Genomic DNA, 552,112 nt, shown 5'->3' on the forward strand with positions numbered 1-552,112 from the left:
CCGTGCCGGGACAGGAGGCCGCTGCTCACCCCACCACCCGGGGGGGATTCGACAGCTACGGCCCCCGGCAGAAGACAGACCAGTGTTTTGTGAGGGAACGGAGAAACCACACACACACGTTTTAAACTTTAAAATCCGTTGCCCGCACGTGTCTCCCGGGACGCGCAGCTCAGCCAGGCAGCCGCCACCCCGCCCGGGCGAGGCGCGCCGGGAGCCCGCCGGCGGAGGGGCCGAGGGGAGGCCGCGGCCGCAGCGCCGCCGCCGCCCGCCGGGCTCGCCCTTCCCGCCCTTGCGCCTGCCGCCCGCCGAAAGGGCGCCAGCGGCCCCTCGGCCCCCGCCCTCGCCACCGCCTCTCCTCAGGGCCGGCGCCTCACCGGTGCCCCCGCCCGCCGGCGGTTGCGCAGGGCGGCGGGGCGCCGCCGGACCCGCGGCGGGCGCTGTGGCGGCTGGCGCCCGGCGCGGCGAGGAGCCACGGGCGGCGGCGGGAGGGCGGGCTGCGGGGCGGGCGGTGCGCGGCGGCCGGCGGCGCTGCGCCCCGATAGGCGGCGGCGGCCCGTGTTGGTGCTGCCGCCGCCGCCGCTGCTGCTGCTGCTGCTGCTGGCGCGGAGCCGCTGAAGCCCGGCGGAGGGGCTCGCCGGCTCTCGCACGCAGCGGCGGCGGCGGAGCGCGTCGCGTCGAGCGGAGCGAGCAGGGAGGAGGAGGAGAGAGGAGGAGGAGGAGGAGGAGGAGGAGGAGGAGGAGGAGGAAGGGGAGGGGGGATCTTCTCGGCGAGGATGCCCGGAGCGGCTGCAGGGACGGCGGCGACAGGAGCAGGCTCGTCAGGAGCGGCAGCAGCGGGGATGCTCCCGGCTCAGGAGGCGGCCAAGATCTACCACACCAACTACGTGCGGAACTCGCGGGCCATCGGCGTGCTCTGGGCCATCTTCACCATCTGCTTTGCCATCGTCAACGTGGTGTGCTTCATCCAGCCCTACTGGATCGGGGACGGCGTGGACACCCCGCAGGCGGGCTACTTCGGGCTCTTCCACTACTGCATCGGCAACGGCTTCAGCCGGGAACTCACCTGCCGGGGCAGCTTCACGGACTTCTCCAGCCTGCCCTCGGGAGCCTTCAAAGCCGCTTCCTTCTTCATCGGGCTCTCGATGATGCTCATCATCGCCTGCATCGTCTGCTTCATCCTCTTCTTCTTCTGCAACACAGCCACCGTCTACAAGATCTGTGCCTGGATGCAGCTGACCTCCGGTGAGTGGGGGCAGCGGCCCCGGCCCTGGCGGGGCTCCGCGCCGCCCTGCCCGGCCCTGTCCTGCCCGGCCCGGCCCGGCCCCGCGGGGGGCGCGGGCGGCTCTGGAGAAACTTGCGGCGCCGGCGGCCGCCCGGGCCGGGAGGGGGTAGGGGGGACGGCGGGCGGCGCGGGCCCGGGGTGCCCCGCCGGGGCAGGCGGGGAGGTGCCGCTGGGGGAGGGGGGGCCGGGGCGCATCAGCAGCGTTGCAGAGCGGTGCCGGTGCCTGCCCGCGGCCGCCCCACCGCCCGCGTGGGGAGCGGGCGTGGGCCGAGGTCAGGCTCAGCCCTCAGCCCCTCGCACGGCCGAGGAGCGGGGCTGCCCGGAGAAATTGCCCCGCTTCGGCCTGCGAGCCGACCCGTGAGCGTCAGACAGTCCCAGGGAGGGTTGGCGGGCAGCGGCAGCCCCAGGCAGCCCTCCAGCGCTCGGTCTGTCGCTAAAGGTCAGGAGAAAATGGCAGTGGGGGCCGGGGGCACTTCGAGCAGGCGACGGGGGGTGAGGGCAACTGCCAGCCTGTTGAAGGTTAGTACTGAGCCCAGGTTTCTGCCTGGTCAAGGCAGAGCCCACTTCGGTTCAGCGGGAGGGGATGGCGAGGTCTTTTGTTGGCCAACTGGAAGGGCAGCTGAGGTCATTGCATGTTACGTGCATGAGTTTTGGTTGGGGTCTGTACCACCTGTTCACAAGGTTTATTTTCCTTTGTATCTTACGAGCGTAAAGAAAAATCCATTTCAGTTGCTGGTTTTGACTCAGAAGGTCTTCTGACTTCATTTGACTTTCTCCATCACATCCAGTGTCTCCCAGGGGAAAGCACATGATAAGAAAGAGGGAGAACACCAGGACATCCCTTTTTGCATTTCCAACACAGCTTTCCCTCGGAGTTAGTGTAGAACTGGTGATTTGTGTGCAGCTGGGAGGCAGAGGAGGAGAACAGAATGGTCTGTAGAGTTGAGATAGTGATAAAATCAGTTTTAGTAAGATAGAAAAGATCGATTCTTCCATAATTTGGAAAATAAAAGTCTAAAATCAAAGCATACTTTCTGCTTCTCCTCCCAATAATATTCTTAAAATGAGAAGTTCTCGCTCTGCAGGAATAAGCTGTTAGGGAAACGGAGCAAAATGTCTCCAAAATGGGTTCACAATCACTTTTTCAGTCCCCTTAATTGACCTACATTCATTTCAGTTTCCGAGCAATAATTGTTCTGAGTTGTTTGCTGAGCAGCTTCAGCATTATTCAATTTGCTACGTAGTCCATGAGGCTTAGTGGAAATTTCTGGTTTGTGTGAAACAGCTTTAACCATTTCTCTCTGCGATGCTGTTTTTATGTGTGTGATACATATTTTTATGCTGTTTCTGTCACTTAAGTTTCCACACGGTTTCTTTCTTGGGGATTGATCTGCAGTCACTTGAGGTTGGTAGATTTTTCCTCGATTCCAATGAGACTAGGTTTCAGTTCATATCTCTGCGTTGGGAATCCTCTTCGATGCTGGTGGCTACTTTGTTCAGTAACACGCATTCTGATATGGTCTTATTTATTGTACACAGTCATGTCACTTGGCTCCAGGCAGAGCAAACTGTTTCATCTTTGCACCACTGACGTCTCCTCTGCTCCATTAAGGACTTCTGCTTTCAGCTGTCTCCTCTCCTTATGGCTCCGCTGGTAAAAGGTGGCACTGGTTTGGTGCATCCTCAGCCTGTTCTGTTCACGTCCAGTATGCAGTAGGACAGCACAATTTCCAAATCCCTTACACTTTTCAACATCAGGGATAACGGTGTTTTATTTATATGGTTCCAGTGCTTCATGCCAGCAGAAGCTAGTGCAAAGTAGGTAAGAATGAATCTGATTCCTTTGCTGCATTTCTGCACAGGTGAATAATAGTGTTTAAGAAACCACTGCATGCAGCTGGTCTACAGGAGCCCAACCAGTTTATACCATGCTGCACATGTGCAGGTGTGACACCAAAGATATGTTTTCATGCAAAATAAGACAGAATTTTTGTCATCTTCCAGGTGGCTAGATGCACTGTTAGCATTAGAAGTCAACAAAAGGAGTTTTACGTCAGCAGCAGAATCACTTTTCAGACTACTTACCTCCAAAATTAAAACAATAGGGGAATACATGTATAACCAAGTTGTTATTGGCCATCTTTCCTGGTTTGTACGTGAATGGTCTGGAAGAACTGGAACAATGTTGGGTGTTGAAAGAGCCTGACTTTGTTGTTTGCTGAATGTCGTGCCTTAATTCAGCATTTACCTGACTGTTGATTTCTGTATTACCCCAAAAAAGTTTCCTCAAAGGGAGAGAAGACTACCAGAAAATCTGTATTGGTTTGCGTTGCATCCTTTGAAGAAGAAAGGAATGGTGGTGGGACAGAAGGAAAACTTAGAATAAAATGTGCAGGTCAAGAGAGTTATAATGAGTTCTGACAGGTTTTCTATGAGCTATACGACCTACTTCTGTTATTATTTTCCTGTTTTGAGAGTATAAGTAATAGGCAATAATAAGCTTAAGATGCTTTTCTCACAAATAACAATACAGTAATGTCACCTACATATGCATGTAGTTCTGTGTAGTACAGGAACAAGATTGAACCTGAAGTAGTAAAATAAACAAGTATGTGAGTATAGCTTTGATTTTGCTTGCTATTATGTACCTTAGTAGTGTTAGCATTCAGTTAGATCATACAATAATACTTAAAATTGATGTAATTTAAGTCTCCTTAGAAGCAGTTTTCTGACGTGGGATCATGCTTGATTTAGGACTGCAAATAAAAGCTCAAGAACAATTTTTTTTAAAAGAAAGCTTTTGATCACATTCTGTCCTGCATGAGTCATTATAAATTGTCAGCATGATATAGCTCTTGTTTTGAAGAGGTTTTTTAAATAAGGAAAAGATAAACAATATCTTGGACACATGCCTTTTCAATCCTTGTTGCTGTCTAATCATGTCTATGATTAAGCAGAAAAATCCTAGGAAAAAAGCTATTTCCTTTGTGTATATGAGGACAACATACATTAGACTCCCTTACAATTTTGCCATGGCTTAGACTGCTGGTTTTGTTCCGTGTGCATAATGCTGTCAGGGTACACTTGATATCTTGAGAGCCGGTGTTGGCAGCCTCGTTCTCCATCCCCTAGCCTCCCCTTCTGCAGTTTCAAAATTATATGTACACTTGCATGTACACTTAGCGAATTTGAGCAGCTGCATGAACACAAACACTTAGTGAAAGCATTAGAAATTAGGTATTACTGCTTTTTACTACCCTACATTTAAAATTTGCAAGAAACCTCACAATTAAAGGTATTTCTTGAGATTCATTAATTTATAAGTTAAATAAATTGAACGTTTCAGTTCTGTTGTGATTTTTTTCATTATTAGACATTTGTCATTTCTTTTTTTCTTTACTAGGATGTTGCAAGTTACAGGAAAGTAGAAGGAAAGTTCCATGAAAAGTAGAGAAAGCAAAAGAAAGGTGTGGAAGTGTCCTATGGACAAGTAGGATGAAACCAACATATGTGTTTTGCTGGAGATGCCTAAGCCTGTGCCCACAATAAGAGGACAGTTGAACAAAACAATGTAAAACCTCTGTACTTTGTCAAACCACAGACCAATCTAGTCCAGTGATCTCTGACAGTGGTTTATAACGTTAGCCCATAGAAGCATCAGAGTAGCAAAAGCTCATTTTGCCCTCAGTACTCTCTGTCCTTCAGCACTTGTGTTTAGGGATTTCTTGAGATAAGTCTTGGCATTTAAAAGCTCTTGCTGGAATTTCTTTTTTATGACTTTGGTCATTTTTTGAACCTATGTAAACTTTTAGCGTTTACAGAGCAAGGAGTTTCACAGCTTAATATGTGTTGTGTGAAGGTTCAGTAGGTTTTTTATGTTTTAAACCTTGTACCTGCCCATTTCATTTGATCCCCCCAGCTCATGTACTAGAAGACACTGTGAACTGGGGACTCTCAGACACCTTCCCTGTTCTTGTCCTGATTACACCTTTGCTGTATCCACTTAGTTAACTGTTTTTGAGACCTGATGAATCTTTGGCTTCTTAGTCATTCCTTAGTTGTTAGGTTGTACCATGCCTGTGATCATCCCTGCTGCCCTGCCCGCAGCCATTTCTAGTCTACTGTATCCTTCCAGAGGTGATGGGACCAGAACTACACACAATAGTCAAGACAGAAAAACCAGCTGTTTATACAGTGGCATAATAATATTCTGTCTTTCATTCTTTGTTCCTTTCCTAGTAATTTCTAATACTCACTTTTCACTGTTAGTGAACAGTGGGCTGATGTTTTCACAGAACTACCTATTATAACCCCAAGATCTCAGTCCTGAAGAGGTAGTAGACACCTTAGAGCACATCACTTTGTATAGCTAGGTTTTTTTTCCCTCAAAGAAACTACTTCGTATTTGTTTATCTACACTGACTTTAATTTGCCTTTTTATTGCCTAGTCACTCAGTATTGTTAAGTCTTTCTTCATAGTCAGCCCTTATCTTAGCTACCCTGAACAAGTATCAGCAGCAAACTTTGTAACCTTACCATTTACCCCGTTTTCCAGCTCATTTATAAATAAGTGAGCAGCTCCCAAGTTCCAGCACAGATCCCTGCAGGACTCCACCATTGACCTCTCTCCACTTGGAAAACTGACAGTATTCTCCTACCATCTGTTTCTAATTATTTATCCTTGCAAGGGCATTTATTTTTATCCTCTCGGAGTTTAGTTTTTTTAAGACTTATGAATGACAGATTATCTAATGTCTTTTGGAAATCCAAGTGGACTTCGTTAATGAAAATGTCCATGGTACGCATTATTCTTTACTTCTTTGGAGAACTCTAGTAGTTTTGCGAAAAATTACTTGAAATAGGTGTGTTGGTCCTACCTTACTCTCTTCCTTTCATCACAAAAATATGCCATGTTTGTGCATGTGCTGACATACTCTGTTGTCTTTCATAGTCCTTACCAATTTATGTGGTCTTTCTGTGGTTCCCCAGGTTTTCCCTGGACCTGTTTTGAACCTGTTTTTAAAACTGGTTTCATGTTACTCAGTTGCTAGTTCTTTGGAGTCAAAGCAGCCATAAGAGAGAGGTTATTACATGCCACAGTTAAAAGTTCATTTAAAACAGGGAATTGTTTCAGAATGAAAATTCTTCATTGCAGCTGTGTTGTTTGCCTTTATACTTGAAATCAGTCTGCAGGACCAGGTGACTTTTATATAAGTTTTAAAAGGCTTGACCTTGATGCTCTCAGAGCCTTTGTTACTGCTGTTTGTCAGATCTTGGTATAGGGGTAAACTCCAGAAGGCTGGAAAAAAAAACCAGTTTTGCACCAGTGTTTGAGCAGGGTGTCTAGTGGAGTCAGACAAGGATCTTGTTTGTAGCCTCAGTTTCCTTAACAATTAGTTGGGAGAGTAATACACATTTATGGCTGCTGAACTTTGCAGGTGGCACAAAAATTATTTGTTTAATAAATTATAGTAAGGATAGCTAATTCCACAGACTGATTTTTGGATGTCATAATAACCTGGGCTTGCTTCAACAGCCTGTACTTTAATATACCAAATGCAGTGTAAGACTTCTGGGGATCAAAATGTAGGAGGCGTCCTACTGAATTGTGGAAATTACACGCTATGGAAAACAGTTATTTAGAAGATAAATTAGAGGCTGTGGTAGATGGGCATCTGCATGTGAGTTCTCACTGCAGTGCTGCTCTTAAAAAGTACAGCACGGTCCCTAAATGTGTGTGCAAAAAATGGGACTGCCATCGCCCGCAGTGGTTCCCGTGCCCACTCTGTCCAGGTCAAACATCTGTCAAGACTCCCTTTCAAGTATAAAGTAGAAAGGATTTTGGGACTGATGTAAATAAGTGAAAGAGGAAGAGCTAAAAGGATGAATTTTCTTGCTATTCAAAAGAAGATTAAAAATTGACAAATTGTGGTGTATGAGGACCTACAGGGGGAGATTTCAAGTCATGCAGTGCTCCTTCACTTGACAAATGCTGTGTTTGGAAGCTGAAGTTACACAAATTGCATTAGCCATGACGTATATACATGTGTAACCTGTTAAGTTTAATTTGTTAATTATCTTTACAGTGGTTTCTTCTTCACTTAAAAGTCTTTATGTAAGATTGTGTGCCTCTTTCTAAGAGGCATGGCCTAACTAACCAGAATAAAGGACCTTAATCAACACTGCTGCAAGCTTTTGTTTCCACCATGTACCCCAGTCGTAAAGCGAGAGGCGTGCAGGAGGCCAAAGGGAGAGGAAGGCCAGTCCAGGAACATTGAGCAAGTTTTTGAACTGAGTTTCAGCATTGATGCTGACTTTAATAAAAGCATTAACACCCCCACCCCACCCACAGCGTGAGGCAACTGAGGTTTTTCAGTGATCTGTGAGCAGTAGTGGGTGTCAGACCTTTGGGGAGAAAATTGTAAAAAATCGGGGACACTGAAGGCTCTGACCGTGGTAAAATGAGGATTGCCTCTGCATCTTGGGGAAATGGGGTGCTGGAGCTGTGTAGGCTGGCAGGAAGCAGGGAAAGAGCTGAGTGCACTGCTTGCCAACAAATAGACTGTCTTATCAAGCCTATACGGACATCTCCTAATTCAAGTGGGCCTGGTGCATGTGCTTATTTTTCGCAGAGGAGAAATCATGCTGCCAGTATGATTTTTTGTCCATTCTGCTCCAGAGGAAAGTTTCCCGTCGGGCTTAATAGAGATCCCCAGGGCCTCCCTCATCCTTGGGCTTGGAGCGCCCCGTGGTAGCCTCCGCTCTGCTGCTGTGATGCTGGCTGCGCAGAGTATTGCCATACTGGCTTGGGAAGTCCTCGTGTCCTAATGTGAGTTGGCAGGTTAGCTGGATAGGTTGGAAAGATAAAGAACTGAAGGTTTTATTGGAAAGTTGCGGGTGAAATGAGTGATGGGGCTGTGCAGACTCTTTGGTTTCATTACTTTGTTTGAAGTAAACATTTTCATGGATTTCATGCTTTGGCTGTAAAAATGAAGGTAAAAGGTGTATCCTGTGAACAGGGGAAATGAGGGAGGAATGCTGTGCCCCAGTATCCCCTCATCAAGTAATTTCTTTCCCCAAATATCCTGTGCCTACAATAGCAAATGTTCTCTCCTGCATCTCATCATCCCTTGCCTTTGGTAGCTAAACTCTCTGACTCCTCACAGGCTCTTCATCTATGTAGTTGTCAAGGACACAGCTTGTGTAATAGCTGGCAGAAAGCTATTTGTATGTTGATTTGATGTCCTCAAGTTGCCACCTAGATTTGTTGAAGGATAAACTATCCCTGTCTTTTCACTGGTGGGAATTCAGGATCTGTTCTGCTCTGCCCAGGAACCAGCTTTTTCACAGAACTTGCAGAAGTTTAGTATCTTGGATGCTTGTAGCATCAGTCAAATTTGGTTGAAATTGGTCATCAGGCTCAAAATCACACAGGCGCATCAGTCTTGATCCCAGAGGGAACCTGGATAAAATGTATCATGTAAGAAGTGTATGTCATTATTTGTATGAGTGATTTGAGATTTTGATAACAAAACTTGTTTTTGAAGGATAAAGGGGTTTTGGGAATGGAGAAAAGATATTTTCTTTTGTTTTAGAGTGTAATAAAAATTTCAGCATCTTGTAACTCTTCCAATTGCCTTTTATTAACATCCTGGGGGCAGTGGTCCTCTGTTTGAAAAACACTAAGATAACAGAATAGTAAGATATAAGAGAAAATGCATGAAGTTATCAAGGCAGTTTGAGGACGAATTCCATTTCACTGAAAAAAAAGATATATGGTAGGGGAGAAAGAAACTGGGAAAGAAATTAAAAGAGGAGAGTATCACCTATTGAAATGTGGGGAGCCGAGAACTCAAATACCATTGTGAAAGAGAAATGGGAGTGGAGTTTTGGAAAGCAACTGCTGTTGGCACAGCTCAACTTTCTTGCACCTGAAGGGGCTTTACTGGCATATGATACAGCTGCTGCTGAGTTCTTTCAAAAATTCCTTCTAAAAGTTTAATTAAAATTGCTATATGGGAAAATGAAGCCAGGAAGAGGAGAAACATACGGATATTATCAGCTAGATTTCAAACACTAAGTTTATTTTACCTTTTGAGAAGTGAACCTTTTTAGCACTCTGGTATAAACAGCATTAGCTTTGATCTTGCAAACATAAAGACAGCAAACGTATCAGAACAGAAAATCTGTGGTGTGATCAGACAGTGTGGACTCAATATTTGAAAATGAACAAGATCCAGCTGTGAGGAATGGCAGGGTCACAGTAGTGAGGCATCACAAAGGAAAAAATAAAAACATTTTTGCTCAGTAATGGTGAAATGAAAAAAAAGATATGAACAAGCCTAGAGCCTGAAAAGTCTGCAGAATTCGATAACATCGGTTGCTATCAGCATTGTTAAAAATGCAGTGGCAGCATGACAGAGTGAATAGCTAGAATATGCATTACTGTGTGGAACAGTGTGCAAATCCCAATTACTAAGAGAGAATTATGGCTAGAATCCTTAAGAAGGGGAATATAATAGACTTCAAGATCTATCTATTCTAAGAAAGATATTATCCATCTTCATGTTGGCATTCAGAGATGCAGAAGACTTGAAACAAGCTGGCCTTAGAATGAGAAGGTCATACATACCGGGGGAAAAGGTTCCTTTATTTTCTCCTTGAGAAGCCAGATGCAAATTTATGAATTTCATTGATTTTAAAAGGTAGCTGATGGCCTCTGTGGAGAGCCTCTTTGACACAAGCACATCATGTGCTATTTCAGAGAATATTATTCAATCAAGTAATTGAGACTGCATCAGAAGGAGAGAGCTACTGAATAAACTGTTTGAAATAAATTATTACAAACAGTTGATGAGTTGTCACACATTCCACTTTCCTTATTTTTCTGGTTATCTTTCAAAGGGAAAAGTTTATAGAGAAGGAAGCTAGACATGCTGTACTTCCAAGGTCAAAGACAAATATTCTGAGTTGAGAGGTATAGAAAACACTACTTGTGAAACCTTGGGAGGTTCTTTTGTTTACTGCTAAAAGTCAGAAGTCGTGCACCTTACTTGTAGAAGTTCATTGCATAAGGTGAGTGATCTCATGCGATTAACATGGTCAGAATGTGTCTTGTACTGCTGTGCTAGACAGTACCTCTGCAACCTCCGCCCTACAATACTTTATTTGTTGTGATGAACTTTGTGTGCAGCAGAAGTGTGAATAAAATAGGAAAAGGTCTCTTAAAATCAGGGAAGGTTTTAGCAGGGAGGGGGAGGAGGGCGGGCTAGCAGCAGTATATTTTCCTCCCATCTGACCTCCTGCCTCTTCCTCTGCAGTAACAGGCTTCTGGAGTGGCTGCAGAAAAGCGAACGCTCCTCAGCTCTTTGTAACATGGAGTCTCTTGATGTGGGCAAGAGGTGTCTTGGAGAGGGTTGTTTTGCAAGAGCCCAGAGGACAGCATGTAAGCGTGGAACACCTACATAAATGATCCCATGCTTCTTGGAGATCAACAGTTTTCAAAGTTAGGCTCAGACATTTCCATATCAAGTCATCTCCTCAACTTGCCAGGGCCCAAGAGAGGGATGCAGTGGCTATGCTTGTACCTGCAAATTAAGCATGTCCAGAACTACCCTCTGGTGCATTGTCAGCTGGCACACTGGCCAGTGTCCATACTATTACATTTTTTACCTTCTAAAACTGGGTCACTGGACTCATACTGCCTGTTGGGAAACATTCCTGGCATGTCCTAATTTGCATGTGCCCTGGCAATATTTTGGAAGACTGTTAGTTGGAACAGACTAAAACCACTCCTGTGACACATGCTGTGGGACAATTCTAACAATTTAATAGCTTAAACAGTTGAGTTTCAATGCCTGGGAATGCTCCCTGGCCCTGCTTAATTTATCTGCGTAGACGTAACCAATATGTAGCGAAGTCTGAAAATGAAGAGCTCAAGAATTATCCATGCAGGAAAGTTAAGGTGACACGGGATTTAGTCCTTTAATTTAAACCAATTTTTAACTGCAACTCAGCGCCATAGTATTGATTTCTGATATTCTTTGTTTAACAAAAAATCTGTGGATGAAAAATTTGCATGAAGTGTAGTTTGCTTTGAAACTAGACTTAGTAAAGACCTTGAAAAGGAAAGATGGTTGTAACGTTTGGCAAGAAGTGATCAAAAATGTAGAACAAGCAACAAAAAAATTTTTCACCTAGAGATAGTGGGAGCATGTTGCCCATGAACCTAAAAACCATAAATGAATCTTCTCTCTGATGTAGACTGTGTGTTTCAAGATCAGATTTCCTTCAGGTATCTTCAACTTGGCTAATATATCTTTGAACACTAGAAGACTGTTATGCATTGAGTCTTCACTTGAGAGACATTCAGTGTAGCTTCGCAAAGAGTTAATTCAAAGTTTTAAGATTAATTTCATGAGAGAAGTATTAGACTTTCCATGCAAATAAAATTATTCATCCCTGTAACTTTATGTTCCTCTAAAGAAAGTTAATTATTACTTGGTTGCTGTGTCTTAGTATTTAGTGTTCCTATTACTGGTGAAGTTATATTAGAACATCAATAAAATAAAAAGCTTGAAATGGCAATTCATGGTCATTGTACTAGAAAAATATAGTCCAAAATAGTCCAAACATGCTGATGGCTTACCAGCCACAATCACTTGCATTTAGTTCATGTCAGGCATTTGTATTTGATCTGATTTATCAGCTAGTATGGCATCATCAGCTGGCTCACCAACAGTTATTTCCAAGCTGACACTTCACTGTTTGTCAACCTTGAGGCGTGAGGTGATAGTGGTGGTGTGGACTCACTGGTGCAGAATGAAAGACCATGCAGCTGAGGACCGATTAACAATGAATGAAGAAAGAACCTGAGTATATCTGTTCACCCAAGGATGGCAATGGGACATCAATGTAATGCGAATGTGAAGAGGGCATATGTGATCTTGGCATGTATTTTGTGAAGTATTTCCAGCTGATTTAGGGCAATGTTGACATCACTACATGATGCACTGTGATGTGCATCATTACATGATGCACTGTGATGATGATGTAGGATTCTGGACACTGATGTCAAATTCTGACTGAGATGGTAGTAGCTGCAAAAAGGAAAACCAGTGACCGGTGGCATTTCTTGCAAGGAGAAAATTCAGAAAGCTTGGTTAGTTTAATGTAGAAAGAGGAAGGTTGATAAGATGTCCATGACTGCTGTCTAAAAACTCTCAGAAGGGCTAAAAAACAAGAGGAAGGGAAGAGAACTGTTTAAGCCAGTGATTTTCACTTTTATTTGGTTTGATTTCCTAAACCTTTTCCAAAGATGATGCTACATGCCCTATAGTGTTATAGCAAATTACAGCCTGTTAGGCTTACTTTGCTTCACAACACTTTAAAAATCACAGTAGTAGTTTATGAACCCCTCCTGAGTCCATGGACAGTAGAGTGAAAACTAATTATTTTAAACTTGTGGCTAACGGTGGGAAAAGAACAAATGGATATTCACAGAATCACAGAATTGTCTAGGTTGGAAAAGACCTTGAAGATCATCCAGTCCAACCATTAACCTAACATTGACAGTTCCCAACTACACCATATCCCTCAGCGCTATGTCAGCTCTACTCTTAAACACCTCCAGGGATGGGGACTCCACCACCTCCCTGGGCAGCCCATTCCAACGCCTAATGACCTGTTCTGTAAAGAAATGCTTCCTAATATTATCTGGATATAAATTACTTCAGCGTGGAAATTAAAAGAAGGTTTCTAACTATTAGAGCAGCAAAGTTCTGCAACAACTTTCTAGAGGGAGGAGATTTGATAAAATACTGAGCTGTACACTGGAAACAGATGAGTGTCTGAAAAATGCAGTGTTTGTAACAGCATGCCTTGTTCCTCTCTTTCTCATTTCTCAGAACTAATTCATCTAGGTGAATGCTCTTTTCTATTCTACTCCCATTTGTTCTGTTTTTTAAACAGTATCACTCCTATCTCAGTGTCTTCTAAGATTAAAACCGGAAAGTGACCAAGATCTGTAGATCTGTCAATTGGGGCTCCATTCCTCCCTGGCATTCTGACCAAACAAGCAAGGGTTTTCCTTACATTCCCAGCAAAACTGTAAAACAGTGTCAACAACAGCTGCTGCAGTAATGTGCTTCACATTTTCCCTTTGCATTCAACATTTACATGTGACTTGGATATTTAATTTCCTTTAAGAAAATTTAATTTATGTCAGTTAAAGACTGATGTTTAAAAGTGAAAGTAGTTGAAAAATCTTTAAAACATTCTAAAATACCAAGGTTTCAGGAAGAATAGTTTACAAATTACGAGTTCTATGACTAACCTGAGATCTAGTTTTGCTAAGGATGTCTCCTCGAGAAGTTATCCCTTGGTATCTCTCCATGCACCTAATTATTTTGTGATGCCATGCTGCTATGTAAACAGTCTTCCTAAATAGCTAAGAAACATGTAAAATCTCTTCATCTTGTTATGCTACTGGATGCTTCTCTTTTTGTGTGAATAGGTTTGTGTCAAATACATTGGATGTTGTAGAAAGAACGAGATCATCAAGTGGTCTTCGCTCATGCAGGGTGGGAAGCGGAGCAACATGGAGTTCTCAGTTCTGTCCTTGTGCCTCCCTTCCTGCCGCCTGTGGCAGTTTGAGAGGGAGAGAGAGGAGGGAGCACTTTGTCAACAAGATAAACAAGTGTTCAGTGCATCAAACTACTCTATATAAGGCAAATATTCAAATGAAATATTTTTGATCTTGTACATTTCTATGAGAGCTATTGCATGCAGTGTGCATACTTAAAAATGTCTGTTTGGGATTTTACACCCATAGGGACGGATCTGCAGGTAAAAGTATCTGGGTTTAAATTTAGCCTTACTGAATTCAGTGAGTTTCTATGTGAAGCTGTAATGGTGTATTTAATAGCTGAGTGTTAAATATGTAACACAACATTTAATTTATTTTTAATTGTATGGTATGTTGGAGGAATTGTGCTGAGGCAAATGTGAGGTTGTCTGGGAAGTTCTAACTGCGTTTTTGTCTCTTCCCAAGAGGCGTAATCTTTTTTATTCCCCAGGGCTGCTTTTTCCCAAATTAAGTCTGAGCCAAATGCAAAGCACACTTCTACAGACAGCTCCATTTTACTTTACACTACATCAGCTGATGGGTAAGCATAGATAGAACGGCAAGGATGTTCCAGAGAACATGCAGTGAAATACCTGACTATACACACCTAACTTAGCCTGTCAAACTGCAGTAAGGTGGTATCACCATTGGCCTTGGCAGACCTAACTTGGCTCTGGCAAGACCAGTCAAGTGTTTCTGCAGTGAATCCAGGAACGTTCAGGGTCTTAGGATATAATGTCGGTCTGTGGAGGCCAAGCCATCAAGCAGTTGCCTACATCCAGGTGTCTGCACTTAAAATGTCTCAAGGATCCTGTCTGACCTCTAACTGCTTTTCCAGAAGGACACAGGTCTTCTATAGGTTTTCTATCATCTGTACATGAATGTTTCACAAGCAGTAGAACACCTCAAGTGGCATTAGGCACCAGCGTGCTGGCAAGTGAATCAAACTCTAGCTTCTACTCTTACCTTGCCTGTAAAACACTTTCATTTAGGTTTCTCAGTGTGGATCTGAATCCCACCCTTTGTGGTTATGGAGCCAGCCTGGTCTCAGGCATCTAATTAGCCCTGGATATGAGGTGTTCTGATTGGAGCCAGCATGTGTGGGTTGCATGGCTGTTCTGTCATCTGGATAAGCCTTCAGAGAAGATCCTGGAGTTGATTGAATGCCTATGCAGCCAGTTAAAACTGCCTGCTTTGGCCAGTGATCTGCAAGGGAACCATCCACAGGGCTGACTGTAGAATTGTTTTAGTTTTGGTCAGGAGTGCATTTTTAAAGTTAATCTTCCAGTTGTCCCAACTTCTGTAATTTGATTCCCATTGTGGAGCAGTCTTGGGATACGCAAACTGGGTTTCTTTCTAAATAAACTGAACCAGATATCCTCCAGAACTACATCTGATGCACTTCTACCACTAATGTGTGTGTCTTCTACCAGACCAGCCTAGGGCTGCTCTGAAGTGAAACCTCTGAAACACATGCGTTGTGGATATTTGGTCCTAAGCACTGTTTCACTTTCTAGATCCACTCTGTTGCAATACGCAATTTACTAATGTAGATACAGGCTATGCTTTCATACATTGTAATTTATTAAATTGCGCTTGCCTGTGACTTGGATTTATAAAGTTGAGTTTAGGGATGATTAAAAAAGTATTTTGTTCTAAATTAGCAATATACTGTCAAACATAGTTTGCTTTTAATGTGCTTTTGTCTGGGATTAAAATAAAGCCGCAGAGTCATAAACACAGGTATCAGAAATATGATAAAAGGAATTTGCATTACCTGATGCTGGAAGAGATTAGTGGATAGTGTATGACAAGCTGCAAAATAGGTATTGATAATTGCAAAACAAAGCTGTTATTATTTATTGCTTCCATTTATCATAGTACTAAAAGTCAGATTCTAATCATTTAAGTAAATACCTCAGTTCTGCGGAGCTTCAGTGATACCTGTCAGAGAGGAATAAATGTAGGTAGTAATGTGTACCTAACAATTTTCTGAAAAATTTTAATAGTCTAAAATCAAATTGCATTAGTATTTTTTATGTAAGTTCTGCAGTGCCTTATTTTTTGATGTTGTATCCTCAACAGACATTGTGATATGTCATTAATTTGTATGTGGATTTAGCCAATTGAGAATAGGAGCAAGGAGAATCATTGTAAATGAATGCTCATTCTTTTGTTCTGTAAAATAATGTATTTAACTTGTGATTTCTCAAGCTCTTCTAGAGTACATAATGGTATTACTGTGCTGATCTAGAATCTGTCAGTGAAAAGCTGCCTGTTTGTTTCAGAAGAATCCATCAGCTGAGCAAAGGATTTAAGCACATGCTTTGATCGTTTGGAAACATGTTTTAAATGATTGGCTTAATTGAAATCCAGAAAAAATACCCACCCATCTGAGGTTACAGATGTCAATCAAATATTTCCTGTATACCCTTTTTCATTATTTATACAAATACATGCATTATAATAAATAATGGAGTAGCAGGTACTAGATACTAGAAAATGAAGGGGTTAATTTCTAAGGATGTTCAGCAATCCTTAGTATTGAACAATACTTAGTACTGAGCAATTTTACTCTTGAAAATAATCCCACTGTGTCTATGCCATTCAGTATTAGAGGAGCTATTAATTCTTATATTGTATGACATTATATCAAAATCTCACTGCACACTTGTAATGTTCAATATCCTGCTGTACCATCAGATGAAACGCAGTGTGACTCCACAAGAAGAGAAAATTTGTCTTTATGATGTAAACATAAAGCAAGTTTTGTACAATCAATTTTATATCCAGTTAAGCCTTTTGAAGAGGAGTGGCTATATGGTCATTTGGTACGTAACATACTGCTAGCGTGGAGCCACATTAGGATGCAGTGACAGATGGTAAGGTGGGAGTTAATACATATTATACTACTGCAGAGATTAGTAAAAGTTAGCATGAGTGAAGTTTATAGGTAGTATACCAAATTGTCATGTGCTGTAAAATATATAAGCGCATGTAGTATAAAAAGGCCTATAGCAAGAATTGCCCTGGAAGCAGATTAGAGAGGGACTTGTAAAATTAAATATAATACCTCTCTTTAGAAAGTACAGTGTAATGTAAGTATGGGGTTAGTGCAGTGTGAGTCAGTCCCCCAACGAGCGAATAGTAGGATCCAGTTGCTGTCTGTCAATGTAATCAAAGACCATAGGAGTGAAAGTAAAGTGTTTGCACAATTAAGATTATGAAGATAAACTGCTACCTAAGTAGCTAGACAGGTGGCTGTCAGTAATGCGCTTACATTTCTTACCCATCTAAATAATGTAAGTAATAATAAGCTTCCAAACTTCACAGTTATCCAAAACCATGTGAAACCTTACATTCAGGTTACTGCCTTCTGTCCCTCCCTCTCTCCTTCCCTCTCTTTCCATTGTGTTTTGTGTTCCCACAGAGTTATGTCCCTACTGAGACTGCAAGCCCCCTGGAGCAGGGATGGGATTTGATTTGATGTTTGAACTGAGCCCCACATAGGATGAATCCTGATTGTGGCCTCCAGCCTTGACTGCAGTGCCAATTGCAGTAAAAATAATAATTATTGTTTGAATTTTACTTGAGTGGTGTGAGTAGCATGAGCTTGATGAGCTACCCAATTTGCAACAATAGTAACTATGTACTGAACAGAGCCTGCTGTGCGACCTTGGGTAAGTCATTTCACCTTTCTGAGTTTCTGCGGCTGTAAAATGAGAGTGAGATAATTCCTTAAAAAGTGCTCTATGGGCACGGGCTGTTATTACTGCAAAGAACTGATGGCAAGTGGATTCTGGGTCTACCTTGTGTAACATGATCCCTCACCTTTAGAAAAACTCAGAGATCTCTAGGGCGTCTTAGTAGTAGTCAGTATAAACAAGGAAAAATGGTAATTACCTAGAATAGGAAAAAGCAAAATTAAACGTGTTTGTGGATGTACATCACTGTGAGCAACCATCTGTAGGACGATAAATAGTGGCATACATATATAAACACACTGGGTTGCCATTCCAAACAACATATTCTGTGTGTTTATCTCTGCATTAATGAGGTGCTCAGCTTGGTTTTGACATCTGTCACTTTGCAGTCATGGAAGTGCAGTTCTGAATTTGAGAACAAAATTCGTGGGGATTATTTTAGCCTTTCATTCCATGCACTGGAAGTACATGTGATGCAACACATTTGGGCAAACCAGGTTTTTCTCTTGGATGTCAAGACCAAAATGACTGCATAACGTAAGCAGATGACATAGCTTGAAATGCATCAGTTCAGGAACACGAGCAAGTACTGAGGCCATGATCATCATGGGCAGGCCTGAGAGGACCGCTTTCATAAAGGGATGAATGACTGACAGATAACCAAGGTTTAGCTAATCCTATTTATTTGGTCACTTCAGCATTCAGCAGAGTGTTACACTTCCTTTTTGACTTGCTTTTTCTTTCAGAAAAGAACTGCAGCATATCCAGATATATAGCTCATGGCTCATTTACTCACAGTGCCAGCAAGTGCAACCACAGTGATTCTCTTTTGAACTTACACAAGTGACAGATTGTTCAGACCACTGGTTCTCAGCATCCCCAGCATACTGGCGTGCAGTAGGGTTTTCTGTTGGCAAGAATTACTGCAGGGAACAGAAGTACAGTTGATACCCAAGGAGTTACCAAAGATATTCAAGCCACATCCTGGGACCATGCAGATGAGTACACTAGCTTTAAGTTCCCACAAGATTTAGCATTGCACTTTTTCCTTCTTCCTATACATGTTCTGGTTGCTCAGCTATGACTGCTTTGAGTGGATAGATGGTGGCATACAGGAAAGATGGCATACACAGAGAAGAGGATCTGTTTATGGAGTGACTTAGAGGAACAGTAGCCAACACTCATTTTCTGCAATTGGGTAGAGAGAGGCAACATCACCTTGATCAGAAGGACCAAATCTTGGAGACTTTCAGTGCTCTCCATCATAAATCAAAATTTAGTTTAAGTCTTGATAAAGAAGGAGGACTTTCTCCTTCTTCACTATTGGCTTTACTTACTGAAGTATTTTTCTTAGAAATATATTTGCCCTTTTTGAAAACAATCTATGCAGCTGAGCTAATTCTCCCATAAGGTGTGCTCGGGAGAAAATGCAGGTAGCACAGAATTACAGGAATGGGCAATTAAGCACCCTTTGTGCAGTGTGGTTGATGGCTGCCTAAGTGGGTTCCACTGTACCATTTTAAAAGCAAATGGGTAGTCGTTTGTGGTGCATTGCTGCAAGCTAGATTCCTGGTGTCTGAAGAATAGAGAAAAAGTGCACATTGTCCTTTAGAAATTCTCAAAGGCTGTGCATGCTATGTATGCTCTGGTTGTCACTTTACTTGCAGTTCTGACAGAAAAACTGGTGTGAGCTTGGAAGTAAAGGGATAATAGTGAAACTCCAGGTAAATAATCCTTGCTATTGTACTACAGGTATATCTGTTTCTTCTCTAATGCTAATACCCATCTGGGAAGAGTTTCCTTCCAAAAAGCACGAAAGCAATAAGATGATAACAGTTTTTACCCAAGGGTAGTAATCTGGCAAAGATCTGGATGCTATTCCTGAGCTGTGAATTTTAGAGTTACCTGCAGAGATGGTGGATGGATAATTTCAATCACAAACACTTAGAAATCTGATGTTCTGTGCTTTCCTGTTCCAGGAAGGCAGAGCCAAGAAGGATAATTTTATTCTTCAATGAGTTTTTGGGTACTACTTACTTTATGCACTGAGAACCCTTTATAGGTTATTTCTTGAGCCACATTTTGTTGATGAAACTTCTGCTCCACAGCCAGGGAATGTTTTTTACTGGGGGAAAAAAATCCATAGTGTTGGCAGGCAAATTTTATGACATATTGGGTGATGTCATTAAGGGAGCTGTTAGCAATCTGTCATTTAAGGAACAGCTTCGGCTAGTCCAATGTAAGGGAAGTGATTTAATTCCATGTCTGCTTGGATTTCTCCTGTATAATCAGTGGAGGCCCAGGAGAATTAGAAGGCACAGCATGATACTCTCCTGATTACTTTGCTGTCGTCTCCAATTTATGGTCTAAAATGCATAAGAATAAAGTGTTTGTGCCCAGAGGAGCTTATGAGGGCTTGTTACAGGGTGCTCCCCCAATTCATTTAGCTATGGTGACTGTACAGGGTAAGAACTCTTGTGCAAGGAGTAGCTGGGATGACTGTAGCATCTGGCTTGGGTTATGCAAACATGGTTGCTGACAAATGGGAAGAGAACTCTTCAGGGGAGTATCCACGAAGAAGTACATGAGGAAGTGCTCTTCCTGGTGGAGGGCTGCACATTAACCCCAGCTTGTACCCATCCCCTGAAGTTTATTGTGACTGTTACAGCTTTCTATCAGCCTTCATTTCACCTCCAGGTGACTTGATCTTGTCTTCTGTGAGTTTTCCTGTGAGGCAGGGAAGTGAAGGTATAGATTTCCCTCAGGGAGGACAGCTCACTAGAAATGGAAGGAGGGCATGTACTTAGGTTGCCTCTTGGAAAGCTCCTCAGCTCTTCAGTGCAAAATTCTGTTTCTGTTGGTTATTTGTGTTCTAGGTCAGAGAACAGAACAGCAGGAAATTGTCCCACATTGTGGTTTGGACATGCTGCGTGGCACGCCCAGCCTCCTCTTGCTTTTACTGTAGGACACAGAAAGCTGGTTCCAGAGTACCACCATCAGGAACCAAGCTGGTCCTTCTCCCCATCCCTCAGGGTGCAGAGCATGGTGCTGTGATGCTGGTGTGGGAATACAGGGTCGTAGAGTTTGTTGCCAAAGGATGTGGAAAGCAGCACAGATTGCTTCAGGGAGGGATTAGACAATTAATAGACAAGAGATCCAGTGATGGCTATTGAACTTACTGGTCTGCATGTTAGTCACTGATTCACCCTCTGGGGAGCAGAGTGGTGAGAGTAAGGAGGGTGTGATGGAAGTACACTTCCATATTCATCTTGCTTTTAAGTGTCTGATATTGTCTGCTATCGGGAATGCCATTCCAGGCTAGATGAACTTTTAGTCTCACCAAGTATATCCATTGTTGTGTATTAATTGCTCCTTTGCAGGTAGGTTTAACAAGATTATTTGTTCTTTCTGTGGGCCATGACATATTCCAGCATGGAGTGCCAGTCAGAGGATTGCCTGACCATTAGCATCCTGGTTGGAATCTTGAAAGTGCTTCAGGATACCTTTTTCTCTTCATAAAATAAATTTACAGATCTACAGACATAAAGGCTGGACAGGTCCATTAGTCAGCTTTACTGGATAACACACACCATAGAGTTTTACCAAGCTATTGCTGTACAGAGCCCAAGTATGCTAATACTTGTTCCTTTACTCTGCTAGAAACTGTAATGAGATGCAGTGAGTGTTTGCTGCCAGAGTCAGGATCATTCTTTTCACTTCCCAGGAGATGGCTATTGCGTTTATCTTCTCCAGATATCCTATGATTTAAAAAATACAGTTGTGGCTGATGTAGTAAATGGTTTGTGCATATCATCTGTGAATGAAAAAATGCTCAAAGTAGAAGCAGTATCTAATAATACATAGTTAGCATTTATATAGTGGCTTTCAACCAACTGTTTCAAAATATTTTGTACATAACGATAGGCATGGTTATCATTTTCCCATTTTTTTCGGTCTCAGCAACTGAGGACAAAATGCTTTGTTGTCTACCCATTCTTGTGTTCTACATCAGTAGCAGAGCCCAGAATAGAATCCAGCCTCTTCCTCTGCTCTCTTGTTGTCTGGGCCTAATTAAACTGATACACGGTTCAGGTACAGCCTTTTTTTAGGGCCAGTGGTTTTGCAAGTGGTTGAACTTGAAAGGAGCGGAGGATCATAGCTTCAGCGACTTGACTTCTAAAATGCAACTGTTATCCTCACAGTCCCTGGGAGGTGGTGGCAATGATGTGGTGAGGATGAGAGGTCAGAGGTGGAAGTGGAGCATGCTGTAGTCATGAGGGCTGAAGATGCGTTACACAGCAGGGAGAAGAATTGGCAACAATGTGAACTCAGATGCAACTGTTGATGATACTTGAATTCTTAAATCTGATTGTAAACTGACCATGAGTCAAGTAACCATGAGTAGTCATGAGTCAAGACCCTCTAGAATCAAAAGTCTGCATAAAAATACAATATCGCAATACCCAAATATATTTAAGGACTGATTGACATTTAGAGTCATACCCTTTCAAATTCTTATTTCCAGAGTTTGGTCTATAACTCTGAAGGTTAACATGATATTCTTGTGTACTCACAGATCTCCAGAAACCATCTCTTTGATAAATCACAAAATATCTGAGATACGTGGTGAGATTCTGAGGGTGAGCAACATTGGGGACAAAATGACAATTGCTCTAGAAACTGCAGCCTGAGCTTCAGTGGTAATTCCAAATGTACTTTTTTTAGGGAGGAAGAGTAGTTTTTAATCTCAGTAGGAAAACCAGTTAGTGGGAGAAAAAATTGGAAATCTAGGTAAAATGACAGGGCTGGATGATGATGCTATTTTAAAAGAAGGTTTTATGTGGAGGACAGAAAAATGGCAGAAGGGGTAAATGTGTCTACAAGAAAATTTATGACAGTTAAGTGCTAGCATGTAGGGAAGCGTTAGAAGTTGGAAGAATACCTGCCTAAGAGAGATAAATTTGGTTTTGCAATGATTATCTGTAAAAGCAAAGTTTAGTGCAAAAAATCAACTCTGGTAGGTTTTAAAAATAATTCTTAATTGTATAATTCCTAATAAGCTGTAAGGCTTACATCCTTATAATGAAATTCCTCTAAGCAGGAATTAAAAAAAAAAAAAAAACAGAATGAGATTTTCTGTTTCCAAAAATAGTTTGCCAAGAGTGGAGGTTTTTTTCTCCTCCTGATTGCAAGAGAAATCATTCTGCAGTGTTTTATTGAAGAACAAGTGGTATTGAGTAAAAGAATAATTGATAAATGATTTTTCTCCCTTTTTATTCTCTTAAACTGGATTTTGTTGTGCTGTCTGGATGAAATATTCACGATGGCACTGACCCCTTTCTTGTGCAATTTGTCCAATGTTTGCTTGGAGATGTTCAGAAGTAGTGGAGCAGAAAATCCCTTGCTACAGCCAGCATTTGCTGGGGATTACTCTTCACACTGGTATATGTTGAAGGAGATTCACTGGATGAAGTGATGAAATGCCTGTATGGTTTCAAGACTAGAAATGCATTGTGAGTGTGATCCAGCCAAACACCCTGCCCAAAGATGGAAAGCTATGTTCTGTTTTTATGAAAGGAGTAAAAATACAGATGTTGAGCAGTTCTTTGAAGCATGTACATTTGAGCTTCAGGTTAACAAGAGAGGTGAAGATAGTGCTGCCTCTTTGCTTCTTTTCAATTCCTAGGAAGGGTATTTTTGGAGTCAATGGGGGCTCCCCATTTCCTGAAGTAATCCCAAGTATTTGCTGATGCATTGTACTTCACTGTACTGTCTTCACTGCATCACTGCTGTCAAGGGCATTCTTAAGCATGGGACTTAAGTCTCAGTTAATTGAACTATCAAGATAAGTATATATAGAAATACGAATGTGTCTTGCAGAGTGACCAAGGAGTTTGTGTTCTCTTTTGGTAATTGGCCGATTTTGCTAGAACTCAGACTCAGGAGCTCATCAGAGCAGCATCTCCTCCTGGTTTCTGAGAAGCACATGCTTCTTTTTGGGTACTCAGCATCATACTGCAAGGGAAACTGCAATCAGAACACTTAATTACTTATTAACTTCTCCTGCCTCCTATCGCATTGTTGCCTTTTGCTCATTACAGACTGCTAATGATGGCTGACAGTAGAGCAGGTGCAACCTGCAGCATGAGCGAGCCCCTTGGCTGCTCTGTTCTGTGTGTCGGATGTGTTACAACAGCCACCTGGCTCCAGCACTGGCATTTGGGGAGCTGGAAACAACAGCATTATCCCTTCCAGCCTAAGCAGCTGTGTCAGAGAGGCAATGAGGACAGCAACTCATGTCCTGCTTCCTCCCTGAACTTTTCTTGTGTTCCTTAGATCTCTCATGCTATTTTTATTTCTCTGTACAATCCTTCCCAAAAAGTCTTGTCTCTCTTTTCACTCTGTTCTGCTAATTGTCCTAAAGGATGTGTGGCAAACACCCGAGGAGGCAGGTCTTGCTGAATTCAGCACCAGTTACAGGAACTTACTGCATGTCAGGATAAAGAATGTTTTCTGAGGGGAAGAGTACCCCTTTGGTGATGGTGGAGGTCAGGAAAGCTTTCAGTCATAGGCTGCATCTGCCATGTGCTCCTCCTAGGACTGCAGGCAAGTAACGTTCTGAATTTTGTTTCTTACAGTCAGCCAAGCAGAAAAGGGTGTTATTCTGGCAAACTCTCAGTTGTGCCAGGTAGGGGAGGTTGTTGAGATAACCCAGATGAAGCAAAAATATGTATGGTAGCAAACATGCAGATAAGGCAGTAGGAACATGTGCATGGAGGAAAAGCAGGCCTGTGATGTTGTTGGTTGCATGGTGCAGTAGTCCCTAGGTGATCTCGGGGCAGGTACATAGGGTGTGGTGCTGTATGAAAGCAGCTGTACTGTTCCCTTTGCGGATACCTATGGTATACAACAGAAGGTGTCCAGCCGGGACCTGAGCCCTGTTGTGCTGAGCCCTCTCCAGAAGCAGGTACAAAGAGATCACTCTGTCCCCAGAAGTTCCATGTTCAGAACAGGCAAGGCAGGAAGGGAAGCAGTGGCAGAGAGAACAGAGGTGGCTTAAGCACAATGTCCTGGAGAGTCAGAAGCAGTCTCCATCTCCTGACTCGTGCTCCAGTCCCAGCCACTAAGCTCCTGTGCTGGGTTTGTGTGTGTGGCAGTGGTTTTGGTAGTGGGGAGGGGGCTGCAGCGGTGGCCCCTGTGAGAAGCTTCTCGAAGCTCCCCTGGCTCCAAGTCGGACCCGCCTCTGGCCAAGGCCGAGCCGATCAGCAATGGTGGCTGCACCTCTGTGGTAAGGTATTCAAGAAGGGGAACCTGGGAGGGGGTTGGGACTTGTGAGGAGACCTTAAGAGAAGAACACCTATGTGAACACCGAGGTCAGGGGAAGGAAGAAGGGGGGAGGTGAGCTGGAGCAAAGACTCCCCACTGTATCCTGTGGTGAGACAGCAAGGCTGCCCCCCCCGCCACCATGGAGGTCACTGGTGGAGCAGAGATCTGCTTGCGGCCTGTGGAGGACCCCTGGGACTCTGTGAGAAGAAGAAGCCCCCACTGTTCTAGTTCGGCACTGGGAGGACTGCAACATGCAGGGGTTATCCATGTCGGAACAGCACAGAAATGGCTGTGGCCTGTGGGAAGAACTTACACTGGAGAAAGTTCATGGAGGACTGTCTCCTGTGAGAGGGGAGCCATGTGGAGCAGAGGAAGAAATGTAGAGGAGTGCTGCTTTCCCCTCCCCCCACGCCCCTCCAGAAGGAAAGAGCAGGGGACTGCCTGAACCCCCCCCCCCCCCATCCCCTGTCCCCCTGCACCACTGAGGAGAGGAGGTAAAGAACAAAACTGAGCCCGGGAAGAAGGGAGGGGTGGGGGGAGGTTTTTTTAAGATGTGGTAAGAGCATCTCATTGTATCATTCTGTCTGTTAAGTGGTGGTGTTAGTGTTTTGAATTAAAGTGATGTGCTTTTTCTTCCCCTAAGGAGCCTGTCTTTTGTCCGTGACCATAATGGGTGGGTGAGCGGTTCCTCGCTGTCCTTATCGCCTTTTGCTTCCATTTTCTCCTTCCCAGCTCTGGGGGGGAAGGGGTGAGTGAACGGCTGGGCTGCGTGGTGTTCAGTTGCCCTCTAGGCTGAAAGCACAACAGCTCCACTGCCTGAAAGCAGTCTTGGGAGGGCTCTTTGGGATAACGTCCATGGATTGAGCTGAGGTGTTTTTAAAGAACATTGTACCAAACTTTGCTGAGGCATATGCGTATCATCTTGCTCCACAGTCCTAATTTCTAATTGCTTGGTCTCTATGTCACTGTAGCACAGCTTGGCTCTGCTTCCAGTTCATCTCTGCTCCACTGTACTCATGCTCACTAAAAGTCTTTATACTGAACAGCTGCCATAAATGTACGGTATCAGCTTTCCTAACCTGTTTAACTCGGTATTTTTTTCATTATCTGATTATTACAATATCAAAAGGTCTGACTGCCATTATGGATGGATGACTAGAGAATATGTTTTTGTGGAAAGTGATACAGAGAAATGATTACTTGTTTTAAGACTTTAAGTTTTTGGTAAAATGTGCTGTTGGTGTGCAAGCTTTGTGGAGAAATCCCCTTGCACCCCGGCCAGAGTAAACATACCTGCTTTATAACTCTATTTTGAGTTGTAGAGTCTTTTTTTCCGTGAATCAAAAGGATCTCTTTTTTAGTTAGGAAGCAATTCTAGAAATGCTGGAAAATCCTTAATGATATTTATTCTACTCATGTGACCTAAAAATAACTAAAGGAGTTTGAGTAGGAATGAAAAATCACTTGCATGTGGAGTTTCTGCTCTAAATGGAAAGCAGCCTACTCTCAGATCAAACAGTGAGGTGAAAGTCAGGGTTTCCTAGTTTAGATTTAGTTTTGATACTTTGCAAAAGTACTGCTGTGGCTTTAAGCACATCATACAGTTTCTCCTTCTTTAAGGAAGCTGTGCAGATTACTTACTACCTAGGTCTCTGTAGAAACGTGGTAGTTAACATTTCTAAAAGTGTTTAGTAAATCATGTGCTACTTTGTAGTTGGGATGTGTTTGGATATAACCCATAGCTTCATTTCATGTAGATCATGCCATGTTGTTTGGGTTTTCTTGGGAATTATTGTTGGGGAACAAGAGGTTAATATATAACCTGCTAAAAGCATGTTTGGACCTCAGGAAGAAAAGCTTTCTCACTGTTACCTTGCTCTCTGATCTGAGTGTTGGAGCACTTCGCAAACATCCATGAGCTGAGCCTCTTAACCCCAGCAGAAGGGCAGCTCTGCTGTTCCTTAATGAGGAGAAATTTGAGGTTCAGAGAAACTTACACCAACAGTTTAGACTCAAGAATCTAAGCTGAAGATGCTGGTTTTCTGAGACTGGGTCAAGGTCACTTGGTAAAGATGTGACATGTCCAGGTCCATAGCCTATAGCTCTAGTCTCTTAATAACCAGATTACCCCTGCTATGACTGCCAAACATTCCTCTAAATGGAAGAGTTATAACTGCTTGAACCTGGGAAGATTGACACTGTATTAGCTAGAATAGAGCCAGTGACCTGACATGAAAATATGGCCTACATCAACCAAAAATTCAGTGCTGTATTTTCAATGAGATATTATTTAGTATTGAATGACCTTTTCCATCACTTTCTTTCCATGACTTGTAAATGGAGATGAATCCAGGTTTGTCTAAGGTCACAGTGCTGTGGTGCAGCTGATGATAATCTTACACTAAAACTACATAATGAAAAGCCTGTTAGTGTGAAATCTCTCAAATGACAGTCCTCTCGTGTATGTTCAGGGCGTTGGAGACCTCTGTGTGGTGGGGTCTGTAGGAGTCTGATGCACAGGGGCTAAAAAAGCAGCACACTTATCTGTCTGCAGTGCCAGAAGGACCTTACCTTAGCTTAGTGTAAGAGCCTGGAGAATAGCGCAGGATTGCAGTAGGAAGGGAGAAGTGCCTTATTAGTGGCTAAGACATTGGGCACTGTTCTTCAAGCTGGTCTGTGTGCTAGAATTTGGTCCGGAGAGTGAAGTGCCTTTTCTTTCATCTGGAAATTCCATCTTCGTTGATTTTCACAGACTATAAGGACAAAAGGGACTGCTTTGAACACCTACTCTGACCTTCTGGTTAATCTGGCCCACAGGTCTTCCTGGAATTAATTCAGGTTTGAATTAAAGGGGGAAAAAAAGGAGAAAAATAAAAAAAAAAAGAAACTGGATTTTCGTGACAGTCCATGAGATTCCTAAGCAACTCATATTTCAAAACTTTTAATCATACTACTTCTACTGCAGTTACTGTTTCTTGTCCAGTTTCTTTCTAGTTGAGTTCTGAATTGCAGAACATTGTGAGTCTGTGGTTTTTCCATTCCTACCAAAGGCTTTGCATAGGCAGGGAATTGTAAGGAAGAACTCATTGCAGAAACACTGGAGGATTGAGTAGGGGCAGGATAAATCTATTTCACTTTGCTGCTATGTAGCTGAGAGGGTGTAAGGGAGCAAAGACATCCTGCACAACAGCCTAAGAACAAAGGACTCTGAGAAGACAGAGGCCAGGTGTGCTTACAGCGAGATGAGCTGGAATTCCCATTCCTGGAGGTGAAGGAAGCTATATAAGTAGTTTGTCAGTTTAAGATTATTTTGATAATCTTTGAAGCTAGTCAACAGATGTGATGGGTTAGGAAAAAGATACCTGCTGTGCTTCTGACCAGAAAACCCAAAGCTCATGGACCTCAGAACCTACCTACAGCTTCTGGCCTCTCGCTTTGTAGGAGTACTGAGCCAACAGCAGCTGGCCTGTCTGCAGATTCAGAGATCTGTTTCCCATTTCTGCTCTTCTTCATCCCTTCTTCTCAGGGGAACATGCCTCAGGAGCCCTTCAGAGTCAGGGCTGCACTCAAGCCTGAAGCATGAGGTCAAGGTGCCTGGCTTGGCTTGCTTGCTCAAAGCAGCACATTCCTGTTGACAGGAAGCAGCAAGGAGCAGACTGCGCAAAAGTCAGCGTAATCCAGTCACTATGTGAAATAACTGTCTAGGGTCAATATCTTAATGTCTGATTGTTGTTTGCAGTATGAACATACTTTAACTGCTATATGTGGGACAGTTTTTCTACCCATGTGGGCTTCCCAGCAGGAAAGGGGAATGCAAACCAAAGTTTTCATAGATAGAAGGATGCTGGGAGCTCCTGTCCTGCCCCATCAGTCATAACGAACTTTTCTCCTCTTATAGTTCAACATATCCTGAAAACACAGCCTTTTCCTGCACCCTGTTCAGCTGCCAAAATTCTCCAGTCGTCACCCTAGTGCCAAGCCAGTCACTCATCCTGCCCACGTATCTGATTCACCCTGCTTTCAGTGATGATGATCCATGTCCTCATTCCTGTCTGCCGTGGTCAGTGAGCTACCTGGCTGTCAAGTCTGTCCAGCTGAGATGCCAAAGAATAAGTCCAACATTAATTGCTTATATTTTATAAAAATATCTTAACTGTTCAGTGAGTAAGAGTTTTTCTGCAGTTAGCAGCATTTAAAAGTCTTGCATAAAATGCTGGCTTCTAAGGAAGACCTGGTTTCCAAAACAAAAATCGATTGTTTTTCCTGACTCCTTTTCCAATATATTAATTTACTGAAATCTCTAAAGTCATGAAAGGTCATACAAAAAAGGCCACAGAATATTTACATTAGGACATGCATATTCTTTTCTTCCTGTTAAATTTTAGAAGTCTGTTTAAAAAAAAGAGGACTTTATTTAAGAAAAAGAAAGAGGCTCATGGCTACCCAACTTTGCTGCAGTAGATAACATAGTACTTGCAAATGGCACTGACAGCTCCAGGCAGATTGCCGAGGGTTAGCAGTGTTGTGACAGAGCAGGTCTAACCTCTTAACTGACTGTGCTCTCCAGACTCCAGTCCTGCTAATTACCGTGTAGCACAACTAAATAAATAATGCATGCTTCATTCCTCTGAACTTATAAATAGGCTAGTGTTACACAATCACACAGATCTTCCCATTAATGGTGCACTCTAGTGTCCTGTCTGCTTGAGTAGACAATTTGTTAGGGCATCTGTCCTGCTGTTTGGTGAGACAATCAGTAAGAGGTGATGCTTTTCAGCTTCTCTGCATTTCTTAAGTCTTCACTGGGTAAAAACTGGCTGGATGGCTGGGCCCAAAGACTTGTGGTGAATAGAGTTAAGTGTACTTGGCAGCCAGCCACAAGTGGTGTTCCCCAGGGCTCAGTATTGGGACCGGTTCTGTTTAATATCTTTATCAATGAACTGGACAAGGGGATCAAGTGCACTCTCAGTAAGTTTGCAGATGACACCAAGTTGGGCCGGAGTGTTGATCTGTTTGAGGGTAGGAAGATTCTACAGAGGGATCTGGACAGGCTGGATCGATGGGCCAAGGCCAGTTGTATGAGGTTCAGCAAGGGTAAGTGCTGGGTCCTGCACTTGGGTCACAACCCCAGGCAACACTACGGGCTTGGGGAAAAGTGGCTGGAAAGCTGCCTGGCGGAAAGGGACCCGGGGGTGCTGGTCACCAGCTGGCTGAAGAGGAGCCAGCAGTGTGCCCAGGTGGCCAAGGTGGCCAGTAGCATCCTGGCTTGTATCAGAAATAGTGTGGCCAGCAGGACTAGGGAAGTGATCATCCCCCTGTACTCAGCACTAGTGAGGCTGCACCTTGAATACTGTGTTCAATTTTGGGCCTCTCGCTACAAGAAAGACATTGAGGTGCTGGAACGTGTCCAAAGAAGGACAGTGAAGCTGGTGAAAGGTCTAGACCACAAGTCCTGTGAGAAACGGCTGAGGGAACTGGGTTGTTTAGCCTGGAGAAAGGAGGCTCAGTGGAGGCCTTATCACTCTCTACAACTACCTGAAAGGAGGTTGTAGCAAGGTGAGTGTTGGTCTCTTCTCCCAAGTAAAAAGTGATAGGACAAAAGGAAATGGCCTCAAGTTGCACCAGGGGAGGTTTAGATTGGATATTAAGAAAAAGTTCTTCACCAAAAGGTTTGTCCAGCCTTGGAACAGGCTGCCCAGGGAAGTGGTTGAGTCACTATCCCTGGAGGTGTTTAAAAGATGTGTAGATGTGGTGCTTAGGGACATGGTTTAGTGGTGGACTTGGCAATGTTAGGTTAACGGTTGGACTTGATCTTAAAGGTCATTTCCAACCTAAGCAATTCTGTGATTCTAGATGCTTGCTAGTAACGCTATGTCTCACATCCTTAATCCATAATGCTATGGCTGGGAGCTGTTGATTTACATGAATCACATTCTAGCTTTGGCCACTATCAGTTCACATTGTAAAAGGTTTGCAATTGTTTCATTCAATGGTGAACAGAATAAGGAGACATTTCCAGTTTCTGTTTGTAGGATTTAGTGACAAGATTGGTTCAGAAGTAATGTATGCAAAGGCATTTCCAAATCCATCAGAGGAACATCCTGGGAAAAACTGGTTGTTTTCTGATCTAACCTCATGGTGTAATTCCAAGATAATCCATATAGCTGATTGGAAATTTTAAGAAAAAGATTTTTCATTAGGAAATGCTGATTTGCAGTAATCAAAGCCACATGTAGCACCATGCCAGTTCCAGCAAAACTGAAGGTAATGCGGAAAAGCATTTCCCGTCTAGGGCAGACCTCTGCCCCCTGGCTGTGCTACCTCTGGCTGTGCTCCTGCCCCTGCAGGCAGGGAGCAATCCTGCCTGTCACTCGCAGGTAAGTTGGGCAAGGAGAAGAAATTTTCTTGCATGTTCTTTCCTGCTGTGCAGCTCAACAGAACCAGGTCTTAAGGCTATTGTTGTGTTTGCCGCTTATGGAGGGAACGAACAGGCCAAATAAACAAATTAAAAAGGCCAAAGGCTTTTTGTCAGTGGTTGTTCTTGAATTGTATGTGGATCCAGGAAGCCTTTAATACCAGTTCTCATTAATAAATGAACAAGTCCTTATTAAAGGTCATGCATTCCCATACACTTTTCCCAAATATAATACCTGTCATTCCTGGCCCTTGTAAGAATTCAAAGTATTTCTTGGGGTGTTAGTGTAGTGTATTGCCTTATTCTGTATGAGGATAATAATGAAAGCTTGCTATAACCTGTATTTTGTCTGTCTAAAATCTCATTACTGTCGACTTCTGAAGGAAAAAAAAAAATTGCAATGTGTGTACTTTCCTCACTGAAAATTAATTTCCTTCATCACGGAGTAAGAGTAACATTACCTGTAATTATATGACTAAGAGCCTTTAGCCATTTTTGGAAGCTTTTCTGTATCATAATATAGATGGCAATGTCAGCTTAACTGTAAAGAGGAATGTTTATCCTTTATCCTTTCGTGGCTTTGGATGTGTCACAAGGTCACATCTATATTATTAGTATGTTTGGCCGGTGTTTTTCAGTAATTGATTCAGTCCTTACTACTCAACTTGTTTAGATAGTTGGTGCTTTCCCATTTACATTAGTAGCTGTTATATTCCAGATAAAAATACTATAATGAGTTTGGTGACAGAGTAGGTGCTCTGAGGGTGGCTCAAAGAAGTTCCAAAGTGACAGCTACCCATCAGTGCATGAGTGACTGTGTTTGGTTTTAGGAATTTTTGTATTTTGTTGATTTGTTATTACTACATATGCTTGATAAATAGATCAGATGAAAGGCTTTAAAAGATGTGTAGAATCCTAACAATCTTTAGCAGTTCAGATCATTCTGTTTGACTGAATACTGATACAGGAAATTTTGTTGTAATACTCTCCCATTTCCCAAGCCATTTGAAAATGTGATTAATTTGATGTTCCTATGAATGCTGGCCAGATTACTTGGCTAACTTTGATGCCACTGAATTGGTAACTATAGCACAACCTTTTCTGTCCTGTGAATGCAAGTCCTGAAGCTCTTAATGCAGTTCATAAATTCAGCTGACTAGTGGCTAACCTGTCGGGTTGCACACTGCAGACCTGTTGAGGTTTGACATGAGGAAGTATTATAAAACCCAACTTCTTTTTCAGTAACACCGGCAGTGTACAAGGTACTGTACGGGCAGTACCTACCCCAAATAGTTTGCTTTCTTAAGTCAGCAGGTGACAGATAATGGAGAGAGTTAGAATATATTTTCAAGGCTGTCTCTTTAAAAAATATTTTAATGATTTCTTTATTTCATCATTTTTGCTTGACTATGTTTTTTGTATATGTCAGTGTAGAAATGAGTCTAAGGGAGGTTTCAGAGAGAAGGTTGTACCCTTATAGAGCAGGCAGATAATCTGCTATATAGCCAAAGGGTGGTGCCTTCCTTAATCACAAATGTTAATTCATAGGATTATTTTTAATTTTCCATAAAAACTTATGACAGCAGACCTCTAAGCCATTCGTATTGACTTAAAAAGGGCTAGGTGTGACAGCAATAACCGTGTTACAGAAATGAATCACAAAAGTTTGCTTTTGCAAGTTTCTTTGCTGTGGCTGATCCAGACCCAACAATCTGTCTGTGAGACTCTGTGCAGGGTGGGATTCTGTTTGCAAGTTAGGCAAGTTTCCTCAGATGCCTGAGCAAACAGGTAATTTCCTCTTTGTCTCACTCTTATTCAATATTTATCAAGGGAAATAGTGACTGCAGTAAAACGTGATGAGATCGAACTTCATCGGTGTGTGGAGAGCCCTAAAGCCAGCTCTTCTGATGAACGCAACCATTGTGAGTATTTGCTTCTTAGGGAAGTATCACATTTAAGAGACAACCTCACTGCAAAACTGCTAGTGCTTAACTGAGCTCAACTTTCTGGTGTCCTGCATTCACTCTTGGCCACAGTCTATTGCAGAACTTCTACCTTTGTATTGAAGTCTTTGATCAGTTTTGGATCTGGCTGTCTTAGAGATTTATCTGCCATTAGCCTCCACTGTATCTGCTGCTGTGGGCTGCTGAGAACACAGAGGCGAAGGATGCTTGTCTGGACTTTGCTGATGAGCTGCTGCTGAGTGTTGGTGAGGAGCATTGCCTCCCCAAGCCTTCACTTCTCTCTTGCCCTTTTCTGTCTTCTCCAGACTGTGGGTCTGTTTGCTTCTTAGTCTTTGGCCAAGCAACATGTAAGGCTGTGAGACCAAAGTCTGAACAGGGACTTCTGAATGGCACATATGTGACCATAAAAACCCAAAATGCGCCAGTTTATTAATGCATACATTTCTGTTGTAAATGCTGCAACTTTGCACTTCCCTGCTTATAACTGTTCTTTTATCCTTTTAATTATTTGTATCTTTTTATATCGAAACAATTTGAATCTATTTCTGTTGCAAGATGGTGTAGGGTAATGATAGGCATTTATGGGTTTCTTTGTTGAGCTGCAAAAAGTGTTTTAAAAGCCTTGTAGCTTTATTTTTCTCTTGGAATGTCATGCTACTTACAAACTAACATCTTCATCAAGGCTCACTTATGAAAGGACAATGCAACTTCCTGTGCTCATTGACAGTCCTTGGAGCTTATTTCACTCCCTGTTTTTTTCCGGAGACTATATTTGAAGTAGGTAAGATCACTGAAACCATGGTGAGATGTGAGAAGCTCCAGATAAATTAGATGGCTGAAATAACAGTGATTGCTTTTAACTTGATTTCTCTTTTTCTCTGTTTGCAGGCAGATGGGAAAAAAGCTCTGTACTGCAATCATTTACATGATTGCCTACTCTATCCCTTGACCTGAGAACCTGAGTAGTGGTAGGTAGCATAAGCTCTAGTCAGGCAATGAGAGGCCAAAGTGAACAAGAGGTTTCTTTGTTTAACCCTTCCCTACTGCTTCTACTGAATACAGCTAATTTCTGTCACTTCCATACAGAGACATTTTAAAGTTGAATAGTGATTAAAGGGGATGTTTTAATCTATCCAGCTTTCTTTGTGTGGAAGATCTGCATTTAACAGTTGATTTTATTAACAATTCAAATGTAACTGATGAGTTTTCTGTATATTGTGTCAGTCTTTGTGGCAAATAAACATTTCTGCAAACACTAAAGAGCTCAGAAGGTACATGTGGTATATGTTTGTTACTCATCTGAATTAATCTTTTCTACCTGTAAATGGTGGTGGGTGGGAGTCTTAGAATTGAAAGCAAAAGTATTTAGCAAGATAAATTTGAGATGACAGCAACATTCTGGATTAAAAAAAAAAGAGAAGCAGAAAAATTCAGTGAAGAAAACTTGGAACAGACTCTTTGGGAACAAGGAAGCTAGAAGAGAACTGGTCAGGAAAATATCTATTTCCCAGAAATCTAGAACAGGTGATGAAGTTGCTTATGCAAACAAGTGTGTTTGATTTCATGCCTAATGCATATACAGAGCAAGGAATCAGAGAATCATAGAATACCAGGTTGAAGGGACCTCAAGGATCATCTGGTCCAACCTTTCTTGGCAAAAGCACGGCCCAGCACCCTGTCCAGCTGAATCTTAAAAGTGTTCAATGTTGTGAAATCCAGCATTTCCCTGGGGAGATTATTCCAAGGTTGATTGTTCTCATTGTGAAAAATCTTGCACTTGTGTCCAATCAGAATCTCTCTGGGAGTAACTTGTACCCATTACCCCTTGTCTTTCCCTTTTTTACAAGGAGTCACATGGAAATCTTATTTGTAGCCACCCTTTAAATACTACAACATGGTGATAAGGTCTCCCCTAAGCCTTCTTTCCTCAAGGCTGAACAAACCCAGCTCTCTCAGCCTTTCGTCATGTGGCAAGCTTCCCAGTGCCTTGATCATCTTTGTGGCCCTTCTCTGGACCCTCTCCAGCCTGTCCACATCTTTTTTTGTATAGCGGGGACTAAAACTGAACACAGGATTCCAGGTGTGGCCTGACAAATGCTGAGTAGAGTGGGATAATGACTTCTTTATCTCTGCTGGTGATGCCCTTGTTGATGCAACCCAGCATCCTGTTGGCTTGCTTTGCCACAGCAACACACTGTTCACTCACATTGAGCTTGTTGTCCACCAGGACCCCCAGTTCCTTTTCCACAGAGCTGCTCCCCAGCTAGGTAGATGCCAGCCTGTGCTGCACTCCTGGTTTATGTTTTCCCAGGTGCAAGACCTTACACTTGTGCTTGTTGAACTCCATAAGGTTCTTGTTAGCCCACTCGTCCAGCTCATCCAGGTCTTCCTGCAGGGTGGCTCTCCCTTCCAAAGTGTCCACTTCCCCACTCAGGTTGGTATCATCAGCAAACTTCACCAGGGCACACTTGATCCCATCATCCAGATCACTTATGAAGATATTAAACAGAGTTGGGCCCAATATTGGTCCCTGGGGGACCCCACTTGTGACAGGTTGCCAGTTTGAAAAGGAGCCATTTACCACCACCCTCTGGGTGTGGCCTGTCAGCCAGTTCCCCTCACACTGCACACACCACTTGTCTAGACCATAATGCAACAGTTTCTCTATGAGGAGGCTGTGGGAAACCATATCGAAAGCCTTGGAGAAATCCAAATAGACAATGTCCACTGCTCACCCCATGTCAACTGAGCAGGGTACTTTGTCATGGAAGACAATCAGGTTTGTCAAGCACGATTTGCCCTTAGTGAGTCCGTGCTGGCTTTTCCAAATCACGTGCTTCATTTGACTTGTGATAGGCCCCAGGAAGATTCATTCCATAACTTTCCCAGGGACTGAAGTAAGACTGATGGGTGTATTATTTCCTGTATCTTCTTTAAGCCCTTCTTGTCAATGGGGATGACATTAGCGTTCTTCCAGTCTTCTGGGACATCCATCAATCTCCACAACTTCTCAAAGATTATGGAGAATAGTCTAGCAATGACGTCAGCCAGCTCTCTTACCACCCTCAGGTGGATAACATCAGGGCCTATCAATTTGTAGAGATCAAGCTCCTGTAATAGTTCACATACCAGCTGTTCCTTCATTTATGGTGGGTCTGTGTTTGCTTCAAACTGGATTTTTGTTCCAAAGGCCTGGGGCCCAACAGTGCTGGTAAAGACAGAGGTGAAGAAAGTGTTGAGAACCTCTGCCTTCTCAGCGTTGTTGGTGACTAATTCACCTCTCCTGTTTAACAGTGGGCCAGTATTTTCCTTTTGTCTCTGCTTGTTGTTTACATACCTGAAAAACCCTTTCTTGTAGTTTTTGACATCTCTGGACAATTTCAATTTGAGCTGAGCTTTTGCTTTTCTAACTGCATCTCTGCATGCCATGGCAGTGCCCTTCTAGTTGTCAACGGGTATTTGTCTGCTTTTCCATCTCTGGTATGCTTCTCTTTTGGTTTTGAGCAGACTCAGAAGCTCGGTTAATCCAAGGGGATCTCTTGCTCTGCCTACTTCGCTTACCTTTAAAGGAGATGAACTGACTTTGTGCTTCCAGGAGAGCTTTCTTGAAAAACTCCCAGCACTTGCTAGCACCTTTATCCTCCATGGAAGCTTCCCACAGCATCACTCCCAGCTGAGCTCTGAGTGAGCTGAAGTCTGCTCTTCTAAAATCTAAAACCTTTGTCTTAGTACTGACCTTCAGCATGCTCAGCAGGATCCCAAACTCCACAATGTTGTGATCACTGCAGCCAATGTTATTACTGAATGAGATATTACAAAGCAGGTTTTCTTGGTTTGTGAGTAGCAAGTCTATCAGTCCCTCATTCCTGGTTGGCACTTCTAACATTGGTATGAGGAAGCAGTCCTCTGTGCCTTCCAGGAACTTGATGGATGACATGAACTGCTGGATTTTTCTTCTAATAGTTGAAGTCACCCATAAGAACCAGGTTCTGTTGACCCGAAGCTTGCTTAAGTGACCCAAATATTGTTTTGTTGGCCTTAATTGTCTTGGTTTGGAGGTTGGTAGCAGATGCCTACTGTAAGATCCTCCCTGGAAACAACCCCTCTGATCTTGACCCAGAGGCATTCAACAGGGCTTCCACAATTGCTGGAGTTGACTTCTATACGTTCAAGATTCTCATTAACATAGAGCACAGCTCCACCTTCTCTTCTTCCCTGCCTGTCTTTACGAAACAGCCTATAAGCCATCCATCGTGATCCTCCAATCATGTGAGTTGTCCCACCATGTTTTGGTTATTCCTATGATATCATTCTGACTGGATGTGGAGCTCCAGTTCCTCCTGTTTGTTCCCCAGGCTGTGTGCATTGGTATACATACACTTGAGCTGGTTGGTCTTCTGATTCTCATCTTGGGAGGCAGCTAAGGAACATTTGTTGCTGCTCTGGTTGGCCGAGCTTATTCCCCAGTTGGTTGCAATGGCGTGAGTGTTGCTGCTTTGGACCTTGCCCCCTGAGTCCTTCGTTTTAAAGCCTGCCTCACCATGTTTGCCAGCCTGCTGCTAAAGATTGCCTTACCTCTTCTACATCCCTCCCTAACAGGCTATAGTAATTGAAGAATGTCCCATTTTCATAAAATCCAAAACCCTCATGATGGTACCAGCCACAAAGCCAGAAGTTGATTTGCATTACATGCCTATTTCTGGCTGCACCCCTTCCTCTTAACTGGTAAAAGGGAAGAAAAGATAACTTGGGCACCAGTACTTCTTGCTTGCACCCCCAGGGCTTTGTAGTCTTCCTTGATTCTGCCCAGGTTCCAGCTTGCAGTGTCATTCATGCCCACAGGAAAGAGTGGCAATGGATAGTCTGTGCTCTTGACAAGTTGTGGCAGACTCTCGGCAACATCTTGGACCGTAGTTCCCAGAATGATGGAAGCAGAATGATGGAAGCAGACTGACATCAGCCATAGGATCACTGAGCTGCTGTTAAAAGGTGTTGATGACTACAGAGATCAAGCCAGCAAAATAAGGAGCCTGCTAGTCAGAAAGGAGCCCACCCGAGGACAGCCACGCAACCATAAGGGCCATGGAGGGAGAAGTGAACTGATAAACATGCTTTGGGTGTGTCCCAGATTGACTCTAATGCACGCCAGATCTATGTGTAGGAGTAAAGATTAATTTTTCAGCTACAGACAAGTAATTAAATAGTAGTTACCTTTCCCAGAACGGTTTTTGAACAGGATTGCTTTTTCTAGCCAAGCCCACAGCTAAGAAGCTAAAAGGCAGGTTTGGAGTTTTTTTGCCTAGTGATTTGTTGATTACCTTAAAATAAGTTATCTAATAAAGGAAGCCACATTTTAATTACTTGCTTTTGAGGTATATGGTGTGATCTAATATTAGAAAGGAAAAAAACATTCTAATACTTCATTACAGCCTTTAAAATTGCAACCATAATTCTGCTGCTACGGCCAAGTAGCTATCTGCTGTTGGGGTGGGATAACTTAATTACACACAATTCATGACTTAGGTAATTTTATATAAAAACTATATACACAGACATGCTTGAATTTTTAAAAATAGTTAGAATAATCTGGAAGACAACAAACAAAATCAATGAGAGCTTTAGATAATGAGATCCTGTTACTTTAAATCTGAACATAATTCTAAAAGTCCTGGACCAACTAAATATTAGACACATGGAATGGATAAATATTTATATAAATCATAATGTTTGTCATGATATTTTCAGAGTTCAGGTAAAGGTAAGTATCTTTGGTGTCAGATCCAGGTATTGTATAACTATTTTTGGGTAACTTGTAGAAATCCTGAGGATTTTTGTTAGGCACGATTTTCTGAAGGCACATAAAAAGCCTTCAGAATTTACCATTCCTGGATGCACAAACACTCCGATGTTTGAGTATAATGTTGGGAAGCAGACATTATGCCTCTCCCTCTTAAAGCCCATGTTCTTTTGTTCGTTAGAGTGGTCCATGAAGACATCATGTAGGTTGCTGCATTGCTAATTCAATTTATACAGTTGTCAAACACAATTTATTTCTAAAGATTTTGAAATACCCTGCAAACTGAACATTCTCTTGCTCGTGCAATAGATCTGAAACCTAGAACAACAGAATCCATACAGTGAGTGAAGTGGGGATAACTGGGCTCAGCCACCCATCAGCAACCACCAGACACATCCATGATGAGGAGACAGCTCCAAGCTCCAAGCTGGGAAGTCCACGAGTGAGGGTCGGCATGGCACATGGCCAGGTGCCCTAGAGTATGTCCCACCAAAGGCCAAGAGGAAAGGTCTAAGCCCAAACACAGCTCCTGAGCCAGGCCTTCTCAGCTTTTCAACACAGCTCTTTCCCACAGCTGAGCTGGTTTTGCAGCAGTCATACCCAGGATCAGATCACTGTGCTGTGCCAGAGCAGACCTCAAACAGAGCAGCTCAACCCATGGGAGGGGGAGGAGGGGCTACAGAGCCTGTTAGTGCACACGAGGCACCAATGCAGGTAGCAAATCATGCTGGTCTGCACCTTCCTGTTCCTAAATCAATCATATGCATCCGCATCTTGCAAGCTGGGCTCCTTAGATAACTCTCCTGTCAGATGACATCAAGTCTTGGGAGCCTCCAGGGTTGTGGTGAGGTTCTGGGATTAGGTTACCCTGCTTTGATCTCTCCAAACCTGCACCAGTGCCTCCCCTTTGCCCCCATCACAACAGAGCAGCAGCTGTCTGCCTGCCTGGCCCTGGAGGCTGCTGCTTGGGGGGCATTCATGGGTGCTCCCCATCACCAGGGGAGGATCCTGCCGGCTGCACCACCTGGATTGCTATTTAAAATAAATGGCAATTGATATTTGTGACTGCTGCTGTTTCCCATTGAGAAGACTTGTGTAACCTTCAAACTCTTGCCAGTATTGTTTGGGAAACTAATAATTTCCAGAGTTGTGCTGGTTGTTACTCACGCCGAACGACCATTCAGAGAGGTTTTAGAGGCATCCTCTCTGGAGCACATTTGCTGAAATTCATCTGAGCTGATCCCTATCTGAAGGTACATGCTGGTCAGGAAGATAAAACTGCTCAGTTTGTGGATACGTGTTTCACAGCAGATTTGATCATGATTGTGAATACAGTTTCCATCCTTTTAGTGAAAGGATGTAGCTGTCTGAGTAGGCAGAAACTAGAAATGCTCACCCAGAAATTATATCCTTGGAAAATAACCTCGACTGTTGTGGCTGAAAATGTACCTTCTGGGAGCTGACGAATTCAGTTGATAAGGACTTCTTTAAAGAGCAGATATGCAGAACAGGGATTTTGTTCGTTTTGTTCCAGAGCATTGCAGTGGTAAAAGGTGAGGTTTCTTAGAAAAAGAACAAACCAACTCAGGGTTCAGTAAAGAGCCAAGTGAATAACTCTGCATAATTCCTTCCCACTGCTTTTCTAAGATGCTCTTCTGTATTAATTTGAAGGGAATCCAGGAACAAGGCCTGTTGATGGGCACTGAACACAGATACGCCAGGGAAGAACTGGATTTTTACATTTCTGTGAAGTTAAACATCTTTCCCATATGGGTGCACGTAAGATATTTTGTTTGAGAATTCAAATTTTAAATATAAATAAAACTAAATTGCTCTGACTTCTAACAAGTTTTGGGTTAACAAGGGGAAGATGTAGCAAGATTTGGACATTGTAAAAACAACAGAACAAAAATTCCATGTACTGGAGCAGTTTTTCTGAACCAAGAAAGAAAGGATGCCAAGGAAATTGCCAATATAAAAATGCTAGCCCTTCAGATCTGAGTACGCAGGCAAAATCCAGGATCAAGCGGGTAATTTTCTTCAGTCTGTTTTGTGATGTCTCACTGTTTCTCCACCTGAGCTCTCACTTTTTTAATTCCTTATCATACACATCCCTGCCCAGAACAGTGCTTAGTGGAGCTCTTCTGCCCAGGTCATCCAAGTCCCTGTGTACACCCTTCCAGACAAGCTTATCTGGGCTAGAGCTAGCCACTCTCTGCCCTCTGTCTGCAAGGCAAAAACTGTGGCTAATTTTGCCACTTTCTGCAAAGTTTAATCCAGGCACTGTAATTAAGGCTCTTCCTTTACTTTCTGTCATTGCCCATGGGGCCTGGAAGGGTGATGCTGTGAACAATTTGCTGAACAGAAAACAGAGAAATAGTTCAAAACATGAGAGGTGGAATTAACATGCTGACCGGTTCTGTCTGCCAGATGATTTCTTGTAGTGAACCCAAACATCCCAAGCCACTGAAACCTCTGTAGGTACTTTCACTTCCTGCTAATTTCTCTTTCCGCCTCCAGAGAAGTGAAAGATTCCTTTTCTGGGTCTGACTGCAGGGCCAGGGGACAGCATGGTTGTCCCACAGACCATGATACTTTGCTGTAAAAACTGAACCTAGCTAATACAGCTAACGGTGGCCATGGACACAAAGTGCTGTTTTCAGCTTAGGGCCCTCTTGAACTTACCGTGTGAGTGTCTGTCGCTTGGTTTGCTTTATCAGAGGCTGTCCTCATAAAATTTCTTCTAGAAATCCCCAACTTTTCAGTGGTTTTAAAATTATGAAATACACTCATAGTGTGAGAAGAGAGGAGGGGGTTGCACTTGTATTTTTTTCTATTTCATACGTAGTCCTGAAATTGAAGCCCCTATACACAGGAAGCATCTAACTGCTCTAACATCTGTTCTTCCAGTCCCACTTCATCACCAGTGGATAAATCAGCAACATTTTCCTTTCTGCAGATTACAGGATGAGAGAAGACAGTAATTTTTTTTCCTGAGTATGCTTACTCCTTTGAGAAATCAGGTTTTGGTTTCCTACTTAGGGCAGTGTTTGCAATCTTATCATTTCAGTGAGGCTATCTTGTGCCTGTGTGAGGCTGCACAATCGCAGTGGTACATTTTTTTCCAGTTATGCAGCAAATTACTCCTCAGGTTTGCAGAATCTGTTGGAGGTGTTGTTGGGGTGGATGCTTGGTGGAGATGAGAAACTGCCTCCTCTACAGGTCAAGCTGCAAACAGTCTCTGTCACTGCTGTCAGGGGTTTGTTGCAGGTTGTACAATGATTTTCCTCCACAGAATTACTCTTTTGCCGTAATCAGTTGCCATCTACTTCAACTTGGCATGTTCTTGTGTCAGTACTTTTCCAAATTGTTGCTAGTTCCCAAACAATACTAGTTTATTCCATCCAGTCTGAGAGAAATAGAAAATACCAAGTAAGCCACAACAGGGACAATCGCAGGAGTCCTTGTAACTGAAAAACACCAGCACAGTGACAAATCACAGTCTGCTCATACAGAATCTGTTTCTCACCCAAACCACAGAGAGTTTCACAATAATGATAACTTATTAAAAAAAATAATTCTATAATAGGAATAAAGTCCTACAAAACTCCATGTATCTGTGAACATTTGGAGAGATGGGCGGTTCGGTGCACAGCCTTCTTTCTTTATGCTGATGGAAATTTTTGTTTTGCAGATAACGTACCTCCAGTAAACTTCCCGGCATTGGGACAACTCTCAGTCCTTTGGCTTTAGGTTCAGATTAGCAGTTGTCAGTTCATCTCAGACTGATTTTAAATATTTCAGTTCTTGCAGAAACCTTTTTTAGCTGGCCATAGGATATCGTTTGCAGATACCATAGGAGCTGAGAGAGGTGGGCTGTGTAACACTCCCTCTGTCAGCTGGAGCAGGTATACACTGCCCAAGCCAGGAGTGTCACTGTACATTGTGGCAGTCTGTGTTCAGCTGTGAAAACACTGTTTCCTCTATCCTTTCTGTCCACCTCACCTTGCCAGGACCCATTTTTATATCTCACTGGGTTGAACCTGCTACAGGGTTAGATAATCCATATAACAGATATCCAATAATGGATAAGAATAATTTCAAATTTAGTTTTCATAGACTCATAGAATAACCTGGGTTGGAAGGGACCTGAAAAGATCATCTGGCCAACCTTTTGTAAGGTATCTTTTCTGCACTTCTGATCTGTTTTTACTGTATTTTTTCTTAACCAAAACTCTAGATAAGCCCAGAGACTGGTTTAACTCAGCTATGCATTTCCTCACTGACTAGCAGTGCTTTTCCCTCTTGGGTATTGCTGTATGGCAAGGTGGGTATGGCTGTATGGCAGGGTTGATGTTCTCAGGTGTCATTCCTTTGCTGCCCCTCTGCAGGCAAACTGGATGGGGTTGGGAGAATGATTCCTGGTATTTAACCAGAAGCATCTTAGACCTCTATGCTGGAAGAAGTCCTGTAGGTTATGGCTTAAATGACACAGAGAAAGAGCTCTTAACTCTTAGTGCATATCCCAGATACATCTTAAACCCACACTGGGGTAGGACTCACATGCCCTGCTTTCCAAGGGAAGGAAATACCAACACATAAGCCATATGCTGTAGTCAAGCCCCTTATCTGGAAAATTGGTGGACCAGGACCTTTGGACATCACACGTGCTCTTTATGGTCAATATTTAGTCATAAAGTGTCTTGAAGCTTAAGTTTCTCCTCTTTATTCCCCACAGTATTCCTTTACACCAATCAGGGTCACTGGTTTGTGTTCTTTTCAGCTTTTCTTCCACCTTTCGTGATCTTTTGTTATCTTCTTCACAGCAAAAATGTGTCCCTGTTCTGTTCACCTAAAAGGCAGTAGCACCCCCAAACTCCCCAACAGCCTGGGTCCCAAAGCTGCTCTATCCCATCTTTTTTCCTCTTGAAACTATCCCAGTAGTGGATAACTATTACGTGGGTTTTCCCCTTGAATGAAGAACAGTTTGTTTGCTGACATCCAATGTGTATAATTTGTTTCATCTGATCCACATCTCTCCTTTCTTTTTTATCTTTTTTTTTTCTTACAATACAAAATAACAACTCTCTAGCCGATTCTCATATATCTCAACTTCGGTGTCCTATCTTCTGCTATTTAACCACCTGCTTCCTGAACAGAACTGGGACTTTGGCCATAAGCATGTCCCTTATGCTTAAACTATTCTTATTTTTCTAGCTATTTTTCCACTGTGCAGGCATTAGCTAAACGAGTTTCTATAACTTTTCTACTAGGTCCCTATTCCCTTTGGCTTAGAAACCACTTTTAGCTTCTTTTTTTTGTCTACTAAATATCATGAATCTTTATTTAACTTCATACATATTAAACAGAGAGCTGTGCTTACAGGGCTGTGGCTGTTGGTCTTTCTCACCAGTGCCGCCTTCCTATTATGGGGTGCTATTACAAGGAACTATTGAATGTCCTCTCGAAGGCTTCCATTTCCTAGTACTCACTGGTAAGTCCAAGCCCAGCTGATAAAGTACATGCTGATTCACTGAAACTTCATCCTGCAAATTCTCAGTGGTGCTGGACAAGTTTTCTGCATCCTTTAGCCTTCTTAGTTCTCCCCAGACAGTTCTGGTTTAGAGCAGTTTTCCCTGTACTTAAAACTGTGCGGCCTGGACTCTGTTCCTCTGACTTATGGGAACTAGCTCCATAACTGACAGGAAGGGCGGGATCCCAATCTGCATGATTCAGTCTCTTCCTAAAGCGTAAGTCCTTTATGGGCATCCAGTGGCTCTCTTCCATTCCCCTCTCTTGCATATCCTTTGATTTCTTCCAAGAGCTGATGTTTGTGATGTATTTTCTAATATCCTTGCTATAGCTCATCTCTGTTAGCAAATTCCAGATTGATCAAAGAATTTTTCCGTATACAGAAGGAACTCTTAGTCTACAGTAAATATGCAGATGTCATTGCTTTGCTTACTGTTTCAGTTGGGAGTTTATATCAGATGTCTGCTCTTCCTTGCATTGTCCAATGTGGCCATACCCTGTTGTTTCTGTGGGATGTCCTCCTGTTTCGTCACCTATACAGTTTCCCTTAAACGTGAATGGCCATGCAGTCCCACCTACACACACACACATACCCCCCTATATCCCTGCACCCCAAAATACTCAGCATTGTTGTTTGAATGTTTGATTACTTGCTATGTGCTGTGTCTAGATTTTAACTAGAACTGTGTGTTTCTCTGTCATCTTTAATGATGTGAGTGGTGGTAGCTAACCCTACTGATTTCAGAGAAGTTTAATCCCATTTGAAAATACTCTTTAATTAACTTGAGAGAGTCAAACCACATCCTAAAAACTGGTACCAACTGTGACTGTTGGGACAGCTGCATTTGAAGCCCAAGTGTGAGTTGACAGATGGTCAGAACACCCTCTCCCCAAGTCAAAGGGATGGAATATTTTACATTGAGAGTTGCAGTGGAAGTGGTAAAGTACCAAGGAGGTGGACGAAGGGGAGAGGTAAAGGTGTCTAATAGTGACACCATAGTAGGCTCTGTAGGTAATTTTTTCTGGAAGCAAAATAAGGCAGTGTCTTGTCTACTGATTCAAAGATGATGAATATAAAGAAGTGGGTGGATAGATTTCCTTTAAAATGCAGAGGTAAAGTCAGCTGTACATCAGGATATAAATGAAAAGATTTGAATATAGATGAGATGGCACAGTAAATGACAAGATGTAAGAAGAGGAAGTTTTTTGCCAATGAAGGTAACATGTTTTGCTCTCTTAGTTTGGAGACTTGAGAGACTGAAAGAACAAAAATGTAAATGAGTGTTTGGGGTTTAGTGATGGATACAAACCACAGGCTGGAGTCTTACTCAGCCTGATGTAAAACCAAAGGTACCAAACTGAAATTAGAAAAGATGCATTAACACAAAGGTGACAAAAGTGATAATCAGGGTCTGTATGAACAATCTGGAGTTCATCATGACAATCTAGTTTTATCATGACAGCTGAAGGGTTTGTACTAGACAAGGATATTTCCAATGGCTGTTTTAGCCAAGGAGGAGATAATTTAGATAAACGTTATCGTACATTTTCTGGCTTACACTAATGGCTGTAAACATTCCAGTAGTGAGTCAGTAAGTGACTGCCATGGCCAAGTTCATTAATACAGAGCTCTGGAACATCTGTTTGCACAGGCAAATTAGCACTCCTCTTTTGGTCCTGTTGAGCTCCATAGAAGTGTTTGAATCAGGGGCTAGAAGAAGCGGTTTATTTTTCCCCCTCAAGTGTGATTTACCTTGTAGGATGTTCTATTTAAAAAGGACTATTCTTTGAAATTCTTTGCCGTCTTTTTTCTTTCAGATGTAATTCATGTGGAAAGACTGGTGGTGGAAGGAAGATGATATCAGGCATGATACAGCAATGTGACTCTGATGCAAAATTCTGTTACACTAATAATCTATAATCGGGAATTATGTTATTTCAAAGATTGTGCTGAAAATTTTCAGCTTTTCTAAGGGACAATTCTAATTCTTAGAAAATTTTATAGATTTTTTTGATTACCAGAGAAATTGTGGACAGAAGCATAAACCAGAATAAAGTGTGTGGAGTCCTGAGTTGTGCATTTGTTTTGGAAGTGTGGCTATGGACAGGATGAGTGGAGGTAGAAGTTATTGTCTCCAGCAATAGAATATTCATTTTCCTTTGTTCCTGAAAAGGTTCTGTTGAGGAAATGGGAACAGAGCAGCCCCTCATGAAATCTCTTTACCTTTTTCTTAATCCTTTCCTCTTCAGTGAGGTTCGTTTTCAGTTAAATGAGAAATAAGTATTGTACTGTTGTGTATAGAACATGCAATAGAGCAGCTTGAAATCTACTTTTTTGGGTAGGTTTACAGTCTACTGCAGTGTGGGTGAGTGAGACTTTAATGCACACGCATGAGATTGTCTTCATATTTCCATGGACATCAAGAGTTACTGTTCCACAAAGAAATTATTGACTGCAAGTTGCTTTGGTAAATATTTACCCTGAGATCAATAAATCTTGATATTCATCTCAGCAGAAGTCAATATCTACTTACTAGTATTATTTTTTAAAAGAAGATTATTGGTAAGAGTACAAAATAGCCAGGTGCAGGTGACAGGCTGCTGATAAACATCTTGAAGATGTTAAATCAGAATTGTCATGTGATAGAGAGGTAAACTACTAATACCTAGAAGATACAGTCTAGTTTTTAAAATATATCAGCATTTGAAATGTAGTGAAACGCAGAACACAACTGCTTGCACCTTGGTCATCCAGGAAAAGAGGGAATTACTTAGACATTGTATGTTTACCAAGTAAGAAATTTACATGGAATAGATTTTGAAATTCAGCAAAATAATATGTTGGGTGGTTCATACATTCAACGGTATTTATTATTGTGCATGCTTCTTAGAAAGTAACAACTAGAGTAGCAAAGAGCCATAAAATCATTAAATATCTTGAATATGTGCTATTTTCCTCCATAATGTGGCAAAGACTGTATCCACAGATAGTCAAGAATATTGTGCTTACAGCCATGAGAAAAAAAGCCTAGAGAACTAAAAGTGTCACCTAATGGAGCTTGTTGGCATTTCTAGTTGACCCGTCATTGTTTAAGCTTTCTCAGAAGCAGAATAGAATTTCTAGTTGAAGCAAGAGGAAAGGAGAAATGGAGAAGTGAAGAAAATAGCTCTACATTTTGCTTTCTTTTCATCAGTGGAGATCAATAAAATGCTTGGTTGGATGAATTTACGCTATCTGTCCCTCTCACTTTCCTTTAAAAAATTACAGAAGATCAGGCAAATTTTATTTTGATGATTCTTATTTCTCTGTAATTCTACACATCAATATAAACCAGAAATATTTACAAAGCATCCAGATCCATCCTAGACAAAAGACTTCATGTTGTTTGAATTGGTAATAGTCATATTCCAGGATACCTTTTTTGTTTCTAGAGCACAAACATCTATAAGGGAAGTATCAGTATTATTTCATTGTATTACATCGATTTGTTGACTTTTTTTACAAGTCACAAAGGAAGAAAAATAAAGGAAGTACTGGATTTTTAATGGTGCTATGCTTCTGAAGATAGAAATTCTCAAGAGAAGGGTCCAAAGTAGTAACCGAAGAAAACTACCTCATGATACCTTTGATAATGTAGGAAGGAGGAAAAATCAGATGGAAATAATTATTTGCCTTTAAAAAGACATAAAGATAGAAGATTCTTCACAAGAATACAAGAATCAAAGGCAGTTCAAGTCACATAAATGTAAAGGAAAAACACTATATACTGACTGAAAAGTGCAGCAAATAAAACTAGCTGAACCACATTTTGTGAAGAGAGAATCAAAGCTGATAAAATTCTAGCTTATCCACTGGGAAGGAGAAAACATGAGGAAGAAATTTATTAAATAATATAAATGAAAAGAACGTGATAAGACATTCTAGATCTATTTAAATCTGCCTTTCAGGGTTCCTCACAAATGTGTATGTATCATGAAACAGAAAATCTACTGGAGGATTTAAAAAGTAAAAGTTTTGAGTTCTGACAACATCAAGAAAGTTTCAGTTGCATTAGAGAAGTCAGTAGCTTAAACAGAGACTTGAAAGGGTTGTAAACAGTTTAAAATTTGGGAAAGCCCAGGACTTCTTTTATACAGTAGCAGTCTGTAAAATTACAGACCTAATTATACCAGGTCTTTGTTAACGTTCTGACAAAGATGCTCACCTAGAAGCATGCACTGACTTATTATCAGATGACTCACAGGAAAATAATGCCACAGATGAGAATGCTTTTTTTATTACTAGTGTCTCAATAATAATAATTAATAAAAAAGAATTATACTGTCTGCTGGTGAGAATGGCCGCTGGCCTTGTGACCACAGTGAGTCAAAGACATCTCCAAAGTAGACATCTACATCTGAAGCTTCCTTTATAGCTAAGTAAGAGAGAGAAGTTGCTTTGTCGTATTTTCGGATGAGATAAATATCTACTCAGATGCTTCAGAAGTGTCTGTTTTTTTCCATTGCATCCTTTTGTTACTGCCTGTAAACAAAGTCTAGACAGCAACTCAGATGTACCTCTTCACCACACTGAAGTCTACATTTGAGCAGGTGAATCCCCCTCCAAATGTTGTAGACTGCAAACATACTTATTTCTTGGAGCCACTTTTCAGATAATAGATAATACATATTGACCTGTAACCCTATAACCAGATCAGAAAAAACAGATCAGCCTTCACTTTATTCTCTTGATGCAGTGAGGGCCTTTGACTTAGTTGAAAAGCTGGTTTTAAACTTGAAATGTTTCTGTCTGTGGCCCCTGGTGTAACAGTAGCTCAATGTTTTATACTCAGCTTGAGATGTAATTTTCTAGTAAAGGGCTACTTTAAAGGGAAAAAGAGTAAAGGTGATCTTTTAAAAACTTCTATTTGCCTAGTTAATAGAGCAATTAGTGGGAAAAAAGAGATCTTGTGTGTCTGCTAAATGATCTGAAACTGAAGTGTAACACAAAATGACCTTACACTTAGATGACATTTTACTTTATTTTACATAAGTTGTATCTTCTGTATCATCTGTGTGGGACAATTTTAGTTTTAGCCAAGTATTGAACTATAAAGTAGATATTTCTTAGAAATGTTATCACTTATACTGATGAAAGAGAAAGACAAAGTTCATAAGTTTCATTTCATACTACATAAGCCACTACAAAAATGATTTTGTAGTATATATGTACATCATTTAACAGACTACTGTTACTGTTACATAAATACTACAGAAAGGAGTATTCCTCCTTTACTGAAGTGATCACAGGAGGGAAACCTACTATCTAGAATAAAATAGATATACATTGGCTAGGCAGATAACATACTCTATGTATGAATTATCTGCCTCATGTCTTATGATTTTTCATGTGGTTTTGACACCTCTAAGATTTCTACTTGGAAAGTAGAAAAGGAGGTTGTGAGAAGGAGAGTGCAAACCGAATTTAGGATGAGTATCTTCTATTTTAAGAGTGATAGTTTCTGAAATAAAGAATGTTTGTCTGTTTCCAAGAAAAGAATTGTCTTTTGGAAAGCGTTTAACCAGCATGCAGTTAAGGCAGATAATCATTTAAAGAGAAAGAAGATACACCACCTGGGTCAGGGGAGAGTAGGCAGCTGTTTGCGTAGTGGTGGTAGAACTTCTCAAAACTCCCCACTGTGGCACCTCAGTTTTTATAAAACATCTTTTTGAATCCATGAGTTTACACCATAATTGGCTCATAGTTTACTCATAATTGGCTTAGGTTGCAAAGTGATATATTGCAGGATGGTAAGTGTGATTTACATGCCACAGCCTGTGTTTGAAGTAAATGGCCATATAAATTATGGTGTCTGTAGTCATCTCCAGTTAAAAGGAGATAATACTGTTGTTTGCTGAGCTCATTACATTTGCTGTGTTGCTTTGATACAGGCATATGCTGCAACAATCTGCTTAGACATTGCTTTTGAGTAGGTAGGAGCCCAAGCAAAGCTTTTCATATGTTAAACAAAGTGGATGTGTTTATGCTGAGGCCTGAGGTACTCTGGCACAGCGGCTGCTGGAGAGGCTGTGGTGCCCTCAGTTAAAGAGTAAATCAAGACACCTAATGGTGTGTGAGGTTTCCAATTGTGCTCTGCTCTTACGGATTTCCTGTGGATGATTTTGGTCAAAATCCAGAATAAGTAGGGTTTATTTGTAATTGGGCTTGAAATTTTATCCTGAAAAATTAAAGAGAGTCAGCCTTGCAGAGCTTCTTCATTGAGTTTGCTTCTGGTGGAGTTTTCCTCTACTGGCATCTGGGCATGCTGTGGAGCAAACCAAACTGGGGGCTGTGTGGTGCTATCTGTTCACACTGCAGTGGGGTTTCACATGCCGTTTTGGGTTATTCTCAGCTTAGTTCTTCCAGGTTTCTGAATGTGTTTCTTACAGCCATTGTAGCTGATGAAGCACTCTGGTAAGAATGTCAGCTTGGTTACTGGTGTTCAGCCATGAAGTATGGTGCGAGCACTTTCTGTCAGTATTTTTTTCTGCATCCAAGATCAGCCACAGCTGAAAAAGCAAAGAACTTCCCAGACAAACTACAGTTGTGCAGCTTGTTCCCCTGTTCTGATTAACATGGTACAACATTTAGGGCTGTACTTTTCTTAGTAAAACTTGCTACATATATCTGTTGATCATCTCTCTCTGAAGCTTCTGGAGGAGGAAGCTTTCATTCTTTAAAGACTTGACGTCTGTAACGGGTTGAGCTACATCAGTCCCTGTCGACTTCTGCAGGAGTAGAGGGTGCTGGGGTTCTCCCTGACTTGCACCCTGTGGGCAGGGTTGAGCTCACCAGCCCTTGCTCACCCACCAGCCTCAAGCAGGCAGAACGAGTCTCTGCACACTTGAGAGGCAATGCTGCAAACAGCAAATTTAGGGTGAGATCAGTTACCCTTTTTATAAGGAATACTTGATAGCATCCTAATCTGTACAGCTAGATGCAGGACTGTTGCTGAATATATTCTACTGTTGCTGGATGCTTAATATATCATTCTGTTTAATGATTGCTGATATTTGTGTTAAAATGGTGTTGAGAAGCTCAAATTGAGCATCTGTGCCTATCTTAGTTTTGGCATTTCTTATCTATGGGACGCTTGACTTTGCAAGCCCAAACCTCTTATTTATACCTTGGGATAATTAACATTATCATTCATAAGGGAATACACAAGAATAAAGGATTCAACAGAAACTATTATCTTTAATTAAAATAACAATTTAACTAATGAATATTTTCCTGTAGCTTTGCTTGCATTAATGATGCTTGTGGGCAAGGTTATTGGAGCATAATAGCAATATATGCACTGAAAATGAAAAAAAGAGAAAAGAGTCAGTTTCAGTTAACTCTAGTAAAATAATTAGCATTTTGTTGAAGGAAAAAAGGACAAAAATCAATGTGGAAGGAAAATATTTACACCATCCAGAAGGGATTGAAAAATGAAAGGAAAAAAAATCTTTAGAAAAATGCACTTTCTGGTATGTTCGAGAAATGAATCAGAAATAAAGTAAACAGCCATTGAATGTTCAGAAATTCAATGTGGTGAAAATGAAAATCTTTAGGAATAATTAAGGTGGATAAAATCTTGCATTGCAAACAGTAGAAACAAAACCTTAAGCACAATAGCAGTCAAGCTTGATAAGACAAAGACATCAGTAATGGTGTCACAAATAAATCATCATCGGGCTGTGATCTTACTGTCACTCCACAGATCAAATTCTTAATTTTTTTAACTGCACAATTCTGCTGGATGCTTTTACAGTGCTTTTACTCATGCAAAGTAAGGAACATCTAGAAGCCTAGAGGTAGAGTAAAACTTAGTGGCATAACTGAAAATGTATCAGAGATACCTTAATAGGAATTTATCTTTACCCCCGCAATGACCATTTTGATAAATTTTGATATCCTGAAGTCAGGGATGGTCTTGAAAAACTTAGCTGAAAATTACGAGAGTTTGGGTTTTTTTTTTTTAAGAGAATATATTGGGAAAAAAATATTTCATAGCAAATGTAATGTGTGCAGCTCAGGGAGTATGTTCCAAAGAAAATCTATTCAAGTGAGAAGCATCAAAGCATTCAAGCAAGACCTTGAATGAGTTATTAAACAGTAAATAGTCTGGGAATGAAGGTAGAAAAATAGATATGAAAGGGAAGGCAGTGGATGTGATGAGCCTTCTGCAGAAGCTGTTTTTTCCCCTGGCCTGTAATTTAGATGTGAATTTATTCTGCACTGCACATATTATTTATATCTTTTCTCACCACCTTTTTATCTCATGATTTTGGTTTTGGAGTGACTTTAATGGGAGCAAGGAACAAGACTTAGCATAAAATAAAGGTGTGATCCTGAGAGGCAGGCCAGGGTTTGGCCCTTCTGAGGATCAAGTCCTGAAATATTAAGGGTCATAACAGTTGCTGATTGCCTGCTGGAATTTCCCCTAAATTATTGCCTTAAAATACTCCAAGTTTAAATGAAAAGTGTCATTTTGCCCCAAGTAAGCTATCTCTCTTTAGCCATTAATTTGAGAAAGAATACTGTGAGCCATCTGTTATTCTGCTCAATTTCTGCAGGTTATGTAGCAAATTTTAGTGATTTTTTTTCTCCAGTTCACTGATTTCTCTAGTGATACAATGTTTTGGGTAATTATTTCAGCTGCTAAAGATCATTTAAAGTATAGATTTGCTATAAATATGCACATGCACAAAAGGCATAGGGCAAGGAGAAAGAGTATTGATGAAAAGCATTTCATCCCTAGGTTATCAGTATAGAGCCAGCCAAGCCCTGTAATAACTTAAAGCTTTAAGACAGGCATTTATCAGCCTATCCAGCCTTGTTTAGGAGAACAGCCTTTTTTCAAACAGCCTGGGAGCCGGGGTCAGAATTGAGGCCTTTTGTCTACAGCATCCCTTTCCATCTTAACTTTCTCTGTGAATCTTGCAGAATTTGCTCTTGGTAGCCCATTTTCATCAGGACTTCGCAGCCTTGTGGACACTGGGATTCAGAATCATTGGTCTACAACTGGCATCTTAAAACTTTGGGAGTGGGTGAAAAAGAAGGATGTTAGTTGAAAAGCTTTTTAACTGGAAAAAGAAGCTTTTCCAGGAGAAGGAGAACAGGAAAATAAAACTTTTTTGCCAGTAGAAATTTGCATGCTGCTGCATTTTTGCCTGATAAGCAGACACATTTGTAGAGTGGCAGGCTTTCAGGGTTCCAGAACACACTATAATCAGCTAATCTAAACCCCTGGATAACACAGGCCATGTGTTTTTCTCAAATGAGTTTAGGTTGAAATAAGATGTATCTTTTAGAGAAAAATCCTGTGAAGTGTTTAGTTTCTAGTGATGTGACATTTATCAAAGAACTGGAAAGATGTTCCAGTGGTAAGTCATCCTCCCTATAGAAAGTATACACCGTATGTCTGAGCGGATGCTTCTGATTCAGTTTCCAGTTCTTGGGTCTTTTGCCAGACCGAGGAACCTTCTAAATCCAGTTTGTGTTTGACATGGTGCACCTTGGGCTGTGAACTTTTTTTTGTTCTTAAGCATCTTGAAGACTGAACCTTTTCATATGAACCATGTTTTTCAACCCTTTCATCATTCTTTTGGCTCTTTTCTGAACTCCCTCTGACTACTCAACATCTGTCTTGAACTGTGGGCATCAAAGCTGGATGGGGTATTGCAGGGTTGAATAGTAGTGTAAAAGCCTGTTACCCCATTCAGTATTTCTACATACAGGAATTACATTTATTCCTTTAGCAGAACATCTTACTCAAATGCTTGTTCAGCTGAAAACCCCTCATTACCCCCCAGCTCTTTTCAGATTTGTTTTTTCTGAGAATAGAGCCGTCCCTGTTAACAGCGTGGTCTCCATCTGACTCTGTTGGAGTTGATGTTGGTTGGTTGGGCTGGTTCCCAAAGCAGTCCAATCCTCTCTGTACTGCTGGCTCTATCTCCTCATTATTTAACCAGTCCTCCAATCTTTGTCCAACTTTATCAGTAATGATTTTATGTTTTCTTACAGATTAGTGATAAAACTTAAAGAAGAGTAGGGCTAAGAACTAATGGCTTTAGGATCCCACGGGAAATGCATGTTCAAGAACAATTCCCTAATGAATGATCAATTACTCAGGCTTTAATCCTTTTAAGGTATGTTATGTTAGTTTTTATATCATTCAGGTTAATCAAAACATCATGTAGTAAGCACCATCTAAAGTAGCTTTTAGAAGTCTATTATACCATCATGGTTACTTCTAGCAACTTGAAACTCCATAAAAAATCAAATTAGTTTGACAAAATCTGCTTGCTGTAAGCCCGTGTTGATTGGTGGTAATTATATTAGCCATCTTTATTTCCTTATTAATCAAGTCCCTCTCAGCCATTTCATTATTTTCTCTGGGATCACTGTCTGGCTGACAAGCCTTTAATTACCTGAGCTGCCTGTATCCTGTCTACTGAAAATACTGGCACAACAGTACTTCTAGTTGTCTGAAAGTTTATGTCCTCACATATGAAGAACAATATTAATGTCACAAGCACCTCTTTTAAAATTCTTGGTTGCATGTGGAGCAGATCAAAACAACTAAGAAGGAGAACATATAGCTTTGTTGCTTACAGCATATATATCCTTAGAGGATAACAAAAATACATAGCGGAGTTCACACTGGATGAGCAAGTAAAAATAATTAATAGACGTTAGCAATCAGGGCACATTATAGGCAGGCAGAAAGATAGCATGTGTCTTATATGGAAAACAATTTTCTGATTGCAGAGGATTTTAACATTACCTCATTTATTTGGAAATATGAGAGACTTGATAAGTGGTGCAATGTTACATGAAAGTAGCATTTGTAAGTTATTACTTTCTGAGCATTCCTCTGCTTATCTCTGGGCCTGTCAATCAATATTTTTTTCTCAGTCAGTCATCAAAAATATAAACAAATTAGAAAATTGCCGAAGTTTTCTGCCAGAGAAACATTACTAGAAGTCCTTGCTTATATATTCAATTTTGCAAATATCAAAGTCTCACTTCAAATTAGAAGTTCTTTCTGCTCTCCGATAGAAGTAAAAAATGCAGCTTTAGTTACATTTATTCATAATTAATAGATACAGATTTCCAAACCCAGTATGCTCAAGGAGAGATCCCGCTTTCTTCCCTTCCTGCTCTCCTGGCCACAGTGTCCTCATCAGCTGGACATTGTTAGCAGGGCTTTTTGACAGGACACCCACCAGGATTGTGTAGGGCTTCAAAGCTCAGCATCCCACGGGTTGGCCTGTGTTCGTGCTGGTTTTCTCTAGCAGGGATACTGGGCAGTATGCAGGTCCCAGACCAGCACAGGGTGGCAGTTGCTTCATCTGAGCAGATGCAAATGTCAGCTCAAAGCTAGGAGCTTGCCCACTTTGTTGGAGACTGCAAGTCTAGAGGAAGAATAGACAAACAAGGGCAGGACCTTGGGGGATGTGTGCTGATCTTCTTGCAGACCCATAGAAATGAGGTTTAAAAAGGTGAAAAAGCTCTGCTGTTCTTCCCCCCGTGCTGTGTAGCCAGTTACTTCTCCATGGAAGTGCCCCTGCCAGGGCTGTTCTTGCTTGGCTGGCCAGTGTCCTGGCGAGGGGCAGGACTGCATCCACCTTCAACCTGAAGACAGCATGAAGGTGGTGCTGGAGCAGAGCCAAAGTTGGAAGCTGGGTTTTTTTGTTAGAGTCTTTGGTGAATTGTGTCCACCCGTGAGCTGGGGCATGAAGCCGTGCAACAGGAAAGCAAACCCTGCTCTGCTGATGGGGAGGAGCTGCAGAAGCAAACCCCTGTGAGGGCATCTTCTCTCCTTTTGCTATCTCTGCATGCTGTCCTTTGCAGATAGAGGGGTTTGTCTTGGTCGTGGTTCATTTCCAAATACCAAATACCAGTAAGAGTTACCCAATTCCATTTTAAACGCCCATAGGGACAGTACTGTTGCCACTGCATCTGGAAGCCCCACTGCTGCCAGAGGACATCTGCGCAGCAGCACTGTGTGACCCAATGCTTCACTGGGGGTGCCGAGCAGTTGGAAAACAGATGGTGGAAAGGAAAATGGTTTTCTGAGACTGTTCCACCTTTTACAGTACCAACTGCTGCAATTAATGCAGTGTTTTCGTAATACTCTCATGCATTTTTAGGATGTTTGAGCTTGAGGAAGGTGCTGCTGAGGAAGTGCCTGCCCTGATGTTGCATGTTTGCCTATTGTTTTCTGTAGCTAATAGGTTTTTTCTTGTGCAGGAATCTGCCAAGCCATGTTGTACTTAGAACTTAGAGCTTCATCTGTGTGGTTGCACCAAGATCTCACAGCAGAAAAAAAAAAAAAAAACCTAGCCAAAGCATGGAAGCAGACTAGCATTAATTATAATCAATTATAATCTATACGATAAATGTACCTCAATGCTCTGGCACTTACAAATGTGAAAATACTCATAAAGACACTGAGCTTTACAAAACAAAAAAGGAGTGGTATTTTTTACTTCTCAGATTACTAAAACCTTAGTTTTATAGTATCCTTACTAAAAGATATAATTTCAAGACTTCAGTCCTTGGTCTTGACCTTACAGTTGATGTAAGCAGACTGCTGTGCTCCCCTCGAATGTCACCCTGCCCTGTGTTAGCAGTTATGTGAACAAACAGTTGGTCAAAGTCAGAGAGGAAAGAACCTTCTCAAAATCATTTATTGAAAGTCTTATCTTTGAATCAGGACATGGTGTTATCTTTGTGGTGGGGGATCTTATTGCTACTTCCTGGCCTGTATCACTGCCATTCACTTGCAGCAACTATGACTTGACTATGACATTGAAGAATCCTTCTTGCTTAGGAGAGGTTTTATCACGAGGATGCCAGTTTGCCGTGCAAGATCGTTGTGCTTTTCCTTGTGCTAAACATGGATGTATGTATATTTTTAGATACTTTGATTTTAAAATATTCATTCCTATATAAAACCAAGTTTTAATTCCTAATTATTTCTTAGGTTTTCTCATATCATGCCCATTATTTTTATCTTATAAATAAAATGTGCTCAGGGACAGATGTTCACACAGATGGTATATCTTAATGGGCTTTGTACCAGCCTGGTATTAGATACTGTTTCCCTTAATAGTTAAATTTCAGTTTTAAAATTCAGAAGTAGTACCATTTTACCATGGCTGGTCGGATACAGTGACATTGGAATCCTGTAAAGTTTATTATTATACTCAGTGCTCTTTAAATTAGATTTATTGGTTATGTCATTTGGGGTTTTAGGTTACCTACTTGACATTTCTTTGTGATAGCACAAAATGTGCTAATTTTTGTATTCATGAAGTAAAATGTGCTGAGAATGTGACAGGTTCTGTATAGCTGTATCTGAACACAGCATTTTTCTTTGTATTTCCAGTGAAGTCAGTACTCACACAAAATATTATGCTAAGATCCCAATCCAACAGCTGTGGAAATCTGCTTTTGCTTGGGATTTCTAGTGCCATTCCCTGTACCCCCTGTTCTCCTCTGGCTCACAGGCTGGTGCAGCTGGAGGAGTCGGTCCAGCACATCTAGAGTTTGCCCAGGGCTAACAGAAGAGAGGAATGATGCTGCTGTGTTCATATCCTGATTCCCTGTTGGGTGTCAAGCAAGTATTTTTTCCACCCCATAAATATTCAAAAGCAGAGGGAAACTCCTTATCTTTGAAATTATTTGTCAAGCTATCAACATTTACAGAACATATGAAGGATTTTTTACAGGAATCGTCTTCTGCATAATTCACCCATCTAATTTCTTATCAGATCAATTTTACCAGATCTTTCTACTGACTCAGGCTGTGGTGATCTTGTAATCCTATGAAATGTTTATGAAAAACCACAGTTTTGGTTTGTTGCGGAGAAAGGTACAGAGAATATTGTTTGATGTAGGGATTGATTGCTGTTCTAATAAAAGAAAATCAAATGTTGAGTGATTTGTCTTAATTGCCTATGAAAATGGCTTAGTTGACTTGATCAGATACTCTCTGGAACCAAATCTGGTCCATTTTACTGAGTGCTTATGGCAAATGACTCCAGTGAAGTTACCTGTGTGAATGATAAGACTTGAAGGACTTGGCCCTAAATATCACGAAGACCCACCATAATTTGATAGCCCTGGGTAATTTCCATCTGCCCCTTCTTTTTTATTTCTTGTACTGCAGAGCAAACACCTGTGTGCTCATGTTTTGTGCTGGTGGGTGCACAAAAGATTCATTCTTTGGCAGCGTTGGGTGGCTCGTCGTGGAGAGCAGAATTTCCTTGGCAGCAAGTGGGGTCTGACAAGGCCAGGCTGTGATTTCTTGCATTCGTGTATGTAAGTGCTTGCTCCCACAAATGAAGTCAGAGCAATGACTCTGGTGTCCTTACATTCACTGGTGTGGAAATTAGGCTTATAGCATTCTCCAAGAAATTCTTGTTCAGGGGCCCACACTTTTTTACCAAGATGTCTAATAAAGTTAACACAGTGTGAGGTCAAATGATAAAAAAATGATTAATTTTTGCTTTCTTATCAACTTCTGTGGGAACCAGTAAAATACTTTTCTTGCAGGCCAGGTCTTGGAAAAGCTGTCTTTGATTTTATTAGGAGAGGGTGTAGAGTTTAGAGCCCCCAAATTGGCATCTTTCTGATGACGTTGTACCTGATTTTGGTGTCTAGTAAAAGGCTACAAAAGGAAGCAGGGTGCTGTTAGGTCTATCAGAACCATGAACCAATACTCCTCAAATGAGGAAGAATGGTATGGTTGGGAAGATATATTTGATTTCTAAGGCTGCTTCAGAAAATAACAAAAATAAAGTGAGAAAATGAACACCAGCGTATTACCATAATGCAGTGTAGCACCACACCAGGCTTTCATTCATGCCAGTTAATTATTTTGGGAAAACGGGCTTTCACAGACCAGGATTTAGTGTGGCTAGTGTTTGCAGGTGCAGACTTCTCTCTTTCTCCGCAGCATCACTGCAGAGCAGGCAGACACCCCTGCCAGCTCTGCTGGTGCTACCCTGCTCAGGGCTGCACCCCAACACCACGAGGGATGGCGTTTGCAAGCAGAGGCACGTGCCAGGTGCTAGTCCCACTTGCATTTGTCAGTGCACAGGATGGGATGTGCAACATAATGGCTGACGAAGCAAATACTGTGATGTGTATGTACTTCCAGTGGACTATACATAAGAGAAATAATGGCAAAGTTCATCATCTACTATTGCTGCTACCTTCCCTTCACCCAGTGCAGGGTGGCACTTCTCAGGCATGGTTCAGTCTGTCACTTGAATGATGACCCCGAGTGCAGCTGATGCACATGAATAAGTGGCTCAAAGGGATCCCAGCCAGGATGTGGGGGCAGCTGTGCAGAGAGGTGAGTGGGTGCAGGGCTCTGCATAGGAGGGGTGGACATCTTCATCCACAGCCTGGTTTGTGAGTCCTGCGGAGTCTGCTCTCAGGGGGTGCTGACAGGAGGCAACAACCTTGACTTCAAGGGATGATAAAGCCAATTATAGCCAGGATTCTGCTTTTTTTTCCCCATTTGATAGCTGATAGTTGTGTATACCAATCGTTGGCTCTAATGAGATCCTTTTCTGTCTTGTTTTTCCTTTGTTGCTTTTCCCTTTATCCTCTCTCTCTCCTTGGACATACCTTCCAGGATGCCCAGGGAGTGAATGTACTGGCCTGGTTTGTCAGCTCCATTCAGTGTTTGTTTAATCAGTGATCACCTTGGCTTGAAAAAGGTTTATATTTCCTGCTCAGACACTGTCTAGAGCTTTCCTACTGCATATTATTGATGAATTTCTGTCCAACCTGAGTTTTATACCTGCTTTTGATATAGGATGGGGGGGAGTCAGCATTTGTATTTTTAAATATTTGGAGGTGTGTGGCCAGTGAGTAAAATCCTGTTAGTTTTTCTCAGCTGGTGAGGTTCAGGTGGATGGACTGCACAAGGATGAGGAGTGGGATTTCACTGTGAACTTGCATATTGTATCAAAAATACCAAGAGTCCATCCGTTGTGTTCCAGAAAATACCATTTAAAATTCAGGGACACCCTTGCCCAAATTGTGTCCTATGGTCAGCCATCAAAGTGAATTACAGATCACTCCTCTTTGTATACTTTAATTGACTTTAGAGCTTTTATGATAGAGAGAGATTTCTTCCCTTTTTTAAATGCTCCAGCTTTGTCTAATGGCTCAGAAAATCATGAACTCACTATTTCAGCTGCAGCATCACCCCATAGCAATGTCTGGCAAAGCAAATGAAACTAAGGTATCTTTGGTTTTCTTTGGTGAGAGCAGTGGGTCTCTCCCACTCTCCAGAGCTGCCCCCCTCTGCCCCGCAGTCCTGGCATCCCCCATGCCTCCTGGCTCACCTGGGCGGGACACATGATCATAGCCACTTCCCGCAGCATCTCTCTACATTTGGTTTGATTTATGACAGCAGGGAGCCCAGTATGATTAGTCCTGGTAGTGTTCAGAAGAACTGAGTCTGTCATTTGGAAACCTATTGTCAATCCAGTGTGTGGAGAAGGTGCTTCTGTAGCAAACATTGTATCTCCAGCAAAGAAAACCTTTGTGCTCCAGTGGTGGTTACCAAACTTCAGCTCCTCAGCAATCAAATAGCATGGAAAAAAAAGTTTGCTTTAATTTGTTAAGAAACTCTCTTCACTTAGTGGTTGCCATTACAAGTCAGAGGCTGCATGTGTTCTCCATGGGCTGCACTGGGGGGGTTGTGTGTTGGAGGCGAAAGGGATGAAGAGGTGTGGCTTCATAACCAGAGTCTTCAGACCTCTTCAGGCAAGCTGGTGGCACTGCACACCAGCAGCTTCACCTCATGATGGACACTCAAACAAGGAGCAGTGCGCCTCAGCGTGGCATTTTGTGTTGATAAGAGCATGGCACATGGGACAGGTTCCTCCCTTTGCTACTGCTCATGGTATCAGTCATAATTGCGCCCATGTGTAAAAGTAACGAAGGACTAAGGTCTACTTTATTAACGTTGTTTTATGGGAGACAGGCATAGATGTTGCAGTTCTGGAAAACAACACGTAGGCAATTAGTATTTTTTTTTAACCTCTGATTCACCTTCCTCCTTCTTAGCATTTAAGTCTTGCTGCCAATAAATCTAATTGAATAGAAACTTGTGGTGGAAATTAAGCATTCAAAACACATGCTGGTCACAGCAAAATAACCATTATCCTTAATGGGAATTGTGTGTGAATATTGAGTGAGGGATCGCTGCTTTGCTTTTAATTCCATGTCATTTAGAATTACCGAATGAATAGGAGTGTGTGTATCTGGGCTTGTTTTCATCCCCCTAATATACAAAAGATCAAATCCTAATTAAGGAGAAATAATTATCAGTCTATCCCCTCACAGTTCTCCTTTCTGTGCTCCACTGATATGCTTCTGAATACGCAGAGATGGAGTCAAAGATTAGCGGTGGTTTATGGTCAAATTCTGATTTTTAATCTTGCAGCAGGTCTGTCTTGTTCACTGACGAGCTCGTAAAACAGTAAATATGATGGCTCCATAATTAGCCTGGTTTGTAAACAAGTACGACTATTTAGCTGATAGTGCAAAATGCTCTTTTCAGCAGTGTTCATCAAAGAAACATTTGGGCATAGCTTTTGAAAAATGTGGATTATTTATCTAACGAACGGAGATTTCTTGTCAGACCACATCATGGAGCTAAATTGCTAGCTTGTGCCTTCAAACCACTGGCGGCGGTGAGGGGAAAATGGAGTGCGTGGGGGATGGCAGGTCATTGGAGGGTGCACCTACAAGTTCCATATCATTGTTAGGACACCCCGTTTGTGCAGTGCAGTGCTCCAGTCTATCCTGGAGCCTACGAGGCACCTGTCTGTACTACAGTCATTCCATCCTTCAGTCCTCTTGCTTCTTTTCAGCATATGCCAAGAGGTGTGGATGCCGCTCCCTCCTCCAGACACCTACTCGCATGTCTGGGATCATGGTAGCAAGCACAGCATCTCATTCTGCCCTCATTCACGTCTGCGCAACGGCACTGACATCAGCTGCCTGTACCTCGGTGAGTGCTGGAAGTAACAATGATTTACAGCAACTGCTCTGTCTTGCAGCTTTAGGAAGATCATGCCGTAACAGGAGCTACAACGCATGAAGCATCTCTTGTCTGGTAGTCACTGTACTGGAAAAGTACAAATTGTTCTGAAAAATAGCTTTAAAAAATTGGATCCTCACAATTGTATATGCCAGTTTTAATGAATGTTTGTGAGTGAGCTGGAAGGGATTTGAAAGGATGTGTACAACACAGGCGCCTTTAAAGCAGCATCAGCAGGGGTGCAGATGTCCCCAAATGCAGTCAGGATGACCAGACTGACTTTTTCCGTCCTGGAGTACGGCAATGACATTTCTTTTACAAAAGTTATTTATTGTTTTAAGAGAAAAGACTGGATCAGTCTACCTGGAGGAAGGGAGATGTTAGACCCATGGGATTTCTCTGAGAAACCTCCAAGAGAGGCAGAGGAGGAAAGGCTCACATTGCCCCTTAAAATGTTGTAGATGGTGGTTCATGGGAGAGAGGGTTCAGCTTGATTCTCAGGTTGCAGTGGGAGTTTGTGAGGTGCGGGATTATGAAAGGAAGTTTACTTTTGTGCTTTGTGAAATGAGCATATTTAAAATGAAAAACTTGAAACGCCACAGACCATGAAATGAAAATTTCAAATGATATTTCAGGACAGAATTACATGTTGGATGCTGTGCAGCCTGGGGATTGTGCTGCAGTCCTAGGTCCTGCAGTGGCCACAGGCACTTCTGGGCTTCTCCGGCTAGCAAAGACATTTCTGCTTGTGCCACTGATTGAGTGACCAAGCCAAAGAAACTTAGGAGTGTATCACCATGAAAGCAGGGGAGCATTACAATGCTTTTGAGTTTTAATTATTTTAGGAAACACTGAGAAGGCTGGAAATATGGCAAGAGTGGGCACAGAAGAGCGGGATCTGGAGTCAGCTGGTTAACATGGGGCTGCCTGGTGCGTTAGCTGACATGGAGAGGTGAGCAGTGTGGGGCCCAGAAGGATTTCAGTCCTCATACCTGCTGACAGTTGCTCTAGCCATGGATGAAGCGTGTTTTTGTGTTCAGTTAGCTAGCTGAGGCAAAGAGAGCATCTTACACCCATGCACTTCAGCTGCCTTTAACTCATCTACTCTTGGAGCAGAGCAACTAAACAAGGTCTTAATGAAAAAGGACTGCTGTCTGAAGATTGTTCTCTTGTTGGGGGATCATTTCAGCCTCAGTTATCTTGTGCATTGTAATTAAAAGAGCCCTCTGGAAAAACTAGAAAGAGGGGGGAGCAAAATCTCTACCAGAGCACATTGAAGGCAAGAGCATTTTCTCCCAGAGTCATGCAAAGGCCAACCCTTAATGTCATGGGGCAGGGTATGCATTTGCCACTGCACTAAAAACTATTGCTAAAAGATGTTTTATAGCCTCATTTCCATAATATCCGAGTGCCTCACAGTCCTTATTCATCTTCATCCCCAGTTAGTGAAGAACAGAACAGAGCAGGTTCTGTGTAGACACAGTCAGAAAGACATAGTAGACTAGAAGACTACAACAGACTAAAGGTAGATTGCTGAAGGTATTCAAGCACATCATTTTCTTTAGCCTAAGAGACCCCTCTGAGGTCATACAGGATGATTGGGCCGTAACAGGGAGTTGAATCCAGGTGCACTGAGTCCTCTGTTAACCCCTGGCAGTTTAGAAATGCAAAGATAGATGGTTGTCTGTCTGATCCTCATCCCAGTTTGATACAGTGAATTTAGAAAAGATGGGATTTGGGTGCAACCTTTGATTTCGTAATGTTGTGATCAGCATATTTAGTACTTCTGATCCATGCCAGTAACACAAGAATGGCATTTCAGAGATGCGGAACGGCAGGCAAAGTTTCTTATTTTCAAGCCATGTTTTATTCTTAATCAAAGCAAGGGCAAATAGTCCATCAAAATTCCTGCCCTGCATCATCTGAGCAGAGAAACTGGAATGAATGATGTGCCGATGATGAATAGGCCTATTACCTTGTAAATTGTACTGTATAGTACCTCTCATAACAACACAAGATGCTGATGCATTTTTTTGATTTGATTATTTAATGCCTATTATGTTATTTTAGTTCTCATTCTGGAGGCAATATGGACAGGAAGACATGTATCTGATACATATTGAAGTTAAAGTTGAAAAGTTTGTTTCATATAACCATGTGAAAAAGAACCATGTTTTATATTAATAATAATAATAATATAATAATACTGTCTATGAGTTACACTTTTCTGGTACCATGTTTGGAAGATTTCAAATAAAGCTATTTGTCTCTGTCACTGTGGGATATTGCCTTGTTGTAGACAGTGGAGAATTTTCAGGGTTATGAAGTCAGGATAAAAGTTGACAATCTAAGCTAAACTTTTGCCATTCCTATGACGTTTGGATACCCTTGGTTTTAGGATTCCATTGTTGCAAATAGTTCCAGAAAGGAATGCTAAATAATCCTTTCTATGATAATTTAGTGACATTTCAGTCCACTTAGGTCACCTGGGTGTGAGGTGGAACCAGCTAATTTGCTGCATTTGACATTGGGAAGAAGTGGCTAAATTGGCTAAAATGACTAAATTGTATTACGTTCTTTCATCAGAAAGCTGGGGTTTCTGTTCCTACAGGAAAAAAAACTACAAAACATCTTTATGCGATTTTTTTAGGTGAAAGTGGCATCTGCAAGAAGTCATATGGGAAGAGTCCCAGTGGACACCAGGGCTTTCTGTTCAAGCTCGCAGTGGAGCTCAGGCACCCGAAGATGCTCCAAAAGGGCCTCCAGCCCTCATGGGGGGGGTCATCTCATGCAACTTCTTCCATATCTGTATTACCTTCTGTCATAAAAGTAGTTGGCTCAGTGGCCTCACTGGTCAGTTCAAATGTTGATTAGAAGTGCCCTTCCCACTTGTGGTATAAATATGTTAGCAATACACCCATACCTGTTTATTTTCTTAGTGTCCTCTAGCTTAACCAGCTCTTTTTCCTCCCTGATAATAAATACGCAAATTCTTACCCCACCATTGTATTATAATTTGCTCTCTAACTGCCCTTTTCTATCCAATCAAACCATGTTCTTTTAGTCTGTTCTTGTAAGTTAAATGCTTAATCTTCCATAGCATCATAAATGCCACATCTCTGTTCTTGCTCCACTTTGAGATCACCTTTCTTAAACATGCAAGCATGCTATATTTTCATACATAGTACTGTGGGAGAGGTCTCAACATTTCTTTGTGCAATGCTGTTACTGCTTCCCTGTCTCTGTGGAAATACTTCTGATACATTCTAGGATCTTTTGTGCCATTTCTGCCTCACATTGGTGGTTCACAGTGATTCTGTGATCAGCCAGTGCTTCTGGATATCTGGAAGTGTCTCTAGATATTGAGGTGTCTGTCCTCTATCTGATGAGCTCTCTGCTTATACCAGAAATGCTCATTATTAGTCCCTAGGTGTACGGCCTTGCACTTTGCACAATTGATTTCCATCTGTTTCTATTAGTTCGGATCTCAAGGTCATCTGGTTATTACTGTGTGCAATCCCAGTTCTCTTCTGAATTGACAGAACTCCTCCTAACTAGGTATCATCAGCAAATTATTACCGCCCTCTTGCTTTTGGTTACAGTCTGTAATGAGATTGATCCCCAAAACGAATCTTTGAGGAAGCCCGCAGGTAACCCAGAGATTTGCTCTCGGGTTTCATTGCGAAGGCACAACCCATGTCTGCCACAATTTATCTTCATCTTTTCAGATGTTGCCAGCTAGTTTGTGGTAATGTCTGGTGAAGACCGGCTGCCCCTCCTCAGCTCCCTTCTCCACCGTGTTGGCAGTCCGCAAAGTGATTTGGGAGGAGGCGATGGGATGCTCTGCCCCAACCCGTCCACCCCCAGCTGAGTTTGCAGGCACCTCCTTCCCTCTTCTGTTTTCCTCTCCAGACAATTTGTCCTTAGCATAAATACTTACACTCTGTGCTAACTTTTAATTCACTGTAAATATCAAGATTGACTTAAAGTCAACACATTTTGCCATAAATAGAGTGCATTTCATGACAAGTACATAATTAACTTTTTCCTAATTAGTCATTGGCTGCTTGCCAAATTAATTCAGTCACAATATGTATTATTATTTAGGATGATACCAAGCAAATTACTAGTGTGTCAACTAATTGAAAACGTTCAAATGTCAAAACTTCAGCAGCCTGCAGTTTCCATTTGGAGGCAGGTTACAGTGGTGCTGCAGTAAATTAAAATAGATAGTTTTTCCTGTAGTTTTTGTGTGAGCACCATTTATTACCTAGGATTGATGCCATCCTCAGAAGTTAGGAGCTGAGTCTGTAATTGGGTAAAGCTCAATCCTGAAGTAACTGATTTCAATGAAGTTAGCGTAAGGGGGAGTTTAGCTTTCTGCTTGTATACGTAAAGCATCCAGCATGATATGGTAAGCCACATGCTTTTGTGCAATAATGAATGCTATTACCAGGTGGTGAATGATTGACTTTTAGTTAATAAAAAATACAACTCAAATTGATACCTCTTAATTTCATTATTTGAAAATAATAGTTTGATTAGGCTTGGAACAAGCCCCATTCAATGCTCTGCTGGGAACTACATGGCTTTCCTGTCCCTCATTCACTCCTATACTTTGAACTCTGGACCCAGCGTTCCCAGCTCATGCTGCCATTCCAGCAGGGAACAGAGGGCATGGATGAGGCATCCAGCTGCATCGTCTTGCATTTAGTGACCAGTGACCTTCAGCTACTGGAGAGATCCCACCCTGCTGTGTTTTGCAGGCAATCTCATCGGCAGCAAGACTGGCACCCAGCGTGCTGTGGTGTCCCTCGCCAGCAAGGCTCCACGCCGTCTCACGTGCTGCTCAGGCAGGGCGATGTGACCTTGGAGAAAAAGCTTGTTTCTCTCTCACCCCCTGGATGCAGGGGCTGCTGGCAGCATGCTGTCCCACCACAGCTTTCAGTGCAGTACAGGATAAGGATTTAACCTGTAAAGAAAACCTTTTAATGCTTAGACTTTTCTGTGAGGCTTGCAGCAATCACTGTCCTTTAGTTTTCTCATCATCTTGGAGCATTTAAAAAATGATGAAAGAGTATTAGGATAGGTAATGCATTGTTGGTGTTGATGGAGCAGTTACGGTGATCATTTTTTTCACTTTTGCACATGTTAAGTCAGAGGGCAACAGGGAAGAAATGTTATGCACTAGTTATGAGGCTGTATTTTCTTCCATTTCCCTTCTTAGCAATTCACCAGCATAGGTTGTGTTGATGTGGCCACAGTAACAGCCAGCACAGGAGACACCTTTCCTTCTCTTTCAGCTTCTGATTCATAATTTTCCATGTGTGGCAGCACCTGGAGCGCCTGGTCTGTCTTCATGTGGACTTGCTCCGGCTGGCTGAACGCTCTCACAGCTGCATCACTGCTAGGCTGGAGGGGAAAAAGGTGCTCTGGGCCACATGACAAATAAGTGTCCCTCTGTCCCCCAGCGCAGCCATTACCTCCCTGGGAACTGGAGGAAGGCGGGCATTAGACAGCCATTAAGGCCAGTGAGCAGCAAGAAATGAAGTTCATAGACACAATATGTATTTGCCAGTAATCATCATTTGAATGAATGCTAGCAAATCAGCCAGAGCGCTCATGTCATTTTTTTATGAGCTTTGCTGTGTAGTTAGGAAGTTAGTAATGGCAGAAGGTAGCGAAATACTCTGGAAGACCTTAGAAAATGGGCTAAATCCAGGTTGGAGGGAGGAGTCTGAGTACAGTTATGCTGAGTTTAATGTCACTTACAAACCCACACCTTTAATTGCCACTTACTGTAAAAGGGTGATAAAATTTGAGCAAAGTCTGGCACCACAAGGTGTTCAGAGGAATTAGAAATTGTTTAGAAACAGTAGCCTAGGCCATGTCACTGACATGAGAGCTGCACCTGCAGTGCAGAAGATGTCCCTGCTGGTATCAGCTGGCTCTGGAGGAGAGGACGTGGCATGCACTGGGGCTTGAGTTTCTCCTTGACCAGGAGGTATTTTCATGTGACATACTGTCTGATTTAATGTTTTAGCTGTAATACCACATAGGCAATTTTTTTTGGTTGAGTTAATCTAAATCTGAATAAACAGACTAAACCACTGAGACCATTATTTGGCTGCAGTAATCTCTGTGTGCAGAAGCCGGCCATCAGAGTTGCAGTGTTGAACTTGGAGGCTGTGTGCTGTTCTGTGTGCTGTTCATTGCAAAGATGAATCGTTTAAAATCTCATCAGTTTAGATGAAGCAAAGAACATCCTAAAGGGCTGGATTCTGGTCTCTGCTGCCTCGGCGTGCTTTCATAATTGCTCAAGATCCCAGTTTCCCTGGGCTCTGGTTTTCACCCCAGAGTGAACCCATTTGATTTCCACTAGCACAAACAAGACCCATGTCTACGCCTGAGGTGAGTGCCCACGCACATGACCGTAGCCTGTGCTGATGGAGGATGGCACTCCCCTCACCTTGCATGTCCATGCACGGCAGGTAGTGCACCTCTGGGAAGACAGGAGGTCTGACTGTTAGGGTTGGCAAAAGTAGATGACTTCAGATTTTCTGTTAAAGATGACTTTCTGCAAAGCAGAGATCAGATGAATTGCATCCTCAGAGCGTATTTCTCTCTGTTGTCTGTATGAAGTCCTGGAGTGATTTACTTGAGTATGGAGTTAGGTGAGGTGGAAATATCCCTGTTTGGTATCAGCACTGTGGATATAATAGAAATATCATATCTGCCTATATCTCTCTTTTCAAGTATAAATTATAAACTTTTCAGGACGAGGTCCATTTCTTAGGGCCCCATGTACAGCACCTTGCACAGTGGGTCCCTGAGCTTATCTGAGGTCTCAAAAGGTCACTGTACTGTATCTTCACCTATTTTATCACTTCTCCATGAAGACTAGTATTACCATAAGATGATCAGTAGAAGAGGTGATACATTACACATTTGCATTCTGTTGATGAACATGTCAGTCTTTAGTCATAAAGAAGTTGAGTTTAAAATGTTTAGCAAATGTTTTTTAAACTAATGTACTGCAGTGGTCCCTTTTAAGTTAGCCACCATAGTATACATTAAATGTCAAAGTGCACTGGACTGAACAAAACAATATGTCAACGTTATGCAGCAACTGAATGCTGGATGCATTTTAGATGTCCAGCGAAGGAAGAGAGATGCTACATCATTGGGAATTCTTCCTGACTTTCAATCAAATAGCTGATCTGAAATGCCAAACACAAACTGCATTTCATTTAAAAATGCTGCTAGGTAGTCCTTGATTGAACACTTTGAACCTGATCAGAATCTAATTTGGTTTTGTATTACAAAAGACGCTTATATTAACACCTTGAGGAGATCAATAACAGATTTTAATGCATACTAATAAAAAAGGTCCTAATTCCAAATACAGCTTTAAGTTTAACAGGAGCAACATAGTTCTTGCTAATCAGAGATCTTTGTTGAACAAGAATCAGTGGAATGGAGTACTGTTTTCAGACAAATGTCTCAGAATTATACTAACAAATGCCGCAGAAGGAAACCACACTATTTTTCACAGTTGTGAGTGCAATTAAATGGTGCGTTTTAGGGGAAAACGCTTCCTCATGGGGGAATCCTGACTTCTTCCTGATAGTTAGTGTTGCTGCTCAGTACATGCTGCAGTAAAAAGTTTCCCTTTACGACAGCAAAAACTGTCATCATCTGTAGAATTAAGAAAATACGTAAGGAATTATGTTCATACATGATTGCTCATACTATCAAATAGAGTATTGACTGGCAGAATGATTTTGCTCAAAGGATTTGCCATGGTTGCATAAACTCCATATTCAGCTAATTGATAATGAAGACAACCCTTCATCTCTCTCTTCTGTCGTACCCCAGCCAATGCTTCCTTGGCAGAGTGGAGCCCTAGGAGTGCTGCTGCAATAATAACTGTATGTCAATTTAGTAATAATATGTTCATTCAAAATTCTATATAGATAGGATGCAATTTGATTTTTTAGGATTTATTCTTATTTTCTCCATTGCTCTGTTAAATTACATTACTGGATTTGGTGAGCAAAATCTCAGTGTGTCTCCCAGATTTCAGCAGATGCAAAACTCTAGAAATTGATCTCAGTGGTTTTGTGTAGCACTGCAGGCGATTCACTGTGTGGGAGGTGGAGGAAGATTTTATCGATCCTGTAGTGTCATTCTCCATACTTCTATCCTCCCACTGAACTGGCCATTTCCTCTCCGCTGCAATCATCCACACGTTGCAGAGTGATGCTCCTCTCACAGGTGTAGCACCAGCCTCTTAAGGAAAGATGCTTATGATCCCCCTTCACTTTACTAACCCACATCTATTCCCTGGGACCTGTACTCTGACTCTGTGTTGTGGCTGGTTGAGGTTTTGGGGGCTTTTTGTGTGCATACAGTCATACTCATTCAGAGTATCCGAGATGATTTCTGCTGGGCCTGCAGGAAGTATACACCTGTATAGTTTATCATAAAAACTGTCAGACATGTAAGTCTGTATCTGTTCACTAAAGCAAACAAAATATCCTGAATGCCTGGGATTATATTCATAATATGACAAGGAGGAGGCAGACTGTGTGAATGTAAACCAGTATTTATACATTGGAGCCCCTGCTTATATAGACTTTTTCATCCTAGAGAAAGCTATAGTGATTTTCAATTAACAAGGCAAAATTATTTCTGCAGTTATGTAGTTGAACCTTACAGTACGGTCGTGTTTCTATAGACCAGAGCCATGGTCAGTGGAGTGCTTGGGTCTGAGCTCCACCAGAGAACTGGGGAGGGACAGTCTGGAATCACCGGGAGATGCCCTCCAGAGTCCCCATCCCACCACGTGGAGGTTGCTGCTGCAAATGGCAAGATGGGGTATGGGATGCTTTGGGTTTAAAATGCCTAACCTTTTCCCTTCAGAAGTAACAAAATGCCCTACATAATGTAGTACCTAGAAAGCAAGTGCCCAGCATCCGGGTTGTCCTTCTGTGAGTGCTTTCCTTCCCTAACAAGACAACACCCTTTCCCTCTTCAGCTGTCACTGGAGGAAGGGTTGCTAGCACCATTTTCAGACAAGTTTGCTGCTCAGCTCTTGGCTAGCTTTTGCTTGACGTCACTGTCAGCTGGCCTGAACTCTACTGGGAGAGATGGCCCTGCTACCACCAGAAATGGCCTTTGCAGCTGATGGTACCAAAATGAGCACACAAGGTCCTGCAGGCAGGGCAGCTGCTTACACCTGAAAAAGAGAAATAAATGGGCCCTGGTGAAGATGTTCCTCAGGTCTGCTTTGGTCTCTCTCCCCTCCACCCTCCCATGCCTGATCTGCTAGGCTGAAGTTACAATTCCCAAGGCTGAGCATGGCTCTTGCTCCCAGTCTGGCTTGGCAAGCATGTCTCTGGCTGACAGCATGCTGGAGGGCTCACCAAGCCCATCCCCGCTCCAGGGACAGCTGCTCCAGGGACGAGGTGTGCTGCAGGCTGGGACTACCACGTGTAGCACATCCAGCAGTAAAACTCGTCACAAAGTGTCTGGATTAGTTGGCTTGTAGATTCATGGACTTCTTCTGTCATAAAACATCACACATTCCTGTAACTGAAATGTGGGCTGTTTTCGTAATAGGATGAGCAGACGTAGAAATGGATGGATTTCCCTAACTGCAGGTCATTGTCAAGGCTCCACTACAGCTGCCCCTAAAGTTTCCACTCATCTCAAAAGAAGTTCTCTTGCCAAACTGTGTAGGATATTTCCTACTGCGGGATTTGTTCTTCATATAGGTACTTTTTGTCACTCTACCTTAAAAAACAAAACAAAACAAGGATAGCAAACATATTAAACACGTGAAGCTTGCATATGCAGTGGGATGATCAGGATTTTGCTTGAGATTAGAGGCTGCACAAATGGTTACAAATCTGATAAGGAAGTGTCACTTGATGGAGTGATATGTTACTTAGGGCCAAATTTGCTTTGATTTCATAATTGTGAATTTCTCAACATCTCTCAACAGTATTTAATATTTGCCTGCTGATTTTTTTTTGTTGTTGTTGCTGTTCAGGAATGCATTGTCTTTTTTGCATTCGTAGTTCATATGAATGAGGATTTCTCACTTAAACTTTTTTCCCTTTACTGTTATTTGCTATACTGGAAACTCTATTCTTTGAGAAAAATAGATTTTGGTTATATTTCATTTTGTAATAGCAAGGTTACTAATGCAAAAAAAAAATCTAGATACAGCCTGGAAGGTTTTTTTTAACGTTTTATTTGCTGATGACTTAAATCTAGAAAGGTTATGTCAAGTTTAAACTATATTATCATTTGTATTGAGCACTAACTATTCCCTAATTACTTCAGAATTACAGTTTACTGCTGTGAATACTTAATCTAGTTTACTAGCTTTTAAATTAGTAGAATAAATGCTGCTAAAAAGAAAAAAAAATTCAAGTTATGTACATGGTGGAGGTTGCAAAACTATACTTTATGATTAAATCTGCCATAGTATTTGAAGTCGATTTAGGACTCAAAGGACATACTTATTTTTTATGGAGAACTATATATGGAACATAAATAATTCTAAATCCAGTTCGGCCAAATATAAATCAGTAAGAAGGAGAAGAAGGGGGCCCTAAATTATATCTCATTGCTTTTTGCTGCCTTCTGTATACAAAAAGAAGCACCAAATTCTCAGCTTGTATTATTTCAGGCATATGTGTTGTTTTAGTACCCTGATACCAGGGTTATCTGTGTCTATCTGCAGCTTGGGAGCCTTCCCCAAGAGAGCATAGCTGTGGTGTTAGAGATGCGTGTTTCACTCCACTAGCAGTGTATCCTCGGGACAACTGTCACCAATTTGCTGCATCCAAGCTACAGAACAGGTTGATTGAAATCCTACCGGCTTGTTAAACTCGAAATCCTGCTAGGTGCAAAAGGAACCCACATTAGATGTAAAGCCAAGAATTTAGTCTACTTAAAGTCTTAAGAGCCCAATGAAAGAGTTATTATTGCTCCAGTTACAGTGATCACAATAAACACAAATTCAAATTGTTAAAATCATATATACACAAAACCTTCTAATACCCATCCATTTCTCTGGTGTATGCTCATCCTTCCATTGCTCTGCTGGGTCCTGCTGTCGATGGCTTCAGTCTTGGGGTATGGAGCATCCTCAGCATCCCAAGATGCACGATGTTGATTTCTTTCTAGGATTCTCTTGGGATTGTTTTGTACTGCAACTTGCTGTTTCTTCACTGGCTTGCAAGTCCATGTTACATCGAAATTTACTGTCTCTCTTAAATATGGTGGATACTTGGTCTTCTTGTTACTCCTAAAACTGATTTTACTCAGCTCCCAGGTTGCAGTCCTTTGATGACCAGTAATGTTGCACTGGTGAGCTGCTTATAGCCCTGGAGCCACTGGTGTCATTGCTGTTACGAAATAGTGATCATTTGGAGAGAATTTTAAAGAATGTTCTGAATTTTAAGTGAGTTTTACTGAGGAGCTGCTGAGAAAACTGATGGGGCTGCTTTGTTAGGCTGAGAGGGAGAAGTCCTAAAACCTGGAACATTTTGAAACTTTAATTGCAAGTAATTCTTCTTGTAAAGCTTATCAGGTGAATCGTACATATTATATAATGTGAAATGCTGCTCTAATCATAGCAGTGATTATTATGCAAAGCCTTTTTCCAAGGTAGGTCTTGAAATGCCCTAAGGACACAGCAGGAAAGTGTTGGGGAATTCAGGATGGGTTTTCACACTTTTATTCTATTTTATTCCCTCACATTTCATACCACCCCATGCCAATCATTTGTTAATGAAGAACAGGAACTTTCCTTGTTGTCATTTGTAATTGAAATTGTACCTTACCTCTGAGATATACACTGAAGGAAGAATTTACCACTCAGATGTTGCTCTGCTTTCAATCAACCTTTGTAGATCAGATACAAAAAGGTGACCCTGAAATGCAATGACCTCCTTGGTGCTGCAATCTCAAATCAACAAACATAGAAGAAAATAATTAGGAACTCTTTCAATATCATAAGGCTGTAGTAGTCAGTTTGCATTTTTTTCCAGTGGAAACATTGAAAATTATGATAGAATGATGCTCACATAGAAAAAGCAAGAGTAAGAAGGTGCAGAATAATAACACCATTGCCTTCTATGACTAGGCTAGAATCTAGGTTTCACATAAATTGGATTATTCCACAGCATCATCACTCTTAAGTAGACTATTATCCTGTACCGGAAGTGGAAACCAGTGTGCAGCATGCAGTGAAACACAGCACTAGTCACTGAAGCTGGGCTGCGACTCTGAACAACACAAGTTCTGCTTCCAGCTGCCTCCTGGTACCCAGGAGGACCCTGGTATTTCCCCTCCACTTGCTGTTGCGTGCATTTAATTTTGCTGACTGCAGAAATTCCAAAATTTATACTTATTCTGAATTCTTCCATGCCAAATGACTCTACGTTTCTGCCATAAAAATGGAGTCTATTCAGTTGCCCAGTGATGCCACTGGCATAGCAATGGAGTTGGTTCTCTGGCCAGTTATTTATAGGAGTGGATAGTTAGGCCCATAGGCAATAGACTGTCAACCATTAACTCAACATATTTTCTAGGGCACATGGTTGGTCAAAATTCAAAATGTGTGACTTTTTTAATACTGGGGATTTTTAAAAAGATTATGTATACTTGTAGGATTGTTCTTCTCTTTTGTTTAGTTGCTCAGTTGTTGATACAATAGTATTCAATCCTAGGGTCTTTCTTCAAATCACAGCTGTCATGGCTTTCAGTTAGTGATGTCTTTGACTGGAAGCAATAAGTAAATATTCATCTAAGCATTCAAGGGTTTATGGGTGAGAGTTTGAAAGTATTGTAGATATCCAGTCTGCCTGGAGGTCCAGTTGGCCTGTAGAGTGATCAGATTCACATTTCTCACCTCCCAGGAAAGCTTCCCACATTCCTTCTTGTGGTTACGGTGATACAAAGCCTTAGCCCTTGTGGAAAGGTGAGATCTCGGGTCTCCTTTTCCTGGGCATTTTGTTCTGCTGTCTCTCTCTGCTCCAGTTAGTCTCCAGTTACCTCTTGCCAAGTACCAGCATTTCCCATGGGGTAGAGCACCTCCTGCCTGCTGAGGACTTGATTGCCGTCACCTGCACAGGTCTTCCTGATCCTCCATGGCCTGGGCTAGTGCTGTCACCCTGCAACATTTCAGGATGGGGAAGAGGTCAGCCACATCTAACATCAGCCCTGCTAACATCAGCCACATTCATGGTGTCTGCACACCTCTGCTGTACAAGGATCTCTCCAGGCAGGATGGGTCAGGTACATCCAGAGTTGTTTGCATCCATCCTCCCAGGGCTGGCCACAGGTCTGAGTCATGTTTAGGTCCAAAAGGAGGCACTAAGCTGTGTAAATCTGCCAGAAGAGCACTCTGCTGTGGGGAACAACTCCAAATGCAGGCACCTCTTAGGGTTTGGCCTGATGTTGAGTATTGCATCCATGGGCTGAGGCACCTAACTTCAACAAAAATCAACTGTAACCACCAAGTCCTTTTGTTGCTGTGGGCCCAATCTATAACCGGGCTTGAGCTTCCAGCTCTCACCATAACCCCTGACATCCCACCAACCCTTGTGAGGAAGGCAGGCTGCCCAGGCTGGCATTAGAAACCTGAATACTGTTGTGATCCGTGGCCCTGGGGAGTTAACTTCCTACTGGTGAAACAGCAACATTTGTCCTCTCTTTCCCAGGCATGTGCTGACACTGGCTGATTTCTGGAGCATGAGGGCAGACCATGTTTCATCCATCTTCCCAGTTCTATATGGGGCAAAAGCCTACTCCAGCATTTAAAGCCTAAATAAGCAAGTTTGTCAACAAGACCACGGGCACATCCCACTTCCTTTGTCATCATGGAAAATAAGTCCTTTAGATTGCTCAACTCATACTTTGTGGTTTTTAGTAGGTCAGGATGCTCCTTTTGTTTTTAACATGGACATTTATTTTTGCACTGTCTCTTTTAGCTATGCATGCAGGGATGCTGTGGGATGGTAACCATAGTAACTGCAGAACATAGGAGATGTAATTTCACCCCCAAAATGCATAGTACTGGGTTTGTGTTTGCTGGAAGTGAATCGTCTCATTCCCTGAACAATAGGAGGAAGTGAAAATAACTTATTTATTTCACAGTGATGAAAGGAGAAACTCAGACAGTTAGCATACTGTGGGAGAAATATGCATTAGGTGCTGTTCTGTTATGTCCAAGACACCGGTGTAGACAGATGAGACCAAACAGAAATCTAAATGTTATTTCCATACAGTATTTAATGACAATGAAATAACATAGTCTGAGGCTTTCTTATCCACACTGAGCATTTCATTATCTTTATGAATATTGTCAGGTGATGTCAGGGGTCTGGTGCAGGGGGCTTCACTGATATGATGCGAAAGCCATGGTTCTGCGTTACTGGTAACATGTAACTTGCTCCTTACTCCAAAGCAGATGCACCAAACACAGCAATAATGCAGTGGGGCACTCAGCCCCTCATCTTTGGTGTCCAGCTTTGAATGTTCACCTACAGCAGGGGAACAGGAGTCTCCCAGGGGTTGCCCCCAGGTGATGGAGATCAGCACCTCAGGAAATCATACTGAGCACTGAGGCCCCAGGAAGGGGAAAGGGAAGTTGGGGAGTTAGAGCTGGAATTTGTTTCATGTGATTCAAAACTGCTTGGGAGGACATAAGAGTATGAAATAATACTGGAACAGCCAAGAAGTGATTCTGCTGTAATGACATCTCCAACCTGATAAAATTGTCCTGTTGTGTGACAGGTCAGATACAATGTTCTGTGCACAACCAAAACCTTTTTACTTACTTGACCCAGGGTGTTATGTGATACTGCTGTAGAATGCTTGTTGCAAAAAAACCTAGTGCTTTCTCTCCCACCCCCTTTCTCCATATAAACAATCCTGTTTCCCCTATGCATGAGTGTCCCAGAACAGGCAGTATGGGCCCTATGACTGCAGTGGTTTGTTTCCAGCTATACAACAGGCTTGTGTATTTTAGGGACCAAATAAAATCATGACAGTATGTAGTAATGTGAGTTGTTACCATCTCTGTCTTCCCCTTGATAGCACTTAGATAGCTGCATTTATTGTTGAATAAAATCACTTATTGTAAAAGCACTTCAGAACTAAATAGTTCCAGGGATTTATTTTTATGTGCATTTGAAAAATTAATGCCTTGATGAATCACACACCAATAAATAGTTTCTTTTCCTAGAAATACCTTTGTTTAGGGGACTGCTAAGCTCAACCCTGAGGAATTAAAAAAATTACTACACTGCTTAGAGTAATGAGATTATAATACCAAATTTATAATAACTTAAAAAAAAATTACTCTTTGCTTTTGAACTGATATTTACTTTTCCTTCCTCTCAGAGGGAAACAAACTTTAAAATGAGAGAAGCTGAGTTTTACAGAATAATGAGACTCCACGAGTCAGATATTAATGAAAAACAGTAATGATGAGAACTGTTGACTTAATAAGAAAAGAAAAATGAGGCAGCTTAGTACTCCTTAACTGGTCTAATGCTGAAATTGGATTTACTTATTTATCTTTTTAGGAACCTCCTCCCATTATGACTTTCCATAGACTTGACTTTAGTATTAGTATTTTCATCATGTGGAAAGACTTGTTTCTCTCCATTACGCCCAAAAAATGTTACTTGGGGACAAACAAGCATTTTTGCAACAGTGGAGAAGAAGAACAAGCAAAGCAATAGATGTGTAACAACAGGTACCTTTCATGGCCACACTTTTTTGTACTTCCACATGGATAAGCAAGGGCACCTATAACTCCTCAGTGAATGTTTCAGGGTTTTGCGTGCAGCATTTCTTCCCTACCTTGATCTCTGGTACACATTCCTCATGAAAATGTTGGTATTTCCCCAGGTTTTGCTCATGGGCCTGAAAACAATGAGCTAATTCTCTATTATCCAGGAGAGAAAGTGGGAGGATTTCAACAGCTGCTGCAAATTGAATAATAATAATAATAATAATAATAATAATAATAACAACAACAACATGAATGGTTGTTCACTTCATAAAATACTTAACAATGAAACTGCTAAAATGAGTTTTTTGCCTTAAAGAAAAAAAAAATCTCTTAGAAGAATTCCAGTGTACAGTAGAGTGAACAATGCAACAAAAATATTTAATATAGCAATAGTTGATGAATAAATTGATTACAAGAAAAAATATGCTTTAAAGATTCATGAATAAATGCAGTTAACTGAATCACTCACCATCACAATTAGCAAACCATGTCTGTGTGAAAAAAGTATTGTCAATTAAATGTTTTGTAAGTGAAATTCGTAAAGGAGGCTGGCTCTTGTACAAAAAGGAAAGAGGATTAATTGGTATTTTTAACTGAATTGAAGAATATACTTTGTTCTCTGGAAGAATTTGATTTCTTACCTCAAGCTTCAGAGCTGTTCCCTTTCAAAAGGTTGTGAAAATATTTTTTCCAGCATTCAAAGGATGTCTTTCCATATCCCTTCCTCCCAGAAAAAAAATAAGAAAAACATCTGAAGTTCAGATGTTTAGAAAAATATTACCCTGGGGCCTGAAACCAAATACAAGAAATTTCCTTCTGAAAGCATATATGCTGCCTGCAAGACAGAGGCAGTGACAGGTGTATTTATTTTAAAGGGAAGGTGCCCCAGCCTGTCTGCAGCCCAACTTGGAAGAAAACACCAATAACTCTAACTTCAGTAGCTGTGAAGGGGGAGACTTGTCAGTTAAAGTGGTTCCTGTGGAAGGAGTAACATCACAACAGTAACATCACAGGCATCCACAATAGGTGGATGAGCAGGAGCATAGCAGGTTGGATGTCAGGTCTACTGCTGGGTTATTTGCTCCTCCTTCTCAGAACTAGGCAGTGAGCAAGCAGGACCAACCCTCGTTTTGAAATCTCTGAGGAAGCTACAAAATAATCTGCTAATCCAGTCGATGGAGGCATTAGTTTCAGCAACATTTGTCTCTTCCTAGATGGCATTGACCCAGCATGACCAAAATGGGAGCTGGCAGCTGTTTTGTGTTTGTGTGGATTACCTTGATTGCCTACCATACACACCTGCTGAGAATGAGCTGAAGCTTGGATGACCAAATATGTTCTTAACATGTAATTTCTCATAGTGATTAGAAATATCCCAAAAGCTCCTTGATTTTGTGAGTTCTCCACGCTTGCCCTCCCTGCTGGTTTAAGACTTCATGTTCAATTTATTTTGGTTTGTAGTGTATCATTTGTGCTGACATGGTTTGACTTGGTTTTGACACTGCATTATTGTCTTCCTAGCCTTGTACTGCTGACTGTATGAGTGTCTGATGATACTCAGTGGCGTGCAAATAAATAGACAATTACAGTTGGTACAAACATCCATTGTATTTCACAATGTGCATGCTCCGTAGTTGATTTCCAGACCTAAACATGTGTAAGTGGTTTCAATAAGCTGTTTTCAGAAAATACCCATTACTGTCAATCCAGGCTACCCCATGGAAAATATCCTTTCTAAATGTCTTTATTCTGTAGTTAGTGCTTGGTTGGCCCAAAGATCAGAGAAGGGTCCTGCTTATCTGCTGGGGTGCTGCATTGCTCCTTCAGCATCCCTCTCTCATTTGAGTGCTTGCTCACAGCCCTAGCTCTCATCCCAACAGATGGAAAGTTCAAACAACTTCCCATGTTCTGTTTCATTTAAACATTTAAAAATTTACAATACTTTGATATGTTTCAAGCCATTTATATTGGGAGAATAATCCCAGGTATCCTTCCTCTTATGTCCCAAAGTTGTATTAGATGATAAGAAATGAAGTTTTTTTCAGAGTTTAAATATCCAGTCCAACATGCTGACAGGCTTTTGTGTTTTATTACCTCTCTGAAGATGTGATTCATGACATTATATTCTCCATGCTGAATATTAGATGGCCTGGATCTGTTATGCAGGATCTATTAGTTCTCTGTCTCTGTGCAGTGTTGACTTCGGGGTTAACGAAGGCTCTCTGGAAGGGCTAACCTAGCCCAAACCTTAGTCTGGCTGTCCCTGGAGGAAATTGTATTCTCTTTCTTCTACGTGTTGGTTTTAGTTCTCCAAGAATCTTCAGTTTGTTTGGGGTTTCCTATACAATGTTTTAAAAAAAAAAAAAAAGAAGTAAGCCTCAATGATAGAGCTAAGAGAGCTGGGGAGTCAAGCCTGAGTGACCACTTAACACCGGTGGACTTCCTCTGCTCAATGCAAGTAGTTTTCACTCCCACAGCTACTCGTCTCCATGCTAACAGTATGTTGTGTAGGAGAGGGTCAGTTTATTTCATGGTTGCTTTTGGGTCTTTGTCAGATTGTCTCCCATTTATAATGTTCCAGGTATCTAGAAACAGGAGACTTCCTTCAGTGCTTTCCAGCCCCTCTCAGCCTGACCAGGTGCTCGGTTACAGGTGCCCCTGGGTAACTGGTCTCCAGCAGCAGCAGCAGCTAGTTCAGTGTGAAGGGCGCTCCATCCAAAGAGGAGCACCTTTGCAGTGCCAGTACAAGCTGGATTTAAATGAAAGGAACTGTGAAACCACAGTGTGTTAGTGTTAAAATGAAGGATAGTCGTGTACAAGCACACCACGGTCTTGCATACAGACATTCGTTTCTTTCCTGTTGACCTAAGTTGCAAACAGAAGAGCTAGGATTCACCTCCGCTAACTGTGTGTTTGTCATCGCTGGTTGCGAGAGGATGCTGTGTAAAGCAATCACATCCTGGGATAAGAAACAACATGATATAATGGTGATGGTTTTCAGTAGATCCCAGGACTTTTTTTCTGGCAAAAAGTGTAGAGGAGAATCTGCCTCTTCTCCAATGGAGGGTCAAGTTGTTTCAGAGAGCACTGCCAGAAAGTTGTAGTGTTTGGTGATGAGAAGCAAACTGTATGAAATGTCCATGCTATCCATCAGAACTACACGGTACAGCCCATTTTTGCACTAGTTTTATTCCTGGGCTTAGCAGCACTCAGCCAAATCTGCTAATAAAATTTAATGGATCAAATTATCTATTCCACATTAAAAAGTTGTGCGTGCTCAGAGAGCTAGAAATAGAGCAGTTAAAAAAGTCAACTTCAATGTGGAGTCAAGCGACTGAAGAGCTTTATAAACACTCAAGTTTCACTTTTCTGGAACACATCATGAGAAATCTCATCATACAGATCGTCTGGCCTGCAAATCCTGCTGCACGCCCTGTTCTTCCTCTCTTCTTCTCTATTAAAAGTATCTTTTTCATCTGCTGTAAGTAGGATCTTGGCCCATGAAGCTCAGCTTATTGATCACTTTTCCTCCCTTGCTATCCATCCAGTGCTGTCTGCCCGAGTACAGGAGCTGATCTGCTGATCTGGTGGTCAGTTCGAAGCAGCAGTAAGACAGCTGACTGAGACACACGACACTGATTAACTATCAGTTGTCTATCACTCACTAAGTCGAGATGGAGAATGTATGGACATGAGAAAAAGAGATTTAACATGAAGGCAAAATTCACCTTGAGGAAGCAATGAAAGAAAACTGAAGAAGACTGAGATTGGCCAGTCAGAGAGAAAGCACTCAGCTCAGAGAAAAACGGTCACAAAGGAAAATAAACCTGGCATGGGCAACTGAAAAAATGATGGAATTGAAGTTTTGAATCCAAAGATGACAGTGGGAAGAAAAAAAAGACTGAACCACTGCCAGGTAGTCAAAAACACAAAAGAAAGATTGAGGAGAGAAACAGAGAAGAGCACAGAAGAAAACTAGCCTAGTTGAAAGCCTAAGCTGCACCTAATTAATGTTCTAAATTGCTTCACATGTAAAATAAACTGATGGGAACTGGAGTGACATATCCCTACATGGGGATTTACATCAGTTTGAGTAAACTGATTTAAACATACCTCCAGTTAAATTGTCTGAACAGTTGAACTTGGAGGATTCCTGAGAGACAAGACAGCAACAGATGAAGTTGTCCTTAAACCTTGCTCCTGGTTCTGCACATGATACTGAATCCACTTGTGCTGCCCAGAAATGCAGTGGAACTGACGGTTTATAGCGTGAAAGCAATCTTTCGGCAAACTAGTTAATATTAATGTTTGGATTTTGAAGTAATATGTTAGAAATCTGCACTATGCTTCACCTTAAATTCCCACCCATTTGATGGACTAGCAGAAAACAGGGAAACTTTTCAGCAGAAGTCTCCAAGACTTGAATTAAAACACAACATTTCCATGCTCCTGCACGCTGTTCCCTCCCCTTCCAGGTTTTCCAACCCCTAACTGAAAATTTCAGTAGTGATAACTGTCCCTATATCAGTCATTAACCACATTAAAGAAATACAGTTTATTACTAAATAGATGTTAGTTATAGAGAGATCACCTTGAATAATGAAATCCCAAGCACAGTGGCAGTTACACTAATCTTTGTTTTGCAAATATTCCCCAAGGCCTTTTTCAGTAAAAGGAGCTAAATGCTCTTCTGCAAACATGAGGTCTTCTTTAATTTCTTCCTTCATTTTCCCTTTTGTTTTTATAGTCTATATCTATTTTTCCTTTCCTATGTGCTTAACCTCGCGGTGTTGGTTTGAACTCTTTATGATGGGCTTGCAGTGTTAAATTTAGCAATTACAGACCCTGCAGCCCCAGTAATGTCGTGGCTATGTGAATGTACGTTTGTGTTTGTTTATGCTGAAAAGGTTAGTTTTTGGAGAAGGAAAATCACTGTTTGACTGCCCAGCAGCGCATTGATTCACTGTGAAATACAAAAGGTCATTTGATTTGTCCTTACATAGTTGCAACTCTGCCTCTACTTCTTGGGGAGGTATTCAGCAAGGATCTTGGAAGAGGCAGGATCATATCCCCACTTCCTTCCCCGAATGTAAAGAGTAGTGCTGGCTTTATGGAGATGTATTTTTTGCAAAGGAGTATGGCTGTGTAATATTGCTGTGCATGCTAGAAAATCCAGAATGGCCTCCAGGATTGGGTGGATCTGTGTTGCCTAGAACTTGGGACAGTATCCAAGTCTTAAAATACTTTTGAACATATTTGTAGTCAGAAGCAGTATCAACAGCATAATATGAGGTTGCAGACTCTGTTGATAGCTCAGTTTTAAATATTGTAATCTAGAAAAGTAGGCATAATGGTTTGGGTATTTTACTTAGTATTCATATTGGATGGACTTTCTTACTTGATCATAAAGTCACAAATCAAAGCTTATACATGGTTGCCTTCTGGGATATTGATCCATGTCCATGCAGGCAGCCTGGCAAAGCTTCTGTTAAATTAATGCAGCTCTCAAGAGTGACTGAGCAAAGGATTAATGTAGAAGACTGTTAATCAAATTAAGTGTTTCCTAAAATTCTGTAATACATTTTATGCACAAAGAAAACTTTGGTAAGAACTCGTTATTACAACAGAAATTATTTATTCTATTGTATTTCATAATACCAAATGGAAATTTGTTCTCTTCAATGAAATCTGGTGTTCAAACATTATAGCATGAAACCTGGAGAAAAGCCTGTATGCATTATGATTTGCAGTAGGAAAAGAGGATGTGCAATATGGAGAAAAAGGTGAAATGGAAGTTCGTATCTTTTTTAGTCACTCATATGTCATAGGGAGAAATTTATGGGCGTGTGTCTTTATAGATTTTATAAAGCTGTCTTTGACCTGAGTTTCCCAGCACTTTGAACAACTTCAGTGGTTGCTTTGTGCAAGGCAAGCAGGTTCTAGGCCCAAAAGAGTGTAGTCTGGTCTGTATGAGTAGGGACAAGAGAGCTGAACCAGCAGCACTCCTGTGTGCGAAGCCCTTGCTACTGCTCCACCCAAGTACCTGAGCTGGCAGGCGTGTGGAGAGGGATGAAGACAGACTATGGCACAGCGGTGCTACAGAGCTGCTCTGCAAAGGCTTGAGTCCATGTGGTAGCCTCCAGGTTCCCAAACTGTACAGGTCATATCAGGTGATGACAGCTGGTCTGGTGAACCATGCTAGTCACATTTGAGAGAGTCGGTTCCATGCTGGCAGTAACTGCGGGAGAGTTTATGGATTAACAGTTGTTTACATTACAGCTGAACCTGTAGCCCAGCCCTACTAGTGGTCAGCTATCTCCTGCTTGTGAATCACTGGGGTGGCCTTGTGGTGGTGTAGGCAACATGGGTCCTGGGCTGTGTTAGTGAGAGCAGAGGGACCTGATTATCACCCTCTCTCCAGCATTCATGAGGCCTCATTTGTTACACTGTGTCCAAGGTGGAGCTCCCAGTGCAAGAGAGATACGCTGGCATTGACATACTGGAGTTAAGTCCAGTGGAAGGCCAGCAAGATGGTTAGGGGCATGGAGCACATGACATATGAGGAGAGACTCAGGGAGTTGTGTTTGTTCAGGCTGGAGAAGAAAAGGCTAAGAGGGGTTGTAATTCCTGTCTTCAACTACCTTCAGGAGGTTGTAGAGAGGGCCAGATTTTTCTGAGGCACACATTAAAAGGATGAATGGCGGTGGACACAATGAGCAGCAAGGACAAATCCAAGAAGATATAAGAAAATAATTATTGACAGAGTTGTCAGACATTGGAGCAGGAGCCCAGAAATGTGGAGTCTCCATCCTTGGAGATGTATAAGATTTGGCTGTTCAAGGACTTGAAGAGTTTAATTAAGCTTGAAAGTGGTCCTTCTCTATGATTGGCTCACCTCCAGATGTCCATCCCAACCTAAATTATTCTGTGACTCTATATTCCTGTTGGTAAAGGGGTGATCCACACAGAGATTATTACGTTTCTTACAAAAGACACATACCTGGCTCCCACCCTCATACCCACCTCATGTCCAGCCTGAATGCAAGCATCAAATGAGTGATGTCAAGGTTTTTGGCACCATCACGACTGTGTCTCGTTGACAGCAGTCACCCCTGAGACATGAGTCTCCAAAGTTGTCCTCTGGCAGTCTGACACCCTCACATGTTCTTGAGAGCACTCTGGATCACCTGGATCCCAATGGGATCTTCCAGTTCAGCTCCTCACCTCTTGTATAATGTTAATAGACTATTGCTGATAATTACATGCAGAGCTAATAACGCTCAGCTGGGCTAGTGGGTAGATTAATTAAGTAGTGCCTGTAAAGAAATGCAAAAATGAAAATACCGTTCCAGTTCTAAGTAGTAATATTTATGTTACCAAACTCGTAGGAGGAGTATAATGTTGCAGCATGTCTGTGTGAGCAGAGACTACCTGCACTGGGCAAAGGGATGACTCAGATATATATATCACCACTTCTAACTTCACTGGGACTTCTGGGTGTTCACTGCATACATGGGTGAGCTTTTCATGTGTGGCTTGATGTGTCGCAACAGGTTCATCTATTTTTCTTCTTTCTTCACTCCTAATTTACAATGTTTACTCCAAGCCCTGTTCTGATCACTCATAGTCTCAGACTGTGCAAAAATACATTGGACTTTAAGAAATAAATTCAGGTACATGTAATCAGTACACTGCTTATAGGAAAACACTTGTTAATTTTTAAGGCAGCCATTTGATATGTGAAGAGTTCATAATATACATGAAGTTCACATAATTTAACAATTACACATATCTGAGTGTGTGGTTGACAAGCCTGACGTATTTGAGCTAATAAATTATGGACTGCATTAAGTAATTGGAATGATTTAAGACTATTCCACAGAAATGCAGCTGAGGGACATTACAGTGGGTCTTTTTATTTTTAAAGTGTATATTTTAAGAGCTTAAATTGCTACTATAAACACTGTTTTAAACTTTAACCATGCAACTAAGTCCATTTTCAAAGACAGTCATTTATTTGTCTAGCAATAAACAATAATTTATGATACTCAGTGTTGGTTTTCATGGACTCCCCAGCTCTTTGGCAGTGACATAATGCTGTTAAGTTGTTTTTGGGAAAAAGACTACATGATTATCATTTGTGTTATTATGTGAGACAAAAATACTTCCTGTGTTTAAGAAAATAGTGGTTTGAAGGTTGGAGAGAGGCCTGGGATTATTTTGGTTTGAAAGTCCCTGTCCATGGTAGAAGTCTGCTGGGACTCCCCATCCTAGGGGCTCACAGTGGTTATGTGTAGGGCTGGAAGACAGATCCTCCCATTCCTGCAGCATCTCTGGGGAGATCAGATTAAACCTCAGCTTTTGGGGCAGGTCTTCTCCCAGTCCCACACAGGGAGCATCCAAGGGACAATGTATGTCTGGATGTGGTTTCTGAGTGCTATTTTAATGTCTGAATGGTAGCATAAGATTTTTTTTCTTTGGTACATAAACCACCTAATAAATTGCATCTTGAATATATGCAGTATTTCTTAAGGTCAAGTTATACCACTCCCTAATAAAAAACAATCAATAACCATTGCAAGAAGCCCGTAGGGTAGTGTATCATTTATCTTGAAACCTTCTGCTCTGAATAAGAATTCTGACTTCACTTTTCAGTATAAATCGTGATCTCTCCTAGCTTCTGCCAGGGATACCATAAAATATGTTGTTATATTAATCAAAGTCCCAGCATCCTGGCATCCAAACTATGAATTATTGCTGTAGTACAAGTGCTCAAGAAAGAGTACTGCATCTTATCCTAGCCTTGCTGAAAAGCCTAACATTTACAACGTGATGGCAGAGAGGGCAGGAGACTTTGTAGAAATGCTAATTAAACCCTCTCTTTGGAGATTAGATTGATTTTATAAATACAGTTTAACACTTATTTATCTCTTTATTACATGCCCATAAACTACCTATGACCCTTTTTAATGCTTTATAAATAAGTTCATGGATTAATTAAATATTTCCTATGTACTTTCCAAATAAACATGAAACTCATGAAGTTCACCAAAAAGATTTATGGACCTTGCTGCATAATGCAGTACTTGATGTTATTATTTAAAATTTTTTTCAACACTTGAAAAAAGGACTTCATGGGCAAAATCAAAGTTGTAATTTCTGGAGCCAAAGCCTCCTCAGCCTTTGGAAAATGACTGCTCCAGGATTTTCTGTGAGTGACTGGCCTCACAAATTAAATCTCAGATTTTTACTTCATTTGTAGGGAATTATCTTATTTAATTTGTGCAGGGAGCAGCTATGTTAAGCATTTATGTGGAAAGGATCAGAAAAACACGATAATGTGTCTCTGCATAAATATTTTTACGAACTGTGAGTAGACTGCATTAAAGATTAGGTAGGAAATATTTAGTTCATTTATGTATTTATAAAGTTCTTTCATGTGTTTGGAATGGATTATGAAGGGGTAATACAGTGTCAGGAAAAAGCCAACATCAATATGTCTAGAACAAATCATGTCAAAACAAAATAATTCCCTCCTAGAACAAAGGCAGGAGACTTTGTGGACAGAGGGAAAGCAGGGGACGTCACATAAGGCTTTCAGTGCTGTCTCACATGGCAATCTCAAAGCAAGCTGGAGAGGGAAGTCTTGTCTAGGGGAAACTGTGGTAAGGCAGGTGAGCACCAGCTTCGATAACCATGCTCACAAAATGAAGACCATGGTTTAATTTCCAACAAGGAGCTCCACAAGGCTGTCCTGAGCCTAAAACTGCTCAGTGCTTACATCAGTGGTATGAATGGGGGACTGAGGAGGGTGCTTATAAAATCTACATGTGTAAAGGAGCTGGAGGACAGGTTTAGAATTCAAAATCTTCCAGATTGGGACACAATTCTGAAATATGTAGCATGCAATTTGGCAAGTTTCTCTAAGTTTTTTCCCAGCTTCCCTCTCCCATCGGCCACTGGCTGCACGGCACATTGCTCACTCTCCAGGAGCAGGTGCCTCTTCCAGATCCTCTTTCTAATTCAATTCTTCCAGGTAGGAGACCTGTCTGCTCACAAAAAAACCTGACTTGGCACTGGATCCATCACTTGGATTTCTTTATCCAGACAGTGTGGTAAGTGGTGAGCTTGACTCTCTGCAGGAGACTGACCAGAACACGCTGAGCCCAAATGTTCAGCAGTCTGACACAAAACCAATCCCAGCCACAGCTTCCCTTTCTGTATGTCTAATGAGTTCCACATATGCCGTATCATGCATTTCTCTCATGCATTTTTAAACTGGGTAGCTTTTTTATCCATATGCAATGCATATGATCCAGTAGCCACACTATCTGTTTGGCTCATCCAGTTTGTCTTCATGTTTGAACATTCCCCAGGTGCGTGTCCCTCCGTACAGTGATATATGTGTCTGTGTAAACCTCTGTCAGTCTTTTCATAAGCTACACGTATCCAGCTTGTCAGTACATGATCTGGTTGCACAACTACAGTAACAAGCCTGCATATTTTTCAAGCTCCATAACATGATGCTGTGCGTAGCAGCAGCAGCTCTTCTAAAGCACTGAGCACAGGTAGGGCGCTGCTTAACTGTGACTTTGTTACGCAAATATTCCAAAATGCAGCATCAGAGTCCTCAGGATGACAGAAAATGATGTAAGAGATGCAGCAGATCTCAAGAAGAACACAAGTCAGCAGTGTCGTCATTCTCAAAAAAAAAAGCAACCACCATTGCGGGATGCAGCGCCATGATATATATAAGACATTAAATAACTAACAAAAGAAATGTGCCACTGAGAACTATTGGAAATTTACCTGGACTAAGTAGTCCAGCTTTGGGCACCACACTTCCAGAAACAAGTGGATTATGCTGGAGAGCAACAAAGACTAATCAGAGATTTAGAAAAAGTGATGTAATAGGAAAGCTTGAGAGAAAACTGGTTGTTTAGTCCAGAGAAGAGACGGCTGATGGAAGCCACGTGTCGCTTCACACCAGAACCCTACTGTCCCCTTTTCTGCTGCCTCTCCCGGGAACAAGACTCTCCATATCCCCTGTAAGCTGGATAAGAAGCAATTTGCTTGAATGGGAAGACATGAAGAATTAGGTTTTATTTTTGTACTGGGTCTAGTGGTCAAACCACCACAATTTTAAAATACTGAAGCTCTGGAAGAGTTTGCTAAGGAAGATTGTAGTATCTCCATCACTGGACAATCTTGATAACGAGTCAAAGATATCTGTGTGTCAGGAGTGGTTTTAAGTATCACTGAACCTAATTGGATCTGGCAGAGATCAGCCCATCTCTCAAAGACCTTTCCTTCCTCTCCACAGGAAAACGAGCCTTTATCCTGAGCAAGATGCTGGCTGTGTTACCAGCACTTAACTTGCTGTCATATTTGTCCTGAGGCTCCTTTTCTTACAGGAGCAGGCCATCACAAAGCTAACCTTTAGTTTTTAAAAAATGAAGATGTTGTCATTTTTATTTTCAAGTAGGTGCTTAAAAAGTGAACCTAAAATGTGCAATTATCAATAAAAAATTAACATGTTGAAAGAATCTTTCAAATCTCATAGTTTTCAAGTTGACTATTATTTTTCAAGGACTGACTCATGTTTTTGAAATGTTTGGAGTTGGCAGGCTGGAAATCTGATGCTTCATATTTACACAAAAAACTCATGGTCCCACTGAAAATTAGAGGTGATATCTCTGAGGAAGAACTGCTTGTGTGACTTGGGTCTTTGCAGAGTTAAACCTTTCTTTGCAAATCCATAAGAACTGTCATCCATGGACCCCAAAGCACTTTAGAAACATTATTTAATGTTAAAAATCAACTTGGCTCAGGCCATAACTGAGTTCAGGCATCTTTGTGGAGCTGGCTGCTTTTCAGTAGAGAAAAATAATCCCTTTGGAAAGCAATTGGGCTAAGTGTTTGTAGTATTTGGAGTGCTAAAAAAAAATTAGGACAGATATTCTTAGATCACACTGGCAACCATCTAAGCCAATTCACTGATTCAATGAACCCTGGGTAACCCTGTCAGGGCTTATTCCCACAATGAGAAGGGAAGGCTGGTGACAAACGAACTGTAGCTGGTGTAAACTTTTCACTCACTTTTCTGGCTGTAGCTCCTGTGCAAAGTGTCCTATATTTCCATGCATAGGAAGCACTCAGCAGTCCTGGCAGAGTGGGCCCTAACTTGCTTCCCCTTGTTGCGACCTTCCTGCTCTATCCAAACCACCCGTGTTTGAATCTTTCCAGTCATGTAATAAGGATTCATATCTTCAGATGCGGAGATACTACATTCAGTAGCAATTCATCCAAGAGTATGCAAGAGTGTGGATCATAGGATTGTTCAGGCTGGAAGGGACCTCAGGAGGTCTCTTGTGCAACCTTCTGAGCCCCACCTCTGTATAGCTGTCCATCCATCTTGTATCTACTTGGATACAAGAATATTGTGGGAGAAGGTGTTGAAAGCTTTGTTGAAGTCAAGGTAAATGGCATCCACTGCTCTCCCCTTGTTCACAAGCACAGTTATTTTAATATAATGTTGGTCAGGTGTGATTTACTCTGGATAAATCCATGCTGGCTGTTCCCAGTCACCACAACCTTCTTCATGTGCACAGAAACGTGTTCCCAGAGGGCTTGCTTCATGATTTTCCAAAGTGAGGCTAACTGGCCTGTAGTTCCCCACAATGACCTTTGCCTTTTTTGAAAATATGTACTATCTGCTTTTTCCCAGTTGTTGGGAACCTCTGTTGATCTCTGCAGCCTTCCAAAGGTTATAGATAGCAGCCTTGCAAAGACATTGGCCAGCTGTGAGCTTCCTTGGTGCAGCCCATAAGGTCCCAATGCACTCGTATGGGTCAAGTTTTCTGAAGTCATCCTGGTTTCAACCCTCACACACTGCTGGTAGCAGCTTTCCTCCTTAAACCTTTTCACTACAGAGAGACCTGGGAGAACTTATTGGTGAAGACTGAGGCAAAGAAGGGACTGACTACCTCAGCCTTACCGCTGTTTACTGTCAATAATTTGTAGAATAAATAGTTTCCCTGCATTGTTCTCTTGGTTTAGGAACCAAAGATGCTTCTGAATATGGGTAGGTTACTGGAACTTTCTTTCAGCTAACTGTGGCTGTTAGAGGTGTTAGGGAGCAAGCCTGACCCAGACCAGTAGTCAGAGAAGTTCACAGGCACTGCTGGGTGCTCTAAAGATTTAGATGCTTTGGATCCAAATTTAAGAGGCCTGATACGAATTATCTAAAGAATTTCAGAAGTTTATCCTTCACTGGTGCTATGGATTTTTATGACTTAAAGGCTGTTGGGAAGGAGGAGTATTTGGTTGGTTGTTTTTTTAATGCAAGAGAATATACTGAGGCTGCAGTTCACACATTTTGCTTTTCCTTTCTATAGGAGGAGAGGTTGCTTCAAGCTTAGCAACAGGGAAATGGAGATAATTCAAACTTAGCAAGGAAAAATCTGTGGCTTGCATTAGTGCAACCATGTGAAACATATGAACTGAGTATGTCACAAGTGTGCCCTTGGAGTCTGTGTTCAGTGTGCTGTGTAGTCCATGCTCCTTTATCTAAGCTCTTAAACAGAACCAGAAATGACAGTGGGTTTGTTTATACATGGGTAAAAAAATAGAGGCAGGAAAAACTGTAAGAACTAGGTGTTATCCCCAAATTTACTGGGGCAATATCATCTGGCACGTGCTGTCATGAAACAAATTGAATAGCACAGCGGTGTGGAGCAGATCCTGGAAAATGAACAAAGGGTCTGGAAGTGACTGCCATGAAGCGCAAGCAGGGCATCAAGCACTTGAACACTAAGAGCATTGTTGGGAAAAATCATGGGAAGAAATTCTGTAATTATTTTGTATGAGGAATTTAAGAAAACATGGTGAAGGTGTTAAAACAGGGAAGGACAAGCTCTCCACATACAGGTGCAGATACTAAGAGAGTACTCTGAGAAGGGGTATGTGCAAGCGCCGAGATCCCACTGGAAGAATACCTGAATTAGGAGAACAGATACAGCATGCCTTGTGACAGTGTTCCTCAGATTAACCAACAGTAAAATGATCCAGGAGTATATACAAACTCAGCCCGAAATCCTACAAAATCACTAATAGTAAAACATCATTGAATCAAAATAGCTAAAAAATACTGTTGAAAATGCATTTATAACATTCTGGGAGTAGCTGGGAAGATATACTGAACGTGATTACAAAAGCGTGAGTATTTGGATTTCTGTATTATATCCATCACTGTTTAGGTTACCAGAAAAACAGGGAAGTCTTCATGACAGCAGTTGTTTGAAATAAAATTATAGTGGTGCTTTTATAACCCATTCTGAATCTTGTGAAGCATTTTGAGGTGTAAATCTTGGTGTGCCCCTCTTGGCCCAGAGTCTGGTTGCCAGAAAGCACATCTGGTTATGAGTGTCGCACAGGTGTTGGTGTGAGGGTATTAACCCCACAGCTCAGTAAGGTACCATCACAGTGGTACCTCTGTATGTTGGGACTCAGCTTTTCCTAGAAAAAACAGCTGTTTGCTGAAACCCTGGCTTCACTGCAGTCAAATGGCAAAACCCCCACTGATAGCTATGAATCCCTGATTTCACCCTCCAGTCTTCACAGTTTGAATGACTGTCTGCCACACTGAAAATTTCACCCAAAACATTCATCCTGGGCTGCCTTTTTTAAGGTCTCTAGCTATTATGAATGTTCACTGCCTTCCCTGACATTTCTTCTGGCATTGAGTTAGTGTGGACTGTGATTCCCAGAATCCAGAAGTTGAAGAGCTTTTTCTGATCACCTCAAAGACACATTTCTGCTTCAAGATCTGAAAAAAAACCTCCATGAAACAGACCTGTCATACTTAGACCTGTTGTGGTCCTCCTGCTTGAAAGTCTTAGGAGTCCAGGATAAGCTCACCACAAGCCTGATGTACCCTTGCCTTTGTTCTTCAAAAAGCAACTTCCTCACTGGGTTTAACCTTCTGATATATTTTCCAAATATTCCCTCAGATCTATTAAAAGTGAAAGAACATTTTATGCTGTATTGAAATGGCAAATTTTGTTTGTCATTTAGCAACAAGAAAACACTGCAGAGTGTAATCCTACCAAGGATTCCAGCGTATTTTGACAAGTAGTAAGTGCTCAAATTCAGCTAAAGCTTGCTCCTTCCCAGGCTCCTCAGTAATCCTGGTTTAGATCAGCAGAGTAATTAAGATGTTGCAGGAAAACAGAGAGTCCTCAAAAGAAAAGATGCAGATTAATTTGTAAAGTTCAAGAGCAACTGGACCATAGGAGGTAACAGAAAATGCAAAAAATGGTGCAAGTCTTGAAGAAATACCGTTTGAGGGAAACATTTCAAATGATTTGTTCTGAAAGAATTCAGAAATCTTAAAGTTTTTATTAGAGCAACTAATCCTCCTTCACCCCAGCACTAAAATTCCAGGTGTTATATATGATAGCTGTTAAAGAAGAAACTACAGTTTATTCTTTACAAAATGCATGTTGTATAAAGGGTGGATGAGGAAACAGGTAACAGCAAAATTGTTCTGAGAAAGTTAGTTTGCCTTTATGTAGAAATTTGCCAAAGGAAAACATGCATTTGAAGCTCTTTATCCCCAAGTTCTGGTTATAGTATTCAACCATTCTTGACATATATTGTAGCGGTTATTTCCAAGTGAAAAGATTTGATGCTAGATTCAGCAATAGATTGTTTAGAACGTAATTACCAGTCTTACAAAAATTTAAACAGTCTTATTGCTTATGAAGCTGAAATTATATCTAGTCTGGACACACTATCCTCATTCCTCTTTTTCCTGCCTTTTCCTATTATTCAAAGAATCAGTGTAGCACACCATTATTGTTGTTGGGAGTAAAAATTATGAAAATTGGTCAAAGTATTTCCAGAAATGTCTTTCTCTCATTTAACATTTAAAAAAGCCCAACAAACAAACAGAAAACAAGAGATAACATTTAAAAGCTACCAATAGCTTCTACTGGCTTTAATTTGAGGAAAGGTCTTTTCTTACTTTTTTGATTACTGCCTTTTGATAGTATTTGATAACACAAGGCCAGTCATTACTGATGGTGTATAACACACAGAGAAGCAGTCGGCTACCTAGTGCTGGGGTTTGCTTTCCTACGAAGAATCACATTATTTTTCCAGAGGACATGTAAAGTGACATGCTAGTGCTTTAATTAACTCAGCCCCAAACCATGGAGCTACCCCCATTCCTAGTGAACACAAGTATGATGTAGGTTCAGTAAATGATCTCTGGTTCTAGGCGACAAACCCTCTGAAAGAGATAGTGGTACACCTTGCCAGACCATTGGGCGGTCACTGCATGGCCCATGCGTAAGTTTCTCCAGTGGAAATTGTCCTTGACAACCTTTGGGAGATCTGCTTGTCAAAGACAATTGGAGGAAAACCTCATATGAAGGCATTAGGCATCACAATAAAAAGGTATAAAGTAGGAAATGGCAAATAGGAGGGCACAGTCAATGAACCAATGAACCTGTAAGAAGGGGATTCAAAAAAGAAACTGGGAAATACATTATTGCATTGTAAGTATTGAGAATTGACATATCTGTGCCATTAAAAATTGTTGAAGCCAAGTTTAGTAGGATCCAAAACCAGATTGTATGTTTATATGGATGAAACTTGGAATAGTAGGGCTTTGTAAATTAAGGCTAACAACAAACTGTTGGGAAACTGTAAATCCTCAAGTTTCAGGACTTGTCTTCAGTGTCAGGAGGAAAGTTTCCCAGGAGAACAATCACCTCATAACTATTTAACATCAGGCCTTCTTATAGGTCATCCCTAAACATCTGGTATTTAGCATTAATGGCAACAAGATTTAGATGAAGTGGGCAATAGTGTGACGTAATATGGCAATTTGCATGAGGAGAAGAACATCCAAAAAGTATTTAGTCTTATGGATGGGATTTAATTTTCAGTTTCAAATTCCCCTTGTGACTCAGTTTGGCTGGCCAAAGTGATAGGCAAAAAAAACCCCAACAGACCCTCAGTAGAAATAAGGCAGAGATTCTAATCAGTCTAACTTTATTCTTTAAAAATGTTTTGCATCAGTATAGCCATACCAACTTTACAAGCCAAACTACATTCACAAATAACAGAAGGAAACTGTAATGGAAACGATGGTTTGCAGACAAATTCAGAACTCTGGGAGAAGCAGAGCAAACATTTATTGGGAAAACTATTTTGATCTTTGCATTATAATATTTTACATCTTTGGCAAATGTGACAGTGTGGAATATTTGAAGTGCTGGTTTCTGGAAAGGCATCAGTCCTTGCCAGTCAGCAGAGCAGTTTTCAATTTATATTCTGAATATCCATGTACCTACTATTTTCTAGTTGGTGTATGTTCGGGCAGAGCTTGCTTTGTGAGTAAAACCCATTTTACCTGACCTACTCTTTACCTTTGCCTTTACCCTTTACCTGACCTAACATAAGAGATCTGGATATAATAAAGGTTATAAATATCTGCTCCCACCATTTCCTTAATGCATCCTTTTAGCTTAGGCTGGAGTGCACTACAATATTCAGGTCCCACTTGTACAGTTTATAGCTTTTTCAGATCTCTCATACACATGTCATCTCCTCGAGCTGGTTCCTTATCCTCTCCCTTTGTCCTCTGTGTCCCCTGCCCTTTCTCTGTCCAGCAGAAGCTTATTTTCTCTCGCTTTGTGTGTGTCTTAAAGTAATAAGCTTCACTACATGTAGATCCAGAGTCATGTAAAACCCAGAGACAGCTTAGGGAATTTAGGCAGAATCTCAGTACCTAGGTGCAAGAGTGTGAATCTCCTTGGCCCATCTCATCTTTTTGTATGGGTCTGTCTGTTGACACTTAAGTTTTTAATGCACAGGTTCACTGGAGCCAGGAGTGTGGCCAGAAAGGCTCCAACCTTGCCAGCATTGAGCAGTTTGGTGCCCATCTCACATACAAAATGGGAGATGATACACAAAATCTATGTGACTGAAGTGACTGCAGGGTTGTACCACACCTTCATGCAAACATCTGCTTCTACGGTTTCACAGAATCACAGAATCGTCTAGGTTGGAAAAGACCTTGAAGATCATCCAGTCCAACCATTAACCTACCATTGACAGTTCCTAACTACACCATATCTCTCAGCGCTATGTCGACCCGACTCTTAAACACCTCCAGGGATGGGGACTCCACCACTGCCCTGGGCAGCCCATTCCAATGCCTAACAACGCCTTCTGTAAAAAAAAAATGCTTCCTAATATCTAGTCTAAACCTTCCCTGATGCAATTTGAGGCCATTCCCTCTTGTCCTATTGCTTGTTACTTGATTAAAGAGACTCATCCCCAGCTCTCTGCAACCTCCTTTCAGGTAGTTGTAGAGGGCGATGAGGTCTCCCCTCAGCCTCCTCTTCTCCAGACTAAACAACCCCAGCTCCCTCAGCCGCTCCTCGTACGACATGTGCTCCAGACCCTTCACCAGCTTCGTTGCCCTTCTCTGGGCACGCTTGAGTAATTCAATGTCCTTTTTGTAGTGAGGGGCCCAAAACTGAACACAGTAATCGAGGTGTGGCCTCACCAGTGCTGAGTACAGGGGTTTCCCACAGGTCCCATTTGTCTTGACTGTTTTTCTCCTGCAATAGGAGATAATGCTGCCATCCTTGAATCCAAACACGCCAACGCTCACGAATTTGCCAGAATTTCTGGTGTAGATGACTTAGTCCCAGATTTCTTATCTTCAGGAAGATAGGAGTGAACCACCAACTGCCATCACCATAGATGCCATGTTGCTTTGCAGCAGTGAAAGGAGAATTGATTTGACCCAAGGGAGCTCCACTGTGGCCCAAAGGAAGGGACGCCAGCAGCACTCTCCACAGGCTGCTGCCATGAAGCAGTCCCTGGATGAACGGCAGATTTTTGATGCGCTCTACCAGCCAGGTCATACTGCTGGCTGAGAGCCGCTTGTGGTTGTCCCTTTTGAAGGCATGTTTAAAGACTCCACCTCCCTGCTCCTCAGCACAAGGAGCGTGAAGGGCAAGTCTTTTAGGCCTTTGAAATATCATCAGCACTGACCCATGGGCAGGGCTAACACTTATTTTAAAATTTATTTTTATTTTAAGCTTTCAATTGGTTATTTTTGGCACAATGAAGGCATATTCTTTACGGGACTTATAAGAGAAAATTCAGTCTCTCATCTTTCGCACATGAGCATGTTTCATCTTTGAAATTGTGTAGGTTGGTTGCCAAAACTCAGAAGCCTGCCACTCATTAATTACTCCTGCAACATGAAAAAAGCACACGGCATTAGAGTAATGCACATCATCAATTTTTAAAGGCTGAACTTTTGCAAGTGATAAATTTTAATCTTAGAAGAAACTTTTCCAGTGCTGGAAGAAGCAAGTTTAATGAAGGATTTGGACCAGATTCAGAAAAGAAGGAGGATCTACCAGTTAAGTGCTGCAGTGCCTACCATTTAGGGTGCCTGATCCTGGCAGTAAGGTCCAAAACCCAGAGTCATGTATCTCCGGTTCCTCTGCAATGCCTTGCAAAAGACAGGAGACACAAGGAGATACATGCTTAACACTGTACAGACTCAAAACATATTTCATCTGTCCCAAGGAGCCACTTCTCTCTGTGGAAACTGTCTGCTGTAAAGAGAAGAGGATGAGAGGACCGTAATGTGCAACAGAGAACAATTTCTCTGTAAGAGGTTGAAATCAGGAAAGACAACATTACTTTCCCTCTAGTTCAGCACCACATTTATGGAGAAACCAATTTTTCATCCATTGTATCAGAAACTGCCATCAAATTTCCATGTAATGTCCTTGTCCTTTGCCACCTTCTTTGTGGGGACTTTGTTATATTAAGTCTCTATACAGAGAATCACCCTGAATTCAGATCCAATTTAATGAGCGAAGGCAACTCTGTGCAAGAAGATGAGGGAATTCTCCAGGCAGGTATAATCTGTGCTCACAGGGCAGAGGATCATAGCTGGTACCTACTCCCTCTATTTTTTTTAGAAACCTTTTCGCTTTTATGCAGTTTTCCACAGGTGTCAATCAATCCAGAATTTATCCCATCAAAACCAGTCTGAAATGTATATTTCTTCAAAGTGAATAGAAACCTAAGTTCCCGTGGGACTGTGAGGAGAGGTACATAGGAGTCAGGAAGAAAATGAAAGGGTGAAAAAAGGACACAGCAGCAAATGGGAAATGTTAAGAAAATAAGGGGAACTGGGTAATTGAAGAAGGACCTTGCAAAGGCAAAGGTACAAAGTCAATTTTGTAGGCACACTTATGTTCCACATCTCTGAATTACGATGAGACTTAGATGAAACTTTCCTCTTGATTTCCATCTTGCTGGGTTCTGCTAATGAAATGGGATTCAGGCTTCAGGGACCATTTGATACTTGCAGAGAGTTTCTGGCTGTTTCCTATAGCTACTCCATTGGCCGTAGCATTACTGCCTGGAAGCAACCTGAGCTGACTTTCCGGGAGAAATATGAAAACCCTGTAACTTTGCAGGTAACTTTTCTATGTAGGCAGAGCACCCTGACAGCTGAGGCAAAAATTTAAAGACCTGTAGCTTTTTATCTTCAACAACAACTATGGCACCACACTACAGCAGTATGTAAGCCACCTGGCTGGGTCATATCCCATTTCGCAAACCTGCTGGGTACTTGCTGCCATGGGGAGGCAAAAATTTGAGATTTAACACTAGAGGCAAGAGCTGGGGAACAGTGAGCTGCCAGAGAGCCCAGGGAAAGAAAACAGGCAAGGTGGTGCTCCTCAGATAGAGATGGTATTTATGTTGGAGTATGCAGTTGATGTTCAGGGCTAGGTGAAGGAAGCCCATGCCTTACAATTATTCTTGAATATAATTTCTTTTGGTTTGTCTGGTATTTCTGCAATATGAAAAATCCTTTTGAGTCTCTGTGTACGTTTGCTGTAGGAATGTGACAAAAAGATGGTGAAATTGGCAGCCCAGTGGGGTCAGAAATGTTCCAGGGCAAATCTAACACTTGAACAACCAAGCTGCAATAAATTGATTTGTGCAGGGTGGAAATTGAAGGAAAACATTGTCCTTTTCAAGGCTTTTGGTAGGCTTTTTTCCCCCATCTGTTCACTCGTTCCTGTGACTTACTTTTGTAGTTTAAGATATTTTCCCTTCCCAGAACCCTGTTTTTCACTTTTCCTTGGGTTTCATTTTACTGTATACTTTACACTGTATTTTACTGTGGCCAGGCTTTACCTCTGACCACAGACTTCAATATCAAAGCATTTTTCCAAGAATAAAGCACTTTACAGGACTGCTCCAAGGCTCAAATAATGTTCAGCTTTCTGATAACATCCAGCTTACTAACTGCTACTGAGTTAATACAGAAAAAAAGAGTGGTATATTCTGAGAAGTAAAAAAATGTTTATCTCTCTAGAAAAATGAATAATACAGATATGGCCACCTGATAAATTCTGCACTAACAAGAAGTGGACTGGAAAGCATACATAATTTCTTTTTAATACAAATGGATATGGCATACTTTGTAAGATTTTAGCTCCCAGTTGACTTTAGAAGTGTAAAGATCAGTTGCATAACTTCAGAGATGCATTTAAGCCTGAAGGATGACAAGTATATTACAGCGTCTTAAATCACAAGAAAAGCTCTAGGCTGGCCTGGGCCTCCTAAGTGCTCAGACAGAAATTAAAGCTGCAGAGAGAAGCATCAAAATCCTCTTGCGCTCTCCAGAGGTCTGTTTTGCTCTTGCACTGCTGTCCTGCCCAGGCAGGAGGGCTCCCTGCAGTGGGAGCAGCAAAGAGAGCTCCACAACAGCAAAGCCTGTCCCAGTTGTGCCTAGCAAGGTAATAGCAAGGGTAAACGTGCCTCTCGCTGTCCTGTCCCTTGGAGTTTTTGAAAGATGTTTTTAAGGCCTCTGAGCTGTCTGCAGAAAATTAATCATGCTGTACTTCTTGGAAGGGCAAAAGTCAGCAACAGGGAAGTTTATACTTTATATAGGTTCACCCACAGCCCACAGAGAGCTCAGCTCTATAACATACCTAAAAAGATGCTCGCAGTGATCAGTAATTTCTACCCTGGTAAAACGCTGTGTTTCTGCCACAGCCTGTTATTATTTATTGGCTTTGCTGTTCAGAGGAGCCCTAATCACATGGCAGAACTGGGTACTGCACAAACATGGAGCATAAAGGCAGCCAGGTATAATACAAGACAAGACAGTGAATGAATGTATTCAGAGGAATACAAAAAGCAGTGAGATAATATATTCATCAAATGCCTTACTGCTGTCAAGTTAGATTTTTTTAAGACATTCCAATAAAAGGAAAGATTTGCTTTGCCTGGCTTGGGCTGAACTGGATGTAGTTGTCTAAATCACCTGCTCCCTGTAATCCATGGAGAGAAATGGGCCAAGGAATAGTAATTGTCTCTCTCTGGCTCATGTCTGAGCTGCTCAGGATGTGTCTTGGCCAGGACAAGTCCTTGCCAAGGACTCTGTCTTGGGATCAGAGACAGGGTTCACCAGGTTTATTTCTCAGCTGAAGATAAAAGGTGATCTCATACCTGTGGGAAAAATGCAAAGCATCAGTGTAGCCTTGGGCACTGCTGGTATCAAAACCCCCAAAATGTGTCAACACATTTGGCTCTGCAGTCCTGATCAGTCCTGTCAGTCTGCAATACCCTCTTGGAGCTGCCCAGAGAAGATTTTGCAGCTGTCCTGCCTTCACACCTTCTGGCTGAAGCAAATCTGCTCCCCAAAGGACCTCCCTCTCCGCACTTTTCTTCTCTGGATAACAGGTTGACCACATGTGCTCCGAATCAACTTCCTAACCATGTTCACTAACCTTACTTCTGTCTTCTGGTCGCAGTGGTTTGATCTGTCACCATTCCCATCTGTGGAGTATTTTGGTATCAGTCTCGGGTGCAGAAATCTCAGGACAATTTCAGTTCCCCTGAAGTTTCCTTTTCTGTGGGATTCATGAAGATATGGTGATAAACTCCCAACCGACACAGCAGAAACTACTACAACTCATTTTTTAATGAAATACGTGGCAAAGGCACCCTTGCAGAGAGGGGCTAATTTGCTAAGAGCTGAAAGCAAAGAAAGATTGCAGCATTATTCTTCTGAACACAGGCACTCTATGCAGAAAAAAAATACGGTTCTTGGATTTTATCTCTCAAAGACAGTTGAAAAGCCACTAGCTTCTTTCATTATCACTTCTTCAGCTTTGTGTCAGGGAGTGTAATTGTGCATCCCCACAGACTGCCTGGCGGCATTTGCTTGCCAGCTGCTCCTGGTGCTGGGGAGCAGACCTGGGTTCCCTTCCCTGTGCAAAGATATAATGTAGTCCTGGGTGCAACAGCTTTATGCCACAACGAGATCCATCACCCATCTCCAGCTGTCTTACATTGAACACAGTAAGAAACCAAATGTCACCTGATCCATGTGGGCTCCTATTAAATTCTCCCTTAAACTGAAAATTTTTGCTCTCTGCAGCTGTCCAACCTCCTGTTCCAGTGCAGGGTGGTGTTGAGCTTTCTGGAGGAATCCATCCAGCTTTTTCTATTTGCAGCTGAATACAGAAACTTGTTCCTTTACCATCAGGAAACAGTGCATAAAACTATTTCTTGACCTCTCCTGAGCTGGTGTGAGGCTTTCATCAGCCCTGCACCACTCTCTGGTGGTGCTTTTCCCTGGGAACAGGGCAAGTTGCTTTTAAAAGCCTTCAAAGTGCTCGACTGCCACCTGGGCTGCTTTAGCATCTTAGTAGAAGCTGTGTTGGAGATCAGCCAGGAAGAAAATTCAGATTACAGTCAGTCTTTCTGAATAGGTAATATTCAGAGTATAAAGAATTATTTAAAACCCATCAAAATGCCTTTCCCAGTGAAGATCCCATGCATGATATATAGTGTTGACAGAGTTCTCTCCTCAGCGGATATATAATGCTAATATTATTTTTACAATAAAAGATAAGGTCTAGCCTTACTGCACTACGGGCAGAGCCGATCTCTGCTATGTTAAGGAGACAGCCGAAGCCGTGGAGGACAACAGGAGTAGGAAAGCATTGCCCTTCGAGAGTGGCATTACTGCTCTCTTCCAGGAGGTTTTCCACTGTTTTCTGAGGATGGCTTGCATAGAGCAAGAGGAAAAGATTTAACAGGCAAGGGGAAAACCACTAGCAAGACAGCCGGGCACTGCCACTAGCCCATTCCTGGTGAAGACGAGCTGGGTACTGCCTGCACCATGCAATTCTCTGCCTGTTTTTCAGCTGCTGGCAACAAAGCTCTCCAGGCACAGCCCAGGCAGGCTTCAGGGGATGGTATGTCCCAGGGCCAAAGTGGTGTCCCTGGCCTGCAGTGTCAAACTGGTGTGGGCTGAGCAGCTGGGGCAGGATGGTTTCAGCACACCTTTTTTGAGGAAACCACGTGCAGGTCTGCCAGGCCGCACTTCCCCTCCAGCCACATCAAGTATCCCTGAAGATGTGTTAGTGCCTCTGCACCAGGCTTGAGTGTGGACAGACAGCAGAAGAGACATAGATGGGACAGATGTGTCCTTAGCACTGGCAGTAGCCTGAGATAGGTTTTTCAGGGCTGTAGAAAGTCATTTTGCAGTGTTGCTTCTCTTGCAGTGAGAAGTGCTTTTTCTGTGCAGTCTCCTGTAGTGAGATGCTGATGGTCCCCTGTGAGTGAGCAAGACGTCTGTACCAGTAACCCCGCCGCACATGGGATGAGATTGCTGCGGGAGCAGTTTCCCACCGAGGCCAGCTACAGTGCTTATCTGCACTCACAACTCACCAGCTTTGGTGAATGGCGCTCTCACACAAAATTGGTGAATATCCAGGCTGTTTTCTGCTGTTTCTAACTCTGATTAGTCCTTGTGAGGCTGTGATACTATTTTTTTTCTGCTCAGTAGCATTTCACTCTGGCTTCTCAAGTGTGAAAATATAAACATAAGAAATGCCATTCTAGGCAGAGAAGGGATCCATGTCATCCCATCCTCTGAACTCTGCAGTGGTAAAAGGACTTGGGGAGAATGCATGAGCCTGGCCACTTTCTCCATCCACTGCCTTGCACTCCTCCAGCATCCCCTGCCTACTCCCCTTCCTCATCCACTAGTGGTCCTGCCTAAGCCCTTTGAAAGCTTGCTGGTGCTGCCTGCTCCCACAGCCTTCTCTGCACAAAGAGGGCTTGCTGTTACCTCCAGTGCCTGTACTGAATGTCTTCTGCTGCGGTGGGCCTCAAAAAACAGCAGCTCTACTTTCACCTTCCCCGCCACCATCCTGGTGCTGTGCCACCAGTCCGGCCATAAGAACATATCCCAACACCTTCCATCCTTTTTTTCACTTGGTCCTTCCCCAGACAGTTTGTCTTGAACTTCACCAGCACCTACCTTGTTTCTGCAGCTGTCTTAATGGCAAGTGAGAATGCCCTCAAGTGGGAGACCTCTCCAAGCACTTCCCAGTTTGGACCCATTTTCAGAAAATTATGTGATAAATTCCTTTAGCTGATGTTGTGCTTAGATAGCTAAGATATCTGAAATGGCTACCTGTGTCAGCCTCTTTATTTTTACAGAAATTTGATCCTGCAGCAAGAATATTCTGTGCCAACCACCACTGACTAGATGTGTGTAGGAAGTTTTAGCTAGAGTGCAAAACCCAGCTCTTTTCCATTGAGTGATCTTCAAATTGGGCGTATTTAAAATTCTGCTCATCTTGCAGAAACACCAGGATAACAAAGATTACATGACTTTTAACACAAGCTGTTCATGTTCCATATCTGATCCAAGGTATCTATTTGATCTTTAGCTTTGTCAAACTTTGCCAGCCAAGAAAACATTTGTGAACAATCCGAAATAATTTGTGGAGCAGCTCACCTGTGCAAGATTTACAACAAAAATGAAAGGAGATCAATCCTATAAATTAACCAGGAAGCCTTTTTAAATTATTAAAATATTCGGTGCTTTCAATTAACTTCTTAAAGTGATTTAAAAGCGGCAGAACATATAAATTAGGAATGCATTTAAATTAAGGCATAATTTTTCTATTTATGCATTCATTTACAAGCTCCCTGGTATTGAAGCTTAAGATATTTTCTGCGTTCTTGAATGACTTTTCAATGCTATAAATATTTTATTGTGTTAGTAATAAATATTTGTTTATATACTGGGAATTCACCTGTGTATTTAAATGCTGTCGTAAAGATATAACTAATAAAAATATGACTTTTGTGCTTGCCTTTATTGTCAGGAGACTCAGCAAGCTGTTGTGCTTTTCTTAGTGCTGAATACTGATTTCCATCCTGGCAAAGACTTCATTAAGGAAAATAAGTTTGGTGTCAGTGCATTGAAAAAGCTCACAAAATGCTGACAAAGTACAATGCATTTATCTTTGAAAAGCTACAAATTTTTAGATAATGCCATTATCATCTGAGGCCCAAAGATCTGGAATTAGGGAACTGTACCTTTGCTATCTTGCTTCTAATTAATTATGAAGGGACAACAGTTACTAAATTTAGGCATTGGAGTAAGAAATATCAATAACTTACTCGTAACCACCACAGAAGATGACAAGATACAGAACAAAGCCAAAGGCAGTACTTTTCTGGATTGCGTTTTTGGATTGTTTCTGGGGAAGAAAAAAATAATATTAGTGCTCTCAAGTAAGAAAGTGGCCTTTTTCGTGAATATGAAGAGATGGGTGTGACAGGGTGCGACACCCACATGTCTATCATCATGTCTTCTCCATCACCTTCACTCCCTCTTTTTCTACTAGCTGGGTTATGTTTGGAACAAGCTTTCTCCATGGTCATTTTCTTCATTTTCTTTGTATTTTTCCAGTTTGTGTGTGTATCTAATGTTCAGAAAGGGAGGCCAAGCTTAATAGCATTCTTTACTATGGTATAGATTAAGATCTTTTAGGGGTTGTTGGAGCGGTTTGTGGCCCATCAAAATCTATCTCTATACTTAAGATGAAAAAGCTTACGAGCATTCAAGTGGAATGGAGAGAACCAGCATCCCAGCAGAGGTAAATGGTGGCACTTATGTTTTACATTACATGATGTCTAAATCCAGGCATCCCTTACTGCACCCAAATCCTTACCTGAGGGAACTTGCTGCATATATTTCCACAGGGTTTGTGTATGAGTTAGGTCAGGGATAAAAATATTTCGGGGTCTAGTCAGTCCCAGTGACTCCCTTACCAGATCTTATGAAGATGACTTGAAGCTCTTGTTTTTGGAATGCCTAATGCTGAAGGTATTTGTATCCATACCTTACTTTCATGGACTTTGGTAGTGAAGAGCAGCAACTATCTCCTTGCCTCTTACAGTACGAGAGCTTTCAAAAACAACAGGTTGAAAAATAGACCTCGACAAACAGCATACTCTGAATATTTCAGTTATTTGTCACAAATTGTAAAGTGTTGGTCATGGATGTTTTGCTAATTAAGACCTGTGCTTGTTTTGCAGCACAGTGCAGTTGCTGCATAAATGCTTTGTTACCAACATTTTGCTCGTTTTCCTGCTTCCGGCTCTCTCAGCAGTTACATGTGTCTCCTTTGTATCCAAACCTGCTTAAAAACTCTTACTTTAGATTAGATTGCTTCCACTTTAATGGAGATTAGGGAGAGTATTGTACCTCAGGAACCTGGTTTATTCTTCTGTCCCATCTGGACACAAATTTTTGAAAGGGATTTTAGTGTCAGTTTTGCATCCCTTAAGTATATGTTAGCTTGGATTTGGGTGATATCTGCAAAGTAATCACAAAATACATTAAAAATATTATGGGTTGGGTAATATCACAATTGCCCAGTCCTTCTCCTACGTATATTTGACATGTAATATTAAAATCAGGTTTTGCTCATTTATCTTCCATTACAAAAAGCCATCTGTTGTGAATTCCACATTCGAATGTTTTAAAGTTATATAAATACAGTATTGCAACACCCATAACTCATGGTACAGCATTAAAAAGAAAAATACTCAAAAAGATTTTTAAGGGAAGGATTCATTGCCAGCCAGCTGATGCCAAGGCTGTGGAGAAAATTACAAACCACCTTTTCTAACCCGCACAGTGTGATGACTGGGGGAAAACAGATGCATGGTTAATTTATGTGATGTGCGTTTAGGTAATCCAGTCAGTAGTAAGGGCTTTAGAAATGCAGAAAGTAATAACAGGTGAATTGAAAAGTCTCTGTTCTGATTTACTGGAAAGAGATAAAGAGGTGAATATAAGAGAGGGAGCATGTGCTGTGAGAGGGGAGTAGCTGCAGGGTGGGCTCTGCGATGTCGCCGCGGGTCCCACCAGACCTGTGACGGCAGGATGGCCACCACTGCGGCGTCTACTGCAGGCTGTCTTTCTTCTCTGTCCTCCTGCCGTCACACTCCAGCCCACTCATAATACAAACCCTTAAGAAATGTATATTGGAACCAGCATTTTGAACTTCTTACATTTTCTTTCCCTCTGTGTTCAAGGGAAATCGTTGTTGCAGTGTAATTTGAGTGCCACTGCAGCTGAAGCTTGCAAAAAGAAGTATATATGTGTATATGCAGTTGAATTGGCAAAACAGGAGACTGATTGGCACTGGAAATAAGAGCTTATTGTTTCCACTTGTGAATATATTTATTGTTAAATCAGATTTTAGGAATATAATCCAGAGTTTTTCTGGAGAACTCAAGACCATCATGTTTCTGTATAAGCTGTATATCCAGTAGGAATGCTACATATCTCACAGTGTGTACATCTTAAAAAATCAGGAATTTCAAACAACGTTGAAGTTTAATTAGGATAATGATATTCTATTTGTGCAAATTCACTGTAGATATTTTTGTCTGTGAATGTCTGACACGTTGCTATTTCCAAGACTTGATTGATACAGGAATGTGTTACAGAATAATAGAAATGCAGGCCTGGAAAAGACTTAGGTCCATTTCACTGCACTGGCACAGAAAATTAATGACCTAAACCATATTAATTAAAAATCTATTTTATCAAACAAAGCAGTATTATTGATCAAAAAATTTGTCTCTGAAGTTTTTTGTCCATTTTCTATTATTTCACTATTTAAATTGGTCCAGTCAGGAAGCAGAAATAGCACCATGTAGCTTAGACAGCGAGGTATGCCCAATAAATGAAGTATGATTATGCATTTTAATACACTGCTTTATGGCAACTGGCATGTCTATACATTTAAGTCAATACTGAGCACAGTTTGAAGCAGGCAGGCTCTTTTTTGGAATAGGGCAAAACAAATGCATGCTGTATGCTACTGAGCTGAGAACAAAGCCAGGCTGACTGGTGAGAAATCCTGACTTATTTCTGTAGCACAATTTGTCTGTATTGATCTAACCATAGGGCTCATTAGCAGATGTTTAATTGGCTATAGGACTTGTAGAGATAGCAACTACAAGAGCAGCAGCCCATAACTAAGGGAGGAGTTGAAGCTGTTTGTGTGGCCAGCTAGGGAGTGCACAGAAAGCTCTGGATCTTACTGAACTTGCACCATCAAAGCTTTTAGTGTGGGTGCCGTTTGCTGGAGTGGGACCTTCACATTGCAGACACCCAGGGCAAGCATCCCAGCATATAATCAGCCCCGTTCCCTTGTGCTCTGACAGGTGATTGGCACTTGCTCCCCCAGGACATTTTCCTAGACAAACCACAGTGCATATGTAGATGTGCTAGTTTTGAAGGAAGAAATTATACTTACTAACCCAAAAAGCTAACATGATAAATTTTGTCCATGAATCACTGTTATTACTGAATAATTGTTCAACATAACTATAACAACCAGATTTTGGCCTGGCTTCACCTCCCCAGTTCTGTAGCAAAAAAAAATTATAAAAAAACTTAGACTAGACTAGACTAGACTTAGACTAGACTAGACTTGACTAGATTTAGACTAGACTAGACTAGACTAGACTAGACTAGAATAGTTCAGTAGGAAGAGACCTAAACCAATCATCTAATCCAGCTGCCTGGAATACAGGTATGAATTTATCCTCTGTAATCGTCCCTGTAAAACCCTGTAAATTGATTTGTCTAGCCCATTTTCTAATTCATATATTTATTTTTTACAGCATTCTGCAATGTTGCATTCACAGTTCAATTACTCATTTTGTAGGGGGAAAAAAAAATTCCTTTTATTTGCTCTAAACCTCCTGCTTGATGATTTCACTGTATTCTTCATAGTCGTTGTGTTACTAGAAACAGAAAAAAATAATTCCCTGCGTACCTTTTTCATGCCCTTCAGGACCACATTGTCATCAGTCTTGGCAGCACAGGAGCATTCCCTCTGTTGTACCCAGCCCAGCTGTGAGGCAGAGTGCGGGCTTTCCTGCAGTGTAGCTCAGACAGACCAAGGGTGGGAGCCTCAGTTTAGCAGCGGCTCCTGAGCAAAGCAAAGGGACCGGTGCTAAGGGTTCCCACAGCTCACTGAAGCTGGAGACCTACGGCCTATCTAACCTTGCTCTGAGTTCAAGCAACCAAACCCCAGGGAAGAAGGGGATGCCTTCAGGTCCCTGATACGGGGAGAGAGGAAGACCAACCCCACAACTACAGTCCTCCGAAAACTCAATGTCTTGTTTGTTTAATAGTATCACAGCGCTTGATAGTATCATGATCCTTTTCTACTATCTGTGCCATGAAATACTCAAATATTACTAGACCTCAAAAAAATCACTTCATTTCTCCAAGTCTTTTGTTTTTCTCATATTTTTTCTGCAGTCCTAGCTGAGGTCTTCATCATGTAGTTCAAATGCAATTACAAATGTGGTATTTAAAGGTGCCCAATAATTATTTTCTAGGACATTAATTCTGTGAAGCATACTGCAGTTTACTGGCAAAACCACAAATTCTGCTAGGCCAAAAGAGCAAGTTTTGGGGAGAAGGAAAGCAATTATGTTCTTCCAGAGACAGCCCAATAAAAGAAATTCATTCATTTGGGATACCAGACTGTAAAATCATGAAGCATAGAGTGGGAAGACCTTTCTGAAGTCGTCATTGCTTCAGATGTGATCACCTTTTCCTTTTTTGCATCTTCCAGTCACTGGATCTGTCATGGTAACTAAAATGGGTCAAGGACCATTCTGTGGCCATATGGCCAACTGACTGGACACAACTTACAAACGTATAGCTAATCTACCAGACCACATCCAATGTCCTACCTGAACTGGCATTGGAATGCTAAACCCTGAGCCATTCCTAAACAATGTGTTGGAGAAAAACAGATGGTCATGCCCAAACCAGGCCAGGTGTTGAACTAAGAGTGAAAAGTGTTAAGACAATAACAGGCCAGCGCATCTGCCCGTGCCCCAGCAGTTTGGTTTACTTGTATTGACGTAATTAAAGTATTGTTTCCTTGACTCACATTAATTAGATGTTTCAGTTTAAAAGGTCATTGCAGGTCATTGCAATTAGCAGGCAGAGACTTCATATGAAATAAATACAACAGCACGCTCCTCAAAGAGTTGTCTTCCAGCCTGCTGGGCATGTGCTTGTTACGGCTGGCTGACATACCAAAGAGTATATTTGCACCTGCAAGATCTACAGCCTTAAAAAACAAATTCTGAAGGATTCTCTGGAGTAAAAAAATCCATTGCCTCCGTAACCAGCTGCATGCTGAGATAGATCTACAGCCATTCAACAGCCTGCTCTGTGCCACCTTACTGGAAGAAAGGATGATAGACAGGGATGGAAGCATGGCAAGGGAGCACCTTCCAGCTGTTTCAGAAATCCTTCTACACAAGCACAGTTAGGAAGATTTTTCTGGGGGCCTGACCAGACACTTCTGCTCCTGCAGTGGTCACTGCCACTGCCCAGCACCAGCTCACCCTGTCTAAGTTTCCTTATTAGCACCTGTCACAGTAGAGAATGGGTTTTTCTCTCCTATCCAATGGAAATTGGGATAAATTTGCACTTCCCTGCGGAGCAGTCATCCCTTCAACTCATTTTTTCTCCAGCAGCTCTGCCTCACTGGGTTAGCAGTTTTTCTTTGGAGCTGATGTGCTCTGGCATGGGTCAGAAGGATGGTTTCTACAGATGCTGCCTCTCCATTAATGCCTGTTCCTTGGGGCATTTCTATTTTCACTGCCCTTCAATTTATGCTATGCAAGGAAGCATGTAGCCCTAATTCCCTACTCTAATCCGTAATTTGAGCCTTTATTAACATTTATGAAATTTTAATGAATATTGCTTTCTGCTACCCTTGAAGTAATACACACAGAAAAGAGCTGGTTGCCAGTACTGCCATCAGACATGTCTACAGAGAAGTTGGAAATCTCTGCTAGAGAATTATTATCTGCTATTCTTTACACTGGGTCGTTAATGCAACACATTGCTGCTCAGTAATGCTATGCACCGTCTTACACCATTACCATCCTCCAGCACTTTTATTTAAACACACTAGCATCAGCTATATGTGACACCAGTCACTGAAACTGCATTAGCATGCCTCTTTGGTCTCCAAGAAGTTTTGAAGTTAGGTGAAGTCTTTACATGTTGACTATTTTGGCAGGCTATATTGTTCTACAATTTATCAGTTGATAACTTTTGCTGCCTCACAGTCATTGTGTTTTCCCAAGTGAAGAACCTTTGGCTGAGCTCTGGAAATACATGCGTTTCACAGAAATGAAAAGTTATTAAATCAGTACTGCAGGGGAATGCAGAGGAATGATCTGTTTGTAATTCTGCGAAAAACAATTTAGAACACTCTTTTTAAAGCTTAACGAAATTACTTAAAATCTTGCACAAAAACAACCAACCTTTTTCATCTGGTCTCCAAGGATTTCGTTTATCTTTCAGATCTAGTTGCTGCAAAATACTGATAATGCAGAAATTCCATGAGGCGTTAAATCTCCATCTACCAGTGGCTTGCAGAATTAATCAAATTACCTTTTAAAGTTAATGCAGTCGGTGAGAAGAGTTTAATGATATTCAAAACCTTCATGGTAATAATTACAGATGAAGAGGGTCAGTCAGTTGAGAATTAATGCAAAAAGTGCACAGAATGATAATCTGAATTAATGTATCAGACCATGCAGAAGGCATTGGGAGAGTAAGCCATGAAAATAAAATTCATTTGCTTCCATTCAGAAGGGTGAAATAAACTCACGTGTGTAAGAATTTGAAGTAAAGGATGAATTTGAGGCTTGAGCTGTGCTAGAGAGGAGGTGACAGGTTGAGAGAGATGAAACAAGAGAAGATAAGGGAGAATATGAATAAGGCTTAATCTGGATTACCTCACGAAGTTTGAAGCTGTCAGTCTTTCTATCGTGACTCAAAGACAGAAGCTTTCCCACAAATTTCTCTTACCCTGAGGCTCTTCACCTTTTTGATTTTCTCTATTCTGCATATGTGCTTTTCCAACATTTTAGAAATGATCAAATACTCGGTGAGGGCGGGGTTTTAACTGTCCTTTCCCACACAGTTCATAGTTCTTTTGCTAACCAAGAAATGGAACAACCCTGAAAGGACTTTCTTAAAAATTAGTACAATGTGCCCCCACTTAACTCGAATCTGGGTAAGCTCTGGCTTCACTCAGGTCTCACAGAAATGGGCAGAAGAACAGTCTAGGTCCCAGCAAACCTAGAGCTGAGCATTTGTGCGACCTGAGACCATCAACTCCAAGCACCTTTTCCTTCTGGTCACAGGCTTCAGAACCCACTGTCACTGAGGATGTCACAGTTCCGGGGTGCCCAATTTGAGATACCATGCAGTGATATTGCTGTCAGAGGAAGGCTACTCAGCATAGTCTGAAAAACAGGCCTCTATTACAACTTGACTACCCCAAATATCTTCAAAATTATAGTCAATTTTTGAAAATCTTGATGATCATTTATTTCCTACTTAACATTTTTGTCATATGTATGTGACTTAAATACACCTGTGTTTGTTCTGCTCCTCTGAGGGATGTTGTCAGTTGCTGTCTTTTCCATACTATTAAATCAACTCAGGCATCATTATAAATGGTCCTAAAAACTGAGGCAGTGTTGCTTTTATGGCTAATTGGATATTGAACTTTCCGTGTGCTGTTTTCACATTTCAAGCTTCACTGCGTATCAGCCGTTCAGATCCTTATTTTGCATGTGTGAAGGGACTATAAAGTGTGCCCGCTGAGCCCGCTGCAGAGAGCCTCTTTACATAGCAATGTGATTATGCAACTGGACTATAAGGGTGCAAATGATGTTTCTGCATAACTATATACCACACTCGTCAGATCAGCAGTACTCAACTTGCAGCAGCCAGAGAGTTGCATTGACATTGGAGATTTCCAGAGGCCCAGGTTGATCGTGGATGGATCCTTCATCACAATCACAGAATCATAGAAAAGAATCATAGAATTGTTTAGGTTGGAAAAGACCTTTAAGATCATCGAGTCCAACCATTAACCTACCATTGCCAAGTCCACCACTAAACCATGTCCCTAAGCACCACATCTACACATCTTTTAAATACCTCCAGAGATGGTGTCTCAACCACTTCCCTGGGCAGCCTGTTCCAGTGCTTGACAACCTTTTTGGTGAAGAAATTTTTCCTAATATCCAATCTAAACCTCCCCTGGTGCAACTTGAGGCCATTTCCTTTTGTCCTATCACTTGTTACATGGGAGAAGAGACCAACACCCAGCTCGCTACAATCTCCTTTCAGGTAGTTGTAGAGAGTGATAAGGCCTCCACTGAGCTTCCTTTCACCAGGCTAAACAACCCCAGTTCCCTCGGCTGCTCCTCATAAGACTTGTGCTCTAGACCCTTCACCAGTTTTGTTGCCCTCCTTTGGACACGCTCCAGCACCTCAATGTCTTTCTTGTAGTGAGAGGCCCAAAACTGAACACAGTATTCAAGGTGCGATCTCACCAGTGCCAAGTACAGGGGGACGATCAATTCCCTAGTCCTGCTGGCCACACTATTTCTGATACAAGCCAGGATGCTACTGGCCACCCTGGGCACCTGGGCACACTGCTGGTCCTTTTCCGCCAGGCAGCTTTCCAGCCACTGCTCTCCAAACCTGTAACGAATCATAAAGCCATATCAACTTGTGATGACGTGCCATCACTGCAACTCAAGTTCATCACTGCAGGCTGCTTTTTTGTGCCTTCCTAGGGGACCACTCTTCTCCTGCTGCCACTTTCATTCTCCAAGCATATTCCCAAGAGAAAGCTCAGGAGCTTCTCCCAACTCTTCCACGAATCTCATGGTGTGTCTGTGCTTTCCTGGAGCTGTTCTTGCTGCTTTATGAAGCAGTCGAAGGACAATTCAACACATCATACTCTGGCTTTGTTCTGCAGTAGTCCCAAGTAGTGACATAAGGACATACCTTGCCACAAAATCAGAGGTTGAATATGGTTCAGCTTCATTCAGTGGAGCTGACCTTGCAATAACACCTGATGTATTGTCACATAGAGAGTTACAACTTTTAATCAAAGCACATAAAAATACTACACCCCTTGTTTTTCTGTTGCATTACAAAGAAATTTGCCACTTTCTTTGCATTGATGCAAATACTTTTGTTTGCATGTTTGTCATTTGAGAACTGTAGATAATTGGTTTGGCTGTGTTTGATCTCACAATCTGACAAAAAAGAAAAAAGTAAAATTCCTGTGGTGTAAGGGTTTTTTAATGAACTGCTGAGAAGCAAAAATGATGTAATTATAAAATGTTACAGTTAATCCCTTAGTGATCTTGACATTTGCAAAGGGAAAGTATGCAAATACTCTTGGAAGTCCTGTGATTAGAGAGCGTATTCAGCATAGGTAGATAGTTGTTTTAAAAATAAGTATCAGTGTTTCGTGTGACACGTAGGTTATATGGGTAGATTTTAACTTCCTCTTATGTACTGATGTAAGCTGAAAGATAAAATAAGATTTTCCAAATAAGAATTTTGTTGTTGCAGATATCAAATCTAAGATAGGATTGCTTTGAAAGACTCTCAGTAGGACTGGTCAAGATCTTCCTTAAAACCGTTTTCCAATAGGTTTTTACCTAGACTGAGACTGGTGAAAACTGACTGTAAACAGCATATAGTTTTCATTAAAAAACTGAGCATGGAAATAGTTTTAGTCAAAAATTAAAATCAAAACCAGATTTGTGATGCTTCAACCCTAGATATGGTTCAAACCAGTTAGAAATGCCTCCTTCCTTCTTCCCCACCCCCATCACCTCCTTCCCAGCACAGTTTTGCAGCAGTTAAGCCATGGAGGAGACTGTGCTGTAGTACAGGTGCAGAGTGGTTTGGTGTTCTGGTCCAGATATTATCTCAGGGTGTGAGGTGACCAAATACAGGCATCTCCTGTCATGTCATTGGCAACAAAGAATTGGCCTATGAGAAATTAGGTGAGGGCAGATAATGCCCTTCTTTTATTTACTGCTACCCAGTAGATGCTTTTCCTGGAACAAAGCACTTTGGTGGTGGCAGTGGAGTAACTCACACAGAGCAGTCACAGCAGCTGCCATGCAGCTGATAGGCTTCTCCATTTCATATCCGTGGTGTAAAACCCGAGATCAGATTTACCAGCTTTAAAGCAGGTTTTGGAGTACAGTGCTCTTTAATAAACGTCCTCAATGTTCATTCCTCACAACTTGTGATAGCAATACATTAAAGTCAGCCTTACACTTTTGTCGAGGAGGTTCACCAGCTTCCCCCCTGAGATTCTCCTTAACAGCCCTTGTTCTGATCATGGAAAAGATGAAAACTAACAGTAATTTACTTCTGCCTTAGAAAAAAAAAAATTACTGATTTGGGTAAAAAATGAGCAAAGCCTTCTGAGATCACTTTATGACTTTAACTGTGGGCAATGCCTGAGTTTTTTAGAAAATGCCAAAGGTAATGATGCCTTTGGCCGTGTGTTTCTCACTCATGCCCCCTCTATCTCTCAGGGGAGAGTCACTGTGCATCCTGGGCATGTTACAGGGTGGCAAATACTGGTCCTGGCAGTCCAGGCAGGTCTCTGCAGGCAGCGCACCCCAGGGCTCACAAGTCCCTGGGGGTACTCTGCTAATTCCTGCCTTAAGCTGGGACTGAAAAGGGATAGTTAACATCTATCCTGAGAAAAGCTGTCCAACTCCAGCCTCAATGGAGTTTAACAGTTAGCTAGGAGTTTTCTAGCATGGTTGAACGTCACTGCTGCAGCTGGAAGCCTGTGCTCAGCAGAACACTGCAGGGTTATTAAAGTTCAGGTGTGCTGGTAGGGCCCTGAAGGGGAGTTTGTCTGTGAAGACATGGAGTAGGTACACTTGGATTTATTAGTTTCTCAGTTTCATTTCTGACTTGTGCATGGCCATGACAGCATGTACACTTTGTATAACACGATGCAAGTTCTTTTAACACTTACCAGTGCATGTCAGCCTCACCCAGGGCTGGGCCCATAATGAAAGCAAAACCCATGAGCTTTGTAACTTCCCATTTCTCATTTTCAGCAGACGTTTGATCACAGCCTTGCACTTCCCCAGTGCCATCTGCAGTCCATGAGCAACTGCTTCTGCTGCCTTTTTGCTGAACCCAGAAAGTCAGTTTTCATGGCGTATGATACATGTACCTTCTGGCATCAATCATAAAGTCATAGAATGGGTTAGGTTGGGAGGGACCTTTAAAGGCCATCTAGTCCAACCCCCCCTCCAATGAGCAGGGACATCTTCAACTAGTTCAGGTTGCTCAGAGCCCACTCCAACCCGACCTTGAATGTATACAGGGATAGGGCATCTACCACCTCTCTGGGCAACTTGTTCCAGTGTTTCACCACCCCCAGTGTAAAAAATTTCTTCCTTATATCTAGTCTGAAGCTACCCTCTTTTAGTTTAAAGCCATTACTCCTTGTCCTGTTGCAACAGGACCTACTAAAAAGCCTGTCCCCATCTTTCTTTAAGCCCCCTTTAAGTACTGAAAGGCCGGTCTCCCTGGAGCCTTCTGTTCTCCAGGCTGAACAACCCCAACTCACTCAGCTTTTCCTCATAGGAGAGGTGTTCCATCCCTCTGATCATCTTCGTGGGCTCCTCTGGACTCACTCCAACAGGTCCATGTCTCCAGAGAGGGGCAGAATCACCTCCCTCAACCTGCTGACCACACTTCTTTGATGCAGCCCAGGATATGGTTGGTTTTCTGGGCTGCAAGCACACATTGCTGGCTCATGTCCAGCTTTTCATCCACCAGTACCCCCAAGTCTTTCTCTGCAGGGCTGCTCTCAATCCCTTCATCCCCCAGCCTGTATTGATACTGGGGGTTGCCCTGACCCATGTGCAGGACCTTGCACTTGGCCTTGTTGAATCTCATGAGGTTCACTTCATATGGGCCCACTTCTTGAGATTGTCCAGATCCCTCTGGATGCCATCCCATCCCCCAGGTGTGTCAACCACACCACTCAGCTTGGTGTTGTCTGCAAACTTGCTGAGGATGATCTTGATCCCACTGTCTATGTCATTGATGAAGATATTAAATAGTACTGGTCCCAGTACAGATCCCTGAGGGACAGCACTTGTCACTGATCTCCATCTGGACATTGAGCCATTGACCACTACTCTCTGGATGTGATGATCCAACCAATTCCTCATCCATTGAACAGTCCATGCATCAAATCCACATCTCTACAATGTAGAGGGAAGGATGTTGTGGGGCACAGTGTCAAAGGCCTTACTCAAGTCCAGATAGATGACATCCATGGCTCTTCCTTTGTGCACTGATGTAGTCACTCCATCATAGAAGGCCACTAGGTTCATCAGGCAGGACTTGCCCTTGGTGAAGCCATGCTGGCTGTCCCAAATCACCTTCCTCTCCTCCATGTGCCTTAGCACAGCTTCTAGGAGGATCTGTTCCATGATCTTCCCAGGCACAGTGGTGAGGCTGACAGGTTGGTAGTTCCCAGGTTCCTCCTTTCTACCCTTTTTAAAAAAGGGTGCAATACCTCCCTTCTTCCAGTTGCTGGGGACTTCACCTGACTGCCATGACTTTTCAAATATCATGGAGAGTGGCTTGGCAGCTACAAAAGCTAATTCCCTCAGGACTCTGGGATGCATCTCATCAGGTCCCATAGACTTAGGTATGTTCAGGTTCCTCAGGTGGTCATGAACCTGATCTTCTCTTACAGTGGGAGGGACTTTGCCCCCCCAGTCCCCTTATTGCAGTCTGTCCACTCACAAGGTGTGGGAAGCAAGGTTGCCAGTGAAGACTGAGACAAAAAAGTTGTTGACTACCTAAGCCTTTTCCTTGTCCATTGTTACCAGTTTGCCAGTCTTGTTCATTGCAGGGGGATAGACTTTCTTTGACCTTCCTTTTCTGGCTGACATACCTGTACAAGCCCTTCTTATTGTTCTTTGCATTCCTTGCCAAGTTCAGCTCCAGCTGTGCCTTGGCCATCCTGACCCCATCCCTACACAACTGGGCAGTGTCCCTATACTGTTCCCAGGATACCTGTCCCTGCTTCCACTGCCTGCACGTTTCCTTCTTGCCCTGTAGTTTGACCAGCAGGTCTCAACTCAGCCATGCCAGTCTCTTGCCTTGTTTTCCTGATTTCTTACACCTGAGGATCGAGAGCTCTTGCACTCTATGGAAAACGTCCTTAAAAATCTGCCAGCTCTGTTCTGCTTCCTTGTCCCTGAGGGCGGTTACCCAGGGGGTCCTATTGACTAACTCCTTGAACAGCTGGAAGTTTGTTTTCCTAAAATTCAGGGTCCTGACTTTACTTTTTACCCGACCCTTATCCCTCAGGACTGCGAACTCCACCAGTGCATGATCACTGCTGCCCAGGCTGCCTCCAATCTTGACATCATGGATTAGCTGACTTGTGTTGGTGACCAACAGGTCTAGTGTCACATCCCCTCTGGTAGGGCTCTCTATTACCTGGCTTAAGAAGTAATCCTCAATGTGCTCCAAGAGTCTCCTGGATTGCCTACAGCTCGATATGCTACTTTTCCAGCAGATGTCGGGGTGGTTGAAGTCCCCCAGCAGGATGAGAGCCTGCGAGCACAATGCCTCCTGTAGCTGGAGTAAGAAGGTTTTATCAGTAGGCTCCTCTTGATCAGGCAGCCTATACTAAACACCAGCCTCAAAGTGCCCTTTGTTGCCTCGGTCTCTGATTCCTACCCATAAGCTTTTAACCTGCTCATGGCTATTCTTCAGAGACAGCTCTTTGCAATCTATCCATTTCTTGATGTAGAGGTCAACACCTTCATCCCTCCTTCCTCACGTGTCCCTTCTTTCTTAAAAAACCCAAATCTAATAGAAAACATCAGCTTTCCCATGCTTCTTGGTTTCTCCTGCCACCTGAGGTTGAAATTCAAAACTACGGTCAAGTATTCATATATAGCTTTGGTGTTTGAGACTTAAACATCAAAGAATCTTAAATAAAATACTTAATCTATGGAAAATAATGCTAAAAAACACTTATTCACACACAATATTAACTGGAAAATAGCTTTTTTAGGGAAAAATTACATAGGTTTTAGAAGGTAGTTAACAAACAAATTGTCCAAGCCTGATGAAGAAGTGATCTGTGGGTATGAGGGATAATTTATACCAGTTCAAACATTCCTCCTGAGATTTCAGCTGGTAGGCTGCATTATAGTGTGAAAAATTTAAACCATATAGTTTCAAGAACAATCCTAGAAAATCATGAAGAGTCCTAAGGTTAAGATAGCTGCTCACTGAGCAGTGAGCATGTCCCAGTTATGTCCCAGTTTCTGCTGTGGGAAGAAGATTGTGCTTCTGTGGTGAAGAAGTGGATGGACTCCCCCAGCCATAGAGACCTGCCAGACCAGGCTTGGAGACCTGAACATGGGGAACGCTTGATGGTGGCCAGCGGCACGAATGTTTCTGCATTGGTCCGAGCTCTGGTGAGGTACTGGGTCTTCCACTGCTGTCCTTGTGCCACTAGGGACATCTTTGTGCAGTGTGTGGTGGTGGTGGCCTTTCAGATGCTATAGCACTCGCCCAAATGTTTTTGCATTTCCAAGGAGCCCAGCAGAGCTGCAGGCAGACTTTTTGGGAGGCAGATTGGACAGCCTGGATTGAAACGCAGTACAGGGTTGAACATCTATGTGTCTCAGGTTCCTCAACTGTAAAAGAAGGAGAGTATCTCCTTCCAGTGGGCAGTTTAAAAAGAATAAAGCTGTAACCTATTATAGAAAATCCTTGAATAGACAGTACTATGAAAGTGTGGAGTATAGCTTTCTGTGTCCTTAGGTTGTGCCTTTCTTGACATTAATGCAGGGACAGTTTGTGGTAGGTAAGTCCTTTGTATTTATAGCTCTGTGTTGCCTGTCCATGTCCCAACCAACACCTGCTCCCAGCTTCAGCAGGCAGCTCACAGTCTTCAGGCCTTCAGAAATAGTTTGTTTTTAAAATTTTTATTCCTACTGCAAAAAAGTGTCACCTCTTTCATCCTCCATGCAGATCCAGTGCCACTCTTAGGGCGATTACAACAGCTCTGTGCTTGGGACATCCCAACCTTAGTGACACTGGCTACTGCCCCTCCACTGGTTTGCCTGAGCTGTGCAGGTGAAACTAAAAGTATCGTGTGCTTTGTCTCTAAAATAAGGTGACATCACTGCACTCCTCAGCATGTGCATTCCAAAATCTGTATATATCTATACAAAAATATCAGTATTGATGGTTTTTTTGGAAGCAGTAGCCTCACCTGTATTAGGCTAAAAAAAAAGGTTGCCCTTTGCAGTGTTGCAGCTACTGGACTGCAAATCCCAAGAGAAGCTGTGGTTTTACAGATGAAAACAGCCATTTTTGTAAGAAAATATTTGTGTACTATGTGTGTATATGAGTGTGTGTTTTCATAAAGTTGCTAAACAAAGTGTTACATTTCTATGCAAAAATAAATGAATGATACAAGATATTCCCCCAAATTGCTAGACTTGTGCAATGCATTTCATTCCTAATAGCTCAGAGGTTCTTTGGGCTTGAGCCCTTCCACCCCCTCAGAGGCTGTCCCTAGAGGAAGACGTCATGGCACTCCACCATGTTTGTGTGAGCAGATCATGAGCAGCATGCCTGTTACTGGTTTGGACATGAGGCTGCAACAAGAGGGCTCTCTGAACCATACCCTTGCCTGAAACCAGGGAACACGGACTCTGAGGTCATCGTTTTTGCTAGCTAATCACTTGCTAAGAAAAGGCAAGTTAGATATTGGAGCCTTTTCAAAGACCCAAAGACCTCGTGTTTTCCTTATAACTCGTGAGCCCATTACATGGTTGGCCTATTGCATTTCCTCAGGGTGCAGGGTAGGGTTTAATTAGTTAGCTGTACCAAATATTGAGACTGTACGATACTCTGAACCTGACACTTAGCACTGATAGTTATAGAAAACAGTTACATCAATAGGAAAACTTTAAAATCAAGTCAAGAGTGTGAGCTCAAAGTTATATATTTTTTTGCTTAAATCAAGAATAATTTAGCTCTTTGTTGGGCTTGCTACAAAAATGAGCAAGATAAAAAGGTATGCTTGCGTAATACTGCGCTTTTATCCTCATCTCTGCGTATTGAAATTATGGATTAATTAATTGTCCATAGTCTGTTTTTTAATCTTTTTTGGTGAACAATTTATTGCTCTGGATACAGATGACTTTTTAAAGCAGCAACAGGCAGAGTTTAGCAATGACTGCGTGGATTTGCCCAAAATACACTGCCAGTGAATTTTAGCTCCAGAATTTTTGAATAACAGGTTATTTAACATTCCGTTTCTTTTGATCTTTGGTTCTTCACTGAGACTGTCATCATGGCTGCAGGAAAACAGTTAGAGCAGTGTGTTGTCAGGGGACCACTGTATGGGTAGTAAATCATAGCTTAAATAAAACCGATCTGAATGTAAGTTCTCAAATATGTGGTACATTTGCTAAAATCAGGTAGAGACTATATACAGAGTAAAGAAAACACATTTATTCCAGTTCTTGAAAAGAAACAATTGGAATTTGGCTTTGATCGGGAGAGGAGCTCTATCTTCAGGGTGGAGATGTACACAGAAAAATAGTAATACCGTAAAAATGCTTCAGTCCCTCCCTGAACCCCTTCTTATTGACTGAAGCCAAAGTGCCACCAACCTGCCAACTGAAATGGCAATAGCTACACTATGGTGAGGTTAAGTGGTAAGGGCAAAGATAAAATAATGAATTTCATCAAGGTAACTGCAGTTCCCCTCCAAGGATGAACACCTAGACCTCAGTACTGTTGAGGTGCCAATTTTTCATGTCCTTGTGTGTTGCATTTTCACACATGCACCCTGCAGCCTTTGAAAAGCGCTTTGAAAGCGTGCTTTTGAAGGACCTCTTCCTTCAGGATTTACAAGAAGGAGCCAGGTGTGGGGGAGCAGAAAAAAAGAAGGGGAGATACTGGGTGGAAAGAGTGCTTATGGTAAACCTTCCCTTGTGAGACTACACGTATAACCCCTTTTTTCTGTGAAACTGCAAAGAATCAGTAGTTTCTGCAGATTATTTGTGGTTTGTATGCATGAAAATGCAATATTTCTGCTGCAGTGAAGAGCTTTCCCACTTAGTTTTCCAAAGTGCTTTGTTGTATTTGTGTCTTTTTTATTGCTTTATTCTCTTCTTAGAAAGAGAAATAAAGAGAAGTATGACTCCTTATAAGCTGCCCACAGATCACAACCTGCAATCCATAGAATTATCTCGCTTTGGGTCCTTCATGAATCTCAGTAACTTCAGACAAAGCAGTAGATCTTTGGTATGCAACCCAGTTATAAAAATGTCATGCAATAGTCTACCACATTCACTGATGTGTTCCTGTGCTATACTATTCTCCTCATTACACATGCATGAGTTATTTATAGTTCTGTTTTCACTAAAGATTCATTTTTAGGAGTGGAGAACATTTTTAGAGGAAGAACCCTAGAACTAAAGTACTTGCCTCAAAAAAGTGGATGGGACAAACAACTCCCCATTGTGTGCATGTCTGGTAGTGTGGATCAGAAAACTCTTGTGACCTAGGAGACCAACAGGAGCAATCGATGCACCCGTCTGCTCATCCCTGGAGGAATGTGCTTACTACATATGGTGTGGAGAGCACTCCTCCATCAGGGCCTCCTCACGGGGCACATTTTCTGCGGCTTGTCAACTCCCAGTGGCAGATGTCAAACTTCTGAAGTAGAATCTGCATTTTGCAGCAAATACATAAATAATATCCAAGACCTGAAAACATCACCTTTCCTGCCTTTGTTATATGTACTTAAATCCATGTTTCTTGGAACCTGTGGTCGTTGAAATACACTGGTTTATCAAAAAATCCTGAAATCCCAGAAACATGCATTGAAATGCATGAACGCAGCTGTTATTTGGCTAGACTGACTAATCGCTAGTAAGCTACCTGACAAACCCCACCTCCCTGCTGAATTCAGGGAAACATTATTTAGTATAACTAATCCTTTCTTTTTCACAAAAATAGATCAAATAAATTCATATTGTCTCTGTTCAAACATCCCAGTCTCTCCTTGGCCTGGAGGAGGTTGAGTCGTTCTTTGCTGTTGAATGAGGTATTGATTTCCTATTTCTGCTGGCTGACATCTTGTCATATGAAAGACTTTAATCAATAGATCATATGTCAGCTGTAGTTATTTCACATATCATATTATTATTAACATCATCATCATTTTTATTAGTTTGAGTTTCTGCCTGGGCTGCTCTGGAGTATTAGCGTGTCTTTCCCCTTGCTCCTTCCTCTGGTTCCTTCTCAGTGTAGGAGACATCGCAACATAAACTGCCAGAGAATAAACTTGTGCCACCTTATGCCAAAAACAGGTAGTAAAATGAGGGATTAAAGAGAAAACTGCCCTTCCCCAAAAACCTGTTGCTGCTCTACCCTTTCTGTATCATCCTGAGTGAGCTGTTCCATCTTTCCTTGCCTGGTTTTTGCTATGCCAGAGAAGAAATTAGCTTCTTTTCTTCACATTTGTGATTGTAGAACTTCTCCTGGCAAGGTAGAGCATCGGCTCCGTCCTGTGTGGGAAGTGAGTTGGGTTCCTCGCTCCCGTCAGGTGCCAGTGCCCACTTTTCCTTTACCAATCTTTGCTGTCCAGGGGCCAGCTGAAACCCCAGACCTCAGTTCACCACAGCATCATTGTACTGGAGTAACCACACCAACATGGGTCGTACCTATATCGTACAAAGTGCAGTAATTAACAAAAGGACGTTCTCCCTTTTATTGTGATCTCATTCCCACAAGTTTTTTACACAGCTATTGGCCTCAGTAAGGTGCTCCTCCATTACGTAAAAATGGTTGTGAGCCGGATGGAGTCTTCATTTCTGGAGAGAGACATTCTGCTGCCTGCATTGTCAATCCACATGCCTCATTTTTCATGAGATCCACTGGGACTCCAGGATGCTCAGAAATAGCCTATGTAATTTGTCGTATCTCCTTTTCCCAGGCTTTTCTATGAGTTTCTGTTTTGTCTAATGAATTTCTGTCAACTTTCAGGTCCGTTATTGGCAAAAGGCAGAGCTGGAATCTCTAACAGAGGAATAGCACACAAAAATTCACTTCTACAGTTGCATCCTTTTTTAGCTATGGTGTTCCTTTGCCCATCTAGCAAGTAATTAATGGCAAGCTGTTCTTTTAGAAGGAAGTTAATGGCTGGTTTTGAACATTTTCAGAAGATAATGGATCATCAGTGAAATTTATTCACCTTGTTTATGAGTATGGTTTTTTTCATGTACAGATACATAATCTTTATTTTAGTCAAGAAAACAGCAAAAGCTTATGTTAGAGAAGCAATTTATGAAATAACTTGTATAATTAAGAATATCTTACAAAAACTTGCATTTCTGTTTTAAACATTTTTTGTGGCTTACATTCAAAATAAATTAGCTGCATAATGCATACATTTTAGGACATCTACTAATGAATTTTGTGAGCCTTTTTCCTATGGAGTTGTAGATGTTTCAGCTTCTGATTGATAGCAGTTCTACATTCTAATGCTTCCAAGAGGGCAAAGAATAGTTCTCTGAAATACAGAGAAATACTGTACAACATCTGACCTTCGGGTCTTAAGAGACGCAGTTATCCAAAACATAAAGCTTTGCACTAGAACTCAGTGCAAGTCTTGTGATGCAGAAGTAAATCCTTTCATTCCATTGTCTGCAGCTGATAGTCTAATGATGAAATATTTTAGTTTCAGGCTGTTTAAAATTCCCATTTAAATGACAGAGAATGTAAGGAGTCTAAATTCTTTGACTTAGGAAGGAAATAGGAGCTAGCAAGATCCTAAACTATAGCCTAAGAAACTTTGTGTATGTGCATAATTTAAATTTTACTTTATATGTGAAACTATACATTATGTACTCATCCTACATTTTCACAGTTTGTTTTCAGGTTATCACACTGGACTTCTCTTTCAATGCAATCATGAAAAAAACTCTGTACCTGTAATTTGATGTAATTGGACAGATAAAATACCTTTTGACAGCTTTTCAAAATTCATGTGGAAGGGAAAATACCTGTTCTTTTTATGTAATTTCATCTATGACTAACAGTTGTGATTATGATACTGGTAACTGGGGGAAACACTACCTTATACCAGGATTAATCCTACTGAGCTGAATGAGTCTACACAAGGAATTAATCTCCCCAGTCTGAAAAAGGGGTTATCTGATATTTTAGCTTTCCCGCTTTCATTTGACCTTGGAAATCATACCCTCATGATTTTTCCTTCTGACTTTGCAATGAACCTCTCCTAATTTCCCTGAAATTCTTCCTTTCTCCCCACAAACTGTTTATTTGTGAGCATGAAACATTTAATTTCTGGCCTTTCAGAAAACATCAGTAGTCAGCCAGTGATCAACAGCAAAAGCATTGAGTATTGATATGATGCAGTTAAAAATGTTGACTTTCTGAAGTCGGTAGGAATTTTGTCTTTGTTACTATTTTAGGATTTGTCCCCAAATAAGTTCTGTGCTTTCACAGGGAAGTAATGTCCTTTCAGATAAATCCAAGCAATACAAGTTGTATATTTCTTTGTAAAGTAAGGTCTAAACTTTAATTGTTAATTCAGGCAGAACTCCCCATAACCTGAGTGAATCTGTAATTTTTTTAAAACTATTTGAGTAGCAACGTTTTTAGGTTATAATTCAAGATCATAACCTGGTTTAGCAAAACTCGTCAGCACACATTTAAGAACATGCTTATGGGTTTTTAAATAACTTAAACTCAGGGCTAAAGTGCCCTGCGTAGTTGCAGAGCTGCTAATGCTTTCACTGGCAATTAGTATTAATGCTTCTTAGACGAAACATTTGAGCCAGCACAGGAGGAAAAGCCAGCTGGGTTATCCTAACTAAAGAGTTTAGTCTTCAGTGCACCATCAGGAAGAACATGTAATGCTGACATTATCATTTCATCCTGTGCGTTTTGCATTACTGTTTTGGTCTGTAGATTCAGGCAGAAAAAACCCATTCACACGGAGATTACTAACAGCACATAGAGAATGGCTAGAAAACTTAATTTGCTAACAGTTTTGCAAGCACCTGTTCTAACAAAGCCTAGTTTCCTACAGATTTATATGTCTTGCTTGATTGGCTTTATGACTAAATTATAGTGAGATTTTCTGTTGTCCCTGCATATACATACAATCTCCTCCTGCAGAGTAATTTGGCAGCAACATGCAGGCAATCATTTGACTGCACATCTCAGCCAAGACTCACAAGTGACTGGGGTCAGCTTGTGGGTGTCTGAACCATAGTGTCTCCTCTGTGCAGCCTTACAGCTTTCTATGGAGTCTGTAGGATCTTGATTTTCTTTGAGACCTTCACTCTTTTGTCCAATATGGTTGAAACCGACCAATGGATTGGGAAGTTATTGGCAGATGTAAATATGCTTTTCAGTGGAGTCCAGAGTGATGTGAGAATAACCAGGAGCTGGTCTCCGGAAGAAGTATTTCCCAGGTCTGCTGGAAGATAGAAATACATAAATAAGACACTCAGAATCACTCAAGATGTACAAAACCATGGGATGTTTTACGGGCCTCACAGGGCAGAGCTACATAGCTCCAATTGAGCCCAACCACTCTTCCTCCCCCAGAGGCTGCTGCTGCTGACCTGGAGGACGATGCCCATCTGGCTCTTCTAAGTGATTTGCCGCCAGACCCTTTGGAAGCTATATCTCTAGATACTTTTTTAGCACAGAGGAGATGAGTGACAGGAGGCAGTGCTTCACTCAAGCTTGCCTTTCCTTCATATCTCTAAAATGTTTTCTATCCCTGTCACCCTTTTTCAGGCTGAGGACTTTGAAGGTGTCTCCCTCCTGTGAATCTTCTGATGTCTTGTACAGTTAGCACCTCAGCTCACCTACTAGACATGTTCTCAGTCCTGCTTTCCTTCCTCGATGTCAGAGAAGAGGAGACTGCAGCTGATCAGCTTCGCCTTAAGATTAATCATCCTTGCTGCATGGTGGCGTTTCGTTCCTTAGTCTGAGCCTGGCTGCCCCAGCAGTCCCACACCTCCTAACTGAGGAGGAACAACTTTATTCATCTGAGGGTTTCTCTTCCCTAATGTAGTCAAGGGCTTTGGATCACATGGGAGCTCTAATGTAATAGTCAATTCAATTTAAAAAATTAATCTGGATATTAAAAAACATATATTTAAGAGAATACTCAGTGTAAGCTTTGGATTTGCTTCAAGACTCTGCTTGCAGTAAACCAAGAAGCAGTTTAGATTTCAATTTATTTCTCTCTCCTGAACATCTGTCACTTCACAGGTTTCACAGTCAGAATGGGTTTCAGAATTATGTCTGCCATTACTTCAGTGTTGTCTCTGACACTGAATCATGCCATGTATGCAGGATTTTAACTGAACTGTGTGTTGCTTTTTAAGGTTCTCTTTATGACTGTGCTTCACCAGTCTTGCTGCAAAGAGGCAAAAATCTTTCTCAGTTAAGATTATAAGGATTTTTTTTTATTGCCATGCCAGTTATGACAAATCTACCTGAACATACATCAGAATTAAATTACTTCATTGTAAATTTTTCTCCTAGTCGGGGAAGCTGTGGAGGAATGTCAGGGCTACTCAACATTGGTTTTCATCATTTACGATCCCTAACACATACCTGAGTTTTCCACCTTTGGAAAAAGCATCGTAAACCTTCATCTTTCTATGTTGCTGCTAATAGCTGGAGGAAAGGCAGCAGAAATCTTACCTCAAATCTAGCTACATATAATAACTACAATAACTATGGTTTGTTATGTTAGCTCAGACTGGAGTGAGATTGTTGCACTAATTTCAGTTAGGTGCTCTCATAGGAAGTCCCCTCTACATCCTGATTGATGGAAATGTATTTCCTATGCAAAGAAGGTTGTAAGAATTGCTTCTCAGCCTATGTCTCTGGAATTTCAATAGTTTCTGGAAGATTTTAGTGGTCCTCACTCCCCAACTGGCACTCCTGCAGAGCTTGTAAACGCCGCAAGAGAAGAGACCTCCTGGTCTAGGTAGCATATAGCTTATAAATTTTATAGCATCAGGGAGAAATGCTGGAGGCAAAAGTCTCTGTAGTACTCCGGCTTTATAAATGCCACAGGTGTCATTAACCTGTTGGATATTCTTGTTCCTAGGCAAAATAAAATCAAAGAGATACCTTCTGATACTTCAATATGAATACATTTTACTATCTTCTTGGTTTCTCAGCTCTGAACTGTAAAGTAAGTGTCAGCTACAATGGAAAAAAGTTCTGTCTTTCTGATTCTCTACACAAAGAGAAGACATTTCTTGTGAAATCAAAGTAACTCATGATGAATACAGCCATTTTTGTAAGAAAATGTTTGTGTGCTATGTGTATATGAGTGTGTGTTTTCATAAAGCTGCTAAACAAAGTGTTACTTTTCTATGCAAAAATAAATAAACGATACAAGATATTCCCCCAAATTGCTAGACTTGTGCAATGCATTTCATTCCTAGTAGCTCAGAGGTTCTTCTGCAACATCCTTTTTCTTCCAGCTACATTGATACCATTGTCCCAGCTGCGGATGGAGCCCATTGGGACACACCTGAGCTTGATCCAACCTACCAGGAGTATTCATGGCAGGGTAGCTGCAGGAGCACAAAGAGTAGTGCAGGCTTGAGTACTCTGAGCAAGTTTTGCTCAAATTTAAATTGAATATTTATGTCAGCTGGTAAAGCTACCTTGGGTATGCCTGCAGTAGGGCAGGTGGACTCTGCCACACAGATGCAGGGGTGAAGTTCAGTTTAATATGAGTAAGTATATGCACAGCAGGCACCTGTGACTTGAGCAAATCAGAGCATCAGGAACCACGGCAGGGAAATGACTGAGGTAGAGACTAGCTTCTTAATTTTACATACATTAATTTCTCAAGCAATAATTAACCAAAACAGATTCACGTTTGACAGAATCCATTCATATGGAGGTTACACTTATTTTGCAGAGTTGAAAGCATTTCATTAGTACTGTTTAGAAAGCAGGATACTATGCTATATAATTTATCAGTTTAAAAGGAAATCATGCTCTCTGCAGCAATCCAAGAAAATTGTTGGCTTCAAGAAGGCTGTTAAGAGGAGGAAGCAAACAGCTTTTGGGCAAACCAATTGTAAGAGCGATTATGATTTTTGGTGAGACAGATCCTAAGAAATACAAAAAATGTTCCTGGAGATTGATTTGGCTTTTGTTATGTACAGCGCCATCACCTTCATCTTTCAGACCTCACCTTACATTCTGTTGATATTTTACCTCTCTGGATCATGGTACTTAGTCACACATTGTGTTCACTTACTCTCTCATTGCTACATTGCTCTGCTCTGTTGTACCTGTCCATTTTCAAGCTTTTAAGCACAATTTCAGGTCTTTATTACTGCAGTGTAGCTTCTAGAACCCCTAAAAAATACTGATATTCTGGAAGTTGCAATTAGACTCATAACCAATTCCTAGCCCCATACCAATCTAATTCCTACATATGCTATTGTAACAAAAGAAAATTAATCGCTCCTTGCATTAAAAGCCCCAGAACAAAGATTTGCTTCAGTCTTGGGTCTGCCTATATCCAAGTATTGTGTTTGCTGTAGGAGGGGATTTTCCCATCAGTTTTGCTCCCCTGCTGTGCATGCAACACAAGGAACCAGGCAAAGCCAAAAGGAGGGCTCTTGCTTCACCTCCGTATATATGATGTGCCCTTCTGGAGACCTTGTAGGAGCATTTTGTGGTTCCCCTTTACACAGCCCTTCGTTACTGGAAACTCTCCTGTGTCCGCAGCACGGTGGATTTCAAGCACACCCGTGCCTTGGACCTGTACATCAGCTGGAAAAATACATGATTCTGTCATCTGCCACTCTTCACCCATCAATGGCTCTGGGGACATCACCACCACCACAGTGGCCAGGGACCTTCAGACCACCTGTATTTGACCTGGTACCTTCAGTGAAGAGGTGTACAACTCCAGCTGCCTGGTGGGGCTCCAGTGCAGGAGAAAGTATCTGGGGGACAATGGCTTCTTGAACTACACTTTCTTTTCAGGCATAGCTAATGTAAGTGAGGGAAGACAGAGCTGCTTTGAAAGCTAAGAGATGTGAGTTATCTGAAATATTTCTGAGCAACAAATATTGTCCTTTTGAAAGCAGAAGCACAGGGACAAACTCAGCAGGGAAGTGTCACGACCTGGACTGGGACCCCAGGGAGTCGAAAGGTTCTGTGATCCCCTTGGGTTAAATTAAGGTGAAACGACACCAGACAAACAGTTAAAATGTTTTACTTGCGATAGAAACAACTTAAACTTGGAAAAGGATAATAAGCAATATGGTCTCTTATAAATCTGTAAGAAAGAAGAAAGGAAAGGAAAGGAAAGGAAAGGAAAGGAAAGGAAAGGAAAGGAAAGGAAAGGAAAGGAAAGGAAAGGAAAGGAAAGGAAAGGAAAGGAAAGGAAAGGAAAGGAAAGGAAAGGAAAGGAAAGGAAAGGAAAGGAAAGGAAAGGAAAGGAAAGGAAAGGAAAGGAAAGGAAAGGGGAGGGGAGGGGAGGGGAGGGGAGGGGAGGGGAGGGGAGGGGAGGGGAGGGGAGGGGAGGGGAGGGGAGGGGAGGGGAGGAGAGGAGAGGAGAGGAGAGGAGAGGAGAGGAGAGGAGAGGAGAGGAGAGGAGAGGAGAGGAGAGGAGAGGAGAGGAGAGGAGAGGAGAGGAGAGGAGAGGGGAAAAGGAAAAGAGTCAAAGAAATCCAGTCACCGCCCAAGGATCCAGCATTGTCTCCGGTAATCTTGGGTGGTGGGTGCACACAGAGCAAAGTTTTCTGTCACCTTTTAAGTTTTTTTTATTGGCTGATTAGCATACTAGACAAAGAGAGGTAGGTATTCCACAAACTCGTTTCCATAAGAGATGAGGAAAAAGAAGGAGCATGGGTTCTGCGCATACACTGAGGGGGAATGGGGTGCACCAACCCCCTTGTCCAATTGAGTCGGTGGTCGTGCTTGCCCTGCCACCTTTGTTTTTTCCTCAGTTCCCACAGATTTTTGCTGAATTCATGCTTCTTGAGCAATCATCCAGCTTCTGGGGCAGAAATGCTCACCTCTTACCAGTTCTTACCACCTCTTCAATGGTGATGCTGTGAAGTCCTTAGCAATGCATGCACGGTGTCTGGCTTACACAATGGAGTCAGTGATTAGTGGTCCTCGTGCTTGATGTCCTCATTTGGTTTCACTCAAGCCACGTTTCCCCCAAGCCACGTTTCCCCCCTTTGAGGTTTATCTAAGGAGTTTGTCAATGCAACTGCAAGGGAGTAGGGAGTGCATCCTTCCATACATTCCCACTTTCGTGGGTGCCATTCCTTAGACTAATCACAAAGGCCATAGCCTGTCCTTGCGGTTTTCTGTGTCGATGAATGTTTGAGGCATTCCTTCCTTCAGTTCCTTACAGGAAGTTAATGGATAAAATCAGAACTGGTTTGTAACTGAGCTTCACAAAGCATGTGGGAAATGATGCCCCCCGCGCAGTGTACCAGAACAGGGGAATGCAATGAGGAGCAAAGCCCAAAGCCTTCACTGAGTCCTTCAAGGCCACATACTCAAAAGAAACGGGGATGTGCCATGTCCCACTCAGAGCTATGAGGATCAAATAATAAAATATGTCCTTTAAGATACAGCATGAAGTGCTGTGAAATTTTGCCTTAAAGACCTGCGCTGCCCTAGAAGCCTCTGGCCATGTTGTTTATGAACAGAGGGTTTCAGAGCAATTTCCCAGGGAGCTTGTCTCTCTCCTGGGGGACTGCAAGGGGAGCACAGGATAACAAACCAACTGAGTTCTGCTGCAGGCTTAGCATCTGCCTCCAGTCTGCAGTAGCCAACTAAAGGTTATCCCACCAGTTATACAGGTGCACAAGTGCAGACTCCTGCAAGTAAGCATCTAGGTGCAGAGAGGGTCAGCGCTTCTCCCTGGATAAAATTTATCTGCTGCACAAGGAGATAAACATCACTTCAGCTCTCTGCTATGGGCAAGAATGGACTCAAACAGCATCAGCCCCATAATGGCAATGAATCAAATCAAATAAATAATGAGAATGTCACATCCTCCACGAGCTTTCACAAACAATGCTATCAGGTCCCACTTGGACTAGAAATGCCACAGCTGAGGAGCATCTGCCAGGAAGAGAGAGAGAAATACAAGAGTTTCTGGAAGATATTCGTGGGTAGTATCACATGCTCAATTATATCAGGGATGCATTGCAGAAAGCTGTGTTTTTTGTATTACAGTAAACATACAGAAAATGAGTGTGGAAGCCTATCAGACAAGCAGTCTCTCATTCTGGCTCCGGCATGACTCTCTTGTATGAGCAACTGAGAATACTGCTTTTTAACTGTAACAGGCTCTAACAGGTGGAGGAGAGGTGAGGTTGGAGGTCTTTGAGAAACTGTACAACTTACAACCCTGCCCTGGCAGGGGCTATCTCTTTCTGCTAGGAGATGGCTCCACAGATTTGTTTGAGGAAAGAAATCCATATCTGATGTACAAAAGTTGCAGGCAAGGTTTCTGGTCACAGGAAGATCAGGCAGCATATGAATGTGATCCCATATTGTCTCCTTCAGATCACAGTAGTATAACCTGTTCCTCATCCCCATGGAGTTAGGATCAAACGGATCAAGCCTTCACCTGAAACCTCTAACAGTTTCCTTAATGGGCATCACCAGCAGACAGAATTCAATAAAAAAGGTTCTTCATTAAACTGAAAAGCAGATGTGAACCCTTCCAGGGGTTACATATTTTCCAAGCAAAAGGGGAAAGGTTCTGTATCCTGTGTTTTCTGCAAGTCCAAAAAAGGGACGTTTTGAACTTCAACATTTGACACTGTCTCATGCACTGGCAAAAATACCTAATTTCAGGAGGGAGAGGCCAAGGTGAGCTGTAGCCTGATTTTGAACTGTGCTGCTGGGGCCAGTGACCGCAGGAGCACCGTGTCTGCTCTCCCCAGGCATGGTGCCACAGGGCAGCCGCAGCACCAACGGCAGCACGGCTCCTCCGGCGCAAGGAGCTACCAAGAGAGGAGAATCAGCTATGGGTGTGTGATAACTGAAGAGAAGTGCTAAAAATACTCTCAGAGTCCCTTGCTGTTCCTGCCTGGATTCAGGTGGCAGAGCTGGTGGTCCCCAGTGGAGCACCAGGTCGTTGCTCTTCCCGACCCTGGGACAGGTGGGACTCCAGCCCCAGCCCCAACCTTCTTTGGCCGCATGAAAGCACACCCCTTGTGCTGCAAGTGCTTTTGATCCATCTCCAGCCATGGCCAGATCTCTCTGGGGTTCTTCTCAAATCTGCCTTGTTATCAGGTTGTAAACATAGCCTGTTTTTCTCTGTTTCTCTGTTTTTCTCCCAAAGTCCTTTGGTCTTTTTCAGCCTTCTTTGAATAAAGGACTTGTTTGCTCTGGGTGTATTCTGAAAGTGGGGGATTTTTTTCCCTTCTACTCCCACCCTTGGGAGTGGAGAGCATGGCACTTCCAGGCATATACCAGAGATGCATGTGGCAGCTGCAGCAGCTTGGAAACCTAAAAACTTATGATTGGCTAAAGGCCAAAAGGGTCCGAGGATGACTGTTGGGTGCTGAGGAGTTGGTGCTGAGGGGTTGCTGTGTTACTGAAATCCTAAGGATGAAGCCTCTGAGGTACCTCTCAGAAGATTTAACTCATTTCTCCAGACCCATATAACTGTTTAGCAGCTGCACACCCCATCAGTATGCTTGCAGCATTACTGGTGCGCTTACAGTGTGCCGTAAAAGAGATGGGAACCTCCAATCCCAGGCAGCATTTTCAGACTGCTCCAGTAATTGTGTAAAAGTGGGAATTTACATAATTTCCCCATCTGACAGGGAAATGGTACCTGGATAATCATTTTGCAGGCATAGCTTTTAGACAGGAAAATCTAAAAAGATTTACTTTAAAAAGTAAGGGGGGTAACATTCATCTGGATGTGGGTTCCCCCAGAAATCTAGGCTTGGTTTCTGAATATTCTTCAAAATTCATGTTCACTCCAAATGAAGCTATATCTCCAGCTTAATACATTTTTTTGTGGTGAGCTCAACCATCCATCTCGAAAGTTGAATACTCTAATTCAGAGCATTCAAGATTTACTAATGTAGCTCTCAAATTGTAATGCAGATAACAGTGCCTCTCTGTGAAAGCGTTCAATTTAGAGATAAAATAGAAAAGGACTCTATTCTGCATTTCAGTATTGATATAATTTAAATGCCGCAACAGTGCAATTCATTCTTGCATGCCTTTGGCTAACTGCCAGCACAAAGATGGTGTGTGGAGAGAGGGAGAAAAAGGAAGACATTATAGAAAAATAAAGTATACTGGGAAAAGGGTGATTTTTATGGTAGGAATTACACCTATGCTATTATTTTTGTTGCACAGCTCCAGTAAAACTCTGCCCATAAATTGTCGACGGTCAGGCTTGACCCATAAAACGCGTCATTTTTCAAGGTCTGCCAACTATTTTCCTATTATCAATTCTAGTAATTATTGCATTTGCAAACAAAGAAACAGTAGAAATGAAAATTGAAGAGAGAGACTCTCAGATTTCTGAGGTTCAGAGCTACTTTCAACAGACAGTTTAAATGTTCTGATGTGGAGCAGCACTGAGGGGGCTTTCACCAACATGTGCTGCAGGGCTGGGACTATGGGTGGACAAGCTCTTTGAATGGGAGAAGATGGGGTATTTTGCACTGAGATTTCCCTGGATTGATTGTTTTAGAATAGTTTGTTCACATTAGAGTTAGTGCGAAAAAATTATTTTTAACTAACTCTAAATATTGTGACTCATGCAATAAAGAGAGATATATACTTGCACTTTAGCAAACCTGGGAACAGTCTCATAAATATTAAAGACTTGTACACTTCGTGCAAAGTTCCTTTAAGTGAGCCTGCCCATTTCCATAGGGCAACTGTGTCTCAAGTCTATTTAAATGAAAATTGGCGATCATGTTTCTTTTATAATAAAAGTTGGATTAAAGGTTTTTGTAAGAGCTCATTTGCACCATAACTCACCCATTCTCAAGCCAATACTGTGGTCCAAAACAAATGTTCAGGTCATCCACAAGGTATTTCTGTCAAAACAATGAAACAGCTGTCAGTCTTCACCATCTGTTTTCTTACAGTAATTCTTCTTTTCACTTGAATTCCCATCTTACAAGTCTTTTAGGTTGCCCAGAGACAAGCTGGTTTCTGCAGTCTGCAAATGCTGTGCGGTTCACTTAGAGGAAACCCCAAGTGTGATCATTTGAAGTTAGTGAATTTTAGAACAGAATTAAATTGCAAAATATTTTGGCTGTGTTACAGTGAGGATTTCAGCAGTGAGGAGTGTTGCTTATTTTTGATTAGGAAAATAAACAGTAAATTGACAAAATAGACGAGTGGAGATAACGAGTTCAACTTGTTCCGATTGTGTCCTTGATCGAGTCTTGACTGCTGTCTCTGTGTCGGGTGGTGGGGTTACTATCGACATAGTGTTGATTTCTATTTGGAAGCAGCATACGAGATGATTAGATGTCAACCTGGTCCACCAGGTATCCCTGAGCACGTGTGCCTCCAGTGAGGTGGAGCACAGCAGAGGGTTGGTGTGGAGAGGGAGGTGGAGCAGGACTTGGTGGTCTTCAGTGCTTGCAACCAGTTTCAGCATGGCTGTAGATATTAGGATATTAGGATAATACTGGATATTAGGAAGTATTTCTTTACAGAACGGGTTGTTAGGTGTTGGAATGGGCTGCCCAGGGAAGTGGTGGAGTCCCCATCCCTGGAGGTGTTTAAGAGTCGGGTCGACATAGCCCTTAGGGATATGGTGTAGTTGGGAACTGTCAATGTTAGGTTAATGGTTAGACTAGATGATCTTCAAGGTCCTTTCCAACCTAGATGATTCTGTGATTCTGTGATTCTGTGTGAAGCCGGCATTAGCACTCTTTCATTTAGGTAAAGCACTGCACTCACGTGGCTGGACCGCACCTACATCAAAGGCAGTGAAGTCCAGGGTGTGCTGCGCTGTGCTGCAGAAACACAAGTCTCTGCTCATTCAGTCGTGTCTCCATCATATGCTACTTTGCCATATATATTCCTAGCAGCCCCTGAAACTAAAAATCTTGGAACAGTCAAGCAAATGGCTAGCTTAGAAAGACAGAAGTTTATATTTCTGTTTTATTTTACCTAATGTCAGTGTGTGCTACTATAATTGTTTGATCTTCTTGTTAACTCTGTAAGCCTCTTGGTTACTTGATAGCTTGAAATAAGGACATACATGGGTTATTTAGCCATTTTGTTTTCTAATTAAAAAGAAGACATTTCCTCAGTTGCAGATAAATGCTGCCTTCCAAAGACTTGAAATGTTACTTTGCTTTTGACTTATGACTGGGCAGAGAACAATATTCTTTGGTGTATCGGATTTTGTTCACTTACTCTCTAAACAGTCACAGGCTGTTTCTCTCTGGTGCAGGAATTATTTTCTACCTTTAATGCCTTATGTGCAATAGTGCATTAGCATTTGCACTATCCCTTTCTGAACTCTATTCTTTTGATATATGAAGCTCAGAACAGATGCACTGTTAAAGGCAAGGGTGAACATTTTGTTTACCTTGGGACCTTATGAGTTAAGAATTGTCTGTCCTGTTCCTTCTGCATCCCAACATTTTGACTGTTTCTGTAAACAGCAGTTCATACTGAGCATGGACACTAGTCTTTTTCCTTTGTGGCTGCATTAATTTCCAAACTAGTAAGTCAGGGGAGACGTTCAGTCCATTTCCTTCGCATTTATCTGTGTCCTAGCTGTCACATTGCTTCGTCAGAACTCTTGAGGAGGTCCTCCTGGTTTTTTAAATTTTTGATTAATCTGAAGAATTTTTTTTCTATTTGTCTGATTTCTAGTTCTCTCAGGTCATATATAAAATGCAATTAATACCACTAGTTTCCATCTGGGACTTCAGCGTGCTTGAGTGGAACCTTCCATCATCTAGAGAAGTGACCCTTTATTGATGCATCTCTTCCTACAGTGTTTGCAGGCCACATCACTGCGTATCTTTTACACCATGGTATACTTACCTTCTCAAACAGAACTCTGCCAGTGGCTTTTTGAAAGTGCTGCTGAACCATGTCAGCTGCTTCTGTTCCATCTGCTATCTTGTAGGGTGGTGAAAAATGAAGCGATCCCTCTGAGTCCCTCTGTCTGAGCAGCAGTCTGAGTGCAAGAATCATGGTTGTGACTGATCCGGTTGCCTTTTGTTCCTCTTACTCAAGAAAAGGACAGCTGAAAAATCTTCCCTGCTACAGCATTTGACTTACGCCTTTCTTGACTAATTCACTTTAACAGCCTTGTCTTTCTCTATCTTAAATTAAATCAACATTAGATATCATTGAAGCCAGACATCCTTTGAAACTTCATGCTGATAGGCAGAGGCAGATATCAGCTAAGCAGCAGGTATTGAAATACCAGGATCAACTTTAGGAAAGGAAGATATAGCTACTTTACAAATGCATTTTCAATTTTTTTTGTTCTTCCTTGTGCTCCTAAAAGGAAAATAGCAGCACTCTCTGATCTTAGAGGACCACAACTGTTGATGAGTGTAACAAAAATATTTTCTTGCTTATTATAAGAGCCAAAATGTTTTATTCTTTCCCATCATTTTAGTATTAGTTTGCCCTGCAAATTGCAGAACAAAGCAGCTGGTATTTAAAAGGAAGCATTCATCTCTGCTCATTACATGATTCAAAAAGGGACTGGCATGAAAAATCTATTGTAGCTATTAAACACTGCCTCTGGCTCAAGAAGTCCCTGAGCTGCAACACGCCACAGAGTGGGGAAGTATCCCTGTATATTTTCCCTGCGCAGTCTTTCCTTTCTTTCCGTGCTGTGTGCTATGGGCAGCTGTTGAAGAAAAGGTACTGGGCAGAATGGAGACCCTCTGCAGAGTCCCACTCTGATAGGGGATGGAGGAAGGACAGTTATTGAGTGGTGGCCCTGTCTGAGTGTGCATGGGAATCCAGGTTTGTCCCGGAGAGACAAGGATGAGCCACTACACCTCCTTGTAAGGCAGTTGGGTCTTCTTATGCAGAGCAGGGGAACTGGAATTGCTGGACAATTATCTGATCGTTACCTCCTGAGCAAAAGCAAAAGCTTCCCTAAGAAGGCAGGCACTTCAATACAGAGGATATTGTTGCTTTGTGAAATTTTTTAACAAAGATTATAGAGACTGTATTCAGCATCTTTGAAATATGACGTCTTTGATCAGCTGTATGTGCAAAGATGGGCTGAGGTAAAAGACAGGGAGAGAATGCACAGTTCCTTTTAATTAAAATGATTGATTACTACAGTGTGTGATAGTACTAAACTGATTAATGTTCTTAATGAATTACTTTAATCTATTTGTGGGTTTCTTTTTAAGTCTCTTGTGGGTATTCATTATCAATACCTTCCTTTGCTGAAGCAAATTATTTTTCCTCTCTTTTTAGGGTGGTTTATCCAGATAGACAGATTCAGAATTATAGACATTAAAAACCTGAGCTTGCTTATTCATAGGCAGGAGATTTAACTAATTATTATCTAAAATATGCGACCTTCTAATAACCTTCCCCAGAAAGGCAAGATGCAGAATGAGACAGTAGTAATTAGAGAAGTCACGAATGTCAAATTACAGCTTCTGAGTAACAGTTTAATCACTGATTAGTTAATGCTGCTCAGTGTCTTGCCCTTTAGGGCGACGAGGTATAAATCCCAGCTGACCACAGCCTGGTCCAGCTGGAGCATCCCCTGCCTCCTGCAGTGCTGCCCAGGTGGTGATGGTCCTGCATTGCCCCCGGGGCTCAGCAGCCCTCCTCAGTGGGGGGATGCTGAAGGACTGGGGGCTTCTTGGGGGTTGCTCCTCTCAGCTGAATCAAGAAGAGGTGGTATGTCCACACCTAGGGTTTGGCAGAGGTAATGGCAGATTGGTCACCTGATTAATATTGTTTCTGCTCAATTAGGAAGGCATGAAAACAGTATGCCTTCCCTGCAGTCTCTGCTCCCATCGTGCATCCTGTGCACAGTGGCAGGGCTGTGCTGTCAGACTGAAGGTCCCGGTCTCTCTGGGATTTCTGTCTCTTTTCTTTAATGGAAGTTGCTGGAAGAAAATATCTCTTAAACTTCAAATTTATTAACTCTGGGACAAGATTTTTGAATCACGCAGCTGCTTAACACCTGGTTAAACATCACTCAACTATGTGGCAATAGTTAAATTCACCTTCATTAGGTAGACTTGATGCCAGTGTCACTCTCCCTAAGCTGCAGTCATCACCAGTCATTACTGGTTCCTTTAAAAGATCCCAGGAGGTGTCTCACTGAAGGCACTACCTTGGGTCAGTCGTTCCAGGGAGGACAGAGGATCCTATAATTTTTTTGTTTATTACTTATCCTTCCTTCTGAAAGCTGAGGCATCTCCTCCTGTGTGGTGGCAAAGTTCATCTGCTTCGTGTAAGTCTTCTCTCTCGTTTCTTTTTTAAGATGCCACTGTGCTTGCAAGAGCCATCCACAATACAGATGTGTGATGTCTGTGTACCCAGTGTAACTCTGGAATGCTGTGGAGACTTGGCTATGGAAAGAAAAACTCATTCTTCCCAGCACAGGGTGATCTGCTGCTTCCCCATGCCAGCCGATTGAGCAGTAGGAGTTGTTAGATACAGCCACTGCTGTCATAGCTGCCCGTCACTTTGCATGTCATATTTTACCTGGAGTACTGCGTCCAGCTCTGGATTCCTCAGTAGAGGGAAAACATGGACCTGTTGGAGTGGGTCCAGAGGAGGGTCACAAAAATGGTCAGAGGGATGGAACACCTCTCCTGTGAAGAAGGGCTGAGAGAGTTGGGGTTGTTCAGCCTGGAGAACAGAAGGCTCTGGGGAGAACTTATGCAGCCTTTCAATACTTAAAGGGGGCTTATAAGAAAGATGGGGACAGACTTTTTAGCAATAGGACAGGGAGCAATGGTTTTAAACTAAAAGAGGGTAGCTTCAGACTAGATATAAGGAAGAAATTTTTTACAGTGGGGGTGGTGAAACACTGGAACAGGTTGCCCAGAGAGGTGGTAGATGCCCCATCCCTGGAAACATTCAAGCAACCTGATCTAGTTGAAGATGTCCCTGCTCACTGTAGGGGATTTGGACTAGATGACCTTTAATGGTCCCTTCCAACCCAAACCATTCTATGATTCTATGATTGCCTTGTGCCTCCAACACAGAGCCTGCAGACAGGTATTCAGTGTTTTGTTGGCCGGAGGAGGAACTGGATCAGCTCTATCCATCCAGAAACCTTCAACATTAGGTATTTGTCTTCTGCTTTAAATTTAGCCCATGAAGGTAGTACCCCTACCTACAAGGATAGTGGCCACAGTGTGATGAGAGCTCGTGTCTGGGGCTGGCACATCCCCACAGCAGTCGCCTATGCTGTGAGGCAGTTAAGGAACATTATACGTTGAGGAAGCAGGCTGCTTTTCTTTTTTTACCCCTAAGTTCTCCATGCTCATCAAGTTTGAAAGCCTAGGGCAAGATTAATTAAAATCAATGGAGCAAAGCAAATTAAGCACTTAAAAGTGCTCTTTGGGGGCTATCAAAACTAGAATAATTCAAAATAAATATTCAAATGTCTGGGGCTTGTTATGAGACTATTTTATCTTTTAGCCCGTTCATCCTCTCTCTTGCTCCCTTATTTCTTTATCTGCTTTTCACAGGGCTCAGTGGATGCTCTTTCCTCAGTGTTTCATATCAGCATGTCTCTGTGCAATCTCAGGACACTGCTCCCACGCACCTAAAATAAAAATCACATTCCAAACACATAGCCTAATCCAGCAACTCTTACTCACACTAGTAAGCCTTGCAGAGATATAAATAGCATGGTTCAGATTAATGGGATGGTTTGTGAGAAAAAAGAGTAAGCTCACAATAGGATGAAAATCTGCATTTTGTTTTGACTAGAAGCAGCACAGTTTTGTATTGTATATATGATTACTCCGAAAATCCTATCACTTGCAGGTATCTCTGAATGCCTTATGCTGTCTCCCCAGCTGTCTTCCAGATTGAAGCCCAGACTAGATTCAGCATCCACCATACAGGAGGAGCTGTAAGGGTATTCAGTCTATGAAATTTCAGCTCTGTTTGGTTTTGTTTTTTAATTCAGTCTGTGTTTCTGTGCCACCTGAGTGGTCCTACATGACCATGTCTGGTAGGAATATCTGCTGATTAATATATGCCTGCTTCTGCTTGAGGTCTTAGTGATTCTTTTAAAGTGATTCCAGCCATAGTCCATCACTTGTGGACGGACTTATTTGCTACTTCCTAGTATAATTATAGACGTTATGGGGGGACTCTGAAGGTGATCACTGAAATCTCTAGCAAAATAGTCATTGTCTACTTAGACTGTATTCAACCTGTTTACACAAGGTGAGCAGTGACATTCAAAATTCCATTGCACATTTAGCAAACTTGATATTGAATTTACCACTTGAAGGAATAGGAATCCGGAGGTAAATCCTCCAGATTACACTGTGTCAGTGGCTCTGTGTGGTAGGAAGTAGACTCTTGAGTCTGCAGGGTCCTGGCTGCTTGTCTGTAAAACCTGTGCTGCACTGGGCTGTGTATATTCTGAGTCACCAGGCTTCTCTCAATGCTGAAGCATTGCACGATGAGTAGGAAACACTTACAGTTACCTGCAGTCCAAACAATGCTCTTGCTATTTTTGTGTTATCAGAAAACAGATCAACACACATTTCAAGCTACCACACAGAGTTGTTACTTCATTCGTGGGTTTTTTCCCCTTTTAATTAATTTCTGAGTTCTCTCCATTTAGCTGAGTGCCAGCCAGAATGATATCTTGCTTCACACTCCTTTGCTTCCTGAGTGTGAGAGAGATTGCTACCCACAACAGTGCTACTGGTCCTCTGGCTCCTGTAATAATCTTGTAGCCTCTGAATACAATTTTTTTTACAGAAAAAGAATGTGTTTGCTAAATGCATGACAATTTGCTCAAGTCAATGTGGAGACATCATAAAACCTGTGTGATGTGAGCCACTGCACAGAGACTTCACTATAGGGATAGTGCAGTGTTGTCCCAGGGCTTTGTTATGAGGACACTATAGTTTTGATCCTTACTGAATTTCTCTTTTTCTAGTGCAGACATCGAAAAATGTGAGGTGCATTTTTGTACGTGAAACTTGAACAGAAAATAAACTGAGGTCTAACGTGTGGCCTGGGTGAATGAATACATACACTAAATTCTCCTAGAGACACACCAATCTAAAAGCTTCATCTCAATAATCTACAATTAACAGTTTCTGGATGAATACTTTTCATCATGAAGCCTGATGGAAGGCTAGCCAAAGGTGATGTAAGTGCTTCCAGGGACTTAGCAGCTCTGATAGGTTGCTGGATTTTGTAGGTGTAGTTGACAGACAAGAGAAATTAAGGTAAAAACTAACTAATTCAGATAAAAAACCTTTTCAGTGGCAAATTGCACAGCTGTTAATTTACTTTTAGGACATTTTGCTAGAAAAATGAACAACTGGGTAAAAAAAGTTGATACTTTCAAGGTTTTAGTTGTTGAAAAGCTGGAGAATACTGAATCTAAGTCTTCAGTGACCTTTTCCTCTAATTACCTCTACAGATTATTTTAAGGGGTATTGCTAGCAAAGAATACCCCTGTTAGCTGTCTGCATGGGAGATAAAAGACTTTTTGCCTCTCCTTGCTGCTTTTAAAACACAGGAAGCTAAAAATAAGCAATTTGCCTAGATGTATTTCTGCATTAGGGACTAACAAACCTTTCTTATTTCTGAAGGGTCTTTTCAAGATTTGGGTCTTGTATTGATGTGTTACCCTTACAACAACTCAGCTGGATAGGGCATACTGAGAATTTGCCTTCCTGAGGAAAGTTTAGACTTATTCCAGTTAATAAAAATTAGCAAAACATTACAGAAAAATTCTTTGTGATAAATTTATACTTTCAAATAGCTAATTCAGTTTGGGCTGACTTACACCCAGTGTTTGCTTTTCGTAAACATTTGAATGATGAGGTTTTACTGGCATGGATGCTTACAGCAAGTGAATACATACACTAAATATTCAATTAATATTACTTGATTTCACATAGCAATTAAAGGTTCCCACTGGGACTGGAGTCCCTGGGAGCCAGTTTACATGAGGAAATGTCCAAGACCCTGTCCTATAATTCAAGGCCAGGGTCTCTGCCCTTCCTCTCTAACTCCTTCTCCCCTCTCTGGTCCCACATTGAAAAACTGGTCACAAATAAAAAAATAAAAAAATCTAAGCTTATTTCTTCCTATGCCCTGTCCTAAACATTTTTTAATCCATATACCTATTTCTCTATTTTTAATGTTGACACAAACATTTGGCTTCTTTGGAAAATTCTGATTCTGAAAATTTCAATGTTCAGGTACCTGTAGAGGAAATTCTATTCTGTCCAGGAAGAATTTGCTCTTCTGCTGTACTCTGAGGTGATACAAATATTACAATCATGTACTGACAGGTAGACATACAGCTGCTGTGCTCCCATCTAATAAAGCAGAATAAGAAGCAGAAAGGCTTTACCACATATATTTTATTCTTTAGAAAGATTACTGAATTATAGACTGGTGGCTTCCGCAGACCACCAAACTGACTAGCCTTACTCAAATAGCAGCTTTTGGCAAGAAGATGTCCCAAAAGGGCAGATGTAATGCGAAGGCTGTGGCAGCCCTCTGTATAGTCTTGTAAATACTGCATAGTTTGGTGTGAATTAAATAGCTGATATTTTGCTCAGTGGAAAGATGAGGCCTAAAGCCATCTCACCAGGCTTTGCTTTGAGAAAGTTAATCTAGTATAAGTTGTTTTTCTAGGCTTCCTCAACAGTTAATGGGGAGAGTGAAGGTCTGTACCTCCAAGGAGTGAATCTTGCTATGCTGAGATTAGTGCCTGACCTGTGTGGGATGAGTCACTTGCTGGATTTGCTTATTCATTGTCAGGCAGTCACAGACAACAGGCTTAGATGAGAAACTCTGCTCCTGGATGCTTTATGTGAGGCAGGATAGATGCCACTGAGCAGGTGAATCCTTGCTGGAGTTCTTCTTAGTGCCAGGAATTGCACAAGATGTTTTCTGCTGAACAGCATCAGTTACTGGCAGAAGGCTACTGCTGAGCCCCAGCAGCACACAGGGTCTTTGTGCCCAGATTCAGGTACCCTCCACAAGCCAATGACTGGGAAGTGTGAAATGGGTGACAGGCAGCCTACGGTGGGAGAAAAGCAGACATGGACCCTTGGGTCAGCCCTCAGAGGCAGAAACTGCTGGGAGGGGTCCCCCTCCCCATCCCGACATCAGCATATCGTTGGGGGGAGAACCTGCTTTGTTCAGCAAGAGAAGGCTGAAATAATATGCAAAGAGTATTTGCTGTTTTTCCTAATCTTGCTTTTCTGGTTGTCAGGTTGTTGCTGGTGATGTTGCCTGTGTGCATGTCTGTCACAGAAGAGCACCACTAGCTATGGACAGTGCTCTCAAAACTACTGTCAGAGCAGGGCTCCCATCCTTCCCTGCATTACAGACTGTAAAAGTGGCTGCCAAAAACATTTTAAATATATTCTTATGATTCGGTCGCAGTTGAGAGTTGCAGAGAGGAAGGAAAATGGCTTGTGGTCATAATCCTGCCCACAGTCCAGCTCCTGTGTTTGTTAGCAGGGGACTCTGCTGTGAGCATCATCCCTGCATGCTTACCAGACAAGATTTATCATCCATCATGGTCTGTGACGAATGTGTTTTCACCTATAGCAAATCTGATCCATTTAGAAGCTCTGTACAACCCTTACCAAAATAGTTGCCTTTGAATATTTCTCCCTAGACATAGAATTCTTCCTCACCACCAATATAACATTGAAGTTACAATGAACTGCTATTGTTCAAAAGCCAGTATTCTGTAATAATCATATTAATTCTCTCCTCATCCACGCTTAAATGAAAACCTGTTCATGCCACTGTTCTGTTTCCCTGGTTACAGTGACTTTCTGCTATTCAGGTGCGAATTTCTGATGTTAAACACAATATCTTATTGCTTTTCTGCTGTGGTAAAGGTTAGAGGAGATGGGTGAGCTTTTGTCTGAGTAAAATCAACATATTCTTGTTAACTTACATAAAAATGGTAGCATTTACACTATGTGCATGCTTGCATTTTTTAAACAGTTAGAGGATGTCATGGTTTAACCCCAGCTGGCAACTAAGTACCACCCAGCCACTCACACACCCCCCACAGCAGGATAGGGGAGAGAATCAGAAAAGTAAAAGTGAGAAAACTCATGGATTGAGATAAAGACAGTTTAATAGGTAAAGCAAAAGCTACGCATGCAAGCAAAGCAAAATGAGGAATTCATTCACTGCTACCCTTCAGCAGGCAGGTGTTCAGCCATCCCCAGGAAAGCAGGGCTCCATCGTGTGTAACGGTTACTTGGGAAAACAAAATGCCATCACTCTGAATGTCCTCTCGCCTCCTTCTTCTTTCCCCAGCTTTTTATTGCTGAGCATGATGTCATATAGTATGGGATAACCCTTTGGTCAGTTGGGGTCAGCTGTCCTGGCTGTGTCCCCTCCCAACTTCTTGTGCACTCCCAGCCTACTTGCTGGTGGGGCGGTGCAAGAAGCAGAAAAAGCCTTGACTGTGTGTAAGCACTGCTCAGCAATAACAAAAACATCCCCGTTTTCAGCACAAATCCAAAACATAGCACCATACAAGCTAATATGGGGAAAAAAACCTCTATCCCACTCAAAACCAGCACTTCTTAATCAACAGAAGAATGAAACTGGGAAAATATTATTGTGCTTGGTTACCAAAGATACATTTTTTTAATAAAATTTGATGACTATTTGATTTAGATCTTTGTAATCTTAAGCAAAGCAGTTCAATATTCTGAATTCATAGGAAAATTCTACTTTTGGTGGTCATAAGGTACATTCTCTATTGCTGCTTCAGCTTCAGCAACAAATAAATGGTGGCAGCTTTCTTACCTGTAGTACTGTGAGTTGGGATGGTTAGGAAACAGTTTCAGAATGCCCTTTGCCACTCATGTGAAAGCAATGGGGGCAACTTGCAGGATTAAACACTTTCTCACATTTATACTTCCACCCCACTGACTCTTCCAGTGCTGGTGTGGATACAATGATTTCTCTTACCAAGAGACTGTATTTAGACCATCCTGTTTTAGAAGGTTACAACTGAGAATATTGCATATCTCATTTCTTCTTTCCTCTGCTTAACATACATTGCCTTTCATTCCACTTGGACTATGAAAATTGGATGCATGGAGAGTTTTGCAACATCTTTTACAGCGCTGGAGGAGAATGGTTGGAAGTAAGCATCCTTAAATGGTGATACTGTGTGGTTCATGCTTCCACGATAGCATTGCTTTGGCCAGCAACATTTTTTGTACTTAGATATTGATTATAAACATGTTTATGTTACAGATATTCCTGCTGTGTAAAAGGAAAAGGCAGTTTATTATGAGTTTTACTGAGTTATGTTACATAATCCCACGAAACACAGAAATTAGTCTCTTCAGTTTTGTCAACTACTATATGCTGTTCTGATACTACCAGCGTTACCTAACATGTTCTGTCCTGGTATATGTCTGTTATAGAAGCACAGAAACTGTTAGTTTAGATCAAAATATAATTTCCTTGTGTCTGGTATCCTGTCTTTGACAACTGGGTGCAGAAAAAGTATAAATTAAGATGAATAGGCCTTCAAAAAATGCATTGTGGTTTTGGGATTTTTTCTTACCTAAGAGAGTGCAAGGTGAGCTTTCTGGGTTAGGAAACACTTTTGAGTTTCCAAACTCCAGGTCTGGCATGGGGTTATAGACTAATGATTGTTTATTTTTAGTCTTAAATAAGAATGTTCTGTCTAGAAATAGTAAGGAAGATTTTCTATGTGATGGATCTGGATTTGATAATCTTTAACTGATAGCTCCTCTTTCCTAAGCAAAGGGCTGATTTCTCAGAAGATACCACAGTGAAAAGTCAGCTGTCCATCCTAGCAGTTATAGTGAAGCCCCTGCTCTGAAGGTGGTCAAAGGGTATGGACATGTTGCGCAAGCGCTTCCAGCTAAGATAGTTCCACACAAGCTCACCTGTACAAGACAGCACAGTGCTGCACAAAGGTAGTGGCTGGCTCTATAAGTCGTAGCCACGTTAGCACAGGGCCTTATATGCCTAGGCTCATCATCTCTGCTCCTCAGCAGACAAATATCCCCGGGCATAGTTCCACACTGACAACCTGTGTTGCTCCCCATCTCAGAGCGTGCCACATCAGCATTATCTGGGGAAACTCTCCACTTTCTTGTAGTGCATGTTACCAACCCTACCTGCACACACCTTGGGAGAAGTGTGGGTGTGCTTCCTGACAAGTAAGCTACAAAGCAGCTGTGCAACATCCCTGACCAGGCCAGTAGAAAATGTTCATCTCCAATTAAAAGTTGCTATTTTCCTCCCCAGTGTAGTTTGCACAGTGGAATTGGGTAACCAACATATGCCCAACCATGCTGGGTTGAATTTGCTTCCAGTTTCTGTGAGGTCTCTGTGGCTGCATGTATTTCTGTTAAGTGCAATGGTGTTAAGAGGAAGCTGCAGCTGGAGAACTGGAGGGAATGGGAAGAACAAGGAGACAGTTGTAGAAACAGAAGAGTCTCTGGGACAAATCTCTCATGTCAGTAGCTCATAGTCTTCAAGAGGCATCGGGCGAGTTGTACACACCTAGTTGGTAGAATGAGAGCCCTACTGGTAAAAATAACCTTAAAAATAATACAACAAAAGGTTACACCAAATAAAATTCGATAATGTAGTTTCTTTCTTAATACTTATACTGCCTTCTGTACATTAAAGACACTTTCTAAATATTTAAAATTGAGTCACATGAGTCAGTTTGGATGAGATTTCTTTTACCTAATTGTAGCTGTCTAGGTGGGTCTCCCCCAGTAATTATGGAAGGGAGAGAGAAAGGTACTTGCAGGTGATTCATTCAGACAATCTCTGATTTGGGTTCCCCTACAAGTGCCCAGCTAGGCCGTCATATTTGGTTTATCAACATCATCTGACCCTGCGAGAAACACACGAAAGTCGTTTAGACATGCCACATAAAGCAAGAGATGCAGAGAGCTTTCAGTTTAGCTTTGTGTGATATTTAACAAAAATACCCCATGGACTCTTCTGTATAACAAGATTTTTAGCCTGTTTCCCCTTGAAATCAGAAGTATATGTGATTATGCTGTCTTCTTATCAGTCACATCCTTCTCAGAAATTTTATCAATGGGTGTACTTAGTCAGATCTCACAGAAGAGACCCAAATGTCATACCTTCCTGAGAGGTCTGATGCTGATTGGTTTGACAAAAGAGTCTCAAATTAGTATATTCACTGGATGAAAAGCAGCAACAAGAGGTTGGTGGTTATGGGTTTGACCTCATGGTTGGCTGGTGACAGCCTATGTACTAACAAGTCAGTTACCACACATGGAGCTGAGAACCAGTTACAGCATCTGCTGCTTTTTATCTGGTCAGCTGTTAGGGGATAAGGGAGTAAGAAGATGTCTTTATGCTTGGGGAGTTTGAAGAGGAGGAGTAAAAGTCTTGGAGATACTGCAGTATTGCATCTGAGAGCTAGTGATACAGGACACAAAGCCATTAAAAGGTTGCCTAGTTCTGCTGCTCCCAAAAAACCCTTTTAGCCTGTATTTTTAATGTCACCAGATTAAATACTAACCAACATTTTCACTTCACAGCAATTACCTTTGAACTAACACACAAAATAATGATGAACCCACACAGCTGTTAATATTCTCAAATTATCCTCTCATGTATCTGTATGCACATTTTTCATGTTGAATTCTCTGAATTCAGCATCCTTCCAGGACACGATTACTTAAAGCACTGCCCATATACCAATTTCTCAGTATAACCTGAATGCTAATCTTTTGCAAGTTTGAAGTGGTTGAACATCAACACGATTTACAGAGTCTATTTTAATCACCTTGAACAAACAGTTATCATTTCAATTCTGTAACTGTGGAAATGAAAAGAGTAAGACAGGATGGGAAAAAAAAATGACAGAATCACCTGTGCAGAAATTATAATACATGGATTACATACAGGCCAAGAGAGCAGAACAATGGAAAGTGCCAAATGGTGACCCAGCTTCCAGAAAGATTAATGGTAAGGGCTATTATTTTGCTGTTCAGTTTGAAAAGGGATTCCCCATTTACTTAAAAATTGAGCCATGATATTTCCAGGGTATTCCCATTACTGTTTTACTTATCTTTTGCTGTTCGTAAGGAGTATCCTCTTGTTGGCATAATATTTTTTACTGTTTTTCTTTTCTTTCCTCCCATATACCTCCTCCTGGCTACACTTTCTGAGTTTCTTTTACCAGTCTTCTCTCCGTCTCTCCAGCAGAGTCTCCTCTGTCAAGACAGCCTCTCATTCCTCCTCCTTCCCACTCTAGCCACTCCAGTCTCTTTCCCAGCAGGGCACTCACTCTTTTCACTTTCAAAGGCCAAAGGGTTTGTCAACAGTTCAGCTTTTCCCTTCCTCACTCAGCACGCTCCTGAGCATTCATTTCTGTCATCTTCCCTATGTAAAGTGAGAGAAATTTAAGCAAACAAATGTGATAATATCTTCATGCCCCACTGAACTATTCCATCATCTTCTTGTTGCCACCCTTATCTTTTATTAGCTTTCCCTTCTACTATCTATCTATCTGCCTTGTGTCTGGTAGTAAACTACATGCAGTCCTAGGCAGCAAATTCTTTGAATCAGCAGAAGTATCTTTCCATTTCAGTGCTCGATGACAAGTAATGTAAGTGAGAGTATATTCCATACTGCCAGCTACTACATATTTCACAAGCTCTGAATTTGATGAATTGACACCAGGGAAACCCACTATTTTTCTATTCCCCACACAGTGTGTTTAGATTTTACTGTTTAATCAAGTGATGCTTAGCTCATTTGAACTGACTTATGTACAATTCTCAATCGTCAATTCACGCAGTCTAATCAACAGCTTAATAACACGCAGTAAACAGTCATCATGCTTGATCCTAGCAGCACACTGCACGTTGAGGCAGTGATCTTGCATTCAAGGACAAAACTTACTCTGGATCCACCCTTGTTGGGCCAGAGACTGATTTTCATTTTCCTTGGCAACCAGGAGGAAAACTAGTCATGCGGTGCAGTAGATGTGTAAATTTGGTTTTGGTTTTTTTTTTTTTAGTCACAGAGCAATTTGGCACAGGTTTGTATTTTCTGTACAAAAAAATAATACCTGGAGGTAGTTAAATGAATGCTAGAGAAAGCGGCATAGCTCAGTAGACTTTATGAGTTGCAGAATATTTGGGCAAAAGCCTGTTTGAAAAGTGCTAATGCAAGTAAATTTAAGAGTGACTTCTGAAGCTGAGTTCATTAGTTATTCCCATTAGAAGACACAAATTGGAAGTATATACCCTCCCCCTGAAAACACATTATGTAGCTATTTCTTTCCATTACAGCATTAATTGAAACATCTATATGAAAATATTTCAACTTATTTGTAAGGAATACACACCTCTTTAATTTGTTCAGACTTCTAATAATGTCACATTATAAGACCAGATATCTTGAAGAATAAATTCAACAGATGGATATATTGATGACACTAGCTGTAACAACATTATTATGCTATAATGACATCAGTGCCACTAAATGACATTTTTAGTTAAGGAACACTAAATCTGTAAATCTACAGGTTAAATTTGCCATTTCAGTAGACATATATCATACATATATCACAGGCAGAGCTATGTGTGTTCAGGTGCTCTAGGCAAAACACAGCCTGTAGTAGCTCAAAATCTCTGTGTGTTATGGTTGGTGAGTTAGAGATGTTGCTTGAATTCCATCTTCAATTTTCTAGTTCTGAATTACAGTCAAAATCATAATGTTGCAGTTAATAACTAGCAACAGTTTGACAAGCTGGATGACACAATTTGTTGCCAAGATAAATAATTTCTTCCAACTGGAAAACAGAACATCACTCATAATCTAAAAGAATTGTATATGGAAAATGTATCTTTTAATGGGAAAGTGGCACTGATGTAATGAGTGTATAATTACATTTAAAAAAATTATTTCCCAAACTACTCTCAACAGGGGGACGTCTGTTCGGATTGGCATTTATGTGCTTTTTATTGTTTAGGTCCCACTCCTGGGGATTACCTTTATATTGCTCACAGACAAAAATCACTTTCTATTCATAATTTTCCATTCAAAGAAAGCAAATTTTTATCAGAGGAAAGTTATATATTTTGAGAATGTAAATTCAAAAAGTGTTAGGAAATATGGTTATGGTCTCCACATCTGTTGTGACTTGTATCCCTTGCAGTTTCACTGCATTGTACTTTGTTGTTTAAATTTTCTCTGATGTTTGTATGTGATGTGTCTGAGATACCATGAATGGCTTGGTACTAATTAAAGAGAAAACACAGTTACATGAATGACTCTAGGGCAGGGGAGGCAGATCAAAAGAAGGAAAATGCAAAGTTCACAAAATTTTTCCCTCCAATTTTGACCATATTTCTGAATTTGGAATTATCAGATAGACTGCATTCGAATTTTAAATGTTTGGACACAACTTATCCAGGAGCAAATAGTGATTTGAGCATTTTAGCAAGACTGAAGGATAATAAAAAAAATCTCACACTAATATACATCCTGCTTAACTCTATCAGGGACAAAACGGTTGCAAAAACATGGGGCCAATGCCTGCAGTAATGTTTTTCTTTTCAGACACGCTGTAACAAAATGGTGGTTTTATATTGGAAATATTGGCTTAACCAAATCAAATATTAAAATCTGGTTAAATTGATACAACATGTGTGCTCATGTTGTGCTATCTAACATGTGAGTATAAGCACGCAGTTTATTACATGGCAGATGATCATGCAGTTTGTGATGGAAAGCTGCGCATTGCCTAAATCCCTCTGAGGTATCTACCTGTAGCTGAGAAGGACTTTAATCAGAAAAACAATTTTTGAGTAAAAGATCTGAAATATCCCTTGACTGAATAAGATGAACTGCCATCTTCTATCTCTAAAGCTATCTGTCTTGTAATTCCTTCCAGACAGATCATTTTTCTGTGGCCCGGATCCCGTTAACATTATATTAAATTTATTGTACATTCATTATTCTGTTTAAAATATGAGACTAACTCCAGTGTGACTGCACTGTGTGAGATCAGAATTTCTCTGTGGTTGGTGTATAAATGGAAACTCACATACCTTGGAAATAGATATGCTGAGAGAACTGAAAACTCTAAAGATATAAAGAGAATAGTATTTAAGAAGGCTTATGTAGGCTTTACTTTTAATCCTTTTTTTTAAAAAATAGACATGCTGAACAATTATTCATTCAGAAATGGTAAACCATCAAAAAACCAATGCTATAAGGTACGAACTACAAAGGAAATAAGGCCAAAATCCCTTCTAATATGATTATAGTTACACATTAGGATATTCATGATCTATCAAGAGCAGAAGAGCATCCAAACCCTGGCTCATCTATACACAGTTTGTTAATAGAGCAGAAATAACATATTTAACACAGCTGGAGCCAAAGTATATATATTTTTTTTTTCAATAGTAAATGTCTACCTTTGCTGCCTGGCTTATTATTTCTACAACGGAGGAAAATAAATCCCTAGATCGTGGTGTGGGAGACAGAAAAGAGCCATGACAAAACTTCTTAGGGTGATGAATAAATTTCTAATTAAAGTCAGAGCTGTTGGTAGTGCATGGGTACTCTGGCCTTCCTCACCTACAGTTAGCACTTTATGGCTTTCTTCATAGCACTTCATGGAGTTTGGATTTATACTGCAGAAACATTATGTTAGATGGACCAGAAGAAAGACTTCAGAAACACTGAACTAGAAAAAAATTGTAATACACCCTGGAAGAAAATGAAAGTGTCTTCCCATTTGCTGGCATGTGTACAGTACTTCAAAAAGTCTCTCTAATTAAAAATCACTTGTGACTTGCTTCAGATAATATGCAGGAATGTATTCCAGTTTATCATCTTTTTCTTAACTAAAATTTAATTCTTTCCCAGACATAGTCAGAGGTGTGTTAGTACCTCAATTGCTCAAATGTCAATGTTAATAAAACCAAGGGAGATGCGCAGGGCAGGATTCCGCTTGCAAATTAATACTTCAATTTAGATGTCTATATGTAGAGGGCTACATGCGCACTCAGTGTCCAGTAATTACCAGTATAGTTACTGGAGATTTAGTCAATACAGTCAGTGGAACCTGGGGAGCTATTCAGCTCATCTCAGGCATGTACAATTCATGAGTGAATTGCCACCTAGACTCCACTAACTTGATCTTCAAGGTCTTTTCCAACCTAGATGATTCTGTGATTCTGTGACTGTTTTGACCACATCCCCATGTACTACAGTTGGAGTGTAAAAAGTTCAATTTAGCTGTCTTAATCTCTGTGTGCATTGCTGATGTGAGTGGTGGTTGTTCTTACTCATGTCAGAATGAATTACAGAATGGAGCTAAAAAAATCCTGAATTACGTCGATGTTACTTGGTAATATTATGAGGAAGAACCTCTTACGTAGCTATGGAGTTCAGAGTTTGGCTGCTTAACCAGACCTGCCTGAGTGTCTGAAGCACCCAAAACTGATGTGCTTAAAATCACCAGTTGCAATTTTATATCTTCCCATACCCAATTTCCCATGAGTTTTTAAAGAGCCAAAGGACCATAGCATTGAGTCTCTGCTGAATACAGGTAATTACTGTGTCAGTAGATCAAGGGTAAAGATTTAAAGGCATCATTCCCCCTAGTTGCTCCCCTTAATGCTACTAGATATGGATCCACTTCAGGTAATGCAGCTGGGAAGTTGTGTATCTCCCACCATAGGCTATGGCTATAGCCAACCCTCCACTTATGGAACAAATGCATCTGAAAAGTTTTTAGTCTCCCTGCACTGGTTTGGAGAGGGCACGAGGATACCCTCACATTAGAGCCTTTGAAGCTCTAGTGTTCGAGACAAGGATTGTATTTCTGCAGCTTGAACCTGGATGCTGAAATACCAAAAATGTCCTACATGTTCCCATGAATAACTGTTTACTTTGAATATTTTTGAGTGAAGGGACCTAAAAAAATTATATCTTTTAACAATTTTTATATGAAGTTGATCAAACAAACTCCCTATTTCTTCACAATGTGTGCAGAGGGACTGACCCAGGTGCCATTTAATCAGTTTTGCACTTGACTTCAGTAGAGGCAAAGATGGGCCTACAGTAAATGCACATCCAGGGGAAATTACACCCAGGTGCTTTTCAGTGAAATCTTTATCCAGTTTAAAATAAATTCCTTATTTCTTTATTTTGACAGACAGTACTCTCAGTACTTCAGGCTGGCTTATACATGTTGCCTTTCTCTACAATATATTTACAGAGAAAAATCTAAGCTCAGCTGCAGCCTTTGATGTTGAAGGAGGTGTTTATATGCTACGCTACTTAGTAAATTCCTTCCCAGCCGAATGTACTGAAGCACTAGTGTCACACTGTGAAGCACAGTCTGAGTAGTGAATATTGCCTGGAGTGCACAGGGGAAAGAATGTTTTGACGATATTCATGCTTGCAGCTTTTCAGGTCTTGTGCATATGTATTTACAAACCTTAGATATCTTGCATGTATTTCATCAGTGTCAGCTATAATATAAATCTTCCTTGAGCAAATTATACAATATTATCTACATAGTAAGTAAAATGTACTGATACATCTGAAAGTGTTGCCTAGAGTTTGAAGCTGTTACAAGCATTATGATCCTAGACACTATTATTAACCTATCAGGGTGTTTAAATATGTCAAATTAGAACTTTGACAGCAGAAGGCTGGTTAACATTGCAGAAAGGAAAAAGGCATGTGTTCAAACATTTCTCCTTACATAAAAGGTTTAGAAACAGTGTTATATATGGGGCCTGAAATTAGTCTGCTCAGGTCTGGTGTGTTTTGAAAGAACTATGAGTGAATGTCATGTGTTTGAAAGTGAAGCTCTGATAACACTGTTCTTGGTTCCTCTCCTGCAAACCAGAACTATGTGTGCTGGCACCAGCACGTTTGCACCAGCAGGTCACCATGGCGGCCTCCAGGGCTGTTTTTTCCAAGGCAGGGCTGAAGTGCTGTCCTTAGATGATGTGTCTGTGCTGGGTCCAGAAGGTTTTCTACCATGAATGTCAGGGTTTGGGGTGCAAAAACATGGTACCCTGAAGGTTTCCCTTTCTACACGAGGGTGTGATTTAGGAACAAGGTACGTAGTACGTAGAGCAGACCCTACAATGTGACTGCCAGGTCCTACCACCTGGAGAAGGAATGATGCTAACAGTGTCAAAGTGCTCTCCTGCTTGTGGTGAGCATCTGAGTTAAACATCTAGTTCATGGGTCTCTGTGGCTGTGGGAGCCCAGGCTGGGCACAGGTTCCTGTGTGCATTGGCCCCAGTGCAGGTCCCAGCAGAAGGCTAAAGTGGTGGATTTGTTTTAATTTACTTCTAATTATTTTATCTGCATACCACCCTTCAGGTGTACTTTCAGTACTTCTTTTTAAGAAAATGTCAAAATCTTTCACATTGAAGTAACTATTTAAAAACATTGTGAGATTCACAGTGAAATCATGAGCGCTGACAACACTGATGCATATCATGCTTGCAATGAAGGCTCCTATCAGGCCCTGAAGTGCTATTGCACAACATTCCCACACGTTAGGGGTGGTCAGCCAGAGGCAACATTTGGAGACGCTGTGATTTTTCTCCAGCAGGAGAAAATACATAGTTTCTCTCATTCTCTGAGATAAACATTTCACTTATTAATGTGTCGCACAGAATTTACAGCTGCTGCATCAGCAGAGATAAAATGCAGCAATCATGGACTAAAATATTGCATCTCCTGTAACAGGGTTTGGGATAGCAAATTTACTCACTTTTCTTTTCTTGGGAGATGCAAATACTCAGCAGCATCTGAGTCTGCAAACCTTTACTATGACTGTTCATAAGAGCAAATGGAGAATTGGGCCCTTACCAAGTTCAAATATTTAGTTCAGAATTAGCCCTACAGCTGTACTCTGAACACTGGATCTTGGGGGAAAAAAAGACAACTTTAAACCCTCGTAATTTGACTTTGAATTCAAGCATAATGAGGCAGAGAAAAAAAACAGATTTGAGGAACAGATAGTAAAAGGCATAAAACCTACTAATCCTTCTGGAAAAAACATCAGAAGGAGGAAATCTGCCAGAAGTCCAGGAAGATGATCAAAGTATAAAGTATCTGAGAAGTCTCTAATAAAAGTCTCAAAGACAGGGATATTCTAGGAAAAAAACCTAAAATAAATCTTCTGTACCCACAGTTACTTTAGAGGAGTTTGGGGAGGTTCCCACACTGGAAATCTTCATTCCAGGAGACTTATTAGATGCTCTTTTTCAAACTGAAATGGAGATAACAAAGTTCATGGAATAAATAAGCAGAATGAATGATAATGTATCAGAATGGTCAACAGGAACAGGTAGGACAAAGAGTTTTAAAGGAATTCAAGGATGAAGTAATCAATGTTTCAACAGCACTGTCTAACCTCTTGTTTAAAATTGCCTTGATACCAGAGGCTGCATGATATTTAATTTGATACCAGTTTTCAAAGAGTTCAGAAGAGAAAGAAGGAACTGCAGAACAGTAAGTTAGTGGCTGTACTGGTCAAAGTGGTAGAAATTTTGAATTAGGAGCCATGTTGGAAAACGTGAAATAAATACTGGGAACAGTCAGCATGGATTTTAGAAACAGAAATTATGATTCAGCAGAGTAGCTCTGAAAATGCTCAGACAGGGGCAGCAGAGATGAGCAGGGACAGCGAACCTCTCCCATATCAGGACAGACTGAAGAGGCCAGGACTCTCCATCCTTGCAAAGATATGATTCACCAGAGATAGGGGAAGGGTCTATATAAAAGTAGGAGGTGCATGAGTAAGTCCACTGTATTTTCAACACAGGAATTAGGAACCATTAAATGAAGCTAGCAGGTGAAAATTTTGAAACAAAATTTTTTCCTTTTTTTCTTTTTTTTTATCATCTAATGGATAACTAAGCTGTGGAATTCTTTACCTCAGGACATTGTGGACACTGAAAGTTTACAAGAATCAGCTGTACAAATTAATTGAGGAAGGAAAAATTCTTGAAATCTCACTAAGTATAAAGATACCTCCGTTGAACTGCAGATTGTTTGAGACGACAGAATGCCCTGGGGAAATGCTGCTGCATGTTTGAGCTATGCTCACTCTCTTCTGCTGCCCACTGCTAGGTTCAGGGTGTGGGGAGATGGGAATGAGGACAATGATACGGGGAGAAACAGCTGACCTAGTGCACCTGAATTTATATTGTTATGTTCTTCTGAGCTTTTCAATTATGCTGTCTTCCTCAGTTGTCCACACACAGATATGTGGGGAACCAGATCAGTAAAGATATTTGGGTTAACCATTCCAGCTGATTTTCAAAGGAGCTAAAACAGTCAAATAGTGGTAGGCACCTATGGTGGGTTGACCCTAGCTGGATGTCAGGTGCACACCAAAGCCTCTCAATCACTCCCCCTCCTCAGCTGGACCGGCAAGAGAAAATATAATGAAAGGCTTGTGGGTTGAGATAAGGACAGGGAGAGATCATAGAATCATAAAATCATAGAATGGTTTAGGTTGGAAGGGACCTTAAAGATCATCTAGTTCCAACCCCCCTGCCATGGGCAGGGACACCTTCCACTAGAGCAGGTTGCTCAAAGCCCCATCCAGCCTGGCCTTAAAGACTTCCAGGGAGGGGGCAGCCACAGCTTCTCTGGGCAACCTGTTCCAGTGCCTCACCACCCTCACAGGAAAGAATTTCTTCCTTATATCTAAACTAAATCTACCCTCTTTCAGTTTAAAACCATTACCTCTCATCCTATCCCTACACTCCCTGATAAAGAGTCCCTCCCCATCTTTCCTGTAGCCCCCTTTAAGTACTGGAAGGCCACTGTAAGGTCTCTCTGGAGTCTTCTCTTATCTGGGCTGAACAACCCCAACTCTCTCAGCCTGTCCTCATAGAGGAGGTACTGCAGCCCCCTGATCATCTTTGTGGCCTCCTCTAGACCTGCTCAATTAGGTCCATGTCCTTCTTATGTTGGGGGCCCCAGAGCTGAACACAGTACTGCAGGTGGGATCTCATGAGAGTGGAGTAGAGGGGGAGAATCACCTCCCGTGACCTGCTGGCCACACTGCTCTTGATGAAGCCCAGGTACTGTTGGCTTTCTGGGCTGTGAGTGCACATTGCTGGCTCATTGTCAGTTTTTCTGTCCACCAATACCCCCAAGTCCTTCTCCACAGGGCTGCTCTCAATCCATTCATCGCCCAGCCTGTGTTTGTATATGGGATTGCCCTCTCCCATGTGCAGGACCTTGCACTTGACCTTGTTGTACCTCATGAGGTTTGCATGGGCCCACCTCTTGAACCTGTCAAGGTCCCTCTGGATGGCATCCCTCCCCTCCAGTGTGTCAGCTGTACCACGCAGCTTGGTGTCATTGCCAAACTTGCTGAGGGTGCACTCAATCCCCCTGTCCATGTTGCTGCTGAAGATGTTAAACAGTGCCGGTCCCAGTACTGACCCCTGAGGAACGCCACTCGTCACTGCTCTCCACTTGGACATCGAGTCGTTGACTGCAACTCTTTGAGTGCGACCATCCAGCCAGTTCCTTATCCACCGAGTGTCCATCCATCAAATCCATGTCTCTCCAATTTAGAGACAAGGATGTCAAGCGGGACAGTGTCAGATGCTTTGCACAAGTCCAGGTAGATGATGTCAGTTGGTCTTTCCTTATCCACCAACACTGTAACCCTGTCATAGAAGGCCACCAAATTTGTCAGGCATGATTTGCCCTTAGTGAAGCCATGTTGGCTGTTACCAGTCACCTCCTTGTTTTCCATGTGCCCTAGCATATTTTCCAGGAGGATCCGCTCCCTGATCTTGCTGGGCACAGAGGTGAGACCGACCTCAGTGGTGTGGCTGGAGCCCTTGCCGGTGAAGACTGAGGCAAAAATGTCATTGAGTACCTCAGCCTTCTTCATATCCCAGATAACCAGATCTCCCATTTCCTTCCAGAGAGGGCCCACATTTTCCCTAGTCTTCCTCTTTGTTGAGATGCATCACTCCTGAGCTTGAAGGAGGTGATACCTGAATATTAACTGGCTTTCTTGATCCCCTTTTCCCTCCAGGGCTTTATCCCATGCTACTCTGCCAAGCAGATCCCTGAAGAGGACAAGGTCTGCTCTCCTGAAGTTCAGGCTAGCAAGCTTGTTGTGCACCCTCCTCGCTGTCCTAAGGATCTTGAACTCCACCATTTCATGGTCACTGCAGCCAAGGCTGCCCTTGAGCTTCACACTCCCTCACCAGCCCCTCCTTGTTGGTGAGAACAAGGTCCAGCATAGCACCTCTCCTTGTTGGCTCCTCTATCACTTGGAGAAGGAAGTTATCATCAATGCATTCCAGGGACCTCTTGGATTGCTTGTGTCCTGCTGTGTTGTCCCTCCAACAGATATTGGGGTGGTTGCAGTCCCCCATGAGGACCAGGGCTTGTGAACATGAGGCTGCTCCTATCTGTTTATAGAGGGCTTCATGCTCCGTCTTCCTGGTAAGGTAGCCTGTAGCAGACCCCCACTCTAATGTCACCTGTCCCTGTCTTCCCTTTAATCCTGACCCATAAGCTCTCAGTCAGCTCCTCATCCATCCCCAGGTAGAGTCCATGCATTTCAGCTGGTAGATCACTCACCAATTACCGTCCCAGGCAAAACAGACTCAACTTGGGGAAATTAGTTTAATTTATTACCAATCAAATTAGAGTAGGATAATGAGAAATAAAATCTGAATCTTCCGCACCTCTCCCTTCTTCCCGGGCTCAACATCACTCCCAATTTTCTCTGCCTCCTCCCTGCCAGCAGTGCAGGGGGCACAGGGAATGGGGTTGTAGTGAGTTCATCACACGCTGTCTCTGCCACTCCTTCCTCCTCAGGGGGAGGACTCCTCACCCTCTTCCCCTGCTCCAGCATGGGGTCCCTCCCACAAGAAACAGTCCTCCACGAACTCCAGTGTGAGTCCTTCCCACAGGCTGCAGTTCTTCACGAACTGCTCCAGTGTGGGTCCCTTCCACAAGGTGCAGCCCTTCCGGAGCAGACTGCTCCACCGTGGGTCCCCCACAGGGTCACAAGTCCTGCCAGCAAATCTGCTCCAGCATGGGCTCCTCTCTCCATGGGGCCACGGGTCCTGCCAGGAGCCTGCTCCAGCATGGGCTTCCCACAGGGTCACAGCCTCCTTCAGGCATCCCCCTGCTCCAGCGTGGGGTCCTCCCCCGGCTGCAGGTGGAGATCTGCTCCACCATTACCCTCCATGGGTGCAGGGCACAGCTGCCTCACCATGGGCTGCACCACGGGCTGCAGGGGAATCTCTGCTCCGGCCCCTGGAGCACCTCCTGCCCCTCCTTCACTGACCTGGGTGTCTGCAGAGTTGTTTCTCTCACATATTCTCACTCATCTCTCCAGCTACAATTGTGTAGGTTTTTTTTACCCTCTTCTTAAATGTGTTATCCCAGAGGCACTAACACTATCACTGCTGGGCTCGGCCTTGGCCAGCATTAGGGCCGTCTTGGAGCCAGCTGGCATTGGCTCTGTCAGACATAGGGGAACCTTCTAGAAGCTTCTCATAGAAACCAACCCTATAGCCCCCCCTCCAGCAAAACCTTGCCACACAAACCCAATACAGCACCAAAATAATATGTATTCATTTACTGTCAAAAGAAATTATTTTCCTTTAAAAAAATAGCATCAGCAGTGTCATTTATTCAAATGGAAGCTTACAGACCTTATCTCCAAGTGATGTAGAGTCTATTACTAAGCAGTTATGTATCAGCAAAGGGCTGTTGGTTCGTACAGGTTAGGTGCATTATTGCAAGTGACAGGTCTGTGACAACGCAGTGGTCCTGCCTACCAACACTGGAAGACGGATGTCCCTGCACAATCCCTTCTCCCCATTGAGGTGAGTGAGCCAGTGAGGTGCCTCTTGGTTCGTGTACTAATATTTTGAAACAAAAATAATTAAAATGTAATGTTAACAGAAACCATTGAGAGAAGTCTTTAGCACTTATATTTGTCACTGGTTTGTGAGTATTTTGATGCATTAATAATACAAAATAAGGATAGTTAGGGTGGCCTGGACCCCAAACGTATAGGTTTGTTAAGCATTCAGATACAGATAAAACCTTGAAAACCCTAAATAAAGCTAATTAAACCCAGGTCACAACAGGAGGATTTGAGTTTTTGAAAAAATATGTGTCTGCATCTCACTAGAAAGGGAAAGCGGGAATGTGTCTGAGTGACTGAGAGGACCAAGGGAGCAATCAGCCTGCAAGTGTTGCTGACATGTTCAAGGAGGACGACAAACAGGCAGGAGAAGATAAATACCTTCAGGAAGCGTGTGGAAACATTCAACTGAGAAATGGGGCCGTTCATTGCAGAGAGGCTAGAGAGGTAACATTTAAACAGAAAAATGAGAGAACAGAATGGAAGACTGAGAAGAAAGAAAAGAGAGCTCAGGAGCACTTCCCAAAGTGGGGAAGACCATCAGATTCCACCTCTTACCCCACCCTGCCATACTCTAGATTTGTTCACTGTAGTCCCTCTTAAATCTCTCACATCATGGGTCCTCACCAGTGCATAGGTGTTCATGGCAAACTGTTCATTTTTATTTCCCCATTCAGCTCCTTTGGGGGAATGGAGACCTCACTGCAATAACTGTGGAAGCCATGGAAGTTGCAGTCAGCCAATGCTCCAACCTGCCTAATTCAATATAATGGCACATTACAATTGCCCTCACTGTCTTACAGTGCACTTTTGGATTACAATCAAGTTATTCTTGCAATGCTCTACGGGATACCAGCGCTCCTCCTGGGAAATATCTGGAGAAATTTCCACCAGAGAGATGGGGACAGTCATCTTCAGCCATCTGGAGAGCCGTCACGTGAAGGCTCATCCACCAATCTTGTGATTAAATGGATAGTTATTCACAGACAAGACTGTTGTGGTACCAATATGCCTGTACAGGGAGGAGACATGAGAGGATCCTGACTTACTGAGTTTAAATCACAGTGGTTTAGTTGGGTGACATCTGTGAGACACAAATTAATTGAGTCTTCGGCAGACATTCATTCACTCTGGAGGCTGCATGGGTGTCTTTGCCTTCGCAGATACAGGTACCCAGAATATTTAATAGCGGCAGACATCTCTGAGAGAGGTTTTTCCACTTCCCCAAATCAGACAAATATGTTGGGAAATGTTGAATCTTGGATATAATCTGTCTGTTGTGTTGTAGACATGTGTATAAAACTCATCCATTGTGTGCTGTGTGGAAATAGAGTTGGCAGACAGAAAAAATATCCTCAGCAACAGATGGTAGGTGATGCGATAACTGTTTGGGCAGTAACAACCTTAATCTAATTAGTTTCCTAATCAAGATTAAGAAGACACCAAAGGTGTGAGAGAAGGTGAAGAAGAAACCTGTAATCTATAAAACATATATAAGAGGATGAAAGACATGCTGATGGATAAGATGAAAGAGAGGAGGGAAATCAGAAGAAAAATTACTGTATGTCTTGTCAACATGAAGACAAAGGAGTCAGACCTTGCATCAGCAAGCATGCACAGAACAAGAAAAGGCGGGCTACGTGACTGAATTATAAACCATTATATGGATAACTGAGTGACCAGGATGGGTCAGCAAATTAAGCAGTAATTTTAAAAGTATATTAAAAAATTTTAAAAGATGTTTGATAAGAATTAATGGTGTTACCATTCAAACACAGTTGGAGGTCACAAAGTTTCTGCTGGGGCTATGAGAAATTGAAAGATAAGTGAAAGGAGAGGCTGAGGAATATCTCAATGAAAATTTTGCCCCAAGCCATGTCTGCAGTAGATTGTGTTAAGAGGACCATTTCCAGCCTTGCCCTTCCCCTAGGAGCTGTGTACATTTAGCTCCCCTTGCCATGCTGGGTTTTTTACACAGAAGGCTGTCCCAGCAAAACTCTCACTGTTCCATTGGCACCCTGTGAAACCAGTGCTCCTGATTAGCTTAAATCTCTTCAGTAGCATCAGCTAAGCTCTCCTTTCTCTTTTATCTATATGGGACCGATGATCTTGTTTATGCAGCTCCTGTAACTGCTACAGCATCTGCTTATGCAGCAGTGAGAAGGGGTACGTGCAGAAGGCACAGAGCATGGACATTGCCAACTTGCTACAGGCACTTGCTTCCCAGCTGCAAGTGCTGGAGTGGAGCACGTGTTTATGAACCAAACCTCTGCAGGTGGGACCAGGCCATGGAGCACTTCTGGAAGACTCAGCAGGGGTTGCAGAGCATTTGTGTGTGGAAAGTGGCATTTCTTTCTTGGCAAGAAAAATAAATTGCAGATAAACCTCAAATTACATCTTTCCTACCTTTGATGAAAATTCACTTTATTTTCAAGGGATTCTCAATAAAAACAGAGCACTTGCAGTTTTTCTCAGAAATGCTTTTGGGTTGTGTTCAGTTGGTAGAGTTCACACTGATCAGCCTGAATATTTGAAATGTTCCCACTGACCTGCTGCCCTCTTTATTGGCAAAAAAAGTTTCAGACAAAATGTTTCACTCAGTAATGCCAAAAATGCGAGGTACTTTGACACTGGTAAGAGGGAAGACATTAGCTGACAGCCCTGTCTGGCAAAGGATGTAGGGGCAGCAAATCTATATTGGGAGAAGTTGAAATCCAAGTAAGTGAGGCCATTAGTGAGTCTTTCTGCACAAGACTTTGAGTACGGCTTTGCTTAGGATCTGTCAGAAAGATCTTCTCACTGTCAGATCAGGTGGGTTAGATTCAATAAAAATGATTACATTTCTTAGGTTTTTTTCTGACTGGCTGCAAGGATATTATTATCATAGCATAGTTTGGGTTGGAAGGGACCTTAAAGATCATCTAGTTCCAACCCCCCTGCCATGGGCAGGGACACCTTCCACTAGAGCAAGTTGCTGAAAGCCCCGTCCAACCTGACCTTAAAGACTTCCAGGGAGGGGGCAGCCACAGCTTCTCTGGGCAACCTGTTCCAGTGCCTCATCACCCTCACAGTGAAGAATTTCTTCCTTATCTAAACTAAATCTGCCTTCTTTCAGTTTAAAACCATTACCTCTCATCCTATCCCTACACTTCCTGATAGAGTCTCTCCCCATCTTTCCTGTAGCCCCCTTTAAGTAGTACTGGAGGGCTGCTATAAAATCTCCCCAGAGCCTTCTCTTATCTGGGCTGAACAACCCCAACTCTCTCAGCCTGTCCTCATAGGGGAGGTGCTCCAGCCCCCTGATCATCTTCGTGTCTCTCCTCTGGACCTGCTCAAGCAGGTCCATGTCCTTCTTATACTGGAGACACCAGAGCTGGACACAGCACTGCAGGTGGGATCTCATGAGAGTGGAGTAGAGGGGGAGAATCACCTCCCGTGACCTGCTGGCCACACTGCTCTTGATGAAGCCCAGGTACTGTTGGCTTTCTGGGCTGTGAGTGCACATTGCTGGCTCATAGTTAGTTTTCCATCCACCAATACCCCCAAGTCCTTCTCTGCGAGCTGCTCTCAATCCACTCATTGCCCAGCCTGTATTTGTGCTTGGGATTGCCTCAACCTATGAGCAGGACCTTGCACTTGGTCTTGTTGTACCTCATGAGGTTTGCATGGGCCCACCTCTTGAACCTGTCAAGGTCCCTCTGGATGGCATCCCTCCCCTCCAGTGTGTCAGCTGTACCACGCAGCTTGGTGTCATTGGCATACTTGCTGAGGGTGCACTCAATCCCCCTGTCCATGTTGCTGCTGAAGATGTTAAACAGTGCCGGTCCCAGTACTGACCCCTGAGGAACGCCACTCGTCACTGCTCTCCACTTGGACATCGAGTCGTTGACTGCAACTCTTTGAGCCAATTCCTTATCCACCAATTGTCATTACTACATAAATAATTGTTTACCTAAGCAGAAAGAAAAGACTACTTTTTTAAATTGGTAAAATAAGGATAGTTATTTGCCCTGCTTATGATAGCCCTGCTAGGGAGAAGCAAGGTACCCCACAGCTAGTACAAGGGCATCACAGGAGTCCCAGTGTCACACAAGGGAAAGCTCCAAGGAACTAGTCCTTAATTGTGCCTTTTAACTAATTTATGCATTCATTTTCAGGAGTACATAAGTTAACACATGACAACATAATTCTTGGATACACAAATTCCTTCCACCAAATTTATATCAGCACTTTATTATCTTGTTCCCATGGTTACACTATTAGTACAATTTAGCATGGCATTTTCTTGCTAACCAGAAATAATTCTAGCAATGAACACAAATAAAAATACTTAGTTGTTATTGTCCAATTTAACCACTAGGCAAGGTCAATATAAGTTCTCTGGTCAGTGAAGTAGCTCTTATATATAGCAATATACCAACAGCTGAAGTTACTTTAATCTGGCACTGTTAGATGTCTGTTTCTCTAGTCTTGGGTTTCTGCAAAGCTGGAAAGAGTTGCATCTGCACAAGGTCAAGAAACTTGAGGCAATGCATTTATTGAATTGCAGTATGTCATTAGTTACCATTCAAACCAGGATTCCACTCCACATGCGCAGATGTGTCAACAGGAATCCTTCCTGCTATTGGATGCATTTGTGAACCAGCATGGATGTTGCATAGGCACAAATGTGCCTCTGCAGAGTGGTCTGGAGAGATTAATTTTTAAAAAAGGCAGCACTGCAAACAAGAACGTTCCCTCAGAGCAGCATGGTTGGAGTTAGGGGGTAGCTATACCAGTCGTGCTCCAAGGAGCCCAAGATGCTGTTTTCATCTATGGTTTAGTCTGCATTTGTGACTTGACTAAGTGTGGTCTGAGCAGTTGCATGGATGAATGTTAAATGTGTTTCTCATTAGGCTGAAAACATACTGAGCTAGTAATATTTCAATAGATGCGAACCAAATATTTGTGTTATTAAGGTTGTATGGTACATTTTTATGTTGTACTCCTGAACCAGATGGGAAACATTATTCTCATAGTAGAAAGGTTAAGACAAAAGACTGATTTTGAGGGGTTCAACAGCAAGGTAGCTGACGTGCTGAGCAGCTGAGTGCCTCACCAGCAACTCTCTCCATACACTTTGAATTACTTTGTGCTGTTCCTGAATAGACAGTATTTGCCTGGTGTAGGTATTGTAAGCAAACTGTTAGCACATTTTTATCAAACTCATGGACTTATTCCGATACCATGAGATGTCAAATGCCAGTTTTCAAGGACAAACATTTTAAACTGTGCAAAATCAAAAGTACAATGTGTTGGCTGCTATTCCTGCATGAATTACAGGTTGTCTCTGCAATTGTTATTTTTCTCTTGAGCTTAATGAGAGGGAAATTGTGACGTGCTATTGTGTCTCAAATCCCAAAAAGACAGAGTCCATGAAGACTGCTACTGTACAGATTTTAAGGAAATTTGATCCATGGGTTTTACAGTCCATGTATTTGATGTCTAAGGAATTGCATAGTGTCTTGGTGCACTTTCCTGTGCATTTCTGGAGTCCCTGTGTTTCCCCTGAACCAGGCACTCCAACCTCTCCTTTCCTTCATACAGCCTGAACTTGGACTTTTGGAGACAATTACAGAACTGTTTTCCATACATCCATGTCTTCATCATCGTGGTCAGGGAGTTTGTCAGCTGACTGAAGAAGGTGACTCCCCAAACTAAAGTTTTCCAAAGAAGCTGTCATGAACTCTGAAGTAAATTGGATTTACTTCCAATACACTTGCTTGGAATAGGTCAGAAGCTCTCAGCCCCGTCAGTTTGTAGTACCACTTTCCAAAGAAAATAGTCCTGTGAGACTGAGAAATGAATTCACAGGTGTCACTGGTAATAGAAGTAGGAATAATGCATTAAAGATTGCTAACTTACTACAGCCGGTGGTGATTCTGATGGTCTGAGGTCTTGAAGTTTATTTTTCCTCTAAACATTTATTTATAAAAATCAAGTAGTCTGAATGACAAGATATTGGATTGCTCACAAAGCGGTTATTATATTTTCTGTACATTTATTCAAATACTCAAATATCTCTTACGCTGTATTTCAACTGTTTGCAATATAGTGATAGAAACACTTGCTGCCTGATGCATTCATGAACCTTTTGAGTTACTTGTGGCATTTCTTCTCTTTTTTGCTGGAGCCCACCAACAGATTTAAAGTAAACTAACTACTTCAGAAAACAGTTCTATTATACATGTTTTCAGCCATTATTTATTTATAAAGAGAGTACTGGAAAAAGGACATGGGGCTCCAGGGCTTACCAACATTTTTGAAAGAAGACAGAATTACTGCAATCCCAGATAAACTCCTCTTTCCCCTGGCTCCATCTCTGGATCCAGTTGGGTTAGAGTCATCTTACTCCATTTGAAAACACCACATCTCCTGGTTCATCCTTCTTAATGAGCTGGTGCGCAGCATGCACTTCGGGGGTTTCAGAGGTCACCTAGCAAGCCCTCAAGCTTCATATCCAACTTTGCAGGTACCCAGCTTTTCCAGCAGCCCATGTCAGTCTCCTTTGTTTTGGTGGGACTGTCAGATTTTCCCTCTGCCTCGCATTGCTGCTTTGCCTTACATTATTCCAGTCCTTTCAATGTCTGAACTGACATCTTAATTTCTAAGACAGAAATCACCAGCAGTGGTATATTAATAGGCATATGCTAGAAATTTTAAATGGAGGGAGACGTATTTTCTGTGACTTCTGGGCATCAGTGCTGAAAATCAGCACCAGAGTGGATGTTTGCTGTGTTGGAAGTACTAAGGGTTTCTTTAATTCAGAGACATTGCAGCACTAGAACAGTATACGTGCTGGACTTACAAAAATGTTCAAAAAGGTATTACAACTTGATATCATAAACCTAGACAGGACTTGAAATTGCATGTGCATGACATAAGGATTTGCTGAGAGCTATGCTGGTAAATGTTGTATAGTACAAATCTTGGGGTTAACCAGCAAGACTAAAAAAAAATAAAGGCAGAAACACATAATTCTGTAAAATTCCAAAGAAGAAATTCCAAATTTAACCCTTCCAGTTAGGAACTGGTTGGAGAATCAGGATTACCAAAGCACCAAGGTTAAGGACTGTTGCAGTTATACTGAACCTGATATGCAGAATTGATAGCAAATGGAAGATGAGATGTGTTTGCCAATGTAGATATATTACGATATTAAAAAAAAATGCAGATTTCTTCCACATTTTTTGAAAGATTTTAAATTTTCTCAATTCTGGCATGTCAAGAGCAATAAGTTTTGGAGGCTCAGAATCTCATGGGCTTGGCCCTAGGTAAAAGGGTAGTCTTCCCTTTAATGGGAAAAAGGCAAAAGAGAAGAGCATTACCAGTGTTACTGGTCTCATTCTCCAGAGCTTTCTCACCATCCAAAGCTCAGATGCTCAGTGGGAGAGACGTTGCCACCCCTGATACCTCTGCTGCTGTTAGCTTCAATGAGACATCAGCTCCTGAAAGGCAGTAAAGTCTCACTGCCAAATGTCAACTTTAATGAAGAAGCAATGCAGCCGAGAGATCTCAGGGCCTATTGTCCATTTCTCTTTTCTTCCGAGCGAAGCTGTTAGGAGATCAGGAAGAGCTACAGCAGAGATAAGTGAAGAATAGCACATGACAAGCTGTGCAGGCATAAAGACGTATGCATGCGCCTCAGGGGCATTGAAAGGAACTATACAAAATTCGATGCCTTTATCATCTGTTCAGAACTTGTCTTGCCTCTGTGCCAGTCCATTTGCAGTATCGGCTAGTGCTGCTTTGGAAATCATATTTAAATGATTGTAATGACTTTGGTTAAACCTTAACATTTCCAGCTCAAGAACAAGGCTGCCTCCTTCTGCTTCCACCTCTCTCTTTTCAGAGGAGATTGCCCCATATTGCTGCCTCCCAGCTGCCTGTCTCCTCCACATATTAAGATCCTCCCCTCTGCGGGCCTTTAGCTTTGCATGACCCACTTCCACTTGCCTGCAGTGTAAAGGTGCTTCAAACCCCACCTCACTTTTTTCCTATCCCACAAACTACTCTGAGGTACAAGCGTGGGTCCCCTCATTCAGAGGAGATGGGGAGCAGGGTGCAGGCTGGCTTTGGGAAGGTTGCTGATTTTTAAAAGGGGAATGAAACCAGTCTGGAGCTAGATCTTCCCATACAGAGACAGCTGGAGCCCTCTGGCAGAGTACATTGAGGGATCCCCAGCCCTGAGGAAATTGAAGGAAAAAATCAGATTTTAATGCTTGGAGAATGAGCCAATGTCTCAGAGAGGGTGAGTACCGTTCCCACTTGTCAAGGGAAGCATGGCATTTAGTCAACTGCAGATAATTTCTAGCCACACATTAATGCTTTACAAAAGACAAGAGGGAGAAGAGACTTCCCCTTTATCCCCAATGCACTCAATTACTTCATTTTTCCTTGCTCATGGCAGAATGTTTCCTTGTCCATCATGTCATCTTTCTACTTGACTTCAGTCACTTCCTCTGAAACTTCACTTTCTCCACTAAAGTACATGGGGAACACAAAGCTCCAAGTGAGGGCAAAGAAAATGTGACTGTCATGCCCACAAACAGGGGGTTGAATGCCTATAAATTGTAGATCTTAAGATACTTCTCATTTCAACATTAAATCACATTTCCTTATCGTGATGCATTATATTCTGGGAATTATAGCCATGTTTTGTCAGAGAATGTAGCAGTGACCATGAACCTGCATCTCAGCTTCCATCAGAGCAATCTCACCAGTGGCTATTTATCTTATCCACTGCCAAACAACTTTTTGAATCTCTCAATCAGCTTCCATAGGAGAGATTTCAATGGCTGGCCAGTGACCAAGAGCAGGTGCAGGCATCTGCCTGGCAGCTGGTTGTACTGCAGGTGTTTCACTGCTTCCCGACTGCCACCCGGTGTGCTGAGTCAGCATTCTGAGCCAGCACCGCAGGGGGGCCTGCAAAGGTGGAGGAGAGGCTCAGCATGTTTAAGAAAACTCCCCCTCTGTTTTATTTAATTTCCTCTTGCAAGTGTTTTTATTGTTCATGTTACTTTCATAGCATGACAGCCAGCAGAGCGGAGGTCAGATAGCAATTGGTTGAATTCTGGGTGACTATTTTTAAATTGCTCGCTTAGTTGTTGACCAGTGACCCACGCTATTTCATGTACTGGATGGGGGAGTTACCCCATTTTCCAATCATGACTGTCAAATACCCTTAAGTGGTCATGTAAATGAAACTGTGAACATGACCAGGACGTCATACCACCTATTTCTTTGAAGCAGTAGGCCGTGAGGACTGATTCTTTAATGCATTACTAATATGCTATTGCTGTTTGTGTGCTCCATGGCACAAACCAGGTGAGACGCAGACAAACCCCTGCAGTTGAGGGCTGCAGTAGTATGCATGGAGTTCGGTAACAGTGTAGGGAAGCCTTGCTGGTTGTGAACTCAATGGTTATGCAGTGTAAGCTGAGCTGGTTTTACAGACTGTAACTGTAGGAGGAAAAACAGTCAGCAAGAGGCTTTGCTGACTACAATACAGGGCACAGTTTATCCAGGTAGAGAGTTTTGCTAAATTTATGGTCAAAGGAAAACAAATCTGAAGCTTTTCAGCAAAATGGCCATAGTGCTCAAGCCTGGAGTTTGCCTTCAGTGCTGCTCTTGCCCTAAGGCTTAAACGGGTGCTGTTTGCGTTGTCCTTGCGTCCAGCTCTACAGCTACTGCAAAGCTCATATGCTGAGAAAAGTGATGATCCCAGGTTTCTGATGTCTGAAGATACATGGTATAGACCTTTAAATTCTTACAGTTATCTTAAAGGCCTAAAGTAGCTGAATTTAGCCTCACAGAGAAACACATCCTAATAATTGTTTAATACACTGATCAAACTCCATCTTTAATAACTATTTAACAGCATCAACTTGGACAACTTAAAACTTTTTGGCTTGGCTACAGCTACTGAGTTTGTGCCAGAACCTCTTCCCTGACAATTCAAAACTGCCTCTACGTTACAGCCTAAATGTATTCCTGGACGGTTTATATCCATTTGTTCAGGTGCCAAGACTGCCCTTCCAGTTAAATAGCTCTTCCCACTCTCTGGGACCCATTCTCTTGTCCTTATACAGAGTTATCATAAAATTCTTCAGTGCATCAGCACCATAAGGCATATGGATCTGTTTTCTAGGCTACATGGTTTTTTAGAGGTTTTTGCCTCCTTTTTTGCCAGTGAGTATTACTGGCTGCAAAGTTACTAGTTTTCAGGAGCAAAAGACTAAACAGTGGTATTTATTATGGACTCTACTATAGACTTAGTTGTAGAAATTATCTTTTTGTATGAATATCTCTTGCTTCTGCATCTTGCTTCCACCTCAGAAGCCTTCAGAACTTTGCCATGTTTATTCCGAAAATGGTGTCTGGTGCACTCCCAGACTTCCCCCACTCAGCAGCATGCAATTTGCTTACAATTGCAGTAGCTTCGGAAAGCTGGAGGCATGCATTTCCCAAGTACAAAACCAGGCTGTTGTAGTTGCTTGATGTTTGACAGGGAAGTCAGGACAGCTTGGATGAGGACTGGCAAAAAAAGAAGATCACTTTATGCCTCTCGTCTTTCTTTGTCATCACATTTTCAAACCTTTAATAAAGAAGGGACAGGGCAAATTTCTATAAAGACTACAGTAAGAGGAGCCCAATAGTGAGCTCCTTCTTTGCCTCTTACCCCCATTTGCTCTACTCGGTTTTCTTCTCAGTTTGATAAACACAACACTATTTTTGATCTTAGCATTCTGTAGTTCCATCTAGCTCCTAATTCTTTGACTGCTATTCCCCTTAGATATCCTTCTTTATTATTGTCAAAGATGTTTATCTCTCAGCCTTGTCATAAGGAAATAGGCCTGGAAAAGACCTACTAAATCATCAGATCTAGTCCCCTTATCATGGGCAGTTACAGCATCATGCAATACCATTCCTAAAGTACCATATCATTACATCTTAAAATAATCTTGCTCTGATTACCTTGTTGTTCCAAACATCACTCTTCTAAAGATTAGAAACCACTAGCACCTCATGGCTCTAGTGCTCATATTATGCTGAAAAAACTTTCCCCAGTGCTGCCAGTGCTCATGTTTACCTTTCTCATGGGTGCATTTTACTGGTGACTCATGGTCCTCCAAGGGCTGATCAACATACTCCTGTTTTCCTTACCATTTGTCCCAATAGTCTTCTGCATTGATAGTGCCTCCCATCAGTGGATTTTACTACCAAACCTCTACTCTTGTCAAAGCTCCTAATGAAAACACTAAATGATTGACACCCAGGCTGATCTTTGAGATGCCCAGTGTATCCTCACAACAGCTCAAGACCTTCCCTTCAAGCAAAAAGTGTCGGCTCCCCATGAACAAGTACAATAAGCACCTTAAATTTTCATGCTAATCTCTGTATTCTCCAGGTTAATAAATGTTTCTATATGACACAGTATCAAATGCTTTCCAAAGAGCATGTTACTTAGCTTTCTTTTATAAAGTCACTGCTTCCTAGCAATCAGATAGAACCATGCTAACATTGCCCCACTTTGTATTTCTTTCCATGTCTTTAATTATCCTTTCCTTCAATAATTATTCAAAGAACTGAGGTGACACTGATGGGTGAGTGTTTGCTCCAATTACTTTTCAATTCTCATTTTGTTTTGCTTTTTTCCAAAAATTAGGTAACATATATGCTGTTCTCCACTATCTCAACAATAAATTTGTTTAAAAAACCTTCCTACCAGCTTTGAAGTTCAATGTGTTGGTTATTTCAGTATTTGGGGTTGGAGGGTCCATTCTTCCAGCTTGAGCATAGTATGAATATATAATAAGATATAATATATCTTAGGTTTGCCACGGGCTTGGAGGCAGGAGTTCCCATTTCTGAATGCTTATGCACAGCTGTCAGGGCATTGTCCTCCTTTTCTCTTTCACCCTCCTCATTGAAAAATGAGGTGAAGAATTAGGTCCTAGCCCCAGCCTCATTCCATATCTGCTTTTCTTCCTATTTCTTTGTTAATCTAATTGAAGATTATTTGACTTTTTGTTTCAATTTCTCTTGAAAGATTTAACATAGCTTGACTTTTGGTAAGCTGTCTTTTAGACATGCATTATCTAACCTCCAAAATGTGTCTTTCTTTGCTAACTGGTCTCTTTTCCTGTCATTTCTAAGGTCTCTGCTCACACCGTCTTTCCTTTTTCCAGGGCTTTTTGGGGAATAGGTAATGAGGGTAGGAGGAAACAGTTTTCTACTCATTCAGAGAGAACTGAAAGTACCCCTGGAATTTTATTCATCTTGTTAAGATACTTCAGAAAATTTACATCTTTGAAAGAAATTCAAGACATTCCCCACAATTAAGTATGGACTTCTTCAGCCTAGTTAACTTTTTAGCTAGTTTCTTTAGCTTATCACACAGAATCACAGAATCATCTAGGTTGGAAAGGACCTTGAAGATCATCTAGTCCAACCTTTAACCTAGCGTTGGCAGTTTCCAACTACACCATATCCCTCAGTGCTATGTCGACCCGACTCTTAAACACCTCCAGGGATGGGGACTCCACCACCTCCCTGGGCAGCCCATTCCAACGCCTAACAACCCGTTCTGTAAAGAAATACTTCCTAATATCCAGTCAAAACCTTCCCTGGCGCAATTTGAGGCCATTCCCTCTTGTCTTATCACTCATTACTTGGTTAAAGAGGCTCATCCCCAGCTCTCTGCAACCTCTTTCAGGTAGTTGTAGAGGGCAATGAGCTGTCCCTCTGAAATATACATTTTTTAAACCCAGTTTGGGGATCATTTTTATTCATATTCTCATTTTATTTAAACTGAATTGACTCATGGTCACTGAAGGTAAGATTATTTTCAGCTCTTCCTCTCTTTACCAAAACCATGTTTAAAATATCTTTGCTTCTTGAATCAGTAACTTGTGATGAAATGTCAGCTGTATAAATCTCAAGCAATGTCTAGCCTATGCCATTCATAATAGCACCTATTCTCTAGTCTGTCTGCTCTAGCCTACACTGTATTTATATTGAGTTTATTCATTAATTAAATCTGGTACATTTCAGTATGCTATGGTTTGGCTAAAGACCAGGTTCTGCAAAGAGAAGTTAGCATTAAATTAGAAAGCTGTAATACTCCTCTGTGACAGCGTTCAAAATAAACCCTTTCAATAGTAAGTTTTGTTACCAAGCAAAGCCAAGCCAAAATTTTATTAGACGGCTGTGATCTGACAACAAACAAAGATGCAATATAAACAAGTAGTTCCTTCATTACTTATACAGTTCTTTTTCAGGGAACTCTGGCATGTGAGAAAAGTGGCTGTTGGATATCCCTACATCATCAAATCACCTGACTTCCAGGTCATGGCCTCCTGAGCACATGCATTTGCAAGCATCTTTGTCATTCCTGTGATGCCTGGGCATGGCACTTCAGCTGACACACAGAGCTTGTAACACACATTCTGTGATATAAAGACACATTAGAAAAACTCTGGTGGACTGTGACACGGTTTTCATGTTATTTTAGACACTTTAAACAGAAAAATCGGAGGAAAAAAAATGTTAAATCCCAGGGCCAGTGGACACCACAGAAGGTGATACAGCATAAAAGTAACTTTTGACATGTACCTTCCTGTGAGCTTCTAGCTATATCACCTCCCATACCTGCTTCTTTGTAAAGAAGTATTTTTATCTCTTATTGCATAAAATTTCAGTTTACCCATTTTTCATCAGTTAGTCATCTACCTCTGCTATAGCTGTCAGCAATTCATTGTCATGACATTTCTAGGCATGTTTTGCCCACATGGTGAACAAAGGCCTGCATCCATTAATAGGCCCCAGATTCCATATTTTTTCTGGACAAGGCACTATAAATACCTATTGTGTATAAGTGTGGCTGGAACACCAGAAGTTGTGATCTTTCACAAGTAGTCATTGCTATGCACCTTCTGAGTCACCTGCCGCACACTCATAAAAATCTTTGATACTCTTACATTATCTTTATGCTCAGGCTAAGATAGTTGTTGTGCTAACTAAATTATTCATAGAACTGCATTAATCTCAAAGTTTAATTATTGTGGCTAATGATTAAAACTCAGAAGCTAAACGCTCCTGTGATGATACAACTCCTCACAGAGTTTCTGTCTCTATCATACCAAAGAAATTTCTATCCATACATGAATCCAACACTTGAGGTCCAAAACAGGGCCTCCTTAGTTCAGTAAAATTTCTCTTACAGTTCTTCCCCCAAGTGATGTTAACTGAAGTAGATTGCACTATCTTTGCCTTTCTTTTATACATATTTACATCTTAACACATTCCTCACATATAACATTACTTAACTTTTCCCAGTTGCTTCCATCTGCTCTTTAGTCCTTGCTTGTCTTTGGGAATGGCTGGTAATCAACCATATTTCTGTTATCCAGCTTTACATCTTGCAACAGCTGATCAAATTCTTCCATTTTGCTCTCTAAGCATAACTAGCAGACATCAAAATATCTCAGTTATCTATCAACTCAGCCAGATTATGGCAAGTCTTCCCTCCCTTACTGTAGCACCTACCTCACTAACACTTTCCACAATATTATTTTCTTTCTCTTTGCTGTCCAGTCACTAAATATTTAGTCTTCTTTTTTCCTTTTCTTAAAATCAGCATGGGAAATACACATATCTCTTGATATGCGTGTATATGTATTCTTACTAGATTTGACATCAGAAAGTCAGTGCCCTAATAAGTCAAGTGACCAGAATTGTGTCAGGTCTTTTGTATTATTACAGGCATGCAGTGGGAGTTCTCTTCCTTTTTCTCCCCTTAGCACTGTCTATAAATGTTCTTAATCCTGTGGAGACATTCAGGCTTGTCTACATTACCAAGTAGGATGATGCAAAATAAGAGAATAAGTAGATTAAAGCAGTTACTGCTGAAGCCTCTCACATCCTCATCATATGGGGTTCTAGGGTTTTACTTCAAATGAGAACTAGTCTTGTCTCCTGGACCAAATGCCCCCATTATACATGTTATGTGAAACTTTCTGAAGGAAGATCAACCCACAAATCTTTTCTCCTTCACTTAGGTGGGGGGAGCATCTTTGGGCCTCTCTAGGAAGGTCTGTTTTTGTCCATGTCGCTTAAATGAAAGTGGCACATCAGTGTCCTGGAATAAGTCCACAGGGCACCTCCCTTGTCCCACATGGGAGCCCAGGGCACAGAAGTCCAGATATGATTTTATCATTCCAGCTCTCCAAGAACACTGCCCTTGAATCTTGAATTTCATGCCTCTTGTCTCACTGGCTGTCTCTACCCAACAGCAGTTATGTGGTTAGCAATCCTATATGAGCACCACCAAGATATCCTGCTGCCAGAGGAACTTTTGGTCTGCTTATGGCACACATTAATAGGCTGTGTCATCTCCAGTTGTCATCTTTCTGAAGAATGTCTCCAAAGCTGAAGACTGGATCTGGCAGTCTTCAAACAAAGCAGCAAATAAGAAATCGTATATGGCATTTGCCTCTTTGTATTGCACAGGAACCATTTCAGGTGTTGAGGAAGCTCTGCATAGTTCAAGAGCCTTCTCCTAGGCACAGGATTTGTGGTGATGAAGCCCACACATTGAGTCAGAATTTTAAGGTCCTCATCCAGCTTTGAAGAACTTTTGGAAAGAAACTTCTCAGCTTCTCCAAAAATAATCTGTGTTAGATGCACCAGAACTGTTTCTGTGAATGGGATCGGTAAATGGAGAGAATCAGAGTATTTGCTTCAAAATTGCGCATTTGCTTCAAAATTGCACATTTGCTCCAAGCCAGAACATAAATGTAAACACAGAGAATTATAATCCCACTCATTAGTACAGTCCATATCACTCAAATCAATCTCAGCTCCATGGATGTGCATCTTCTGCGTTCACTCAGGATTGCATTTGACCCTCTGTCTTCAGCCACCTCCCCTCGCACTTTCTTTCTTTCCCAGGTACAAGCTCCTGAAAGACTGTAGTCCTAATGAATGTCCCCTGCCAGAGTCCTCACCTTTCATTTAGCTCTGTCCTAGCAGTTCCCTCCACCAACATGGCTGGCAAAAACTCTATTCAATTTATTGGAGTTTAATGAGTCACTGTTTTTGTAAATACCATTTAGAAAAAAAATCTGAAAACAAAGAACCTCTCAGTTTTTGGAACCATGGAGGCTTGGAGGCTCTTGCATGTGTGGGTATGGAAAGAGAGTAGCTGGTCAGTGTAATTCCCATTCCATTATTATGACTCTTTTATCAGGAAACTTGCCATCATCATACTCTACATGCAAGCAAATTGGGTATGTTGTCAGAAGAAGAATGAAGGAGAAAGAAGAGTCCTGCCAGTGGGAATTTCTCAGCACTGGTTTCCTGTATAACAGTCAGCCTTTTTATAAATAGCACCTCATTCCATGCAATGATATAATATTAATCTGTCACCATATTTGGCACAACCTTAGGATCATGAACTACTTGCTTGCTAATTACCATTTGAGCTCATGCACAGAGCACGGGCTTGGTCAGAGTCACAAGTCGGTCGGTGCCAGCAACAATTCAGTGTCTGTTTCCAATCTCTGAAAGTGTCATATCTGCATCCTTTCATCCCAGGAGGTAAAATCCTGGATTCCCTCTCAGTATGAATAATTTGTCTTGTCACTCAGAGCCCTAAAGGAAAACCATGTGACAATTTCTGTTAGCTGTTCATATGAGAAAAAAGCTTTTAAGAAGAGAAGTAAATATATGTCAGGCATGTTTAACTACTATTTATTAATTATTTTTTAAAAGTTAAAAGAGCTTCACCAGACTCCAATATGTAGGAGAAACAATTTGTTACCTCATGTCTTGTAAGAAAATTAGAGGAAGGACTGGAGGAAGCCCAGGGCTGTCATTGCAAAGGCACTATTCCTACCAGGAGCTTTCTCAAAGAGACAACAATGTGGATATGATTCTTGCAAGTTTTACAGCTGCCCAAATAGTTTTGAATGGAGTCAGTGACACTAATCAGTTGTTTATCAATTTCCCACTGCTGTTTCTCATGAAGTTCTTGATTAGCTACAGAGGTCTGAGGCTGGGCTGTTTGCAGGCTCAGGAAGATGGTGCTAATCCAATGTGTTGATCTTACACACAAGAAGACTACCTTTAACTAATATATATTTAACTTTTTCCTTACTTGAATCAAAAAGTCTGTAGGAACTGATGATTGAAGTCTTTTCATTCAATAGGCAAGCTTTCCAAATCCCAAAGTTCCTGAATTTATTAGAATTGTATAGTAGTAAAATAGTAGTAGCCTTTGTCACATTTCCATTTCAATCACATTGCCATTAGAGACGGCGAAAGTTTAGACAAAGATATGGGACCCATGTCTGTGTTATAAAATAATCTCATAGCAGTTTCACTGAAATTGCATAAAATGGTTTCCATTTTTCAAATTTGTATAAAACTGAGAGTAATTTCCTCCTAGAGAAAAATCTTCTAATCCTCTTCAGAAGGATTAAAATGTAAAAATTTCTAGCAATACAAAGTACATCTGTAGGTGGATTTTATACCTGTCTTTTTGGACTTGTAGCTGATAAATTATTCATTACCTGTTTCATATTATTGAGGAAGTCTGTATTTTTAAAGTCATTCCGTGCAAAATATTCCCTCATCAAGTGAAGACTCGAGCTTGAATAATCTCACTTATGTTAACCTCTATAGGTAAGGTATGATTCCTGCATCTGAAGATGTTGACCAAGTAGTCATCTAGCAGAAAGCATCTAAACTGTATAGGGAAAAGAAAAAATAGTAATATCCCCTCTTTGATACTTGCCTTTATGCAAAGGGATCTAGTCCAGCCACAATTTACCCATGTGTCTTACTACCATGAGAAGTCCAACTGCAATCAACAGAATGACTCAGAAAGTTAAGCAAGTATATCAAGGCATGCAGGAACAGAATTCAGAAAAGATGAATTGGAAATCTGAGGAACACAGCTGGGAAGCTGTACACTGAGTTCCTGAGATAAGGGCCCGTATTTTTAATTACCTAGGTGTAAGAGAATAAAGTTATTATTTTTAGGAAGTACTAAGAACATATGTCTGATGTGCTACGTAATGAAAAACCACAGAGATGTCAGTATTTGCTAATTATTCTTGCACAATTAGCAGAAAAATCCCACATCTATTGATCATTAACTGACCATTAAGCTTCCTCTCATTTTAAGGACAATTAATAAAAGTAAACTGGCTTTGGTAGTTGCTGTTATATAGTAAATCAAACTTTTGTCAACAATTACCTGGGTAAATATGGACATTTTCACAAACACCAGAAGTATGCAGATTTGCTGCATCATTTCAGTGGACTCCCTTGCAAGTGTGAGGACAATGCTTATGTGTTGACTGCGAGAAATAAACTTTCTGGAAATGTGTGTAACCAGCTCAAGAAAGCAAATTACTGTACAGTTTCTCTCTAAAATCTTTGGAAGATCTTATGAAATTGTGTAAATGAGTTAAGGCAGGCAATAGGCAACTTACAATTTGTCCAACCTGCATGTTCGAGTAAATCAGTCCTTATCTAATTGTCTTTGTTTCTAAGCCTAATTGTCCTTGAAAGTATTGTAAGCTGTTATATTTTCACACAAATGAACTGCTCAGGAAGAATTTGTCAAATGCCTTAGGTGCAGCTTTTATTCTACATCAGATGCTTTCTGCAGATGTGCTTTCAAGGCATTGTCTACAGCAATTGTGTAGCTGTCAAAAGGAAACTACCATTCCTGAGCTCTGTTTTCACATCTCTCCTCCAGTATTTCATCACATTGATTCATTGCAGGTGTGGGTTTGTTTTGAGGGCATTAGAGGTATGTAAAATGACAGCGCTTATGCTTGTCCAGAAAACACAAGAACTTGTTGCAATTCCCACAGCAATGGCAACTGTTGGTTGCACAAGCTAGTCCATGTATAAACTGTAGTTTCCAAATAGAGGTCTGACTGAATAACCATTTAAAAGAGTGAAAGGCACACAATGTGTTCTTTTCAATTAGCACATATGCTTGCAATTTAGAGCACAGTGCACCAATACAATATTAAGACTTATAAAAGATGGCTTAGGATCCATTGGATCTCATCAGCCATACTAAGAAAGAAGGGCTAATGCTGGAAATATGCTTGTTTCCAAGTTAGAAAAGACAGTACAGACAATTACTGAAAGCATATGGATTTTCTGATTCTCCTAAATGCAATAAAAACTGAGGAATGAACCCATTCAACATAATCTTTACTTTTAGATTTTTCTTATTCTACTTAATTTTTATATCCTATCCTCCCGTACTGAAGATGCCCCTATGCCATTGCGCTGGCTAGTGCTACACTCACGTTGTTTGCTTCAGTGAAGCCAACGAGTCCATCAGCATGACCAAGGGCTGCAGTTAAGTGTAGCTGTGCACTACTCCTTGCCTAAAGTTCAGGTTGGATGACACCTCTGGAGACCACCTGGTCCATCACCCCACTCACAGCAGGGCCGACCCATGCAGGGTTTCCCGGGAAAAGACATTGTCCAAAAACAACTGTCAAGGTACAAGACATGCCTTTGCTGCGTTCCTTCAGCTGTGCCCAGTGCCAGTTCCTTCAGGCAGTGGGAAGCCAGGTCCTATGCAGAAGTACATTGGGTCCAGTCCTATGAAACTGGCATATTGGCGTGTTTTCTCAGCGCATAGATTTTCTCAGCTAGTGACTCAATGGGGAGAGAGCATGTTAGTGAAGATTCAGTGTATGGTTTTGCTTTTTTGAATGTGTTTCTGTAATGAAGTATCACCTCCTCAGGACACATCGTATCCTCTCAGGGGCAGAAGCCTGGTGCTGCATCCCTGTCGTGGTACCCTCCACTGCAAGGCACACACTCCAGTAGGAAGAGGGACAAACAACCTCCAAGGAGGCTGCTCCCCAGTGGCCACAGGACATGTGGTCTGAAGAACAAGTCCTGTGCCAGCCCAGGGCTGTGGCCAAACCTGGGCTGGTAAGATGCTGGGGCAAGGGCTGTGACCATGCTCCAGAACCCAGCAGGGGCCACACTTTGAGGTCTCCTTGCACCAGAGCTCACGTGTCCCACCCAAGGTGTGGGTGGCCGGATACAGGTAGCTGTGTGTGCTCAGCCCTCACCCTGGCACCATCCAGGCAGGGAATGTCACAGCAACTGCTGGCCAGTGGGCAAGACTGATTCTGCTTCAGGTGATGGAGCACATTACTTTTGAAAAGACAAACGTCACACCATTTTGCCTGCATCACAAGAGCCACGTTGGCCCATGACACTACCTGCTGTCCCACAACAGGGCAGTTTCTCTGGGAACCAAGGCTTAAAGCAAATTTCTACTACTTAAAAATTAAGTTCAGCCTTTTAGCAGCCACACAGGCTGATGGATGAGCACCTGAACACCCATCCTTTGCTGCTGTCCCTGTCACGGTACAGCTGCTCCTACCCAGAGGCTTTCCATGCAGGTAGAGGCTTTTCATTTCTCTTAGTGTTAAAAGGATCAGTGCTTTTTCATGTTTGAGATGTCATGTGGTGACTCCTCAAGTAAACCAGATCAGAAGGTGACAGCAATGTTGACGGCTTATTTTTCCGTGCAGAACAATGTCATTACTTGTGTTTTTGAGGAGCATAAACCTTAGGCATAAAGCATATTTCGGTTAAAGGGGTACTGCCAACTGACAAAAAAAAACCCAACCTCTTGCTATTACCTACGTATGTTACAAGCACTTAGATTACCAAAAATGATAGGTAGTTGTTTCCTCTGTTTTTCTCTGGTTTGTTTGCCTGCACCATTTGATAGTAATCCAGTGTTTCCTTTGAATATCCAGGTTATTAATAATTCTCCCCTTTTGTTTTGCGTGAGCCTTTCCTACTACAAAGAAGAAATCAGTCTCACCAGGAAAATGTGATTGTACTGATACAAAAACTTGCCAGAAATTCAGGATGTAACTTTTTTTTTTTAAGCAAGGTGCACAAGTGATGTTGTATCCTAGGTTTTTATATTAAATACTTAATCACAGCATAAAATTCTGTGACTTGTTTTTAAGTAATCTAGCTTTGAAGCTCAGGATGAAAAAGTGTGTTTCTTTAATGATAACTGTAGGTTCTCATCAAAACAAAAGTTTGGTCTCATTATCCCATTGTTCTCCTTTTCTTTTTTCTCCAAGCTGCCTGTCTCGTCCTGGGTTGTATGATTTTTCCTGATGGCTGGGACTCAGATGAGGTAAAACGGATGTGTGGTGAAAAGACAGACAAGTACACGCTGGGGGCTTGTTCAGTCCGCTGGGCATATATCCTGGCGATTATTGGAATCTTGGATGCCCTGATCCTCTCATTTCTGGCATTTGTGCTTGGCAACAGACAAGACAGCTTGCTAGCAGAGGAGCTCAAGTTGGAAAACAAAGGTAGGACTGCTTTAGAAACACTATTATTGGGTGGCCTTGAGGGCAACTGCTTAAAACCAATGATCAGTTTAATTTTATCTTATTCTTAAAAGTTGGCATGCTGGCTTGCTTCCTAAGTTGCTGGGAAAGAAGAAATGCAAGGGGCAGAGGAAGTTTTGTTTTTCAGCCTCCAAAATCTAAGAAAGCTCGAAATTGCCATAATTACTGCACTATGCATGATTTACCCTTAACAGTTTTTAGAGCTGTGGTTGGGATGTTTTTGTGTTACCCACTTGTACATTATTTCATTAGCATTTAATTTCACTATCTCCATCTTTTTCTGTATCTCATGCAAGAATTGTACATTTGGTTCCTTTAGGATTTTGCACTGTAATGTGAATGGCTGTAATATGGCATATGTGTTAGCACAGTACACGGTAAGGGGGAAGTATTGACTTGGGAGGTTGGCAATGAGCTATATAATGAGCCCGCCTATACAGCGAGGCACCAGTGGACTGAGGATCAGAGCCAGGAATGAAGAATAATCTAGTTCTTGTTTGATTGTGTTGCTTTGAGCTCATTAGGCAGCTCACAGGTATCTAGGAGGCTGTAATAACTGAATATTCATGCAGTGGGTTGGGGATAAAACATATTTCTAGATTAAGAACATGAAACTGGCTCAGGCCAGTAGTTTGTCACGCAGTTGTGAGAGGAGAGATGCTGTTCAGTGAGTGTGTGCAAGCCTGGCTGATTTCTGCAGCCCCTTCCCCTTGTGCTCCCCCAGCATCCACGCTATGTAGCTGATGTGATAGATACCACAGAGGGCATGTCCCTGCCTTGTCTTTTTAATGGGCCTGTTGTCCCTGGATCTGTCTAATCCCTTCTGAACCTGATGATAGTCTGCTTCTACAGCACCGAGTGGCAGCAAGTTCCTGAAGCTCACTACTGACTACTAAAGAAGTACTTTCTTTTATCTGTTTCAAATCGATCCCCTACTAGTTTCACCGAGTGTCCCCTAGTGCAGGATTCTGCATTCAGCTCATCTACCACCTTTATAGTTTTGTAGGTTGCTTCTAATAATAGCAAAGATATTAGGAGCCCTTCACCACTGAATTGGAAATCAAAAGCTGTTTGGCAGCCTGTGTTGTACAAAAATAGCTGGCCTCAGTCCTGCTCCAGAAGGACCATTATCTGTATATCTGAAAGCACCAGCACACTGGCCCCAGCTTGCTGAATTGCAGACAGTCAGCACACTGAGCCCAAAGATAAATGGACTTGAAGATTGAACTTCACGTACAATTCCAGACATGGTTAGATCCTACTAATGTGGTGGGTTAAGGAAAGTGTATGTTGCTTGCAATAGCACGTGTACATCTGTTCTGCAGGTAAAATGAGGGCATCAGTTTCAAGGACTGTCTCTGCGGCCCTTTTCTGTAAGGATAATATTCATCTGATTTGAAAATTAAAATACTTCTCAGAAGGGCATTCACAGCTATGCCACAAGTGCTTTTGGCATCAGCACTATGTCTGATTTGTCTATACCATACAGAGCTCATGAACCAAACAACTATTTGTATCAAAGAACCTCATCTGTTTTGGCACCTTATGAGCAAAAACCAGCTTCTGGAGACTCATCACCTCTCACGTCGCTGGCAGAAGCTCCTGCCAGAACATTTGGTCCTCAGCATGTCGGACAAAATCATTCAGCAGCTCATTTTCCTTGGATTAAGCACAGAAATGTACCATACCACCAGCTTCAAAGCAAACCAGAAGTCCACAAAAAGGTATCCAACCCACTTTGTCCTTCACAGTCAAGCCTAATGTTCACCACTTTTTAAACTATCTTTCAAATGAAAAAGAGGCAACCTGTCTTCTAAAAAGGACATCTTCTCCCCACTCTTCACAAAAAGCTTCTGCTAAACAGGGCAAGCCTTCCTGCATTTCCCCACCTGCATGTGTTGCCACTGGGCACAGCTGCAGCCATAGTAGAGTCCCAGGAGAACACAGTGGGAGCATGGGTGGACTCCACCACCCCTGTCAGTGTTGGGGACATGGCAGGTACCAGTGCCAGCAGAGTACCAGCTCTCCACTGGCCAGAAATTGGTCCTTCTTCTAGCCTTTTGGATGCCAGGAAAGCCTGCCTGCATCCTAGTGAGCAAATATCCTACTGAGACAACAAGGCACCAGCACTTAATTCCCCCCAATGGTCTCTGATCTCTGTACAAGATGGACTGCAGCTTGCTGTCCCCCATGCTGTGCTGATGGAGCAGGGCTTTGGGGCATGGTCCCTGCAGACCAGGGAGGGGTTTCTGCCCAAAAGGCTGCACTCTAAAGCAGGCACTGAGATGTGTAGGTAATACTCATGCATTTTTGCAACTAGCAGTCATTTGACTGAGGATGCTGCCCACAGTGTTTAGGAGGAAGATTTTGGCTTCATATGGCCAGGATTGTGAAGCAGGTTTTGTAATCCTGGCAGTCCCTGGCTGCATGCTCAGGTGACTGAACTGGGGCAGTGGTCTGTGGTTAGAGAGGGTGTTAATTACTTACACCATAATGATGAAGAAGCTGGTAGAAGATTAGGGCCAATACTTGTCCTTGAGTTGGCACCAAACAACCTCCCTTCTGTACCCCTGGCACACTGCACATGCATGAGGGCTTTGACACACCATAAACAACATCTCCCCATGGCCTCATCTGGGTTAAGAGATACTGGAGAAATACTAACCAGCATTAGTACACATGTAAAGTATCCATGAGTCTCCTGGAAATAGTCAGGATGCTAAAATACTGAAATATGCAAGTACCACTAGCATGCCTCCCGTATAGACAAGAAGAGACTAAGGATATAAGCTTTCCCATCCTCAGCCTCCCTAGCTACTCTGACAATGTGAAGTCAAAGCCCTCATAACAAGCAGCCATGAATATGAAGCACCCCTCATCCTCATCTATAAGAGGTCTGCCTCCAGACTTGCACTGGCTCCTGCTTCTAGATTAGCAGGTATGGATGAGGAGCATCCTCAAGGAGGAATCCCTGGGCTGCTGCTGTCTTCCAAGGAGCAAAAGATGTGGCCTGATGGTCAGGGCTATCCTTCGGGTGGGAGCCCAGGGACTCCTTCCCCTTGGTGGTGGTGACGTCTTCTGGTCACAAGCCTGGACATCCCATAGGCTGTGATAAGCAAGGTGTCCCCTTAAAGGGACAGTCATGGCCCCATCGTGGCTTTTTGGGAGAATGCACCTGGGGAGCAACCAACACTGTACCTGAGAGGAACCTCTGCTTGCCCTGTCAGCTCTTCTCTGCTGCTGGGACTTTGCCCCACACATGTAGATATGATTATGTGGTAGCTCAGCAGAGGGGAAGAGACAGTAAATTAAGTATAAGTGTCACAGTAGTGTTCATTTATGTGGAAAAACCTTCAAGAACAAGAAATTATCAGGCAATGATCAGACAGCTGGGCAGCTGTTTTCTTAATCAGGTAGTAGTTCTGTCTAGAGGCTTCATTGCAGATCAGCTCTCACAAGCTCCTTAATGAGAGTCTGCAGTGGCTGTGTGAGTACCTGGCACCACAGTTGTTTCTGAGCATTGGTGACAAGGAAACAGTTAAAAGTATATGAAATGCAACAGGATGGTAAAAAGGTGAGAAAATTACAGAAAAAGAGAAAGCTGTACTTCTCCATAGACTCACCATGCTGAATTGTCCACCTGCTCTGTGCTTTTCATGACTAGGGTTCTGTATATCTACATAGATTAATGAATGCTTGTAAGTAAGGAATTTGAGTGTTAAAATTATTCATGGCAGAAGACAGCCATATTTTTGCTGTAAAAGAAAGTTCCTTTTTTCACTACATGATAAAAATAGTGCTAACTCATTTTTTATTTGCTTAGGTGTGAGAGTAAACTACAATGCAGGTTTCATGTCTGGGAAATATAACTCAAATTTAGCAGACTTTCTTCAGGTTATTTGATGCAGTTTCCTAATCATGCAAACTTTACACAACAATCTGTATCTTTTTCATTTAAAAAACTTCCTTTTGAAGAAAGAAAAGTATTTCTAAAAAGGCATTCACGTTATGTTTATGTCATTAGCAAAAGGAGAGGAGACAACGGTATTACATGTTTTTCTTTAATTTATAGGAACTAATGGTAATGACTTAAAGGCCTGTATGTTATTAAACTAATGGCATGCAGAATGATAACAAAAATAGTCTGAATGCATCTTAGCTTTGAGCTTCATCTACACTATTTCAAGTGAGCTATCAACATCAGGCGTAAACCTTTGTTGTGTAATGACATAATTTAACAATTTGAACTCTAATGTCTTAATGACATAAAATTAAAGTTCTGGCCAAAGGCTAAAAAAAACAGATGAGAAGTTTCCAAAATAAATTGAGAGTGCAAGGCAATTACTTTTGAATATGGTCTGCATTATGAGTGATAAATACAAGAGCATTCAGAAGAAACTGTACTGTTAAGTAATATCAGTCAGAGCAGGTGCATGATCCACTTTGTGGACAGCTGTGGCTTTTCTGATGGATAGAACAGCTTCAAAAGGTGTTTATGTTTAACATTTGACTCATCTTTGGGGCTCATATGGTCACAGATAAGCAATTTGCACTAAAAATTTCCCAGAGTTACAAGCCTAAGGCTGAAACAGATAAAAGGAGCCAGGAGCTAGATAGGTTTGAAGGATTCATCTACATTGCAGTGATTACAACTCATACAGAGTCAAACTACACCACATTGCTTCCAGCAGCCGTGTTGCAGAAAGCTTGTCACAGAGCTCAGTGCAGGATGCCCAACCTTGGGTTGGTTGACACTTGGTTGCGGTTGGTTGACACTTACACCCTCATTATTTTCCATACTAGTGCTGTCAGAGCCTGATCCAGGTTGTTGAAGACTGGCTCTGTACATCTGCATGAGCTGCAGTCATTGCAGCGTAAACACAGTTAAAGACAGAAGCTAACGGGAAGTTGTTTCTTGGTGAGCAAGCAGTTTCCTGTAAAAGAAAAAAAACAGTCTTGCACAGAGATTTGTGCACCTTTGGCTAGAGAATTGTCTTCTGTAAACAGGAATAGCCTACCCACATGATTGTTGCTGCAACAGAAAACCATCTGCAAAAGGCCTAGTATGTGAAGCTGAGTGACAGGAGGCTAGCGGTGCACTTGTCCCACCGAGGGACGACATGACAGAGTGCGCATCAGCTGTCATTCTTCAAAGGAAAACAGCTCAGGTCACAACGCGTGTGCAAACTGCTGCAAAATTGTAAAGCCCTGCTTATTAACGTGTAGTTCTCATGGCATACACTCACACATATTCAGGCTAACTTGTTCAAAGTTAGGTGAATAAACACGAATATTGATACCTGATTTAAGTTTTCACATATAGCTGCAATGCGTAAAAGAATTGCCAACAGCCCTGGTAGTAAAGAGTACAAATCCAGTCAGAACACCATGTATACCCCTGTATACCCATGTTCTCTATCCAATAAAATTATGTAGTCCCTTTATTGTAGAGTCGTGTACCCCTGACTCCCCCTGATACACAAAAAGTCAGTGTATGCACCTTTTCAGTTATCATGTACTTTTCAAAAATAAAATGCAAGATTTCTGTTACTCTCTTCCCTTTTTTAGACTGGTATTTCTCTCCACGTCTGCTAGTTTCCTCCCATCCTTCCTTTCTAAAGAGTTCAAGAGTTACCCACTTCAGCCTCTTGCTGCTTCAGTGTGTGGCTCCATGTTCAAAGCACTTAGGGTGACTTTGAACTCAAAACCAACTTGGCCACTTGAATTTCCATTTGAGAAGGGATATGTGGAAGAAGCTCATGGAGGAGTGATCTGTGATGGATTGCTGTAGACAGCCCACCACATGCATTTGCCAGGCTGCAGCTGGCCAGAGGAAGCTGGAACTATGTCAAAAGGTTTATGCTCTTGCCCCAGAGGAGAAGTATTTAGGCATCCTGCTTTTCTTTGAAGCCCACAGCCAGAGGTTCCAGGTTGGGAATTCCTCAGCCTCATTTCTAGCTTCAATACATGATTCTCTGCCATGTCAGCCAAGAACAAAGTCTTGTCACAGCTGTGAAGAGTTCACATGTTCTCTTTCAGCTTCAGCCAACAAGTGCTTCATCTAACACATAATCACTGCAGTTAGCTCCAGTTGTTAATTTCTTTGTTTAATTACAACCTATTTTCCTTCAAGTATCACCTCCACAATGAGCTACAAGGAGCACTGAGTATAAGAACAGTAGGCAAATAGTACAAGACATATTTAATCTAGAAGCCAAACTAACAAATTTTTTTTATAAACCTTTCTCCCCAACATTTCCTGCTTCAATTAATGACAACCATTTGCCTGTGATTTCAACTATATAAATTACATTTTAAAAAGAGAAACTATAAAGATAAGCATGGAGATTTCATTGTCGTGGAATCAGAGGGAACTTCATCTCTCCAGGTTGAGGATTCGCATAGCCCTGCTATGGGATCTATGCCCGAGGTATGAACTTTTATCCAAGGACTGTATGAACAGTCACTGGATCCAAATGCAGGACTTTCCTTTGCAGTGCCTTAGTGTCATGCACTCTCTTGCCTGGTGTGTATTGAATTCTGTCACACAAAGCAGAACAGCTCCAGCGTAAGGATTTTTGGGCCCCCTCCTCCACAGCAGTCTACAGTATTTTGTGCAGGACACTGTTGCTAGAGGTCAGAGATGGAAGTCTGAGAACCTCTGACTTGAGGAGAGAACCTCCTTAAACTAAGGCAGGCAGAAAATCAAAGTCTTTTCAAGGTTTTGGTAGAAACTGAGGGGAAGAAACTGGAAATGAGACAATGTCATGGTTTAAGCCCAGCCAGCAGCTAAGCAGTGTGCGACCGCTCGCTCCTGCCCTGGGGATGGGGAGAAGAGTCAGAAGAAAAAGGTAAAACCTCATGGGTTTAGATAAGGACAGTTTAATAGGACAACACAAGGACAGAAGAAGTAATAACAATACTAATAAAATAATGTATAAAGCAAGTGGTGCACCATGCAATTGCCCACCACCTGGAACCCTATGCTAAGCCCATTCCCGAGCCTAATCCCTCCTCCCCCTGGCTAGCTTCCCCAGTTATATACTGAGCATGACATCATATGGTGTTGAATATCCCCATTGGCTAGTTCGGGTCAGCTGTCCTGGCTGTCCCGTCCCAGCTTCTTGTGAACATTAACTCTATCTCAGCCAAACCCAGGACAGACCAGAAGTCAAGGTTCTTCAGTACAGACTTAGAAGACACTTCCAGGTCTTCCTTTTGAAAATGTCTACTTTTGGGTTTACGGCCATGTGAGAAGCACATGCATATGCATGTGAGAAGCTACTTAGATCTTTCTACTGCTGTTGAGTGGTGTTCAGAATAGCTGAGTTTGATTCCTGGTTCTCTTACTGAGCTTGGATCTATCATGTGATTTCTCAGTCTTTTAAATGGTGGGGAATGAGACTGACTTTGTTGATAAGGTATGTTGTGATTCAGCAATGGAAGGTGAATTAGAAAAGCTGAATAGTGGTGGAATTATTATTAAAGTATGTATTCTGAGACTAAGCCTTGATAAAAGTATTTTTTCAGGGATCTACTTTACCAGTACCCTAGATGATGATACTCTAAGGGGAGGCAAGTGAGGCATCAAAACTAGAAGTTGAAAGCTGATTAAAATACCTTATTAAATAAAGGTCAGCCTCGCAGTAGTGCTGATTGATATATCAGCTGATCCAACAGTTCCATTCCAGCTCTACTTTCTGTAATGAGAAAGTAAAATTAGCCTTAAGCGTATGCATTAATTACACAGCTGAAGAAGTTGGAGACCATGAATAAAGAATCCCAGTTCCCCACTGATTAAGAAAGTAAAAACATGGTGAACTGCTTTCTGTCTCACAGAAAGGGATCTCACTTGTTGTTACACTCTGTAAGGAGTCTCATACAATAGCTCAGTTACAGAAATTATCATTCCATTTAATGAGCTCATGATATGAAGGGCCAAGTATGGGGACTTAAAGTCACGCTGGTAGCAAAAAGCTAGGCAGCCTCAAAAAAACACTTCTTAAACAGTAGAGGGGATTCAATGCATTGTATGGGCTCCGTGCTCAGCTGAAAAATTCTGTAGGGCAGCAAGGCATAGAGGGGTTGAGCATTACAAAGTCGAGTGACATGATGCATGGGAATGGGGGATGAAGTCATTAGAAAGTGCTGTCACAAGGTAAAACAAATCTCCAGGCTGGTCAAGACAAGTCCATACAAAGCCTGGACAGATCTGGAGATCTGTGTTGTTAACTTAAAACGAAACCTATGGCCTGTTACAAGCAATACCATATTTACTGAGCTAGAAAGTGGCACGTCTGACTGTGCCATCACTAGAAGTTGCATTAGAACTGGTGTTTTGAAGCTTGGAAAAAAAAATCAGAGATATTTCACAATACATAGATACATAGAAGGGAAGTAGCTGGCACATATTTCATTCTGTGTAGGGGTAGTCTCACACAAAGGTTATCATACCCCACCATCCACACCTTTTTCCCTTACTGATAGAAACCACATTTTCAGCAGAGAACGGGAGAGCTCATGTCTCAGCTGTTCTTGCATGAATGTTTTTGGGCAAAGTGTTAATGTAGACTAAAATATCAAGGCAGGTTTGTGCCAAGAATCTGGACTGTGACTGGGAACAGCTAATCTATAAGGACTTTTCTGCTGCCCAGTCCAGCCCGCCATTTCAGAGAGTTGCTCTGGCTGTCCATATGTTCACACCAGCCCTAATGTCTTGTCCTCCACACAGAGGAAGCCTGTAGAACTGAGCTGTAATTGTTCCTTGTTGAAGTAAGTTCCAGCAATTTTCCTGGAAATCTTCCTCATGATTTAAAAAGTTATTAGTTTCATTATCTCGTTTCCACTGTGAAATTGTTTTGACTCTTCTTCAGCAGTTTCATAAATCCAGGATCATTTTCTATCTGTAACCAAAACATCTGAAAAAAAATGCAGGTAGCCTCTGCCTTACTGGGCATAGGGTCAACAGAAACAAAAAGAATATTGTCAGAAGCTTTAGAATAAAGAAGCTATCAAAAAATCCAAATGAAAACAAGGCAAACAGCCCTGTTTTCCAAAGTTAGACCCAATGAGACATAGGAGTCATACCTAATGAGATATTTGAGATATCTGGTTTCTGTTACAGAAACCAGTAAGTAGTCCAAGACTACTTACTACAGTAACAAGCAAAAGTAGTGTTTGGTGCTGGCAGCTTTTCTCTGTTTACCCAGTCATTATTATATTGCTTTATTCTAGAACCTTGAAACTGTTCCTGTTACTTCTGGACTACTTCCAGAGTTGATCTGCACTTTCTGTTGAGTCCCTCATCTTCTCCTGAACGACAAGCTTGGTGGACGCCAGTTTGTTGTTCCCACTGACCTCTCCCTGGATGCCTGGGACAGGGCCAGACTAGGACACCCACATATTTTAGTTCCTTGGCTCTGGGATGACCCTACCAGGCCCAGGTTTGCTGTGGCTGAATGTTAGGGTTCTGCTCTTGCCTGCCAAGATCTTTGTTGACTTTAATATGTCTGTACAGTTTTACTTGATACAATACCACAAAACAGCAGTGGAAGAGGAAACAGAGATGTGATCTTCATGAATAATATTGCACTCAGGATTGCTATAGGTGTGTACTAACTTCATTTGCTAGAAAGGAACACAATAGATAACAAGTGAAATTACAATTCAAAGATGTTTTGCCTATCTCTTGTATCTGGAGGATATTTTTTTTTCTTAATTCATGTTTTTAAATGAAGTAAATGAAGTTTCTCGTAGCACATGGTCCATGTTATTAGGTTTAGTCTTTCAGGCATTTGGCATGCAAGCACTCCAGCTGTCAGAAATATTTTTATGCACCTACTTCAGGAGCATTTAGCATGAAATGTACTCTACAGACATGATAAAACTGAAAATAGAGGTTTAGTTGCAATCCCATTTGACTAAATGTATTTACAACACCACAGCACATTTGATTTTATGAACCACCTTCCCCTTAGTTTTGTAAATCTAAAAATTTTCAGGATCATAATGAGCTGGCATGAGGATGTCATTGCACAAAATTACTCATCTCAAAATGCACTTTCATCTCAAAGCACTTTGTACCCTTTTAGGTGGCAGCATTTGACCCAAGACAGACCGTTGCTCAGGTTCCTGTATGCTATTTCCCTCAGCTCCTGCCTTCTGATGTTCCCAACTATTTCTCTCCTAATCACCGACTGTATTGTTGCTGTCTAGTATGCGGACACTGAAACCAAAACTCTCTGAAACCAAAACTGTTCTTCGTATAACTCCATGTCTGATAAGAGGCTGAAACAATCAGCATGATCTTTTAAACTACTCCTATCTATCACACAGGCTATAGGATGGCCTGAGTCCTCTCCAGTTTATCAACACTGTGTAAATTGTGGAATCAGAGCTGAACACTCTTCCAGGAGTGGTTGTGACTCTGCCATACCCCTCTGCTTCTCACTTTCCTTGTCTGCAGCTGAGACATTCAGTAGCCTTTCTGTCTGCCAGCACATCTCCAGCTCGTGTTCAGCTGACTTTCCACATGCTCTCTGTCAGTGTGTGGTTACGTTTCTTGCTCCTTGACATACCATTTTGCATCAGACCATGCTTATAGAATGAGCCATTTGCTAACACACATGAAGACTTCTTTGGTCCTCTTCACCGCAGCAGCTGAGAGAGAGAGAAAATGGGTATTGCCACTGCTTCCCAGCAATCTGGAGAAAATCCACATGTTGTAGGTCTGCCTCCTCCTTCTTCCTCACTAGAAGGAGATGAAAAGACATGAAGAAGAGGAGACCAGGAGCCACCTTCTTTCTTTTCTACATGTGCACTGAACTCAGACACAAAAGCATCCAAGCATAAGCCCTGTTCTCTGAGCTAACACTGCCTCTCTATGACTTTGTTTGCTTTCCTTCCCCACTCTTCCAAGGGATTCATAACCTTTCACTGCACTTGAACAGTTCAGTCAATAAAGGTAGATCTTTACAGAATACTCCTCACTGGCTGGTATAGCTGAAAACCCTGAATGCCTGCTGTAGGGTCTAATAGGTGGACAACCATCTTGAAATACTGAATAAATCCACCAGCGTTGCTATCAGCAGTGAGGTGCAAAGGTAGATAATTTCTTGCTTCCTGAAGACAGAGGCAATAGTTCAGCTGTACTTTTTACATTTCTACCACAATAATATATGTGAAAGATAAGTGCACATTGGATAAGAATTGAGAAAAATAGGCGTGTTATGTAAATGCCTGCTAAAATGGATGCATCTGGAATCTCTGCAGAGTACAATAGTTCAGTTATTTAGTGGTTACTTGAAAAAGAGTACATTCAGAAACCAAATTAGATTGGCATAGCTAAAATGAACTCATTTTATACAAAATGTTTACTACTTTTCTTTTTATTTTTAAGTAGATTATTGAACCAAAATCCTCAAAGCTTTTCTACTGGGCATGTTGGACATGATTATGCAGTGAGGGTTTTTTCATCCTGTGAAATCAGTAAGAATTTTAAAGGGTGGGAGTAAATTGAACCATTAGAGCAATTCATACACTTTTTAAATGGTCACGAATCTTACTTATACTAATCCTTGAGCACAGAGTTTCAAACAACATTTTTCAGGTGTTTTAATGTTTGATGTGTATCAAGTATGTTCACATTTCCTTTGAAGAACTATCATAACACTCTGACAATAACAACTGGCTGACCCCTTGCAAATAAAACTCTGATAAAGCAATAAAGATCAGACATCATATATCCTACAGAGACAAGTATTGGTCTACTAGAGAAAATGGAAGTGTACTAGAAATCATTCGATGTGTTTCAAATGTTAAGGAGAAGAAAACATTGCCAAAGAGTTGGCTGGAAATTTGGTACAGAAGCCATGCTGGCAAAGTATAAAAGTGCCATACTTAAGAGAACAGCCACAAAAACACAGTACTTGCATCATTAATGGAAATGCTGGATTTGGCAACATGGAAGGAAGTAATGCCAAATGGTTAAGGAGCAACTTTGCTTGGGAGAATAAAAATTTGTATCAGCATTAAGGCTGCAGTTCTGTGCTCTTTTAGAACGAGCCTGCAGCATCTAATTGTTGATTTTAAAATGATAGCTGAAAACCTCTGAACATTCCCTGTCATGTGGCCTCAGCGCTTCCAAGCAGAGATGGTAGCTATCTAAAGAGCAAAACTGCCCTCCATTGTTCTGGCTCAGTTATAAGTATGCTTCCTGCTGCTCTATAGATGTTAATTCTTAGCCTATATGGGCAAAGATGACACGTTGTTAAGTACAATAAATCTTGCCATATAAGCATCAGCCCAACTATTTTCCTGAAGAGAACTGACAAACTTATCTTAAATAAATCCCTGAAAGGGCTCTGTGAAATGATTAGAAGTTGTATGTTTACAATGATGCCAGAAGATCAGCAGGCTTATACACTGATCAATCATTTATACACTAGTGAGCAGCTGGCATCCGAGGCTGTGTCTGCTCATCTATCAAGCAGTTCTCACAAAGGTTAGAGGTAATAAAGTTGTACTCAGGCACAAATATAGGTATAAAAATGTTCAAAAAATGCTAACTATCGAGGATTATGGCATGAACTGACAAGATTTTCTATTTCAGAATAATTTCTATATAAGTTCCCGATCACAAACAATTTGCCAAGATGTCACCTTCTTCCCTAAGTCCAGCTGAAGCCCATCCATTGCTTTTCAGTGCAGTTAATGTCCTTGCAGATAGATACAAAGTATGTGCTCACCCAACATCAGTCTCAAAAAACTTCTGTGGATAAGGTAATATTGACCTTTTCCCTCTGTACTAGGGAAAGTGCTTTTGAAAGAACAGCCTGGGAACCTCTGGAGAAGCTGAAGCCAGGTGCAAAGGAGAAGTCCAAAGGCTTGGATCTCTGGCTCTCACATGGTGTCCACTTTGGAAGGGACCAATTCCCCCTGTTTCTAGGCAAAGACTAGATCTGACTTAGTGAAGAAATATGAAGAGAAGTCCAGGAAAGGAAGTTCATGGTGCTGTGAGGTCCAGCAGGAAAACAGAACAACCAGCAGTCTGGGTCCTGGTGGTTCACCTGGAAGGATTAGTGGCATCTCCGTATTCTTTCCCTTTCTAGCCAAATCCTTACTTTATGCCTATGGATGTGAGTGCACATGCTTTCAACGGTGCCATCCTCTCAGCTTCTGTGCTTATCAGTTCACAGAGCACCTTCTTTAGAGTGGTCTTACAAGCCTTAAAGCATATATATTTGTACATGTATGAGTATCAGGAACATGCAGGACCTTTCAGAGCACTGGGAGCACAGTGAAAGTTACCATAGCAAGGAAATGGTGTAAGCACTGCAAGAGGTCCTGGTGGCCAGTGACACTGGTCCCCACCATAGCACACTATATGCTACTTAGATTCTTTTTTAATATTCTAGAGCTACACCTAAACCCCATCAAGTTAGTTCAGCACCTACTAAACCTGCATTGCATTATTTTTCATGTCCCATTATTTTTCAGAATACTCTATGAAGCTCTGCATAGCATTGAAATCACAGTTACCAGCCTATGTTTGTCTAGACCTATAGTTAGGTTGTCTTCTGGCATAAATTAAGGCCCTCATTGAAAAAGTTGCAGAGAGAGAAAGTATAATCACTTTCAAACTGGGCATTTATAATAAATAATATTAAGTGTTCAATTTTCTTTTCTGGTCAGGTTTCCTGGGCTGTGCCACAGTTCAACCTTGGTTCTCCTTTCTTCTTTCTTCTCCCTGCCTTTCTCGCCTCACTTTTCATAGAGCATGTATTTGTATCTCATTTGCCTAGCAAATCTCTTTATTTCACTTTTGTTTCAGACATTCAACTTTCATAATCCCAGGACTAGGTTTTTCCTCAATTTATAATTTCAGAATTATAGAAAAAAAATCATCATTTAAGCAGACAAAAAACAAAAGCGAAAGGTAGTTTTTTAAAAAAACATATCTAGTATTACTTTCTAAACTCTAACAGTAAAAGCATTATAAATGGTATTGTCATTCTTAGCCTGCTTGGGAGAAGGAGGTGAATGTTATCATATTATATGTGGGCTGTTACAGCTATCACTCAGATCAAAGCCCACTGCATTGACCAATTCCATTTTTTTAACAGGAAAAGAATGCAGCAATTCATCACTTGTCCAGTCTAGTTAATGTTTTGTGCCTTTTTTCTCAGAGTGGAATTTGTGAACTGGCTAGCTTTGACAGTTTGAGGTACTTGGTACTTTTCATTTTTAGATAATTGACTCAAGTATAGGACATATTTGATGAAAATTGACCAAAAAATTAATCTGGAGGATGACTGATGAAAGTATGTAAAAAAAGGTTAGTTTCTGCTCAGCTGATAGTAGACAGATGCCAATAACAAAAAAATACATATTTTTTAACCCTCTGCTGACAAACATTCTAACTGGGAAGACTGGGAAGAAATGAATGGAGAACGTATCTACCTTTGGATGCCTTCATCATTGGACTCTAGCTATCTAATACCTATTTCCAGAAGTGGAATTTACCTAGACATGCCTGTCAAATCTCTGAAAACTGGATTGTAGTATCGAATATCACACACCCAAAAAGCGAGGTTTTTTCTGAGGAATGGTAACTGCTTAACCTGACAGGACTGTCCTTGCAGATTGGGTACATGATGGAGATGGGTGTGGTGTGAGTATGTTAGGGAAGAGATGATGCATTTTGTCAGGGCTATGTGGTAGAGCCAAAGGTCAACTTTCAGTCGCTTGTGTCTGCCTTAGAAAGTACAGCAGTGTCTCTTCATGCCCACTCCACCTCAGCATTTGAATTCTATTGAATTAGTAAAGTGAATTAACCTAGTGTTTGACACTTCTTTCTCTAAGTTTCCAAGAAATTTAGTCTCCAGTGATTGTGATTTTGCTTTGTCTGCCATTTTCTAGTGACAGATTAGGTCCCAATTCCCAAAGAACATAATGAGGTATTTAAGATAAAAATAGTCCTCCTTCTGTGCTTCACTGTCCCATTTGGATAATCTGATTTTTAACTTGCATTCTCATTTAAAGAAAGAATTTGTGCCTTATAGCAATGAATAACTGACCCTCTCATCCTTCCAGGACTGCATTAATATTGTTGCTTTTATAAAGACAGTGACAGGCAAACCAGCCTCGGCACTACAGTGGCAGGTCATACACTTGCTCACTGCACTACACATTTGGATAACACAAGTAAAGGAACTGTAGTTCCCTATTTAGATTTGCAACATGTCAAGTTCTGGAGTTAAATTCACATACTTTCAGAGCTGGTAGCAAAGATAAGAAATAGAAGGACTTTTTCAACAACAATCCATATATTTAGAAATTTGACTTTAATTTTAACAATGTCACCATGATTATTTGTGGCTTGATGTGTACCAGCTAGATCTCAAACCAACACAAACCCACTTATGGAGCCTTTTTTTGACAAACTGCAATTTCAGTGAGCAATAGTATTTCAAGAAACAAAGCCTTTTAATGGATGGCTCTTGAATTTAATGCTTTGCTTTAGTTGGATTTTTTTTTTATGCTAGTACATTTCATTTTGATATCTGAAAGCAAAAATTTCTTATTTTCCTATCAAAATAATTTCCTTATGAAATTACACTGCTTATCTGCCCACCTGTTTATCAATCCCCTCCCTAATAACTTTTAAACCCAGTGTCCAGTTTCAACAAAATTTAACAGAAGGCTAATGTCTTAAAAATATCAAACTCCCAGAAGTGTTCTGAAGATCAATGGCTGGATAAAAAAAGAGAGCATTAGCTACTGATCCCACTAAGGGAAGAAAGCCAGGAGATTCAGCGCTTAACAGCACTTGGCTGACCAAGTCAGCACAAATCTCATTTCGGATATGCTGCACTGCACTGCATGCCATTTCTTGATCATCTGTCATGCTAAATAAAGTTAGGTAGAGTACACGGGAAACATGGCAAGTATTTCTGTATGTATGTGTGTGTGTGTGTATATATATATATATGTATATAAATGTAGTAAAAGTGGAATGAAGCCAGAAGTCCTGTAGGAGAGAGGCTGTAAGAGACATTTGGGGCATGTGGGAAGCATGGGAGTTTGGAAAGGTCCGGGGTGTGAAGGGAGCTGGAAGTACTAGTGAAGGATCTGAGGACATGAGAAAGATGAGTATCATAGACAGAAGGTGCATGGGTGTGAGAGGAAACAGGGTATTGCTGTAGAGGTGTCACGGGGCCGTGTCAAAGGAGCTGGGTCATTGTACTCTGGTCATGTAGGAGAAGGACACATGATGTTCGCTGAAAGCAAGGCTTCACTGGTTCCTTGTACCACTCATACAACATCAGGCTCAATTAAAACTCACCAATAAAAAGGTTTTTCAGGTGTCTAAATAACTCACAAAGTAGTTAATGGAAGATTTCTGTTTAACTTTAAAGAAAATGATACAATAGGAAGTAGTGGGAACCCCATTTTTCAAAAGAAACTGTAAAAATTCTATTCCAGTTCAGCTCCAAACTATTTTTTCCACTGCTTGCTTCAGCCATTGAACTGAAAAATTGGTTATTTACCTAACAGTTATACTTTAAAATATTTGCAGCACAGGCATGGCCAGTACCTTTCACTCAGAGCTTTGCTGTGAGGGCAGCTCACAAAACGTGCCAGGGAACCATCGCTGCCTATTAAGTTCTGGCCGATAAGATCTCAGGTTGTGCTTTGGAGAATTTGTTCCCTTGTTCAGCTGAAGATAAACAAGGTAGAACCAACTGACCTGCCTCTGCCAATGATAATCTTCCTAAGAGATACTATCATTTCAGCAGCTGCTGTAAGAAACTTTTCTGAAGGTCAGCACATACAAAATAATCAATTCTCATCTACAGATCACAACTTGAATGTGCCAAATCCTACCAGGGCTTATGCTACCAGGTTCGTGAGATTGAGGTCCACAATACTGATTGAAGCCATGATGTTTGCTGCAGCTGACAAACTAAATGGGCCATGGGCCATGCCTGGGGAACTTCTTTTAGCTTCCAGAAAATAGATGTTAACTATTTCTAATGAGCAATAGGCAAGAAGTGCCCACAGCATAAGTGGTTTGTAGATAAGCAAAAAGCTATATTCACAAGTACTGTCAATCAACACTTTGCATCAATTTCCTTTAAAAAGAAAAAGATAGAGAAGAGCTGGTCTAGGAAATTCAGCATTTTGAAGATGCAGCATTTCTCTTGCTACAGCTGAGGAAAACATGAGGTAAAAGCAAGTGCTGTTAGCATGCAGCCTCGCCAGCACTGCACCAGGTTGTGCTGTGTCCAGCAGCTCTGTCCAGGCTTCAGTCACCTTTTAGGCTGAACCCACACCCAGTACCTTCAACAGACAGCATGGGGCATGAGTGGGTTTTACCAGCGGAGTGAGCATCCAGGATAAACCTCCATCACCCGATTTCTGCTGCAGCTGCAACAAACTGCTTCAACCCTCACAGCGGTGTCAGCAAGATCGGAATCAAGCCTGTAATCTTTGTTCTAACAAAACTGTGAAGACAGTTTTCTTCTTCTGAAACAAAAACCTCATTATCCTCTGTCCAGCTGACTATACCTAGAGATTGACCTATATCATATTATAACTCCTGGTTCAAAGTATCTGAAAAACATATGGGCAGAATTCAAAGTTGTTGGTACCCAATGGAAAAATCTTAATTCAATTACTTCGCATGCTGAGATAGTTTTAGGAGAGCGTTAGGTACATCTAGACTTAGCCTGCGGCAGCATATTCTTCTGTAGAAATGGCTCCCTGAGCTTGAGGGGGAAGGAGGTTGCAGCAGCACTGCGGTGATGTGGTGGGGTTTGGAGATGCTGGCCCTTGAGGGATGCTTCTTGCTCCAGGCCTGGAGGCAGCTGCAGCAGCATGGCTCCGTACCAGCACTGAGCCTGGAGACGACACGCCTCAGCACAGCATTGAGCTGACACAGCCGTATTGGGTTAGTACTCAGCTAATATCCGCACAACACCTAGTGCCAAGTGAGTGTGCTTTCAGCTGCTGGTTTGGTCTCGGCATTTCAATTTCGTGTGTCATTTCCCTCCTCCGGATGTTGCCAAGATGCTGTTTCCATCTGGAAAGGAGCATTTTGCCTATTCTTGTCTTTGGCCATGTGTATATCACCTAACAGAGCACAGTGCACAGATCCCCTAAGCTCACAGCAGCTCACGCAGACACAGGGCAGAGCGTAGCTCAGGTCTTCAGAGCCTCGTAGCTGCATTATTGCAGTACTGGCTGAGCTAAGAAACCCTGTTGACGTGCAGGATTTATGGGCTTGAGCACAGAATTAACCCCTTGTCGCAGCTGCTTCCCCCCTTTCAGACACAGGTAGCTGTGCAGGAGCCTCTGAGTTGTGTCATTTTGTGTGATGAACAAACACCAAGTGTCCCCAACATCACTGCCCACTCTACCTTGTTAAGAGCTTATCTAACCCTCTTCAATCAAAAGAAATACAGTTAGGTGCAGGAAAGGAAGAAGTAATTCAGTGCTGGAATAATTACAGTTGCCTGGATTCAAAATGAACACTGAATTTTTGCTCAAAAGCACCCAAAAGGCAGAACAGGAGGAGGCTGGAATCAGTCCTCACCTTGAGGCCAGAGCAGAGGAGTGAGCAGTCAAAGGACTATTTCTAATTCTGTATGACTTTGGGCAAAGCACATAACTGCCCTGTGCCTTAGTTTCCCCTGAGGCTCCAGCACTATTTGCTTGCTTTCAGCATCTTCTGTAAGGATTTTCAATTAACACTTCTGAAATGGTTGAAGTTTCTCATGAGGAAGATACAATAAAAGTGCATATTACTGTAAAAAACAATTTGCTAAAAATAACTCTCATCAAACTGAAGAAGTTGAAAGGAGGTGCTGCTTTGTTCAAATAACATAAGGGAGAGCCAAAGAGGGAATGGCACAAATCTCAGCCTGCTCAAAGGGACAAGGCCAAGCAGCATTGCGGGTGTGGTGTCTGCACAACACAGCTGTATGTCCCAAACTGACTTGTGTTTTTCTGGCAAACTTAGGGGGTGAGGTGTGTCTCTATACAGCAAGCAGGGCAGGATGTGATGGGAGGACGGCAGTGCCAGGGGGGACAAGGTGACACTGGCTCCTCGCAGTGCTGAGTGGCTTGACAGGTGGCTGCCCAGCTGCCAGGCAGGATCCAGTCGGGGCTGAGCACTGCTCTCATTAATGCCACACTCTCATTAATATCAAGCCAGGCTCCTCTCTCTGTGTTCCAGTCGGCCCAGGGCTTTTGCTTTTTCATTTATGCAAGCAGCAACCCTCAAATATGTACTGTACAGGGAAAAACCTCTGTGTCTCATTGATCAGCAGGTTCAGCAGGACCCATGTGCATTGAGTGACTGCCGTGAGAAACTTCAGCTGCTGTATATCTCAGTCTTTGTTTGCTACAAGCATTCATATCAGTGATCAGCTAACTCACAGCAGATTCCAAGAAAGAGAAAGTCCAACCAAAAAAGTTGCACGTTGTGCAGAAGTTTTCTCAGTGTGGCTTTACCTCGTTAGTTAGAAATGTTTGATTTTTTCTCCTTTCTCCAAAAGTTTCAGATATTTGGTCAGGAAGAAGAAAAAGACGCCACATGAAGTGAGAAACCATCCTCCCAGAACAAATAAGAGTAGCAAGCAGAAGATGGATCAGCTCAGAATAGCACAAGCAGAACAAGCAGGTTGAGCTGCAAACAGTATACGTGTGGAAATCAAAGCCCATTATCACAGAAATCACCAGCAGAAATCATGGAGCTAAATTCAATGACTAAAACATTTGCCCAGAGCTTTCCCCACTCTTCTAATTGAATATAGAGTGGTTTCCATACATTTTTCCAGCAGGTGTTTGGTCCAAGACAGTGAGAGGTCAGTTTTTCAGGCAAAGAAATGAGGGGGTTTCTCCACAAGCAGCCATTTCTGCCCCTGGATCAGTTAGGGATGGAGTTGCAATGTGCTGTTGTGCACCAACTTCTGCCATCACCCCGGTACTGCCCAGAGCACTTCAGCCAGGAGCTGGAAAAACCAGCTCTGTCTTCAGCAGATAGGTCTTTCCATGATTATGAGGCTGTCACGATAAAGTGGGTGAGCTGACAGTTTTAAGGCACATTCTAAACAAAATGCTGCTGTGTCCATCAGGAGGTGTCTCCAGCCCTGATGGTTCTCATGCTCTGTCGGTGGACAGGCATGCATCTTTCACTAATAGAGTTCCCTCTGAACACATTTACCTGGATTTCACTGAGGGCTGTCTGCATGGCTAACATTTTAGTAGCACTGGAAAACTCAAGCTTTAAGAGCCTGAAAGGGCATTATAATATGTATCATCCTATCCCCATCTTCTTAAGTAACAAAAAAGTATTGATTGGTTAGAAACTGATAATTTTCAATGTGTGGCAGTGTGGCTTTTTATCTGAACTACTATTATTTTCACTCTGAGGAGAGGAGAAGCAGCTTCTTCCTAACACAGTAGCAGCACAAAAGTAAGATTTTTATTCTAGCAAATGAACTAAAATGAGATTAGATCGTAAGTCTATTTATCTTTTGTATACACACTTATAGTCTCCATTAGAATATATAATCTCCATTAGCACTGAATGTGTTGTTGCACAGGAGGGTGCTTTGGCTGCTCTCCTGGATGCTTTTACTAATGATGAACATTGTATAGGAGCTGATCCAACAGCTCATCACCACCAAATGAAGGAGGTCCAGTTGCCTTCCCCACCTCAAGACTCTGCCCCCAGGTGCAGGCTCCATCCTCCTGCCTCATGGCTGCTGGGCTACACGTTGGAGCTCACAGAACAAAAAAAAGTGAATACATTCCTGTTGTGTTAGTGGTTACATCAGGTCACAGAAACACCCCACAAGTGCCAGCAGCACATGGACTGTTGCTGCACAACACATGGTCTGAGGGTTCAGGAAGGATAGGGGGGAGGGAGAGCCAAACCTTCTCTTGGTGGCAACAAGCTGTTAGATTGGTGTGACTGCTTGCTGACCTGAAAAGTATCTCAGACCCTTTGGAAAGACTGTCACATCCTGAAGTCATCTGTACGTATTGCAAAGGAGGTATTAACCACCTGTGTGATTTCATCTGAGGCACCATTAGGAGGAGTTTTCCACTCAGGTAACTGCACAGAAGCCTTCCAGTATTGGCACCTGTTTGCATTAAACACTGTATTCACTGTAGTTAACTGCAGTGCCAATGTGTGAATGAAACTGGGTCATGCTTCTGCAAAATCTAAATAAAGCATTATTAACATGTCCATCAGCTATCTAGGATGTGATACATTTTGCAAACTGTTCATTAATTCTGTACAAAACCAGTGACAGGTACAGTATTGTTTCCACAGCTGGGGGTGAAGGATGTCTCATTACACAAACCTGCAACATCTGCCTGGTTTGGGGATTTACCATACTTTTCTTAAAATGAGTAAAATGTAGATGAACGTTAGAGACATTCACCTGAACTCCTCAAAGCGAGTCAGTAATTACTAACTATTAATCCCATTGTACTTTAATTCTGTGAATTGTAAAACACTTTTCAGTGTCATGGAACAGATTGTCTGATCCACTTGGGAGCTGATGAAACTTAACAGCAATGAACTCTTTCTTTTCAAGACACATTGCCCTGTCTTAGAAAAGTACATGGATCCAAGTGCCTTACACCCCTGAAACTAAGGCTGATTTTGGCAGAGCAGGGGGAAGCAGAATAAGGCACTGATTTCCCCTGGATACAAGGAACCTTAAAGCCTTTCACAGAGTGGGATCAGCCTTGCAGGGGGTGTGAGCCTACCCTGCCAAAGGCACTGGGAGCTTTTTCACTGACCTTAAGGAGAGCTGTATCAGGCCAGCATCCAATTCCACTGTAAGAAAAGGCAAGTTAGGCCACATGATAAAAGCAACATTATCCTTTGTAGTGAGGGCATCCACATAGGAATTAAGCATACTTTATAATCACATCTTCAGCTAAATTCCCTCATCTTTCCTCATCTGCCTTTAGACATGCCCACATGCATTTCATGTTGGCACCACACAATTTAATGGAGTTGATTTCCAAAAACATTCAGTGTCTCCCCAGCAGCCTTACAATAGCATATGTTCCTGTATTTAAAATTCCATAATTGCACAAGGAAAAGTGGAATATATGTAAGAAAATATTTACAGACACTCTGGAGCTCAGTTATGGTCTTGGAGTTATGTGCATGGTTTTTTTTCCTCTGTGTTTAAAAAGGATGTGTATAACAGCACTACAATATTATTACACAATGTAATTACACAGCCTAATTACATGATTATATGTCTTTACACTAATTACACAATTAAAAATCATTACAGAAATGTTGTGAATGTTTTTGAATCAATTAAAATGTTTTTAAACTCACTGAGGCAACTGACTAACAAAAACCCATCAAGGGGTAGCAGGCAAACCTGCCAAATACATGGTATGATACCCCACTGGGACCTGTGAGAAACCCCTTGGTGGTGTTTTACTCTCAGATGAATGAGAATGTGGAACATCACAGGTAAATGTTAAAAAGAACCATTTTGTGCTCCATGTACCTGAAGCAGGATTTTATAACACCTTCTATCATGGTTGCTCTATAGCAGAAGATTTATAGCCAAGATCTGGTGATGGTGTCTCGAGAATCTGGAAAAGGCATGTTGTTAATGGCAAGTCAAGCTGCTGATTCACTGGATTGAATCCAGCCTTATCTGTCATGGGCTGGAACTAAATAGGATTGTTGTGAACATGTACAGAGAGCGGGGCAATTGTAGAGAAGGGCTGTGCAAGAGATCTGGACAGAAAATAGCCTCTGGGGTTCAGTGCCACCAGAGAAGATGGGGAAGACAGACACAAGGCTGACTGCCAGTGGCAGCTCCATTGTGGTCAGATTTACTAGGGGAAGATGCTGGAGGCCATCACTGTGGCAACAGAGCACAAACACAGGTATGCACATACATACCTCTGCTCTGTCAGACAGTGTCTGGGTGCCCTACAGTGAGGAGCATGGCTGCCACCTTGCTCTATTGAGGAGGGTCTGCAGAAGACACGAGGATGTCCCTTCTGCTGTTAACAAGAGGCGTGGGAGCTGAGTCTCTCATGGAAAATCCCATTTTCCAGAGAACATCTGGCAGCCTATTGGTGGGAAATTGCAGAGAAATCTGTTTCTACTGGGTATGCTTGTGCTCTTTGGAAACAAAGACTTAATTTTTCAAGGCTGTCAATCTAATGTTTTCTGTAAGCACTAAACTCACCTGAGAACATTCTAAGCCCTGGGACATTTCCAGAGTGAAAGGGAATGTGACCAGCTCATTAATACCAAACCTTGCCAAGGAACAGTCTCATTACGATCACTAGCACAGACAATGCATAGAAAACAATAATTTATTTAGTTTGTCTATATCTTGCTTTATTTCTAACCACTAAGGGATGTTAATGCACTGACAGGATTTGTGTATAGATTAACAGCAGATCAGTAGCCTAATTGATGGAGAATTAGTCATAGGCTCCCAACCCTGCCAGCAGTATATGAGTAGGTATTTTTCTGGCATGATCCTGCTTTGGGGAATCCCACTCCAAGACTTCACAGTTCCTCTTTATACGTGAAAGCGAGAACATTATTTAGGCTTTGATAAGCAATGTCTTGTACCCGCAGCATAACCATTAGAAGCTCAGCAGATGTGTTTCGTGAGATATGTGACCCTTTCAAGCTCTTTTTTATCCTGAAGGCACAATAAAACCTTCACATAAGATAAAGATAGTGAGTCTAACTTCCCTGGTTTTGTTCAGCTTCATGTAAATTTGTTCTGTTTGCAGTTCATTTTGCAGTTTTGTTCTCCATTCATTCCATATGGTTATTTTAAAATATCTGTATCGGTGTCTCCCTGTATGTATCTCCCACTCCATTCTGGGCTTTACTTTTACTTTCCTGAACAGCAGGGCTGCTCTGTTCAAGAAGCAGTTCCTTTTTCCTCTTCATTTTGCACAGTTCAATCACATTTTAATAAAATTCAGAAGACACTCCTGTATTTTTCTCACAGTGACTAAGGTACACGCCCCATAAGTTCAGGCAAGGCTCAGACAGCAGTACCCAACATGGTATAGATATGGAGCCCATATGCTGGTTTCCAGCACATCAACCAGCAAGCTGATTACAGCTGTATCTCTCTCGGACGATGCTTCACACATCCAGCAGGGTCAGCTCTGCTTCTCTCCCTGTTTGACCTGAGCAGAAAAACTCCACGCAGAAGAGCTAGGGCTAGCTTCAGGCTAGTTTATACAGACACAGCAGTGGAGAAGTAGTAGCACAGGCTAAATGTATCCATAAATAAATGCATCTGAATGCTGGATAGTAATGGTGAATGATGCCTACATCATTGCACCTGCCACTGCTGTAAGTCTCCCTAGGTAGCAGATAGGCCACAACTGTCCTCATTTATCCTTGATGACAAGCTGCAATCACATTACCAGATAGCTACAACATAGACATATCTTCATTTGGTGTTGCCTTGCATCCCCAGTATCTCTTCTGCAATAGCATGGCCAGTGACAACACAGCCACTGGCACAGTTCGGATGGGATTCAGATCCAGAAGACACCTGTACGCAGACATCTACACGTGTGAGGTACCTAAGCTCTTGTATCAAGGGAGAAGGAGTCAGTACTTGTTAATGGAGAGCAGAGTGCAGAGTCAACTCATCCTTCATGGGATACACATCAGGTGCCCATGTTTAAGTGCTTACTGCTATTTGAGATTCCTGAGTGGGTACGAGATATCCACAGTGGTCTGGGGATGAACTACTATCTGGATATACCTATTTTCATCCAGTGGCTTTTAAAGGGGCCTGGAAGGCTGCTTTTGATTAGATTCCTGGGGTTTTAACAGTTAATGAACACTATGAACTTTCTCCCAGTGTAAATGAAACTGAAATACAAAAGCACATCATTCAACCGGTCCATCAGAGAAAAGCAAACACATCTACCACATCTAGTTTCAGCTTCCCAGCTACAACTGTATTAATAAACTGTACACAAACAAGGGCTGAAGCACTGTCCTGTTGTCCAGGCTGTGTACTGTTGGTGCATTCCCTGGCCTAGTTTTGAGTCACTCTGGATAGTAATGTCTGGGACAAGGTTTGGGAAATAGCATGGCCCAGAGCCACAAGGTGTTAGGGAGGAGCTCATATTGGATGGAGAGGATTGGAGCGAGGCAGGGCTGGGGAGGCAAGGACGGATGCATACTGTGCTGTGCCGATTGCCCTCGGACTAGAGAGGAGGATGTGTCCTGTTTTCATTTACTGGTATAGACATAACCCTGGGCCCCAGCGTGAAGACATGCTTTGGCAGGTTGTGTGAATGCTCCATACGCTGCCGTAGTCTCTGCTGTTTCACTACCCATCCCAGCACCCTCTGGTAAATCTTCCTCCACATCCTCTTACATTGCTCCTGCTCAGTCACTCCTGGCAATGAGAAGATTTCCATTCCAACTCTACCTCACCACAGTAAATACACACTGCATGTGGTCTAAAATTCATCCCTCCTGCTGGAATTTACCTTTGTTTGCTTAAATAACAGCACAACATAAACCTTAATCTGAAATTCCTCTTGACCTTGGCAGTTTTCAGCAGGGCTCCCAATGAGCCCAAGAAAATACTTAGCCTTTTGGGCAAGGGCAATAGGCATTGAAAACTGTAAAATATTAAGTATGTTTAGCAGGCTGGCCTGGATTTAGATAAACAGATGTGACAAGTAGTTGGAAATTAAACCAAAGAGCAAGATTTTGTCATTGCATCTGCCTCACTGAAAGACAAAGACATTTCATAAACATAATGACATTTGGAAACCAAGTTAAATTAGGCATCAAATACAGATTATAATGTATTGTTACAAAGAAAACTGAAAAATGAAATATTTCAAGTGGCAGATCTTCAAATGACAAATGCAGCGCTTCGTTTGGGGATTCCTGTTTGCTGTGGGGTTTTTCTTGGGGTCAGAAGAGGGAGCAGGGGAGCTCATAACATCTTGCAGCCATAACCAAGGGTCGATCCTGCACCCCTCATGCAAACTAAATTGACAGAACCAATTTTTTAAGTAAACAGAGCAGGACCTTTCCTTAAATATCTGCCCTCTGCTGAGTCATCAGTGCTGGAAGATGAGGTCCTTTCTTGGCTTGGATGCAGCAATAGGATTAACACCTGCTCTGTGGCTGCTCTCAGCCCCTCCTGCCACCTGTTCATCCATCAGTGTCAGTTCTGCTTTTCCCCAAAAATTAGATTAATCTGTCATTCTGAAAATGATAGCTCAAACTATTTTCATACAGTATTGCTGCAAAGAAAATGTCTGAAGAGCTTGTTTCTCCACTGACTTATTGTACTCCTTTGCTCTGCGTAGGTGGCAGCGACTACACCAGGCTGAGATCAGACCAGATCCATCTGTGTGGTTTCACTGATTTCATTAAAACCACTCTTGCCCTTTTTACTTCCTGAGAAACCCAATACAATTTCTTCAAGGGTTAGATTGTGCCATTTACTAAATATTCTGTATCTATAACTAGACCAGGTAGGAAGCTGAACATTTAAGCCTCCCATAACTTTACAAGGCAAACTTCCTCCCTTGGCATCACATCAAATTCCAGAGAAATTGCCCCCGTGATATATCTGACCTACTAACTAAGGTGATTCAATACAGCCCTAATTGATTTAACCTGTGTCAGTAGGCAAATTATTTGAGAAGTTCTGGTGCCTGAATAACTTGTGGATAAATTTTGTACCTCTTGGTTACATAAATATATGTGGAAAATAAGTTCCTCAAACCACATGTCTGGCTCTTGGGTTTCCAACTTTGGTTTTGACAGGTTACCTCAAGCAAGGTTGCCAGCCACTCCATGCATGTGTTTTCTCAGTATGCAACTCGTGGAAAGCTCCAAATGGTTGAATGCTCCTGAGGAAATTTGGTACTTGAGCAAACAGATCATTAAATTGCAGAGCAGACACCAGCGAAGCTGGCTGACATAGGAGACAGCCCACCACTGACCTTTCTGCTTTTCACTGGTTTTCATGGTTCAAGTCGTATGCACAGATGATAGATAACATTACTTCTAAGCACAACTAAAAATGCAGAAGAAATGAAAAATGATAAGTGGAGACATTTTTCCCTGCTGGGACTCATGCCAACCTTGATGTAAGCATTGTTGATTTTCTCTTTTCCCCAAATAAATTTTTTTCCAGAAGAAACGAAATAAAAACTTTCATTTCTCTTTCTAAATAAACATAATATCAAGGGGATGAAGCTGTGGGGGAACAGCAAAATAAAATCAAGTTTTACTTTCTTTTAGAAAAACAAATAATTCATGACTTGAGGAAGAAAGAGAGTTTTGCTAAGCTCTAACTAATTTGAATAGTATCAACTATCTAATGTTAGAAATGCATTCCTTGCAGATAGATTATTTTTGATGGTGGAAAACAAAGACTGCTTACAAATCATGACTGACTTATTGATACAAATGATTTTTCTTTTTTAGACAAAAAGATTTATATTTAAATTTAGTTCACAATATTTTTCTTCTTTTTAATCCATTCACATACAAAAGCTAACAGCAATCTACGGGAATATGCCTCAGGTTTAGACACCCTCAAGGTTATCTTTATGTGTGTATTCTATTATTAATGTACATAATAATTTTTATTCTAATCTGTCAGCATTCAGGAGAAAATGTGCTGGAATGTTAAAATTCTGCACAATTTGTAGGCAACAAAAACCAAGATTTTCTTGACATTAATTTGGGAAAGAAGAAACATCTCTAAATAAATTTTTAATAACCAAAGGGCCAATGCTTAGTTTGATCCCCTGTCATTCCTCAGCCTGAAGTGAAGCACAAGTAGCCCCAAGTATTCATAAGCTTGATCCAGCACTTTGTATTCCAGGAAAAGAAAAAATAAACCCACTTTGTGCTTTCTCCAACCCCAAATTCTAAAAAAGTCAGAAAAACATTTTGCTCACTGAGGTCAAGTTGGGTAGATTCCAATCCACAGCAGTAAATTTATGGCATTTGGGAGCTGGAGATTTACAGACACTGACAGCCTGTCCTCAAAGTCTGCTTCCCCATCAGTCTAAAATGAGCATCCAGGATCTCAGCCTTGACCCTGAAAAGGAGTTCACACCCGTCTCCCCTCCAAAAGAGAAAAATAATTAATATGCTTTAAAAATTAACGAAATGTCTACTCCAAAAAGAAAATCAGAATGGGGCATTATTTAATGTGAGAAGTACTCAATATATGCAAAGAAGTACTTAATAATGCAAATACTTTACATTGGCTAGACACAGAAATCTTACTGTCAGTGTAAGTTATGCTGGCAAAGAACCACAGGGGAGGAGGGAAAGCTATGCTAGGGCCTGGCTGTGGGAAGTGACATTTCCATGGCTGCCATCTCCAGATCTCAAGTCTTCACCAAACCACCCCGCTGTGCATGGGGCCATGCAGTGAGGGGGCTGCAGGTACATTTAAACATGTTTGAGCTCTCTTGAGGTACAATCCTGTCACCTCAGTTCAGAAGAAGCTGCCATATTAGAGGGGACGCTGGGTGTTGGGTTTGTGACCTGGTCCTGTAGGACCGTGGTTTCTTTGTTCCTTAGGCTTGTCTGCTCTCCCTGGAAAGCCCCTTCCCTTTCCCTCTCTTGCTCTCACCAGGTGAGCAAGTGAGCTCTGCATTTCATCTTGCAAAAAGAGGTCTGTAACACTGTGGGGTAGAGGAGAAGCCACTGACCCACGGGAAAGCCCTGGGGAGGTAATGGGGCAGGGGACATAGGGAAGCAATGGGCTGATGCTAATGGGAATAGGGACCTACTGGTAACATAGCCAACAGGGAGATCTAAAACTGAATCAAGCTACAGCTTGCTGCCTGACAGTGGGAGAAACACAGGATCTCTTCATAGAAGGCATTTTATTGTTGTTTTGGTATGTGCCAAATGAAGGGTGACCTTCAGCAACCTGACCTAGTGAAAGATGTCCCTGCCCACAGCAGCAGGGTTGGACTAGATGATCTTTGAAGGTCCTTTCCAATCCAAACCCTTATGACTCTAGGATTCACGAGTCCTTTGCTGATGATGGGCTAGGGCATGTCTTCATAGAAAGAATTATGGTGCTATGGTTTCATCCCACTTGTACCGCCAGGGTCCATGTTGGGAGAGTAGGGTGAGGGAGTGAGCCACCAGCACTGGTGACCCAGAGCAGACCACAGTGGCCACTGGCCATTGCTGCTCCAGGGGCACATGCTGCAGCATGGCCAATCACAGGTGTGCACAGATCTGGCATACCCCGGGCCAGAGCTGCAAGAGTTCCTCCCACTTCTCCCTGGATTGAAAACCTCTCACTGCTCTGTAAATAAACTTGCAGTGTTTCAGCGAACAGAAATCACGTGACAACAGTAAAATCACCGGGGCTCTGCCGCCCCGGCTGTTTGCAAATCTAGATTTTATGAAGCCTGATCACTTCAGTGAATGACCTCTTGACCCTGGTGTCCATCTATCACACAGAGCAATGTGTTTGCCAACAGGAATATCCAGTTGGACAGTCAATGATTTAATAAGCTTTTCTTCCTACACAGAGTTTATTGATTTTCTCTTTCAGTGAGAGCAAAAGACTGTATTGTCAGAGTAGGTGTTCTGCAGCTCTTTCATCCTTTCCTCATGTATCCTTTGTTTTATTTCCCTCTGTATGATTTCCATCATCCCTTATTGCCACAGATATGCTTCCTGTCATCTCTGTGCCCCGAAGCATCTCATTTTCTTTTTTGATTAATGTCTTCATAAGTTTTGTTTTCCTCTACTTTACTGTGCAATGGTTACCCTATAGGTCTTTTTTCAGTGAAAACCATTGGGGTTTGGATTTGGATTTTTTTGTAATTGTCATTGATTTCCACTTCTCTGTTTCTCTTTGGCAATTCCAGGTATTTTATTCTGATCTCTCTATTGATTTCCTTATTGCACAAGTTAGCAAAGTTTTGTTTAATTGTTAAATCAGACAATTTAAATGTTCATCTCTACCAGTCAGAACGTTATGCTTTTAATTGCCTGCAAGTTGGGACTTTGGGTCTAATTTGTCCCTCACTTTTGATTGTCTGACTAGGACAATCATAGAAAACTCAGTGGATTATATGACAGCCAAACTGGTAGAGGCTCATGACAGAGACTGTAATCAAGTCTTTCAGTTTTCCGTCAAATAACTCATTCTCTATGCTTTTGAAAGCACATAACTGACTCATTAGTTTTACCATTCATTATCCCTCTCTACCTTCTTAATAAAAAAAAATCAGGAAATGTTTCTGTGCTTAACCACACATTAGTGTGATACTGCTCAAGGAGGAGCTTTTTCCCTTGTAACTCTTGCATCCCAGGAGCAGCTAGAGCAGCTGCTTTCCCTGGAATGTCATGGCAAGAAAATATGTGAGGGGCCCTGGAGGAAGGAGTGTGGACTGGGAAAAGAGCAGGATCTTAGATTTCTTACTATATCATCATGAGGCCAGACAATTGCCTGCTGAGCATCCGTGGGTGATCTGCAGCTTGCCAGTGGAGGTTACTGTTTGGGAACCATTCATGAGCGGGAGGAAAGTTACTCTCTCCAAGGGTTGAATCCTTAAGGGTTCCCAGACATGCAGTCTGGGATGACACAAGGCACTGCAAATTCAATCACAGTCCACATGTCTTTATTCTCCAAGGGCTGCTCCACCATTGCTAGCACTGTTCAGATTTTCACTCTTCTATAGTAAGTGTATGGAGATTTTGATAATTTCTTTAAACATTTAAGTAAAGGACTCTCCATCCTGAAAAAGTTTAGAAGCACTATGATAGGGTGTTAGCATTCGCTGCTTATTTACAGCCTAGCTCTCCTCTCACTAAAGAGATGCGTTTTGTTAAAGATAAATTTATGAAAACCTGAAACATCGTTCCATGACGCAGTCACCTTGCTGTTGCAAAGCCAAGCGTGGGAGTTAATTTTTGCCAGCATCTTGCCATGAGACAGACAACTTAAAGGAATAAAAAATAGCTACAGTCAGCTTCAAAGAAGGTGGGGATTATTGTTTTGCCCTAGGTGACATCATACTCACCTTATTTTCAGCCTTTTAGCCCTGTTGAGTTCAATCCTGCCATAGATTGAAAATGTTATAATTCTATTGGAAACCATTTGCTAGATGCAAAGGCACAGCCGCAGCACAGCGTGGCTAGTCCGGGCTGCAGGACTGACTCACAGACAGAGCGTGCACAGCTGAGCTCACCAACTAAGTGAGGGTGAAACTTTCTAATAGGCATTTGAAGGATGCTGTTGCTCCACTGGGAAAAAAATAATTGTTTATCTCTGTGGGAGATGGAGAGAGAGAGTGGGGGAGGATACATATTTCAGTTAAGAAAAAGCATTGAGTTTCACAGAGAAAACTCTCTCAGAATGAGTAGACAGGTTGTTCTCCTGAATAATCTCCCTGAGGAAAGCATCGCCCACTGGAGTCCTGTCAGCCTGGCTCAGCACCCTGAGCTACCTGCCCTGCTGGGGATGGGTGCGAGCTGCCATGGTTGCCCCTGCAATTCCCCACCATCCCCTCTGCTCATGAGGAAGGGTTTAGTGAAGACAGACAAGCAAGGAGTTTGTTGTGCTGCAAGGTATTTTGGAAATACAGCTGACCAGGCTTTTAGGAGTAAATGCCAGCACTGGTTCCTGGCATGACTGTCCTGCTGGAAGGGGAGAGAGAGAAAACAGGGGCTTCTTCTCCCTGCACAGACCCCCAGCTGGCATGCACACCCCTGCCCCACCTCCAGACAGCTCATACAGGGTCCCAGAGCTTGAAGCTGGAAGGGACAACTAGATTTTATCACAGCTCTTAAAACCTCACACAGTTGTGCCCATATTGGGATGGACTGAAACACAGCATGTGTACGAGAAAAATTATCTCTCTCAGAAAAGCATCGTGACATCTTCATCAAGCACTGCAGACTCCTTCCCTTCCCTCAGCAGCTTGTTTCCAACCCTCACTATTAATGTGTTTTGCCTAATCTTCTCTTCAGATATATCTGGTTTCAGCTTTCAACCATTCATCTTTTTCCACCAGTTTAAAGAGCTCTTTTCTTGCTGTAAAGATAGTTATTCACTGTAATCAAGACCTTTCAATCTTCTTTTTGATAAGCTAGACAAATAGTGCTTTTTAAATCTCTCTCTCCCCATTAGGTGCCTTCTCTAGTCCTTGGCCCACTTTTGCAGTTCTTCTCTGCATCTTTCCCAGTTTTTCAGCATCCTCAGTGATACATGGATACTAAGACTGCAGATAGCACACACATGTCAGCCTCAGATCCTGCCTCCATCTCAGCATCCCTTGTTTAACCATCCAAGGTCTCATTAGCCTTCTCAGCCATAAGAGAGCTTCTTGTTTAGCCTCTAAATCTTTTAGAGGAAAAATAACACTTAACTAGAGCAGCCATTATTTCTTCTTCCATGGAATTTAACTCTGTATATGGCTGTACTTAAAAACAGTGGATCCAGCTGACCAAGCAACAGGTCTCATGTGGCAGCCTTCTCTTCATCATTTAAACATAACATCGATTGTTGTGCAAGCTACAGATTTTATCAGCCATAATCTAATGTAGCATCTGCACTGCTGATGAACAATTTCAGGTCTAGGAACAATCTGTATACATCCCTACAAGGAACACCCCTGTTTAATGATGGTGGCTCATTGTCAGATGGTACTCCGAGAAAGCAGTTCTTTGTTTCCTATGTGCTTTATTAAACCTACATAGTGCTAATGTTATACCCTGCAATATCAAGTCAAACACCTTAGAAAGTCTTTTATATTGTGGAAGTCCACATTTTTTATAAGCTAACTTGAAATCTGGGATGGTAGCAAAATGTTTGTCTACACTGTGGGCTTCACTATCGCTGTGTTAGTTTGGCAGCTGGAGGCAATCTCCAGCCCTAATAGCAGAGAGCGCTGCGAGTGCCTGGCACCCTACCTACCTCATTAGCAGTGCAATTAAAGAACCAGTTCAAGAGAGAAACTCCATCACATCAATTCACTGAGAAAGTTATGACAATGTTAGAGAGAAACAAATGTAATTTGTTAATAAGCATTTTTCTGGGCAAACACAGACATTTACTCAATGATGATTCCCTTATGCACACGGAGGGAGGACCTACCTGTAGGATATTTTTATTTAGGCATGAAAGGGAGATTTTGCGATCTCCAGGGAGCATTTTCTCCTACCTGAAATCCCAGACAGCACACTACAAATGTGAAGATCCATATGGTCAAAGGAGGCAGCCTTGGCTAGGAATGAGTACCACAGCCAGGGAGCAAGGCTTGGTCCCATTCTGGCCCTGTGGAGGTCTCCAGGGGAGCTGTGAGATGTCCCAGAAGACTTTTCATTGTGATAGCCACCTGGGAGGATTTAATACAGTAAAAAGGAGGACAAACAATATCTACCTTCCTGGAATACAAGGGTAGGAAACAGCAGGGGTCAACAGAAATGCTCTGGAGTAGAAGCAGCTCTTCACCAGCAAGAAAAAGCTGAGCATTTTCTCTGCATTTTGTGCAGAGCTCAGCAGCCTTGCATTTCAAATACATCCTGTTCTTTAAATTTTCTATCATCTAGCATAGGGAGTCCTTCTGTGTTGTATTAGCTTTCCTGGATCCCAAGCTTAGGAACCCATCTCCCCCCTCACGGTACAAGCTGCTTACCTATTATATGTTTTGTGAATGCTTGAGGGGGGTTAGATCCCTGAAAGGTGGGTGCTACAGCATCATGGCATGACACTATAACAACTTTGTGAATCTAACCCATAGGGCATGAACAGCCCCAGAGCTCTCTGCACCAGCACATCAATGGTGGGATAAGTCTTTATGACTGATACTCAGTTGTCAGGGTCTTTTCACAGATTTTCACAATCAAACTTCAGACATACTCCATCCAAATACCATTTATTTAATATTTGAGTACTGCTGTGCCAGCCACAGGAAAAATGGTGATTTTTGTCTCCTCCCAGAGTCAGAAACTCCTTAGGCAACGATACAGGTTCTCAAAATCTGCTGAACTGCTGTGCTGAAACTTTAAAGGCAACCTGAGGCAGAAAGAAATCACAGCAGATTCCAGCCCAAATTATTAATGCTGGGGGTATATATTAGCAACTGCAAACAGGAGTGTGCAAAACACTTGGCAAACAGCACAGTGGGCAGCACAGCACTTGGTTGCAGTGGGGCTGTGCTGGGGGGGCTTCTCCAGTGCCCCACTGCTTCCTGTGCTTCCTGGCTGCCGGCCATCACCTTCTGATGATAAAGCAAATTTTAGGAGACCTTTTCTTTAAAACTGTCGTTAAGGTTGCAACGCTAACGTGCTTTCTACAAAGAAATAGGTGAAGTCTAGACCTAAGGCATTCCCACTGAGTTGGATGCAAGTTTTCTTTGGGTTCCTTTGAAATCTCCCTCCTTTATTGCAGAATTTCAGGTTAATAGTTCTTTCTTTTTCACCCTTTCCTGCTGGAATGACTTTTCTCCCTTCACATGTGTCAGCAACACAGCTACTGTTGGGCTGCGAAGAAGAAAGCAGTGCAAGAGGCTGGCAATGGTTAACCTTTTCAAAAGGACTTTTGGGACACTCAGTTTGAACTGACTTTCAGAAAGAGAATGTCCAACAAAATCAATTCCTGTGCTGAGAAGTTTAATGCACCCAATATCATTAGCTACTTTTGAGAAACCTGGTCCCAGTGTTCAGCAGAAGGACAAGACGCAGCTCTTCCGTTCTGCATGAGCATCCACCCAGCCCCAGGGTGACCCCCTGGCCTGTGTGTCTGTGTTGAAGCATGATCCCATTGCCCCACAGCCAGGGTTTCTCCCCAGGTCACTGTGGCTGTGCTGACTGGTTACCTGCCCAGCTGTGCTGGGGTGACCTTTATCGCCCTGTGCTGTGAAAGCTGTTCCACTTTTTATAAATATCTCAGAATTCACTGCGTGGGGGAACTGAAACTAGGGCTTCTTCCCTCTGATGTGAGGAGTAGGAACAGCTTCCTTGAATTAGACCCTTTGGTCTGCAGCCACTGGCTGTTACGAAGAATGATATTTTCCTTTCCCTTTCTGCACACAGGTGGTACTTGGGTTATAGTTTCTCTGAATACTTTATGTTGCAATTTTATCTTTGAAAATATGCACCTTTTAGAAGTCACTCTAAATTCTGATTATGTCTCTGTTTCTCCTGAGGAGATGAGGGAACACACTACCTGTGTCCAAATTACAGAGTTAGCTACCCAGACACCATGTGCAAGCCAAGTGGGATGAATAGTGGGAAGAGGAGCCTTTGCTGTATATTTTACTCCTTGTACTGCTAGTGTATTAAATTGCTGCTTGCAGAGAGAGCAGGAATGCCCCTGAAAAAATGCAAACACAAGGATGCCAGGAGGGAGCAGGACTAGCTGTGACACACAAGCTGGCTGTCATCTTGTTAGACTCAGCACTCCTTCCCATCCATGCCAGCCTTCAATTTCAGGGGACCTGTAGCTGCACATCCCAGGGTTGAATATGGGTCACCACTTATCTTTGAACATTTTTAATGATTGCCTACCACATTTGCTAATGATAAGTGCTCAGTGTGGGGGAATTTACAGGCATGATGTTGCTGCAAGTGGAGAAGGAGCTTGGCTGTGACGAAAGAGAGGTGGTCTATATAGTTTCTGGATCCCCTGGCCCTGTGCAGTGAGAGGCCAATGCTGAGCAGTGCTGGCAGTTCCCAGCTCCTGCTGAAGAAAGCAGAAAGAAGCTGGTGGGCCTCCAAAACACAATGCACTGGAAGAATGTTCAAAGAACTTGCACTTGGATGGCACGGGGAAGGCACTCGCCCTGTGCAGAGGTGCCCTCCATTGGCCATGCCATCCAGAAGAGAAGGACGACAACAGTAATGTCAGCTGGAAGACATCTGTTCTCATGGAATGGAAACTCTCTCGAAGATAATTACAATGGCCCTAGTATTACAGTTACACATGGCATTTATCCAATATTCATCTAAATTAGTTTATTCTAGTCCTGCATAGCTGCGATTCCTGCCTTGTACTAGTTTGAGATCTGAATGTGACCCCTTATCTAGTGTGCTGCATATTGATGGTTAGAAAACTTAATTTGTCCTACAATAGCCTGGTTTTGCACTGAGAACCTTTCCTTGTATAATAATTTTGCTTTAGAAACTGATTACTCGTGATTCCTATCAGATCTGAATTGCAGATATCTGGAGGACTGTAGCACTGGGATATTTTAGATTGAAATTGCTCTGCTATCTGTTCTACTGCAGCTCTCTTCTAAAGTAGACTTTATGTTATAAATTACTTCATAGATTTGTAAAGCATGACATAGAAACATTATATACCCTGTAAGTGCTTTAAAATTAATTTGTTCTTGAACGTGTCCATGTATGAATGAATTTGACATAAGCCTTTCAATTTTATGCTTCACTACAGAAAGTGTACAAAGTACAAACTGTAAATCAACCGCCACACTTCCTGAAATGACTACTCAGCTATGAAAAGAGTCTGTCCAATATTTAAAGAAGATTTAGATACAAAAACAATAATGTGTACAAGAGAGCTGACATACAGCCTTGGGAATTTCTAACCTAAATCGGTGAGATTAGTGAAGTAGCATCAGTGTGCAGATCCTTCAGGTTGGGACTGGCTTGCAGAGTGGTGAGGAGACTGCAGGGAGGCAGTTGAGATTGTGATACTCTCTTGACCAGCATGTTGGCGGAGTTGAAGGATTCACCAGCAGCCCTACTGTGTGTGCAGGTGGGGCTCACAGGCATGGGCTGTCACAGAAAGTGGTGGCTTCAGTGTGCGTGATTGATGTTCAGAGGTGGTGAGCAGCATTTAGCAGCAACATATTTAGTTCTTTTATTAATTAAAAAATGCAATTTGGGGTCATAACAATTCCTTATGAATTTGGGTCAAATGCAGCAATAGCTTATCTGATAAATAGTTTGGACCTTGGTAGTAGTTTCCCTCTTCCCTCCCAGGTGTACTGATGATGATACAGGATATGTGGCTCCATGTGTTGGGTTTGTGTGTGTGTGGTGGGTTTTTGGTAGTGGGGAAGGGGGCTACAGCAGTGGCCCTTTTGAGAAGCTTCTCAGAGCTCCGCCTGCTCCAAGTTGGACCCGCCTCTGGCCAAAGCCGAACCAATTAATGATGGTGACTGCACCTCTGTGATAACATATTTAAGAAGGGGAATCTGGGAGGATGAGGAGTTGTGAGGAGGGGTTGTGAGGGAGATATCTATGCAAACACCAAGGTCAGCTGAAGAAAAGAGAAGGGGGAGGTGCACTGGAGCAGAGGCTCCCCTGCAGCCCTTGTTGAGAGGGCAGGCTGTCCCCCTGCAGCCCATGGAGGTGACTGGCGGAGCAGATGTCCACCTGCAGCCTGTGGAGGACACCAGGCTGGAGCAGGTGGCTTCACCTGAAGAAGGCCGGGACTCTAAGGGACCCACGCCAGAGCAGTTCATGAAGAGCTGCAGCCCATGGGAAGGACTCATGTCAGAGAAAGACCAAGGAGGACTGTCTCCTATGAGAGGGACACCACGCTGGAGGAGGGGAACAGTGCGAGCAGCCTTCCCCCTGAGGAAGGAGGAACAGCAGAGACAAGGTGTGATGAACTGACCGCAACCCCCATTCCCTGACCCCCTGCACTGCTGGAGGGGAGGAGGTAGAGAAGTCAGGAGCAAAGTTGAGCCTGGGAAGAAGGGAGGGCTGAGGGGAAGGTGTTCTTAAGATGTGGTCGTATTTCTTACTGTCCTACTCTGTTTGATTGGAAAATTAAGTGGTGGTGGTGGTGTTCAAATTAAATTCATGTTCCTTTTCTTCCCCAAACGAGTCTGTCTTTTGCCTGTGACCATAATGGGTGAGTCATCCCTCCCTGTCCTCATCTCGATTCCCAAGCCTTTTGTTTTATTTTTCTTCTCCCCATCCCTGAGGGGGAAGGAGTGAGTGAGCAGCTGCATGATGCTCAGTTGCCCTCTGGACTTAAACCACAACACTCCAGCCCACCTTCCCTGGGAGAGCAGAGCTGCCACTTCCCTCCTTCAGGGCAGCCACTGCTCATCCATCACACTGCCAGGAATTTTGGGGGAATGTGTCTGAAATATCTTCTTTCAGTATGGTTTGTTTTGGTGTAAATGGCTTCAATAGCCATTGCTACCGAGCTGTGTCTCAACCAAAGGCTGTACCAGGCTGCAGAGTCACTCAAACACATGCTCTTCCCCTCTCGACTGCTGAGCATTTGTTGCAATGAAGAGTAAAATAGCCACATCAGGAGAGTTGGAGAACATCTTATTTCAGGTGACCTCTGTCAGGAGCTAGGGAACAACTCTAGTAAAAGAAGGGTTTTGGCTCAAATCCCTGCATGTAGCAGAGTGTGGTTTTGACCTTAGTGAACATCTTTTCCTTTGAGTACTGGGTCAGGGAAGAATAGCTGCCATACCTGATTCTTCCACTTTGTGATGCCAGGCTTTTTTCCCTCTATTTTTATACCATGTCCCCCAAATTGTGTATTTTGCTGATCTGAAATTAAATTTTTCAGGATTGCATTTCAGAATGTTGATAGAAATCTTTTTTTTTTTCCTGGTTCGGCTGCTGCTGAACCAAAAAAATCAATGATCGTTACGGCTATCGGCTATTGTAGTGAGAACACTCCGCTCACATTGCCATGAGTGATGCTGGGAGTCTAGGGAAACAAAAGCAGCAACTTAAAAGAGAAAGAAACTAAAAAGGACCTCAACCAACTGCCATAGAGATAAATATTGAAATTCCTGTTGACTGTAGTGATTCAGCAAAGAGATCTTTTTCCTTAATACCACAGGTGAGTTTATAAGTATAAAACGTACACCTCAGAAGCAAAACCAAATCTTTTGATGGGGGAAATAACTTCAGGAACAGATCTTTTAAAAATCATGCATTAACGATAATAAATAAAGGGATGAAAACTGAAAGTGTGATTAAACAGATCAAGTCCAAACTTTGTTGCTTCTCTGAGAAGACATTGGAAATAAGCTTCAGTCAGGAGAACATGTAAGAAGTACAGTTTTTCTTTTTGATAGGGCATTAAATGCTGTGTTCTTATAATAACAGGCACAATGTGGTGCTTTTATTCCATAGTTTAAAGGATGTTTAATATCTTAGGTAATGGAGATTCCAGCATCCCTGTGTTGCACAACTTAGATACCATCCCTAACAAGTTTTGCACACAAAAGAGCTACTTAAATGAAAATATTATTATTACTAGCACCCAATTCCTAGTAAAAGCTCAACAATGCTTTTTATGCAGACAATTATTACTAATTATCCTAAATACAGCTAATATTACCACTACTATAATAGCTGCCTGCATAAAAAATGTTGTTGAGTTTTTAGGTCCAGAGTCAATAGGCAAACCTTGTCTCCAAATGTTTTTATTAAAAAATGTGGAAGGACTACTAAGATGTGGTATACTTCTCAGCTCAGCCTTGCTCTTAGGGTACTCTGGGATCCAGGCAGGTGCTCAGAGCCTCAAGCTCCAGTTCCTGATTTCCTGACAGCGGTACGCTGCGCACTCTGATGCAGAAACCAAGTCAGTGCTCTCTCTGATTCTCTTGACCATCTCTTTTCCAGCCAGCATGGGAGAAGAAGAAAAATGCCTTCTCCTCCTCCCTGCAGGCTCCAGCAATGAAGGTAGATCTGGCTCTAGAATGCGGGTCTCCATCCAGCAAAGCTTTTAAGCATGCGATTAATCCATCTCCATTTAGGAAAGTGCAGACACAGCTACATTTTGCCAAGCAAGACCTGGGAGCATATGCCAATTAAGGGGCTTTGGTAAGTGCTTTAGTGAGCAAGGATGGACATCTGGTATAGGACCGCAGAAGGGCAGCAGGGAACAGGAGAGAGGGAGGGCAGATCCAGTGGCAGCAGGGCAGCGGAAGCAAGGAGGGCTGAGAGTCAGACCATGACTCAGAAAAGACTACTTCTATTTCAGTGCCTTTGTTGGCTCTGGTGTCACCTTTTCCAAGTCACTTCACTGTGCCATTAGAGTTAATAACAGTAACCTCCTTGACAATATCCTTCCGAGATTTACACACAAAAAGAGCACATTGTGAAAGCCAAGTGTTAATGATGACATCTTTGGTGAAATTACCTGGCTTCAGTGGTAATTTCCATTATCTCTCTAGAAGTTGCTTGAAGTCCTTGATTCTGACCTTGGGGACAAAGCTGGGATCTCAAGGGTGTCTTCCACTGTCTCACAGATTCACAGTCAGGATCTGCCCCATCAGCTCAGGGACATGGAAGGAGACATGAGTCAGCAAAATGCTCAGCTCATAGGCTCAGACTAACCCTCCAAACACCACGGGCCAGCCAAGAGAAAGTAAAGCACAGCCCCTCTCCTAGCAGCAGACTGTTCAAGTCACACTCATGTGATCCAGCATCAACGTCTGCAGGAAAAATGTCAGCTTTCAGGCAAGTTATTTTCAAAAATTAGAACAACTGAGTGGATGGGGAAGGAGAGTGAGATCTCCATTGCTGGGAGAAAACATGAACATGATAAATAAAAGACCAAATCAGCTGAAGAGTAGGGCCTCTTTCAAGAGACATTTGGCACTGACCTGGCAGAAGAAAGCAGGGCACAAATCCAGATGTTCATGTTGTCCCAAATGATGCGGTCAGAGTACTCCCTGATACCCAGTCAGCCTGTCACCCCGACTGTTACTTTCAGTACATGGGCTGTTAATTCACTGGTACCTTTGAAGCACCTGATGAAAATGTCTGATGATCTCAATTTGGAAGCCCTTCTTCTACAAAATGCTTCACAGGAAAGTTTCATTTTAGGAGATGTACATACCCAAAAAGTGCTAAAGACTGTATTGTTCAAGAAAAATGTATGAATTGATATCTAAAATAAGCAGCTAGTGCAGGTTGATGCACAGCAGAAACTTTCTGGATGTTACAAAAATAGCCCCTTGTATTAATCTGACAGGTCTAGCCCCCACAGAGGTGTACAAAGCCTTAGCACTGACAAATGCCTTCTGATGATGCCTTGCTGAGTCACTACATCACCAGCTCCTGACAGAAAGCCTTCATCTAAATATATACTATATACTTCACTAATTGCTATGATGTGTAAAATAGGGCATGTGAGGATGATACAGGTTAAAGGGGCTGGACTGTGATGTTTAATTATAAGCTACAAAATCTTAGCATCAGAAAGATTGTTTCCATTAGTGATCTGACAAGGCTTCTTACATCTTACTGCAAGGTGTCTGTGGCTTTAACTCAGTGAGAACTTTCCTTTTCCCTCAAGAATAGGAGAATTTCATCTTAAGAAACAAATCAAACAAATACTTCTTATACTAAATATGCTTAACCTAAAGCTTTCTCCCTATTATTTCATAAATGCCTTGAGATTATAGAGGCTCAGCTAGCTTAGTAAAGATGAATTGCATGTGATCCTGGGAATACAGCCATTGCATTAGTTATTCTTCCTTTCCATTGCATTAGACTTTTTGTAAATAAACTGCATGTTTAATCAATAGAGACTAATTAAGAACACACGGCATGCTTTATTGTTGTATTAAAACCTGTTCATTGCCATAGGCAAGATGTCATCAATATTTCTAGATAAAAATTACTACTTGCAATATACATCATGGAGAATTTCACTGTAATAATTAAAAATGCTAAAAGAATATTTTGTCACTAGGTGCAAACAGCAATATGCAGATTTACAACTATGTAACCAAATGCATAATTCACCCATGTATATGATATTTTGGAAGAAAGAATGAACTTGATTGATTACTTCTTCCTATAGCCCTAAATTCAAGGATCCCAAAAGACAGAAGATTCCCATTGAACTAGCTCCAGTACAAGGCTGCGCCGCACGTCTAGATAAAACCAGTCAAGTGTTAACATCAGTTGTTCCACTGTAAATATGGACTTTCTTCAGTGACTTTAGTAGTCTTTTTCCTAAATTCACAGTGGTAACAAAACAGTTAGCACTGCCCCAAACAGCTGATTTATATGCCAAATAATATGGTAGAGTAAATGCCACTTAGGGACAGATCTGTCAACTTTGCTCATACAAACAATCACATTGATTTAAACAGGATCAATCAAGTCAGCAGCAGGAGCAGTGCTGCAGGGTGAAACAGCTTCTGCTGGGGTCCCAATGTCCATGCCAGCAGTGTGGTGGAGAGAGGATGCCTTTCCAGCTGAGTTCCCACTTGGCCCCAGTTGTGGTTTAACCCGGCTGGCAGCTAAACACCACACAGCTGTTCCACCAGTGGAATGGGGGAGAGAATCAGAAAAAAGGTAAAACTCATGGACTGAGATAAAGATGGTTTAATAGGACAGAAAAGGAAGGGAAAATAATAATAGTGATAGAAAAATATACAAAAAAATGATGCACAATGCAATTGCTTGCCACCTGCTGACCAATGCCCAGCCAGTCCCTGAGCAGTGGGCTGCCACCCCCTGGTTTTATTGTTCAACATGATGCCATACGGTATGGAATATCCCTTCGGCCAGTTTGGGTCAGCTGTCCTGCCCGTGTCCCCTCCCAGCTGCTTGTGCACCCCCAGCCTCCCCCACTGGCAGGGCAACATGAAAAGCTGAAAAGTCCTTGACTTAGTGTAAGCACTGCTCAGCAACAACTAAAACATCAGTCTGTCATCAACATTATTCTCATTCTAAATCCAAAACACAGCACTGTACAGCTACCATGAAGAAAATTAACTCTATCCCAGTTAAAACCAGAACAGCCCCACAGTTGCCCATTATCAGCTGGAACAAGCGCAGTAAATGGGAAATTCACCTCAGAAATGTTCTCCTGATCCCAGCTGAAACATGGATGTGGGCACATCACCAGACGGCCCCAGGCCTGCCAGTATCTCATGCGCATTGTCATGGTTTACTGAAGAAAAGAGGTTGGGGATCCATCTTCCCAGTTCACCATCAAGTGCTGGATCATTCCCATGTCTGAACTTGTTCAGGAGACAGTCTCAGGAGACAGTTGTCAGCTATATACACTTAACCTGCTTAGAAATATGTTTGTGTATTTTGGGGTACAGGCTGATGCAGAAAGTAAGGCTCAGTGAAAGGTACATCCCTCAATGAAAGACGCCAAGGAGGAACTCGAGGAGGGCCAAGAGTTCTACCTCTGACCAAAGGAAAACATTGTTTATTAACCAGTTAAGGGCCAGAAATTATTCCTACTATAACTACATGATATGTACATATGGAGGGAAAACAGTCCTTGACCTAACTAAGAGGGTGGCAGGAGAGTCTTCTGAGGAGAGGAGATGTTGCCTGGGACAATAAACCTGTGCAGATCCCCCAGGAGACTTGAGCAGTGAGATTGGCTTTACTTCTGTATGTTTTATCCTAACTGGGTGATAACTAAGCCTTCAACTTCATGGGGATGGTGAGCCTAAACCAAGGCCCATGGAACAGTCAATAAGCGCCCGAGCTCCCCTGGGTCTTCTCCACAGCATCGCAGGAGTGGGACTGCACATCTCACCTCCCTCAGCGGCTGCGTGGCCAGCAAGTCCGGTGGGGCAGGAACATCCTTGGGCGATCCTGGGGAAGGCTCACGTGTCTGGGGAAAGGTAGAGCATGGAGAGCATGGGAGCCTTCATCAGATCTTGAATAGGGTCTCAGTTTTCCTAGGATATTTCTCAAGTGTGCCCAATTGGTGTAATGCTGCTGAATTGTAACGACTGTTGCCTAATCTGCACAAAACAGCATTGGTTCCACTTAACCGGGATGTGCTGGAGGGAGGCAGGGAGCCAAGAACAATTACAGCACTACAAATTCCTGATTGTTGGCTCTTGCAATGCAGAAGGATCAAAATAAAATAGGGAAAAAAGTAAATTTATGTCAATATCACTTTTTTAATAAGCTATTTTACCTCTTTTTTCCAGCATTATAAATGAAATGGCTGCTTTGCTTTGTATCTCAGTACTCAACCAGTGTGCGTATCCTTCAGCACCTCTGTCTGTTCCCTGTTTCATTGCCAAAATAATGGTAGGAGACAAGCCAATGGAGGCACTCCAGTACCAGTATATAAACAGTCACAGCTTCCAAGAAAGACAGAAATCCAGCAAATTCTTTTTAAAAAAAAACATACACACACACAGAGACTTTTTTTTTCTTACTGCCTACTGTGAATCTTTAGAAAAGTTAATATATTGATCATTTTCACCAAGAACATGCCAATCAGTGTATTTAGATATTTCCAGCTACTGTGTCGAATTTCTCTTCTGTATTTTACAGTTCTTCTGCATTAGATCGAGCTAGAAAATACAGCTCTGATGTTATTTTGGCTATTTGTGGTTTGTATGTCAAATCCACTTTAAAGTTCTTAAATTCTTTTCAGAAGTTTTCAAGCGATGGTGGAACCATTGGTTTATGTTCTTAGTTAAGAAATGATTGCTTTAGGATAGTGTCTCAAATTCTATCTATTTTAACATCTCCTTTGAGGCTTCTCTCAAATAGCAAAAGTTGAGTCCAATTGATTACTCTGCCACTGCCTCAGGAGAGACTCTTGTTTCTTCCATGCTTGTTACGGAGTTTTAGCTGTTCAGCAGTATAATATATAGATGTGCAAGTACACATTTTTTCTTGATACAAATCCTTCAGCTTGCAGGTGACTTTTAGTATCTCCTCATCAGACACAAAAGGTTTATAGACTTATGCAAAGTACTGTAAATTCATGATAAATTATAGGAGTAGGTGATGAAAGATACAGTCCTTTGAGATCCAAAGTATCTTTAGGTTCCCTTGGGTTTTCTCAGGGCATCATGGGCGCAAGATCTCACCAGAGCAGGTCTCTGTGGGTGCATAATTAAAAACGCAATGCATGGCTGCCCTTAAAATCCAAGCCATTAGGAGAGTTTGTGCATATAAGGATTTGGTAGGCTGGGTCTTTCAAATGGTACCTATGATTTTGGAAGTATAATCAAAAGTGTTGAGCAATGTATCAACAAGTTCTAGATGTATTATTTTTATGTTATTACTGTAATTTCTCATCTAGAAGAAAGACTTCTGTAGATCTGTACATACTGAGGTGATAACTGATGTAGTTTTATCTTTGATCTAGTTCATTGTTCTGATTTGTCGTTGTTTGGTTTTTAATTTTGCATCTTTATTCAGGTATTTTTGAAATATCCAGATTAACATAGTGTTTAAAATTGTCCACTGATCAACAGATGTTACTGGGAGTTTTGATTCTGTCATGACAGCCAAAAAATGCAGTAAGACACAAAAATTCTTCACTTTTTAATGTTTGTTTATGTTCCGTCACTATTTCTCCTCTGTTAATCTTAGTTTTTTCATCTACCTCCTTAGTAACCCATTGAACCACTCACTTGGCTTTCAGAAATTTCCCTGTCTGGATGAATTGAGACAGAAGCCTGAACCATTCACACCCTCCACACTACAGCCAATAATGAGATTGTTTACAAATTATACTACGATGTGCAAGATCTCATTTGATTATACCTTAACTATTCTGTTTTTCCCTTCCTACCTCACAGATGATGGAAATGCTTAAAACAAGTTAAGGTAGTATGACACAGACTAATGTAAGTGTGAGCATGGCATCCAGGGGACAAGCTGTGAAATGTTTGCGTGCTTCTGCCAAAATACGTTGCATGGCTTTCTGCTGTTGTCTCCTGTGGCTGATGTTAGGCAGCATGTTCAGCAACATGTAAGCGTTTCGCCTGGTATTTATATTCCCAGCTTTGGTTTTGCATAGTCTTAATAATCCACCTTTTTCAGTAGCTTGTGGCAGCTGCTAGTGGCAAATCTGCAAGCTGTGAAATGTTATTCTTAAGTAACATTCAGAAGTACCTACAAGGATCAGGGCCCCATTGGATACAGCTGTTTAGAAATTCACTGCAGAAATGTTGAAGTATGCAATTCAAATGGGTCAGAAACGGTATCAACACTTCTGTGCTTGCCGGTGGGAAGCAGCAGCTCCCAGTTTGCCTTTTCTAGAAGTCAAGCCTGGTACTAGTGCAGCTGACTGCTGCGTACGGCTCTGCTACCCACATCTGTGCCTTTGCAATGTGAATGCTTCATGACGGCTCTTCTGTTGTCAAACTCTTACTTCGTGTGATAGATGACACACTGGAATTAAAAATTTTATGTTTTCACAGTACTCTGTTAAAAAAAGACCACTATGGGCAAATATGTTCTTCTGTGTTTATATACTTCTTTTAATCTTAGTGTATGTAATGCTTATGAAGGTGAGACCAATCACAGCATCTTGAAACACACTTACCCACACAGGTCTTCTGATGCTGCCTGGTATTAAGAGGCAGAACTCAATTATTCCATGCCTAGGTTTCTGTTCACCTGGGATTGCCGCTCATATTTTAAGCATGCTGTGGTTTTTTGTAATGAGGATGGTCAAATACTGACCAGGTTGTCCAGAGAGGTAGTGTCATCTCTGTCCTTGGAGATATTCACAACTTGACTGGATATGACCCTGAGCAGCCTGCTCTGGTTGGACCTGCTTTGAGCAGGGAATTGGAATACATGACCTCCAGAAGTCCCTTCCTACTTAGAGTTGTCAGTGATTCTACAGTTTCATGACTGTACAGGTGGGGAGTAGAGTGAAGCCACCAAAATAACTTTCTCTATGCTGTGAGCTATCATTTGAAACCAGATCACCAGAGATCAATATGCTCGCCACTGTTCCATTTTTCTGGATAATAAAATGGAGATTATCAGATTTTGGTTATTACTCTCAGTATGCCCAGTTCAGCCACTTGCAACAGAGCTACACATGTAGGTATTTGTGGTATTTTCTTATCATGCAACAAAAATATCACTTCACCCATTGCACCCAATATGTGTAATGTGTGTGCAGTTACAGCATGTGTTGTGTGAGAACAGTATGACTTATTAGAAACATATCTACTTTTGAATTATTGGAGCTATGCCAGCTGACATTTGACAGCTGTCTCTGTGATGTTTTTATAGCTCTTCTCAAGTTTCCCATGTAAGATCCCTACCTCTGCTCCTAAGACATTAATGATTAGACTGTCAGAGCTCAGAAAATCCACCTGGTGAGCAAGGTCACCTTCACTGTTCTCAGTAACAAAGGAAAACACCAGGCTAACGAGGCTAAGGAAGTCCTAATTAATGTCAATGGCAAACTCAAAGCTAGGGAAAAATAGGGCTGGCAAAATAAGTCTCTATAGAGGTAAGATTGTTTTTTGAAACCATTGCAAAAGAAGCCTGGAAGCTGTATTTTCAAATGTGGTTAGTGCTGGGGATGGGTTGCAGAAAAGAAAGGGAGTCAATAACCGATTTGTGATTTCCCTGCCTCCTTCTCCTTGGTGAGTTCCCACCAGCAGTCAGAGCCTCTGAGACTCAACCAAGGCCCTGATCTCTGTTCCCGCCTGCCAAAAAGCCACTGTGCTGTTTCTTCAGCTCAGCCCCTTCACTCCCCAAGAAATGTGCCTCCTCAGGGAAGCTGGAGCCATGGCACACAAGCAGAGCTGGATCACCCCACAACCTCCCATCACCTCCCCTCACTTGCAGGAGACATGCCTTCCCCCATCCTGCACAGCAAAACAAAATGATGGCCACCATCTACCCACAGTTGTTGTGCATAGTAAATGGATGTCCCAAAGACCATTTTTGGTAGGAGCCAACTCACAGATCTGTCCCTAGCACCACTTAAGGACCCTGAACTTGCCATTGAGTTTTGCTGCACAGTGCCACTGTGACAAGGAATAGTCCATCCTCCCAAAGCACCCAATTAAGCATTTTTGCTCACATTTTCTTTCCCTAAAATACTCTTAAGTCCAAAGTTCAGATTCCCTGAATTGGGCTAATTCCTCTGGTTACTGACTTCCTCCTCTCAACTCTCTGACCCCTGTTACAAGATTGCTGCAACTGGCCATCTCTCAGACACACATGTCTGGCAGAGAACTGCTGAGCCATGCAATGTTTCAGCCTATTCATTTGTATAATCTGGGTGTTCCATGCTGGTCTCTTTACTCAGCTACCTCTGGTTTCTGTGTCAGCCCACTGCCACTGGAAGAAGCCCGGTTTCCCCACTGATTTCCCTTGCATGGCAGGAATGTCTCCAACTCAGTTCTCTTATTTTACAAGTGTGAGGGAGAAGTCCATAAATGAGAGTGAGCATTTTTGGTTTATCAGTGCCCATATATGGATAATAGCACCTGCAACCATGTTTTAAATTCCAGGAAGAAATATTCAGATCAGATATGATGAACAAAAATCCCACAGCCTTTTCAGCAGTGGGTAGAGTGAAGCAGAGGAAACAATTCCCTAAGGGCACTGTGAGCTTCCAGTGTTGGAGAGCCTTAGGAACAAATTATTCACATACATTGGAAGTGACACCAATGCAATTAGCCTACCCTGGGACAAGGAATACTCTGCATGACCTCCTGAAGTTCTCTCCTGCTGTGTTTTCATAGGATTCTCTTATTTTAAATGATGTTAACAGCCTCAGCCACAAAATTTAATCACCCTTCTAAATTGTGCACACATATAAGTGGCTGACACCAGGACACAAATTCGCCGGTAGGAAACAACAGACCTGAAAAACCACTGCCAACTGTTGAATGTCAGCGTATCCCTCTTGCACACACATGCACAAGAGTGTAAGTAAGTCCACCACACACTGCTTCTGTAAGAACAGGCCAATATTACATACTCAGCCAACTCCAGCAGCGTCCAACAGAGCCAGCCATCATGGCTCACTGAATCATGCTCTCATGTGTTCCTTTGCAAACCCTGTTGTCTTGGCTGGCTTCCTCTCTCAGCTTCAGAGCATCCATCCTTCACCAAATCCTGTGACACAGTTACCTTCTCCAGTAATGTCATTCTGAGCAAATGACAGGAATAGCTTTTCTAATGACCTACAGCACAGCTTTATCCCTCACATGAAGGTTAAATCCTCAGAAAATTATTCACAGACTGCCATCATTGATCAAAATGGTTTCCTACAATTTCATTCAACCTTCAGCCACACACATCTCTGACCATGTCAGATTAGGAGACTGCTTTCCAACAGCTCTCCCAGGTGGCGTCTCTCTGAAGTCTTTCAGTAATAGGACCACATGCTTTGGGATTTACCATGACACCCTCTGTGCTTCCCAGGCAGGGACATACCTCCTCACAGTGATGCTGGGTGGCCATGAATCTGTCAACACTGCTGCTGCCTGCCCCTTCATCTGCCCAATAGCAGCATTAAGCAAAAGCCAGTGCTCTCTGAAATTATCACTGTCCAGCTCACTTGCCTACTGCTCAGTTTCCTTTGTTCCCTGTGTTTAGATATTCTCTGCACCACAGAGCTAGGTGTGCCCTCATCAGGACATTTCTTGTCTCATGCCCTAATCCCTGGCAGTCCATTGCTGCTAGATATTTATGGTGGTCTCTGTCTTCTCCACAAGGTCTTCTATCCCAACATTTCCACTTGACCCATCTTGTCATGATCACTCAAGTTGCTGTTGCAGTGCCACCATTGGGGCTCTGGGATCCATCCATAACAAAAAGGGTAATACACCATATCTTCCTCTGCTTCCACCTGCTGTTTTCAGTCATGTGCTGATCCCCTCCAGCACTGCCAACTTTGAGCTCAAAGTCTTATTATTTAGGGAGTAAACAAGAGTACATGTGTTTATCACCGGAACGGTGTGTAGACACAGCTCTCCTTTTTCCTGGTGCTCATATTGCTTTCAACCCAAAAAGAATGGTGCTTTTAAAATTTAAGCAAAAGCATACTCTAGTCATTCATTTTTGAAAGTGTGGTTATGACTCAAGCAAGCAGTGCAGTGCTGGTCAGTGTGCATAAGCCCATCCAGCATATTAATATGGCTTCAAGGGATGTGAAAGAGCTTTACGCAAAGGGGGACATGAAAGATGCTGGACCCAGCCCAGCAAAGCACATTGTTTCCTGGAAGTGTATAAGGATCCCTAACAAATTCAGCAAGATGATCCGTGGACTGAGAGGTGTGCTGCCATCTAAGTGCTTTGCTGGCTGAGGGCCACGGACTGACTTGCTCCTGAAAGCCCGTGGGACAGCTGGGAGAATGAAATCTGCCCAGTAGAATACCAATGTCTCCCTTACCCAAAAACTATCCCAGCTTCTTAAGGTGTGAAAATTGTAGGATCTTTATCAAAGACATTGAAAAGCTCAGCCAACCTCAAGCTTTCTTTCCCTCAATAGAGCACAGTTATAATCCTTCATCAGGGCTGGCCAACCTTTCTACATCATGAGTCCCCAAAATGCCAAGATTTTCCTATGGGCAACAGCCTCCAGGGAGACCATGAAGATCTTGAGGTTGTTCATGGACAGGAACGGAGTCCCTCTCCCATGCTCGCTGTGGAAGACAGCTTGACTGGCCTTGTGTCTGAACCCCATGCATTCTGGCTGTACTGGTGTCTGCAACCCCAAAGCCTCCCCTACCACAGGGACTCGTGTCAGGTGGATGCTGTCAATCACCATGGGAACCACAGTGCTTGGGAACCAGGGCTGAACCACGCATCAAACATAGCCAAAGGATCAGAAGTTATTTGCAGTCTTAAAGGTTGCATTTGCTATATATCATTGGCTTCCTTTATAATGGCAGCAGGTGATACCTGTTCTCTGCATTCAGGCTATCTGAAGAATTTAACAGACAGAAACCTAGACAGACCAGTAGCATCTTACAACCTGGCAATGTATTAACCTGGCAGTTAGTATACATGAGTTGAGCTAGAACTGGCTGATGCTGTTGCACACACTGCTTTACCTGTCTTCCTGATGAATGGCTATTTTGGATTTTCCAGTCGTTCAACATGTCCATCTTTAAGACCATTTTCTTATCTCTTAAGATATATTTCCCTTTTGTAGTCCTATTGACAGCCATGATAGCACCATGATACCTCAAGTACTCATCTTCTTAATCACAGTATTTTCAACAGAAAATGATCCTCTGAAAGACTAGATACAAAAAAGACTCTACAGTGGTGCCTGTGAAACCCGTTCTTTTTCCATTCCAGACTTCTGTTTCATATCAAAATGTGCACTGGAAACCATACCTCCTGCTGTAGAAAACCATCTTCAGCAGACTTGGAGTGGTGTAAAGGGTAATTAATAGGTTATTCCCATCTCTAACCTCTGTGACGCAATTACAAAAATTGCAAAATGCAAGAATCTTTCCCTGCTGGCAAATGAGATCTGTCATTAATTTCAATCCTTCACTAGAGAGAGAAGGGTGGTTAAAGGCAAGGAGAGCGTATACCTCTGTAGCTCCCCTTGTCAATCAGAAAGAAAAGGCAGCAGTTTTTTTTTCATTTTGGTATTGGCTCAGGACACACAGAGCACCACCATCTGGATGCCAAGGAAATGCAGAAAAAAAGCAGTTTCACTGAAATGAAGACACACAGCTATCTTCAGCCTGTTATATATTAAGGGGAGGGCAGTCATTCTCCAGAATGCCTGAAGCCAGCTCTGAAGGCAGAGCTCATATATTCTCAGAGGTGCTTGAGCTCAGATCAACTTTGAGGGGGAGAAAATATTGCTTCCATCCAGTTCGTGCCAGAGGAGATCTCAAGAAGTAAATCAAAGGACACTAGGGACAAATCTTTGATAAAAGCATATCAAAACTTTGTTTAATTTGTTTGCACTGCTGTTGTAAAGCAGACTCACCAGAGACAATATGGTCTTCAAATGGAATATGTTACTAAATCAGGACACAACTTACTGGAAGGATAAGTAATGATTTCATCTAAGTCATTACATCTCCCTATCAATAGCGTATCTCTGTGGGAAGTGTGCTCACCTCTGGCTGAATATCAAATAATCTCTGTAGGACAGACTGTAGATGCCTGACTCAAGGACATGACAAACCCAACCACCCAAAAATCAGTGTGTCAGATGGTCCCTGGTTGAGATCAGATGTGCATAGACACATACAATCAAATGGTATGTGCAACATCCAGCACATAATCCCTTGTTTGCTTCTGCACAGATATGTGGGAAAGGGTCCCTTGTTAGGACAGCAGAAGAGGGGGGTGTTACTCCTGGATATAGGCATGTTCATGGGCACTGTGACCTCCGAGTCTTGACACATCCCAAGCACATACTCATGGGATCGGTGTGCGATACAGGTTGGACCAAGTGAGCATGCATCACACAGTGGATGGATCTGTGCATGTGTACCTCCAACCTGCTAAACTTTTGGGGCAAATATCCAAAGTATCCTCAAATGCTGCCCAGGCATCATTTCTGAACACAGCAAGAGCATGTGTACATGGGGGGCTGCACCAGGTTAAAAATCGGGATGTTGGATAGCTTTTCAGACAACCTTGCCTTCTCCCTGCATCCCTCATCTCTGTCCTTCATACTGCCAGAGTCTATTTTGTGCTTTTCTTCCCTTACCTGTTTTGATGCAGCTGTTGTCCATGCTCTTCCTAAATCCTCCTCCTTAAGAATGTCAACTTCTGGAAACTTTCTTTGTTCCCCTGGAGTCTCCATCTTTGTCTGTTCTGTTTTTTTAAAATATCTCTCTCCGTCTTCAATAGACAGGTCTCCACTCTCCAGAACAGTAAGGCCAGATGGTTTCATTTAACTATACAACTATAGCTAAAACTGACCCCCTTATCTTACCTCACATGCCTACCCTGTTTGATTGTAGTTGGGAAACCTATTAGCTTCTGCATCCAGGCAGCACACATCCTCAGCGTTATATTCAACATTATCACCATCTTCCCTCTTCTCCCCAGACTGATGCTGTCATTTAATCCTGCTGACATTCTCTCAAGAGCATCCTTGAAAAATATCTATTATTATTATTATTTGTTCCCTGATAGCTTCACCCTCAGTCTCCGCGACCTTCTCTGTTCTGGCCCTCTTGATGCTCACCTTGCCTTCCCTCAAAATGTCACAGCTAAAATCGATTCCTTGCTTCAATTCCTTAGCAAACCACACTAAATCCTTTTACTGATTCACCTTCATCCTCTTTGTCAAGTTCATGGCCCAACCTTTCAGAAGTTCCTATAAAACTACTCCTATGGTTTTTCCTGCTTATCTCCTCCTTTTCTCCAGACCTTTCCTCTTCATGGTTCCTCCTTCTCCCATCTCAGGCCTCCTGCAACACAAAACTTCCTCCCACAGTGCCACCAAAGAGACTTTCAAACCATACCAATCTTCAAGTTTTCCATAGGTTTGAGCCATTTTCAGGAAATCAGGCTTATCTGTGCTATTTTCAAGTCATACTTTGGTCTCCCACCTACTCCTGTCTCTGGTGTTGAGACACATGCAATAACTCTTTTGCTCTATAGTCCTCTGCGGACACAAACTATGTGTGAGGCAGCTGGAGGAGGAATCAATGCCATGCTCCTGCCTGTTAGCCTTGCTTAAATTTACCTCAAAGTAAACCAGTGAGTCTTCATCTGCCATTTGTTTTTATAGCAGGGGACCTACAACTCATCCAAAGTTGAAAACATACTTTTCTGGGGGGAGTCGCAGCTGCTGCATGTTTCCTACCTCCATTCTAAATTATTAGGAATGGAATGTATTTTAAATGCCTATAAAAGACCTGTTATTACATTAAAATTACATTGAGGAGAAGATCCCTCTGGAAAGTGAAAAGGAATTTATGAATGAGATTTGGATAGAGAAAGTGTCTCAGGCTGCCTATGTCCAGAATTATTTTTTTTTTCCCAGGGGAAAAAGTAAAGCAAAGTGACAGTGTGACCACAAGATACTGTCTGAGTAGACTCTATTGAGCAGAGTTTAGCATATTGCCTGTCATCCAGAGACATTCATTCACCTCTACCTTGTATATGATGCTTGAGCTGGATATGAGGCTTAAAAATATTTACCATAACCCACACAATTTCCCTGAGCAGCTTATTTCAGCTCTCTGATTTACAAAAAATTATTTGCCTGACAGCAGCTGCCTCTGAAGTTGTTTGCAATTAATACATGCATTTTCAGTTTCCTTAAAGACAACGTTCATAACAGATTAGAAAGATCAGAGCTGCCACAAAGATTTCTAGATAACAAGAATTAGTTGTAATTAAGTAGATCACTGTAGAGTGGTGAATAGACTTCTCAATTACATATCAAAGTTAATAAACAAAAAAACATACAGCTATTTTATACTGATGATTTAAGAAAGCATGCACAAGAGTAATTAGTTCAAGTCTGTGACCCAGAGTATTTGTAAGGTGGCTGGTGATTTTGTGTGCCCTGCACTAGACTTAAAGGGTTAAGTTTTTAGAGCCTGGATATTTGAGCTCCTTTTTTTTTAAAATATGAAGATGCTATAAAAATTACATCCAAAATAAGAAGGTTTGAAAGAGCTAATTCCATTTTGCCAGTGTCAGCCATGATGGACATTGTATCCTGCAGCAAAGATTGTCAAGTCATTTGAAAAAGGTTTTCAATAATGTTGCAAAATATGTGCAAGTCGCAACTTAACTGCATTTCTTGTACATTTTATGTCTAATTAATTATAGTTTGTATAAAATATTATGATGCTTCATTCACATGCTTAGAATTTAATTAATTTCTAGTTTACATGCCCCTAATAATAAATGTCTCTCCATGATCTTGGTCCAGAGACTTATAAAAGCGTACAGCTTTTCATCAGCTTTAAAGGCAACTCTATCACTGACAGTGGTAAAGTTTACTGAGTTCTACAAAAACTGCCTCCTTCACATAACCTTTGATGAGCATGTTGTATGAAAGCCAACAGGCAGTATTTATAGACTACCCGCGTGAACAAAAGCACAGTTTGCACTCAGACTCCCTTGAAAAGCCTGTGAACCAGGTAGTAACTTGCCAGTGTTGGCCTGGGGATTCATACTGGTGCAGTAAATAGCCAATGTCACTTCCCACATAGAAAATTTTACACAAAAAATCATCCAAGTTGGCTGAATACACTTCATCCTAGTGATGTGCAGGGTTTCACAGTCTCCTCTTACTACGTGTTGGGATAGGAGCTGCTTTTCTAATTACAGCATCCTGAAGACTTATTCCAGCCTCTTTTCAGGAACAGTAAACTCAGTCAGTCAAATATGTTTTTAAACATCGTCTGATAGAAACATCTTGGAAAAAACATTAATATTTTGCTCAGAGGAACAAAAAAACAGGGACCATATATTCCTTTGGCAGGATTTGCTAGACACTGTGCCATTATAGAATAATACAGTCATGCTTCTTGCTAAGGATAGCAGCTGTCTAGAGGAACCCAATTAGGTAACTTGGCCATTTACCCAGCTAATCAGAAATCCTCATGTTCCTATTTTTACTCACCATCAGTGATAATACCAGAAGGTTCAGCAAAATGTTTCCATGATCTGCAGAAAGTCTTCCTCTCTGCTTTAGCATGAGGCACACACAAGATCACTGTAAACCGTGCTATTGGGATGGAGGGACCAGCCTTTTCTCCCTTTTAAATCTGAAGCCACACACACCACTTGAAAAATAATGCCTGGGTGAATGTCGTCTGCTGGGGAATTAGAAGTGAGATCAATGGTGATTCACCCTCAGGAGAGGAAGGTGGTTTAGTGGTTGACACGGTGCCTTGGGCTGTGGGTTCGGGCCAGGCAGGCAACAATGTCCTGTGTGACCTGGACTTCACTTGCCCATGGTTCCCCCTCTGAGACTGTACATGCTAAAAGGGTTCACAAAACAGCTGGATATATTTGTGGAAGAAAGACTTGCAAGATCCTCACATGCAACAATGCCGATTGGGCTCCTGAAGTCCCTGCACTGCAAATTGTTGGAGGATGGTACAATATTCTGGGGGAACATCCCTATGGCTTTCCCTGTCCTTCTGCTCTGCCCTAGGCATCCACTGCTGGCTGCTGCCAGAAAAAAGATATGGACTGAGTGGACCTCTGGTCTGACCTTACACATATAAGGGGAGAACTGTGTTTTCCCAACTGCCTGGGGAATGCCTGTTCCCTGGGGAGCACTGCCACCCTGGCTTCTCTGGCTGCCGTGGATCTGGCCCTTCGCATGCCCTCATGCTCCCACCCACCCTGTATTTATCTCATTACAGTATTTATACCATTACAGTAACACCTTGTCAGACCACCCTATGGCAGAGCAGGAGCTCCCAGGAGCACTGGCTCAGCAGAACATCCTTAGTGCAAAAGCTCAGCCCAGGCGACTGTTGCTCCCAGCACTGTGTCACTTCTTTCTTCTGCAGTAGAGATCTCAGTTTCACTAAACATTCTCAACACCCAGATTTATTTGCCAGAGTTACAAAATATATAAGCTGATAAAACAACCGGTTTCCACCAAGGCTGCAGGAGAAAAGGTTGTTAACTTTCTTTCAGAGCCACAGCTCCATCAGAAAACAGAAGGTTTCGCATGAGGGAAGCACAACACGTAACCACTTAATAAAAACAACCCAAGCCCGCCGGGGAACTGGCAGAATTTACAGGCGTTGTGCTGGGAACAGCAATCCAGCCCTCACAGTCAGCACAGCACTGTTAGCAAACACACAGCGTAGTTAATATTTTTACATTGTTTTAGTTTTATTTGTGTATCTTGATAGGTGACATTTCCAAGACACTGCAAGTCTCTGCTGAGTTGGACCTATTATTAATTGTGAACATGCAGCTGAACTTTGAAAAATCCTTACATGACAGAGAAATAAAGAAGTGAAGTCACGAGAGTCATTTATGCAGGGAAGATTATTCCCCAAGGTTTTTTATCAGCCTTCCAGCCCTGTTCAACCAGAGGCAAAAGCCTTGTGCTACTACTACACAAAGTGGATGTGGAAACCTGCCTCTGCCATGACCAGGGATCAGCTCCCTGCCCTTTGCCCAAGTCTATTTTCTCTTTTTTTTTTTTTTCTGTTATTGCAGCTAAATGTGGGTGGCAGTTTTCTCCTGGATGATGTTCCCAGCAGGTATAACCTTGTGTGGGGTTTTGTTCTTCAGTGGCTGTCTGGCTGTCTGGCTCTCCAGGGGCAGCTGAAACAGCTCTTGAATGACACCTTTGAGTAAGTGTCTCCAAGACCCCTGCAGACAGTTTCAGGTAGGGAACTTCCTGATGGCCACATATGGAAACAACCTGTGCAATTGGAGCCCTTCTGCAAAAGCTACTGAGGACAAACTCTCTTCCCCAGCATTGTGCTTGCCCAGCTCTTCACCATGAAGAGCACAGGGAAAGCCCTGAGAACCTTAAAGCTGTTGTTAACCAGAATGAGACAAATGAAGGAAAAAATGTACTAAACAGTTGTTTCGGCAGCTGAGATTACTGTTTTGGTTTCTTAGCAACTGTGGGAAAAGAAGCTACTTGAGATCTGAGCCTGTTTGGTCAAATCCAGCAGGCATCCCTCCGTGGAGGACCACCCTCCTCCTCTCTGCTCATCAGCACAGGGAAACTGCAGGGCTGGTGGGAAGCCCCCCCTGTGCAAGGGAGGATGGCAAACAAGCCCACCTTTCTCCATTGAGGGATGTGGGGACAAGCTGCCCATCAGAGTCTTCACATGTGGTTCTTCCAAACATGGAAAGATTGCTTGGGATTAGACTGCTTTTCATTTTAATGAGCATGGAAAGGACAAGGAAATCTTGCACTAACAGCTGCAATCAGTGACATTCCCAAGTTACACCCGAAACAGGAACCACAGTGGAGGAGAAGCTGGGCTGTGGCTCTTCCATCCCTCAGTGGCAGGGCTGGGCCAGAGGGGAGCGGGAGGACACACCTGAGGCTCTGGCCAACAGCCACTCAAACTCTGCAAACTAAAAATGAGCCTGACAGCTCGGTGCAGCAGGATCCCAGCATCCTCCTGTACAAGGCCCTTGCCTTCTTTCCTGGCCATGCAGGTGGCTCAGTTACAGCATCCTTCAAAGGCTGCTGTTTTGTGGTCACTGCTTTTGAGTGCATGGAAAGCTGTTTACGGCTGTTTTCTCAGTGATCAGCAGTGTCAGTCTCTCGCAAGTCCCTTGAGCAAATCCACAGAGAGAAAGGGCTGGTGTTTGCCAAACAGTTTCAGATCTCACTGAGCATCAGTGCTGGAGGAGGTTTCAGCACTGGTGCCGGGTTTGTGCAGGTCTCTGTACTGGAGTAGCCATTTCATTGTTTTGATTTCTCAGGGACAGTGTTTAAATCATTTAAATTCATGCCTGTGACTGACACACTGGCCGTGCTCATTGCTAATAGCTTATTTCCATCCATACTAACACTATCTCATTCATTCAGATATAAGTATGAGAATGCTGACCTGTAGTTAATCCTACACATCCTTGACTTTTAATTTAATGACTATTAAATATTAATGGGAGCAGAGAGTGGAAGTCAGATCACCTTTTCAACAGCTTAGTGCTCCCATCACCAGGCTACAATGTCATCCTTGATCTTGCTTTTTTATTCCCTTTCTCCCAGTTTCACTTACAGGACAAAGAAAGCTGTATTTTAGAAAAGACTTTGCAGTCAAGCAGCTATTGCAAGGATTAGAGCTGAACCAGAATCTCCCAGCTCCTGGGTGGATGTTCAAACCACCACGCTGTTGGATAAAAAGGGTTTTTTTCTTTTGTCTAGATGCTGGGACAGAGCCCTACACCCCAGCCCAGAGGCTATGCTAGAGAAGAGGGGAATGCACACAAACACAGACACCCATGACCTAGATCCCCCAGCTGATGTTGTGCAGAAAATAATTCAGTATTCAAGGACAGATGTGGAGGGTGTCTGGTGGTTACAGCCCTCCCCAGAGCATGGGAGCACTGGTCATGGATCTACCAGGGTCTACCTGTGTATAATTCATTAAACAAACTATGGTCTAGTGCCAAGGGTGGACCCAGAGGCTCCAGTGCAAACCTCTGCCACTGCAGTGCCATGTGCCCTGTTGTGTTCCCGGTCTGGTGGTGGGAAAACTCTCCTGGCTGGTCTGGGGTACAGAAGTGAATCCTCCCTTCTAGAGGAGAGAGCTGCACATCATCCTTTCAGCTCCTGATGAGTATTATAATGTCTTGATTCTCACAGGAAGCACCATCACTTCTTCTGGTCATGCTTCAACAAGAGAAAGCCATGTGCCCCACATGACCGTCCAGAGAACATTTCATTTTCAAGCCTCTAGGTTTTGGGACAGTGGGTAACAGTGGTGGTGATGGTTTAGGAAATCTCTTTCTCTGCATCTTCCCATGTCTTTTTTTTCTCATGGTCTTTTCTTTTGCATCAGGCAGTTGTGACTGCATCCTTACAACAGCCATATATAACTGCTGGAGGTATTTCTCTGTGCTGAAATCTATGTATCTTCAGATGATGATATTTTTCTGATTATAAAGCTAATGAGATAAAGCAGAACTCAATCAAAGCAGCTGGGCTTGAAGTGTATTGATACTTAATACTACCTTTTACTATTGTAATTATGACTTATTTACTTTTTAAATTGCTATCTGGTTTACTTATGTCTATGAGAGACATTTCTCAAGAGTATCTTTCTGACTATAGTGTTTTATTTTTGCAGAAAAACGCAGGCATTTAGTGAGATGGAAATTACTTCCTTATTACTTAAAATTAATTCAGCCTGTCAAAATGAGCTCATTGCCATGCACAGTGCTTCCTTTTTAATTCAGTCTCAGCCTTTCTAGCAATTGAAATTCTGTGCTGAGATGATGTACACAGCAGACTTTTTATACATATTAAACCCCACATATTAGGAGGATTAAGGCCACATATACATTTTAGAATGGGGCACATAATTATGAAACAAGTTTTGCAGCAGGGATAAAAGAATGTCAGTTTTCCATCAGTCTTGTAAACTGCTTTGCTAGCCAGGAGTAAAGCTGCAGTGGGAATAGAAGGGACTCTGTTGCCTGCTCCTGCAGGACTCCAAATTTTGCTAAATCAGGACAAAAGTAGAGAAAATATTTACATATAAATAATTGGGATGCCAGTGCTCCCTCCTTTTCTCTTCTTGGAATAAAAAAGAAGAGAATGGAAAGCAGAAGAGGACAGAGGAGATATTGAAACTTGTGATGGGTATAGGAAGAGAAGACCTTTATAATGAGAGAAAAGTGCCTGTCACCTGCAGAGGAAGCAAAGAAAATAAGGGAGGGAGAAGGAGGAAGGAGAGGTTTCTGACAGCAGGACCCTGCCATTCAGTTGGGCCCATAGGAGTTTCTTCAGGATCAAGAATCAATTAGGAGAGGGGGGAGAGAAGAAAAGGCAGCTTTAAAAGATCTTCATACTACCCATGCCATCCTCTGAGCTGCTCTCAGCTTCCGCTGCATTCCCTCCTTGTAGCAGCTGAATGCAGAGGTTCAGTCCTCTGGAGTCAGCCTAGTGTGTGAGGAAACACCCCAGTGATTCACCTGCACTGGGCTGGTGTCCTGGTCACACTCCCTGAAAAGAGGACAGCAGGAAAATAAGTGTTGTGGGATGAAGGGAGCGGTCAAGGAAAACCCTTGCTTGGGAGGGCACCTGAAAAGATTGCCATTCCCATAATAAGAAAGATGACAATGGAAATTATTTTTCTATTCAGTGACTGAATAAAAAAAGTCATTAAAAAATTTCAATCAGTTTGGACATACCATAGACAAGACATTCAGTGTCACTCCTATCGCCAAGAGAGAGGATGTGGGGAGCAATAGACATGGCAGTGTTACCTCAGTCCCTGGGGAGGTGATGGAGCAAACAATCCTGGAAACCAGTTCCAAATACAAAGGACGAGAAGATGATTGGAAGTAGTCAGCATGGATTTACAAAGGGGAAATCACACCTGACAAACCTGAAAACTTTGTATGGTGACATGACTGCCTCAGTGGTCTAGGGGAAAGCAGTGGACATTGTTTATCTTGACTTTAGCAGGGCTTTTGACAGTGTTTGCCATAACAACTTCACAGACAAACTCATGAAGTGTGGGCTAGATAAATAGACAGTGAGGTGGACTGAAAACTGACTGAACTGCCAGGCTTAAAGGGCTGTGATCGGTGGCGTGAAGTCCAGCTGGATGATGTGACAGATAAAAACCTAGGAGAAGTGGTTGATGCACCAGAGGGTTGTGCTCCTATCCAGAGGGACCTCAACAGGCTGGAAAAATGAGTGGACAGGAACCTCATGAAGTTCAGCATAGGGAAACCCCAAGTCCTGCATCTGGGGTGGAACATCCCCATGCACCAGCATATGCTGAGGGCCACCCAGCTGGAAAGCAGCTTGGTAGGAAAGGACCTTGGTAGAAAGCTGAGAGAGCTGAGGTTGCTCAACCGGGAATAGAGAAGGCTCAAGGGGGACCTTATCAATGTGTATAAATACCTGATGTGGGTCCAGTAAAGAAGACAGAACCAGACTCTTCTTGGTGGTGCTCAGGGACAGCATAAGACACAACAGGCACAAACTGACATGCAGGAAATTCTATTTAAACATAAGTAAAAACTTTTTTATGGTGAGCATGGCCAAGTACTGGAACAGGCTGCCCAGAGAGGTGGTGGAGTCTCCATCCTTGGAGATAATGAAAACCTGACTGGACACAGCCCTGAGCAGCCTGCTGTAGCTGACCTTCCTCTGAGCAATGGAGTAGGACTAGATACCCCAGAGGCCCCTGCCAATCTCTGCAGTTTTCTGAGTCTGTGACACTGAGTCAAGAAAACAGCAGGGAACTGGCAGATGGAAAATATGAATTATGGTTTAAGGATTTGCAGTAGAAGGCCAGTAAGAAACAACAGGTTGGAGTTGCCAGAGATATGTGCCAGAGTGAGCAGGGGTGCAATCAGGTCCCCCCGCAGGACCACCACTGTGGCAGGGGATGTATCGCAGCACACCCCACATGTGGCTGCATCACAGTAGGAGGAGGGCATCTCCCACTAATGCTGTCTTAGTCGGTCATTAAGAGCTGACGCAAATAAATCTCTGTAAAATAAAGCCTAGCAGTAGGAGCAACCAGCTTCAAACCCAAGTCTTGGGACCACCCATCCCAAAACCAGCTCCCTTGTCAGTGGACACCAGTGCTAACACATTCCCTATCCCTTGAATCTAAAACCTCAGTAACTGCAGATGTGCTTTAACTTGTGCTACTTCAGTGGATGTTTCTGGTGAAACGGGCAACAAGGAAGTGCTAAAGTGCCAAAACTGTGTAGATAAGAGGCCATGAGAAGAAATCAGAGATTTCCTTCCTCCCACTTTCAGAGCCTTCTTTATCCCACCAGCTGTGGCATTCCCCCAGCAGCACATCCGAGGTGGGAAACATACCCGGGCTCTTACCTCCCTCTCTGCATTTTGTTTCAGGTGTTTGCTACTAGCTAAGGATCCTACCACCAAACTATTTTGGAACAGCAAGGTGTTGGCTTTTGCAGATTTAACACAAATTACTGTGAATCATCAGAAGCATTTTATAGATAAAGTTTCTGAGGTTAAACAGACTGTGTTTTAATTTAAATAACTGCATAAATTTGTGAATTGCAAAACAATATAGAAAAAAACTCCACATTTTTCAGATAAACTAGTAGATTTTAACCGTTTCTAAAATAAAGTCTGGGAACTTCAAAATATTGTTTAATGAAGGATCCTAAACTGAAGTTACTATTTTTTCATTTTGAACATTTAGCAACGGTGTCTGGCATATTTCAATTTTACATTGTTTTAAATTATATTACAAGTAACATTAATTAATTTTCTCAGTAATGCCATTTATTTTGAAATTACCAGTACTGCTGTGAGTGAGCCGGTAACCGTAGGTACAGCACTCCCCTCTAGTGGGTAGAATCAGACTGTCCCAATTTTGCAGGACCTGCTGCATCTGCTCAGTAGCACTGGCTGGAAATAAAAGCTCTGTTTTTCTCCCAAATATCCTGAAGATTCTGCGTCGAATCTATCTTTTTATGGTTTGTTATTTATTTATGGTACAATATTTTCATTCTGAATTATAAAGGGAAGGAGAGAGGGGCATGTGAGTCTCAGGTTCAGTTCCTACTCGTGAACCTTGGTTCAGAGCAGTAATTCCCTGCATGCCCTAGAAATCCTCCCGCTAAAAGTGCCATCAAAACTAGCAAGTTTTGCTTGAAATACTTTATTTTCACAAAACATTTTGGAAGCTAAAATTATTTTTTAAAAAATCAAAAGAAGACTAGGGGATTAATGAAGGACAGGTTCACCAGAGATCACCATCCAGCTCCTGGCTCAGCAGCTCATCTAAACCCACTTCAGAATCCTTATGCACTGGCATTTTCTGATTCAGAATTATGCCCTTGTAATATTCACCTGGTCTGCAAGCAAGAAGCAGTAATGTTTAGGTTTTAGGAAGCCGTTATGGTCAACATAATGAAGATATCCTCTTCCCAAAAAACATGTCTGCCCATTTGTTATAATTCTGCTGTGCTGCAGCTATAAGGGAGAACTGTTTCTAACACTCCCCATCTCTTTTTTATTCTTTTACATAATTGTGGTCATGTTTTTAATTAAGTTCAAATAGAACATTGCACCAAGCTCCTCAACAGCTTCCTGAATTTTGTGATCTATCCCATCAATCGACTGAAATCAGAGCACCATCTCTGCTGGTACCACGTGCACTGAGTGCAAGCCATGGGTATTTGCATGAACCAATTTATCTCTTAAAAATATTTCTTCTTGACTGAAGCATAAATTGCCTTTACCCTAATGTGCTAGGTAATGAATTGCATTTGAAATATGTTTATTTTTAGCAAACAAATGCTAATGACAGCTTGCTGTTAAAAATAGACAGTACAGTTGGCACAGAAATAAAGGCTGGGGAATCTTTCTTTCCCTGATCAGTGGAAATGCCCTCTGTGTAAGTCATCTGGGGAGAAAGCGTGATGTCGCTATGGAAGTTAGTCCCTCCAACTGGGGAAATTGCAAACAGCAAGTCACTGCTTGTCACCTGAGCCCTAGCTTACAAATAGCCTCTTCAGTCCAGCATCCCCAAGGGGCTGTCATACCTCCTGTAGGAGCAAGGGGTGTAAGGTGGAGACAGCACCTTTTTCTTTTCCTTTCTCCCTGTTGGATGTCAGTGGGTGCAATCCATTTTCTTTATGTGCCTCCAGCTATGCCTGGCTGTAGGGAGTGGAAGCATTTTGGTGGGGGGAGTGATGTGGGGCCCCCCAGCATTGCCAGCTCCCACTCCTCCTCTCTCAGCAGCTGATCCACTGGCCAACGAGCATTATCCTAGACAGGCTTTTACTAATGTGAAAGTGAAATTTCCCTGGCTGCACTTTAAGCCCATTACTTGTCACATCCCCAGAGAGAATGATTTATTCCCTTCCCTTTTGCAGCAGCTTTTTTCATAGTTAAGAGTGTTATGTCCAGTAAGTGTCCTTTCCTCTAGACTAAACAGCTCAATTGTCCATGTTTTCTCTTACATTAAGATTTCCAAGGTTTCTGATCGCACTTGTTCTCCACACTTGTCTTTACCCAGTAGGTCCACTTCTCTCTTACAGAGAGTCTAGTGCCAAAAAGCAAACCATGCAGCCAAGGCCTTGCTGAATAGGCTGGTAGAATCGCTTTGCACATTTTGCAGATAGATTTTCCTGCTTGCACATCCTGGTAGGGCATTTGTCTTTTTTCACAACAGAAGGGCCCCATGGACTCGTGTGGTCAATTGGTCCCTAACTTATACTTTGTTCAACTCCTTTTTCTGCCCATGCACATACCACTATTGGATTTGTCCTATTTTTTCAGGCCATTTCTCTAATTCATTATAGATGTTGAATACTGTTTCTGTCCTACAACACACTTGCAGCCCCTCCTGGATAACTGTGGTCTACAAATGGAAGAGGACATCCTCTGTTCCATTGGAGATCCTCTATTGCACTACCCAAGTGGTTAGTGAAGGTATTTTAACGTCAGACCTAAGACAAATACCCATGAAACTCTAATAAATGTAGCCTTTCCAGCTGGACAGTGAACCACTAATCAACACTCTAACAGTATGTTTTTCCAACAAGTATTGCATTGCTTTTCATCGCAGTTTGTCTAAATAATGTTTCCTAAATGCTGTGAGAATGCTTTTCGGATTGTAGCCCCAATGGTGAATACCAGAGACAAGATTTGCAGGGATGGTTCAAGTCTTTTAGTAGACTGACTTTTATAAGTGCAAAATAGATAATCTTCCAAGCACAGAGGTGCTACATCAACCAGTGTTCATCAAATACTTGTTCTATACTTTCAGTAGACTTTTTTTCATTTCATCCATCACTGATGGGGATGCTGTGATACAAGGGCTGGTCTTCTCAGCTTGTTTTAATTCCTGGGTGAAGTATTGTGAAAGTGTCAGTTCTCGTGGCAAATGTGGCAAATGATGCCTGGGAGCAAAGCTGCACTGGATTCCTGCTGTCAGACCTGACCATGTTGGCAGTCCCCTCCCTCAGACAAGGGGCAGTATTTTTGCTTGCAGTTCTCCTATGATTCTCAGCCCTCCTGGGGCTGGATCTTCCCTGGGAATAGTTTCATTGTGCATCATGGAAGAGCCATCCCAAGACACACAGAAGATATGTCCTTCAGCTTCCAATAAAATAGCCTAAAGCACATCTGCTCCTCTGCACCATTCATCCCACCAGGAGCAGGGACCCAGCTTGGCACCTGTGAGCCAGTGAGTTTCCCAGGCATGGGAGTTATGGAGAGCGGGGATCTCCCCCTCAACAGCAGCAGAGACCATGGCAGACTCCAAGACCTCCTAATCTCAGGGCTGAATGTCTGTCAGTCTCCAATGGGTCCTTGCACTGGGGCTCTTCTGGCCCTGGATAATTTTTCATTGAGAGCACACAGTTACACAGTTAGAAAGGGTGCTCACCACACTAGAAGCGGCTCCTTTTAGGAGGGACAATGTAACTTTCCTGTGAGAATTTTTCAGTCACAGACAGGGAAGTGCTTTAGAAGTGAAGATATGACACAAGTCTGCTCGTACAGGCTCAAGCCAGGAGACTGGCAGCTGCCACTGTTTCACTGCGGAAGCACTGTGTTTTTTTCTGGCCCCTAAACTTGTATGAGACACAATCCCTGCTCAACAGAGATTACAAATCTAATTTTGAACATTATTTTCCAGCATTTTGCTTGAAAGGTAGGTTCAAGTAGGGCAGCATCTCCTTCTTGCTACCAAAAGATCTTACATGCTGAGCTCTAGCCAAGAAATGCAGCTAGACAAAGTTTTCATGGGGAACCAGACAAGAAAGCCCAATCTGAGACTTTGCTAGTTGAAATTGACCTAAAAAGGCTGAAAATTATAAGATTAACCAGGGAAATTCCAAAAATAATCTAGTAAATATGATTTATTTCATACATAATCAAGAGATGGTTCTTATCTTCAAAAAAAATCCCAGTGAGAAGTCCTTGATAGATCCACAGTGCTTCTTATTATCATATGATCTTAGGAGTTGAGTTGATTCTACTGAGTCAAAAAGGAACCAGAAAGGTCCAAAAGGGTTCCCAGCAGATGTAGATTGTAACAGAAAACATGGCTGGGAGTCTAGAGATAAAGCACTAGTTTAAGAAAAGTAAAACATTCCTTATTTACAGGCTTTAACATTTCCTGGACCAAACCCATTACTTCATAATTCTAGACTGCAATCTAAGCAGTGGTTATAACAATCAGAAGTCAGGAATCCAAATAAATGAAGATTTACCCACGGTGGTATGTGTTTCATTAGCAGGTAACATGAAGAATCAATATTTATGACCTGTCACATATTTGAGACATCTGTCATATTTTATCCTTAGATTTATTTGACAGCTCTAAAGTAGAAGGAAGCAAAACAGAAAAGTTTTTTGCTGGTGTCATACTTTCAGACAAATTTAACAGGTAATAGTCTACAACAAGCAATTAAAACACATTGGTCTCTTATTACAGAACAAATTCTATTCGTGGGGCCTGAAGGAAATGCATCTCATAAAATTTGCTATTTTTATATAAGACAGCACAAACTACACTTGCCCTGCATGAAAAAAGAAGCAGAAATGCTGCTACTTAGCAATGTGCAGATGAATACTGATTTTGGCACCTTACATAATAGGGAAGCAGAAAGATCCACCTGCAAAGCCTCAACACTTGTCTTCTGCTGGTGTCCAGATACTGAGTCCTCAGAGTCAGTGGAAACACAGACCTTTATAGGAACGTACCCACATGCAAGATACTGTATGTCTGTTGTCCAGATAAAAAGCACAGCAAAAGAAGATTAGATTATATAAAGAGGAGGAAAAGATGAAGATTAAATGCTTGTGCAGTTACCTACAGGTTTAGAAATGTCATAGCTGGTCATGCTATTTTTTTTTTCCAAGTTCCAACTCTGAATCACATGTTGCACTTGAATCTCGGCTTTCAAAAAAGCCCAAATGCTTCTGTTCCTCATAATTGCAAAGAAAATCCCTAGCTCTCAGGAAACGTGAGGTAAATAAGAAAGAAATCAGACTTTTCAGAAGCTCATGTTTGTATGTCTCCCTGATTTGTGAAGGTTTTTGTCTCATTAAGGGTTTCTGGAAAACAACGACTTCATTTCATGAGCAGTGTTGACAGGATGGGCCTTCTCTCTCTTCTGGTGTGGAACAAAAAAACCATTTTTATTTGATTCTGTAGGTAGTCAGTCTAAAAGTGCCAGTTTCCAAAGTAGCCAAGACCTTGTTTATCAGAGCATTTTCTTTCATTTTCCACATCCCCCTAGAATAACTCCTTTGATGTGATAAAAACAAGAAGCACCCAAGAAAAAGTCAATCTCAACAAATTGGTATTTTGCACTGAAAATCCCTTCAATACAAAGTTCTTACAGGCAATACCAGGAAAGCCCAGGAGAGTGAAGAAATCTGAATACCAGTATTTTTTCCAGTCTCCAAACAATCAATAATCTGAGACTTTGCTAGCAATGGGATTTGCGAAACACCTCAGAGAAGAAGGGCAGGCACAGGGTGCTCAGCAGTGTGTCCCAGAGACACCCCAAGATGGGTGCTAGACCATCTGCTCTGTGCAACAGAGGCTCAGCTGCCTTGTCAGGCACATCAGAAAAAAAGGAGGTTTTTCTTTTTCCTTGAGTTTCTGCTTATTTTCAAATTTGCCAGGACTGAAGCAGCAGTTTAGCTCGCCCTGGCTGCAGGACTTTGCCGCTGGCAATCCCCTGCCCTGCGGTCTCAGAAACCCAGGCAGCCTTTACTCTTCCCCAGGGCTGGGGCAATCTGAGAGGATGTGACCGCTAGAAAAGGACTCCAGATGAGATGTTTCAGTGTCTGAAGCAAAGAAATATTTAATCCCTGCTCTCTCCAGGCTATGCATCATCACAGATTTACTTATCTGCCGCTCACTGACAGCAGCGGCTGACAAGGACGATGACAGCTGACATACATTACCCAGCCGCACAACACAAGCTATCACTCCAGAGCAGAAATCCATCATTATTATTTAAGCACCAAGAAGGTGTCTCAGTTGGTGCCAGATACCAAACACAGGCAGCACCTCCACTGAAAAATCAACGCTGCCAGGGTCTGTTGGAGGTGAGGGGCACAGCCCTGAGCCCTGGTAGCCCCAGCACAACCAGCAGCAGTGGCACCAGTCCCTGAGCAGCCTGGCACCAAGGATACATGTAGGGTCACCTGTGCTTCCACCACTGATCTGACCATACCCTGATGGAGGAAAATGAGAGGGAAGGATGGACAAAAGTCATTTGTTTAGGGGTTGGGAGATTAGAGCTTTGCCAGAGCTACACAGCAGGATAGTACATTAACCCCCCGTACTAAAAGCTGTAGGTGGAGTGAAAGGCCTTATTTATGGCACAGCTCCTCAGGGAGTGCTGCTGCGGATGTAACTGTGTAGACCAGACTTGTTTTCCCTTTGTCTAAGCTCCCCCCTTTTTATGGATGAGCTTAATTTCTGAGTAAATCTGTATCAGTGTGTTCTTTATCTAATGAGTTGTTCTAAACTACTGCAGTCTCTGAGGAAGGGTGACTGAGCTTGGAGGAATCTTGGTGAAACTGGGTTTTGGTTTGAGATGGTCAGGTGGGGTTTTCCCCCTCCCTGTTAGTGTTTCCCACCAGGCTGGTTGCTTCTTGAGACCACCCTGCTGTCTTGCTGTTACAATGGCATCCTTATGTAGAAAGTTGGCATTTACACAAGAACTGCCTTACAGTCATTGGTGGGAATAGCCAAACTAATGGATAATTGGCCATGGGTATGTGTGAGTCAGGTGTAGGGAGGAAGGGCAAAAGAAGCCACCAAGGCTCCTAAGCCCTGGAGCCAATATTACGCTGTATGAGATGTATGCTTCCAGAGGAGGGAATAAGGTGAGCTATTTACAGCACCACATGGATGCCACATTTGAGTGTTAGAGAAGGCTCTGCTGTGGAGCGGGAGCTTGTAGAAAGAGCTGTCCTTCAGACCACTGTTGGTCTTCTCACTTCTGCAAGAGACACTGCAGGTTACAAGTGAAGTTCATATGGTTAAGGCTTCTGTATTTATGCCTTCATATAGACAGGCCTTAAGGACAGGGCTAAAAAACACTGAATGTATTGAAATGCTTACAGACTGATTACCTGAAGAGGTATTTATTTCGTCTCTGTTCTGAGGGCATCACATAGCGGAGCCATCACCAGGAGGGACAGTGTGCAGGGAGTGTAGCAGCATGTGGAAATAGGGCAGTGGGAAGAGCAGAAAACAGCTGCGAGGGGGCATTAGTGAGATGAAGCAATGCTGGGTGCAGAGAGTGGTGTATGGGGAACACCTGTGTCCTGCAAGGCCCCTGTGGGAAGCAGGAAGAGGTGGGAGCCATCAGCTCCCACAGATGGGAGGAAGGCAACGTTAGGAGTGATGCTCTTTTCATTGCCATTGCCATTTCAGATGCACAGCAGTTGCTAAGCCTCATATGCCTAAAACTGCAGGGCTTGCTGGATACACCAGGTTGTCACCTTCCTGTTCTGACCCAGAGGAGAAGGAGCACAACCAGGACACTGTACCACACCTGTCATTCAGGGCTGCTGCAAACCAGCCTGCCTTCCTGCATGCTTTTCAGCTGGCAAATATCCCAGCACCACCTTCCCCTTCCTTCTCTGTGAAGGGTTTTTTTCTCTGCGCTGCTAATCACAGTCTGCCTTCTGTGCTGAAAGCTCTTCAGGGAAGGAATCTCCTCTTTTTCTTTTACAAGAGTGCACTTAACACTCCTACAGCAACTCAGAAAAATGTTTAAGGGAATAATATAAATTAATGGCAATAATAAATCCTTATATATTGTCCAAAGCCTGCATAAATTGGTTTTGCAGCAATCCTGCAGGAAAGCTGGAAAGGGAAGATGACTGAAACAATACCTTTATTGGACCATGAGCATCCATCACGCTCCTTGCTGCACATCAGACAGGTTTCCATGATGGATGGTGGTCACCAAAAACCTCACCCTCTCCTTAGACCCTGACTTTGCCATCTCCCAAATCTAGCCTCTGTTCTAGCTGCATATCACCTAACCTCATCAAGATTTTTTCGGTAGTTTGACATGTAATCTCATAGCTTTGGAAATGGTCATGGGCCTTAGGCACAGCCCCAAATATCTCCTATTTGCCTAGAGAGTATATAGCCATTTAATTAATATTCCTGTGCTCAGGTAAACTAATCATTAAGCTGCAGTTTTGAAACCTCAGACTAAAGCTTCTCCAAATCCTTATCTTTCTGTTTCCCATAAATATGTAACTTGGCACCTCTATCTTTCTCAGAGGCAGAAATGGGATCAATGGACACAGCTCATTAGCAGGTTTTGATTGACACCCAACATTATAGCAGCCAACCAGTCCAACAGGAGTGAAGGACCCACAGCCTTGCCTTGGCGAGCCCCTGCCCCAGAGGTGCTCTGGATGAAGCCCTCCAGCTGCAGGATCCTTCCTCTCCATGGCGAGCCCCAGCAGCCAGAGCTCCCAGTCCCGGCTCAACCCACTCATCGAATTTTCTCTTACCACCAGCACAAATCCCTACAGAGGGAAAGTTCTGAAAACCCCTGGATGTCCTTTTGCACAAGAGGGAAGCAGGTGGGATTTGTGCTGTTCTCCCAGGTCACACAGCTTTGCCACTGGTTGAAGAACAAGGAAATTCATTTCACACAAAGAAAAGGAAGTTTAAAAGTTTGTATTATTCTGCAGTATTTAAGGTTCACCAGCACTGCTATTTTGTACTGTGTTTTCTGAGACATTTAAACTGAACTTCTTTTAGATGTTTTAATTATTATGTTATAATTAAAAATCAGCAAATTATTTCAGGAAATTTTATTCATGGAAATGTTGTTTTAACATGCCAGAAGGGACAGAGAAGTGCCATGGCCCTCCTGCTTTCTGTTAGGAGAAAAACTCATTATATGAATTGGGAAATCATTTGGAGAAATCCAGTCTGTTGAAAAAAAGAGCAGAGCTCCATTTCTGTCACACCACTAAAATAAGCCCCATCGTAGCAGTTTCCTTATGCAGAGATCCTGGCTGGCACCTTCAGGAATCTGCTTCAGTATCTTGGCTTTCTCCCAGGGCCAAACTCCTACTCTCTCTCTGCTGCACAGAAATGCAGGCTCGAACTACTGTCAAGCCCGAGCACCACACTTAAATCAGTGACTGGCTCTTCTCAAGCTCGGGCTTGCTCACAGCTCCCCACAGCCCGTGCTGGCCCCAGGCGCTGCCTTCTGCCCTCCCTGATGGCTGAGCCTGGACAAGTAGAGCTTTGTGTCAATGTCAACAAGATCTGTGTTCCCAGACCAAAGATGTGCCAATGTCAACTTCTAACATTGCCGAGTGCAAGAAAACTCCTGGAAGATATAAAGCTAATAAAGCTAGATAGAAACTGTTATTAGCAAAATGAAAAAAACATAAGAATATACAATGACAATCCAAACATTATCTGCCCAGGACCTTATCAAGGAACCTCCACTGACATGGCTGGATCCTCAGAGGGACTCTCAGTAAACAAGTACAGATCAAAGTTTGTAATGTTTTTTTTTTTTTCTGCAAAGACAGTGCAGTGCTTTCTGAGCAGTCTGATCACATGGCTTGAAGGCTGGTGAAACAAACAAAAATACCTACAGAACCTCTGTGTTTCAGGGGAGTAACTGAAAAACAACTCCAACAAATGTGCGGAACATAAAGAAAGTAAAATATTTTCTCATTAAACAGTTAAAGAACAGGAAGAGTTTAGGAATCACTGTTCAGGGACTCCTGTTTAGTGACAGCAATTTATTTGACCATCTGTGTAAAGAAAGACTGCAGCAAACATGGAGGAAATAAAAATAGATGAACAACAAGTAAGTGATTTTGTTTGACTCAAGCCTACAACTCTGTGGAGCAGGAAGCTACTTCATGTGAAAGACGTTATTGATGAAGGCATTTCAGCCTCTCTCCAGTCCTTCCAACAACATACTAGATCTCCCATGCCAGCAAACCTGTCTTGAGACGTGACTCCCATCCCAAACTTGCCAGAAACATCACAAAGTACAAAAGACAAATTGATGAGCCTTCTGGAAAGGGACCACCGGAGGAAGGAGCGTCTCTGTGATGCTCCACAGTAGAAGAAAAATCTGTAGGAGAAAGAATAGGAGGCTTTTTGCTTTGTTTGTTCATTATGATAAAAATCTTCCTTTTCTTGACAGGCACAGAGCAAATATTGAAATGGTGGAAAACACTGCCCACTGTTCAGCAGGATCTGATCACTACCTCTCAGTGTTTTGGTACCCACCTCAAGCGGACACACAACTTCCTCCCTTGTTCAGGGCACACTGTGCTGTGTGTGATGCTAGCAGAGGGGCGGTCGTGCTTGCTTGGCAGTTATGGTGCTGCAGCACCAAGTTGCCCGGCTGAGGGACCCAAAACCTGTTGGTAGCGAGGCGTGGGTAGTGGAGCCATCACCCAAGGGAGCCCCATTTCCATCAGCCCAGGCTGGTGCCAGCAGATGACAGGGATGACAGCTACAACTTGCTCCTTCCTTGGATAGGTCTCTCTTCCCTCTGCCTGTCACTTTCCTCCTGTCTTTCTCATCAACACATATGCATATGTTGTATTCTCAGAGCTGCATTCAAACCAGAGGAAAGCCACCCGAGCCAGGGATTAGGAAGGGTGGCAGGGAAGCTTGAAGCCTGCCCATATTCAGAGTTTTGGAGCCTGTCACTGCCACTGGGTTATATTTAGGTATAGTTGAAGGAGGATCTTTGGGAAATAAGAAAAATGTCAGGCTCTGTTGAGGTGCCTTCTTTAAGCTACTCTAACCCTCATTCTCAGGATTTGCAGCCAAAATTCACCTGCTCCCCCAGGCTGACAAGAGCAGCTAATCTGACTGCCATATGTAGCTTGGCTCACACCTTCCCACTGGGCTGGCCTGCTCCTTGCATCCTTACACTCAGTTTGGTGAGCCCTTAAACTGTTGAACTTATCTTACTGAGCCCTCCTGGGCTGGGGGTGAAATCTTAGACCCACCTTCTGCAAAGCCATTTGATCCCCTGTGAAGGCAGTCCTGGTATACAACTGCTCGCACCAATAGGACTAAAAATACCCATCCTCAAGCTGTGCTCAGACAAGATCTTTGACAGCCTGTTACAAATAACTAATCCAAAACTGCCTAATAATTTGATATTTCAGTCTGAAGATTATCTTCTATGCGTGGGCAGTAGCTTCTCTCTTCATGTCTCCACGCATGCTGTTAATCACTCTGTGCAGGATAATTATAACTCCAAGATTCACACACCTCACTTTGTCCATCTGAGACTTAGGCCTTGAGTCTCATCCAGGTTTACAGTCCCACAGGAGTCAATGGCACTCATCCATTCTGGGAACCATCCCAAGATGAAATGAGTCACCCCAGGAGGGCCCTGTACCTCTCCAAGGACTGCCCAGAGCCACACACCCGATGCCTGTCGCTGAGAGGGCTGACGTTACATGAGATGCATCTCCAAGTCCAACCTCCATCTTCTCTCTACTCCCAAAGAATCTCCTCACCTTTCTCAAAATTTCCATCTGGAAGAGAATAGGAACTTGAAGAAGTCAACACCACAAATGGGTAGACTGTCCTGACACACCCTGGGCTCCAGACTTAATTTCCAAATACATCTCTCCTTTCATACCTCAGCACAAGGTGGTCAGACCTAATTGCTCAAACCTTGATTTTCTTTTAATGAATTTGTCTTGACAACCACAATTTTCTCTGGACACTTTTGCTTACAGCTTCAAAAAACATTAACAGCTTCAAAAAGCATCCTGTCTGCAGAAATAAAAGAAAACAACCCAGAAAATAATGTTTCCCTTCCATGTCACTTGTCTCCCCCCATAGCACACTGCCTACAACCAAACAGCCTCTGAATTGACAGGCATTTCCTCCCCCCATGTGTTAGTTTCCACATAGAGCAACAGAAAAAGGGGAAAAAATCAACGTAAGCATAAATTGGATTTTAAAACTACAAGAATTGGCCAGAGTCTGGTAGGGAAGGGCAGGATCTGGCCAGCAGGGCAGTCACTGGGAGCATTAAGTGTGCAAGGAGTGTAGCTTTAGGACTGCCAACGCTCTGGGTTTTTTCTTGTGAGTGACGGTATACGAGTTGTTGATGGCAAAGGTCTGTCCAGCTGTGTGTTGTACACTGATACCAGCAACCTGGCAAAATTGATCTGACTGGATCTTTCAGCCAATTTTCTGTTTCTTCTTGGAAAAATGTGTCTAATAGCATTCTGTCTGTTTAGTGGTTAACTCTGACCATCATCACCCCTGTGGCCCTGAAACTGTCTTCTCAGATGCTAGAAATGCCCTTGTGCAGACATGAACTGAGCCTTCTGCCTGCAAAACAGCCTGAGCGACCTTTTGATAGACATTTAGAAAATTCTCAAATGCTCCTGAAACCGTTTCCTACAGCTCTGGAAACATTTCCTACAGCCCTGGAAACACTTGCTACAGCCCTTGCCCAGGAGTTCAGCTGCTGCCACTAACAGGGTGCACAAAGTACCACCCAGCAGATTAAGTCCTACCATTCCACTCAATTCTGGTTTCACAGGGCTTGCATACCAAATTGGTAAAAACCTTGTTATTTTTTTATGTGATTCAATTCTACTTTATTGCAAGGAAGTGCTGCAGCAAAAGACCCAGCTCAGACACCCTTCTGCTGAGATGAGCTTCTCCTCTAATTCCATAAGGACAAAACCATCACACAATTTCAATCCCAAAGTTTTGTAAAAGTTTTAGTAACTCCTCAAGGTTTGCTGTGTAGTCTCTTTAACCCCTGCCCTCTGTAGCCTTCGGTAGCTGTGAGTGACAGCAGAGCAGGCAGTAGCCTGATCCTGCCTGCTGGTTTGCCAAGAGAAGGAGAAAATGCACTTAGGCAGCTCTGGTGTGGACAGGTCATTTATCACGTTTTGTTGAGAAGATGGTGAACAGTGAAACATTGAAAGACGGCTGCTAGAAAAACAGTTGGGGAACTTCTGTCCGTTCTTCCTTCCATCTCCATAGGGCAGCTTTGTCCCCTCCTTAATGTGTTCAAAACTGCAGTGCACCAGAGAGCACAACTCATTCACCTCCTGGCCACACAGCTGTTTCCAGGATGATCTGTGGACAGCATCTCCAAAACACATGCTGGAGTTTCAGCTTGGAGCACCAGGACTCTTAGAGTTTGGAGAGGACCTGAGTTGGTGTCTGGCTGTCTATTGAGAGCATGGTATTTGCCCCAGGGTGTCTCTCTAGGAAATGCATAAGCACCCTCCAATGAGGCCAAGGCAAAGGGTGCTCAGTGCATCAAGAGGGAAAAGGTGCCCACAGCAGGTAGGCAAATGGGAATACACATTTAAAGGCAAATGGGAATACACATTATTCCTCTCTCATCACGTGGAAAACAAAATTGCTCTCTCAGTACACTGAGATAGGTTTTGTTATGTGTTTTAAAGGGAATATCTTCAAAGAAATAAGATTTCACTGAAGCTTCCATTGGCTGCCCCGTGCAGCTGGGCATCTACCCACCTTTCATGCCTTTTAATTACACACATCTGGATATTGCCCAGACCCTGAATGCATGTTGCTATTTGAATTTTGGGGTGCAGTAGCTACAGGTGGAGTTTTAACACATGGAACATTGCACCAACCCTGATGTAAACAAAACCATCTCCCTGTGCTTACAAGGAACTGACCCAAATCATAAGCAGAAAGGCGAGAACTCCAAGCACCTCATTAAAACTGAACTTCTCCAAATTTTTTTGGCCTGCTGCCCAGGCAGCAGTGTTATCCAAGGTGCCTCAGCATGTCTGTTTTCACTTGCAGACCTTCAGCAGCAATGTTTCTCTCCACCTTCATCTCCTCCCATACACCAAACACACCACCAGCATTCAAGAGAGATAATGTCACTCTCTAGGCTAGAGGAATACTGTGAAGGCACTGGGAAGACATCTCTGGTGCTTCATTAGCCCGTGGGCTTCTGACAGCTGATGTGGTTTTGGAATAGCACCAATTTTGGTGTGACCATGAATGCCAGTTGCTCTTTAGCTCAGTAATTTTGTGTGTTTGGAGGCAGAAATAAAATATTAACTCTTGGAAAGGTGTTATTTTCTAGATGCCAGTCAAATAAATGGCAAAGAAAATCGTATAAATATGGCTGGTGACAATTAATGGTGTAAAATGTTAAGATTGCTGGAGAGAACATATATTCAGACCTAGAAGGTCTGCCTTTCTCTGTATATTTACTATCAATCTGACTGCCTTTACAGTAACAACATGTAAGGGACTACCTGAAATTCAGTACATGCTTTATACCTTGGCAGGGAGCAACCTGGAAATCCCTGTGATTCATCTTCAAAACAAAGAAATATCAGTGGCCTCTCTCTGAAAATGTACATAAACACTAAAATGTTGTAAATCCCTCCAGGTTGACTGTACCCCAGCTCTGCAGTCAACAGAAGTGACTGCCCTAATTGAATGGGTCAAATATGAATAATAACTGTGTTGTCAGGATGTCAGCCTAACAGGCAGCCTTTCAAGACTTTAAATAGAGAATTTAACAGCAGAGCACCTAGGTGGTTTGGGTAATAAGGCTTTCACGAAGACTGCTTTCATTAACTGATTTCTAGGCAACAGCACTAGAAAAGGGTTGTAAGTAGGTTAAGAAAAGGAACTTCAAGGAGTCAAAAGCCTATGATGTGATACAAAGTGGACTGAGGGATGTTGGATGTGAATGACTTATTTCTGCCTTATCCAGTAGGCACCTCTGGCATTTATTAAATTTCATTTCCATGTATATAACACCTGTGTGCAAAATTTGTCTAAAGAAATAATAAAGGTTTTAGTATGGTACACCTGAACACTGAGTACTGCTGGAAATCCAATAAGCACTGTTAAGGATTTGAATAACACAGGTACACGAAATTATGATTAAAAATAATTGAAAGAAATGGCTCATTCAGTTCTATTAAGTTTAGATTGTTCCTAGGAGTGTCAGGGCACATGCTCCTCACCATGCAACTTTGACTTTCCCTGGATTTCAGTTTCACCAGCTGTGGATTTTTTAAGAGGCTTACAAAACCCCATATCTCACTTAGCAAATAAGCTCAAGTACTTTTTCTTTCTTTTCTTTTATTTAGTAGTGCTACTTACATATATTAATAATTACCTTATTAATTACATTAGTAACCATATTAATAAAATACACCAAAATTCCAGACTCAGACCATTTTTAATAGATTTTATTTATTACAAATATGTGGATTTCTCATCCATTCTTTATCCTTCACTTTTGCTCCATATTTTAAAGGGAAAAAGGAAGCTCATGGAGCTATCAATAGCAAGTTTTCTTTTACAATTAGAAACTACCATCCCCATTACATACTCACATCATTAAAATGCTTTTACCACAGTGAACACTATATTTTGTATTCATTTTCTGACAAAGCAAAACTGATCCATTTGTGTTCTGCAGGACCCTCCTTAGCTTACCTTATGCTTCTTGTGTAGTTTAATTGCTACTTTCTAGTCTCAGCAACATCAATTAAAAGTGTCATCTTTGTAAAATATATTTGGACTACAGATACATGCTGAACACATGTAGGCTATAACAAGTCAGAAATTTTCCTCCAAAATAAACTTTGCTTGAAAAATGTCAACTTGTTGGAAGTTGATGGGGGAAGCAGGCACCCAGGGTCCGCAGCAGAAGGGTTAGCCACCACCAGACCTCCTAGTTCATGGTACCACCATCCCAAGCTCTCAGGTCTGGGCATCCTGCTCTGGGGCGTCACTCTCCCTGGTGTCTGTGGGTGCATTAGCAGCAGGCCAAGGTGACCATGAGGGTCAAGGTGTGTGAGGAATTGGTGGGAATGGGAGAAGGTGGCTGCTCCATATAATGTGGGGGGGTGACATGAAATATTTCAGTCTTCTTACAGTAACATTTTTAAGAGTTTCTAGTTCTGAAACTCTTAGTTCACTGACATTTCACAATGAAATTCATTCTTTTTCTTTTATTTTGTGATTTCCCCAAGTTCTGCATTCAAGCAGTCTCCTGCAGAGGTCCCTGCATTATGATGGGGGGAGCGGGTTTGTGATGAAAGTGGCTGTCCTCTTCCCCGGGCTGCAAGCTTGTAGGACCTCTGACCAGTCACCCTGTCACAGGAGGCAATGGGGAGGCTGCCTGCCAAATGACATCGTGGTTTGGTCTGTGATCCAGGAGAGTTTAACTAATGGTGAATTTGCAGACCTCTTTGGTGCCAGAACCTTCTGTTCAATGCCAAATGCTGGAGCAGTCAGGTTTTTATATTTGCGTGTACGTAAGTACTTATAAACAGACTTTCTCATTAAGCCCCTGTTCTTCCCTCTGGCACCGACTTATGGGCAGTCACCTCCAGCAAGGAGGGGGGAGCCTTTGTCACCCTGCTCACGGTACCACCGCAGATGGTGTCCGCTCTCCTGTGTACGCAGCTCTGTTTACAGTATATGGAAACTGGATGGGTGAGAATTAGTTTTTAAGAGAGAGTTTGGGTTGAAAACACCTCTGTCCTCATTGGGGTCTGCTTCTTTGAAATTTAACACAAGGTATTACTGCATCTTCTTTACGAATGTAGATTGTGTGCTCAGGGGAGTGAAAGAAATTATTGATACGGAACAGAAGTGTCAGGATTTTGACTTGATTCATGATACTCACCTAACAAATGTCATTCTTGCCCCATACACATTGTATCTTTATTTTCATATTGTTCAAACTTTAGATGAAACAATCTCAATATTTTGATTTCCCGTGTCGATTAGCTGATGAAAACTGATGTATAAGAATTCCAGATTACAAATCCTTGTCATAACTGAAGATTAAACTTGTCATTTTTCATGATAAATGGAAATGCAAATAATGAAGTGTATTAGAATATTGATCAGAGGCTTGCCCTGAGCCAAGCACAGCGTGAACATCTTTTCGTTTGCTGGCAGTAAACCAGCTTCTCTCTTCTCTCTGTTTTGCACAGTCCTACTAAGCCAATCTTCACTAGAATGAGCACAAAACAAAACGAATAACAGCTTTTGTACATCAACATTAAAATGGGAAGAAGCTTGGGAAAGGGCCTCCGACAGAGAAGAACGCTGATGAGTGCAAAAATGCCTGATGGGTAAGCGCCACCTTCTAAACATAGATCAGCCAGACGTGGAAGTGATTTTCAGAAGAGAAATGCAATCATGGATTACACACCAGCTCATTAGAAACTGTTGCTGAATGCAGCATCCAGAAGACATGCATGAAAAGTCACATTTGGGGAATAAATTAAAAGGGGTGTAGTTGTTGCTAGATAAACATATGTAATATATATGCATTCAAGAGGTTTGTAAATGTCATTTTTTTTATTCGGACGGAAAGCAAAAAGCTTTAAAACCTTTCACAGTAGAGAGGCAGTTAACTCCAGACTATTCCTATCCCAGTAGCCAAGAAGCTGATAGGACATCTCTTAAATTAGCATTTATAATAGACTCTCTGAATGTTTCCATCACCTAGTGGAAAAAGCATAACTTTTACTGCTACATTGCTGCACTTCATTTACTTCACTGTATAATAAGTTGACTAAAACTGTAAAGCTTCTCAATTTTTACTGCATATGTGTTCCAATTAATCTATGTCTGTAACAAACTTGACTGAAAAATTATTTCTGACTTATATTCTAGTTCTATGAAGCATATATACTATAAGATATGTCTGACTGAATATCATAATACTATAATTTCCCAAGACACATAGAATTGTTTGTATTTGAAGTGACAAAATAAAAGCACTTGATTTCTTTTTTAATAGGAGAAAGTAATTTACCCCTTAAATGTAACATACGGCTGCTCACTGCAAGGGTGTTTCTATTCTTTTCCTTGTTCTGCCATATAACTGCTGAGTGACACTCTCTGGCCTGTGCTAATGCCAATCAGGTGAAGTGATCTAACAATCCCTTCTGGCCTTAAACTCAATTCATAAATTAAGAGACTAGTAAACAAATACACATTGCAAATAGCTATGTGAGGGCTGAGTGTGTGGAGCCTCGGGGCATTGGTGGGGCTGGTGCTTCCCCCCCACGGGGGCTCAACAGGTCACTCCCCAAAGGGCACCCTCATTTCCAGAAGCCACTGAGCACTAACACAGGGGGAGGCACAAGATATCAAGAAAGATATCATAGCGAAAGGCCTGGATGCCAAGTGCCAGGCACAGAGCAATGGAGGGAAGCAGGGATCCCCTCTCCTCTGCTCCTCTCCAGTACCTCCCAGCATGGCACGCATCTTCTGGCTCAGGACTGGGTAGGAGCATGCTGCTCCCTACATTTCTTCTACCCTCTCCTGCATATCGCAGCTGAATCCAGCCCAAAATGAGCACTGCAATGCTAATTTCTTCAGATTTTTTAAGCCTGTTGCTGCATTCTTTGGCTTTTGGGGGAAATGGTTAAAATAATAATTCATTGCTAATGTTGATCCCAAATAACACAATACACTGAAGACATGAGTAAAACATGAGTTAAAACTGGTTTTTGACTATTGGCTGCACAACACAAATTATTCCAGAATTTAGTGCATGATCTCTTATCTTTTATTTTTGAATGAAAAACTTATCTTTAAACAAACTGTCAATAAATAAATACAGGGAATTAGATAACTCTTCTATCTAACTACCAAGGTACCAGTGTGGCACTGCTTATCTTAGAGACTGAACGCTGCTGTGGATATCTACCAAGCAAATTCATGTGTAAATCTGGGTGGCATTTTTTTAAGAAAACTTGTTTTAATCCAAATCTGCTTTCATAACTGTGTGTAGGAGACTCCACTGACTTCCACAGGACCAGGCTTAGAGCTGGTCAAAAACCCCACCCAGATCAATCAACCACCATAAACATATTCCCAGTACCCACTGCTGACCTGAAGGGGATGGAAGGTAAAAATAAAGTAGTTTACACATGAGGCTGCATAAACTCATTAAGGTCCCACTTGAGACAGGTTTTTAAGTCTGTGATTAGTCCAACCAGTGTCAGCTGGAAAACCCACATTCCTTAGGGCCGCATGCATTCAGGAGTCATTGTTAAATGGTGTCTCTGTGAAGCCCATCCTCATTCACTGCTCTTGTTGGCTCACAGCCACACTCTCACCTCAAAAGCCTGTGAAAGGGTTTGCTATCTGGATGTGCTGTCGTATCACCGTGTTCATTTGCTCCTTAGGTTTACCTCTATCCCACATTATGGCAGTCATGGCACTTCTGCTGTGACAAAAAATCAGAAATCACCGAAACAGGTTTTCTCTGTATTACATTATTTTGTTATGGGCTACGAAGTTTTGCATCATGGTGGCTGTGTAATGTAAAAGCCCTTTCTAAATATACTCAAATGTTGCAAAAAAAGTGTCATCACAAGACCTCACAACCCTGTCAGGGCAGCTCAGTGAATATGTACCATTTGTACACAGTCAGAAGGAGAGATGTATCAGGATGTACATCACTAAATGTTGACTCAGTATGAATAGTATGTTTTACCTTTTTAAATGTTACTGCTTTCCCATCCCACTCCATTGTAACTTGGCAATTGTAATTTTTTTTTAAGTCAACAAACTGTAAAGAAAACTGTTGAAATACCTGATTTTCTGTAAAAAGTAATAACAATAATTTTTGTTACTTTAAAGTATGCTTGGTATTAAAGTACCTAATAAAGTTCAACAATGAATTTTGTAGCATACAAATAAAGTGTGATAGTGCTTTTTTCCAGCTCATCTGTGGTAACAGCTGCTGTTGTTAGGATTACTGTCCTCCTAAACACAAGCCTGGCTACCCCCTACACACCTGTACCTACACAGATCCCTAAGGAATGTAAAGTTCAAGAAAAATCTGATCCCTTAATGAGTGCAGGGTATCCATGGGTCAAATTAACAGTATAAGAACCTTGTTGGTTAAGGTAAGTCATCTCCATCCTCTGGTACCTGACTATATACATATGGGCAACAATATAAAGTTCCTGATTACTTTGGTAAAAAAACTTAGATTTTAGTAAGAGAAAGGAGACTGTAAATTATTTAGGAGTTAATTACAGTTAAATAGAGAACTGCCAGGTTTGTAGGATGATGAAGTCCTTCTGGTTCATTTTTATAGGCAACGCATTTCAGTTATTCCTAAATAGATTGGAAAGCTCAAACAAGTTATTTGGAGGACACAGTAAAGCCCCAAAATTTATTTCTTTTAATTTCACTGCATGAAGTTACACTGGAGCCATCAGGGGCTGTCACAGCTGTACATCATCCCAGAGCTTGCACCAACAAGAGGTAAGTACTTTCTTGTCAAATAGATACTGGATTTGCTTCCATGATGCTGATGCAGTAGTATCTGTGTTTGGAGATGATCTAGAAATGGTTGTGACTGGGGTCTAATTATTCCCAAACTCCCAGGCTCTGCCAGATTTCGATCAGAGTAACGGACCAGCTTCCCTCACACCATCCAGCTTCCCCTGTTCTAGGTAGGAAAATGTAATGCTGGGCCCAGCAGCTTTCTGTCCATTTTCACTCTGCTAGTCTGACGTCCTTAAACATTTAAAAGTTTTAGTAGTTTCAGCTGATTCCTTAAGGATTTGAAATGGAATAAGAACTAGAAAATTTAAAATTAAAAAAAAAAAACAACACAAAACCCAAACAAAAAAAACCCCACATGTTTGTCCTGACTAGTTTATATGTTGAAAAGCCAGCCATATGCTGAGGAGCTTCTGAGACAGTGCCAGAAAGCAACATAGGTTTTTTTCCCATGTGCTAAAGTCTAGAGGTTTACACATTTCTCCTTTCCAAAGAGCTCTGTGCAGAAGGGAACAGTTTTGCCTGCTGTTGGAGTAGCTGGCAGTACCTGCATACATTATCCATGCTTGCAGCCATTCCACCTTGATCTCTGATCCTCATTGGCTTACATTAATATTTTGAGAAGATACTTTCATGGAAGACCCAAAATTCTGCAGAAAGCAGAACATGTAGTTTAAAAATTTATGCTTTTCTCTTTATATCAAACAACATTAGTCCCGTGCTGCCAAATACACAAAGCCAAGGCTCACAGTGATCAGATACTGCCATGACACCTTCTATTACCCATCTGTCTCTCTCAAATTTTTGCTTAGCGTTACTTCATACTGCCTTCTGAAATGCCTTTTACATTTTAAAAAGTAAACTGATATATCTTTCCCATCTTCAGATAGTCTCATAGCACCACTGTGGGCAGTTACATAGCTTTTCCACTTCACAAGGTGATGAGGAAAGTATTGCCTGTGCAAGAGACAAATAAAGGGAATAAAGTATAAGCAGGCACATTGTGCTCATCAACTCCCAAGAGGAGTTGTGGCCCCTAATTGCCTACAAGACACTAAAAAGCTCCTCTCCTTTAGGAGTGGTTCCAAAAGTTGCTGCAAAACACTTCCCAAGACCACTGGTGTAAGACCAGCCTCCGAGTTTGAACATCAGCTCAGTCACCTGGGAAAAAAGCCTGGAAGGAAAGATGCTCCAAAAAACTAGGACCTGGGACTGAATTTACCTTCACCAACTGGTTTTAAATAAGCATAACAATATGGATTATTACTTCTGATTATGTCAAGTGCAAGTTAGCTTTATATTAGCTTAATATAGCTGTAAGAATTCTTAATAAGGAAAATTATGTATTAATTGTTAATAATTATTAATCTATTATCTTGCTATTTCTTAGGGAAAAAACTGAAATAAAGATTGTAAAAATCCTATATGTTAGACTTTGATATGATTATCACATATTTAAAGGAATATTTCCACAGTTTTAACAGCAGAAGATGCTCTAGAATACCAGTTACATTACCAGTTACACAGACTCAGGATTTCCTCATCGAGTCTTAGCACAAAAAGGGTCTCTGCCATAGAGAAGACCAGGCACATCATTACTTTGACGATTCTCAAACATGGCCTTCTCACAAGATGCCAGGCGAAGAACTGGGATGTCAGCACAAATGTCAGGCTTACAGGTATGCAGTTAGTACCTTGATTCTCCTTTATCTGACATTATGCCAACACAATGCAGAATTAGTAAAGAGCTAGGTGGGAGACATTTAAGTTTGAAAAAGAAAACTAGCTCTCCTCTCCATTTGCTTCAATTTTTTCCATTAATAAAATGAAATTAGTTGGAGTGTCATTGGAATATTCTGAGGCTCAATTAAGTGCCTGCTGTATCTGTTGAGTTTCTCAAATGGCAATTGAAAATAGTGTAAAATATTATGATCCTCAGGCAATGAACTGAGATGGTTGGTGGCATCAAACTAAGGGAGATTTCTGGAAGAGCTTTTAGGCTATACGCTGCTGTGTGTGTCATCAATAAAGGAGCTGGTTCAGTTAGTATAGCTGAGTTCCATATATGCTTCAGAAGGATAAGGAATAAAATAATTCAGAAATTCTGAAAGAGCTTCCAGCACACTACATGCTACCACTGGTGTTTGGTTTGGGTTTTTTTTTTTTTAATCTGCTGTAATTTATTATTAAGATCCTCAATTACGGGTTTTAATGATTTTTGCATTAAGTAATGTGAAAATTCTTCAGCCACAAGACACCTTGGGGCCGCTGGAAGCCCTGGAGCGGCTGTGCGAGAGCAGCGCCCGGCAGCTGTGGCTATAGCGTGTGTCTGTGCTGCCACCTGGCGGGAGCGTCCTGACAGCACCCGCTGACCGGCAATGTCCCGACCGCACGCGGTTGCAGGGAGAGACCCGACGGGACTCAGATGCTGGGTATGTCCCAAGGGCACTCGGTAGCCGGGAGAGTGCCGAGGGCACGAGGTTGCAGCGGTGTCCCAATTGTACACGGTTACCAGGAGCATCCCAACAGCACTCGGTTGCCAGGAGAATCCCAAGGGCATGCGGTTGCTGGGAGAGTCCCGATGGCACTTGGTTACCAGGAATGTCCTGATGACATGCAGTTGCGGGGAGAGTCCTGATGGCACATGGTTACCGGGAGAGTCATCGGTTGCCGGGAATATCCCAAGGGCACACAGTTACCATGAGAGTCCTGAGGGCAGGCGGTTTCTGGGAGAGTCCCGATGGCACTCAGTTGCTGGGAATGTCCCGATGGCACGTGGTTACCGGGAGAGTCCCGAGGGCACTCGGTGGCCGGGAATGTCCAGCAAGCGGTTGCCGGTGAGTCTCAAGGGCATGCGGTTGCTGGGAGAGACCCTACAACACGCGGTTACCACGATGAGGGTTGCCGCGAGAGTCCTGAGGGCACTCGGTTACCAGCAGAGTCCTGAAGGCACATGTTTACTGAGAGACTCCCGACGGCACTCGGTTGCCAGGAATGTCCCAAGGGCACGCGGTTGCTGGGAGAGTCCTGAGGGCACGCGGTTGCTGGGAGAGACCCTACGGCACGCGGTTACCACGAATGTGCTGCAGGGAGAGTCCTGAGTGCACTCGGTTGCCAGAGACCCTACAGCACGTGGTTGCCGGCAGAGTCCCGAGAGCACGCGGTTGCAGGGAGAGTCCTGAGGCACGCGGTTACCAGCAGAGTCCTGAAGGCACGTGTTTACTGAGAGACTCCCGATGGCACTCGGTTGCCAGGAATGTCCCGAGGGCACGTGGTTGCTGGGAGAGTCCTGAGGGCACGCGGTTGCAGGGAGAGTCCTGAGGGCACTCGTTTGCCGAGAGAGACCCTACAGCACGTGGTTGCCGGGAGAGTCCTGAGGGCAGGCGGTTTCTGGGAGAGTCCCGATGGCACTCGGTTGCTGCGAATGTCCCGATGGCACGTGGTTACCAGGAGAGTCCCGAGGGCACTCGGTGGCTGGGAATGTCCAGCAAGGGAGAGACCCTACGGTTGCCAGGTATGTCCCGAGGGCACGCGGTTGCAGGGAGAGTCCTGAGGGCACTCGGTTGCCACAAGAGACCCTACGGCACGTGGTTGCTGGCAGAGTCCCGAGGGCACGCGGTTACCAGGAGAGTCCTGAAGGCACATGTTTACTGAGAGACTCTCGACGACACTCGGTTGGCAGGAATGTCCCGAGGGCATGCGGTTGCTAGGAGAGTCCTGAGGGCACGCAGTTGCAGGCAGAGTCCTGAGGGCACGCGGTTACCAGCAGAGTCCTGAAGGCACATGTTTACTGAGAGACTCCTGACGGCACTCGGTTGCCAGGAATGTCCCGAGGGCACGCGGTTGCTGGGAGAGTCCTGAGGGCACGCGGTTGCTGGGAGAGACCCTACGGCACGCGGTTACCACGAATGGGCACGCGGGAGGGTCCTGAGGGCACTCGGTTGCCAGGAGAGACCCTACAGCACGTGGTTGCCGGGAGAGTCCCGAGGGCAGGCGGTTTATGGGAATGTCCCGATGGCACGTGGTTACCGGGAGAGTCCCGAGGGCACTCGGTGGCTGGGAATGTCCAGCAAGCGGTTGCTGGTGAGTCTCAAGGGCATGCGGTTGCTGGGAGAGACCCTACAACACGTGGTGACCACGAATGCCCCAAGGGTTGCTGCGAGAGTCCTGAGGGCACTCGTTTGCCAGGAATATCCCGACACGCGGTTACGAGGATGTCCCGGTACTCAGTTGCCGGGAGAGTCTGAGGGCACACAGTTACCATGTATATCCTGACGGCACGCTGTTACCGGGAGATTCCCGATGGCACGCGGCTACCGCCTATGTCCTGATGGCACTCAGTCACCGGGAGAGTCCTGACAGCACTCGGTTACCAGGAATGTCCTAAGGGCCCTCGGTTACCAGTAATTTCCTAATGGCACTCGGGTTAGTGGGAGTGTCCTAACGGCACCCAGTTAATGGGACTGTCTTAACAGCACTTGGTTATCCAGAATCTCTTAACGGTACACGGTTAATGGGAGTGCCTTAGCAGCAACTGGTTAATGGGTGTGTCTTAATGGCACTTGGGTAATGGGAGTGTCCTAATGGCACTTGGTTAATGGGAGTTTCTTAAGGGCATTTGGTTAACGGGAATGTCCTAATGGCACTCAGTTAACGGGAGTGCCTTAACAGCAACTTTGAGGCTGTACTTGGAGATCAAGGTAACAGAACCAGTGCACACGTAACCTCCTGTGCCTCCCAGAAACAGGGCAAAAACCAAGAGGTGAAACTGTCAGTGTATTAACTCTCACTGGACAGCTATCAAGTTTGAGAACTTCTACATTTTTATTTTAATTTCTGAAGACTGAAGAGAATAAGCTCCCTCTCTAAATGTGGATGAGAACTTTGCCTAACTTTTTTAAAGCATTTTCCAGAGCTATGCAGGCCAGTGCTCCCCAGAGATAGGTTTCTGCATTTCCCTCATGGCACAGACACTAATCCTCTATTTACCCTCTCAAGGAACAAGTGGGTGATGATGACATTGTCTTCCCTCTTGGCATATGACTTCAGTCTTTCAGTGATGGTATATGTGGCTTCTCTCTGTTCACTGTAATTGCATCACTTTATGAGAGAATATTTAGCAGCCTTCTACTTTTTCCAGTTTGTGGATCCCTAAAAATTTTCCAGATCCCTTTCTAGATTTCATATACACACATGACCCTATAGAATATAAGAACAAGTGATCTTTTGTATATATCTCCTAATAGCCATCTGTGCATCCTCAGACTGAAAATCATTGTTCCAGAAACATGCCTTCTGGGACTCCGTGCATTCCTATACCCCCTTTCCCAAAAGTTGCTAATTCCCACTATTTTCTTCCCTATCCTTCCCTTCTCTCAGTTTTTCCCTACTCAGATGTTATCTAATCCATTGAATCCCTTACCCAGAAAACATGATGCTTAAAGCTGGTTTGGGGGAAAGGGATCATACAGCATAACATGAAGTAACTGGTAGGAGGACTCTCCATCACCTGAAAAGGCTGGAGAATGCTTTTATGATGGTTAGCTAAGAAGAAACAAATAATCTGTCAATCATGTCTGAAAATCTAAATCCTGCAGAGCAGAATAATTTGTTCATGGGGCCCCACTCCTCAAGCAACATGGTGACTCAGCAGGGTGAAGACCACCTCCAAGAAACAGACAGGACACCAAAGCTACAGAAAAAGCTCAGGGGTTGAGCCCACCCACAGGGCAATGTGAATTATAGAGAGACAGAGCAGAAGAGAGGAATCAGGACCAGGAGAGCCAAATGGGAGACCTGAAGAATAGAGTCTCCTATTGCCATGCTAGAGAATCCTTCCTAAATCCCATAGCCTTTCAGACCCACTCTCAGCTCCAGCATAAACTGGGCAGGAGGCCTGTCACTAAGACTCTGAGTGAGAGCATGAAATGGAGGGACAGAAGAGCAGAAGTAGCAGGCATCAGAAAGAATGGAATAGTTAGGTAGCTTAAGTCAAACCACTGTACCAGAAGATAACTATAACTGATCAGCATTCCTCCAGAGGTTAATGAGGCTACTGAAATAATGAGTCTGAGATGATACTAAACATAGTACTGATGAGCTATGGTCATGCAATAGGAGACTCGTGAGCATCTTTAAAGGTGACAGAACATGGAAAATTTATGGTCCCTAAAGGAACAGGACACCAGATTTAGGCCATCCTAGATAGCATTTGCTCTGATCATACTAAAATCTGATTAACCAGGCTGAAGTCTGGGAGCGGCTAAAGGCCCTAATCCCAGAAGAAGAAAGCAAGGACTTTAGAAGCCATTAATACATTAACCATGAGCAAAAGTGTGCTGTGAGGGTGCAGCAAGACCACCAGACTGTGGCAAGCATACCAGTAGCAATGAGTCCTTCCTCCCTGCTGAGGCTGTGCAGCCTCCCACAATCCCAAAGTGATGTCCCCAGGCCCCTACCATTCCCTGGTAACTCCAAGGGAGTGTCTGGAGAACAGGAACTGTTGACAGAGCCATCGTGCTCAGGCACAACCCGAGGAAGGAAAAGGTCGGGGATGTGGCAAAGCCCAGAAAAGTGAACTGGAAAAAGTCCAAAGTCAACACTGGCGTTTGGACAGGGTTTCTAGCAGAGAAGCTCCCAAAACAATAAGGAAAGTATCACCACAGACATACGTACCATGCATTTTATACTAAGGCACCTGATAGTCTTCTCAGAGGCCTTAGACAACAGGCCTCCAAAATGAGTTTGTAAAATAAAATGACACTGCATATATTTAAGCCAACCACATGTCTCTGCTTGCTGCTCTTGCAAGATGGGAGTCACTGCTTTGTGTTGGGCTCTGAGGAACTACCATGCCAGGCAATATTCTCATTTGCCAGTCAATCGTCATTGGACTGTGCTTTTGTTCCAAAGGAAGACCACACCTCCAGCTGTCACCTTACCAAATAAAATATGCTCTTATATTTCTTCCCATTTTGCTGCTTCTCTACCTTTACAGGCTCCTCCAAAGTAGATGAACAAAATAGTAATAATATCAGTACTTGGCACCCATGAAAAACTCACAAATACAACACGTTTTACTGCTTTTCAGTGGCATGAGTTTTTTCCTTTTTACAAGAATTATGGAGGGATGAAGTGGCTGGACTAAACTTATGCAGACTGGAAAATGCAGGGGAAAATCTCAAAACCTGAGATCCATGCCTGAGAGGCCTGGAGTCAGAGCAGCACAGGAACACTCATATTGGAGGGGCCTTCGGAGGCTTCTAGTCCAATCTCCTGCTCCTTGGAATCAGGGCTCTATCCAGGCTGGTCTTACAAACATCAGTGGTGAAGAGTACATGGTGTTTCTGGGCAACCTGCTGCAATGCTTAATTAGCCCATAAATGAGTCAATAATTAAGTAAGTATCAACCAGGAGACACTGATACATGATATCAGAGCAGCTGCTATATGTGTGTCTCCACTCTCAAGGGAACCATTCCAATCTTCTTACAGTATGTTTTTAACTCTAAGGCATGTGCACAGAGGTCAAATTTTAATATATTTATAGGCCTAATTTGTCATTGGTGCTGAATTATATTATTGCTGTAGTTGGAAGGGACATATTTCACCTAAGCTTGTCCATCCTACCTGTAAGAGCTAAAACCAGAAAGCTTTATTAATGTGTTGAGAAGTAATAAACATATGTAGACCAAAAGAGAAATTATTGGTCTGTAGCCCTCACACTTGTGCAGTCCACACACTTTCTGCAGAATTCGCCAGCCAGGAAGTCAGGTGGAATTGACATGCAGCTACCAGGCCCATGCCTGCAGCCTGGGCAGTAAATTAAACAACTCTGCCAGCATGCAGTACCTCAGTTTCATGTTGTGTAAAAATACCAGGTTTTGTGAAAACTATTCTGTTTTGCACGGTTAGGTTGGAAGATTTGCAACAGGCTATCAATAAAAACTGAAACACATTGTAATGCAAAGATGCTGTTTTGAAGTCCAGAATGATGTGAAAGAAGCCAAACACAAGTTCTTCGTGCTTTGATGCAACTCAGTGGATGTAGGAACACACACGCTGGTTTGGTGGTGTAGAAGATCAGTGTAAATGTCAGTGGCGTCTGTTTCCAGAACATGAATTCTGTTCATCTAGGACCTCTTCTCCACTGGTGGAGGAAATCTTTCCAGACACAGGGAAAGTACTCAAAATCTCAAAACAACTGTGAGTGTTAGACTGTCACAGCCCCTGTTTCTTCCTAGACTTAAGCAATCTCTTGAAGGTAATAAGTCCTCTTTCCTGTTTCTCTGATTTTCTTGTTTCACTATCTCTCTTCTACTTTCTTAGCAAGAATATTGCCAATTATCCAAATTTTTTTTGAGAGAGAGTTTCTGACAACTGGTGTTATTCTAAAAGCCCAAATAACCTGTTCTGAACTTCTCAATAAAAAGGTAAGGATATATTATGTTTGTTTTGTTGCATTTGTTGTTTCTGTTGGGTTTTTTTCTTTTTCATTTTTAAGGTGACTTCTGAGTACTCACAGTCATGATGAAAAGCAGGAAAATATGCACATCATGTATTCTAAAGGTTTCTAAGCCAGAAGGCAAACAACAAGAACTCAAAGCTCAACTGTACTTAAACCTCATTATTTTTAAGCCAATCTCATGCTACTTTGTAGTCTGATTCACTATATTTTAATGCCAAGTACTGCAGTAACCAGCTAAAAAGAGCCCTCTTCCCGGCGTGTGGAAAAGAACATGCCAGCCAGATGTCGTCCCAGGCCAGATAATGAAGTAGCACGCAGCAGCAAAAACAAGCTCCTGGTCCAAGCTGCCTGATGTGGTGCAAGCTGGGCACTGCACCAGGAAACAACAACCTGAAGCAGAAGTTTTCCCAGTTCTCACTCCTGTTCCATTCTTTTTCAGCATCTTTCTACATTAGAATTTTGCAGATGAGGTTTTTGACCCACAGTCCAGCACTCAACTTGTTGTCTTTGTCTTCTCCTCTTCCCCAGATGCCAGATGGTTAGTATCAGCAAGAGACTTTTTAAGCAAAGGAATTTATTGAATACAACAGGAAGCAAAGGGAAACTTTACAGACTGAATGTTCATTCCAAAAGGTCAAGGGAGGAGAAGTATTTATGAAGACAGAGTAGTCCAGAGCCCCTGTACAGTCCAGACCAAGATTAATTGTTTGCAGATTGAGGTAGCTGGATGAGAAGCCCAATGATACTTCCAAGCCCCCAAAGCCAGTCAATGTCAAGTGAAGGCCCTGCTTCAGTTTTGTAAAGATTTGGGTGTCATCACAGAAGGAAGGGACAGAGAATCTACAGGGTTTGAGCAAAAAAATATTTACTTAGTATGCTGCAGGTGTGAAAGATCAGTATGATCCTTTTCTGGGGACTGGTCAGTAATTTTAACTAGGAGAAGATAAGCAGATACATTACTCAAATCAGATGCACTTTCTGTCTCCACGTATGCCAAGTCATGTGGTCTTGCTGGTCCTGGTTCTTTCTTGTGGTATGCAGCTGTTAGTCCACCCTGTGGCCAGGCCAGCTCCATCAGAACTACCAGTTGTCCCAGTATCCCAGTTATGCTTTCTTTACCAGACAGAAGCAGAGAAATTTGTTCATTGGTCTCAGTCTTCAGCAGCTTCATCAAAGCACGAGTCCCAGCCATAATTTTGCCTGGGCTGTCCAACATGCTAAAATCCCAGACAAATCACTGAGAGTGTGGTGTCATGGTTGGCTTATGTCAATCTAAGCATGTGCTACTGTCAAGAGGAGCAGTCCTGCCCTCCCCTGCCTGCTCCTGTCATCTTTCCTGTGTCATTACTAGTGCTGGTGTATCTGCAGTCAGCTGCACCACTGAGCTGGTTAAACTCACTCTATGGTCACATGATTATCCATGCCAAAATACATTGGTGAGCACCAACGTGAGGACTGAAAGGAAAGCCCACATTAGACTGATTTATTTTGTTAAAGAAACATACACCATGACTGTGTGTGCAGAGTAATTCCAGTGTCTCCTGATCCCATGATGACACTTACTGTGCATAGTCTGAACAACCCACCCAGCAGCATTTGCACAGGAGGTCCAAAGCACTCTGGGCATATCAGACTTGAAGGACATGTGCTGTGAAGTCCATCTCTGTGTGACAACTAAGATTACCTAATATGCACAGACTGCACTGGACAACTTTGGCCACTTACATGGATGTGCCTAATGCTCCCTAGAGACAGCAGGAGCACTCATTTACCTATGGGAAGGGCAGTTCCACTTAGGACATCACTTGCATCCATACTTTTGCCTGAAACTTTCCAAATTTCCTACCTTTACCTGACTCTATACTCAGGACTGTTCTGGAAGAAATGCACTGTTGCACCAGGTGAGTCAGATGCAGATGAGTCAGCTGTAAATGCTACCCGTGAGAGGGAAGAGAGGTGACTTTGTCTACAGAGGTTTTTAATCTGACAACAAAGCCTTCCATACACTTGGAGGTTGAAGCTATTCACATAGAGAAATATGACAAAAATGTGTAAGTAGGAGGGTCATCCATTGTTAGTACATGCTAAACTGCCTCCATTTCAAGTTTCAAATCAAGATCTTCAGCAAAGCAACATTTGGCCTCGATCAAGGCATTTCTGAGTACAATGGTATGTGTATGAAGACTGTGTATCACCACACATAAAACCCAGACAGCCCTGACAGATAGGCTTTAGCAAATCTTTCTGGTCTTGTTCAAGGAAGGTTTGCCCCTAGCTCTTCCCTCCACCTCACTGCAGGGGTTGCTAAGCCCATCACTGGGCTCACAGAAGGGACTTTGCCATTTAATTATAAAAGTCAGGTGTTTGTCAGAAATTGCCAATTAGGTTGAGTATACATGCAGGACCTGGCCCAGGGGTCGTCCAGTGACTCCTCTGAGAGTATTAACATCAGCAGAGGAGTTAGGAAGGAGGGGAAGAGTCACAGATGGAGTTAGGACAGAGGAGAGGAGTCACAGCTCAGGAAAAGCAATTTAAACTGAAGGAAGGGGACTAATTGGAGTTAATTTACCAGCGCCCTCCAAACAGTTCACAAAGTGGTCTGGCTTTCAGCTGACATAAGATATGTTATGTGAATGTAGGATAATTAACATTATATGACTGAAAAAAAAGTATTTCCAAGTTAGTTAGGTTTCTATGAAAGTAACCCCAGTTTTAACTGAATCTTCCCGAGCAAAGAAAGAATTGCAGATTCAAGTTTGAAGTTGTTTGCCATGGAAAGTTATTTACATATAGATGCTAGTGAAATTACCTAAATGCTAATGAGTCAGGAGAAGCAAACAAACTTTGGCCAAGTGTGAAGAACATACACTGCACCAAGCACCATCTCTCCCTCAATGCCTTCCCCCAGTTTCCATTTTATCATGCTTCTCTGAACCTCCAGGTTCAGAAGAAACATGGGAGTGAATCCCACTGAAAACATATTTTCCCCTTGTTTTCCTGTGTTGTATATGAGCAGGAGCAGTGAAAACAATGAAAAGCCAAGCTGCACCCTTTTGCTCTACACAACTTCCTGAAATTTCTCCCAAGCAAGATAAACCAGGCTACAACGAAACACAGGTCACAGTTAAAATAGCATCTGTTTGTTGTGCTGCAGAATTTGGAAACAGTCACATTTTCACCCCATCTGCTTCTCTAGGATAAATTACTTTGTTACCCAGGTGTATAATAAGGTGTAAAGGGGAAATTTAAGAGTAATATCCTCCTAGCTTTTACTAGTCTCACCAGGGAAAAAACAGAAGTACTGTTTTAAACTAAGGAAGGACAAAAAGCACTAAAAAACTGCACAGGAAACGGCCCAGAACTGCACAGGATTTGGACAAAAGGCTTTCAGGGCTGCAGGCGGAGGTCTGGCTGGGGAGCAGCAGAACCAGCCACCCTTTGTCACTGCCCTGGAGCAACACCCGACCTTCACCCGTGGCAGCGCCTGTGTCAGCCCGACCCGCCAGACAGACCAACCCACTCGGATTAACCGGTTTAAACTGGGTATTTGAAATAAGCTGCAGGAACTTTCCTGGAGGGGATTAGCGCGTCCCCACAGCGCCTGCCCTGACAGATCTGAGGGCATCCCTGGCATCACAGCCGCGAGGAATAGCTGAGAAGTGGTCACGTCTCCGTGGGGCAGACGGGGCGGCACTGCTCCCCACAGAGGGGAGCATGGAGGGTTCCATTCCCACCCCAGCTGTCACCGCCCTGCCAGAGGTCACGGTGCTCCAACCCGGCTGCTGCCGCTCGCTCTTCCCTGGCTGGCCACCAAATGGACAAAATCAGGGAGCTGTGTCATGGGATGGGAGGAAGCGACACACTCTGTCAAGGCAGCAAGGACGACCCACCAACAGAGGCCCAGACGGAGACGCGACATCCCAGAGCTGATGTCTGCCCACTGCCCAAGAAGAGCCCGAATCTGTTTTCACTTTAAACCAGTTTTACGGTCTGGACTGGACTGGGATTTATATGTATTTTATGTGGCCTTCACCACCCACCGTGCCTCATAGGAGATGACAGTTCCTGCAATGAGTGGTTTACAGCCTCAGAGCGACTGCAAATGCCCAAAGACCAGGGCGAAGCCTGCTTGCTTCTTTCTTTCTGCGACTCTTCCCATGGCTGGCCAGATCACTTGGTGATTTCTATGTCCCTTCCCTGCCTTGGGGCAACGTCAGCTTCTCCATACAGGCTGAACAGGCTTCACATGCTTTCTCTGGAGTCTGGAGGAGCTTTATGAATCTCAGAGCTGTGCAAAGGTACAGCAAACGTCCTGCTGGCTGCTGCCACCATCCAGGACGAGGGATGACAATCTGTGAAGCCAACAAAGAGGGAGGTGGTGGCAGCAACATCCAGAAAGAACTCTAGAGGAGGAGAGAACCTACTGGCCACCAAATCTTGCAACATCTCTGCTGAGGACACTTTGTTTTATCAGGTTTTCTGTTTGTGTCCTGCTGTCACTGGTCTGTACAATTCCACAAATTAAAAGTTGGTCATTTTTCTCAGGTGAATCTAAGGGAGTTAGGAACACAGCTCCCAAGAACATCATTTCCCCAGCCCAGGACTGTACCTGCAGACTGATGACCACTCTGCGTGCATATAGAGGGACACTGCAGCCTGCTGACACATTGCTCCTCTCTAGCTGCCATAGGACAGGAGTATATTAGCACACACCAGAAAAAACCCAGCATTTAAGAAAACACGTGTAATAGAGGAATGTGGCACACAAAATAATGTTTAGGGTCATCCAAGGAAGACGGATAGGATGAAGGGCAGGTAGAGCATGGACACCATATTCCTTATTACCCTCTTGTGATGTTCAGCAGTTTACCAAGGTACCAAACCAATGCTGGATTCAGACTATGTTTCACCAGGAACTGACATGTTACAAACCACAAGGTAAAAAATCAAACACAACAGCCTCACCTTCCTGATAACAGCGAGAGTGGTTTCTTTATATCTAATCCACCGATAAGAGAGGAGATACATGGTCTGGGACAGCGGAGCTGGAAACTGTTTCATAGGAAGTAATATAATCCAAAGTCCTATGTATTTTTAACCTGTTCAGCCCTGCCCCCTCATAATCAGGCATTTCAGCACACAGCACTTCTGTTAATTGCGTGCCTTCTTAAAAGCAAATGAGGAAAGCCACACTAAAGTCTCTCAATACTCCAGATAAAATTTGCAGCTGGTGTAAATAAGTGAAATGTCACTAAGGCCAGAGGAATCACTCTTCCTCCCTCTCCTGCTGCCACAGGAGAACTTGACCCTACATTTCCATACTCCTACGAGGAGCGGAGTGCATCGTAGAGTGCATTGCTGCAATCCCTCCTCCCTCGCACTTCAGTCTGCCCTTGATGTGCTGCAGCTTGAGCCCTGGCCCTTGTTCCCCTGGGACACTGGTATGTTGAGCGGACTGGAGGGAAAAAGAGCTGCAGAGTGCCTCGCCTGGGAGGGAAGGGAGGCCTCAGTTCCCGTCATTTCCTCAGTGATTACAAGTTTTTTCAGGAAAAGTCTTTACAGGATGGGTTGGGCTGTTTTATCAGAGACAGATTTTGGCAGACCAGTTTTCAGTGAGCTCCTTTTCACCCTGCAGCCCTCAGCCAGAGCCTGCAGACCTGATCTCCCCAAACCCAGCACAGCCTTGCCCAACTGATGGGCAGATTTAGTCCTGCTGCGGGAGGCAGGAGGGACTGCTGACCAACCCTGCAGGAGGACAGGCTTTTGCTTTCATTTAAGAAATAACACTTACACCTTGACTGGTGACAGACAGTCCAGATGGTGCAAACATAAATCTCCAGGCCACTTGCTTATCAAGGACAAGCTTATTCCTTCATAAGCAATGAGAACATGAAGGCACTTGGAAATTTCCAACCAGACCTTTGCTTTCCCAATCTCCCTCTTTTCAGTCTCACATTTTAAGCAGAACAACAGCCTACAAAGTAAGCAGGAAACAACAGCTCCTTCCTGCTGCACAGCTCGGGCCACCCATGTAGGGAGTTTGCCTGCTCTGGGGCTGGGTTTGGGTATCAGCCAGCGCTGACGCGCATCCCCATCTGAATCATAGAATCATAGAATGGTTTGGGTTGGAAGGGACCTTTAAAGGTCATCTAGTCCAACCTACTGTCACTCCACTCTCCTGTTGCCATTAAAGTTAAGTAAAAGACTGGGAGACAGATTATCCCAGCTGAATCCCAGTAAATGGCAGCAGAGCAGCAGCTCTTCGGCAGCTGAGGTAGATAATAATTTTTTGTTCAATCTTTTCTAAATCCTCTACATTTCACATACATGTTCAGATTTTCTGGACATTTTATGTGACACACAACAATCTGAATTCATCCTATCTGATTGATGCCCTCTACACATTTGGGAAACAAAACTGAAGATGGCATTCAAAAAAAGTTTAGTAATTAGGTTCAATATATGCATTGTGCTGATGAACAAAGATAATTTCTTGATGTGCAGACACAAATGAGATGGATAAGTAGTTTTCAACTGGGTTAGGTTTCATGTGAGCTCTGGCACCCAAGCAAATGTGCAGAAGTAGAGGGTCTATCCCACAGGGAGAATAGCCAGGAGCAGACTGAAAGCTTACGGGTAAGAATTAGAGACCGAGGCAACAAAGGGCACTTTGAGGCTGGTGTTTAGTATAGGCCACCCAATCAAGGGGAGCCTATTGACAAAGCCTTCTTACTCCAGCTACAGGAGGCATTGTGCTCAAAGGCTCTTATCCTGCTGGGGGACTTCAACCACCCCAACATCTGCTGGAAAAGTAGCATATTGAGCTGTAGGCAATCCAGGAGACTCTTGGAGCACATTGAGGATTACTTCTTAAGCCAGGTAATAGAGAGCCCTACCAGAGGGGATGTGACACTAGACCTGTTGGTCACCAACACAAGTCAGCTAATCCATGATGTCGAGATTGGAGGCAGCCTGGGCAGCAGTGATCATGCACTGGTGGAGTTCGCAGTCCTGAGGGATAAGGGTCGGGTAAAAAGTAAGTCAGGACCCTGAATTTTAGGAAAACAAGCTTCCAGCTGTTCAAGGAGTTAGTCAATAGGACCCCCTGGGTAACCGCCCTCAGGGACAAGGAAGCAGAACAGAGCTGGCAGATTTTTAAGGACGTTTTCCATAGAGTGCAAGAGCTCTCGATCCTCAGGTGTAAGAAATCAGGAAAACAAGGCAAGAGACTGGCATGGCTGAGTTGAGACCTGCTGGTCAAACTACAGGGCAAGAAGGAAACGCGCAGGCAGTGGAAGCAGGGACAGGTATCCTGGGAACAGTATAGGGACACTGCCCAGTTGTGTAGGGATGGGGTCAGGATGGCCAAGGCACAGCTGGAGCTGAACTTGGCAAGGAATGCAAAGAACAATAAGAAGGGCTTGTACAGGTATGTCAGCCAGAAAAGGAAGGTCAAAGAAAGTCTATCCCCCTGCAATGAACAAGACTGGCAAACTGGTAACAATGGACAAGGAAAAGGCTTAGGTAGTCAACAACTTTTTTGCCTCAGTCTTCACTGGCAACCTTGCTTCCCACACCTTGTGAGTGGACAGACTGCAATAAGGGGACTGGGGGGGCAAAGTCCCTCCCACTGTAAGAGAAGATCAGGTTCATGACCACCTGAGGAACCTGAACATACCTAAGTCTATGGGACCTGATGAGATGCATCCCAGAGTCCTGAGGGAATTAGGTTTTGTAGCTGCCAAGCCACTCTCCATGATATTTGAAAAGTCATGGCAGTCAGGTGAAGTCCCCAGCGACTGGAAGAAGGGAGGTATTGCACCCTTTTTTAAAAAGGGTAGAAAGGAGGAACCTGGGAACTACCAACCTGTCAGCCTCACCACTGTGCCTGGGAAGATCATGGAACAGATCCTCCTAGAAGCTGTGCTAAGGCACATGGAGGAGAGGAAGGTGATTTGGGACAGCCAGCATGGCTTCACCAAGGGCAAGTCCTGCCTGATGAACCTAGTGGCCTTCTATGATGGAGTGACTACATCAGTGCACAAAGGAAGAGCCATGGATGTCATCTATCTGGATTTGAGTAAGGCCTTTGACACTGTGCCCCACAACATCCTTCCCTCTACATTGTAGAGATGTGGATTTGATGCATGGACTGTTCAATGGATGAGGAATTGGTTGGATCATCACATCCAGAGAGTAGTGGTCAATGGCTCAATGTCCAGATGGAGATCAGTGACAAGTGCTGTCCCTCAGGGATCTGTACTGGGACCAGTACTATTTAATATCTTCATCAATGACATAGACAGTGGGATCAAGAGCATCCTCAGCAAGTTTGCAGACAACACCAAGCTGAGTGGTGTGGTTGACACACCTGGGGGATGGGATGGCATCCAGAGGGATCTGGACAATCTCAAGAAGTGGGCCCATATGAAGTGAACCTCATGAGATTCAACAAGGCCAAGTGCAAGGTCCTGCACATGGGTCAGGGCAACCCCCAGTATCAATACAGGCTGGGGGATGAAGGGATTGAGAGCAGCCCTGCAGAGAGAGACTTGGGGGTACTGGTGGATGAAAAGCTGGACATGAGCCAGCAATGTGTGCTTGCAGCCCAGAAAGCCAACCATATCCTGGGCTGCATGAGGGAGGTGATTCTGCCCCTCTCTGGAGTCCTCAGAACAGGGAAGACATGGACCTGTTGGAGTGAGTCCAGAGGAGCCCACGAAGATGATCAGAGGGATGGAACACCTCTCCTATGAGGAAAAGCTGAGTGAGTTGGGGTTGTTCAGCCTGGAGAACAGAAGACTCTGGGGAGACCTTATTGCAGCTTTTCAGTACTTAAAGGGGACTTAAAAGAAAGATGGGAACAAACGTTTTAGCAGGGCCTGTAGCAATAGGACAAGGGATAATAGTTTTAAACTAAAAGAGGGTAGATTCAGACTAGATATAAGGAAGAAATTTTTTACAATGAGGGTGGTGAAACACTGGAACAGGTTGCCCAGAAAGGTGGTAGGTCCCTGGAAACATTCAAGATCAGGTTGGATGGGGGCTCTGTGCAACCAGATCCAATTGAAGATGTCCCTGCTCCCTGGGTGAGGGGGCAGACTAGATGGCCTTTAAAGGTCCCTTCCAACCCAAACCATTCTATGATTGTATGATTCTAGGATTCTATGAGACAGAATCTGTCAGGGAAAGGGAAGGTGCTGTGCCAAAGACTGACTCCATCAGAGATTTGAAGTGAAATATAATGATAAGGCAAAGGAATCAGTAGGGTTCCAGCTATTTTCAAACAAGAAATAATTTATGGAGAGGAGAACTCAAACTGCAGAGGATTAGAGGTTTAGTCAGCATGAGGGAGAGAGGATGAAGGGATGATGTGGAGTGGGAGGACTATAGCACAGAAGAGGTTTTTAACCTCTACACGAATTTTACTGTGCACGTGCATCAAAGGTCCCTACTTTCTGTTCTTATGTAAGATACATAAAACTATGTGTCTTGGGTGAAGAGAGCGGGGTCGAGTCACAACCCTTCCCCTTCCCCATGGCCTGCTCTTGGAGTCCTGTTGCTATGTTCTACTGCCTCACCAGATGCTGCTTCTCTTGACTCTTACAAAGCCCATGTGGGGGCAGTATTGGGCACTTTGATATTTTCTGGGCTTCCTGTTCGTGAGGATGCCAGAACTCCTTCTCCTGGTCTGCCCATAACCCACCACCTGAAGGGTCTGGCTTTCTGCCTGGGCAGCTGCAAAGAATTAGCCCAGCTGAGATTCAGTCACACAGGGGAGGAGTGCAGAAAAGACTGGGGCTTTTGCCATTCAGTCCACCCGAGCTTCAAGAAACTCTGGAATTAAAGCCCTAAGTGTAAGTGTTGAAATGGATTGTAGGGTCAGTGCTGCCTGTGGCAATCTTGGTTTCACTGTTGCAGATTTGCATCACACTTCAAAAGCATCCTGAGAGGCCCTAGTTGTTCTTTTTCCTTGCATTCCATCCTTGAGATGTCTTTAGGGGTTCATATTAACAGAAATAATTTCCCCAAGACCTAAAGTGTCTTTTCCCATTACAAAAGACTTTAGGTATTCTCTCAAAGGAATAACCTGCTTGTTTCAGATGGGTTTGCTCATTCTCAAATACACCAGTTTTTTCCAATGTCAATCTGAACAGTATTTTGTGTGTAAAATTTTTCTTTCTACTTAATTTTCTGGCTGTACTGGTACTCACAGATTTTAAGTATTTGTTTAGACTAAAGCATTTTAGAAAGTACGTTTCCCATTCATCCTCAGATTGTTGGTCTTTGTCTTTCACAATACTTCCAAGAGTTGTAACAAGTCAACACTGGCCTTGAAAACTTCTGAAGTGTCCAAATGTTCTGGAGTTCCAGAAAAAAGCCAAATTATAAATCATTCCCTGCTGAAAGGAGAGGCTTCCTAAACAATTTCTATAGCATTATTCTTAAAATCATACCTGGAAAGGACTTCAAAAAGTATCCCAGGCCCCCATTTTCCCCAAGACAGGGTCAGTTATGCACTCCAGATGTGTTAACCTCTTAGCCAGTTCCAGCAAGGATAACTACTTGCTGCTGACCAAGTCAGAAAGTATTTCTCCCTGGACAAAGCAGTGGATTATTTATTTCTTGTCCTGTTACTGATTATTTTTAGTAGTTCTCATGTTTCATTTTCAGAGTGGACAGGAATTGGTTTGAGGTGGACTGAACTATTCCTGCATACAAAGGGGTTCGATTTCATGCCTGGCAGGAAGCAATATTAACTGGAAAAGGAAACCTACTTGCAAGCAGAAGGAAATGCAACCTTTGCTAGTTTTTCCACTGTCTGCTTCAATATTGATCAACGTGGACACCTCCACCCACCTGTCAGCCTGCTAGGGTTGATGCACAAATCTGCCCAGTGGTCTGTCCCCTTGCCTACCCAGCATAGCATTAACCCAGGGCACTCTTGTCCCCCTCCTGGGGTCTTCCCAGGCCAGGGCTAATACCAGTACCTGGCTCTGAGGATCATCACTGTTATAATACCACAGAATAAAAGCAAGGGAAGATGTACCAGACAGTGGACAAGATGCGGAGAAGTGCATGTCCTTGTACTGTCACAGGGAAAGCGTGTGTAGTGTTCCCACTTCTACTTGCCATCCTCCTGGTGACTGCATCCACCCTGAGACAAATAATCCACAGAGAACATCAAACCCTCTCTAGTAGTCTGTTGCTTTACAGCAAGTAAATAATGGCACAATTACTCAGTAATATCTCGTAGAAGTCATGCTAATTGCTTTCACTGAAGCTCCAGGTTTCCTTATCAAACCTGCCAGGCTGAAATAACTGAAAGTCTATAAACCAGTAAATAATTAGCTTCAAATTCTCCTGGTGTCTGTTTTGCCTGCAGCTGGGAATGGTTGAATGGGACTCACAGGATTTCTGCCGAGAACTGGTTTGCTCTTTGTGCCTCTTTAATGCCCACTTTAAATCAATTTAACATGAAAAAATTAAGCATGTAAAAAATACATGACAGAGAGGAGGGGCTGGAGGCAGTGGGGACACCCCACCAGCCAGGCTGGGCTCCTGCCACCGCAGGAAAAGGGGCTGCCATGGCGAGGGGGCAGTAACCAGCCTCCCAACCCCATTCCTCAGTATGGTTTTTTGGTAACACCTTTGCATATTTATCCTTCTTCACAGGAAGGTGCCAAGGGCCAGCACTTGGGCAAGAGCTCCCGTCTGAAGGAACCACCACTCTCTGATGTGCTGCGGTCAGGTCCTGCGAGGAACCGCCACGAGATGCTCTCCTTCCCGAGAAACATCTGCTTTCTCCCACTCCTGTCTGTGGTTTAATTAAAGCACTTTAGCAATTTCTGCTTGGCAGCTTCACACTGTAGGAGCTGCGTCAGCTCTAAGATCTTGCCTTAGGATGCAGCCATTTCAGGTGTTTGCCTGGGCATCATGGCCCACTCCTCATTTATTTTTACCAGCTCAAACATGCTTTAACCCACAAATCCTCATTAATGAAGCTGCACATTCTTAGCAAACCCAAATCTTTCAAGACCATGTTAGTATCTTATCTTTCCAATCATCTTGTTTTCTCATAGGACCCCAGTACCTACCTGTAAGCATGTTCGTTTACACAAGAGATGCTGGTCATCAGCAGGCTTTTTAGTCCTGCCTCAAAACAGCCCCTGCAAAGGTGCAGCTGAGGGACGTAGGTGGGGTTTTGCCACTGGCAAACAGTTCATTGATTACGCAGGCCGTAATCCTATCCTATCAGCCTGTGCAGGTCAGTCATGACAGGTTTATCAATACAGAATAAAAGCTGAAATGTAACCACCCCATTGCCTGCCAGTAACACAGAAATATGCCTAATGAGTGGCTTTCATCAGTCATTGACGCTGGGCTTACAGCTTGTCCCCACCAGCAGATGGAGAGAGGACAGCAAGTCTCTACATGAGGCCCTCCTCCTTTAGGGAAGGTTTCCCTTCCTTCCCAGAAGCTGATCTGTAGCAGGGGCCTTCTGCAGCAACCCAGCACCACAGGGTAACTGCTGATGCATTTGGGTATTGCTATGACTCCTGCAATTGTCACCCTGCTTCCTCGCACTTCCTTCCTTTGCTACCACACTACACCAAAGTACCCAGAGAGGTATTTGGGGGCAGGAGACACTGCTCCCATGTGGCAGCAGAGCATCCATGAACCCCAAGGAGATCTAAATTCCCTGGGGCAGGACACACGCCAAGGCAGCTGCATGCCCAGTCCTTCTGAGGATTCACCCACACTCCACACGAGCTTGTCTGAGACCATTCTCTGGCAGAGAATACCCCACACCCTCACTGTTGAAGTCTCAGCTGCCAAACCAGCGTGGCTTCACCCAGGCTGCCCACTGGGAAGGGGGCCCAGCACATGCTGATTCCCAAATCTTATCCCAGGCTCCTTTAGGAGACCATCTTTGCCTCAGACCAAAACCAGGCTAGGAACCACTGTGCTGGTATAGATGGCTTAGCTCTACTCCCCAAGAAAGCTCCCTGATGCTGTTCAGTTTGACACGGGACATTTGTCCACCCAAATTTACCTCCCTACTGAACTGTGAAGCCTACAGAGATTAGGTTTGACCCTGAATTCAGTGGGAGGTGACCCTCTTAGTTCACTGTCCTCAACACAGAAAAAACATTCCTCTGGAGGTGTGTTATTTGTGGATTTCTCAGGACAACCTGAGTCTTAAGAAAATCCAATTTAATCAGTCAGTGTGACCAAACTTGCCTTTCCAGTTATTTCTTTATATATAAAACAGCCCATCTGGCTTTCTCCACATTTAGGACAAAAGAGGTTGGCAGATGAGCTATAAAGTATGCTATTAACTTACATCTTGTTCTGTTTCTCCAGAAGCTAGTCCCTGTGAACACAGACCTGCCACAGCAGATTAGAGTGGCCCATGGTGCCCTGTGTTCCCTCCAGGCACTGCTCCATCCCTTGGGTAGCTTCCCACATGTGTGACTTTGCTTTCAGAAGAGACAATATCAACCCTGCAGAAAGCAGTTACCCATTAGGAAAGCCTGTTTTTAATTGAGGCATGATTAATTCTTTGAAATAAGGTGCAAGTGTTGGTTGATGGGTCTTCTAGCAAAATCCTCTACACAAGCTATTTCTATTTTACTTCAAATAGTAGCACATACATTCAAAGCACTGAATGCTGAGAAACTGAAATGTTTAAGCTTAACAACGGGTTGAATTATCAAATACACTGATAGCTATTTGTTCAGTTATAAATTTTAAAATAAGTGCTTTAAAAGACTGAAATTAAAAAAAATAAAGAATGTAAGAAGGGCTGAGTCTTCACTGTCTTGTGTACAGCATACTTTTAATACATATTAAACCTCCTTTCTGTATACTAGTGATTACACAGGTATAAAGATGAAGGGAATTAAGGTCAGTGAAACAGCACAAGTTCCCCCTTGTCTCCATGCAGCTTTCCATCCCCTGTGCTAGCTGTGCTTTGCATAGGGCTGAGACACTTTGCTGAAAAAACTTCTGAGGGAAGTTATTTTAATAAACAAGTTTAATTTTTAATAAAGATGCTAAGAAGTTTGCTAAATGCTGTGGGCAGGCAAACTGATGGCATGAAATCTGAGAAAATGTATATATAAACCAAATAACCCCTGGTATTACAGAGGGGAGAGAGGAGTGATTTTCAGTAGGATTTGGGCAAAACCCCCAATTATTAAAAAAAGCACCAAATGACTAACACTGACTCACTGTCTTGGCATGATGTAGGTTGGTTTCCTACTATTATTTATAGTTGTGTTCTTGTCTGGTTATGACATGCTGTCAGTAGAAGAGTAGTTTGAAATGTGTTAGCCTGGGGTCCAATAATTCTTTTGTGCCATTCAGTGTCCTACAAAATAAAGATATTTCCTCCCAGAACTCAAAATTCAGCCACCCGTTTTCCTCCTGCAGCCCCACATAATCCCCATAGCCCTATAATTTGGCTTGCTAGCACTAGTGGAGCTCAGTTTGCAGGTTTCTTTCCCCCGTTAGCTGTTGGGTCCTGTCTCTCCCTGGCTACTTGCCCCAGGGAGGGCCCCTTCCTTATCCCTGCCAGGAACAGGAAGCCTTGTGAAGCACAGAGGTTGTCCTGTTCTGTCTTGCAAATCCACAACCCAAGAACCAAGTCTCAGGACACTTTGTTTGGAAAGAAGATGCTTTGGCCTGCGTTTATAAAAGTGGTAAAGTACATTTTTCAAAGAAATTAGGTGCTTACATAGTTTTTAGGATCTATGGCCCTCACCCAACATAAAATAACAGCTGTTTTGGCATTATAGGATAACCAGTGTGCAATAAAGAGCAAAGGTATGTTTTGCTCTATCTTAAAGAGCATAGTAAGGTATTTATATGAGAATGCATTAGTTCATTAAAATGGAGATAAATACAGGGAATTATATATTAAAGTACAATATTATACAGAGAATTTTATCTAAACAGAATACAGAGAAAGGGCACCAGAGCTGTGCTTAGACTTAGGGGAAATGGATGCTCTGACCTGCAGGGTACCTGGCCAAAGCACCTCTTGGCCAATGTGCCTGGGCTTCCTTCCCTGGGGAGCCAGGAGAGAGGGAGAGGGGATATTTAGTGCATAAGTGGAGAGGGGATATTTAGTGCATAAGCATTTCATTTACTCTTGGGAGTAAAAATCTAGGACTGGAAGATGGAAAGTGCTTAGGAGCTCCACCATATATCTTGGTATGACAGGAGAATAAGGGAAAAAACAGTGAGATGGAAAGCAAGCCAATTGCAAATGGCAGATTTGGAAGAGCAGAGGAGGGCGACATCTTTAGCCAAACTACAAAATCCCTGTCAATAGGTATTGTTGAGCTTTAGGATCCAAAACATCATTGGATAGTTAAGTGGGTAAAGAGGATGTTTGACATTTTTTAGACAGGATTGAAAAATTGCTAGAGATGTAAACCACTATGCTTCAGAGCCCAGTTCCTCATTAAATGCTCACAGGTAGAATTCAAGATTATTTCATATTTGTCCTCTATGGAGCTTCTTAAACAATCTTCTGACACAACTGTTACTGGCTGCTCTAAAAACAAGATACTGCAATCCCATGTGCTGGGTTGGATTTTAATCTCCGTTGGAGATTACAAGAACTCCTGTGAATTGATTGACCAAATCCTGATCCAATATTTAAGGTAAACAATAATCTAGATTAAAAGGCAGGAAGAACAGCCTGTTTTCTGTCAAAAAGAGTGGTGGACTACTGCAAGGGAAGATAATCCTGCTAGATACAGATGCCAGATACAGATGTGGAAATCTTGTGGTTTTATCTGCAAAAAAAACCACTTACCCCTAATCTGAATGAAAAAAGGTCCATTTGTTCTGCCACAGCAGAGGCAAACAGGATTCATTGATTGATTGATTTAATTAAGCAGAATGGCTTCAAATAAGTGCTTTTCTGTGTTTGGGAATGAGTTTCAAGGCCATTTAGCAACTGGCAGTGTCACATACAAAAGAGAAAGAGCTCAGTCCAATAGCAGGGAAGGCAGTATCTTTCTCTTGCCAGTAGATTAACCAAGAAAATGTTGATACAAGGTGCAGACACACTGCCCTCCTGAATATGCAGATGAGTCTACATCATATTTGGAAGTGGAAAGTGCAGTGATAAGAACTACCTGACCCCACCATTTTAGAAATTTAGGTGAATTAAGGTCATGTAGCCATGGAGAGCAAAGGCCGGGGCAAAATGTATTGACAGTAAAATATGTCTAGTATACTGTGGGCAATCTCAGCTGAGTCACTTGGACAATAATGGAGTAAATCCCAGTATTGTGATACTCCACCTACATATTTTGGAACCATTCCAGTTGGCTTAGCACTTTCCACAAGGCATTTAGCAGGGATGCCCTTTCACCGTTTTGCTACATGAATATTCTGCTTGTGTGGTATCTGTCAGTTCCCAGAGTATAAATTTTAAGTCTCAAAGGTTACATCTATGCCATAGTTTGTTTCCCTGGGTTTTTCATGCAAGATGTCATTATTACGGTGGTATTTAACAGTGTAAAAATCTGTAAGTCTTTGGGAGAAATTCAAGTCTTTACAACTTGCCACACAGAGTCGTATTACTTCTATGGTTTATAAACTTACTTCCTCTAGCTCATAGTTCCACTGTCCAGAGGGTAAAATACCAGGGTTAATTTAAACCTTTAGCTTTACTGCATGCTAACTTACACCGTTTGAGAAGGTCTAGCTCTACGTGTTGCTGACTGATGAACCCTGCCATAGTATAGTTCCTTTTTGTATGTCTGACCTTATTAAACAACATGTCTTGTTTACATTCTGTTGGAGAACAGTTCTCATGTAAAGCCTTTATAACTCAATTGTCTGTCAGATGAGATTCACTTGCTCCTCATTCTGGAAACAGAAACCCCACATAAATTAGATCTACCTGGATCCTAATGAAATTATTACAAATGTTGGCATGCAGTTTCTCTCATTTTCTTTTTAATGATGTCATAGAAAAATAAGCTTTTAGGTAATTGCTTTTATTCACAGTTGACTTGTTAGAGTAAGAGAAAAAACCACTTTTTTTCTTTTTTCTTTATTATTTAGCAAACTGTTAAAAATCCAAATTTGTTACAAAACTTGACGTAGCTCTATCTCACCTAGTCTTACAGTACCTCAAATGCTTTGTCTCTTCTCTTGTCCAGTATGACAAGAGAAAGTTAGAGCTGTTTAGTAGACTGTATTTCCATCTTTGCTGAATTTAAACTCTCCTCAAAGTCCTGTTACTGAATGCAGTGTTGTGACAGTGTTATTGCAATAGAAGAGGTGACATAGTACATCCACTGAGCAGCTTTGGCGGAGCTCAGACAATAAATTATTACCTACATGTAAAATTCCCCTAAGCCTCCTCCATTGCTCTGAAGCACAGACACTAAATTTTCTGATATTAGATTTCCCAGGAATACTAATACAAGTCCCTTGGTCTTGACAGCACTGAATGCAGCTAAGGCCCAACACACTTCATAACTAGGTGTTCCTCTCCCAGCCTTGCCCACGGGCCTGTGAGAGACTGAAATGTCGTATGACTGTCTCAAAGCTTGCTTGTGTCTGTGCAAACCTCCAAGAGAAGCTGCTGTAGCCTGTGAATTGGTCTGGGGGATGTCGCCCAGAGAAGCGGGAATGTATTGAAGGTTGCACCCCCCCACTTCTTTACGGTTGCATTGTCTGGACTCTTTAGACAAGCCTCAAAGGGGCAGACATGTACTGAGTTGGCCCCATCCTGTAGCCATTTGTGGCTCTGTTGTGTAGGCCAGACCCCATACATGCATGGCTAATGAACTGACAAGAGGCAAACGTTCCTGCCCTGAAGCCAGACGCAACAAAACCTGTGGGACCAGAGAAAAAAAAACCAAAGGTGAGCAGATATGCTAATCAGCAGATACGATGAACTTAAAAAGGCAGCAGAAAATTTTGCTCAGTGTGCACCCACCACCCAAGAACTGAAGACTGAGGACCAACGGGACGCCGCTGGATCCATGGTGGTGACTGTTCTTGCAGCCCTATCCCGCATCCTTGCTTTATTTCTGTCTTTCCTTCCATTCTGTCCTATTGCTACCCCTCTTCACTTCTTTAATAATAAAAATCTGTTTTGGGTGTACGGCATTTGACCTCGTTTGTGTCTTAATCCCACTCTTGGGATCATATCGAAACCTCCCCCGACATTGGATCGGGACATTAAATTGGCGTCATGGACAGGATCCCTAGGGACGAGAGTGCCGTATTGCCTCACTGTGTTAAGTGGGACCTCTCAGGAACATAAGGGGGCGGGTTCGTGTTGTGTTTGGAACTTACGTGCTGCCTCCCTGAGAGGACCACTTCCCTGCTTCATACATGAACAGGGTTCTCGGGGAACAGAAAGCATCTAATGAAGGTGCGACCTCCTAAGAGTGAATAGGAGAAAGAGTGGATAGTAGTATTTTAATCTTTTTTTTGTTTAATTAATGTGTGGCCCTCTCAGGATGATAGCCCCTTTGTGTTAGGAAAAAAAAAAAGAGAATGGCCGCCCAGAGGGCAGCCGATGCTTGTGATTATGTCCCCTCGAAGGGATAGATAAATTATATGACCTTTTAGAGGCACATCAGTCTCGTCCCTCACTCCAGGGGCAAGATTGGGCGAAAACCCACTGGTTTCAACCTCAGAGTGTAATGGTTAGGATAAGGGTGTTGCAGAAGGAAGCTAAGGTTAGGAGGGGGAAAGGAAAAGCTATAATTTGTGCAGTGTTGGCAGCATGTCCTTAGGCCCAGCCTGGGACTCATGTTGGTTAAACATGTTAGGTTAAAATACTGTTAATTGATACTGTTATTGTTACCTTTGTTATATGTTTGGTTAGAATATTGTTAACCATTGTTAGTATTAATCTTGTTCTATTTGTTTCACGGTTTGGCCTTATTACTGGTTTTGCCACATATTATTCTCTGCTTTATTCAATTAATTTAACACGTTGTGACCAACATGCAATTTATAGCCACCTCATCACTGGACAATGTTAAATATGTCCATGTGGTGTACCAGCCAAAACCTTCAGTTGTGAAAATTGCATGGACAGATGTTTTTTCCCTGTTTTATTTTGTTATGTGATTTTATCATGTTAATGCTTCTTCTTCTTGCTATATATTGTTTCATATTTTGTACAATTGATTACTATTTCATTGGATGGATTAATATTTTATATAATTGATTATTAATTATAAAATGCTCTTTTCTGGCCTTTTCTAAACAACTCTCCTTTCCTGAAGCCACCATGGGTCCTGAAGCAATCTTTGAGCCACGGGATGGTGTGAGAGACTGAAATGTAATATGACTGTCTCAAAGCTTGCTTGTGTCCATGCAAACCTCCAAGAGAAGCTGCTGTTGCCTGTGAATTGGTCTGGGGGATGTCGCCCAGAGAAGCGGGAATGTATTGAAGGTTGCAACCCCCACTTCTTTACGGTTGCATTGTCCGGGCTCTTTAGACAAGCCTCAAAGGGGCAGACATGTACTGAGTTGGCCCCATCCTGTAGCCATTTGTGGCTCTGTTGTGTAGGCCAGACCCCATACATGCATGGCTAATGAACTGACAAGAGGCAAACTTTCCTGCCCTGAAGCCAGATGCAACAAAACCTGTGGGACCAGAGAAAAAAAAAACAAAGGTGAGCAGATATGCTAATCAGCATATCTTAATGATGAACTTTAAAAGGCAGCAGAAAATTTTGCTCAGTGTGCATCCACCATCGAAGCCAGATCCGTGTTCACCCACCACCCAAGAACTGAAGACTGAGGACCAACGGGACGCCGCTGGATCCATGGTGGTGAATGTTCTTGCAGCCCTATCCCGCATCCTTGCTTTATTTCTGTCTTTCCTTCCATTCTGTCCTATTGCTACCCCTCTTCACTTCTTTAATAATAAAAACCTGTTTTGGGTGTATGGCATTTGACCTCGTTTGTGACTTAATCTCGGTCTTGGGATCATATCGAAACCTCCCCCGACATTGGATCGGGACAGGGCCCTGCAGTTTTCAGTAATCACTCAGAGAAAACAATGTGCTAGAGACCACCTTCATTCAGTCTCAAGGGTCGTGATTTGATAGAGCTGAAGCTGGAGCAGAGCCTTCCATGGCATGCCTGGAGGCTCAGATTGAAGACCTTATTCAGCACATTGGGCACTGATGGGTAAGGTCAGTCACCTGCATGCAACAGCTTGTGGGGTTGTGTTGTAAATCAGATCAGTGTTGGGCTTCTCTGGCTTTAAAGGACAACCCCACCCTGCCCCCCAAGTGTTCTGGTCTTCAGTGCAGTGTGTAGTGAATTGCATTCATCCAGCCACAAGTATGGTGCCCCATGGCATGGAAGCAGCCAAGCAGGGACAGAGAACAAGACAGAAGTCTGTGAGCTGGTATTGCCACCAAAGTTGCACATCATCACATCGCAGGATGACTTCTGCTTTGCCAGATAGTTCCCTACAGCGCCCAAGGCGTAACACGCTCTCTGATCCACCCCTTCACAAACAGCATGGACATCTTGCTACTCCCACTTTCCCTGTACCCAAAGCTCTGGGGCTGGAGCATCTTAAACACTGCAGTGTGGAATGCTTCTGGGGCAAGTTCAGCTTTCCTTTTGCTCCACCTGGTGATATTTTAGATTAAAAGGGTTTGGAAAAGATTTTCCTTCTAACCATACGGAACAGTCCAGGGTTAGGGAAGGATGAAGAAAATGTAAGAAACAAACAGAACTTTTTCTCATAGGATTTCTTATTTTCATCCTACTTTAAAGTCTCCCTAATAAATAATTCTAGTATCCAAACAGTGCCAGGATATTTCAAAGGGACAAGCTGAAATTTTTCCTTATGCAATAGCAATTGAAACCCCTTTTTTGAATATACTTAATCAATGCATGCTGTTATCTTACCACATGCATAAATCAAACTCCCCAAGGTATATGTGTCAGAGCCAGAGAGGAGGAATGTGCCTTTGCAGTCATACAGCTAGCAAATCACATTGGGTTTGTGCCTCACTCTGAAGCTGTTGACATGTTGAAAGTGTTACTGTAAGAGAGCCAGTCCTGGGAAGCAAAGCAGCATCCTAAGGATATGTGGGATCAGACCTATTTTTCTATTCTAACATAGGAGTTTGAATGAATCCAGGCAGAAGAGTTCAAAGGTTTGCTAGAGCAGAGTAGTCTATCATGTGAACATGGCTAAGACACTTCCATTTCTGCAGTTAACCCCATCCTGGGGGGAAGAGGTTAATATACCACCTGGCTTCCTTGGACTTAACTAATCCCAAAAGACCTCTTTCACCTGGGTTGATGAGGGGGCTAACAAATTAAGACATAAATTCACACATCTGGCTACACAGTGGGATGGATGCTTTAATTACTCTGCTTCTCCACCCTCTCCTATGCAGAAAAGTGTTCACGATGCCAGTGCAGGGACCCACAAACTCCATGTGTCACTGTATTTGTTTTATCGTGTTTAGGAGATTGAAAAGCCGACAGCAAATAAAGCAGATACTCCAGGCACTCAACAATTGCCCGTTCCGCACAGACAGGCCACTTCCAGCTGCAGACTGCTCCAGACTGCTTCTCCTACATAATGCTTGCCAGCTGGGCTCTGGCTTGCATGTACCTGATGGGATGGGCCCTTTTTCTTTTCAGTATACTGCCATATGCAATCAGAGTGCTTCTAGAAACACTAGCTATTTCCAACCAGGCTTAAAACTGATTTGTGTTGCCAGAATCAGGCAAAACTTTCTTATAGGATTTAAGGATTTGGCCCTGTTACTTACATAACTGAGCAACTCCCTGCAATGACTAATTTCTCCAGCCAAATTACCCTTAAATAAAATAAGAAGCTAAGAGATTATGCCTATAGATAGTAAATAGACCTTAGTATCAGTTCTATTGATAAGGTGGATGTCTTGGAAGGAAAAAAGCAGCTCATAAAACTGTTCTGTCAGAAATATGCACATCTTAACTTTTTCCAGAAGGGTGACATTCAGTACAAACCTGTATCACTCAAGAGATTCAGATACTCTAGGTCTCACTCGTGATAGTAGCTCAAGTTCCAGCTAAACTCATGGGAATTACCAGGCTGCAAGTTCTGCTATGCTCTGCTTCCTTTTTCTAATGATTCCCCCAAAATTACAGGTCAGGTGACTGCTGCCAGACCCATCTTGTGCTACTTCTGAAAGCTTTCATTTGTAACAAATCAACAGTGAATAGCAAACATTGCCTCCTTTAATCCACCTCATGTGTTTCATTCCTGATAGGATGACTACAAACTTCTTTGCTTCAGTCTTTAATAGCAAGATCAGCTGTATTGAGGGAATCCAGCCTCCTCAGCCAGAAGACAGAGACTGGGAGAACGACCCCCCCGCAATCCAGGAGGAGATAGTCACTGACCTAGTGCATCACATAGACATACACAGGTCTGTGGGACGGATGGGATACACCCGAGGGTGCTGAAGGAGCTGGCTGGGGTGCTCGCCAAGCCGCTTTCCATCATTTACCAGCAGTCCTGGCTGACTGGGGAGGTCCCGACAGATTAGAAATTGGTCAATGTGACGCCCATATATAAGAAGGGTCGGAAGGATGATCCGGGAAATTACAGGCCTGTCAGCTTGACTTCAGTGCCCGGGAAGCTGATGGAGCAGCTCATCCTGAGTACCATCACACAACACGTGCGGGACAACCAGATGATCAGGCCCAGTCAGCATGGGTTTATGAAAGGCAGGTCCTGCTTGACAAACCTGATCTCCTTCTATGACAGGGTGACCCGCTTATTGGATGAGGGAAAGGCTGTGGATGTTGTCTACCTTGATGTTAATAAGGCCTTTGACACCGTTTCCCACAGCATACTCCTGGCAAAACTGGCTGCTCGAGGCTTGGATGGGCACAGGCTTTGCTGGGTAAAAAACTGTCTGGATGGCCGGGCCCAGAGAGTTGTGGTGAACGGAGTTAAATCCAGTTGGTGGCCGGTCACGAGTGGTGTCCCCCAGGGCTCCGTTTGGGGGCCACTCCTGTTTAACATCTTTATTGGTGATCTAGATGAGGGGATTGAGTGCACCCTCAGTAAGTTTGCAGATGACACCAAGTTGGGTGGGAGTGTTGATCTGCTTGAGGGTAGGGAGGCTCTGCAGGGAGATCTGGACAGGCTGGAGTGATGGGCTAAGGCCAACTGTAGGAGTTTCAATAAGGCCAAATGCCGGGTGCTGCACTTTGGCCACAACAACCCCCAGCAGCGCTACAGGCTTGGGGAGGAGTGGCTGGAGACCTGCCAGTCAGAGAGGGACCTGGGGGGGTTGACTGACAGCCGGCTGAACATGAGCCAGCAGTGTGCCCAGGTGGCCAAGAAGGCCAATGGTATCCTGGCTTGCATCAGCAATAGTGTGGCCAGCAGGGACAGGGAAGGGATCTTACCCCTGTACTCGGCACTGGTGAGGCCGCACCTCGATTACTGTGTTCAGTTTTGGGCCCCTCACTACAAAAAGGACATTGAATTACTCGAGCGTGTCCAGAGAAGGGCAACGAAGCTGGTGAAGGGTCTCGAGAACATGTGGTACAAGGAGTGGCTGAGGGAACTGGGGTTGTTTAGTCTGGAGAAGAAGAGGCTGAGGGGAGACCTCATCGCCCTCTACAACTATCTGAAAGGAGGTTGCAGAGAGCTGGGGATGAGTCTCTTTAACCAAGTAATAAGCGATAGGACAAGAGGGAATGGCCTCAAGTTGCTCCAGGGAAGGTTTAGACTGGATATTAGGAAGCATTTCTTTACAGAACGGGTTGTTAGGCGTTGGAGTGAGCTGCCCAGGGAGGCGGTGGAGTCCCCATCCCTGGAGGTGTTTAAGAGTAGGGTCGACATAGTGCTGAGGGATATGGTGTAGATGGGAACCGTTAATGTTGGGTTGATGGTTGGACTGGATGATCTTCAAGGTCTTTTCCAACCTTGACAATTCTGTGATTCTGCAACTCTCAGGACTGAGAGGACAACTAACCTTTATTTACTTCATAGATCCTGACAATTACTGGTGGTTACACTGGAAAATTCATCAGAGGTCTTAATTAGGCTTGCTTACAGCTGTGCATCCTCATCCCTGTGAGAGCAATCTGCCTGCAGCTGTGCCACCCCGGGCTCTGTGAACTGATGAGTTTTCATAAGCAAATGAGTTCCCGAATGAGAAACCTCCAGGTGCTGGTGCTTCCAGCAAAGCAGCACTGGAGATACCCTTCTCCACTGCAGAGCTGAGTCATTTGTCCCAGCATGTCAGCGGAGGAGCTGTCTGACTAGACTCCCTCTCACTGATGAGGTACAAGGATAATCCTTCGCCTACCTGGGGTGTGAAATTTCTCTGTAGCTTTGCATGGTTCTCTGTACTTCTAAAACCCCTCTATTGCAGCCAACACCTTTCTGTTCAAAGTTCATAGATCTACCATAACAAGGCACAGAGAAGCGCGTTGTGTTGGCCTGATTTTCACAGCAATTTCAGCTAAGTAAGGTGTTTTCATGTCCTGTCCTAGGGTAAATGACTGCTGCTCTTGCCCAGGATGATCATCGGTAGTGGTAGCCATTTCACCAGTGGAAGAAACTCCTTCAGTGTGGTGGAAGCCACTATGAAAACTGACCCAACTCTGCTGTGAATGAGTATAAAAATACAAGCCACAGGCAGAGCAGGCAAGTGACAGGAGAGACGGAAGGCTGACACAATAGAAGACAAACTTGAACAATTTTCCAAACAGGTAAAAGGGCAAACAATCTGATTCATAAGAAAGGCAAAAATCTCCCTTCAGCAGTCTCCTCTGAAGAGCTGCATACCAGAAGTTCCTATATGAGTTTTCCCAAAGCCCTAATCCTGAAAATGCTACATTCCAGTTCTCTTTTCATAGGATAAGGTGAGACATAGGCAAGCACATTTATATCCAAATGCTTATGAGCTTCAGAGCTATTACCTAAATCCTTGCAGAATACATGTTCCTTTCCTAGGTCTTACTCCAGGTACTAAGCCAGAATAACTTATCATGGATGGAGAAGGCTGGAAAAATGGAAGTGAAGAATGGGCATGATAATCAGATCCGCTGTGTTTTATGCACTCCTCATGTTGTGATAGTAGACTGGGTAACAGATCTCCTGTACAGCTGAGAAGATGTGTATGAATGGACAGTATTCTACAACCAAACCAAAACCCATGTCCCCTTTCACTGTTTTTATAAACCCAAAGGCTGTCAGACTGTGGGAAGCACAAGACATCACACATCTTTGATCAGTCACAGGCTGATGAAGCACAGGGCAGTGAGCCTGACGCCCACCCTCCACTTAGGCTGAGCAGAAGAGGAATTAAGTTCCTTTATGGAGGAAGGTGGTTGGGCACAGCAGAAGTCACTGCCCGAGCACACCAGGTGGGATGTGAATTTGCAATAGTAGCAGGAGCTTGGAAACAGCTGGTTCAACTACACAAGTCTTTGAGAAAAAATCAACAGGCCAGCAGAAAGTAAGCAGCAATAATTTCAACCAAGAAGGAAGCAGAGGCTCTTGGAAACATCAGCTTAGCCAGAAATGCAAGGTTGGACATGGTTACTGAGAACAAGTACTCATTTTTGTGTGTTCCTGCAACATTCAGAGATATGATGCTGCACTAAAGATGTATGAATTTATCAATGGGTTTATTCTCCTCCTAGAAGAATCCAGCTAACTGTTCAGGCCAGGACGAAGCACTGTGTGAGCACAACACATGTACACTGAAATGCTGCAAATGCTAGTACAGAAAAAAACATCCTCCCCTAATGTATTATTAGACCAAAATGATAGCACAAACTGTTCAACAGATTCCAAATGGCCTGTAAAATCATGACTAGGCATTTTCCTAAAATATAGACTGCAGTTGAAATTTCTGACCTAATGAAGAAGTCAGTGAGAAGGTTCTACAGATAGTGTTATTTGGGAAGTGAGAATCTCATCTTAACATTTATGATCAAAGTAGGCATCTTGTCAAAACAAATATTTTGTTTACTCCTTTTTCTTAGAGAATATATGCATAAAAGTCAGTTGATCTACATTGTGCCTAAGGGGCTGTTTTGCAAAGGACATGAGTGGGAGGAGATGCACCCTCTCCTAAGCATGGCATGGGGGAATAGCGCTTAAAAGCAGAAGAGTTAACCTGATACTGTTATTTGGAGTATGTGTTGAATTTGGAAATTCAGTAAATAACAATTAAATCATTAGGTTCACACTTAATACAAAATTATTAACACAGTGTTTTGGGTTTTTTTGTTCTTTTACCCCCTATCCAGTATTTTGCTTTTATCTGCTTGTGGATGGTTTTCTGTTGGGCTCATTGCCTTGGAGTGTGATACTCTCATTACCTCACCAGTGTTGCATCCATATTGATTAGGACACAGCTTTGTAGTCATGATTTAAAACAGAATTGATGCCGAAAGGGGTACACACACCTATTCTATCCATCCCCAGCCACTCATACTTGCCAGCTCTGGTGTTTATATGACCCATGGATCTGGCTGTAAAATAGCACAACCCTGTGAATAAGAGAGTCCTTTCCAACCAGAACAGAGTAAGAGCCAGGTGAGCACTAGAGTCAGTGCAATGAAGTCATGTATGTCAGTATGCTGGGAAATGATGGGCAGTAAATGTAGAGACAGATTGTACATATAAAAAGCAATATCCAGGAGATGAAACAGTGCATTGAGGAGATCAGTTTTCCAGGAAGACTGTGTGGGAGCCACACTAACTGTAGCATGTACAAAAGACACTCTTTTGCACAGCTGGTTTATTTCTGATATTTCATATAACCAATTAACATCCTGCACATTCCCTGCATCAAGACAAACTCATTAAGAGATGCTATTGTTTTATCTTTTCTCTTCTCTAAGGACTAGAAAATAAATGATCAGTTTGCAGTGTCAAAAGTCAAGTTTCTTTTTATCGTGAATACAAGAAACTGCTTCCATGGTAGGGTGAGAGACTGTCTGGCTCATCACAGCTCTGCTCCTGCAACACTTGGAGTTAGTCCTGGACTTCTCTGTGTTTATGGCTCGTGTATATTACCTGGTTGAGCTCTAGTTTGTTCATTAATCTTTAATGAATAGTCCAACTTGCCAGGGTACTTTCACAGTAGCAGGCCAAATTCCATCTTGTTTTTATTTCATTCTAGTGTAAAAAGTTTTCAGAGTCACCAGAGGGCACCATTATAGACAGCTTTGCAAGTTTCATTTAACTGATGATTTAAGAAAGTAGATATTGAGAAAAGTGCCTATTGATAGTCATGGGAGACCTTACAGGGACTGTGGCATTCACAGGACAAGGGAATATTTCTGATTGCCCTTTCCTTAGACTCAGCATGGTACCACACATACTCGGCAAAGAAAAATTCCATTGAAAATAGTTTAACTTAATTATAAGCAGATCCAAATCAGAGAACTAGCAATTGAGTAATTAAAAAAATGTGTGTTTCATCTTCAGCCATCTCTTCCTTTCCCCACCTCCCAGTTCATGTATTTTCTTCTCTTAGCTGTATTTATTGTGATGAATCTAAGAGATTATGACAAACTAAAAGAAATCACAAATGTCTCATGACACCATATTCCCTTTGACTTTAAAGATTTTATTTCCAGCACAAGTTTATGTTTTTCTTCTCGAATGTGGCTTTGCCTCACAAGGTATTTCATCAGCAAAGAAAAATAATTTACCTTCCTTTACCCAAAGGGTTTTAAAATTGAGAAGTCAGTCTCATATGGGTAGCATACAGCCTTCTAGCTCTCCCTGCCAGCACGGAGTCTATTCAGCTAATTCCCACACCTCTTCACCAGCTGTTGCTGCCAGACCTGCAGCTACTTTAAGAATAAAGCAGTTCCTTTCCAAACACATGTTTTCAAGGACTTGTATATTTTTTTTACAGTATCAGACTTCACATTATGACATCCTTTCCACTGATTATTGATAGATTCATTTGAACTCTATTCATGCTTATCTGGAAAGATTATCTTGCATGCAAGAGCTGAATGTGGCAAAAGTCAGAGCTCAGAGTTGGCCCCTAGACACATCTAGGAAAGTATTTTATATGGATTTAAACAATCCAGTTTCTTTAAAAGGCAGGAGTTAACTGCTGCAATGCCGAGTAAGGATGGATGCACAAGCTAGTAACCACAAGCCAGCAGCTCTGCAGGGAGTATGTGTGTAAACACTCTGACCTGCCCTCTCCCTTATTCCTGTAAATGCAAGACACATTACTTCTTAATTATGTCATGCTTGCTATGGGTATTATAGGGAAAAGCATACACACACTTACCATGAAATGGTAGATGAACAGGATGCGAAGCATCAATTTGGATTCAACCTTTTGCAAAGTACGTGTTGCCTTTATACCTCAGCAGTGTCAGTCCTTATATGCGCTCAGTACACGCATTTCAACCCACAGACCTAACAGGCCTATGCGAATATGTGCATTTCTTTGTTTTATCAAAACATTACAATATAACTGCCAGTCTTCTGGAAACTGTTACTGCATTATTCATTGAGCAGTAATTCAGACGCTTAGTAAAACTAAGAGGGTAATTTACTCTCAAGTTGCTGGATTTGTTTGAGGATTTTTTTTCACATTCTTGTAGTTTGCTTTCTTTCATTAGATAATCTGGGAATAAATCTGCAAATGATCTTTTACCAGTACCTGCATCAGACCTGGCACTGTCAGGTTTTCAAACACTGAGGTTAAGCTGTGCAGCCACAAGGAGCCTTTTGTTGATATTTTAAAGTAGGTAGGTTTAATGAAAGAACAACGACCACACACTTTGCTCAAATTATTAATGACAACATTCTGTTCTCAGGAATGGCTGATTTTGCTAAGGAGATTTGTCTCTGAATTCATTTACATTAGCTATTTCAGCTATGCAAACCACACAAGTGAAGTTGTGCCGCCTTTCAAAGAGCTTCACCCAGTACTTTGCTAAAGACCCAACTACTCAGAAAAACTGTTTCTTTCTTCACCTCTGCCTGGAGTCTTTCCTCATCCTCTTGGTGAAAGGAAAAAGGAGGCACAGATTTCACTGGGCAAAGAAAAGGCACTTTTCACACACCCCCTTTTAGTACTCTGCAGATTCCCAAATGCCTGTCTGGGTTATTTTTCACATAGCACCAGGTACAGTCATAAGATGGTCTCTCATACTGAACAAAGTAGCTAACAACTCGGAACAGATGGTTCCCCCAAAAATTCCAAAGGTTGGACCTGCTCGACTGGAAACAATCCTTGCATCAGACCCCTGTGTGTGTCCTGTCGTGTCGTCGTCGTCGTCCCCCCCCCCCCCCCAACTGCTCTGCTCAAGCATGGGCAGTTTTCAGCCTAGACTCTGAAAAATTCTACCTGTGGGCTAAACAAATTTCTAGTCTTTACTGGGTCAAATTCAAGTATGCTGTCAGGTAAAGGAAAACTCTTAGTAATTTCAAAATATCTACAAAACCCTGATTTGATCCTTTTCTGTTGTACCCGCTCTGTTGCTATGATGAGCGGTAACTTGTATTAGATTTAACTTACATAGTAATATTAATTCTGTATGCTTCCACAGCATTTTTTTTTTGTTGGAAAATACTTCACAGGCATTACTTGCCCTCTACAGAAATGCGCCATGCTGTGATATTTTTGTGACATTCTACAAAGAACACAGAAAAGTACTACAAAACACAGTCACATTGCCAAAGTCATACCATTATCAGCAAAGGCATATTTTTGCACAGAGCTTCATCTATGAGCCAGTAGTAAAAACTATAATAAGGAATAGAATTATTAAACAGATAAACATGATATACTTTGAAAGAACACAGATTTTTTTTGTTGTTTTGTAAATGGAAATCTGCATCAAGTACTACCAGACTTCTTGGAAGGGCTTAGCAGTCGTAGGGATAAGGATGGTTTGGTTGGTAACTGTATTGGAGTTTCAAGAAAGCTTTCAATCATGCTCCTCAACAAGGCTTTTAAGGAAACCAAGCCATGGCTTAAGAGGGAAGATCCTTCCAGTGGTAGGTAATTGTTAAAATATGGGAAACTGAAGACAAGATGGTCAGTGCTCACAGTGGACAAAGTTCATCAGTGCAGTTCCCTAGAGATCTGTGATGGAGATGTCTGGTTCAGAGTACCTGGAAAAGGGGGTAAACAAGAATATGACAGAGTTTACTAATGATGTAAGTTATTGAGGGTGGTGAGAATGAGGGGCAACAGACTGCACAAAGAATCAGTCAGTGGGCAATAAAATGGCAGACAGAATTGAATATAGATAAATATAAAATGATGCACAGGCAGAAAAGCAATTCTAACTTCACACATACATGCTCACATATGTGGTCAGAGCTGACCATTACCACTCAGAAGTGAGATACTGGGGTTACGATAGAAGTTCCATATGGTATTAGCTCATCGCTCAACAGAGATTACAACAAGGATGCTGTGAATGCTAAAGTTTAATATTAGCTCAGTGGAAGACTGGACAACCTTGGAAACGAAATCTGTCAAGGTTAGCTAAATGTACAAACCCCCATATTCAGCTCAAGATGTGACAATGGTTGGAGGCTGGGAGAGCAGTAAAGGAAGAAGCATTTATACCTGCTCTGTTCTTAGGCTTTTATCGAGGCATCCACTTACAGTGTCTGTTGGAGACAGGATTGGTATCAGCTAGGTGGATCCCAGACAGGCCCAGCACGACCATTCTTCTTTTATATTCTAGTTACTGCTCTATGAAACGACCGTAATTCTCAGGAGCTTTCAGGCTGAGAGGTACATTGACAGAAACTGATATTTTGCTAGAAATGCCATCACAGAATGGCAGGTAGGCCACTCTATCACTGCTCTGGGTCAATAAGCCTGAAATAAGAAACACCTTTAATCCCTTAAGAGCCAGGAAGACAGAAAAATGCTGTCAAGGGAAAGAGTTCACTACATGTTATGCTCAGTCATGTCTGCATCTCAGAGGCATCAGTAAGTTTGAGACTTACATCAGGACAGAAAGTAATGTGACATGTGTGTCCTTTGAACAACTTTGAGTTCCACATAAAAAAACCAATGAAATTTATTTATTTAGGCAGCAAGCCACTGAGGGGCCATGTTTTCAGAGGTGCCATAGCTATTTAGTTAACTTTCTAAATTAATTTACCTCTTTTAGTCTGGAGTTTGCACTTTTACTTACAGTCTGGTATCTGGAGAAATGAGGTATTTTTGGACATTTGCAGTGAGTGATCTGAAAAGTATTTATTAACTAGAGTTAATAAAACTAACCCTCGAGGTTGACTTCCAGGGAGATGCAGCACATCTTCCTGATATTATGCAGTACAAGGAGATGATTGATTATAAACACACAGCATAGTCTAAACTAAAAAAATCTAAACTTGCATCATATTATCAGTGAAGTTTGGAATTCAACTTAAAATCTGGCCCATCAGAGAAATTTAATACTTAGTGAACACTGCTACTTTTGAGTGAATCTAAAAATGCTATTTTTGTATTTTGGAAGATATAAGTCACATTTCTGTTCAAAGCTTCATTTTGAATGATCACACTGTATAGCTGGAGTGGTTTACGGACCCGTCAACAAGTAACTCCTAAACATCTGAACTGCACTGGGTCGTGATGTAGGTGCCCAAGCACACAGTAGTCTCCCTGCAAACTACAACTGAGGCTGAAGCTCTGCTCAGCCTCTGCTCCTGGGAAGCTGCTCACCTTGCGATGCTCCCAGAGAAACAGCACAAGAGGGCGCCTGATACCTCGAATATCTGCAGTCTGACTTTCACATACCATCTTTTCTGCAATCATATCATATTTCCAATGTCAAATTCAGATCAAAAACTGGTTACAGCGAGGCAGGATGGGAAAGGGCATGACAAAGCCCTGAGCAACACCTTAGCTGCAGACAGTTTAGCCCCAGTTTAGCTAACATACTGAGAGCATTTGAGAGTATTTTCCATCATTTATTACATAGACTGGACTCTCTGTTAACAATTCTGTGTTTTCTAAATAAAAGCCTGTATTAATTTGGGGGGGGTGGGGGGGGAACCTGCCATATGTGAGATTTAAATGGTAGTAAGCAGGAGAAACATCTCCAGAAAACAGTAATGACAAAAGGCAAAAAGGTTAAATTATTTTATGTCAAATTTTAGCCTGGCAACCACTCAAACCATGGACTTTGGCAGATTGATGGTTGCTTATAACAGAAGCCACTTCCTCTGCAGCAACAGGCATATCAACACTATTGTCTGCTTCCTGGGGACAGGCTCAGGGTGTTTCAGTCCTCCGGGTGGGAGCTCGAAGCTGCACAATGTTGCTTATGTGGAGCCGAGTGATTGAAAAACACAAAGCCGCAAACCCCCACCAGTGGCCCCGTGGGGAATTCTCCCATGCATATCTCGTTAGGAAATGAATCGGGGTATTTTTCTCCCTGCCCTGGCTCCGGGCACTCTGACAGCTCCATTCAGCAGAGGGGAGGAAGGCTCTGCCCAGGGCTCCTCTACAGCTGCGGATGACTCATGCTGGAAGAGCCCCTTTCAGCCAGATCTAAGGGGACAAAGTCTTCCAGAAGTTTTTCCCAGTTCATTTTAACATGCTGATTGCTATCACTTTAAAGCTTTCTGCATAATTGCTGCTTGCACAGCAGGGCCTGGCCTGGTGCACACCGAGCAACCTGAGGCGGCAGGAAGAGCAGCAGGCCCAGGCTGCTCCCCAGAGGTGCCGGGGCGCCTGCTCCCTCCCGGCTGCCACCCTCCTCCCTTTCCCACAGCAACATCCCCAAGGAGACACCGCTCTGTCCTTGCTGCCCGCTAGAGACACGCAGCAGAACCAGAGAAACAAACCCTGCACCCCCCGGTCAGTGCCTGCTGCTCTCCTGGTCTATGAAAGGAGCACTGGGCAGACGGGACTGTCTAGGTGCTTTCCTCCCACGACCAGCTGCCTGGCCAGAGGAGCAGGGACATGTTTGAAGCTTCCATTCCCACTCTTCATTGCTTTGTTTGCTTTAGGGGTGAGCAGCTTCCCTTCCCTTCTACAGCTCCGCACAGGGCTGTGGAGGCACAGTTATGCAGGCTCCAGCTGCTCACCCACACTAGGTGAAGACAGACTAGTCCTGTAAGTACCTTCCTACAGAGGATGGTGTGAGGAAGGTGCTTTTGCTGCCTCTTCCTCCTGCTCTGCTCCCCACATCTGTGCAGGGGAGGCTCAAAAAAGGGACCCTCCGTTTGGATTTCAGCCATCACAGCAGAAGCTGTCTTGTAGGAAAGTGAGAAAGCTGTTCTTGCAGAGGTGCAGGCAGAGCACACCACCACGCTCCCCCACAGCGATGCGAGAATGACATCATTATGCTAATATATGAGACAGGAAGTGCAACCAAGCATAAAAACCACTGAAAGTGAATATCTATGAAGTGCTGCCAAGAACGCTAACGACAGCACTAAATAGAAAATGAGAGAAGAGATTTGGTTCATCTAACTTCTTCCAGTTTTAGTAATCTCTAGTGTCACCCGTAAAAGTAGGTAGTTAAAAACAGGTCCTTGGATAGACACTGCTCAGGGCCTTTAAACTTTACAAGCAAAAAATGAAGATTTTTTTTTTCCCAAGGTGATGGTGGCCTTCTAATGTCTCACCCCAGTCCACAAATTGAATTCAGTACTTTGACACCTGTCTGATGATCCAGATAAACTGGCTGGGATTTGTAAACCTCCCCCCCCCTTTTTTTTTTGTTTTTGCAGTTGTAGTTCATTACCAATGATCTTAGCCATTCTTGCATTTATCTTTTTACTATGTGGACTCTATTTTCCAGAAAATTGCACTGAGGTCTTCAGTCTCCTTTAGCATGGCTCACCTGCCTAACAGCAGTTGCCCAAGTCTGAGCCTAGACTTTAAATAGTCACCCAAGAGTCACCTACACCTACTTTCACTCATTAATGTAAACATACAAATAGGGTCATCTGAACAACACTTTATCCATACTACTTCTCTCCATCAATCCTAGACATTTCTAGAAAGATCCCAGAAGCTCATAGTCAGCCAAGTTTGTGTCCCTTATCTGTCTTCGCATCAAGCAGCTGACAAACAGAGCAGCAGCACCCAGGAGAGGGGTGGCACTTGGCTGCACAGAAGCGATGCCTTCAACAACCACAGCTTTCCAGAAAGTTATAGATATGCATGTAACTTAGAGATACGACTTCATGAAGCCATAAAGCCAATCTGATCACTGAATGCTGCCAAAACAGGAGGTTCCCCATCCTGCTTCCCCTGCACTGGCACTCATTTGACCCCACAACAAGCTGTTCAGAGAGCTATGCTGGCATCAATCAAGCACTGCAAGAAAACTGAGTTTTTTTCTGCTGACCCAGCTCACTTCAAGTTCACTTGCCTGCCAGTGCTGGTACACTGGTGGATTGGGGATGGAAGGAAGCTCACGTGGACTGGGGTACGCAACCTGCTTTGTTGAATCACTGAACAACGCACTATGTTACTGTACAGGTTGAAGCGAATTGGTGAAGATCCCTGTATGAACATCTGTTTGGAGTTTACAATTCTATTACTAAGCAACTGTACTGATTTCACTTAGCATTACCAGGATTGCAGTTTCAATTTTAATACTGCAAGACTAATGATGGGGCAGCTCATGGCAGCCAGACTTGGTGCTTCAGCGCTGTGCAGCATCTGAGAGGTCCTTCGTTGAGCACACCTCCGATTTTCCAAGGTTTCTAAAAGCTGTTTCCCATACAAATCATGTTAACTTAGATCATTAGTAAATTGCAGGATTTTTGAAGGTGAGGTCATGGATATATGGCTCTGCTTCTTTGATTTACAATACAGAATCTGTACAGCATAAAATGGCAGCCTTAGCAACATATCATTCCCCTCAAAAGCTTGTTCATAAACTGCTATTTTCTACAACATGAACGACCCCACACAGAAATTATTAAATGAAATACAAGCAGGTGTTGCTGTTATTCACAAGACACTTTCAGTTCCCTGCTGTTTTATCTATATAATCTACCTAATGTTTGGAAAATACAGTAATTAAATGCTTCGTTACTTCCCCTCATAATTCAACATCAGATCCTATAAACCTGGAGGTATTAAAAATATAATTAATCTCCTTAAACTCTGGAAAATTTGATTTAATAATCCTGGTTTTTAACTTTCATACAGTTGAAATATGATGAAAATATCACTGTTTTAGGTAGCAAATACGACAGATTAATTCAGCGCCAGCTTTTAAATGGACTTCTGCACAAAATACACACAGAAATCAGACACCTTCCAAAAAAAACTACCTTAAATAGGATTAAGCAGTCTTAGAATAACCACTAGTCTTATCAGCAGACTGCCATCAAATTAAAATGTCCTGCTTTCTCTCATTTATACCCCGCTATAGTCCAGGGCAGAGAATCGGACCCTCTAATAAAGAAAGCTGTGTACAGCTGTGACAATGACATTACTCCTGAGCACAGTCACTTATGGTATGAGCTACAGGCCCTGAATTTACCTCCCTTAATTTTGTAAATGCGCTCCCCATTGTAAATGCTTTGAAAAGAAACCAACCAGCAAGGGAGAGAAAATAGCGACTGCTGATTTAGAACCCATAGCAAACAATTCTTTGCCTCAGCTACGATAGGGGGTACGTGAATGAATGAATTCACTGCTTTTGACAGCAGCAGGAACCGGGTTGGCTTCCCTGTTCCCAGGGCTGTTCTATTTCTTTGTACCAGGTGCAGAAACAAAAAAGGAGAGTTTCTGGCCTATATTTCTTCAGATAACTGAAAATTCTCAGTGCTGCTATTTGTTCAAAGCTTTGCACCAAGACCAATTACGAGAAGTTTAACAGTTTCTGTTTAGAGTCACCTCTAAATAAAGGTAATGGCAGCAAGTGTAAGGCTGTGCTGTCTCAAAGGCACCAGGCAGTCTTCCATCCCGTAGGCATTTCTATCACACTCCTCACTAATTCCCAGTAGCACATCAACAATGTGACTAACACTGGCCAGTCTGGAACACAGTCACATGAATTTATGAATTACTCTTGTTTTAAGAAGAACATTTACAATTGTAGCTTTCCCTGTGGGCGTGAAAGCCTCCATGCTGTGGCACACACCAGCACCTCTAGGAAGCCAAGAGAAGGCCATCAGCGTCAGCATAAGGGGACCACTACTGATTGAACCATTCCCCTGGTGACTAGCATCTACTGGAAAGGTGGCACAAAAGCCAGCTGAGAGATTTTCTGAAAATACTAAAAAGAGATTCTGTAAAAGGAACCCGAGTCTGAAGGCTTTGTACCCTGATATCCCAAACTGCATGATCCTGTGGAGCAGCAATGACAGCCTGAATTACCAAGGTCAGGACTGGACACAGGGAACAGGTCTGGAAACGCTCCTCACCAAGGCTGATAATATAATTTAGTCTCAACGAAGAACTCAAAGGTACTCAAACTGCAGACTGAGCTCATCCCAGGTTGTGTAGTTTCAACAGAACAGGCTGGACGGGACTACGCAATCATAGAAATACACTATTATCCACCAATATAACTGTGTGCTTGTAGAAGGTTTTTAGCTTTAAGCAGCTAGTAACCCTTGAACGCAATTCACAAAAGCATTGGGCTGCTTCAGCAATACTGTACAGTTAATGACAGATACAGCTGTACATTCAACTGCAGATTTTTGGCAGCTATAGCCACATCATGGGACTGCTACATAGAGACACTGAAGAGACACAGAAAGGATGATTTTCCCCTAACTTGTGATTGGGTGTGTCCTTCCAAAAACACCGCAAAGGGGACTCTATTATGCCAGCCAGTCCAGAAAGAGACTGTCCCCAAAACATGGGGATAGCCTAGTTATTCTCACACCCTTGGGGTCACCAAGAGAAGTTGTCGTCCCTGGCTAGAGATGAGGCTGCAGTACCAGGCTAAAGCACACAGGAGCTCTGCACGAAAAAGCAAATTTTGTCCTAAGGGAACTTCTGTTTACTTGAATGCCTTCCCTATAATCCCATTTTATGGGCCACATGTTTTGGGAATGCTGCACAGTCAGTAGACTGCCAGAGACTAAAGGGAGGTGATTACTTTCAGAAGACTGCAGAAAGGCAGTATATAATGCTCTCATGGCAGCCTTCTACTTAGCTACATCTATATTATCATAACAAATGTTTTGGTCTTAAATAGGTACTGAACTCTAGCAAGAAATATAAGTTGCTGCTTTTTTAAAGTAAGAAAACTATAACACGAGTGTTTTAAAATTCACATTGAAACACTCCTTGCCTGTTTGAAAATGGAACATGAAAAACAGCACCTCAGCTTTTTAAAAAATAAGTTCCAAGATATAATGTAGGTGAAACAGATTTAAAAAAGAAAGGAAGATTGAACAACTTTTAGCATTTTTGGCTTGACAGCTCCCTTCTTCGTGGATAGGTCCATTAACTTGCAGATGGAATAGCACACAACTCAGCAATAAACATGAGTAGTGATTCAGAAACACCAACCACCCTATCTCTTTGGTGGGGTATTAGATCCAGATACCCCATTCTCTCTTTTTGCACTATAGACTGAGCAGGGGTGAAGCAATGTCAAGGAAAATTCACCATGCTTGAAGCAAACCACATAGCCTGTAACTTTTTCGGGCTTAAGGTACATCAATTGTCAATTGATTCACATAACTAATAAAACACTCATCTTCTACCAACACAAAACCTTTGTTCTCTAGCCAGTGAGCCTAATGTTTTAATCCCTCCCATTTCAGTAAGAGCAGAGCTCTCAGTACCTGGCAGGACCAAGCACTTGTTAAGCTGCTGTGGTTCCTTTGCATTAGTATTTTCCATACAGTACTCTGAAAAAGAAGGCAGGCAGAAAACACAGTGACTTATAATCCTGAAGAACAATGGGCATTTCTGTGAGCTGGTTTTCTACACAGGATGTGGGGTGGGCCTTCTTGAGCTTGTGTAATCTGTCTGGAAGTCCAAAAACCACACTCTGAAAACATGCTTTTCCTTTAACAAACAGTGACACACACACACAGAGTCTAACATTAGTTTACACGGTTGTCATTCACCATTAAGGAAAATTTTCATTAAAAAATGCTTGAAAAAAATCCTATTATCTCAAATAAGGTACATGGACCTTAACCAATTAAAATATATAGCCTTTTTTATCCCAGCAAGTGGTATATTTAGGGATGGAAGCTTCACTTAAAATGGAGTGAAAAGTTGCATCTCTGGTAGTGCTTTAGGTGCTAGTTCATGTCCTACGATCACTACAGCCCAGAGACAACTCAAAGGCAGTGGAAACATTTTCATGGAATGCACTGGGAAGGACTTACAAAGTGAAACACATTCAGATTATCCTATGAAGTAAGCTTTTCTAGGTGCTCTGATTCTAAAACACTAAAACAGCCCTTTGAAGTCCCTTATTCCAGACACTCCACTAAGATCAACTCTTTCCCCATCCTCCAAGCAACACCAGAAGATATTCCACCACAAGACAGTGTTTGCTGTACAAGGACTGGACTAAGTATAGCAGAGGTTAAAACACAGGAGAGAAATGGCTTCCTCCAGAACTCTCCTCTGGCACTGCAGGGTCAAAAGACAGCAGATCTGAAGTAGCATATGAAAAAAGCGCATACAGGAATAATGCACAGTTTCACACTATTTCACATTCAGAAAGCTTTAGCAAGGGGTTTTATTTCAAAAGCATTCCCATTTATCTAATAGATTGCCTGAAAAAAGGAACAACTTCTACCACAGAAATATTTCCATCACAAACGCCTGTGCTGTATTGTAGAGACATCACAATAAAGGCACTAGAGTCTTTAGACTGGGCCTTGAACTTAGTCTCGGAGGAATACACTTCCCAGTAAAAAGCAGGCCAGTATTTCTAAGCACTGGAAGGCATGTCACCGCATTACAGAAGTGCAGGACTTAATTGAAGTGATCATCAAGAAAAGGAATAAGTACTGGTTATGTTCTTCCTTTTAAAGATTTAGTTTACCTGAGCTACCTGCCTGAAAATTTGACTACCCCCCCCCCCCCTTCCTGTTTGCCTCCTTAATCTGTAAGACCTGGTTTATCAAGAACAATTACTGAAGAAGTAGAGTTCATATGAATTCTCTTAAAGTTTGCATTCATAGTAAAAACACAGATCTTGTATGTGACACTAAAATTCAGTACCATAACAAACTGTTAGGAATATAGTTCTCACTAGGAAGCTGTATGAAGCAGGTATTTATTTCAAAATACTCTGTATCAATTTACTACTGTAACTTTCGTAGTGAAACTAGATAGTAATTCGAAGCTTTATCTTATTTCTAGTGCTCTCAGTTTTCCAAGTTAATCTTTTTGAAGCTACAGCTTTTTCTTCTGCAAGTGGCTTTTCTTTCTTTCTGTGGGAAATCAGAAAGAATGGGAGTTAAGATTGAGCAACTGGGGAAAAAAAACAATACTCCGGCATACTGAAATTTATTTTTGCACACTATCAGGTTTCAAATGGCTAGAAAACATAAAGAAATCTTTCCCCCACTTTCATATGTTAATTGGATTAGCATACGATATTCGTTTAGGCAAATTATGACGGGATAAATCCTCAGCAACATTAGACACAGCAGTTCCTACCACACCCTGTGATATTTTGACAATTACCACACAATTTGAGTCAGAAACTATTACATTCTGCACAGAACTGTTTGGCTTCTGCCTTCATCTCCAGCAAGTTCCTGCCCGAGCACACGCACTACCCAAAACCAGCTCTTGCAGCTATGGAGGGGAGAGCTGCAAGGAAATCCCAAACCCCAGCAGGAAGCAACGTTTCTGTGATTCAACACGTTGAGTCTTTTCCTCTGAGATGGCACCAACCAGTATAAAAAGCACGGCATTAAATACATGAAAAAAATCCTTATCCTGTCTGCATTACAGATCCTAGGACCACTTAAGTTTCAAGTGGCTGAGCCCATCTCCCTCTTCAAATTCCACCAAGTATTCCTTTAGTGTACTTTCAGCTAGGGTAGTTTAAGGGAGAAAAGAGAAAGACTTGTTATATGTTGCAAAACAACTGCATTTCACCTCTACCAGCTGTGCAAGAACAGCAGAAAAAGACTCTCCTGGCTGGATTTACTAGGTTTTGATCCTTTTACTTGAAAAAAAATATCAACATAATATGTTTATACCATCACTGTAGTGGAAGTAAAGCAACGTATCTCAGTGAAGGCTTACAGCAGTTACCCCAGCACACTGGACAAAGACTGCACATTACAATTAACTGGACAGGAGGAAGGTATAAGCCATTTTCTAGGCAAAATAACAATGAAAAATACCCAAAGAGTTTTGTTAACATCACAAGCCACAAAACAGAATTGAATTCCACTCTGCTCCCTGCAGTTCCCATCTGGTTTTAATTTGCTGGAGAAGACTGAAGCTGTATTCAAAAAACAGACTGGGTTGTAAACATTAGTCTCTGCCAGCATTACTAGTAACTCGTGAAGTACTGGAGTTACCATGGAAAGGCAAGGGGGAGGGTGGGAGAAAAAGGTCTGTGAAAGTAAGACTTGCTCTGTCATTAAGCTCATTCTTTTAATTGCATTGTTTTAATCCATGAAATGAAAGTGAAAAATGTTTGATGCTCAGAAGAAACACACTTGCAGAAAATCCAGTTCTACTCATCTCTATTACGTTTTGTAACATTATGAAATCAATCAGGGGAAAGTTGAAAAATATCAGATCGCCTGGGCCATTGGACCCCCTTGTTTTGTAAAGCTTGTAATTACTGTTGCCTTATTTATTTCTTGTCATGTTATCAGTAAAAGATCCCTGCTTCATTTCCTGCAGGAATACTTTTGTTAAGTTGTGGCAAACTAACGAGACTACAGCTAAGAGCAATATGCCTTTAATAAGACTTTGCACCCATCTCTGCCTTAAGACTTCCTATGTAACAAAATTCCTCGAGCCAAATTTTTCATGAATCACCAGTTATTAGTTTCTAGTTACCTATGCCCCTGACATGAGGCAGTGATGTGCTTTGAAAAATCACTTACACAGTTTAAACAAAGTGAAAAAAAGGAGGAAGAGTGTTTCTGCAGCAACATGGGCCTGGAGGGATTCTGTTTCACATCATACACTGCTCCCCCTCCATTTTTGTGAACCTTAGATCTACACTAAAAAATTAAATTCAGGGCTGGGAGAAATCTATCTCCTTCTCAAACAGATCAATGCCTTGTTTGCAGCATCCTCTCAGAAATGATCAGCACAACTGAGGTGATGGAGCACCACATTCTGGTGTAAGAACAATAACCCACAGGAGTGGTGAAGAGCAACTAGAGAGAACTCAAGTCACTATTGCCTCTTGAGCCCACAACAGGCCCTGATGTACCACTTCTAGTCAGGGCTCATTATGAAGCTGTCAGTGTTCCAACACTGAGTGGAACTCATTCAGCCTTAACTGCTCACCACTTTTTACTTTGTTGGGTTATTACCCAACTGGTTATCCTTTCTTCCAACTAGGTGCAACACCTCCGTGACTCCTCCAGTCCCTAGGCCAAGCTAACATTAGCCCACCAGCTGCCTCAGTGCTGTTCTTATCAATCCCGTGCTTCCAGATTCAGCAGACTTCTACACTGACTTCTTGATGGCAGGTGTCATAAGCTAACAGCCATTAGGATTCAGCAGGTCCTCATGTAAGGCTTCCCTTTCTTTCACTGTTACTAAAGATGGCTCTCCACCATTCTCTTACTTCTTGGATTAGCTCACCACTTTTCTGCTTGATATCCTCTCATCCCACCAATTCCCACCCTGCTCCCTTCTCTAGCTGTCAGTGCTGCCTTCATTCCTGGAAGTCCTTAATTTCATCTTAATACACTCTCTTTAGCCTTGTTATGTATATATGTCAATCTACCACTTGCTTCCTATTATTATTGATCTTTCAACAACAATAAAAAAAACCCCCTCCAACCAAGTGGTTTCTTCTTCCTTTCTGCTCAGATGTTAGTGTAATTAGAAGCAATTAACAGTAATACATGCTCATACACTCAGCTCAGAGCAGTTCAGAGTGACCATCACATGAAGAATTTACCCAAGTCTTCAAGTTAATTCTCAGCTTCTGAGATACACATCAACAGGCTACATTATACATGGCTAACTCCCATCTGTTTCACACATCTGACCAGGACCTGGAATTGTGAAAGGCTCATTTTGAAACATAAGCTTATGAAACCACACCCACCCAAAACCCCCACCCACTATTTAAATACACTCTTTTCCCATGAATGATCACAACTTGAACAAGCTTTTTCGTGAGTTCTCAAACAAGCAGCAAGAGGCTTTATTATAAAGCATAGACCTGAGAACTGGAGCATGATTCCCCCCACATTCCGAATTCTACCTTTATGATTGGGACTTAAGGAAGCTAAAAACATACCAAGAATAGGTGGTGCTATCAGCCCTGCTTATGTTCAGACCTTTCAACACTCACAAAGGACTTGTGTGCAGTTAGCAGACCCTACTGTTGGAAGGGAATATATGTTGACTTAAGCCTCTGTCCTGCACGTGATTCACTGCTTTAGCTTATGTATATATACACTGTTTAATAACAGTTCCTTTTTACCTTTCGATAGGGATAGTTCTACCAATGTCCAACTAAGTGTTCACACAGTTTTTAGTTTATTACTAATTTTGTATTAAATTACTGTAAGAAAATGAGAATTCCTTGGATGGAACTGCAAAGCAAACTGCACAAGCCCACAGAATTACCAATTTAAAAGTTTAACTAGCAACAAAATTCTTTATTTTCATTTGCCAATTAAAAATATATTTGAGGGCAAATGGAATTGCTCAACCTTCTCACTAGTCAAGTGACCATACTGCTATGTCTTTTTAACTGAATGAGCATGATTCAGACATCAGGGGATTAAAGTTTTACTGTCTGCGCCTAAGTAGTGATGCAAGAGGTTGCAAGTCTTGCAAGTAAGCAGACACTCCATTTTTTCCAGAGTTCAAGATCTTGAAAACAGTATTCTCAATCAGTATCCTTTCATACATAGCTAGTTTTCCACAGCAATTAATACCAGCATGAAATTTTTGCTTCAGTAGGAAGAATCACAGTAAGCAGCTGGGATCTGTTCAGTTTTCTAGAATTCTAACTTTAAATGAAACAAAAACCCAGAGCAAACTGCAAACCAACATTCCCAAACAGAGTATGATCACCACTGCTAAATAAGTGGAAAATACATAGCAGAAAATACACAGAAGACTGGAGGGAAAGCATTCTACACTGTAGTGACATTTCTGTGTAGCTCCTGGAAGAGCATGCTAGGACAAGCCTGCTGTTTCTATCTTTGCTTCACACATGGGGACACTTCTGCATGCCAAAGCTAGTATTTATCTGCTTCTTGCCTGAGTGATTCTAGGCCTGTTCTGCACACGCTTCACAGTGCCAAGAAGCTTCATACTTTTAGGTGGATTGCTGCAGACTGATTTTTGTCAGGAAGAGAGATTATTTACGCTAAGGGTATGTGCACATTGATTGTGAATATGAGATCCACACAATAGCCCCAGATGCTTTTCCTCACGAATTTAACACCTGTGTACTGCTGCCAACAAACTTTTGCTACAACAGCAGTCTTCTACAATTTTTACAGTACCAGTAACCACGACAATATGCATTTCTTGCATTTCTCCCTTAGGAGAAAATCCAAGGCACTGCTATGGGTTTCTTTATGCCTCTAAGGGATCAAGGTAGCAATTTAGGGGGGTTTTTTAGGTTTTATTTTGTTAAGTGGAAGCACTTTGGCATAGCTCAAACTAGACAGGTACTGTTACCAAGTTATGATATGCCTTTGCTTTATAGCATGGATATGTACCAAAACTTAAAAGGAGGAGTAATTTGTAGCTATGGATAAGAAGAGAAGTAGCAGCTGATGTGAAGACATTAATGGTTATTACCTAAATATATTCATGTTATAATGACTAAGAGGCACTGGAGTATTCAGTTTCACTGACTTCTCATGTTAGTCATGCCTGTGCATAGCATCAAAGTTCCTATGACAGCAACTGGAGAAGGATTAATTCTAGTTACAAGCTTTAATAGCCATGTTTTGGGGACTATCCATATACAAGTGACAAGTAAACTGCATTCTCGTTTCATTTGAGAGGCTTGATGTCTTTGTGTTGTTTGAAAAGAAAGAATACTGTCAAAGTACTGCAATGCAACTGCAGTGGCTGTACTACCCCCCCTTCCACAAAGGGGGTCAGGAAATGTACTGACATTGTTCAATTGGAGCTGATAAACCAGCTCAGGGCTGCTACTTTTCTTCCCCTCGTCTAAGGTACGGGGGGGACAGGGGAGCAAGCACTCTTCCTGCTCCCCAAACCTAAAAATAACTGAGACAGTATTGCTGCAACATTTAAGCCACAGAAGCACTCAATAAAGCCTGAAATATTTATACTCTGGGCAAACAGTCACCGAACTCTCGGTTTTTGCCCAGTATCTTTTTATCATTATCCAAACAGATCAGGAGATTGCGGCAGGAAAGTTTACTTTTCTGAGGGTAGACATGAGCCTGTTGTCAGCTGTATTTTTAAACTATAGCTTTTTTCCTGATAGTATTTTAGAAGTCAGTGAAGCAGCAACTACAAACTACAAAACTATTCTGACTTGTGAACTCAAGCACTAGGTTCCCCCTCTCTTCAAGCACCTCTTGGTCTGTCATGAACAACTGACAGGTTTGTCAGTTTCTTTCATATTAGAACACAAAGGAAACAAACACCTCTATATTTAATTTGGGTACAATGTTCTGGAGAAAACCTGAAGTTAAGACAAACAGCATGAGTGAACAAGCTAGAAAAAATGACACACATTACACTGAAGTTAAAAAAATTACATACAGCCAGCTTCCACTAGACAGATTTTTCCATGACTGTATAAAAATCCTACTTCCATCTATAAACATGGAAGTTAAATTCCTAGTAGTTGAGAGTTGTAAAAAACAAGAGATTGAATATGCCATGCAGACAAATTTAAATCATACAGAGCATTTGCAGGCATGCTTACAGGGTTCATATTCCAGTTCTCCTGCATTTAACAAGGCTACTGATTTGGTAGTTAGAGCTTCTTCTCTTTCAGAAAGCTACAAAAGGAGATTGGGCATGAACATATAGCTCTGAAACAGGATTCAAGAGTAAAAGGCAGACCTAATTAAAGGTAAGCACTTCCCTTTTTCTGTGCTGCTCATTCTTGAGCAATCTTCCTCATTCTTCAGCCAGTTTCCATGGCTTCTTTATGTACTTCACACTGTCCTTTTATTGCACAGGAAACCTACAAGCTGATTTTGAAGTCTGGTAGGCAGGTGAAAATTTAGGCATAGAATTGCCATTTTTTTGAGATAGCCTCCAGCCCAGTCATTTTCTTTTGATGTTTAGAAATAACACAGGGTGTCATTCAGATATAGCAAAACTATCTTCAGTTTTGAAAGTAAGAGTCCTTAAATCTGTGAATAAAAAAAAACTTAAATAGGTCTTACATGCTATATTGCTAGCTTATACATATTACCAGTTGACTGTGATATACCTTAGTACACCTAGTTGTTCCCATCCAGAAAGCTGGAAAAGGAAACAGTCATGGGATTATTTTCTCATCCCACAGAAAGATGGCTTCTAGCCACCCTCTCCAACCCGAGACTCCAAAGCTTACTCAAATTTCACATATGGGCAGGAAACCAAAGTATACCACATGGCCAGAAATCCGTAATAGTTCAGATGCAAGTTCCCAACAGGAAGGAAGTTATAGTTAAATACAAGTCTAATCTGTGTTTCCCTCCACGAGCTCCATAAGATGAATGGAAAAAAAAGCCAGGCTTTCCTGTTGCACAACAGCTAGCAATCATATGATGTAGGATGCAGCACAACTGCTTGAAATAGGGATGTTATCCACATGCAGAAGATCCCCCTCTAAACTGGTCTTTCAGAATTCTACAGCTGCATACAATGCCCCCATTTTCATTTCTATGATCTGCTCTAGACATAGCCTTGAGCTACTTAAAAGTTGTACACTGTTCCAGAACTACAGGTTAGGCCTACTTATTTTCCAACCAAGACAGCCAGATTTCAGTCATGTTTCCCTCTTACAGTCCAGCCTTTTGCTGCAGTTATAGGCAGGACCTCTAATGATGATGTACTCGATTCAGGCCGCCTTTTTTTTTTTTTTTTTTTTTTAAGTGAACAAAACTTAAAGCCACCAGTGCTGGTGAGAATACTTTTGCAGTAACTATTCTCTGGTTAACATCAGGAATACACACTTTTCTTCAACCCATCTATTCTTTCCTGCCCCCTAAAGAGCTGCAGTTACCTCTAGAGGCCTCCAGTCATCCTCCCTTTGGTCACCTGTAACCATAAACACGGTCATTCACACCTATCGATATTTTATGTTTTGTTTTAGCTTACATGTACTGAAAAACAGTTACTTTAAACAAACTAAATGGATCTTGGGTATATGTTATGAAGCTTGTTTACAGAAGAATGTATTTAATTCTTATTTTTTCCTGCAACAGTTGAGCAGTGAGTATTTGATACTAAGGAAGTTTCAAAAACATATCACAAGTCAGACATGCTCCTGCTTAATGGGACTCAAAAAATACACATTAAAAAATATCAATGCTTACATTAGACTTGTGTAAGAGGAAAGCAAGTTAGTTTAATGAAGCATCTCATCTTTATTTATCACATGACAAGTAGAGCAAGATTTCAGCTTGAGCTAGAATAAAAGTGTTTAAGCAGTAAAGAAACCTCTCCTTCACTCCAGTGCCAACTGGGCATATCCAAAATTCAGATTCAACCAAGAATCTTAGAGGCACATGAAGAAAAACAAGATCTACTGGACCTACCCTTTTGGATGCCCAGATCAGTTTTTTGGGTCTTTAGTGGTCTATTAGTATAGTGGGGAGTGATGATGCAGAAGGGTAAAGAGTACCAACTCCAAAATAATACTCACTCTTACACCATGTAAGAAAAACCCACTACCTATTTTAAACTGTTACTTCAGACATCCCTTAAAGGCTTTGGATTTTAAATACGGAATGGCTTCTCAACAGCTGTGAAGCTGAAATATCCAAGACTGCAACATGCTATTTCTAGGAAGATGCAACAGATGTTTTACACTTGTTAATATGTATATCCTATTCTAAACAGGATGTAGAGTTTACTTGTACTGAGTGCAATCAGTACATAATTGTTGCTCAACCCTATTCAAGCAAAAAGAAGAGGCACCCAGAGCAATATGCTTCCTGTTAAATACATAGGCTGTCTAGGGGGGAAAAAAGAAAAATAAAAATCTAAGCTTTATGCAGCATCTACAGACATGCACAAGTACCTTCCAGCAAGTCACTTCTTGTCTAGAAGGAGCATTTGTAGATAGCTCAATCCCTACTTGTGATATGCTATTTACAAAAATACATTGAAAGAATGAGATTAGTCATATGAAAAATTTGAGACATAAGCCTATAGTTCTGCTCAGACTAGGTAAGGCAGAGCCATTAATCTGGACAGACCCAAGTATATGAATATTCTTGCTAAGTTATAGGAGCATGTGGAATTGAGGGGCTTTTGTTTTGAATGAGGGAACACATGTTGCAGTATCATTGCATTATTGAAGTTAAAGGGCATGTTTAAGCAAACAGACTTAAACAGGAGATCAAGTGCAGAAGGTATCATACCCTTCAAACATATTACCTTGTTTTGCTAACTGTAGGATGAGGTTACAACAGGTTCAATGGCAAGTCTTCCTCCTTCATATAAGCACTAACACTTGGCCTACAAGGTGAAATTTAGGTAGCTGCTCTTCTCCTTGGTATCTGTTAACTACTCCAATTAAATGGGAACGGGATTATTAAGTAGTCATACCACTGAAACAGAAGACCAGTCAGCCAACAGCTGCACTTCCAAGGCCAATAATATTTGTAGCGCAGTGAAGTGTGGAGGAGCAGCTTCCCTGTTCTAGAAAAAAAACAAACAAAACCAGAAGACCCTGCACTGCCAACTCTTAAGGAAGTAGTGAAGGATTAGCTACAGCCTTCAGGGTCCAGTCCTAATAATGCTTTGAAACAATGATTCCCTCCCATCAATCAGGTCTACACTAGTTGCAACTGCAGTGTTTTGAGGCTCTCTTGAAAGAGCTCTAAGACATGTAAACTCAGTACATTGATTTTGCACTGTATAATTCATTTTACAGCAGCATTTTTTTTTCTTCTTGTACATAGTACTTAGCCCAGTTTGAAATACCCCTGCCTGCCAGTTTTAAAAGACAAACAAAATCAAGTCTAAATGGTTCATCAGAAGTCTTTATTTTTGGCCAAAACGACATAATATATATTCTCTGAAGTGGTCCTTCAACTTAAGAATTCCCTCCCTAGTATAGCAAGAATATGGTAACAACCATATTCAGTGTTTATATTTCAGGTCTAGTCTGAAGTAGATGGTCTTGGACACAGGGAGCAAAAACCCTAATATACTAGCATACAGAACTTGGTTGCATTTTTTAGGCAATTTTTCCAATGTTAGTGGAAATTTAAAGGTGGTGTACAACACTATCGCACAATTGTGGTAAATGGGTTACTGCAACTCAGTAGCCAATTAAGCAAAGCCTCCACATTTAAAATTCACCAGGACAGATACCATATAAAGCGTTCCAGCTCCCAACTCCTTGGACTCCATTAACTATAGCAAAGCAGGTGCTTTGACACTAGCCATCAGGATTCCTCTTAAACTTTGGCTAGTCTGTCAAGCACCATAGACCTGTATCTTTTGTTATAGGTAGTTATAGCCAAGGACTCAATAGCCCACTGACACTATATCCTAGTGCCACTATATCCTATCATTTCCCCTCCCCAGCAGAAGTGAGCAAAGATTCAGCTTTCCTATCTCCGTAGAGACACTCAAGTTCAAAAATTGCCGTTAGCTGAGCCCAGACACTGTGGCTCCTACATGAAGGATAGCCCTTCCTATGCTTGTACAGAGATAGGAGACAGAAGTGTTTCTCAGAAACAGTTTAAAAATAGGATCTGTCAACTGCCCAGCATGCCTTTATAAGCTTATGAGCTGGCTGCAGCGTATGAATGCTGGGGTAATGGAGCACAGCTTTGGAGATGAATTCAAAGTGTAGCACCACCCTGATAAACGCAATAATTTTCATTTTGTGAAGAGTAGTCTTCTAAATCATGATAGCTGCGACAATATTTTAAGAAACATGCTCTTATAAAATTTTCTAATTAGAAGGCCCATAGTTCTTCTGAATGGAATTTGAGACAATTTACCCTGTCTCAGCAGGTAAGACTACATCGAGCAATCTATCATCAGCCCAACATTTGGCCACAAACAGCAGCCCAAAATGAAGCAGCACAACCACTGCACAGTTTAGCACTTACTGGGGAATAAAGCTGCTAAAAGACCTTAGGCCAGAGACTAAATTACTATCTCAATCTCATGACCTGCTATAATCTCACAGTCTGTTCAAGGGATTATTGCTTTGCCTGCACTAATAAAGTAGCACAGCTCTTCACCTCCAGGTTTTTTTGCATTTCTTTAGAACTTCACTTAAATTTGGGGAAAAAAAAAAAAAAAAAAAAATCACATGACAGTCATCAACCTGATAAGGCAGGAACATGGGAGACAGGAAAAGAGAGTTTAGCAGAATAATTAGACGCTAATGCTTGTTTTCCAGATAGCTCTTTCAGACTAAATTCTTCTGTGCCCTCCCTACCAGTTTTGACACACCCCAGAGATCTGCCACACAAGGTAGTTTTGGACTTTTATTTGGTTGGTCTATAGCAGTTGTACTAACACTGGATCAAGCAGCTATCAAAGATCCACACGCATGACAACCAACTGGACAGAAAGACATGTAATTTCTGTAGATCAGATACTAAGAATTGAACTTCACCAATACAAAACTGCATTTGTTGCCAACCTACTGAACTTTGCAGGAAACAAACCCATTATTATAGCCAGTGGTAGTCAATATCAGAAAGCTACCCATTTTGAGTATACCATTCTGCTGTCAGACTTCTGTATTTCTGAAACTGTTTTGAGTCCTAATAGGCTACACCAAATAGGACTACAGCAGTCTCCAAAACAAGTCACATTAAGAAGTTTCAGCAGATAAGGAACCTCTTTTGTCCAACACTTAACCAGACAAATACAGCAGCTAAGTTTCTGTTTGGTTTCCAAGCTCACAAACAACACAAACACTTGCTTTGCTTGTGGCAGGACCAGCTGCATTCTGGGATGCTGAAACCCACAGTTCAGCAACTTCCTGACTCTGGCACAGCCCAACTCTGCGAAAGTGGCAGTATTCTCCCCCATTTTCTTCCTAGAGAGCCTCAAGAACCACCATTGTGCTTACACTGCCTGCACCTTAACACTCAGTCAAGGAACCATTCTATTGCTGTATTGCCTTTTTTTTTTTTTCAGCATCTTCATCAAAGAACTGTTACTGACAGGGCTTCAGGGCTAGTGGTATATTATGATCAGCTCAGAGCACTACCTTACTTATGAAAGTAACTAAACAGTGCTTAATACTGCTCTCCAAAGCAACCAGAAATTCATCATAAAGACTCTACTTCAAATAACAAGGTCATGCTAGAAGGAGAAAAAAAGCCACTGCCCCACATCACTACCCAAAGGTCATACCAGTGAACTGGACTCAGTGCAAATTCCCACTAATCCTGGGATTAGCAGGCCACACAACAGCTTTGAACTGGCTTCTTTAAGTGAGGAACTCAACTGTTAAGAATTGTAGAACCAGCCAATACCTTGTTTTCCTTCTAGAGAAAAACCTTACTGGTCCTAACTTTTTCAGAAAAAATCATAACACAAAGCCTGAAGTGGTGTGCAAAGTAAATTCCTGCCCTGTCCTGCTGCTGTTCAAATCCTGGAACACTGTCTTTCCACATGCAGGTGCATAAACTGATCAGTCAGAAGTCATTGGACCTGCTCTACTACATGCAAATAATGCATATTAATTTAACTACTGACTACTGTGACCCACAGGGGTTTTTTGGGGTTTTTTTTGTTTGGGTTTTTTGTTTTGTTTTAAGATTAGCTCAGAACTCATTCAGTAAGAGCAATTCTTCACCGAATACCCCAGCTATTAGATTATCAGCCACTTCTGGAAGAAGCAAGCCTATTCCAAGTTTTACCCCATTGCAACAAAGCTCCTTAAGTCCGAAATCCTGTGAACACTTAACTAAGCTGCAGTTGAGAAGAAATCGCATTCTACTTATTTTTGTAGGCTATCATTGGAACGAATATGAAATGATCTTGCCACCTACAACTGCAGAACAATGTAGCAGTGCCTGACATACTCTTAGTTTTGAACTTTTTTTTTTAGTGTGCTTGACTCCTTAAGCAGCAATTCTGGCTGCACTAGCCAAGTGCCTTTAAGAGTTGCCTCTCAAAATTCTGTAAGAACTGCATCTTTGCTGAGAAAAACACACCCCTAATTTCACTAACAGTTAAAACCTGCACACCTCCATTCTCCCTGCAGCTGCTTCTCCCTACTCCTGTTCAAGCAGGAGTGTTTGTGAAGCCACAAAATGAACACTCACATTAGAAAACCATCCATTACAATTAGGCTTAGGCTAGATACATTCTTCTCTTCTACTTCCCACATGATCACTCACTCACACCATCAGAAAAGGGGTGGTGCAGAAGCAAGAATTAACAGCTGGGAAAGATGCAGGATCGTATTTCAGCATGAGCACCACTTCAACTGTTTCAACTATGTCATTAATTCATACTCTGATCTATTACTCTGTTAGTATCTCTCTCCTTTCTCCCCTAAATACCCTTGAACTCCTGTCAGTCCCTTTGTAAGGCTAAAGGTAAACAACAGTGTTTAAGTAACAGATCTTAGCAAAGGCACAGGCCACATATACATGCACAGACAGGCAGGCTATCATGGCAAGTTAGAACCACAAGTCTGAGTGCTGGAAAACATCCAAACAATTGAAACACCCTTATTAAAAGGAAAGAATTGTAGTTCAGTAGAAATTGTTTCTCTCCCTGGTAGGCTACCATAAATGCAAGCTACATGTCTGTTTTTACCAAGTCTCCCTCCTCTACAGCTCTTCTCCTTCCCCTCACCTTCCAGATTAAGACACAGTTTACACCCGACTGGCCTTTGGGCAAATCCCCTCCCCCAGAGGTTTCCATCTTGAAGTAGCATGCGCATTTGTTTTTTTACTCATCTCCTGCAGCATAAGTAATTCAGAACGCATCAGACATTGTTTTGAGACTGCACTGCAACACTGCTTCTTTGAAGATAACTAATACTGCTTCCCTGAGAACAGCTAATAAAACAACCTTGAAACAAGAAAATATTATGAGCTCGTTAAAACCTGCCTTCATTTCTAGCTTTGTAAAAGCACAGAGACACCTCAATTCAAGTACTGCTGCAATAAGCTACCAGTTACACAGAGAACTTTTAAAGTAGTTCATTTCTTGGTTTTCAAGCAAAATCTGTCTTAATGTGAGCTACCTAAAAGGGTGCTTTAAGAATTAAAGCTCTAGCTGCCATAGTTAAGCTTTTGAATTCCAGGTATTCCGTACAAACTACTCTAATGTAAGCATTCAAACTGGTCCCTTCCAGAGAGGTAGGCAACTACTCCCTATTTCATCATTATAGAATATGCCTAAATGCAAGTACTAATAAAATAGAAACGTGTTTTTTCCTCATCTTCAGTTCAACTTAACATTCTTCAGTTAACACATCTGCAAGGAAATATTCACCATGTCAGGTCCCAAATAAATCTGTTCTGTATCAAAAGAATCATTGTACACTGAAATCCTCTCTGGAAGCTTCCATTACAAAGGGAGTATTTACCTTGTGTCACACTATGCCTACACAAGAAGAATCAGTAATCCAGTCAGTTAAATGTTTGGTCAACAAAACAACTGGCACCTCATAACAGCATTTCCAGTAAGCTTTTTTAAAAAAACCCCAAACTCTAGGACTCAAAAATACTGCTCTTTATAGTAGTCTGCACAGAACAAAATTGGTTGGTGCAATGCTCAGCTGACAGCCACTATCTGACACTCAAAAAAGGCCAGGGGGTGAACAGTTCTTTTAGGAAATAGAGCTTATATTCTAAAAGCTAGACTCAAATGAGACTCCAAACTTTCGAGTGCTTCACACTGTGTCATCCTTAATTACAGTCTCCTCCATTTCTTTCCTGGTATCCTTTATATAACCTACAAAGGAAAAATGTAGCACTATTAGATGCTTCCAATCCTGTTCTTCTACCCCTCCCCCCACAACCTGCCCTGCAGGCTGTAACTGCAATTAATATGGACTACTTACAGTAGCTCCCAAGTCCCCAGTCAGTTCTTATGTAACTAGACTCCACCTCACCATATTACTTATGTAACATGTATTAAGTAGCATCTATTATACAGGAGTCTTCTATATTAGTCATATGCTCAGTTACTTTCATTCCAGGAGTTCTCACACAACACATTCACCAAATACTCAAGTTTTATCCCCCACCAGGTTACTCCTGTGGAGGAAAGAAATAGAAAATACTCACATCTATCTGGGGACGGACTAAGAACCGAAAAAGTGCTATGAAACATTTCTAAATAGAACAAATGACCACCCTTAAAGCATCAGCAATTTTAACTGTTCATTTGTTCGCTGGGTTAGATGCAGAGACTAAATTTACACCCTGTCATGCAAGAACAAGACATAGGAACTACCACTGAAGTGCTCTGAAAACACAAGAGCCCCACCCAAACAGTAACACGAGTTGCACTCCTTAAAAAAGGAAAAGTGTTACGGTTGGAAAACATACATTTTTCACTTCCCCATCACAATACTGGAATTAAAAAAGAGCCAGGGGAAAAAAAAAAAAAAAAAAAAATCTATCTGCCAAGCTTCCAAGCCTACCCAGACCTGTGTGACAAGTTCATTTTCCTATGAACCTCAGAAAGAAAGACATGGGGCATCTTCACGATATTTGCATACCATAGTTTTCATTTGCACTAAGAATATACTTCAATCCCGGTGTTAAAGATGCAGGCCATCCACGGCCTAACTTTGTAATACATGCCACATTATCTCACTGAAAAGCTGCTCAACTCCTACAACAGGATCCAACAACATACAAATAAAAGAACATCGATCCGTTTTTCCATAACGAAGTTCTGTTCAAATAGAATAAAGTCATTAATAGCGTGCAGATTTTTCCTTAGGCCCCCCCACCCTGTACCCCCGGCAAAGCAACGCTAGAAATGCGACGACCTCCTCGTCAGAAGAACAACTCCGCATAGCCTGTACATTTTCCTCAGCTGTTTTAATGAGATCATTTTAAACATCGCTTAAACCGACTCTTTCAGTAAGAACCATTCTAGGATTCCGGGGAACCTAACTTACAGAGAAAAGTGCTCTCGTACACGAGGAGGGGAAGCCGAGCGAGAGCGGGTGCCATTTACGTTGAACACCCGGCCGCTGCAAGGCCCAGCGCGGCAGCCGCGCTCCGCCCGCTCCCACACTCGGGCGGAGCGCGGAGGCGCCGAGGGGAAACTTTCCCTTGCAGTGGGTAAAGCCTTACGCAGAGAGGGGGCGGAATGGAAAAGCTTCCCCCGAGAGCAGCTACACCCTGGAGATGGGTGGAGAATACGGAGAGAAGCGAGAACCTTCCTCAGCGGCAGCTACACCCTCGTGCATAAGGTTAATGGGGGAAGGGAAATGGGAACCAACGCGGCACCGACGGCACTGTGCGGGGAGGGGGGAGGGAAGCAGGGACTCTCCCGGGCAGCCGCCGCCGCCGCCTCAGCCAGCTTGGTCTGCAGCCAAACCCCACAAGAATGCAACGCGGTCACATGACCTCCGGCGGACGTGCAACTCCCTTCCCTCTCCAGGGAGACCCTGCGCCATCTTGTACTGACGCAGTTACAAAAGCAGGCATGAGTTGCTCCTCTCTCGCTCTTCCCCCTCTCCGCACAGCCCCGGCACTGTTTGGGAAGGAGAAGCCAAGGCCTGGTCCTGCTTTCCTTTTCACCAGCTCGTCGGGGATCCCCCGCCCGTGAAGTCCTCCCTCGCGCTGGGATCATGGCGCCCGTTTTCTCCCTTTGCACCAGCCTCCCCCGGCAGCTCCCAACCCTGCCCAGCTGCGGCTGCCCCTGCTGCAGGATGATGTCAGCGCCAGCCAATCAGGGCGCACCGGGCCGGCCCGGCCGGCCCGGCCATTGGCTCCCGCGCAGCTCCCTCCCCCCTCCTGACTCAGTCTCCGCCGCGGTTCGCTGCGGAGCCGCAGCCAAGGCACAAGTGGGGGGAGGGGAATAGGAGGGGAAGAAGAAAAAAAAACCTACACAAAAAACCGACAACCAAACCCACCAAGACGCCAGCCGCCATTTCGCGCAACAACAGGCAGAACCCGAGCGAGCAGCCCCAGCCAAGCGCCCTAAGGAGAGAGAGAAAGAGAGAAACAAGAGACACACGCATAGAAGAGTTAGACAGGAAAAAATACCCATAGACTCCGCCATGATCACAAGACGTTTAATCGCCCCCCTCCTCCCTCAAGACTCAATGCCCCATTACAGCCGCCTCCTCTGCGTCCAACCAGCTAGCAGATCCCTTCACCTCGGCTCCCTCCTGCCGCAGCAGCAGCTCTTTAGAGCCCCAAACTCTCTCTGCCCAAGGTGTGGGGGGACGCTAGTCTATGGCGCTGCGGCTAACTGCTTCTCCAGTCACCCGATTGTGGCGGCTCCATCGAGGCAGGGTAAGAGCTGCCAGCCCAGCTTTTATCTGGTGCCCCGAGTTTGCGCACTGAAGGAGACTCGCTCAGCCCCTGGTGGGCGTCGAATGAAACCCCAGCCGCCGCCTCCCCTCCCTCAATCAGCCATATCGCTGGAGGGGCTGAAGCCGGGCAGGGGAGGCAGGGCGGTGTGCGGGCAGAACAGGAGCTGGGAGGGGATATGGTGGAAGGAAGCGGAGCTCGGTGCTAAACGGCAGAGGCTGCCTCTGCCCTGAAACGCTGAACGAGCCTCTCGCTCTGCCAGCTCCGACTGGTCCGGAAAAAAGCAGACCATACCTGCTCCCCAAGTGCCGTTCCCTAAAGGGGAAACGAGGCTCGTTCACTGCTCGTCTTAGTTCCCTGCATAAAAGAAACGCCTTCAGCTAGTGCTGTCCCACTCGCCTTAAGACGCTCGCTCCCACTTGCCTTATATATGAGCCTTAAGCGCTTCGGGGAAGAGTCTCAGCTTGAAGTGCCTTATTGACAAGGGAGGTTCAGTCAAAACCTCCACATCGCCCTAAACGGGTCTCGGTCAAAGCTCCCGCTCTCTCTCCTTTCTCGCCCCCCGCTTCCCCGCCCCTTAAGTAAGTTCCTCTGCGTGTGTGAGGTCCGGCCGGTCTGGCCGGCTTGTCGCGTACTTTGTGGCGAAAATTTACTCCTCAGGTTGAGATTCATGAAGAATAGGTATGCTGAGAGTAACGACGGCCCTGAGGAGGAAGCCGGAGGTGGTGGTGGGGGGGAGAGCGGCTGAGGAGGGAGTTTTGGCGCTTCTGTCTCGGAGGATGCAGTTCTGAGTCAGACACATCCTCCCGCCCAGGTTCGGTCCCACATCAGCCCAGGACTGAGCCCCTGCCCCTCCCCCGCCGTCCGCGCCTCCGGGGCTGCGGATCGCCCCCGGCACCAGCCCCAGTTGCAGCCGCCCCTCCTCCGCTGCCCTACTTCCCTCCACACCTCCTCACAGCCCCCCTGCCCAGCCCCTGCCGCAGTCTGGTGTCTCGGCCGCGCCCAGACCGGGTCGTTCAGCGTAACGTGCAAAGCGCTCTTGCAAAATGGACACTGAGAGCTCGGCGGGCGCAGACTGCGCTCCAAGCCCATAAGCAAAATGGCGGCTTTTTGGCTTCGCCTTGCTAACCCTGCCCCTGCCAGGCGGGGCGGGTGAGCCCCGTGCAGTGGGAGGGAGGGGAGAGCGGACGCCATTTTCCCAGAGAGAGGCAGTGACATAGAAGGGAGCGTAGGAGGCTGAAAGGAGGGAGACACGGGAGCAGCAGCGGCAGCGGGGTTTGTACACAGGTCCCAAGGCAAAGGCGCTTCCGAGCTGGTCCCTGTAGGGTTCTGCGCACTGAGCTAGGTTTGGGGGGAGGGGGGGTCTCCTCTTTCCTTTCTTTCCCTTTTCTTTCTTTTACCAGAGCCTGCTGAGGGTTGAGTCCTGTCTAGGGTAGGGATATCCGCAGTGGGGCTGTTGCATTGTTTTGGTTGGGATAGAGAAGGGGCTCAGCTGAGGGGTCCTGCTGCCTGGCCTGTGACCATTACAGGTGAGTCTTTGATTATTACAAACGTATTCTGCTGTGAGTACTTTGGGGAGGGGGGTGGCAGAAAGGGAGTGAAATGCGACGGGAGCGTCTCATTACCCCCAGTGCGAGTATAACTCCCTTCCACTGTGAAATGTGTTTAAATTCTGTTTAAGTTGCCTTTAATTTGTTTTTCCTTTTGTGGGGTTTGGTTAAAAATGGCAGGCTGTCGCTATATCTTGTGAATATGGCGGGTTACTGTAACTGAAGGAGCTGAGGAGAATTTTTTGGCAGTTATGCCAGATTTATGCATTATGCTTGGAAAAAGAGCCAAAAGAGGCTATTAATGTGACACACACACTTCCTTAGACTGGTGATTTTAAGAACGGGTTTGTGTGTTACTGGGACTGCGTATTGAGTTTTATGAAGCTTAGGGAAGCCTATTCTCTTCCTCCATCCTGTATATTTTTGCTTTGTGGTACTAAAATGGCTCGTTATAGGCCTAATCTCTCTGCCTTCGACACCCCCGCCTCCTTTCCTCCCTCCCTGCTAATATCTCCGCTTCGTGGTGTAACCTGGACAAACGGAAAGCAGTCCTCAAGAGTTTCTGTGCCAATTTAAAAGGGGATCATTTTCTCCACCCCCTTTCTTGAGGGTGTAAGTAGTTATATTGGTGCATCCCTTTCTTGCTTTAGTTTCTGCAGCTAGTGTTCGTGTTCCTTGGGTGGCATATTTCAATCTCTTTCTTAAAGAAATAAATACTGGTGGGGTAGACCCTATTGCTGCAGACATAGGGGAGGAGAAACAAACGGTACACTGTGTAGTACTAAATAGGGTAGAGAAACATAATATAGCCTGATTATAAAGGTCCTGTATTCCCCCATACTCAGCCATTAGGGAATATGCGGTGGCTAATAGCCCTGAGGTCCCTAAAATGGTACATACTACGTATCGTTGAAAGAAGAAGTTTAGTGCTGCATCTAGATTTAGGAATGTTTTAGTCTGTTTATTTACAGTATCTTAAAGGAATAATAACGAAACGTTTTTGTTATTTAGGGCTCAGGTCAGAGAAAAGAAAGAGATATCCATGGTTGAACGATTAATGCACGATTAATTGATTATAATCACTATACTTTTAAAGTTACTTCACAAAAAATGTGGAGCAAATTTTTTAATTTCCCTCTTTTGTCCTTTAGAGATTCTAAAAATGGCGGCCTCAGGCTGATGTTGTGGTAATCTAATCAGCTCGGGTCCTCCACACCCCATGCAGTGCGTTTGTCTGCAGCATATTAGAGTCTTATTATGTTTAAATGAAAAGACTGTTCCCTTCAAATAACGTACAAAACATCTCTTGACTTTACTGCGATTTAAAAATGCTGTGTTCCAGCTGATTAATTTTATTGGTTATGTGTGTGAAAGGCAAGTGAACGAGACCACTCTTGTCGGGGAAAAGGGGGGTGGAAAGAGGCAACAGACTCAAGCAGCTTCTTTGAGGGGTGTGTATAGGTTGCTGTAAGGTAATATGTATGTCTGTCTAATAATCTGGAAAAGCTCCTGTGTTTGCGATGGATACTGTACATCTGTCTATCCTGTTAATGACATAAAAGCAGTAATATTTATCAAAATAAGTAGTGGATTAAGATCGCTAAAACAGTATGCTAAATTCTTTGTGGAATCACATTTGTGAACGTCATGTTCACTTTCCAGGAAATACCTTTGCTGGACATCAGGGCAGTAATTCCATGTATTCATAGTTTGAGAATACTAAAAGAACTTAATACTTACGGAAATAATGCATGCAAGATTATAACCTGTTACTTTATTAAGACACGGAATTTCTTCTGCCACCATTTAATCGTGGTATTACTTTTTTTCTTCAATTTATTTTGTATATTGTTTTATAAATTGTAAATGTGGTAATACACATACAAATACTGAGGGAAAGTGCAGTTTCTAACCTCTAATTTTTTTCCTAAATGAAATATGAACCTTTTAGTATCACCACTATAAATACGTTTGGGTGGGGGGAAGGGAGGTTACAAGGATTTATTATTTGGTAGTTGGTGTAGTGTACTCTGACACAAACTATGGAGCCTGCAAACTGTGTGTTTTAATCAACAACAACAAAAAATTGTTCACTTTTTTTTTTTTTAATATGACTGTATTTAATCTTGTCCTTGGTTTAATGAGGTATGAATTCTGTTCTAGTGTAGCTTTGGAACCTTCTGGATTTAAACAATCAAAAGTGAGGTATTGAAATGGCAAAACTGTTTTCAGTCTCTGAAGAATTGTAATTTAGATGCCATTTGGAAGCACTCGTGTGGTTTAAGATATACCTGAAGTTCAACAATAAGATAGTAAGACTTTTAGCGTGTTGTTAATGCATGCCTTTCACATGTTTTGAGGCCAAAGGCTGAGTGATTTCAACCACGAAGTGGTGCGTTAATAGTCCAGTAATGCATGCTCCCATCATACCTTCCTTATTTATATAGATTTGATTTTTTTAATAAACCATGTCTTACTCTGCTTATTAAAAAGTACACGAATAAGATTCTAAAGAGTATGTATGGGCCTTTTTGGAAACCTTTTGCCTTTTTCTTTCCCTAAGCTTAAAGCTCCTCTTCTTGTGAACCATTTTTTTAGTATTATGATTTAGAGAGACTGCAGAGCTGTGTAGGCCAACTTCATGGCCTCAGTCATGTTCTCAAGCAGGCGTCTGATTCAAGATTAAAATAATTTTGTACACTTCACAAAAACTGTTCTTGGGGGGTGGAATGAAATAAGATTATAAAGAAAAAAATTGGAAATAAATTATACAGCTTATTTTTGTAGATTGCAAATTTTATGCACTAAGAACCTCTTGGGAATTTTGAGATCTTCCAGAGTTTTCCTGTATGTTTTAGTGAGTCAGTTTGCCTTTGACTCAGTTTCTCCATTTGTAAAAACAGATCTGTGATTTGTTTTAAGGAGACAGTGTTACAAAGGAAATTCTACCTTTATTTTTTAACTCCATTGATGTTGATATTCATAAAAAATTAAATACCCCCCAAAAAAAACTTCCTGAAATAGGAAATCTAAATTTCTTTTTTTCAAGAGACATTTCTGATTTACAAACATTGTCTTACAAGTGCAGTAATACGACTGTAGTTCTAAAACCATTTATGTATCTTTGAGTTTTATATATCTGAAGGAAAAATCTGTTTAACTGTCACTTAGCTTTTTGGGTGAGCTTTTTTTGCCATCTGGGAAATTTCAGAGGGGAAATAATACTGGCTTTTTAGACTATATCTAGGGAAAGTTTCTCATAGCACTAAAATTCACATTACTTCTAGGACTTGCATTACCTCATGACTTTGGTACAGTTTCAGCACACAAAACTCTTAATACTCCATTGGAAAGCAATAGAAATACAGAAATCTCTGTCACACTGAAGGCTGTAGTGTCTCTCTAGTCCTGATCTTGGTTTGATTTAAGGACAGTCTTAATTTTGTATGCATGCTAATACTAATTTTAGTAAGGACTATTTGTGGGACTTAGTTAAGGAGTGGTGTACATAATTGTAGAATTGTGGCATTGTTCTAAATAGATTAATGTAAATGAAGGTTTAATGAAAGTATTTTGCAGTTTTCGTTTAACATTCTAAGAAAACTGAATTGGGGGGGTGTAGATTGGTGAAGATATAAAATAAAACCCAATTCAGACTTCTGGAGAGATCCTGAAGAAGTCCATCTATGTTATTCGTCTTGTGACTTACATACAAACAAGCATTTGTGAATATCTCAAAAGCAAATTTTGTTGGACAGTGTTTTTGGAACAGGTACAGTGTTTATATATTTCTACTGTGTAAATAGTAGTTTTGATTTATTGCTAAGAATGAAACTTAAGGCATCTCCGGGGGAAAAAAGTTTCAGCATATGTAGAATGTGGATTAAGAAAAATACACTTTCCATTCTTCCAAATTCTGGATTATTTAAAATACTAATTGCAGTGGGCTTTTGAATGGTGCATTATGAATATTTCTAACTACATCAGTGTTCACATTTTCTTGCTAACCAAAGAATAGTACCCACAGAAGTTAACCTAATCTCTTTGAGGATCCAAAATTCTGCTCATAACCTTGATACTACAAAAAAACCTGCTATAGTTGTGTTCAAAGACAAAACTGTTTTACCTTTAAGGCATAACAAACAAGTTATTTAAAAGAAACCTTGTCAACATTTCATATACTTGCTAGGAGATACTGAGATGATTTTTATTTCCTTTTACAAAGAAAGATTTTAAGCTCTGCTGGTTGTTAGAAAATTTTAATAATTAAGGTTATCTGTAAACCTTTGAAGACAGTTGTACAAAGTATTTTTTTAACAGGCTGGGCTTAAGTGCTTTCTTATCTTTATTTTTTTTTTTTTAATTAAAATATTTAGTAAGACCTATAGTAAATCAGCGTCCACTCAAAGTTGTATGTTTCAAAAGTACAAATGAATATATTGAAGTAGCACACAGATTGCATCCTGTGCAAGTACAATGTGTGTGTTTTGCATATTTTATTGAAAGAGTGCTATCTTCCCTTTCATTTGATTAGTTCATGCACTGCTTAGATGGAGATACAGTATTGTAAAACTTAGGTGAGGCTTGCAAGGGACCAGCAGTTTTGCAAATCAGGCTAAGTATGGGAATGCCAAAATAGTATTGATCCTAGTTTTAGAATTTAATTTTAAGCTAACATTTTCAGTAGGTGCAGATACTAAAATGTCATAGTCAGGCTCAGGTTTCGAGAAGCTTTTTTCAGTTCTCATTTGTAGTTGTGTTTTGTGTATTGTTTTATGCCATCATAGTCTAGGTAATCATTCACTCTCATATCTAAAATTATCGTCAAGTTCAAAGGCAAGATGATAAGAGTAGATTTTAATGACATTATTGTACTTTATATTACAACTTAAGAAGGAGGACCTATAATCTATTGTCCATTGTTGGTTATTTCATCAGTCATAGAAAACGATGAAATTAATACCCTATATTTACAAAGTGAGAATTTCAAATATATACAGGATGGTAGGTTTTGCTCTTTTATCCTGAGGAGCTCTGAATATTTAAATTGATTCAAAGTTCATTATGCTTTAACTCTTCTAACCTGACTAGGTCTAAAGATACTTTTTTTCTTTAACAGAGGATGATGTTCTTAACTTGCCTTGAGTGGACAAAAGGAGCTAACTCCTAATTAGTATGGTTATAATGGGGCTGTGTTTAAAACTGTATCACAAGACAGATGATATTCCAAGTCTAGACAGTTAATCCTGTCTTAACTGTTGGTTTAACTAAACTTTTCCAATGAGGAATGTTTTTAGTAGGTTCTACTTTAACTGAAGGTGAAGACCTGAGAATTACAGCAACTTACTTAGAGCTTTTGGGGAAGGGGTAGAGAGATCATACCACGTGTTTGGTTTCCAAACCTATCATTCTGGAACTGTGAAAGAAATGTGAATACTTTTATAAATAACTGATAAGCAATACAGTAGTTATTTTACTGGTTATAAGGATAGGGTTCCATTACTGGGCGGAATTTCTTTGTTGTGTTTATTCTAAGATGATGGATTTCATATCTTTTTTACTACAGTTATAAATATATACTGAGATCTCATTTGAAAACACAAAAGTATAAAGTTACAAATCAATCAGTATAGTCTTGCAAGATAATTTCGATTGAAAACGCAGTGGTTTTTGTTTTCTTGAAAGCAGGAAAGATCTTTTGATTTTACGCTTTTATTTTTTTGGCTGTCCTTGAACATGACATAGTCCCCTTCATCTGTTCCCTCACTGTCTCTTGCCCTCTTCCTCTCAAAATCTTAGTAAAGAGCATTGAAATATTGCCAGGTTGTTACCAAGAAATATAGTCCAGGTTGAACTGTGGTTAAAAGTACATAAAAGTTCTTCTAACTGCTAGAAAGAATTGAAGTTTCTGTTTGAAAGAGTGCAGCTTCTGACTTGCTTGTGTTTAGATTCTTAGGTGTAAGTGTAACTTCTAGGTGAATGTCTACAAACTCCTTCCACAAGTAAAAGTAGAAGCGTTGTTGTGCTACTCACGTAAGTCAAATGCCACTGATAAAACAGAGGAGCTAGTTTTTGGAATCTACCTAAGTGAAAACATGTGAAAATAGAAATTTGCTTAGCTGAAATGTCAGACTTAAGTCAAAAGAATTTACTTTTTGTGTAGTAGGTAGAGTCCCAGGTCTTACTAAGCAGCATAGAAAAAAGAAAAAAATATTTGATGTCATGAAGCCAGCAAAATATTTAGGTTGTTGAAGGCAGTACCAGTATGTATTTGTAGCCACATGTTCCCGCCCCCAAAAGCTTTACTTCTTTTTGAGAGGAATATTGAGCCTTAGGATTTAGACCTTCCAGTGACTGAATCACCATAAGGTATACGGTTACCTTTAATAAAAAATAAATATACCTAGCCCTTACAGTTGTAGTCATGACTTACAGACTATTCTTACAGAATGTGGATTGTATATACTTGCAGAAACACTATATTTTGAAATGTTTGTCAGTAATAACTTAAACAGGTGTAAATAACGTTTTCTTGGAGAATCATTGGTAAGTCACATACAGGCAATTTGTGTTTAGTTATTTACCACTTTGTGGTAGATGGAGGAAAAATGTTTGCAGTAAAACAGCTGATACAAAGAATGACTTAAATGACTGGGAAACTACTTTGCTTTCTTAACCTTGGAATTTCTGTTTAAATGAATTTTACATCTTGCAGTGGTACAGTATACCACACTAATGTTAGGTAGCTAGTGTATACTTCTCCAAGCAATAAGCAATATTGCTATCAAAAAGTAATTTTTTCCTCTTACTCTTTTTCATGTGCTGTACTTGTAACTTACAATTCCTTGACTCTCCAGCTCAAATAATTTATAATTTTTGAATGGACAGGCCTTTTTGTGTGTAGTTTATTTTAAGAAGTGTGGCGAGTGTTTAGTAAACTTAAAGAGACATCAAATGATTGGCAGTTAATTTTCAGTTTTGGGGGTTGATTGTTGTAAATATAAAACTTAAAATCTGTAAGCATGGTATTTTTCTGTATACCTCTGCTTACTGCTGCTTGTGATAGATATCTGTTCAATAAACTAATTCTTACTCTTTCTGTAACTGCATTTACCTTTATTTCCCTTCTACCACTCATTCTTTTTCTCTTCCTAGTCCCATATTTTGTCTAACTTCCACTGAGAGAAGAAAAGAAGGAGTGAAGAGAGAGAAGAGGTAAGGGTTAGTCTTCCGTGTTTTAATGGACTGGCATAAATACTTGAGGAAGAGAGATCTCTTTCCATCACTTCTTCAGGAATACACAAGAGCAGCAGTCTTGGACCAGATAGTAAAGGGAGGATAGCCTATGGCCAGTGGAAACTATCTCTTCTGTATGGCAGAAACTTTGCTGACAGACTGATTCTAGATTTATACTTAAAACGACAGCTTTCTTTCCACTGACTGGAGTTGGTGTAATGCATGTAATGACGTGTATACTGAAGAATTGATACTTACATGATGGAAACTCGAGGTTTTTTTATGTATGAACCATGGAGGAGGCAGGTTTTTTCCTTGATTCTAGATCCCAAACTCAAGACCAATTCATGAAGTTTGGTTGTCATTTCAAACATAACTGAGGTCTTTGTTGAATGTAAAGTCCTGTATTTGTTGTATCAGGATGTTCATGCTGTATGCTAATGAACTCTTTACTTTACCATGCTTGTTCTTACTCCGTGTTGGCACTGGATTAAAAGCAAAGGAGGAGGAGGAGCCTTACCTTGTAGTAATTTGGCTGTAATAACTGTGTTTCTTAAGTTGGTCAAATGATTGCTGGATCTCTGTCAGTACAACCAATAACTTAAAAACCAAAAATTTGATAGTTAGGACCTTAGTACCCTTGAGATCTCTGAAGCTTAATGAAAATCCAAAAGTGGATGGAAAGGGGCAGCTATGAGCAGTGTCCTGGGAGAGGAAGCATGGTGATTTTAGCAATTATCTGTCATGTGTTTAACTCCAAACCAGTAATTTATCTTTTTTGCCTGGCTGACAAGGCACTTCAGAAGAAGGTGAGATGGACCTGACTACTGACAACGTGTAGGTCAGTGTGGATGGCATAGGAGGTCATTGAGGGGCTTGTGAGTGAGGCCAGGACCAGTTAATACTGTGATGAAGAAGATAGTGCTGTGAGAGGGATATAGAGAACATTAGGTCAATGGGAATGTTTGGGCATAAACTACAAATACATAGGAAACCAGATTTCTTTTAGCACAAGTTGTTCTATGCAGTTTGCAGGAGTTGGTCATTAATGGATCCTGATTTGTATATTGTATTTGAGTGTGCCTACTGTGTCTTATTTTTACCTACTACCCTTCTTTATCTCAGCACAAATTTGGAGTAGACTGCTAACTTATCTGTTAGGTTACCATAGAGAGCAGCAGACAGTAGCAAAGGTCTGAATTTGGACTCATAGTGGTTTCTAAGCCTGCATACTTCATACTGCAGCTGCAGTGGTATAACATTTGGAAGTTGGATATCCCTCCTAATTTCTTAGCAAAATCTATACCATGGTGGAGCACGTTGGGGGAAGCAGAGAAGGAACTTCCTTGTGGGTAAGATTAGTCATTTATTCGTGTATTCTACTTCTAGGTCTGGTTGAAGATGTGTTATCTCCTTAGAAACAGCCAGCAATAACTAAATATTCAGATTACTTTGATACATGTATTTATGCTGTGTATTAAGCTGCATATATTTTTTCAGATTTGTGTGTAGATACATGTGTGTACGTATCCACACGCTCACACACAGAGGAGTTCTCTATTTGAAGGACATCTAGAGTATGCCGTTAAAATGTCAGTTTCCATCAGTAGTTTTCCAAATAACCTAAATATCATATAGAGAAGACGAGAGTGCTCAGAGCAGTAGTAGAAAGCAGAAATTTAGCAAAATGTACAATTTTTTTAGTAAAATCTTCCTGTTTTCTCCTCTCTTCCCCCTGTAAATCCCCTCCCCCAATTTAAAGAAAAAAAAGTAAAAAAAAAAAAAAGTAAAAAAAAGATTGTAGGCAGGGAAGCTAGGTAGGAAAGCTCAGTTTGTTGGCTCTGTGACAGTTCAGGACAGTAGTTTTCACACAGGATTTGTGGATGATGATGCACAGTACTGATAGGTGCATTTTTACTTAGAAATTTCTCCTGTATAGACTGTGCGAGGGCATAGGTGTATCAGCTTTTCTTAGGTCTGTTCTTGTGGATTTCTTTGTGGTAAGGGTAGTTCCCATGACCACAGATTAAAATTGTTGGCCTGTAAATCTGAAGGAAGGCATGACAAGAATTGCTTTTGCTAATGATTGCAAAACATGTATACACATATGATGTAATTGGGGGAAGGGAAGAGTAGAGTGTTTAGATTGCATGCTCAATAAAAGGCAGTTTATGCAAAGAAGATGGTTTTAAGTGTTTGCTCTCAGAATTCAGTTTTTCCCTTTTTCCAGTGTATGTAGCAGGCATGATTTGGTGTCTCTCAATTTTAAGGTACGTAACTGTGTTCCCGTGTGCTATATTGAGTAGCAGCACTTCAAATATGTTGTTATCCACCTCCCCTGATAAAGAAGGAATTTTTAAGGAGGGCACCAGCACACCTTGTAGACTATTCTTTCTGGTGTAGTAAGAAAATCAAACAACACTACTTTTTGGCCATCTGTCTTTATTAGTTGAGAGGACTTGTATAAACAAATAACACCAAGATCAGCAGGAGTCAGCAGAGGTCTGAAAGCAGTAGTACGATCTTGGAAATCTTTGCATCTTGCCCAAAAGACCTAGTAGTTAGTTTCAGAGTCATTCTGTGTGACTCTGGAGCCAACCTGGACCCACAGTAGCATGAATTTTCTACTGGGAGGAAATGAAAGTTGGAGTTTAAGTTTGGGCTTAGTGCTGTATGAGTACAGGTAGATTGCTTTTACATTCAAACTGACTCAAAGTTACTGCCAGATCAACATTGTGTGCTGGTTGAATCATTTTTATCTGTAAATCTGAGAACTCTTCTCTATCCTTCTTCTTCCTTGGTCCATGCAAGTGGAAAGTTGACTGTACAGATCACTTTGTTTCAGCAATTTCATCTGTTTGTACCAGTAAGCTTCAAGTTAATGCCATTAGATTTGAACACATCCCTTAAAAATGAATCTTTATGTATACGGTGTGTATTCTGATACTAAAATACTGCTCCAGGAGATTGTTACTAATTTTTTGCCTGTATTTAAAGGGTGTGAGGCAGTGGGTTTACCAGTGCTCTTAGTTTAGCAAAAGAGAACCTCTCCTGTACTTGAGCTCAGGAGAAATAAGCTCTGCTTAAACATGGGGTGAACTGCCTTTTTCTCCCTAAATTGGGAAGCACAGGCTGTAACTTTCCAGCTGTTCCAGAACGATAATTATTCTTAGACATTAAAGTTACTCAATTTACTAAGTATGAGTAAATGACCACTTTCACCTTCTAAATATTTTGTAATATGTATTTAAAGTTGTATCGTTTTGCTTTTAAGGAAAGAGAGTTGGCATATATAGATAGGTTAGAAGGTTTTGATTAATTTTTTTCCCTGTAGTTATGTATATTTTGTATATAGACCTTATGAAGATGCAGAGCAGGTACAGTATAGAGATGGTAATTTGGTTAGTATATTAATCTTTCTGCAGTGACATTAGTTAAGGACTTTGATGTAAAGTTGCATGCATCGGTATAAAATCTAAATAATTATTTATCTGAAACCAGCACTGTTTCCTCTCATGAAATAGCCTAATTATAGGCTAATCTAATTATAATTAGATTCTTCTCCCTTAAACTTCTGCTCTGTGTTTAGAGAGGCCCTGGTAAGTCTCTCTGTAGAAGCATTGATGAAATCCCCAAGTCTTAAAACATCTAAACTATGCAACTATGCAACTGTGGGTTTTTTTCATCTTGTAATTGTTGACGGGTGGTGACTGATAGAGGCAATTGCTAGAAAAAGTTATTGAAGAACTTCAGGTGTACATTGAAGTCATAAAAACAGGAACAAAAAGACACTATATTTTTGTAATGCTTAGTGATGTGAGAAACTTGAACTGATTTAGCGATCAACTTACACAAAACGCTACACTAATTTTAGTATGTGAAAAATTCGTAGATTTGAGCTAAGAAATAATCTAATTGTAAGCTTAATTCATGATTTCACTGATGTCCCTTTGTAAATTAGAAAATAAGTGTTGTATTGCACCTTGTTTTCAATTCTATTCCTAACTTTTATAGTGGATTTTTTTCCTTTTAAATGCTTTTTGTCTTCAGTATCTATCACATGAAAACAGAATCTGGAAATTGATTTATGGGGAAGGAAACACAAGGAACAGTGACAATGCCTGTGTAAAAAGCTGTCAGATGTACTAAGAATAGTAAAAACAATTTCATTATTTTTTTCCCTTCTTTGTTTTTTGTTGTGTTAGGGGTAAATGTGGATTAAGAAAAACCCCCAAACAAATGAAAAAAATATACTACTATCTTGCTGTATTAATTTCTCTTCATGATTTTTTTTATCATTAGGGCAAAAAACTTGTTACTGGTGCTTCCACCACCTCTTATCTTAGATTTTTTGCATCTGTGCACCCGGATGAGAGTTTTAGTATTCTTAAATATACAGCATAGGTTCTAGCAGGCAACTTAGTCCTACTTCCCTCTCCCTTCATAGAAAGGGTTAAATGTCTTGCAGAGGTGAGCTCCCAATGTAGCATATAACCATGTGAGTTGTACCTTTCCTGGTACAGCAAGTACTGTCTGGTTTCTTCTGGCTTGGAAGGTATGCTCAATGATTAATAAAAATGAAGGTAAGTCAGAGCTCTCTGATTGTATTTATATTGTTACTTTCTGTTTGGATATAAGTACTGGGAACTCACTTTCTGAATCTGTAAAAAAAAAATGAAAGTAGAAGTAGTTAAATGTTTTTAAAAAACTATTTTTCCTACCTTAGGAAAAAAAAAAAACAAACAACAAAAAGAATCTTACATGGAAAATGCCATGGAAGAACTTGTCTGGACTCTTGACACTTAGAGGATGATTGATAGCTGGGATTATGAAACCTTGTTGGAGTCATCTGGACAGTTTGGCTAGACTTAAAGTTCTTATTTTTCAAGTGTACGTTCTGTCTAGGTGATCTATCATCTGCTTGTTTCCTGAAACTGTTCTGTATAGCTCTTGATGGTCCTACAAGAAGCAAGAGGAAAGAGGGAAAAAAGACATGCTGGTAAAGTAGGTCTGGAGATCCTTTCTGCCAACATCTGAATGCAACTAGATTTTGTTTTGACCCTGTAGGATTAGGTTAAAAAATACTGATGTAATTACAGGAGATTACCCATTTAACTTCTGAATCAAGAGGTGAGCCCTCTGTATTTGGGGTTTTTTCCTTCTTTGTGTACTAGTGAAAAAGTTTTTTCTTCTGCTGTCACACAATTGATCTTGGAGCACATGGCAGAAAGGAAACATGTGGTCTTCGTTAGACCACAGAATAATGTTGTGTAAGTGATACCTCAGGGATAATATGTAAGTTATTTTCTGTTGTTTAATGCATAAATGATGTTCTTTGTACAAAGACACACAGATGAATAATTTGGATTGTATTGTGCTCTTCTGTTGTTAGAGCACAAATAATTTAAAAAACCAGTTCTGGTATCATAAACAAAATAGGTAATAAGTATGGTGAGGCTTCAAATATTTTAGAGTTGATATGGCTACTAAGTCAAAAAGCTCCTGTGTATTCTCTAGAGAGAAAAAGAACTGCCATAGAAAATGTAAACCAATGTGTTTGAATGGTAAAGTGGGAAGTTTCTTGCAGGAGATTGATCTTGCACAAGATAAATGCTTTAACCAGGTGGAACAAAAAGTTTTTTGTTTTCTAAGGTTAAAATCAGGTTATTAGGGCAAGATAAACTTTTTAACTGCAATTCAATAAAAGCAAAATTTTTTTCAAATAAGGAACGGGTTTTCATATAACGAAACTGCTGGTAGGGTGATAATGAAGAAAATCTCATGGATCTAGGAAATTGCCAGAATTCTTTCAAAGCTTACAGTGTATTATCACTAAAAGAATAGAGTGGGCCCTAACAAAATTGGAGGTTCTCTACTGTTGAGTTTAAGGTATAGTAGATGAGCTACTTTGCCCAGTGAAGAGCTGATCATTGAACTGTGGACCAGCAGTTTTTGTATAGTGCCTTTTAATTATATGACCCTGAAATTGGACAAACCAGTGTGGCCTTTCTAACTTTCAAATTCATGTACAGCTTGAAGAAAGACTTTCTTCCACAGTAAGTTTTGTATAATCTCCTTGTATTATAGAAAGACTATTCCCTAACACCCTTCTTTCCAGTCTTCCTGGACAGTTATTTAAATGAAAGGCACCTATGAAAACAGTTTCTTAGAAGGCCATGGGTGACAGATTGGGTTCTGAAAGAATAATGACTTAATGCCAAAATTGGAAAGTACTGTATCATGGTAGCATATAGTATTTTATGACTCATCTAAAATACCAAACTTCAAAGGATAAGCAATCACTTTTAAGATGGATAAGGGAAAAAGTTCCCCCATGGTTACACTATTTTCTGTTCTGAATTTACCAGATTTTGTAGTATAATCCTATAAAAATATTGGGATTATTTTAGTGTGCCATGTCAGAAGTGGAAGCTATCATGACAGAAGATAATATTTCTCTTCATTCCAAATCTGACATCACTGTGGTGTTCATCATTGGATGGCCTATAAGGTCACAGTTCTGTTAATCAGTGGGCATAGTGTAATCAATTTATCCTGGGTCTCCCCCCACTCCCATCATGGGAATTTGTTGAGGATGGCTACTCATAAATAATGAACTGTGTTTGGATTAACTTGTCTGTGTAGGTATTGCGAGCTGGTGACTACCTCGATTCTTCCATACTTAATTATGGTCAGAGGAAAAGCATTGGAAGGTTTTGTGCATGCGTGTGTGTGGTCAAAACCTGAAATCTTAAGGTGGTAAAAAATGAGGTAGTATTACAATCATATTCTGCATCCTTTTAGAAACAACTTCTGTTCAATGCTGTGTGGCAAAATAAATTTGAGTTCCTCAAGTCTCATTCAGTGTAGATTAGTCTCTTAGAATTTTTGAGTGAATTCTCATTAAGGCTTAAAGATGTATTTCAATAGCTTGCAGTAGGGTAAGAAGTTTATCTTGGCTCTGTTCCTCCCCCGCCTTCTTTTTCCTTGCAAGAGTGTGATGTATTTGCTTGGTCAGAGATGATGGCATTAATTGGGCCACGCATTAGCAATTAATTTTCTATCTATACATAGCTCTAAAAAGATATACATAGCTCTCTTGTCTTTTTCTGCATTACTTAAAAAAAAAAAAAGCCTCAGATTTCACATTATTCTCAGATTTGGTAACCACATCTCTTCATTCTGTGTTGCCAGTGAAGGTCACTTGAATATATATGCTGACTGGGTAACCTCAGTTGTTTTCTCTAAGTGTGCAGATGTCATAGCTCATGAGGCAGCTGTCTAAGGCTGGTTCTTCATCAGTCTCCTGGGCATTTTTGCCTACATTAATTTCCAGTTGTTACTCTACCTGGTCAGAAGTGTTTACAGAAAATGGCATTAAGAAAAATTACACCACCACCACAAGCAACTTTAAGCGTGAGAAATGTCGATCTAAGTGAGGATCTTGATCGCAGGCACTGGTGTCCAGTATGTCTTTCAGACCTACTTTGAAACACTAAAACTGTTTTTTAGAATTTTCTAATAACAAGGATGAAATCTTTATTACAGTAATGATTTGTTAGCATAGGTGAAACCGCAGTTGGTAGTGGAACAACCCTTAACCTGTGATAGCCAGTTTACCTGGACTAAAAAATTTGATGGTTTCCTTTCAATTATTGGGTAGGAATTAATATCATCAATTTTTTACTTTTACAGAAGAGAACTAAATGGTAAGCTGATGTTTCCTCTAAGTTGTAGATGAGGTCATTCAAGGTTCTACCCTACGAGTAAACTATATGGTGACAGAATGAGTGCTCACTTAAACTGTAAGAGGGGCTTGGGGTTTCTTTTATGCCTGCCTAAAAATATTCTATACCTGCTTTTGGTTTAACAGGTTTTTCTTGCTGCTTATTCTTGGAAAATCGTATGTTTTTTCCATAATTTTATGCACAGCTAGTGATACAGTTTCATGTTTGTGGTATTTGATAAGAAAATACTTAGTGTTTAAATGAAGAAAGCAAGATATCCCAACAGCTAGTTGGCCTGATTGCTTTCCAGTTCGTTGTGCTTGGTGACACATGTAATGGGACCAAAACACAATTTCTACTGTCTAGAGGGAGAATGAACTGTAGAAGGTTTAGACACCTAAGATCATGCCAAGATGTTTGATGTTAATTGCCAGACTTCAGCAGTGAGATAAAATTAAGAAGTTAGATGAAGTCTTGGTGCCAGTTCATACCTTTGAGATGCCCTGTAGATGCCACTTCATCATCCTGAAGATACTGACTTGATCAATAATAGGATAAATTCAGATTTAAGTCCACATTGGTTTTCTGAAGTCCTTTTTATAAGTACCCCATTTTTTACAGGAGGCTTGTTGTTTTTTTTTTTCTTGGCAATCCAGTGTTTGGCAAGGATGAGTGTGTTAAAATATGTTGATCTCAAAACTGTTGGGCTTTTGTAGACTACAGCTAAGATACTACATTTTGTCAGATGGGAGGAGCGTATTTATTAGGCACTGTATGTGCTTCATTGCAAAGTGATCTGTGTTCTTACAATTTCAACATTTTGGAAGGAGTTTGCAATTATTCATAATGCAGGTATTGAAAATAGGGGTATTTTGCTTCAATTACCTAGTCACTTCTGGAAAACCGTGTCTATATTAGGCTATAAAAATGCAGTAGTTTGCTAATCTGTGAATAGAGACAGCTGAGGTGCTATGCACATCTTCTCCTATACTTGGTTGGGAGTTCTACCCTTCTCCAGAAGAGGAGTGGGAGACTAGTAGTAACTACCATACAGGTAGGATTGTTGTATTCACTTGTGCAAATCAAGCAGATTGTAGCTTTGCTCTACAATTAAAAACTACTACTGATTCTTTTTAGTTTACTACTTAAAAAAAATAAAATCACTTCTAGAAGTGGCACTTGATAGGTATGGTATCTTCTGATGGTGATCTGTTAAAATGAGATAGAAATTGTTTCATATCAATGTTGTGAATCATTAGCATGATTTTGGTTTAAAAAAATACTGAGTGGAAGTTATGACACTGTTTCTTTTGACATCCTTAGCTTTGTACTGTGGATGTTGAAAGTTGGTTTTTTTAAAGTGCAAAACAAAAGTGAACAATGCTCTGTAAGAAATACTTGAAAAATTCTGTAACCAGGTTTCTGTTGAAAGGTACAGCAGCTGGGCTCTGACAACATAGAGCAGTAGGCAAATGTAGTTCACATTCAGTAAGTCTGCCATAAAGTGAATCTTTGTTACCTCACTGAATGTGATAAATAATTTTTTTGATCACCTATTTAAATGATAGTAATTTTGTCCATTTGTAATTATTTGAAGTTCAGGCCTTAAGATTGTCACATTCTTAAAATAATTGTATTTGAAGTTAACAACTCTTACAGAAGATTGAATGTTTTCTTTTTGTTTGTGTAAAATAAAACCGATGAAATCATTGTGACAGATAAAAGTGATTATTTAAAAAAAAAAAGTAATGTAATATTGCCTGGTTTTAAAACAAACTGACTCCATCTTCTGCTTTTTTGTTGTGTTTTGGTTTTTTTTAACAGGGTTTGTGGATGCACTTAGATGTTTGCAATGAGCACTGTGGCTGGCATGCCCCAGTGTTTTGGATACCAATGCATAGGACTCCGTAGTAATCGAATTTATCAGAAACGAACGTCATGAGCATAGTGATCCCATTGGGGGTTGATACAGCAGATACTTCTTATTTGGAAATGGCTGCAGGCTCAGAGTAAGTATGTGAACATAATTTGTAAGTTTTCTTATCTCTTTTTTTATTATTATTATTTTTCCCTAGTGTGTATTTTTTGAATACAGTTGGATAGGACTTTGGTGTCTCCTTAGTTTTGTTGAATCTTTAATTACTTAAAGTAATAACTGTCACTTTATTCTTAAGTCAGTTCCTTCCTCTTCAGGGAGTGCAAAGGAGAAAAGCTAAACTGTTCTACAGATACATATTTTTCTTGCTTATCAGACTGAGAAATAACAGATGCTGCCTGGTTTGTTTCTCATGCTTAAAGTATTTTGCCATTTCAGTTTCCTTTTAACTACATGTAAAAAAATATTTTCAGTTTCCCATGTTAGAAAGGTAAATTAATTTGGTGTCATAGATTGCATGAAAGTAATAGTAATTAGACAAGGGTGCCTTTATTTCGGAAAGTTGACGGCATAGCTTAATTGTCTAATACCATGTCTTCAGAAAGGTATTTTCTATTGAAAAGCTAGTAGAAATTCAGTTGTTAATGATTCATTTCAGTTAGTAACTGTGTATAAATGTTTACAAAGAGCGAATGAAATCCTGATTTGCAAGAAACTCTTCCTTTGCATGAAATAAGCATAGTGAATTTCTGGGTTTTGGGGTGCAGGGTTTGTGGGGTTTTGGGGGGGCGGGTTTGTTTGTTTTGGGAGGGGGTTGTTTGGTTTGTTTTTTTGCTGTGTGTTGGGTTTTTTTTTCCTTTAGTGGTGTTGGAATCTAGAGTATCAATAGGCTAGAGTTTAGGTGTTGTTGATCTCTGGTGATTTTTCCTGTCAAACAAACATCTTCCCATGTGTGTAGTATCAACCTGGCTGTCGAATGTTATGAGAGGAGAAATAGCACTTTGGACAACTTAGTTCTTTGAGAGGTAAAAGACCAAGGTGGTGTTACAAGTACTTCCACCAGTGTACTTGGGTACATCATCCTGCTGAGCTCTGTATGTTTCAGAATAGTATCTGGATTTTTTTTTTCCCCGCGCTGTCGGTTTTGCATTAGTAGCATATATGACAGGTGAGCTTTTTGAGAAGAGGTGGGTGTCAAAAGATGCTAAAGCTTAAATATCAAAAGAGTTTGTGTAAGCCACTGTGAATCTTGTATACTTCTTTGCATATACATGTGGGGAAAAAAAACCCAGTTAATTTCTTAGATCTAATAAAAATTGTTAAATTCATCATTTGTATTAAATTGGGTTTTGGTTTGTTTGTTTTAACCGCTTGAGATGCTGTTACTCTTTGCCTTCCTCTGAGCCTTTCTGTAATAACGTTAAAGATTTTCCCTATCTTTGGTTATCACAAAAATACATTTGCTTGTTTTAGATACTGAAGCAATGGGTTAGACTTATTTTACATACATGCTTGAAATCTTGCGTAAATCAAAAATAAACTTCATAAAGTGGTCCTTCATTTAACAGGTGCATTGAATAACTAACATGAATTTAAATAGCTTACATGCAGTCTTTGCTTGAGTGCGTGTGCTAAATAATATTACTCCATTTAAGAAGCAAATGGCTTTCCTTCCAAACTTTGAAAGAAATGGTATGCACTGAGAGCAGAAATCTTGAGCAGTTTTTTAAAGGGAGGTTTCTCTGTTTCTCTCTATGCTTTCAGTTAAGTATGAGGCTATTCTAACTTTGCACCATTTATCTGAGGAAAACCAAAAATTTGCAGTTTGAAGCTTTTTTCACATTAAATTTTTGAAGTTGTTTTGTTGATCTTTCATATCATAAAGTTTTCTGCACCAAGGAAACTAGTGTTTAACTTGAGTGACCCCGTTCACAGCTCTTTTCATTATCTTTTCCTGTGGTTTTCTCTTCTGTTTAGAGAAGATACTGATTCCCCAGGTTGCTGACATTCCTTGCAGACACAGCATGCCATGCTGAATTTTAAATAAATAAATATGGTTGACAGTATAAACAAGATAGAGTTCACAGTGTGTTCTTTGCTTGATACTGTGGCATGGTGATCCAGTTAGGAACTGCTTTTCTTCAGATGTTAAGTGACTGTTAACAATTAGATTAATTCTTGTATTGACCTTAGAGCAGCCTTCCAGTACTTGCAGGGGGCCTACAGGAAAGATGGGGAGGGACTCTTTGTCAGGCGGTGTAGAGATGGGATAAGGGGAAACGCTTTTAAACTGAAAGGGGGTAGATTTAGATCAGGTATAAAGAAGTTCTTTACTGTGAGAGTGGTGAGGCACTGGAACAGGTTGCCCAGAGAAGCTGTGGCTGCCCCCTCCCTGTCAGTGTTCAAGGCCAGGTTGGACGGGGCTTTTGAGCAACCTGGTCTAGTGGAAGGTGTCCCTGCCCATGGCAGGGGGATTGGAACTAGATGATCTTTAAGGTCCCTTCTAATCCAAACCGTGCTATGAGTCTATGATCTCACCGTACCGATGGTGAAAAACTGTGTAGTTGCATGATTGGCTTACACTGATTTAAAAGCCGTGTCACTGTCTAACATGGTGTGATAGGAAGGTGTGTCCCTAATTTACCAGCATACGCAGTTTGTAAACCTTTTCTGTCACTATGTGACTTACATGGCCTTTATATGTTTTCTTCTGGAGAGTAGCATGTTGAATATAGGTTGTATTGATAGTGATCATAGATTGTCTTTGAGCAAGTTCTGGGGTTTTCCCAAGAGGGAGGAGTTGGGATTTCTTCACTGTGACTTTCAGGTCTGATATTGCTTCATCAGTTGCTGAAGCATGAGCATGAGCAGACACAAGGACGGGGGAATGGCAAACCTGGTTATGTAGGAAGAGCAGACCAGGAAAAGACTCAGCTTAGTGCAGTCTGTTAGGGCTGAGAGATTTTTTCCTTATGCTTCAAACTAAGGGATAAGCCTATTGAAAAGAGAGACAGTTGATGTGATCATAATTTAACATTATTTTAATTGTGACAAATGGCTGTGTGGAGAGTAGCTCTTACTAAAAGGTTTGAATGTCTTAAAAATTGGGTGAAATAGTCTATATTCTATGTTACCTTGTACCTAAGTGAGCTCTCCAGTGGTGGATTGATCTTCATAGTGCCGTAGTAGTTAGAACACATGTATGTTTTGCCTTTGTTAAAAGGCTTACTGAAGATGAATATGCCTGACTTCCTACTCTTAAAGACCTTGTAGTAGTAAGCAGAGCCAGCCATTTTGGAAGGTTCAAAATGTGCTTCCCGATTAAAGAGAGCATTAGTCTAGCTGAGAGCATGAGTATAAATTACACATTAGGAAATGCCATTGATGGTACTGCTCTCCTGTTTTTAATAGCTGTATATGGTTTTTTTTAGAGAGAAGACCTGTATAATGAACCTAACCATGACATTATATGAATCACTGTATTGAGTTCAGTATCCAGGAGAAAAGATCATGAACATTGTTGTAGTCTTAAATAAATGAAAACCTATCCTCCTATGACTGTTGAAACAGATTTTTATTTTTTTTAAAAAGTATTTTAGGACAGTGGGAAGCTTGCCAATTCCTACAGATGGTATTGGGCCAGCCTGTACTTGCAGGGCCTGCTTCGAGATGCTTAGGTAGCAGAACCCACTCTGGTACAGAAGTAGTGCTCAGTTCTTTGTCTAGGTAGTGAAGCCCATCAGTTGTGTTTCGTTAGATGAGGTGTCTTGAAATAGAAAATACTGTTTTTCATACAGAATATATTGCGTTCCTTTATCTGAGCTGACCTTCAGCCAGTTACTGCTCAGGTGTGCTGGTGCAAAGGGAAACGAAACCTGAATTCCTTGAAAATTAGACCTGTCAGACTGGCATATGGCAGATTGCTGCTGAAGTATGCTTGGAAGCAAGAGGTTTCATTTAGAGTTTTGACAAATGTTTTCAGGAAGTACTGTTAGCTTAGTTTTTGTAGCCTGAAGCTTGGATACCCTCCTGCCTTTGAAAGTTTTAATTTTAGTGAGATTTTTTTTCCCATTTGAATACCTACATTTTTATAGAAGTGGTTGATGGCACCAAATTCGAAGGCCTGATTGAATTTTGGGTGTTTGACAAAAACAGCTCTTTTTTTTTTTTTTTTTTTTTTAATTACATGGCCAGAGACAAAACAGTATTTAAAAGGAATGGGGTAGAGGGGACAGGAATTGTAAAGAAGAATTGACTGTTGCTTAGAATGATAGTTGATTCCCTTAATATAGGTTAACTGTAAGCTTGTAGAGGCTGAGTTTTTCTAAACTGTCTGGTCTCATGTGTTGCTTATTTAATTTTTCACTAATGCCATCTGCTGGCGACATGCAGAATATTTTCAGTTGGCATTGTATTTTTAAATATGAACAGTAGGAAATGACACAGATCATGAGAGTTTTTTCACTTGCAGAACAAAAATTGAGGGGGTTTTAAAAAATACAGTACCTTTTGCTTTTTCTATTAATTTGAGAAAATACTATGTTCTTGTTTTCAAATTACAGGAATGTCTTAAATCCTTGCAGCCTAAGAGCATGGGGGAAACTTTTTTTTGTGGTGATTTTTATTTTGTTCCTTGTGAATACTTTGCACTGTTTTGAATTGGTAACCACAAGACTTAACAAATACATATGATATTTTAGCAAAACATCATGGTCAGTTTATCATGGTAGTATTTGTTTATTTTAGGGCGTGATATTAGGAGTTTGGTCTAACTTCAAATATACTACATTGTAATACAAACATTTCAGTTTTGATGAAAACTAAAAATACCATAAATATCTCCCTTAGTTAGACACTAAGGGTGCAGTTGTTTGAGGTGAAGCTGAAAAGTGTGGTATGCTCAGAAGACTGACAAGCTTAGTAACTCAGTCTGTTACAGAACTGGCTTATGTTCAAAACTACAAGCAAGGAAAACTTCATCGTGTTCTTTCTGATCTGAATGCTTACACTTTTTCTTCCTGAAAACTTGCTTTTTGGGATGCCCATAAGAATGCCAGTGGTGAGATTAGGGTGGATGTCTATAATACAGTGGTTATTGCCTTGCTACTTGTAAAATTTTTTTTAAAATTGATTTTTAAATTAAGTGGTATCTCACGCTTTAATCAGCTGTACAGTTAAATATTTTACCCAGAGATATTCCTTCACAAAACTCTGATTCTGAGATGCCTGTTTGAGAAGAAGGCCTTGACCTTGGGACAAATTAACAGTATAGAGAGTGTGTTTTCTGTTTAAGGTCAGGGTCATACACATGGTGGACAGAAGAGGGGTAACAAGGAATTTGGTGAAGGGCATATTAAAGTGTTGACAGACCTGTCTGCCAAAGATAGAAGGTTGTCTGTAGTTCTGTGGAGAAATGATACTCAATCTGTACTGCTTATGGGATGAGTATCACTCTTCTATTGATTGTAAAGGAAACCTACAATGATTGGTTTCTAGTTTCACTGAGTGCTCCACCACTTCCTTCCCATATTTTTCAGTCTTCTCCACACTGTTTCCCACCCCAGTCTAGGATTTGAGTGGATAAATGGAACAGTAACAGTTACGTTCAAAGCTCTGGTGAGCATCTTCTATAATTTAAAGATGTATTTGTGGCAATCCTGGATAAGGATTTGAAAAAAGCTTTGCTGAAAGCTGATTCTGGTCTAATTTTGTACTTACATTAAAACTTTTTAAATACAAAGATTTAATCGTCTCTGTGTCTCACTTAATTTTCTCTCACCCTTTTCCTGACTTTCCTGGCTCAAGTAAACCTGTGTTTTTTTCCCTGTACTTTGAATCTGTTTTATGAGTATTAAAGTAGTTGGGGATAAATGCATTTGTTTTTTGTATTTTGTTTTTGGAAGCTTAATGCTTCTGCTTCCCACAACTGTTACGCCTCTAAATATTAAACTTGGTTCTCTTAAGTGGTTTATAAATTGCTAGAGTAGGTAGAAATGGATTTAGGGAGTAGGGTGTATTGTCTTGCCTCGTATTTTGCGAGAGATTTAGAATAACTTTTTAATTCTTATAGTCAGTTGATGAAATATGCATGACCTCTCTTTTTAGGACATTTCCATTCTGGTGTCTTTCACTAAGTGCTCCCATGTTGAAGTATCTGGTATTTAGGTCATGGTAATATTTATTTTTAATGAAGGAAACTTTCCTAAATTAATTGTGGCATTGCTGAAGGATGGATTGTACCTGAATTCCCCCCTGTCCTGTATCAGTAAGTCTTCCTGCTCTGAAAACTGAGTGTTTTCCATATACTGAAGCAAACAAGATGACCTAGGTTAAGCATTGAATGCATAGTAAGAGTAACTATGCTACTGCTTGTCCCATTTGATAAATGTTGAAGAACAGCAGTAGAAGCAATACAGTGGTCAAGACCCTTTTGAACTGGAGAAAAGTAAGTTAATTTCTGTCCTGGCCATGATGTATGGATAGTCAATGCCTCATTCATTGGCATTTTGATAGGCTAGATAGTCAGAAGGGTTAACTGGATGACATTAATGGTGTATGATTACTGCCCAAATGCTTTATGTCAGTAAATAGGTAAAAGCAAACCTGTTGGAAAGGCACAGCTTTTCTTCTGTTGTTTTTTTTTTGTCATGGGTTTGAAACTTATAAATTCTGAACTGCTTCTAGAAGATAATTCTAACAAACTGAATAAAATTATTTTCAAGTTGAGAAGTAGTGTGAGAGAATGAATGAGGATTTTTCTGGGTTTATGAGGTAAGGAAGGGCAAGTGTTGTCAGAGTTGGGTTTTGTCTCATGTTAGTCAGAAGTTGTATTTCTAATGGTAGTAGTTCAAGTGATTTGTGCTCTCGTGTTTGCTCACTGTCTAACAATATGCATCTGGTGACTGTTAGAGACATCAGTGTTTTAAAAAAGTTGTTTTTTCTTTGGACTCTAGAAACTAAAGTCTTCACTAAGCAGTGTTTTTAACTAGTGTTTTTAAACAGTTTTATCACCTCACATTGGGAAGAGTTAGTAGGAAGAAATGAGCCACCAAAAATGTTAGTGGGACACTTTCAAGTAGACATGAAAATACTGTATATTGTTTTCAGAAAGCTAATGTTTAACTATATTCTTACAAAAAATGTTTCCAACAAATGTAAGTTGCTGGTGTCCTTTTGAATCAAGCTAGTATCACTTCATGGCATAACAAAAAAGGCTCTATTTAATATCTTAATGTTTAAGAAAAAACACTGATATCTATCTTAAGATTCAGAAATACCAACTTCATTTAAAACATCAATTCAAGGAATTAAGATATTTGTGATACAAAATAGACTTCATGCATAGTAAAACTAAAATCAGAAAAGTAAACCAGGCTTGGTTTGCGATGGGAGTCAAAAGCCACTTCAATTTTAGATATTGATATTTTGCCTTGTCTTTCAGTGTAAAAAAAAAAAAAAAAAAACCAAAACCCAAAACCAACCAAAAAACAAAAAACCAAAACCAGTTTAAATAACTGGGTTCATTTGAAGTTTGTTCTGGTGTGGTGGAATCATATGGTGCAATGAAAAAGCTACAAGTTACTGGCTAAAAGTGAGAGTATGTGTATGTATGCACACGTGAATATAACTGCTGAGGAAAGACAATAGAAGTATAATTTCTTGTAGTCAAAAAGATCTTGGTTTAGTATTCCTTTATCTTTCCTGTCTTGCATGTTGTGGTGTAGTGCATATAAATCATAGATTGTATATTAAAGAAGTCACTGCCTTTCACTACAAAACCTTCTCTTGCAAATTTTTATCATTTTTTTTCTTTCTATTTAAAGATAAATCGATAAACTGCCTTTTTTAGATAGAATTGTGCTACTTACAGTTTCTGTTTGTAGAAACAGTACTCTGCTGCCTTGAATACTGGTTCGTATGCATGGTTGCAGGTGGTGCACTAATGCTGCCACTAGATGTCTTTGCAGAATTGAGTAGGATTGGTAGTAGTGCAGGGCTGTATCAGTTTGCAGCTCCCTGAATTACTGCTTCTATCTTTTCTCATAATTAAGCTGAAGTCCTTTCTGCAGCTTCTGTTACAGCTCTACAGACTTGGGCACACAAACTGATGACTCCCTGACAAAGGGTGTAACACTCTTTTCTGTCCCAGAGTTGCAGCTTATGTCACATGATTCAGCATGCAGTTTTGTGGAGAAATGTTGTAACTCTACAGAGGCATATGTTTTCTGCCACTCTGGAAGCTTCATTTTAAATGAAAGAGGAGGGTTGGGTTTCTTTTTTCTTCTTTTTGGGGGGGGGGGGGTGAGGTGAGGGGGCCATTGGGGGTGTGGTCCTTTAAAAAGGATCAGCAAACAATTAATTAGAAGTTGTGCAACAAGTACCTGTAACTTATTAATATAAATCACAGAATCATCAAGGTTGGAAAGGACCTTGAAGATCATCTAGTCCAACCATTAACCTAACACTGGCAGTTCTCAACTACACCATATCCCTCAGTGCTTTGTCGATGTGACTCTTAAACACGTCCAGGGATGGGGACTCCACCACCGCCCTGGGCAGCCCATTCCAACACCTAACAACCCGTTCTGTAAAGAAATACTTCCTAATATCCAGCCTAAACCTTCACTGGTGCAACTTGAGGCCATTCCCTCTTGTCCTATCGCTTGTTACTTGGTTAAAGAGACTCATCCCCAGTTCTCTCTGCAACCTCCTTTCAAGTAGTTGTAGAGGGCGATGAGGTCTCCCCTCAGCCTCCTCTCCTCCAGACTAAACAACCCAGTTCCCTCAGCCGTTCCTCGTAAGACTTGTGCTCCAGACCCTTAATTAAATTACACATTAATCGCATTTATTCTTCTTCTGTCTTTTGCCTTGCAGACCAGAATCTGTAGAAGCTAGCCCTGTGGTAGTTGAAAAATCGAACAGTTATCCGCACCAGTTGTATACCAGCAGCTCGCATTCACACAGTTACATTGGTTTGCCCTATGCAGTAAGTTTCATGCTAAGTATTCTGTATAAAAGAGATTATGTAAAATCTGCTGTTCTTAACTGGAAAAACTGATTCATGCTTATATTTTTAGATTTTATTTGGAGTTGGATAAGTTGACTAAAGATGGTTGATTGGAAGCAGAATACAGAACATAGTGCACTTGTAAAACATAGTTGAGAAGGTAGAAAACAAGAACAAGCCATGACAGAAACAAAATTGTAAACTATTACTAAAATATAAAAAGTCTCTGAAGTTCTTTACGAAGTGAATTCTTACACTTTGGCTTAAATAACTAACAGTGTATGAATGAACACTTAAGAGCTGTAATTTCTCTTTCAACAAAAATCTAGGACCATAACTATGGTGCTCGGCCTCCTCCAACGCCTCCAGCTTCTCCTCCTCCATCAGTGCTTATAAGCAAGAATGAAGTAGGCATATTTACCACTCCCAACTTTGATGAAACCTCCAGTGCTACTACCATCAGTACGTCAGAGGATGGAAGCTATGGAACTGATATTACCAGATGCATTTGTGGCTTTACACATGATGATGGATATATGATCTGTTGTGACAAATGCAGGTAATGAATATTAAATTAATTTAAAAGGTAAAACTTACTTAAAACTTCAAATTGCACTGGAAATAGTGTAACTAAATGGTGTTTTAATTAAGTTGAGTCATAGGAAATTTCCTTCCATCAAAACAGTGTTTGAAGGTTGTATGACTTTCTAATAGTCAAGGTAGTTGGTTAAGGCCAGTGAGTATTTTATACTTCATTCCAGTCTGTCTTGACTATTCTTTACTTGTGCATTGCTGCTTAATAAGGGAATATATTTTTCCCTTCTAAAAAGGATATCTCTTCAGTATTTTGCCCAAGTTATTTGTTAGAATGGTGAAATAAAGAACTAGGGATTGGTTCTTAATCTGCATGTACTGAGTAGTAAAGCATCTTAATAAATTATGTATATGTAAGTCAAGTAAGCTGCAGGATGCAAAATAATCTGAAAGAAACTTCTCAAATACTGGTTTCTCTGTGCATGATCTTCCTGATAAGAACTCTTAATTTTCAAAGGCCATAGTTTTAAGAATTTTAATAACTATGAAAAGACTAGCCTAGATTGTTACTGGAGAAGCTGAAGTTAAATGTTTAAACTTCTGTGTTCATGCTTAAGCACCTACTTGATAATAGTAAAATAAGTGGGTACTATTAAACACTTGGACTTGGAAAAATGAGCTTAGACATTTTTAGAGCTGATATACTTAACAGGAGAAGGCAAATCTCATGTTTCTGCATTTCCTTGATACTAGCCTGTGTAGATTCAATATGCTTAATGAGCGCTGCTGAATTTTAGATTGTTGTGTATTTGTAAAATGATTGTTACAGCTAATTAAAACATTAATTTGAGCTCTGTCTGCTTACATAACAAGCTTGTTATTAAATTTTTTGATGGTCCTTGTTTCTGATAACCTTTTCCCTTATTTTGAAATGTATTTAGATACTCTTTGAGCAGTGGAGCTGTAGGCAGTCACCAGTTAGGTAGAGTCCGCTTCTTTTGAAGAAGAGATTGTCTGGGAGGAGTTGGAGAGAGTTGTGATAAATTCACAAGTGGGAAGATAACAACAGTTTTTGTGTCCCAGTTCCTTCTAGCAGTGTGGGGATGAGCATAAACTGCTGTCCTAGGTTAGCCTTCAGTCTAGCAAGCAGCCTCGCTTCCCTGACTGTGGGAAGCAGTTGAAGTTCTTCCTGTGCTGCACAAGAGTGCTACCAGTCATGTGGGGGGTGTGTATAAAATTTTCTTTTAAAATAATTAAAAAATACATAAGTAAATAAATTCTATTAAAATACATAAGTAAATAAACCCATATAGTTGTACATATATTTTTATAGATAAAAATAATATTTTAATATATGTTTATAAAAGGAAATGGAATAATTTTGTTTAAAAATAAAACTCCTGTTACTATGTAAAGCATAAGCCTTGTTACTGAGGGCCTTTGTCTCTATCTTGTTCTCTATTGTGATAATTTACCATTTTTTATTTCCAGTGTTAGAAAAATTTCCAAGAGGAAAAATGAGTCTACAGAAGCAGAGAGACACCAGGAGACAGCCACGAGATTGGAATTGCAGTGATCAGTGGAATAGAGAATCAGCTAGCAGAGTGGTGAAGACAGTGATTGAGATGTAGTTTTAGACAGTATTCAATCTGAGTAAAGATCATGATGAAAAAAAGAATGGCGCTCTCTCCCTGTATATGTTATGCACATAATTTTAAAAATGGTACTTAAAAGTTGTTTTTTGTTCTTTTTTTTTCTTTTGAAGTGTCTGGCAGCACATTGACTGCATGGGGATTGACAGGCAGCATATTCCTGACATATATCTGTGTGAACGTTGTCAACCAAGGTGAGTAGTTTGGTCTGAACTCAAAATAACTAGAACGATTAGAAAACATAAAAAGATGTGGCAGTGGAACAACCAACAGATAAAACACAGACCATGTAGCATAATCCTGACAATACCAGTTAAAGGAGCTACGTTTCTGATGCAGATGATCTTACCAGTCTCCATTCCCTTCTTCACAGTAGTCATTGTTTCACCTCACTAGGCAGCAGGGATAAACCCTTGAAACACCAAAACAATAATGACTCCTGGATCCTTTCTCAGGCTGACCGATACATAGACAGTCCATTCCGTATTTCCTTTCATCATTGTCGTACACTGAGAACCCTTAACAGCAGTGTTTTCGGGTCAGCTGCCCCACCAGTATATCTCAGTGTCTTTAGTTTTTATGGCCCCATCCCAGTATCCTGCAGTGCTCATTTGGAGGATGTCTTGCTCTGGAATGAGTACTTTTTGTGCCCCCCTCAAACTTGAAGTCGTATGACGTGACAAGGAGGGCATTTTGTTCTGACTGTGTGGTAGGTAGATTATACCTGACTGTCATCATAGTTGTCCTGGGATGTAGAGTAAAATGCTACCTGTTACTAATGTTGCAGATTGTTAATAAACTGAATAAAAGACATACGTGTTCAGAACAATTTAATTACCCATAAATGATTCTTTTATTTCTGAGAAATAGTTTGGACCTTGTTGTCCTAGAGGATTTGTTTTGTATTGTGTTGTGATGATTGTTTTGAAGAATCTACAGGAAAATGGTTTAATGCCTGCTTATCTGTAATCCGTGGCCCAACTGTCAGTCTTTCTTCTGAGCTATCATTTTGTTATGTTTTCAAGTGATTTGGATACTTACATGTGCTTTGCATTACAATGGAATGGAACAGTGCACAACTGATGCTTTTCTAAGTATCTAAACATTCAGTTACTCTGCTGTTCATTCTGTAGTAGTCAATGGAAGGTGCTAACTGTGAAAAGGTCTGTTGTAATACTTAAATGTATTGATGCATAAGTCTGAAGAATGGAATAAAATTTATTTTTTAATTTCAGGAGTTTAGATAAAGAAAGGGCAGTGCTGTTGCAACGAAGGAAAAGGGAAAATATGTCAGGTGAGTAAAGCTTAAAGATTTTTCCCTTGCTGTAAAATAAGTATATATCAACTGTACAGACTTAAGAGTGTATACACAGTTCCTGCAATTTTGATAGCCTTCAGCATATAAGGTTTGGTAAATCAATGCCTCTTACTTGACTTTGTTGTTACTAAGGTAACATTATATCAGAATTGTTGCAGTTCCACGTGTTTTATTAAAGGTTGTCACCACTGCCTTTTTTCTTATTGTTGTGGAATAATTCAATCTGAATGTTGTTGAAGTTTCATAATAATGAATGTAGCTTTTGTAATAACTAAACTACTTTGAGTAAGCTACTGAAGATAAGATGGAAAAGGTTCAGGTTTCTTCTTGTGCGATGAGAGGGTTACTAAGTCTAGTTTTGGAAAAAAATTATTTCACAGCTCTGTCATTTTTTCCATTATATTAAAGAGTACTGATGTCCTCATACTGATCTCTTAAAACTGTTCCATAGCAGGTAATACTGCTGTTTCTAAGAATTACATAATTGAGATTTAAAACAATACATTTTATGAAATCAGCTCTCCTATTGCTTACTGAATTTGTAAACTCAACCAGCCTAACTTGTCAGGAGTTCTGTTTGAGAGAAAGTCATCCTCTTAAACTTAACGTGTTTTACTTTCAAATCATGTCTCTGAAGTACTGGGGTACGTGCAAGTGTGTGTGTTAAGATTTCTTTTAAAAATACCATGTAGATAAGGTTCTGCTGCCTACTTCATACGCCTTCAGAAAATTCTGAAGTGTGTGATGTGGCCTAGAAGTCTGTGTGGCTTAATAGTGCTGCTTGGTGTGGTTGACACTTTCTGCTGCCCAGTGCTAAGCTGCTGTAAGTCCCTTAAAGGCATTAATGACTTATTTAGAAAACCACAATCATTCTTCGTTTTGTCTGTTTTCATTTTAACAAAACCAAACTTGCTTTGTAAAGTTTTAGTTGACCTGCTAGATAGATTTTTTTTTCTTTTTAGAATTTAGAATCAGCAAAAAATAATTTTATTAAAATAATAGAACAAGTATGTTTAATTCATTTGGAGTTAATGAGGTCATTAAGTAGTATGATGATACTTGAGGATGAACTTGAATTTACGTACAGGATAGGGGAAACTGATGGTCTCAGCTATTTAAGTCATCACTTAAGATTTCTAGCTGCACTATCTGATCATTTACTATAAACTTGAGAGATAGTTAAAATCTTAACAGGAGCTGAAGGTTTTTACCTTTGAAATTAGTGTTCAGCCCTCCTTAATCCTGATGATCGGTCTTTTAAATCTGCTCTATGCATTCAATAGGAAAAGACATACTTTGGTATTGTAAAATCTTAAGTATCAAAACAGTAAAAACAAGGATAAATTCTAATCTTGTTTTAGACTAAGACTCAGTTGAAGTGCAATATTAATTACTGCGATTTATAATACATAACTTGAAATGAATGTATGCTTGCATCTCTAGATAATTTTCATTTAGCCAATAAGTTTGCTTAGCTAAGTGCACTTTTTGTATGTTGACTGATATTACATGGTTCAATGAGACTTAAAGTAACCACCTCCTACCATGAGACTTTAGTAAAAATGGCCAATTTTCCTAGATAATTCCAAGTAGGAAAAGCAGAAGTGGCATCAATTTGAATATATGCATTCAATGTTCTAAGTATTCAACAGCAGCAGAATGTTACTTGTAACTTAGTAATGTTACAGGTGTTTGATTAAATGTAAGATTAAATTATTTAGATGTTCTTTGAGTAAATATATATGTAGGGCTTTTTTCTTTAGGCTTATCTGTAATAGGGCTTTTCATTTAGATATGAGAATATAGTATAACAGTTTTTATCATGAAGATTTCTAAAGAGTTGCCATTTTAGCCATGTTGCATCCAAAGCTAAATAGTGGGGAGCAAGCAGTAGATCAGTTGGTTTGCCTCAAGAAAAGAGCTTTTAAGTGAACATTTCACATGATAGGAAATTTGGTGAGAGTCTTAAACTTCTATGCATAACCCACCTTTTTCCTGGCAACATTTGTAGCCCACTGTACTGGGGCCTGTGGCTGTATGTGGTGGTGTTGGTTTTGTTGTTCTGGTATGAAAGTATAATTCTGATGCAGCTTACTGTGCATTGGATTGCTTGCTGTGGTTCAGTGCAGTGAGCACCTTTGTTAAGCCCGTACTCAGTTATATCCTGGACATTTTGGGTTTGTTTTTTTTGTTGTTGGGGGGTGGAGTGGGGGGTGGTGGGGTTTAGTTTTGGGGGTTTTTTTAAAAGATACAGTATCCAGATGTGTAACTTGTTCAAGATTGTTGCTTCAGGCTGTCTGGTCTTGAAATTGGTGCTGATGAAATTACTTGCTGCTTACGGGGAAATGAGTCTGGGCCCATAACTTCTTGTGAAATTTGGAGAGTCTGTATCTTGCCTTCCAAGATGCAAAATCTTTCCTTACTGTGCTTTACTAAGGCTCTTCAAAGTGAAAGCAGGTTATGTAGGTTAAGGAGGAGTGTCTCAAAACAACTCTGTGTAATTATATGTTAGGTTGAGGTAATTACTCTTTACAGTAAGTTAGGGCACAGTGTAGACAACAATATTGAAATGTTGCTTCCCTAAGACAATGTTGGAGGGCGGGGGGAGGTGTTTGGCTGTGACATGATTCTGTAGGCACTAGTGTATGGACTACAGTGTCAAGAGGGCCTTGGGTTTTCATTTCTCAATCTTTGGTTATTCTGCTATTCATTCTTCTTTGATTAGACTTTTTTTCTTTCTATGTTTTTGTTTATGCTAGTTCAGAAAATACTCCCAGCAGAGATGTAAACAAATTCAGAAAACATGAGTTCCTAATACATAAAGTATAATTATGTGCCTAATAAATTGTTCAAAAGAACAACCAAGATGGTAAAATTGGATGCTTACTATGCACAGAAGAATCCTGTTAAGGAATGTTGTGAGCCAGAAAAATCCAGAGTAACCAGTAGCCGCAGTTCTTTATTTAGTAAAGAAGGTTTCAAGAATTAGGACCGTTGAGTGCTCTGATTAAGGCAACATCCTTCTGAGCTCAGAAGGAATGTTTTCTCTGCTCTCATTAAGTATTTGTAAAGCCTGCTTGCTTCTATGCGGTTTCCGAAAAAGTCTTGCTTAGTGTGAAGTATATTTACTGAAGGCAGAGTCTTTGGAGAAGCTGCTAAAATCCAAGAAGTCTGTACTGAGCACATGTGAACAGCAGCTTCCTATCTATGTGCACCATCTCTCTTTCAGTCCTCCCCATACTTCACAGCCTTTCATCTTGACAGAACTAGGGTAATCCTGTTTCAGGTCAGGAAATGTATTTGTCTGACATAAATGCTGATGTATGCTAAATTTCAGGCTTTGGCTTTTAGGTCTGTGGGTGCACAGCACAAAGAAAAAAATACCTGTCAGTTTGTGTATGATTGTGTTTTAATGAGTAAAATAGACTTCTCTTTTCCCTTCCCTGAGTAGCAGAATGTTATTGTTAGGGGATTTTGAGGAGACAAGACTTCTGGCTAAATTGACATATTTACCCTGAAAAAGGCCCTTGACACTTCAAATTGCAGCTGAAATAGTTCATTATGACTTACACATGACTGATTAATAGGGCTTCACATGAAATGCTGGGCAGTCATTAATTTTAATCTTCTCTAGAATACAGTCATCTGAGAGAATCCTAAACCATATTACAAATAAAAGCTATATAGAAGTGAATGAGTTAACAAATAATTTTTTTAATCTTTTTTGTTGTGATTCTGAGTTTGCTTATAATGAAATATGGTAATATAATTCTATTCAAAGAATGGAATTAACCTGATATCTTTTTCTTACCTGTCATTACAAACATCTGTTAATTACCAGCTTCTGGTTGGTCATTCATCTTCATGTTGTTGCAACTGTTGGATTTTGCATGTGCGTGCTTGAAGCATTTGTCAGTATGCATTTTTAAAAGCAGGTGTAGAGTAACTAGTGAATGTTCTTTCTACAGTATTTGATTGTTTACAGAATATTCTTTGTTTTAAAGATGGGGATACCAGTGCAACAGAGAGTGGTGATGAGGTTCCTGTGGAACTGTATACTGCTTTTCAGCATACACCAACTACAATTACTTTAACTGCTACAAGAGTTACAAAAGTCAATGACAAGAAAAGGAAAAAAAGTGGAGAGAAAGAACAGAACATAGCAAAATGTAAAAAAGTAAGTGAATGTAATTTCTTTTCATTTATGAAGCTATGTGACATCTCTTACAAAGAGACACTGGTTTTAAAAATCAGGCTATTGTGTTACTAATAATATTTTACTACCTGGGTTTAGCTTGAAATGTAATACTCTGCAGTAAATGATAGTCTTCCCTGCCTCTTTACCTTTCCCCCTGCCCCCCCACCCCCAAGTTAATACGTACTAGCCGTGAAAGCTCAATGTTATAATTGAGGCAGAATTTGTAAGGAGAAATTGCATTTACTGGACCACTTGGTATAGTTGGAGATGGGGCAGAACAAGCTTTGGATACCCAAAGAAGAATTCTGTGTCTGAAAGTCTTCAGTTGAGGTTGTTTTACATTCAGAAACGTTTGCTGTCGGTTGTCCTGATGTGACTTCATGTTCGTTTGAGTTGAAATTGTGTGGAAGTGTGCTGTCAGAAAGTTTAGATATTAAACTACTTTGGTAAACACGATATTGACATGAAACAGTTTAGCTACAGGTGTAAACAATATATGTGAAGACAGATATAGTGTATGTGAAGTAAAGTACATGGCATTTCCTAAACTAAGGAGTTCCTTTCTGCATTTCAGTTTCACTGGCTTGGGTGAGAATTTTGTCCTTTAAAACCTGAAGTCAGAATTAGTTATTGGTATCTCTTTGGAAATCCAGAGTAAAATTGTTTCCTTCTGAATGAACGGTTCTGAATATAAATTTACTACCATATGTTCTTCTGTTACCTCCCAACATTGTGTGAGATAATTTAAAGAATGAGATTTTGTTGTAGAACGACAAACTTCTTTCAAAAGTTAACATTACAGGACATCTCTGATACCTGCTTCCTCCTTCCCTCTTCACACAAATAGTGTAGTGTTGTCCTTGTCTTGCATGTTTTATTGAGAATGATCCACATCAAAAAGCTGTGAATTTGTTAACAGATTCTGAATTCCTTAAGAGATTTTATATTTCCTCCAAAGAATATAAATATTTAATTTTGTTTCAGGCGTTTCGAGAAGGATCCAGGAAATCTTCACGAGTAAAGGTAATGTGATTTTGTTTGAATTTTGTTTTAAACCTTAATTGTACATTAATTAAATAATACGAAGAAGCATCAAGGGTGGAATTGGGGCTATACATTAAGCACTAAAATAATCTTGATAACTGATGGACTCTATATGCATCACAGTGATCTTAAATTAAGGTATGACCACTACATCTGTTTGTCCTGTGAAGTTACTGAACTAGTGTAGCATGAATTTTTGTTCTGAGAATACTTGGTTTTCAAGAGCCAGTGGAGGAATTAGGGCTTGTTTGTGCTCTTTAAGGGAGTAAAGTTGAGTACACACCTCATTTGAAGTTCGTAGCTCCAGCTTTTCATAGCTCTGAACAGCAAAAGAATGAAATGGCTGTATTGCATTTGAAAGCTAAACTAGCTGTTCGGCTCTGTTCTACCTCCATGTATTCCTCTGGTGGGACTCTAGTGCTGGCATAGCTTAAGGAGTTGTGTTGGGATGTCTGCTTTGTAAGACTTAAGTGTTATAGCAGTCTTTAAACTTTCTGTGAGGTAAAAATACGTACGGTGTGAAAACTAGGTATTTTCCATAGAATGTTTATCCTTGGGATATATAAGAACAAGTGGGACACAGTTTACACTTCAAATGTATAAGATGTGACTTTCAAATAGTGAAGACAGAATTGGGGTAGAAAATACCTATTTTGTGTTTTTTGAATATGGCGTTTGTAAGGTTCCATTGTGGTGTTTGATGGTTTTCTTAGCATCACAGTTTTTTAATCCTGTTTGTGTGTATGGTTCTCTTGATGCACAAAAGAAATGTAAACAGGTAATTGAATTGCTGAACTACTTGCTGTTTTATTAATGTTTAATAGTGTTTCTGCTCAGGTGGATAGAAAAGGGAGCGTTGGTTGGCTGCTGCTGTCCATAAGGAGCATTGGTTGGCTGCAGCCTGGCTGCTGCTTGTGAGGTCTGGAGGTACAATGGCACTTTCTTTAAAAGTGAAAGGATCTGAAGCACGGCAGAAGAAAATTGTTCAGTGAGGAGCAGATAAGGGGAGGAAAATGATCTGTGCAAAGCCTGTAACATTAGAGTCACAACCTTTAATGTAGTAGGTGTAGGATTAGTGAAGTTATGTGAAGTGGAAAAAAGATACTGCGTGACCCTTGAAAGGGGAAAATCAAATCTGTGTATTATAGGCTGGAAGCTGGAGTTCTTTATATTTGTGTATGTTCACAAAAGCTGAGTAGGCAGCATCTGACCCTCCCAACTCCTGTACTCTTAGATTCATGATGCAGTGCAGTTTGGGGAGGAAATGATGTCAGTCTCCATTCTCATCCCACTAAGCTAGAATCCCTGTTGAAGGGGGAATGTATTCCTGAACTTAGGAAATTACAAAATTCCTAAAAGGATAAATGTAATGCTACTGAATTCAACTCAATACTTTTAGGTAATGCAGAATTTTATACTGGACTTCCTAGAAGAATCCAAATCTTAAATCAATTGCATACGCTTGCCCTCCATTTTGTGTCTTGTTGTAGACTTACTTTTTTAAATTTTAATACCTTTTTCTTACCTTGTAATATGTGGTCACTTACTTTAATTTTCAGGGCTCAGCTCCAGAAATTGATCCTACTGACAGTTCGAACTTTGGATGGGAAACTAAAATCAAGGCATGGATGGATCGTTATGAAGAAGCAAATAACAACCAGTACAGTGAGGGTGTCCAGAGGGAGGCACAAAAAATAGCTCTGAGATTAGGCAATGGAAATGACAAAAAAGAAGTCAGCACCAGCAATCTGATTTTCAAACCTCCAGTAGAGGTAATGAGCTGTGCCATGTTGTGTTACTGCATGCTGCTTTTGTGCTGTGAGAAGGATATCCATTTAGATGCCACCTTTTTTTTTTGTTGTTGTTAAAAAAAGGGACTTCACATCCATTTTCTGTATCTTCTCTCACCAGATCTAAGCATCAGAGTTTTAATAGCTTTTTCAGAATCTGTAGTGGAATACATCCTGTATCACCCCTGGTTATGTTTACACTTGTATATTAGTTCTCTTAAAAATAGCTAAGGTGTTAGTCTGAGCCTGAACATTGACTGTCTTTTGTGGTGAACATAATATAGTAAACTTTGCTGTTTCTCTGCTCTGTGAGGAATATCAGGAGTAGTTAGAGTAGATAAAAACATTGAAGTTGGAATCTTTTTTTTCTCCTATGTGTATCAATGTGTTAATTGTCCACACCTTAAGGTATAGTAAGTGTTCTGGATGCTTACATACTCAGATAGAATAGAATTTCATTTGCTAGTTCGTGAAAGATGTTTCTGATGGTAGGTGATATGGTGATACTCTGATACTGATTTTTTTTTTTACTCTTATTTATGATCTTGTAATTTCTAGTTTATGAAGATATTGTGCAATGTTTTTCTATCCTTAACATCAGTTATGTATCAGCTTAAAATCAGAGTCATATAGCAAACCTTAGCATTTTGTAGCAGAAATCTCAAGGAGTAGTTACTGTAGCAGATTAATGGAAGCATCTTTGCTTCTTTTCCTCAAAGACCATCATGGCATATGGGACACCCTCCTTAGAGGAATATCCCTGCTTACAGAGCCTTTTGCCTACATAGAGGCTACTTCCTTTTTGATTGGCGATGACAGTTATGAGAGGTGTGAGTTCACTAATTGTCAGGGTATGTATTGGTTTTTAATTAAAAGCCATCCTTCCATCTAAAGATACAAAAATAAATTTGGAAACTCTCTCAGGATTCTTTTTTGTTATTTTGTTGTTTTCCTGTTCTGTTTTCCTTGAATGAATCATGAACGTTCTTTTATGTCTGCATGTTTTGTTTTGTTTGAAGGAATTGAAGCCTTTTGAAAGTGTTATGCAAAACAATGCAGCAATTCATCCTAGTAGTGGTGCGAGTTAAATGCACTAAGGGATATAGTACTTGAATTGTGAGAACATGAATATGGTTTTCAGCCATGTACTGGAGAACGAGAGCTAAAGCATTACTTGAATCTAAATTCATAAGTAGTTGCATTAGTAGGGGACAGATTGATCAAATCAGTCTGGAGGTTCAGTTACAAAACGGAGGGGTTTTTAGTTCATACAGAGTTGTTCAGTAGTTGTGAAAGTATGATCTGCTGTTAATGAAAAAACAGTAGGAAATGTTACTTCATAAATTAACTTATGTCTTTATAGAGTTACGTGCAAAAAAACAAGAAAATTTTAAAAGCTGCCAAAGACTTGCCTCCTGATGCACTTATTATTGAATACAGAGGAAAGTTCATGCTGAGAGAACAATTTGAAGCTAATGGATATTTCTTTAAAAGGTTTGTTTATTCCAAATGTTTTAATAAGGTAACTGTTAAAATGCTGTTTTGCCAAACTCTTGCCTCGAGCACAAGTGGGTCTTAGTTACCAGCAGTGTCTTGCATTTTACCATTATCTGATTAAAAATAATTGCAGCTGGAATCTGGTCTCCTGCTTCTCTTCTGGATGTCCTTACAGATCAGTTCAGTAGTTAGTTTCCTCTTTCTTTGTTCTTCCATGGTTACAGGATTCCTGCATTCTCAGTTGAGTAGTTGTGCACCTTAAACCAAAGATTTTCAGGTTCTACCGTCTTAAAATAATTCAGAAGGTATGGCAAAGACATTCTCTTTTGTTAGAGAAACAGGTTTTAAGTCCATCAGTCCAAGAACGGAATTGGACACAGGTCAACTTGGGCCTTTTACTGCCAGAGTTCTCTACTTGGTTAAGTTTCTGAGCAATGCATGACTCCTTCCTTCTTCCTGTGGATCACTTCCAGTGCTGCCATTAACTGCACAGACATACGTAGTTGTGAAATTGCAAGAGGCCAGTTGGAGAAGAAACACGGCTTTTGCTCAGTAAAGATGGAAGGGTTCCCTGGCACTTGTAATAGCAGAACTTAAAGCATGTCTTGAAAAAGTATTTAGATACCCACTTTCTTCAGGAGGGTTGGGTGCTAGTGATACTGCAGGTGTTAGGCAGGGATGTGGAGGTGTTACTTTATTCTGTTTTTTCAGATGATTCTATGAGGCACCAAAATTTCTACTTGAGTTTCATTTTAGGACCTGCCATAAGAAACGTTTAAGAAAGATGAAGAATCTTAACCTTGTATCTTCCATGTCTGGAGCTTGCCCTGTTACTGGTCCTCCCTTCGGATCCTATGCAGAAGAATTACATTCAGAGCTGAAAGTCAGACTTCTGTTACTCTGAGAATGTACCAGTTAGAATCATGAAGCCTAAATAAAAACGTGTCATTCTCAGATTAGCCCACAAATTTGGTATATTGTGCCAAACATCATGTTCCAAAGCTAACTAATGTGAAGAATAAGTGACACTTAGCATCTTTAAAAATTATAAAACTCTGGGGTTTTTATATCTTTTTCAGGCCATACCCATTTGTTTTGTTTTATTCCAAATTCCATGGGCTAGAAATGTGTGTTGATGCAAGGACTTTCGGAAATGAAGCTCGATTCATCAGGCGTTCATGTACGCCAAATGCAGAGGTGAGCATGTACATAAAGTAGGTTTTATTTATTTAGCAGTCCCCTTTTCCTTCAGTTTCCCAACTGATAATTTGAGCAATCCCTACAATTTCTACACAGGTACTTTAAAAAAAAAAAATCATTATAATATAATAATGTTCTCTTGAATATAGGTGAGGCATGTAATTGAAGATGGAACAATTCATCTTTATATTTACTCCATCCATAACATTCCAAAGGGAGCAGAAATTACTATAGCATTTGATTTTGATTATGGGAATTGGTAAGTATTTGAGCATGCTGTACATCTAATGCTTATTAAGTGATGTTGCGATTCAGAGTGGCTTTATTTTTATATCACTTACTTTCTTGCATGCTTTAACACAGGGCTCCTTAGGCACTGTATTTACAATGAATGGGGGGTGTGTGGGCAAGGTTTCTTCTGTATTTTTATTACTGCACATCTGTTGCTAGTTTAAGCAGTGTTGCAGTTACTTACAAATGTTGTGGAAAAGATACAAACTTAGATGAATACAAATAAAAATGTACTACAAAAATTTATTGTCCTGTAGTGCAGGGAGAGTAGAGGGAAGAAAATCTATAACTATTGGGTAATGTCCTGTGTATTTCAGAGTGCCTCTGTAGTGTAACATCAGGAAGACCGTGCCTGTGGAATTCAGTTTCAAATCATGTTTGTTTAGTATGTGATTAAGAATGTTGGAATATACTGAAGGCTTAGTGCCTTAGGTTCTATAACCTATTACACATTTTCCTGAATATAACTGCTGCTCCACTGATGATCTGGAGAAAGCTCTAATAAACTGTTCCCATTATCTGTAAACATTGTTTTGAAATGGTAAAGGAAACAATCAGTTAAGTTCCATTCACATATGTAGGAATTGTTATTCAAACACCTGAAATCTGATGGCAAAATAAGGCATTTGAGTGATACAATCTAGTAGTGATTTCTCTTGGCTAGTAGGAAATGTTCTAGGGTATAGGTACCTTGCGCAGGAACACCTAGGCTAATACTAACCTTGGAAACTGAAGCGTTGAAGAGCCTATTTCTGTATGTGCACTTGGTCGGGTCCAGAAGCAGTCCAACTGTTTCACATTTTGCTGCACCAAGGTAACGGACTTTCCTGTGGTCTGCTCGTAAGTCAGCTTGGATGCAGTGCTGTGCAGACATGCCCTCACTTCTTCTGGACCTGAACTAGTTATGTCCATAGAGTACTTACTACCTGTATTAATGAACTTGGGTTCAGACTAGCTCAGTACCTTGTGCTTTTGAGTGTTGTAGACATACTCCTACATTGCTCACATGAAGACAACCTGAGAAATTGCCTGGTTGATAAGTTTTTTTGGTTCTCTTATTTATCCTTTTAAAAGTATGTAATAATTGTATTTAGCACATGCAACTGACAGCCTATGTAAGTTGAATGTCTTTGAATAACAGTTCCTACATATCTAAGTGGAACTTACAATTTTTCAAAGTGACTCTTGAGTTCTTCCCAGTGTGCTTGTTTGGTAATGTGTCTACTGTCTTTGCATAAAGCAGGAACTCCCTGCCTTCCATGCATTTAGATGTCTTCCCTTTTTAAAGCAAATTCTGTTAACCAGTATATGAGACTTTGAATTACAGCAATATTATGGATTGGTGAAAACTTGAGTGAACTTCTTTTAATATGGTTGGCTTACATCATAGCAGATGTTCAGTGTGAAATGTATCAGCTTGTGTGATTTAGTATTGAAAAGTCTCACTGCTGTACAGTGTAATCAAAATACGCCTTCTTGTATTCCTTTACTTTTAGTAAATACAAGGTGGATTGTGCTTGCCTCAAAGAAAATCCTGAATGTCCAGTTCTCAGACGTTCTGAGCCTACAGAAAACATCAATACTGGATATGAAACCAGAAGGAAAAAGGGAAAGAAAGAAAAAGATGTTTCAAGAGAAAAGGAGACTCAAAATCAGAACATCACATTGGACTGTGAAGGAGCAGCCACCAAAATGAAAATTGCAGATAATAAACAGAGGAAGCTCTCTCCCCTTAGGCTGTCCATTTCTAATAATCAGGTATTGACACAAAGATGATCAGAAAGAAAAGCTTTTAAACACAAATACTCTCCTTTTGTAGTTATTAAAGGAAGTGTAACAAGTTACTGGAAAGGGGTGTGGAGATCTATGAAAAATCATAATGATGGATAAGCTGTGTAGAATTTTTTATACTATTTTCAGTATAGTTTGTTTGGAAGGGACGTTTAAAGGCCATCTAGTCCCTGCAGTGAGCAGGGACATCTTCAGTTAGATCTGGTTGCACAGAGCCCCATCCAGCCTGACCTTGAATGCTTCCAGGGAGGGGGCGTCTACCACCTCTCTGGGCAACCTGTTTCAGTGTTTCATCACCCTCACTGTAAAAAATTTGTTTCATATACCTAGTCTAAATCTACCCTCTTCTAGTTTAAAACCATTACTCCTCCTGTTGCAGCAGGCCCTACTAAAAAGTTTGTCCTCATAATACTTGATTGTATTTAAATACATGTTGGTTCCCATACCAGTTTTAACTATACATTTTTCCTCTGAATTTCATTGTGGATCTCTAATGTGAAAGCCTCATGTCATGCTTTCAGGAGCTCCCACTCCATCCTGAAGTGTCTTTTGGTTAGTTTTGTATGTTACTCAGGAGCATAGTATTTTAACCATAGCAATAAGAATGCCTGCTCCAATAACAAATGAATCTTCAGCTTAGAATATTAACTGTTGGCTGCAGCTCTGTGTAGAAGGTGAAATAGAGTTTGGGGAGTTGGGAGGAGGAAGGTGTGTTTTGAAGCTAAATATTGCATAGTAGGTGGATAGTATGGTAAAGCTGCCTGGTAATATACCATGGTAGTCAATCTTAAATTAGTCTTTCTTGTAATATGTCAGTTTGAAGTAACTAGTGGGAGAGATTCATGAGATTAATTAACATCTTAATTTTGCAGAGCACTTGTTAAAGATAAATACTTAACATGAGAAGATAGTTACTTTAGTAACTATCTCTCCTTTCTTTTTGGAGGTGGTAGTGGTGATTTTTTTTTTTTTTTTTCCTTATGTGGTGTTTTCTTATGTTAATTCAGGAGCAGAGAGAAAGGGGTTATTCTGGGAGGGAGCCATTTCCAAGTTCTTAATCTTTTAACATCACTTTAGGAGGGAAGAAAATAGGGTGAGAATGAGCATATTGACCACCAGTTTTCATAAGATGATCAAATTGTTCTGGGGTTTTAGTAGCTAAATACCTTAAAAATGCTTGGAAGTCCAGAAGGCATGGCAGGTGACTGTTACAAATTATGATCCCTAGAGGCATCATTTAAACTTTCTCACCTTAAGTGGTTTTTTTTATTTTTGTGTTTTGTTTTTAACAATTGATAACTGGTATGTGGAACCTTCTCCTGAGCTTTTAACATAATATACCGTGCTTACATAGAACAGTCACAGGAGAAGTCATACTGTTTTTCAAAACTGAACTTAGTAGGAATTGTGAGAGGAATAAAGCTGTTAAAATGTGTATCTAAGCATAGAATCCAGTCAATTAATAGCTTTTTTCCTGGGGTGAAATAGCTAAGGTAAAGAAATAATATGAGAAAATGTAAATGTACTTCTAAGACAAATGTTAAAAAAACTTTGTCTAGTCCTTTATGTAAAAGTGAAATAAACTGCATATAGGACTAGTGAACACTTAACCCTCTTCAAATTTTTTTTTTCCAAAACCAGAAAACTGTTATTAGTTAGCTAACTCTTGTGTTTATAAAGTGACTAGATCAATGGCCAGTGTTAGTACCCAAAAATGTTTATTAGTTTGGAGGTTTAATTCTGATACTTTTTCTGGTTGGTGGGGTGGGGGAGTTTGGAGAGAACCCCAAAATTTCAGTAAGATCAGTATGCTAGAGAAAAAAGATACAGATGTGTCTAAGCACAGAATGGAAAATATTAGTAAAGCGATTATATTTACAGGTTTATACAGAGGTACAAGTGGATATTAGGGTTTTTTATATTTTTGTCTTGATTTATTGGCTTGGGTACTTCTAATGTAGTGATCTGAGGATTCTTAGTTCTGTGTAGCTTAGTTTTTCCCTAGTTTGCAAGAGTAATAGAGCTTCTGTAAAGCAGTCATTTCCATCTTTCAGGAGCCAGATTTTATTGATGATATAGAAGAAAAAACACCCATTAGCAATGAAGTAGAAATGGAATCAGAGGAGCAGATTGCAGAAAGGAAAAGGAAGATGGTAAGTTGGGAAGCAAGTAGCTGCCTAAAGTTGTCAATAAGGCTGTGACACCTGTTCTTCCCATGCTAATTGCTGCCTTTTTGTAGGCGTATAGAATTTGAGTATATATGAAGTCAGATCCTTACATGAAGTTCAACTTAAAATGCACGGCTTGTTATGTGAGAGCATTTCATCTGGCTTGATCATTGCTTTCTGACAAAAACCTGCTTTTATCTTCAAATGTGTATAGTTCTTATTGCCTTTAAAAAGGCATTGTAGAAATCATCTAGATTTTATTTTCTTTGCTCTTTATTACTGCTTGTTATTTGTAATGGTCATTTTTATAGATAGTATTTGGGAGTCAGGATTTTTGCCTGACTTTTTTTTTTGTGCTTCCAACTTACAAAGCCTCAGAAAGCATGATTTTCAGAGGTTCGTAGAACAGTGTTCTGTAAACTGGCATTTTAAAATGTGAGGTTTTTTGTTAGGCATTCAAAATGTGAGATACTTGAAATTACTAGTTAAATCAAAATCTTGGCCAAGTTGTATAATGAAATACTAAGATTTTGAACTTTATTGTTTGTGCTCACAGAACTTCTGATAAGTGGGGTTCAAGGTGACAGCAAAACTATCTGCATCTGCCCAGACCTTAAAAAAAAGAGGAAGATGTAGTATACATTCCTTTGGTCAATATTTCCTACAGCTCTGTCAGTAGCAAAATTGATGAGACTTACATTTATTAGACATCAGAAAGCAAAATCTGCTCAAGTAATATATATATTTTAATACAAAATCTGAAGAATGACAGCATGAGCTCTGATACTAACATACAGCAGTGTCTTGCAACGCTGTTGAGGAATGATTCTCATCAAACACTCTTGGATGTATTGGTTTTGCTCCAGAGGATGTGCTGGCTTTTTTTCTTGGCACTTTACATTTGTATTCGTATTAAAGCAAAGCTCTCTTTGAAACTTAGTTGCAGCAGCGTTGCTGGTAAAGATCTAGTTACTACTCTAGCTCCATTATGAGAATTGCAAATAACTGCAAGTTTGCCTGTATTTTACCAAGCAAACAGAGGCAGGTTCAGTGGCAGAACAAAACTCGGTTCCTCATTCACTTACATGAGCAATATATTTGCAGGTATTCTGTCATTGTTGCTGTCAGTGCACTGTTGAGCTGCAGGCATTTATTAAAAAAAAAAAAAAAAAAGTTTGTGATAGAAGCCTCAGGTTTTGCCACCTCTGTATTGTCTTAAGCAGAACTCTGTACAGATGAAAGGATCTGCCTCTGTACAGCACTAGGACCTGAATTATGGATAAAAAGAAAATTGAGCTTCCCTGTTATGTTACCATACTTTGAAATAGTGATTCTTGGATGTTGATTGTATGTTTTGGTGTAGTTTGGGACACTTGGAAAACTGGGTCAGAGGGTAATGGAGCTTTGTGTTGTTTCATACATGTATTAGTATTTCATATCTTACTGGTCATCAGTGTTCCACTGTTTTTAAAAATTATACATGCAAGTAAGTGTCTCAGAGCTATGTGTTCTTTTTACGCTCAGAGGCCAGTGATTTACTAGTAAATCACCATTTTTAGCAAGTTCTTAAAAAAGAGTCCAAAGCAGGACTCTTATTGTTTGTCAGGGTTGGTATGAATGCAAGTCTTTCTTTAGAAGTCTGTAATAATTGCAGTTAGTGTAACATCTCCCTTTCCTCTGAGCTTCTGCTAAAATTGATCTCCATGTCAACATACGCTGAACATGTTCTGAAGTGCTTTTAAAAAAAAAAAGTTCTTTATGTATTTACATATGAAAAAAATGATGACTGAAACTTGATCATGATTATTATTAAATCCATCAGACAAGAGAAGAACGGAAAATGGAAGCTATCCTGCAAGCTTTTGCCAGACTAGAAAAAAGAGAGAAAAGAAGAGAACAGGCTTTGGAAAGAATCAGTACAGCAAAAACTGAGGTTAAATCAGAATGCAAAGAAGCACAGATTCTCAATGATGCTGAATTTATTCAGGTAGTTATCTGGAACTTTATTTTAAAGCTGGCTTTCGTCATGGCATATTTTATCTGTTTGGATGTTGAGCTGCACTTTAAGATTTATGAAATACTTTTTTGTTTTTCACCTCTGAACTCAAATATATTTGACCAAAAGCTCTGTAGTTCTTTGACATTGTATTTTTTTTTTCAAGAAAATATGTATAAAATTCACTTATGAGGAATTTCAGTTACATTAGGTTATGTAAATGTGCACATGCGCACCAGCTGTACAATTCAGTGTCTTTGAAGTTCAAGACAGGAGGTGTTTACTGATGCTGACTTTAGCCACAGGAGGTGGCTTTCCTTAGGCATCCTCTATAACCAGTGGAGAACAACTTGCTTCTTCAGTGGGTTATTCAGGAAGAGATTATAATTGAGGTGTGTTTTCTGAATTCTTGCAAATAATGATTCATAAACAATTTTTTACTTTGTTGATGGATGCTAGTATGTTGCTTTCCTTGCAAATAGTGGTACAGATTTGCAGTTCAGGTTAATTTCTGAATAATTTCTGTCAGTATGCTGTTAAGTACCTTTTGTGGCAATGCTAAACGTTTAGTATACATTACCATAAAAGTAAAAATTACCATAAAAGGACATTGGACTGAAAGTTGTCATGGTGCAAGCAGGTTCTAGAATGCATGAATGTTCTATGGCAGTTACGGCAGTTACCTGTGGTGATCTGACCAGGGACTGGTGTGTGTGGATACTCTGCCGATACAGCAAGTGCTTGGGAGGAAAACAGAGAAAATCTTGTAGTTTGCCTTGAAGAAGAAGGACTACCTCTGAAATACTTTAGTTCTAACAACAAAAATGAGATACAGGCTTTTTGGACCTGCAAAAGAAGGAGGAACTGACATTTTGTTTTGAGAAAGATACATCGCTTTACTTGTGTGTGGGATCTGTTTACTAGACTTTTATTTTGTACCAGGAACCAGCAAAAGAAGAAACTACCACCAAACCTACCCCAGCCAAAGTTAATAGAGCTAAACAGAGAAAAAGCTTCTCGCGGAGTAGAACTCACATTGGACAACAACGTAGACGACACAGAACTGTCAGCATGTGTTCAGATATCCAGCCATCTTCTCCTGACGTGGAACTAACTTCACAACATAATGAAACTGAGAATCCTGCACTGGTAGCTGAGCCTGAAACAGAAACTGTTGTTACAGAAATGGTTACTGAAACAGAAGCTCCAGCACTTAATAAATGCCCTACTAAGTATCCTAAAACAAAGAAGGTATGTCTCTTCAGGGGTGGGGAGGAGAGGATGGACTTTAACAGAGTTTTAAAAAATTATAGACTGCTGCATGAGTATGCAATTATATGTAGATTTTTAAAAAAAAAAAAAAGTTGACTCATTTCTTTAAAAATCACCATTACATAGCAACTCACTGGTGATAAATCAAGATAATAAAAAAAAGTATGTGTAACATCCATTGGTAGAAGTTACTTTGGATTTTAAAAGACTTCCAAAATCGTCTTTCAGAACAATTCTGGAACAAATATTTCTAAAGGAAGTACTTTCTAAATGGGCTGAAATAATATACATAACCAAAACATAATTAAAGCTGTTAATTTAGAGGGAGGGAGGAAATAAAAGTTGCCTTTCCATCCTTTGTTCATCATATGCTTTAGAAGGTATTTTAATGGTAGCAAACAGAATATCTCAAAGGAAATCATTGAGTGCTTCTGAGATGTCTGCTCTGAAGTGAATGGATTCAAACACTCAAAATACATGTGTATGGTTGGAGGGAAGATTCTTTAGAGCTTTTTTTTTTTTTTTTTTTTGGATTGCACTGCAAAATGCTTGAAGAAGTGCCACAATACCCAAGACACTCAAAAAAATTTAAATCTGCAGGTGTGAATAGAGCAGTAACACTTTCTGCTTTAAAATTCTACAGACTGCATTAAAAAGTGACTTTCTTCCAGCATGCTTTACAAGTTCTCCTGAAAGTTTTGTTCAGTGGAGGGAAAGGGGGAAGAAGTCATAGGTTGAAACTTTTTGTCAAATAATAACAATTTCAAGATGGTTTTATCTTAAACTCTCAAACATACTTAACTTTTTTGTTTTCAAAAAGCACCTGAGTCATCCTGTAACACTACTTATTGCATCACTATTAAATTCTTGTCAGAGAGGAGACTAGAATTTTTCTTCCTTTTTTGCGGGTTGCATAGCAAAAACCTGAGAAGTCTGAAATTTAAATGCACTTTTTTGCAGTACTAAATACCATAGTATTAAGGATAAATGTGAAATGTGTCATTGCACTGTACCCGGTGTACCCTAAGTGAGAGAAAGTCCTGCTTTAAAAATGAATTAATAAATATAAATAGATTTGTAAAAGATAAGCAACTTAAATATATTTTAATTGTGTTAAAGCCTTAATAGTATTTAGTGTGCTATTTTGCATGTCCTTAACTTTATTGAACCATTCTAAAATTTTAGGAGGTTACTCTATCTGTTAACAGGAACTAAAATCCACTAGCACATTTTTCAAAACTACTGAACTAGCTAGAAAAGAATACCCTTTTTTGACAAATGTGCCTTAGTAAATGTGTTGTAATTTAATATAACTACAGTAGTGAAGAATGTTCAAGGCATCTGCCTGACATGTTGACTGAAGCACAGTTCTGGCAGTACGGAAATCTGATGAGGAGTTTATGCTATTTCCCCTCAGTTTAGGTGCTTAGGCACAAGTTTAAAACGTGTCTTGGAATTCTGTTACTAAATTCACATCATAAGTACAGTTGATCTGGGTACTTGTATAGTACATTCAGTGAGAGTTAAATACAATGTTAGTTTACAAAAAAAAAAAAACCAAAACACCAAGAAACAAAAAATCCCCAAAAAACACAAAAAAGTAAGATCCCCAAAACTTTGGTATGTAGACCAAATCTCTACTGATTCCTTCTGCTGTCCCCATTATTTCACTAAAACTGTCCTCATTCTTGCCCTATGTATTCTTAAACTTGCAGCATGGAAACTAGCTGTTTTTCTGGTTTGTGCAAGAGGTGACTAGGTGAATAATTTCTAAAAGCCACTAAAAACACTAATTTTTTTCTCTCTCTTTGTTTAGCACTTGGTCAGTGAATGGTTAAGTGAAAAGAGTGATAAAACAGGGAAACCTACAGACAGTCTATCAGAAAGGCCTCTACGCATAACTACCGACCCTGAAGTTCTGGCTACTCAACTGAATTCTTTACCAGGTCTCACTTACAGTCCGCATGTCTATTCAACTCCAAAGCACTATATTCGTTTTACTTCACCATTCCTTTCAGAAAAGAGGAGGAAAAAAGAACCTGTGGAAAACATTACTGGCTCTTGTAAGAAGGTAATGCTTCCCTTCATTATGGTTCCCCATCCCATATTAATTAAACATAAGTCTGTATTTGCTAGAACAAATTCAGGCAGAAAAAAGCTGGTTGGCAAACCAGTTCTGTCATGTGTAACGTGTTTTGAAACGTTCATTAAACTGTTAAATCACTGATTTGAGCTTGCTTTGTTTCAGCGTTGGTTGAAGCAGGCTTTGGAAGAAGAAAATTCAACAATGCTTGATAGATTTAATTCACCATCGCAAGAGAGATCTAGAAGTCCAGCCATCAATGGTGAAAATAAAAGTCCTTTATTACTGAATGACAGCTGTTCCTTAACAGGTGAAGCTTTTACTAACACAGTACATAAGAGCTATGTCAAAGTAGTTAAATGTGGAGAACTGTGTTCTTTAAAGCGATAATGAAAATTTCAGGGGTATTTGCACTGCTTCCTGATACTTTATTATTTGAAAGAAATGCTTAGTTGCATAGGGGTTGGGATTTTTTCCCCCTTTAATGTACAATTGATACTAGAGAAGTAACCACCATATCTAATAGTGTTTACAGTCAACAAGACTAATGTTTTTGACCATGAGTATTAAGAAGTTAGATTATAAATTCATTTTCCATGCTGTTCTTTATATTCAGAGTTCTTTTCCAATTCAGTGGGCCTGTGTTGCACAAGTTGTGTAACCTTGTAGGCATAATACAAAATGGGAACATGGTAAAACTAAACACATTTCTGTAAGGATATGGAGCATATCAGATGATTCCTGTGTATAGTCCTGAACTTGGAATTTCCACTTTTTAGCTAAACAGTCTTAAAAAATGTATAGAAGTTGACTTTCCCCTTTTCTGGAAACACACACAGTTCTTCCCATCATCCTAGCACACAGATTTCAGTTACTGATACATCTTTAGGCTGAGTTCCATCTTTCAGGAAGCCTGCCCTTAAGAGATTTTTATAATCATACTAATTTTTTTAATGTGTTTATAATTTCATTACATCAAGTACTTAACTGTAAGTGCTTACTGTATCAAGATCTCTAGTTCTAGCTTTTTTCTAATTTTAACACACAGATCTAACCACACCACTAAAAAAACGAAGACTGTATCAGCTGTTGGAGTCTGCGTTCTCAGAAACCTCCACACCTACTCCTTCTCCATATGCCACACCAACTCATGCTGACATCACTGCCTCCGAGCCATCATTGTTTGCTACTCCTCCTAGGGTAAAAACAGAAGATGAAGCTTGTCGAAATGGTTACAAACCCATATATTCACCAGTTACTCCTGTAACTCCATGTATACATGGAAATACCATGCACTTTGAGGTGAGATTTATAATGAATTTTGGTGAGTTCAGAGGATGTGTTTAGACACTGGTGTAAATCAGTATTTGTGCTCCTGCTACAAGGGGGGTGTTTTATATTTCTCCAGGCTAAAAAAGAAACTAACTTGCAATTTTTTCTTACTTATTTAGAATATTTCCTCACCTGACAGTTCCCCAGAAATAAAAAGGCGAGCTTACAGTCAAGAGGTAAGGATATTTGCCAAAACCTGCAAATCGTATCTTTATTTCACCTGTATGGCTGCACTGTTCTTAGTAAATGCTTTTCACCAGCCATTGTAAGTTTCCTGAAACGTAAAGGGTGACTTCCCTACAGGATTTATTTGCTTATTAAGGTGTATTTCCACTTTACCTGTTTAGTTTTCTGTTTTAAACCAGTTTCTCTCTTTTTCTGTATCACTTAAAAATTCTGATGACTCTCATGGAAAGGAGTAACTACTGCAATTTATAGTTAAGAACAGAAGAACACCACTTGTGCTTTTCAGGCTACAGTTACATTTAAATTAACATCTCTCCTTGTTACCAGCATTTCTCAATCATTTTTGTGGAGCTTAATTATGCTCAGAGTGAGAGAGCAGAGCAGAAAGGTAATAAATGGGTTTAGGTGGATTAGTTCAGGAGCAGCAGATGCTGTTGGACTGTCACAGCCCGGGGATGGATGTGTCCCGGTGTGGTGCTGAGGCCAGTGGCTGGGCTGTGGGAGGGCAGCCTGACTCTGAGGCACGAGAGCTTCCATGGGGACCTTCTGCCCAGCACTGGGGTGTGAGGAAATGTCCCACAGCAACGTGGAGCTCGACTTGGGTGTGGTAACTACACAATTTGTGTATAAACTTAATGGCACCTAAAAGGAATAGGTAAAAATTAGTAATAACACAAAGATTTGGCAGGTTATACTAATGGAGACTTTCACTTCTGGCAAGTTGTATAAGTGAATCATCCAGATATTCTCCCCTGGGAGTTAAGCATATATATGTATTTTTTTAAGTCAAAATCTTAACAAATACTGAAATACACAAACTTTTTCATACAATCATAGATGTCGACTGAAATTAACAATTACGTCTAAACTACTGTAGCTGAATACTTTAATGTTTATCTGACTTGAGGGGTTTTACTTAGGAACTTTCACTTTGTAATACGCATAATTTAAAAAGGGTTCATGAAAACCTTAAAACATGTTGGTTTAGAAAAGCTACTTCCAGCCATTGTTAGGTGCTGGGGTTTTCACGGTTCATACAGTTTTAAGAAGTACAAAACAAGTTTCTATAACTTAAGAAATTTTTCTTCCCTCTCCAGAGTACTGGTTTTAATATTGTCTCAAAATTGGAAAATGTCTCAGAAAAGGTTTTCTTTTTTTCTTTTTTCTTCTTGAAATACGCCTTTTGACACCAAGGATCCCTTTTATGTAGAATTGAAGCAAGTGCTTTGTAACTTCTGGCCGGGAACTTGTTCCTGTTGAAGCTCCACCCCTTCCTCTGCCAGTCATAACTAAAACCTGGCATTTAAAGTTCATTTTTATTTTGGCTAATGAGCATTTTATCAAAATGCTTTTACATAATACATGGCAATAGTAGAAATAAGTCTGGCTGTAGAACTGTTTCTTAAAAATAGATAAATTCATGGTACTGGAAGGCCTTTAATCTCACTTAAAGACACAAATGAATGTCAGAATAGTTGCAATTTTGTTGGAGTGTGGAAAAATAGTTTACATGTTTTTTCTTCACACAGGGATATGACAGAGCATCGATTCTAGCACTGAATTCTTTCAGAAATTCCAACCTGACAGAAATGGGCCTGCAAGAAATAAAGACTATTGGATATTCCAGTCCAAGGAATAGGACTGATGTCACACGGCAGTGCACTGGAGAAATGGAATCTGTGTCAGACCTCCAGCTAGGACTCGAAGTAATTGAGCAAAGTGCACTGCATAAAAACCTGGAAGCCCCCACACATGATAGGACTGATTCAAACAGCCAGTTAGAAACTGCTCATTGTGGACGGGGCACAATTTATTCTTCCTGGGTAAAAAGTCCCGACAGGACAGGTGTAAATTTCTCAATGAATTCTAATTTGAGGGACTTGACCCCTTCACATCAGTTGGAGGTAGGAGGTGGATTCAGAATAAGCGAGTCAAAGTGCCTGATTCAAGACGATGCTAGAGGCATGTTCATGGAAGCATCTGTTTTTTGTACTTCAGAAGATGGAATTGCATCTGGCTTTGGAAGGACTGTCAATAACGACAACTTGATGGATGGAAATTGCACACCCCAGAATCCTCCACAAAAGAAAAAGGTTATAATTTTAAGAATCATTTGGTCTGTCTTACATAGTCTGTTAATGATATTTCTATAACAGAAAGCACCATAATATAATAAAAACTAACTGATGGCTCATCTTTAGATCCTACAATGTAGAGGACATTATTCAGGGGAAATAATGTTAAGAGCAAAGAGTAAGCCATATACACCCATTAGTAAATTTATTTTTTCCAAGTAATAGATACAAATTCACTTTTATTTCAGATGAGTCTTAGATGAATTGTTCAATAAATAATTGCTTTTGAGGTTTGAAAATGGTTGTTTATGCCACCAAGAATGACAACATTCTATTATACAGAATATGTGGTAGCATCGTAGAGATCATATGCTGTGAACATTCGTTATGAATTACTGCAAGAAATTGCACTGAGCAATTTATGATACTGAGAATTTAAAATTCTGATTTTTATGTAATTAAGGTATCTTGGTTTCACTGTTAGAACTACACATAAATCCTTAGTTCCAAGAAATCTCTTTTTTTGCTTAATTTTTTTTTAATATAAAATACTGTGTTTGAAAAATAAGCACAATCTAAACTTGCCGCTCTAATGGAACAGTTCTTGTATGTAAGCTGTGTGGTCGTGGGCAACTCGAACCAGAATTGGCAGTAACTCCGCATCCCTGTCTTTGACTGTGCTTTACTGTCGGGTTAAACTCCCTCCCTTGCAGAAAGGATGACAAACATGGAACGCGATAGTATCTAATGCAACAGCTTGCTAGTTCTGTCTCATAACAGACTGTAGTAATCTTCCTTGTTTGAAAGATGTGATTTATTTTCTTTATGGAAGTAATGATCAGGGGGTTGGGGGCATACGTGCAGGCACAGTGGGGTTTTGACTGTTTGGTCCCATTGCACCCCCTGTACACGCCTCCTCCCCTGTGCCCTGGGGAGTCCTGCTAGGGAGCACTCATGATTATTCCTTCAGAAGTTCTCTGTCAGAACTGGATTTTTTTTAACTTTGCTTCAAACTGAGACATAACTGAAGCAAGATGGTAGGAGCTCTGTTCTTACCTGGTCCTGACCCTGAGAATTTTAGATTCCATGCATGCAACTGTAGACCTGCTGCTTTGGCATAGCCAAAAAAAACCATAAGCCAAAATTTCTGTAGCTTCACATTCTTCTTTGAAGGTTAAATTAATTTATTTTCAGATCTCATCAACACTTAGTGCTTCAGTAACCTTCCCTCCCTTTCTCTTGCTGACAAGGATTGTTGCAGGTTGTTAATGCTGAGGGCTTATGCTATGCTAATCCCCAAATGCACAAAGGTGTGGCTCCCCCTGTCCAAGTCTCAGTGTGAAGAAACTACTAGAGAAAATTTTATCTATACCCCTGAAAGAAGGGGGTTTAGGCTTTCCAAGGACACAAAAAAGAGACAACTTTTTAATGTAAAAAGGGGGGTGGGGGGATCTCACATAAGGAGAAGATGAGGATTCAGGAATTTCGTAGGAGAATAATAGAAGCCTTTCACTAGGATCACGTAAGACATGAATGCCCTTATGCAGTTGTTAAAGGAGGTTTTTCCATATTTCAGTGTTTCTGTAGGCATTTGCTCCTCAATTTTTTTCTCACCATGGTACAGGTTCATCCATTTCAGTATGGTCCTGTACATAGTGGCCACACTGCATAGATTTCATCTGTTTTTAACATTTAAGCTTTTTTTTTTTTAAAGCAGTGTTCTTCAAGGGATCCCAGTCATGAGATGTGGAAATAATGCAAATTGTTTCAAAGCAAGATCAGTTCTTAACCTAAACTTTCTTTTATGAAAAACCAAATATTTTTCTTACCCTGTCATATAGATGAGCCTTTAATAGATAGATGTTTGAAAGCAAACAAACAAAAAAATCTAGGACTTCAAACAAAGCAGGCTGCCTTGGTTTTTTCTCTCAGTGTAGAAATGGATGTCTACTTTTATTCAGGACTAAGCCTGTTAAACATGATTTTTTTTCATTATTGCACTTCAGTTTCTTGTTTTGGATGCTACATGGTTTAGAGTAGGTTGTTGATGTCTTTAGTGAAAACATGTGAAAATTTATTTTTCTCCCTGAAGGTAACTTACTAAACATTTAAACTGTTTTCTGTTCTATGGAAACTTCTGTGTAGTGATTTTTGTATACATATGTATAAAGTAGAAACCACTTTTCCTGTCATGTGTTGGTTTTGGTAATAAACTTTACTTGATATCTAGCTTTAAAATACATTCTTAATTGGTCTCTTTTAGAGTCCAGTAAAGACAAATTCAAAATAAACTGGGAAAATAATTTAAGTTGCAAATTCTGCATGTTAAGAAGAATGTATGAAGAGTTTTAAGAAAATCCTTTGATATATGCAGTAGAGTGAGGCAGAAGCATGGTGGGTTTTTCATATGAGGGAGTCAGACTGAGCGCAGGATGTGACATCTCTGAAAATGAGCTTTACTGTATCAGTATACTCTTACTAATGCTGCAGTTCCAGGAAAAACTGTAAAGTCCCTTGTAGCTTCAACCAACAGTATGACTTCAACAGCAAACCTGTTGCTGCATCTTCTGCTTGTTCCCTGAGGCAGAATGCATACTTCCTTCTCTTGGCAGAAGCTTTGGGTTTTTTTTACATTGTCCTTACAGTTGTCAGTAGCTCAGTACTCTGTAAATTCACTGCAGATGTGGTGAAATATCTTCAATGAATCATCCCCATTTTCTTTTAGAACCAAGTAAATGCCATGTCTTACTGAAAGAATACATTTAATCGAAACCATGAGAAAGGAAACATGTAAACTTCCCTTCTAATGTTTGTTTTGTTTTTTTTTTTTTTTTTTCTCCTCCCTAGGTATCCTTATTAGAATACCGTAAGAGACAACGAGAAGCTCGAAAAAGTGGCTCAAAGACAGAAAACTTCCCCCTGGTTACTGTGTCTCCTCATGCTGCTGGTGGAGGAAATACAAATAGTAACAATGGTGCTAATGATGGGTATAACAACAGTGGTGAAAACGGGGAGCAAACGGATAACGCTGCAAGCCTACCTTTACCACTGCCAACTACTGTTTATAATGCAGCTCCAGAAGACATTGGCAACAACTGTGCAATTAAGGAATCTTCTTCCAGTGAGAAGAATGAACCAGAAGTTCAGTGGTAAGCCACAAAAAATACAGGACTAAAATGCCAAAGAATTATTTACTTAATTCTTAGTCTTTTCTATTTGAAGTCTAGTTTTCATTGGTAAGAGTGCAGTTGGAGATGACTGATTGGAAGCCCTTCTTTCAGATTAGTAAAAAGTTGTCTTACCTCTTTCCTCAGAAATATAGCAGATACCACATAAAGATTAGAATATATGAAAAATTACCCATAAGATACTGGTTAACTTACTTTCATTCTGCTTTTTTTTTGTTTTCTAAGAGCAAAATAGGTATCAGTTTGAGCAAGACAAGTTGTCTAGTTCTGTAGATTATAAAATGGTGTAGCTAAAGTACAGTTGTAAATCCCTAGCAAATGGCGTCAGTGAGCAGGTGTGCTCCTGCCACCTTTGCACAGGTTGGGCTGTGTGTGCTTGCGAAGGTGCGTGGAGGAGAGAGCAGCAGCAGGGCGAGAGGGTGCCATAACGGCTGGGAGAGATTGGAGTCCAGTTCTCAGCATGGCCTTGGCTCTGCACTCATGTCCTGTATCTCCACTGCTTCGTCTGTGCTGAAGAGAGTATTTTTCACCTTTCAAAATTACTATAGGGAAGAAGGGTGGAACAGGAGAATGATCTGGATTGATTTAGGAAGAGCTTCTAGAAGACTTCAGGAAGTCTGTTTTTCAGTGATCTGGCTGGCATGTGGTTGTGGTGTTTGCTGTTGTTTAAGCGCAGCGTGCAGGGCTGCATGCTGTCTGCCTAACAGTTCCTTCTGCTCAGGTGGGGAGTGTGTGGCAATGCTGCATCATTGTTTATGGTTGTTAAATAGCTCCTCTGTGTGCAGACTCTATGCTCTGTTGGATGCCATGCCAGCTACTCCAACAACCAGAAATCCTGGGGAGAGAAACAGCGTGAAGGGCGGTGAGGTAAAATGACCTCAGTCTGTGTAAATGTTGCACAGCCTTTGGTAGCCTTAAGGTAGATGGTCAACTGTGGTGATGCTATCTCCAGAATGTTACTAGCACCAAATAAACCCTGCAGATGTTCTTTATGCTGTAGCAAAGGCCTAATGGTGTTGGGGATGAACTGGGACTGAGGAGTTGAACATCCTTCTGCTCAGATGCTCCAGCAATTCCGGAGTAAAAGGATTTTGTAGAGCCAATTGGAGACCATAAGCGCAGTCTTCAAGGTTTCACTGAAAAGGGGCTGTGTAGTTCACTATTCAGAAACTAGTGTACTATATTGTAAGCAAAGAATGGGAGTAGGCTAAACAGGGAAGAATTTATTAGTAAATTTTTGCAGTAATCCTGCAGTCAGCACCAAAATTTATTTTAGTACAACAGTATTGTAGAGTAATGGCCTGTGTTCTTGCCTGAAAGAGAGTTTTGTAAAGTACTGTCATTTATTTTCTTCTTGATCAGGTTGTGATTGTCAGATGTAATTGATTATAAGAGAGAAGATATGACTTATTTCATATCCACCATCTGGCAAGTTAAATGTAGAAGCTTAAACAGAGATGTATTTGTAGTTGTGCGGTACTTACAACTATGGATCCACTATTAAAGAGCAAATTCTTTTTTTTTTAAAAAAAAGGAAAAAGACTATTTCCAGCAGTACCTGCAACTTTTATTTTTTGAAGTGTAGTTTTTGACTTTTCAACTGTTTAGAAAAAGAAAAAAAAACCCACAGATCTACAGAAGTTGTTTCCATATTGAGAGGAATTGTCAGTTCTTGTAACAAGGCTGCAGGAAATCAGTATATTCAAAGTGGGCGAAAATAGATACAAAATACTTAAGGAATGTGATTTGTTATGTACAACCAGTTATTGGGCTCTTACATGCAGTCAACACTGTAATCATTCTCTGACCCCATATTTGCGTATACATTGTCCTAAATTTGGTCGGTGGGGTTACGTCCTCTTAAATGTAAAATGTGCTTCTGTCTTCCAGGACTGCATCAACCTCTGTGGAACAAGTGAGAGAACGAAGTTATCAGAGAGCTTTACTTCTCAGTGATCATAGGAAAGACAAGGACAGTGGTGAGTTGATTTATCGTGTCGAAGGTGGATAGATCTAACCCGTTCCCCCGTGGTAGTCTGTAGTCATTCTAATACTGTGTTTGGGTCTGCTTCATCTGTAGGGGGAGAACCACCTTGTAGCCCATGCTCACCGTCTCATGTTCAGTCTCCACCTTCATCTCATTCAAATCTCATTTCCCAGTTGCAGCTTAAGGTCCCTTTCACTGAATTTATGGAAGGTCAGTAAGCAGATGACCTTGTATGACACTTGACATGTTGAATAGTCTCTTACAACAACTTTAATAGCTCTTTTAAAGTCAAATGTCAAGTGCTTAGCCATCTTTGCAAAAGACTTGATTTTTCCCTCTGCTTTATGTCTGTAGAACCTGATCCTGAAAATCCAGAGCCTACTTCTGAATGTCCGTCCCCAGATACTTCACAAAAGACTTGCAAGAGTCCGTCAAAAGCAAGCAAGGTAAGGCACAGCGTGTGCGGGTGCATACGTGCTAGCGTGCACGCTGTATAATATGGGTATGAATACGTACATAGATCTCTGATTTATCTTAGAAAATGTCGATCTCTTGATTTACTACTTAGATGAACGTGTGTGTATGTAACCTATCTGTGCAATCATTTAACGTAGGTAAGCGTTTGATTATTTGTGGTACTCCATGCACGCTACAAAGTTGGTTTATGCTGTGTTCTTCCAGTAGCTATTCCTGTTCACGTATGATCTTGCATTCTGTAGACAAGGAGGAGATTGTCTCGGTGGGTTCAGTACCACCCCAGTTCTGCAGAGTGAATGCTGAAGAACTGGCACTCAGAGCTGGCAGTAGTAACGTGGTTTACACACTGCGTACCTTAACAGGAGTTAAAGCGTGTCAGGGTCTGGCACAGTTTGTCAGAGGAGCACTGATACGGAGAAAGACACTTGCCTGTACAGTATTAAATGAAGTAATTCAGGTTCTAAGTGTTAAGTCTGTTTTCTTGCACTATGCCTGTTTTAAAGTGTTAAATAACTAAAAATGGCTTTATTTTTGTAAATGCTCTTGTCTGGAAGTGTTTCGTTCAGACTCAGAAATCTAAACTTTAACAAATAACAGATTTTGACTTTGACCTGATGGGTCATATTTCTGTTCCTACTTCACACTTGCTCGTCTTCAACTTTGAAGAATGATCGATAAGTACTTGCCAAAAGTTTAAGCTTTCTGTTGTCTCTCTTTTTCTTATACCAAACATATATCCTGTTCCTCCACACTTTTTGGCCATCAGGGGGAGAGAACAATCTGAGAAGTTTTTTTTGTTCTAACAACGCATGTGTAGTTGAGTATTTTGAGTGTTGTGCACTGACTGACTTCCTTTTCATTCTAGCCCTCTTCACCGAGTCCTGTAGTTTCAACACAGTCACTTGGGAAAACACCCACAAAACCAGACTCGCACTGGGAAACTGCAGCTAACGCACCCGAGGCCGAATGCGCGAATCATCCAAAACCCGAGCTGCAGCAAAAACAGCTGACAAACAATGTCCAAGCACTTTCAAAAAATCATCCATCTCAGTCACATCTGCGCAGTTCTGCTGAGCAACTTTCCCATTCACAGAAGTTGCCTTCTGCACCTTTGAAGCTGCATTGCCCCCCTTCGCCTCACGTAGAAAATCCCCCCAAGTCCTCCACCCCTCATGCGCCTGTGCAGCACGGTTACCTTTCACCAAAGCCTCCCTCTCAGCAGCTGGGCTCTCCGTACAGACCTCATCATCCCCAGTCGCCGCAAGTGGGAACACCCCAGAGGGAAACGCACCGCAGCTTCTACCCGGCAGCGCCGCCCCTGCAGCCCAGTAATCAGCAGCAGGCTAGCGGACCCCTCTTTACTCAGACAACTTCAGGACAATCTTCAGCTTCCTACAGCCAGTTTAACCAACAAAATTTGAACAGCAATGCACCACCTCCTCCGCCTCCCCCACCACCTTCTTCTACTTACTATCAGAGCCAGCAGCCCTCTGGAAACTTTCAGAGCTACAGCCAGCTGAAGGGCAGCCTACCCCAGCAGACTGTGTTTTCATCTGGACCAAACCAAGCACTTCCTGGCACCGGTCAGCCAGCGGTGCCGGGGCACCACGTAACTGCGGGGCATTTCTTGCCGTCTCAGAACCCCAGTATTCATCACCAGGCATCGGCGGCTGCTGCTCCTCCTCCTCCTCCGCCACCTCCTGCTCCAGGACCTCACCTCGTGCAGCAGCCCAGTACTCATCAGCAGCACTCTGTAGCACACGTCGTCGGTCCAGTCCATGCGGTGGCCGTGGCTCCCGGATCGCACATCCATTCTCAAGCTGCTGGTCACCATTTGCCACCGCCGCCTCCGCCGCCGGGTCCTCTCCCCCACCACCAGCCTCCACACCCTTCCACGGGACACCAAGGTTTGCAAGCACAACACCAGCATGTTGTAAACTCTGCGCCGCCACCCCCACCACCCCCCCCCTCCAACGTTATAGGCTCGGGGCATCACCCAGCATCAGCACAAGGGTTACACCACCCCTCTCATCAAGGACCCCCCCACTTCCCTTCAAATGCGCACACGAGCGTGTCCTCCTACTCCTCCCAAGCCCCCCATCACACAACGTTAGGACCTGGCCCTCAACATCAGCCTGCTGGAACGGGACCTCACTGCCCCCTCCCTGGCCAGGGCCCTCACATCCAACCTCAAGGACCAAACAGCATCGCCACCCCCCCTGCTTCGGGGTTCTGCCCCCACCCTGGCTCCGTCGCCCTCCCCCATGCAGTGCAGGGCCCGCAGCAGGCGTCGCCCGTGCCCGGACAGATCCCCATCCACAGAGCACAGGTGCCACCCACTTTTCAGAACAATTACCATGGTTCAGGGTGGCATTAAAATGGATCCCTCTACTTCTAAACATTTTTAAAATGTTCTGTAATATAAACTGTATATATTTCATATGTACCTGTTCAAGGTACTTTTTAAAGCTTGTACATGATACTTTGTATAAAAGCAAACACCAGTGCTCTTTCATTGTATTCTTTCCATTTTTTGCTTTTTAAAATTCCTGAAAATGTGCTGTTAAGCCAGTATTAGGTATTTCTTTTTATTTTGTAAGTGAACATTCCAGCTGTTTTTTCTGGCAGTAGGTTTGATGCTGCATAATCTTTAAAAATTTTATTGTTGCAGTTAAATTCATTTAGTGAATGTTTTCTATATTACTTTTATACATATGTAATTAAATAAGTACACAGGCTAAGTGATGGCACTAACAGGTTTTTTTTTTTCATTTTCTTCTGTCAACAGTTCTTTGTGTGCATAGAGATAGGAAACAATGCAATACAAATTTTTATAGTTTTGGTGTGGACATGGCTTTTTGTTTCATCAGTTATTTGCAGAAATTGTAATTTAATGTATAGACTGTTTCTAATGTCTCTGACGAGTGCTGTAAATACTGTATTTCTTTTGCTTGTAAAATTGCTTAAAGCTTCTTTCATTTGATATAGTATTGTATATAATAAGTCTCTTTTGCAAAAAAAAGTGTGATCTTTGTGAAAGTAGTACAGTATATGATCTTTAATTTTTTTTTAATATACTGTCACATTGCAGCACTGGTTGGGCATTTTAATTCATGTTAATAAATCACAATTATGTCAGTTTTAACTACTTGTCCTGAAAGGGTGGTATGTCTTTAGGGAAGTGGTGAACCCCCCTGGGTTCCCTGGGGGGCTGCTTCCTCCCCCCTGGTTCTGGGTTGAGGGCTGTAGCGCAGGGGTGTGTGGCCCTGGCCCCAGGAGGGGGCTCTTCCCCTGCTGAGGCTGGAGGAGAGGAAGAATAATCCCTCCGTGTGCCAGGGGTGGGCAGCCATGGGTCACACCCAGTCCTGGTGCACTGTCCACCCAGCTGCAGCCTGACCTCTCTTCCCGCAGGGGTGGGGCTTGGGCCCTCCCCTTAGTGCAGAGCAGGGGACCAAGACCTTGCCAGACCTGCCAGGAAGGTTAAAAATAAGCTCAAGGTTCTCATCACTGCCCAACCCCCCAGAGCCTCCCTCACCTCAAAGGTGAGCCGAGCCAGTGCTGCTAGAACGGGGTGGGGAATGTTACAACTCTAGAGCAGTGTTGGGTTTTCTGAAGGAAGGCGTTTATTGCTGGTGAAGAGCAGCAGCCGAGATGGTGCTGCTGCACGCGCTTACGGGTGCAGAGTTGGGGTGGTGCAGGCAGTGCCCTCGCCCCTCCGCAGTGACCGCTTTCACTTCTGCTCCCCTAACAGGACTCTCCACGACTGACGCCTTGGAACCAGAGAAGAAAACCAGCGTGCAAGGAAACCTGACGTGGGACGGGATGGGAAGCGGCTCTTCCTACTACTGAAAATAGGCAGTTAATTCTTTTTAACATGTAGAAAGAAAATATAGCTACTTTAAATTTTCATTTGCCTCCAATTACTGAAAAATTTTGTTGGTAAAAATAGCACACTAGAAATACTTTCCTGAACAAGTACTGTGCAAAACACACACAGTGGGGAATACGCTGCGTTCTGCACTAGCATGAAGTAGAACAGGATCAGGCCATCAGAGACAGCAGAAACACCCACCCCACCCCACCCTATTGGACTGCTCAGATGCAGGTTTTGAAAAAAAAAATCTGCATCTCTTTCCATAGCCCAACGTTCAGATCGAGTTGTCCTGACCCCCTTCCCTTCCTCCCTGAAGTAGGTCATTGCATCATCTCAAACACGAGGGTGTAAAACACACACTGGGCGTGGCGAGGCCTTAGAGCAGTGCAAGGAGCTGAGGCAGGGGCTGCCGAGCGGGACTAGCGCCGTGCAAGGCTCCAGCCAAGCAAGGGCAGAAGAGCACTGGCACGGCGCCCTCGCCTCGCTGGGCTCACCCCGCACGGTGCCCTCGCTGGCCTCGCCTCTGGACCCGCACTTGGTGCCCGTGCGAGGATTTTCTATGTATTCATGAACAAGCCCCTCCTCACTTGCAGCAAGTAGGCACTACCAGGGACTAGGCCAGGCGTGAAGCTGAACGTAATTTTTACCTCTAGCTCTGGAGTCCCTTGTGGCACCGTCCTTCACACCAGGGTCGTCCTTGCGGCCGTTGGAGGCGGTTCCAGGGTGAAGCGCTCGGGGCAGGAGGGTGAAGGCGGGACGCCCGGCTGTTGGCAGGGCCCCAGCACGCGGACGAGTTTCTCCTGACCGGTGCGTGTGTGTCGCACTCGGCAGTGGCTTTGCCGTTCCTTTTTGGAGGAGTGGCTGCACCGGCCTACTGGGGGGGCGGTAATCGCTTGCTTGTTTACAGTAGTTCAACACCTTGTATGAAATAACACCCTCTTTCCATTTTACCACGTTCCACTTACACACAGCCCTTGTGCCACCTTACCCTTCGAAAGCTGCTTTTTGGTTGGCCAGGCTAAAACAGCCCCCCGCCCACCACCACCACCGCGACACAACCTCCAGCAAACAAACAGTTGGAGTCAGGGCTAGCAAAGATTCCAATGACCAGCACACTGTCTGAAAAAACAAAACACTTTAATTAGACAACTGCAAGCACCTCAAACAACTGGTTATTGTTACAGCATGGGGCTATCTTCTCACAATCTAGTTATTGCAAAGGCATGTGAATAAATTTCATATGGACAAAGTCAAGAAAAAAGTGGCACCGTAGTTACATGAAGATCAGAAGTAAGCTTACATTCATCCCACTGACTTCTAAAAGAGGCCAAAACACACCTCCGTACTGTACATTCTAAAATCTGTATTGCCTATAAGCTTCAGCCTATGCAGCTTTTTTTCCTAGGAAACACGTAATTGTTGCGTGCAACTTACAACAGGTAATCATATGTCTAGTTATGGGAAAGAATAAAGCTAGTGCAATTTGTTTTAGAAACATGTAAAGCTATGAATGGAATGAGCATGATTTTGCTTCTTGGATTATTTTACCCACTGCACTGTAAATATCTGCAGCTATATCCTTCCTTAACTGATGCCAAGCACACACTTTTATTATAAAAGATCAGTAATTCTACACAGAGAGTGGTTCTCATGCTCGACTTTTAATTAATTTTTTTTTCTTAAGGTATAGTACAACTTACAGTGCTTATAAAAAGGCAACACCATATGGTACCATGTCTTCACTATCACATTGTAAGGGAAATTGCTATTTTTCTTTTCTTAAAAGCACTTGAAATAGGCAAAAGTTCTAAAAGGGAGTGCTAAATGGTAATGCATACTTTATTAGAAAGAAGTCTAGCCTTCCTTTAAAGTGCCGTTTGGGGAATGAAATCCTGTAAACCAGAGCCACTTTGTTTAAAATCCAATGAACGGGAACTGCTACAGAATAGAAAGTTTACACAATTCCTCAAAGCAGTTTAAAAGTCCACTACATGCAATTGGTTTGCTATAAAGCTCTCTAAAACTTAGTCGCTTTACTCTGAAGTTGAGTCCCCAGTCCCATATTTAAATGGCAATAAACATTTACAGGGTGCATTTACATACACTATAATACAAGAATGACGTCCCTTTGCCAGAAGAGAAAATTGTACAATTCCTCGCCGTAACTCAGTTCTGACTTGATAAATTTCTTACGCTCGTAAATTATATAATATGCATCAGCTAAAATATTTTTTTTTTCATAAATAGTTACAAAACTTGCCAAAACACATGGGGGGAAGTTTCCTTTGTTCAAAAATCTGACATCTGAATGCCACACAACACAAGAAACAATGCTTAAAGACACGTTAAGTGTTTTCCGAAGAAAGTGGGTGAGTAAACTACTAGCTGAAGACAAAAAGACTACCCTTCCCCAAGAACACAGTGCACAAAAAGCAAAATGTCAAACAGTACCTCAAGCAAAATAAAGGTCTGAGGATTGAAGCCAGCTCACGTGTGATCCTGCTAAAGAATTTGTGACAGTCACCATTTAGGTCCGATGCATTGGAAAGTGGTTGCTGGCTTTTTTTTTACAGTTGGGAGATTCTGCTAAGAATTCAGCCACGGATGCCTAAGGCATTCTCCAGCTGAAGCACGTTTCTCTGGGACCATTTCTAGCATGGGGATCAGGAAATCTGTAAACTGTGCAGCATCTTCATGAGGCCACCCATACTTCTCCACAAGCACATCAAAAAGACTCCAAGGTTTCAGCTTGGTAATGTGTCGGAGTTCCCCTGCAAACAGAAATATTACTGGCATTAGAAAAATACCTTGTTACCCCTGTTGGCGACTAATCCCTGTTTCGTTTTTCTCCCACTCTGCATTCACAGCACCTTGACCAGGCCGAGAATCATTATTTAGGAAGGGCACCACATTCCAAGCTTGCTTGAGGTCCTCAAAGGAGATGAGTACATCCGATGTCAAAACCAAGAAATCACTCCTACGCCAAAGCGTATGTTACACCTGGACTCCACTGTACACATCATTTCTGATTTTTCCTGCTGTCTTCATTCTGTCTCCCACACACAAAGGCACTCATTCACACGCACGCTCACACCATGGGCAAAGAACACCGCAGGCCTCTCCTCCTTAATCAGCCAATGAACCCGAATTTTACAAAAACCGCTCCAATCCGAAGATGGAGGTCTGGGCAGCACAGGTCACTACCTCGCGACGTGGCATTTGCCGACAATGAAGCAGAGCAGTGATTCCTTCCAGACCAAGCCAAGCACAGAGGTTTGGCACTCAGAGGTTCTGCTCCATCTCCCAGAGGCTGGGCCCAAGTCCTTCCTGAGCAGGAAGCACCTACTGCTGCCCACGTCTCCTTCAACCAACCACCAACACAAGCGGTGGCAGCAGCTGCAGGATTTGAGTTCCATCAAGGAGGGGGCATACGGCCAGCCTGGCAATGTGTTTCAGACCAAAATAAACGAAGGAAGCGAGAACCCTTCTGCCATTCAAACCAGCAACATTATCCAGGTCTATCCACAGGTCATCCAGCATGACGGGGAAGACAAGACACTTCTGGCTGCTCCCTGCTTCTCCGCTGCCACCTCCCTTCTTTCCAGGCATGTATCTGAGCCAGACGTCTCTATGTGATGCTAGAAAAAGCACTTCAGAGACCCCTGTGGTGATGCTGCAATGTCCCCTGAACTGCTGAGGAGACCGATGGGTTCTCACCCAACCGTGGAAGCTGAACGTGACTCACCCACAGCCTCACAAGCACACTACACCATCCCGTACGGGGGGCACGCTATTTTTAAGCAAAGTGGTTTGGCAACTTGATTGTTGTCCCCGGCTGTAATCTACTGCCCATAAAACGCCATCAGACATCAGCTCGCAGGTCTGAGTTTCTGTATACCCCTCTGGCTACATCCAGGGCAGAAGAAATGCTCATCTTCAGACTGCCCCTGAGAGTCTCAGCATCTGAATGCAACAGATGAAAATGGCCACAGGCCCAGCAGCAACACCTGCTGCTGCCTCAGGCCACAGCAGAAGGTTCTAAGCAGGGTACAACACTTGAGAAAGCAGCTCTCCGGCTGCTGTCAAAGACCCCAAAAGAGCGAGTGTGCAAATGGTCAATCACTTGCAAAAGAAAGAGAAAAGACCTGCTGGTAACAGAAAGTCAAGAAGTGCTGGCCCACTGTCCTCTTTCCTTTCCATCTCGCAAGGCTGAAAGAGTAGCGAAAGCAGAGGGTGCATCCTGCCGGTTCATGTCTGTACATTTACAGTACAAGCACGTCCCATCGGAACCTGCGAGTCAAACAAAAAAAGGCTCTGCTTTGGGCACATACTGTCCCACAGTATCAATGTGCAGAAGGACAGCACATCTCGGAGAAGCGTATTCATTTCAGGCTCTCAGCCCTTTAAAAACTTTGTGCAACTCTGAAATTTAACTGCTGAAAATCTTACCCTTTTGAAGGTTTCCAGAAGTGTATATTGGTGACTACTAACAAGAACAGGTGGTAAACAATCTAGTAAGAACACATAAACCCAAACATTGCCAAAAAGCAACAGAAAATAGTGAGTCGTTATTGACTGCAAGCAAAAAAATGACTAAAAAAAAAAATAAATATCAGGCTGTGTCCATCGCTTCTCCAGCCTACAGCATTCATTGCAAGGGTTGCCATAATCATTTACCAAACTAGACTAGCTTTGGGGGAGTGTGTGTGTTTCCATCCAGCGCTACCCCCACCTTTGTAATCAAATGATGCAGTTTTAGGCATCTTTATACAACTTCAGGGAGGAAAGTAAGATTGGAAGATGAGGCTCCTGGTGTCAGTGTGGAAGGCGACTTCATACTGGTTTGAGGACTCCTTATTTTGTAAAGTGGAGGCTGAACTTGAAGTACCCAAGCTAAGACCAGCACACTCCGGGCAGCACAATATTCTGTAGTGTTTTTCTGCTGAGGAACAAACTATTTTAGTGCTACGGGATGAAGTTTTCCACAAGAAATTCTGTGGAGACTGTAAATCATTTAAGATGGGATACAGTAAAAATTATCTGTGTGGGGGCCAAGAATTAAACTAGTGCTTCAGTCTTCAGTAAAGATCACAATGCTGACCATGGAATCAAAATAGGGTAAGTGAAAGGCAATTAACACAACGGAGGTGGACGAAAAACTCATCCTAAAGCACTGGAGGAAATGGAGGTGTCTGGCAACATTAGACTTTCATCTAGTTTACAAAGTATGTACCATGTGGTTGGAGGACAGCAAGGCTGTACCTTTATTTAAGGGAGAAATGAAAAGAACAGGCCCACTGGTCTGACACCATCAGTATTCAGGGCATTAACAGGAATTTTCAAAGAAATGCTAAAAATGTAATAGTAAGTGAAAACTTCCTAACAGAAGCTCTTTATTTAGTTTTTTGATAGTGAAGCACACAGGAAATATCCGGAGAGGACAACAGAGTTGTCAGAACTGTAAAAGCCAGGTGGCCAAAGCGGAGGCAGCAATGGACCGTCTGAAAAATTGAGTGTTAAGTCAGAAGAAAATTACTAAAGAAATTTCTGATGGACCTGTGGGGAGGAAGATGCTATTTAAAGCTTTCTCTGCTGACCATAACACAAAAAACCAGAGCAGGTCTATGAAATTTGTCAAAGACAAATTTAAGATGCGTCACCAGGCAAGAGGAGGATGGATTATTGAACAGTAAGAAACAGATGACGTGAAGGACTGAGGAAGCAGCAGTGGGATACCTGCTACCACATATTTTGAGGACATGCTCTCAAGAACTAATGCAAGAACTGCTGGTGAGGCCCCACGGTACAGTAGATGAAAGCCAGGGAAAGGGAGGAGAGCCCTCTCCTTCCCTTCCTGGATGGTAAGTAAGCAGCATTGCTTTTCCTTGTTACAACTTCCAATGGGCAAAGCCAGTATCTAGCCAGCATCTTGCACAGGTTCAGCTCACAAGGAAACAGGGCTAGCAAATACCAGAATTCAAATAAAAGGGACCACAGTCTAGAAAAATACAAAAGGTTTTTTAAGTTGAGTGACAAAACGTATTAATTATTTTTACAGACAAACTAGCTGCCATGAAGGCACTGGAGAAAAAGACTCACTGGAGTTATTACTGGGCTCAATCAAGATGAGACCCTATAAAAAGTACGTGAGCATTTGCGTTATAGTGACTAAGAAATAACCTATGAATGCTTTTCCTTTTTTAAATGCACCCTCCTATTTGAATGTCACAAACTCCTTCAGAAATTGCTGAGAAGAGACTCGATGCTGTAAACTCATTAGTTGGTAACACCTTTCCTTTTGTCCCTGTGACTTCAGCGGAACAATTCAAATATTAAGCTTCTCTCTGAGGTTGAACTTGCTTATGGACAGGAGCAACATCCAAGTTGTGATTTCCTGACTTTCACCCAAGGCTGACGTTTTCAAAATAGGAGCCTACAGTTAGATTTCTAAGCTCACCTTTACACCATAGCATGAAATTTTCAGAAGAGCCTCAGGCTTGTACTACACGGCCTCTGATAAGTGCTCAGGCCACAAGCAGATGAGCAAAAAAATGCAGCAGCCAACTATGAAGCCTATTATTCCCTGCCAGCCCATCAACCCCAAATACCTCCTGGGGGCACCAGAGAGGCTGGCCAGGAAAAAGGAAAAGGTATCTGGTGTCCAATTAAATGAAAAAAGTCTCAAATAGGTGAGCAGGAAACTCACCACCTCCATTTTTCCTCCATAGAGCATTTCAGTTTTCCTGACTTGCAACAGTAAAATAACTGGTATGATCCAAAACCACAGCTTGGGCTATTACTCCTTCATTTTGCATTTGAGATTTTCTGTTGCAAGCAGAACAGCTGGGATCCAGTCTACTTAAGCTTCGACAGCAAACTTGCACTTAACATTTTCTGTGGTGGGTGAACAAAATCTTTTGAAGTGCTTAAAACCCAGCCAGAGCCATGGCAGATGATGCCTCTGAGGAACGACACTGAAGTTCAGGCCCTAGAGGAAACAGCAATGCTTTGCACTGGAAGATGCTGATGGAAGCACGTGAAACTCTCCACTTCATGGGAATTTTACAAACTGCCCTCTTCTGTGCTTCACAAACACTGTGGTTACTGTGTAACTGTTAGGTCATTTTGAGGTTCTAGGACATTATTAGAAAATGCCAATCCCTCTGGTGTAAAGGGAAAATTAGGAACATGAGATATGCTTTAAGGGCTGGTTAGGCTGGGGGGGCTTTCTAATTCAGTACCTGCCCCTGACAGTGGCCACAGGAGGGGCAGGGAGGGCAGCAGAGGAGCCTTTCTGCAGGCCCTGCCCTCGCTCCTGCAGCTGCAATCCCTGTCGGGGGGGTGCCAGAGGGTACCTCCTGCCCAGCCCTTTTACTGCTTTAAACATTTGCGGACCTGTTGGTCCCAAGTTCATTTGTCTCAGTTAACAGGAGATTGTTTTTGAGCCTGTTGATACAGCCTCTCTCTACGGCCCCCACGGCAGCAGGCTCCTGAAGCTCCCTGCCTGCTACGCAGGGAAGCGGTTTGTTCTACAGTCACCCCCTGCAAGTTTCACTGGGTGTCCCCCAGCTCTCATATGGTGGGTGCTGGCAAACAACAGCTGTTTTCAGCTTATCCACCAACTTCCTGATTTTGTAAACCTTAATTATTCCTCCAGCAACCTCTCCCCTCCACAATAAAAAGCCCCAGGCATTTTCGACTCCCCCAAATGGCAGTTGCTCTATCTTGTTGATCATCACTGTTGCCCTTCTTCACACTGTGTTTAACACCATTACATCTTCCTTAAGGCAACAAAGGCATGCAGAGGTCCCTGCTGTACCAGAAATATCCACGCACAGAACGGCGACTCTCACACAAGAGGAGATGGATCACTGGATTGTCTCCTGCCTCACGACCCCACCCTCTCGCAGCACAGCGCCGCTGCCTCAGCCCCCCCGGCACCCCACGTGCCCGATGCAGCTGGTCGGCTGGCCGGCGCTGGCCCTGCCAACAGGCTGTGTGCTCGGGCACCTGGAGGCACGGCAAGAGGGAAGCCACGGCACTGTTCAGCAGGAGATCAATGCTCGCCAGCTGTGGTCAACGGCCCCAGATGTTCCCCCACCATGCAGCAGGAAGCTCCTGACATACCCAGTCCCTCAATACAACACCGTGCTGTCTCATACACTGAGGGGACAAAAGACACTTGAAGCATCACGTGTCAAATTCCCTCGCGTGTCAAAACCCTGTCTTAAAGAGCAGTCTGAGCAAAGTACAAAAATGTAACGGAAGTGTAAGATCTTGTGCATTTGCTCAGATTAATTACTTTCTTGTAGCGAGTGACAAGGGTTTTAATTTTAGAGGGGTTGCACTTCTGTACAACGCCAAACACAGCCTATGGTACAGCGTGGCACTCAGGTATCACGGTAATTGGGAGCATTTGAAGTGAGACAGCACGGCGCAGAGCAGAGCAGCTTTCTCCATCGCTCTGTCACAGAGCCGTCTTTTCTGCATGCTCTCTCTTCAGCGAGGTTATGAGAGCATGAGGACTGACTGCACGCAGCTGTGTGTCTACTGCCCGGGTATTCCCTTCCCACCTTGGTTATTCCTTATCAGCAACATCTGCTGGACCACTGTATATGATCAGAAGTAGCCGGCAGATGATTTTCCATCACATCACAAGCTACGCATCACTTGATTCCTTACGTTTACGTGAACATTAGACAACAGATTCACACAGACATTTGTTAACATCCACACTTTGTTGAGTACATCCCAAAATGAATTTTAAATGAAATATTGAAATGAATACTGCAAATTGTGGCTTTTCTCAGAAAGCCAAGTTTACACCAAAATTCTTCTTTAATAAGAGCTCTCCATTTAAATGGATATATTTCTTCAGTACCCATAAATGAACATAATTCTCCTTCTGGATAGTATTATGCTTTAAATTAGTGTTGCATAAATACCGTTACCTTTTTTGGTGAAAAACTCCTTGGAATATTTCCCCAACATAGCGTATTTTCGAGGGATTTTTCCCAGCAGTTCAATGATCAATGCTATGTGGTCTGCATTGGAGAACATTGCCAGCAAAACAGAAACATACAACAGTTTAATCAGTACATTGCATGCACACACTAACACTGGCCCGGTACAGACAGAAACAGATTGATCCTGGTAAAAAAGACACGTGCACACTGCTCAGTGGCTGATTTGGAAGGATGCTTTCAGCAAAACTTTCTTCTCAAAACAACATGTATCAGCTACTACAAACAAGTTTTGCTATGTAATTTAAAATCTATCAATAGTTATTTTTCAGAACGCTTAGCTAAAAAAAAAATATTTTTTTTGTCACAGATTCCTGTGTATTTTGTTTTTTTAAAAAGAAATTTTTTTTATGTGATTTCAGGAAATGCTCCTCAGTGGGACATGCTACAACCAGCAACAGCAATTCCACTTCTGTCTGCATCACGGCACCTTTCAAAAAGAAGAGGTACTACCTCTGCGATTGAAGAATTCCCGAGAATATTTTCCAGATAGAGCAAAGTGCCTTGGGATATTGCCTAGCAGCTCTATGATGTGTGCTATGTGGTCTATGAGGGAGAGAAAAAAAGGATACGGGAGTGGAAGGGGCAGGGAAAGGATGGGATAAAAAAGAAGAGGAAAGAAACTGGAATTAGTAAAAAATCAGAAATAGTTTCAAATCAACAATGTTTGCAGCAAATCCATGCAGAGGTTTCCAGGATCAGCAGAGCTCTGGCATCATTAGTAGCATTTAGGAACAATAAATGATGCCCACATTACCACTGCAAAGAGCATTTACAAGCAAACAAGCATGAAAATGGACAGGTATACAGATGGAAGCAGGAGTTAATTCTGATTTTTTAAAAAATTAGTAATTGCCTAATTCAAATAAAAATACACAATGTAAACATTATTCCAGTGTCACTCTTATAAAGAGAAAAATACTATAAAGTTCAAATTTGTCGTTTCTTTTCTAAACTAAAATGTTGTTATTCTCAATCAGGTTTCCACACATATGCAATCTTACAAGAAGGGCAGTTTAATTCCTTCAGGCAGTTGTTAAGTAGATGAGTATCTGCAGAAAGGAGTTTTTGCCCACACATTGCTAGTGATGGAACTTAAAACTAGAAAGAAAAAAATCATATTTATATTCTGAAAACAATGTGTATGAACAGTTCACTCAAATACAAAATTTAACCCCACTGTAAGCTCACTGGAAATTTAAGAAGAGAAGTCTGAAAATATATAGAAACTCATATAACATCTCAAAAGATTCGTACCTTCATCCCTGGAATAGTCTTCACCAGAGTGTGGTTCAAACAAATAATCTCCAGTCGCTAGCTCAAAAGCCTATAACATAACAGACATATTTATGGGTATTTCAGAAATAATGTTTTTAATCTTAAGGTGTCAGCAAAACATCACAACTACCTCAGAACCAAGAGGGAATTAACATTCAAAGTTCAAGGCCAACAACTGGATCTGAGACTGAGGAGAGGCCACTTACCTGGAGACCACCGTTCCTGCAGTGCAAGGACAGCATGAAGCCAGGCTCTGGAGCGAGCCCCCCGTTCAGCCCCAAGCACACCCCATCAGTACGAGAGGCTGGAGGTTTGGCAAGAGGCAGCCCAGACCCCCGGCGTTTCTGCCTACTCAACCAGGATGAAGGAAGGAGATGGACAAGGAGTGTGGAGCTGCGGTCCCTCCCCAGCAGCCCCTGGGGCTCCACTGGCTGACCAGGGAGTATTTTGGTCATATTTTGGTCATCAGCACCGTCCCCAATGGCAGGAGGCAGTGAACAGCATCCAGCTGCAGAGGAAGCGATTCTGAACAGATTGGCTGCACGGGGGTGTGAAGGGGGCATCGGTGTAAGCTGATGTTAAACATGTTTTTACATACTAATGTGTTGGCTGTTGATCATGTTACATACGTGTAAGTTAATGATGCTGAGAGAGCGCTATTTCTAAATATATAATAAAGAGCTACACTTGTATCTGAAGGCTAATTATCTGTCATTGCATGTTGGGGACTGAAATAAAAAAGTATAAACTGAAATAAAAAATAAATCATAAATAAAATCTATTTATAACTAGAATTAATCACTTGAAACTAGCAAATGGGGTAAGCCTCCTTGATGACTCTAAATCGACAACAGTTTCTAAAAAGGTATTTTTGTTGAATCAGAAGTCAAAGTAAATACTGCAATCATAGAGTAAAATACTGAGACTGACACTGATGAAGGAATCCAGAGCAGACACCAGGACGACTGATCCCTTCAGGCCACGCAATGCTTCGATGCGATGTCAACCGTATGTTAGGTCAGGACAAAACTGAGTTTCTCTTTATGGGTGTAATGCATATGAAAAGCCGCAAAGCACTGAAGTAAGTCTGAGAGCCCATACTTGTGTACAAACATGGCTTCACCTAGCCTAATTTGTTAAACTCTTCTCTTTCTGCTCTGGACCATCAATTACCCAAGCAGCCACAGGAATCTAATTCTTTCCAGGTGGTTTAAACATCAGACTGTTTTCCATCTCCAAGACCAGGGAAAACATCTGATCCAGAAAATCATTCCAAATATCAGGCAGAACTTCCTGGCACAGTTCTAGGATGGGATTTCACTGTGTTAGTACATTTACTACAAAATATTTGTCTCCTGAAAATATACACTTTTCTGTTCCAATTCGTAATCTGGAGTTGTTAAATCACCTGCAAATTCAGCCTATTTATGGGCACTTGGCTTTTTCAAGCTGTGAACTGCAGTGTCATCCAAGTGGGCTATGGCCAAAATAATTCATTGCCATCACACACAGCAGCCAAGAAAGCAAGAATGCCCCTTGTTGACATTTTCTGTTGATCCTATGAACAGGCCTTTAATTTCTGAAGTCACTATCACTAATAAACAGTCATTCACTTTTCTTCTTATTCCACTCTTGGCTCAAGATTGAGAGTTTTCATTTTATGGCTTAAAAAAATCTGAAGGACTTCACAAATTACCTGGTATTTAAACTGAAGAAATTTTTAGAGTAGCCAGAAGAGATCACTGGTAGAGATCTCTAAACACAACATGGATAATATTGTTATTCTCTTGAGATGAGACTGAGAAGCCCCAAGTGCCCCCTCTGTATCTCATGGGAATATATTCACCGGAAGAGCCATACCAGCTTTCCTAGGAGAACACATGCTGATGGGGCTGATTTCCGAGGACATTAAGAAACTCATTGCTATTTAACACAGATTCCTGGAGAACAATGGAAATGTAGTTGAATTTAGCCACAAAGGTAGACTCCAAAAGAATACAGCTTCTGTCCCCAAAAATGAAGTATTAATAGCTTGATACGTCCGCATGGGACTAGAAAGATTAAATTGGAGAAACTGTAAAAATGATTCATAGGGAAGCACAAGAAGTAAGCATACCACTGTGATACACTGAATGTTACATCAATTTGTATATAATAAGAGCTGCAAGCTCTCATAGATATGGGATATTTATACCACCATTTTGCTGAAGAGAAACTAAAGCTTTTCAAAATGCTGCTGCTGATTCTTTTTTCCTTTTTGTATAGCTTTGACTCCATGCCCAGCATGGGCTGGAGCTGCGGCATCCCAGACATTTGATTTCCTGATTCTCCTTAAAGGACTCTGCACCGAGAACGAAGAAACTTCTGACTCAGATGCACACAGGGACAGCCCAGAGACAGCCTTGCCTTTTGGATGCTGCGATAAATACCTGTAATAGTACTTAGCATTTATGCAGGACTGTCTCACAGGTTCATCTGTAGCAACCTGGTAACAGGTTCCTAGATATCTCTAGGATGGACTGGCTACATAGCACAAGATAAATGAAATTAATTGGGCCTTTTTAAAAAAAGAATAAATCCTTGACCTCGGTTTTTACCATAAAGTAGAAGATCCAGCATTAATAAGCATGTAAATAGCCATAAGGACAATGACACCTCTGGATTATATCAGTCAGAGGAGTTCTGCTCTTTAAGCTGATGTCCAAAGGTGTGGTGCACCAGAAAGCGCTTGCAGTCCCGTTACTGAGGCAGTGCCATGGAAAGAAGAGCTCTCTGCTGCTGGTACTCAGAACTGCAGTTTTGGCGATGCACTGCTGCTTTGGAAGTCCTGAGCACTTCTCTCAGCACTTATCAACACTTTGCACCCAACTGTAGGCACATAAAATCACCCAGTCTCCAATTTGTAAGTCGCTGACACTCTGTGATAAAATCGGGAGGTGGAGACCCTGACAGACAGCAGGTTGAACACAGGTTAGCAGTGCACTCTCGTGGTAATGCAGGCTAACCACGCACTGCGCTGTATGTAACAAGTGTGTTCCCAGCCCTTGGTGGGAAGTGACGTCCCCTCTCTTCAGCACTCACATCTGCAGACCTATGACCAGTTTGGGGCCAGCAGTATGAGAGAGACCCTGTCAAACTGGAGAAAGACCAGGGAGGACCTCTAAGACGTTAGGGGCCTGAGCAGAGGATGCAGGAGGGGAGACTGGTGGGGCTGTGTTTGTTCAGGTTGAAGAAGGTTGCTGCACTCCACTGCCTGAAAGGCAGTAACAGAGAAGACCAAGATACACTCTTCTCAATGAAAGGACAACAGAGAACAGACACAAGCAGCAAGATGGGAAATTCCAACCCGATAGGAGGAAAAAAAATTCTTAAGCAAGATTGGCTGAGCGCTGGGACAGGCTGCTCAAAAAGGCTGTGGAAATGCCATCCTGACAGATGGATGAGGCTCTGAGTAACCTCATCTAACCTTGACATTAACCCTGGTTCAATGAGGAGGTAGACTACTTGAGATATCTTTCAATCTAAATTTGGCTATTATTTCTATGATGCTACAAATACAGATTAACCATATGTACTTACTTACTTTCCAATTGAAAGTATTCATTTATAAAAACTAGTATCTTGACAGAAACTCCAACTTTAAAATATCATCATCTTTTACTTAATGTTGCCATTTACCTCAACAGAAATCAGCATTTCAATTATTATATGAAGATAACAAATGAGCTACAGCACACTCAACATATGGCACAAAAGCCCAAGGCAATCATCCATCCTTACTGACTGTACTGGCAATTGCTACTTACCACTTTCCTAAGGTTATCACAGAAAAACAGTCTAGACTGCTTTTCTCCATCTGCAGATGGAGAACCTTTCATGCAAACGGTCACACTGCTGCTTTTGTAGGCTCTGGAGAGGCTATGATTCCTTTCCTGCCACGTGACAGTATATGAACCTACCACAATACTAAACTGTTGGCATCACTACCATATATTGTGGATCCATGTCTAATCACACAATTGGAAATAGCTACATTTTCACTGTGTGACAGCTGTGTACTCAATCTGGTGATTGAAAATGGATGCATGCCTAGGGAAAGCTGTCTGGGAGAGGACTGGAAGAATAATTCATTTGGACTGCATCAGCCTCCCTGAATTCCTCTTATGAAGCCCCAGCTGAAAAAGGACAACAAGCTATAGGCCAGAATTATCATTTTAACAGATGAGATCCAGCTCTTGGCCAGAGTTTCTCTGCCCCAGCTGAAAAGAAGAGCTGTGAACAAGAAGACTGTCACTGCTTTAAAAATAGGCTTAAAGAACGCAGTTCCACAGGTAAGTGGGAGCATAAAAAGAAGAGCAAAAGAGCTTTTTGAGATATGCACACCAGCTGACAATTTGTTCTCCCATGGACATCTCCCTCTGAAGAGCCAGGCAACAGAAAGAACATAAAAGGCATTTTGCATGGTTAATGCTTGGTAAGAAAGGCCAGATATACAAAACACAGACATGGCATGGGATGCTTGAAAAGGAAACAGGTCTCTATTATTTGCTGGACTCTGATCTTGGAATCATGCACATGCTGAGTGGTTGCTTTGGAAAGTCAGTTTCTTTGGAAAATAATTTTCTTTTGAATGTTTCAGGTTGTCCACCCACCACCTTCAAAAAGGGTGTATAGTGATTAATAACAGCATTTTGTACTGTATCTGCCTACTGCAAAATATGTGCATAGTGACTTGAAGTTTTTCTCTTCTCTCGACCAGATTTCTGATTTTCCATTTTTCCTCAAAATACAGCTCCTGTGCAGACTGAGGCTTGTCATCACACCTTTGGTATGTGCCACTCACACATACTAACATGATGATACTCATGATCCCATGGAGGCATGATCGTTTTTTCGCCACTTACAACACAGTAAGAGTAGTTAAGGACAGTTACTTCTCCACCCCACATTAGAGGACATCATGCAAAGCAGTAAACTGGGGGCTGAACTACAAGCACTTACATGTAGGTTTAGTTTTAATATCGTAAGTTACTATTTTCTGCTCATTCTTCATTCTGTCCCTCCAAGTTCTCTCACATGAATAGAAACACTCGTAATAAAAAACACTCCTGTAAGCTTGCTTGCCTTGTAGTATCATCTCCCTCATTTTGAAAGCTGTTTGCCTGCCCTCTTTCCCTCTCACCCCAGTAGTATTTTCTTTCATCATTTGCATTCTCTTTGGGTAGATAGAACATCAAGTACAATTTTCTCCTTCTCTGACTTTCTACCAATCTACAGCTATGATCTGTTTTCTAGTTCTTTTTATAAAAATAAAAGTATTTCAGGAATCACAACTCACCACAAAAGCCACCTCGGCTAAGTGTTAAAAACACGGTCTTGTTAATGTCCTAGCTTGTGACATCTCCTCCCCACAGCTCAAGCAAGACTGTACATAATGAACAACCAAAGTCAGATGCTGGGACTCATCATTTCAGGTGCTTTTCCTGTCTCCAATCCAAAGAGCATAAACAAGGAAAAGCAGTGGAATCATGGTGCTTGCAGTCATTTCCAGAAGCAATAGAAAGGGATGCCCTCTGCCAGTACTAACCCCTTATCTTGCCAGGATTTCCTGGCAGCAGCAGTGGAGTACTGTGTTCCATGGTTTTTGAGATTTAGGAAATGCTAAATCATGCAGTGCCTGTTCAGTTTCTGCTCCACAGAAAACAACCCTCTCAATACTGCAAATGTGGAAATTCAGCCTGATAAAATTAAATGATCAAGGATGGTTTCAATCCTGTCAAAGGCACTGCTGGCTCCAAATCTGTTCCTTTTTTTAGGTGAAAATGAAAGATGCACCTCCCTGTTGGCAGAATTAAAATAGGGTTTAGTACAGCAAGGGAACATAGAATTTTCTAGAATTTAATAAATGTGGAGAGAGATTCCCAGTGTCTAGCTTTCCATGAGACCAGCTGAGTATCCCACTTAAACAGGCCACATTGTTAAAAGAAAAAGAAAGGGCACTGTGCAATTTCCCTAGCAAAACTTGTAGATGTCCAGCAAATGATAAGCAACAATCATTCAGACGCAGGTCACCGAAGTCTGGAAAAAAAAATTATTATACTTTGTTGCACTTTTTGCTGAGCACAGAACAAGCAAACAACTCTGTCATGGTCTAGAAACGCCGACTGGCATCTAACTTCTTTCATTAGCTTCACAGCATGTCGTGCATGCACTGATTATAAGCCTCCAAAGCTATGCATCATCCTCTTTTTTCCCCTATCTTTCCCCCTGCACCCCCTCCTTTTTCCTAAAGACTCAGATTCAGATCACCTGAGCAGAGAACTGGTATTGGCCTGAGGATACTCGCTCTCGTCCTTTAAATGTGATTCAAAGAGGTTTGGGGCACAAGAACTGGGCCATGCCAAATCATCTAAAATTAGAAGATTCAGCTCACAGGGCTGCTGGCTTACAATGCTACTTTTTCACTGACATAACACCAAAAGAAACAGAACTGTAAGGTTATTAATACTGAGTTACTTCTCCCTCTTTTGGTATTTGGGTAGAGTTTTATGTACACTTCCAGCACAAGTAATCCTGATCAGAATCTCTGGATACTTCCATACTAAAGACAATACACATAAAACAGGACTATTCTTTCCTGGAAGCTGCATCAAAACCATGGAGTTGATGGCTAGACAAAGCCAACCCCTATTAGAAGAGTCCAGCTGAGGAGAGCAACTCCATGTAGACACAACACACCACGTCCTAAAAGCCAGATTCATAAAGGGGGTATTCTGAAAATTGCTGTGCACACATGACCACAGATGCTTTGCATGCTCAGGACACTGTTATCAGAGGCTTTTGTTTAAAAACATCATCACCATCTCCACCCTCATTCCTAAAGACCAAGTAAAACTGATGATCTAATGGTACAATGAGAAAAGACAGTCTGCTGCTGTTGTGATAAAACACCACCTCTGTGCTTAACATTTTATGCCATAAATTCAAGCCAATACAAGAACCAGTAGCTCTGCTACTCTTATAGTCAATGCTATTCCCAGTGAGCAAGATTATTTCATTAGCAAAGGCAGTGAAAAACCTTTGGCTCAAACGGAGATCCATAAAGCACAAGACCAAGTTAAGATCTCAGGTGAATCCTGGTCCCAAGCATTCCAAGTGACCCTTCATAAAATCCAGGAGACATGAAAAGACTGATGCATTTTATGTACACATAAACCTCTGACATAGAAACCCTATGGACCGTAAATTAATTCAAAGAAAGGCCTGGTTTTATTGTAATTTTTTAAATGGAGACATGATCTAGAATATCTGACACAGAAGTGGATATATAACACATGGAGAATCTCTTTTATTTTGCAAGCTAAGCGGTCTTCATGTTTACTGTGCTGTTTACTACTAAGCAGTGTGTTCTGGACTACTTGTGAGAAAGCCCTTTTAAGGAGAGTTTCGCAACCACCTTGTGAAACTTAAACAATGCTTACTGAGATGGAGAACCTGACCACGACTTTGAAGCAGCAGGTCTTCTGTCAGCAAGAGCTACACAGATGGGAGGAGTGAAGAGCACACCTAGATCAGTCTCTGTGAGAGTACTGGTCAGAAACCTCCGATTTGAAGGTCATGGGTACACACAGATCTAACAAGATATATTTGCTCACAATTCCATCCAAATGAGGTCAAAATATTTTGAACCCTCTTGCAGTGCAGGTTCAGAGAAATAGCTCAGTGGTTCAGTCGTTAGCAAGGGTTTTAAAAGCATAACGTCTCACCTTTGCTTTGATACTACCTTACTGTACTTTGCATTCACATCGTTCGTATTAGGCACAGACTTTTTCAACGTGTGCATTATCATTCAGTAGAGAAATTGAGACAAGAAAGTTCATCCAAAGTCAAAACCATGATCAGAATGAAGAACAGGATCTGTAATTACATAACGTGGCTCCCACTGCACAGCAACATGGCACCTTGCCTACCAGTTTCACAAATGTAGTATTTCTGACAGGTGGATACAGTCAGAGCAATTACTTACCTAACCTGAACACAATCTCAAACTTAGGTCACTTAATAACATACAGCTACCCCTTACTTGACAAACTTTTTTTTTTTTTTTTTAAATTTTAAAAAAAGTAGGAAATGAGAAATACCCTATGCAATCAATAGAGTCAGCTGGTAGGACACCACTTCATGTGTGCTTGGTACTGTCACCCTGGGCACAGTATGGAAGAATGGAAACTTACTAAGAAAAAAGTCATGGCAATACTGCTGGACCACTCATTTCACATAGTACTGCTTCCAAAAACATCCTTAATGACTTTGGACTTGTACAAGCAAAGCAACATGACAAAGAAGTCTCCTTGCTCTCCTTTGAGAGCCTTGGACAACATGGCTGACAGGGTACCTGAGCTGTATTTTGGCTGAAAATAAACAACACCTCCATCTCCTGCTTCAGCAGACAATCCTTTTGAAAACACACGTAACAGCAAACATTATGGAATAAAGTGAATTAAGTATGAAACAAGAGTAAGGTAACCTAGAAGGGCATTTTCTGAACCACATTTAGGTACAACAAGGAATCCAAATTTAAGAAAGCAAGGGGGACTACAGTGGCATTAAAACACTTAGATACTTCACAGTTCTGGGCCACTTTAGGGATTGGAGAGAATCAAATCACAATTTCCAAAGACAGCCTAAGTAAGTTAATGGGGAGTTTGCAGTTCCACTTCAAGAATGTTTCCCTAGCCATTAGTCTCTGTTACAGGTCCTCTGCAGAGAGAGCTGTTAAGGTCTTCAAGTCCATCCCTACCTCAGAGCCATTTTCCATCTGATATGGGATCAGCATTGACAGCGCTGATCACTTTCTGACCCGTTTTCTCAACTACACAGGAAGGAAAGCAGGTCCTGAGGGGTTTTGAAACAATGAATTTTGGGGGTGAGCTTCAGAGACTGATCTCTATTTTTTACATGACTATATAACGATAACAACCGAATTCAACAACTGTATGTCAGTGCTGTAAGATTATAAAATTTCTACAGCATTTTTTAAGGGCAAAAAAACAAAGTCTGTGGCAGAAACCAGAATTCCAGTGTTTCTGCCTCAAATGCTTTACTATCTTTAAAGCTTACATAACAAAAAGAGCAGAAGTATAATTTTCTCATTAAAATACTGAAGTTTCATAAATAATTGTGAATCTGAATCACGATACCCCTAGTAGCAGAGATGCTTTTTTTTTTTTTTTGAGAATGAACCCACATGAAGAAAGCAGTAACACTTATATAACATGGAAAAGAATTAAACTGTAAGGAGTTGGATGACCCCAAGTATTGTAAGAATATTATATTCCCTAGGTGTGATATTGCTATTAAGTACCCCACTTTAAAGACAACCCTAGATAGACTTCAGCCTTTTTGATTTGGCTTTAGCTACAGGACTGCATGTAACCTTGGCAGGGGGTAGCTATAACCTTAAAGGAAGACAAATATAGGGTATTCAATACCATAAAAAGGTATCAAGTTCAACTGAGGTTTACAAAATATCAGGTAAAAGGAACAAAAAGTCTCTATAGTTAAGAGAAGTATAATTCACAGAATTAAGGATCAAAACATGGTTTCTATGCATTGTTTTCAATGTAACAGAGAAAGTCTACATTTTGCCCCCAAAAGGAAGAGTAAATTTGGAAATGGATGTTCTTTTCTGTGTACTAAAGCAAAAGCTAGTATTAAACTCCAGAGAAAATATACTTGCAATTTTACTTATGGGTTAGTTACTTCTAACACATGGCTTGCTGAGCTTATAATATCTGTAGGATTTTATGTTCCTTTCAATCCTCCTCCTCTCTCTCTGAGCTCTGCAATTCTTCTGATCACCCACGCCGGCAAACTGTGTCTAGTATTTGAGTCTTCTCCTCCTCCTCATACACTTACTCTTTTCAGACATGTATTTGTAAAATATAAAGATTTGAATAAGTTTTCACTTTTAAAATAGACAAAGATATATCTAACTGTATTTCCAAAACTATCTTTAATGAGAAGATGCACGTAACTTATTTGTCCTCAAAGAGATATTACAAACAGAGTGTTTCAGAAAGTTTAATGATTAAGTTTTTACTTTTTCTATCCTTTAAAGATTTTTTAAAATCTATAATCTCAGTTTTATGGTGTTAAAACTAATTCTACAGAATGGTACCACATATTTTACTAATAAATTAAATTCCTTCTCTTCAAAGTTTAAAACCTAAAGCTGTGATTTGCAAGACTAATCTGATGAATGTTTTCACTGCACTTGGCAAGAATTTGAAGTATTTAACTGTTTTACTACTTTATGCAAGAAAACGGAAAGGAAACACAGCAAACAGTTGCATAGATTGTAAGATGGGAAGGAAACATGCAGTTGTACTATTTCAGTGAGACTTTGTCATTTAAAATATACATATATGTCCCTGCAAATTTGCATGTTTAAATAAAAATTAGAAATGTTCTCCACAATACTTTCTTTTGATTAAGAATGCTTAAGAAATTGAAATAAAGGGGGAAAATCATCAGTAGCTATCTGATATGACATAATTTATGATAACATATTTGTGTCAAATTAAATTAAAGCATAAGGGGCTGGATGACCCAAAGTATTGTAATGGGTAATATTGTAATATTACGTAGGTGTGATATTGCTATTAAGTATCTCACTTTAAAGACAATCCTAGATACGCTTCAGCCTTTTTTATGTGGCTTTAGCTACAAGACTGTATATAAAATCAGAACCATCTTCATCAGGTTTCCTCACTAAATAAACAACAGTTTTTAGGAGGTTTATTCTTGTAAAATACACATTGTATCGTTCTTACCATACATGCTGTACTCCAGATATCAGCAGGTGTACTGTAACCTGCTCCTATTAAAACCTCTATGGATCTATATTGTCTTGTCTGGATGTCTTCTGTGAAGTGCTTATGCTAAAACAGAAAGAACCACATTAATGGAAAAATGAACAATAAAAAGGCCTGTTCTAAATAGTGAAGGCTAAATAGCTAAAATGATGTAGTTATACTTACCACCCAGCAGGCATTCCCCAGGTCAGCAATTTTAACTCTAATTTTATCTGCATTTCTTGGGTCCAGTGGATTCACCAGTAAGTCAGCAGCACGAGTTTTTGCTAACACAAGCAAAATGTAGAATAGTGAGTATTTTGAGCATACTATCCATTATCTCCAAGCAGCTTTGCCTTGACACTTTATCCAGTTTTATAATACATTGAAGACATCAAAATCATTTGCTGCATGTTACAAGAAATTAAAGCAACATAAAGAGGATTTCTTACCTTGATTTCTAAATATTCTTACACATTTCAAGTGCAAATTTTTTGCATTCTTTAACTGCCAAATGACTATTATTAGAATATCCAGAGGAGCTTCTAAGCAAAACAGTGCATATGTTTCCAAGAACAAATTCAGACAGAAAATGTTAAAACTCAAACCCCAAGAACTCCACATGAAAGACATGTTCTTGGAACAGTTTGGTTGAGAAAATAAAATTCTGCACTTCCATTCTTGGCTAAGGTAAATAAAATTTGGCTGGATTTTTTTCTTTTTTTTTTTTTTTTTGTTTAAATCTGTCCCAAGGGGAGAAAGTCACCAAAACCTGGCTAATTTGAAAGCCTAGGGCACTGCCACCCATTTCACAGATTGATTCATTGAATCAAAGTTCTCTTAAGGTCCTATTTGCATTGAGTATGACCCAGACCAAAAAGGCAGAACTTTATTCTAATTAATCCTGCAGTCTTTAGAGGCTCTTGAGACACTGACGACCCTAACATACAGCAGTGGAGGACTGCTGCTTTTCTTTGTTTTGACATACCACCTGCTAGCTCCTAAACTGCATTGGAAAGAAAGCACATTGACTTGAACATAGAACCAGACACAACAAATCACATAGCAGCAGAGGACTGATCTTAATTTCCTTGTCCCAAAGCTATGAAGACTAAATTGGAAACTGGTGGTAAGGCAAGAAAGAGGTACTAGATACAAAAGTCACCTGGGACTCCAATGGGGATATAATGATCTGTTAAAGTGGCGTAACAATTGAAAGAGGAAAATACACCAGACATGGGACAAGGAGGAAAAATACAGCATGTCTAATGGTGAGTTAAAGAGTGACTAAAATCAGATGAGGATCTTCAACTGCTGGGACAGCAAGCCTGAATAGGCCATCAGGGCACTGAAATACTGGCCAACCAGAAAAGAAAGTGGCAGGATCCACCAGGGGAGAGAAGTAAATACAGGACTAAACAGCAGAAGACAAAGGCGGCAGTGACCTCAACAAAACAGTCCTTTAAAAAAGTTGGAACGAAGTCAAAGACTCAAGTTTTTAAAAAGCACCAATATAGGGCATAAAAGTAAAATATACTGAGAGACTCAGGTTGCAATCCAGCAGGAACCAGTAAGCTTAATATTAAAGTCTTCCCTCACAAGCATGCTGCGTAATACAGTCTAATTTTTTCTCAAACACAATCACATGCATTATTCAAGAAGTAACAGGACCTTCTCAATTTGGTAGCCCTGGCAAAAAAAAAAGTAGCGCTAGATAAATCCTTCCCACACGTCTTGTTGAAGGACTGCAGTAAATAAAGTGGAATGAAGGGGGGAAAAAAAGCCTCATCAATAAGATATCTGAATATGACATTAGAAAACAGCTTGCTTCAACTTTCTTCTAACAGAGGGACCTGACAAGGTAACAGGGAAATGCCTACACTTTTGTGTTTTTCTCAGGAACTCATTAAGTTTATGTCCCATATTTTCGGAGAGATGAACGAGACCTTGAATTCTGAATTTGACAAACATGGATCATTCACAACTGAAAGTGAAGTCAAAAGGAGCGTACTTTTTAGTAAGTACTCTCAAAAATCATCCAAAGGAGCTCAACCTGAGCACAAAATTAGTGAGCATTTCTGATTTTCACTTTTGTGTGTCCTCGTTCTGTAAAACTGAGAAATATCACCTCCTCTTCTCACAGTCTTAGCATGATAGCATACTTAGTAAACATTCAAACACTGGAATGAGGAGGAGAGTCATGAGGAAATTAACAGATCTATTTTAAGGGCATTTGGTCACGCAGTGAAAACTTGAAAAAGATAAAAACTTAATAGGTGCTCACCCACTGAACACAAATTGGTCTGTACACTGAATGAGGCAAGTATTCAAAAAAAAATGAGACCATGTTGCTTAACAATGTATAGCAATGCCTAGACAGAGAGGAACAAATAAAGTCTACTGCTATACAAGAAAAGGGCACTAAAGTTATAGGGAAAAAGTAGCACCATTTAAAAATACTGAATAGCCTCCAACTCTTGTATCTTTCTTCTTTCTAAATACTGTTTTACTACTGTTTAACCCAACATTACTATTGATACCATTAATATTAACAATGTTCAGCTTTTCCTCTTTCTGAGTAAGAAGTGAGCTATGGCTGAATTTACTATCTTTCTTCTTTCTTTGCAGAAAAGGTCCTGGTGAGATAACATCAAGGAGGAATAAAGTAGGTTTGTTTCTCCAGCTATGGAGACAAGCTGCTCCCATGATGGCAAAAACTGTCTTTACTCTCTGTAGGCATGAGGATTTTACACATCACTCCAGGAAAACAGTAGCAGAGGCTTTCTACCTCTACTTACTGCCAGCAGCACAAAGGAAGAGGCTACCGGGCATCTAGGAACTTCCCATACATTGTTTCAGGGACTACAGAGTGTAAGGAGATGGACTGAAAGACTTATTTGCCTGGACCTTCACATTTTCAAGAAACAGAGCTCTACTCAGTTGTATTTTATGTCACATTTCTTGCCTACCTGCAGATTACCTAACCTGTCAAGACTCCATAGTAAACTGTGTGAACTGCTCTTCTACAGTCTTAAACCAAGAAATACTCAACTATTTTTCAATAGATCTCTATTTAAATTTAGTAACTTCATCTGGGACAATGTTGTTGCAGGTTGATCTTCTCCCTAAGCTATCTCATTGTCTTCTATTCGCTTACAGATTCAGTCTCTCAGTATTTTCTTTATTAAAGTTGAAACCCATATATTTATAATTTAGCCACTGGCACTATAAATAAAACCTATGTGTAATACCCTGGAGCTATTTAATTCAACACCAAAAATCCAGCTCTCTTTGCAATGACACCAAGTTTTCACCTTCCATGTTGTCAATAACCAGGATTTACAGGCAGAAGTTTTGGATCTGAGCAGTTCTGGTGGACAGAATTTAAATGTTCAAAACCACACTGAATACAGAAAAGCCATAATGAGTTGAGGGTTGGCCACATGCCTTACAGAGACAAAGACTTCGTCTTGTTGAGTTTTAATAAAAGGTTGAGAGGAACTTTTGAAACAGAAAAGAATCATTAATGAATGAAAACACAGCATATTACAGAATTTTTTAATATGACTGAGAAAAGATATAACAAGAAGTAATAGTTAGAAGCTGCAGACAGACAAATCTAAACTTGCTACAATTCTGAAACAATTCTGAGTACTGATCAATGGAACACACTTCAACCACACTAGATCTTTTATCATTTCTTTTGTCCAAATCTCTTTGGAAAATGTGTTTTTAGCCAAACATAAAGCTTACTGGGCTTAATATATAGTGTATTACTGGATTGTTATAAAAGGAAGTCAGGTTACATGATCTCAGGGTCACCTCTGCCCTTAAACTATGGGAATAATGCTTATTTGCAACTATAAATGTCCTTTTCTCTTTCCTGTGTACACTGGCCTGTCGATGGAATATTTAATCTACAGTAACTTATCTAATACCCTTAAAAACAAGCTCTACAGCAGAAACAAAAAAATCCGAATAAAACACAGTCCTGCTTCCCTCTTAAGATTTCAGATGGTAGATTTGTTTAAATTTAATAAGAATGCTTTCGCACTGTGTTCCAAGCTGCATCTATCAAACTCCCAGGTTTGAATGCAAGAAGAATCATCCAATTTACTTAAAGTAAGCTTAGCTAAGCTATTGCCTTTTAATAAGACTATTACAATTTTTTTCTTAACCTAACCACTGACTTTCTATTCCACTTACTTGTCCCTTTTTTTAAATGTAATACACACCCATGTTACTAGACAAAAGTTTTCCATCAACTCAAATAAAAAGTATTCCCCCTTCCTCCTTATTTCTAAAAGCCATTCAAAACTAATACATTCGCTTTTCTTTGAAACCTGGTCCTAGAAGGTCAAAATTCACCAGAATGCTTTGGGACCAAACTAACTTAAAAGTCTCCTCTTCATTTCTAGATACCTGCTCTGCCTTTTTACCAAAAGTCTTTTAAGAAGAAATACTAAGTTTAAAATAATCAGAATTGAGATTCTGCATTCACACAATGTGTGATCCAATGAGGGGAATGTTCAGTGTAGAGGAAATCAAGAAGATAAAATCAGTGAGCAATGAAAAAGGGTTCCCAGCAGTGGGCTGCAGCTGTAACCCAACCCTAGCTATGGTTAATCTGTCCCCACCTCCCACCTCCCTCCCCAAGTCTGGGGAGTGCCTAGGAAAGAGAGCATTTGGCAGCAGTCTGCACAGATTTCTCTGACTGCAGAGGCTGGCACACAGACACCATCTTTTCAGTGCACACTCTTCAGACTCAAGCACAAAGCAGGCCAGGACATTAGTAGGTTTGGCACCAATCCAGAAACAGAAAACATTTAAAACACTTCACCTGCAGGTAGAGAAAAGTCAACATCCGTGAGAAGCGCTAGACCTAGTGTTCAAAGTCAGGGAAGCGGCATGACAGAGTTCTTGTCTGTTATTGAAAGGTCCTTTTGTGTTACTGAAAGTGTGGAACAACCTACCCATAAGGCTTGGCACTGAATTTTCACCCAGAAAAACCCAAAAAAGTAAAATCTGCATATACAAGTCACTGAACACAGATGAAAACATACACATAAGGTTTAACCTCACTACTCGTTCTACATAAGACATCACCTATAGCTCTAAGAGACTTCAAGCATGGTATATGTCACTAAGTGGAATACTTACTTTTTGGCAAATCCCCAGTGCTTGAAGCTGAAACCGTTCTGCTCCTGTCATGAGATGGGCTGCTCTCTTCTCTTTCAGTTACAGTTGATCCTTCAGAAACAGCAGAACCACAAGCTACAGACTCTAGAGCCCCAGAAAACACTGAAGCTGAAAATTCAGAGAACTGTGACTCAGGAATTTTATGACGTCCATTTGGCAATTCACCGTTAAACTGTTCATAGGAGCTGCTATAAGAGTAATCACTTTTTGCATTTGGCTCATCAAGATTATACTCCTCTGGATTTGGACATTCTTCCTCCTCATCATCGTCATCTTCAATCTGTTGTTCCAATAGGAATGGGCCGTTCACAATATGGCCATTTGTTTTGGGGGATTCTATCCACTTAGGGTCTGTAGGGTCACTGTTGACAAGTTCCTGCTCAACATCTTCATCTTTTTCAGTGTTTTCCTTCTCTGTGTCATCTTTTTCATCCTGATCTTCTGCTTCACCTGAAAAATTTTAATGAGTTATACATTAGATCATAGATAAATATACATTTTGAAATTAGGCATTCGTAATTTTTAACTCTTCAAAAACATCACTACAATATGCAAAGACCTTAAAATCTCAATTAAAGGCGAAAGAAAGAATAAGGTTGTTGGAAAAAATAAACAATGAGAAGTGGCTCGGGAGGGAAAAATTCAGAAGAGAAGAATGTTATGAAGGTATATGAGGTCCTAAAAGCGAGCTTTACAAATCTATAACTCAATTTGTGTCAAACAGGGAGTAATCACAGGAGTAGGAAAATCTGCAGTAAGAGCAGAACAAAACTAAACCAAACCAAACGACAGTCTCATTAGTTATGTTTTCACCAGAATTGGAGAGAGTTGACAAGAAAACCAGGGAAGCCAGAATTGAGCTGGACCAAAACAGTTATGGTCCAAATCACTGGGACTCAACAAGAACTTTTAACAAGGTATCTTAAAAATTTCAGTGAAGAAGCTGCAATTATCATTACCTGATAGATCATTACAACAAACATTGTAACAAGAGGAAAGCAATGATGACTCTAACTACATTAATGTTACAGAATACAAACTTATCTTATTTTTCTTCTATCTCACCAAGATATTCAGTTATGCCACTTAATGTGGTATGACAACTGACTTCTGTTAAATTTTCTATGTGCTCTTTTGTGGGACTTGATAGCTAGATTGCTATTGATGTTTTTCTTCACTTCTATAATAGGTTTCACTTTTCCTTTTTAGATTTTGTAGTTATGATTTCACCTACAGAAGAAAATGAAACTTAATGATCTAGGACAGTTTGGAGATTTTGCTCATTGCACCAGACGCCATGCTGCAATTACTCTCCCCTCTGAAACAATAAATTCAGGGTCAATAAAAGCAGGTAATACTAACCATCATCATTTCCAGGTTCTTCATCTACTACCTCTTCTATGTCAGCTGTTTTTAGTTTCACCTCTGGGTGGTACTCATCTTCTTGTTCATTTGATGGTACAGTTGAGGTTACATTTTCTTCTATTTTTTTCCTTTCGGCTTCTCGCTCTAGTTCTTCTATTTCCTGCAGGCGTTTTTCTAACAGCTCAGCTTGTCTCTTCTGTTTTTTCTTCAGTTTTTTCTTTTTGTTTTTTGATATTTTTCCAACCTGAAATATTAATACAAAAGAAAACCAAAAAACCCCACTGAACAATTATTCTCAAGGCCTCTCACACCAAATTCACCTGAAGTATGATCACTTTTTATTTGAAAATACAGTTAATATAGTAAATATATGGCTTTTTCCATTTTACTTCCAATCAAGAATAATGTAGGGTTATATTAGGCAAAAAAATCTATCAAAATTTAATAATTATACATGTTTTTACATGACTGCTTATTAGATACAAGAGCAAAATACATCTAAGATGCCATAGTAAAATTCCTGAGCCTATAATCTCGACTGGGAACAATAACCTCAAACTTCAATCTCAATTAACAAATGATATGGTATGTGGAAGACAGTCTGCTATCATATCTAGTTATTTACATACAAATTTTATACATGATTTCTCTTTCTGTATAATGGAGGTAATAGCCAGCAAAAGTATGCTGAGAAAAATGATACAAGAAAGCCAAAGAGATTGAAAACAGTAAAGGATTTTAAATAAATCCTGTGTTGTTCAGCTCTTTCCCTGTGAAAGGGAAGCATTTTTATTATTCACTTTTGGCCCAAAACATATGAATCACAAACAACAGATGGTCATTACGAAAAGTTTCACATTCTATATAACAGAAGGATTAAAAAACTCAGGTACAATAACAAGGAAAAGAAAAATTAACACATCTGAGCTAGGATTGTAATGCTTTCTTATATTTTAACTGAATTCTGACTTCTATTTTTACTGTTTGACAAATGAGATCTATCCAACTTTCATTCACTGTTTAGATATCACAGAAAGAAATGCTCATATAGTTCAAAAAAAGTACAAGGGAAAAAGGGAAATATTATTTTCTCAAAGGTTTATCTGTAAATCCTGTTACCTTCAAAAGAAGCTATGGGACAGTCAAAACACGACAATAAATTTGACAATACTATTAATTTTCATCCATGTTGTATGCCCACTGAAGTTACATAAGGTCTGTAAACACATGCGTAGAAAGCAGGTTTGACCTTAGATATTTCTAAACAGCTATATTGCCAGTGGTTATTTGATATATGTATATGGCAAAAAGATATTTCAAACCTCATTAAAAACCCTCTCCTTTAAGATGTTAAAGATTAAAGGCCTTAAAGTCCTTAAGCTATCTGCAATGCATGATATTTAGTGCATGCACCCATTTTTGTCAGGATTTGAACAGAATGGATCATTCCTTGAGATATGAAAATGCCAGTGCTTAACTTTGACATAGCTACAGAACTGTAAGTCTATGAGAGTTTCCATCAGAGAAATTACTATGCTTAAAACTGGTAAGGCCAAAGACATTAAAAGAAAAGTGTTCTTTGCAAGATAACAAGTTTTATTAAAAAAAAAGTTTTAAAAAAGGCTAGAGACTACCAACAGTCTAATAGCTACTAATACCTACAGAAACACAGAAAATAAGATGGTTAATTTGAATTATATGACAGTACTTACAGGCTTTTGTTGTGGAGCTGTACTCACTAAAAAGAAAAAACAAATATTTTAAAGATGTATTTTTACAAGAACAGCTCTATAAAAGCAGAAAGTAGTAGAAATCATGTAAAAATATTCTTAACTAACTATAAGACAGTGATTTTAATTTTTTTTTTAGCTAGATTTTTTACTCTTTACAGGTATCTGCTGCCTGAAATCATATGATGTCTCCATTAGAGCATCTGGAATTGGAAGGAATTAGCATCAATTTCTGTTCACTGTATTGTAGTTGGTAGAGAGTTAATGGAAGTCAGAAAAGAAAGTCTGAATGAATAAAGAGTGGACAGAAAACATTAAATGACTGCAGAGTTGCCACAGATTAAATACCTGTAGTCAGCTGACTGAGCAGGTATAGGTGGATTTTAAATAGTTCAGGGAATATCAACAAAGACATCTACTGTGTTGCACTCAACAGAGAAGTCAAATATTCATGTTTCCTTTGTTCTGAAACAAGGTAGTTTGACCGATAGGACTGGAGGCATGAAGAACGCCGATGGCAAAAAGTACACCACCACAAAAAAGCATCTCCAGCATGGCCCTCCTTCCTAAGCATCTCTCAGAAGATACCAACAGTGACTAGGCCTGATGAGATTACAATACTGTGAAAACGTACAGAACAGCAATACAAGCCACACCCCCCACCTCCCTTACCCCCCTAAATAAACAAAACCAATAGAAATAACCAAATGTGGGAGGACAGAGGCAAAGTAGAAGTCAAAAAGAGGAACTGAACAGAGGAAGAGAACCTCTCAAGAACATCTTCAGACATACAGGCATATGGCAATTAACAAACGCAAAATGAAAAACAGGGACAGTTGAGACTTCAGAGTTCTTTTGTATGTTCAGGTCCTACTGTTAAGTTCAGGGAAAAAAAATGTTTGTTTGCCCCTGAAAGGGCAAGGTTTTCAAAAAAGATTCTTAAACTTGAGTAACATCACCGCTCCAAAAAGGGAACAAAGTGTGATAAGAACTCCGTCAATATATTCCTTAAAATAATATTTCTTTTAATGTCAGTAAGCAATAAAGGCTGCATGAACAAAACCGAGTTACTTCCCACACAAATAACACAGTCTTTAGCTATATGATTATATGTTATGTAAAATTCAATATAATATATTCATGATTTATAAGATTTTGCATCTTACTGTGAAATATTTATGGATTTTGATCACAGTATTTGTTCCTGATATATCAGGTATTTTAATTATACCTTAGAGATTTTGATCTGTGATACATTTTCTGACAATATTACAAGGTATTTAAATGTCAGTATTTCTCCACTGCCTGTAGCTGATGTGCTCAACTGGCAAATAAACAGCAACTATGGTACTAAAGATCACTAGAAACGTCACACTTCCTCCTTGTCTTTACTGATTGCTGTGAACTTCTTTACCTTGGTTTCTCCTAGCTAAACAAAATGTACAGTTCCTATCTAAACCCTTAGCAAGTTTAACACGAAACGTTTCACGTACAGTGCTAGGGAGAAGGGCTTATCATTAATTCAGTTAGGTATAATAAATTCCATTTTCAAGAGTGAAAAACTATGGACTCTAAGAATTTTCACTGCATTCTGAGAACAAGTTATAACTGACGAGAAGACAGCTAATTTCATAAGGACGCTGATGAACTTATAATGGAACTAGACACACAATTTAGATAAGATTTTTAATTACTGTCAATATGAGAGATGCAAGGTGCCAGTGCAGCTAAAAACCCAGACATTAAAGCTTGTGGGGTGGGAGGAGAGTACGTTTATACTAATAAATCTTTTTCTGTATCTGGGGACCCCAAAAACTTAAACGGGCAAAACTGAAAAGAAAGCATTTGCCGGACATGCACTTTTCACACACAAGTATTTTAAAATGTTAATTTCCACTAAACAAAATATCGTTAGCATTGATATACTGATGGAACTTCACTACACTGTATTTAAATATACTATCATACCTGCTGAGCCAGAGGGGGGAGGAGCCCCAGCTTTCTGCCACTCAGTAGCTTCTGCAGCCATTCTACGAACATAGGCATCATCCACGCACATCAAAATGTTTTCTGGCTTTATATCTGTATGAATGATCTTGCACTTGCTGTGTAGATAATCTAGACCTTGAAGTACCTAATTACAAAAAGGATTTTTAAAAAAATTATTTTAATTACCCAGACCAAGCAAAATGTACTTACTAGTAGTACAGAGATATTCAACTGATTGCCTGCAGGCCTGACAGCATAATTTATTTAGCTCATAAACCCGGTTATTGAGACTTTCATGAGTAAAACATGGCTGGCTGAATTGTCTTGATGACAGTAACCTGTTCTCAGACTTCCATTTCCCAGTGCTCTTTAGCTGATCTGCACATGTGTAAAAAAAATTGATACTTCTTCCTTTAAAAAAGGAATTTCACTGCTCAGTCAGAAAGGTTGATCCTCACTGGTTCATTGTTTAAAAGATAGTTATGCAAATAAAAACCACTGCAAGTACAACATACTGTAACTGACTAACCATCTTACAACTGATTATAAAAAAAAAAAGAAATAAGGGAAATGTGTTGTTGTGATCAAATGCTAACTATAGTTTTCCTTAGAACACCAATAGTAATGCAGTTTTTAATGTGACCAAGAAGTCACATAAAGATTTGTCTACCTGTATTTGTCACAGCTATTTTTCCACTAGTCTTTCATACTCTCTGCAGACTAACTTTTGCTAGCTTATATCAAACATGCATATCCAAAATTTTAAAAATGCATTCTGGGACAAAAATTAAAACATGATTTTTATACAGTGAAAAAATTTCTCAAATTCTGATTGGAACAGAAATACAATTGTTTGTGTGATTTTACAAGTATTTTAGGTATGATAAACTGTGGAACTCAATACAATTATTCAGTACAGAATAACTTAACAGTGTAAACCAAGGTATTGCTATGATAATCTATATAAATATTGTAGAAAAATATCAGCAAGAAAGAAAAAAGCAGCAGAAACCTAGCTGACCCCACTTAAAAGACTTATTTCAATTTTTAGAGAATGTTCTACATCAGGAAACAGACCTCCAGACTCATGAGCTCCAGCTACAAGAACATCCTTGCCACTCTAGGTATGTTATAAATAAATTAGAAAGCTCCTTGCTCTCAGGATCCTTTAGGACATAACTAGCTAGTGTGAACTGTAAAAGCAAAACACGTTGGTTTGAAGTACCAGTAACAGAATACAAAGACATTAGTCTACCACGCAGTCCTAAGCTAGTAGCAGAACTGGTACATGCATCCAGCACACAAGATAGCTCTAGAGAAGAACAGCAGCATGCATATGATTTTTACACTCAGGCTAATGTATCCTAGAAACACCTCAAGTGATCTGCTGGCTCTCCTTTCTCCAGTTCTGGAGCCAGACTAGAACAGCAACCATTCTGAAAAGCTTTCTTTATACGCCTGTATAAAACCTGTATGTTCACTTGAGCAGGACTCAGCATCAGTGCCAATGGTACACCTAAAAACTGCTGTGTTCCTGATAATCTGTTTGGTTTTTTTTCCCTGCAGATCCAAAATATGTTTGACTAATTGTCAAAGCAACTGAAAGAACGTACAGTATGTCTCAAAGTAATGTTAAAGAAAGATTGGTTTATACTGGGAAGCTAGTTAGTGGTTAAGTCACTTCAAATTTTAGAAGAGGTATTAACAGCAACATAAAGGTGGATTATAATAGCCTTTCTCCCCCTCCACTACACTACAGACCATCTTACAAATTACCACTGAATGTCTGTAATTCTGAGGCCAAGAAAAAAAAAAGATTCCAGAGTACACTGAAAGCTATAAACATTCAGAAGAAAAAATAACTGTTTCGCTACAATAAGTAGACATGGAATTTACATGAAACTAAATCTGGTATCTCTGACTTTGAAAAGATAGCCTTTACCCCTTTTAAGTAACAGTGTTAGGGTGACAGCTTTGTCTTTAATTTTGCTAAAGAATCTTTTTTTTGGGGGGAAAAAAAAAAAAAAGAAAACTGAGTATTTTTTAGAATCTAAATCAGTTCCATGACTTACCATAAGGACCATTCTGCTAGAATTTTATAAGTAGAAAGAATGTTCTTAGCTGTCTTAAAATGTGGATCAGACTGCTTCGTCCTAAACACTGGAAGTACATATACCACTAAACCAGTAAAGAAATGTATACTACATGGACATGTTTTGCACCATGCTCTGAGATGATGGAGAACAGGGAAAACGCTCCTAGTTTTTGTCTACTAAAAAAGGAAAAAAAATGAAATGGGTAATGTATTGTGACTCTGAAAAATTACAACAGATTCTGTTACAACAATCAAAAATGTAAATTAGGAGGCTGTATTTTTTCCCTTCACATAAAGAAATTAATAATTTGCAGTTTCTAATTAATATTCACTTATTTTACTTTCTTCTTCATTCAAGGAGTCACATCATACTGACCCATTAAAAAGATTATTTACTATATTGTAGATCAAAGCAAAAGTGAAAATTTCCATTAATCAAATACACCATGCTCATTTCAGCATCAAGTTTCAGAACATGATCCTCTCAGAACAGACTGATGCTATACATTTTACAACCCAAAGTATGGATTCCAGAATTAAATAAATGGACACCTCTAATCATCTCTACTGCAAAAAAGAACTGCAGCAACTAACCCTTTTTTCAATGCTGCAAGGTTTTCTCTTGCACGACAGTTCATGTAACTACCCCAGGGGAAAAAAACCATGCTTGAAACTGAAATGAAATATCTTATTAAGAAAATCAACTCTTAGCTGCATTTTAAAATAAACCTACTTTTTGTCCCAATGCTCAAAAGTACTCAAAAATAGAAAAAATATTTTCCAAGTCATAGCATAAAAAATTCCTTTTCAATTGCAGCACAGAATTATAGTACTTTCTGAAACAAAATGGTTTGTTGTACAGTAACACCAGTGCAATAATTGAATTGTTTCATGTTCTAAAAACTTATGTATGAAACTGGAACATGAAACAATTCAATCATTCAACACAAGTTTTGTCTGAGTACAAGGAATAATAAGGATCTGTATTATCTCTAATGAGATGAACAACCTGGAAGTCTTACCAGTCAATGCCACTCTCACTAGTCTGTTCATTCCAACCTCACAAAAATTAAACCATTTTAATCTTTCAGGACTAACCCGTTCCTGTTTTTTGAGGTATCAAGTGTTTGAATTACTTTGAACTTTCACCTTTGCTTACATTCAAAAAGTAATTTAGGTTGGAAGACTGTGTGATTCAAACCCTCCCCGTCTCTAAGAGTGCTGGGTATGTGTGTGCATGGTGGGGTTTTCTGGTAGTGGTGGATGGGACTACAGCGGTGGCCCCTGTGAGAAGCTTCTCGAAGCTCCCCGGCTCCAAGTCGGACCCGCCTCTGGCCAAGGCCGAGCCGATCAGCGATGGTGGCTGCACCTCTGCGATAACGCATTTAAGAAGGGGAACCTGGGAGGGGGTTGGGACTTGTGAGGAGGAGTTACAAGGACACAACTGTGAACACTGAGGTCAGTGAAAGAAAGTGTGGGGGGTAGGGGGCCTGTAGTGAGAGGGCAGGGCCACCCCCCTGCTGCACATGGAGGTCCACGGTGGAGCAGATGCTGACCTGCAGCCCATGGAAGACCCCACGTTGGAGCAGGTGACTGCGCCTGAAGAAGGCCGGAACTCTGTGGGAAGAAGGCGGCCCTGCTGATGTAGTTTGGCACTGGGAGGACTGAAACATGTGGGAGGGACCCACGCCGGAGCAGCTCAGGAAGAGCTGCAGCCCGTGGGAAGGACTCATGTCGGAGAAAGTTCATGGAGAGCTGTCTCCCGTGAGAGGGAAACCACAGTGGAGCAGGGGAAGAATGCAAGGAGTCCCCCTTCTGAGGAGAAAGAAGCGGCAGGACTGACCATAACCACCCATTTCCTGTCCCCTGCGCTGCTGGTGGGGAGGAGGTAGAGAAATCTGGAGCAGAGCTGAGCCAGGGAAGAAGGGAGGGATGGGGGGAGGTGTTTTTAACATGTGGTAATGCTTCTCACTGTCCTACTCTGTCTGTTAAGTGGTGGAGTTGTTGTTAGTGTCTGAATTAAATTGATGTTCTTTCTTCTTCCCCTAAGGAGTCTGTCCTCTGTCCATGACCATAATGAGTGAATCATCACTCCCTGTCCCTATCTTGATTCCAGACCCTTTTGCTTTATTTTCTCTTTCCCAGTCATGAGGGGTAAGGGGGGAATGAGCAGCTGCGTGGTGCTCGGTTGCCCTCTGAGCTCAAACCATGACAGTAAGTCATACCAGCTTCAAAGTTGTATCTTAACTTCAAAATCAGACCAGCCTGCTCAGAGCCTTTATCCAGTTAATTTCTGACTATCTCCTAAGATGCAGACTGGGTAACACCATGTAACACACTGTAGACAACCTGTTCCAGTGCCTGACCACCCTCACTAAAAAAAAAGTCTTCCTAATATGCAACCAGAATTTTTTTTTGTAACTCACATACATTGCTTCTTGTCCTATCTCTATGTATCAACAAGAGAATTCTGGCTCCATTTTCTCTATCTGTGCTGAAGAGATCAGAAGTTTCTCCTTTTATTAGCATTTTCTTCCAAAAAATCAAACAAATCAGTTCTCCCAAGACCTTTCATACATCATATGCTGCAGCTCCCTCGTCTTTGTGGCCTTTCACTGGACTCACTTCAGTAAGCCAATGTCTCACATTTGGAGCCCAAAACTGTACAGAGTCCCAAAGTACTAAAACACAGACCTCATTCTGCTGCCTACACTCTCGCTCATGGGGCCTACAACATGGTTACCTTTCATCATCACAGGAGCTCACCACTGACTCACGTTCAGCTTGTCTACCAGGACCCCTCATGCCAAGCCTGCCACCAATCTTCACATTTTCAACTAGTTCTTCCTTATTCATAACCAGTACAGCAAGGTGCATCTCCAACTTGTCTCCTTGCTGAGACACAGCTCACCCCGTGCTCAGAAACTGTCATCAACACGCTCCAGAAATTTCCTTGACTGCATATGCCCCACCACAGCAGATATCAATGTGGTTAAAAGTCCCCCGTAAGAACCAGTTTATTACAGTTGTCTAAAGGAGGTGCTTCTCATCTACTTCTGAAATTGGCACCCTGCAGCAGATACATATCATGATGGTCTCCCCTCTGACCCTGACCCATTCTACAGCAAAGATTCTATGATTCTTTGATACAGCAAACCATTCTATGATTTAAGCTCAACTCCTCTTCCCTGGCCATCCTTTCTAAAGTGCTTTTATCAGGCTACTGCTGCTTTCCAGGCATCTGAGCTATCCCACCACACCTTTGTGCTCCAATTCCTGCCCTTTGCTCCCCATGCTGTACACATCTGCATATGACACTTGAGTCGGGTCCCCCAGCCATGACAATCAGAGAAAGCACTGAGAGGCTCCCCCACAATTCTGTCCTTCAGGCCCTGGTCCTTGCTGACCCCACTTGTCACTGGACTGTGGTCACCGTCCCTGAAGATCCCACCTGAAAGTCCTCCTCTGCTAGGTTACAGGAGCCTGCTGGCTGTGAAGCTGGGTTCAGAAGTTCTCACCTTCCTTCCAAAAAGGGGTTGTTTTCAGCTTGGATCCATTCAGTGGTCCGGCTTACAGCCTGTTTCTACAAATAGGCAGTGGAACTGAGCTAAGAGTAAACTGCAGCAAGGGATTCCTACACCTGGTTTTACTGCTCAACCTGGTGTATCAAGAAATTACATTGTAATTTCTCAGGTTTTGGCCAAACTCCAGGACAACAGTGCAATGAAAATGAAAACATTCCAAACAAAAAATTGACAACATTTACTGAAAACAATGAGTATTAATATGCACGTATAATATAAATACACACGTTCCTATTTCTTAGCAGGCAGCTCACTTTGACTGGAACACTGCATTACTACAGCACCTTATTTCTAGTATCTGAGCCACACAGTTGTATAGAAATTCATGGACCTAAAATTTCATCTGTATACTGGCAACTGCATCAATCAGGTTATTTAGCTAATTCTGATTATAGAGCTGATAGGTTGATATTCACCAGTTGATATACAATTATAATTACAAAGAAAGTAACTACTTTAACAGATAGCTTATTAATAAAATAGACGTAATGTTGATGAAAGGCAACACAAGTTACCTAAGTGCCAAAATACTTCATATGCTGTTTGTAGGTATTAACTGCACATAGATCAATAGTATATACAAAAATCAGAGATATACACATGATTTTTCCTTGCTGAGACCCTATTTCTCCTTAAGATCACCTCTCAGCAGTCTGATTTTCATAGTATAGCAAAAGAACATATTTTGAAAGAACGTGTCTCAGTGAAATGTTCTGAACTGTTTCTTTTTGTTAACCCTCTGACTCTACAAAAACTTAGATAGACAACAATTTCTCAAGAACAGTTTTTTCCTATTTCAGAGATACAGTTTTCATTCAGTTTTATAATAATAATATATTATTTCCTACCGTTCCAATGTTTCATTTTCCATAAGATCTTATTAATAAGCATCATGTGTCAACCAAAACTGCAATTATGAACATCCTTACATCTACAAAAAAGACTCCTTGCTTCAACTTTTTATTTTCCAAAGCAGCTCAAGAAACTCAACTTCATCAGTGGAAAATCTTGATTTAAAAAAAAACCAACAAAACAAACCCCAAAAACCCAGCATGCAGAAATGCAGGCTATCTAGAAACATGCTCTTGCAAACCCCCCTAGGATTACCAATAAAGTTATCTTATCTTAGATACTCATTGTAAGAGTTCAGTTGAAATATCATCATTTTAACCTTCAAACTGTTAACAATGGTGGAAAAACCTAATTAAAACATTAACAAATCTTACCTGTCGAATTATACTTTTTACACAACGGATGGGAAGGCCTTGATAATTGGACTTGATTATCCATTTTAGGAGATGATGTCCAAGTACTTCGAAGACCATACAAACATCTGGGATTTAATTAAGGATAATTTCCAAATAAAGTTGTTGATGAGATTGACACAAATGTTTGTTTGCATACTGGTTAAAGCAATCACCATCTTGTTTAGAGGAAAAACAGTTCCCCCTAAAATGAGCAGAACATGGTATATGCTTTGGTAGTGCATTTGGTACTACAGTGCCCAAATGTAGAACAAATTAAACATTTTAAAATAAAACATTTTAATTATGCAAATCTTGTCAGTTATTTCTATATGTTAACAATAGCATTAGGGCGAACAATGAAATAGGTAATTGTAAAAAATAACTAATTCATTTTTATTTTCTTTGAAATAGTTAAAAGTACTGTTTTGGCCTATTACCTCTAGTTTCTAATAAATTTTAAATGATATGAATAGAAGGTTTTAACAATAAAAGTCTGCAACAACAGTGTTTTAGAAAATGAACCATACTAAACATCTTTTTGATTAGGCTTAATTGAGTCACTTGACAACAAAGACTGAAGTAGTAAGAGAATGGATCTCTTACCACCTACAGTTTTAACTGAAGAGAATAATGGCAACCACCAAAGAACTCAGGAACAAAGAAAATGTGGAACTCAGAAGCAACACGCAAAAAACACAATGCCAAAACATTTAATTTCACCCAGCATCTACTATTGGCCACCAACAGAGGCCAATAGTAGATGATCACGGAAGAGTTTTAGGAAAAAACAAGACATAGGAACTTGCAGTGATTTGTGGTTCAAGGGCTTTCTAAGTTAGAGATCCTACACTTAATATACCTGGATAAGTTATCTTTCTATTGAGAAAATATTCAAGATATTCAAGCTAATTCTAGGTTTTATCATCCACAACATTCTGGCAAGAAATTATACAATTTGGCTATACTGAGTAAATCCTCAGACATGAGCTGGGAATGACCTTAATGTCCCCAGAAATCAGAAAGAATGTTAAAATCTTAACTACATGATACTTGCAAAGAATAACGTAATACAAATAACAGAAAATGAACAAATTGACAAATACTGCAGGAAAATCTCAATGGATGAAATTAGACTGTATCTCATAGACCATTCATAGGGAACTACACTGTTCGGGAAGAAATCTTACCCAACTTCTCTAAGTTTTATTAACTAGTCTTGGCAATGATCTTAGACTCACTGTCTTAACTTGTGTCAAAATGAGACTTACCTTGTCTATCAGTCTATCATTTACATTCTTCTCAAGTACCTACCTATATGCATAAAGCTAATTGAGGTTTTAAAGTCTACAACCCCTATGCTGGAGTCAGACCACAGTTAAAAGATCTCAAGACTGGTCAAAGCACTTGGGAAGAACTGTAGTATTTTGATTGCTGCTACCTGTTCATCTCACTTCATGTTCCTTAATTCCTACACTAGACAGTCATTTCCCAACCATATCAATCAAGTCTACTCAGAGTATTATTAAACTCTGTTCCATTCAGAAGAGAAAACAGTCTTGGTTACTTTACCACACAAGCATTCAACGGACTGAAGTCACTAGTAAAGGACACGGCCACCAAAAAGGATGAGTAGAGCACATTAGCTCTGCGCGGTTTATTAACTTAGCCCACGCAGTGAAGTTGCAATGTTACAGCAACACAGATTTCAGAAAGGCAAGACACTGCAGCATTCAGAAATGAAATTTAGGACACCCGCCCACAGTCCTTCAGACCACTGCTGCTGCAGACTCTCCAATGTACGTTCCTGCCATTCTTTTTACCTACAGAAGTGCTAGGCCTTGCCAGTAACCAGAAGAAAAAGGAGTGCAGGGAAGTGAATAGCTGAGAGGCCAGGGGAGAGCACTGCAAAGGAAGATGCAAGGAGGAACAGCAGAAGCAGACAAAGAGAGGGAGGGCCACAAGAAAAAGAAATTACATCTATTTGAAAAAAAGATTGTAATGTTTTGCTGGGAGGACTCAGACAAACCCAAGGCATGGTCGGTACTGGGGAGGCAACCGGGATGGGAAGAAGACATACAGGAAGCTCAGTGTTTGGAGTAGGAATGCAAAAATGTGACTGTTGTCTGATGTTCTATCCCGACCTGAAAAACATTAACTTATGTAAGCCAGACTGCCCCAAACAAAGAGTTTGAGAAAAGCTGTGCATTAACTATTAGAAAACCAGCCCGGCAAGCCCTAGGATCTTCCCACAGCACCAACACCTGACAAGTGAGTATGTCCAAAAAGTCCTCCAGCAAAAATAAACCTGAAGCCCACACAGCAGACATGCCTCTTATGAAATGCTCTTCAAAGCAGTTTGGGGAGAGTCTGAAAGGGGCGAACTGAGCAGAGCAGCAAAAGCGAGAGCAAACATAACATTAATCAGCTGACAGGATAAATATTTAAAACTGTCCTTTCTTGACTAAAATCCTACCTGTAACTATCTATCTATCTACAAACACATATTATAGGAGCATTTAGAACTCTGATGAGGGTTTAAAGACTAGTTAAGCTAAATTAAATAAAGCTCTGGTACCAACACAGAACACTTCTGGATGTATCTCAGTTGCTTCTGGATTGGTAGCATTTAGGCTCTACAGCATTTAATTCATGCTGTGTGTTCTTTGGAGATAAATTTATTACAATTATTATAATGTCTGATAAATTTATTACAATTATTATAATGTCTGATTGTTTTGAGAATGTTTCCTTATTTTTTCACTTGCCTCTCCAAACACTTGTTTCATTACATAATTATCTAAAACTTTTATTAAAAAAATGCTACACTCAAATAAACATTTATTAAGGCTCTAATAAATAGCCAGTGCAGACAAACATAATCTACACTTACTGAAAACACCAGAGTGCCCCAGTTTGGGAATTCTGTTATTTCCTGAAAAAATCATAATTGCAATATTTTTTAAATGTACAAGTAGTTAAAAAATTATCAGTCTAGTGCAGTATAACACACATTGGTAAAATCCCTCTGCATATAAACATTTATTACAGCTCCTAGGAGAAAGATGACTGTTTTCAGACATACCGTGCAGGCCAATGGCTCTGCACATTCCCAGCTCTGTGCTACACTGTTCCTGACAAGTTTCCCTGTTTGGAAGCTCCATGACATTTTGTGATATTAGCCATCCAAAGAATTCACCCACCTCTCTTCTGTCTTACTTTAACTTTTAAATGTATTCCATAACCAATAATCAAGCCTCTATGAAGCATATGTTGTTTTAATTTACAGTCAAGGAACAGATATTTAGTGACTTGCCCAAAGGAAGCTGGAAACAGCAGAGCATGGAAAAACTCTCGAATTACTGTATTTCTCTCAACCTGTTCAACTCAGTAACACTAACATAGCACTAATACGGCATCTTAGAAACAAATAGCAGCAAAGTGTTAAAATCAGTTACCTGCTCCCTCCCAAAAGAACCTGCACCAAAGATTATTTTCCCTAGAAGATAAAAAAGAGTTGATCAAATAATATACGCAACCAACCACTGTTCAAATAACCAATGCAACTCACAATGCACAAGCTGTTCAAAAGAAAACTCAAAGCGTAAGATACTTGATATCATATTTCCACTGGTGATTAGGACTTTGACAGACTTACGGCTGTAATTTAAATTTGAGTCCTGTATCACCCCATCCTGTCTACTGTGCCTTTCCGAAAAAATGTACTTCTCAGTAAGGCAGGAACATTTGCCTTCCACATAAAATAACTTCTGTCCTGCCAGAGTTTTCAACATGAAGGTAAAACTGAAATAGAATAGATCAATATCAGCTGTCCAGTTTTAGTTTGCTATCACAAAGCCATCTGAAGCCCTATTTTTCACTAGTACGTGGTCTCTCTTGGCTTTGTTAATTTAAGTGCTACATTTCAAAAAGATAAAAGTTTGGATATGCTTTCAAAGTATTATCGCCAACAAAATTTACTCTTCACACTTAGAAATGGCTCTCACCTTTAATACAGATGTGTACATACATGCAAATCCTAGCAATAATTTAAGAACGTTATTGGGAAATGGCTCTGTTAAAGAGAGGAGTTATTTCTATGTAAAGTTATGAATGCATTTTCTTATTCCCTATTTCATACTAGTGTTTTACAATGAAAACAGTAAGTCAAAATTTCTGATTTCTAAAAAAACTTTAATTATTCTTCCATTGTGCAGCTGTCAGCCGAAGACCTGAAGTGCTTTGGTTGCATTATTTTTTTTGTGAACACAGACAGACAATAGAGATATATATAAAATACTTCTTAATAAGCATCTCAGCTCATAAATTAAAACCTATTTTTTGTAGCACAACAGCAGCACCAAGAAACCCTAACCAGGGTTCTTTGCCTCACTGTGTTAAGCAATTTCCTTGATCACAAACCATTTATATTCAGGTTGAAATTACTACTGGCAATTGCATGGTTTACTTTGATTCATTTCAATTTGATGATAAAACCTAGGAAAAAAAGCAGACTATACTAACTTCACCTACATTTAAGCAGGTTTCTACCATGGTAGCTGACCACTGAAGTAATCAGGAAACAAATCAAAATGGGACAAAGCGAAAGCAGTTAAGATGCCATTCTGTAACTGAGAATACTTGTCCCCACCGTCTCATTCTCACTTCTCACAACTCCAAAGGCTTCGTAACTGATGTCAAGATAGAGATGGATGGGGTGAAAACTGCTTGCACATTTCTCCCTGAAAGGATGCTTTCTAGTGGGCATTCAGCTTTACCTACAGTCACCTCCTAGATTCCTCTCCTAAAGGACAAGAGTTGGTGAAGAGCATCATAACCTGATCGACTGAAGGCACATCACCAAAATCAACTTAATGTTAAGCTCTCTAGAGCAGGAAACGTCTCTTTGTCCGGTAGTATGACACCATGAACAATGAGGTCTGTTACGAGGACTCCAAGACACAACAAACATACACATAAATACCATCTGTAACAGTAAATGAAAGCTCAGTAATATGATAAGCTGCTAAAATATCTAATATAATTAGCAAGGATAACTCACTTGAGCTCAACTCTAAAATCAAATCTATTCATAGCCCCAAAATTTTCCCTAAGAACAATATGCAGTCATATTTTACTTTGTGTCTCTCCCTTCTTTTTCCTTCTTTTTTTTAAAGGAAGCATTTGAAGGTAAAGCTTTAATCTTTGCCAAAAAAGAGGTTAACACCTGGTCAAAAGAAGATCTCCTAAACAAGAGAGGAGCCTCCATGCCCTCACACTTCCTACAAAAAACAGAAATCAGTTTCTTCCTGACACTGATACTTTCTTTCTCTTTACTTGTCTAGAGCAAAACATATTTCCTGTAAGCCTCAGTTATTACAAGTCTTTTCAGTAAAACTCTAGCTTTTAAGTAAACTATCTAGTTCTAGCAGACCATGACAGGACTCATGGGATTCTTTTTTTTCTATTTTGCTTTGTGTTTAGAAAAGCTAAGTTACTTTCACTCCAGTGAGTGCATTACACACTGGATACTCTTTGCATCTACGTATATTTTGGTGTTTCTACATTACATAGTTAAAGTAAGACTAACTAGAAAAAAGCCAGAACTAAATGCTTACTTATCTCAGTAGATCATCTTAAATGAAGATGCCATGTTTTCAAAAGGATACGAATTCCATTCATTCCAGAAATTTTGAAGTCATCAATTAGCTGTACAACCATATCCTTGTTGGGATCATTAGGGTCACTTTCACGAACCTAAACCAAGAACGTAAACACTGCCATTTTAGGAAAATATTCAGTTTAAAACACTAATTACTTAGCTTTCGACATGAAGTTAAATAATATTTTGGAACTTCAGAAATCATGGAAACACATAATAAACCAGCTATTCAGAAAAAATAAATACAAAAAAGTTTAAAACCAATATTCAGATACATTTTTTTAATTCATTATTACTACTATTATTGTTATTGAGCACGGTATTGCATGAGTGATACTTACACATTTGAGCAACTTTATTTCATCCAAGGCTGTCTCTGTATAATGCTGGGCACTTTTTACAACTTTCATTGCAACAAACCTTTTCCCCCTTGAAAAAACCAAAAACATTCTCAACAGGTGCTCTGAGCCAAAACAAAAATACTTCAGAGGTTGGGAAATTTTAAATAGAATATTTCATAGCCTAATGTATTCTGAGAGACAACACTGAAATTACACTTAAAACCAACTTTTACAAAGTTCTGTTAACAGTCTAATTTATTGAATATTTTGTCTCCTTGATGCTTATGTCTTCAAAAGAGGAATTTGGTTACATGTTTTATCATTCAATCAAGGTACAATTACATTTTTTCATTAAGGATACAACAGAAATAAAAACATTAGCTTATTCTTGCACATCCAAGACAACGTGCGAATTCAGTAAGTAAAGCTAATCTGTCAAAGAAAATAGAATTACACTTATTTCTGAGAGCTTTTATAAACTTCATGTTTAACCAAGAGCAAAATAAGACTGCAGGCATTTCTCTGCATAAAAAGATAGCAAACATTTACATAACTTTATCATGCATGTAAAACAAAAATTACTGCAAACAAAATAAAGTAACATATTAAGAAAAAAGTAAATGGAAATAAATAGTTTTCTTACTGCATATCCCAGCATAGCCAGACTGTAGAGAAGTGTCCCCATCCTAACTTTCTAATAACGTGATATCGGCCATTGAAAAGATCACCAATTTTCACTGGATGATAGCCTCCTTTCATGAAAAAAATGAGTAGAAAAAGAATATTCAGAAAACCAACAATAATTCCCAGGTTTTCAAGTAATTCTTGCAGTATAAATTTTCCTCTTCAAATTGTCCTGTACTATAAATAGGAAATCTAAAGAAAATTTTACTCATATTAAAAATTCTGCCCTACTTGGCCTGGAGGGGAAAAACTCGTGTCCTGTAACTACTGTAGAGTTTATTCATCCTTCTCTCTTATGACTTTTATTTGTGGTAATATTACCATCTGTTCTCTATTTCCTCAGGCTTATCTTCCACTTCACAGAGAGTACAGGAAAGATCTACATTATTTCTTTACCATATTTGAAGCTTCTCAGTCAACATATTTTAGATGATTGCAGAATTTCAACAGAGATTGTTTTAATTCCCATTTGCTTTCTACTAATAAAGGCAATAAAATACTTCCTGAGAAAATGTTAAGAACAATGTAGACTTTATTGATGCTCTTCTGCTTGGCTCCAGACCCATAGCGCCAATGCATTTTTCTCATGTCTGAGGTTTTTGCAGTGAGGAAGGAGAGAGAGAAGGCAGATACAGGCTTTGTCTGAACTGCTCTTTAATTACCGAAGTCTGCAGTCCTAACTTACACCACTACACAGGTCCCCAAAAGCCCCATTAGGCAGAAAGGCCAACAGGAGAGAGTAGGCTGGAGCTCAGGTTTCTAGGCAGTGTGAGGAGGTGTAATGAAGCTTTTTATTTCCTTCGTATTTTAAGAGGCATTCTTCCTCCCAGTCAAGCACAGGGAAGACAGTGATCATACAAGATTATTATTCAGACCTTAACACACTAATAATAACATCCACAACTTTGCCTAAATTGCAAACAAATAATAAAGCTGCACCATGCAACCCTCCAGAACCTCACCAGCAGCAGACTGTGAGCAGTTGTCAAGGAATCACTTCCACAGCTATTTACGGTCCTTCACAATGTCACGCCCCACCGTCCTTTGGCAGGCTCCTCAGTTACTGACTATTGCACTTAAAATTAGGAAAACCTCAGACTACTTTCTCTAAACTACCATATTTGTTTTGAAACCCCCTGAAAATCTTGTTAGAACTGGTGCCCAGTTAAGACAACAATGTGAACTTATCACTTAATTCCTTGGATTTAAAACAGGGTCTTCTCTCTTATCGCCTTTTATCTGTGCAACAGCAACATCAAATCTGGATATGTTCATGTCCTTTCTTTGCTAATAACATCTTTTGCCTTAACAGAAGTTCAAGAGTCTATTTGTGACCTTTTCTCAAATGCTTCCAGAGCAGATTAATAAATTTAACACAACTGTATGATAGAACTACAAAGATTACATATTCAACAGAACAATAATGCTTAAATAATGTATTACTTTATATGTTGGTATGTCTAAACTGAAACTCTAAAGCACACACAGCTTCGATATTTGTATGTTAAGGTGTAACTTCAGGCTCAGCAGACACTTGCTGGTTTGCTCAGCCTCAACCAAAAGCTGACCCATCCGACATGGCTGCAGCTGCCCAGACTCCCGCACAGAATACCGCTGGCAGAGACTCAAACAGCTTGAGCCAGAGCATCAGGGAAGCAGCAATCACAAGTATTCGTCTCGGCAGGGGCGGGTCTGAACCAACTGACAGCAACAAACAACTTCAGATGGGCAACGCAAGTCTCAGCTACATACAGTGCTGACTTCACGCACCTCCCTGCCCACCTGCCTCCCACATTATACCTCCACAGAGGGTCAAGTGTGTTCACCAGGCACACAAATTAGTCTGATATGTACAGGTAGGATGGACGAACACACAGAGCGCAGTCTCAGATCCCCCAGCCTAGCAGTAAAGTGTTGAAGTTTCATCTTTTCCATGAAAATTTGCACAAATCTATGAAGACCCAGATACGAGAACAACCTTTAAACTTTTAACCCATGAGACCTGTATACTTACTATCACACACAATATTGCATTTCACGAAACATTAGGTATACAGACACCAGTATTTTCAGTTAAAAAAGAGCAAAGGAAAAAGAAGGCCCTAGTTCAGGAGCAGCACAGGACATTACAGGAAGACCAAGACATACAGACCCAGCCTAGGACTAAGTACCAGGAGTCCCCCTTGGGGGAAGACCACCCACCTCCCCTCCATCACTGGGAAGGAAATGTTCATGAAAAACTGCCAGGACAACTCACCTAGCAACCTAAAAGGATACTTTCATTTCCACTGCTGAATTGTGTCAACCTCAGTAAGAATGTGCAACACTGCCAAGTGGGAATTCCTTACTTTCCAAACAAAAAACAGATCACATTTGGAACACCCGACTGGATTTAGAGTCCAAGAAAGGAGGAGGGACATGGATTTACTAAGTGTTGACTATTACGCTGTCCACTTCATTTGCAAAAAGAAACAGTATCAGCCACATACGAAACCCAAGTCTATTCGCAAGTTTTCTATAATAATGAAGCTGAAATAAACTCACATATACAAATCCATACTGATAGAAACATTAAAAACAAAACTAAATTTTGATTTGTCTATTTAACCATCCTTGCAGTAACAGCTGATTAAAATATTTTTCAATCTGAATAAATATAATCATATTTTAAGACAGCTATTGACTGATTTAAAACAAAAAAAAAAATATTACTCTTTGGTAAATTCTTTCCATAAAACTCTATCTAGGATGATGAAGTGACAGATGTGAGTGGAAGGTTAAGAGAACATACAGCAATTCTACCTTTCCATTACTGAAAAGGTTTGCATTTGCGAAATGAATCAAGTCTGCTGACCTGGCAGCAAGAATTACATAAAACATTTCCACGTAATTCTCTATCACTCTAACATTTCTTCCAATTTGAGTTTTGTCCTGCATGTATCATTGCATTAAAACAGTGAGAAGTATGAAATATTATTCTCTGTATAATCACTATTCCTCTGGAAACAGATAAAATTAGAAAAACTGAAAAGTATTTAACATCTAGTTTTAACACCTCTCCATGGTTTGCAAACAGATTTTGAAATTCAACTATACAAATATTTCTGGAACATTTTACAATCTTCCTAAGTATCTAGTCCCATTAAATAATTCCTTAACAGTTACATGGCTTCAGATGTATATGAAAACACAATTCATGCAGCTTTTTGCACTGCCAGAAGGGTGTAAGTGGGCCTTCGAGTATATAAAACAATGTCTAGAAGTAACTTTTTTGCGCTAAACAAAATATTTGCTTTTTTAACATGTTAACAGCATAACACTCAATGATGAAGAATTTAAATACAGGTAAAGATATGTTTCAAAGAACAGTTTAAGTAAACTGCCTCTCTGCAGATAGCTTTTGGCATACTTGTGCTTCAAAGGTTGAAAAATAATCAAAAACTTGGGATGTTCATCACAGACAGGAAAGAGAACACCCTGCAGAGGAAATCAGTCAAACACACCAAAGTCAAGTTAATAAACTGGGGGTCGGTAAATTATTTTAGTAAAATCTATGTATTGCAAGAATAACAATACTGTATATGTAAAAGTCATGTTCTTTTGGTCCCTACAGCACTGTCATAATAAATTATAACAATACACCAGCATATGTTGCAGATACCAACAGTGGTAGCATATTCTCTGACTATATACTTCACAAGATGCTTTCTATTGTCCAAGAGCCACAACAGGAACAGTTTTGGAAATAATCTATTACCGTTCCTGTACACATTACTCCCTGATTATTCATGTCAGCAACATATTCATGTACAGGTTGTGGACAACCAGGTAATAACACGTTTAGTTAAATGCATTTTAAAAGCTTATGTCATCCAATGACGAATATAATTAAGTTCTTCATGATACAGAAAGTATTTCTAAATAGTAGTAACAAGAAAGCATCTATGCAAAATTAATGGGCTGAGAAGAATTACGTGGTTTTGGAAAAACAATATTGCTATTTGAAAATATACAATGTATAAGTGGCACTGCTGATAATGTAACAAAAACCCCTGTTGTGCTATTTACTGCCGCACACAGAAAAAAAGTCTCTCACAGCTAGCTAGCTAGCTAGCTACATGCACTCAAGAAAGAGGGTCAGAAAAATGAGATCATTATTCCTAAATGTCTCCTGAATGTATTGGTAATTGTGGCTGGCTAGTTCTATGTTTGTATAGGGAATTATTCCCTTTGTGAACTGGATGAATGGGAGACATCTCCAGGGAGCAAAGAAGATGATCAGAGAAGGAAAGAATTCCAATTACATCCATGACACAACAGGCTCTTGAAAAAAAAAAAAAAAAAAAGATCTCCAAGTGTTTCAAGGCTTTTCAGAAAAGAAGAAAAACTGGTTCACTGTCTAAGTACCCCTTGAAAAATCATGTAGTTGGACTTTGGTATTTTCATTCCTTAAACAAATAAAGATTTGAAAAGCATTTAATGTAAATTCAGTGACACCAACAGAAGTAATTTCAGAGATCTGAACAGGCCCTGGAGGAAGCCCCCAGGAAACAGAGGTTAGTCTGCTTTACACCAATGGCTGTCAGTAGTCTCTTTCACTAAGAGTGAAAGAGTTTGCTAATTCAAACTAATCCAATTTCCTGATTAAAAATACTGTTATGACTATTTACTAACCACCATGTAATGCGGTGAAGATGTGATGCCAGCACATAGTAACATATCCTTAAAAATAAAAAATAAAAATAAAATTAGTAACAAAAATACCATGGCAATGGGAAGTACAGTCAACAGGTAAAATGTTGAATTAATCAAAAAAATTAACTATATACTCCCTCATCAGAATTGCCCTTCTATGAAATTTCAGACTGGGGTTGAGAACAGATGAAGTATGCTCTGTGCCACACTCAAAAATCCTGGGAGATTGCCATTTTGAAGATAAAATTAGGAAGAAAAGAGACAGTCCAGTAATAAATGATAATTTCTAAATATTTATCTTCCACTCTGTAAATACCCCAAACAGAAAAACATATTCAAACTAATAACACACCTCTCAAAAAAATGGAAATAATGCATCAAAAGCCATCCCTTGGTGTAAGTTACCAAATAACTTATTCCCCAACTGAATATAAAATAAACAAACAGGAAGTCTGTATGGCCCCAGATCATCCCAATCTGGCCATTTGATTCAGATTCTTATGGTAACCTTCCCTTCAGTTCAAACCCAGTAGACTAAAAGAATCATAGGATGGTTTGGGTTGGAAGGGACGTTAAAAACCATCTGGTTCCAAGCCCCCTGCCATGGGCAGGGACACCTTCCACTAGAGCAGGTTGCTCAAAGCCCCGTCCAACCTGGCCTTGAACACTTCCAGGGAGGGGCAGCCACAGCTTCTCTGGGCAACATGTTCCACTGTCGTCTCATCACACTCACAGTAAAGATTTTCTTCCTTATATCTAACCTAAGTCTACCCTCTTTCAGTTAAAAACTGTAACCCCTCATCCTATCACTACACTCCCTGATAAAGAGCCCCTCCCCATCTTTCCTGTAGCCTCCTTTAAGTACTGGAAGGCCGCTCTAAGGTCTTCCTGGAGCCTTCTCTTCTTCAGGCTGAACAACCCCAACTCTCTCAGCCTGTCCTCATAGGGGAGGTGCTCCAGTCCCCTGATCATCTTCATGTCCCTCCTCTGGACTCGCTCGAGCAGGTCCATGTCCTTCTTATGTTGGGGGCCCCAGAGTTGGACACAGCAGTGCAGGGGGTGTCTCATGAGAGTGGAGTAGAGGAGGAGAATCACCTCCCTCGGCCTGCGGGCCACACTCCTCTTGATGCAGCCCAGGATACCGTTGGCTTTCTGGGCTGTGAGCGCACATTGCTGGCTCATAGTCAGTTTTTCATCCACTAATACCCCCAAGTCCTTCTCCACAGAGCTGCTCTCAATCCACTCATTGCCCAGCCTGTATCTGTGCTTGGGATTGCCCTGACCCACATGAAGGACCTTGCACTTGGCCTTGTTGAACTTCATGAGGTTTGCATGGTCCCACCTCTCCAGCCTGTCCAGGTCCCTCTGGATGGCACATCCCTTCCCTCCAGCGTGTTGACCACACCACACAGCTTGGTGTCATCGGCAAACTTACTGAGGGTGCACTCAATCCCACTGTCCATGTTGCCAGCAAAGATGTTAAACAGCGCTGGTCCCAACACCGACCCCTGGGGAACATCGCTCGTCACTGCCCTCCACACTGACATCAAGCTGTTGAATGCAACTCTGAGTGTGACCATCCAGCCAATTCCTTATCCACTGAGTGGTCCATCCATCAAATCCACATCTCTCCAATTTAGAGATAAGGATGTCATGCAGGACAGTGTCAAATGCTTCACACAAGTCCAGGTAGATGATGAAGATGAGGAAGGAAATGTACTGATCAGACTTACAGGAAATTACGGTCAGAAAATAGGTAAATCTTCTACTGGAGCATCAAAAGCACTGTTCTTGCAGAAACAAACAGTACAACATTCAAATGAACCAAAGCTTGAACCCTCTTTAACATACTTCCATCAGTTCAGAGCTTCAAGACCAGAAGAATTCAGAAGAACCTTTAAGCATACAGAAGTTCTCTTTATTTTTTCAGGAAACTTGCAAGTATTCTTAGTGTAACATGTAGTTCATTTTAAAAGTATACAGATCTCACTACTTACCTGCTGTAGTCACAGAGTCTCTAGTTAAACGGGTGACTTATAAGCAGGCTGTAAACTTAGACTATTTTTTTGTTTGTTTTGTGATCTAGCTTCTCCAGATGGTGACAATTAGCAAGAGATACTGGAACACAGACAACAATGAATTGTTTGAAATTAAATGCATGCCTTACTTCAAGGAAGAATAAAGCGGGGGCCTTGAAATGCTTAATTTCAAGGAAATACATATGTTTACAAATAAACAGTTGTTTAAACAACAAATCCTTACTCACTGATGGAAGACGTTACAGATACCAAAAGAGTTATCCTAAGGAACAAATGTAACAGAAATAATTAAAAAAAAAAATGCTTTAGTGACACGTTTTTCTTTTCCCTGTTACAGACTTCAACATTTAGTTTGAGTTTACTGTTTGATTTTCACTACTGGTATCTGTAAGCCACTTAAACATTTGAAATAATAATAAAACTTCTTAGACCAAAACGAAATAGCCACTTTCAATTGTTAAATCTGAAAATACAAACCAACTTGTTCCAGGCTGGGAGAGTGGATTCTTAAAATAGCACATCTCCAGGCTTACACAGAAACTTCTGATTAAGACATCATCATATTTGACAGAAAGTGTTTCTTGATACGCAGAATACCAGCTATTGTCAATGTGCATACAGTGCTTTTTGGCTGTTCAAAAACATTCATCTGAAGTGATAAAACTTTGATGTTTCCTAAAGTAAATTCACATCCTTGAAATCTACTACAATAGATAACCCAAAGTTGTTAGACCTGTTACTCAGCATTTTTCATGTAAGCACAGTACACATTTTACCCTAGTGGGAACAGAATTGCAACTTTAGCAGTAACATTAAAACAAACTTAAGTACTGAAACTGTGGTACTGGAGTCACATGTTTTTATGCATTTAGCAATATTTTAAAAATTAATATAAGCAACTACAAAAATTAAGGAAATCAAGAGCTAAGACAAAGATAAGGAGAGCCTCAGACAATGCTTGAGGGCTGTGAAAGACAACATGTGAAACAGAAGCATGTAACATGTTGGGCTGGTGCAGGTGAGAGAAGTAAGGGGAAAAAAAGATAGAGATTAAAAAATAAATGTAGTTGATGTCATGAAAGGCATCAAGGCATTTTAGAACCTTTTGGAGTGTGGGAGGGGTTGTTTCAGTCTGGGTGGTTTTGTTTCTCTTACAACTAAGAAACAGAGATTTCTTCTCTATTCTTATAACTAGGATGTCAGGAAGACAACAGGGATGCAATATTTGTGTATTTATTGTAAAATGTATAAATAAGGTACGGCTAAGTGGAAAAGTAAAGCTGAAGACAGTTGTGCATCTGGACCCCAAATGAGCAGTTGTTCATAACTCTTGTATAAATAAATTCCATGATTAAAGATCAGGTCTTTAAAAACCTCACAAGAACCAGCGTTGGGATTTGCATAACAATGTTTACTACCCTCATCGACGCTGCTGAACTGCACACAGAACTGCACACACCTTTACAGTAATCCGCAGGATCCTCTTGCTCCTCATCGTCGGACCCTAAAATCTCCTCCTCTGGCTCTGGCGGGGTAGGCTCGGGCAGGGGTGGAGGTGGGGGCGGGGGTGGAGGTGGAGGTGCGGAGGGAGCTTTCTGTTGAGGCTCTGGCCTGAAAATGAAAGAGAGCGCACACTTAGTAAAGAGCTTCCTCACAGGGGTAACCCAACCCTTCAGAGGGGAAGAAAAAACACCTTGGGAAATACCAGTGAAGCGTGTCTCACTTATGTTCTCACTGTCATCTTTTGTATCACCCATGGGACCCCAGAGAGGCACAGAGAGAGATGCACCCAACCAGACCAAAAGTAGGTCTCAAGTGAATTTGGACTTACTCACGGGAACAGTTTGCAAAAGATATATAAAATATATAATCAGATATGGACAAGCTTTTAGAATTCCTGATGAGCAAATGAGAAGTTAGACCTATCTTCTTGAGCATGACAGAAGAAATATTTTTCAGAGAATATCAAGTTATTTGAAAGCTCCTGCCTGGTAGCTTAAGGAAGAGAGATTTCATTAATACACAGCAAGAAACAGTCTTCTAGCGACACTGACCCAAACCAGATGACTTAATGCACTTCTCATCTGTAGCCACTGCCAAGACTATGGAAAGCTGTATCAGTATTCAAAATACTAAAAACAGCTATTTGGAAGAGAAAAAAAATTAATCATCCTAGGTAGCCTATGATGCACTTCCAGAACACACACAGCATGCTTTAATATGCACTAATTGAAAACAAAACAAAACCACACCACCAAAGCCCAACACTGCCAACCAAGAAGTGTTTTTCTGTCTGTCTTGCATCTCCAGTTTAGAAAAAACAAAAAAGTGAAATATGTTTTACATCCTATTCCAAGAAAGGCTGTACTTGATATTTCTAAACACCTACAATTTACTCACATTTTGAAATTCTGAGTATTTTCGATACACATAAAAAATTCAATTCAGGATTGAAGCATACTTGTTTGTCAAATAACTAAGAAAGCCTTCTCCAAACAGGTTGATGCTGTTATTTTTTGTATTCACACTTCATACAAATAAAAGGATATATACTTGCCAAATAATATACTTGCAAAATACATTTGCGAAGTAACTTAAAGCATTTGTGCCATCAAAAGCTGCTAGCATTTGCATTTTTATCTACTTCAAAACTAAGCTGAGTGAAAAATATCATATTAACAGTATTTTGTCATTCATACAATAAAAAAACAGATATCTGTAATTTGCTGATTTTTCAGCTCCCAAAATTCTGATTCAAATACTTCCCTGAGCATGAGTAAAAACTGCATTTATCTTTATCCCACTCCTATAGTCCTCCTCCTTATAATTCCCACCACCACTTTTTCTTTTTACACACTGCAATTGTTCAAGACAGACAGAGCATTTGGAGTCGAAGAGTACACAGTTGGTCAGAAATAAATTCCACTGGCAACATGCACCGCCTGCACAGCAGCTGCTATTATGCCTTTGCTTTAAAGGACATTACTGGAAGTTGCATGCATACCAAATTTATCTGCCTGCTACCCCTTTCAGATATAACATTCTTCTGTTCGTTCAGTAAATAGCCAGATTTAAAAAGGAGTATTTGGAACTAATATATTAAAGGCTTAAGTTATGATGAGAAATGTACCCAAATAAATAAATGTATGTAATTTTTAACCACATAATGCTTAGGACAGAATAGAAGAGAGACAAGGGATCCATTTGTAGGGTAAACAATAAATATGTCTGCCCGCGCTCCTACTTACATAAATTATGCCTTTTTTTTTTTTGCCTTTATCTTTCCTCTTTTGTTCCCAACAGATGTCTCTATATTGTACATTGCGAGGAAAGTAAACCGATACAGCAAATGGAAGGTACAGCACATTCTCTGACCACTTAATCTTACTACACATTAGATTAATGGCCCTCCAATAGCCTGGTTTCATGGTGTCAGCGAGCTGATGGCCCCTACGCCCAGTCTGATCTTGGCCGAAAGCTTTAATCAAACAAATCATAGTATACAGATCTACATTACAAACCTTGAAATCTCACCTACTGGGCACAAGACTATTTTGGATACACAGATCAAGACTATGAACACTTAAAAATTAATAATGCTAATGATGAGCAAGAAAAATAAAGCGTAGTAAAATAGCCTGCACTTCATCAATATATCTGAAAGCAGTGTGCCAGGTAACACAGGCACATCCATCAGTGCTTGCAGTCCTTATTTTGGACAGTACCATCATTTTACCTCACTCTGACCACAAGTTTCAATGTTATTATTTTGGTCACCTAAGACAGTACAAATACAGCAAAACCTAGGGTAGGTTAGGGTAATGCGGTACAGGGGTCATAAGTTCAAGAATCCACTGAAGTTGTGCCAATTTTGTCTTTTAAGATAACAACTACTTGCTCGATTTCTTCACATGATAAATATAATACTTTAAAAAGAATTAGAAGCATTTCTGGAATTGAGATTCACGCACTTTGTTGCTCATTTTGAAATAAACGTCAAGGAATACCAAGAATCTCCTTCCATGAGAGGAAGTGCACATCCCAAGATTTAAAAAAAGCCAATATTTGAATTTATTGCTAGGGAAATAGACTAAGAAAATAGACCTGCTTCTGAGTCTCTTTCAAGCTACTATATTTGATTTTGTTTTGAAAAGGGTTATTTTTTTCCTGTCTCCAATCCTAGTTGTATTTCGTATTCAGGAGTGCTTTCTTATTGTCCTTTGTGGACATCAGGAAGGAAGATAAGATACTACTTTATTTCCTTCTGGAGTTATTTATGATTTTATCTGTGAATAACAAAACACTGATTTAAACAGAGGAAGATCTTTGATTTGTCCTTTTAGCTTTGCTTGCACCTTTTGAAGCAATCAAATATTAGTACATGATGAAGGATGAAGGAAAGAAATGCTGCCGAGTTACATCAGTCTGACTATTAATTCTGCATTATTGGCTTATTTTTCTATTTTTTGCTTCAGCTTAGAATTTTCAGCAATGGATTCTTAGCATTGTTCTTTGGTTTTATTCACTTTTACTTTTCTGGGGTATATGTAAAGATCAAGTCTTCAACACTTGACTTGGCTGCTTAAATTCTGCCTACGAGTTGAGTAACTCATCCTGGCATCACCAATGCTTGCTCTTCTGCCAATACACATTTTCACAGTGTTACGTAGGACATCAGTTGACGAGAGAACTCCAGTTTTGCTATTTCTTAGTAGCCCTTTTACTGAATTGGAAAGATAAGCTATGATGAATGTTTCAACAATATCCTCCTTTGCGATGTATGGCATGAATATATACTTGATTCAGCTTAGATTTCATTTTTCCAGTACAGAGTTTGTTAAAATGTAAATTATTTTTTCTTCAAAGTGGACTTTAAAACATCTTTGACATTAAAAATCTAGTCATTAAGAAAGCTGTGAGTAATAAACATGTATGCTAACCTCCATTTCCTTTTCAGAAAAATAATTGTCAAAAACTATCATAACAAGCTATTCAACAGCTGCATTATTTTAAGTTATTACTCTTTCTTATTTCCTAAAACATTGTATGTAGTGATATGCATCAGGTAATGCATGCATGCAGAGGCATATACTAAATTTGTTTTTCTTTTCTCTGAAGTAACCACTTGGTACTTTTTGGTCTACCACTACTAGGTGGTAGTGGACATCACCATCCAACTCTTAATTAATAGAAGATGATGACACACCATTTCTAGACTCACAGTATTCTGTCAGTAGGTGTGCAGAGAACTGACCATCTCCGCAGGCTACAATGACAAACCTTATAATTGTACTGCAAGAAGCATTACAAACAATCAACAAACACTAGCCAGGATGTCTCATCTTTTAATTACTCACTTTTAAATGGACAAAAATAAATTTACAACAGAGTCCAATCAAAATACAATGAAATTCTATTTTTAACCTGCTCTTAGAGGGAATGCCTAGTAAAAGACACAAGAAAAGCGGAAGCATTTCTCCTCTACAGTGAACTTGAAGCAAAATACTCCATGCCGAAACACTGCATGGAGTCTTACAGAAAATCAATTGCCCACTTTAAGAAATGTAAAATTACTGACAACTTAATTTTACTGTTCTCCATCATGGACATGTTGCTCCATGTTCCAACTGGGGAACAGCCAATGGTAAAAGCAATCTCCATAACCTTAAGACCTGAAAATGCTGGGAAAATTATACCATGAGAAATTCAGGAAGAACTGTTTGGGGTTTTTTTGTTGTTGATGTTGCAGGGTTGTTTGCTATTCTTCTGTCCAGGAAAAAGGTAAAACAAGAGCAGCAAGAGCGATTAAAACCACAAAATGCCTTCCATATGGGAAGCATCTGAACATACCAGAACTCTTCAGCCAGGAAAACAGACAGCGGAGATCTGTAAAATCTTGAGAGGCACAGAGAAAGCGAATAGGAAATGACTGTTCACTGCCTCTCCCCACACAATTGAGACGAGTTGACAAAAAATCTAAAGAAGAAAAAATTACTCATGCAACATGATGTTAAAAACTAAAGCCACCCTTCTTCCTCAGATACCACGGATAAGGGAAGTTAGCTAAGTTCAAACAGGGCTCAGAAAAACTCATGAAAGAAAAATTGACTGATAGCCAATATAAAACTGCCTTTGACTCACAAAGCCCATCAGCCTGAGATCACTGGATTTGGGCAAGTATTCAGCGCATCAGGGCCCAACCCTGCACCCTTCCCCAGGCAACTGCTCCTGGCCAGAGGGAACACAGATGCACCTCGGCTCTGATCTCATGAAGTCACTTCATCTTCAGACATTCCTTCCTTTTCTTCAGCAAATTAATTACTTCCATTACTAAAAACCAAAACAGACCTCAGGCCTCTTTATTCAAAACCCTCATAGACAAAAATTACGTTTTTATGATTAGCAGGTAATGGGTAATAATGCATTGCAGGCAAGATTGCTATACAACAAGATTACTTGCAGAATCCTCATATTGTTCTCCATGGAGAACAGGCATATAACGGAGTGATCTTTCTCTATGAAAGCTGTACTATTGAATTAATTAACTTATAAACTACTTTTAGGTAAACAGAACTTTACCTTGAAAGTAGCTAAAACCTGCACCTGGTTCTCCTACCTTTAGGAGAGCATTGCCTCAGAAGGAAAACGGACGTAAGTCAAATGAAAAAAAATTGTGAGGGAGGTAGAAATTGGTGGGGTTAACTTAAGAACTACCTCAATCTGAGGGGAAAACAACACTCTCCTTAAGGTTTTCAGATGAACACATCCAGAGAATTTTTTTGCTAATAGAAAATGCAATTAAAAGGAAGTTAAACGACTCCTTCATATATTTAATAAAATCAAATTTAGAATAAACTGTGTTCTAACAATGTTACAAACCTCCTGACAGGTCCACAGAGGCTCTTTGGGGAATTTCAAATTGAAGAGGAAAAAAAAGGCGGCAGGGGGAGGGTAAACATCAGAAGAAATGTGCTGTAAACCTCCTAACGTTGAGATGTGAGCTTTAAGAAATCTATGAGTGGGTGTGGGTCCATCTGGAAGGAGCACCAGTTATGCTTCCCTCCAGCTCCAGAAGGCAAAATCTTTCATGCTCCCAGGCAAGGCTCTCAGGTGCTATAGAGCTCTAAAGTCTGAAATCTCTATACATAAGTTTCTTCCAGCTGTTACTAATTGCTTAAGGACTCAGTTATTTGGATTTCTTTCTCACAAGCCACAAAAATACAAGAAAGATCAAAACAACCCCAAAGTTCTTGCTCGAGGAACAACATTATGTCGCATATTTCGAGTAAGATTTAAAATTGGTTATAATTCTGAATAATTTTAAATTTTAATAGTGATAATAAATTATTTGTAACTTATTATAATAATTTTAATTATGCCAGAGGTCATCTAACTGTTTTTAGAAACAAAGTCTATAAATTCAGAAGGAAACAGAGCATAAGGAGACATGTTTTTAACTAACTCCAAGAAATTCTTAATGTGAACTTCCAGAGGCAGCTTTGGTTTACATGAAAAGCACTGTTTGTGTTCTTACACTGGTGCAAAACTATACTACAATTTCCAATTGCTTCTCAGCCTTTTGGCTAAGTGTAGTGCAGAAAATCCATGCATAAAAAGAGACACTGCAGGCATGTCACAAGCATGAAACAGTTTCTACATCTGGTCATTATCAAACAAAATTATCATTCCTCCTAGAACTGTTAACATTCCTTCGAAAGATACCATTATACTGTCAAACATCAATCAAAAGACCAGTGGAAACCCTCCTGGAATGGAGCAGGCTGAGTCACAGTAGCTTCTGTAACCTCAAACAAACAACAAGACAGAGAATTAATTTTTCATTCCCATCTTGCTTACTAACTTTTTGGAGGCAACCTTGGGTTCCAATGCATACCCAAAGTCAAACGCCAAGGAACTATGCCTTCTTCCATTCAAAACAACAGGTACTATAAATAAACACCATTTCAAGCAGCTAGTACTGCAGTCTTACCATGCCACCACTCCAGCCCAGTAGCAGAGTGCTGATGCAAAGAGAGATCCTTCTCATTTTCCACTCCTCACCATAAAGTTTCTCCCTTGCCTCAGTGCTGGATCTAGCAATTGCACAGCCACGATGGGTAACGAATCCATGAACTGGGCTCCCTCACTCTACAGCCATGTCAGAGGCAAGGCGAGCAGGAGGAGCACACTGCCAAGGACAGAGCTGAGGGGAAACCAGTAGCAGCCTACCGTTATATCAAATCACATGTAACATGAAGCAGTAAGGTCTGCCAGGTTTGTAGATATTACAGGGCGTAGCTCTTCTGGGCTTTCTCTGTCATGGAGTTACACCATGTTCCCAGAAGTACTTCATTTCAAGCTCTGAAAGTCAGTCCCAAATGAAATTTTGTTCTCAAACACATACAATTCTGTTAAAATGCTCTGAAGACAGCAAACCAGAAGCCAAATCTATCCAGGAAGCCCCAATCTTAAGCGAACTTGCCAAGGTTCCTCCTCAAATCCTGTTCTTCTCCTCAAATACTGTTCTTCTTGCGGAGTTCTACTTTCCAGACCAGTCAGCCATTACAGAGGAAAAAAAGTCAACAGTTAAAAAAGAAAAAACAGACCCAGCTGGTGACACAAAAAGAAAATACCTATATGTACACTCAGCAGCTTGCACTTTACCCATATTTCTAGTCACCAGCAAAGTGTTGTAAAGACTGAGAAAGTTATGGGGAAAAAAAAAAAAAGCACAAATTCCTAAAAGCCAAAGAGGAGAAACACAGCTGCCATAATTCCATGGAATGTGTACTGATCAATGGAGAATACAGAGTTTCTTATATATGCATCATAACATGCCAAAATGAAACCTCCACCTGAAGTAAGTCAGATAAGGAATATTGTTCCAATGCAGTGACAAAAACTTAGTTAAAAAACAAGCCAGTCTCATAAACCACATATGAAGCTTCACCTTTTCCAAATCCTCTTGCAACAGGAGTCCTTTCCCATGCTGCAGGGCTCCTTCCTCTGTCTCCCTGTGTATGCACTTCCACTTCTGACCGGTCAGAAGACCTGACAGGAAACACTGGCACGCAGTAATAGAAGTGCCACTATCGGCTTTGACTTCTCTTTCCTCTTACTGTGGTTAAGCTGTGTGATGGATTACTTTTAACAGAATGACTCACGAGGGTATAAATGGAAATTAATTTTTTACTTTCTTTTTGGGGTGTTACGTTGTAGTATTTAATTTCTGCCTTTCTCTTTGGCATGTTAAATTATAGTGTTTCTAGTCTTTCTATTAATAAAGATATAATCAGAAAACATGCTGTTGCTGCTTCAGTATCTTACAGTTGCCACCAGCGACAAATTTGCAAGCTTTGAAGGGGAGTGGGAAGAAGCACCCTCTGCTCTCCCAACAGCCCTATCTGCCCCTGGAAAAGTTAGTAGATTTAACTTAGTTTGGCATAAAAACCCCTTAAGTCAACGACCCTCTGAAGTAAAAAATGGACTCAAATATGAATTCATAACTAAATTATGAAACATAGGATTTAGTCTTTGTTTATTAGTACAAGCCAACGACTCCCTTAGAGTTAATATAAACATACATACACTACAAGGAAATATATATTCCATTTGTATGTGTTCAAAACCGTACAAAGACAACTGTGATAATCTTAAGCAAAATGAGTAGGTGTAAATCAACAAATGAGTGTTTTGTGCCCCTTTTTACCTATTTAACAGCCTAGTAGAAAAGATTTCATAGGAACAGTGAAATTGTAACCCTTCACTTAATATCAAATGCCGTCAGCAGCAGAGTACCTCTTGCTTTTTTGTTCCCCCAAAAGCACCCCGGTGGAATGTAATCCTGACTTCATGAGATCATCTCAATGCAAAAAAGCATTTTTCATCTCCTTGCTTAGTTAATGTTTGGAAGACCTATTAATCCTGTTAGTGCAGATGCATCATGCTCTGGATTATGTCTGGGAACTGAATTCTATGAGCAATTAGAAAAGGGTAAGCAGACAAGCATTTTGGATGGGACAAACTCCGAGGGACATAACAGGCAGGGAAAAAAAAAAGAACCCAGAGGAACAAGGCTGCATGACTAAGTCAGCAACGAGAGGAACCTCTCTGTCTGCAGCAAATACAAAGCACCACTGCAGTGACAAATTCTAATGATACTAAACTTCACCTCGTTAACCTTGCTTTCGACAAGCTGGAATGAGCATTTTTCATGAACTCTTTACAGTAACAATCATAACTCCTTTTCACTAACAGACTCTTTCAAATTGAAGGACTGATCTCGAATCCTAAAAACACACAACACTCCTCCCAAACTTCCAAATGCTAGTAACATTTCCTCTATATAACTTTACAAGAATTTTAAGAAATCTCTTCACAATTCCTACTAGCATTTTACAAAAGTACCTATGCTTGCACAGCAGTTATCACTAAATAATAAAAACAAGCTAAACAAGAGCAACTTACAACTTTTTACATTAAATATTAGACATAAGTTGCAACTATGCCTATTATTCCGAAACATTTTGCCAGTGTTCAAAACTTACTAAAATTCTTCCGTTTTAGGTATATGTGGCTGTAAGTACAATAAATGAAATGTCTGCTTTGAGTTTCTATATATTGCTTGTTCATGTTAATTTAAGCACCCATTTTCGTAACAGAAATACATAAAAGAAGCAAAGATATTGCAATGTCCAGCAGCAGTCAAAAGCGAGAAAACGGCAAAATTACAGACACGTGTTTTTCACGAAAACTCATTCTCACCCAAATGCAGATAAATAGCAAGCAGCTGGTTTTAAATATGCCATATTTTAAAATACGGCCTCAAATACTTTGAGGGCTGCACCTATACCTGGAGGCAAACAAAATTTTAGCATCCATTCTTCTATATCTAGTATTATCACAAGCAAGAACATAACTTTGAAACCTGGACACTGACCATGGCTAAGCCAGGACCAAGAAATGAGCTGCCATTAAGCACAAACATGGCATATTTTTGCTGGTCTGCTTAGATCTGCACAATGGCTTTGCCAAGCTTTTCTGCATCTGGGAGAGCTTTCAGAGCAGCAGTTACACAGAGGTGAAAAGGAATCAAGAACATGGTTGCTCTTTAGCCCAGAATAGACTGGCTTTTCATCTCCAGTATGAGGACTTTCACTGACTGACTCAATGAGGCCTTTCTCACCTTCTTCTCAGGTAATACACCATGCAAGTCATGACCCTTTGATCTTTTTGTCTTGTCTTCATAGAGGCAGTAGCAATTATTACTGTTCAGACACATGGAAACACTTTTTGTTTGGATACTTGTTTGATAAATCGATCTAGAAGAAAACAGTAACTTAAGTTCCTGAGGGAAAAAAGTGTCTTTTTTTTTTTTTTTTAAAGTGTCTAGATCTCTGAATATTTTCTTCACTTGCATACTTTTTAATGCAAAATTTACAGCTGATCTCTTGCCCAACCACCTTATAGAACATGGCATCTTTTATTTATTTTATGCACATTTCATGACATGTTTCCAAAAGCTGCTGCACTCAGTGTCCTCTCCTGTCACAGGTTCCCTCAATGCAGAGGTCATTATTCCTCAGTTCATAAGATTCCTCCATGTGCTGTGTTGCCTATTCAACATTCCCAGGGAAATGCCTTTCGATCCCTTATTCCCATCAACTCTTTGTCTTGTGAGCTGTAGAGCCCATTTTGGAGCTCTCCGGTTTTTTTTGAAGCTGGCAAGTGAGGGTCCTTTCATTTGACTGGATCTTCAATAAGCAGCAGCCATTTCAGGAGAGCCCTGTTCAGCTGGTTCTGCTGGCTTGGATGAAGCAGTTTTGGATACCAAATACTGTGACAATTCCTAATGAGGTTTTCAGAATCTCTTTTGTGTCAGCAAGTCTGAAAGTAAGGGTTATCAGACCATCTGACTCATTCTAGCCTTGGCGTGCTTTACCTCACAGCATGGAAGCTGGATGACTCACTTATTGGAATATTCTAATTTCTAACAGCAAGAGACAGTCTCATCCTTGGTGGAAAAGCACTCAAGGAATCCCTGCTGTTGTGGTATCCCAGATGAACATTCTCCCCTGTAGCGAAGACACAACTGTAAAGATGCACCTGCCTCCTACAACGAGATCTTTCCATATCCTATGCCTTGATACCAGAACACTGTGACTGAAGCTTCCCCTACCAGGTCAGTAAACTGTATACCTCAGAAAAGGAAGCTCATCTGTTAAAGGTAAACTCTGAGCCCAGTTTACAACAGGAAGTAAACAGCAACTATTACTACCAGGAGGCTATCACCTCCACTTCACTTCTTTTTCATAAGTAACCCCATCTCAGGGTTTCTCAGGGAAGGACAATGGTGTTTGCACCTGACCGCTACACAGAGCTGTTTGCAAAACTGAAGAACTTTCCGATTCCAGGTTTAGAAAGTCAAATGTCCAGGATAATTGGCATGGCACAGTAAAGGTCAGAAACACTGTGGTGCTGAGTCCTAATGACAGTAAAGGACGGTGACATCATGACTTCAAACCCATGACGTACTACAAGCGGAAACTGAGGTCCAACGAACATTATAAGTTTACTGCTGCTGAAAATGGAAACATTAAGGTGTTACGGTGGTGGCAAAGCTTCTGATCTGACTGGTGCTAAAACTAAGACACGCTACATATGTTTGCAATGTATTGCCTTGACTTTCACTAAGCTGAGTCAGTGCCAAAGCCAGCTAAAGTCTACTCTGGCATTGGCTCAGTTATCTGACAAGTCTCAGAGTAAGTCTTCGAGAAGCTATGTAGACTATCAACAATAATGGATGGAAAAGAGCTGAAGGGAACTCAAAGCTGAACCAATGTGTTTCAAGAGACGAAGCTGAGAGAACTGAAAGTGCACCAGGCTCATCTCACCTTATGTACCTACAGTTACTGCAGAAACAAAGTTGGTTTTCTACTCCTGAATGAAGAGGTGTATATTCAGTCAGTGCTACTGTGCACACGGGCTATCACTTCGAGCTTTGATTTGCTAAACCTCTGAAAAGATGATAGCTGAAACATATGCTGATTGCAGGATGGAATAGGGATACTCCACTCTAAGTGAGACATCTTTAAATCATCAGTATGACAAGGCAGCCAAGCCTTGGACAGCTGTAAAATGCCTTCGAGCTTAATCCTGATTGATAGTGTGGGTGCCAGACATAGGGAAGAGGCTAATATTCCTCTGTGAATGTTTTATCTACTTGGATTTCTACAAGAGTCCCAGTTGGGATAAATCAGTTCCCTTCAAACATTTGATGAATACCTGCTAGGCAACACCAGATACAGACTAACTGTATAGTGCTAGGGTTGGAAAAGAAAGATGATGATTCATTGAGATGAACGGAGCCCTTCACACTTCTGAAGAATACTGCTTCCAGCTAGGTTCATCTTCTCACAAGGTTCTGACTTCTCAGAACATCCCACTTCATCGAGGTGAAGCAAGTACTTTGCAGTGTAGGAGGCGCAGAGAAATGCAAAGCTTCACCCTAGTCCCATAAAAGATAAAAGAGAAACCGCAGGCTTTAGAAATCCTTTCCCTTAATGACTCCTGGTACCCAAAAGAAAATGTAGCATTTCTAGAAAGCTCCCCAATCATCCTCACTCCTAACTTTTTCATTAATAACAAAGGAAAATAACTACATGAAGATCTCATCAATGCAGATTTAATTCTCTAGGAATCTAACTTCTAGGGAAGTATATAGGAAGCAGCCTTTTTTTGCTTATCTTAAGCACAACCTCACCACTCATCACCTGATGTCCCAGTCTATCCCTATCCGCTATCTTCACAAGTACATGGAAGACGGTTTGTAAAATAATGTCCATAATTCTTCCAATTTCATCTGAATTCCCCTTATGTATCTGTGTATCAGCTACAACCATTTCTTGAACAAATAATGATGGCACCTAATACACAAATGGCAAGCAAAAATATACAGGGAGGAGCAGTTGTGCAGAACTACTGGATGGTCTTCAAGAAATAAAGGGCATGAGGGGCCTTGGCTTCCTCGTCATTCTCAGTGACAGAGGGGGAAAAAATAAAAATAGAGGAGGCAGTGTCAGAGCTCTCACCAGTCCTATAATCATACAAAATGTAGAAAAAGGTATACTAAGTACCACTGAAAGATAAAAGAGGGTTGAAAGAACAAACAAGTGAGAATTATCTTTTGAAAACCCAGATAAAACCAGACAGATAGGATTGCCATAAAAAAAGAACAAGATTTTTCTGGAAGTCCTCAAAGACCTTCACAAAAATGATTTTAAAAGAGTTCAGAAGGTGAAAACAAGACTGAAAAGGCTAGCAGACTAAGCCAAAACTCAGTCTATTTTGTCCCTGTTTTGCCCCAACACAAAACTTTCTTTGTCCTCAGTACAGAAGACTCCTTGCTATTTCCATGCAAATATAGCAATAGTAATTGTATATGTTTAACAGTGCTGTTCTGTAACATTAGATAAAAAAATTTCTATTGCAAACAGCAAACAATAGGTTTCAATTTCCACTGTTATACAGATCTATTTTTCAACAGATTCATAAAAAATTTTAGATGTTTTTGTGCCTTGAAATACATTTCCTATCTAAAAATGTAGGTCTGCATCTCTCCCCTTGCATAAAAATACAAACCAGAGCACAGCATCGGCCTTTCTTCCCAGTGCCGCCAAGTTGCCATGGAAACTGGCCCTGATTTCTACTGCCAATATAGGTTCCATGTAAGCAGGAAAAGAGCTTAAGTAATATTTATATAATATGCAACAGATAACATATATACAACATTTATTATTTCATTGGAGACCTGCAGACTGGCTGAAGTGGCCTAAAGAATTTTCAGACTGTTTCTATCAGACATCCAAAGTATATTTATATTGCTAGCCTCAAAATCATAGCATAGGAAATACATACATATGTAGAATTCAGTATATTCTTTTCTCCCTCTTGTTTTCAATCAAAAAGACAGATAAGGAAATGAAATCATGTGTTCTTGAATTGTACTGTGAAAAAAATAGAATTTAATTTATTCCTTTAAGAGAGACAACCCCTTTTTGCCTTATTCTCAAAAAGCCATGATAGAAGACTGTAAAGGCTTTCTTGTAACAAAGGAAAGCCAACCTAACCATCAGTATTTCTCTTCTTTTAATAGGACGGCATGTCTTGTCTTCTCCCCATCCCCTTCAAACAAATTTCCTGTAAAAATATTGCACTAAAAATACTGCCCTGCAATTCTGGCGGGTTTTGGTGGGTTTTTTTTTCTGAATACAAGCTGTGCATGCCCACACAGCTAGCCTTCACTGAATCACAGAAGGGTTGAGGCTGGAAGGGACCTCTGGCGGTTGTCTGGTGCAACCCCCTTGCTGCTCCAGCACGGCCACCTAGAGCCAGTTGCCCAGGAACATGTCCAGATGGCTTATTTTGACTATCTGCTAGGATGGAGACTCCACCACCTTTCTGGGCAACCAACCATGCCAGTGCTCAGCTTTAACCACCACACATGAGGATCAGGACACACATTCAAACTTCTAAAGGGCAAACAATCCACGGGTTAATGCCCCAAAAATGTTTTCAATACCTAAACAACTTTAACAGCTTACTGTAAAATGACAGAATAGAAAATACCTTTCAAGTCTATTTAAAGGGGTGGTAAATGCTGCAGAGACTCTTACACATAGAAGAAAAAAATGAAGTCTAATTTCTCTCACCTCTGCTAAGACTTTCTCAGAATACTTTTTCAAAGGTAACATTTCTGACTAGAGATATGAGAATGGAAGACAGAGACACACACACTCTCTACATGCAGACAGCCTTGGAAGGACTCTCAAATCCCTGATCTGCATGATCTAAGACATAGTTTTTACTTCAAGTATCTGTAGTTCTTTCCTATGCCATAAGCCAATACCCAAAGCCTATTACTAGAGGCAAGTCTTACCCTCTTTCTCACCTATACAGCCTTTCCTCCAAATAAAATGTTTTAATTTACAAACATGAACTAGAATGAAACATCCTTCTTGAGACAGAAGTCCCATAGAAAAGGAGCAGACCCAAGAACTTGAGTGCAATGATATCAGAAGGGCTCTTCTAGGACAGATCAAAGATCCACATAGGCCAGCATCCTATATTTAGAAAACCAACTATGTGCAGATGTCCAAGGAAAAGCGTAAGAGCAAGCTAAGCGCACAGGGATCCTTCCTCCCCCAAGCAGTCCCCTGGTCTCCAACAAATGGCAGCTCAGAGGCCACCAGATGGGATTCCTATGTATTTAGTAACTCCCACCTGGTATTTATTCCACAAATCTATCCAGCTCCCCCTTGAGCATATGGAAACTTCTAACATCCACATACTATGGCATGAAATTCCAGAGCATACTGGCACCTTTTCCAAAGGATCATCTTCTTGTGTTTGTTCTGCATCTGCCATCTCATAACTTCAGCTGACATCCTTTGATTCTTGTACTGAAAGCGACTGCGAACAGTCATTCTGCAGTCACCCTCTCCCTGGCACACAATTTAATACGCATCTACTGTATCCCCCTCTGCCATCTGTTTTTCAGCCTTGAAGAGTCCTACTCAATTCTGTCTTTCCTCAAAGGAAAGCTGCTCCATAATTCCGGACCCTCCTCAAACCCTATCATGATTTGTACCCAGTATTCCATAGGCGATGCATGATGGGCTTATGTTCTAGCATAATGGTATTTTCTACTGTGATATCTCCTCCTTTGGTCCTAAGTATGTACTTGCCTTTTTTAATCACAATTGAACTCAAAGCTAATGCTTTTATGAAGCACCTATTTCAATAGTAGTTATTATTATTTTTCAATGTTTATCACTTTAACATTTATCTAGGCTGAATCTCGTTTGCCATTCTGACATCCAAAATGCTGGTAATATAGTGAAGTAGGCTTGATGTAGTTTTTTGACCAAGAGCCACCAAGATAAAAAGGAAAACAAGAAATGCATATGCTTCCACCAGATAATGTAACAAAATATCTTTGTATCTTCTGGAAAACAAAGAACTAGTTTTGATTGCGGGTTTTTTCTTAACATCCTAGGTCTATGCCTAGCTCCTGTAACTGCGACTCCCCAGAACTGTCTAATTATTTTCTAATGAGAGTGTGATTATGGTATGAGTTATTGCATCTTTGAATAGAAGTAATCAGTAGCTCTAAAAGGAAATGACATTTCCTTTTAAAATATCATTTTACATAAAAATAATTATGTATCTCATGAAATTAGTAAATGAGATTTTGGAATTGTAAAGAGATCTGAAATTAAAAATATTTACCAAAGTCATACACAAAGACTCTTGCTCTGCTTTAGTTAACATCAGAGAGCCCCATAAAAACATATATTTTGCAAACTAATGCAGAGAAGACATGTTCTTTAAGATAAATTTATCTTTGGCTCAAGGATACTACCCAGGTGTCATCTCTCTTGAAAAGAACATGTGTAATTTATGAATACAACCCGCGACTTCAAAACAGTCATCACATGCATAGAAATTCAAGTTTGAGGAAGAAATAATTGTCATTGACAGGAAAAAAGTATCAACACGAAAATACTAGATATTACAGATTAAACTGAAAGAGAAGAAGGGTGTTCATCATTACAATTCTGAAGCCATAATTTAGAAAGGTGAGGAGACTATTAGAAGCCTAGTTGACTTCAACTCCCTCTACAACAACAGCAGCAAAAAAGGGGCAATTTGCACATTAGGTAAGTAGTAAAAACAGGTATTTAATTTCAAATGAATGATGAGTATTGTATTAATAAATGAACAAACTTTATTAAAATAATTTTGCTTTTTATCAGTAGAGGAAAATATTACAGTTGAGAGATGGGGCTATTTAAATTTCAGTGATAACTAATGTTTACACTGCCAGAACATGAATAAAATTAACTGAACATGTTACAAAATTAAGTTTTGATCAGAAAAATACTTCTCTGGAAAGAGCTGCACTAAAAATATCGTGGTGACAATAGGTAAAGGTAAATGAGAACAATTTTAAAATCAGTCACATGGGCTTCATTGTTATCTATTTGCAAAAGCCTAGAATCAGCTCAGCCAGTGCAGGCCAGACAGCTCCATGCTTAAAGCAGATTTTGGCTAAGCAATCTAGAGAAGATACTGGTTGCTTCAGGCAATTTATAAATCGGTAGAAATCTTCCATATGTTTGTAGCAGGACAATATATTGAAATGTCTATTAAATTTTATAGTGTAGTATGTTTCATTTTCATTTCATTATTATGATTGTATAGGAGACCTGGCCTTTATAATGTTATTTATTTATTATTTATCAACTGATAAGAATATATTCAAATAAAGACCCTACAAAATAGTAGCAGGCTGCAACTTAATCCAATAACATAAAAAAAGTAATTTTCCCTTCAGCTATTTCTGTACAGACAAATTGTTATTCTCCGAGACGCCTGCTATTTACCTATGTCTATCATTAAATAAAAAGTAAAATATCTTTATGAATCATTAAGATCTATAAAAAAGAATAATGAAACAATTCTAGTTTGAAAGCAGCTGCTCTTTTGAGCAAATGAGAACTCCAGTACCAGAGTGATCTTTGTACAGATAGTCTGACATTCAGCAGGCTTCTCAACTATCTTCCACAAAAGGTGTATCCTCCATTGCACATGGACAGTGCACACATTAGGAATTTTAATATCAACTGAGCAAAAGCCTACCATCACTGTAATAAATACATAAATATGACAAAATGAACAGGAATTAATCCTGAAGTGAAAACTGCTTTTTAAATATAAAATACTAATTTGCACTTAAAAATTTCATGCTAAACCTCAGGCAGTTTGCTCTGACTTTGCTTTAAAGTTATTTTTCTTACTGTCAGGTCCCACTGGAAATAGCATTACACTATCTTATATGGTAACATACACTCAATTGCATGTACTTGAAGTGGTTTCCAAAGATACTGCCTAATAATCAGATCACCAGTGACCAGAAGCAAAATTATTATTATAAAGTGGGTTTTAAACTCTGTGGTTTTTTGTGGTTTGGTGTTTTTTTTTTTTTTTTTTTCAATCTGCAGAGTAAAATACAAACCTAAGCTAGGAGAAAGATGGCTGAGGGAAAAACTTTCCTGTTCATGTTCAAGGCTTTGCTCACTGACAACTCCAGCTCCTCTGCACACAGCTTTCCTGACCTACCCCAGTGAGAGTAGAAAACAGTCATAAGATATAAACAGGAAGATACATTCATTTATTTCCTGTATATTTTCTGACTCTGCTAAGAAAAGTATTTAGATCAATTAAAGGAAAACAGAGACATCAGAAATGTGACTTAGCTCATGTTTTCTTGCCAGGTTTTGAATTGTGACTGAGAACTGCAGCTACCACAGCCTCCGCCCAAAGAAAGGCTTTTGGTTCAAGAGTGGAGATCACATCAAAAGGACTGAATCAGTAGTCCAAAGATTTTGCCTCAGTTGAGCGGCAAAAAAACCTACATTGTTTTGCCCCTTCAGCCTCTGCCCCTTCTTTTTTGCCATTTATTTCAGGCATTTATCTATGGCATGTATTTAATACTTAGTTACACGATGTATTATCCCTATGAAAGTAAACCACAATCTTCCTAACAAAGAAAGTGTCAGGAGTAGACAAAAATTAAGCACTCCCTTCCCTTTTGTAAGGTATAGGCTGGTTATGTTACTTAAGTATTTGGTTTGCTGAACACTGTTCTATTACGTACAAAACTATTCTTATGGAATTAAATGCAACTGTGAATTTGACAATAATTTATCCGTGTCACAGTTACTCCAAGTTCTGACAGTGAAACAACAGAAACAAGGGTGCAACGGGTGGGCTGTGACTAGGCCCACATGAGAGCAGCCAATGCCACTGCCACCAGAGGCAGAGGTTCTCCTTCAGCATCCTCTGCAAACACTATGGATTCTCCAAGTACCTTTGCTATTTAATAGCTAGAGAACTGACTTACTGGTTCCTAAGACAGCCAAGGGATTTTCCCCTTGCAGCATGCTATCTCCTACCTCTCTTTCACTCAGGTTAATGCTCGTGTCTATGTCACCTTACCAGAGACACTCCTTGCATCAGAATACAGTATCACTCTGGGTACTGCAATGAAACAAAAATGTCAGAATATACACATGTGCAAGCAATGGAGAATGCACATGGGACACCAACACAAATACTTCAAAAGATACTTAATTTCAGGGTTTTTTTCCTTTTCAAAAAACAGATTTGATACACAGCCACCACACAATTTCTAGGCTCAAGAGAGTTTTAGCACAGTTCTGTCAGATATAATGCAACCAAAAGATAATCATACTCATTTTGCAAATGACATGATGTCATGGTGTGAGCCCAGAGGGCAACTGAGCATCGCACAGCCCCCCCCCGCCCCCCAGCACTGGCAAGGAGAGAATGAAGCAAAAGGCTCAGCAGTGGAGATAAGGACAGGCAGGGGTGGCTCACCCGTTATGGTCATGGGCAAAAGACAGGCTCCTTAGGGGAAGAAAAAAGGACATCACTTTCATTCAAAACACTAAAAACAATTACACTTAACAGACAGAATGGGACAGTGAGAAGCGTTACCACATCTTAAAAACACCTCCCCCTACCCCTCCCTTCTTCATGGGATCAGTTTTGTTCCCAGTATCTCTACCTCCTCCCCCAGTGGCACAGGGACAGCGGATGGCGGGTGCAGTCAGTCTACTGCTTCTTCCTGCAAAGAGGGTGGGGGGAAACACTCCTCTGCATTCTTCCCCCTGCTCCACGTGGCATCCCTCTCACGGAGACAGTCCTCCACAAACTTTCTCCATTATGAGTCCTCCCCGTGGGATGCATTCTTCTCGAGATGCTCCAGCGTAGGTCACCTCCACGTGCTGAAGTCCTCCCAGTGCCAAACTACAAGAGCCAGGGCTGCTTCTTTCCTCAGAGCCCTGGGGGTCCTCTGCAGGCAGATCTCTGCTCCACCAGTGACCTCCACGGTGGCAGGGGGGCAGCCCTGCCATCTCACCATGGGATACAGGGTGGTCTCTGCTCCAGTACACCTTCTTCACTTTTTTCTTCTTCCTTCCACTGATCTCTGTGTTCACATAGGTGTCCTTCTCATAATGTCTCCTCACAAGTCCCAACCCCCTCCCAGGTTCCCCTTCTTAAATACGTTATCACAGAGGCACACCCACCATTGCTAACTGGCTCGGCCTTGGCCAGAGCCAGGTCCAACTTGGAGCCAGGGGAGCTTCTAGAAGCTTCTTACAGGGGCCACCACTGTAGCCCCCTCCCCTGATACCGAAAACCCCTCCACACAAACCCAGGACACATGAGCATCCTTAAATTTTTCAACAGAATTTTATTCAGGTCAAGGGAATTCTCAGGAACCAGAAACCACGTGAGCAAAACTGCTGCTTCAAAGAAATAAATACGGCAGTAATTTGCATCACAACTACATGTGCAATGCAAAACATATGTGGACAGACTTCACATTGAAACAAAAAAAAGTATTAGTTGCTCTTACAAAACAAATCCAGGGTTTTGGGGTCCCACAAATGCTGGGGAAGAGGGCTTTAAGAATCATAGTGTGAGACATTATTCCAGATGTCCACTAAGAAACAGAAAAATATCTGAAAACAGGTCTAAGGCAAATGCAAAGCTTTCCATTTTCTTCAGCTTACATGTTATTTGTATATACATATCTGGCTTAGGAAGGATTTTCTTTTAAATTTAAAACTCAAATGCAGCAGTCAGGCTGCATATTTGTACAGGAATGGTTCTTTTGGAAAAACTGGAAATACTGGAAAACATAACTTGCGTGTTTTACTGTGTTACTTCCCATGCTCCACTTATTGTAGTTTTATTCTTTCAGTTGTTTGTTGGGTTTTTTTCTTAATTCTTTAGAGAAAAAAAGAACTTGGATGCATGAACTCTTAGTGTTACACGTGACTACACCCCAGAGTGAGCTCAAACTATAGCATTCTCCTACTCATATACACATTGTAAACTGAGTTATCACTTGAAAGGCAGGTGTAGACTGCATGTCTCCATTCCCCATGATGGAGGAGCCAGCACAAAAAAGAGGGAAGGGGTAAGGCCTGCAAAGCCGTATTTTTTTCGAAATGCAGAAGAGAATATTGCTGTAGCAACATACGTGAAATGAGTTTCTAGAATACTTTTTTTTTTCTCAGCTTGTGACAGTTCTGCAAGGCTAAATAACTGAGCATATGATTCCATGCCTAAAAAAGGTTTATGGATATATACTTAGAGAAATCCCTACAACGCCTGCTCTGATGTTTTGTTTTTGGTTTTGTTAAATTAAATTACTCTGCTCTTTGAAAGAGACTGGAAGAAATTCACTCATGGGAAGCAATGCGCTCATGGGAAGGATCAATTCTAAAAATGAACAGACTGCCTGAACTGTTAAAACCCTTGCTAAACTCCCAGATTTACCAAGCAACCTATCTAAAAAGTGCAGTACTTTTCTTCAGGTTATGGCTGAAAAGAAAATAACAGTTCTTCTGTCTGCTTCCTTCTTCTACCTAGGATCAAATAATGATCAGGAACTACGCCCAAATGACCCACATAAATTTGTTAAATTTAAAACTCCACAGAATTTTCATTGCGTTTTTTCCTTTACTGTACACTTGCATGAGCTTAAGTAAAACTAGTAATTTCATCTTCTATAAATTAAAAATCACCATAATGGAAAGGAAAAGGATACAATAATTGTGTCTATAAAAATTTGTGACTATAAAGACTGGACAAACTCCCCTGCAAGAAGTTAAATGCTTAAGGTCAAAAAGAGAGAATGTGGCTATGAGCAAAGTGTTCTTCCATATATTCCCTCTAAATCAAAATACTGAAAATAGATCTGGAATGTAGGTCTTTGGAGGAATATAAAAAAATAAAATTGAAAATAGCAAGTAACTTTAAAAAAGTATTTTCTTAAAAACACACTCTGCAGATCCCATTTGTACAGCTCAATAACCAGTCCAAACCAAAGGAGGCCATGTTTTGCAGAACTAGTCTCCTAAAATAAGCATGCAAAAAGGACAGTAAATTTTAAAAACTACTGCTGCAAGAGTGTATGAATAGAACAGCAAGTGACAGTTTTGCAAGTCTGCTTTCAACCCAGCAGAATGTGACCCCAATCCTTCCAGGATATGGACTGTAGTTAAATCAAAACATGTCTGAATGCAGGGTCTAATCCACACCCAAAGCTTATAAATGTGGGCACGCTCTTCCGCCAATTTAACTTCAAAGGCCATGGTAGGCCATGCTTCAAAAAGACTTAAATCTAAATCTTAACACAAACAGCTCTTAACCTTTTATCTCCTTTACTTTTCCCACCTGATCTACAATAGAATAGATTAGATGCAAATATGCATCTAATATATGGAAATGCAAATACTTCAATAGTTAAAACAGGACAAATTATCCAGAATGGTAGGATGAGGAACCAATTTACGAAAACTTTAAATGGATAGTCAAACCTCAAAACACAAAACAAAGTCACCCAGCACTTGTTATAGGACTCAGCCTTCACTGACAAGTGCACCATGGTGGTGTTAAAGCTGTGAAGGTCTAAAGATAGAAGGAAACAAAGCATACCAAGAACAGAAACAATCTTTTAATAAACAGTTCTTGATATTGGGAAGGCAGACTAGCCTTCAGGCTCACAGGTTTTAATCAAGATTGGTTCTTTTTAGAGCTGAGGAAAAAGCTCTGAGCCCAAAGACATGTTCACCTTCTCTAACTAATTTGGTCTAACAAAAACATAAGGTATTCAGTAATGTTAATGGTTTGCATAGCAAAGTTATTTCAGAAAAATTACCCTCTTGATAACCCTGTATCCACCCAGATTATGGACTGAGCAGTTAGGTGTGGTTCTAACAACGATCCTTCTGCACACACACAACACAGAAATCTTCAGATAAAGGCTCACAGATTTGACTTAAGTTCTCCGTTAAGTGCCCTTCAGCACTTCCTCAGTGACAACTGGCCCAAAATAATACCATCATGTTCACCACTGGCAGACCACTCCAGCAGGCTGGCTGCCAGCTTCTGTTGCTGCCCTCAGGCTCATCTCCGCGTCCTGCTCACCAGAACATCCACCAGCTTTCCCCAGGTGAGATCTCCACACTCCTCTCCAGCACTGGGTCCCAAGAATTCTGGAAGAGCATGGTATCTGTGAAAGTGTCTGAGCAGGTACATGCTGACGAGTACAGCCAGCTCTAGGCACAGCTACCCCCAGGTGTGACAGTACAGCCTGCCTGGGTTTGTACACCAAAAGCGCAGTAAAGGGTGCTCACCTCACTGCACTCAAGTCCCCCTAAAAGTCTTGGCATTATACCTCTACCCATGCAGTAAGATCAAAGCATTACAGTTACTGGCTTTTGAAGGACCTACTGCTTGTATTATGGATTCTCTCCCTTCTTAAATTAAGAAATATGGGGAGAGAAACTACTGTAGCAAAGATGATGACTGACATATAACGTGAAGGCATCCAATTGAGACTCTCATTTTGTACTTAGATAAAAATAATGTTATCATAAGAAACAGGATCATTACATTTTCTGGACATGAATAAGAGTTACTGAGTGTCTGTACACTAATATCCAACAAAGCCTGGTGCTTAAGACACTTGCCAGTATATTGTACTCCCTCCAAAATCAAAGAGTTCTTGTTAAAACAGGGCATCACTTTCAGTGCTTGACAGTCCATGGGCTGACTTAGAGAGGATACTCTTTGTAACAACACTGTAGAAAAGCCTGTGTAAAAAACGAGCTAAAAATATTTTGTGAGGAAAAGTCTAATGAAACACAATGAATTAAACCATATTTTTATGAGGATTTTTTTCTGCCTTCTGGCAGAAGGAAGAAAATGCAGTCCAGAGTTACACAACTTATACAGTACCCTAAAACCGAAGTTACACCACTTGCCTTCAAAATTACAAATTGGTCTGGCTGAGTATAATCTTACTCTTGAGCACTGCTCATGAACTGTCATTCAGATTTAAAAAAATTTAAAAAAAAATAGACTGACGAGTGGGTGTAATATGCAAGCAGCATGTGCTGCACGTACATAGTGGTGAAAGGGAACTCTAATTCTTAGCAGACTATAAGGAACTATTAACATCTATAAAAATCCAGACTTGAGAAAAATGGAAGTAACATGCATGGCAAAGATTTTCTTGATATTTATTTCTATTTTCTAATTACAACCAATTTTTGCACTTTTACTACACTTTGACTTCCCTTTCTAAGGGAGAACGAAAAAAAGGAAGGACATAATCTATGTGTCTATTAAGCGTGGAGAAAGAGTGCAAGAGGCACAGCTGGCATTCACACAATTCCCTAAGTCAGGGACATGCCAAATAGCAAAGCTTTCCATGGTGGTTTCTACACAACCTCACAGAGGCCTTCTTTTAGTTAGCTATGCTACATCTCATTTATAAATCTCTTAAACCCAGATTCCCAAACAAGCCTGGGTTCAAGAAAGCATTAATGAAGTTACAACTTCATCATTTTTTGAGATACTGGTTTTGCCTTTACAGACCCTAAAATTGGTTGCATTAATACTGTATTTTTTTAAGAAAGGAAGTATCAAGCATATTAAAAACTTGTGAAGAAGATTTTTAAGGAATCTTTTATTTCCTTAAGTTTACAGCAATCACATGTTTGGTTTCTTTTAAATAAACTTTTTGAGGAGTTCCAAAAAACGTGAATGAGAATAAACTGGCATTTTCCATGAAAAATATAATTAGATTGTCACTAATCGGAACAATGTCAAAATTTCACGACTAACCTTACAAAAGTGCCTTCTCATTTTCCTACAAAAAAGGGAGAGATGTAACTTATTTTTATACACAGGTGATTTTCAGCATTTTAAAATACTGCTAAAGCTCTGGATAAACACAGTGTCACTGATTTCAGTAAATAAATTAATGTGGGGGTGCAACCAAAAATTTTACAGCAGTACTATGGCAAAGGAAGACTGAAGTTAACTTGCAAGACTCTAGTCAAATTGCTGTGAGAGAGATGGAAACTAAGCTTGGAAATCATCACAGCGATCTGAAGCAGACACAAATACAAGGTGAATGTGATACCAGCTACTACATGTAAGCACCAGAGAATGGAATTTATGCACTAGTTAAGAAAACAGGAAAGCAGCAATTGAATCTATTTAAATTAAAAATGGACCCCATTTATCTGTAGGAACAGGTTATACGGTAGCTTGAAACTTCTCAATTGTAACAGAAGCAAAAGACTGAATAAAGAGTAGAAGAGAACTACTAAATTTTTAAAGTTTTTCATTTTTAAAACAACTCAAAATCAGGACCGCAACCTAAAGCCATCAATATTAAGCCTTATTAATATAAGGTTAATTCAGTAACTGTTCGAATTAGGAAGACAACAGAACTGAAATTTTCCAAGAACTAATATTCTTCTCACAACAAAAAGTTCTGGCTTTGGTTCTCTACATTAAAGGAGGACTCCAAAACACTGTAATGACTTCACTGATTCTGTATGTACTTTCACTTCTATTTCTATAAACAAACATATGAAATGTATACCAAGCATACTTACACCAACCACAAAACCAGGTAAGAACTGAAAATGTTTGTCCAGTTTTGTGTGAACCCCATGACCTTGCATCTCTCATGAATACTGTAATTACCTTGCTACTGCCATCAAAAAATTGTCTTGTACCTGCTTACCAGTTTATTGCCTAAAAAAACAAAGCCAAAAAACCAACAAACCAGAACCCCCCCCAAACTCCCTGTTAAAAACAGGGAGATGTGGGATTACATACCCTCCTTTTACAAGTTCTTTACAAAGTCTGAAAACCTGTAAATTTTCATTTTGGGATTTAAATATTTTTCTTATTTGTTCTTACTTTAGACATTAAACTACCATCTATGTTAGAAGATTTTTGTAGGGGGTTAAAAGAATTATGTGATTATGACTTTAGAGATACTCTGGATGATTAATTTAAGAATCGAGATGTAAAGTTTTATTCTGTTTTGTGCCCTCCACCCCAGTCTGCTTTGATAAGGATTCAACAACTCTGCCACTTTAATTAAAACAGCGAGAACTACTAATGCACATCTGACTCATGCAAAAAACCCTCCAGCAAAACAGAGAAGATACCAGACTAGAAATTCTATTTAAAAGATGTAAAAAGCTGGATGAGAGTATCAAAAACATTTTGGAGAGTAGGAGGGGAACAGTCCAGAACACCTTCATAACTTCTGTATACATTTCAAAAATAAGGTACAAATTTATTTCTTCTTTATTCTGTACATGGCATATTCAATTTAATAATAATTAGGGAGAAAATAGTTATGGCCTTTTGCTTAGCACCTGAAATGGCTTCAACAACTTACTATTCACCATTTCAAAACAGTCTTCACAATAAAGGACTATTACAGAATTACTTTCTAGAAAAAGAACACTGAGTTTGTGATTTTTACTATATACTACTGATCACTTCCAAACCCACACGCATTCATTTTTTCTTATTACAGACCTGAGACTTTATTCAGTGATCTACACTGGCCAAGTTCTTAAAAAATTTCCCATGAAACTGCAACACTCAACATATACGTGATTTAACCAAAGTTCTGCAATTTTAATATAAAACAGCACAACTGTTATTTTACTTGTAGAGAAACAATAACGAACAGTTGCATATTGTTATGTTCAAGAAAATGTTTTTCTTACCTGAAGAGTTCAAGAATTATCAATGCCAATTATGGTCCACTAGCACTCAGTAAAAAAAAAAAAAGTCTAGATTTACTTAGGCCATTTTCAAATTACAACTGAATCATCTCAAAAATAAAACTTATCTTGAGAATACAAATCGCTACTTTGAGTTCTGCTAGCAGAAGAAGAACCACAGCGAGTCAGATCAAAGTTGAATCTAGTCCATTATCCTATTCCTGACAGTGGCTGAAAGTGGACGTTTGGGAGGAGTACAGGAATGATCAAACATGTGACAACAGCCAAACACTGGCCCAGTCTGCAACAATTCGCTATAGAGACTTCCTGGGCCACAAATGGGATCTTTGTATTTAACAATCCACAGTGAAGTAATTTTCTATGAACTTGTTCAGTCACCTCTTAAACTGATGAAAATTTAACATTAACATCCTGTGGCAAGGACTTCCATGTGCTTAACTGCCCATATTTGAAGAATAATTGTCTTCTGTTTGTTCAGAAACCACCTGCAAGCTTCCTGTATTGGAAGAAACAGTGAAAAAGTATTTATTTACTCTTTTCACGTCACTCACAATTTTACTAATTCCACGCCACTTTGCTCTTTCTGAGATGGCAAGCAGGCACTGAGCGCCACATTTAAAGCATGAGACACTGCTTATTTATCCACTGATCACGATTCCTTTCCCGATAATCCCTAACATCCAACTTACGGTCCTATTATAGTACTGAGCTGTGACTTCCATGGATCCAGTACTCTTCCAATATTGATAATAACTGCACTAGATCCCATCACTAAATGTAAAGGTTTTTTCCCCCCATGAGCTGCATTTTACATTTATTACACTTTTATGTACATTATCTCCCTCTTGTAGCATTTTTTCTGAAATTTTTCAGCAGTACCTCCATTTTACTATCCAGAACAAATCAATACAATCAGTATAAGATTACAACAGGAGGTGGTCCAATTTGTTTCAGCTGCCTCCAGATGCACACTCCTTTACTGCTAAATCTGGGAAAAAAATCCCGAAACCAAATCAAACTGGTTAACATTGCTGTCTCACAAGTTAAAAGTAGTGCACAGAAGAGCCATGAGTGATACAGCTGATGCAAGATAGGGCACGGAATAAACAACAGCAGAAGAATACGCACAGCAGAAAAAGGAATAAATCATCACCTTCCCTTCCTTACTTTTTTTGGTGGCAAGGGAGCTAATCTCCCCACTTTTTCCTTTCCTGGGGCTGCAAGTGGATCTGTGGTTCAGTCATACATCAAGTCAACCTGATCGCTTGCTGTGAGAGAGTCATTCTTGCTCCTTTCTCTCATAGTCCTGGGCATGCAGTCCTGCCCTCTCCTTTCTACCATTTCTGGCACTCATTTATTCACTTCTTTTGGAGGTTGTTCTAACAAGCTGAAGCGTAACAGGCAAGTTGCAAAGTGAGTGCAAATACAGGGATAAGATGATGTGGACAAGACTGCGCAGAAGATGGATTGGTTATTTCAATGGTAATAAGATCTTGGATTTGCTGTTATTCGGTGTATCTTCTGAGTGATATTTATTAGAATTATCTCTTTAGAAACTGTCAGAGTGAAGCTTCTCAACTGACATAGGCTGATCCAAGTTGATGCTTCCAGTGAGAGGGACTGTCCTGCCTTCTGCTTATTTCCAGGCATTTCTTCTGCCTGCATTTGTGCTCACACTGCTATGCTATGTGGCTCCCTAATCCAGATGAAAACCTCCTCCCATCCTCTGTGGTAATTTTCAGGCTGATCAAACCTTGATCCAACTGACTGCATCAAAAGCACCAGTGCCAGCACTAGAGAAGAACAGAAGCAGCAAGTGCTGGGGATAAGGTAAGACTCTGAATGTAGGCTTATGCCAACTGCAAAACTGTGCTCTTGATGTGTATTCTTAATATGAAGTATCTCCTCCATGAAATTTTACACAGAACCTTAAAAACTATTCAGTAACACATACAGTACAAATGGCTTAAAGGGTAAATACACATGGCTCATTATGGACTTCTCACAAAGAACAAAACTCTGAGGTTACATTAAGTCTGGGTGATTCACCCCAACATTTCTCCTGTATCAATACTGAAACAAATATATATACACACACACACATGAATTTTCTCATATTCTCAGTCTGTGCAGTGCAGATGGCCTTGTACTGAAAAACCACTGTCATTCTACGTAGGTTTCAGCAGCATCTTAACTAAGCCTTACTGACCTGATTAATTTGATATTCTGTATCGTGAACTATGATAAAGAAGAAACAGAGCATTTTTTAACAGATACTGACTTTAATAATGTAGAGAATCTATAAATGAGTGAAAATTTTATAAAGATGGGTATTATCTCTATTTTGAGCTGCGATGGCTTGCCAGAGGTAGAAAGCTCTTACTTTTTACTGTATTAACAGGGTTCCTTTGCCAGATGTTGCCTTTCTTCTCAGAGTGAAACTGAATTGCACAATATTTTTAGTCACTGATATTCGAACTATAATTTCTCAGGTTCCTCCTTCATTTAAACTGTTCCAGAGAGAGCAAATGCCATCATCCTCCCCAAGTCACCTTGACAAGGGCTCGGTGAATTGTAAATATTCTTTTCCTACATCCAAACAGGACTATGAGCAGCCCTGTCTCCTGGGATTACTAAACCTTAGATCAAATGTCTTTTCATGCTTGCATGATCTAGCTATGTACTGTTCTAACTTTAAAGCTTAAACATCTTTCCTGCAACAAAAACACAACAGGTTTTGGGCAGAGTGAACTTTAAACAGTTGTTATGGTCTATAATGGGTGCTTTCATGTTTCATATGAGTCTTTGATGGCATTTAGATCTCCAGCTGCTGGCTGATGTACCCAGATCACTGAAATGGGCAAACACACACATAAGATAATTTTCTACGTTTTTTTGGTGGGTTTTTTTCTCTTTCAATTCAGAAAATTTTCCTTAAAATGTTACTGTTGAACCAGGGTTAGTATTTAGAAGAATTTTCTGCTCCAAGACTGGTCTAATAAAGCTATAGTATTGATTACAGATGAGAACAACTTTTCTCATTCCACAAATAACTAGTTGTTGCCATGCTTGATACCCTAAGGAGGATGTTACTTTGTGAACACATCGTTACTTGATATGAATTCTGACAGGACTGCCAATGCCTCGTCTTAGCAATGTTTTCATGTTTAGAAATGCAGAGGCAATGCATCACAGAAGGTGTGTGCTGTACATTCAACCTTCACAGGTGAAAATGCTACACTAGTAACTAACCTACAGCTAAACTAAACTATCAATGGAAATCTCACTTGAATTCCACAGCCAACATGGGACCATAGATGTTAACATCAGCCACCTTCTCCCCTTCTCCTTTCAAGAATGAGGTTCCTGTTGGAGGATTGTAATTATTGTTCCCCAAATATGCGATGCGTCCCCAAAAATATATGTCCCCAAACAGTGATGGCACTGTTGCACATTACACAGTTTTTTAAAATATCAATGGCTATATTCTCAAAACTTTGTCAAACAAAACCAGAATGCCTTAAAAGCCTAACAGTTCCACTCCTGTTAATAAGAACTCCTGAGACAAGAAATTAAATGCCTTATACCACACAGATTAATTGTTGCTGTTGATCTGTGAAACAGACAATAAGAAAGATGCTGGATTAAGTAACACTGAAGAGAGACTGTAAAAATAGAAACTGTCAACATGCAAGGATAGCCAGCTATCCTAGCCACTTTGGAAAGAGGTAATAAAATGTCATGCTCATGATGTTCCTCTCAGACACCCCTAGGATCCAGGAAAAAAACCTCCAAAGTCTCAACTTTCATTCCCCCCAAACTGGAAGAAGTTGGGTGATAAGGCTCTACAAATGAGCCTGTGCTTTGTAGGTGAGCTCTTCTTCCACACTGACCTTAAAGTAGTGGCTAACTTTGTGATTTCTGAGTAGGAACCATATACCCAAGAATACTTGATGATTTTTCTTACTATTGTTTCATTTTAACCTACATTAAACCCAAAATACCCAAGCAGTATGCTAGTCTGAAAATCTCACTATTTAATCATTAAGATGAAAGAAATGTCTCCCTATGTAGCAGGTAGACATTAGAAGGATTACTGAACTCAGTTATGTAGAATTATGCACAAACTTTGATTACTAAATACACTGAAAGACATGCCACATTCTTAAGGTATAAAACAAGCATTCAACTAGGTCAAAATATTCTTTTTTGTCAGAATTTGCATTAAATCCTAAAATTTGAATTGCAACATTTTCTTTTAGCTAATGCTTGTAATGTTTGCAAACTGCAGCTACAACAGCAGGGACTACAACAAAAAAGTCCACAAAACAATGCTGAAGTGTTAAGGCTGACTTAGAACAAGCACAGGAGAATCCTAAATGAATTTTTAATACCTAAACATTAATGCTATGCTAGAAAAAAAGAGAAAAAACACCTCAATAGCTCATGGTATATGCAGTTACTGTCCTGCTCACACGTTATCTGCTCCCATCCAGCATGCAGACTCTGGCACTTACCTGATGCCCCAGTGAACTAACTCAGCTCACTGAGGTGGAAAACTTGGGTGGGCAGAGGGGAGAGGAAGACTGGCACAAGTGAAAAAGCTTTGGCAGGACCACTCATATCAGTTGCAAAACTGTTAGGGTGAGGTCAGCCCTTCTCATGGAACCATACACAAGAGGTTTTTATCACCTGTAGTTCTGTGAGAAGCATAAGGAAACTGAGTAAGCTTGTCATGTCACCAGTACCAAAATCCTGTTACAGACTTTGCCAACCGGAAATCCAGGAAATATCCACCTAGAAGACAGCTGGGACAGCGTAAGGTATCACTAGCTCTCTAGATACTTGTTTCTGTGCTAGAAATCAGCCTTCCTGTAGGAAATTGCACAGAAAAGGAACATGTTCAACTAAGACTATACCCAGAATTAATCCATCCTTAATCCAGGTACTACCAGAGACTGATTCCCTAATAAGCCTATGGGGACCCAAGCAGGGCAGCAGCACTGCTGCATTAACTGAGCAGTCCTCACACTCCCCTGCTCAGTTTGTTACAGGCATCCAGACACACACAGTGTGCACCTGCTAAAAGCTTGAGAACAACTGCTATTTCCCATCGTAACATCAAAAAATTCCAAGAGAGCACAAGCTTCATCAAAAGGTAGATCAAAGTATGTTAAAGAATCATCACAACCATGCCTTAGCTCCCCTCTGATCCACAACCTCATACACAACATGGAGAAATAAAAATGACACTGGTTGTAAGAATGAACAAAATGGCCTAGAAGCTAAAACAGTATGAATACAACAGCGTCTGCTTTGATTGTCACAGGCTGGCATCATTTCAGACACAGCACAATCAGATCCTCAGGGAGAGTAATGACTTCTGGTGCTCTGCCTAAAACCCTAAGGACAATTCAAATACAGTTACTGATGAGTCCTGGAGAAAGATACATCAAGCTTTCCTTGGGCAAGGATGTTATAATCATCAACCTAGGTAAAAGTCTGCCAGAAACAGGAGTACAAGATGGACATACGTACTTACAGTCAATGCGGGTACAAACTAATACAGCTCATTGAAATTAGAGTTTTACCAGCCTCAATCAGTATCTGTTTCTTTCCACTAATGCTTTAATGTTTGCAAACTGCAGGTGTAACAGTGGGGACAACAATAAAAAAAGTCAACAAACCAATGCTGAGGTGTTAAGACTGACTTAAAACAAGTGCAATAGAAGCCCAGATGAATTCTTAAATTCAGTACCTTTTGTCATAAAAAAGCAAGAAATACTCAACTAAGTCAAATATATAACAAATTTTTAAAGATATATTGCATTTACATGTGCCTTTATACTGATACTTTACAGGAAACCATTAAACATAATTTCTCAAAACTGAAGTCTCATTCCTTCTAAAAAGCAAAAACTGGGGGAAAAAAAAAATCCTTCTCTTCGGAGTGTATAAATATCACGTCTTTCCGCTAGTCATCTTTGTTTGGAAGAAACACATATATGCATCTTTCACACTAAGAATCCCAGTCTTTAACAAAAATCAAATCATTTGAAAGAAAACTTTAAATAGACAAATCATAATCATAAAATCAGAGATGTCAGTATCTCCCGTGAATAAAACATTTCCCTTTTGTGTTTATATCCTGGACTTGGACTGTTCTGAAGTATACCAATACAACATCATGCAATTGACTGAAACTGTTTAAAAAAAACAAACCACAAGATAAAAGAGAAACCCTAAGCAACGCACAACACGACTTTGCAAAACAGAGCATATTCAAGAGATTTTTGAAAAAATGAACTAGTCATGTCAGCACACTGGAGTAGTAATTAGCAATAGTTAGACATATTTCCCAAACTAAGTAGCATGAAGCCCATAAAACTAAGAAAAAAAGATACCGACAAAAGATGTATTTATTACAATAGTATAAATATTATACTTTCTTCCCTGTATTTCATGACATTTTTTGCCCTTTAAATTTGACATAAACAGTGCATTTCATGGTATCTAGTAATTGCCTCTTAAGACTTGCATTTTAAAGTCAAATGAAAATACAAAATAAAAGCTGACTTACAAACTCTCAAGTTGTCACCTTCCCATACAGTTAGTGATTCACTCCAAACGAATCACCTCCAATGACACTTTGTTGACATCACCCACCTCTACACAACAGCACTTTAAATCCTCCAATGTGGCACAAGGAAGCCGGCCTGTATTTCACTGAAGTTCTACCAATTTCTATCACATGCAGTGAAATAACATCGTAACTGAAAGCAGAATTCTGCATTGTTGTAAAATTATAGGATTGAATGCTAACAACAGTAACAAACATGCCAAAAAACCAACCAGAAAGAAACTTTAAGACTTTCAATCTTCACTTACATTTTAAATTACAAACCTCTGATTTCGAACTCAGGAAAACTTGATTAAAAAAAGGACTAGATTACTTGAAAAAAAAACCCCAATTTTAAAATTAGATATATCAATACCTTCCCTCCTCTAATCAATTAAACTACTCACCATGAACCATTTACATATGGCTTTGGAAAAAACCTTAGCACAAAGGCATGCTACAGAACATAATTTTTAGTTTATCATCTCAACACTATTTTTAAACAACATAAATTTTGTTAGTCAAAATAAGAAATAATTTTCATAATCCCCAAAACAGTCTGTAGCTGAACTCTGCAGACTGAATATGAAAATCCTGCTGATATCTTTCACTGAGAATTCCACATAATCCCGCTTCCAAAAAAATCACTTTTACTTAAGCAAGAATTTTTTTCTTTGATTACCTATGATTCTTCAACATCTAGGTCATACAGCAGACTACCAGCACTACTTGAAAAGCTGTAACATAGGTTGATGTACTGTAGCCTGTGATCCGTCTATCCAATCAAGGCAAGAAATGGATCAACAGGGGACACAAAATACATGCAGGTGGGGCTAAAAAGGAAGGAGACTATTCTGGTTGATAGTACCAAAGGCTTGCAGTATACACAATATAAATCACCAAGGTTTACATTTGTATAAAAATAGCTGTAGTCTACTAATTATTGTGTGCCTTTCCTAAGAAAAATGCAGTGCCATGTATTTTACAAGTAAATCCTTGTGCACCAATATCCATGCTGACAACCGCATTACACTCAGAATTAGTTTTTACCCATCTCTATTTACAATGAAAGTTCTTGTTTCATTTAAAGATGGAACACTTTAAACATTTATTCCATATCCTCCTTTGGTTTTATAAAAAAGTTTCACTGCCAAACTCCTATCAGTGAGCTATTCAACAAGCTGAGTGTTCAGTTTTTTCTGTAATTTTGAGAATCTGCAGTTTGCATTCCATTACTTTAGAATGAGTTAGTACTAACTTAAAAGATACAAGTCACAGGTAAAAATAACTTTCTAGGTGTGTAACTATGAAGAAATTGTTACAGTTTGCCCAGTTATTACCTCACAGCAGCTTCCACAGAAACCAGAAAGATGGTTTTGTTACCGGTGAATAAAGATGAGATTGCCCAAGAAAAGGGAAAGTTTCTGTATTATGTGGCATACAAGTATATTACTCACATGTGTTGAAGGAGTTAAATTATCACAACTTCAATATAATTCTGTAAAAAGCTTTCTCTGTCACATTTAGGGCTATCAATTTATCATAAATAAGTAAACACCGCCCTCCCAATCTTATTTTAGAATCTGCTGAATGTTTAATAGGTGAAAAGCATAGTTAACTATGAACAACCAGAGCATCAGAATTTAAGATGCAGGAATATTATATGCTTCTGAAATATCCAGAACAGATCACGAACAATAAACACCTCTCTTATTGATCACCTTTGTCTCAGAAGTCTGAAGTCCACCGTAAAATGTCTGCCTACACATCTGAGACCCAATCCCTTGCCTACATGTAAAACAGCTGTACACCAAATACTGAAGTAAATTCTAGAAACACATTGAGGAAAAAGATAAAGAATCAGTATTGTAAAGCTAGTGAAGCCCCAGTTACTGTAGAAGGAGAAACAAATAGCCAAAGAGACAGAACTGAACCAGGCAGATGTCTTTTAGACAGGCTTTTTTTTTTTTTTTTTTACAGAATTTGACCTTATGGCCAATAAATAAGAATATATAGAACAGTTTCAAAGAAAAGCTACATACTCACATGTAAATTACCTGAGTACTAAAAAAGGTGCTTTCAACAAAAAAAGGTGACTAACTGTGCTGGGTTTCTGTGGCAGGGTTTTTTAGTAGTGGGGGAGAGGGCTGCAGCTTCTCGAAGCTCCCCTGGCTCCAAGTCGGACCCGCCTCTGGCCAAGGCTGAGCCAATTAGCGATGGTGGCTGCACCTCTGTGATAATGTCTTTAAGAAGGGGAATCTGGGAGGGGGTTGGGACTTGTGAGGAGACATTATGAGAAGGACACCTATGTGAACACAGAGATCAGTGGAAGGAAGAAGAAAAAGGGAAGGAGGCGTACTGGAGCAGAGACCCCACCCCTGTATCCCGTGGTGAGATGGCAGGGCCGCCCCCCCCTGCCACCATGGAGGTCCCTGGTGGAGCAGAGACTCGCCTGCAGCCTGTGGAGGACCCCACACTGGAGCAGGCGGCTGTGCCCAAAGAAGGCCAGGACTCTGTGGGAAGAAGCCCCCGCTGTTGTAGTTCAGCGCTGGGAGGGCTGAAACATGTGGGGGTGACCCCTGCCGGAGCATCTTGAGAAGAATGCATCCTGTTGGGAGGACTGACAGGGAAGAGTTTGTGGAAGACTGTCTTTCATGAGAGGGATGCCACATGAAGCAGGGGGAAGAATGTAGAAAAAAGCTCCTCCCCCCCTTGGAGGAAGAAGCAGAGGACTGACAGCACCCCCCATCCCCTGCACCACTGGGAAAGGAGGTAGAGATATTGGGAACAAAAGTGTGTCCAGTGAAGAAGGGAGGGGTCAGGGGAGGTGTTTTTAAGATGTGGTAACACTTTTCATTGTAGCATTCTGTCTGTTAAGTCTTGTTGTTAGTGTTTTGAATTAAAGTGATGTTCTTTTTCTTTCCCTAAGGAGCCTGCCTTTTGCCCATGACACTAAGGGGTAAGTCACCCCTCCCTGTCCTTATCTGGATTCCTGAGCCTTTTACTTCATTTTCACCTTCGTGGGGGGGGGGGTGGGGGGGTGGGGGAAGAAGTGAGTGAACAGCTGCTTAGCACTCTCCGTTGCCCCCTGGGCTCAAACCATGACACCAACTAAAAAAGCAACTAGTCTTACGATTACAGTTTACATATAGAAATCAGAAAAAAAAAATTCCTGATGTAAGAAGACTTTATTTTCAAAACCAAAGTAATAGCTTTTAAGAACTCTAGTATGTGTCTTTCCTGTTATAGTTTTAGATGAATTTCAGAAAGCAAGCTTTGTCCAAATACTCTGTTTCCACACAGTCACAGAACAGTTGAGTCTGGAAGGTACCTGTGGAGGTCACCTGGTCCTACCTGACTGCTCAGAGCAGGGTCACCTTGAGCAGGTTGCTCAGGGTCATGTCCAGTTTGGTTTTGAGTATCTCCAGAGACAGAGATTCCACAACCCCTCTGGGCAACCTGTGCCAGTGTTCAACTACCCTCACAATAAGAAGGTTTTCTTATGTCTAAACGGAGTTTACTGTATTAAGAGTTTGTGCCACCACTGAGAAGTCTGTCTTCTTTACACCCACCTGTCACGTATTTATTTATGCACACTGGTAAGATCCCCCTGAACCTTCTGTTCTCCAGACTGAACAACCCCAACTCTCTCAGCCTCTCCTTGTATGATGTTGTCTTTGTGGCCCTTCAGTGGACCCGCTCCAGTATGTCCCTCCAGAGCTGTCTTGTACTGAGGAGCCCAGCACTGGACGCAGCACTCCAGCGTGTCTGACCAGGGCTGAGTAGAGGGGAAGGATCATCTCCCTTGACTTGCCAGCAACTCTCTGCCTCATGTTTTGCTGGCTCATGTTCAATGTGCTGTCTACTAGGTCCTTTTCTGCAAAGCTGCTTTCCAGCTGGTTGGCACCCAGACTGCCCTGGTGCACGGGGTTACTCTTGCCCAGGCGCAGGACCTGGTGTTTCCGTTTTGAACTTCAGAAAGTTTGTGTCAGCCCATTTCTCCAGCCCATCGAGGTCCCTCTGAATAGCAGCACAACCCTTTGGTGCACTAATCATTCCTCCTGGTTTTGTATCCTGTGCAAACTTGCTGAGGGTGCTTGCACTCTGTCTCAGCCAGGTCATTAATTAAGATATTAAACAGTATTGGCCCCAGTAAAGGATGACAGCTGGAGTACACCACAAGTGACTGGACTCCAGCTGGACTTTGTGCCACCAACCACAGCTCTTTAAGCCAAACAGTTCAGCCAGATTTCAATCCACTTCATTGTCTATTTATCTAGCCCAGACTTCCTCAGTTTGTCAATCAAGGTGTCACAGCAGACAGTGCCAGAAGTCTTGCTAAAGTCAAGATAAACAACAGACACTTCTGTTGTTTAATCAGTGTTAAATATATCTTAAGCCTCTAATATTTTTTATCCTTTGGTATATCCTTGGACCATTTTTTGGCTACATCACAATAAATAGTATTTTTTCGCTTGTGAACTCTAGCCATTACAAGCTGATAACTGATTATAAAAGCTTCCTCAGGCATATATATACATGCAGAAGCAAATGAAGCACTACCATATTTTCACGTCTTTAACTTTCACTTCACATAATCTGTATCTCTTTCAATGCATCGGTACTTTAAAATAAATTTTCAAATAACCAGCAAAAAAATCAAAGGCAGGGGATAACAAAGCAAACAGATGACAGAGGACTGTGAGCAGATGGTACCTAAACACAAGAGGGACAACAAGAATGAGGACCAGGGTGGGGGGTAAAGGGAAAGCTCTGGGATAAACCTCCTGTTGTATTATTTGCATATAAAATTCCACTGCAATTGAATCTCAAATTACTTTTTGCAGTCAACAGCACACACATGAACTGCTAGTTGTGGACAAAACAACGAGATCTTAGAAGTAGTTTAGAGAGGCAGGAAGTCATGAGTCTCAAGCTTTCAGGAGCTCCAGCTGACTCATACAGGCTTAGACCAACAGAGCTGGGTGATGAAGCATCATGTGACAATCTAGAGTCAGGCCTTCTAGAGAAGAAAAGCAATCATTTAGAAGGGGAAAAAAAAATAAAAACAAACCAGGACGGACTAAATCTAAACACTCTTGCCCTAGAGAAGTCCAGTGAAGACCTGGCAGAAGCCTGGGAAGACAGATCCTAAAGCAGCTCGCACCTGTCCATGGGAAAGGCCCGACTAGAGCTATTTGCAGTAAAGGGCAGGAGTCTTCAGATGCCACACAATGTGACCTGAGAACAAACTGTAGAGTCCAGAAAGTGAATAAAGGTACTATAACATGCATAAACACTTTTTTTGAAAGTTATGTTTTAGGCATAGCATTGTTATCCTAAAAAAATAATGTCTGTGATCAAGCTGCTCTCTAAAGAATTCTGTATTTGGCTGCAGTCAAGGCTGATGGTTGGGCTGAATACCCTCCTTTTAGTCTAAGTAAAAAAGGAACATTAGGTCTTTTACACAACTGGAGAAAAAAAAGGAAAACTGTCCAAAGCACGCACACATCAAATCCAGTCAGACTGTAAAGTGTGTGAAGAATTAAGAATTTTATAAATAACAATTATGCAATTAAAGGAGGTGGGGGAAAGTGTTGCAGTTATATATGCCTCTGTTTTAAGCAGGAAAAAAAACGGCAAAAACTGCTGTGCCTGTGATCTCAGGAGAGAGTGTTGTGTGGGGTTTTTTGGGTGGTTTTTTGAGTTTTAGGGGTTTTTTTTTAGTACAGTACTTGCTAGACAGGCAGACTTGAAAACATCAGCAAAATAGCTGCTTGTTGCACTTTGTTTCTACTCTGCTCAAGCAAACAGCTCTGTTTACACACTTTGTGAATAAACAGAACTGCACATACACAAAAATCTCACAACCCTCAAATCACATAATCTATTTCTCTTCCTCAGAGAAGCAACTTGGCAAAGCCCCAAGTATTAGCTAGCTCTTAGGCTCTTATAGTAGAAATAATACATGCCAGGTTTTCTGAATGCAGATGTCAGATAGCCAAATATTGGCTAATACACATTGTAGGTCTGTGGTTTTGCCTGCTCAGCTACCTTGCAAAGGAATTGAGCAACCTCTTGATGCTTGCAGGTCAAATTAATGACTGGTCTTCCTGTCCACCTTGGAGACATTACTCCTCTTCTAAACAACAACATATGATTGCTTTTTTTCCTTTTTTAAGCTGGCCCAATAAATACTTTTTGATTGCTATTATCAGACAGCTCTTTTCTGGACCAGAACACATAGAGGCAGGATGGCTAGTCTGAGTTGGTTTATGCCCCAGAACTCCTTACTATTATTATTATGCGTCCCTATGCTCTTACCTCAAATGAGTTTTGCAACAAGCACAGAGGACAAGTTCAGCAGAGCAAGTAGCACTACTTGCTTGCGGTCATTGCTGAGCTTTGCCTTCATTAGATGTATGAGTCTAACATCTCCAGCAGGTCTAAGCCCAAAGTATAGAGTATATATTTAACACATTGTAAGAAGGTACCTCACTTTTCCTTTCCAGAAATATAGGTCTATAAACTGAATAGGAGTTAAGTAGTAGACGAAACTCTGCAATACTAAATTTCCATGAGACTTGAGAACAGACCAAAGGTATTGCGCATTTTGTATCCTCAGCTGATCTCAATCTTTTGGATGCCCATGTCAGATGGCCAAAAATCCAAACACACCAACATCCAGCTTTGACAGGTGTTACTAGGCCTCTGGGAGACCCAGTGTTAAGGTTATCTGATTAAAGGCTAATCATAATAGAAACCAATCCAGCAAAGATCAGCAGAAAAACAATAGGTAGAGAAACCCTAACAACCTAATCAGTGAAAATGGATCACCTGAATCAGCTACTCCCAAGACCATCAATTCAACCATATTCCCCCAGTGTGAAACCCACCAAGATGAGTCAAGGAGGAAACTCTCTCCCCAGAAACACCTTGCAAACTAAAGGTTATTACCTTAATGGGTACCTTATTATGAGACTTATTATGGGATGCAGGGAGGAAGAACATTTTGGGATTGTGTAAAACTTACTGTGGGATTGTGAAAATATGCACGACACTATAAAATGTTTAGGGGAAGGCACTAGAGGCAGAAAAAGACAGGTATAAAGGTGGATAAGAGAAAAACAAGTATGGAAACACAGCAGGAAAAAGAATATATGGGGCAGGTCCAGTGCAAATGGGTGGCTGATCAGTGCACTTGTCTGATTGAGCCCCACCCTTCATCATGACACTCATATTTTGTCTATATGGTCATTAAACCCTACTTCTGTCTTCTTTGTGTATACACTTTCTATTCTGAGTATATACACGTGTGAATTCGAGCCAACTTCAAGCCAGACTGGCCAGCAAGTAGGTAAGAGGTTTAAGAACCAGCAACTGGAGTAAGAACACAAACCGTGGGGGCTCATGGGTCTAGGTGCCAGCAACTGGGGGACACCAATGGGTCAAGGCTTCAGCAACTACATGGACCATTTAAAACCAGCTACTAGGGGGACCCATATAGCATATGTGTGAGTTTCCATGAAAATTCCACAAATGGACTTCCACCCTGAGGAGCTGGAAAGGAGGAACAGGACTGGGCTGTCTGTGCAGATCTTGCTCGATGCTTTGGGTATGTTTATGTGGGTGCCAATAAAAGCACCGGTTTGAGTCTCAGTGTGGCCAGCTGTGTACGCATTTTCTGAATGTGAGCATGTGTGCATGCACACACACCTACGGGCAATAAGCACTCAGTCTCATTTCTGTCCAGCCCTGGGGACACAGAACTGCAGTAGTCTTGCACTCACCTATTTAGCTGGGACAGAAGGTACGCCCCTGGAGCTCAAAGTCCTCCACAATTGGCTACCTCTGACAACTGGCATGGCTGAAAGGACACACACCTTTATCAAGTTTCTTAGCAAAGCTATCAGTAACACTTTGAAGCCTACATCTATAAATCTGCCTTAGATGCAAGTTCGAGGGTCCATACCTGCTTAAGCTGTCCTGGCATCTACTGGAACACACTCCATGCAGTTTTGCTAAGGCATTTTCTAAACCACTGAGTATTTAAATGATAGTAAAAAAATGTATTAGCATTCTCAGGCACCATTCTACTTCAACTGGACGTCCTCTGGTTCTTTTAATAGCCCTTGAATTCCTATGTGCTAAACATGTTTGAAAGGAATCTTGACTGGATCTTTCCTACGTGTTTTCTTTTCAAGTCAGGACTCAGCTGTACACCATTATATGAAAGAGTAGCACAAGTAAATCAAAAATACAGATGAAACAATGTAGATGTAAATTAAATTACAGGAACATATTTAATAAGTTTGCCTTGGAGAAACTTGTAAACACATTTCCATAAAGAGCAACAGCACCTTTAAATACTAGTGGTCTACACAAAAAATCATGCATTCTCTGGCAGCATACTACAGCCATGGTGGCCAAGGAATAGGGTCTACACTAATTCATTGACTCAGTAATCCACCCACAGATATCAAGAGTACTTGTGAGAAAAGGGAAGACTCTTTTCCTTGATCACTGATAATGTTTTTGTGAGTTCTGCATTCTTTAATTTCTGTTGTGAAACAAACATTTTGAGAAAGGTTCTATCTTTTTTTATTTGGCTTTCTAGACTAATACTCTGAAACATTAATTACTTGGGAAGGAGCCAAGTGAGACTTCAAACTAAGTATATAAAGAGCATTTGTACTCTTATTTATATTAAATTAGAATGAAACATTTTAATTGATAAAAATGTACTTCAGAATCACTGGGGTTGATCATCTTTTTCATATTTCTTAGGGAAGTCTTGATCCAAAGCAGTATTAGACTTCTTGGAAGGAGACACTTCTCATAGCTAAAACACCAAGCAGCAGTGGAAATTCCTGATTCTTATCACATACGCAACAGGAGCTGTCAGAAAGGCTTTACACTGTCATACTGGGGATGACAAAGCACCACTCTGAGGAAACCACCACACGTGGTCTCCTATGGCTAAGGTAATCCTTTTATAGAAGGGTTCATAAAGAGCAGAGCTAATTCCAAACATCTTCCATTCTAGTCCATGGCATGGAATAAACAGAGATTGATACGTCTGTCTGGTATGTGGGCATGCCAGGAACTGAATGCTTCTGTGGACAGTGGCCATAGCAGCTGAAGATGACACACAATGAGAATCTGCAGGTCCTGATGCTGTCCGCTGAAACCCGTAGGCATTTCAGACCCCTACTCCACCTCCACAAAAAAAAAAAAAAAAAAAAATCACTGCTGAATATTCTGAATCAGTGGTTACAAAAGAAAATAATACTGTCTCTTTATAGTAGCATTAATGACAAAAACAATTCTCCCAGTTTCTGCCAGAACTACTGCTAATATTTAAGCTTTGACAACACGGAACAAACACGTAGCTTAAGAAGAGTTTCTGCACTCATAGGGCCTTCTTTGCCCCCCAAAATATATACACTGCTCTTCTCCAAGCACAGTAATAGTGAGCAACAGAAGTGAGGACAAATCCCTGCCTTCTTAGGAAGGCTGTGAACATCCCAGTAGATGTGGGGCATAGGAAGTTGCTTCATGAAAGCAAAGCACTGAATTCTTAAAACGTTTCATGTTATTCCAGTGACATTTTGCCAAATAAAAGGTAGCTTTAAGAAATTCTCCTCCCTTCCATGGAATTACACTGCTCCATGTTTTGGAAAAAATGTCTTCAAGATTAACCAGCACAACATTTAAATATAGATGTTTCACAAGCTTTCAAGAGAAGAAAATACAATCTCTTAGTAAATGGAAATCACCAATTTACAGTTATTTGTTTTAGCAGACAAGATAAAGGTAGAATTAGGACACATTTATCAGTACAGAGAGGTTATTTAAAGTGCCTTCTGAACATCCTATTAAACACAGTGGCCAAAATTCCATACAAACAGAACATCTACAGGGGATGTGGTTCTGGCCTTGAACAGTGTCCAGCCATGGCCGAGAAGCAGTCAACCAGCCTGACTGACCTAAAGCTATAATCAGACAAGGAACACTGTGTAGACAAACTTGGTAAAGAATTGGCACCACTTCATTTGTAGCATGTGTAACAGGCAGAGCTTGGAGCTGCACACATTTGTTTCATAATCGGAACTTTAAAAAGAGAGAGAAAGAGTGAAGCAAAAGAAAGGGAAATACAATTCAATATCCATCTAGTCACACTCAGCAGAATGAGTTTGGTAGGCATCCTAGATGCGATGACTTCCATATTTGTTTTTAAGGTAACAGTGACTGGATTTTGTCAGAGAGTTTACCCAAGCCTGAGGGTGAGTCTTGGAAGAAAATACAGAAGAACCTGGGCAGACAGTGGCTCAAGAGTGTAAAATGCCTACAGACAGAACTAGTGAAAGACCTCCTGGTCACACCATCTTTTGGATAGAAAAGGTATTCTTTAATCAGATGGAAAGACAGATGGATATCCTCTGAACTGTATGGCAGAATTCACAGCAACTCACAAACTGAGAGATGCCATGATTTCCTGATAATATGCTTATAATACACAAAATATGCAACAAAATGGAATGCTTAAATAGGCATACTTTTGCTTAACATGTTGCTTAGCATCTCTTGATAACTACATCAATTGTGGATCAATAAAAATACACATATCACATCCCAGTAAATTTACTGAATTACATGAACATTTAAATATTTTATTATTCATTTGTAAGTAATCAATGTGAAGATGCAGAAAACCACAAATTAATTTACCCTGTAACACAGCACAGCAACAACAGAAATACAGTCATCTGGGGTAGGTACACACTGCTTTATGCAATTTATCAGGTAACATTCCCTTACCATCTGGCTAGGGGCCTGAAGTGGACATATTAGTGAAGTCATGATTAAGACAGTGATTAGGCAAAAAGTCATGAAACAGACTGAATTTGTAATAGAAAAGGTTTTACTTAAAATGACCTGTTACTTTTTCACTGACATTTAACCCTGAAGTGGAATTGGAATACATACATTTACCTTCAAAAGTATATTGTTCAAGTCATAGTTTTCAAATTTTTTACATACTTTTTTTTAGCCATTAACTAATGGCTAACTAATCATCACTAGATTGCTTGCATTAGTTTCCAGTGAACAGTTCTCGTACAGGAAAAATCTCATGTTAACACCGTAGCACCCTCAATCTCTCCCTTTCCCAAAGTTCTCTCATTTTAGTTACAAAAAGTAAATTACACTTAGTTACAAGTGTCAAAAACTGAGATTTGTGTTTTCAGAATGTATATTAGAAACCTTCCTGCAATAAGAATCTCGTAAATAACTGCAGGATGAAAAACCCTTAAAAATAACAAAGAAAAAAAAAAAACAGAAAACAAAAAGTATCAAGTAGTGCACAGAAGACCATCTGAATAGTAGTGATACTAATGATACATTCCACTTGTGATTAAGATAAAGTACACGATTTTCTTACGTATAGCAGAAATTCCAGACACACAGAAACAAAGTCTATCACTGAAAACCAAAATACACTTCAAATTCTAATTCTTTTCAAAGACTACCGATGAATCGATACAGGCACTATCAGCTCTAAAGAGTGCAGCATCCCCTACAAATATCACCTCAAGTGAAAAAGCTGCTCCACAGCTGCTTCTACATAGGCTATCTCCTTTTTTTCCCCTACACAAGCACAACAGCACATTGCAGCATTCCTTGTCTGTACATCCCTTTCATACTTCCCATAAAAGCCTTGCACACTAAAACAATGAGCCTGTGAAACCTTTAATATGAAAAATACACAAAACATAGGATTTTTTTTGGTACAATTTTAGCAATCTAAAATTAAGTACCTAGTCTAAGAGAGCTATACAGGCACACTGTCACCCAACAGTTTGGTAGTGGAATGAAGTGCCTTTCTGGACAAACAGCTTAGGGCCCACATTAAGGCAGGATGATTTCCTCCCTACTTCTGAGACAAAATACAACAAATAGCAGTATTAGCTTGTAATTTTGAAAAAAAGGGGAAAATATCCACTGTTCATTATCATGTATTATTTTAAACAAAACTGAAAAATTGAAGTTGCATGACTACTAAAATAAATTTGAACTGCCCTGAAATGAAAGTTAGGCAATATTTCTTTTACACTTTAAAAAAAAAATGTAAAGCAGGAAGACAGCTAAAGAAAAGACGGTATTTTAAAAACATGTTTAAAGTTAGTGGAACTGAAGAAAAAGTTGCATTATTCTGATAATTGTTTTTTTGTTTTAATGTTAGTTACATAAATAACGATAGAATTATTATACTATAATGTTCTATTATCTAATAATTATTCCAAGACATTTATCTGACACACAGCAATGTCAGCTCATTCTCAATGTTGTGAGCTGATGGCTCTTCTACTTTTAGACGTATTTCTGTACTTCATTACAAGTGACATTCTGCCTTTGGAAAAGTAATGCATCCACAATTAAACTAAAAAAACCCCCCACACACACACCCCCCGCAAAAAACCCCACCACAGAACAAAGACATTCCCACATGTTCCTAAACCTGAAAGAATCCTTCAGCATCATAACTTGTTTCACAATGCCTTTTACATCAACTAACATTAGGTCTCTTAGGAAAAGAAGCAGACAGAACTCAGGCTCCATCTTTTTTCTTCCTCCTCATTATTTCAGATTTCTTCCTCCTTTACTTTATCCCTGACTGCATTCTGGGCATGATCTGATGAAGAAACCATGTAAAAGCATTGAGAAATACATTAATTTGCTCTGCAAAAATAAATTACAAAGGGAGAGGGGTATACATAGCCCAAGACTAAAAAACAAAACCAAAACCAACAGTTGTCCTTAAACCTTGCCTGCACCACCCCACCCAGATACTTCTACACATCAAATAACACAAACTTTGCTGTCCTACTGTCATTTGAAAGTATTTTCCCTTTACTGCTATTTATAAAACCCCTCAAAATCATGAAAATCAAATTATACACACACCAGTTATCTACTTTAAAACTGCTCATGAGTGGCTGCTATTAATTTTTCTGGAAAAACACTGAAGCAGAAATTCATTTTCAACAAACATGTATATGCAGCCTTTGCAGAAAGACAGGAAAAGAGCAGGTCAAATACTTCAGACTTATCACCTTTGCTAATAACCTTTACCAGTAAATACCCTGTGGTCAAACTGCATTGCTAAGATGACATAAATTTAGAATCCAAAATCAGAGCTAGGAAAAAAAAAATACTGAGTTCTTTGTCCTAAAGCATGAAAAAGAAAAATACTATATACATTAGGTTTGCAGTCTAAAGAGTAGAAAGTGATCCAGGTGGAAGAACTGACCTATCTAAAAACAAAACAGAAACTTGCAAGGAGTTCCACAAAGCCCTTAAAAAGGCAAGAAAAAAAATAATATCTGTTCAGCTGAAAGGGTTAACTATACTGTACATGAGAAGACTTGCATAACTCATACAACATAAATGAAATTATTTTCGCTCTCTTGGAGGGTTCTTGAAAGACCATCCTCCTCCATCTGGCTGCTGCTACTTGCTTTCTAATGACAGTTGCAGGGCTTGGACAAGTAACCTCGCACAGCCTTCACTGAAACATAAAGAACACGGGGGTACATGGTAGTCGAATTACTACTTATTAGATAAAGAAACCAGGTGTGTGTCACATTGTAAGCATGTAGGAAAACATTTCCATAGTATACTTAAAGCTCAGACATCCAAACAAATCAATTCAGTGTAACAAGCTACAGCAGGTTACCTGATCCGCTGTAACCGTCCATGTGCACACACACATCCGTAGTTACCCAGGTTACCTTATCAACAAGGAATGAGGACTTTGACACAGGCTGCTAAACACATACACAGGCAGCATACACTACTCAGAAATTTAGGACTTAGAGATGCTGTCCGGTTATGTCTGCTTAATGAAATATCCCATAACACACCAAAACACAGGTATCTTATCCCCCCCTACCTGCAATTAGAGTTTTACTAGGGGGGAGGTAAGAGGAAAGGAAGGATGAATCTCACTACGAAAACGTCTCAGGTTTGTATTAATTTACATTTCAAGGCTGCAATGTCTGTAACATCTCAGAGGATCCTCAACAAAAGGGTTCATTTCACTTTCTTGCTAATTATCTCCTAAAAGCCTCTTAAAAACATAACAACCAACTATCCTAAGAGAATGCTGCAGGATTTTTAACATGTTGAGCTTCCATAACAGACAAACCATCCATTATATTCTGGTTTCCTTCTCATCATTTTTTTCCTCTATGATAGGATTACATGTTGAACTTGCCAAGTGGGCAGGAAAAACCTACGAACACTAAACTGTCTTGTAAAAACAAAGACCAACGAAAGAAAGAGGCAAGTAATGGGCTTCTCTCTCATTCCTTCTCTATTCTCATTTCATCAGTTTCTGTAAATGCACAGAGCACCTCCTCTCCTCTCCCCTCCCCTCCTGCTATGCAAGCACTGTCTAGCAGCCTCTGCTAATGTGGAAAACAAAAAACAAGCCATGGACTCTTTCAGATCTTCCACCCGGCATTTCCACCCAGAGAACTCAAGCTTCTCAAAGTCCAACCACTAGGAGGAAGGGTAAAAACTGATAATAAAAAAAAATGCAAGTATGAATTCCCTTCCTGTGTTTGTCAAAAACATACATATTCTCATGTCTGTATGGTATGAACACACACTGCAATTTTGCTATACAGCAGATTAAGGACAGTTTAGCAGCTCAGATACTCAATACTATAATTTTGTTTTTCTTAAAACATCTTATACAGTAATTTTGAAAGGGCCTGGAAAGGAACTGGCAGCTAATAGGATAGACAGCACTGTTTCATAACAGCTTGCAAAAAAAAAAAAAAATCAGTCTATTTTTAGATAGGTGAAAAGAATGTGGTTATTTTAAAAAAATCTCAGATAATATATAAAGTTGTTTTCATTTATAACTGACCACATAAATTGTGCAACTGATGTGTCAAATCAAGCTCCAGGTGAACAGTACCACATATTTAAATCCTCAAAAGAAATGTATGTGCATATACAACATTCACATTTTAATCTTTATTGCAAGATAATGCATCATGCTTATAAAAGCTTACTTTTTAATGAATGGCATTTAAATGGATCCCAGACAAATGCATCTTTTTCTAATTATGTGTTATAATCCTTCACAGAGACCTATTCATCTATTAGTTCAACTATGAGCATGTTTCGCTCAAAAACAGACTGCTCAGTTTTAGGGTGCTGCATAACATTCATATTGATAAAATAAACATCTATATTATATATGGAATTCCCCCACAGCAATGCCAACAAAAGCCTTTCTAAAAATCAAGTTAACACCTGTTTCCCATACTATATTCACCCCATCATCCTCTGTTATCACCACCATTTTATTAGCCTTGTATTTAAAAATTTTAGGCATCAGGGTGGGATAGAGATAAACAAATAAACATTAACATTTTCTTTCATTATTTTTAATTTTTAGGAAATAAATAAATATCTCTCAAAGCTCTTCTTATATTTCTCCATTTTGGAAAGGTGACTTAACAACCCATTCCCCCCCACCATTTTCTATATCTCTCATTGCTGATATTTTGTTATACTACAGATGGTGAAAGGCAACGCAGTTTGCTTCTACGTATCTTACACAAATATACTTATAAATCAAACTAAACTGCTCATTTTGTTTTTTAAAACCATGCATGCCACACAGCACTCGTTCATTTTGAAAGATGTCTTTTAGCCTGTCTCCTTAAGATAGCTTTCAATGCATTATGTCTTTCTATGCTGAGCCATTCAATAAAATGTACTTTAAATAATAATTTCAGCATGCAGTTTGAGTGCTTAAAATTAATAATTGTATTTTTTTGCCAACATCCAATATTACAATGGCAAAACAGAACGTTCAGATGGTCTTCTGCATACAGCTGAAATGATTACTGTAACTAATTTGTGAAAAAAATGATATTATGTTGCTCTGGATTTAAGCAATTTTGAAAATAAAAATATCTCCTAAAATTCAGTTGCAAGCAAAACAGAAGTAAGCAGGGCTGGATCATTTAAAATCAACAAAATGATCACCAGGAGGTTATTTCACATCAGAAAACTTAACGTACATTTAGTACCTCGAAATATTTCTTTAAAACGAAGACAGCTACTTGAAATTGTAATAACCTGATTGACAGATAAAATAATTGCTTTAAAAACACTTCTGAGTCATTTTGTCCTTACCTGCAGGCATGAACCATTACTGCATGCAGCGACTGCTCCATTTCCTAGCACAGACTTGAACAAGGATCACATCTATCTTACAGAATGTGACTAATTGGAGGATTTGCGATTCCTGAGCTACTTTGCAAAGGACACTCCCTTTCCACATAACAGGACATGAAACGCTTCACCAAGTTATATTTCCTATGCACCTAAATTGAAAGGAACCCTTTGCAACCGTGGAACGGTTTCCTGCAACACAACAAAAACGCGAGGTCTTTAAAAACGAATTTAGAAATCGAGATGCTGTTTGCATGACAGTGAAAAGGAGCAAGGTCTGCAACACCAGCACACACAAACCAGCAGCTTGCTGTAGTACGATTTGCATGCTGCAGCCCAGTAGGCTTCATTAAAAAAAATATAAATAAATAAAGAAATCTCTGAAAAAATGCACAAAGCTTAACCAAAAAGAGAGGTTCGATGGAAACGGTACAATAACCAGCATGCAATACGTACACAATGCTAGCGAACTTGACAAGGAAAAGAAAAAAAGCCCTGCGCCGCTGCTTGGCAATGCTACACCATGAATCGTTCATGCAAGAGATGCAGCTGTACCTTTCTGAAGAGGACGACTTCTCAGAGTTAACTGACATCAGCAGCTCAATCTTCTGCTTGATTTCTGGAAAAATCAGAAAATATTCACAACCGAGACCGCCTGCCCTCGCTTTCCAAAGTCTTATTAACCAAAGGATTTTATTTCCCTAAGCCCTTTTGTTCGGAAGGAGGCCGCAGGAGCCACGGTGCCTGTGCGAGGGCCGGCCCAGCCGCGCTCTGAGGGGACGAGGCGGGAGGCGGCGGGCCGGGCCGGCCCGCGCACATGACTGGGCACGGCGGCGGGCGGAACCATTCCGCGGGCGGGGGGGGGGCGCCTCTCCTCAGCCCCAGCCCACACGGCCGCCGGGCCAGCCTGACCCACGCCGCTGCCCGCGGGGGCGCGGAGGCGAGGTTTTGAGGGGGAAAAAACCGAAACAAAGGATTTATGGCACGGATTATCTTCCCGGTTAGTTCTCTAAGCTCCATCGGACACCCTCGAAAACGTTCCGATCAAAAGCCCTGAAAAATATGGCTCTTTGAATCATTTTTGTCACAAAGAATGAAGTATTAAATCACTACTTTCATACATGGGCTAGAAATCAGACAGCGGAAACACTACGCATACCTGGATTTTATTTTTTTAGTGCCCTGCCTCTAGTTTCCTCCAAATGTACTTTGAAAAGTAATATTTCATTTTCCACCATTTTTTTTAGTATCTATTAATTACCAATCTAGCACTTGTAACGACTAAGCGGAAACACCCACCAGGCTAAACTGGGCTGATACCTCATCACTGTCGTCACAGAAACCGCCTGGCAGCGCACCCCAGCACAGACACCCCGACCAACTGTTACTACGGGGGAGATGCACCCTTGTGCCGTCTGTCACTTGTCTCACGAGGTCCTGTCAAAGCAGAACAGAGAGACTACTGAAAAATGAAGTCACCAGGAGCTTGGGAGTCAAGAGGTTTGTCATGCAAAAAACCCAAAGAATAATGCCAAGGACGTGAGCATCATTTTAAGATGCTATCCTTGCAGGAGACCGTAGTGCCACCTATGGAAATACTGGTAAAACCTGTGCAACATTAAGATTATGTCCACTTGTTTACAACCAGAGTAAACTTCAACTATTAGGGATTAACCATTCTATGACCACAGAGCTTCAACCTGACATTCTTCTTTCTTTACACATATTTCAGACACAAAGCCTCAAAAATGTCAGAAAACAGAAGAATGAAGAGAAACTAGGGGGTTTTAGTGTTGGGTATTTTTTTAATCAAAGTTTAAAAACTGTTATTACTACTTGAATGAGTTTATCACCCTCGTGTTCTGGTGGATGAGTTACAAGTTAGCAGTGACTGTCACCTGGGTAAGCATATGCCACTTGCTCTTCCCAAAACATAATGACTGGAGAAACCTCCAAGAAGAATCTCAGTTCTCGCCTCCAAAGTAGATGCTTCCCAGAGCTTTCAAGACATGACTTTGAAATGTCTATATGTCCACAACTGGCTCCACTGCGTGACTGAAAGGACCATGCAAAACTTCCTTTACCATTGCCCATCCCAGGCAGCAACTGCTCCTCTGGTCACAGACCTCTCTGCCCACCCAGACTCATGTCCCAACACAGGCAGAAGTTCAACTACCACAGGAAAGTCCAGGCTGGTGGCTGGGAAACCTCCAGCTTGCTGATCTAGTCTCTTGGACTTCATTACTGAAAGTCCATAGAAGTTCTTGTTTAGGCCATGTGCATCTTTCCCTCTGTGCCTCAGTTCTCCAGCTATCAAGAGAGGATGACAACATCAACTCCCTGGGGTACTGGGTTGTTTTTTCAGTTAAAAACCAACCTAACAACCTATGATAAAACATCAGTGAGCACCCCCAAATACCAAATTATCTAATTTTGTACTCAGTGCAGGCTCAAAAATGGCTATTAAGACTTAGAAAAATGGCTATTAAGTACGGCTTAGAACTGCACAGTGGCTAAGAACTGAAAACACTAAATATCCACCCAATCACTGAAAGACCCACTCATGTTACAGTAAAAAAAAAAATTCTGAGATGACATTAAGCACTATGCTGTACTGCACAAAGGCCCCACGAACAGCTTTAATACCTCTTCATTTTCAACTATACACTTATTTAAAATTTTAAGATTTTTAGTGCAACACAGGACATTGGTGTTGATCATACAAATTATGCAATGCACTGGGTATATTGTTACTAATTTTAAAGATTGTTTTAAATAAGTGGAGGAAGGCTAACTCTGTAATAATAGGGTTATCATAACACAGTATTTTCTAACACATTTATGTTTAAACTGTATGAAAGCAGTGCAAAAGATCAAACAGACCAAAGAACAGTGGCACAGAGTGATCAGAAACATCTACTGCAGGACTGGTTGAGGTATTCAGAACACTGCAAAAATATTTCTCTGAGACTGCCTTTAAGAAAATTCAGAAAAAAATTACTTTCTCTGAATACAGACTACTTCATATTACACAGGTTAAAAGAAAGTAGGTGTACTTCTTAAGGACCAGCACACCTGCAATTCCTTGTGGATTCTCTCTTCATACTCTGACCCAATATGGTTCAACAAGAACAGGTTACTTTGTTACACATTGTGATAACACATTTGTGTTGTCAGTACTAAACGCTACATCACAGAAATTTTTGTGGGATGGAGGAGACTGAGGTTTGGACAGCTTTGTTGAGAAAGCTTATCCCTTTAGAACTCTACTTCTCCCCCACTCCCTTCTGTATGAAGGAATGTTAGAAGACAGCTCTCTTAGTTGCTTATCCTCTTTTTGGACAGAGATAAAATTGACAATTTGGAAGTACAAACTAAAGTTCATTTCCCCTACCACAGATCTTTGACACTGACTGCCTAAATATGTTCCTCAATATCATAATGCAACAATTTTTTAAATTCTTTCTGAACATGCTTAACCCTGTTAAAATTTAAAATGGATTATATAAAGAGATATTAACAAGGCAGGATTTTATGGCAAAACAAAATTCACAGAGCTTGGAATAAAGTGATCAACCAATCCATTCCATAAGCAAGCCTCCAGATAGGCTTTTCAACGGATGCCTAGAGATTATCACACTTACACTTTATGGCTAGCAACACACTACAAGACGTTAAAAATCAAATCCAACATGTAAGTTACTTCACTGCAGACTTAAAGCCCCTGGATGCTCCAAGAGATGCACAAACACATTTCTCTCTGATGGTATTCCAGCACATAATTTAGTTTTACTTTTGCCAACAAAGACTTTATCGCAGTAAGAATTTAAATAAAATGATACTTCACAGAAAAAAAAAAATATTCTAGCATCATTAACGAGCATTCCATTCCACAAGTTGATAAAACTTCTATGACAAGGCTTGGGGGGAGTTGTTTACTTCCTTTCCCCTCTCTGCTTCTCTCCTGTCAATTTGAAACATTTTCTTATTTGGGATTTACCTATCTTTTGTCTCTATCTGAGAATTTTGCAATCGGACCCATTTCATTCATTTTTAAAGGCAAATCTGTACCTTTACACATTCATACTGCACCCCCAAGGTCAGGCTGATACCACCATTATCCCTCCTGATACAAAACTGATCATGGAAATAATATCACCAAAATAAAAACAGATGAATTTTACACTAAGTGCCTTTTAGGGCATAAGAGAAAAATGGCTGCAGAAACAGCAATGATATCACTTGTTTATTTTGATTATTTATAAATTACACATCCAGAAATCTGGGCTCATTTACAGAATTTTTTAGAACATATAAACTGCATCCCAAGTTCAAATAAAAAAAGAAAAAACCCTCCAAATTGTGGTTACCCTACCACCCACTCAACCAGCCTTTGCAGCCCAGAAGAATGCAAATTACAGTAATATTTGTTAAACTCCAAGTAAAAAAAAAAAAAGAAAAAGAAAAGTTTACAACAGAGCAGCTCTTCCTGAAGGCCTCTTGGTTCAAGCCCCTCCAACTTGACACAGAGAAGTAACACTTCAGCTTTTGGTTAACCTCAAGTGCTGTGGCACAGAGGTAAATACTAGGCTATTCGGGACCAACACTCATTTACAGATTCAAAGGACAATATCTTTAACAGCTGTTATGAGTTAATTAGATAACTGTATTGATCAGTGCACAGATGTACAGTGAATCTCTGCTTAGCGAGTAAGCACTTATGATCTCACTGAAGATTTTTGGACTGTCCTGATTTCAGAGGTAACGAAAAGATGGCACTGTAAGTAGAACCATATCCAGAGGAATAGATCATAACACTCTGACTGAAAAAAGATGAAAAGGAATGAAAATTAGTGCCTGCAGATCCCAAAGCAGCAGCTAATGAATTTCCCAAGCCACAATGTAACAATAAATTCAGGTATATGGGCAGTGGTATCATTGTCACCAACTTCTCAGTCATTCCATGCACTTTATCAGTCCACTTTTGAGTAATTTTATGTTGTGTACAGATCAAGCGGCAGACAATTGGCTCTCATCCAAGACCTGAGCAAAGCAGATACACTAAGTCTCTAAAGCCCTACTATTCAAGCTATGATTGAACGAAAACAAAAAGCAAGTTCGGAAAGGCTCTGCGCTGCCCAAAATGGCTTCATAATCATCATGATTTTTATTTTTTTTTAAACCAAAGCAAAGCAGAGACTAACCATTTAGAGGAATCTGTGCTCAGACTCTTTATTTTTTTTAGCCCAGTTGTTTGCTTCCTCTGAGATGTTCAGGTGTAGGCTGTGGATTAGATCAGAGAAAAAGGCATCAGATAAAGTTAAAATGGGAAGGGATCTCCTTTTAGAGAGATAATTTGCTCCGCCAAAAAACAGGAGACCAGAGGCTTGGAAAAATGGAGAGCAGAACCCTACAAAAAGATGCTGGCAGTTTCTAAACTCAAAGGAGATTTGTAGGAGACCATCATGCCAATGGCTCCAAGAAGCCTGAAGTTTTCACAGCAAAACTAGAACAAACAACCTCAGAAAGGATAAGGGAAGAAACTCTCCAGACAAGACAAAGAGAAGCTATTTCATTTCAATAATGTGAAAGAAGAAGAAAAAAAAACTGATACGGGAATTGGGAACCTCTGAGGAATATATATATAATCAGGGAAAAAGAAAGGGGAACAGGTCTAGCCTGGAGTTTTATTTTTTTTTTTTACCAGCAAGAAAAAAAAACCCAAGAGTTCTCCACAACAAAAGAAAAAAACAACCCTAGCTGATGCTTATGTACAGATGGAAAAGTGCAGACAAGGTATACAACACTGCATAAACCGTTCCCCATGACATATGGGTAGATATCAGAGTCACCACTATTTCAAAGTCAACTGACAGAAGTCACTGTTTCACTAAAAACTTAATTGTCTATGCAAACAGATTATCTTGATGGTCTACAACACATTCATCAGTCAAGATTAAAATATCTTACTGACTGCACCTATTAAGTTTATCCAGGGCAGAGAACCACTGTTATAGAACTCAACTAATATAGTGCGCTTTTTTTTTTTCCCCTTTTGGGAGCAAGGGAAGAGACAAAGTGGCAGCTCAACATACTACCTTCAATTTGTTGCCGCATAAATCCCTGCCATACAAAATTCCACACATCCCTTTTAAAAAAAAGGTTCAGTGCTTTTCTTCCATTTTCTGTGCAGCGTATATGTTAGGACAGAAGCTCAAGATGCTTTTAGCCTTTCTTCTACAGTATCTTTGAACACCCCTCCCCATCAATATCCATCCTAGTCTATTCCCCATTGTCTTTTCCTTCTTTACATCACATTACTGTTACAGGTGCTTGTATCTTACATTTTGCCTATTAAAACTCTCATCTTGCTCTAAGTTGACTGTACTTCCAGTATTACTGTTAAAATAAATAATTCTACTTCCCAAAACCTATACAGACCTGAAAATACCACGCAAAGTAATTTAACCAAACAACCCATTCCAAGTAAATTTTCAGCCTTGAAACCATGAAATGCATTGGGGACTTCAGTATTACTAACATGATTTCATGTGGACAAAACTATGGTTTGAGCTGTGGATAGTTGTTGTACAAGTGACATCAAAACAGTAAAAAAGAAGGCAATAAATTAAAGTTCTCCTGATGAGGCACCAGGTCAGGACAAAACCAGGCAGATTTACACACAAGTTGAGGGGTTCACTCCTTGATCTCTTTTAGATAATGTACTTTTAAAACAAGAAATAGTTCTACAGAGTAAACTGCTGGAATCACATGCTCTGGCACCAGGGATTTCAAAATGGCACAAACACAGGGCAAGCCTAAATTTGATCAACATGTAAATGTTAAATAGGGTAGCACGGAAGCACAAATGGTATAATTACCCTAAAAGAAATCATTTTTCCAGATGTCACTAAGCTTTGAAGTGAGAAAAAAAATTAGAAGCTTTATGAACTTCTTCAGGTGTCTCACACATAGCACTCACAGCAATGCTGATAGAGAAGCCAGTGACTGCCTCACTGAAGAGTGACAGAAAAACAGCTGTTTGCAATCTCCTGTTGGGGAGATTACATTAATATTTTTAGTATCATTCCTCTTCAGTATCCTAAATATTTCTGCTCAGGGTATGAGGAAATTACAATAGACCTTTTAAGGTTATGCCATACTTGAAATATTAAAGTTACCATTTTAAAAAACACTTTACTTCAAATTGGTAAAGCTAACCCCCTCTTTTCCTAAAGGGGCATATAAAAAAAGTCAGTAGTATCAAAATGGACAGCATTTTAAACATTTAGGGACTGGATAAAAGATACAAAGGGAAGCACAGATCCTTTATTTGTATACACTGCACAAGTCCAGACACAAGCACCAACTAAAGCTGGGTCCCACTCGTGCTCAGCTCAGCAGGCATACATAATAGGAGTTGATATCTGCCCAGAAAAAAAAAATATATAGAAATCAAGAGAAAAAAAATCTGATGACAAGTATTTCATTTTCACTTGCATAAAGAGGAAGATGGATTTACTCAGTATTTACAGGTATATTAAGTGGACTTAATACTCTAACAATATTTTTTAAGAAACTATAGGTTGCATCTGATCTTCTAGTGATCTCAGAGATACAGAAACACTGATTTTTCACATTTCTGATATACTTAAAACTCTACTGGAATCATTTGCTCAGGTACTTTTAAAGAATATATCCATAGTAATATTACCATTATCCTTCCAAACTGAGTTTTCCATACCTGAGCTGAGGTTGAAGTAGAATAGTTTTACAAAATATTCTGAGGAAAACCTGTCTTCCTTCAAAATGGCTACCACCCCTCGCTGGTACTCAAGAGATAAGCCTAGCCTAATTCTTAAAGATTGACATCTTTCATTCAGATGATACTGCTAGTTGTTTAGCACTGTTCTCATTAACACAAATGAAGGCCAAAGCCAAACTGAAAGACAGTATACACCTTTAGTGGTAGCTGCTGCCCTGTTTTTGCAGAGGAAAAGAGAAGACCGTTCATTAAGAACTTACTGAACAATGGTATTTTATTGAAGAAAAATAGCAACACTAGTATTATCATTTTAAAACTTAATTTCACAGAATATTCACAATAAGGAGGACACAGAAAAGCATGGGACACAGAAAGGAATGAAACACAGGTAAGATGGAAACATGCACTGCCAGAGACCTCAGAGAGGAAACAAGAAGCTTGAGAATATCCACCATAAGGTCAAGTTTGTTTCTGCTTCTACAAAAGAGAAAAAAAGCATTCAAAATACACAGACTAATTTGCCTTTTACTTGTTTAAATATTTAGTTTCCAAATACATAAATATACAGCCTGAGTCATATACTTAATACCTCTGAAGAATTTTTAATACAGTCAAATTCTTGAGTTTCTTCTTTATGTTTATATATGGAAATTTTTGAAGGAAGTTTGTAGATAAACTTGAGGAAGCATTAGGTGTTTAAGAAGACAAGCATTAAGATACACTATGATTACTCTAAAAATGGCCCATTATAAACCCAGGGAAACAGAATTACAGTTAAACGTAACTATGCATTTGAATGTCTTTTAAGTCATCTCTGTAACTTTAACTAAGGCTTGTTGACATAATCTGGCATTTTATCTTTTGCCAGGCTGTAGTATTCATTAATAAAGTACTTACTGAAACACAAAAATGACATTAAGAGTTCTTCATTCTGGTAGTTCTCCTGGGTCTGGCAGCATTTGCTGTACCAGATGCACGCCCAGCACCAAGTTGCTTTTCCCTCCCTCCTCCCATGTCAGCCCAATAACCAACTCTGCCCAATGTGTGTTTGAAAATCTGTGGTTGTACAAAAAGCCATTCTTCAAAGAAAAAAAATACAAAATTTAAACTTCTTTTTGCATTACTATTTGTCAGACTAAATACCAGTAAAGCACACTAAAGAAAACATTAACCCCAAATATGACTGCTGGTTATTTTCTGATTACTTGTCTTTAACTGCAGTATTTATATGTAATAAACAATATAATGTAAATTAAATTAAATATAATATAAATAAACAAAATAATGTTATATTATTTATACTGTATTAACTATTATTTATATGTATTTAACCTCCATGAGAATGGTTTTGTTTGGAGGGGACAGGGACAGTGTTGAGAACATTTCTTAAGAGCTGCTGGAAAACAAAAAGCTTATTCTTACAAGTTCATCCATTCTGGGAAAAAGAAACCCGAAATATTCACTAAGTATGTTAAAGTGTATCCTCCTGTTCTTTAATATCAGCTGCCAATTCCTTCCTATTACTAGGCAAAAACCATCTTCATAGGGGAACAGTTGTACATAAGTAGCTAGAGACAGAACGACGTAAGAAGTTATTACTCTGTTACTTAAAACACAATAAATGATTAGCAAACCTTGTCTAGAGCAAGGCAAATGGTTTGCTGAGTGTGTATGGTCAGCTATTCTGCCAAAGCTGAAAAAAATTCAGTCTCCAGATCATAATGGCAGTGTTAATTTTTTCACACCCTCAAACTACATCACTTCTAGCATCTTTACTGTCTTAACTCAGTAGACAGAATGGATAATTTCTGACTTCTAGTCTGCAATATTTCTAATTTATTCCTTTTACAATCTAGTGTACAATTGTTACTGTGTTAGGATTCTTTCAATAATAGCATTTTCTTTCAGGTCTACAATTTGCCTAAATGCCTTAAGTGCTATTCAAATACTATTATTTTTCCACTCATTTGCTATGTGCTTTTTTTCCAAAATTCAGGAAAAAAATTGTTCTAATGTTACAGAATGACAAATTAAATTCCAGTCTGAAGAAAAAACAGGTTTCTATTCACCCAAACTGAGTCAAGCGTATGTTACCTTCTAAAGTCTAAAGCAATGACTCAAAATCCTGCACACATTCTGACTCCTGCCTTTCCAAGGAGATGAAACTACATGATTTACCCAAAAGGATTAAACTGGGTCACAATTATTGAATACATGTTATAACCTTAAACTCCACGTTAGAATTTCTCTTTAGCCTTACTTCTTATTATCATTCACTGTTCTAAAAAGCTTCGTGGTTTTACTTCTTATTACATATTGTACAGTTAGAAATCCTTGTAGTAGAAATATTTTTCAACTGAGGTATTTTGACAGGATATTCACACAATGTTTTTCAGTATATTCTGTCAAAGTTTTTATTTTGTGATCATCACCACCACAGTATCTACATAACTGGCTTTCCCAAATATTCTTGCTAGGTTTTCAATATTTCTTATCCAGCAGATCATGAGGATCTTATAATCCTTGAATTCTCAGCTCTCTCTGTTAAAGCCTGTCAGACCAACATCAATTACTGCAAGGAAAAGGCTTTGGACTGTAGCACCTGCGCACAATGCCTTTGCTCTCTCTGAGGTGAAGCACACAGCTGGCAGAAGAAACTTAACACAAAACCATCACCACTTTCCAGTCATCCAAAATGCACATGCGCTAACTGTAATCATGCTTGCTTCTCTTGTGTGGATTTGCCTTCCTGCTACCATAACCACTGCCAATGAAGCCAAAAACACTCGATACATTGCACATAAGGAAATTATTGTAATGGACAACTAGTAACAACAATAAAGCTGTAAAAATCATACCTAAGAACAACTACAATTCTCCATTAATACAGCATCTTTTTATTATTTTAAAATATTATTTTAGTTAACTAAATAGATCCACCTATTCTTAAATTACATCTTGATCAAGTTTAATCTTTTAAAACCAGTATTTTTTGGAAAGCTGTAATACAGAAAAATTAAATTTGAAAATTATTACTGGAGATAAAATTGTACTGATGACAAATTTTAAACATGCATGCAGTGCCCACGAAAGGAGGAACATTCTAATTATATTTCAAGTGTGTTTCTCATATACCATTTTCACTCTTTAATTGCCAATGCCTTGGATTTACATAGCAACATGAAAAGACACTGGGGATTTCTCTATTGGGCTTCTCCCTAGCTAAGAATGGACATAGTAGTAACACAGGAAATTATTTATTTAAACTCATACAAATGTTAAACACCCGAATGCTGATAACTTGGCACTCAGATGAAATCTTCAAGTAAAGGGCATTCTGTTTGCACATTCTTTTTTCTGAAGAACAGAAATACCTTTAATTCTTCAGATGCCTGTTTTTGTATAGTCTGAATGTAATTACAGTGTAATACAGACGTGTTGGATATATATCATTGAATATGTAGGAAAGGAACATACTATACTCACAAAAATGGAAAGAAAAATATGAGGTGCTTCTAGTTAAGGGAGTGCTATGAAAGCCTTCTAATCCCGACGACTTCTATCAGGAATATTTTTAATTTTATAGATAAAATATACAACACACACGTGCAAATACATATCAAAATATCCCTTCCTTTGCTTTTGCTCTGTTCTTCAAAGAAATGGGATGTAGATTTTTTTTTTAAAGCAACATTATACATATGCAACAACAATAAATGATTAAAAAGGAATCTGGAGAAATATCTACAAACTTTTACTACAAGATTTGAGAAAAGGAATAGATATAAGAACTTTTAAAAATCTTATCGCAAAAAATTCCGGCTGCTAAGAGCCAAAATATTTCCATAAGAAAGAAGAGAGTTAAAAGTAACCACAATAATGGAGGTACTTATGTAAAGCAGAGGTCTGTCCAGACATGAGATCTGATCTTGCAATCGGTAAAGCTATTCACATCTCCATTGCTTTCTTTTTTATTAATGTCTTACCTAAATTATATCATAATCAGCTACTGCTCATGAAAAATTCAGAGTGTGGTTTGCTGGTCTGCAAACCCACCTCTTGAACATTAAGACTTTAAAGATTTTTTTTTTTTTTTTTAGCTCTTCCTTTTTTCTTTTCACACTCTCTCCCCTTCTCCATCTGACTTCCCCATCACTTACTCAGCAATCACATAAGAAACCTGGTATTGCCTTGTCTAAAAGCTGGCTACAAATAGTTTCTTCTGCAGTGAAGACACAGTGATGTCAGTGGCAAGTCATCACCATCCACTCTGCAAATGTGTGGTGACGTCATTCAGTAGCTAGGCATGGTCCTTCATTATCTCCCATCTTCTCCTACATTGTATGAAGCAGATTTTGTTGAGCTAAAAGTGTAGAAGTACGTCACTCAGCCTTCTCCTCCCCTGCAACCCTAACAGTTCCTCTCCAGGTCTCAGCCCTGGTGGCTAGCATCTAATGAGTCAGCAAATGATGTCATTTACACATGTCCATACCCAGCCAATTTCTTCTTCGAATCATAAAGTTAGAGCTCCTATACATTTCAATCTTTTCCTGCATACAAGAGCAGAGCAAAACACCCTGACTTCACTGTTGGCAAGAAGCATCTACAAATTTAGGTTTTCAACAACATAGTCCTAATTTTGGCAGCTGTTAGAGCAACACTTAAACAATATACAATGTTGAACAGATTGCCAAGTGTCAGTTATGTCTTTCATAAAAATGAGGCCCTACTGGAACTAAAAGAAACTTTGTTTAAAAAATAGACCAATGCAGATAAAGACAGCAAAAGGAAAAAGAAAATGGGAAGAAAAAAACAGATTGGCAGGTAATACCCTACCTACTACTTTAGGTTTCGCTGAGGGCTCAGAAAAAGGGTCCATCCATAGAACATTTCCCTTTTTTATAAACACAGAAAAAAACTGAATACTGTGTTAAATAAAAAACCTCATGAAAGAGCACTGGAAGTTAAATTATCTGAATTCACTTCCAGTTTCATTACCCTGTTCACCATTCCCTAAAGTATCTAAGTTCACAGTCATAGAAGATACACACTTGAAAATCAGATCATTCAAGTTTCAACAGGACTGGTAAGTCTAGCCCAGACAAAGCCTACCAATGATCATCCTGGCTCCCTGACAGTGAAGGAAGCACACTTCAAAGATTATATGTATTTTTAAATGGCACTACTACTTCACGCTACTTATAGGAAACCTAGAATATAAATAGATTTATACTTTATTTGCTCCTGGTATTTAACACCCATAATGAGATTCCTTTTTATGTATATATAAAAGTAAGAAAAAATTAAGTAATAAGCAACAGAAGAACCAACCTTGGAAGTCGATTCTAAGCAATGTCATTTTGTTAAGTTGTAAGAATCACCAATTTACCTTCAAATGTTAATTAAGAACTAAATGAAGGAAAACAGATGAGAAAGAGTAGAGACTGTTGGGAGACACAGGGAACAAAATAAAATCAGCAGAAATCACTGAGAGCAGAGAAAAATCAAGGAGAAAAAGAATAAAGCAAAAATTCTAGGAGAAGGGAAGAACATTGAGAGGGAGAAAAGGTATGTTGCCAAGGCGAAAATAGATAGCTGAAGACAGTAGACAAAGAAGGATGAGAAAGCTCAGGAGAGTGTAGGAAGAAAAGCAAACTAAAAAAAGACAAGGACAATCTTGTAAGGGAAAACACTGAATGTAGCAAATGCGTTCAACTTCAGTGAGCCAATCTGTGGCTGTTTAGGAGAAGGAAGGCAAGAGCATTTTGAATATTTTGAGGAAGATTGTGTGCTCTTCTATGCACCATCTACACAATACACCAGAATATGTACTGGAAAATAACACATGATCCCTTTCCCCCTCAAAAAAGGGACATGACACTAAGCAGGTTACTCCTCCCCCCGCCCCGCACTGCTCCTTCTACTCCAACAAGCAGCTAAGCAATGACAAGAGAAGCTGAGGAAGTGGCAGGTCTGCAAGTTATACCCATCACATTAATTTAAAAGCATGTTTTGGAGATTCCTATATACTGGAAAATACGATATGTTGAGTACAATTTATACCTTTTTTAAGAGAGTCCAAAGTATATTCAGAGAACCTGTAGCATCTGCTTTATTATATTAGAAATTCAGCATTTGCTCATAAAAAAACTTGTGAATAAGGCAAGTAGAATGACATCACAGACACAAAACCTAAAATGTGCATTTAAAAATAGGATCTTTTTCAGACTTCTATTTGTGCTATTATTTTACTTTACTAGAAGACTGGGGAGAAGAGTCTGCTTTTTTTTTTTTTAATTTTTTTAAAATATGCAACACCCTCAATTGCTATGTTAAAATTGGAAAAACTCCCAATCAACATGAGTCACCAAACCACTCCTCCAACAAGAATAAAAAGACAGCAAGACTTAACATTGCCCTGATTTATTTTCACTTAGAAATATCAACAGGAAAAGTGACTGAAAGTTATAAAAGATTCAGACTTGCTTTATCCCCCAAGGATAATTATTACAATTATTTTGTTCCTTTGTTAATCTGCTTAAGAAAGCACATAAGGTGACAAGATAAAGAAAAGGCCAGATCCAGTAGTAGTATGTAAGAAAGTGTAAAATAAATTATCTGACATTACACTTAGCTATGTCCACAGGTTCTCTTAAAAATCTAGCTGGAATGGTTTCAAAAGCTACCAAACCCAGCATTTGTAGTGTATAAATCCCTAGTGTACTATGGAGATCATTGAGGATATCAGCATTATTTTTAAACAGAGAAGAAACTGCCTTCCTACAGTAACTTGTTCCACTGACTGAAAAGGCATGATGACAATTTTTGACAGCTAATTTTTAGACAGCTTAAAAGAATTCTACCTGTTAGTGTTTACCTCTGAGTTACCATAGGCTCCTTTTACCATAGATGGGGAAATCGGAAGTTCAGGACAGAGCTCATCTCATTAGTTGGTTAATCTAATCCCAAACAAAATGAATCACCCTAAGTGCCAGCGTCTCTCCACCAATAATAAAGAAGTCTGGGTAACCAGATCAGATGTAGATGCCTAGACAGCAGACATTACACTCCTGACAACAGTATATGCATACTGAGTGTCCAAGCAAATATAATTGTATGAGGTACTGTTAATCAGATTTTGAAAATAAATAAATACATGAAATACGACCATACTCCAACTACATTCTGTGCACTTCTGGCACAGCACACAAAAAAACCAGTCAACTGGAGGATGATTTGTTTCTCTCCACCTTTTTTTTTTTCTTTCTTTTAACTTCTCTTCTGAGATGGGGACATCAGTGTTTTGCAAAAGAGCCTGAAATGGCACAGGACTCACAGGTGTGGGATTGTTAGTGATTACAAGGTTACAAAATACCACAAGTGCCTAACTATTAGGTATTAGCCTTGACCATTTCGTCCTACTTGCACAGTCTCCATGTACAAGCAACTGGGGCAGAGCCTATTTTTGCCTCTGTCAGGAAGGTTTCCTTTATTGACTACTTTGTTTGAAAGCCAGGGCAATATTGGCATGTTTTCTCTAACTGCTTAGAGTTATATTTCTTTGTTCTTAAGGTTTCCTCAAGCAAGAGCTTTTGGCTTAAACTGGTTTTTCAATATTGCTTGACAAGCAAAGCTCTCGCTTTCGTTGGTGTGCTTTGAAGAGGACCTTCCTCCTCCATCTTGTCCTTGGAACACCCACCACAATCAAAAATTGCAGATTGCTGCTAATTTCACAAATTTTGCCTTAAAGGTTTGAAAGTTTACAGCCAAGATTTGGCCCTCTTTGCCAGTTAAAGGGTTTTTCACGAGACTAAAACTGACACAAGTACGAGACTATAAAATGTAACTGCACTTAGGCTGTACGAGGACAGATAAAACCCTGCGCATCATTAGCTGCTAATACATGCCAAAAGCAAACCTGTGATCTGCCTGTATTACTCACATGTGGTGTTATTAGCCAGAATCCCAGTTTAAGCTCTCCAGCAGGCCTTTACTCATCTTTCCTTACTCAACTGTGAGGACATGTTCTTAAATCATGTCAAGGATTCCTTTTTTTTTTTTGCTTTGTCCTTAGACTATTTTTGTGCACCAAATAGACTATCTATACATTAAGCTGCATGTTAACCTCTTGAGATCCACTCAGAGAGAACATGCTCAGAGAAAACATGTTTTAGACTACTAGTCTCCTTTATATTGTGTGGGAACATTAATAAGAGAATTTTTAAAGGATGTTTTCTTTCCTCAAAGACAGTACAGATTACGTAGCGACAGCAGTATAAAATTAGAGACACACTTCTGCCAAAATCTGAATATGAACACCAGAGACGAAGATCAACCCTTTAGTAAAGTCTGGAGAAAAATCATAAATATGGATTAAAAATAAAGCAATTTTTTTTTTTTTTTCCCAGATGGCAACTTCTATCAGGCTGAGTTCATTTTCTCAAATAGCTTTGTTACGCTGTGGCATTGCTGTGACTGGCTCAAAACCCAGCAACCTTCTACTGAATTTGAAAATACATAAATGGTTATGTAGTAACTAGGAAAACAGACATGGTGAATAGTTGTGTTTTCTGTTTTTAAACACAGAGCTATATACCCACAGTTACCTGACAAGATTGCTACTGATTATTATTCACTTCAATTCATCTGAACCTCTCGGTGAGTTCAGTTGTTTGGCAGGTTTGAAGATCTCACAGCAGGTTTCATCACATGTTTCCTATGCTGAGACAAGAACCATTTAAGTCTTGCTATACCAATAGAGATAGACCAGCTCTCTGAAAGACAAGGTCATCTGTATCGCTGACCTAAGTTCTGCTCTGTAATACTCATTTTGACAAAGTACATATTAACTCTTAATGAAAACTTCCAGTAGTATGGTTGAGCAGAAAAAGGGTTGAAATCAATATTTTATTGCAGTTCATGTTTAACACTAAATCCTTCTACTAATCCCTGTTACTTAACAGTTAGCTTTACTGTTTAAATAAAAATCATTAATCATCATTTTCATTCAGCATTCCTCAAGGCAGACTGATTATAATACTGCCTTCTCTCTCTTTGTAAGCAAAATGCTGTAGAGGACACTTGGCACTGATGATGCTGTTGAAGCACTGCTTTTCTCTCATCTCAAGAGATGGCTGTACTGTATGCACTTCCTCAAAAAACTACAACCATGTCCAGTAAGTAGGAAGATACATTTGTGTTTTATTGACATAGCATTGTAGCAAAAGTTTATTCAAAATACAAAATGTATTTTTCCAGTGACTGCAGAGAGTGCCAACTGTCAGGGAGATCCCCAGACAAGTCTCCCTTTTGAGGACTGTTAACACTGCCTTCCAATTAAAATCATGTAGGTTTTTTTCCTTTACACATTTGTAGCTATTTTTTGTACATTTATAACAAAACGCTAGGATAAGTGTGCTCCAAACACATATCCACATTGCCTTATTAAAGCTGTTCAAGATACACTCTCATGCTAAGTCCTTATCTTCATGTCCTTCAGCATTATAGCCATGGAGCATTTGTGACAGACCTTAAGGCCTCCTAAGAGTCCAAGTTTTCCATATTCTAGCTACAACACTGCCATCAGACACAGAGTTCACAGCAAATGCTGAGGCTCCTACTTACACCAGTCCGAACATCTTACATAATAACAAAGGATTCCTATACAGTGTTTACATTACATTAGCCTCAGTCAGGGTTAGAACATACTGTTCCCTATAAAAACACAGAGACAAGACTGCTTCCTCAATTAAGTTTACAGACCAAGAATACAAGGAGTATACCATGGAGGAAAAGAAGGCACGCATGGGGAGATAAAAGCATTTATAAACGTATCTACACAGACAGTGTTTGTAACTAGAGTAATGCAATTGCCAACCATATCCATCATCCCCTCAACTCCTTACAGGTATGATGGCAGAAATGGTTAAGGACATTGAAAAAGAAGAGTGCAGCAGCTATAAACGTTGGTGATTATGGATATTTATAGGAAAAGGAATACCATGGTAGGAAGAATGGAGCATTTACAGGAGATAGGGAATGAGTGGGCAAGGTTTACAATGTTGACAGATATGAAGAGACAGACGATGCAATCAGATTTGCACACGAGGGAGGAATACAGTGGGCAAGTGCAGATAAGGAAAAAAAATATGCTGGATCATCTTAACAATGAATGTTGATGAAGAAATTTTAAAAGGGTACTTTGGTCAAAGAAATAGAATACATTCCACATGCTTCTTGGAAGGACTCAAAGGGATGATCCCGCAGTAACCAAGTTGATGGGTAAGGCATACATACTTCCTTTTTCACATAAATTGGTTCTATCTATTTGAGAATCTGCCTTTTAGCATATAAATATATTTTATTGCTCCCAGTCTCAATTAAGATGCTCTTCTGCATTTGGTATCTTGATAGCACAACATCAGCATTCTAGTGTTTTTTCTTTTTTTAAAAAGTAACACTCATGGTTCCATACTAACTTCACATAAAACGAACTGGTAGTCTAACACAATTTCATCTGCAAGATGGTATCTTTAGCAGCACAGTGTTCTTTAACATATGGGATTATTATGCAAAATACAGAATCTTGAAAGAGAAGGGATAGGTCATATCTCCTTGCCTCAAAGAGCGGGAATATGAAAATATCACAAATTAAATGATTGTGCCTTCTAGAACCATGTAGTTTAAAATACCTTCCTCTTAATTATTGTAGGATATCGTTAGGATGACAAAACTACATTGATCTCTTAAATAAATGTATATTTCTTCTGAATCTCAAGCGAATTCTGTATTTACTGAGTTATATGCCTGAATGGTAGGTACTAGCTATATCTCAGTAACGTCTTTTAACCTTTAAAACACTGGTGCATGCATTTAATGCTATCTGTATCTGCTTTTTGCCTCTAAGTATGCAGCAATACAGAGAGACTGCTACAGTATGTTTATATTCTACTGTCTTTCTTGAATCACACATTTCTGTTTCATGAAATGGGTAACTGCACAGTGTCACTGACTGCTAGTAATTATCAACAATGTCACACAACCAGTCAACATTTCCTTTCTACAGTTGACCCCAAACCACAAAAGATACTATATTACTCAACTAGCTCTCCAAAAGATGGTCACGGATCTCTTCTCTCAATTCTTTGATGACACTAGAGAAATCAAAGTTGCCTTTTCCCACTATGGCTTTCGCTCTGAATCTACTCTCAACATCCAATGTTACAAGAAACTCCTCTACCTAAGAGATGAGGCCTCTAAGCACCACTTCAAGCACAAACTTAGCATGCAGAATTTCTAACTGCATGTGGCTTGCCAATTCATGCGAGAGAAAGGTTTAACAACAGCTTTATGTATATATGTATAAAAATCAAAGTGCGTACACCTAATGATTTTCTATAAACAAACACCAGCTAATAAACAACAAAGATCAAAACTTTTTTTGTCTATCAATTGCTTCTCTTCTCATTTTTGAGCAGAAAGGCCTTTTAAATGAAGTTAAATTATGTTAATTAACTGTAATGATCTTGTAGCATTATCACTGTCATAAGCACTACCTGCTCACTGAGAAGAGTCTCTGAAGACTTCAAAAGTCATCAACACAAGGATGAGACTGCTCCAACTCTCATCATCAGGATGATACAGTTCAAATTCCTTGCTTTTCTAGCATCACAGCAATCAATTAAAGCTAGTTCCATGAAACTAAATCTAGAAGCAAGAAAAATGACGTAGAATGAAATTACTCAAATCACTGAGTTTTAAGGGCAGCTGTCAGAGATATCCAAGTTTTAGGGACATCTGCAGTATTATAGTCTTAGAATGTCTTACCCCTTCAATGAGCTCTAACTGAACGGTATATTTAATCTAGAACCCATTAAAAATAAAGAAGGTAACTAAAAAGGCAGAAATATAACCTAATGGGCCAGGGTTTCAGAGGATAATGCTTTAATATTTGTAGATCACTAATCAAAACATGCAGGGCCACACTTAAGGGCATTCATTTTTAAAGCAATACCTATTGCAATTACGTAAAAATAAGACGACTATTGTACATTTAATCATTACTATCAAAGAATGCAATAATGTAGAACAATTATAATTCTCTTTGAAGAAAGACATCACAGGCAATCCCCAGACTTGGGTTTGTGCTTGAGGTATTTTTCCATAAGGGAAAGACATCTCAAAATTCAGAGCCGCAGTTATGGTAAGGGAGTTCACAAGTTAGCCTGAGTGAGGAATGTCCAACAGGGCCTCCAGAGCCCTCAGCTCAAAATTACTTTCTAGGAGGTGGCAAATAAAAGAATATCAAATCTACTAATAGGTTAATTTAAGAGAATGAAAAGTATTTTTCTCTGTTGGAGAGCTGGCAGATGGTGAGCTACCACAAAGTTCAGTATTATTTACAGAAAACAATTACAGAGCTTATCAAGATCTAAACAGTAAGTCACTACATCAGGTTTGAACTCCTGCAACATGCAATACATGTATAGGACAAAAAATGAAACAAAAAACCCATCACCCTCAAAGCTAAAACAAATAACATATATACAATACACAGTACAATAGCTTAAAGCATCTCTTAACTGGCAACACATTTTTTTTTTCTTTTTGTTTTTTTAAGACGACAATACAGATTTTGACAAAGCTGGAAACCAGACAGGATTGAAGCAGAAAGAAAGGTCCCTAGACAAGACACTGAGTCTCGAATGTTCCCAGGCCAAATCATGACGGTGCTTAGCAAGTGACTAGTCAATACTGATCTGCGGATGACATTCAGTAATGTCACAGTGTACAATTTACAAATAGGATGAAGAATTTCTAAGACTGCGCATGACTTTGCACTGCTAACTGCTGATTCAGTTAAGAGTTTATTTTGGTTTTGATTTTCACATTTTTTTGCCTTTGTAGAGTAATATTAAGGGGCAGAAGGAAGCTACGGGCAGATAAAAGTGCAGCTGCTCTAAAACATATCATAACCGTTTGCCAAAGGAATTTTGGATGTATGTGTAATACCATGCAATCCTTGCACAACTGAGTCTTCCTTATACTGGTGGCTTGTCTTCTGAAAGCTGAAATCAATGCCAACAGGGAAATCTTTCAGATAAAAACCTGAAAGTAATGAGGCTCAAAACGTTTTTTTTCTCTCTGGGAAGGCAGTCTAAACATCAAATACTCCTTCAAAGCTATACACCTTGAGAGCATTTATAGGAATTTATCTTCTCCCTTTACTTATAGGCTATTAAGTTTGCTAATTATTTTTTTACCGAAGCACTGGAAAAGCTTGCTTTCACTTACGATGTATTAGGGCTCTAGGTTTGTAACTATACAGTTAAGATAAAGATACTGCTATACAGAAGAACTTCTAACATCTTCAGTCATCTCTAACACAAGTATCAAGAGTTGGCAAAATGAGCAAATAATTTCTAAAACACATACATTAAAATTACATAAAAGATTTCAGTCCACAATGAGTCTGACAAACAATTCTACTTTTTGAAATTCTGTGGTACACAACTATGTAGTACACTGACACGTCACTTGAAGAGATAAAAAAATATGTACTTGTCCTGTTTAAAACATCACAAGTGTTAAACCCACCCTCTTAACTTTGATCTACTTTAGATCTGACACGTAATTCCTGCTCTGATGGAGAATCTGACTGTACAAATATTCTGAGTGTTTAAGACAGCATTTAACTTTCATTTGGTAATTTAGTAACTGTAAATGAGATGCACATAAACAAAGAATTTGCTTGAAGAGGCCCACCAGCTGATGTCCAAGATGGGAATGAAAAGTCTCCTTTGTCTACGTAAAAGATGTTTTTCTAATTGACTTCTGACCTGTCACTTAAATTGAAAGCAGAAGGCTAAAGTTTTTGTGAATCTGAGGTTGTATTCCTATGTGACCTTCACTAAAGGCTTTGAATTTACCTAGAATAAGTTATTACCAAAAAAAGTTTGTTCAATTTAGAACATCAAGTAACATCAGAAATGTGCAACGTGAATTGTCCAAAACCAAATTAAATGTAGGTCCCACGCAAAGTGTCTGTCTTACTGATGTCTTTAGAATAGTGATTCGAGACCACTTGATTCAAATATATGCACTGCTGCAAGTACCTAAAAATCAGTACAACAACATTCAGATTATAAATCTAATCATATTCATCTCCTTATACTGGATTTATTAAATTACCAGAGGTCTTGATTTCAGTTCATCACTAGCAGCATCACAATCAAATAACGAAGCAAATTCAGAAGTAGGCTCATGCTGGAATAATCCACCATGACTTAATATTTTAATTATGCATGTTGCAGCCCACTATAAGCTACTGTAAAGTAAAACCTTACAAGTCAGATTATTTTTTCCCCCCATCGTTGCCTAAATAAGTACTTAAGTATTCCTAGTCACTTTAGGTTTATATCTCCATGGAAGTCTTCACAAATAATATGAATAAGTGCCCTAATGCCTGGTTTAAAACTTCATTTCCCAAATCTGACCCAGAAAAATGTAATATGCCGATTTCTATGATTACTTTTTTTAAATAATTCCCAAGCAGCCTCCTCAGTGATCTAATTTATTTAAAGTAAAATTAGCTTTCTCTCCCTGTTCTTCTGGTATTAAAATTAAGCTGTGTCCCATTGTAGTTTTACTATATCAAATGAAAACACCAAAAACTAACACTTTGATTGCTCTTCACACACAACTGAATATGAGCCTTTCAACCACTTCTGCCCACTCCATACTTTACACCTCAGCACAAGTGCAAAATGCCACATCTAAGGCAATGACATTATCCTAATAGTATTCAAAAATTTAAATAACAATATTAGCTTCACTCACACTAGTCATTTCTCTATGCATTGTTAAATAATACTGCACAAGCTAAAGAACAGCATAGAATTGATACCTATAATTCTCTCTTTGAAACTATAATGCCAGTGGACCAAAACTGTTATGTATTGTAGTCCTGAAACACCACGTCTATAAAGCCAAATCCACACTGCTGATCATTGCAGTTAAGATATTCAGATAGACTCATAGTCTAAAGCCAAAAATAAAGCAGTATAGGAATAACTAATACTTGCTTTAAGTTTTAGTTTTAAAAACACAGTGATGAGAGCTTCCATAAGCTTTGTTTTCTACAGCCATCCCACCATAGCCTAGCAGTAAGTCACAAATAGTCACAAGTCACAAATCCCTGTTAGACAGAAGTTCCAAGTTTGGAGAACACAAACCAATATTTTGCAAAGCAGCACATCTCAAGTACAGCATAAGAATATTCACAGGACCACTGCTCCCTCTCAAGCACGAGGCAAATCTACAGCACAGTTGGGTCAAAGCTGTACTGCAACCAGACAGCAAAACTCACCAAGTGGGCACTGTGACAAACAGATCCACTGCTATTGATCAAAATCAGCTCTTTTCCAGGGTTTTGTAGAAGTTAAATTCAAATTCTCCATTAAAAATGCATATTAGTATAGGTGTATTACTAAAAAATGCTTCCATTTATGAAAACTCAAAGGCAAACCAAATGTCAGCATCTCAAGTCTGACAAGTCCGCACTAATTTTAGCAGAAGTCTTGCAGCCCAATGGAGCCACCACCTAAAATCCCTTTCGATTGAAGACTGAAGGAAAAAAGGCTGAGAATTTCTCCAAACAATATTAACTGAAGTCACATAAGTTAAGCACAAAGCACACACAAAAAGCAGGCACAACTTAGAGGAACATGAAAACCATAAAAATCTCATATTGCAAGCAAACTCAAATACTCAAGCTATATATTTATGCTATGCAATAGCTTCCACACTTCCTCACCAAAATGAAAAATTCAACACCAGGTCTATAAGGAGCATTGTAATACAGGGAACTTACTCTTGTTGTAAAAGATAATTCCACAATTTTCCTCATTTCTTCAGAAGTACAAGGAAGCACAAAGTGTTAGCCAGAAAGCACACTTTCATCAGGAAAATGGATGACATGGTCATCCAGGAGTGCTTTTTTTCTTAATGACAATTCTGGTTAATATTTATGCTGATTTTAGGAAAAAATTTTAGTTAACCATGCCCAGAATTTAAATAAAGAGACAGAAGTACCCTTTTTCCCTTTCCTTCCCACACTACATTTCACAGCTAGTAGCATTTATTAAGATAATGTAATCAGTGTCAATTAAATTTTTAAATTATTATAAAGATTTCAAGTATGTTCACAAAATAAATTGAAATGAGTACTTGCAAGAGTAATCACAAGAAAGTGGTCATAAATGAACTGCATAATTAACAGATCTTGATTTCCTACGATTTGAACCGTTTTTCCCCACAGCTTTCTTAGTCCTGTTACTGCAAGCTTCTCCAGCTCTCTTCTGGCACAGGAGAGCAAAACTCATTCACCTGCCCAAAATCAGGGGTGTGCAGTCCAACACTCTCTGCCCAGCAGGCAATTATGACACATTTTTATGAAGGTTTGAGACCCACATCTTTCTGATTTGGTTTAAGGACTAGTCTAAAAAAGGTAGTTGCTTGCAAACCCTGTTAGGTCCCTGGAATATCTTGAAGCTCTCTTGACTTCTCTGGAATACTACCTGTATTTACTAGCTACAAAAATATATATTTCAGCGCTCACTACTATTTTCAGTCTATGCCTGATTCATATGTACATCAAGGGATTTATTGATACGTTAAGTTCATTTTAGCTCCTCAACATGCTAACATGGACATCAGTTTCATTAGCCAATACAATTTAAAGGAAATTAGAATTTTAAACATACCAGAGCATGATGAAATGAGACCTCTTCTACTTAACAGACTATTTTAGACAAAAACATAAGTCAGTGTGCTCTCGGCTCTTATATCCACCAAAGCAGAATTTAATTCCTATACTAAGGAATAAAAAGAAAAGTTTTGTTCAAATAAAACATCACTGTAGAAGGAGGACAGTCCTCACAGAAAACCTGAATAGGACAATAGTTGGGATCCTTCACCCATCTCAGAGTAGGATATTACTTAAGTTTCTCACTCTTCAAGTGAGAACATCATGCTGGGTATGATAGCACAACAGTTACAAGGACAGCTGCATTTTTTTTATATACTTCCCATGATCCTAATAACAAACTACTAAATATCTACTTCTGTGAAGCATTTTAAATCATGCATTTTTGACTGATTTTATTGATCGTGCAATACAAACAGAAGTAGGAAAAAAGTCAACCCAAGCATGCAGCTGAGTTGTAATACTAACTGATGGGCAATGTCCCACTTGCCCCCAGAGGACTCCCAAACCTTTGTGGAAAAATTGAACAGGACAAAAAAAAAATTGCAACTTTAAAAAATGTTCTGAAGAGTACTAAAAGCAGCAGATTCTTTTGTTGTTCTTGTTGGAACCAACTCCCCTTTACTACTTGAGTTTGTCTTTATGTTCAAATTATTCATAGCATACAGATAACTGGCTGTTTTGCCAGATAAAATTTCAATTTTAATCCTGTAGACATTGCCTATCATTTACACAGCTTTTCCTATTTCAAACTTCATTTATGTTTGACAGAGTAGTCACCTTTTATTGCAGTAGAAAAGTAAAATTCAACCCATATCCTGTAAACAAACATATACTTGAACACAAATGGAAAGAAATTTTAATTTAATGGGAACACCTAGATTTTGTAGTGTATAACATAGTTACCTTTCAGAACAACATCTTGGACCTAGGCTACTTGGATATTTTCCCTATTAAAATCTGAGACAACAGAAACGTACAGCAGAAACTGCAATACAATAGAAACACTATTTTTCTTTGTATTCAGTATTTACTAAATGAGTCATATAATTCCCTGCAGCCAAACTACATCGCATTTGCTCTTCTTTTTCAAAGAAAAAAATAAGTAAGGAAAATAGCTCTACTACACACAAAGGAATGTTTTTGTATTGCAGATACCAAAAATAGATCTGGGCTTTGCTGATCCCATTTCTCAAAAGCATGCAGTACTGAAGAAGAATGAAAATCCTCATAGGCAGCAGATGGACTCAGGAGATTTTGAAGCCAAGACCACTGTCATCCCTCAAAATTTCTCAGACCACTAACACTTGTGTTTCTTATAGTTCTGCAAAGTCACTGCAAATTGTTTTTCTCTGCCTGTCAGGTCACACTTAAGGAGTCACTGGAACACAGATGAACCATACTTTTTATTTACCAGGGTCTACAAATGCACACATACTGGTAGCATCTCCTGAGCAGAAGCAGAAGCAAACAATTTTAAGCAATTCTGGTGATTTTAAAGAAACAATGGATCAATTAGCTTGGATACTGAATATACAACCTCAATCTCTACCTCTTTAGAGGATCTTGTCCATAAGGTCTTCTCTTCAGAAGCTCCCATCCCCCTTACAACAGAAGCAGCCTGCAATCCCTGCTCCCCATAGACACGAAACCAGGTACTGTTTTGCTGGATCACTAGGAGGCATAAACCAAGTGCATACCAACAGAATTTACTCTATCTTCAAGAAGCAGAAGGGAAAACAACAAAATTTTTATTTGCATGGAAAAAAAATACAAAGTATGTGCAGTCTATAAGCTTTAAACTGGAAAGCACTGCAAAAAAATTAAAATCAGATTGAATGGAAGGCGTAAACAGAGCTAACAACTTGCAGCATGCAAGGCAGGCAGAAAAAAAAAAAAGACAACCCACAAAACCTCCTACTTTCTGCTGTGCCTTGGACAAAAATGCAGGGCTATCTACAGAGCACCAATCCTGACAGGATACTTGCTGAGGCAGGTAGTTCAAGCAGTCCATCTGTTGGTTTGTTGTTGTGGGATTTCTTTAACCTATCCAAGGATTCTTGTTTCCAAAGGAAAAAAAAGCTCTCCCAGACATGAATGTGATATCAGGGACCTGCTTAGTGACTAATCCAGCTGAAGTCAGTAACAGAAGACTCAGCTTTTATGGGAAAAATGGCATTCAGAACTCATTCTTAATGGGATCCCTCAGAAGAAAAAATTCTAATGTAGGACCATTCAAACATCAGGAAAAAAGTGAGATCAACCAAAGCACAATGGACACTGAATCACAAGGAATGGTTCAGCTTGTGTCATGTCTGTCCTGCTCCCTGCAGAACCAGGAGCTGCCTAAAGAGGCAAGGGAGCAACAGCAAGGTGGAAATTACAGAAAAGGGTTAGAAAAGCCTTAAAGGAGAATCGTCTGGAAACGCTCAGATACAGTAAGCCTGTGGTAACACAGACACCATGTTATCATAGAAAGCAAAGCACTCAGAACAAGAATGCCACAAGGTCTCAGACACCCACTGTGCAAAGTACATGCCACACCTGGAAGAAAAGCTCTTAAGCAGAAGTGACACAGCATTATTTTTGGCTACAATACACCCTGAGAAAAAGGATGGCTAAGACAACTACAGGTGTTTCTGTATAACAGAAGAAGAAATACCACCAGGATTCAAAATTGACACGATCACTGAAAATATATCCTAATATATAACACAGGCAAGTTTCTGCCTTGCACTAACATAGACCACCTCCAACATGAGCAGGATACTTCACCTACAGGAACATGCAAAAGTGAATACCAGTAAGAGGAAAAACATAGCAAGAAAGTCAGTGCTGTACTCTGGGGCAGGGTCTAAAAACCTTTAACAGCATTTCCCAACTCATTTTGCCTCACGTCCCCCTCCTAAGTGAATTCTAGTGTTTACATTCCCTGCTCAATTATCCCAGATACAGTATTCATGTGGCTTTATTGCTCCTTATGCCTAAAATAGCCCATACCTGTGAAACACTTTCTACACATTCTCTGAGGGTATAGTACATAAACTATAAATTATTGAACTTAATAAAAAATCTTAATAGAAGCAGACTCCACAGACATAGGTTTTGTCACAGAATAAGTTCTGAAAATCTTTTCTTTTTGTCCCAGTAGTGCTTAAATGTGTACTGTAATACAGCAAGATTAAACTATCTACACTTACAGAGGTAGTGAATGCACAGAATTGAGTTACAGTGACAATACCACTATGTATGATGCAATTACCTGTCTTTAAAAAACATGAAGAAGGAACAGAAGTTAAATCAAACCTGTAAAAAACAAACAGAAAAACCCCACCCAAAACAGGCATGATCCTTATTTGCCTAGACCTCACATACTTCGACATAGCAATTTATGGGAAAATTACCACTTATTTTAAGAAGCACCACTCACAAACCTCTCTAACAAGCAGTCCAGTCTGGTCTATGACGGAGTCGACTGGGCACAAAGACCATCAAATCAAGCATTTTCAATTCCACTTGAAAAGTAATACTTCAAGGGAATGCTTCTGCTCTATCATCCACACCAGAAATAGCTTATGAGAAATTGCTTGACATAAGGACTGAGAAGCAGAGTCACTGCAACACCCTAATACACAGCAGACAAAAAGAACAGACAAAGGCAATGCTTCAGATGTGATGAATAGTATTATTCCATATCGTAATCCTTTTTGTACTGTTGGGGTGTGATGGCCTTGGATTGTGCTTTCTTGTACAGTATCTCGTCATCATTGCAGTATATAAATCACTCCAAGATAAATTAGGTCCTCTAGCCACTACCTGATAAAATGATTATAAAACCTGGCAAAATAAAGACCAAGAGTTAAAGCAAGACCTTCTCAAAAATACCCAAGAACCACAGCAGGGTTAGCAACTTACCCATTAGTGAGAGCACAAAGCATTGGGAATAAAGCCCAAAGAGCTAAAGTTCCCAGGAAGGAGAACAGGCTATCACACTCCAATTAAATCTAACAAGAGAATAGCATACTACACAGACATTTTAAAAATGCATACGGAGCAGTACAGGCAGGATGGAGGAGCAGGCAGGTGCTCCGGCAAAACCACGCTCAAGTAGAAATGCCACTGTTACTGCATGCCAGCAATTTCATTATATGTATTCCCAAAGTAATAACCCAAAGAGGACTGTAATACAAACTTAAACAGTTCCTAAGCAGGAACATTAGCAACAGCATCTTCAATAAGAAAAAGAATATACATATCTAAATAAAAGGATAAGATACCTCTGCCAAGACAAGTCCTGTGACGTAAGGACACGGTTTCTGTATGTGCTAAGCTGTGCAGGAAGCAGACTGCATTCACAAGCTATTTAGAAGACTGAAGAGATTTGTCATTATCTCACCTACAAACCCAGTCTGTGTGCTGTGCAGTGGCACCTACACCAAAGATAAAATCAGCACATCCATTAACAAGTGTCTATCCATAACAGACACATTCAGTATTTCGTAAGTTCATCCACAGCCATAAGTAGATTCATACTGATGTTACATTAACTAGTTTAAAATGTATTACATTCATGCCAGTGAGGATTTGTTTCTCAAGTAGCACCGATATAACCCCAATTAATTCTTTCTAACTGGCAAGCTAACAAGTTTCATTAAGAAGTAGTATGATAATAATTCACCTTTTCAAATGTGTAATATATACTGCAAACACATGAAAGTGAAAACACTTCCTCTGTATCCAAGCAGATACACCTAGCTGTCCTCAGTCACCAATCACACAGGCCAAGTGCTTTTGCAGAACAACTCCTCTCTACATCAGGAAAATGTTACATACAAGAAAATTTAATGTTTTCACTTTAATCAAACCTACTGTTCAGTGTCCCATTTTAGACGACAACTTTAATTGCACTTTTTTGAATTTTTTTAATTGATATTGCCACCTAGTGGTTTGTTTCAACAATATTAAATAAGCATAAAAACCAGCATGAGAACATCCACAGTAATTTTGAGAAAACCCATCAGATTTTTTTTCATCAATATAGAAAAATCTAATACTGCTCTCCACCCAAAACAAAGGAAGTGGCCAAGGACTACTTACAGAATTAAGCCTCAGGTAGTACATGCTCTTAAAATAAAATTATTTCTATGGGCAGAATAAAACAGTATCATCAAATAATTGGTTTACATTATGTAATAACCCAATATCAAATAATTTTCCAAACACAATTTCAGAGAAAAAGTACCATTACTAAAATCTATTTTTAAAGCTTATTTCTTTCACTTTCTTTAATACAAAAGAGAAAAGGAACATATTTCCCATCTGTCTGGGGTTTGGTTTACCGTAGGTTTGGTTTACCTTAGGGGGTTTTTTGTGTGTTTAACAGCAAGACAATCTAAGTACCCTAAATACAGGAAACAAAGTACAGAACAAGTTCTAGTTTACCTAAGAGAAAACAACTTTCAAAACACTTCCGCTAGCAAGTTCAGCTTAGTTGTAAAAGAAAAGAAACTAGACAATAAGTTCTTAGTATTTATGCAGCTTTTCCATTGCTATTTCATTCTGATCCAAACCAACATACACACGTAAGAGTCCTACAGTTAGAGAGCCTGGTTCTTTGATCAGATTACAGCCATCTTTAGTATCTTGTGGAAACCCAGACACCTATTATGCAGCATTAGTAACAGCTCATTGACAAGAACGTATGTCACTTTCATCCTTTCTGCTTCTATGTATCTATTTCTAATAGACAAAAAAAAAGCAATTAAGTTTTAATGAAATATTAAAACTTTCAAACAGTTGGCAACACTGTTTCCAAACAGTTCAGTAGTAGTGATTTTAGTATTCTTGGAAATAAAACATGCATGCAGGAAACTAAACTGATCATATTTGAACAAACACCATTATTTTCAACCAGTAATTTGCTTTTAAATCCACTTTTCTTCTAGCAAACAAATATAACTCCCATCTTTCTTTTTACCTTGCTGCTTAAAAAAACAGAACTTATGTAATTTTCCTGTGTCTATCCAACTTTTTTTTTTTTTTAAACCATATTTGCCAGTTCTAAGATCTGAAAAAGTGGATGGAGACCTCTGAGCTTATTAAGTTTCTACAAGTTTTGCGGCAGCTGGGAAAAAAAAAAAACAAACCAAAACAAAAACAAAACCAAAAACACCACAACCCTATCAGGACCTCACAGAGGGAAAGTCAGGTAGTCCAGCTCTCATTTTCCATCTGGCTTGTCTAGCTGCTGAGGGTCTGTTGCTAGCTGATCAACCAGCCCAGACCGAACTCCACACCAGTCACCACAAGCACTATACTTCTTGCCCAGCTAGCACATCACATAAAGATGGGTAGTGGCTACAAAAGAAGCTCAGACCCACATGCAGGTGGCACAGATTTCAGCAAGGGAGGTTCAGTACAGCACTAGGTAGGCTTTAGAGACAAGAAACAGCTATGTTTATTGAAGAGGGCTCACTGAAGAATGGAAGAGAGCAAAGGCACTGAAACAGCATTTAGTGGGCATGAGAAACAAACACGTTTGGCACTTGTGGAGAGTAGAGAAGAGTAGCCACAACACAAAGAGCCAAGGCTATTGTGGTGGTGAGATACAGGTGATGTTGGCTATAAATGCACGTGGAATTAAAGTTTTTAATACAGTTTCTCTGACTTACACAGCACTCTGAAATATGTAACAGGCTGAATTATCTGCTTTACGTTCACTTTCCTTTATTTGTATTATTTGCTTTAACCTTTACCTAACTGGTATTATTATAGCACATCTCAGATACATATCTATATTTACACACACATATATAATATAGAGATTGGTTATTATCACTGCTTTTTTTTTTTAAGTACATTTCATATAAAAATGCTACTGATGTCAGTCAGGGAAGAAAAAAATAATTATTTTTTCTCAACCTTTAAGAGATATATAGACCAGAAGGTCTTTTGCTTATAACATCTTTCTCTAAAATACTCAAAAGATCTCTCCATTATTTCCTGGCATATTTTTGATCTACTTTAGAATACACAGAGTATTTCTATAATGAAGGAAGATCATACCTTGAAAATGCATTCAAGCCCTTTCAACTATTTTAGCTAAAATGTCTATTCAACAGAATGCTACATAGCTTTGTCTACTCATACATAAAAGCCCCTAGAGCTTCCTTCACAATGGCAGGTATCAAGATTCTTTTGAGAGAAGAAATAAGTTTTCTTATGAAGTGTTGAGTGACTACAAGTTAAATGTAAATAAAACCAAAACCAAACCACCAATATCTTAAGATACTACTTTAACAAGATTCAACCTTCAGAGGTCTTTACAAAGCCAATTTGCAAATGAGAACTTTCCCACTAGCCAGGATTTTCCCACTATCTACTACTGCAGTTCCCAGCAAAGAAATAATTAGTTAAAGACCATGTAGACTTTCTGTAAAAACAATGCAGACTGTATCTGAATTATAACTTGAAGCTAATCCCCATAAAAATTTTTCAACTGTACAGAAAGAGCCCCTTTCTCTGATACAATTTCTGCTTACAGTAGGTGAGCTCCTTGCAAATATTCCCTCAGACGTGCTGATCTAATTACCACTTTTGTATTCCAAGGTCATCCATTTTCCTGGAAAATGGTCCAGAATGCCACTTTACTTAGGCATCACCAGATCAGGACTAAATTTATGTCTTGTCACTTCCTAGTTGCCTCTTGCAAGGCTCAGAGCATGACAGCAATTTTACCAATTCAGCATATTTGCATCCAGGTTACCTGAACGAAGAGCAGTGATTGCTCCTCACCACAGACGACGCAAAGCAAGACCGTGTAGCCCATAAATATGGTGTTGCCGTTGTTTGTAATGGGCCACAGGCTTTGTGTTAGGTTCATAACACAAGCCTTGGGACTTATCAGGCTCTGTCTGGACATGTCTTGGCCTGCCTGGAGAATTGTTTTAGCATTGAACAGAAACAATCTACTGATCAAATTACTACTACCTACTTTGTTTTAGCAATTACTTAGCTTTGTATAGAGGTGCAGTGTAGCACCTATTGTTATACATATATCTGGAACTAACATAGCAATAATATTTATTCTGTGTAAAGTAAAAACTATTTAATATGCTATAATAAAAAGTAGCATAAGGGGGTAAAGACATGGAACAACTGTAGAGGACTAAAAAGTCACAGGACGATAGAAGCCCAGGGTTACAAACACCTCACCAACGGTCAGTTGCTGGCTGCAGGACTACAGTGTGGGAGCTGGTCAAAGCCACTCACAGGGGGAACAAAGAACAGCTATCAAACATTTGTAAAATGCACCATTATATAGTAAATCTGGATGGATTGACATGGATTGTAACATGGATTTACATGGCAGCACAGAAAGAACAACTTGCAGAAACATATAAAAATTACCCAAGTGGATTTCAGAATGAGGACGAAAAAGATAAAAACATCAACCTCGTAGACCTCCCAGTGGAGGATCAGGAGGCTGATGACTGGCCATATCCCTCCCTCCTCCCAAATGAAACCAACCACCTTAGAAGGATGGGCATAGCACCAGAGAAAGAGCAGAACCTACAAAGTCTGCAGTATCATTTTAACTGTACACAATTTGAAACAAATACTAGTATCACTGTAACTCAACTATCAGTAATTCTTTGATGGGACCAGTAAGACTTTCACTAGGCTAACTGTAAATTCTTGACTCTGCAAACAGTGATCATTCCTTTTGCTTATATCAAAATTTTGAGCGTAACAAATTCAAGCAACCTATCTGAAACCTGGATGCAACAAAGCAGTGGGAAGAGCCTCTAAGATTTGGAAGGAAAGCGGGTACAGATGGATCCCTTAGTAGCTATTCAGCCTGAGGAGAAACACACAGGTCCAAGCTGCATTAGTACAATAGCCCAGCAGCTAGTGGGTGAGGATCGTGCTGCTAACATGGCAGATAAGCAGTGAAAAACTTTAGGCTGAGAAAGCATACAGCCAGAATAGTCACTGGATTCCCTCCCTCCCAGCCTCCATAAAGAAAACAGTAAGTTCAGAATGAAGTTAATTTATCATCCTCTAAATAAGACAATGTGTCACAAGGAAGGGAAGTAGCAAGCAATTTTATTTATATATATATACACACATACACATGCACAGACATCCTTTCTTCACCTAACTAAGTCCCAGTTTCCAATTTTCACAGACTTATTTGAGCATTTGGGGTGGGTGCTCACACCAACTGGAGTGCACACACATTTTTCCCCCCCTCCATCAGTGAAACCCTACACTGTAAATCAGATTTCCCTTTTCTGCTGAAGTAATAGTCCCCTTAGTGAGCCTCTGCCCTGTCTTGTATTTCCTTCCACCAAATACCACCCACCATATTCATGTATATCTGCGTAGATAAGGAAATGTCATTATACGCTAACTCAATTATCATTCTGATATTCTAGGTATACATTTATTGGTAACAAATCTGGGCTTTGCTTCTTTCCACTGCTGCTGATAAAAGCAGAAATCAAACTCTATTCTGGGAAATGGGGTGAAGATGCTTTTAATTCTTGACTAAGTTTTAATTCCACATTATCTGTGGTAATTCAATTTAAAGGAAACCATATCATCTTAAGCAGAAACAAGGCAGCTTGCTACTTTTTATTTCACTTGCTTATAACATTGTCATGCTTTGATGAGAACACCACAAGCAGCAAACACACAAATAAAGGTGATACTACCAGGCAAAGAAGTGAGAGGGGACCAATTTTTCTACTTTATTGTTTTAAAACTCTCCCAAAACACTAAGAGATTACACACTTCAACCCTGCTATTAGCTATGACCTTTGTAGAATATTAAGAGACTTTATGTACTGAGTTTAAATGGTATTTAAAGACTCCCAGACTAGGTCTCTTATGTAAAGGCAGTATTTTATCTACATACACAACCATTATTTATTACCTATACCACTCAACTACAAAATATGAAATATAGCATATACATTTTCTCAAAAACAAGTCAGCAACATCTGAGGATTGTGACATTGAAATAGTAGCAAAACAGAAGTGGCAAAACCCACAAGCCAGATGTGCGACTGCTGGTCAAGCCTGCCCATGGACTATAGAGAACATCTAATTTACCAGAAAGAATGATGGAACAAATTACCCACCAAAATTTCTCTATCAAATCCACCTGGTAGTTTCAACCCATACTGAGTTTACAACTTGTCACTTGTGGCCATAGTGGTCAGCAATGTGTGTTTTAAAAATAGACTTACCATTGCATCTGATTAGTCTTAGATTGCCATATTCTCTCCTATGAATCCTCCTCAGACAGATGAAGCTTTCCATAAAAGGGTCTTTATTTCAAACAACAAATGAAAATTAAAACAAAGCATTTGGTTGAATGAAATATTATGCCCAAAATAAATTTAATCCATAGATCTTTCCCAATTCTATTGTCCAAATTACATGCTCAGTTAATCACCAGTGATCTATAATATGAATTCTGCACACCAGGCGCTGATGTATGGAAAAAACTATAATGAAAACAGCAAAAGTCTCAGAATAAAATAAACCACAACTGAATTGAATATTGAAGCAAAAACACTTACAGATTTAACGTTCCTTTTAGTTGCAGCTATTAAAAATACTCTGTTTTCACCAGCCTGGCAAAGAGCAGGGCAAGGGTTAAGACTAGTAGCTATCACAGAGAAGGTACAAGCAGAGGAGAAGGGAGTCTGATCTACTTACACAAGTTTTTGTAATGCTACAATTAGGACAAGATATGGCACCCTGTGAGAGACAAGTTAGTGAGAGCCATTTTGGAAACACAAAAATAGATCAAAATGATCACTTTATTCCCAAGCCAAATATTCTCATTACACAAAACTGATTTTTCTGGCTTCACAAATAAACATTAGAGAATACAGTTATTCTATTTCTCAATAGTAACAGGAGAAATAATTTGATTTTCTGCACCATGTTTCCTATAGAATATGCAGAAAGTTTGCCAGCTTTGTTGCAACATTTTTAGATAAACTAATCAATTCTCAACAATACTTGTTTTAGACAACTGGGGAAAAATAGGTATCGTCTATTGAATAAATAGCTTTAACCTAGTTTCTGGATGCTGGATTTACTAAGCAACGTGGATTAGCAGTGAGAATGTAACATTTAAAAGTAACTGATCCATACTAAAGACCGAAGTAGTTATCCAACAGCTATCTGGTGATATAAAACATAGCAGTAGCCTCAGCCTAGTTCTTTATAGCTCTGTCTCACATTTTAAGTCAATTTGAGATTCACACATTGTGTTTTCACATCCAGTTTCTTCAAAAGTCTTGACAGGCAGGTGTGCCCAGATTATGTCTGCCCACAACAGCATACAGAGTTCATCACAAAACTCCCAGTTCCCAGGACTGCTCATCCCTGATTAAAGAGGGATAAAATGCACGGTGCTGGAAGCAACTACAGAATTGCTGTGTCATCTTCTCAACCCTGTTGACACAATCCAAGACTTACAAATTGCTGTATAGCAAACATTTCTGGGAAACAAACAAAAAAAATCTCTAACTGACATTAAAAAATAGAGGCAATGCTCTAGTAGCATTTGAGTAGAATTTGATTAAGTCTCTAGGACCAGCATCATGGACTTGGACACCAACATGTGCTGGAACACTGTGTTACTAATATACAAAACAGGTCACCCCAAGCAAGACTACCTTAAAAAAAAAAAAAAGTAAAATTTTTTTTTTAGATACTATTATCTTTAAAGATTATTCCTATTCTTTTGAGCTAGAACTCATAATATTAAATATAAATGAAGTTCCTGGTCTTTTCCACATTTCCCTGACACTGCTAAAATTTTAAGACATTCACCTGGGAACAGATTCTGGCAACACGGATCTGTCATACTGTGCCTTGTGACACCAGGAAAGGGAACTTGAAAGAAAGTTTAAGCCTTTGATCTCCTCAGGGCTCCCTCTTTCACAGAAATGCTGAATTGTGATTGTACTGAAAGTACTGAATTGTACTACGCTAAAAAGAAAAATCGGTTAATAACCCGAACAGTCTCATTCTGACTAAATCACCACATTTGTTTTATAACTCAGAGTTACTTGGCCACAGTCAACCGGCATGCTGATACCTGTGTATTAGTGAAACTTGATAGCAACACTTTCCTTCTAATCACTTGTCTTCCAACTCCATCATTCTGCTGCTCTTGATTATTTTGCAGAAGAGATGTAAAGTTACCGGCTGTCCCTTACACACCAAAGCCTACCACGGCCTATAATCCTGCGATTGCACTTGCACATGGCAGGTTGAAATAATAAGGTTGAAATTCCTCAGGCATCTAACTCCTATTTCACAGGCAAGTGAATTATTGAGCTACTACATAAGCACGAGAACTGAAATTTTAAAACAAAACTAGTTGTTCAAAGCAACAGATTCGTAGATTCCAGACTTTACATCCCAGCTGGGCTCATTTTGGCATCAAACTCAGACCTGCAGATGGCATCAAAGCCTACAGGAAAAGTAGCATTTCAGGCACACCCTTCAGTATTTTGCACTCCTTGGCATGCCTCCCCACCCCTTCATCATTACCTCAGCGTTCTTATGTTTATGAAAGCTCTTCTCAAACACACATGTCTACTGATTTACTGTAGACTTGGGTTTAGCACCTAACTCGAGTTTCACAGCTCCTTCCCGAGCCAGGTACAGGAGTGCCACACGTTAGATCACTCAAGCCCCATTGGATCTAGGCTCACAGATGCTGTCAGGCTTACACATACTATCAGGTGTTGCAAGGCATCTACTGAGATGGCCTTAAAAATCTAAGAGCTGCCACACTAATTTAGATCAAATACATACCTAGGCCATTATTATACCACTAGGTGCCAGAAACATATTTATAGATGAGTATACAAGTGGATCACTCTATTAGGGCAAACTTACATAGCAGGGCTTAAGCAAACAGTGGCTTGGAAAGTCAAACTGCACTGAGAGTAGTATACTTAAAAACTACTGAAGGCTCTAGTGTCCAGTCTCATCCTTCTTAAACCCATCTCTAATTTGGCCTCTACAACATATTGCAAAGCTACATTCTGCCATTTGCACCATACAAAAATTATCTTCTTTTTTTTTTTTGCATTAAAGTCACTCTTTGGATACCATTGTTTTGTAAGGCAAGTTATTCCTTCTTCCCTTTCTATACCAGTAATGATTTTTCAGGCATGTCAAAATGCTCCTTAACCACCTTTTACATATCTGAAAAGCACTAGTCATAAATGAAGCTGTCCAATATCTTCAATCACCTTTACTACCTCCTTCCTTGAGGAATATCTAGTTCTACATCATTTTTTTGAGATGGTTAAGATGTGAACCATGTAACATAAGTACAATTATAAAACACAATTTATACAGAAGCACACTTTATTTTAAAATATTTTATAATTCGCTTTCAAACATTAAAATAGCCATTAAAAAACTCATTTAAATAAAGTTGCTTGCTATGTACCTTACTTAGCTACACCCTTAGCTGCACTTAACTGGCATTCTTTTAATGACTTTCTACTAGGATTTTAATAACTTATGCCTTATTTTTTCTAGGATTCAGTGTTCTACCATTTTCTTTCTACAGGTTACATGATCTCAAACTGTCCACCAGTCCCTTGCCAAAGGTGCTAAATGACCACCTACTCAGACTCCAGCAGGAGAAAGGAATAAAACCGTATGCCTTAAGGCACTTCCACAGTCCCGCACAGCACCACAGAGCAGGCCCAGCCAGCATAACTGCCCACCGCTCAGCAGGATGAACCCCAACCAAAGCCCAACCTTCTGAAGGTCCTGGAAAGGTATCCGGAGTTGTTCCTTTCCTAAGCATTCTGGAAGAGGGAGGAGTCTTCACCCTCCCTCTTGAAGATACAGCTCAATCATGCATTTGCTTCCCTTACAGCAACCCTTCAGTCACAGAAGCAGCACCTCCATCATACTCATCTCCAGGCTCCATGCAACTACCTAAGAACCTCTTCTATAATGATTTTATACAAACATATATGTCTCAATCTATGAAGAAGGAATAATGTCACATATAGGTGAGCAACAGTTGGAGAGTAGTGAGTGGGAGAGAAGCCCAGCTATTAAACAGTGAAATTACTGGGGTGAGAGGAGAGACTGGAAGAAGCAGATCAATGCAAAGAAGAAAAGAATGTCCCAAGAGAGAGTTTTCTTTCGAACAGAACAGTATAATTTTAATACAGTTTGAAAAGGAGTAAACAATTGGGTTTAATATCAGAATTTAAGGTACAGATATTGTACCTAGACAGCGCTGACCTTTATCGCTGCAAGAAGAACAATAGAGATATTAAATTTTTTCCTCAAGGATAGGAAAATATAATTGACCTCTAACTATGGAATTCTCCCAGTTTAGAAAACTGCAAACTAAGCATTGACAATAGCTCAAGGCAACTGAAGCCCTTGATTCTTTTAGCCTCCTGCATTCAAATTATTGACTTTTAATTGACTAACTTAAGTTGAGGAAAAAACAGTAAGACACCAATACTGACAAGAAGCATTCTTTCACCAGTCTATTCTGTGGTTTGCCTTTTACCAACGAGTTCAAGACAAGATTCCTTTAGCATTACCACTCAAAGAGACTCCTTAGCAGAAAATTACTTCATTATGCAGGACCCTGATACGGAAATCAAAAGTCTGCCAGTTGCTTTACTGGACAAAACCAGAATATGTGGTATTTAAACACATGCATTGTTTTAATCACAGGATTTCCAAACGTGTAGGCTAAATTAAAAACAGTACCCATATAACACAAAAAAGTTAACACCTTTACAGAGGTTCACTTGGAAACTTAGTAGACCACCTTCTTCAGCCAAAAAGCCTGTTCATAATGTCTTCTGTTAAATGGTTATCTACAGTTATCTTAGGCTCCAACGGATACAGACCGCTGCAATTCTGATCTGTAACATGTGCTTTATTACACTATGCTCATCTTTCCAGCCATTTCTCCATATACATTCTGCACATTGTCAGAGATCCATTCAAACACAATAGTCCCCAGAAGCAGAGCTCATCCTAAAAGGTGTATTACTGGAGTAGAAAGGGGGGGGGCACAGGAGGAAGATTACTACAAAAGCTCTGCCAACTTTAAATAGAACCATCCCTCTTACAATGTGCTATAACTTGTTAACAGAATAAAACTGAAAAATGAGAACACAAGAGTAAGGGTCTTAAAGGGAAAAAAGGTGTCGATAGGCAAACCAGGAACCACTTCAAATATACAAAGGCAGAGACCATGAGTATTTTAAAGATAAGATATGAATACTGGGAATTGTAAAGACAGGTAGAAAGACTTTTTTTCATTCCTTCAAATATTAAAATATTTTTATTTTTTAAAACAGCCTAGCAAAAAAATGGGGCCCATTCCCAAAGTTCCCAAAGGCAATTAGAACACAATTAGGTATTGATTATTAAAATACAGGCTAGATTACAGAGAATTACAACAGGAGTGATCAGTGAGAAAAGGGAGCAATTATGAATAGAACTGCTATATATTTATGTTTTCGTTTTTAACAGTCCTATCTTTCTTCAGTAGAGAACTGAGGTCACCCCATTTGCTTTCATTAGATACAGGCATAACTTTTGGTACTACCCTCCTGAATCTTTCCTAGTCTTCCTCTTTAAAAGCTTTTAAAAAATAAATATTAGCTTCTCTGACATTTTTCAGTAAATCATCCCAAGAACAAAACTACACAAAAAAAAAAAAAACCAACCAACAACCTTGCACAGGTTACAATTGAGGGGCAGATACAAGACCACCTCAGACTGTAAGAGTTCATGGTCATTCTCATATAGGAAGCCCAAGAGGTATACCTGTAGTATATCAGTATATATCATATTGATCAGTGAACAGAATCCATTCAGCAAATACCCATGGGCACAGCAACTACCTAATAGATGCTGCTTTTAAGAACAACTTAGCTGTCACAATACAAAATTATTATTTTGATTAAGCATAACAAACACATTTGAGGAAGCACTGAAACACTTTTGTAATTTCCTGGACATTAATTTTCTAGTCTTCCTTATCCATACCTAGATCCAGGCTTCCTTTAAATAAGAATTAAAATAATTGTTACCCTTCTATTTACATTATTATGTATAAATATGTGTGTACATATATTTGTGTGCATTGTAGCAAATTAGTAGCATTTTCACACGAGAAGACAGGAAAAGGAAGGTAGATAAGGCTTACTATCTAAACCTTATTGTCTTACGCAATCACAGTCAGAGACCAAATGAAAATGGATTTTCAGTAGCGGTATAGATTTACTCTTTTCCTACAGACACTAGGAAGACAAACAGATCAGCAATCAGTGAATTCACTTGAAGTACAAGTATGCTTACAAGAAGCACATGCAGTTTCCACTACTGTCCTACAGTTCACTAGTTAATGCAGAAGTAGTTCACCTTTGCCACTAGCTGTCTTGGTGAAAGGAAGACAACCCTTAAAGATTGCAATCTTGAAAAACATGAACAGAATTGAAAACAAAAATCGGGTTTTAAATACAAAAGCCTTGTCTCTATCAAACCAAAGTTTTTATCAAACCAAATTACATTTATTTTACAACCTGACACTCTTATTTATTCAGTAAAGATTGTCATATACATCTTTAAATTGTAGTTTAAAAAATAAAGGAAATTCAATAGCTTCTACAGTCTGTCATCACCTTGAGAACAAAAGAAAGAGATCTTTATATTTCAAAAATCCATGTCCAGGCCTTATCCACAAAATTTATTACCATCCTACTCTGTAGTTACAGTAAATAAGAGTTAAAAAAAATATAAAAATGTACTGTAGAATATCACGAACATTACAACCCAAAAGCTCATCTCACTATGATCTGAAACATGAAATACAACTGCATTTTCCCTCCCCCACTAAGGCATTCTTGTTTAACATAACTGTGCCAAACCAGGGTATTTTCCTTAATAAAACCACCATTATAGTAAAAACAATGTTATTGCATCAAATAAAACTATTACAGATGAAATTACAGTCCCAAGATGGCATCTCTATTCATTGCCTGTTCAAAACCAGACATAACCAAGGAGTCCAGTACAGGCTGGGATGTGCGTGGCTGGGGACCAGCCTTGCTGACAGGGACCTGGGGGTCCTGGTAGACAACAAAGCCGAACACAAGTCAGCACTACACTGTTGCAATGAAGGCAAATCCAATCCTGGGCTGCATCTGCAGGGGCATTACTAGCAGAGGTAGAGATGTAATCATTCCACTCTACTCGGCACTTCTCAGGTCACACCTGGAATACCGTGTCCAGTTTTGGTCCCCACAATACATGGACAGACTGGAGAGGGTCCAAAGGAGAGCCATGAAGATGATCAAAGGGCTGGAGAACCCTCTGAGGAAAGACTGAAGGAATGAGGCCTCTTCTCCCTGGAGAAAATAAGGCTTGGGGGGACTTCATCACAATATTCCAATACTTAAAGGGTGGCTACAAAGAGGATGAGTCTCTCTTTTCACAAGGACCCACACAAAAAGGACAAGGGGCAACAGGTACAAATTGCACTGCGATAGGTTTCATCTTGATACAGGAAAGAATTTTTTTGTAGTGAGAACAATCATTCACTACAGCAAGATCCCCAGGGACATGGTGGAGTCCACACACTGGAGGTTTTCAAGGCATGGATGGACAAGTTGCTGGACAATCTCATCTAGGCTCCCTTTCCCACAGAAGGCTGGACTGGATGATCTTTTGCACTCACTTCCAATCTAGGCCGTTCTGTGAAAAAGGCGTGAATCTTGGCAAATTTATGTGATGAGATAATTGATAACAGATGTCCTGACACTTAAAATGACAATAACTAGTCTCATTATACAAATCTGCAGGTAGATCTCTACAGACTATTAGAAATTCTGGAGCCATTTCCATTTCAGAAATTAAGTTTGTTACAGCTGCAGGATGTTTTCCTACTACACGACAGAGTACAAAACAGGAAGATGAGCACACTTTGTGATAAATGTGCTAGTTTACAAATTTACTCTAGATTCCATTGGATCCCACAAAAAGTCTTTGATATGTGTTTTATTACCACATTACAAAGGTGAACATTGGACTGACTCAGGCATTCCAGATTAAATATGTCACAATACGTTTTTTATATTAAATTTCTGTAATCCCAGTGCATTTACTTCTTTACAAAAGAGTTATTAGTATTATACCTAGATGACTAAAATCAACTTTGTTTCTTTCAGCTGAATCTTTCTGTATATTACACTCTTTAAGAAGGTACAGTGTTAAGCACCTGAAGCCTAAATACACTAAGTGAGCAAACAACCAAGATAGAAAGTTACAGCCCTGAAATACTTAATGAAATCTTAAAATCTGACAGAAAGAGGAAGGTAAAGCTCCAATTAAAATATTTTTATCAAAAAGATGAAAGGCTATTAAGAAAGAAGGCAAGAATAGCAATTCCCAACAACATCACATTTTGAGTAAATATCCAAAATAACACTGAGTGGACTTCCTAAGCCGACCCACTCTAGGATATATATTCACTCTAGGATATCCACATACTGTGGCCTCAGACCACTGGTGGTCAAAAAACCCCCACATTTTACAGATTTCACATATATACACTTCCATCCTCACCCTCTCACTCTTGCAGAAAAGCTAGTGAAAACGCTTGGGGAAGGTTTGCAAAACTTCTGCAAACAAAAAATAAATTAAGCTAATGAAAGCAACTGTAACACTGTGCAAGATAGGTATTTTTATTCTCCTCAAAGAGTTACTGAAAGACACTGAAAAACGCTGTGGTAGAGAAACAAAAGCAGTGAATGATTTTCAGAAATTTAAGATTCCACAGTATTGTTGTATGTCCAAAACCTTGATTCCTGTACAATACCTGTAGGTCCAAGAAGTTAGTCACCTGGAAGTGCACAGTACAGAATTCTGGCACTTCCCATGTTATCTAACATGCATACTCTTCACCACTATAAAGCGGTTATCACATGGTCTCTATCACCTGTTCTAAAGTATTGCTTAAAGACAAAACCAAAAAACCTACTCTGCAAGAAAAATGAATTTTGAAAAGTCATTCTTGATATCTGGATTTATGCATTTGTATTGAAGTATTCAACACACTTAAATCCTCTCTCTGTACATCCACACATCATCATCTGGATTTTTTTTACATACAAAACTCTATCCTTTAGATAAAAATTTATAGTGAATGTGTTAAAGATGACAGATCTCTGATTGGGTATTCACTTGGGTTTTGTCACATTCATTTAGAAATAAAGTCAAGCAAAAAAAATATGCAAGACGGAAGTTTGTTCCAGTTGAAGCCAGTACTAGTCCAAATATAAAGGAGAGCCTACCATTCTGCTGAATGCGACAGGCAGACATACCTGAGGCCATCTTACATAACTGGGTTCTGTTATTGCTAAGTAAAGAACAGTAAACAGGCTTGTCTATCTTTAAGCAAGTTTATCTCTGAACAGACTTGGGCATCTGTTGAAAATGCTATTTCACAGACCTCTCTCAATGCAGATCTCCTTTTCAAGGAGAAATAATTCCCAGAGGACCTGAATTAACTACTTTGATTAATCTTTTGTCCTACTCAAAAAAAATACATAAGCAGTTTGTACACAGTGCATCATCCATCTATTATAACTAAAACCAAGTTCTAGCTGTTATCTTAAAATAGTGAAATATTATTCTTTTTCCGTAGCCTGGATGACTGAATTCAAAGTACCAAGTAGATTTTATTATCACATGCAATTTTAGATACAGTCTTGATTCAAGACAAAGTGCTTTCTCTTCAGAGAAACTTAACTTCTACTTTCTTATTTATCCACCCTATTACATAAAAAAGAAAACAGGGATTATTTACCTCCACCAGTTCTCATCATTTACTTTAGGGGTCAACACTGAGCAGTTACAGGACTGCACTCACAGCCTTCTATGGCAATTAAGGTCCTAACAGACAAAAAGCTATTCAGCATTAAAGAGCACTGTAATTTTTTCTTCTTCTTGTGTCATCATCTTAATACTCTTCAAACAAAAGCCTACAAGTAAGCTACAATGTGATATAACTCTCCTAGCCAATTCTAGAAGAGGAATCCTGCAGTTCCTTTAAAGCACATTGTTACCAGCAACAATGGAAGTTGCTCCACAAAGCTATGACCCAGCAGAGAATACTCTTCCTAAGAACCACAGTTGAAAAAAACCCCAGCTTTGGATTCAAAACCAAGTCACAATTTTCACGTAGTGAACAAGTTCACCAGAGGGAACTTACAGTATAGAATTTCCACCCCTCAAATCAACATTTTCATTTGCAGCTACTGTGCATTTGATGTGTATCACAGATACTGTACAGCTCTAACAAACTATATGCTGTACACGCTGTAGCAGTTGAATTTAAAAGCAAGGCTAGGAACAGGACAGAAGAGGTACTTTTGTTGAGATTGTCTTCTGAAATAATGTCCAACGCAGGCTTTACTTTGGGGGCCTAAACTATTTCGCCATATGCAAGGGGACTTAAAAACTTGAAAGGAGTTGCCCTTTCATAAAGAAGCATAAAACAGAGTAGGAGGTCTCCATAGCATAGAAGTGGTTTGAAAAGAAAACATACGTAGCAGAAAAGAAATGATGGCTCTGTTGTCAACCGCAGCAAAACCACTGTTTCCCGAGGCAACTGAATGGATTGGGCCATTGCATCTGGAAATGCCGACTCAGTATGGCAAATGGCCAGCTACTGACTGTGCACCCTGACTTAACAGTAGCCAGTTTCTTCAGCAAACATGAAAAAAGTACCAGTTCTGCACTTACTAAGTATCTGAGAAAAGCAAACTTTTGACAAACTCATTCAGCAAGGCATCTCAAGGCATCCCCACTAAGAAGTGTATTAAACACTATCATTTAAGTAGAACAGAAGTTTATTAATAACTTTGTGGTTAAGACTTAACTGAAAGCTACAAAAACAATTCTGAAGCTAGTTACAATAAGATTTAACCTATTTCTGTTTTCAAAGTTGGCAAAACAAATCCATGTAATATTACAAACTAACCTTCCAAGAGGTTTTTGGAAACAAGAGAACCAATCCAATCAGACTGCGTATCTTGCACATAAAATTTGTTTCCATTGCAGTAACTCCAAATTCACACAACTGAAAGCATAATGCAGCTTTCATACAATGCTGGAGGAAACAACAGTAGCAGAACAGGATGTGAACAAGTTAGCTGTCAAAGCCTGACAACCACTACACCAGCATTTCATCCTACATTATTTTTACCCATCTCAAAGGGGAAAAAAGCAGCCCATTCATCATAACTGAAAAAAAAAAACAACCAAACAAACAACCAACCTCCAGGGTCAGGGATGTATTATCACTTCTTTCTATAAAAATCATAAAGAAAAAGACCTTGCCCCTTGAATCATTTGCCATAGCACACAGCAACATCTTTACCCCATCACATATGTATCCATCCATCCACCATACCCTGCTTCCCAGTTCTAAAGACTGGCCAACTAGAAGGAGAGGGGGATGAGGAACATCAGGACATATGTTTCCCTGTCAGAACAAAGCAGGTAGACTGGATCCCCAAGCAACAAAAACAAAGACAACAGTCTATTGGTGACTTAATGAGTCACCAATACAGTCTCACTGAACAAAATACAGTAAAACTCTCACTGAACAAAATACACATAATCCTATGAAGAGAAAAAATAAAATAGGGAGGAATCCAAAGCCACATTATCCTAGAAGAGAGTAAAGTGGGAACACTATAGAGATGGAAGAATGTTCCTACAAGGTTCAGTGAAAACAGGTATTGTAAGAACAAGAAAAGATGAACTGGACAGTGACAAGAACATGAAGGGTTAGCAGAAGGGGGGGGGGAGGGGGGGAACAGACTATGACTTCTGTCCATTTCTGCAAGACGAAGAGAGATTTAAATAACAACAAAAAAATACTGGTATAGGCAATGCTGGCAATTAGACATATCTGGGAACGGAAAATACTATGACGGCACCGAGCAAGAGGCAGCAGGATGGATCTATCGGGCTGTCAGCAGGACGGGAAAAGGACTGCCTATAGATGGGACGATGCTGCCAGAAAGAAACCTCAGAACGGAGAGCACAAGGAGAGAAAGGAGACCGTGCAGATGAGAGAACTGGAGGGCGATTCAAAAAGGACACGACGGCTGCGAAGACCAAGTCTGCGCCGATCCCCGACGATCGGGGGTTTGTTTCTCAGAGACGAGGGGCCGCAGCGACCCCCGGGCGAGGCCGGAGTGCCCGGCGCGGGCTTCCACAGGGGAGGGAGGAGGAAGGCCGGCCCGTGCGGCACGGGGAGGCCCTGCGGCACGGGGCTGAGCCCGGGGCCAGGGCTGGGGACGGTCCCGGGGGGACGCGGCGACAGCCCCCCATGGGAGGGCCCGGCCCCGGCGCGAATGGGCGGCGGCGGGAGCTCCCTGGGGACTGCGCGGGGGCAGAGAGGCCGGGCCGCGGGACTGCCCTGACAGACGTTACCGAGGCGGCGAGAGAGGAAAGCGCGAGGGAGGGACGGACAACGGAGCTGTCGCGGGGGAAGAGGCTCCGTCCCGGCAGGTCCCCGTACTCACTTTTTGTGGGGCGGCGGGTGCTTATCCCTCCTGCCGGCCGCCGCGGACTGCTTGGGCCGCCGCCTGCGGGCCTGCAGGGCCAGCACTGCCGGGGAGAAGAGAACAGCCGGCGTGAGCGGCGGCCGCGCAGCCCCCCCGCTCCCGCCCCGCCGCCCGGCACGGCACAGCACGGCACGACACGGCACGGCACCGCACCGTACCGTACCTTTGCGCGAGTTCATCGCCCCGCACCGCACGCTCCTCGGCGGGCCCGCAGCTCCGCAGCTCCCCGGCTGCCCCGGCCCCGCCGCCGCCAGTCGCGACCGGGCACCGGCCGGCAGCAGCGGCTCCCCCGCGCCCGCCCCGCGCCGCCGCCGCCAAGTGCGCAGGCGCGGCCCTGCCGGCGGGGCCGCGGCCGGAAAGGCGGGGGCGGGGCGGCGGCAGGTGGCGGCGCGGGCGCGGCGGGAGCGCACCTGAGCGCGGGGCCGCCCTCAGCGCCGAGTTGTGCCGCTGGCGGAGCGGGCGGCTTTGCCCTCTGACCGGCCGCCGCCCTTTTCACAGGTCCGTATCTGTTAGGGGGCTGCCGCCGAGGTGGGCTTCGTCAGGTCGTCGAACCAACTGGGAACTGGTTTTGCTAAACACCGCTTCCCTCCCCCGGCGTCTGGGCTTGTGCTCCCAGGAGCGAGGGGATCCACCCTGTGGCCGCGAAGTGCTGGGAGCTGAGAGAAGAGTGGAAGGAGAGAAGTGGCTGGGGCGGAGGAGGCGACCTGCCTCCTTGGCAGCAGCCGGGGCGAGATCAGCTTTAGCTTGTCCCAAGACCTGTGTGGGGTTATGTGCCAGAACCGATTAACCTCATGACACAAATCCAGCGAGATCAGATTTCCTTAATTCTGATTCTCACTAAGTTATTTGATTGTCATGATGGACAACCCTTGGCAACTGTTTTTATCCTGACGATGGCATCTTGTCACCCATGATACCAGACACTTATGGGGATTTGGCCATTACTAGGCCAGTTGAAAACTGTTACGTCTTGCTTGTGCTGTGCATAGCGTGGCTCAATTTTTGACAGCATTATGACTGAAATTTTGTGTCATCTGTAACTTACACCTGGTGCAGAAGATCATCTGGGTCATATAAAAAACTCCAGTATGAGTGTGGGCCTGTCTGGCTTATCTTCACATGGGACTGGAGTTCAAAGGCATAGTAACTGAAAGGTAATGGGGGACATTCATTAAACTTTGAGGCAGAACTGCCTCCCTAAATGACAAAGAATCCATAAGGATTAAGGTATTATGAGAGTGAAGGGAACTAGCAGTAATCACGGATCTTAAGCAATTGGATCACTGAGATTTCAACTAGACAGAAAATTGAATCCCTAGTTATGGTTAGTTCAGCTTAGGAGTTGGACAGGAACAGAAATATAGAGCTAGACTCAAAGAGGAGGTACCACAATGTATAATACTTTTTTGTCTGACTAGAGAGCCTGGTGAACAGAAAACAATAGGACCATGAAGTTCCTGAACTACAGCTCTCATGAGGCACCGCAGCTGCGTTTCTAAATCACAACATTTTCTGTGTCCCAGCCTCCATCATAAAAGATTACCGAAAAAAACATTTCCAGTGTAAACTACTACTGGGGTAACGTGCAATGTTGATATGTTACACGTCTCCCTTGTTGTGGTTAGTCTTTTAGTGATAGTTCATTGTGATAGGTCAGGCATCAGAATGCTGTACCGAAATTTTGAAGGTTTTCTGCTGAGAAAGTTTAGATGCATGAAAATAATAGTTAAATGTTTAAAAGAAGATTATATATTTACCCTTTGTTTCCAGGCTAATTTTAACTGCATTGGTTCAATTGTGTTCCTGCATGAATACTTGTGCCTATACAGAGAATTGTTGAAACAAGCTGCTGATGATGGTGAAAATGGTGAGACTGGTTTTTTTGTTTGTCCGGGGCTGGCTTAAAGTTAACCTTGTAGCTATGGCTATAGAGCAGAAACCGTATCAGGATCCCAGCCATCTTTTCAGCTACTTACGTGCAATTCTGTTTACTTCAGTAGGAGGTCTATATGTAGAACTGATTGGACAATTGGATCTTAGATAAGTACAGTGAGCTTTGCTTACATCAAGAGGATTATAAATTTGTCAAATCTGGAGTCAGAAAGGAATTTCTCTCACGAGCATAATGTCAGCAACATAATCAGGGCAAGGGAACAATCTGCTAGCGTACAGAGAAGGAATTATGTTAGAACCAGGTGGGTGTATGCTACACAATTTTTTTCCATTCTAATGGGCACATATTTTGGGACTGAATTCTTCCTGGGTTTTGTTGTTTCCTCCCCACCCCACCCCCACTGAAGAGCCATTCAGAGGATGTTCATGCAAAAAAATCACTGAGACTCTCTCTATATGTGTGTATAGAGGATTACCATGTACGGTTAACTAACTGGAGAGTAAATTAAGGTCAGTAGGGGATAGATGTATTTCAGAAAAGAAAAAAAAAAACCAACACCTTATTTCTCAGACTCTTGAGAGTGTAATTCCCTTCCTGAGAACATAAACAGTAAATGAAAATTTAAAAAATTACAGAAATAATTCAAGGCATGTTGTTGTTAAGAATGGATCTACCCTGGATTATGTTTATTTGAATCCATTCATTTCAATGAAATTCTCCATTCTTATTTCAATATATGTCTTATTGTGTGTAACTGCGTTTTTTCAAAATTAATGATAAGACGAGCGAAGGCAGACTAAATAGCAAAAGAAGGCATTTGTAAAATCAGCATACAACATAAATAAAGAACTGTGGTCTGGGTCAGAATGTATCTGTTTCTGGCTGTCTCTCTTTGAACACAATCCTAGGAACAGGTGTCTGTTTTATTACAAGGATTACCATAGAGCTCATTCCCTCTAGGGAAGAGCGTGATGAGATTTAGGTGATGTGGCTTACCCAGAAAGGAGGGACAACAGCAGGGGAGAAGAAGGAGAAAATATCGAATTATGGAATTATATTTTTACCTGTTTATAATATACTTTAGACCAGGCCTCTGACACCCCACGTATGTTTGGTTTGTTTCCTTTTCACCTAGCTTTGAAATATTCCACTTACGCAAGAAGACATTAACTTTTCAGACGTGAATGCAATACATTTGTACAGAATAAGAAGTTACCTAGCAGCAACCCTGTAAACATGATATTGTCATCTTTCTGAGAATAATTCAAAATTCTTCCTTCAGCAGAGGGATGTTAGAAGCTTTTGCCCTGATTTCTGTACCAGTTCCTTTCAGCACTGCTTCTCCCAGTGTGTGGTAGCATGCTCTCTGAACTGCAGTTTCTCAGAAATCAGGATATGAGCCAACTTCGTGCTGCTCTTGCACAGAATGGAACAAATGAAAAATAACACATAAGGCAGAGGAAGGGAAAAAAAAAAGGTGGTGGAAAAAGAAAAAAGAACAAAGTAGTGAAAGGAAATTCCCAATTAAAGGAGCATTCTCATTAATATGCAAGTCCAGCCTTCTCATCCTCTCGCCTTTCATGGTCGTCTCTTGTTCCTTCAGTTCCCACCCCCATTCTGCCTTTCTTTAAGCATGATACACTTGTGTAGGCATACAAACAATGAGTCTGTCCGTCTCTTGTTCACTTAAAGAATTTTCTGACTAATAACGTGCTTTTTTCCCCCCTTCTAGTATGTAAACAAAGCAAAGAGGACAATTCTCAGCTTGGTTTTGAGCAACACAGACAACAAACTTACACATAGGAAGTATTAAGCAACAGTAACTAATAAGATGGGCTTGCTTTTAAAGTCAGGAGGACTGTTGGCTCATCACTGCTTGAGTATAACCAGTTAACATTAATAAGAGCAATGCACACATTAAACAAGAAAAGTAGGCTTGTTATCTCAGAAGTGTAATGAGAAAAAATAGCAGGAAGCATGAGTTGGGATTTCCAGAAAAAAGAGGAGGTCAGAAATTCCTGAATTTAGATGGCTGGCTCATTCACTGATTCACTGTGCTCTTCCTAAAGCAAATTACGTGACTCACCTGACTCATTTTCTTCATCTGTAAAATGGTGGAGTATATGCCAGTTGCACAGACTTAATATTGGTAGAGAATTCTTGTTTATCAAGTTAATTGGGATTACTAATAAAAGAAGAAAAATATAAAGACAAAGCAGACCACTTTAACACTAATTTGACATGAGATTAGAGAGTTGCCTATGCCTAGAAATAGCTGCATCAACCCAGATATGTATTGTAGATAGTCTAAAATAGGGCATGAACTGGCATGACTTAGATCTGAAATAGGATTAAAACAGGCTGTGGCAATATCTCTATGATAATATTTCTTCCAGTGTTGAAGTACCTACATTTCCAGAATGAGTCATTCTACCTTTTCCCATTACTTCCAGCAGGTTCCCAAACACCCCTTCAGTTAAACTTCCTCCAGTTTCCTGGGTCCTTGTCTTAAATTTCTTCATTAGCCCCCTTTTTTTGTGCTTTCCAGCTCTTTAGCCAGCTTGCCCTTCTCATCTCAACCTCCCTCATCTCCTTGTTCCAATCTATTGCCTTTTTTTTCTCTATTTAAATTGGATGACTTCTTCCTTCATGCTGATTAAAGGTCGGCAAGGGAAGAGAGGATCACGGAACAATTAGTGACTACTCTGTTTCCTCATCAAACACAACACAAGCAATTATAGGGAAAGTTCTTCAGCAGTGATGCAGCAGTGGTTTGGACTCATGCCTACAATTTCTCTCTGAATGGCAGCTATGCAGTCTGGTCATGTGTGTGAGAGATTTATCTGCTAAGTGAGCGTGGAATATTTTGAGACTTAAGTATTAAACTCATACATGTCTCTATCCAACATGTGCAAAATACTGTTTTACAAAGTCTCATAATTTGGCCAAATTTGAGAAGATTTCCACAGGGATTGCAAAGGCACATCTTTAATATTAAGGCCTCTTTCTATGAAACCTCAGCTTCCTACTTGAAGGTAGGGATTGCCAACCAATGAGATGAGAATGCATTAGAAATCAGATGCAGGGCTTACCCAGTTTCCTTTTCTCTTGGCTTGGACTGCACAAACAATAGTCACAATGAAAACAACAAGGGACAAACTGTAAGCTCAAGCTTAATGTAAGAGGAAGCAATTGACTAATTTTCTCTTGAAGAATAAAGCCTCTTTCTTGTCCATAACCTCCTCTGTACTTTTACTTGATACAAGATGTTTTCACAGCCTTCAGAAAAATCAGACACCAGCTGACTAGTAGGATGATGCCATGTTATGTCAGTAGTGCCCCAGATGTCCTTTTTTCACACATCCTTCAGTGTGACATCGCTACAACGCCCTCGCCAACACCTTTCTGGGAAATTAACAGCCATTACCCTACAGCATCTCAGCAAGGACCAGTGTTCCTTTACAAACTTTCTGGTTACAATGCATTCTGAAATAAACTTCTGTTGGTGGAATGGCCAGTAAAAAAGCACTGGCCAAACTGGTTTGTCTGGGTACAGTTCAAGAACTTCATCTTCACAGCAGAGTAAGCTCATCCTGTTTTGTAGGAAGTAACAAGTTGGTAAACAATGGCTCAGTTACACAGACAACATGCATTAGCAGCTACAGTTATCATACACTATTGTTTACCATTAAGGCACAGAACGGTGCCACTTTTGCTTAATTAGTCTTGACTACATACTGGATCCAAGGAGCTACCGTGCTAAAGGGGCATTTCCAAGAAGTATCTCAGGATTCTTTTAATATGACCAAAACAACATTCTTTAAAAAGTATGAATTATTTCATTACTCAGCATGGGATATTTCATCCCATATGATTAAAATTTTACGAAGTTAACAGTAACTGGATCTTACAAAGTGAAATGTCAGACAGCTTCAATAGTCATAGGCATTACCAGCCTGGTTCATAACATGTGAACTAGCCATTCATTTTCATTCTATCTGGATATGTCTATACCATATGAATACCATGTAAAACAACAAAATGAATTTTTTAAAAGCAGAAAATGTTACAGCTAATCATTAAAAAAAAGCAGAACTGACTCGACTTGTTAGCGAACCAGCAATTCTTTCCAGCCTTCACAAAGAACACTCATAAATGAACTTTGTTACTTTCAAAGAACTGAATAAAGACTGATTATCCACCTCTAGGCCCATGAAATTCCCTGTGCTCCTACTATCAGATGCATGACATCAAATAACAGTGAAAATATTGTAAACAGTCAGCTATGTTCATTCAAAGCACAGACAATTAATCCATTGCTCTTTGGCCTTGTGCATCGTTTCTTAGAAATTAATTCATTGGGCTGAATCTTTGGTTTTGATTTAATCATGTTTTACACCCACTTTGCTGTTCATTGTAGTAACACAAATGGCTGTGGTAGGAAATATTCACATGCTTTTGCCTTCAGAGCTGCAAAATATAATAAACATTAAGAATGTAAATATTGTCACCAAAGAGTATGTCTTCATTGCAGTATTAACTGAATGCAGGCCTTTAAAATCGCTACACTGTAAAACTGCATTCACACAATTATGTCCATCTATTTACAGTAACTTCTAAGTATCAAGATTTTTACCCACCTTCCAGGGCACTCGGTACTTTACTAGCTGGGCTGCCCTGATACAGAGAGCGATTAAGCACAAAACTAAAGGATTACAGCTATTTCAATTCCTAGTCAGGAAGAAATCCAATGTAGGACAATGATTTCTTCTTTGCCCAGATACCTGACTTTAACCTGTTTTGAAAATAAGGGCTTTTATTCCCTTCAAACGCTAGTTACAATTGGCATGTAAGTCCATTTCCTAAAATCTTCTCTGTCCTAATTTATGTATTATTCTTTAAGTAAGAACACAGTTGCAGAAAACAGCAGAAAAAGCAGAATGGCAAGAACCAATTGCAAAATGGTAATAGAATGCACATCCAATTAGTTGATGGTAGGATACGTCCAAATCTATTTGTTTGCCAATATGCTTGGCACTATTTGCATTCAATGGAACAATGCGCTGTACCATTTCTGAATGCACTGTACCTTTTCTATGGGGACAGAAGCAAGAAATGATACCATGAACTCAGTACACAACTAGATCCAGCGCAGACACCTCACAGCATGCCTCTTAGCACTGAAAATCCAGGAGACAGCGTGTACTTTTTCTGTCTCTTCCTTTGAATTGTAGTTGAAAACCACACGGAAATGTGATGCTGTTGATGGTTTTGTCCACATACCAATTTATCCAACATTGTTCTGGTTATAGGATCTTTGTCTGCCCTGTTCAAAACTTTGAATAAGGCTCCCTGTCTCTTCTTTCTTTCCCCAAAATAATACATAGTTCAAGAATTCTGTTACAGACTAAGTACCGTATGAAGTAGTACTGGCAATCTACCTGCAAATAAGAAAAATATGCAAAAATCTTATTTGCAGTGAAATTAACAATAATCTAAATTGTGATGGAAATCTGCATTGCCAGCGTACTGTTCTCCTTTTCTCTAGAGCCAGCCTGGTCTTCATGTAAAAGAAGTACATCTGTCCAGGTGGTCTTCCATTTCAGGAGTTTATGGTTTGCTATTACCCTTTAAAATCTGGAATTGCTTAGACAGCTGAAGAACCTGATGATGTGAAATATGTTTGCCCTGTACATCACTTACATCCTGGTAAAGATGTGGGGGCTGCAGGTTATTGGACATGAGGGGAAAAAGCAACTCGAGAAACTATACTTGGTTTTGTAACTTGTGTATTCTGACTTTCCAGTTGTTCTCTAAATTTTTGTCAAACATGTTTTCCTTCTTCCCAGCTCCTTTTTCAGTAGAACTCAAGATGCACATTAGGCCTGTGTCTAAGGCTTACTTGCAGCAGGTTATCCTTCAATCTTTGTTGTTTTGGTTTTGGTTTTTTTGGGTTTTAAAATCTTTGCTGGATCAGGGTTCTTTTCACCAAATATGCATCTGATTTTGCTCACAGAGAGAAGAAAAGGAAAAAAAAAAGTATCACCGCTGTAACACTTTGTATCATACTAAGCCTTAAATTAATATTTTATGTGCTTACTGTGCTTTCATGTCATCTCTCTTTTCTGTTTAGAAACAGTTATATCCCATGCTGCCAGTCTACAGAGCCTATAGTATTTCATATTAATGCACTTACACAGAAATTGTGATGATTAGGAGGCCCTCGCTGAGGGACTGGGACTGTCAGATAAAAGGGATGTTTACCAGTTATGGTTTCAAACAGCGGTGCCTTGAGAATATATTAATCAGTTGGAGGTCCCAGATTGGAATTTTTCCTGGCATTTGGAAGAAGACTATTATAATCTGGTGACCAATTAGCAAACCACCGAATGGAGAGAGCCAATAAGCTGTAGAACAGAATCAGGAAGTTAGCGCTCTCCAGCAATTTCATCGACCACTGTGATTTTCTCATGTTTCAATCATTTGTAAGACTCATCAGGCAGGAACAGGGAAATTATACAGTTGAACATTAAAAGGATACTGAATTAGGATGCCAAGGATAGCTAAAAATAAATCTGATTCTTATCTTTTTGGCTGGAAACTGTGAACTAAAAGTGACAGGAGACCAAACACTGCAAGCACAAAATTATTTCTTCACTTAATACAAGTGGGACTTAATCATGGACACTCTCTGGAACAGTGCTTTAATGCTAGTACCTGTATTACACTCACAGAATTCAGTAGGTATAGTTAAAAAGATAGGCATTTGGTTCTTGTTAAGCCTCTAATCCCAGTTTTGAATAAGTTTAATAGTTACCAGTTAAACCATGGCTAGAGCAAATTGTTAATTGCATAGGTAAATTTTCCTCAGTTGGAATTTATATTGGAACATATGTGCACATACCCACTAGAATTAGGGGCCCAAGGGGAAAAAGGAGACAGGGGAGTGATGCAACTTCTGCCCCTGATCAAAGGAAGGGTCACACTATGCTGTCCCCCACCCTAATACCTGCATAGGTTGTACTGTGGTGATGCTTTAATTCTATCCGTAACAAAGAACAGACCTTTTATGTGGTGGCTCTGTCATCAGTTCTGTTTCTATGTGAGCCTGTCCTTTAATAAATCCATGGTCTCTGTCCATTTGATTGTTTTTGAGGTCTGCTCCATATCTAGGTTACCAGTTCACTACCTCTGCTGCAGGAATTTCCTACAGTACAGCCCTTTTTGCCCCAATCTAAAATCTGAGACAAACTGTTCTGCCTCAAAAGCTGTTCATTGTGAATGTGCCAGTAGATTTTTCTTTTTCTGGCATGGAATTACTCCCTGCTTGATCCTTTCCTCCTTAAACTTACAAAAAGTAATCATCTGTTAGTGTGCGCCATGCAGAACTATCTTCTTTGCTGTGGTCACCCCAGAGGACCACTGGACGGTTGTGCAAGTCTCCAGCCAGCTCACAACATGCTGGAACACAACATGTTGGACACAGCTGTCCCAGAGAGTCTCTTTTTGCATTGCTTGAATGAAATAGCTGTACAGAAATTAAGAAAGTCATGTGAAAACAGGGACTTAAACTGCTGTATGGTCCCTCATACTCCAGAGGTAAATGGAAAATGAATAAGTAGACAGACAAAAATAGAAGTTACATTGAACTGTGCAGGCCCCCAGAATAATATCAC

The 552,112-nt window shown here is 40.8% G+C and overlaps 3 protein-coding genes and 2 long non-coding RNA genes across 15 annotated transcripts; 2 read left to right on the plus strand and 3 right to left on the minus strand.

Annotated features, from left to right (window-relative positions):
• The first annotated feature begins 773 nt into the window (after positions 1 to 773).
• LHFPL3 (LHFPL tetraspan subfamily member 3) lies at positions 774 to 264,745 on the plus strand. 2 transcript variants are annotated; one of them, XM_074869933.1, is made up of 4 exons: positions 774 to 1,242; positions 182,374 to 182,610; positions 228,220 to 228,267; positions 262,017 to 264,745. In XM_074869933.1, exons 1-3 carry the CDS (start codon positions 774 to 776, stop codon positions 228,234 to 228,236), a joined length of 723 nt encoding a protein of 240 aa, XP_074726034.1. In that variant the 3' UTR covers positions 228,237 to 228,267; positions 262,017 to 264,745. The 2 variants fall into 2 exon arrangements, with proteins under 2 accessions (XP_074726034.1, XP_074726033.1); XM_074869932.1 differs by lacking the exon at positions 228,220 to 228,267.
• A 36,676-nt stretch (positions 264,746 to 301,421) lies between these two features.
• LOC141944022 (uncharacterized) lies at positions 301,422 to 311,033 on the minus strand. Its single transcript, XR_012629134.1, has 2 exons — positions 304,461 to 311,033; positions 301,422 to 303,958 (listed from the first exon to the last, which is right to left on the minus strand). It is a non-coding gene; the product is annotated as an uncharacterized LOC141944022 (long non-coding RNA).
• A 17,089-nt stretch (positions 311,034 to 328,122) lies between these two features.
• On the minus strand, positions 328,123 to 330,694 carry LOC141944021 (uncharacterized). The gene is made up of 3 exons (XR_012629133.1): positions 329,431 to 330,694; positions 329,185 to 329,251; positions 328,123 to 328,802 (listed from the first exon to the last, which is right to left on the minus strand). It is a non-coding gene; the product is annotated as an uncharacterized LOC141944021 (long non-coding RNA).
• A 114-nt stretch (positions 330,695 to 330,808) lies between these two features.
• On the plus strand, positions 330,809 to 392,969 carry KMT2E (lysine methyltransferase 2E (inactive)). 6 transcript variants are annotated; one of them, XM_074869938.1, is made up of 28 exons: positions 330,809 to 331,116; positions 338,293 to 338,352; positions 347,925 to 348,109; positions 356,851 to 356,962; positions 357,313 to 357,542; positions 359,283 to 359,363; positions 360,405 to 360,463; positions 364,492 to 364,664; positions 365,670 to 365,708; positions 367,289 to 367,501; positions 368,883 to 369,013; positions 370,096 to 370,213; positions 370,366 to 370,475; positions 372,004 to 372,265; positions 374,353 to 374,451; positions 376,289 to 376,453; positions 377,405 to 377,713; positions 379,551 to 379,805; positions 379,983 to 380,127; positions 380,866 to 381,119; positions 381,269 to 381,325; positions 382,865 to 383,428; positions 386,258 to 386,559; positions 388,489 to 388,577; positions 388,679 to 388,795; positions 388,940 to 389,031; positions 389,928 to 390,969; positions 392,814 to 392,969. In XM_074869938.1, the coding sequence occupies exons 3-28, from the start codon at positions 348,039 to 348,041 to the stop codon at positions 392,909 to 392,911; spliced, it is 5,187 nt and encodes a 1,728-aa protein (XP_074726039.1). In that variant the 5' UTR covers positions 330,809 to 331,116; positions 338,293 to 338,352; positions 347,925 to 348,038; the 3' UTR covers positions 392,912 to 392,969. The 6 variants fall into 6 exon arrangements, with proteins under 6 accessions (XP_074726039.1, XP_074726035.1, XP_074726038.1 ...); XM_074869934.1 differs by lacking the exon at positions 392,814 to 392,969 and having other exon boundaries at positions 389,928 to 392,207; XM_074869937.1 differs by lacking the exons at positions 388,679 to 388,795; positions 392,814 to 392,969 and having other exon boundaries at positions 389,928 to 392,207.
• A 1,087-nt stretch (positions 392,970 to 394,056) lies between these two features.
• Positions 394,057 to 542,851, minus strand: SRPK2 (SRSF protein kinase 2). 5 transcript variants are annotated; one of them, XM_074869942.1, is made up of 18 exons: positions 542,706 to 542,836; positions 542,501 to 542,585; positions 495,886 to 495,949; positions 446,180 to 446,331; positions 437,946 to 438,054; positions 437,303 to 437,390; positions 436,969 to 437,056; positions 431,282 to 431,388; positions 424,356 to 424,521; positions 422,370 to 422,395; positions 420,655 to 420,901; positions 419,254 to 419,742; positions 414,280 to 414,380; positions 414,073 to 414,180; positions 403,217 to 403,286; positions 402,413 to 402,505; positions 401,888 to 401,980; positions 394,057 to 395,707 (listed from the first exon to the last, which is right to left on the minus strand). In XM_074869942.1, exons 3-18 carry the CDS (start codon positions 495,921 to 495,923, stop codon positions 395,523 to 395,525), a joined length of 2,160 nt encoding a protein of 719 aa, XP_074726043.1. In that variant the 5' UTR covers positions 495,924 to 495,949; positions 542,501 to 542,585; positions 542,706 to 542,836; the 3' UTR covers positions 394,057 to 395,522. The 5 variants fall into 5 exon arrangements, with proteins under 5 accessions (XP_074726043.1, XP_074726041.1, XP_074726045.1 ...); XM_074869940.1 differs by lacking the exon at positions 495,886 to 495,949 and having other exon boundaries at positions 542,706 to 542,851; XM_074869944.1 differs by lacking the exons at positions 402,413 to 402,505; positions 495,886 to 495,949 and having other exon boundaries at positions 542,706 to 542,851.
• Between the last annotated feature and the right edge of the window lie 9,261 nt (positions 542,852 to 552,112).

This window comes from Strix uralensis, chromosome 5 (genome assembly GCF_047716275.1).
Source record: "Strix uralensis isolate ZFMK-TIS-50842 chromosome 5, bStrUra1, whole genome shotgun sequence".
In the NCBI taxonomy this organism is placed as follows: Eukaryota; Metazoa; Chordata; class Aves; order Strigiformes; family Strigidae; genus Strix; species Strix uralensis.

What these genes read in the sequence shown, in the direction of transcription:
- SRPK2 (XM_074869940.1), bottom strand. An exon ending in TTCTGGAATGAATGGAATTC is followed by an intron (nt 431,389 to 436,968) that starts GTATCCTTTTGA and finishes ATTAAATCCCAG; the next exon opens with ATGTTTGTATGGTCTTCGAA. An exon ending in TCTGGAGTACAGCATGTATG is followed by an intron (nt 403,287 to 414,072) that starts GTAAGAACGATA and finishes GTTATGTTATAG; the next exon opens with GCTTTTGAGCTAGCGACTGG.
- LHFPL3 (XM_074869932.1), top strand. Translation starts at nt 774, where the DNA reads ATGCCCGGAGCGGCTGCAGGGACGGCGGCGACAGGAGCAGGCTCGTCA. An exon ending in CTGGATGCAGCTGACCTCCG is followed by an intron (nt 1,243 to 182,373) that starts GTGAGTGGGGGC and finishes TTTTTCTCCAAG; the next exon opens with CTGCCTGTCTCGTCCTGGGT. An exon ending in GCTCAAGTTGGAAAACAAAG is followed by an intron (nt 182,611 to 262,016) that starts GTAGGACTGCTT and finishes TGTTTTGCACAG; the next exon opens with TCCTACTAAGCCAATCTTCA.
- KMT2E (XM_074869934.1), top strand. Translation starts at nt 348,039, where the DNA reads ATGAGCATAGTGATCCCATTGGGGGTTGATACAGCAGATACTTCTTAT. An exon ending in ACATTGGTTTGCCCTATGCA is followed by an intron (nt 356,963 to 357,312) that starts GTAAGTTTCATG and finishes ACAAAAATCTAG; the next exon opens with GACCATAACTATGGTGCTCG. An exon ending in TTACTGGCTCTTGTAAGAAG is followed by an intron (nt 379,806 to 379,982) that starts GTAATGCTTCCC and finishes GCTTTGTTTCAG; the next exon opens with CGTTGGTTGAAGCAGGCTTT.